The sequence below is a fragment of the Mobula birostris genome, chromosome 15 (assembly GCF_030028105.1).
Source record: "Mobula birostris isolate sMobBir1 chromosome 15, sMobBir1.hap1, whole genome shotgun sequence".
Classification (NCBI taxonomy): Eukaryota; Metazoa; Chordata; class Chondrichthyes; order Myliobatiformes; family Myliobatidae; genus Mobula; species Mobula birostris.
In genome coordinates this window covers 56,621,406-57,179,822 of record NC_092384.1, presented here as the reverse complement: position 1 = coordinate 57,179,822, position 558,417 = coordinate 56,621,406, and the positions used below count along the sequence as shown (strand labels likewise).

General features: G+C 40.9%; 2 protein-coding genes and 2 long non-coding RNA genes across 6 annotated transcripts; 1 reads left to right on the top strand and 3 right to left on the bottom strand.

Moving 5' to 3' along the window:
• Positions 1–44,594: 44,594 nt before the first annotated feature.
• On the bottom strand, positions 44,595–67,826 carry LOC140210310 (uncharacterized). The gene is made up of 3 exons (XR_011889207.1): positions 67,730–67,826; positions 66,114–66,250; positions 44,595–44,750 (listed from the first exon to the last, which is right to left on the bottom strand). It is a non-coding gene; the product is annotated as an uncharacterized lncRNA (long non-coding RNA).
• On the top strand, positions 66,629–86,083 carry LOC140210309 (uncharacterized). Of its 2 annotated transcripts, none has more exons than XR_011889205.1 (6): positions 66,629–66,802; positions 66,901–66,968; positions 71,022–71,170; positions 71,306–72,076; positions 77,882–77,963; positions 84,929–86,083. It is a non-coding gene; the product is annotated as an uncharacterized lncRNA (long non-coding RNA). The 2 variants fall into 2 exon arrangements; XR_011889206.1 differs by lacking the exon at positions 84,929–86,083 and adding an exon at positions 78,665–80,511.
• Positions 86,084–134,962: 48,879 nt separating this feature from the next.
• Positions 134,963–388,919, bottom strand: cmip (c-Maf inducing protein). 2 transcript variants are annotated; one of them, XM_072279852.1, is made up of 21 exons: positions 388,295–388,919; positions 258,643–258,768; positions 243,740–243,790; positions 217,906–218,067; positions 213,450–213,491; positions 208,514–208,576; positions 207,257–207,337; positions 196,587–196,690; positions 196,258–196,362; positions 194,265–194,651; positions 181,735–181,800; positions 175,505–175,531; positions 173,951–173,999; positions 171,180–171,305; positions 169,392–169,508; positions 164,195–164,335; positions 163,494–163,541; positions 149,221–149,367; positions 145,525–145,630; positions 140,449–140,519; positions 134,963–136,553 (listed from the first exon to the last, which is right to left on the bottom strand). In XM_072279852.1, exons 1-21 carry the CDS (start codon positions 388,586–388,588, stop codon positions 136,500–136,502), a joined length of 2,367 nt encoding a protein of 788 aa, XP_072135953.1. In that variant the 5' UTR covers positions 388,589–388,919; the 3' UTR covers positions 134,963–136,499. The 2 variants fall into 2 exon arrangements, with proteins under 2 accessions (XP_072135953.1, XP_072135954.1); XM_072279853.1 differs by having other exon boundaries at positions 171,198–171,305; positions 388,295–388,918.
• A 35,787-nt stretch (positions 388,920–424,706) lies between these two features.
• gan (gigaxonin) lies at positions 424,707–554,730 on the bottom strand. Its single transcript, XM_072279850.1, has 11 exons — positions 554,471–554,730; positions 537,249–537,363; positions 515,613–515,963; positions 512,499–512,713; positions 510,357–510,478; positions 502,404–502,516; positions 500,796–500,945; positions 490,395–490,531; positions 484,765–484,899; positions 436,143–436,252; positions 424,707–435,476 (listed from the first exon to the last, which is right to left on the bottom strand). The coding sequence occupies exons 1-11, from the start codon at positions 554,650–554,652 to the stop codon at positions 435,280–435,282; spliced, it is 1,827 nt and encodes a 608-aa protein (XP_072135951.1). The 5' UTR covers positions 554,653–554,730; the 3' UTR covers positions 424,707–435,279.
• Between the last annotated feature and the right edge of the window lie 3,687 nt (positions 554,731–558,417).

The following is a 558,417-nucleotide window of genomic DNA, read 5'->3' as shown; positions in this document are numbered from 1 at the left end:
ACAGCAGCAGGAGAATATGAACATACGCTCAGTGTAGGTTTAATATTAATTTTCATTTCTACCAAAATTAATGTCGTTGGGCTAGCAAAATAAAGCGGAACACTGTAGAGTACATAGAGTATCCCATACTAAAGCATTCTGAACTTCAAATTCAGATTTATTTGTCAAAGAGATATTGAAGCATACAGTGAAATGCTTCATTTGTCAGAACAACCAACACACAGAGGAATGTGCTCAGGGAAGTCTGCAAGTGTCACTACATAGTCAGGTGGTAACATAGCATGCCCACAGTGTTCAGCAGAACAACACAAGCAACAACAATGACAAGACAACGGCTGTAAAACAAGCAACACACATAAAATGCAGAGAAACTCAGCAGGCCGGGCAGAATCTGTGGAAAAGAGTAGACAGTCAACATTCCGGGCTGAAACCCTTCATCAGGGCTGGAGAAAAAAGATGAGGAGTCAGAGTAAGAAGGTGGCGGGAAGGGAGGAAGGTGATAGGTGAAACCAGGAGGCAGGGAGGGGTGAATTAAAGAGCTGGGAAGTCGACTGGTGAAAGAGATAAAAGACTGTAGAAGGGGGGAATCTGATAGGTGGGGACAGAAGGGAAGGGGGAGGAGCACCAGAGGAAGGTGATGGGCAGGTAAGGAGAAAGGTGAGAGAGGGAAGTGGGAAAGGGGAATGGTGAAGGAGGGGGAGTGCCATTGCTGGAAGTTCCAGAAATTGATGTTCATGCCATCAAGTTGGAGGCTACCATGAAAAAATATAAGATGATGTTCCTCCAACCTGAGTGTGGCCTCATCATGGCAGTAGAGGAGGCCATGGACTGACATGTCATGAGAATGGGAAGTGGAATTAAAATGGGCAGCCACAGGGAGTCCCTACTTTTTCTGGCGGATGGAGCGTAGGTGCTCAGCAAAGCTGTCTCCCAATGTACGAGGGGTGATTGATAAGTCCGTGGCCTAAGGTAGAAGGAGGCAATTTTAGAAAACCTGGCACATTTATTTTTCAACATAGTCCCCTCCTACATTTACACACTTAGTCCAGTGGTCGTGCAGCATACGGATCTTGGACCTCCAGAAAGTGTGGCCTAAGTTAGAAGGAGATGAGTTATACAGCTCTCGATACATGCACGTGCAGATCAACTTTTTGAGTGGTTATGCAGAAAGTTTGAAGTTAAGTACTCATCTCCTTCTACCTTAGGCCATAAACTTATCAATCACCCCTGCTGTGAACACTTTCTGGAGGTCCAAGATCCGTAGGCTCCACGACCGCTGGACTAAGTGTGTAAATGTAGGAGGGAACTATGTTGAAAAATAAGTGTGCTAGGTTTTCTAAAATTGACTCCTTCTACTTTAGGCCACAAACTTATCAATCACCCCTTATATGTTGTGTATATTGGCCACCCATTTTAATTTCACTTCCCATTCCCATTCCGACGTGTCAGACCATGGCCTCCTATATTGTTGTGACAAGGCCACTCTCAGGTTGGAGGAGCAACACCTTATATGCTGTCTGGGTAGACTCCAACATGATGGCATTAACATCGATTTTTCAAACTTATGGTAATGGTTGCCCCCACCCCCTTCACCATTCCCCATTCCCATTTTCCTCTCTCCTTGTACCCATACCTGCCCATCACCTCCCTCTGGTCTTCCTCCCCCTTCCCTTTCTTCCATGGCCTTCTGTCCTCACCTATCAGATTCCCCCTTTTCCAGCCTGTTATCTTTTTCACCAATTGACTTCCTGGATCTTTGCTTCACCCCTCTCTGGGGTACCGCCACCTTGTTATGGTGGAGGGGCTTGTGTGATCCTAAGAGTGATGCTGTCTGGAGCTTAGCTCCTACCAGAGTCAGCCATGGTGGTAAGGTCAAAGGGGAGGATCCAGACAAAGCACAGTCCAACCAAAACCTCAGTGGTGGAACAGGTGGCAGATTTTGGTAAGTTTGAGTCTCCGGAATCTCGGAACAGTGAGGACCACCACAATGCTGCGAAGGCAGAGGAAGGCTGCAGCAGAAGACGCCCCCCGCCAATCATCTTAGTCTCCATGCCATTGGACTCTGGCCCTTTCTCTGTCAACGACTGCGTGATGGCTGCTTGTGTATCAGTCTCCTCACACACAGGGACTTCTCCTGGTTTGGTAATCTGATTGACTAACTTGGACAAAGCCCTGTGGCAATCAGGAATTGGTGACGGGAGCAGGACAGTGAAGTCTGGGAGCTACCAGCCACAACCGGGCACTTGGGCGGTGGGTGTTAGATACTGTCACCTTGCTCGTGGTCTGAGGCTGATAGAGTTTTTCAGCAGCTGCACCCATGACTGAGCAGCCCAATTTAGGACCCGCTCTACTCATCCCACATGGGGAAGGGGCTAGAAAAGATGCCCTCAAAATAGCCTGTCTCCTTACTCCTGACTGGATTACTGCATCTGGTGGGATCACCAAACTGCAGTCTGAAACAAAAGCATATAAACTTTGGAGCCTGGGATGTGCAGATGCTTACAGACAGTGAAACCAGTGATTGTCCTGAAAGATGTACTGCCGTCATCTCAAGAGAGCTGAGAAGATTCCAAATTGACCTTGCCACACTTTCTGACATGTAATTGACCGAGGAAGGACAATTGAGGGAGAGGAGGGTGGATACACCTTTTTCTGGAAGGGGAAATAAGTAAATGAAACCAACATTCACAGAGTTGGATTTGTTGTAAAGAGTAGCATTATCAATCACCTCTCTGAGTTACCAGTTGTCATCAATGAATTCCTCATGACCATGCGCTTTAAGCTTGCTAACAACCAAATGGCTACAGCTGTGAATGCCTCAACTCTAGACTCACGGGACCTATCATAGCTCACTCTGAGGAGGATCTACAGTGCATAATGAATGCTTTTGCCGGAGCATACGAGCTCCTGAGACTTGACCTAAATATTAAGAAAACCCAAGCCCTGCACCAGCCTGCTCCAGATCAAGCTCCTAAACCTCCAGCCATCCAAGTTCACAACATCCCTCTGGAGAACACTGATTACTTCTCATATCTTGGCAGACTTCTCTCTTCAAGAACCAACATTGACCTTGAAATAAATTGCAGAATAGGCTGTGTGAGTGGAACTTATGCCAGGCTGAGAAAGAGGGTTTTTGAAGACCAGGATATTAAGACCAACTGGCTTCTGGTTTATAAAGCTACAGTCCTCCCTTCCTTGCTATATGGACTGGAGATGTGGACAGCATACAGCAGGCACATAAAACTGCTGGAAACTTGTCATCAAAGATGCCTCCAAAAAGTTCTGATAGTTAGCTGGAAGAACAGACGTACTAACGCCAGCATCCTGGAGGAAGCTAACATTAATTCCATAGCCACAATGGTGACTCAACACCAATTGCAATGGGTCTGCCAAATCATCCATGTGCCTGACTCCCGGCTCCTTAAACAATTCCTGTTCGGCCAACTGCAGGATGAAAGTGCACTACTGCAGGGCAGGAAAAAGCAGTTCAAGGATAATATCGAGACACACCTAAGAGAGTGCCACATCAACTTGAATGGATGGGAGAAATTAGTACGGGACAGGAAAAGCTGGTGAAGGACTGTCGATGAGGGAACTGCACAGCTCAAAGAATACATTGACTGCTGCTGAGATGAAGCGGCTTCAACTTAAGGAGAGGCTGGGAAAGGCCCAAACAACTACATCCACCACCACTTCAATGACCTACACCTGCCAACACTGCAATAGGCCTTATGGATCATGAGTAGGCCTCTTCAGTCATCTCAAAATCCACATGACCAGATCAACCACCAGGAGAAGAATCATACTTGACTAAGAGTGATCGTTGATAATGATCTTTACCTCACCTCTCCGCCCTCCTGGTTTCATCTATCATCTTGTATTTTTTCCTCCCCTTCCCCACCTTCTTACTCTGAATTCTCATCATTTTTCTCCAGCCCTGATGAAGGGTCTTCGCTCAATACGTTGACTGTTTACTCTTTTCCACAGATGCTGCCTGGCCTGCTAAGTTCCTCCAGCATTTTCTGTGTGTTGCTTGGATTTCCAGCATCTTCAGATTTTCTCTTGTTTGTGAATAGTAAAACAAACCCCTTTCCCACCATCTCACTCAGTCACTGTATCACTTATACAGACAGGCTACCTCTGGGCCTCCAGATTTTTGCCCTTGACTCACATATGTCAGATCTCTGATCTCTGGCCAAGTCATCTTCAGTCTTCAACCTTTGGATTTCTACCTCTGGACTCACAGAGCTCTGGCCTTCAACCTTTGGCTTTGCCCTCTGGACTTTGTCAACCTTGGGGTGGCAACCCCAGGACTCCCCAGTCACGGGTTTGACCTTTGGGATTCAACACCAGGACTCGCAGATTATGAGCTTGACATTTGAACCTTGCCCCTTGGACTTACCAATCACAGGTTTGACCTTCAGACCTCAACTTCTGGACTTGCACGGACTCTCAATCTGGGACCTGAGGATGTCCTGCTGGAAGGTCATCAATTCAGTAAAAGGTACTCTTTGGTCTATCCAAAAATTATTAGTCTTCCAGGACATTGAGGTGCCCATAAAGGAATGATGTTGATTGCACACTCCAGCCTGCAAGGCTATGTCAGAATCAGAATTAATATCATCGACATATCATGAAATTTGTTAACTCAACAGCAGCAGTACCATGCAATACTGAAAAAATTGTATTACAGTAAGTATACAATGTATATTAAATAGTAGTGCAAAAACAGAAATAATATAAAAAGCGAGATAGTGTGCATGGATTCAATGTCCATTTAGGAATCGGGTGGCAGAGGGGAAGAAACTGTTCCTGAAGCACTGAGTGTGTGCCTTCAGGCTTCTGTACCTCCTTTCTGATGGTAACACTGAGAAGGGGGCACATCCTGAGTGATGGAGGGTCCTGAATAATGGATACCTGCTTTCTGAGGCACTGCTCTTTGAAGATGTCTTGGATTTTACAGAGGCTAATACCCATGATGGAGCTGACTAATTTCACAGTGTGTGCTGGGCACACTGAAACTCAGCGAAGCCAGTGCCATGGGTTTATAAGAAAGGACTGCAGTCTGAGATCCTTATATCACCAGACATTGAGGGTGCAGAAGTGTCATAAACATTTGAAGTACGTATCTTCCCAAGAGGCCACATGAGTGACAATGGTACCATCGACACAGCATGTGCAAACACTACCAATTTATAGAACTGATAACATTGTAAATGTATAAACTGAAGGATAACACAAATGTAAAGAGACTACTGTGGTTTCTTGTATTTTTATCTATCTTTATAAATCAAGTTTATTTGGGAGAAATATATGATTTATTGGCGAGCTGAGAAACACACATATAGATTGTATATTCAAATATATACAGTACATTGAAATAAATATGCTGTATTTATTTTTCTTGATTTGGCTTCCTTCCATAATTTGAATTATTATAGCCTTAAGATAACAACATCTGTAATAACTCTTGCAGATACTTTCCATCATTGTGATACATTAAAAGAACAAGTAGGCTGGCATTTCTTGAAATAACACATTTATCTCACATCATTCTTTACCATTTTATCGACTTTCCTTGAATAGTCACATATTTTGTTTCTCCTTTCTGTTGCATTTTACTCATATTTCAATTTTGATTTGTGTGACTCCCTCATTCTTTTTCTCTTCCTCTTTCTGCAATAAAAATAGAAGAACATTTCCTTTCAAAAGAAATTATATGGCCATGCTTCAATCTAATTAGTGTTGTGAAGTGAACAGCTGCAAGTATTGTTATGAAAGCTGTTTTCTGGTAAATAGACCTGTGTGTGTGCACAGATTGTATTTGAATTTGCTGCTTGGTATCTTGTGTCAGTGACATCGGTGTTTGAACTAATGGAAAGTAGTTGAACAATCAAAGCATTCAAGTTCAGAGTTTATGTTTTGGAAAGAAAGATATGTGGGAGCTTATGTCACTGACCAAGACACTTTCACCACCTTATTTTCATTACCTTTCCCCTGACGATGATCTGTCCTATCTGTAGAAGTTCATGGAATTTAAAAGAGTAAAAAAGTACTAAGTTATAATGGGAGTTGCTCGAAGTTCCATCAGAACTGCCACTTTACCCTACAAAATCCATTTAATGCTTTGCAATTGCTGGAGAAGATACGTGAACCATTGTTTCCTGATTTTGGGAACAGAATAAGAATACAGTATCTCTGGTTTGTAGGTGTTACATGTTACAGGAGACTGAAGTACACTTTTCAAATATATACAGTACGCCGGGATAAGATAGGAACCAGATGTCATGAACTTCCGAGGAAGGAAAACCACCAGACTTAAGAGCAGATTCAAATGGGTGAACAGCAGTTGACTTGTGGAGAAATCTTGGTGATCAAAGCTACAGGAACATTGAAAAGAAGAAACCTATTGGCCAGAGATGTTTCTTTTTAACACATAAAATAATTCATGTTTATAAATGATATATATTTAGATTATATTCTAAATGACTGCTTTAGAAATTTTTAAAATATCAATTTAACAGAAAATGATATTTGATGTTGACATTAATAATTCACTCTTGAAAATTATTTATCGGTGTTAATATACTGTGGTAAATAATACAATGTATTAACATCAAGGATATAAAAACAAAATATGTAGATTTATAATTGCATGTACAAGATCATGGTAAATCCTGAAGTATTTTGCAGGCAGTAAATGCTTTAAAAAGATCATGTCACATTTTATAATATCAGCTACCATACATGGCAGTCAATTTGCGCACACCAAGTGTTGACAAACAGTAATGTGATAAAAATACTATTTTCTGTATCGGTGATATTGCTCTTCTCTGAAATAGTGTGACTTATTCCATCCTGCCAGGAGCACAGACTGGTCTGACGTCTCACCTAAACATCTGCAGTTTATAAGATGATTTGCTCCTTAATAGGAACATTAGACCTGTGTTTAGTATTTCACCCGTACTGGATCATAATGGAATGTTAGGATTGCAGTTTTTTATTGCCACCCACATAAAAATGTGCAGGTCTGTCTTCACTTGATTATGTTTCCTAATAATTTCACATGGCTGCCAGCACTCAGCTGTCACACCAAGGCTCCAGCATGAAAAAGCAAACTTGTTGCTGTGTGATGGATAAGAAAGACCAACCTGAAGTTTCTGGTGAATGAAACCAATGGCAGGAGGGAAGTATTTTGCACAAGGCAGATCAGGAGGCCTTCAACAACCACATTTTATATGGCTGGATAATAATAGAACTGTAGACCATGAGGCCAAAAGTCATTAAGATAAGAGAATCTGATAACAGTGTGATAGATGTTCTTCAGACACACAACCTGATTGGGCATGCGGATTAAGTCCTCATTTTGAAGTTTCAAGATCAACAACATAACTAGAAACACTGAAGCTACCTGTTATGCAATTTTTTTGTTGTCCCTCCTCATCCCGCACTCTCCATTGAATTATTATTATGCCTTAATATCTATTAGTCAGCCAGTAAGGAACATGCAAGTAGCGCTCAATCAAGAATAGATGATCCAGTTATGCTGCATTTATTAACAGAATCTCTCCAGAGTATGGAATATATGGAGATTAAGATGGCGCTACCGAACACGTGCGATGGCGCTCTGGTAATTAAAAAGATGAGAAACCTGACTAAAAACATCACTAAAAATACCTTTGCTGAGGTAAATTGAGTTAAATTATTGCTTCAGAAAGTGAAGGGGGCAAGTGATGGTGAGGCAAGTTCGGGGGATGAGCTGAGATGTTGTGTTCCATGAAGTTTCGATGCCGGTACAACTAGCTTGGTTGCGAGGTTGAATCGCTCTGGGAACTGAGCTGATTTGAAGAGCTTGGGAGTGGCTTTGGGCTGAGTGGCAAAACCTGGGCCCAGGGCAAGTCACTGGGTGGCATGGTCTAGGCCTGGAGCCTTTCACTGCCTCCAGGTCCTAGAGTGAGGCACGATTCGCTGAGTAGACAATTTAAATGTCAGCCCAGGTCAGAGTTGAGAACCGATTTCACTTGCTCTCCATGATATTCAGTTCGGTCTCAGGGTGCCAGAGCCTGTTGCTGCCCATTATTTGGTCAATTTAAACACCGGTCCAGATAGACTAAAAAGACAGGGTGTCAGAATCCCGGACAAGAGCCAATTTTTCTTGTTCTCCACGATGATCACCATGGCACTGAGGCTATGAAGACTGCCTCAGTTGCTGTGCTCCGTGCCTGCTAATATAATTAACTGATAAGCGAGGCTTTGGGCCTACTCTGGGCTGCTCTGGAGTTTGGATCTGAGGACTCAATTTTGGTTCAGAATGTTGTTGTTTGCATCAATTGCTTGCATGATTTGTATTTTTTTTCTCTTGTACATCAAGTATTGGTCTTCTTTAAATTTTTTTTTTCTTCAATTGGGTTTATTTGGGATTCTTGTTTTGTGGCCACGTCTGAGCAAGCAAACCTTCAAGGTTGTATAATTTCAAAAGTTCAAAGGTTCATTTATTATCAAAGCATAGAACTCTGAAATTCTTCTTCTCCAGATAGCCATGAAACCAAGAAAAAAACTTATATATTCTTTAATAATAAATATACTTGAATTTTGAATCCAGTGGTAAATAGAGAAATGGGACTGATGAGAACGTTGTGAGAGCCAAAATGATCTTAGTACACCAGATAGTATCCTTCTTTGTTGGATCCTTCGATGCTGCACAAATTTTGAGGACTTGAAAATAGGTCCACCCTTGCATGTTGCTGCTGAACGCCTCTCTGAATATAGGAATGACATCTTCTGTTGGAGTCTGGATGAGAGATCAAGAGGAGTAAGCAGGAAGAGTGTGTTTCCTCACTGCCTTATCATATTTGTTTTTGTCATACTAGAATAACTGATTGTTGTTTTATAGGCAGTGGATGTATACCAGCAGCCTGAGAGCCCTTGGAGTGTGATCTTCTGGTCAGTCCGTGCGGAAAAAAATCTCTTCCTTTGCCTGAGATACTAATTTGTTCCTCTAACCAGAGATGGCTAAGTGTTCAAATGACAGATGTTCTGTTTTCTATCCAAATGCCATAAAATTTGCCTGCTTTGATAAGTCAAGATAAGGTGGACTGCCTGAGATTGAATGAACATAATGAGTTCCTGCCAGTGAATATCAAACACTTGCTCTCATGATCAGCCATAACTGGAAGTTGAATGGGCAAAGCCCTTCCAGTCCGGGAAGATTTCCAGAATTGAACGTAAATGTGAGGTGCAGTCTAAGTGCTGTCCATCATTACTTATACCATGTAAAATGTGCACTACTGAAACTTCCATGTTCCTGTTCACCCTCACATTTTCTGCTGAGGGCAAAGTAGAAATACCTTTTTTCCATGAGCATAGAATAGAAAGTTCCATAATACTGCGGAGTTGGATGTTACGTATTGATATCCACGACATCATCTGAAGACTATGACATTGAAAGTGACAATGTCCCTGATCTCCATGAGCAGCTCAAGCTCTTGGAAGATTATCCAAATACAAAACACTATAGGAAGAAAGAGACCATTCAGTAACTCATGCTGATAGAGCCAGTTGTGGGCACGTGGCCAAGTGGTTAAGGCATTGGACTAGCGAACTGAAGGTGAGTTCGAGCCCCAGCCGAGGCAACGCGTTGTGTCCTTGAGCAAGGCACTTAATCACACATTGCTCTGCGATGACACTGGTGCCAAGCTGTACGGGTCCTAATGCCCTTCCCTTGGACAACATTGGTGTCGTGGAGAGGGGAGACTTGCAGCATGGGCAACTGCTGGTCTACCATACAACCTTGTCCAGGCCTGCGCCCTGGAGAGTGAAGACTTTCCAGGCACAGATCCATGGTCTCCCAAGACTAACGGATGCCTTTACTTTGGAGCCATTCCTTAGAGTGCAGGAGAGTCAGATCCCGTCCATCCAAACCAAGAGACAAGTTTGTTCGATCTAAGTGCCGGGGCGATTTGGAAAAGTCAGGTACAGGCTGGAAAGTGGCAGCAGGGCCCAGGTCTGAGAGTGAGGACCGACCTGCAATGTGGATAATTTAAATGCCAGGCCAGGTGCACTGAAAAGGCAGGGTGTCAGGGCCAGAGGGAAGGGTTGGGCTCCGCGACGTTTACTCTGCTCTTTGCTGCACTGTGCGCCTGCTCCAGCTGCTACGGGCTTTGTGTCTACGAGCTCCGTGATGTTTTGCTCTCTGTGTGATGAGCTGCGGCTGAGGCTGTGGGCCTGCTCCGGCTGCTCCGGGCTTCATGTCTATGAACTCACTTTCATTCTGAATGCTTTTGCTTGCTTTAATTGTTTGCACGATATGTGTCGTTATTCTCTCCTTCTGCACATTGGGTGTTTGCCGGTCTGTTTTTTCATGGGTTCTTCTGATTTCTTGTTTCTTGTAAGGAGTCGAATCTCAAGGTTGTGTAATGTATAATAAATGTACTTTGAAGATCGCGAATAATATTTTCCTAGTTGTCACTTTAATGTCTAACCTGATATTCCTTTTTCTCAATCACCGTCATAATAGGCAGAGAGAAGTTTGTCTATTACTTCTTGGATATTTTGAGGCAGAATGTGTGTAGACTCAATCCTGGCCTTGAAGGTGATGTTGGCTTGCAGATGGATCTCTTTAAAGATCTATGTCCATGTTTGCACTGCCTTTAATCTTTGGCCTGGGTCATCAAGTACTATCAGCATTACCACCATGTTAGCAGCTGTTGAATTGGCACTGCCTTTTGATTTGAATACTGGCCGCTTTCGGAATGGGCAGTCAACCTCAAGAGGGCTCCACAGCAGCCTCAGTAGTTAAAATAGAAATATAAGTGACTCTTTAGATCCCACAGCTGCAGATCAAGCAGCACTGTCAGGACTCAGATATCGGAAATCTAAAATAAAACTGAAAACGGTTGAGAATACTCAGAGGACAGGCAGTACCTAGAGAGGGAGAAGCAGGGCTAGTTTCTCATGTCAGTGACTGCTGGGGTTTGGATGGGCGATGGGACAACACGACCTAATTTTTATCAGTCCTTCTCACCAATGGTGTCAAATAACATCATTACATGCACTGTATTATTGGTGACGGGAAATTCTCATTACCGTTATGTTATGCTGCAGGAAAATAATTTTCACATGTGTAGCACTGTAGAAAACAGCACCACATTATCATTTTTTTTGTTTAGAATCTGCCCGTAACGTACAGCATGTCAGGTTTGCAATTTTCTCGGGTTCCTCCTTTGAGAATGCAGAATTCATAGAGTCACAGAAAAGTACAGCACAGAAATAGGCCTTTTGGCCTGTCAAGTCCACACCAAACTATTCAAACTGCGAAGTCTCAACGACCTGCAACCAGACCATTGCCATCCATTCCCCTACTATCCACGTACCCATCCAAACTTCTCTTAAATCTTGAAATTGAGCTTGCATGCACCACTTCCCCTTTTTCACTTGCTTTGTGCTTGCCTCTGTGAATATGTGCCTTCAAATGCTGCCCGAAGAGAAAGATCTTGCAGAAATTATATCCCTTCGTAAAAATATTTTCCACCAGCAGCACATTGCAACTTCTCCTTTCAGATCTTGTGAAGTTGTTAGCACATTCCCTGTTGTCATCTGCTTTCAGTCTGGGGGCAATTTGGATGGGCAGAAGCTGCAGCAACAGAATTGTGATTATCTTCAGCTTGTGAAAAGCAAACATCAAGCTGAGGATTTTCATTAAAAATTCTTTCCCTCTGAGATACAGTTTTTCTGATACCGCATCAGCTAAAAGTTAGAGTAATAAGTTTCCTAGTTTCAGTCCAATTACACTAAAACCTCTTATTGTAATAAATGATATTTTCCCCTGAATTTCCATCGAATTTATTTGCATAAAACCAAACAAAATTCGGCCATGAACCAGTGACGTTTCTCGGCATTTTAAAATTTATGCTTTAACGAAGTCCTGATAATTTTAAAACAATTAATTTTCCTCAATAGCAGTGACAGTCTATCACTACTGAGCAACTTGATTGTAGACCACCAAATTTATTTAAACAAATAAATAAAAACACCCCAGATATTCTGGAATCCACTAATTAGTTTCATTTCAATTAAAAGAAAAGTCATGCTTAAATCTATTAATGTATGACTTTTAGTGCATCCTTGGAAGTCTTCAAATAGTTGCATTATTTAAACTGCTTCAGTAATCACCAAAACCCAAGTTGAGTTGAATGCAAATATGGATTAAAAATATACTGGAAAGCAAAGAGTACAATGAATAAAAATTCCAGGTCATGATGTTAATCTGTATTTTACTGAAGGGGTAGGGCTTTCGTCTCTGCTACAATTTATGCAATTATTGGAAATTCCTTCTAATCTTCAACAGAAAAGGAAACCGAGATATGATATTGTTCTGCATCAGAGATTAAGGAGCTATCACTCAACTTGGCTCAGTGATAACACTCATAACCCTAATACTGAAAGTCATAATTTCAAGCACCATTACACAATGTGAGAGAAAGATAGATTTTCATTCAATTTGCATCTTTTAGACAATGAAATACTTCTTCAAATGTGCCCATTGTAATAATAGACAACGGTCAATTTATTGAACAGCAATATTCTGCAATCAGCAAAGTGACAAAAACAAAATAATCTGCTGTTAGATATTGATCGAGGAATTAATATTTATAAGAATATCAGGAAGAAGATCCTGCTTTTTGAAATAATGTCAACAGATTTTCACCAAAGATAGCAAAAGAAGCTGATATTTCTCATTTTCATTTGAGGTCACCTCCAATAATATAGCATTCCCTTAGTGTTGCATTGCAATAACAACCTAGGTTTGCTGAAGTGGAACTTGAGGCCGCAACATTCTGACTCAACTTTCTCACAATTTGAAAGTGAGAATAAAATTACACCTATGTGAATCCCTGTCTCGGAGGCTGACATCAGAACATCTTTCAAGAGTGTAAACCCTCAGAAAACGGCAGGCCCTCTCGATGTACCTGGTAGGGCTCTGAAAACCTGCGCCAACCAACTGGCTGGAGCATGCAAGGACGTCTTGAATCTCTTATTGCTGAATCTGGAGGTTCCCAGCTGCTTCAAAAGGCTGACTATCATACCAGTGCCCAAGAAGTGCTTTGAGGGGTTGGTCATGGCTAGAATCAAATCCTACCTAAGCAAGGACCAGGACCTGTTGCAATTTGCCTGTCAGCACAATAGGTCTAGAGCAGATGCAATCTCACTGGCTCTCCATTCAGCTTTCGAGCACTTGGACAATAGTAATATTTTTGTCGGGCTACTGTTCATTGACTACAGCTCAGCTTGCAACAAAATCATACCCTCAGTTCTAATCGAAGAGCTCCAAAATCTTGGCTTCTGTACTTCCCTCTGCAACTGCATTCCTTGACTTCCTCACTGGGAGAGCACAGAGTCTGCAGATTGGAAGTAACATCTCCTCCTTACTGACAATGAGCACAGATACACCTCAAGGATGCTTGCTGAGCCCATTGCTCTGCTCTCTCTACACCCATGACTGTGTCGGGGATGGAAACAAGAGCTGAGCTGAGGATGAGCCAGCAGGTTTACAAGTAGATACTGGATGTAACATGAATGTAAGGAAGCAGAAGCCAATGACTGGGTACAAATGCAGACAGAGCAAAGAGTTAAATGTTCCACAGAGAGAAAATTCGAAAGGGCAAAGAATACAGGACTGAAGGTGCTGTATTTAAATGTGTGTAGCATTTGGAATAAGGCAGATGAACTCATGGCACAATTAGAGATTGGTCGGCATGACATTGTGGGCATCACTGAGTTATAGCTGAAAGAAGGCCATAGTTGGGAGCATAACATCAAAGGATATACAGTTCTTTGTATCAAAAGTACAGGCATGAAGGTGGTGGTGTGGCTCTGTTGATAAGAGATAGAATTACATCTTTAGAAAGAGGTGACACAGGGTCAGAGAATGTTGAATCTTTGTAGGTGCAGTTAAGAAACTGCAAGGGTTAAAAAAAAACATCATGGGAATCAGATATAGGCCTCCAAATTGTAGCCAAGGTGTGGGGTTGAGATTGCAAAAGGCATGCAAAAAGGGTAATGACACAATTCTAATGGGGGACTTCAGTATGAAAAGGGATTGGGAAAATCAGGTTGGTGTCTGATCGCAAGAGAGGGAATTTGTTGAATGCCTACAGGTTGGCTTTTTAGAGCAGCTTGAGCTTGAGCCTTCTCAGGGAAAGGTATCTTAGATTGGGTATTGTGTAATAACCCAGATCTTATAGAATTTTACATAGAATAGTACAGCACAGTACAGGCCCTTCGGCCCACAATGTTGTGCCAACCCTCAAACCCTGCCTCCCATATAAGCCCCCAACTTAAATTCCTCCATATACCTGTCCAGTAGTCTCTTAAACTTCACGAGTGTATCTGCCAAGGGAGCTTAACGTAAAGGAACTCTCAGGAGGCAGTAATCATAATATGATTAAATTCATACTGCAATTTGAGAGGGAGAAGCATAAGTCACATGCAGTAGAATAAAGGGAATTACAGACGCATGAGGGAGGAGCCTTCCCAGGTGGATTGGAGGAGGATACCAGCAGGGATGAAGGCAGAGCAGAGATGGCTGAAGTTTCTGGGAATAGTTCAAAAGGCACAGGATAGACGTACCCCACAGAAAAAGTAGTTCTCAAATGGCAGGGATAGGCAACTGTGGCTGACAAGGGAAGGTTAGGACTGCATAAAAGCTAAGGAAAGGAAAAGTGAGTGAGAAGATGGATTATTGGGAAGCTTTTAAAATCCAATAAAAGAAAACTGAAAAAAAGCTAAAAGAAGGGAAAAGATGAAATACGAGGGCAAACTGGCCAATAATATAAAGCAGGATACCAAGGGATTTTTCAGTTATATAAAGAGTAAAAGGGAGGTGAGAGTTGATAATTGAACACCGAAAAATGATGCTGGTGAGGTAGTAATGGGGAACAAGGAAATGACAGATGAAGTCAATGAGTACTTTGCATCTGTCTTCACTGTGGAAGACACTAGCAGTGTGCCAGAGGTCTGAGAGTGTCAGGGAGCAAGAGTGAGTGCCATTGCTATTACAAAGGAAAAAGTGCTAGGCCTCAAAGGCCTTAAGGTGGGTAAGTCACTTGGACCAGATGGACTACATCCTACAGTCCTGAGAGAGGTTGCTGAAGAGATAATGGATGCATTGGTCATGATCTTTCAAGAGTCGCTTGATCCTGGCACACCCAGAGGACCGGAATATTGCAAATGTCGCTCCACTCTTTAAGAAGGGTGGAAAACAAAAGAAAGGAAATTATAGGACAGTTAGCCTGACCTCAGTGGTTGGGAATGTATTGGAGTCTATAGTTAAGGATGACGTTGCAGGGTACTTGGAGACTAATGATAAAATAATTCAAAGTCAGCATGGTTTCTGTAAAGGAAAATCTTGGCTGATAAATCTGTTAGAGTTCTTTGAGGAAGTAACAAGCAGGGTGGACAAAGGAGAGGCAGTGGATGTCATTTACTTGGATTAAAGGTCTTTGATAAGGTGCCACACATGAGGCTGCTTAACAAGATAAAATCCTTTGGCATCACAGGAAAGATACTGGTATGGATAGAGGAATGGCTGACAGGCAGGAGGCAGTGAGTGGGAATAAAAGGGACCTTTTCTGGTTGGCTGCCAATGACGAGTGGTGTTCCTCAGGGTTCCGTATTGGGACCACTACTTTTCACATTGTTTGCCAATGATTTAGAATATGGAATCTATGGCTCTGTAGCAAAGTTTGTGAGTGATACGTAGATAGATGGAGGGGTAGGTAGTGCTGACGAAACAATGCGATTGTAGCAGGATTTAGACAAATTGGAAGAATGGGTAAAAATGTGGCAGATGGAATACAGTGTTGGGAAATGTATGATAATGCATTTTGGTAAAAGAAATGATAGTGCAGACTATTTTCTAAATGGGGAGAAGGTTTAAACATCAGAGGTGCAGAGGAACTTAGGAGTCCTTGTGCAAAACTCCCAGAAGGTTAATTTACAGGTCGAGTCTGTGGTAAAGAAGGCAAATGCAATGTTACCAGTTATTTCAAGAGGAATACAGTATAAAAGCAAGGAGATAATGCTTTTTTTCAAATCTTTTTATTATTATATTATTCAAAAAAACTAACGCGAGCACATCAAAATAACAGCACTTACAATGTCTCAAGGAAAAAAAATCTTAAAGATTGAAAAGTCTTGTGTCTTGTGATAATAAAAAAACCCTACTAAGCAGACAAAGTTGGGGGAAAAACCCCAGTAGGTGCATCAGTATGGTACTTAAACGGATTAATGTAATAAGTTGGAATGTACGTGGTTGGAATCATCCTATCAAACAAAAAAAGACTTTTAAAATTAATAATCAATTCCAACCTGATATAATTTTTGCTCAGGGGACACATATCAGGGCGGGTGATCAAAATAGATTTTTTGGATGGTGGAGAGGCTCACAATTCCACTCTACCTCTCAGGGTAAATCTAAAGGCGTGTCTATCTTTATTAAATCCAATATATTTATTCAAGAGGATATTGAATCAGATTCTAATGGTAGATTTTTAATTGTTAAAGGAGTGATCTGTAACAGAAAAGTTGTTTTGGTCAATCTGTACAGTCCTAACTTATATGATCCTTCTTTTTTAAAAAGGTATTTGCTTTACTGCCTGATTTAAATGAATATATGTTGATAATGGGCGGGGATTTTAACTGTTGTTTAAATGCTATGATTGACAAGAGCTCAGCCAATCAGCGACTTTCAAATCGTTCCGCGTCACTTATTAACTCCTTTTTGATCGATTTTGGGTTGATCGAATTGTGGAGGCATCTGCACCCTGATAACAGGAATATTCCTTCTTTTCATATGTCTTTAAAAAATATTCGAGGATTGATTATACTATAATTGATCCCCGCTTTTTTCCTAGTGTTAAAAATTGTGAATATGACGCTGTTGCTATGTCTGATCATGTGTCTCTGAGTCTCTGAGTTTGTCCTTTGAATTTGATGATGTCATTCATGCCCATCCACCATGGCGCATGTCTCAGATATTATTGCAAAACTCTGACTTTGTCAGTTTTATTGAAAACCAGATAAAAGAATGTTTTCTTTTTAATGATATAGGGGGTACGTCCAAATTAATTATATGGGATACATTTAAAGCATTTTTACGTGGTCAGATTATTTATTATTCAGCTAAACTTAAAAAACAGACTAATGTAGAGTTAGATGAAATTTCAAAACAAATATATTCAAACAAAGGGTGGAACTTCAAGCAAGGAGATAATGCTGAGACACGAGACAGGCTGCATTTATTGTTCGCAGTTTTGGGTCGCATAACTCAGAAAGGATGCTTTGTCATTGGAGAGAGTCCAGAGGATGTTCGTGAGGATGATTCCGGGAATGAGAGGGTTAACATAGGAAGAGTGTTTTGCAGCTCTGAGCCTGTACTCACTGGAATTTAGAAGAATGCAGGGGGATCTCATTGGAACCCATGGAATTTTGAAAGGACTAGATAGGGCGAACGTGGAAGGGATGTTTCCTATGGTGGGGTATCCAGAACTAGAGGGCACAGCCTCAAAATTGAGGGGCGACCTTTTAGAACAGTGGTAAAGAGTAATTTTTTTAGCCAGAGAGTAGTGTATCTGTGGAATGTTCTGCCCCAGACTGTGGTGGAGGCCAAGTCTGTAGGTACATTTAAGGTGGAAGTTGATCATTTCCTGATCGGTCAGGGCATCAAAGGATATAGTGAGAAGGCAGGTGTGTGGGGTTGAGTGGGATCTGGGATCAGCCATGGTAGAATGCCAGAGCGACTTGATGGGCTGAATGGCCTAATTCTGCTCCTATGTCTTATGGTCTTATGGTCTTAAGTTCCTGGGTGTCGATGTCTCTGAGCATCCATCCTGGGCTGAATATATTATTACAATTACGAAGAAGGCATGACAGTGGCTATATTTCATTAGGAGTTTAAGGAGAATTGATATGTCACCGGAGACTCCTGCAAGTTTCTACAGATCTACCGTGGAGAGCTATCTAATTGGTTGTATCACCATATGGTATGTAAGAGCAACTGCACAGGATCAGAAATAGCTGCAGGAAGTTGTAAACTCAGCCAGCTCCATCATGGTCACCAGCCTCAGCAGAGTCCAGAATGCCTTCAAACGGCAATACAGTACCTTCTGTATTGGCATCTGTACCTTCGGCATCCATCATTAAGGGCCCCCATCACCCAGGACGTGCCCTCTTCTCATTGCTACCATCAAGGAGGTGGTACAGGAGCCTAAAGACATGCACTCAACATTTCAGGAACAGCTTCTTACCCTTTACAAACAGATTTCTGAAATGGATAATGAACCCATGAACAATTCCTTACTGTTTTTTTTTATCTTTTTCTTCACTTATGTTTTGTGTTACTTATTTATTTTTAACTTATGTACTACTTGTTATAATCTATGGTTTTTATTAGTATTAGGTATTGCAATGTACTGATGTTACAAAACAATGTCGGTGATATCAAGTCTGATTCGCAATGTTTTACCCATTGAGCTAAAACTGACCCATCAGCTGAATGACCAGTCATAGAATCACAAAAAGTTTATAATACACTTGGAAGCTCATTGGCCCATGCTGGGGATAAAAGAGCTATCCAGCTTTATCTTACTTTCCAAAGTTAGCCCTGCAATGCCATGGCTGTTCAAATGCTCATGCATGTGCTTCTTAAATAAGATAATAGTTTTTGCCTTTACCATCCTGGTAGGCAATGTGCTTTTACTGAGTTCTTGGGGGTAAATGTTTCTTCAACTCCCTAGCAGATACCTTACCTTCAACCTCCTAATACCTTTCCCCTCTGCTGAAAAGTAGTTCCTTCCAATTTGCTCACAGTCCTTCATAATTTTTTACGTCATTTAAATCACCTATTAATCTCTGCTGCCCCAGTGTTAATTTATCTGTTCTATGACAGTTTGGCAACCATCTGAACAAAATCTCAGTTGTAGCACATAATTATATTTGGCAATTGGCTGGAATACCGGGTACAGATTAATTTCTAAGGGGAAACCTCCTTCAAATGGGACATCAGACCATTTTTGGATGAGTGGTTTTATCACAGTGGTGCTGCTCAGACAAGATTAGAGACACATTTTAGTGGTCTGACCTAAGTTATTTACTAGAAAAAATTAACAAGGCGGCCTATTAATTGTTCCATTTTAAAGTTATGGACCTATAACATTGGGGCAAAATGTATTCAACTCTAATCCACGATTCCATAGAGCAAAAGACTAGTGGAAAAAGATGAAGATCATGGAAGTGAAGACAAACTATTGATCTGTTTAGGAAATGGACTGAGAATCAGGAGATTCAAACAAGTTTGCAGACGACAGAAAGGTTGATGGTGTTGTAGATAGTGTAGAGGATTGTCGAAGATTGCAGAGAGACATTGATAGGATGCAGAAGTGGGCTGAGAAGTGGCAAATGGAGTTCAACCCGGAGAAGCATGAGGTGGTACACTTTGGAAAGACAAACTCCAAGGCAGAGTACAAAGTAAATGGCAGGAAACTTGGTAGTGTGGAGGAGCAGAGGGATCTGGGGATACATGTCCACAGACCCCTGAAAGTTCCCTCACAGGTAGATAGGGTAGTTAAGAAAGCTTTTGGGGTGTTAGCTTTCATAAGTTGAGGGATAGAGTTTAAGAGTCGCGATGTAATGATGCAGCTCTATAAAACTCTGGTTAGGCCACACTTGGAGTACTGTGTCCAGTTCTGGTCGCCTCACTATAGGAAGGATGTGGAAGCATTGGAAAGGATACAGAGGAGATCTACTAGGATGCTGCCTGGTTTAGAGAGTATGGATTATGATCAGAGATTAAGGGAGCTAGGGCTTCACTGTTTGGAGAGAAGGAGGATGAGAGGAGACGTGATAGTATACAAGATGATAAGAGGAATAGATAGAGTGGATAGCCAGCGCCTCTTCCCCAGGGCACCACTGCTCAACACAAGAGGACATGGCTTTAAGGTAAGGGGTGGGAAGTTCAAGGGGGATATTAGAGGTAGGTTTTTTACTCAGAGAGTGGTTCGTGCGTGGAATGCACTGCCTGAGTCAGTGGTGGAGGCAGATACACTCGTGAAGTTTAAGAGACTACTCGACAGGTATATGGAGGAATTTAAGGTGGGGGGGGGTATATGGGAGGCAGGGTTTGAGGGTCGGCACAACTTTGTGGGCCGAATGTGTTGTACTATTAAAGAAGAAAACTAAATTAAAGATGGAGAGCAGGGATAATGGACGTGTCCTAGAGTTGTCAGAGAATAATTTACCTTGGTCTTGCAAAGAGTTGCTTCAAGGTTCCAAATGAATCAAGGTTGTAATGTCATAAAGATGGTAAACACTGCAGGTTTAAACATTAATTTATAAACAGTTATTAATTGATTAGGTGAATAAAAATATGGCTTATAGGCTTCAATGTATGAAAATAGGAGTTAATCCATTTTCAACAAAGAATGTAAAACATTGATCATTGTAAATCCCAGCTCAGATACTGAAAATAATTTAAAAACAATGGACATTGTCCTCTACTTGAAAAAGACTGTAATAAAAAGAGTTGACACTTCACTGTGCAGCATCTTCTGATATGCAGTTCCAACGAGAACTGAGGCTCTCATTGAACCTCATTTGGTGACCTTAGCAAGGATAACAGTAGAGTGAAAGATATGCCAAGGCAGATTATTGGAGATTGCAAAAGAATCCTGTTCTCAAGCTGTGGATGGTCCTCAGTATCTTAGGAATTCTCACTTTTGAGGAGCAGGTATGTTCTTCAATAAATCCACAGCTTTCCTACAGAGTAATGGGGAACTGCCCTTCTAAGGTAATCTGTTAATGCTTTTGGAATACTTTTGAGGTCATGGAAGGAGCTATACAAATAGAAGTCAGAAGGATAATGCTGATTAGTACTTTGGGGTTGAATTACTTGATTCTGTGTTATAATTGACATAACACTTTTATCTAAGGTTATTCATTTTACTAAGGCTTGAATTTCTAACTAATTTAAACAAAAGAATTTCTGTTACAGCATGACGTGCACTCACGGGCCACTTCATTTTGGTATACCGGCTTATTAATGCGATTATCTAATTCAGCAATCATGAAGCTACAACTCAATGCATAAAAGCATCCAGACATAGTCAAGAGGTTCAGTTGTTGCTCAGACCAAACATCAGAGGCAGTGTGACCTAAGTTACTTTGTCTGTGGAATGATATTTTTGGTGCCAGATGTGTTGTTTAGGAATCTCAGAAACTGCTGCTCTCCTGAGATTTTCATGCACTATAATCTCTAGAGTTTATAGAGAATGGTGCGGAAACCAAAATTAATTCACTTTTTAAATAACTTCACTTTCTTAATTTGTAAATTTCATTTGTAAATGTGAACGTGAATGCTGATATCTGTAACATTACTTCATTGCCTTCTGCTCCAGAGGATTCAAGGTTTAGATTGCAAATGAGCCTTCTTGATTGAAAGAATATGATGATATTTTATTTTGGAACACTAAACCTATGATACTTGGAATCACTTGTTGAGCCAGAACAGAATATTACCACTGTCCCACTAAACAGTGCTTTTGGGTGTTTGCTATAATTCCTCTTTTCTATTGTTAACATGCATTGCAAGTGCTCAGAAGATTAGGTAGCATCTGCAGAAGGTGGAAGAGAGGTAGCTTTTCATTTGAACGCAATTTATTTTTCAGCATCTTCAACTGATGCTGGAAATATTCTATTAACAGAAAATTTACTGTTGTCTGGAGACAGCACAGCGATTGACAACAGGGCATAATTACTTTACTCACTGCATTCCAATAATGCTATAGCTTTGTACCCTTAGGTTTTAAAGGGAATCTAATTAGTGTTGAATTGACAGATGAATTCTGGTTGATAAAATCTGACCTCAATTCATAAAGTGATACCAAATAACAAATAATGCAACGGAAGAAGAAGAGAACAAAACATCTTCAAAACTTGGTGTCTCAAGAAGGTGGCATCCATCATGAAGGACTTTTACCACCCAGGGCATGCCCCCTTCTCATTACTACCTTCAGTGATCTGGTACAAGACCCTGAAGATGCACACTCAATGTATTAGGAACAGCTTCTTCCCTTCTGCCATCAGAGTCCTGAACGGTCCATGAACCCATGCACACAACCTCACTATTTTGCTCTACTTTTGCACTATTTATATATTGAGGTGTTCGCCGAGCTTGGCAAATTTGCTTGCAGATGTTTCATTGCCACTGGAGGTGACATCCTCAGTGCACGGTTGTTGGTACTTCTCTCTGGGAGTGCAAGGGTTTATATAGGGCCCTGTTCACTTGCCTCAATTCTGATTGGCTACCCCTTCAGTTGACCTTTGAATTCTATTGACTCACATTTCTTTAGCTCATAGGGGTTCATAGATTACGACAAACACAAAGCAGGCATATGAATCTTCAGAAGCATGGCTCTCTTCTGATAACTCTCGACACAAACATATCGAAACAGACAACATCTGCAAATCCCTAAGAGCCAAAGAAGTGCGAGCCAGTAGAATTCAAAGGTCAACTGAATGGGTAGCCAATCAGGACTGCAGCAAGTGAACTGGGGCATATATAAACAAGAGCACTCCCAGAGAGAAACACCAACGACCATGCACAGACGATGTCACCTCGATTGGTGAAGAAATGTCTACAAGTTAGTTGCCAAACTTGGTGAAAACCACAACATCAAGTGCCTCAACCTGAGCTTCCAGTATTTACCACCATCCTGAACTACGCATATGTTTTATATATATTCCTACTTTAACCTGTAGTAACTTTTAATGCATTGCACTGTACTGCTGTCACAAAATAACAATTTTCACAACATATGTCAGTGATAATAAACCTGATTCAGATTCTGATTCTGATGAGTTGACATAATATCTGTTATGAATGGATAGTACAAAGTAGATTTATTAATAGGCACGGTGTAAAATTGCCAGATCTGATTTTCATCGACATTTGAGGAAATTGTTGACACTGATTTTTTTATATATGATGTTATAACATATGAGAATTGTATATGTAGTTCTATCCATCAATTCCAAAGATTTAATCTGTTAATTAACTTCCCAAGTGATCCATGAGGTAGCAAGTATATACAAGCTCTTCACTGAAATTCTACAGTCAGCAATCTTGTTCTAGACTTGCTAAAATTCTTGTTTTTGTAGTTATTTGTTAATGTTTGTAGTTAATGTTTCACAGAGAAGAGATAGATTTTAATGTTTTAAAACCAAGGATAAGATAATATTTGTACTTCCAAAGGCCAGTTTGAGCTTTACTGACCTCAGAGTTGACTCTGTTCTCACACTCTGACATCCTTCTTCAGTAATCAAGTTTATAAAGGCAATCTGCCTGCTCCAGTCAGCATGCTGGGCTTGGGCAAATCAGACAGTCTCCAGATTTTCCAGCGACACTCCAGTCTGTAGCCATGTTAGTTCATATTGGAATTCTTTTATCCTTTCATCATTAATTCAGCCTAATTCTTCTTTGTGTATAACATATCTGTTGCCCTTATTATCTCCATTGTTTCTCTGCCTTCTGTCCATTCAAAGCTGGTTCTTATTTTGCATACTCCATCCATTCAAATAGTAAAATAGTCCACTTCTAGTTAATACTCCTTCCATTATCACAGTTCTGGGCATTTGCCTTTCCTTCTCATTGTTTTTTTTAAACATGCAATTCATTTACCCTCAATGGTTGTCTTGTCATCTTCCTTTCGTTCTCACAAACTTTCTTTTTTCTTCGCTTTCTCCTTTCTTATTGCTGTCTGCTGCCCCTCCAATCTCCAGTGCATGTCCCTTCCCGTCATTTTCTCATGAGCAACTGCCTTTCTTCCTTCACTGTCTATTTCCTCCTTGCCATGCACTCGACTCTCTTCCTTCCAGTTCACAATACTCTGTTCCTTCCTTGCATTCCCAGGAACTCCACCCTCCCCTTTGATTTGTTTTTGATTTGCCTTCTTATGTCCACTTGCCATATGTTCTTTCACTTCTCTCTGCTACTGGCGTCTCAGATTCAGTTAGGTCTGGAAGGGACAGATTGCCTTTATGAACTTGATTATTGAGGAAGTATGCAGACTATGAGAACTGGATCAACATGAGTTCAGTAAACTCTGACTGGAAGTACAAATATTACCTTATCCTTGCTCTTTAAAACACTAAAACCAATCGCTTACTGATGAAGCATTAAATATGAACATTGCCAGATAATTACAGCTCCTGCAGGAGTTTAAGATGATTACTTTTGTAGGAATTCAGTTATGAACAGTATTCGTTGCTACCTGATAGATCACACAAAAAGTTAGTTAAAATTGAATCCTCAGAAGTGACAAGTAGGATTTTGACCCAGAACATTGACCGCTCCTCTGCCACCGCAAATGCTGCCTGACCTGTTCCTCCAGCAGCTTGTTTTTAGCTCCAGATCTTCAGTTTCTTATGTCTTCCCTGAACCCTTCCCATTACCATGCATTCTTCTTTGTATACACATAACTACACACATGTAAGTAATCCCTACCAAAGTTCCTACACAAGTTCGTACATCCGATGGTTTAATTTAGTTGGCCATTGAAACTGTTCACCTTCATAGTCCATAATTCCTAGTTGGACCTTTGACATAAATCAGGATTTCTCTCTATGTTCTAATCTTAATCACTATTTAAGTTAAGCTCAACATTGTGGGCTGGATGGCCTGCTCCTGTGCTGTACTCTTCTCCAAACTGCTTTTCCATTTCTATATCCCATCCCTATTACAAACCCTAACAGCTTCTCAATAAAATTCCTGTTGCACTAACAGTGATTATCATCACAGCAGCAATTGGATGATTTTCTTACCTGAAGTAAAGGTAAATTTTTGTCAAAGCTCAACTGGTCTACTCAAAGCTTCAGTCAAAGGCTCAGGCCTAGACTATTGTTTCCTCTAGGCTTAGTATTTCACCTCACAGGTTCCTATACTTCTGTTATCAATACAGCTCCTTCCCTCGCTCAGCTGCAGCCCCTTTTCTCCCAGCCTAAGACCATTGCTCACCTCAACCTTCATATGAAGGTTGATGTCAGGCAAAAAGTGAAAGGAGGAATTCCCACTGAGAATTTCTGTGTGGCGCATGTGTCATAGTAGAATAATGGTCAGCGCAATTGTTTTACAGTGCCAGTGATCACCAGTGAAGGTTCAAATCGTGCCACCGCCTGTAGAGAGATTGTACATCCTCTGCTTGACCACATGGGTTTCCTCTGGGTGTTCCAGTTTCCTCCCACATTCCAAAGACATATGGTTAGGGTTAGTGTGTTGTGGGCACACTATGTTGACGCCAGAATTGTGGTGACACTTGTAGGCTGCCCTAGCACGATCTTCAGACCATGTTGGTCATTAATTGAAATAGCACGTTTCACTCTATGTTTTGATGTACAATGTACATATAACCATAACAATTACAGCACGGAAACAGGCCATCTCGGCCCTTCTAGTCCGTGCCGAACGTTTACTCTCACCTAGTCCCACTGACCTGCACTCAGCCCATAGCCCTCCATTCCTTTCCTGTCCATATATCTATCCAATTTAACTTTAAATGACAACATCGAACCTGCCTCAACCACTTCTGCTGGAAGCTCGTTCCACACAGCTACCACTCTCTGAGTAAAGAAGTTCCCCCTCATGTTACCCCTAAATTTTTGCCCTTTATCTCTCAACTCATGTCCTCTTGTGTGAATCTCTCCTACTCTCAATGGAAAAAGCCTATTCATATCAACTCTATCTATCCCCCTCATAATTTTAAATACCTCTATCGTCCCCCCTCAACCTTCTATGCTCCAAAGAATAAAGACCCAACTTGATCAACCTTTCTCTGTAACTTAGGTGATGAAACCCAGGTAAAAGTTATTTGACATGTGTCAAATAAAGTTAATCCGATCTTTAACTGCAAGGAAGTTTGAACCCCTGTCAACAGCACTAGAGGTCTTAGGCCTCACTGCTGATATTTGTAAATGATACATACATGACTAAAATGTCCTTACAATACCTCTTCAATGACTATTTTGTGCATTCTTTTGGGTGAACCAGAATGTACTATTGAGATTCTTTATGGTTTTGTTGATTGAAGAGAAAATAGTAACTAGCCTTCTAGGAATATTCCCATGATCTTCAAAAATGCCACTGAATTCCATTCATCCATTCAAGTAATCCATAAAGCCTTTAGCTTCATCCAAATAAAGACACCTCGATCAGTGCAGGACATATGCTGGGTGGAGATGCAGGCAGGGAGATCAAATAGCTGGAGAAGATTTTATTCTGATCTCCTCTGGCTCACAATGCTAACATTAGCTGAAGCAAATATGAGTGGTATTTGCTTTATACTTTGTTATTCCTTTCAGCTGCAGTGTAGGCTCCATTTTTCATTTGAAAGTTTTAGTTAATGGCCCTACACGGCCTAGCGTTTATTGTTTTCTTTTCCCTCTAACTCTGTTTGCATTAAAGTCTGTGAACTAACAGTGTCCCTCACTCCGCACTTGGGCCATATCTGAACCTGGTGACAGCAAAATGAATATAGAAACCATAGAAAAACTACAGCACAGAAACAGGCCTTTTGGCCCTTCCTGGCTGTGCCGAACTATTTTCTGCCTAATCCCACTGACCTGCACACGGACCATATCCCTCCATACACCTCCCATCCATGTATCTGTCCAATTTATTCTTAAATGTTAAAAAAGAACCCGCAATTACTACCTCGTCTGGCAGCTCATTCCATACTCCCACCACTCTCTGTGTGAAGAAACCCCCCCCTAATGTTCCCTTTAAACTTTCCCCCCCTCACCCTTAACCATGTCCTCTGGTTTTTTTTCTCCCCTTTCCTCAGTGGAAAAAGCCTGCTTGTATTCACTCTATCTATATCCATCATAATTTTATATACCTCTATCAAATCTCCCTTCATTCTTCTATGCTCCAGGGAATAAAGTCCTAACCTATTCAACCTTTCTCTGTAACTGAGTTTCTCAAGTCCCGGCAACATCCTTGTAAACCTTCTCTGCACTCTTTCAACCTTATTTATATCCTTCCTGCAATTTGGTGACCAAAACTGAACACAATACTCCAGATTCGGCCTCACCAATGCCTTATACAACCTCATCATAACGTTCCAGCTCTTATACTCAATACTTCGATTAATAAAGGCCAATGTACCAAAAGCTCTCTTTAAGACCCTAGCTACCTGTGACGCCACTTTTAGGGAATTTTGTATCTGTATTCCCAGATCCCTCTGTTCTACTGCACTCCTCAGTGCCTTACCATTTACCCTGTACCGCTAGTCTTCACAGTCAGTTGACTCGACAGTCCAATTTCTCAGGCAAGGCTGAATGCAAGCAGGCAGCGAAGCATTGCTGTGCTGGGTTCAAGTCTCAACAAGCACTATGACGGAAAAAATGTAGTTAAATACTATCACAATGAAATAGTTATTAGCTGACATGTGCATATTCACGAACACAATTGCCGTATCTGTTGCGGCGCCGAATCCATGTTTGTGACAGTTATAGGTAGAAGAATGAGAAAAAAAATAGAGGAAAAATTATTTTTTTTGCAGGATAACTGGATTGGAAAGCAATGGTTTGGCTAGGACGGAGAAGGCACAATTAATGGCCTGTACTTGTGCCATTATTTGCACGATTCAATGATTCAAGAAGGGGGATTTGCTAAACTTGTTATCCTTTTGAAATATAATCAACACATTTCAGATTTCCAGCGTAACATAGAAACATCTGTTTTATGTATTTCAATTGGTATTCTTAGGCCTTTTGCGAAACAGAGCACCATTTCATATGGCCTTATTCATTGTAGTCCTTCCTAGTGTTCAAATATCCTGAGTAGGTCACCCCTATGCCCTGATCCTGACAAAACTACAATTTGGCTATCTATTACAATTTGCATTCATGAACTACTTAATTTTCAGATAATAAAGATTGCTGTTAAAAGAAATACTTATTTTATATTGGTCCTGATTAGCTCCAACAAGTCTTTTGGATATGAACATAAAAGAGAGACTATAGATGCTAGAAATCTGGAGCAACACACACAAAATGCTGAAGGAACTCAACAGGTCAGGCAGCACTGAGGGAGGAAAATGAACAGTCAAATTTTTGTACTGGTTCAGGATTGGAAAGGAAGATGGCAGAAGCCAGAATAAAAGGCTGGGTGAAAGGGGAGGAGCACGAGCTGGTGGGTAATAGGCCAATCCAGGTAAGGGGAGATGAGGAGAAAGGAATGATGTGAGAAGCTAGGAGGTGATAGGTGGAAGACAGGTCAAAGGACAAAGAAGAAGGAATCTGACAGGAGAAATCAGTGGACCATATACTTTAGGCCTTTGCCTTTTTCACCTATTCCTCCTAACTTCTCATATCATTCCCTTTCTCCCCCTTTCCTACATTTTCCTAAACAATACCCTCCACCCATCTAGATTCACTAAAACTCACCAGCTTGTGCTCCTACGCCTCTCCACACCCTTTTAATTTGGCTTCAGTCCTCTTTCTTTCCAGTCCCAATGAAGGGTCTTAGCCAAAACATTGACCGTGCATTCCCCTCCACAGATGCTGAGTTCCTCCTGCATATTGTGTGTCTTTTGGATCAGGAATAATTTTATTTATTTTTAAAAATTATACGGCATTTTCTTCAGTTCATAATAAACATTATGCAATTCCATAATATCTGGTTTCACTGGAAGCCAGCATGTCAGTTACTAAGAATTACTTGGTTTTGAAATGTCATGCCCTGCAAGTTAACAAATTAAGTTCGAAGTACATTTATTATCAAAGTACGCATACTGTACACAACCTTGAGATTCATCTCCTTACAGGCAAGCACAAATCAAAGAACCTCAGTAGAACCCAATATAAAAAAAGGTGACTGTCAAACACTGTCAAATGTGCAGAAAAAGACAAATCGTGCAAACACTAAAAGTAAGCAAATGACATTCAGAACTGAAGCTCACGAAAGTGAGTCCACACAGCCACAAAGCTAGTCACAGCTAATTGAGGAGCCCATTTGTTGCAGGCTGCAGCCTTAGATCAATGCAGAGATGAGAAAACGCCGTGAGCAGCGAACACTAGTCCGTCCCTCTCTTTTGGCCCTGGCACTTTGAACTTTTCAATCAGGCCCGATGCTTAAATCAGCCAGTAGTAGTTACAGTAATAGTAATTAAATAGTACCTTTGAATCTCTATATTGTGAAATATAGAAATGACCAAGACAACATGATTTTATTTAATTCTCCATCTTCTAAATTTGTTTCTTAGAAAGATTAAGCTGTACTTATTAATTTGGCTGCTCCTATACCTTGCTTTTGTGAAAGTGAATTGGTTCTCCCTGAAGGGATGAAACACTCAGTTCTTTACGTTTGCCCATTTTTTGTGATATTTTACAAGAGAGTGAGTACTGTCACATACCCCATGGGTATCTTGTGACTGTCTTATGAGCATGATGTAATGGTCTTGCGGTGGTCACATGATGTAATTTTCCCGCCAGTGTGAGATCACATGATGACCTGTTCTCAACAGGTATATAAAGGGAAACCCTGGTGTGACGCAGTTACTTTTTCAGTTGAGTTGGTGTTTGCTTTGTTAGTTACTCTGTATTCGTCTCATGACGCAGTTTCGTTTTAAAACGGAGTTTTACTTTCTATTGTAAGGTAAAATCATTGTGCCGGTAGTTTCATCAATCGCTACCAGTTTTGTTGGTGTACTTTTGATTTACCTTTACAGTAGTATTGGAGAGTGAAGACCTTACTAAAGGACAGGAACCTGAAGGATCAAATAAAGTTGGAGTCGTTTCTGTGGTTTAATGACGGATCAACCTTATTAAGTCTTCATTCAGAAAAGTGACCTGTACTTGAGATAACTCTTGCAAGAGCAGAGAAGTATGTACAGCGTTCACTCACCAGGAAAAGGTCAGTTCCTTTAAGCCGTTTTATTTCCTTTGATGTGAATCCTTCGGAGAATCAGGAGTAACGTCACGCCTTCGAAGAAATCCGTTTCCAGAGAAGTCTCTCCTTATTGACCGTGTAAATCACTTGAACTTTCAAATTTACCGCTTTAAGAACTGTTTTCGAATTTACCCTTTTAAGAACTGTTCCAGAGTTGCTGTATAGGAGTTAACTTCCGGTTAAGTTAGTCATTTGAATGCTTTTTGCTATTGTTGAGCAGAGTCTAATAAATGTCTGTTTGTTTTTTATAAAACCTGCCTCAATTGATAATTCATTGTTGCCCATCACGTGACAGTACAGATGGACACATTTCTGTTGTTATTGTGAGGGTTGTTTAAATCTGAAGAGAGAAACTCAACATGGTTTTCAAATAGAATATTCACGATATAACTAACATAAAACCAGCTAAGGATGATAGTCCAGCTGTCTGTAGGTCAATCCAGATGCTGAAATTCAGAGAACCAAAGTGCAGCAGCAATTGATTCACTCAAATTATTAAAATGGATGTAATTCAGTACAAAAAAATTAACGGGCATATTTCTTTCTCATAAATTGTAAATGCAAAGAAGATTTCCAATCAAGGAATCTTAATGTTGAGTTAGTTAGCACTTTCAGAGATTAGCAGGATAAATACCTGATTTGGAATAGGACTGAGATTAAATACCTCAAAGAAGAGCAATTATAGAATCACACAGCACAGAAACAAGACTTTGGCCCACTGGTATGTTGACCATCAAGCACCCATTTATGCTAATCTTATTTTATTCTCCTCGTATTCCTATATAATAGAGGTAATTTATAATGACCAAATAATCCATCATCATGTCTTGAGGGTGTGGGAGGAAACCCGATCACTAAAGGGAAAACCAAGACATTCACAGGGAGAGCAATAATGGCTGGAGCTTCTGGGAGCAATTTGGAAAGTGTAGAATAGACTCATGCTAAAGGAGAAGCATTCTAAAGGAAGGATGAGGCAACCATGACTGATAAGGGAAGCCAAAGACACCATAAAAGCAAAAGAGGTCATACAATATCTAGTATGGAAAGCTAGACCATTAGGAACCTTTTCAAACAACAGCTAAAAAATAATAAGAAAGAAAATAATAAATATGAAGGTAAGCTATCCAAAATTATTCATATACATAAAGAGTAAAAGAGCAGTAAGATTGGATATCAGACCATAGAAAATGACACTGAAGGCGTCTCATTGGAGACAACTGGCAAACAAACTCAATAAGTATTTTGCAGATGATACAAAGATAGATGGAGGGGCAGGTAGTGCTGAGCGAGCAGGGAGTCTGCAGGAGGACTTGGACAGAGTAGGAGAATAGAAGATGGAAGATAGTGCAGGGAAGTGTCTGGTCATGCACTTTCATAGAAAGAATAGACTATTGTCTAAATGAGGAGCAAATTCAGAAATCAGAGGTGCAAATGGACTTGGAAGTCCTTTTGCAGACTTCCCGAAATGTTACCTTGCAGGTTGAGTCAGTAGTAAGGAAGGTAAAAGCTATTTCAGCATTCATTTCAAGAGGACTAGAATATAAAAGGAAGAATGTAATACGAAGCTTTATGTAGCATTGGTCAGACTGCACTTAGAATATGGTGAACTGTTATAGGAGAAAGAATATGACTCTGGGCCTGTACTGACTGGAGTGTTGAAGCTTCTCATTGAAACCTATTGATGAAGCTTCTCATTGAAACCTATTGAATATTGCAAGGCCTAGATAGAATGGATGTGGAGAGGATGCTTCCTATTGTGGAAACTCCAGGACCAGAGGGCACAGCTTAAGAACAGAAGGGCACCCTTTCAGAACAGACATGAAGATGAATTTTGTTAGCCAGAGGGTTGTGAATCTGTGGAATTCATTGCCCCGGATGGCTGTGGAGCCAAATTACTGGGTATATTTATAGTGGAGGTTGACAGATTCTTGATTATTATGGGTGTTAAAGGTTGTGGGTAGAAGGCAGGACAATGGGGTTGAGGGGGTTAAAAATCAGCATTGATAAAATGCTGGAGCAGACTCAATGGGCCGAATGGGCTAATTTTGGACTTATGGTCTAAACGCCATTTTTCAAGGGGCTGGAATTTGGTTTGTAAACAAACTAGAATTTATGTGTACTCACCAAATGTAAAGCAATTGAACTTGCATGTGTTAAATCACTGCTTAGAGCTTCACACAGGCAGAATAAAATGACTTAGCAGAATATTGAAACTGGTTTCACTGGGAAGTGATTGAGAAGAAAAACATAATAATTTATCTAGTGTGCTGTTATGATCTGTAATGCACTGCCTGAAAATGGTGAAAATGTAATTAGTTAGAGATAGAGCATGGATTATGCCTTTCCAGCTCTTCAAGCCTAATCACGGAACAATTTACTATGACGAATTCACCTACTAACCGGCACGTCTTTGGACTGTGGGAGGAAACCAGAGCACGGGGAGGAAATGCATGCATTCCAAAGTGGGGACGTACAAACTCCTTACAGAGGATGCCAGTTAGGTTTTGCAAGAAAAAGATGCAAACCCAAGAGGTGCGTGTCTAACTTCATTTTTCCTTCAAGCGAGGCACGCATGCGTGACCTGGTAACGTAATGACTTGTGCAATCAGCTTATTTTTACACATAAACCACAATGAATTATTTAACCAAACAAGAGTGCTTAATCAAACCATATATTTACAATGTTATACAAATACTACTGAAATATTAAATACACAACAATGCTGGGTTGGAACTCCAAACTCCGACACCCTGAGCTGTAATGGCATCTCACTAACCACTACGCTGTCATGGGTATTAAATATTAAAAATTCAATTAAAATAATTTTATTTTAATAAAATATAATTAATATATAATTGATTTATATCTCGGTTATGTTCTTTATAGAGAATGCACATTCTCCCTGTGACTGTGTGGGTTTATTGGAAGAATAACTGGCCAGAGTAAACCACTCCTAGTGCAGGTGGGTGACGCCATAAAAGGGGAGAGGTTATGCACATCAGAATCAGAATCAGGTTTGATATCACTAGTATAGCCATGAAATTTGTTAACTTAGCGACAGTACAATGAAATACATGACAATATAGATAAAAAACACATAAAATAATAAATCAATTACAGTAAGTATATATCCGTATATTAAATAGTTAAATTAAAAATAGTGCAAAAACAGAAATAATATAAAAACAAAAAAAAAAGTGAGGAAGTGTTCATGGGTTCAATGTCCACTCAGGAATCGGATGACAGAGGGGAAGAAGCTGTTCCTGAATCGCTGAGTGTGTGCCTTCAGGCTTCTGTACGCCCTACCTGATGGTAACAGTGAGAAAAGGTCATGCCCTGGGTGCTGGAGGTCCTTAATATGGACATCGCCTTTTTGAGGCACCATTCCTTGAAGTTAGCTTGGATGCTTGGATACGTAAAACTGAATAAGTAAATAGATTACAGGGAAATAAGTGGACAGCTGGGAATGACGGTATTGCTCCAAAAAACCAGCAGAGACTCCAGGTTAAAATAATTAACATAAACTACTTTTCCGTATCATTGTATAGCCTTGCTTAACTGTTGTAATGATGGCAAAGCTGTCAGTATTCACTGTAAATATACAACAAAATTGCCTTGAACCTTCAGATTTCCATATTTGTTGATTAATTTGGAAATCCAATCATTGCTCTCAGCCCTCCTACGTAGTCTTTATAATCTAATAGCCTTCACTAACAGTCAGCAAAGATCATCAAAATTTATGAAGATTCTGGATATTTATAAACTCATCCTGATGAACATAAAGTCCGACAGAATTTCTTACTGAGTTCTGAGGCACTACAGGACAATGCTACTTGAATACACAGTTATTGTCCATGATCTTTTCATTCACCTAATCTTCACAACCAGCACTGGGGTGTTTTGAGACCTCAGTGATCCTTGGCCTCAGATAATGCAATCCTGATGCCTGCTCAGTTAGCGCCAGAATCGCGGCAACACTTGCAGGCTGCCCAGCACAATCATCACTGATTTGATCTGACTCAAATGACACATACTACAGTTTGCTTCCATGTTTCAATGTACATGTGACAAATAAAGCTAATCTTTGATTTTTGAAAACCCCTTTCACAGCAGACAAATCTGGTGGTGGGGTTTCAGTCTCAGTGTAGGAATATAAAAGTTTGGTAACATTTTTTAGTGCTTCTGATATTCAGGGACATGGAAAATCTATTAACATTTTCTTTAAGTAATTAAAATAAAAAATTATCAACGAATTGTTAACTAACTTATTAAAGCATTTAGAATCAAAAGCATTAAAACAGAGTAAATTTTTAAAAATGGCTTAAATTCCCCAACTTACAGGCCATTTATTTAAATGCATTCTCCAGTATTCTGCCGGGTTTGCCTTACTGAGTCTCATAGTGCCAAATTTCCAGTGGGTCCATGAAGTCCAGAATCTGGTTGTTTCCACATTAAACCATGCAAGAGACTGAATAATCCAGCTCAATTCCCTCCTCCCACCCCTCTACTCTCCTTCCCACCTCCCACAAGTTCCTGTGCAGCAAACCCTCAGCCCATAAGAAGATGTATCTCTGGTTACCACTTCACTTGCAAGCATATCTCCAAATGTGATGGAATTTAAAATGAATGAACCTATAGTTTATATTCTGAAGCAGCAGCATTCATTTCTGGCCTTGAAAACTGCTGGTAACCACTGTAGTGTGTTCTTCACTCTGGCCTTTTCCCATAACTGTCAGCTTTCTGTCAAGGGGAGCCCTTGCCTTTAAGAGCATGATGTCATCAAGCTCCCTGAGCAACTGATCAAAGTGATGAATTTTCACCGTTAGTAAACCAGAAAGGAAAACACAAAATTTTTAGCTGACAGATTCAATATTTTACAACGCAATAGATGAAGGTTAGAATTGTTGGCGCGTGGCCGAGTGGTTAAGGCGTCGGTCTAGTGATTTGAAAGTCGCTAGTTCGAGCCTCAGCTGAGGCATCGTGTTGTGTCCTTGAGCAAGGCACTTAACCACGCATTGCTCTGTGACAACACCGGTGCCAAGCTGTATCGGCCCTAGTGCCCTTCCCTTGGACAACATCGGTGGCGTGGAGAGGGGAGACCTGCAGCAAGGGCAACTGCCAGTCTTCCATACAACCTTGCCCAGGCCTGCACCCTGGAAAACTTCCAAGGTGCAAATCCATGGTCTCATGAGACTAACGGATGCCTATATATATAGTTACATACATCAAGGAGATCTTGTGACTTTCTTGTGAGAATGATGTCATAGTCTTTTGAAGGTCACCTGATGTAATTTTCCCGCCGATGTGAGGTCACGTGATGACATGTTCACCACGGGTATAAAATGGGAAGACCCCTGGTGACGCAGTGAGTTTTCCAGTTATAACGTCAATGAGAAACTCCACTCCGCTGTGTATTTGCAGTACGACACAGTTTTGATTTTAAACGGAGTTTTATGTTCTAATGTAAGGTACGGAAGTCTGAGCCAGCAGTTTGACAATCGCTGCCAGGTTTGTTAATGTATTTTTTCAGTAACATTGGAGAGTGAAGATGGGACCCTGAAGGAGACGTTTGACAGGTTTGGAAAGGATCGACCATTATTGAATTCGTTCACGAAAGAGTGATGTGCATGAGATAGCCTCTGCTAAAAGTGGCAGAAAGGCTGTGCAAGATTATTCTACGGAGGAGGAAGGTCAGTGCCTTTAAAACTGTTTTATTTCCGTTGCCGTGAATCCCCTGGACAAGGCAGAATCCGACTGGGAGTGGCAGTGACGCCGTGTCTTCAAGGAATTCGTTACTTCATGAAAGTCTCTCCTAATTGACTATATACATCTCTTGGACTTTAAAATTTACCATTCGAAGAACTGCGTTTGAATTTATCGCTTTAAGAACTGGTTTCGCATTATTGCTTCAAGAACTAGTACTGAGTAGTGGTTTACCGAAAGGCCACATAGCCGTTTACTTCCAGTCAGGGTTTTCGTTTTTTTTTTCATTGTTTATCAGGGTTTAATAAATGTTTGTTTGTTTATAAATCCGGACTCGATATATTCATTGTTGCTGATCACATGACAATATAAATATATATAGGTGATTTGAGATTAAAAACATTTGAGACTGAACAAAGTGATATTTTATAACCATTTGTCTAGAAGTTGGACATTGTGTATATTTTTGAAGAACAATTTGCAGATTAAAGGCCATTTTGCACAAGCTGGTTGTGTTAGATGTCATTTCTTGGCGAATGGCCACTATGAAATTTGTCCTGGCTCTTCTCTACACAATTAAACTTAGTACAGTCAACAATGACTGTGCATCAGTCATGCAGTTACTAGTGTCAATTATCACATAAAACATAGTGATCCACCACACAGAAATGGATGGGACTGGGACTGGGGTGGGGAGAGGGTAATAAGGCTTTCATTTCTAACTAATTAAATACCCAAGAGCACATTGTTCAGGGCTTAGTAATGAGAACGTAATTAGGAAGTCTACAAAGTCACTTTCTACCTGAGATATTTTCTCTTCTCCCCTTTCACATTGGGCAGAAGGTAATAAAGGTTGAAAACATGCAACATGAGGCTGAAGAACAGCTTTAAAATGTCTTGTATGGTAACTGTTGACCTCACAATCTTCCTTGTTATGGTCTTTGCACTTTATTCTCTACCTACATTGCATTTTCACTGCGACTAATTGGCCTCAACTCAGCACCTCCTGGTCTCAGAGTTCAATGAGAACCATGGCATTGAATAATCCACCAGAAGTCCAGTCAGTAAGCAAAACCTATTTCTTGCAATCATGGCTCCATTGATAAGCCCCAGGTGACTTGAAGCCATGTAGGAAAAGTGTATGTTGTGGTTCGCCAGTTTCACGTGATTTCCCTCACTTCCATGGCAACACTGTGATGGCCATGATGAGTCACTTCTCAGTAGCAATTGCACAGCACCAAGGAGGTCTACTGGAAAATGCCAGGTCCTATTTTTAACACTAGCATTGATGTACTACACTCAATAGCGATATTCAATTATCTTTGCCATTTTTGTGAATGTTTTCAGGAGTCTGGAGGAGATGTAATAGAATCATAGAAAAGTACAGCACAGAAACAGGCCCTCCAGCCCATCTAGTCTGTGCCAAATCATTTAAACTGCCTACTCACATCAACCTGCACTGGAACCGTAGCCCTCCATATCCCTACCATCCACGCACCTACCCAAATATCTCTTAAACATTGAATGAAGCTCACATGCACCAATTAATTCCATATACCTCTATCAAATTTCCTCTCAGCCCCCAATCTTGGTGTCACCCACTATTAGCTTCATATATTGGTGTTTGGTTTCACTAATGCAGAGGAGTGCATATTGTGAACACCAAATGCAATACGTGCAGTTGTAAGTGCAAGTGAATCACAGCTTCATGTGGAGAGCAGTTTGAGTTTCTGGTCAGTGGGAAAGGACGAGACAGCAAGTCAGGTAATTCATTTCTTGCAAAGCACCATATGATAGGGAGTAATAGGTAGGAATGGAAAGGCAGGCCAAGCAATTGCAATGACAGCAGTTCCTTCGAGGTGCCAAAAAACACGTGGACTGGAATCTGTATCTGAAGGTGGAATCTAGTTAGATCTGGCTGAAGCTTCAAAGGATGATCCATGAATGTGGAGGCTTTGGAGGTGGAAGATATGACCAAGACAACTATGTTCTTGGACCGTCCAGGATGAAAGCAGGTGAGGCAGTAGCGCCAGTAGCTCAGGAAATAAATGAGACGGGGATTAACGGCTCTGCTTACTATGGCGGAAAGGAAGACATGGCTCAGGAAGAAGAGATTTTAAACTCCCCTGAGTGGAATGTCTCACCATCTAATCCTAACAGTTACTCCTACTTTTACATGAATTCATTTGATTTCAACCTATCAGTAACATCCCTTTTTCTCAACCCATTTTTCATGTGTTCTCAAAATTAACTTGTTGCTCTTTTTCTGCGTTCCAATGAACAGCTTTGGACCTGAAACATAAACTATTCTACATTTCCACTGCAGCGGCATGAGCTCTTGTGTACTCATAGCATTTTTTGCTCATATTAGCTAACTTTTCATGGCGCTAGCTTTCATTTGTTGGCACTCTTGTGAAGCACCTTGAGATATTTGACCACTTTAAAAGCGCTTCCCAAATAGAATCTGTAGTTGTTGCTATTATACAAAGCCTTGCTCAGAATCCAGCTGGAAACTTAATTCAGTTTTAAATCAGAATCAGAATCATTGTATCTGAGAGATTATACATAGGATTTGGCAAGAATAGAACACCGACTCGCTGGGATAAGACAAGGGATTAAAGGCTTATAATAACAGAGCCAAGTTGCATAAATTTGGCTTGTATTCCATTGTGCTTCTGAAGCTGCGGCCTTGAGGCTCTTAAAATGAGAAAAGGATATGAGAGAATAGTGGTTTATTCAGCTTCAGGCATTCAGATCACAGGAGCGAGAATGTAATGTTGACGTTTTATGAGGCCTCACTTGGTGCACTGTGAGCAGTTTTGGGCCCCTCATCTAGGAAAGGATGTGCTGACATTGGAGAAGGTTCAAAGCATGTTCACAAAAATAATTCCATGAATAAAAGGTGTAGCATATGAGGAGAGTTTGACGGCTCTAGGCCTGAATTTGCTGGAATTTAGAAGAACGTGGGGGAGGGGGATTTCATTGAAAGCTTTTGGATGTTGAAAGGTCAAGATAGAGTGAATATGGAGAGGATCTTTCTTATAATGGAGGAGCCTAGGGTCAAAGGATACAACCTCAGAATAAAAGGGCATCCATTTGGAACAGAGATTATGAGGAATTTCTTTAGCCAGAGGGTGATGAATCTGTGGAATTTGTTGCCACAGGTGGCTATGGAGGCCAAGTCATTGGGTATGTTTCAGGAAAGGGTTGATAGATTTTTGATTAGTCGGAGCATGAAGGGAAACAGGGAGAAAGCAGGAGATTGGGGCTGAGAGGGAAATGATGAAATGCTGAAGCAGACACGTTGAGCCAAATGGCCTAATTCTGCTCCTATATCTTATGGTCTTATGGCCTTTTAAATTCAGAGCTATAATTCAGGTTTGAAATCAGGAGACCAGATCTTCTCTGCAGTTCCCTTTTACTGAAAGGTGATACTGATAAAACCAATTTTAGCTTCTGCTTCTCAAACTGCCAAGCAAATTCCTTCATATTATGATCACTGCCTCCTAAGGCTTCTTTTACCTTAAGCTTTCTTATTACATTTGGTTCATTGCACAACACTGAGACAAGAATTTACATTTGGTTGGTAAGTTGATGGAGAAGATCCTGAAAGGCAGGATTTATGAACATTTGGAGATGCATAATATATTAGGAATACTGGTGTCCCCTGCTTTTCGAACGTTCACTTTACGAAACCTCACTGTAACGAAAGACCTACATTAGTACCCTGTTTTCACTTTCAGAAGGTGTTTTCACTGTTACGAAAAAAAATCAGCGCGCGAAAAAATCAGCACACGATAAAAGGCAGCGCGCGCCCCGAGCAGCCGCTCTCCCCCCGGATTCAGAACGGCATTGCTTAAACACGTGCCTGTGAGCAGCCGTTTGCAAAATGAGTTCTGAGGTATTGGAAAAGCCTGAAAGAGCTCGCAAGGGTGTTACACTTAGCGTAAAACTAGACATAATTAAGCGTTTTGATCATGGTGAACGAAGTAAAGACAACGTGAGTTTGGCTTGTGGAAGTTGACGAAGGTGATATTGAAGAGGTTTTGGCATCCCATGACCAAGAACTGATAGATGAAGAGCTGATGCAATTGGAAGAGGAAAGGATAACAATCGAAACCGAATGCAGTAGCAAAATGAATGTGAAGCAACCGTGTGAGATTTTCACTGCAATGATAAAGTACGACTTTAATTTTGAAAGGGTACATAGGTTTAGGGGATATTTGCAGGATGGTTTGACTGCTTACAAAGAACTGTGTGATAGAAAAATGCGTGAAGCTCAGCAGTCAAGCAAGCCTTCCACATCAGCCATAGCAGACAATGAACCTCGACCTTTGACATCGAGGCGGGCAGTCATACGAGAAGATGAGCCGCCTGCTTTAATGGAAACAGACGACGATGAGATAACACCCCTGTGTCCCACCACCCCAACCCCCGGGCCACGGACAGATACGGATTCGCGGAGAATGCAGCGGTAGCCGGGAGGCACACAGCACATCTTTAAGAAAAAAGCCAAAGTAAACATGTTAATTAATTAGGTGCTGCCCGACACGTAATTAATTAGCATGTCTATTTCGGCTTTTTTCTTAAAGATGTGCTGTGTGCCTTCCAGCTACCGCTGGACCCTTGCATGCTTCACAGCAATGTATCGGTCAGCGGCCCGGAGGGTGGGGGCCATTGCACCACCCAACCTGCGTTGACTCAGTCTAACACACCATCATCAGTGTGCTCGGCGCTGAACCAATTCCGGTAAGTGATACTACACTGTACATACATTATTTCTACTTTATATAGGCTGTGTACTTTTATGTGTTATTTGGTATGATTTGGCAGCTTCATAGCTGCAAGGTTATTGGAGAGAATGTTTTTGCCAACAGCGCTTGCTTGAGATTTTCTGCTGAGAGCGCTTGCGTGAGATTTTTGCTTCAGCGAACAGTGCCAGCAATGATTGTGGAAAAGTATTTCTACTTTATATAGGCTGTGTATTTATCATATTATTCCTGTTTTTACTATACGTTACTGTTATTTTAAGTTTTATGTGTTATTTGGCATGATTTGGTAGGTTATCTTTGGGTCTGCGAACGCTCACAAAATTTTCCCATATAAATGAATGGTAATTGCTTCTTCGCTTTACGACATTTCAGCTTACGAACTGTTTCATAGGAACGCTCTACCTTCGGATGGCGGGGGAAACCTGTAGTCAGCATGGCTTTGTCAAAGGCAGGTCATGCCTTATGAGCCTGATTGAATTCTTTGAGGATGCGACTAAACACATTGATGAGGGTAGTGCAGTTGATGTAGTGTATAGAGATTTAAGCAAGGCATTTGACAAGGTACCCCATGCAAGGCTTATTGAGAAAGTAAGGAGGCATGGGATCCAAGGGGACATTGCTTTGCGGATCCAGAACTGGCTTGCCAACAGAAGGCAAAGAGTGGTTGTAGACGGGTCATGTTCTGCATGGAGGCCGGTGACAAGTGGTGTGCCTCAGGGATCTGTTCTGGGACCCCTACTCTTTGTGGTTTTTATGTGACCTGGATGAGGAAGTGGAGGGATGGGTTGGTAAATTTGCTGATGACACCGAGGTTGGGGGTGTTGTGGATAGTGTGGAGGGTTGTCAGAGGTTACAGCAGGACATTGATAGGATGCAAAACTGGGCTGAGAAGTGGCAGATGGAGTTCCACTCAGATAACCCAGACAGGTGAGAGTAGATATAGGACCGATAGAAAATGATGCTGGAGAAATTGTAATGGGAGATAAGGAGATGGTGGAGGAACTGAACGAGTACTATGCATCCGTCTTCACTGAGGAAGACATCAGCAGTATACCGGACACTCAAGGGTGGCAGGAAAGAGAAGTGTGTGCAGTCACAATTACGACAGAGAAAGTACTCAGGAAGCTGAATAGTCTAAGGACCAGATGGAATGCACCCTCATGTTCTGAAGGAAGTAGCTGTGGAGATTGCAGAGGCATTGGCGATGATCTTGCAAAAGTCGTTAGATTCTGGCATGGTTCCGGAGGACTGGAAGATTGCAAATGTCACTCTGCTGTATAAGAAGGGGGCAAGGAAGCAAAAAGAAAATTATAGACCTGTTAGCTTGACATTGGTGGTTGGGAAGTTGTTGGAGTCGATTGTCAGGGATGAGGTTACAGAGTACCTGGAGGCATATGACAAGATAGGCAGAACTTAGCACGGATTCCTTAAAGGAAAATCCTGCCTGACAAACCTATTACAATTTTTTGAGGAAATTACAAGTAGGCTAGACAAGGGAGATGCAGTGAATGTTGTATATTTGGATTTTCAGAAGGCCTTTGACAAGGTGCCACACATGAGGCTGCTTAACAAGATAAAAGCCCATGGAATTATGGGAAAGTTACATTCGTGAATAGAGCGTTGGCTGCTTGGCAGGAAACTGAGAGTGGGAATAAAGGGATCCTATTCTGGTCGGCTGCCCATTACCAGTTATGTTCCACAGGGGTCTGTGCTGGGGCCGCATCTTTTTACATTGTACATCAACAATTTGAATTATGGAATAGATGGCTTTGTGGCTAAGTTTACTGATGATACGAAGATAAGAGTCTGCAGAGAGACTTGGATAGATTGGAAGAATGGGCAAAGAAGTGGCCAATGAAATACAATGTTGAAAAGTGTATGGTTATGCACTTTGGCAGAAGAAATAAACGGGCAGACTATTATTTAAATGGGGAGAGAATTCAAAGTTCTGAGATGCAATGGGACTTGGCAGTCCTCATACAGGATACCCTTAAGGTTAGCCTCCAGATTGAGTCGGTGGTAAAGAAGGCGAATGCAATGTTGGCATTCATTTCTAGAGGAATAGAGTATAGGAGCAGGGATGTGATGTTGAGGCTCTATAAGGCGCTGGTGAGACCTCACTTGGAGTACTGTGGGCAGTTTTGGTCTCCTTATTTAAAAAAGGATGTGCTGACATTGGAGAAGGTACAGAGAAGATTCATTAGAATGATTCCAGGAATGAGAGGGTTAACATATGAGGAACGTTTGTCTGCTCTTGGCCTGTATTCCTTGGAGTTTAGAAGAATGAGGGGAGACCTCATAGAAACATTTCCAATGTTGAAAGTCATGGACAGAGTGGATGTGGCAAAGTTGTTTCCCATGATGGGGGAGTCTAGTACAAGAGGGCATGACTTAAGGATTGAAGGGTGCCCATTCAGGATAGAGATGCAAAGAAATTTTTTTAGCCAGAGGGTGGTGAATCTATGGAATTTGTTGCCACGGACGGCAGTGGAATCCAAGTCATTGGGTGTATTTAAGGAAGAGATTGATAGGTATCTGAGTAGCCAGGGCATCAAAGGTTATGGTGAGAGGGCGGGGGAGTGGGACTAAATGGGAGAATGGATCAGCTCATGATAAAATGGTGGAGCAGACTCGATGGGCCGAATAGCTGACTCCTGCTCCTTATGGTCTTATGGTGTAAGTGTGAGGTGGTTCATTTTTGTAGGTCAAATATGATGGCAAAATATAGCATTAATGACAAGACTCTTGACAGTGTGGGGCATCAGAGGGATCTTGGGGTTCGAGTCCATAGGACACTCAAAACTGTAACGCAGGTTGATCTGTGGTTAAGAAGGCATACAGTGCATTGGCCTTCATCAATCGTGGGATTGAGTTTAGGAGCCGAGAGGTAATGTTGCAGCTATATAGAACCCTGGTCAGACCCCATTTGGAGTACTATGCTCAATTCTGGCCACTTCACTACAGGAAGGACGTGGAAACCATAGAAAGGGTGCAGAGGAGATTTACAAGGATGTTGCCTGGATTGGAGAGCATGCCTTATGAGAATGGGTTGAGTGAACTTGGCCTTTTCCCCTTGGAGCGACAGAGGATGAGAGGTGACCTGATAGAGACGTACAAGATAATGAGAAGCATTGATCATGTGGATAGTCAGAGGCTTTTTCCCAGGGCTGAAGTGGCTAACATGAGAGGGCACAGTTTTAAGGTGCTTGGAAGTACGTACAGAGGAGATATCAGGGGCAAGTTTTTTTTACGCAGACGGTGGTGAGTGTCTGGATTGGGCTGCCGGCAGCGGTGGTGGAGGCAGAAACGATAGGGTCTTTTAAGAGATTCCTGGATGGATAAATGGAGCTTAGCAAAATAGAGGGCTATGTGTAAGCCTAGGTAGTTCTAAGGCAAGGCCATGTTTGGCACAGCTTTGTGGGCCGAAGGGCCTGTATTGTGCTGTAGTTTTTCTATGTTTCTATTTCCCTTGCGGGCTCAAACACAAGCTGCTCGGAAGAGCTATCTCATAGACATTCTACTGATTTCTTCTCCTGGGAGCAATACAGCCTGAAGATGTGCTGGGGCAGCCTGCACATGTCGCCATGCATCCAACGCCAACATACCATGCCCATACTTACTAATTCTAACCAGTACATCTTTTTGGAATATGGGAGGAAAGCGGAGCACAGGGAGGAAACCCAAACGGTCACAGAACATACAAACTCCTTAAGGACAGCAGCGGGAATTGAACCCTGGTCTTCCAATTGCTGACTTTGTAAAATGTAATGCTAACAGCTACGCCACCCTCTCTACTCTACCAGGCTGCCAGGTCAGGGTATTCGCGTGGAAAGAGAAGCAAAGCTAGCGTGAAGAGTCTTAGACATGAAATGCTAACTATTTCTCTTTTTCACAGATGCTGACGAACCTGTGGAAAGCTTCCGGTATGTAAATCCTAATTGTTCCTCAACCATATTTAAATATTCGGTTGTGAGCGCAACTAGAACTTTACCGGCTCTTCGTGTGTTATGGAAATCACCGTAAGGAACAACAGTTTCATTATTAGGTTCACAACGTTGATCTTGTTTTCTAAAATATACAGAACAAAGTTATGATTTAAGGAAGACATTCAATCTCTAGAAATGATGTCCTGATATCCTGCTTATTCCTATCCATAGATGCTGTCTGACTTGCTGAGTTTCTCCAGAATTTTGTGTTTGTTGCTCTAGATGTCCAGCATTTTCACAAACTCTTGTGTTCAGAAGAAGTTTGAAACTCTCAGTGAACAAGGCAACACCTGGGGAAAGAAAAACAGTTCACATTTCAGGCTGCACACCCTTCATCCGAATGAGAAAGAGAGAAGACAAGTTAGAACCATAGAACATTACAGCACAGAAACAGGCCTTTTGGCCCTTCTTTGCTGTGCCGAACCATTTTTCTGCCTAGTCCCACTGACCTGCACCTGGACCATATCCTTCCATACACCTCTCATCCATGTACCTGTCCAAGTTTTTCTTAAATGTTAAAAGTGAGCCCACATTTACCACTACATCTGGCAGCTCATTCCACACTCCCACCACCCTCTGTGTGAAGAAGCCCTCCCCCAAATTTCCCTTTAAACTTTTCCCCCTTCACCCTTAACCCAGGTCCTCTGGTTTTATTCTCCCCTAGCCTCAGTGGAAGAAGCCAGCTTGCATTCACTCTATCTATACCCATAATAATTTTATATACCTCTATCAAATCTCCCCTCATTCTTCTATGCTCCAGGGAATAAAGTCCTTACCTATTCAACCTTTCTCTGTAACTCAGTTTCTCAAGTCCCGGCAACATCCTTGAAAACTTTCTCTGCATTCTTTCAACCTTATTTATATCCTTCCTGTAATTTGGTGACCAAAACTGCACACAATACTCCAAATTCGGCCTCACCAATGCCTTACACAACCTCACCATAACATTCCAAATCTTATACTCAATACTTTGATTAATAAAGGCCAATGTACCAAAAGCTCTCTTTACGACCCGCTATACCTGTGATGCCACTTTTAGGGAATTTTGTATCTATATTCCCAGATCCCTCTGTTCTACTGCACTCCTCAGTGCCCTACCATTTACCTTGTATGTTCTACCTTGGTTTGTCCTTCCAAAGTGCAATACCTCACACTTGTCTGTATTAAACGCCATCTGCCATTTTTCAGCCCATTTTTCCAGCTGGTCCAAATCCCTCTGCAAGCTTTGAAACCCTTCCTCACTGTCCACTACACCTCCAATCTTTACATCATCAGCAAATTTGTTGATCCAACTTACCACATTATCATCCAGATCATTGCTATAGATGACAAATAACAATGGACCCAGCACTGATCCCTGTGACACACCACTAGTCACAGGCCTCCACTCAGAGAAGCAGTCCTCTACTATCACTCTTTGTCTTCTTCCATTGAGCCAATGTCTAATCCAATTTACCACCTCTCCATGTATACCTAGCGACTGAATCTTCCTAACTAACCTCCCATGAGGGACCTTGTCAAAGGCCTTACTGACGTCCATGTTTTCAACATCCACTGCCTTCCCTTCATCCACTTTTCTGGTAACCTCCTCGAAAAACTCTAATAGATTTGATAAACATGACCTACCACGCACAAAGCCATGTTGACTCTCCCTAATAAGTCCCTGTCTACCCAAATACTTGTAGAAACATGTAAAATTTGTGAAATGCTGTTCAGAACCATAGGAAATGCCCAGCAGATCTGGCAGTTTCAGTGGAGGGACAGAAAGACTGAGCTTATATTACAGAGCAGAAAGAAAATTACCTCAAATTGCTGACCCTGAAGGCTGTGACATGCCCAGACTAACAATAAGCTGTTTTTCAAGCTTACAAGGTGTCTCTTTGGAATCGTATAGAAGACCATGGATAGTTAGTTTAAAGTTGGCGTTCGATGAGGTATTAAGCTGTAAGGCAACTCGATGGACTGCCTTCTTGAGGTGAATGTAAGTGCTACTTTAATGAAATGGGCAACTCCCTTATAATCATAGTCTCAAATGAACACTAGATGGCAACAGTTGCCCGTGATCAGCAGGGTAATTGACAACCTTTGAGATTCTCAATCTCCCCACCAGACTAAATAGCCACCTGGACTTCTTGGTATTAAAGTGGCCTTATGGCTACTCTTGTGAAAGTTGTATAAAGAATTGAGGCGCCAGTGGTGAGTTTCACAGAAACAATATCATGGGGATTCCCTCAAAGATGCAATGCTGAAACTAAGATTGCAACTGTGTTTATTCGTGATGTAAATTCTCACACTTTTTAAAATGTATCAAAACAGGAGCATTCTTTACACATGCACAGCTCCAACTCAACCCACTTTATTCTCACTACATGCTTATTTGGGCCTGCGGCTACCTATCTCCCTCCTCTACCCACCAAACCTAAACCAGTGGGTGTTAAGTTTTGGCATTAGCAGTACCCAATAACATTCAATAGAGAGTAATGCACTCACTACCCACTATTTATATATATATATATATATATATATATATAAAAATAAAATTAATTTTAAAGTGGAAGTTGATAAATATTTGCAAATTAAGAAAGGAATAAGGAAGGGGTGAGAAAAGCGTCACTCCAAAATATGAAACTAATTGGAAGAAAAATGGAGCTGGGAGATAATGCATGTCTAGTTTCATCTTTTAACCTTTAGCGAAATGCGCACTTACGACGTGGTGGCGTGATGACGTATGCCATTCCTGTACTTTTACATATGACCTGTAATGAAGCATGTAAATAACAAAAAATGCTTAATCAAACAATATATTTCATGAGGAGACTGTGGTCCTATGGAGTATGCCAGCCCCTCCCTCACATGTTGTTGCCAGTACAATTTTCTGTGTGGTGGTGTGCTGGGGCAATGGCATCAACATGGGTAATGCAACAGGCTCAATAAATCAATTAGATATGCTGGCTCTGTTACAGGAGTCAAAATGGATACACTGCAGGATGTGGTAGAACAAAGGACCCTACTGAAAATCCCGGCAATTCTGGATAATATTTCTCACCCTCGGCATGCCACCCCACCTTGGCTGTTCAGGGGAGCACTTTTAGTAATAGACTAAAATAACTGTGCTACTCCAAAGAGCACTATATGAGGTCATTCTTACCATCGGCCATTAGGCTCTATAATGAGCCAATCTATGATGATCCCCTCCTACTAGACTGTTTGAGGTAACATTTTTTATTCTTTCCTACTTCTCTTCTGATATTTGTATATCTGTGCATGTGTAATGTAACTGTGACACTAAGTTCCTTTGGGATCAATAAAGTATCTATCTATTTACAATATTATTCAAATATTACTGAAGTATTAAATATACAACACTCCTCCCTGCTTAGCTGTAAACTCCAGTTCAACATAGAAAGCATCTCAACCATATACACAACATACTATATAATACAACTACTCTATTGACATCCACAGCATGGTAAATTTTAAATTGTCCATTCTTGTCTAAAGATTTAATCGTGGCAGAAACTTTCTTACTCTTGTGGGATAATGTCTTTCCGGACAAGGGGGATCAGTCTGTTTGGTAGGTGAGACTTGTGGCTGTGAAACAATCTGAGGTTCTGGGACGTGAATTTTCTCAGCACACTTGTGTAGTATTTGTGCATCAATGGTGTGACAACAGCATGTGATGATTGGTTTAAAGAATTCACACATGTTGCATCATGCTCTGAACCCATAACCGTCTAATCTTTTTAACACTGTTCTGCAACTTTGGAGATGATCCTTGCCAATGATCTTTGCCATCCTTACCAGTAACAATGATGTCGTCCAGGTAAAACTGAGTGCCTGTGCAGCCTTGCCAGAGTGCACGTGCAGATGTTATTCCAAAAATAGGCCTATTACAGCAATAAAGCCCTTTTTGAGTGTTTATGGTGAGAAACACATTGGGCTCTTTTCCATCTCCATCTCTAGGTAGGCCTCAGTTTTGCTGAAGTGTTTTCCTCCAGAATGGTTTGCAAAGATATCCTCCATCCTGCACTAAGGGTATTGATCTACTTTCAGTACTGGGTTGATGGTGACATTAAGATCACCACAGATCTTGACAGACCTATTCTTTTTTGTTAAACACAAAATAATCTGCAGATGCTGTTGTCAAAGGAACACTCACAATGCGCTGGAGGAATTCAGCAGGTCAGTCAGCATCAGTTGAAAAGATTAGTCGACGTTTCGGGCCGAAACCCTTCGTCAGGACTGAAGGAAGAACTTTGGGGAGGGTTTGAAGAATGCTGGTAGTTGAGAAAAACAGTAATTTTAAAGAGGGGAAGCAGGGAGGTGATTGGCAGGAGAACAATGCGAAGTAGTAGAAGGAGGCGGAACTATGAGGGAGGTAATGTAAAATAGGGATAGAGGAAGGGAGTGGGAGGGAATTACCGGAAGTTGGAGAATTCTATGTTCATACCAAGGGGCTGGAGACTACCTAGACGGTATATGAGGTGTTGCTCAACCAGCCTGAGTTTAGCCTCATCATGGCAGTAGAGGAGGCCATGTATGGACATATCTGAATGGGAATGGGAAGCAGAGTTGAAGTGGGTGGCAACCAGGAGATCCTGTCTGTTGTGGCGGATGGAGTGGAGGTGCTCGACGAAGCGGTCCCCCAATCTGCGTCGGGTTTCACCAATGTAGAGGAGGTCGCACTGGGAGCACCGGATGCAATAGATGACCCCAACAGATTCGCAAGTGAAGTGTTGCCTCACCTGGAAGGACTGTTTGGGGCCCTGAATGGTGGCAAGAGTGGAGGTGTAGGGACAGGTGTAGCACTTACGCTTACAGGGAAAAGTGCCGGGTGGGAGATCCGTGGGGATGGACGTGCGGATAAGTGAGTCGTGGAGGGATCGATCCCTGTGGAAAGCGGAGAGGGGTGGAGGGGGAAAGATGTGCTTAGTGGTGGGGTCCTGTTGAAGGTGGCGGAAGTTGCGGAGGATAATATGCTGGATCCGGAGGCTGGTGGGGTGGTAGGTGAGGACAAGGGGAACTCTGTCCCTGTTGTGGTGGCGGGAAGATGGGGTAAGGACCGAAGTGCAGGAAATGGAGGAGATGCGGGTGAGGCCATCATAGCAGGTAGGAATCAATAAGTTGCTTATCGAGTATAAGAAATATAAGAGAACAATTAAGAAAAAAATCAGGTTGGCTAAAAGAAGGCATGAAGTTGCTCTAGCAAACAAGGTGATGGAGAATCTTAAGGGATTCTTCAGATATATTAAGAGCAAAAGGTTTGCAAGGGATAAAATTTCTGGAAGATCAGAATGGTAATACATATGTGGATCCAAAACAGATGGGAAGGATTTTGAATTTTTTTGCATCAGTATTTACTAAGGAGGCAGACACAGAGTCTATAGAAGTAAAGCAAAATCTCGTCACCTTCAGGGACCTTGTACAGATTGCAGAGGAAGAGGTGTTTGCTGTATTGAGGAAACTCTGGGTGTATAAAACCCCAGGGTCTGACAAGGTGTTCCCTCAGACTCTGCGGGAAGCTAGTGCAGAAATAGTGCCCTAGCAGAGATACTTAATTCATCCTTGGTGACAGGAGAGGTAGCGGAGGACTGAAGGATAGCCAATGATATGCCACCATTTTTGAAAGGTGCTAACATAAACCAGAACATTAAAGGCCAGTGAATTTGATACCAGTTGTGGGAAATCTATTAGAAGATATTCTAAAGGACCAGGTATATAAATACTTGGATAGATATGGACTGATTAAGGGTAGTCAGCATGGCTTCATGCATCATGTCCACCCAACCTTATAGAGATTCTTGAGTTAAGGCAACACAGTGAAGGTTGTACATATGGACTTCAGCATGACATTTGACAAGGTTCCGCATGGGGGTTGATCAAGAAGGTTCAGTCGCTCAGCACTCAAGATGAGGTAGTAAATTGGATTAGACACTGGGTTTAAGGGAGAAAGTTAGGAAGTGCAGGTAGATGGTTGCATCTCTGACGGGAAGCCTGTGATTAGTTCTGTGCCACAAGTTTCGGTGCTGGGTCCATTGTTGTTTGTTATCAATGTCAATGATCTGGATGATAATCTTGTTAACTGGATCAGCAAATTTGTAAATGACACCAAGATTGGGGGTGTAGTGGACAGTGAAGAAGGCCATCATGGCTTTCAGAGGGATCAGAATTAGGTTTTAAAAATGTGCTGAAGAACGGCAGGTAGAACTTAATGCAGACAAGTGCTAGGTGTTGCACTTTGGTAGGGTTTACACAGTGAAGGGTAGGTTACTGAGCAGCGTGATAGAACAAAGGGATCTGGGAATAGAGGTACATAATTCATTGAAAGTGGTGTCACAGATACGTTGTAAAGAAAGGTTTTAGCACATTGGCTTTCATAAATCAATGCATTTAGTACAGGAGACGTGACGTTATATTGAGGTTACATAAGACATTGCTGAGGCCTAATTTGGAGTATTGTGTGCAGTTTGGTCACGTACCTTCAGGAAAGATGTAAGTAAGATTGAAAGAGTACAGAGAAAATTTATAAGGATGTTGCCGTGTCTGGGTGACCTGAGTTATAAGGAAAGATTGAACAGGCTAGGATTTTATTTCTTAGAACATAGAAGATTGAGAAGAGATATGATTGACAGAGGTATACAAAATTATGAGGGGCATAGATAGGGTAAATGCAAGTAGACTTTCTCCACTAAGATTGGGTGAGCCTACAAACAGAGGTTATGGGTTAAGGTTGAAAGGTGAAAGGCTTAAGGGGAATATGAGGGGAAACTTCTTCACTCAGAGGGTCATGAGAGTGTGGAATGAGCTGCCAGCACAAGTGATGAGTGCTAGTTCAACTTCAACATTTAAGCGAAGTTTGGATAGGGGTATGGATAGTAAGGGTAGGGAGGACTATGGTTCCTGTGCAGGTTGATGGGAATAGGCAGTTTAAATGCCTTTGGCGTGAACTGGATAGGCTGAAGGGGCCTGTTTCTGTGCTGTACTTCGCTATGACTCCGTGACTCTGCAGTCCATTTCTTTTTGTCTGCCCAGCATTCTCTTTGTATGCATCCTACTTTGCTGCAATTTTCTGCAAGTTTTGCATTTAAACCTGGACTGGTCTGGCGTAAGTGAGCCCCAGCCACAATGGTGATACAATTTGTTCAGCCAGGCTGGTTTCTGTTTAGATGTTGCAAGTTCAAACTCACTTTGATTCCTGACTGCAGCTCAGTTGCATCTCCGTCTTTTATTTCCATTGATACAGCAATTTCAACTGCTCTTTTAAATGTGAGTTCTGCTTCAGTTTGGAGTCATTTTTGGAATGCTTTCTTGTAAGACTCTCAGTGCATCACCAAGCCCATTACCGAACTGACAATGCTCAGACAATCTCTTCAGTTCAGTTGCTTACACTGAAATGGAATCCTTTTGATTCCGCTTATGAAACCTAAAGCATTCTGCAATCAACAATGGTTTCAGTTCTAAATGTTCCTGCATTATCTTCACGATCCAACAAAACTCTTTTCAGCTGGTTTGGTTGGACCAGTCAAACTTCAAAGCGAACTCTATGCTTTTAAACCCAATGCACTCAGGACAACTGGCACTCAATTCTCATTCGCTATTTCATTTGCTCCAAAATACAGCTCAATTTACTCAGTATACATCAAACACTCTGGTTCCGTCGGCTGCATGAGTCTAGGGAAGACAATCTCGGGCCCCGCCAAACGTGTGAGATTGAGTTGCGAGCCCACCCCAAACCCCCTATTTGTGTGGATGCTGCGTGATTTGTTACCCTGTTCCAAGTAAGTACCACAAAATAACAGACAGTACAGCACATACAATTAGACAATAGACAATAGGTGCAGGAGTAGGCCATTCAGCCCTTCAAGCCAGCACCACCATTCACTGTGATCATGGCTGACCATCCACAATCAGTACCCTTTTCCTGCCTTCTCCCCATATCCCTTCACTCTGCTATCTTTAAGAGCTCTATCTAACTCTTTTTTGAAAGAATCCAGAGAACTGGCCTCCACTGCCTTCTGAGGCAGAGCATTCCACAGAACCACAACCCTCTGTGTGAAAAAGTTTTTCCTCAACTCCACTCTAAATTGTCTACCCCTTATTATTAAACTGTGGCCTCTGGTTCTGGATTCCCCCAACATCAGGAACATGTTTTCTGCCTCTAGCACGTCCAATCCCTTAATAATCTTATATGTTTCAATCAGATCCCCTCTCATCCTTCTAAATTCAAGTGTATACAACCCCAGTCGCTCCAGTCTTTCAACATATGACAGTCCCGCCATTCCTGGAATTAACCTCGTGAACTTACACTGCACTCCCTCAATAGCTAGAATGTCCTTCCTCAAACTTGGAGACTAAAACTGTACACAATATTCCAGGTGTGGTCTCACCAGGGCCCTGTACAACTGCAGAAGGACCTCTTTGCTCCTATACTCAATTCCCCTTGTTATGGCCAGCATGCCACTAGCCTTCTTCACTGCCTGCTGTACCTGCATGCTTACTTTCAGTGACTGATGAACAAAGACACCTAGATCTCATTGTACTTCCCCTTTTTCTAACTTGACATCATTCATATAGTAATCTGCCTTCCTGTTCTTGCCACCAAAGTGGATAACCTCACATTTATCCACATTAAACTACATCTGCCATGCATCTACCCACTCACCCAACCTGTCCAAGTCACCCTGCATTCTCATAACATCCTCCTCATATTTCACACTGCCACCCAGCTTTGTGTCATCTGCAATTTTGCTAATGTTACTTTTAATCCCTTCATCTAAATCACTAATGTATATTGTAAATAGCTGCGGTCCCAGCACCGAGCCTTGCGGTACCCCACTAGTCACTGCCTGCCATTCTGAAAAGGACCCATTATCCCCTACTCTTTGTTTCCTGTCTGTCAACCAATTTTCTATCCATGTCAGTACCCTACCCCCAATATCATTTGCTCTAATTTTGCACACTAACCTCCTATGTGGGAGGTTAAACAATTTAAACAATTATACAATTTAGCTTTATAATTCTTAATTTGACTGAAGGGTTAGTAAAGAAAAAGCAAAAAAAGAAAAGGGCCCATTTTAATGAAACAGTCTGATGTGCACAAATTGGAGCTCATGGTTTCCCCTTTGCTGATTCTCCTTCATTCTCCCTGGCCTGCGTTGAATCATGGCCCCGCTGCTCTGGGTGAAGTCTTATGACCTCTTCTCTCAGGCATCGCCTCCCACTGAACAAAAGACCCAGCTCACCCCGGTGTCAGGCACACAACATGAAAACACACTCCCTTCATTGGACGGCTCACGTTCCAAAGCACCCATAACCCAAATACTGCTTCTGCAGAAAGACCATTACTTTAGCAGTCAAACCTTTTCCAGGGTGTTAGATACATATTCCAGTAATCTGCTGTGGAATCAAATGTATCTTTCCCATCTAGCCAGCTATTTCTGTTTTTTTTCAAATTTACAATTTATTATCACCTGGTACTGCTGTTTATAAACCCATGAAGTTGTCTGCTTTTTGCCATTTTTTAACTCGACCTTCTTCTCCGCTTGCAAAGAAAAACAACTGCTGCACTCCTTTTTAACTCAGACACCTCACTGCACTTCCACAGATAGGAAGTCATCTCAGATTCATTTAAAATGTCCTTATCTCTAAAACATAAAGCTAGTTGAAAGAAAAAACTAGTAACTGATGGATAATCCTTCTGTAGCTTCATTTTCACTTTTGGCAAAGTGTGAACTTATGCCGTGGTGGCATGATAATGTATGGGTTACTTTTAGAAGCAACCCATAAACAATTATATAATCCACAATAAGGAATGATTAATCATGCAATATATTTGCAATATTACTGAAATATTCAATACACAACAATAAGGATCTAAGTGGAATGCTCCTTTGGAGAAACAAAACAGCTGTGATGCACTGAATGTCAAACTTACTTAAAATAAAACTCCAAGACTATAAAATTCTGCCTCCAAATCTCTGCTATAACCTAATACAGCCTGTGGATATAATTCTTTCAAATCCACAAGCAATGCTAATTCACTGTGCTTTACAAAAGCATCCTTTCTCAAGGATAAACTATGACTATTAATTTGTGGAATTCAGTTTCCCAAGATGAGTGAGTTCCATTCTTCTCTTGTGGTCACATGAGATATGTATCCATAGTGATCATGATTTAGTGAAACAATTTTAGGTTTTTTAACTCACTCACAGTACAGACATAGTTCATTCAGCACCTTAAGTTCACATCCCAACTCCTAGCAGAGCAATCTAGGAATCTAGCAATCTAATCAATTCCTTTCTTTTTTTCTTACTTGGTTTGGGAAGGGTGGATGGGACAAAAGCTATGTCTGTCATAGGGCTCAGTCAGGGGAGCTATGGCAATAAAATGCATACCTGAGGTACACCTTTGTTGCTTGTCAGTAAGGAGGAGATGTGATCGCCAGTCCACAGTGGTCTCCCAATGAGGAAGCTGAGGATCTAGTTGCAGAGTGAGGCACAGAGGCCCTGATTTAGAAGTCTGATGAATAATACCGAGCAGGGTGATGGTATTGAATACTAAGTTGCAATCATCATCCTGATGAATGTTTTGCTGTTGTCTGGGTGCATCAATGTATGTGCTACATTATCAGGAACACCGGAAGTTCTTGACCTTTGTACTGATAATGAAAGCTGCTCCATTAGAAGCCATGGAGATTTCCATCATCTATTCTGTGTCCTGGAGGAGTTTGGAAAGGACGTTGAAAGACTATTTGAAAGGGAGTGCAAGGACTGGGCAGACCGCCAATTAAAATAAAATTCATGTTTCTTTACAAGTCTAACTTTTTGGTTAACATGAGAGGGCACAGTTTTAAGGCGTTTGGAAGTAGGTAAGAGGAGATATCGGGGTAAGTTTTTTTATGCAGAGAGTGGTGAGTGTGTGCAGTGGGCTGCCAGCAATGGTGGTGGAGGTGGATATGATAGGGTCTTTTAAGAGACTCCTGGATAGATACATGGAACACACACAAAATGCTGGTGAACACAGCAAGCCAGGCAGCATCTATAGAAAGAGGTACAGTCGACGTTTCGGGCCAAGACCCTTCGTCAGGACTAACTGAAAGAAGAGGTAGTAAGAGATTTGAAAGTGGGAGGGGGAGGGGAGATCCGAAATGATTGGAGAAGACAGGAGGAGGAGGGATGGAGCTAAGAGCTGGACAGTTGATTGGCGAAAGGGATACGAGGCTAGAGAAGGGAGCATGGGACAGGAGGCCTAGAAAGAAAGAAAGGGGGAGGGGGGACCTTAGGAAAGTAGGCTATGGGTAACCCTAGGTAGTTTCTAAACGTGGGACAGGAGGCCTAGAAAGAAAGAAAGGGGGAGGGGGGACCTTAGGAAAATAGAAGGCTATGGGTAACCCTAGGTAATTTCTAAACTAAATACATGATCAGCACAGCATTGTGGGCTGAAAGCTCTGTATTATGCTGCAGGTTTTCTATGTTTTTTTCTTATCAGGCCAAAAAAGTGGAACAACAGCTCCCACCCTCTCCAGCTTAAAAAAATGGATAATGTATCTGAGATGAGATAATGTGAAACTGCGCTTGTTGGCAGCTTTAGAAATGAGTTATCTGTTTTCCCACAGATCTTGTGTTGTGGAACCTCAATGCTGAACATGTCTGGGTTTTGATTAAAAAGTCGATGACGCACACAACACAATCTCAGATTTGCTGGTGCCACAGACCAAAAATCTCATGAAGTACCAACAACTTTCCTGAAAGTCGATTGTTATAAGAAGAAGGATCAATTAACAGGGACTAGCTAAGCACAGTAAATGCGTGCTTACGTGTGAGTGTGGATCTGATGTCCACTTAGAAAGAAAGGACAATTTAAATTCAAATTGGTGTTGTAGTCATAAATCAATCCAAATTAAACACTAACAATACTGTGATAAATATTGTAAGTTCCATTTGCCAGATATTCATTCATACCAGCTTTGTTTTAATATTGATACATTATTTAACCAATGCCTGCTTTCATTCATAATGCTACTTATCATGTTGGATGCTGTCTTCTTCCATGCCTCCTCTTTTCAAATGTTTCCCTCCATCAGTGTGACTGACTATTTTGCCTTGTAGATCTTGACAGAAAAAAAATCATAGATTTGGACTTGTCTCAACCTGAACATAGTATGTAGAAATTGTTAATAACTTTTCCTGCTTCTGGCTGTTTCAGAATGTTCAGTATGGAGTCTGAAACCATCAAAGTGAATTACAACAAATATTGCAAAATTAGCTTTGCTTAACCCATGGAGAATGTTGCAAAATACTGCATAAATCAGTGGGCTTATACTGTTAGATTCATAATCTGTGGCTTTCCACTCCTTAAAAGACTTACATATCTTACTTGCAACATCCTATCACATGACAAGATTCACTTGACTGCCACTGCTACTTTTCCTGGAAAACATTGAATATTGATCTCTTTGGGTGGCGTGGTTAGTGTAAGGTTATCACAGTACCAGCAACCTGGATATAATTCCCATCACTGTCTGTACATTCACCCCGTGACTGTGTGGATTTGCTCCCACGTTAGTCACATGGGTTTAATTGGGCAGGGTGGTCTCGTTGGGCTAGAGAGGCTGTTACTGTGCTGTAAATTTCTAAATCTAACTCAAACACACCCCATTTATACAACTCAGACGTGTTCAAATTCCATCTCCGTTTTGCTGTTCCAGAATATAGCCACTGTTATGTCTAAAGACTGGCTGGCATAGTTACAGATGTACTGAGGAGGGTGTGTTGCATATCAATTACCACGTTGGGAATGGGCTATCCACCACAAGGTCTGCCTGTCGCACTTGTTCCTTTTTGCACTGTGGACCACGCAAAGACAAATAGACTGAAACTGACACAGGACCCATGGCTGGGGTCAAGAGCGAAAGAATAGAAGTGGCTTTAGTATGCCTGGAAATTGGGAATAAGAGTTACTGTATGTGGAGTAAAATCATGTATAGTTGGGCTGAGGTGGGATGTTGACTCTGAAGAATGGGGCAGATTGGGGTGGGGTAGGTGAATGAATGACTGGTCAGGAGTCAGGGCCTGGTTGGGAGAATATGAGAGAAAAATTCAGGCCATTGCTAGAGTGATGGCAGGAGATTTAGGCCTGGGAGGAGATACGGTATGAGATTGTGTCCGGTATCTCTTGGTATAAAAGAGGCTTGGATGTGCTATGAAAGGGCTCCTACTGAGGTACCAAAGAAAAACAGACAAGGTGAAAAAATTTAAAGAGGACCTCTCTGGATTACATTCCCAATCCTTGCATGGCTCCTGCTCCAGGCTGCTCTTTTTAAATAGCATCTTGCAAACATGGTTGTACCCAGAATCACCGATGGCTTATATTCTTTGGAACAATGTGACAATATTTTCCAGGCACTAGGATCAACGTGAATTCATGAAGGACTGCCTTACAGTTTGAAGCTAGAGTGCACTGCTGAATTTCCAGTGCATCGTGGTTCAATCATACAGTTGTCATAATCATGGTTCACACCAAAAGAAAATCATTCTACACCCAGAGTGTGGTGTGAATGTGGAATAAACTGCCAATGGGACTGGCAGATGTGGGTTCAAATGTACAGTTCAAGGGAAGCTTGGATAGATACATGGACGGGAGCATTTGGAAGGATATGACCAGCTAGTCAGGACTGGGAAGAAAATCGGGTCAGCATGGTTAGATGAGCTGAATGGCCTGTTTCTGTGCTATAGTACTATATAACTATGATTCACATATGTGTATTGCTGAGATAAAAGGCTCTTCACAACTAAATTTCTGGACATCTGCATTATCTACTCCTTTTACCAAATAACTGTGGCCACTATTTACATCTGTTCAGCAACTCCCTTTCATTCTTTAATCAGTTTTGTAAACACAATTCTTTTGCCAAGTTTTGGTTGTGCCTCTGTTGCCCACTCCCCATTCCAATGGTTACCTACTCCCATCAGGGAGAAGGCTACATAACCCACTTTCATCAGGGAGGAGGCTACATAGCAACCACACCAGGACCATCAAACTCAAAAACAATTATTTTCTCCAAGCTGTAAAGCTGATCAACAGCTCCACCCACTAACCTACCCCTCAACACCCCCAACTACCACTACTTTTTCAGACACTGGTGTCTTTAGCGACACTTTGACATACAATCAATCTATGTACAGTATATAAGCTATCTTATGTTTTTATGTGTATTTTGTTATTTTATCATTGTATTCTTCATCTTATTGTGTTTAGTTAAGTGCTGCATCAGATCCATTTTCTTTTACTCTCGTGTACTGGAAATGACATTAAACAATCTTGAATCTTGAATCTCACTCTCTACTCATATTGGGTTATGCCACTACAAGGCATGAATGGAAATCCGCTAACAATGAATATGTTACACAAACACAAGTTGACATTGACTTAACTGTATCAATTTGACGTTCATTGTGCAGGTAACACTCAAATATTTTCTCATAGTTTCCACCCAGTTACATATTCTGCACTTCAGTCTAGATATAGAGTTTGATGACGTCTGCAAATTAATGTCAAGTACAGTTTTAAACTATCTGTGAAAAGAGAGATTAAGTAGGAACATGCAAAGGAACTGGGAGCATGAATAGGCCAGTTAGCCCTTTGAATCTCCTCTACCTTGGGAACACATACTTTAAAAAAGGAGACCTATTTTTCTGCCTCTTGTCACTGTGTGATGATTTTAAACGTTCATAAATCAATCTATCATTAATTAATTTGAAAGCTCCAGATCAACAAAGAACTCCATGTACCTTCACAACCAATTCCCTGGTTCCTCTGTTGTCCAGTGTAACTGTCACAGCCAAAACTGCTAAGGTTGTGGTGCACAACATCTGGCCCATGGACCACACCCAGCTCATTAGACATTTCTTTCCAGTCTGCAGCAAAGACTCTGGCATGTTTGGAGGCCCAAGTAACCATCATACATTTCTCCCGTACAAAATATGCAAGTTTCCACACCGTTATCTGGACCACAAAGCCAAAAGAAATAGGAACAGGAGTTGGCCATTCTGTCTCTCAAGCCTGCTTCTCCTGTTCTCTTTCCTGTCCTCTCACTCCTCATATATCTAACTATCTGAGACTTATATAGATTCAAGGATTCAGACACCACAACTTTCCAGGGCAAGGAATTCTAAAAACTTACCACCCTTTGAGATATTAAAAAAATTCTTCATCTTATTAGTAAATTCTGATTTGATGAAGACAGACATGAGAGTACGGAGGAACATCTGGAGAAACTTCTGAAATGCCCACTTCGCTGCCGCTGCTACTGTGTGGTAACTGGAATCTCGGCTTTGCTTGTTTCGGTGGCCGGAGCAAGGTCGAAGGCGCTCGGCAGAGGATGGCGCTCGGGAGGCTGTATTGGAGGGGCTGGTCGGAGGCTCGAGGTTTTCAGATGGATGGACTCAGTGTCAGCTGTGGTCGGCTGCTTCCAATGCATTGGCAAGTTGTCGGTGCCTGGAGGTTTATGGCAGGGAGTTTCTCCCTTTTGCCGCCTGCTATCAGGGACTCGGGAGTCGATCGGGACTTGAGACTACTTTTTTACTGTGCCCATGGTCTGTTCTTTATCAAATTATGGTATTGCTTTGCACTGCTGTAACTATATGTTATAATTATGTGGTTCTGTCAGTGTCAGTCATTGGTTTATCCTGTTTTTCTGTGATATCACTCTGGAGGAACATTGTATCATTTCTTAATGCACGTATGCATTTCTAAATGACAATAAAAGAGGACTGGGTGTTCTCATAATCTAAATAGGGTTCTCTCATTTGTCACACATGACAACCTATAAGCTTCTGTCTTACTATCAATCAACTGGTAGTTAACGAGGACTCAAATATATTATTTTACCCTGCCCTTCTGTAGTACAGTGGAGTTACTTAACTTAACTGTGGAGCATAAAACATCATAGCAGCATTGAACAGATAGTAGCAAAATCATCTGGTCATAAGGAAACTGTTGTTATTGGCTACACCAGCTGTCATGGTGGCATTATATTTGGTTCAATTTAATACTATGAAGCTAAAAGTAGTGTCCTCAATTGGGATGGAGGGATTTATGTGTATTTATATATAATCCTCCTTCATTAAAATTTATGTCACGTTTTAGAGACCACTTGATTCATTCATCCAAGGATCAAAGACAACTTCTATCTCCTGGTACACTTTAAGTTTCTTTAGTTCAATATACCCGGTCCAATTGCCGTGGGAGCCCTAGTGTGCAGGTAAACAGTATAGCAAGATGCCAGATTGGATGATCTGAAACATACAAGGCTGCTGGAAGGAAATTTGTGCTCCTGAACCTAATTTGGGTTTGACATTTGTAGAAGGTGATGTAATGATTCTAAATCTGTGATGTAGAATCAATAGCGGGAATTATTGGAATTAATTGTTTTTTTTGTATTTTTGCAAGGTATTAGTTGAATTAAAAAGTTTTTAGCAAGATTGAATCTGCAGTTTTTACTAACATACAATTTGTATTTTTATCAAACTTGTTATTTTCAGAATATGTGGCATTTCTCTCCATGTACTGGTAGCAAAGCAGTATAGCAGTCACATAATGGTTTATCACCTTTTCGGTTTTCATTGGCTAACTGTTAGCACATGACACATGTGTTGTGATTGTGTATCTTTTAATTGGCTCTTGCAAGACCTAATATCTTACGTCAGTAAAACGTGTCAGTTTTTGCAAAAAGAATTTCAATTTTATCTTTGCCTTCGCCTGAGCTTTCATCTCTTTAGTTTCATGTGTGCTGTACCTGGTTTTTTATTTGTTGTTTAAACTTTAAGATAAATAATCATAAAGCAACAAGTTTTCACTTATTCTTGGACGCCTAAAGAAGCTTTCAATAGGAAAATCACCATATCCCACAGCAGAGAGGTGTGGTACGGATGCCTGTGTGGTGGATCTGCCATACACAACCATGCCAGGCTCCCACATTGGCACGTGCTTCATGGGATTATGCTGATTTCAACCATTTTTCCTCTCAGGGGACTTTGCAGCAAACCCCCAGTCTGCCTACGTGGCTTTATCTGACCTGGCGCCCGCAGGAGCACCGGGCCTCTACCCTGAACACTCCATGGTGACTATTAACCCGTACTCACCGATATATATATATCTATATATATACACACCCAGGAGACACCGCGCACTCCAACACCACACAACACTCCCATACCGGGTGCGACGCACACGCACGAGGGATTAACAACGCCTAACATGCTGGCATCTCAAGTCAGGCCGGAGCCAGCACAACCACCGTTGCCAGTGCAATCACCGCCGGTGCTACGTAGATCACAGCGACGGACTCGACTGCCTGATAGACTTGACCTGTAAATATACTTGTTTTTAAATATTGTCAGTCACTTCACCCCGCTGGACTCTCTTTTTATAAAAAGGAGGGGTGAATGTGGTAAAACATGTATATAGGTTGTAACTGGGTTACCTGCCTGGACACGCCCCTCTGCTGACTGCTCCTGTGGCTCCTCCCACAGACCCCTGAATAAAGGCGATTGTGTCACTGCTCCTCCTCTCCGTTCAGGGCAGATACTCAGCATGGACATGGGTCCATTTTACTGTTAATAAAAGCCTTTCAGTATTTGCTCTACTTCCAGTCTTTTTGGAGTAATTGATAGTGCATCAACCTCCATCAAATCTCCTTTCAATATTCTACATTCCAAGGAATAAAGTCCTAACCTATTCAAACTCTCCTTATCACTCAGGTCTTCCAGACCCAGCAACATCCTTGTAAATTTTCTCTGTACTTTTTCAACATGATTTACAACTTTCCTATAAGTTGGTGACCAAAACTACACATAATATTCCAAATTAAGCTTCACTAACGTCTTATACAACTTCAATATAACATCCCATCCCTTTCAAGGAATTGTATATCTGTGTTCCCAGATTCCTCTGTTCTGCCCATCACAGTGTAAGGCTTAGTCTGGTCGATCCTCTCAATGTGCAACATGCTTGTCCACATTAAATCCTATCTGTCAGTTCTCAGCACATTTTTGGATCTGGTCCAGATACAGAATGGTGAGCTTTCCTCGCTGGTCCACTACATAGAAATATAGAAAACCTGCAGCACAATACAGGCCCTTTGACCCACAAGGCTGTGCCGAACATGTCCTTACCTGAAAAATTACCTAGGCTTACCCACAGGTCTCTATTTTTCTAAGCTCCATGTACCTATCCAGGAGTCTTTTAAATGACCCTATTGTATCCGCCTCCACTGCCGTCGCTGGCAGCCCATTCCACGCACTCATCACTCTCTGCGTAAAACACTTACCCCTGACATCTCCTCTGTACCTACTTCCAAGCACCTTAAATCTGTGCCCTCTCATGCTAGCCTTCTCAGCCCTGGGAAAAAGCCTCTGACTATCCACACGATCAATACCTATCATCTTGTACACCTCTATCAGGTCACCTCTCAGCCTCTGTCGATCCAAGGAGAAAAGTCCGAATTCACTCAACCTATTCTCATAAGACGTGCTCCCCAATCCAGATAACATCCCAGTAAATCTCCTCTGCAGCCCTTCTATAGTTTCCACATCCTTCCTGTAGTGAGGTGACCAGAACTGAACGCAGTACTCCAATTGGGGTCTGATCAGGGTCCTATAGAGTTGCAACATTACCTCTTGGCCTTTAAACTCAACCCCACGGTTGATGAAGGCCAATGAACCATATGACTTCTCAACAATAGAGCCAACCTGCACAGCAGCTTTGAGTGTCCTACACTCCCAATCCTGGTGTCATCCATAAAACTGCTGATCCTGTTAAACACATTATCATCCAGATCGTTGATATAGATGACAAACAACAATGGACCCAGTACCAATCCTTGCTGCACTCCACTAATCACAGGCCTCCAGTCAGAGGGGCAACCAACTCTGGCTCTTGCACAAAGCCAATGTCTAATCCAGTTTGCTACTTCATCTTGAATGCCAAGCAACTGAACCTTCTTCACCAAACTCCATGCAGGACCTTGTCAAATGCCTCATCAAACTCGTGCAGACAACATCTACTGCCTTGCCTTCATTCTCTTTCCTGATAACTTTCTCGAAAAACTCTCTAAGAAATTGTTTAGGCATGACCTACCATGCATGAAGCCATGCTAACTGTACTTAATCAGTCCATGTCTATCCAAATACTTTTATGTCCTGTCCCTTAGAATACATTCCAATAACTTTCCCACAACTGATGCAAGGATCACTGGCCTATAATTTCCTGGTTTACTTTGAGAGCCTTTCTTAAATAGTGGAACCACACTGGCTATTCTCCAATCCTCTGGCACCTCACCTGTCACTAAGGATAAACATCTCTGCTTGGGCCCCTATAACTTCTGCACTTGCCTCCCACAGAGTCTGAGGGAACACCTTGTCAGGCCCTGAGGATTTATCCACCCTAATTTGCCTCAGGACAGCAAGCATCTCCTTCTCTGTAAACTGTACAGAGTCTATGATGCTGCTTTGCCTCAGTTCTATAGACCCTGTGTGCTGAGTAAAAACAGATGCAAAAAGTTTTTTTAAGATCTCCCCCATCTTGTCTGGTTCCACGCATTGATTAGCATTGTGATCTTCCAGAGGACCAATTTTGTCCCTTGCAAACCTTTTGCTCTTAAAATATCTATAGAATCCCTGACAATTCTCCTTCACCTTGTCTTCTAGGGCAGCCTCATGCCTTCTATTAGCTCTCCTGATTTCTTTCTTAAGTGTTCTCTTGCATTTCTTATACTCCATAAGCACCTCATCTGTTCCAACCTTCCTATACCTGCTATGCACCTTTTTTTTCTAAACCAGGGCTTCAATAGCACTTGAAAACCAAGGTTCTCTAGACCTGGTATCTTTATCTTTTATTCCAACAAGCACACATAAGCTTTGTATTCTCAAAATTTCACTTTTGAAGGCTTCTGTTTTGAAGGCCTCCGACTTACTGAGTGCACTTTTGCCAGAAAACAGCCCATCCCATTCCGCACTTGCCAGATCCTTTCTGATGTTATCATAATTGGCCTTTCTCCAATTTAGAATTTCAACCTGTAGATCAGACCTATCGTTTTGCATATGTACTTTGAAGCTAATTGCATTATGATCACTAAATGCAAAGTGTTCCCCATATACAAATTTCTGTCACCTACCCTGTCTCATTCCCTAATAGCAGATCAAGTATCACACACTCTCTCATTGGGACTTCTACATACCGATTTCCTTCTGTATTTCTTCATACTTCCTCAATCAAAACATTTCCTAATTCTGAAAAACTGTTAGGTTTCTCCTTAGTTTTTTCTGCTCTGGGAAAACACTCTCAGTTTCTCCAAATACTCCAACTGACTGAAGTACCCCACCTCTCAAAGCATCCTGGTAAATCTCCTTCATAACCACTCCAAATTTTAGATGTAATTTCTGAAGTTTATAATGCTAAGCCTTTTGTGACCTAGTAATGCATAGAATTTTTGCATGACTTCACTGTATTAATTACCAGTGTTAACAAAGCCAAGAGTTTTAAACTACCTCACATGATTGAAAGCATTTGTGAATATACCATAATAAAACCTTTAAATAATAACATATAGAATATATGAACTCTTCATGACAGTTTCTCTCAAAGGATATTACATCACTTTTACCCACATAAAAATGCATGTGCTATGGGCCATCCCATTTCAATATTAAGCTTTCTTAAATTATGTTACAATTTCATCTGTTATTCACTAACCAGTTAAGATTATATCATCTGCATACTCTAGAAAAGTACTCATACTACTAAAATCTCAGGTTTCTGCAGGGTAAGAGAATTCATCAAATATTCTCCAGTCAGAAACCTACCTGCTGCCTTATTTTTTAGGACTTTGCTACGCACTATCATGACCATCTAAACTATTTTCTAAACAGGTTTGTAGTGAAGTTCTATATCACATTTCTTTTGAAAGTCCGCAAATGCAACATTTCTGTATGAGCATTGTTAACTCTCTCTATGACATCATGGAACAAGTCCATGAAGTTAAGCAAACACTCCCTTTCAGTCTGACTAGTGAACATTACAAGATTAAGCAATAAAAGGACCATGTCATAAAATGCATTCATTAGCCAATAATATAACACAATTCATTGGCACAAAGGAAGAAGGCTTGACTCTGCCATCATGATCAGATAAGAGAGATATTCATCTCTTGAAAAATAATAAGTAGTAAAATGACAGGGATAGAATGACATTTTAAACATGTAAATTCTTGCAGTTAAAAAAAACATCCTGTTAGGGATTGCAAAAGATTTGTCACACATAGTAACATTGCATTTTGTTCTCCAGAACCAACCAGCATTAATCCATTGAACAATCATTGCAATGTTTCACAAAGTTGGCTCATTTAGCCACTGCATTGTGCAGCACGGGTGGCAGGGTGGAGATACGTCTCCACCAAAGGAGGTGTAAGGCGTCCCTTCCCTTCACTAGCATACAGGTCACCCTTAGGCAAGGTGTAGCACCCCCTTGAAGCCATGGGAGCAGGTGGTGGACGGCCGTATGAGTCAGCTGGTGCACATCAGAGGTCCTGGTTATCCAACCACTGACGGCAGGCAGACAACCTCTGAAGAGTACGGATAAAAGCTGGGGTGACTTACCTTGTAATGACACTGCCCAGAAGAAGGCAATGGCAAACCACTTCCGTCGAAAAATTTGTCAAGAGGAATCATGGTCAAGACCTTGATCACCCACGTATGGTGACGATGATGGTGAGATTGTGCAAGGAAAAGGAAGGCTGTGAATACAATATATGAACCATTCTTTTCCAATTTTCAGGATAGTATTTATCACAAAAAATTGCATTTAAATATCTTGGTCTTAGTACTTTAGAATGAATGATGATGATAAGTGTCAGCAGGGTCTGTGAAAAGATGTTTTATAGGAATGTGTGTCTGAACTAACAGTGCTAAACCTCAAAAATAAAAATGTTAATTTTCTTTGTATTCCTTGTTCTAGGAGAATTCACTGCATAATAGTTTGCATTTGGAAACGTACTCACTTCTTCATTCATGGCTATACTCCTGGCGTATGTGGTGATAAAATTAGTTAATAAAAGCGAGGAAAGTAGAAAATAAATGTAACCAGGTGACCGTCGGATCTTATTCAGTATCGTTAAAAGTGTACTTAGGCACCCAATCCGGGTAAAATAGTTGTCTGCGCCTTTAAGGGAGACGGTGATGTCATTACGCACGCGCGGGATAGTGGGGAGACCATTTTGCTTTCTGCTGAAGACGTGGTAAGGTGTTGGAATTTGGGCTCCTCCCGAGGCTGGGCATGGTGAGGAAAGGTGAACATTAATTGACAATATTCATGTGAATTCGTCATTTCTTGTTGGCTGATTGAGAATATCGGCAATTTGATATGTTTTACATGTGGATGATTTAGATTTCCACGAGTGAAGAAATCAATGCTGGGTAGCGTGGCTTATACCAAGTTCCTCACCATCCAAGTAGGTCAGTCTTCCTGTAATTTATCTACCAGGCAATATCATGTAAAAGTTGTGCTAAAGTGTACATTTTGTTTAACTTTATTGTATCAGGACTGATTGGGCATGTAACCGAATGTGAATGTTTAGTCTCTGTTCGGAATTTCAGCACGTGTGTACGTCTTAGATGAGATGTATTCGTTTACATTTTTCGCTGTTATGTATAAGATGCAGGGTGGGTGGGATTCTAATGTTGTTTGTATTGTGTTCCTTCAGGATTGCCACTATTGTATTAGTTCCGTATTGGTTCTGGTATTTTTTATACTGCATACACAATTCTGTCCACACACGAGGGTGTGGATCGAAAGTTAAACTGGGGTTGTAATGGCACGAACTGGTTGTAAATTCATTCATTTTGTTTTGCGACCCTCTTCTGGCACTTAAACATCAAAAACCAATAAAGGAATTAAAACCCGAAAAAGTCTTTGTTGTCCTGAGCGTGTACTTTTCCCCAGACTACGTAAACAAGGAAAATATAGTGACTAAGCAAGCTAACCAGCAGGAATCAATGTAATTGATGAAAATCCATACCCCCACCCCCATCAGCAACTACATTTCAATTTATTCTAAAAGACTTTTTTGTAATATCTCAATAAACTTGTACACTGAGGTACTTTCATGCACATTCATGCTTTTTGACCTCCATATGGAGTATTAATTCTTCAGTAGATTTTTATGACACTTTGCCATTCAAATATTTTATATTATCTTTTATTGAATGGTACTTACCACAGGACAGTGATCGCGTCTTTGGTAAGAATTTACAGAGGGTTTTATCTCTGAGCTCCCTTGGTGGTATTTGTTTAAAAGAACAAAAAGAGAGAATAACAAGACTCGTATTTAAACAGCAGCTCAATGTATCTTACATAAAGTACTTTTGAGTTTGTACAGATTGTACTCTTTTGCATCTGGCAGTTACATTGAGCCAGTATTTCAGATTTAAATTGTTTATTCTCTGTGTCATTAATGGAGAGGTGGGAACATTCCACCATACTGCATCTGTATAAATTCATAACACTGCTTTTCTTTCTATCTATATATATATAGATAGATAGACTCTGGCAATTTTTTTAAAGATTAAAACTAGTGTAGAAAAGCAATGCATAACCAGATCTTTAGGATGGCATGGTCCATGAATATTGTTGATGTAAGATTTCAATTCAAAACTATGTGATCATGTGAAAGTTTGAATGTCCAAATACAAAAATATCTTTGTTTCTACGTTCCTTTTTGTATGCCTTTTGCCAAAATATGCCAGTGCCCACTCTCCGGTTCAATCTCGTATTGAATCAGTCAATGCCAGAGTTACAGTGGTGCTGCTGGTCAATTTGACATTCAGTAATGATTAATTATGCTGCCTAATCGAAAAGCAGGAAGATTGAAGCTGTTGTTTTATTTCTTCAGCTAAATCCCCTGTCTCTGACCCATTGACTGCAATCATGAAATTCCCAGGATTGAGTTGTAAATTGAGTATCCTATCCGAGCAAAGCTTCAAGCCTCTTCTGCAAGTCTGTTTGTGCTCCCTGTACTCCAGCTATGCAATCCTATTCTTAAAGTCTTCTGCTTCACATTCTCTCTTTGCAAAGCATAATTATTGGGACTCATACCTTGACTCCATTCTATCCCCGCTGGTTCACACCTACATCTGTGACACTTCTCATGCTTTTGATCTCCTCAGTATCTTTCAATTACCCAACCCTGACTGCCTTAATTTCACCATGGATCTTCAGTCCCTGTACAATTCTATCCCCCTTAAAGCTCTCCACTTCTTTCACAATAAAATAACCATCCAATTCCTCTCCACCACCACCCCTGTCTGGTAGAACCGGTCCTCAACCTCAACAATTTTTCCTTTGGCACCTCCCACTTTTTCCAGTCTCAAGGGGTAACATGGGCCTCAGTTATGCCTGCCTCTTCATTGGCTACGTAGAACAGTCCATGTTCCATGCCTTCCCTGGGTAATGCTCCACACCTTTTCCTCCACTGCAATGCTGCTGCTTCATGCACCTATGCTAAGCTTGTCAGTTTCATCAACTTTGCTTCTAACTTCTACCCTGCCCTTAAATTCATTGGTCCATTTCTGACACCTCTCTCCCCTTTCTTGATCTCTCTGTCTCCAACTCTGGAGACAGACAGTTGACCAACATCTTTTACAAACCTACTTGTTCCCATGGTTATCTTGACTATACCTCTTCCCACCCCTTATCTCCTATAAAAATGCCATTCTCTTTTCTCAGATCCTTCATCTCCACCTCATTTGTTCCCAGGATGTGGCTTTCCATTCCAGGATATCAGACATGTCAACCTTCTTCGGAAAACAGGGATTTCCTCCTCCATTGATGCTGCCCTCACCCACATCTCCTCCATTTCCCAAATATCTGCACTCACCCCATCTTCCCGCTGCCTTAACAGTGATAGAGTTCCTCTTGTCCTTACCTACCACCTCATAAGCCTCTGCATCCAACACATCATCCTCTGCAACTTCCGCCATTTCCAAAGGGATCCTACCACCAAACATATCTTTACCTCAACCCTCTCTCCACTTTCTGCAGGAATTGCTTCCGCCGTGATTCCCTTGTCCATTTGTCCCTCCCCACTAATCTCCCTCCTGGTTCTTATCCCTACAAGCAGCCTAAGTGCCACACCTGCCCATTCACCTCCTCCCACACCTCCATATAGAAAACCCAAACAGTCCTTCGAGGTGAGGCAACATTTCACCTGCGAATCTTCTGGGGTTGTCTATTGTGTCCAGTGCTCCTGATGCAGCCTCCTCTACATTGGTGAGACCTGTCGTAAATTGGGGGGCTGCTTCACCGAGCACCTGCATTCCACCTGCCAAAAGTGGAACTTACCAGTGGCCAAATGTTTTAATTCTGATTCTCATTCCCATTCCGACATGTTGGTCCGTGGCCTCCCCTTATGCCAAGATGAGGCCACCTCAGGACAGAGGAGCATCACTTTATATTCTGTCTGGGTCGTCTCCAACTAGATGGCATGAATATTGATTTCTCCTGCTGGTAAAACATGCTTCCCTCCCCCTCCCCTTGTCTTCTATTCCCCACTCTTACCTCTTCTCACCTGGCCACCACTTTCCCCTGTGTCCCATTCTCCTTCCCTTTCTTCTATGGTTCACTCTCCTCTCCTATCAGATTCCTTCCTCTCCAGCCCTTCATCTTTCCTACCCACCTGGCTTGGCCTTCACCTTCTAGCCATCCACCTTCCCCTCTCCCACCATTTTATTCTGCCACTTTCCCTTTCCTTTCCAGTCCTAAAGAAGGATCTCGGGCCGAACTGTCGAATGTTTATTCACTTCCATAGATGCTGCCTAACCTGCTGACTTCTCCAGCAATTTTTTTGTGTGTTGCTTTGTATTTCTAGCAGATGCAGACTTTCTCATGTTTACTGTTTGGACTCTCCTTTATTCTCTCACTAAATCTTGGCATATCTCCATGTTTTATCTGTGAAATGCCTTGAGATAATAGAAGAATGTAATTTGTTATAATTTAAGTTCTCAGTGGTTTGCTTTGGAGATTCTTAAGCATGATGATGTGGCTTTACACATTAGAATTGTTTTATTCTTTCCAGTCTCCTGAGTCAAAGCTCTCAGCAGTCAGCCAACTAACTCGCCTTTGTAGACAGGATTCTGGAAAGCAGCTGCCAAAATTCTCTGAAGAAATATGTATAAAGCTATAGATTTGGCAGCTCTTTTAAAAAAAACAGCGTTTGTAAACAGCTTACACATGGTGTTGCAAAAGCAGTGATGTGCATTATTCTGTCAGTCCAATCATCATCAAGAATTCTAAAATATAAATTTATATTTTCTTGTGGCCACTATCCTGAGACTCTGGTTCATTAGAAATGTTCTATTGGTTCAGTGAAATGTAGTCTACAATTGTGATCATGGGGAGAGTGAGGTAGGGGTTAGGTGCTGGATTTTCAACCCCTCCACTGTGTGTAAATTTGGCAGTAGTAGCTGAACTTGTGGGATGATTCCTATTGCTTGATGTCATTTCTTTTAAAGTGAGGGAGAACCTCAAACAAGCAAGGGAAAGTCATTAAAAGATTAAAGACCAACGGTTAAAATGGTGAAGGAAATAAAAGTGGCTCTGATAAAAAGAGGATAAAGAGAATAAAGTCAACCAGAAGGGAAAACATCTGCAGATACAAGAGGTCAGTTTTTATTTTGTGTTTGTGATTGACTTATTTTTATTAAATTTTGTATTATTTTGTGGGCCTTCTCTTTTTTCTCAACAGGCTGCATGGATTTTAATATACTTCTGTTAAAAATTTGTTGTGCCTTCACAGATTGTCTGATATGTCATCTAATATCCTTTGGTTTCCATTGGTAAACAGTTCAAGAAAATAAAAGAAGGATTAATTTGGTTACTAAGTATCAATCCGTGCTGAAAAACCTACTAGAGACTAGAACAAAGTCAAGATGACTGCAAAATTATAACTTCATATTTATCTGTATTGATATTTGTCATTTCCCTGCTCACTTCAGTAACTGAGAAGTTTCGCCTGTAATCTATGTTAACCTTTTTCACTGTTAACAACACTTCCTAATTTTGTGTCATCCACAAACTTGCTGATCAAGCTTTATGCATTTGAATTCAAATAGTTTATACCAGTGGTCCCCAACCACTGGGCCGCGAGGAAACAATATGATTTGGTGATATGAGTCAGCTGTATCTTTCTTCATTCCCTGTCACGGCCACTGTTGAGCTTGAACGCACACGAGGTCATGACCTGCGCGTCATCCATGTCAGCGCGGGAAGAAGATCAACTCCTCAAGCTTGCAAATGACGGCGGGCTGAAAAGTATGTTTGACATAACATCTCTGCCGGCATTCTGGATCAAAGTCAAGGCTGAATATCCTGAGAAAGCCACGAAAGCACTGAAAACGTTGCTTCCATTTCCAACATATCTCTGCAATGAATGCAACGAAAACTAAATTGCAGAATAGACTGGACATAAGGAACCCCCTTCGAGTATCGCTGTCTCCCATCACCCCTCGATGGCACCATCTCGTTGCAGGGAAACAAGTCCAGGGCTCGCACTGATTCAGCGATATTGGTGTGTTGCAATGATTTTATATGTTCATATGGGGAAAATATGTGCTGTTTGTTTAATATCCAAACGTTACTTAAAATGGTATGATGCTATTGACTTATAAGTGACTTATAATTGACTTATCACTATATTCATGCAAGGAAAATATGCGCCGTGTGTTTAATATTAAATTTGTTAGATAAACCCTTTTAGAAACAAAATTGAGTGTATTAGCCACTTATCATCTATATTCCAGTTGTGATTAACGCCCCCCTGAACAGAATCGCCAAAAACAATTTGTGGAAAAAAATCGGCACGTACACGCATGTGCACTGGTGCCCGCGCAAGGTTTCATGGTCATGGTAGTCTTTCTTGGGGTAAACTCAACATATTTGACTGCTACTCTTGTCCATTGGCAACCCTACCCCCCCCCCCCCCCCCCCCCCACCGCCGGTCGGTCGGTCTGCAAGAATATTGTCAATTATAAACCGGTCCATGGTGCAAAAAAGGTTGGGGGACCCTGGTTTATATAAACAACGAACGAGAAGTGTCCTGAAACTGACCCCGGCACCACATCATTGGCCATCAGCCTCAATTCCAAGACACAACCTTCAATCACCATCCTCTGCTTCCTAACTCTGAGCCAGATTTTAATCCACTAGCCAGCTCTCCCATGGGACTTAACCTTCCAGACTAGTCTACCATGTAGGATGTTGTCAAAGGTGTTGCTAACGTCCAAATGGACAAAATCCACTGCTCTACCCTTATCTATCCTTTTGGTTGCCTCTTCATAAACCTCAAAAAAAATTCATTAAGCATGACTTTCTATAAATAAAGGCATGCAGACCCCTCCTAATCAGACATTGTCTACCTAAGTGCTGGTAGATCATGTCTCTCAAAAAATTCCTCCAGTAACTGATGTCAGGCTATCCAACCTGTTGTTCCCTGACATGCTCTAGCTATCCTTCTTAAACAACAAAATTATATTAGCCACCTTCCAATCTTTCTGAACCTCACCATTAGCTAACAACAAGTCAATATATCCACAAGAGCCTCCACAATTTCTTCTCTAGTCTCCCACGAGGTCTGAGGCTGCCCTGGGGATTTATCCCCCATAATGTTCTGTAAGGCTGCAAATAACTCCTCCCTGGTAATACAAATTTTCTCCAAATCATCTCCACTTGCTTCCCTTATCTCTTGAGGAACCATGGTTTTCTCTTCAGTACATACAGAGGAAAAATATTAATTAAAAATCCCACCAGTCTCACACAGCTTGAGACATAGGAGGCCCTGCTGATTTCTAAGGGGGCCTACTCTCTCCCTAGCCACCCTTTATTCTTAACATAGCGATAAAACCTCTTGGGATATTCATTAACCTTACCTGCCAGATCCATGCCATACTCCCTCTTTGCTCTTCTGATTTCCCTCTTAAGAGTATTCTTCATTTTTCATATAGTCATCAAGGGATTGAATCATCCCATAAAGCTAATGCATGCTATAAGTTCATTCAACGAAAAACCAATAAATCACCAGGGTTACATCTGCTTGCTCAAGGTCTCCTTATTGTCATGGGAGAGGCTATATTGTACGCCAGTTGCTAAAGAAAATAACCTATGTGCCTTAGACACAAGGGGATGAAGGGGTGAACCAGTTCTCTAGGGTAACATGTGCACAGAAAAATTGGATAATGAGGAGTAACAAATGTTAATCAGTGCATTCTGCACACCTGAGGAGAATAATAACGAAAATACTTTTAAGGGCACCTTACTGATTGGGGAGACAGTTTTACTGGCTCATTGATTATGTCGCAAGCTGGTCCTTTGTCAGTCAAGAGTGCGTTGGAAATACCTCAGTCATTTTCCATAGAGAGAAAGAACAAATGGTATTGAGCACGTACACATGGAGGCTCTCTGTGTTATAAGACCAAAAGATTTTGGAGCAGAATTAAGCTACTTAGCTGATCCATATTCCCTCTCAGCCCCAATCTCCTGCCTTCTCCCCATATTCACTCATGCCCTGACTAATCAAGAACTTATCAACCTCTGCTTTAAGTATACCAGTGACTTAGCCTCCCACAGCCACATTTGCTAAAGAATTCCAAAGATTCAACAATCTCTGGCTAAAGAAATTCCTCCTTTTTTGCATTCTGAAAGGACATCCCTCTATTTTGAGGCTGTGTCTTCTGGTCTTAGACTCCTTCACCGCAGGAAACAGTTTCTCTGCATAGACGCTGTTGAGGACTTTCAATATTTGATTGATTTCAATGAGGTCACCACCATTCTTCTGAATTTCAGAAGAATTCTCCTCATAATATAAGCCTTTAAATCCTGGAATAATTTTTGTGAACTTCCTTTGAACCATCTCCAAGAGGTTATGCAGGAAGTTAACTGTTAGGTCCCCAGTGGAAACAAATGTAGTTAATCATAGAGTCATAGATCACTACAGCACAGAAACAGGCCCTTCAGCCCTTCTAGTCTGTACTAAACCATTAATCTACCTAAACCCATCGGCTTGCACCTGGACCATAGCCCTCCATATGACACCATTCATGTACCTATCCAAATTTCTCTTAAATGTTGAAATTGATCCTACACCCATCACTTGCACTGGCAGCTCATTCCACACTCTCACCACCCTCTGAGTGAAGAATACCCCCCTCCTGTTCCCCATAAACATTTCACCTTTCATCCTCAACCCATGACCTCTAATTGTAATCTCATCCAACCTCAGAGGAAAATGTCTGCTTGCATTTACCCCCTTACAATTTTATATACCTCTATCAATTCTCCCCTCAATTTTCTACCTTCTAGGGAATATAGTCCTAACCTATTCAACCATTTCCTATAACTCAGGTACTCAAGTCCCAGCAACATCCTTGTAAGTGTTCTCTGCAATCTTTCAATCTTTTTCACATCTTTCCTGTAGGTAGGAATCAAAACTGGACAAAATACTCTGAATTAGGCTTCACGAATGGCTTATATAATTTCAACATCATATCCCAACTCCTGTAATCAATCCATTGATTTATGAAGGCCAATGTGTCAACAACTTTCTTCCTGTAACATCACTTTCAAGGAATGATTGATCTATATTCCCAGATCCTTCTGTTCTGCTGCTAACTGTGTAAGATTTTCTTGGGTTGGTCCTCCCAAACTGCAACACTTCACACCTGTCTGCACTAAATTCCATCTGCCATTCCTCAGCCCTTTTCACCAGCTGGTCCATAGATCCCACTGCAGGCTTTGAGTCTTCCTCTCTGTCCACTACACCCCCCTCCCCCAATTTTGGTGTCATCCATAAATTTGCTGATCTAGTTAACCACATTATCATCCAGATCTTTGATATATGTGACAAACAATAACGGACCCAGCACCAGTCCTTGGAGCACACCACTAGTCACAGGCCTCCAGTCAGAGAAGCAACCATCTACCACTACTCTCTGGCTTCTCCCACAAAGCCAATGTCTAATCCAATTTATTACCTTGTCTTGAATGCTGAGCAACTGAACCTTCCTGACCAAACTCCAGTGCAAGACCTTGTCAAATTCCTTGCTAAAATCCGTATAGATAACATCTACCGTATTGCCTTCTTCATCTTTTATGGTAACAGTTTGAGGATAAAGGGGAAGCTTTTTAGGACCGAGATTAGGAAAAACTTCTTCACACAGAGACTGGTGAATCTGTGGAATTCTCTGCCACAGGAAACAATTGAGGCCAGTTCATTGGCTATATTTAAGAGGAAGTTAGATATGGCCCTTGTGGCTAAAGGGATCAGGGGGTATGGAGAGAAGGCAGGTACAGGGTTCTGAGTTGGATGATCAGCCATGATCATACTGAATGGCCGTGCAGGCTTGAAGGGCTGAATGGCCTACTCCTGCACCTATTTTCTATGTTTCTATGTAACTTCGTTGAAAAACTGTATGAGGTTGGTTAGTCATGACCTACCATGCACAAAGCCATGCTGACTATCCCTAATCAGTCCCTGTCTATCCAAATACTTACACATCCAGTCCCTTGGAATACCTTCTAATAATTTCTCCACTCCTGACATTAGGCTCACCAGTCTATAATTTCCTGGCTTTTTCCTGGCTATCCTCAAATCCTCCAGCACCTCACCTACAGCAAAGGATGTTGTAAATATCTCAGCTAGGCCCCCTGTAATTTCTGTATTTGCCTTCCACAGGGTCCAAGGGAACACATTGTCAAGCCCTGGAGATTTTTCACCCTAATTTGCCCTAAGAAAGCAAATACCTCCTCCCCTTTTATCTGTATGGGGGCCATGACCCCACTGCTGCACCACCTCACGTCTATAGATTCTCTGTCCGTCTCCCAAATAAATACAGATGCAAAAAATCCTTTTAAGGTCTCTTCCATCTCTTTTAGATCCATGCACAGATTATCATTCTGATCTCCCAGCAGACTAATTTTGCTAGCCTTTTGCTCTTAATATATCTGTAGATACCTTTGGGGTTCTCCTTCATCTTGTCTGCTAGACCAACCTCATATCTTCTTTTAGCTCTCCTCATTTCCTTCTTAATTGTTCTTTGGGTCAGTTATGGATTTGGAATATGCACCAGAGATTTTGAGCATGTATTGAACTGAGTCAGTCAAACTGAGGAGCTACGTGGTTCAGGGGAACACAGTGTTGAGCAGTGAACAATTCACAGAGAAACTCGTGCTTCAGGGTGTACGGGCCATGCCCAAACAGACTGCTCAAACGTGCTACATCATAAACACAAGAGATTCTGCATGATGCTTGATATCTTCAGCAGTGCACGCAAGATGCTGGCCAGACTCAGTAAGTCAGGAGGGGAATAAACAGTGGACATTTGAAGTCTAGGGCCTTCATTAGGACTGGAAAGGAAGTGGGGGGGGAGGGGGCAGAAACCAGGTTAAAAAGGTAGAGGGAGGGGAAGGAGTACAAGCTGTCAAGAGAGAGGTGTGACCAGGTGAGTATGAGGGTGGGTGTGTGGGAGAGTGGGGCAAAGGTAGAAGAGGTAAAGGGCTAAAGAGGAAGGAATCTAATAGCAGAGGACAGTGGACCATGGAAGAAAGGGAAGGAGGAAGGGATCCAGAGGGAGGCGATGGGCAGAAAAGGAGAAGAGATGGGGTGAGAGGTTCAAATGTGCCCAACCCTCTCAAGCCTATTTGAGCAATTGGCACTTCTTCCTGACAGCTGGCACTTAGCAGAGCAGAGTCAATGGTGTCATGAGCCCTGTGGGCCTCTGTGGCTAGCTGTAGTGTTGGGCTTCTCGGTTTCTCGAGAACCTGTATTTACTAATTGTCTTAACTGGAGTCATTAAGCTCTTGTGCCTTCTGATTAATCTTGTTGAGTTAATCGTGACTGGCACGAGGTTTTCTGCATTCTATGATTTTAAGCATCCATTAGTCTTGCGAGACCATGGATCTGCACCTGGAAAGCCTTCACTCTCCAGGGCACAGGCCTGGGCAAGGTTGTATGGAAGACCAGCAGTTGCCCATGCTGCAAGTCTCCCCTCTCCACGACACCAATGTTGTCCAAGGGAAGGGCATTAGGACCCATACAGCTTGGCACCGGTGTTATACAGAGCAATGTGTGATTAAGTGCCTTGCTCAAGGACACATCATGTTCCCTCAGCTGGGGCTCGAACTCACGACCTTCAGGTCGCTAGTCCAATGCCTTAACCACTTGGCCAAGTGCCCACATTCTATGATTAGTTAATGCAAAACCATACTCATCGCAGAGTCCTTGTGTTCAGTATGATTTGTATCACAGTGTCGCTCACTCATAGCACCGATGTTCTGCTTATATTCTGATGTATAACCTCTTGTTTCCATCTCAATATGGGAGTTCAATCACCGTGACAGAAGGACCCTGTGATCAATGGACCCAGTGGAGGGACTACAGTGGCTTGGACATCAGTTGGTTGGAGGTGAGGGTGCCTTCTACATTCAGCTCACATCCCAAGTGTCATGTCCTGAGCTTTTCCAAGGTTCTCTGGGTCAACAAGGTTCCTGCGGCATGAGTCTCCTGTGGTATTCATTGTTTCTGAGTTATATGCAAAGTTATGGGTTATATATGCAATGTTCCCAAATTACATGTACTTTTTCGAACCTTCCAGCCCTGTATCTAGAACCATCAGGTTTGTTCCGAGTTTTCCAACCGTGTCTCAAGAGTTCAGGGTATGCTCCGGGTTTTTCAGTCCTGTCCTGAAAGCATCTGGTCTGTTCCAGGTCTTCCAGCCATTTCTCGAGCTCCCCTGTGCTCCCATGGCCGTAAGGTGCCAGCCTTAGGGAGGGAGATACTTTCATAAGCACTGCAGGCCCCTGCTGCTCACCAAAAAGCACTGGCTTTTAGGTTTCTTGAGCACCTGTATTTAATCATTGTTGTCATTATTTTCTGTTTAATCTTGTCAAGTTAATTGTGACTGGCAGGGGTTGTTCCACATTCTATGATTATTGAATGCGGACCCCTGTATAGTGCTCATCACGGGGTCCTTGTATGATTTGAATCACAGTGTCACTCACTCATGCCACTGCCATTCTGTTTATATTCCTATGCACAGTATAACCTTTTGTTTCTATCTTGGCATGAAATCTGCCGTTTCTCCACACTTGGGTCAATCACTGCCAGCATTCACCGTCACAACTGGTCGCAGCTCGAACCGTTTAGTCAGGAAAAATGAGAGATCAGTGGCTGTCAGGCAACAGACAGAAAGAACAAAGCACAGCATAACCTTGGAATAAAATGCAGCGAACACGTAGAGCTCTCTCCACAAGGGTGAGGTACACACTCCAAGCAGCAAAGGCACCACCATCGTCATCAGTTGGAATTTGATGAACTGAAGAGGAGTGTGAAGCTCGGACTGGTGGAAGAACGAGGAAGGAAATTGCAAGAGTTTTCTGAGTGGGAGGCAAGCCTGCAGTTCAACAGGTGCATGGAAAGGTTGTCTGCTGGAAGTGGTGAAACATCAGAGCAATATAAAGGAAGGGGCCATTGTAAATGTGAATTATTTATTAAGATTATGAGACCACTCAGTCCTCTTTTATTGTCATTTAGAAATGCATACATGCATTAAGAAATGATACAATGCTTCTCCAGAGTGATATCACAGAAAACAGGACAGACCAAAGACTAACACTGACAGAACCACATAATTATAACATATAGTTACAGCAGTGCAAAGCAGTACCATAATTTGATAAAGAACAGACCATAGGCACAGTAAAAAAAAAGTCTCAAAGTCCCGAGTCGATCGACTCCCAAGTCCCTGATAGCAGGCAGCAAAAGGGAGAAACTCCCTGCCATAAACCTCCAGGCACCGTCACCTTACCGATACCTTGGAAGCAGCTGACCCCAGCCGACCTTGAGTCCATCCATCCAAAAACTCCGAGCTTCCGACCAGCCTCTCCGATACAGCCTCCCGAGCGCCATCCTCTACCGAGCGCCTCACAAGAGATTTGTGATGGGAATGGGTATTAACAATAAAGAATGTTCAATCTGTGGTATAAGCAGAATATCAAGTGATTCACTGAAAGTCAGAGGTTTGTAATACGGCATGTCTAGCAGGGAGGTACGGGCACATGCCTGTTTTGTTGAGAGTAAAGCAAATATTTTATTTAGTGGTACCCGAGCAGAAGGTACCACAGAAACATCTGTGGAGATCACCATGATTGAGGAACAAACCCATAAGGAGTGAAGAAACTAGCAGCCAGAGAAGAGTGCAGAGTGAAACACAGTCTATTCTGTATAATATACAGTAAGTCCAAGGCAGCATCTGGGCGGTGATTTAGGGCTTATAGAGTGATGAGACTTTTCGCAACCCTTCATAGCAAACAGCCTGAAGGAATTCAGTAATCTGTTTTGGGTAGTTTGTTTCCAGGAGATTCAGGACAACTGTACCACCACAAGAATCCACTGAAGAGACAAAAGGCAGAAGGCTTGCAAAGGGCAGTGTGGTGAGGTGATATTAATTGATTCCATTACGCTCAACAGTGCTGTAGAAGATAAAATGGCATGGGAAGAGCTCCATGTCTTGGTTGTTTACAGAACTGTTCATTGCCCTGAATGAAGCATTGATTAAATTGGATGCTTTCAGAGGGAAATGCATTGCCATGTGGAGCCAGTTCAAAAGCTCAGACAATCTTATTAAGGTAAGATCTTTAGTGGGTATGGATTTAATGATGAGAGTCCAGCACAGCGTAGTGCACCAAGATGGATTGGAAGAACTGATAGCCTTGGGCTCAATTCAGAAATGGAAAGTTAGAGGGAATGATTTTGAGGCTTTATATGGGACAGCAGCAAAGAGGAAAGGTCTGGTATCGATGGAGAATCAGAGCAAATGTCAGGATGTGGGAATATTGTGAAAACAGAAGAAAAAAAAGAGAGAGAGTGATCAAAGGTAAAGATGGATGTGATTGAGTTCATTGTACCCCATAGTTCACAAAATAACTTGCATTATTTTAACCACTGTAATGCATAAGAGCTATTAACCAACTTTCCTTAATGTTAAGAAATGGTATTTAGAATATGTGATACAATATATTGATAATTATTTATACATATAGATACTGTTATATTAAGGAAACTATCTGTTGTGAGATCAGATGTAAATGATCCACTGAAGTCATCAATGAATGAGTGGATATTTTGAAGTCTGTGGTATATTCTTCTTCTTCTATTTCCATCTGTTTAGACACATCTATGCATATTACAGCCCTCCACAGGATGTATGTTAATTATAGAACTTCAAGGAACTCAAATTCTTGAATACAACCTAGTCTCACGTATAAACTGAATGATAGACTCTTCAATCAGATGTTGATTCTCTTGATGGCCAAACAAAGATTTAATAGAAATCCAGAATAAATTTAAGCCAGATAGCCTCTTGAACAACATGCTTCTTTCAATTTTGTATCAATTACAGCTCAGCAAATCATGCTGGACTGTCTCTGGACTACCACATTCACATAATCCAGTAATATGTTTTCCTATTATCTTTAAATAATAGTTTAGCCCACAATGCCCCAACCTAAGTCTTGTAAATTTCACCATATCTCTACGACTTAAAAGGTAACAGTCTGAGACTTTTTTAACTGGTGGGTGACTGGAAAAATAATGCCTGCCCCTTACACGAGGAAATCTGCAGATGCTGGAAATTCAAGCAACACACATCAAAGTTGCTGGTGAATGCAGCAGGCCAGGCAGCATCTCTAGGAAGAGGTACAGTCGACATTTCGGGCCGAGACCCTTCGTCAGGACTAACTGAAAGAAGAGCTAGTAAGAGATTTGAAAGTGGGAGGGGGAGGGGAGATCCAAAATGATAGGAGAAGACAGGAGGGGGAGGGATGGAGCCAAGAGCTGGACAGGTGATAGGCAAAAGGGGATACGAGAGGATCATGGGACAGGAGGCCTAGAGAGAAAGAAAAGTGGGGGGGGGGTAAAACCCAGAGGATGGGCAAGGGGTATAGTCAGAGGGACAGAGGGAGAAAAAGGAGAGAGAGAAAGAATGTGTGTACATAAGTAACGGATGGGGTACGAGGGGGAGGCGGGGCATTAGCGTAAGTTAGAGAAGTCGATGTTCATGCCATCAGGTTGGAGGCTACCCAGACAAAATATAAGGTGTTGTTCCTCCAACCTGAGTGTGGCTTCATCTTTACAGTAGAGGAGGCCGTGGATAGACATATCAGAATGGGAATGGGACGTGGAATTAAAATGTGTGGCCACTGGGAGATCCTGCTTTCTCTGGCGGACAGAGCGTAGGTGTTCAGCGAAACGATCTCCCAGTCTGCGTCAGGTCTCGCCAATATATAGAAGGCCACATTAGGAGCACCGGACACATTACATCACCCCAGACGATTTAATTCATTTTTCCAATCCTCCTGCCATTTCTTCTCTATACCTTTTTATATCCTACTTCTCAATTCTGCTCTGCCTAGGGGAACTCTAATTTCTACTTGCCTGCTCTGTATGGAAGACTTTGCAATGCCATCCACAGTTTCATTTCCCTCCACCCCAGCATGCCCAGGTATCCATGAAAATCTAACTGCACAGCCCATCTTCTCTACTCTAAACAACACTAAGAGAATCTCAACAACTATGTCAGGACAAGCTTTTGATTTACTCCCTCTTATAGACTCTAAGGCAGCAGCAGAATCCGAACAGATGATAACCCTACGTGGTCAAGAGTCTTTTATCCACCATAAGGCCCAGAGGATTGCTGATAATTCTGTTGCAAAGACAGAAACACCTTTTGAAACCTGGTGACCAATCTTAACTCCAAGTTGAGACATATACATCCCAAATCCTGCCCTACTGCTCTCTGGGTCCACTAAGCCATTAGTAAAAATCTTCAGATAAGATCCCCATTTATTATTTAAATATTCATTTGTGATCAACGCTGATGAAATTGCACTGCTTCCTTTAAGCTGAAAAAGGAGGAATAGGTCTACTTCTGGTTCTGGAAAGAGCTGATACTGATTCTGGATACTGCCTGAGCTACTAAATATTTGCAGCTTTTTCTGATTTTACTAAAAGTTATCACTTAATACAGTATGAGTCTTTAGTGTTATAAAGAGAAGTTACTCTGATACATGCAGTACGTAATCACCTGTGGCTTTTATGTGATAATGGATATCTACACATTGATTTTGGTTTAAGAAAACTTATGTATTTAACACAACAGAATGAATAATGTTATCTGATTATTGTTGGGATAGTTTTCTTTCTGATAATTAGATGGTACAATATAAAGAAGGTTATATTATCAAGCATAAGGTCTTGCAGTTCCATCAGAAGACATATATTTATAGTTAACTGTAATTTTATGTATATACATTTTTACATTTTTGATGATTTGTATTTCCTTGTTTATAGTACATATATATACACACACATCAGTGAGCATTTAAAAACTAGATGATATGACCATTGAAACATTGTTGTACCATCTACTGCTGTTGAAAGTTTATTGCCTTCAATAAAGGATGCTGGTTGTTTCGACTTTGTTGTTTGCCTTTGAAAGCAGGAATTCAAAAGACTTACGATATGACGTATGCAAAAAACAAAAAAAAAAGGCCTTTTATCATTTTTATTATCTGTAGTTGGGAAAGAGTATCCCAACCTTTGGTGCCAAATGTTGCATTGCTACCCTTAGAGATTGCTTCTCAAATTCTGGATACATTTCAGATTTTGAAGAGGGCCAGAGAGGGACAGGAAACTGAAGTTAAGAGTTGTCAGCAGACAAACCCAAGCAATAATGTGGGAGCAACAAACCTGTTCCTGGTGTTTCTGGGGAGTCATTCATTAATCCAGATTGGGTGACTCCTGAGGGTGTTTGGACTGATTGAGTCCCTTTCATTCAGGGAATTCTCAACACCTTGATGTACCCAGAGAAGGAGCATCTGATCCCTGTGTCTACAATGTGGTCTTCAGTGACTGGGAGGCACCACAGAGACTGGAGAATCTATTGGACACAGACAATCATCTTATCAATTTATTTATTATTTAGAGATACAGCACACAAACAGATTCTTCTGGTCCAACAAATCGCCACTGCCCAGTCACATTTTTGGTTACATCATTGTGACCGATTAACCTACTAACCCATAAGTCTTGGCAATGTGGGAGGAAACCAGAGTACCCAGAGGAAACCCTCACAGTCATGGGAGAACGTACAAATCTGTTACGGACAGTGGCGGGATTGAACCTGGCAGTGTAACAGTGTTACATTAACCGCTGCACACGTGAGGCTGTATTTAGTGAAATACAGCAGAGGTGTTAGAAATCTGAGGCAGAAACAAAATTACTGGAGATGACCAGGAACAGACAATGTAAATCTGAAGGGAAACAAAGTTAACATTTCAGGTCAAAGATCCTACATCAGAATATTATATGATTTGATAAACTTCCTTTGGCTTTTCTGAATTCTACTGCTAGTACCTAATGAAAAGAGAGGCACTTTCATTGTACTTTATGTTTGATGATATAACATGGTGATAACCCCATCTTTTACTGGATTTTATAAGGAAAAAAATGACAAACTAAAACAATATGGAATTAATGATACAAACTTAGCAGTCAGATGGAAAATGCTGCAAATTGCAGCTGTATGGGAGACCTACAAATGAGTTCCCCGGAGACATTAATTAATCCCAAACTCAGTTACAATTTTACTATGTCTTAATTACAGGTGAAAGGTAATAATAATTAAAATATTTTAGGTGTTACATCTGACTCATATTTTCTCTCCAGTTTCCAACAAGATCTATGAAATCCCAGGAAACAATGGTTGTTCCAGTGAACTGTTTGATCTAAAGAGAATTCCTCTCTTTGCACCTGTTAACATTATATTAATCTCATTACATTCAAATACCTCAGCTAGCTTTCTTGTTTTTTTTAATTCAAAACTATTGTGTGCCTTTGAAGCCATTCACACAGGTTGCCAAGGGAATTATACAATTAAGAGCATTGGCTATTCCTCAGTGAAGATGATATTCCCATGGTGATTCTTATGTCATCTGTGCACAGATAAGGAACTACATTATAACCATTGTCTGCAGCATACTTTTTGGGATTTAACTTTTCAGTTAATTATTTGCCCAGCTTCAGAATGTTTTACACTAAAAGGAAGTAAACATAATTAAGTGAATGTTTTCTTGTAAGAAATTCTTTTATTTAAGTGGCTCAGTTAACCAAATATGGTAGCATTGGTAAAGTAAGGTGTGTTCATAACCACAATTTTAACACAATTACAAAACATCTTTTATTAAAATATAAGTTTCACTTCTTTGCTTCTGTTTTAACTAGGTGTATAACCTACTGAAAGAGCAAGCTTTGAACCTTTCATCACATATACAACAAAAAGCTGATTAACTTTGAATATTTTCTCATAAATAGATGAAGCATCAACAACAGACAAGCCTGTGCAGAAAACCAACAGATGAAGGTGATCAGCCTGAAACATCGACTCTTTATTCCTTTCCGTAGATGCTCCATGACCTGCTGAGTTCCTCCAGAATTTTGCTCATGTGCTAAGGGAATTGACAAAATCTAAAATGTCAAACAATGTCTTCCCCACTGTCCTCACATACAGCTGCTGCTTGACCACAGAGTTCCTCTAGTATATTATATTTATACCAAATACTGACTGATAATCAGACATAGTAATACTGCACAAGGAACAGAAGAAAGCAATAGTAATAGATGTGGCAATCCCAAATGACAGAAGCATCAGAATGAAAGAATATGAGAAGCTGGAGAAATACCAGGGCTTGAAAGAGCAGGTAGAATGGATGTGGAAGGTTAAAGCCAGAGTAATCCCTGTGGTGATAGGAACACTTGGAGCTGCGACACCTGGACCGGGAGAGTGGCTCCAACAAATCCCGGGAACAGCATCTGAGATCCCAGTCCAGAAGAGTGCACTACTAGGAACAGCAAGGATACTGTGCCAGCCTCTGATGCAGGTCTCGAGATTGAGGGAAAAATACACACGCACACCACCCATAAGGAGTGAGGAAAAAATGATTTATAAACAGAATATTAAAATAGAAAATTTGGAGATGAAATATTTGTGAAGATCCCAGTGACCACATGGGTTTTGTCTGGATGCTCCACAGTCCAAAGGTCATCTGGGTCAGTGGGTTAGCTGGCCTCTGTAAATTGCCTCAGTGTGTAGGAAGAATCTGGGAAAGTGGGGAGAATAAAAAAGTGGGATTAATATAGGAGTAGTGTAAATGGGTGGTTGACAGCCAGTATGGATTAGTGGGCTGAAAGGTGTATTGATGTAACTTCGGAATGTTTTTCAGAACAGTAAATGGGTTGAAAAATAATATAGTTTTTTTCATTGCTGGCTAGTACTGAAATTCCCATTGTTATGAGGTCATAATTGTTTCTGAAATTTGTGTACTCTTTCTCCTAGTTACCTAATTTATTGTAGTCACGGAGACTCTGGGTGACATATACAGTACGAAAAAAAGTCTTTAGTTTCCATGTAAGCAAAAATCATGAATGCCTCAGCAATTCCCCTGTTCACTTTTAAAATATTAAAATTATCTGGTAATTTAAATGATCAGCAGAGCTATTTTATTCATGAAGCAGTCTACAGTTCTTTCTGTTGTTCCTATGATTGCTCTCTTTCTGATAGCCTGCTTCTAGAACTTCCTTAATCCAAACACTATTGGATTAGCAGCCACAGTCTGTCACATGAAACAACGTTTAAACAGGCAATAGCATTTAAGGAACAGTGATGCCCATGGCCTGATATGACAAATGTTACATGCCTGCTTTTTAATAGTATCAAGCACGGGACAAAGGCAGAAGATAGATGGGAAAGTCACTTCACATCCATGTTGACACGTACCATCGTAACTCAATCAGAATTGCCTTTTGCTTATTTGTTCTGGAAAGAAAGCCTGGAACTCCCAGTCAATTCCAAGTTCAAGTGTATTGTCATGCAACCGTACACGTATAGCACCAAATGAGACAACGTTCCTCTGGACCAAGGTGCACAACACAGTACATATAACTCACACACATAACGCATAAAGTAATATTACCACAAATAATAAGGTGAATATATGACAACAAGTTAAAAGGTATACAGTATAGCACTACCGGCACTTCATACATGATGAGACCTGGGTGATGGCAGGGAGAGAATGAAGAAGGAAGACCAAATCAAAGGCCAGAAAGCCAAAGCAATAAAGATATCAGAACAGCATACAAATATGGTGTACACACATGTGAGGGAAAGACAAATAGAGCCATGTGAATCAACATGATATAAGAAATAGAGCCAAGGACAAGTCCAAAGGCATTTGGGAATACTTCAATCATACAGCGCGCAGCAGGTCAATGAATCCATCAGGATCTCTCAAAACATGACTAAACCGAGGCAGTAATTTTGGGAGAATCACTTTATTAAAAATTACTTCAGTCCATCAGTATTATAAACTCATGGGCTTTATCTCTGTGCATATTCAGTAATCTTATGGAAACAAACAATTGTGAAGGGGCTTGATATTTTAGTTGTGGAGAGCACAATTCCCCTTGTGGAGGAGCATAATACGTAAAAGCATGGTACTCCCCTTAAAGTAGAGAAGATGAGGAATCCATCCCTTGATTGTTATGGGTCTTCAGAAAATCTGTGGCTCAGAGATCCTGTAGATACTGTGAAAAAAGAAGACTTGGATTTCTACACCAAAGAAGAGTCAAGGGTGAAAGAACAGGCAGGAAATGGAGTTGAGACAATGATTGTGTTCCCTCTGATATTAAAAAGTGATGGAGCAGACCAAAGGAGCTATCTGCCCTCCTGGATCTATTTCTTACAACCATATAACAATTACAGCATGGAAGCAGGCCATCTCGGCCCTCCTAGTCCGTGCCGAATGCATGTCTATCATGTTATATCTATTTGTCTTTCCCTCACATGTGTACACCATGTTTGTATGTTGCTCTGATATCTTTATTGTCTTGGTTTCCTGGCCTTTGATTCAGTCTTCCTTCCTCTTTCTCTCTTCCTTTGAATGTCTAATTAAGGTCCAAGTACAAACTGGTTGAATTGCTTTACAAACATAAAACAACAACCTGCTTCCAAAAATGATAGAAAAAATAGATGGAGATTCCTTTACAGCAAATTCTAATGAATTCTTCAGGTATTAGAAGAACCGTCTTTCTTCTCCTTTTTGATGAACACAGGCTGTTTCCGTCAATTGAGACAATTCAGCAGAGAACAGTGACTGGAGGAAGCACAGGAAATTCCAGAACATTTTAATGATGGAGGCTGGGCAGCATCTATGGAAGGAAATAAATTACAGTTGACTTTCAGGTAGAGATCTATCGAACAGGTCTGGGAAGGAAGGGGACAGAAGCCAGAAAAAGGAGGTGTGGGAAGAGGAGGAGGAGTACAACTTGCAGGTGAGAAATGAGTGGAAAATTGGGCGTGTGTTGGGGGGGTTAGTTGAAGTAAGAAGCTGGGAGGGGATAGGTGGAAGGAGTAAAGGACTGAAGAAGAAATCTGATAGGAGAGGAGAATGGACCATGTGAGAAAGGGGAGGAGGAGGGTAACCAGAGGGAGGTGATGAGGTGTGAGAGGGTAACTAGAATGGGGAATGGAAAAAGGGAGAGGTAGGTGAGAGGGTAGTAATTACAGGAAATTAGAGAAATTGATGTTTGTATCATGAAGTTGGAGGCAGTCAGGATGGAATACAAGGCATTGCTCTTCCAACCTGACTTTGGCCTCACTGTGGGAGTAGAGGAGGCCATGGACAGACATGTCAGAATGGGAATTGAGCTGGCTAACAGCCAGGAGATCCTGCCTATTGTGGTGAGTCACCATCCAAAACATGAGCTGTTTATTCCCCTACGTACTGTAGATGCTGCTGAGTTCCTCCACCATTTAGTGTGTGTTGCTCAAGATTTCATGAAGGGGAATTTCTAGAATGCCTTTTTAGAGCAGCTCTTGGTTGAGCCCTCTAGGGGATCGGCTATTCTGGAATGGGTGTTGTGCAATGAACTGGAATTGTTAGAGAGCTTAAGGTAAAAGGCGATCATAATATAATTGAATTCACCCTGAAAATTGAGAAGGAGAAGCCAAAGTCAGATGTGTCAGTATTACAGTGGAGTAAAGGGAATTACAGAGGCATGAGAGAGGAGTTGGCCAGAATTGATTGGAAAAGAACACTGGCAGGAGTGACAACAGAGCAGTGATGGCTGGAATTTCTGAAAGCAATTCAGAAGGCACAGGATATATACATCCCAAACAGGCAAAAATATCGTAAAGGAAAGATGATACAACTATGGCTAACAAGAGAAGTCAAAGCCAACATAAAAGCCAAAGAGAGGCATATTATTGAGCAATAATTTGTGGGCAGTTAGAGGATAGGGAACCTTTTAAAAACAATAAAAGGCAACTAAAAAAATTATTCAGAAGGTAAAGATGGAAAATGAAAGAAAGTTAGCCAGCAATATTAAAGAGGATACCAAAGGTATTTTCAGATATATAATGTGTAAAAGAGAGGTGAGAGTGGACATTGGACCACTGGAAAACAATGCTGGAGAGGTAGTAATAGGGGACAAGGAACTGGTGGATGAACTGAATAAGTAGTTTTCATCAGTCTTCACTGTGGAAGGCACTGTAGAAATTCCAGCTGCTGGGGGCAGAAGTGTGCGAAGTTGCTATAACTAGAGGGAAGGCTCTTGGGAAATTGAAAGGTCTGAATGTAGATACGTCAAGTGGACTAGATGATGTATACCCCAGGGTTTTGAAAGAGGTGGCTGGAGGGATTGTGGAAGCATTAGTAATGATCTTTCAAGAATCACTAGATTCTGGAAGACTGGAAATGTCATGGCTCCGTTTGGCTGTTCCCCTTTAACGCTCCTTTCTCCCTGATTAACCATATAAACCACATATATCCATATAATAATTACAGCACAGAAACAGGCCATCTCGGCCCTTCTAGTCCATGCCGAACTCTTACTCTCACATAGTCTCACCGACCTGCACTCAGCCAATAACCCTCCTGTCCTGTCCATATAGCTGTTCAATTTAACTTTAAACGACAACATCGAACCTGCCTCAACTACTTCTGCTGGAAGTTCGTTCCACACAGCTACCACTTTCTGAGTAAAGAAGTTCTCCCTCATGTTACCCCTAAACTTTTGCTCTTTAACTCTCAACTCATGTCCTCTTGTTTGAATCTCCCCTACTATCAATGGAAAAAGCCTATCCACATTAACTCTATCTATCCCCCTCATAATTTTAAATACCTTTCTCTGCAACTTAGGTGATGAAACCCAGGTAATATTCTAGTAAATCTCTGTACTCTCTCGAATTTGTTGACATCTTTCCTATAATTTGGTGACCAAAACTGTACACAATACTCCAAATTTGGCCTCACCAATGCCTTGTACAACTTCAACATTACATCCCAACTCCTATACTCAACGCTCTGATTTATAAAGGCCAGCATACCAAAAACTTTCTTCACCATCCTATCCACATGAGATTCCACCTTCAGGGAACTATGCACCATTATTCCTAGATCCCTCTGTTCTACTGCATTTTTCAATGCCCTACCATTTACCACGTATGTCCTATTTTGATTAGTCCTACCAAGATATAGCACCTCACATTTATCAGCATTAAACTCCATCTGCCATCTTTCAGCCCTTTCTTCTAACTGGCCTAAATCTCTCTGCAAGCTTTGAAAACCTACTTCATGATCCATTATGCCCTAATTATGCCCTAATTTCAGTTATTAGATTTCCAATTGCTGCTAGTTTACCTAATTACAGTACACCTGGTTTTCAGCAAAGACTGTGAAATAAGTACGATGGTTTCTCTATCACAGGTTGCCAGTTTGTTGGTTTATTCTTGTGTGATACCACGTTCTCTTCTCTGCTTAGAACCGTTAGTTCTAAGTTTAGTTCCAAGCTCTGCTCTAGTTTCAAGATAGTCCCTGTAGATCCTGTCTCCTTGTCCAAATTCCTCCAGTTTGCTGTTCGACGTTCATGTCTACGCCAGCATCCCCGACTCAGTCGATATAACGGTGTTCTGCACTTGGTTTCTCCTCAGTTGCCCCGTGCAACAGGAAAATTGCAAATGTCGCACCATTCTTCAAGGAGGGAGGGAGGCAGAAGAAAGGAAACTATAGGCCATTTAGTCAGATCTCAGTTATTGGGAAGTTGTTCGACTTGATTATTAAGGATGAGGTCTCAGGGTACTTGGAGGCAAATGATAAAATAGGCCGTAGTCAGCATGGTTTCCTCAAGGGAAATTCTTTCCTAACAAATTTGTTGGAATTCTTTGAAGAAACAACAAGCAAGATAGACAAAGGAGAAATGGTTGACGTTGTGTACTTGGATTTTCAGAAGGCCTTTAACAAAGTGCCACACATAAGTCTACTCAACAAGCTATGAGTCGATGGTGTTACAGGAAAGATTCTAGCATGGATAAACCAGTGGCTGATTGGCAGGAAGCAAAGGGTGGGAATAAAGGGAGCCTTTTCTGGTTGACACTCAATGACAAGTGATGTTCCACAGGGTTCTGTGTTGGGACCAATTCTCTTTACATTATATGTCATTGATATGGATGATGGAATTGATGGTTTTGTTGCAAAGTTTACAGGCAATATGAAGATAGGTGGAGGGCAGATCATTTTGAGGAAGTAGAGAGGCTACAGAAGGACTTAAACAGATTAGGAGAATGGGCAAAGAAATGGCAGATGAAATACAGTGTTGGGAAGTGTACCGTCATGCACCTTGGCAGAAGAAATGAAAGGGTTGACTATTTTCTAAATGGAGAGAAAATACAAACAGCTGATGTGCAAAGGGACTTGGGAGTCCTTATGAAGGATTTCCTAAAGGTTAATTTGCAGTTTGTATCTGTGGTAAGGAAGGCAAATGCAACGTTAGCATTCATTTCAAGAGGTCTAGAATATAAAAGCAAGGATATAATGTTGAGACTTTATAAAGCACTGGTGAGGCTTCATTTGGAGTAGTGTGAGCAGTTTTGGGCCCTTTGTCTTAAAAAGGATATGCTGAAACTGGAGAGGGTTTAAAGGAGGTTCACAAAAATGATTCCAGGATTGAATGACTAGTCATATGAAGAGCGTGTCATATTGATAGCTCTAGGCCTGTATTCACTTGAATTCAGAAGAATGAGGGGTGACCTCATTGAAACCTATTGAATAGTGAAAGGCCTTAATAGATTGGATGAGGAGAGGATGTTTCCTATGGTGGGAGAGTCCAAGACCAGAGAAAACAGCCTCAGAATAGAGGGGCATCCTTTTAGAACAGAGATAAGGAGCAATTTCTTCAGCCAGAGAGTGGTGAATCTAAGGGATTATTTGCCACAGGTAGCTGTGGAGGCCAAATCTTTATGTATATTTAAGGCAGAGCTTGATAGATTCTAGATTCTTTTCCTTCTTTTTCCTTCTTTCTTTTTTAAGAAAAAAATATTTTGTTTTTTCTCATTATTATTGATATATTGTTTAGCTTGGTTGATAATTTAACTCTTATTGTACATATTGATATGTTGACTTGATTACTTCAGTGTATTTTTTTTGTTGTTGATTTTCAATAATAATAAAAAGATTTAAAAATGAAAATGAAAATGATTGGTCAGGGCGTGAAGGAATATGGGGAGAAGGAAGGAGATTGGGGCTGAGAGGAAAATGGCAGAACAAACTCAATGGGCCTAATTGTGTTCCCATATCTTATGGTCTTATGGTCCAGTGTTTATGATCCAGCACATTTTATATGTAATGAAAAATATCACATGGATTGCTGTGATGGGATTCGTTGTGTAACTTTCTGGGTGAGGGACTGAACAGGTGAACAAACTCAAACTTCAGCACAGAATGACTGCATCCCATGGGAATCTCCAGACTGATCTGGCAGGTCTCAACATGTAATTTCTCCAACTGGGAGAGGAATTGATCACATGACTCAACACCTAATGAGCTAGCAATCTAAAGACCACAGTCCCCTTTTAACAGAACCTGTGATACAATTTTTATGTACCATCTGATGTTCTCTCTAATTAACATGCAACCTAATTATACTTTCCAGAGAGTCCAGTTGAAGTGGAAAGCCCCCGTAATTTTTCCAGTATTTGTGACGGTGATATTACTTAACTCCTGGGTTTCAGTTTAATTTTACTGAGTTTCCCCTTGCAATTTCTAGGGTACCTTCAGTTCTAGTTAAAGTGGAAACATATTACTTTAAGCCAAATTGATTACAGGACTTTGAGTTTTCACTATTATATCTTCGCACATGAAAAGAGCTGTCTCTAAGTGTTCTGGAGGCCCGTACAGAGGACATGAGGACAAAGGAGGAGACATTGCTCCCACTACTGACAGAATCATCTCGAAGAGAACTACAGATTTTGCTTCTTCAGGGTAGGGGTTTTCCAAAGCTTGTGTGAGAATGGACTTTTCTTCTTGTTAGAAATGAAACAAGATTTTGAGAGACATTGATGGGGTACCGTCAGGCAAGCTGTTTTCTTCTGCTTGGAGCATCTGGAATTGGGAGATATAATATCAAGGATAAAGAATTGTCAACCAAGATGGAGAGTAGTTGAAATATTTTTTATGCAGGGCTTCCGAATCATTGAAATTGTCTAACCAGAGGTTGTTGTGCTTTTGTACACTGAAAAGATTTTAAGATTCAAAAAGCTGTTTAGTAAGATCATTTTTTGTGTTCTCACAAGTCATTAGACGAGAATAGAAATGGGTTGTAGTGGTGCAATCACTCGAATTGAGTATGATGTTCTCCCAAAGATTATTCCCTGTGCGTATGACTGGCAGCCACGGTATTGTCCTTGACCATTGGGGTCAGGGTCCAGTGGCACGGAATGCAAGACATCTGGGGACCTTTCACTGCTGCAGTCTTCCTCTGCCTTCAGCACTGTGGTGATGTGTCACCATCTTGCACCAGCTCCACCACTGAGATCTTTGTCTGGAGGCTCCACCTTCACCTTACTACCATGTGTAACCCTACCAGGAGCTAAGCTCCTGACAGCATCAGCCTCTGGATCTCAGGAATTCACAAGTCTCTCCACCAAGACAAGGTGACGATCCTCAGAGAAATGAGTAATGTGATTGGAAACCATTGCTATCAACTTCAGCTGCGGGGAGACTTCCAATATCTTCAGAACAGCAGCAGATCTCTTACATTTCATCTATCCATCTGTCTCTGCTACACTTGATAACACTTGATAACCTCCATTTCAGCCATTCATCCTTCTCTGAAACATGACATACTGCATTAACCTTTCCTCTCATTCTTTCAATGCCACATATTCTTTCCTCATGCCAACTCCTGGTCTCTTTTCAAATACCTACCTTTGTGTAATATGCAAACATGTCCCAGAAAGCAATGTTTTACAGGAAGACACCAAAGTCAACTATATCTTATTTATATAACAAAGAAACAAGAGAAACTTTGCCAAAATTGCCTATGAAAATAATCAGGAAACAGAACTAATTTAGTACAGATGTGCTCAAACTTGTTGAAGCATTTGGTAACAATTTGTTTAATGCTGCAAGGTCTTTTATAGTGTACTAGCATTTCCAAAACTGACTGACAAATTCAGTTTGGTAAAGGGATTTGCATTGTTTTGAACAGTTTTAAATAGAAGTGAACTCATCACATCAGAGTAAATATATATTCTGATCATTCTTTTGCTTTGAAGACTTTTGTTGATCTCAGTCCAGGTCTCTGCACATTTCACCACAAACATAAAATAAGTTCCTTCTCCTTCAATCAATCCTGTTGTGGGTCACCAGAAGATTTTTCTAATGTGATTACCTCAATTCTCTTTCGGAAGCAAATGTGATGCATTTATTCTCAGCAAGACCTCAACTGCCAGACATTTTCCAGAACCGCACTGCTTGAATGGATGCATCTCACCCTCCCAAAGAGTAAGCAGATCATCATCTAGTAGGGATTGAATCGAGAGGGAAGTTTAATGTTATTGTCTGAAGATTCCCGGGGAAGAGCGACCATAATATGGTGGATTTCGCCCATTAAAACAGAGTATGTTTATTGATTCTGATACTAGGGCCTTGAATGTAAATCAATGAAACTATGAGGTAAATTTTGGCTAAGGTGATGTGGAGAAGGTTGCTCATGATAGTGGATCAGCAATGACAAACATTGAAAGACCACATGGATGAAGCACAATTATTAATTCCTGTCTGGCACAATAATAAAGCAGGAATGGTATCTCAACCTTACTGATAAAGAAAGTATTAGATCAACGAGGTGCAGTGTGGTAGTGTAGTGATTAGTGCATTGCTTTACAGTACCTTCAACCCGGGTTCAATACCCAACGCTGTCTGTAAGGATTTTGTACATTCTCTCCTTGACTGCATGGGCTTCCTCTGGGTGCTTTGGTTCCTCCCACAGTCCAAAGATGTACTGGTTGTTAGCTTAACTGGTCATTGTAAATTCTCCCATGATTAGACTTGAATAAAATTGGACGTTGCTGGGCAGCACGGCTTGAAGGTCTGCAAGAGCCTATTTCACACTGTATCTCAATAAATAAATTAACAAGTAAACAAAATTATAAATTGGCCTGATTTAGTAGCAAACCTGAGGACAGAAAACAAATAAAAGTTGCTGGTGAACGCAGCAGGCCAGGCAGCATCTCTAGGAAGAGGTGCAGTCGACGTTACAGGCCGAGACTCTTCCTAGAGATGCTGCCTGGCCTGCTGCGTTCACCAGCAACTTTTATGTGCGTTGCTTGAATTTCCAGCATCTGCAGAATTCCTGTTGTTGACAGAAAACAAAAGGGGGATTCGAGCACCAAAGGGGGATTCGAGTGATTGATTAAGAGGAAGGGAAAGTAGAGTGTTTGAGTACAAGAGTAAACTTGCTGAGAATGTAAAAACTGACTATAACTGCTTCTACAAATACTGCAGGTGAAGAAAAAACAGATTAGTAAGGGCAATGGTAAATAGCTTGTAGTCAGATACAGGGGAATATATAATGGTGGGAAAAAAAGAAATGAAATGGCATGCCAGATAAGCAAACACTGTGTCTCTCTTCACAAAGGAAAAAAAAAAATCTACCAAAAATGTTTGGAAAGTCCAGGGTCTATAAGAGGAAAGACCTGAAGGAAATCAGAATGAAGGGGGAGATGATGTTAGTGAAATAAATGGGAACGAAGAATACTTCAGAAATTAGCTCTCAAAGTTCAAAGTAAATTTATTATCAAAGTTTTTATATGTCACCATGTATAAATCTGAGATACATTTTCTTGTGGACATACTCAATAAATCCATAACACAATAACCACAACAAAATCAATGAAAGACTGTACCAACCCAGGTGTTCAACCCAGTGTGCAAAAGACAACAAACTGCAAATACAAAAAGAAAGAAGTAATAATAATAAATAAACAAAAAATATAGAAAACATGAGATGAAAAGTCCTTGAAAGTGAGTCCATAGGTTGTGGGAACATTTCAATGATGGGGCAAGTGAAGTTGAGTGAATTTATCTCCTTGGGTTCATGAACCTGATGGTTGAGGAGTAATACCTATTCCTGAACTTGGTGCTGTGAGTCCTGAGGCTCCTGAACTTTCTTCCTGATGCCTGGAGCAAGAAGACAACATGCCCTGGTTGGTCGGGGTCCCTGACGATGGATGCAGATTTCCTGCAACAATGTTTCATGTAGATGTGGTCAATGGTGGGGAGGGCTTTACCCATGATGGACTGGGCCATATCCTTTACTTTTTGTAGGATTTTCCATCTGAGGGCATTGGTGTTTCCATACCAGGCTGTGAAGTCAATATACTCTCCACTACACACGTCAAAGTTTTAGTTGTCATGGTGAATCTTCGCAAACTCCTAAGGAAGTAAAGGCACTGCTGTGCTTTCTTCATAATCGCACTTATGTGCTAGGCCCAGGACAGGCCCTGCAAAATAATAACACTGAGGATTGTGGATACATTAATTGTCATTCTTTGGAATCTGAATGAGTTTCAGTAGTTTGGGAGGGGAGGGGTAACTAATGTAATTCAACTTTCATAAAAAGACAGAGAGTGAAAATGAAGGATCACAGACTTTAGACGCGGATCAGTAATGGGGAAATTGGTGAAGTTTGTTATCAAAGATGTAATAGTAGAACATTCAAAAAAAATTGTGACAGGATCAGCTAGAGTCTTTAAAAAGATAAAGCAGTTTTTGAGGTTATAATGACTAGAGCAGATGGGAGGAGGCAATAGATGTAGAAGACTTTCAAAAGCACAAGAGACAATTGTGCAAAGTGAAAACACGTACTGACATGGAGAGAGAGCTGGATGACGGTCAGAGAATAAAGAATAGGAATAAATAGGTCTATTTCTGAGGAGCAGACAGTGACAAGTTGGTTACCACAAGGTTTAGTGCTTGGACCACAACTTTTCACAATACAGTATTAATGATTAGATGAGGGCAATTAAATACAATGGAAGACATGTCCCTGTTTACATGCTGATGTCAAGAGGGTTGAGAACTCCAGGTTCCTAGGAGTGCAAATCACCAAGAGCTTTTCCTATCCAACCATGTAGACGCCATGACCAAGAAGGCTCACCAGTGTCCCTACTTCCTCAGGAGTGTAAAGAAATTTGGCATGTCCCCTTTGACCTTCACAAATTTTTATCAAAGTACCGTAGAAAGCATCCTATCCAGATGCATCACAGGCTGGTGTGGCAGCTGCTCTGCCCATGGCTGTCAGATACTGCAGAGTGTGGTGGACATAGAGAATCTCACTCCATAATGGAAACCACCCTCCCCTCTATAGATCCCGAATGCACTTCTTGTTGACTTGATAAAGCTCCAACATCATCAAAGACCCCACCCACAATGTCTTCTCACTTCTCCCTCCTGCCATTGGGCACAAGATACAAATCCTGAAAGTACGCACCTCCAGGCTCAAGGCCATCTTTGATCCCAATGATATAAGACTATTGAAAGGTCCTCTAGTATGATACAGTAAGCACTCGACCTCACTATCGACCTTGTACCTTAAAGTGCAGTGCAGGTAGACAATAAGACACAAGGTCGATAGTGAGGTCAAGTGCTTACTCTTTTTCTGTACTGTTATTATTTTACTTTCTACTACCTCAATGCACTATTGTTATTTTGAGATACAGCACAGAACAGGCCTCTCTGACCCAATGAGCCACAATGCCTATGAACCCACCTATTTAACCCGAGCCTAATCCAGGACAATTTACAATGACCATTTAATGTGCTAGCCAGTACACCTTTGGAATGTGAGAGGAAACTGGAGCGCCAAGCAGAAACCTAAACACTCACGGGGAGGATGTACAAACTCCTTATTGATGGCGTTGGAAATGAACTCCAAACACCAATGTCCCAAGCTGTAACAGCTTCACCTGCTACTATAGCTGCACCAAGGAGTTGATCTGTATAAAGGGCATGCAAAACAAGTTTTTCACTGTACCTTGATACATGTAAGTAAAAGTAATTCAACAGTTTACCAAACAGGAGGTCATCTCCTTTGGTAGAAAGTCAGGAAGGCAGATTTTTATCTGAACAGAAAGAAGGATTTCTGACTAGACCTGGTTATCCAAATACACCAGCAGATAATTGTAAGCATACAGGCATTGTGCGCTGGAACTTCACAGTGTGCGGAGTTGAACACAGGAGCAGGACATCTTACTGCAATCATGGTCATAGTCATAGTCATACTTTATTGATCCCGGGGGAAATTGGTTTTCGTTACAGTTGCACCATAAATAATAAATAGTAATAGAACCATAAATAGTTAAACAGTAATATGTAAATTATGCCAGTAAATTATGAAATAAGTCCAGGACCAGCCTATTGGCTCAGGGTGTCTGACCCTCCAAGGGAGGAGTTGTAAAGTTGATGGCCACAGGCAGGAATGACTTCCTATGACGCTCTGTGCTGCATCTCGGTGGAATGAGTCTCTGGCTGAATGTACTCCTGTGCTCACCCAGCACATTATGTAGTGGATGGGAGACATTGACCAAGATGGCATGCAACTTAGATAGCATCCTCTTTTCAGACATCACCGTCAGAGAGTCCAGTTCCATCTCCACAACATCACTGGCCTTACGAACGAGTTTGTTGATTCTGTTGGTGTCTGCTACCCTCAGCCTGCTGCCCCAGCACACAACAGCAAACATGAAAGCACTGGCCACCACAGACACGTAGAACATCCTCAGCATCATCCAGCAGATGTTAAAGGACCTCAGTCTCCTCTGGAAATAGAGACGGCTCTGACCCTTCTTGTAGACAGCCTCAGTGTTCTTTGAACAGTCCAGTTTATTGTCAATTCATATCCCCAGGTATTTGTAATCCTCCACCATGTCCACACTGACCCCCTGGATGGAAACAGGGGTCACCAGTACCTTAGCTCTTCTCAGGTCTACCACCAGCTCCTTAGTCTTTTTCACATTAAGCTGCAGATAATTCTGCTCACACCATGTGACACAGTTTCCTACCATAGCCCTGTACAGGGCCTTGGTGAAACCTCATCTTGAGTACTGTGTGTGGTTTTGATCTCTTAATTGGAGGAAGAATAATTTCGCTATAGAGGAAGTGCATTTAAGTTTCCCCAGACTGACTCTTCGAATGATACATGCAGGGTCCAGAAAATCGTTGCATGTGAAGCTCAGTAATTCATCCTCCATAGTATTGTATTAATTTGATGCACTCAATTTATACATAGATTAAGGTTCCCGTGTTGTACCCTTCTTTACTGTTTGACTCCTCAACATCATCTCCACTATTTGGAGGACTGTATACAATTTCCACAAGGGTTTTCTGTCCCCATCTTAGCTGTACCCAAACAGATGTCACGTCAACTCAGCTAATATCATTCCTCACTATTACATTAATCTCTACTTTAACCAACCTGCCTTCATAGCAAACATTCTGTGTGTTTAGTTCCCATCTTTGGCCTCCTTCAACTATGTCCCTCATCCCAATCACATCTGTTTATATCGATTTGCACAACTCATTTATTCAACTTACTACAAATCCTGCATGCTTTATAACACAGAAAGCCCTTTGACTTGTCTTTCTTTTAACATTCTTAATCTCTAACAGGGTGGCCGGGTGGAGATACGTCTCTACCAAAGGAGATGTAAGGCACTCCTTCCTCTGCTAATCAGCAGGTCACCCTTGGGCAAGGTGTAGCACCTGCTTAGCCTCCCCAGTCAGGGTCACACAAAGCCATGGGAGCAGATGGTGGATGGTCATACGAGTAGCTGGTGCATATCACAAGTCCAGGTTGTGCGACCACTGACGCCAGACAGACAGTCTCTGAATATTGATAATGGTTTGGGTCACCTGTCTTGTAATGACACTGCCCAGAAGAAGGCAATGGCAAACCATTTCTATAGAAAAATTTACCAAGAACAATCACGGTCACGCATAGACCATGATTATTTACCCTTCACTTTTCTTCCTGACCATTTTTTCTTTCTATTCTTATCTTCTCTTCCTCTAGTTTCCATATAGTTTGCCATCTCTTTATCATTTTAGTTTAAAACTTATTGTGAAAAAATTATTTTTATAAACATTCTTTGAAATCACTGCACTTCAGCTATTTGTTTAATTGAAACCCCAGAGCCTGTTCCTGCTTTTCTCTAATAACTGGTGTTGCTCTGGGAACTCTGTTTGTGCATGAGGGCAGAGTTTCTCACTGTTCTTGCATCACAATCATAATTCTACTCATCCAGTGGATTTCCAGAACTTTACATTTGTGCAGGCCCTCCCTTTGAGCTTAGTCCTTTGATGTATTTTTAAATGTCTACAATTACTTAACTGAAGAAATGGGGCGTTTGCCTTGGACAGGACAGCACTTGATTCTTTTTATGCTAAACACTTGTTGAAAACCGCCAGCAGATACTGAAAGTCACGTGTATGTTTCTAAACATGACCACAGCACAGTTTTACAACATAGGACAATACGGCATAGGAACAGGTCCGACGACTCATAATTAAATAAATGGCTAACTAAACTAATCTCTTTCTCCTACACAATGTCCATATCTCACCATTCCATGCACACTCATGACCCTATCTAAGAGCCTCTGAAATGCATCTTCTGTATTCACCTCAACTACCACCACTGGCGGTGCAATCCGGGCACTCACCATTCTCTGTGTAAAAAGTGTGTCCTGCACTTCTCCTCTGAACTGAATGAACCATCTTACACATTGAATGCATGCCCTCTGGTATTAGACATTTTGATCCTGGGAAAAAGATACTAGCTGTCTACACTATCCATGCCTCTCATAATCTTATAAACTCCTGTCAGATTTTTCCTCAGCCTCTGCCATTACAGAGAAAAAAACCTAAGTTTGTCCAACATGTTCTTAACGCACACGTCCTCTAATACAGGTAACATCTTAGTAACCTCTGCTGTGCCTTCCCCAAAACTCCTTCTTTTCTCTCTCTGCTTCACTTCCAAGGCAATTCAGATTTGAAGCTGTTGCCCATCTTGCATCAATGTGTCTCCACTGATACCATAGAGAGGTGCAACACAGGACCTTCAGCCCATCAAGTCTATGACATTATCAACCACCCATTTACCCTAATCCTACATTAATACCATTATATTCTCTTCATATCCTCCTCAATTTGAACGGATCTCTTGTATGATAAGATGGACTCTTGGCCTCACAATCTACCTTGTTATGATGTTACATTTTATCGTTTACCTGAACTGCACTTTTTTGGTAAATTTAACACATTATTCTACATGGTTATTGTTTTAGCTTATTCTGCCTTAATGCAAAGTGTAGTGATTTGATCTGTATTAACAGTATGCCAGACAAGTATTTCACTATATATTGGTACATGTGGCAGTAATAAATCAATATTGGCGGTTGTCCCTCATGTACCTATATATTGGTACATGTGGCAGTAATAAATCAATATTGGCGGTTGTCCCTCATGTCTGATGATGGCAGAAAACCTGTGTGGGTGAGTTTTTGAAGTGGAAAATCCATTGGACTGGGGCAGATCCACTCTCTCGACCTTAGAAGCCAAGTCTGGGTACAAACAAACGTCACAGACTGGGGTCTTCCTTGGTTGCAGTGGATGACCATGACATCTCCTGTGCCTTATCATACCCTTTGCTCCCCACAGTGCATTGGAGTACCACATGCCCAGCCGCTGGATCTCACTTTTAGATCTCACCTGTCCAGTCTACCAGAGTTGACTTCGTATGCGAGGCACGTTCCTGTCTCACTGGGATACGAAGCTGCTGGTTACCCCCGCCTGTCGAAGCAGTATCCAGTAGGGATGGACAAGACAAGCCCCTTCACCAGATGGCTGCCCCTCTTTGGACAAACGATAATATCAATACCTCCCTGAGTCTACCTGCGACTTACTCTCTCGGAGCAAGGTACAGTGATGAAATAACCTACCAACCTGCATGGCTTTCAACTGGGAGCAGAACTACAGCTCTTAGAGGAAAGCCATGTGGTCACAGGTAGATTGTACTAGATCCACATAATCAGCACCTGAGGTTAGGATTGACCTGGAACTCTGGCACTATGAGGCAGCAGCTCTGCTAGCTTTGTCACTGTGCCATTTCCAAAAGGGAAAGATTTTAAAAAACTAAATGTTTTGGGTTTTCCACTTTTTAACAATGTTCAGTGATTCTCCATGCACAGTAACTTTCAGCAACTTGCTGAGTTTATTTAGTTAAATAATTTCTCTTTGATCTTGTATGGTAAAATTAAAAGATGGCAGTATACCTCTTATTAAGATTATACTGTCATCAGTAACTTATTAGTTTGGCATTGCTGGACCTGGCCTCATGCCCAGAATCATCACTCACATTGTCTCCATGTCCTTACTTATCTCACACGGATGTGTAGGAGGAATCATGCTAGGCCTCTGGATTTCAGAGGCATTCAGCCAGGCTTCAGTGATGAAAAGGCCTCATGTGGAACATTAATAAAACCTCAGAGTGCTTTATACTGAAACACCATCCCTGGAGCCTAAACTAGTTTTGAAATCTTATTACATTATTTTCTGTTATTCTGAAATATCTTACAACTTACAGCACTTTAAATTTACACTTGGTGCCCACTTGATCAGGTACATCTGTAGCTCATTAATGCAAATATCTAATGAGCCATGTGGCAGGAACTCAATACATAAAAGCATGTCATCCATGGTCTAGAGGTTCAGTTGTTGTTCAGACCAAACATCAGAATGGGGAAAAAAATGTGATCTAAGTGACTTTGACTATGGAATGATTGTTGATGCCAGATGGGGTAGTTTTGATTATCTCAGAAACTGCTAATCTGCTGGGATTTTTACACACAGCGGCCTCCGGAATTTACAGGAAATGGTGCAAAAAAACAAAATAAAAAATCCAGTGAGCATCAGTTCTGTGAGTGAAAATGCCTTGTTAATGAGAGAGCTCAGGGGAGAATGGCCACACTGGTTCAAATTGACAGGAAGGCAACAGCAGCTCAAATACAGTAAACATGAGCTACAACTGTGTCGTAGAGTCATGGAGAAGTACAGCACAGAAACAGTCCCTTCAGCCCATCTAACCCATGGCAAACCCATTTAAACTGCCTACTCTCATCGACCTGCACTGGGAGCACAGTCTTCCATACTCCTACTACCCATGTGTCTATCCAAAATTCTCTTAAACGTTGAATCTTTTAAAGAGATTTCCAGTTTACTACTTCACCTTGAATGCCGAGCAGCTGAAACTACTTGACCAACCTCTCATGCGGGACCTTGTGCAATGCCTTGCCTTCATCAACTTTCCTGGTAACTTCCTTGAAAAACTCCATTAGATTGATTAGGCATGGCCTATGATGCACTAAGCCAAGCTGACTATTCTTCGTCAGTCCACGTCTATCCAAATACTTATATATCTGGTCCCTTAGAACACCCTCCAACAATTTTCCCACAACTAATGTCAGATTAACTGACCTATAATTTCCTGGTTTATACTTGGAGCCTTTTTTAAAACAGCAGAACAACATTGGCTATCCTCCAATCCTCCGGTGCCTCCCCTGTTGCGAAGGACGATTTAAATATCTCTGCTGGCGCCCCAGCAATTTCTGCAATTGCCTCCCAAGGGGTCCGAGGCAACACCTTGATAGGCCCTGGGGATTTATCCACCCTGATTTGCCTCAGAGTAGTAAACACCTCCTCCTCTGTAATCTGCACTGGGTCCATGAAGTTGATGCTGCTTTGCCTCACTTTTATAGTCTCTATCACCATCTCCAGAGTAAATACAGAGAAAAGAATTCATTTAAGATCTTCCCCATTTGTTTTGGCTCCAGGCGTGGATTAGAATTCTGATCTTTCAAAGGACCAATTTTGTCCCTTGAAATCCTTGTGCTCTTAACATATCTGTAGAATCCCTTAGGACTCTACGTCACCTTGTCTGCTAGAGCAACTTTATGCCTTCTTTTAGCCCTCCTGATTTCTTTACTAAGTGTCCTCTAGTATTTCTTAAGCTCCATAAGCACCTCATTTGTTCCGACTGCCTATATCTGCTATGCACCTCCTTTTTAATCTTAACCAGGGACTGAATATCTCTTGAAAACCAAGGTTCCCCTCACTTGTTACCTGTACCTTTTATCCTGACAGGCACAAAGAAGCTATGGACTCTCAAAATTGTGTTTTTGAAGGCCTCACACTTACCAAATATGCCTTTACCAGAAAACTGCCTGTCCCAATCCACACTTGCCATACCACTTTCTGATACCATCAAACCTGGCAGTTCTCCAATTTAGAATCTCAACCTATCTTTTTGCATATTTACTTTGAAAGTAATGGCTTTATTATCACTAGGGGCAAAATGACACAAACTTTTGCCACCTGCCCTGTCTCATTCCCTAATAGCAGATGCAGTATTGCATGCTCACTCGCTGGGACGTCTGCATACTGAAGGAAACTTTCCTGAACACATTTGACATTCTCTATCTCATCTAGTCCTTTTACAGTTAAAATCACTGACTATAACAACCTTATGTTTCTTGCAACAGTCTGCGATCTCTTTACTAATTTGTTCCTCTAAATTCCTTGGACTGTTGGGTGGTCTGTAATATAGCCCTATTAACGGGGTCATACCTTTCTTGTTTCTCTGATACACCAATAATCCCTCACCAGTCGAGTTCTCCAGTCTGTCCTGCTGTGACATTTTCCCTGACTAGTAATGCCACCCCTCCTCCTTTAATCCCTCCCTCTCTTTCACATCTAAAACAACAGAACCCAAGAATATTGAGCTACCAGTCTTGCTCCTCCTGCAACCAAGTTTCACTAATGGCTACAACATCACAATTCCAGGTGTTGATCTGTGCCCTGAGCTCATCTGCCTTTCCTACGATACTTCCTGCATTGAAATACACACAGCTCAGAACACTAGTGACACCGCGTTCAAACTTTTGATTCCTGACTTCATCTGAGGTCTTACCAACATCAGTCTCCACAACCTCTCCACTAACTGTTCTGGCACTCTGGTTCCCATCCCCTCCAACTCTAGTTTAAACCCCACCGTGCAGCATTAACAAACCTTCCCATTAGAATATTAGTCCCCCTCCAGTTCAGGTGCAAACTGTCCCTTCTGTACAGGTCCCACATTCCCTAGACGAGAGCACAATGGTCAAAAAGTCTTATGCCTTCACTCCTACACCAACTCCTTAGCCATGCATTAAACTGCATAATCTTCCTAGTTCTGGCCTCACTAGCCCATGGCATGGGTAGCAATCAGGAGATCACAACCCTGGAGGCCCTGCCCTTTAACTTAGCACCTAACGCCTTGAACTCCCCATGAAGAAACTCATCACTCGTCTTACCCACGTCATTGGTACCTACATGGACCACGACCTCTGGCTGTTCACCCTCCCACTTAAGAATGCTGAGGACTAGATCCAAGATATCCCGGACCTCGGCACCCAGGCGGCAACATACCATCCAGAAATATGTTTTCATCGACAAAATCACCTGTCCATTCCCCTAACTAACAAATCCCCTATCATCACCGCGTGCCTCTTTTCCCACTTCCTTTCTGAGTCACAGAGGCAGACTCAGTGCCACAGACCCAACCACTGTGACTTTCCTCTGTTAGGTCATCCCCCACAACAGTACCCAAACAGTATACTTGTTGTTGAGGGGGATTGCCACAAGGGTATTCTGCACTGGCTCTTTAACCCCTTTTGCCTTCCTGACTGTCACATTGTTTCCTGTGTCCTGCACCTTGGGTGTAACGACTTCTCTATATGTCCTACCTATCACCCGCTCAGTGTCCCGAATGATCTGGAGTTCATCCAGTTCCAGCTCTAACTCCAACTCCTTAATGCAGATTGTTGGAAGCTGCGGCTAGATGTGTAGGTTTTCGCAAATAAAACAAAGTGAGGTGTTTTATGTTTAATGAAACCTTTTACATAACAATGCCATCACGTCAGACCAGCCTCTTAAAGCGAAACCCCAAATCATTGTCGGTGGTTGTGAATTATGTACGTTTCTCCCAATTACGTTATCCTACAGAGGCCCCCCCACCCCAGAATTCACCAAAACTGGCGTTATGAGCCAGTCAGGAGCTCGGACAAGCTACCTGGCTCGGTTCCTGTGTTCTGTGGGTGGAGGAACCGCAGGGGTGTCTGCCTCATCTGGAGGCGCATTGACATGCTCATGGTCATGTAGTGATGCCAGGGACATGGCAGTGGAATACTCCAAATCTTGGTGGGCCAGTTACAGGCGATCTACTGAAATAAGTCCAGGTTTACTTCTACTATCTACGATAAAAATCTTTTCTCCCCGTTCCAAAACGTGGAACAGGCCATTGTAAATGGTCCTAAGTGGATGCTGGTGGACAAAAACCAAGGAAGAACTTTGGTCAACAGATACCCAAGAGTGCTGTGCGCCATTTTGGGAGGCTGGAATAGGTGAAAAGGAATTGACTTTACTGAGGAGCATGGAATGCTGTTGAGAGGCCAACAGGTGGTCGTGGCGTCTGGAATGAAATGACCTTGCACTCGTAAAAGTGGCCTGTATTCCAACTCAGCCGCAGATGACTTCAGGTCCTCTTTCGGAGCAGTTCTGAGCTCCGGCAGGACCCATGAGAGACGATTATGCCAACACTCATTGATCAGGGAGCCCTCACAGCAGCCCTTAAAGTTCTCATATAGGCCATTGGACAGCCGGTGATACGGCATGGGTGTGATGTATCCTAACGCCGAGGTCTGGTCCATTGCAGCCCGGAGGTCTAAAATTGATTAGGGTCCACAGTCAGAGGAAATATCAGATGGGGTGCCAAACTGAGCAACTCAGGTGCTGATGAATGCCCTCGCCATGTCTGCAGCCATTAGCAATGCTAGAGGGATGAACTCTGGCCAGCTAGTGGTAAGAAGGTGCATGAAACTGTTGGGGGTGGGGAGGATGAACAATGTCCACATTGACATGGTCAAACCGTCACTCAGGGACCTCAAAAGCTGCCAACGGTGTCTGAACACGGTGGTTAATTTGTGCCTGCTGGCACCCCACACGGGCTGCAGTCCAATCACGCATGTCCTTTCTAAGACGCTGCCACACAAACTTTAGTGCAACCAGTTTCTGTGAGGCCTTCTGGCCCAGATGCAAGAGGCCAGGTATGGAGTCAAACGCAGCCCACCTCCGGTTTGTGGGCACAATGAGGTGAGGGTGACAGTTGAGATATTGCACAGGAAAGAAACCCCAGCTTCCCTGAACTTACTATCAGTCAACAGCAGGCCCATGGCTGCTGTTCGGTAAGCCTGGACATCTGGGTCAGTAACTTGGTCAGCTGCCATGCCAGCATAATCAACCCTCATGTGTACGGCCTCAGCGCTGGCCGTGAAAGACAATTGGCCACGGCATTATTTTTCCCCTTGATGTGTCGTATATGTGTTGTAAACTCAGATATGAGGGCCAGGTGGCGTTGCTGCTGTACAGACCAAGGATCTGATACCTTGGCCATCAAGTGCAGAAGGGGGTTGTGGTCAACAAACGCTGTGAAATGGCGACCCTCTAGAAGAAAACGAAAATGGCATACAGTCAGATAGAGACCGAGAAGCTCACAAATGTGTTGTACTCCCTTTCGGGGAACGGAGCTGCTGACTGAAGAAAGCAAGCGGCCGCCACACGCCTTCAACCAGCTGTTCGTGCACGGCACCCAGTTGTGTTAAAAAAGAGCTCGCTTGGTGTCATCAAATAGCTCAGACATGTCTGCTGACCAGTCAAGCACTTGATTAAGGGTATTTCCTTTAAACGCACTATTAGGGGGAGCATAAGTTCAGCAACTCATGGAAGGAAACAGTGATAGAAATTCACCATACCTCGTAACTCCTGTAGTTTTTTTAGTAATGTCGGGTAGTGGGAAATCTATAACAGCAGCTACCTTTGATGGGAGGGGTTTTGCACCTTCTGCGAGAAATGTGATGGCCGAGAAAGTCAATGGTTGACTACCCAGACTGGCATTTAGCAGGGTTAATAATCAATAGTCATTGTGGGGAACTTACTGCGGAGCAGGGTTACGACCCAAGTCCTTGACATCCACAAGCCGGCATTTCTTAAGATCGACCAACAGTCCTTGGGCACACAGGAAATCTGCCCCAAGCAGAGGTCTAGCCCCTTTATCCAGGATGAAATCCCATGTGTAACTCGCCCACTGAAGCAGAACATCACCTGTCGTGTTCCGTAAGTCTGGATCTTGTTGCCAACAGCGGCCTCCAGCAAGGTTTCAGCGCTCTTTGCCTTCTCATCAATAGACAATGCTGGCAGCACCGTGGGAGGTTGCGCCGACCAAGATGGCCGCCCCCATGTCTCGCACGTGGTGGCAGCATGCGGAGAAGATGGCGGCAGGCAAGATGGCGACCCCCATGTCTCGCACATGGTGGCGGTGTGCAGGAAAGATGGCGACCCCCATGTCTCGCACACGACGCTGCTTGATCCCGCTAGCGGTTTGGACTTACAGACTTTGGCGAAGTGGCCCTTCTTTCGGCAGCTGGAGAAGGTAGCTTTTCAGATTGGGCAGCGTTTCCAGGGGTGTTTCTCGAGTCCGCAGAAGTAGTACTTTGCTGACTCGTGACTGGCAGCAGCCGAGGTTGATTCGCCAGCGGGTTGCGGGGTCTGCAACGCCCACGAAGCCACTGGGGGATCGCGTGCTTGTAGAGCCTCAGAGTTATGCAGAGCGGCCTCCAGCATGTCGGCTAGCTCGATCGCCAAACTTAAGGTAAGATCAGCTTTTTACAACAGCCACTGGCGCGCATACACTGACCTGGTCCCCATGACAAAGGCATCTCTCACTAGGAGTTCTGCATGCTGTACTGCTGTCAGTTCTTGGCAATTGCAGGCTCGCACGAGTGTCTGTAGGGCCCGGACAAAATCAGTACTTGATTCCCCAGGCCACCGGTGCTGAGTTGCTAAGCAATGTCACGCGTAGACGCTGTTTATCAGCCGCAGGTATTGTCCTTTGCGTGCGCTTATCGCATGGTCGTAGCTCGGCTGGTCTCTGATCAGCGAATAAACCCGTGGACTGACCCTGGAGAGTAGAACTCTGCGCTTCGCTGTGGGGTCGGTCGCTTTAATCTCCTCTAGGTACGCTTCAAAGCAGGCCAGCCAGAGTTCGAAAGCGTTTCCAGCTTCTGGCGTTTGCGGATCGAGCTCTAATTTGTCGGGTCTCAGTGCATGTTCCATGCTTTAAAATGTACAGCGAATAAAATTGAAGCACCTTCAATAATTCCAAAAGACTGAAGTAGGGTAAATACTGAAAGGCTTTTATTCACAGTAAAATACAACTTCCATGCTGAGTGTCTGCCCCCGAACTGAGGGGGAGGGGCAAGGTGAAATCACCTTTATTCAGGGATCTGTGGGAGGAGCCACGGGGTAGTCAGCAGAGGGGAGTGTCCAGACAGGTAACCCAGTTACAACATATATATGGTTTACCACACAGCACACTCAAATGAGCCCCCCCATGTCACAGGGGAAACATCACCCTGAAAGAGAGTCTGTAATGAAGGCGGTCGGTACTTCCTAGTGTCTGTACCAAAGCGAGCATGGTAAAGATACAGGCCCAGCATCGTCTGCTCTGCGGCTGCAGGCATCCTGACGTTGGGAGCCTTGCTGACCGGGCTTATTGAGGTAGAGAAAGGAGGAGAAATTATGGATCACTGCCCATCTGAGTGTAGACTATCAGCCATCTTAGCAAGCTCCCTATAGTCCTTCACAGGTGCATTAGCAAGCACTATGTGGACTTGATCAGGCACTTGTTGCATGAAGAGTTCTTTAAAAATAAAACCAGGACAGTGATTTCCCAGGAGAGATAGTGGGTGGTCTGTTATCTCCGAAAGCCTAGCATTGCCGAGACCAAGTAAGGACAGTAAGAGTCGCACACAGACTCCGACAATCCAAAAGTCTGTACAAGGTGAGTTTTCAGCAAGTGGTATTTATTATGTTCAGGTGGGTGTTGAAGCAGACTCTGCACTCTCGCCACCATGGAATTGCTGAGCGATGCTACCACATAGAAATATTTGGTGTTGTCGGTGGAGATTTCTCGCAGGGAGAACTGGGCCTCAGCTTGTACGAACCAAGCGGCGGCGTTTTGCTCCCAAAACTCTGGCAGTTTCAAAGCGACTGTGTTGGTCGATGTATTCTATAAATCCAGAAACATTCCAGAGCATCGGGGTCACCAACGTAGGTTTCGGCAAATGAAACGAAGTGAGGCATTTTATGTTTAACGAAACCCATAACACATTTTATTGAAATCCAAAATCCAAACACAAAAGCATGCTAAGAACATTTTACATAATAATGTCATCACGTCAGACCAGCCTCCTAAAGCAAAACCCCAACTCAATGTCGGTGGTTGTGAATTACGTACATTTCCCCCATTACATTACCTTCTGTACCTAATAAAGTGGCCACATAAAGAATAAAGAAAAATCTATTTTTACTTTTAACAATAGTTAAAATTAAGTCATCAAACACATACAAAGTCAGTTACAGTTCATTAAAAATGTAAAAGTAAAATAATCTAGGAACAGCTCTTCAGCTCCCTGGTAAATTAAAATTTAAATAAACTGCAAATGCTGGAAATTTGAGATAGAAACAGAAAGCGCTGTATCAAAGTTCAAAGTAAAAATTATTACCAGAGTACCTACATGTCACTACATACAACCCTGAGATTTTTTTCTGTAGGTACACTTAGCAAATCTATAGAACAGTAACTGTAAACAGGATCGATGAACAGCAATCTGTGTAAATGCAAATATACTTTGTAAATAAATTGCAAGAAATAATGAGAGCATGAATTAACAAGATAAAAGAGTCCTTAAATGAGTGTAGTTATCCCCTTTTGTTCAAGATCCTTATTGAGGGATAGTAACTGTTCTTGAACCTGGTGGTGCAGGTCCTGAGGCACCTGTACCTTCTACCTGATGGCAGCAGTGAGAAAAGGACATGGCCTGGGGTGGTAAGGATCTTCGATAATGGTTGCTGCTTTTCTACGGCGAAGTTTCCTGTTGATGTCCTCAGTAGTTGGGAGGGTTTTACCTGTGAGGTACTAGGCCAAATCCACTACCTTTTATTCAGCAATACTCAGCAAGTCAGGCAGCACCTCAGACCTGAAACATTAATTCTGCTTATTTTTCCACAAATCATGTGTATTTCCAGCATTTTCCTTCAAAACTTTACAATCCTATCCTACAAGCGAAATATCACGTTTTTTCCCAGTGCTGATGAAGGGTCTCGGCCTGAAGCATCGAATGTACTCTTTTCCATAGATGCTGCCTGGCCTGCTGAATTCCTCCAGCATTTTGTGTGTTGCTCAAATATCCCCAGTTTCATTATTGGTGTCTCCGATCTTCCACAAGGCTGATCTGATGACATAGGGTAATGCTGGTGAATCCCAGCATGACTGGGCTCTGCGTAAAAGTCCAATGATGCAATGGATTGACAGATGCAGTGACAATTATCAGAGCCCAGATTTACAGTGAGATCACAAGTGGATGAATACAGGTGGTTACTTTCAGGACCATCAGCCAGAGCCAAACTGATTCATCCCCTTGTTTTACAATTCAAATAATTGCAAACACTAACTCCTCATCTGCTGAGGAAGCACGTAGAAAATTTCAAAGGCATCATGTAGGTCACAGGGAGAATGTGCAAAGATCAGTGATCCCACATGCTCCTTGGAAAGCTAGGGGGAACATATGAATTTTCTTTATGCAATACCCATTCGGTAGAGTATTGCAACATAACACTGCTGCAATGAGTTATAACAAATGCACATGAGTAAATGATGATACACAGAAAAAGATGAAAACAAAATGGTGGCTAACTCAAAGATTTAGCGTAAAGAATTCTACTCCTCATGTAAGAAATGAAGTCAATTCAATTCAATTCAGTATCCCCCAAAGTGGGTTCAGATTCCCATGTGCGATTAAACCACACCCATTGCTTCCACTCCATTTAGAATGCCAATTTTGTGCGGCTTGTAATACACATATTTAAGTAACTGAGCTAACTATGCTGATAAGATGCATCCCAAGTCAATATTGTGAATGATTACTATGAATCAAAGCCAATGTGCACATTTTAAAATGAGCCTCTACTTCTTACAGGGCAATGAGTCAAGCGTGCGAGAGGATCCTGCAGGTAATTATAAAATATTCTGAAGCACAATGCAGAGAAGGCCCCAAGATTTTCTTCAGGCACTCTACTGGGATCCTTAGTGCAGGAGCTGAGAGGACAGATGGTCAAGGGGAAACGTACTCCAGCTGAACAGAATGCAGAACAGATCTGCAAAGGCAGATTTCCAAGAATTGAAGGATAACCATTCAAAGGGCGTGGTTGTGGTTCTTCAATTATCTCATGTGTTGCCACTATACTCCTACCCATGTGAGCCTCAGGTATTTCTCAATGTATTACATCACCTCTGCTCACCTGCTGACAACTTTCCCTAATCAGGACAGGCTCCACTGATTACAGAATAGTACAGCACAGAACAGGTCCTTTGGTTCACAATGTCTGTGCCAAGCATTATGCCGAATAAATAATTGTGTTCGTTCATCATATCTAATGACCTCAGATCTATATTCCACGGCCAGGATACTCTGACACAATTCAACCCACATTAACAAAGCAGTTGAGGAACGCTTACTGAAAAAAAAATTCCCTCACTCACGCAAGACGAACCGCTGTGATCAGGAGCAGTGGAAACTAATCAGAGATGTGCCTGATAGTACTTGCCCAATGCAGTCGACTGTGCTGCCAGTAAGTACAGCCCTATGGGATTAATCATTTGTGCAGACTAGGCGCATCTCCGGGAAGAGAAACGTAGGTCAAAGACCCCAGTTAGAACTGGAAAGGGAAATACAAGTTAGTTTACAGCATTTTCTGTTTTCATTTCCACTTTCTGGCGTCTGGAGTTCTTGATTTTCAAAAGTTAAACAGATTAGCATCAAATTTTATCCGTTGCTCAGTTTATCCCCATGGACTCTACAACTTGCCCTACTGGTGACATCTCCAACTTTCGTTCTGAACGCTAACTCTGTTTCTCTTCTCCCAGATGCAGCCTGACCTGTTGAGTAACAACATCACTATAGGCCCTGGGTTAAGAAGAGGATAAACACTTAGCTAGGGTACACACTTCAGATACAACAATGAAAGCGAACTCTTGGTATGCATTAAAAAAATCCCAAATAGTTTTGACTGAAGCAAAAGATAGAGATCCTAGGAGAATGAATTAAAGCTTGGTCAGTTCAATATGTTGTTTTCAGGTGAGTCTTAAAGGATGAGGGTAGGATGAAAAAGAGATTAGTTTACACCAATAATTCCCGAGAGTAGGGATATACACTTCTAGTACAATGACGCAGCCACTGAGTGTATGCTTGTGGTCTCCTGCTGCTGTAGCCCATCCATTGAAGTTTCCATGTGTTGAGTGTTCAGTGATGCTCTTTTGCACACCACCGGTGCAAATGCATGGCTATTTGAGTTATTGTTGCCTTCCTGTCAGCTTGAAACAGTTTGGCCATTCTCCTTTAACCTCTATCATTAACAAAGCATTTTCACCCACTGAACTGCTGCCCACTGGCTGTTTTTTTTTTTGTTTTGTTTTTTTTTGCACCATTCCCTGTAAAATCTAGAGCAGGGGCGGTCGACCTTTTACATTCCATACGTCAATTTTTTCACGCACAAGTTCTATATTAACATATTTTTACGAGAATTGAATGGTGGTACAAGAGTTGTATGGCACATCTGAACTTGTGAGTGAAAAAAATTGACGCATGGAATGTAAACGGTTGGCCGCCCCTGATCTAGAGACTGTTATGCATAAAAATCCCAGGAGATTAACAGTTTCTGAGATACTCAAGTCACCCCGTCTGTCACCAACATACATTCCATGGTCAAAATCACGTAGATTTTCCCTATTTTGATGTTTGGTCTGAAGAACAACTGAACCTCCTGAATATGTTTGCATGTTTTTATGCATTGAGATGCTGCCACATGATTGGTTGATGAGATATTTGCATCAACGAGCAGGGGTACAGGTGTACCTAATAAAGTGGCCACTGAGTGACCATCTCACTGAAGCAGAGTGAGTGAGCTTCAAATGGAAATGACACCAATGAGAAGTTATGAATTTTGTGTGGTTTGTTAGTCATTGACTGCAATAACTTGTAGCCAACACTCTTGCTAAACCTTTCAAAGACCCAAATTACCATTGAATAATCAGACAAAGTACTGAAATAGAGCCAAGGTCTATAAACAAGAGATTGCTGTGACTTTGGACAATGGGAAAAGAGGGAAAAATGGGGGAACACTTAAAAAAGAGAACAGTAGAAATTAGTGGATACATCCCTTAGTGAAGCTATATGAAGAAGAAATTTTATGAGTTAATATTCAATCAAAAAGACAAGAGATTCTGCAGATGCTGGAAATCTTGAGCAAAACATGCAAAATGCTGGAAGAATTCAGCAACCCAGACAGTATCTATGGAGTGGAATAAACAGTTGACATTTTGGGCTGAGACCAGATGATGAGCCTCAGTCCGAAATATTGACTGTTTATTCTCCTCCATAGATGCCGACTGACTTGTTGAGTTCCTTCAGCATTTGTATTTGCTGTTCAAGAATAAATCAATTTGGGGTCCCTGTTTTAACACCCCCTGATACCAATTTTCCTTGCAGTGGCCAAGGATTTATTTATAATTTTTCTTCATTGGAGTTAATTGCTGAGTGATTGTCCTGTGGCTCTTTGTTGCATATGTCTAATTATTTAATGCAAAAATAGATTCTGAAAATGTTTGAATCAGACAGTCAATATATGTACATTTGTAGTTTTCTATGTTCTATACTAACCTGTTTGCATCACAAGGTCTTGCAACATCCACTCCATAGTGTCAAATCTGTTGGCACTGGAAGCAGCTCCGAGTTCTGGGAAGTTGCCAGGATTTGTTTAGAATTATGTGAGATAACTCAACTTCAGCATAGTATATGAACAAAAAAAAATTGGCAAGAGGGAGTTAACAGCTGTATCATAATCTTGAGACTGATACTTGTGCTAACAACCTCCAGCTGGAATTATGTGCGTCACTGAGGTTATTAACTGCAGCAGTTTACAGAACACAAGGCTGTTCTGACAATTACCTGGTGGTAACCTACTGGATCATGTTGAAAGTCATGCATATACTTGGTCATTGCCTCTGAGTGTTTCTTTCAGAATATCTATCTTGCTAACACGGAGGTGCCATTGTTAAGGGTGGATTCCATCCCAGTGGCAATGTGTAAGCGTTTCCAAAGGGAATACAGTCAAAAACTGCTTGGGTGATAGTAGCAAGTAAGAGAAAAAGTGATACAATTTAAATGTAGGTCGAGAAAGACAGATAGTGGAGATAAGGTGAGATTGGAGTCTGATCATTTAGGGATATGGGGTTATTGCAGAAAACTGGCACTGAGGAAAAAGTTAAGCTGTGTTCTGATTGGATGGTGAAAAGGTGCAAAGGGACCGAATGGCATGATTCTACTTTGATTTCTTATGTCTTTAGGAAATGAAGAATGAGACCTGCAGATAGATCAGAGACATTGAATGATTTTTACCAATTCCAAGCTAACTTAAAATTATACTGAAGTTTGCATTTTAAATTCAGATCTTTTCACAAAGAACATGGAACACAGAAGAGTTCAGTATAGGAACAGGCCTTTCAGCCCACAATGTCCGTGCCCACCATGGTACTAAATTAAAGTAAACCCACCTACCTGCACATAGTCCATATCCCCCTACTGTCTGCATGATCATGTGTCTGTCTAAATGTCTCCAAAACAATACTACCTTGTTTCCTTCTAGCACCACTCCTGGCAGCCCATTCCAGATTACCACCTCTCTGTGCACACCTCCTTTAAACTTCCTGCTTCTCAACTTAAAGTTATACTTTATGCAACAGGATCCCAGCACCAAGCACAACTTTCCCTCCCCCCCCACCCCCCATTTTCTGCTTTCCACAGGGATTGCTCCCTACGCAACTCCCTTGTCCATTCATCCCTCTCTACCAATCTACCTCCTGGCACTTATCTTTGCAAACAGAGCAAGTGCTACACCTGCCCCTACACCTCCTCCCTCACTACCATTCAGGGCCCTAACCAGTCCTTCCAGGTGAGGCGACACTTCACCTGTGAGTCTGTTGGGGTCATATACTGTGTCCGGTGCTCCCGGTATGGCCTCCTGTATGTTGGTGAGACCTAACATAGATTGGGAGACCATTTCACCAAGCACGTACATTCTGCCTGCCAGAAGAAGTGGGATCTCCCAGTGGCCACCCATTTTAATTCCGCTTCCCATTCCCACTCCAATATGTCAATCCATGGCCTCCTCTACTGTTGTAATGAGGCCACTCTCAGGTTGGAGGAACAACATCTTATATTCCGTCTGGGTAGCTTCCAAGCTGATGGCATGAGCATTGATTTTTTGAACTTCCGGTAGTGTCCCCCCCCCCCACCCCTGTCCCTTTCACCATTCCCCATCTCCTTTTCCCTCTCTCACCTTACCTCTTTGACTGCCCATCGCCTCCCTCTGGTGGTCCTCTCTCCCCCACCTTTTCTTCCTTCCACGGCCTTCTGTTCTCTCTTATTGGACTCCCTCTTCTCCAGCCCTGTATCTCTTTCACCAATCAACTTCCCAGCTCTTCACATCATCCCTCTCCCTCCCAGTTTCACCTATCACCTTGCGTTTCTCTCTCCCTCCCCTACCTTTTAAATCTACTCCTCATCTTTTTTTCTCCAGTCCAGCCGAAGGGTCTCGGCCTGAAACTTCGACTCTACTCTTTTCCATAGATGCTGCCTGGCCTGCTGAGTTCCTCCAGCATTTTGTATGTTGTTGGATTTGCAGCATCTACACATTTTCTCTTGTCTAATTTTATAAACAATTATTGGGGCTTCTCTCTGTACTCCATGTTTGTCCAACCTCCATTTATACCTTCTAATCCAAGCGGCATCCTGGTGAACCTCTTCTCTGTCCTCCCTAAAGTATATAAATCTTTTCTGTAATGGGGTGATCGGAAATGCACACAATGTTCCAAATGCCAAATCAAAACTTTATATAGCAGCATCAGGACCTCCTGACTCTTAAACTCAGTTTCCCAACAAATGAGTGCATGCATGCAATAATCCTTCTTCATCACCCTATCTAGTTTCGTGGACACTTCCAGTGAGCTATGGATTTGGACCCCAAGATCCCTCAATGTTATTATGGGTCCTGCCATTGACTTCACACTTTCCCATGATGTTTGACTTTCTAAAATGCAATGCTTGTTTGGATTAAATGTCATCGCCCATTTCTCCACCCAAATCTGCAGCCGATTGATATCTAGGTGAGATCATGATCAGTCAGCATCAGGGACAGTGTTGGCGGGTGTTGGGGGTCAGGCCCATGGTAGTGACATGGCAGGAGCCGGAACTGGAATAAGAGATGGGGTTGGAGGAGGGGAGGAAAGACAGGACTTAGGGGGTACTGCGATGGAGGAAAGAGAGCTGCTGAAAGGGAAAAGAGGTGGTAGTATTGGTGATGAGGTGGGACGTGGAACCAGAGAAGAGTGGGATCATTGATGGGTGGGGTAGAGTTGGATAGTTCAGTGGAAGAGGAAAGAGGCCCCAGACGAATGTTAAGCATTGGGTATCAGGGGCCTATAGCCAGTCAGGGGAAAGAAGATGCCTCCCTCACCTCCCTCCCCTATCTGGCTCTGTTTGCTCAACATCCCATTGCCATCAAAGACCAACAAAGACAATCACCTAGATTGATATTTTGAGGTAAAATTAGTAAGACTTTAGAAGGAGATGAGTTAATTAATTACATTCTGCATATGTAAGTTAAATTGCAATTTATTTTGAAATAATGATGAGAAAATGAGTATGCTGGAGGCTGTGCATTTTTGGAGCACGTTCAAAAGAAGATTAGGGATAATAAAACAGAATTGTTGAAGAATCATTCAAATGAAAGATTAAATCTATTTCTCTACACAGATGGTGACTCTTTGCAAGCTTCATTCAGAAGATCTGTTCTTTAAATCTGTTACAATTATTCTGCTCTTTTAAACCTAAATCCTATGACTTTATGAATTATTCTCTCTAAATACCCTAGCAGTTTATTTATGTACCTGCGCCGTATTTTCTCTGTATCTGTGACCCTGTATTCTGTATTTCTGTTATTGCTTTGCCTTTTGTACTACCTCAATTTGCATTCAGAGTGATCTGTAAAGGTGACATGCAAAAACAAAGTTTTTCACTCCATGTGACAATAATAAACCACTTACCATTTCAGCATATCAATGAGTTTCTGTTTTACTTTAGACTTCCAACTTTTCAGGGTTTTTTTTTGTTTCTCTGTCTTGACTTGTTAACAGAGAAGGTAGCGTGGATGGGATGTTGGTTGGCAGATAGAGAATTAACAATTGTGGTAAAATGTGCATGGTTGTCTGTGAAACAGTGGAAGTGTATACCTCATGGTATGTCTTAGGAAAACTCATGTCCTCTGCTTTTACTTAGTTGGTTAGGATTTCGGTATAAGGAAAATGATCTGAGGTTATACTGACTTGAGAAAATTAATAGAATGTGAATGGCGTTTTTGTCCACATGTGTGTATCAGGAAGACTTCAGCAGTGAAATGCACAAAGAGGAGTTGATATAATTTATTAGGTAACACACTACACGAAAGAAAGATATTTACAAAAATTGATCGGGTTTATATACTCTTTAAACATAGTAAAGTGTTTGTATTTCACAGGAGACTTATCGAAGAAAATTTAACAAAGTCAATTGATAAGATATGAAGCAACAAACAAAATGGTGGAGGAATTCAGTGGGTCATTATGTAGGGAAATGGACAATCAGTGTTTCAGATCAAATCCCTTCATCTGGTCTGTACAGCAGGGATGATCAATGAAGTGGACCTTGGGGAAGATATTGAAGGACAAAAAAGAGGTAATTATGCTCAGAGAGCAAATTCCAGTGTGTATGTATTTGACAATAGAATCCAAGGATATCAGTAATGCAATGATTACATTCAGGAATGGTCCAGAGAGGATGATTGCAGATATTTTGTTGTGTTATGGGGATAAGAAATAAGAAAGGGTGGGGCCACAGAGAAAAAAAAAGGATGTGAGTTTTAAGATCTGGGTGGTCCTTCACTGAAAGTCATTGTGGGGGTCAATAAATGAGGGGTGAATGGGATTGGGTATGACCCAGGTTAGATATATGAGAATTCTGATTAATGGTCTAAGGGAGAAAAGGTATCAAAGGCTGTGGAGAATCAGAACACTTGGATATTAACACAGAAAACCTTTATGAAATTGCAAGTGAGCATGATTAAGCAAACTTGCATTGAAAGCCTATCAGTATGAAATGAAACTTTATACAAAACATCATTAAGCAACATTAGTCCTGGGCAAATTCAGCAATGCATCACCAGCCATGAATAAACAAAGTTAATAATTTAGGTCAATGAAGCTCCTCTTACACTGCTGAAATTTTTTCAACCTAAATATTTTGTGCATTTTCTATTTATAGTTTAGATTTCTGCTCTCATTGCATATTGGTAAGTCCACAGCTATATAGCATTGGGCACTGCATTATGAACATTAAAATGAAAGAATGGGAAAAGTACTTTTTCCCTTTGTTGGAACTTCTAATGTGGAGTCAAGAAGAGTAAAAAAAAATGAACGTAAGTAGAGAACTCTCCACGCAGGAAATGGTGGAAGTATGGAATGATTTACACAAGAGGTTGAGAAAGAGACTGAGTCCATTGCAGCTTTGAAGAGAAAACCAAATAACTAATTGAAGCATAAGAAGATATAGGGCTATAGAAGATATACCAAATTCCAAAAGAATATGTGGAATGGACCTATATTCTTGTCATTTCTGAGTCTTATTACTCAGTAACAGATTTGTTCCCTCATTTCTAGTGGTAGTTTTCTCTCTGGACCTTTCCTTGTGTGCAAAGCTCCCAAGATTAATGTCAACACTCGGGCAAACTGTAAATTCATCACAAGATTTACAATTTTACAAATATGCTAACTTTAATTTACTCACAGACTATCTAAATTTTACTAACCCTGTTTCCTTTGTAACCACACTTTTTTAGAGGACTAACACTCAATAAAACTCTTGTGCTCTCTCTGAGATCTGTGGTGCCATACAACCTCAAACATATCTTTACATGTTCCTTAACAGTCAGTACCCCCTGACGTCCCCTGTATACCTTCTCAGCCATCATGACGGCACTCATTCATTCCGTAACAGCACTCTTTTGTAGCTGGAGGAATGTATTGTTGTGGAGTTTTACCTTTTCATGTTCAAAAATTGCAGCTGCTATTGCAGGTGCTGGTAGCTGTGAGAACTTGATACACATCAACAGGGAACAGATCAGAGGCTACATTTCCCAGAGAAGCCAGGTAACAGTGTTCTGCAGACTTCTAAATAAAATCCTTGCCCTTTAGTGCAATGCTCCCATTGTGCTTGACATTTTAGGGTAACCGAAGGCAATTTTAGTGGCAAAAAAGGCATAGAACAATTTCTAGACCAAAAACTTAAAAGGGGAGGATGTGTAGTAAAGTTCATACAAGGCAGAGGGATTCATTCAATATGGACACATTGGACTGAATTATCCTCTTCTATGTTGCACCCTCTCTGCAGCAAGCCAAGACATTAAACCTACGCCAGGAAATATGTGGGCAAACAATAAGAGAATAGAAAGTGTGGCAAGATTGATGGAACAAAACACTAATCTGCATTTTTGAATTCATCTTCTTGGAACTAACAGCAATTTTCAAAATAGTTACAACAAATATAGCATGATAGACAATACAAGTCATAATACTTTAGCAAAGATGTCAAGGCATTGGCAAGAACTCAAAAGAGATCTATCTAAATGATTCATTTAGGTAGATCTCCTTTGGGAAACTAGAGAATGTGAGCTGTTTTTTTCTGAAGCAAATCACATACAAAGGATTCAAAAGAGGTGTTCAAAATGATCAAATGTTTTAGAATGCAGAACGTAGAACAGTACAGCACAGTATGGGCCATTCAGCCCAAGATGTTGTGCTGACCTTTTAACCAACTCTACAATCAACCTACTGTTTCAATTGGCCGTCTCCGGCGGAGTATGCACCTTGGAGGCCTAGAAGCCTGGAGGTAGGGCTCGAGCCCATAATCGACACCATTTCTCGCCAAACCCGCTGATTAAAGCACGGAGCAAGATTGAAACCAATAAGGACAAGAGCAGAAGGCAAGCAGGTGTTCAGTGCCACTGCTTGTGTTTGACCACTCTACCTCTCTCCCTCTCACTCATAGGTGCCGGAGGAAGATGCTGGAGTCTTGGGTTTAGTCAAGGTTTAATTGGCGTGGTCTGTGGATCGGACTCTGTCGTTCATGTTACGATGTGTTTCTGATTTCTGGTTACTTCTTTTTTTTAATTGCTATTTTGTGTGTTTTTCATCAGGGCAGACTGGCACTGCTGTCTATTGTCAGAATCAGAATACATTTAAAATCACCGGCATATGTCATGAAATTTGTTCAATGAACAACACCACACTTAATTGAACTGAACTGAAGTAAAATGAACATTCCTAGGCTGTTTCAATGACTCTGTGGTTTTGTGTTTTATATCCTGAGTTCTTGGCTCATTTTTGTTTTTTTTTTTGCACATTGGGTGTTTGATATTCTCTTTGAATGGGTTCCATGTTGTTTCTTTGTTTTATGGCTGCCTATGGGAAGATGAATCTCAGGGCTGTATACTGCATATATATTTGGATAATAAATGCACTTTGAATATTTAAAGCTAACCCTTCCCTCCTACGCAGCCCATAAGCCTCCATTTTTATTCTTCCATGTGCATGTCTGGGAGTCTGGTGAATACTCCCAATGTGTCAGCTTCTGCCACCACACTGGCACTGTGCTCCAGGCTCTTACCGCTCTGTGTAAGAAACCTACCGCTGACATCCCTTCTAAACTTTTCTCCACTCGCCTTAAAACAACGTCCTCTGGTATTAGCTATTGCTATCATGCAGGAGGTGCACTGGCTGTCCACTCTATCTATGCCTCTTATAATCTTATATATCTCTATCAAGTCACCTCTCATCTTCCTTCGCTCCAAAGAGAAAGGCTCCAGCTCACTGAAGCTTTCCTTATAAGTCATTTTCTCCAGATAAGAACAATCTATTTTTATTGTCATGTACACAGTCAAACAAATTCGAGGTGATTGGTAAAGCTCTTGCTTGATACAAGGTGTGAGTACCCATTTCCTTCTTTAAGAGCAACCATTCACAGAGCTCAACAATATATAGGGCAAGGTGTGTTCTTGGTCTGTTTACCATAATGGACACCTTCCCTTTGCATTAGACAAGGGTATTAAATGCATAGGAATGCCATCAATTTAACTTTACACCATGTGACTGTCTTATAATACCTGACCTGAAAAATTCTCTTCCTTTTCACCCTCAATGCAGACAGTAATAGTTCAAGAAAAACGCTCGCCACTTATTTCTCAAGAGCACCTAGGAATTAGAATAAATATGTTTTAATTAATCATAAAGCAAAAATAATTGCAATATTAGAATTCTGAAATAAAAATTGAAAGTGCTTGAAATACCCAGCAGGTCAGGCAGCATCTGTGGAATTAACACCCAGCATCAATGTTCTCTTATTTAGTTTTTTGAGTAATGCTCATGTATTGAGAGTTGTTAAAAGTATTATAACACCCTACCCTTCACATATGGGAAATACTCCAACACATAAACAACACACAAAACATAAAGCTTGTGCTTTGCAAGTGATAGGGAAGATTTGGGAATCAGAATGTATGTAACTCACTACAATTACCCAGACTTTGATCTATTCCAGTATTCATACCATTTATCAAGCTGAAACTTACCAATCATCTCAGATTTATTTGACTGTCTACAGGTTCACATGCCAACAGAAATATATTATTCAGACTTAGAGAACACGACTATGAGGAAAGGTTGAGTGAGCGAGAACTTTTCTCTTTGGAGCAAAGGAGGATGACAGGCAACTTGATAGAGGTGTATGAGATTGTATGAGGCATAGATGGAGTGGACAGCCAGTACTTTTTTCCCAGGATGGGAGAATTGTTTCCACAAGTACAGGAAATGCTTGAGGAGAAGACCTACTATCACCTTCTCAAGGTTACAAAGGGTAAAAAAAATTAAACTTACATCCTGGCAATTTATTTATATTTACATTTGCAGTTTGTTGTTTATTGATCCTGTTTACAGTTACTGTTCTATAAATTTGCTAAGTACGCCCGCAGAAAAAGAATCTCAGGCTTGTATTTGGTGAGATGTATGCACTCTGATAATAAATTTTACTTTGAACTTTGAAAAATGTCCACCTCGTAAAAGGCAGAGGATTCACCTAGTTCCATTCATCAATGACAAGCTGGTATCCCAATGGAGTAATCATGTTGTACAAGTAACAGGAGGTTTAACAATAGCCTGCATTGGAAAGTTCTCACTCTTTATCTGGATAAGCCTCGGCGAGATTTTGTGTAATACTTGAGAGAATCCCAAACGATTCTTGCAGACGCGTATTTAAAACAAGTATGTAGCATCTAACAAGTAAACTGCAGATTTTTGGAAACCATCCCAAACATAGTCTTCTCATCTTACCCAAGAATCAATATCGGAATGAAAAGGATACAATGAAGGTGAGTTTCATCAGAATTTGGCTAATAGTGGGTGCTGCCAAGATTTTCAACATTTATTATATCATTGGAAGTAAGGAAAACATGTTATTTTAAAACATGTACAAATTCTAAGGGTGTCAGTGAGATCTCAGGGATCTGAGTACAAGACACGGTTTGTAGAATATTAGAATCCGGGGAAGGTTGATAGCAATGCGAGGAGGATAAATGGGATCAGTGTAATTAGATGGACTTTGTGTACCTGAAGGGCCCATTTCCTGTGCTATACGAGGCTGTGACTATGACTTTACAATTATCTGAAGCTGGGAAACATATCGAAAGAAAGCAGCGTGGATGTAAAATAATTACATCTTGTTTTTCAAATGAGCTATATAAAATTGCTGGAAAATTTTACATAGCATAAAAGTACCACTTTCAGTTTTATTAAAATCATAAATATACCAGTGTGCACTGCGAACCAAAGGATTTCTTCATTCAAGTAATATAAATCAATGATATTAAATTCTCCAATTTGAAAAGCATATTTGTGATCTACAAGGAGGTGAACTATCCTTCTGCAATGCCTGACTGTGTAATGAGGACCATAAACAATGCATTTCGTTCTTTAGAGTATGCTCTCAGCTGCTAGAGACAGTTACAGCTCCCTTAGTGACAGCACTAAAATGGAGAATGCAGCATAACTGTTAAGGTTTGAGTGGGCTGTAGTTCTGCCCTATGTATTTAAATAAATCTTCCGACTTCGCTCATTGAAATCAAATGATGTTTACATCAATAATGTAAAATCTACGTCGCAGAGAACTGCCAGCTGCCAATGAATGAATCGGGCAAACTCTACTAAACATTGCTGTAATATAAATGGTGTAGAAATTCAGTTGTACATTGAAAATATTTTCACTTCAAGCCAGGCAGCATGCCCTGTGACTCAGCAAAGAGCTGGGAAACAGATCAATGGCACATGACACACTGCAGGCCTCTTTGAACATTGATATCCAGAACTACAACTACAGCAGTCTGACACTGTACATACCGGCATTGAGAGACTTAGACTGTAAGATATAGGAGTAGAGCTCGGCCATTCAGCCCATCAAGTCTGCTCCACCATTCTATCATGGCTGATTTATTATCCCTCTCAACCTCATTCTTCTGTCTTTTTCCCCCTAATCTTTGACACCCTGAATAGTCAAGAATCTATCAAGCTCTGCTTTAAGTATACTCAATGACTTGGGCCACAGCCATCTGTGTCAATGAATTCCACAAATTCATCACCCACTGGCTAAGTAAATTCCTTCTCATCTCTGTTCTAAATTCTGAAGTCACTCTATTCTGAGGCTGTGCCCTTGGGTTCTTGACTCTCCCACTGCAGGAGACATCTTCTCTACATCCACTCTGCCTTGGCTTTTCAATATTTGATAGGTTTCAGTTAGATTCCCCTCATTCTTCTAAACTCCAGCAAGTACAGACCCAGAGCCATCAAACACTCTTCATATGTTAATACTTTCATTTCCGGAATCATTCTTTTGAACCTCCTCTGGACCTTCTCCAATGTTGGCTCATCATTTCATACGTAAGGGGCACAAAGGTGCTCACAATATTCCAAGTGTGACCAATACCTTATAAAGCCTCAGAGTTATATTCTTGCTTCTGCATTCTATCCTCTCAAAATGAATGCTAACATTGCATTTGCCTTCCTTACTCACGACTTCACCTGCAAATTAACCTTTAGGGAATTCTGCATGAGGACTCCTAAATCCCTTTGCACCTCGGACTTTTGAATTTCCTCCCAATTTAAAAAATAGTCCATGCCTTTATTCCTTCACCAAAGTGCATGAACATGCATTTTCCTATGTTATATTTCATCTGCCACTTCTTTGTCCATTCTCCCAATCTGTCCAAGTCCTTCTGCAGATGCCTTGTTTCGTCAACACTACCTGGCCCTCTACCAATCTTCACATCGTCCTCAAACTTGGCCAAATCCCCTAATCCAAATCGTTGACATATAACGGGAAAAAAAGCGATCCAAATACTGATCCCTGTGGAACACCACCTTTCACCGGCAGCCAAACAGAAAAGGCCCCATTTATTCCCACTCTTTGCCTCTTGCCAATCAGCCAACTTTCTATCCATACTAGTAGCTTTCCTGTAATAGCAGGAGCTTTCATCTCGTTTAGCAGCATCATGCGCAGCATGTTGTCAAAAGCCTTCTGAAAATCCAAGTAAACAACATCCACTGACTCTCCATTGTCTATCCTGCCTGTTATTTTCTCAAAGAATTCCAATAGATGTGTCAGGCAAGATTTCCCCTTCAAGAAACGATGCTAACTTTGGGCCATTTTATCATGCATCTGCAAATACCTCAAAACCTCATCTCTAATAATAAGTGATTTTCCCAACCACTGAAGTCAGGATAATGAGCCTATAATTTCCTTTCTTCTGCCTCCCTCCTTTTTTTTTACAATTTTACAGTCCCCTGGAACCATTCCAGAATCTAGTAATTCTTGAAAGATCATTACTAATGCCTCTTCAGTTACCTCTTTCAGAACACTGTGGTGTACTCCATCTGGTCCATGTGACTTATCTAACTTTCAGCTTCCCCAGCACTTTATCCTTATTAATAGCAATGACACTCATTTCTGCCCCCTGCCACTCTCAAATTTCTGGCATACTGCCAGAGTCATCCACGGTGAAGACTAACATAAAATACTTAATAATTTCAGCCCCATTTCTTTGTCCCTCATTACTACCTGTTCAGCGTCATTTCCTAACAGTCCAACATCCACTCTCACCTCTCTTTATATAACTGAAAAAAAATTGCTATCTAATTTGATATTTTTAGCTAGCTTACCTCATGTTTCATCTTTTCTCTCCTTATGTTTTTTTTAATTGCCTTGTTACATTTTAAAAGCTTCCTAATTCTCTAACTTCTCACTAATTTTTGTTCTATTATATGCCCTTTCTTTTGCTTTTATGCTGTCTTCGACTTCCCTTGTCAGCCACACTCAACCTCTCCTTAAAATGCTGGACATCTTTGGGATGCATCTATCCTGCGACTTCTGAATTGCCCCCAGAAACTACAGCCACTGCTGTTCTGCTACCATCTTTGCTAGAGTCCGCCTCCAATCAACTTTGACCAGCTCCTCTTGTTCCCTTTGCTCCACTGTAATACTGATATATCTGACTTTATTTTCTCTCTCTCAAACTGCAGGGTGAATTCTTTCTTATTATGATCACTGCCTCCCAAGGGTTTCTTTACCTTAAGGTCACTAATCAAATCTGCTTCATTACACAACAGCCAATCCACAATTGCCTTTCCCCTAATGGGCTCAACTACATGCTGCTCTAAAAAGCCATCTCATAGGCATTCTACAAATTCCCCCTCTTGGGATCCAGCACCAACCTGATTTTCCTAAGCTGCAAAAATATTGAAATCCCCCATGACTATTGTAACATTGCCCTTATTATACCTGCTTTTGCTGCAATGGAAGCTGTGATATTGGCCTGTAGGCATTATGCATCAAGGTTGGCCACGTCTTCAATGATGGGAAGTCTGGACTCCATGCTTTAAACAAGGCTTTATTAAACATTAGTCCTCCTTGACATGACACACTGGACTTCTCACAGGCTTTGCAATGCACCATTCATTGTCCATAATTATTGGTTTTCTCCTGGCAGCTGCTACCTTTATTTATTCGTCTCAGATGGAGTATAACTTATGCCTGAAGTTGCTTTGGTAACTGACATTTGTGTTTCTCCATTTTCTACTCTGGTTGCAAACAACGTCTCTCTTTGACTAAGAGCACAGAGACCCTTCTAGTCACTTTTAAGACTGTATTAAAATCAAGGTTCCACTGGTGAAAATGGCCCACTACTGCATGTTAGAAAGAAATTGTCAATCAGTAAAAATAAGTGAAATGAGAATGTTAGTATAGGTTAATCATACATGGCAAATACTGTGCCCTTTTTCAGGGCTATTAAATCCAAATATCCAGCTCACTTAATGATTATCATCCATTAGTTTTGAAACTACAAACTATCTGCTGGAAGAGCTCAGCACGCCAAGCAGCATCTGTGGGAGGAAAGCTTCTGTTGATGTTTTGTGTCAAAACCTTGTTTCAGGACCAAGACTTACTAGTTATGTGAAGCCTCAAATCCAAATTGACTTCCCCGATGACTAAAAGAACACTTATTTTTCTCATCTTTGTGCAGAGTTAGACAGTGAAGACACGGAATAGAGAGAAAAAGATCTGTTACATTATTCATTGGGAATACTTATGGCCATCACCAAGAGTGTTTGTGAAACACAATCTTTTTGTAATTTGTTCCAAGTTTCCCACTCACCACCGAATGAAGGAATCAAGCTACAACTAAACCAGTAAGCAAGAATTTCCTCTTTGTAAGAGTGCCAGATAATATGGATATGGAGTCATAGAACATCACAGCACAGAAAAGCAAACCAAAATCCAGTGAGCGGCAGTTCTGTGGGCGAAAATGCCTTGTTAATGAAAAAGATCAGAAGAGAATGGCCAGACTGGTTCAAGGTGTCTGTAACTAAAATAACCACATTACAATTGTAGTATGCAGAGGAACATCTCTGGACGCACAACACATCATACCTTGAAATGGATGGGCTACAGCACAGGATGCCACGAATATACACTCAGTTGCCACTTGTTAGGTAGAGGAGGTACCTAATAAAGTAGCCACTCAGTATATGACAATAATAAATGAATTACCGATCTCTGCCTTAAATACATCCAGTGATTCGGTGTCTACAGTCCTCTGAGGCAACAAATTCCCACCGCCCTCTGGCTGAAGAAATTCCACCTCAGAGTTCTAATGGATGTCCCTTTATTCTGAGGCTTTTTTTAAATTAAAGGATGGTTAACTTCTGTGCCTTATCTGGAATGTACTAATACTCACTATAAAACAAGAGGCCAAAACCAGGCCAGAGACTCACTTAGATTTCCAGCCACAACAATAATTTAACTATAATGCATAAAGAATGTGCATTTTACATTTTATATGGAAAATGTTAGCAATAAAAACACCTATATCAAAATTGCATGGGTTTTTCAGCTCTTGGATTTTTGAGAATTATGGCTCCAAAAGCTGTTAGGTTTGGCCATGCTTGTTAAGGTTACAGTCCCAGCTCTGCTGCAAGAGACACTGGAATGCATCCAGAAGTGTTTTGCTTCAGAACAGGGGTTCCCAACCTTTTTTATACCATGGACCAATACCCTTAAGCAAAGGGGTCCATTGGACCCAGGTAGGGAACCCCTGACCTAGAATATTTCTTTATTCAGTTTGATCTGTGTCTAGGAATTAACAAAGACTGGAAACACTTGGTAGTTCAAATGGCAACTTCTAAGTGAGGAACACAGTCAACATTTCCAATTGACTACCTTTCATCGTTGTTATAAATGCACAATATTTAAACTCATGATAAGACGATCTTAATAGACTCCAAGCACCTACATCACCACCATCCCTCAACATCTCAGAATCATCCTGAAAGTAGTAAATGTTGTAAACACCCAACAGGTAAGGAAGCATCTGCAGAAAGAGAATAAGAGGTCATGTTTCAACTCGGTGTCCCTTCACCGGAATTTTGATTTGCTACATCGTCAGCTGGCTCGATCTTGGGAAGATCGAATCATTTGTCCGGTTATTGTGGTCTGACCTTGATTAAAAATGACACACTTATATTCAGAAAACTGTCCTATTATGGCTGGACAATAGAGTGAGAGATTTTCTTCATGATGTCCTTTGAACTCATAAGGTTCTACAGAGTAACAATAATGCCACAAGAGCAGTGAAGACTAGCTTCACCCTCAAAAACTGGATTACAAAAACAAACTAAATAGACTAGAACATAGCTACAACTTAATCTGAACTGCCTCGGGTTGCATTGTTGAAAATATACAAAAATAACCTAAGTTCTTTCTTGCTTAAACTTAGTGTTGATCTCTGTGTAAATCTCAACCTGCAGAGTCTTAACAAATTATTCTCCACAGCCTGAGAATGTCTGTGCAGTCAGACTTGGGATTCCCAATGTTACTGTCATATTAAAGAGTAATTACAGCAAATCCCAACAGCCAATACAGTAGTACTTCAATGTGCAGCCACAATCTTGTTGAACTTGTGTGATATCTACAAACTCTCTGTTAGCTTTTTATCCCAATATCACCTGATGTACTGCCTCAACTGATCTTTTGAAAAAGCCCTCATCTGAAGTTTATTTCTTCTCGACTTCACTCTTCCAAAAGAGCTCTTGGCCTCTTTCATCTCCTCCTTCTGCATACCTGCTTTCCAAAACCCAGCTGGCGAACTCGTATCAACCCACATTCACCCTTCAGTCCCGAGCCTGTTCTTGGTCAAGCACTGACTCGATTTTTAAAATGTCTGCTTGTCTTTCAAAATTCCTCTATGGTCATGTTCCTCTTTAATTTCTGAAAGTTACACCAGGCTTACAGTACATTCCTCAAAAAATATTCTGATTTCTTAGTCAGGCAGAATTTAATTTGTTACTGTATTGCTGTTATTGTACTGTTATCCATCAAGGATTAAAACTCCTGATTCCCCTCCATAAATCTCTAATTCTACCTAGTTTTCCTCTTTTTAAGATTTTGTCTGAAATTTACCATTTTGACCAAGCTCTTTGTGAGTTGATCTAGTGTACTGTTCAATAATGTTCCTGTGAAATATACTGGGATATTTTTGCTATATTAAGGCATTTTCTTTGTAAATTACTGTTGTTTATGAATTTATGTCAGTTCAACCTACATGTAGAGATGTATGAGCTGTTAAACTTTTGTTGCATTAGTATTTACATACTCATGAAAGCTTCTGGTCATCTCACCATAGGAGGGATGTTGAGGTATTGGAGAGGGTGCAGAAGAGGTTTACCAGGATGCTGGTTTAGAGGACGTGTGCTCTCACGAGAGACTGGATAAACCTGGGTTGTTTTCTCTGGCATGTTGAAAGGTGAGGGGAGATCTGATAGAGGTTTACAAGATTATAAGAGGCATGGATAAAGTGGACAGAGAGTATTTATTTCCCAGGGTTGAAATATTTAATACCAGAGGGTATGCATTGAAGATGGGGGCAGGGGGTAGGTTCAAATGAGAATGTGAGGGGTAAGTTTTTTTACTCAGAGAGTCATGGATGTCTGGAATGTACTGCCTGACTTGGTGGTAGAGGCAGATACACTATAGCCTTTTAAGGGACATTTGGATAGGCACATGGATGTAAGGAAGATGGAGGGATATGGACGTGGTGCAGGTAGGACAGGTTAGTGTTTGGCTGTTCTTGATTTGCTTCTCAGCTGGTTCAGTACAACACTGTGGGTCGAATGGCCTGTTCCTGAGCTATGTTCTATGTCCTAATAACCAAGTACAAAAATAGCAAGGGTCTAAGAGTGAATTATTTCGACTATTTTAAAGAGAAGCAACAGCAGAAGGTGGATTTAGAAGGCTAATACGGCACAGTTAAAGTATATTCAAGAAAACTTTTTAGAATCTGTACATGGCAGACACAAGTGTTTTAGGGAATGATCCTGGCTAAGTGGAGACAGTGGCAATGGATGCAATGTTGAAAGCAATGAACTTCATTTCATGAGATGTAGCGCGGTAATGGAAATGGTAAGGAACGGCCTGGAGAAAGGCCAAGTTCACCAGGCAGAGATACCGGTTAGTAAAAGTGAAATGGTAATAGGTGCGTAAAGATAAATCAGAGTGAGAAAATAAGAGACAGTCAAGAAGGAGATGATGAAGATTGTATATTTATTCCCAAAAAGGGAAAACTCTCTAATTAATCCTGTAAAGTAATACATTTAACATGATAAAGTGAAAAGCAAATTTTACTACCAAGGCCAAATGCTCAGCACTGGGAAGAGACTGCAAGAGCATTGTGTGATGTACCGTTCTATGCAGAACACCTAGGAGTGAAACTGAAAAAGAACACTAGAGAGCAAAGAGAGCATATGAAATATTATTGGCAGCTAAATTCAAAGTAAATCCTAAAATTTCTGTAAATACACACAAGACTCTTTAAAGACCAAATCAGACATGGATGCATGGAACCCTCAGTTACTGTATGTGCATAAATTTAAATGTACGTATACCTAGTATCTCCCTTCAGAGAAGAGGGGATGATGCAGATATTGGCATTGAGGAGAATATGAAATGTAGGAAATAATAAGCAGAGTGAGTGAAAGTCATTCAAGGCCTCAATAATATTTAAAATAGATAAATTGCCAGACACAGATAAATTGTCAGCTCTTAAGTAAGAGTGTTATTTCCAATTGACAATGGACATGGTGTTGGAGGACTGGAAAATGATAAATATCATACAGCTGATTGAAAAGGAAGGGCTAGACTAATTACAGGTGAGTAAGCTGAATGTAAGTGATGGACAAGTTGTTGAAATCATTTTTGAGGGACAGCATGAGTTATCATTAACAGATGTTAATTAAGAACAGTCAGCATGAATTTGTTAAGGGAAGATCTTGTCTAACTTGGTTGGTTTTTAAAGAGATAAGAAAGAGGGCAAATGATAGAAGCACATTTGATGTGGCACTTGGCAAAATGCTATATGGGAGATTGACCAGGGAAGTAAAACACCATGGATTTATTGTGTGGAATAAAATAGCTTTCCCACCACATCCACTCAGATTGTTATGACAGGGGAGGGGTAGTGGAATGGAGAGATGGATAGGAGAGCATGGGTTGTTGGTTGGGGAAGGACATTTCCAGGTTGGGATATCAGTGAGAGGATGCTGTGTTCAGCTATTGAGAAGAATGTTGTGGTTAGAATCAAGTGAATTGAGCTCAAGCCTGACACTCATGGTTGCAGGGTTGCACGCTGGGGGTCCTGGAAACAAATACAGGTTAGAGTAATGATTTAAACTGAAGGCAATCTACTTGAAGCCAGCTCCTAGTAACAGACTCCATGGATGGTTCTCAAATTCACAGAAAGCAGTAGAAATATTCAGCAGGTCAGGTAGCACCATTACAGGGAGAAACATGTCTTATTTTTCCCTATGACATTACAGTCTATACAGCGTATCATGTCTATATTGACCGTCAGAGCAACCCTTTTTCCCTGTAACCTATTATCCTCTGACACATGCACAGAGTCATAAAGTCATAGTGTTATACAGCACAGAAACAGGCCCTTTGTCCCAAACAGTTCCTGCTGACCAAGATGCCCCATCCATGCTGGTCCCTTTTGCCAAGATTTGGCCTATAACCCTTTCCAATCAATGTACTTTTCCAACTTTTTTTAACAAGTTATTATTGTATCTGCTTCAGCTACTTTCTGGCAACCCATTCCACATAGACACCACCCCTTGTGTAAAGAAGTTGCCCTTCAAGGTCCTATTAAAAATCGTTCCACTCCCACCTTAAACCTCTGCCCTCAACTTCTTGATTTCCCAACCCTGGGAAAAAGACTGAGCGCATTCTGCTCATTTATGTCCTTTATGGTTTAGTACACCTCCACTCTTTCCAATTTAATAACATCCCTCTTCGAAAAACGATCACAACTGATTACCATGCTCCTAATGTGGTCCCACCACCATCCTGTACAACTGCACCATGTCCTACCAACTTTTATACTCAATGTTCTGACTTATGAAGGCAGTGTACCAAAAAGTTTCTCACACCCTATCTACCCATATCTCCACTTTCAATGAGCTATGGTCTCTGAGGTCCCTCTGTTCTACAACAATTTCAAGGACCCTGCCATTCACTATAAAAGTCCTACATGGATTTGACATCCCAAAATGCAACAACTCACAATTAGGTGAATTCATTTGTCACTCCTCAGTCCATGCACTCAGATGATCAAGGCCCCTGTGTTATCTTTGATAACTTTATTATCATATTCCATGTCCCTCCTCCCATTTCTCCAGATCCAGCCACCAACACCGGGGTTAATATACAGTAGCCACTTAACCTAACAACAAGCAGGTCTTTGTAATGTGGGAGGAAACTGAGAAAACACAGGAAAAAGTGTAAAGATGACCTTGCATCAAAAATTACCTAAGTTAGAAACCTAACATGTCTTAAGTTGCAGAGCAGTTGTGGGGCATGGTACACAGAAAGCAAAGGGAAGATCTGTGATTGAATGGGATGCTAAGGCAGTTTGGACAACACAATGACTGCTGATAAAGCTGAGAGAGGGTGGTGAAAACTAATTCAGATCTGCTTTAGAAGAGATGTAAATTGAAGGCAGAAGACCACCACACAACTTTGTAGTTGCTAGGTACAGATTGAAGTACCAAAATACTGCAGACGCTGAAAAGCCAAAATAAAACCTGTGTCGGGTAGCATCTGTGGTAAAGCATTTTGAGAGCCAGCTTTGATACAATTTGGAAAGGTTAATAATCGGAAATTGTTGATTTCAATATTGAATCCTGAGGACTGTAACATACCAAGTCTGAAGTTGATCTTTTGTTCAAGTTTACATTGAACTTCATTGAAACAATGTACAAAGCCAAAGATAGCAGACATAGGAGGAGTGGAACAGAGAATTAACATGAAAGGTAACTGGAAGCTTAAGCTCCTCCTTGAGGACAGAATAGAGGTTTTCTGCAAAGCACTCACCTTATCTACTTCTGGTTTCTCCAATGCAGAGACCATCTCGTAAGAATTGAATGGAGCAGAACTGAATCTGAAAAGATACAAGTGAACCACTGTTCCCCCTGGATGGAGTGCTAATGTCCTTGGTTAGTAGGAAGGAGGTGGTAAAAGAACACTGTTACATCTCCTGCAGTTAATTGGGATAGCACTGTGAGAAGGGAAGTGGAAGAGTACTCTACAACATCACAGTTTCTGTTCCAACATCAGTTTTTATTTCCTAAATCCAGCAACTATAATTTTTTTGTCTTTTAGGTTCCAGATACAGTAAGCACAATGTTACTATTTTTCCCACATAAAATTACAGTCATGTAGTGTACAAGTCTTATGTCATTGGATAGAAGTTCTCTGCGGTTACCTTTTCGACGAGAAGTTAAAATGAAGTTCACTCTGGCCCTCAGCTTGCTACAAGGGAAAAGGTACTAAGTTTGTCTTGATCCCTGGGCACTTCAATACCATTAAAACATGAAATGACTTTCTCATCTAGCTGTGCAACAACAATTTGTCTATCTTGCATTCAATGCACGAAGGTATGAGTGTTGAAACTCAAGCGTTCATTCCCGCTCTTCCACCACAATTAAAGAGAACCAACTACACAATTTAAAGATATTCACTTACTGTTTATTTTGCCTGAAATTATTTCACATCTCTTTGTACAACAGCTACAGAACAGTAGTAAACCATCTGATAACAGCAACAGTGCTGATGATGAACAATGGATGCATTTTTTAAAACTTTTTTTCCACGCCTGCATCTTCATGCAGTCGAGGCTCGCTGCAGCACTCTGGGACATGAACCTGATTAAGACTTAACCAATTCAAAACAAAAGGGAAAGTGAAAAAGCTACCCGGCGACAAGGTATAAAACAAAGAAGCCTGGCCTCCATTCTTGGATAATTTACATACAAAACAAAATAAAAAGGTACATGTTACAATCTTTTTTTTGTGTGTGTTTTTTGTCTGAGATGCTGTAAATTTTGCAAAGTAGCAACCATGCCAAAAATGACAAAGATAATTTTGCTCTATACAACAATGGCTCATATGAAACAAAGGCATCGTAAAATAATAAAAGCATTCCATTACCGCAAGGAATGCTTATAGTGGTTGCTATCACAAAAAAAAAGTGAAGCTATTGGTTTTGACAGGAGGATTTCTACGAGGGCCATGCAAATCATACATGCATGTTGGAGCTATGCACTAGTCAGGGAAAGAGGGTTGGGAGAAAATTTAAATAGGGTGAAATATTTAAGAAAGAAAAATGAAGTTACAAAGTTTTTTTTTGTTAAAACTCTTGGATGCAGATAGCTTTGGTGGAACCTCATCACAACCTCAGTAAAACAACTGGTAATTTGGTCTTTGTAAAGAAAAGTCTGTTGCTTATTTTCCTTCAAAGTTCGAGTCTCTTCATTAGAGGTGAAGCAGAAAACATATCCCTTGTTGTTTTCTGAATCTTGCACAAGTTGCAGTGATCCAAAAGGGCAGACAAGAAAAGTTCATCAAGGCAAAGGAAAACCACTTAAAGGAGAGCTTCCAGGCTACCAGACAGCCATAATAACTAGTTTTTACAGTACTATACGCAAAAAACAGGTAAAAGAATTACAATCCATAAATAAGTGTCAGGTCCCAGACCTGTCATGTGAACAATTTTTAAATATGTGTGTTTATGTAAAATTTACTGTATGTACAAAACAAAAGAAGAATTATTACTTTGCATATCACTGCAAGGATTTGGGATGGCAAAGGTAACGTATCCATCAAATAACTGCTATCTTCAGCCAAAGACAATCGTGCGAACTTCCAAATCAGTTTGACATTGGTCCGTTCAAGTAGACGAAATAAACAAGAGAGGAATATATCTTTTCACACACAGCGTAAGCACAAAGGCAATTAATGACCAGGGAGGTTCCTCGTGTGGCCGGTTTGCTGCTACACATTTTTTTTTCATCTTCAGAAATCAAAAAGCATTAAGAATGAACCAGGGTCCACAGGGAACCCAGCAGTGTACAGGCCTCTGGTGAAAGAACCCGAGCTGGCGATCTCAGCACTCCCTGACCCAAGGTAAAAATGCTGGAAAAAGTTTTTTTTTTCTGATTCTTCCACAAAATAATCTTTTCTCGGTGATCATCATGTGAGAAATTCACCAGGCTTCTGTATAACGGACATCCACTTCTTTGAGGTTTGGCAGCTTGGCCTAATGGACAACAGATTGGTGAAAAAAATAGTTAATGTTTGACGCAAGTTCATGAAATAAACTCTATGTGAACTAAATGTTGTAGGAACTTTGTTAAGAAAAGTAGCATATTTCTATACATATTTAACTCTATTGCAAAGTACCATCAATGGAAAATAAAAAATTTTACAAGAATCAGCAAAGTATCTATTGCAATTGGAATGCAGGCTTTTGTTTTGCTGTTTCCAATAGAGTATTCAATTTAGATCTCTGCATCTTAATTCCATCTACCATGCCTAATACCTTTGCCTAACAAAATTTATCAATTTCAATTTGAAAATTTAAATCAATACCCAAATTGGACCTCAGTCTAAATAGAACATTACCAAAGATTTAGAGTGAAACTTAAGACATCCTGTTTGGCCATGCACCTCAGAAAATACTGAATTTTTCCTTTCTTTTATTTCTCCTTGAGTCGACGCCGATAAGGGGTGACTCATTGTGTGTAGCTTCAATGGGAAACGTCAAATATTCTCATTCAGGACGACTACAGCTGAAATCCACAGTCACCACCATGGATACTTCAGTAAGCAACATCATTTTCAGACAATTTTAAAAATCTATCGATACTCAAAATTGACAGATCCCAGACGTCAGACACAGGTCATAAGTGCAGGTCCCCTTAAAGAAAGAGGAAGCTAGGAAAGCACGCTGGGCCGAGAGTAAGATTGAAATACGGAGACTTTAGACCCTCAACTCCTGATTATCCTACTGGCGAATGTACAGTCTCTGGAAAATAAAATTGAAGACCTCAGAGCAAGATTGCTGTACCAGGTGGACATGGGACTGTTGTATACTTTGCGTCATGGAAACACAGCTATCACATGCCATTTTGGAAACTTCACTGCAGCTCAATGGTTTCACCATTCTCTGCAAAGACAGGGCAGCTCAGACTTCTGAAGGCAGAGGAGGCAGAGTATGCTTTATGATAAACTCATTGTGGTGCACGGACGTGGCAGTTCTGTCTCAGTACTGCTCACCAAACCTAGAACATCTAACAGTCAAAAATCATCCTTTGTATCTGTTGAGGGAGTTTTCTACCACCATCTTGGTAGTGGTGTACACTCCACCTCAAGCCACTGTCAGGCTGGCACTGGAGGACCCAAGCTCCATAATCAGCAGGCATGAAACCGCACACCATCATGCCTTCCCTATCACTGTGGGGGATTTTAACCAGGCCAGCTTGAAGCAGTTTCTGAATAACTACCACCAACATATCACCTCGGGAACCGAAGGAGCCAACACACTTGACCACTGTTATTCCACCATCAAGAACACTTCCATGCCATTACATGCCCACACTTTAGCAAGTCCGATCACCTGGCTGTACTTGTATAGGCAGAGACTAAAGACCACAGCACCAGTGGTGAGGACCAAGAAGGAACAGTTAAGGGAGGCAGAAGAACACGTCGGGTTGGTGCACTAGACAATATTCAGGGATTCATTTTTGGACTCTGAATGAATATGCCACAGTTGTCACTGATTTCATCAACCCCTCCCCCCGGTGTAGATATGCCTTCGAGAACATACCGAACATAACCAAACCAAAAGCCATGGATGAAACAGGCGACTTTTAGTCTGCTGAGGGCTAGATCTGTGGCATTCAAGATCGGTGATCCAGATCTACAAATATGTCCAGGCACGACCAATAGAAGGCTACCTTAAGAGCAAAAAAAACAATTCCCATTGAAGCTAAGACTGAATAGGATGCAGGTAAACTCTGGCAGGGCTTGCAGGCCAAAGTGTATCATGAATGACAGTGATATTTCACTCCAAGATGAGCTCAATGCCTTTGAAAGGGAGAATCGACTATATCTATGCAAACTCCTGCAGAATCCAGCCACCCTGTGATCTCCGTCTTGGAGGCTGACACTAGAACATCTTTCAAGAGAATGAACGCAAGGCATCAGGTAGGGCTTTGTAACCCTGTGCAACTCAAGTGGCGGGAGTATTCAAGAACATTTTCCATCTCCCAATGCTGCAGTCGGAAGTTCCCACTTGCTTCAAAAGGGCAACAATCAAACCAGTGCCCAAGAAGAGCAGGGTGAGCTGTCTCAACAACTATTGCCCAGTGGCAGTCACATCTACGGTGTTGAAGTGCTTTGATAGGTTGGTCATGGCTAGAATTAATGCCCGTCTAAGCAAGGAACTGGACCTACTTCAATTTGCTTATCGCCATATTAAGTCTTTAGCGGATGTAATCTCACTGGCTCTCCACTTGGCCCTGGAGCACTTGGACAATAGTAATACCCACTGCTATTGACCATATCTATTTTTGTGTGATTTTATTCTCTTATATATTGTCTGAAATTCGATATTTAAGTTTTATATTTTGTTCTTGTAAAGCACTTTGAACTGCCTTGAGATTGAAAAGTGTTATACAAATAAACTTGCTTGTTTGCTAGCTTACATTAGGATGTTGTTTACTGTCTATAGCTCAGTATTCAACACATTCATACCCTCTGTTCTATTCAAAAAGCTCCAAAACCTGGGCCTCTGTATCTCCCTCCACAAGTGGATAACTGACTTCCTCACTGCGAGACCACAGTGTGTACAGATCGAAAATAACATCTCCTCCTTGCTGACAATCAACACTTGGCACACCTCAAGGAATCATGCTTAGCCAACTGCTCTATTCTCTCTACATTCATGACTATGTGGCCAGGCACAGCTCAAACATCATCTAAAAAATTGCTGAATACATGGCAATTGTTGGCAGAATTTCAGAGAGTGTCAAGAAGGCATACAGGAGCAAGACAGATCAGCTGGTTGAGTGGTTTCACAGCAATAACCTTGTACTTGGCATCAGTAAGACCAAACAATTGATTATGGTCTTCAGGAATGGTAAGTTAATGAAACACACACCAGTGCTCATTGAGGGATCAGAAGTGGAAAATCACTTTCAAGTTGTTGCTGAAACAAAAACAACTTTCAGTACATATGCTGGTGATATTAAATCTGACTTTGAGAACATCAGTATTAAATCTAATCCTGTTTCTCTCGATGTTTCTTAAAATTCATTAACTTATTTAGTTTTCCAATAATTATCAAATTTTCTTTTGAATATCATTATAGTCTCTGCTTTAATGGCCAGATGAGACATCATCACTTCTTTCTGATTACTCAGGTCCCTTTTAACTTTGTGTTATCAAAATGACAGGAGCTCTAACTTTCAGCCAATAGCAATAGATGCAAATTGTGTTGATAGTACTGTGCAAAAGTCTTAGGCACATCTGTATAGTTAGTGTGCCTAAGAATTTTGCACAGTACTGTAATTTTATGCATTGCACTGTACTGCTACTGCAAAAAAAAATCAAACCATATGTGAGTGATGATAAATCTGATTCTGATATGGGTCTCTACTGTGGACTGAGAGTGGGAAGAGGGCAGGGAGAGGGGAATCACAGTTGAGAAAAGGGGAAGGGAGAGAGGTGGGAGCAGGAAGCACTGGAGAGACGTTCTGTCATGATCAATAAACCAATTGTTTGGAATCAAATAACCTTGCCTGGTCCCTCAGGGCAGAATGGGTGTGTGCCACCATCCTGGCACCTTCTCTGCCACCTGTCACATCACCCTTCCACAGTGCTCCACCCTCACCATTCCCAGTATCCTTGGTTACCACCAGACTTGCTCTCTGCTACACATTGCAAATTACAGTACCGTGCAAATGCCTTAAACATATATATATATATATATGTGTGTGTGTGTGTGTGTGTGTGTGTGTGTGTGCCTACGACTTTTGTACAGTGCTGTATCTAGTGATGCACGGTGACATTTCAATTCTTGACGTTGCCACGTCCTGATTAATATGAATCACAGACTAAGTAAAAAACACTACTTTCAATAGGGCAGTTACCTTGAGATCTTCATAAGTGTCGGCTGACAACTTGGTGCTGTTCATGTTCAAGCTGCAGAGGCTTCTCATTGCTACAGAAGGAATCAGACACTTTCATGAGAATTCTAAATAGCAAACATCTTTCATACCTAAATACATCTCATTAAGTCGAGTGGTTTTTGAGGAGGTAATTAAAATTGATGAAGGCAGATTGGTACATACTGTCTACATAGATTCAATAAAGCACTTGACAAGGTTAAAGCATATAGGATCCAAGGTCAGCTGGTTCTAACATTGGTTTGATGGTAGAAAGTAGAGGGTTGGTGGAAGGATGTTTCTCTGACTGGAATTTTGTGACCAGGTGTGTTATGCAGAGAATGGTGCTGAGATTCCCTGCTGCTTGCTAATGACCTGGATGTGCAGGTAGCAGATTTGATAAGCGATCTGTTGATGACACAAAGGTTTGTGGTGTTGTGGATGGCAAAGAAGGTAATCTAAGACCACAGCAGAATATAGATAAAATTGAAAGCTGAGTGGAGCATTGGCAGATAGAAGTTAATCCTGACCAATCTGAGGGTCAAATGGGGCTGGGCACAGAGAGTGCTAGGTAACATTGAAGAGCAGAGGGACACGCTGTTCAAATCCACAGGTCTCATAAAGTAGAAATAAATATTTAGATCAGGTGGTGAAAAAGGCAAATGGTGTACTTGTCTTCATAGATCGGGGCACAGACGGTAAACGTTGGGCTGCAACTTAAAAAAAAACAGATGAGACCACACTTGGAAATATCGTGTGCCATTCTGGTCACAATATGATAAGGAGGTGCATACACAAAATGCTGGAAGAAACACTCGCAACACGCTGGAGGAACTCAGCAGGTCAGGCAGCATCCGTGGAAAAGATCGGTCGACGTTTCGGGCCGGAACCCTTCGTCAGGTTCTGGCCCGAAACGTCGACCAATCTTTTCCACGGATGCCTCCCGACCTGCTGAGTTCCTCCAGCGTGTTGTGAGTGTTGCTTTGACCCCAGCATCTGCAAATTATTTTGTGTTTACGAAATGCTGGAAGAACTCAGCAGGCCAGGTGGCATCTATGGATGAAAGTATGATCGACATTTTGGGCCGAAACCCCTTCAGCATTTCAACATGACTGGAGAAAAAAAAGCTAATTTAAAAGATGGGCGGGGGGAGAAGAGAGAGAGAAACACCAGGTGAGAGGTGAAACCTGGAGGGGGAGGGATGAAGCAAAGAGCTGGGAAGTCGATTCGTGAAAGAGACAGGAGGCCACGGAAGAAAGAAAAATGGGGGAGGAGCACTGGAGGGAGGCAATAAGCGGGCAAGGTGAGAGAGGGAAACGGGGATGGGAAATGGGGTATTACCAGAGGTGGTTATGTTAGGGAGAGTGCATAGGAGATTCACTAGGATTTTGTCATTATTGGAGGTCTTTAGTTCTAGGAAAAGATTGTGCAGGCTGGCCTTATTTTCCCTAGAGCACAGGAGGCTGAGGAGTCACCTGATAAGGGTATATAAAATTATATGAGGCATAGATACAGCAAATAATCAAAATGTTTTTCCCATAGCAAGGGTTTCAAAAACAGCATTCCATGTTCTATGTTCTAACAGGGCATACGTTTAAAGTGGGAGAAAAGTCTATGACTCTATGACGATAAAAGAGGTCTTGAAGAGAGTGGTTAATATTTGGAACTTGCTCCCAAAGGAGGAGACAGAATCAGATATAATTACTACTTTTAAGAGACATTTTGGCAGGCATTGAAATAGGTAAGGCAAAAACCCAATGTGGGGAGATACAATTAGTATAGATGGGCAAAAGGGACAGCAAGATGACATGGGCTGAAGGGCCTATTTCTGTGCTGTACAGCTCTATGACTAAAGGTACAATATCATATTTAGAATTTATTGGCACATGGTGTGTGTTGAAGAACCCTTATACAAAGTCATTTCCCAATCAAATATTCATTCATACTTCATTTTTTTTCCTCCACTGCTCAGTGAATTTTACATTCTGGCTCCTTTCTGTTTTGAGTGTGATGAATAGTTTCACTCCAATCTCACTCCTTCCTCTGGGAGGGATGCAGCTGCTGCTTGGATCTCTGACCTCCATTGGTGCCACTGTTAAGCAGCCAACCAGCAATAGGAGAGGACAGCTGTATGTGGCTCCAGCTTCAGCAATCTCATCCTTCCTAGATACCATCTGGATTTTTTCCAGCACATTCCGCTGCAGCACAGGTGAACAAGGGACTATAGCATGTGGTATGAACACACGTTCTCTCTCGCATGGCTGTTCATGCTGCTACACTGTATCGTCCGTGAACACTGACGCTTTGAAGCTGGAACAAGTAGATTTCAATGCAGGCAGTTGTGAGGTTGTGTGAATTGGGCAAGAGACATTCATAGCATTTTCTGAATGGTGATAAATGAAAAGCTGTAGAGACTCTCAAAAAGATTATATCTAGATCATTATGATGTCTTAAATAATGAAAAAGACTAACTATAAATGTCAACATTCCAGTCAGTAATTGGGTTAGAAGTCATGCTGCAGCTATTTCCATTTAACTATACCACGCCTGGATTCACATGTTCAGTGAATACAAGAACAGATTGATGGCTGGGTAACTAAAAGTGAAACAGTCAACTCCAACACCCCAAAACTTTTTGAGTACTACAAGGAATCTCAGAAGACTTATGGAATACTGTTGCTGAGTGTGGTTCCAACAACAATCAAGAATAATGACAATTTTCCAACTTTATTGGTAATCCACCGCCCTACAAACAGATTCCTTTACTACAGCTTTACAATGGCTGCATTGTGTGCCAACTACAAAATGGATAATTTCCTCAGAATCAGGTTTAGTATCACTGGCATATGTTGTGCCCTCTCAAAGCACTTCAGCACAGTAGATGTGAAGGCCACTGGGTGATAGTCTGCTCACCCTCTTTTTCTTCAACACTGGTTTCCCTTTTGGAGCAAGTGGGAATCACCAACTGCTGCAGTGAGAGATTGAAGATGTCCTTGAACACTCCTGCCATTGACTAAAAGATGAATACCTGCACATTATCCAATCCACCAACACAAAGAAGTCCTGTAGTGCTCCACTATCTCCCTTGACCATACTTCATGGTCCTCACCACTGGTAGACTCTACCTATATTCTGGGAGTAAAAGTTCAGCCAGGTGTTCAAACTTTCCGAAGTGTGGGTGTGAAGTGGCACAGTAAGCATTCTTGATGGTGGTATAACAGTAGTCAAGTGTGTTGGCTCCTCTTGGTTCCACAGGCGATAGGTTGGTGGTTTTGTTCACAGACTTCCTCAAATTGGCCTGGATGAAATCTCCCACAATGATAGGGAAGGCATCAGGTCACGCAGTTTCGTGCCTGCTAATTACATTGCTCAGCTCCTCCAGCTCGACGTTGGCCAGAGGTAAAATGTACACCTCTGCCAAGATGATGGCAGAAATCTCCGTCAGCAGATAAAACGGAGGACATTTGACAGCCAGATGTTCCAGGCCAGGTGTGCTTGACTTAGCCAGAACTGCCATGTTTGCGCAGCATGATGAGTTAATTGTACAGCATACTCCCTGTCCTCTGCCTTTAAAAGACTGAGCCGTCCTGTCTTTGCAGAGAATGGTAAAGCCATCGGGCTGCAATGTTGCACCTGAAACTGCCGGTGTGAGCAATGTTTCCATAAAGCAGAGAACATAGCAGTTCTTGACATCTCTCTGGTACAGGAATCTTCCGTTTATTTTCCTGAGACTGCAGAGCAGTCAGCAGGATATTCAGGAGTGAAAGTCTAAAACCTCTGCATTTCAATCAGACCTGTAGAACAGCATGGCATCCCACTTCCATTTTCTTAAAGAGGAACTGCACTTGCAACACAATTCTGCCACGTAAGGTTCGTCGACTTTGAGTAGCAACAGATTTTTTTTTTTAAAAACATCATAAAACGACGCAACTTACTGAAGTAACCGTGGCTGTGACTGTCAATTTCAGCTGTAGTAGTCCTAAACAAGAATATTTGATCATTTCCATTGGAACTGCATGCTAGAAGTTGCCATTTAACGGCGCCATCTTGCTGGCTTGTCTAGAGCACTCAAAACCAAATGCACAACCCTGACCAACAAGGGCAACAGATGCACAAGAACACTACCACCTGTTGGATCCCCCCAACTCACACACCATACTGCACTACATACAGAGGGGCACCTGGATGATAGGCTTGAGAGGAGCACCAACACAAAGGCCATGTACAAGAAGGCCCAGAGTCGCCTCTATTTCCTGAGGAGACTGAGGTCGTTTGGAGTATGCAGGCCTCTCCTTCACATGTTCTACCAGTCTGTTGTCGCCAGCACAATCTTTCTGTGTGGTAGTGTGCTGGGGCAATGGCATCAACACGGGTGATGTCAACAGGCTCAATAAACTGATTGGAAAGGTTGGCTCTGTTAGAAGCCAAATTGGACAGACTGGAGGCTGTGGTACAACAAAGGGCTCTATGGGAAACCCTAGTAATTCTGGACAATGTTTCTCACCCCCTGAATGCCACCTTCGCTGAACAGAGGAGCATTTTTAGTAAAAGACAAAGACAACTGCGCTGTTTCAAAGAGTGCTGTATGAGGACTTTCTTACCCTCGGCCATTAGGCTTGATAATGAGTCAACCTATAGCCAGGGAAGTGATGACCCCCTCCTGTTAGACTGTTTGAGGCAACTTATCTTTTTTAATTCTTTTTCACCTTCTCTCCTAATATTTGTATACCTGTGTATTTGTAATGCTACTGTGACACTGTAATTTCCTTTGGGATCAATAAACTAACAATCTACATATCACCATTCACTGGATCTAAATCCTGGTACTCCCTTCCAATGCTACTGTAACCTTGACCAGGAGGAATGCAATGGTGAGCTAGGGGATTCACCGTCACCTTTTCAACCTCATTTAGAGATGGGCAGTAATAACCTAAGTCCCCCAAAAGACAGATTTCCCTCTATTTCAATTCTGGAACTTTCTATTTATTTATCTCATAAACATTTTGGTTTACATTATGCAAGGTAGAGGAAAAGTTGGGTATGGAAGCTTGTTTTACTTACAGCTAAGTGCCAGGAGGCCTGAATCTGTGACTGGCGTCTCACAAAGGTTCAGAACTTGCAGTGACGTGAGGTGCTCTGAAAGAACCCGCAATCCTGCATCTCCAAACTGTAATGAAGACATTAGCTTAGTCACTAAACACAACTCAGTAAATCTATGAGAACATTCATTATCTGCTTATTCTATTTCACTTCAGTCCGCTTCCCTTTTCTAAACAGTTTACTCATTCACCCAACCATGCAAGTCATTTTGAACGTACCATTGCAGTATTCAAGCGTCATAAAGTTTTCAAAGTCTTCAGCAATGTACAGAAACAAAGTACTATGGCTAGAATTCTGAATTAAACAGGAAGCACTAGATAGACTCCACATGTATACAGACATCCCACCTCTCCCGGAAGTTTCGGAAGTCTCCTGCATATCGATAGCGGCTCCCTGATGCCCGCAAATTATATACAATATCCCGGAAATCGATTTTTTAGAGAGAGAGAGGGAGAGGGAAAAAAAAGAAAGAAAGAAAATGAATGAATCCTGATTGGTCTCTCTTTGTGCTAAGTAGACCTATCAGTTTTCTCTGTGGGTAGGCTTTACAGTCGACCTCCCTCTCTCTTCCATAGTCCATCAGTTCAGTTACTGCCGTCTGTAATGACACTCAAGTCATCCGGACAACTGTCGGTGATGAAGTACAAAAGCCTGGTGAGAAATTCCCAAGGCTGGCGGTGACAACCTGACTACACGAGGCTGTCCTATACGGGTGGGGTGTGTTGGCATCTTAAAGGGGATTAGAGTGGGGTTTAAATTGGAGCGAAATTCCAAAATCATCTGCTAAGACATCTTTAAAAACGCACTCGCAGCAAGCAAATTCTTTGGGAGTTTTTTCCTGAAACACTTCCACTTACAAGTACATCGAAGCCTGCGATGGGCTGGGTTTAAGTGTAGGTTTTTCTTCTGAAAACGGCTATTTTAATAAATACCTGGCCCCCACCGGGGTCTTGTCATTAGGACAGCGAACTGTTTACCTGTGCTGTGCACTTTATATGCATTTTGAATTACACTTTATTAAATAATATGTTAATATATTGTTTCATGTGGTGTGCGTGATATATGTATTGTGGCTACACCGTGGTCCAGACAGAGGTTGTTTCGTTTGTGGACAATCAGCCAGATGACAATAAAATGGAACTTGAAGATACAGAACTTCTAAATCACTCACTTAAAATCCCCCATTTTGATGTAAAAAAGTAAGTTCTGATCTGGACTATTAGAGGGGTGGGGGTGTGTGTGTGTGTGTGTGTGTGTGTGTGTGTGTGTGTGTGTGTGTGTGTGTGTGTGTGTGTGAGAGAGAGAGAGAGAGAGAGAGACAGACAGACAGACACACACACACACACACACACACAACAGACGTATATGCCATTGGACGTTGTCCGAATGGACGTTAAGCGGCACACACCTGTAATAAGGATACACCTTATGCTTTTATTTCTTTTAGGGACCACAACATATTAGGGAGGCTAAGCGCAGGGAAGGCTGCTCAAAGTACTTCACAGTTCTTTTCAGCAGAAAACTAAAGTCTGACAGAAAAGGCCACTAGTGCTGAGGTGTACTTTACATCTTTCAACATTGAGCATAACCTGCCATTCCAGGTGTGTAAGCACACAGGCAAGCTATTTGGGAAGATGTTTCCTGATTCAGAAATAGCAAAAAACTATGCCTGCTCATCAACCAAGACAGCAGCTATTGTGAACATGGCACATTAAGACAGAATTCAGAAGTCAGCTGTCTCACAAAACACCTGTGAATCTGATGTCTTTTCATTGACACAGGCTGCTATGAGGTTGAGACTTCCAGTTGAGACCTCCTTGAAAAGAGTTTTTGCAGGATGCCTGTGTATATGGTAACTCTGTCCCTCTCTCCCATTGATGTAGTCTGACATATAACACATTTCCTGCATTTAAAGTTTTTGAACACCCCATAGGGGAATTAAGGGTTATGGCGTAAAGAAAGATAGGTGGAGATGAGTCCATGGCCAGATCAGCCATGATCTTATAGAATGGCAGAGCAGGCTTGACAGGCCAAATGGCCTACTCCTGCTCCTATTCCTTATGATCTTAACAGTAAGGCTGCATTGATGTACTGTTTCAAAATGGCACACAGGTGATTTGAACATATGTTCAAACATATGAGATAAAGTATGGTGCAAAAGTCTTACTTTAGAAATTACCAAGGGTTACCCATAGCCCTCTATTTTTCTAAGTTCCATACCTATCCAGGAGACGCTTAAAAGACTCTATAGTTCCGCCTCCACCACTGTCACCAGCAGCCCATTCCACGCATTCATGACTCTCTGCGTAAAAAGCTTACCCCTCACATCTCCACTGGACCTTCTTCCAAGCACTTTAAAACTGTCCCCTCTCGTGTTAGCCACTTCAGCCCTGGGAAAAAGCCTCTGACTAATCACAGGATCAATGCCTCTCATCATCTTGTATGTCTCTATCAGGTCACCTCTCATCCTCCACCGTTCCAAAGAGAAAAGGCCAAGTTCACTCAACCTATTCTCATAAGGCATGCTCCCCAATCCAGGCAACATCCTTGTAAATCTCCTCTGCACCCTTTCTATAGTTTCCACATCCTTCCTGTAGTGAGGCGACCAGAACTGAGCACAGTACTCCAAGTGGGGTCTGACCAGGGTCCTATAAAGCTGTAACATTATCTCTCAGCTCTTAAACTCAATCCCACAGTTGATGAAGGCCAATGCACCGTATGCCTTCTTAACCACAGAGTCAACCTGTGCAGCAGCTTTGAGTGTCCTATGGACTCGGACCCCAAGATCCCTCTGATCCTCCACACTGCCAAGAGTCTTACCATTAATACTATATTCTGCCGTCATATTTGACCTACCAAAATGAACCACCTCACACTTATCTGGGTTGAACTCCATCTGCCACTTCTCAGCCCAGTTTTGCATCCTATCAACGTCTTGCTGTAACCTCTGACACTTGTTGCACTATTTATTTTTGCAATTTATAGTAATCTTATATAGTTGCACTATACTGCTGCCACAAAACAACAGACTTCATATCATTTAGGAAACTGATAGCAAACCTGATTCTGATTCCTGTGTCTCTTTTTATCATTATTCCGGGCATTGAGCTAATTAACACCCACTTCTGTCCATCCAGTGGCGAGTTTATTCTCCCCAATTCCCATTGGTTACAAACATACCAAGAAGGCTACCAAGCATATAGTACATGTTTGCCAATTGTACTCATGCTACTTCCCCACTGTAGTTTAAATCATTTTTATTCTTATTATAACTTATTGAGATACAGCAGGAATTGGCCCTTCTGGCCCTTCAAACCACATTGCCCAGCAATCCCCCAATTTAGCCCCAGCCTAATCAAAGGATAATTTACAATGACCAACTAACCTACCACCTCGTATGCTTTTGGACTGTGAGAGGACACCGGAGCACCTGGAGGAAATCCACACGGTCAAGGGGAGAACGTACAAACTCCTTACACGCAGCGATGCGATGGCAATTGAACCATGATCACCTGTAAAGTGTGGTGCTAACCACTAAACTACCATGTCGCCCCAACATTCACGTATCAAGGCAATACTCATTGCCATGACATCCTCTCCAAACAAAGAGAGCGAACTTCCTGCAGAAACCATCATAAAAATAAACTAGCTGCTCACCTGGGTGGACCATAGGTTTAACTGCTTGAGTGATGGAAGTTTGATTAACTGCTCTGCACAGGCACTCGTTACATTAGTGAAGGCCAGGCTCAGATTTTCCAGATTTCCAAAGGACCCTGAGCTGAGAAGTCTGGCTAGATCTGCATCCTAAAAGAACAGTCAGGGAAAAAAAATATCAATGTACAATTCATAAAACAGGTCAACAAAATTCACATCTGCACACATTTTGAGATTCCAGCTCTCAGTCACTGGGAAATTAAGATGGAGATTATATTTGACTTGAAGACAAAAAAGAATCTTTTAGCTTCGGACTTGCATGGGTTTTCACAAAATACTTGTTAACAACATTTATGCATCAGTGCCACCATTGGTTTAATTCCTTAGGAACAGCAGGCAATGTGATATAATCATATTGGATTAATTTACCAAAGTGTGCCATTTCCAAGAAAAAATTAGAATTAGTCATAGTCATACTTTATTGATCCCGGGGGAAATTGGTTTTCATTACAGTTGCACCATACATAATAAATAGTAATAGAAATAGTAATAGTAATATTACTATTAGTAAATAGTAAAAGTCATGGAAATAATAAATAGTAATAGAAAATAGTAATAAGTAGTTAAATAGTAATAAGTAAATTATGCTAGTGTTTATATAAAAATTAGACCCATAGTTACTTGCATAATGTTGTGATTTAAAAGAAAATGTGAATGATATCTTGCACGGTTATATTCACTTTTATAAGGAAAAACTGCATCCAATTTCTTAGAAACATGATTCCACTAACATTGAGATAAATGTCAATATGATCTGTTAGTTGACGATCCTTATTATCCAGAACACAGAAAAAAGATTTCCCTGCTATTCCGTAGATAATACCAGTGGATCTTTAATGTCCTTCTGACTTAGGTCTAAAATCTCATCTGACTGGTGGCATTGGAACACACGCTTAGTGCTGGCATAGATAACACACTTCGGAGCTTGATCCAATTACCTTGTGATTCAGAGGCAAAAGTACTACTGCTGTGCATTAAACAACAGCTAGTCATATTCACCATTAGGCAACTGAAACCCATGACTGTAAAGAGACAGTAGTTAAGAAATCAACTCTAGTCTGTAAGCGTCTGATTTATATTTTGTTCTTGACTGAAGAAAGATGACCATAAAATCCAACTGCTTCATCGCTGCCCATTAAAATAAAACATCTACTTTCTGTCACAACCACTCAGGATTGTGGTTGATTCATTCCTGTCCTCTTAACTAGCTGGACATGCACTCTGTAGAACTAATCAACAAAACATAATCAAAACAGAACTGGACTATCCAGCTTCGAATTAGGTGACAGACTGACATATGATGGAAGCTCAGCCAAACCTACACAGTGTTGCCTTCATAAATACAAGAGATTCTGCAGATGCTGGAAATCTTGAACAACACACACAAAATGTTGGAGGATCTCAGCAAGAAAGGCAGCATCTATCGAGGGGAATAACCAGCCAATGTTATGGGCCAACCATTTATCAAGGCTGCACTGAGCTATACCTGAGGCTCACATAGTAGATGTGTAGTGGCAACACATGTGAGATTATCCATGTTCCTTGAACATTTACTCTTGCACTCTTAGATATCCGTGTTTGCAGATTTGGTCTGGAAGACTCCCTTCAGATGGGGTACATTTCCCCTTGACCATCTCTCGCTTCAACTCCTGCACGAAGGATCCATGTGGAATCCCTGAACAAAACTTTGGGGCTCCCATCTCCTTACTTCATCCCGTTCTCTCACAGATCCACCTTCCCACTGCTCTGATTTTAGCTTTCACCTCCCAGTTTGTACTCCTTCCCCTCAAACCACCTTCTTATTCTGGCTTGTGCCCCCTTCCTTTCCAAGGGTTTTGGCCCAAAATATTTTCTGTACACTCCCCCTCCACAGATGCTGCCATACTTGCTGAGTTCTTCTAACACCTTACACCCAGAAGCAATATTTTGTCATTTGGCCCATCAAGTCTGCTCGGCCATTCCGTCACGGCTGATTTATTGTCCCTCTCAGCCCTTTCTCCTATCTTCTCCCTGTAACCTTTGACAACCTTACCAGTCAAGAATCTATCAACCTCCGCTTTAAATATACCCAGTGATTTGGCCAGGGCAGTGAATTCAGTAGATTCAACACCAAATCTTGTGAGTGTTGACAACGGATATTCCTGCAAGTGGAACTTGTATATTGCTACAACATAGAAAACTATGTTCAGATTCTCAGAACAATCCTATTTTTTCACTTATTTCCATTTTCTTGCAGATTAACTCCTAACCCCCACTGTCCCACGCAATTCTCTCACCACCCATCTACGGTAATGTTCAGCATCTAATTAACTTAACCGTGAGAAAGGCGAAAATGGGAGGAAATCAGAGCACCTGATGAAAACCCACACAGTAACACAGAGAGAAAGTGCAAGTCTCACTCAGACACCACTGCAGATCAGAGCAACAATGCCACTGGGCCACTTCCTTAGAGGTCAGAAATTATGCTGAATTTATAATAAATGAAAATGCTCATGTTTTTATTCAAAAAAGATTGATTTCAGAATCAAAATCAGGTTTATTATCATCGGCATGTGACGTGAAATTTGTCAACTTAGCAACAGCAGTTCAATGCAATACATAATCAGCCGAGAGAAAAAATATTAATAATAATAACAACAAATAAAACAGAATAATAAATAAAAAAGTAAATCGGAGTCTTGGACCAAGAGAGCATAGCCTCAGAATAGAACATCCCTTTAGAACAGAAAAGAGGAGTAATTTCTTTAGCCAGAGGATGATGAGTCTGTGGAATTCATTGTCACAGATGACTGCGGAGGCCAAGTCATCGAGTTTTTAAGGCAGAGGTTGATAGGTTCTTGATGAGTAAGGGCATCATAGGTTACACGGAGAAGGCAGGAGAATAGGGTTGAGAGGGACAATGAATCAGGCATAATGGAACGGCAGGAGACTCAATGGGCTGAATGGCATAACTCCACTCCTGTATCTTGTGTTACAATATTCTAGTTTTTGCTTTTTAGAGCAAGAAATTGACCTGACTGTCCGGTTAGTATTCTGAGCTGTAGCGAGGTAATTATAAAGAATCAACAGCTCCCTTTGCTAGTTCATTTGCCCTCTTTGTGTTCCACAGTTGTGCTTTGCCATTGTTTATACAATTAGCAAGAGCAAATCTCAAAAGCAGACAATGGACTTTATGCAAGGGACACCAAACAGGAGTTGAGCTTGGCTTTAACTTGATTTAACTTGCAGATTGAAAGGGTTGGCAATGGACATTGCAAAGATGATACATATATGCTACAGAAAGATTTATGGCTATCATCTGCCACTATGAATTAGCTCATTGCATGACATCCACACCAACACCCCAGAATTTCCCCCTTGACTTTACATTTTTGACATACCGACAGTCAGAATGTACTGTGGTGTGTTATTCTTGTGCAATTGGTCAATTACACAAATACATGACTGCAATTTTTGAAAATAAAAAGTTGTTAAAATAAACAAAATATTAAATAAACACTAGGTGTGCCTGCACTATTGAAACCTCCTTGACTATACCTCTTCCCACCCTGTCTCCTATAAAAATGCTATTCCCTTTACTCAGTTCCTTCATCTCCATTACACCTGTTCCCAGGATGAGGCTTTCCTTTCCAGGCTATCAGCAATGCTCTCCTTCTTCTAAGAATGGGGGTTCCCTTCCTCCACTATTAGTCATCCGCATTTCCTCCATTTCACGGACATCCATGCTCACCCCATCTTCCTGCAGTGACAGAATTCCTCTTGTCCTCACCAACCACCCCCTGAGCCTCTGTACCCACACATCATTCTCACAACTTCTGCCATCTTCAATGGGATCCTGCCACCAAACACATCTTTACCTCCCCTCCCAACCTCCACAGGGATCACTCCCTCCTTGATTCCCTTGTCCATTCATCCCTCTCCACTAATCTCCCTGCTGGCACATACCCCTGTAAACAACAGAGATTCTACACCTGCCCATTCACCTCCTCCCTCATCTCCATTCAGGGCCTCAAACAGTCCTTCCAGGTGAGGCAACACTTCACCTGCAAATCTGGTGGGGTATCCAGTGCTCTCGATGTAGCATTCCGTGCATTGTTGAGACGCAATGTAAATTGGGGGACCACTTTGTCAAGCTGCTCCACTCCATCCGCCAAAAGTGGAATTTCCCAGTGGCCAGCCACTTTAATTCTTATTCCCATTCCCTTTCCGACGTGTCAGTCCAGGGTCACTTCTTTTGTCAAGATGAGGCCACTCTCAGGGTGGAGGAGCAACAACTCATATTCCATCTAGGTAGCCTCCAACCGGATGGCATGACATCAATTTCCCCTTCCAGTATTTTTTTCTCAACCCCCTTCCCTCTTCTATTTCCCACCCTGGCCTCTTACTTCTCCTCAACTGCCCATTACCCCTCTCATGTGCCCCACCTTCTTCCCTTTCTCCCATGGACCACTCTTCTCCTATCAGATTACTTTTTCTCCAGTCCTTTACCTTTCCCACCCACCTGGTTTCACCTATTACCTTCTAGCTAGTCCTCCTCCCGCTAGCTCCATCTTTTCATTCCGGCATCTCTCCCTTTCCTTTCCAATCCCAAAGAAGGGTCCGTGCCGGCACTTTGACTGTTTCAACTTAATTGATGCTGCCTGAGTCATTGAGTTCCTTCAGCATTTTGTGTGTGTTGCTCTGGAGTTACGGCATCTGCAGAATCTCTTGTGTTTATGAAAACTCCTCTGATGAAGAATATGCAACTCAGAGTGATACTGATATCAATGGATAGGAAGGTTTCACAATTGATCTGAGAGTTAACCTAATTATAGTAGAGTACGGTCCCTTTGGCCCACGATGTTGTTCCAGCCATTTTACCTACTCACTCTAACCCATCCCTCCTACTTAGCCCTCCACTTTTCTGTCATCCATGTCACTATCTAAGAATTCCTTAAATACCCGCAATATGTCTGCCTCTACCACCACCCCGGTAGAGTGTTCCAAGCACCCACCACTCTGTGCAAATAAAGTTATTTCTGACATCCACCCAAAATGTTCTCCCACTCACCTTAAAATTATGCCCTCTTGTGTCAGCCACGTCTGCCCTGCGAAAAGGGCACTGGCCATCTACTATCTATGCCTCTTATCATCTTGCACAACTGCCTAAAGTTGCCTCTGATCCTCCTTTGGAGTGAAAGCCCCCTTGAAGTCAGGCAACTTCCCTCAAGGCCACGCAACAGGAGCAGGGAGAAGCTCTGTGTAAGGGGGAGAGGGAGTTCACCCCGTCACATCCCACACAGGTGCCCTGAAGGTACTTCCCGCCCCAGCCTGAGAAGAGCTGGCAGTTCTTATGTTCGCCCTCGCACCTCAGAACCCACAGAACTGGAATGCAAGAAAGTCAACCTCATTCCTGAGCGGCTGCCTACTAAAAGGAGGGTATGGAGACAATCAGATGCATCTATATTTGGCTGCTGGGCTGGGCAGAGTGGACCTCATTGCTCCCCGAGCTGAACTTAAATCTCCTGTAATGAAAGCAGTCCTATGGAATGAGCAATTCAGAAATACCACTTCTGACTGCTCCCACTTCTCCATTCCTAAAGTATAGACGTCAAGTGAGGAAAGAACTAGCTTATCTGCAATCATCAACACGGTCGAATAACATGTCAATGCCCCCTTGCTTAAGCTCACGATTGAAAGATGACACTTAGCTTAGTTACCAGAATGAGTCATCCAGCATATGTCCATTCTTCAGGAGCTGAGGGACATTCCTGGCTTTTAGTTTCTCCATATCAGCTGGTACTCAGCTGTTGCTACAACCTCTTATAACTACAGTGGTAGTTCAGCTCCATTTGCACCCTGTGCATATATCAATCTATATGTTTTATTTTTCAATGAAGGGGAAATTGCATTTAGTACATGAACTGAAACTATTTCTGGCATGTGAAGAGTAACCTTCTGTGTTCGTGAGGGATGAAAATGGTTCCATCCACATCAGGGATCTTATACCTCATATGCCCAGTGCTAATTACTTTAAAAATCACGCCCCTGACTTCAGTCCTCAATTTGGTCTTCGTTAGCTTTACATCTGAGAGCACTGAGCTTCTGTCTGAACAGTGGCACAACCACAGTCACACTTGTACATGCTTAGAATGGATGATCTCTAGAAAGTGTGTTGGGGGGGAGGGGAAGAGAACTGGTATCTTTTTGAACATCATTCTTCAGTGTCAGTAGGATATGCCTGATAACATAGTGGTTACTTGCTACTGTCAATTATAAATGAGCAAAATGTAAACTACAGTTTCCTTATTCCATAATAGAGTCACTTTAATCTATATAAATGGGTGCATCTTCCCTTTAGAACAGAGATGAAGAATTTCCTCAGCCAGAGGGTGGTGGATCTGTGGAATTCAGTGCCACAGGTGGCTGTGGAACCCAAGTTGTTGGGTATATTTAAAGCAAAGGTTGACTGGTTCTTGATTAGTCAGGACGTTGAAGGTTACAGGGAGAAGGCAGGAGAATGAGGTTGAGAGGGATAATAAGTCAGTCATGATGGAATGGCGCAGCAGACTCAAAGGGCGGAGTAAATAATACTGCTCCAATGTCTTATGCCTTATAGTATGAAATCAAAGGTGAAAACACCGTGGTTATCTCCTCCTCTCCAAACATCTCACTTCATAAAGCTGCAGCCGATTCCCTCGGGAACAAGTATGTTATTCACACAGGCTATTTAGAATGATAGAGAAGTACCACAGAGAGAGGTCCTCTAGCCATGTAAACTATCCACTCCCATTGACCTGCACCGGAATTGTAGCCCTCCATATCCTGCTATCCAAACTCCAAACTCTTCTTAAACGTTAAAATCGAACTTGCGAGCACCAATTGTCCTGGGAGCTCATTCCACACTCTCATAACCCTCTGAGTGAAGAAGTTTCTCCTCATGTTCCTTTTAAACTTTCCACCTTTCACCCTTAACCCATGACCTCCAGTTGTGGTCCCACTCAAACTCAGTGGAAAAAGCTTGCTTGCACTAACCCTATCTATACCCCTCATAATTTTGTAAACGTCTAACAAATCTCCCCTCACCTTCTACATTCTAAGGCAGGGGTCCCCAACCTTTTTTGCACTGCGGACCGGTTTCATTTTGACAATATTCTTGTGGACCGGCCGACTGGGGGGGGGGTTAGGGTTGCCAACGGACAAGAGTAGCAGTCAAATGCGTTGTTTGCCCCGAGAGACTACAATGACCATGAAGCTTTGTGCGAGCACCAGTGCGCATGCATAACTTGCGCATGCGTGTACGTGCTGATTTTTTCTACAAATCGTTTTTGGCAATTCTATTGGGGGGGGGGTGTTGATCACAACCGGAATATAGGTGATAAATGGCTAATACACTCAATTTCATTTCTAAAAGGGTTTATCTAACGAATTTAATATTAAACACACAGCCCTTATTTTCCTCACATGAATATAGCCATAAGTCAATTATCAGGGGAGGACAGGGGAGCTTAAAGTAAGTGTTGAACAAACTTCCAGTAGAAGTGGTAGAGGCAGGTTCGATATTATCATTTAAAGATATCATTTAAAGAAAAATTGTATAGGTATATGGACAGGAAAGGAATGGAAGGTTATGGGCTGAGTGCCGGTCTGTGGGACTAGGTGAGAGTAGCGTTCGGCATGGACTAGAAGGGCAGAGATGGTCTGTTTCTGTGCTGTAATTGTTATATGGTTATATAAGTCACTTATAAGTCAATAGCATCATAACATTTTAAGTAACGTTTGGATATTAAACACACAGCACATATTTTCCCCGTATGAACATATAAAATCATTGCAACACACCATATCGCTGAATCAGTGGGAGCCCTGGGCTTGTTTCCCTGTAACAACATGGTCCTATCGAGGGGTGATGGAATACAGCGATACTCGAAGGGGGTTCCTTACGTCCAGTCTATTACGCAATTTCGTTTTCGTTGCATTTATTGCGGAGATATTTTGGAAATGGAAGCAACATTTTCAGTGCTGTCGTGGCTATCTCAGGATATTTAGCCTTGACTTTGAGATCCAGAATGCCGGCAGAGATGTTATGTCAGACATACTTTTCAGCCCGCCATCATTTGCAAGCTCGAGGAGTTGATCTTCTTCCCATGCGGACATGGATGACGCGAAGGTAATGACCTCGCATGCGTAATGGCTCAACAGTGAGCATGACAAGGAATGAGGAAAGGTGCAGCTGACTCCTATCGCCAAATCATATCGTTTCCTCGTGGCCCGGTAGCGCATGCTTTGCGGCCCGGCACCGGTCCGCGGCCCGGTGGTTGGGGACTGCTGTTCTAAGGAATAACCTATTCAACCTATTTTGCTAACTTTATTAGAAAAGCAGATATATTTAAAACAAAGCTCACGTTTAACACTGCTCTCGGTATTTAAGCCTCTTTTTAAAAAGGATGAACAAATTTTGAGGAAAAACAAGAAAAATAAAGCTAATTACTAGTTAAGCCCATTAAATCCAGGTTGGTGTTGGCACCAATGAGTGCAATGAATTGAACTCCCAAAGACGATTATTTTTCTACTCCTTCACACATTTGCTGCAGATTGTCTTGCTTATCATCAATATGTACTATTTTGAACAGGTTTTAATTCATTTTAACAAAATTAGTTCCTGTTTCTTTTGGGAAACATCCTCTCATTAATTTAATAAATCTCTTCTCTATGCTCGCCAAGGCTTTGACATCCTCTTTAAAGTTACATGCCCTCATGCACATACGTGGACCTATAAATTAACAATATCCCGAAAGCTGTTCCAAGGAACTTTAAAAAGACGATCACAAAACATGCTATCACTGCATTAATGAGACTTTCGTCTGCACAAATGATTGTTTTTTGGACATTGTACAGACAAGTTTCTAGGCCATAATCTTTATAGATTGATGTAATTTAATCCATTTGGTACTATATGTTCCTGTTTATAAAAACTAGAAACACATTATGTCCACCATTGCACTTTTATCAATTTGTCCTTGCCCTTTCAGAGATTCATACTGCATCTTCGAATTGTTTTTGCGTCATAATTTCACCTGATTAACTTAAAATGCCTTTTTTTTTTCCCTAACGAGAAAACAAATCTGAACTGGATAGCTAGGAAGTGTGAGGGCAATCGTACATCAGGAAAATCAGAAAGTAAGCCAATCTGCTATAAGCAATCTCTTATTTGCTGACATTTTTTGCTCATTTGCTGCAATGTCAAAATTTGAAGGGCTGAAAACATAAAACAAACCACGTAGAATAACATGATTTTCTTATCCTTCATATCTTTAAATATTTTTCAAATCTTGAAGTACCTCATTTTGTATTTTATAGAAATGTTCAATGCCTGAGACAACAATATTCTCTTGAAAGCAAGGTTTGTCAATGAAGATAAAAGGTAAGGCTCCATGGCACAAGAAGGCTGGGGACCCCTGTACCCATGTTACCACTTCCTTGGATATCACAGACTGAATCAAATCAATGCAGAAAATCGAGTGTTGGAAATCTATTGTGTCAACCTGGTTTTTTGTTCAATGACTTGAGGCGCATTCCAGGCTTTATCACGCATTTTAGTTTTGTTTTTCCAAAAGTCTTGGACTTGCATGCAGGTCTTCAATATTTATGAATTATGTTTCAACAACAAAACAATTCTTTTCAAGTGATTGTCATAACTTCAAAGAGAATGGCAAAGAGAGAAGCAGTAACAGACACAAGATTACAGAACCCATCTTAGTGGAGAAGAAGGAACAGCAAACCCCACTGATTCATCTTGCAGTTACACTAGAAGGCATAGCACTGAGTCAAAACCAAGGTGATCCTCAATTCACCTGTCACATGCTCAACTAGTCAGTTCTGAAGACAGTGAAAAGGATTCCCTTGTTCATTCGGCCCGCCCATCCCTCCCCACTGATCTCCCTCCCGGCACTTATCCTTGTAAGCGGAACAAGTGCTACACGTGCCCTTACACTTCCTCCCTCACCACCATTCAGGGCCCCAGACAGTCCTTCCAGGTGAGGCGACACTTCACCTGTGAGTCGGCTGGGGTGATATACTGCGTCCGGTGCTCCCGATGCAGCCTTCTATATATTGGCAAGACCCAATGCAGGCTGGGAGACCGTTTCGCTGAACACCTATGCTCTATCCGCCAGGGAAAGTAAGATCTCTCAGTGGCCACACATTTTAATTCCATGTCCCATTCCCATTCTGATATGTCTATCCACGGCCTCCTCTACTGTAAAAATGAAGCCACACTCAGGTTGGAGGAACACCTTATATTCCGTCTGGGTAGCCTCCAACCTGATGGCATGAATATTGACTTCTCTAACTTCCGTTGTTGCCCCTCCTCCTCTTCACACCCCATCCCTTATTGATTCATTTAATGTATTTTTTACTTCCCCCCCCCTTTTTTCCCTCTCACTCTCTCTTTTTTCTCCCTCTGTCCCTCTCACTATAACTCCTTGCCTGCTCTCCACCCTCTGGGCTCCCCTCTCCCCTTCTCTCTCTCCCCAGGCTTCCCATCCCATGATCCTCTCCCTTCTCCAGCCTTGTATCCCTTTTGCCAATCTACTTTCCAGCTCTTAGATCCACCCCTCTCCTCCTGTCTTCTCCTATCATTTCGGATCTCCCCCTCCCCCTCCCACTTTCAAATCTCTTACTATCTCTTCTTTCAGTTAGTCCTGACGAAGGGTCTCGGCCTGAAACGTCAACTGCACCTCTTCCTATAGATGCTGCCTGGCCTGCTGCGTTCACCAGCATTTTTTGTGTGTGTTGCAGCTATTCATTTCCTTATCCACAGGCTGGTGATGTTACGCTTTGACAATGGCCAGGCTTTCTCTCTACATGATCTCAAGTCATTTCCTGTACCACAAACTATTTGCATATCACTTTACTGCAACTTCTCAAGTGACAGCAACTTCCTTTCATCTTGACTGCTTGAGCAAATTCAACTTTGCTGCAGCAGGTAACATCTTGTGAGCCAACCCAACTGGTAAATGCTATTTTCCCCTCCCCTACCCACCTATCTTCCTCCTCACCCCGACTTCACTATCATCTTCCAGTTTGTACTCCTTCCCCTCCACCCACCACCTTCTTATTCTGGTTACATTTCCCTTCCTTTCCAGTCCTGATGAAGGGTCTCGGCCCAAAGCCTTGTCTCATTCCTCTCCAAAGACATTGCCTGGCTTGCTGAATTCCTCCAGCATTTCTGTGCATTATTCTGGAAAATGCAGTTTCATTTTAATAACTAAAACTGTGCATTCATCCCTCTCTACAAAGTTGTTAACTTGTGTATTCTCTTGCAAAAATCCTCTCAGGCACTGGAAACATTAGAGACAAAAAAATAACAGGGAAACAAATTGTCCTAGCACTAAACACTTATGGAAATATAAACTGTTCCATTACACCTTTCTTTCGCCAGAAAGTGGGGAATCTGTGGAATTCATTGCCACAGGTGGCTGAGGAGGCCAAGTCATTGGATATATTTAAAGGCAGAGGCTGATAGATTCTTGACTGGTCAGGACATGAATGGATATGTGGAGAAGACAGGAGATTGGGGCTGAGAGGGAAATGGATTAGCCATGATGAAATGGCAAAGCAGATTTGATGGGCCAAATGGCCTAATTCTGCTCCTACATCTTACGGTCTTCTCTTTATACATTTGATTCCATCGAAATCAACATACTTCTCATTTCAGTACTGCTGATTTTAATTATTTTCCAGCAAAAAGCCTCAAGTATTGAACAAAACCACTTGAAACCATTATTTTCTCAAGTGTGAGAAAGTAGCAGAGAGAAGTTGCCCTTCCCGTGGATTTAGATCTTTAATTCCTTGCAGCAGAGAGCACACCAACCGCAGCTCACTACCTCTAGGAGCTTTATGCATGAGTGGGAAGGATAGCCCAGGACCTGAAGCTGGTCCAGAAGCCCACTGAATTTGTAAATTGACTCAGGCACAAGGTGAAAACACAGGAGCTGCCAATTAAACCTGTCTATTCTGTTCACTTACAAGCTACAACCATTAATCCCTTCTAATATATTCTTTTAAATAATTGACTGCCTTTTCCTCCCCAGAGGTGAAATTTGGTCAATTGTTTTCACAATCCACCTTCCTTCTGCGTAGCTTTTACCCAAATTTCTTTAACGTATCAGCTCGAGTTCGATGATAACACTCTCACCTATGTCAGGATGGATTGTACACTTGTTTTAGGGAGTTGAGCACATAATCTGACCTGGCATCTATATACAATAGCAAGAACACTGCACTCTCACAGATGCTGCCTTCCCACAGAAATATTAGCCTAAGTGTCTGGGTGACTAAAGCATAGAGTGATAAATCAGTACTGTACGATATGACTGAAAATCAATTTAACTTGGTGTTTGCAAGGATTTCCAAATGAAGTCACACTTTTGCTCATGGAATTCAAATGGCACGTCCTTTTATGAATCATCTTTGAAACTTCAACACAATTTCTGCTTCAGTGATGTAAGTGATGTAGCATTCCTTTTACAGTGTTGCAGTCTACGCTGTCCAGGGGCAGACATTATTGATACTCCCAGGCTAACATCGTCTTTCAATCACAATGCCACCTGGCGGGCTTTCAAGGTAGGTAAAATGGTAAAATATTTAGTCATTCTTGGACCCATCCCACGCTATATCAGGACAACACCCACTGATTTCCAGTTCATGACATCCTAATTAGTGATCCTCAGCTGTTGTGCTCTGCATAATATTGCTACCGTTCCCGTTTCCATGTCTGGAGTTGAAACCTGCTTCTCATCCTCCTGCCAAAACACGTCGGGTGTTCCTGATCCCACTCTTCTCCAGCGTGCAGGTTCAAGTTTGTCATTTAACCATACATGACTACCCACAAATACAGCCAAACCAGATGGCATTACAGTACCAACAGTCATACACAGCACAAGATAAATATAGCACATATAAGATAGCAGTAAAATGCAGTCACATACTAAAAAAACATGTAGTCCAAATCCCTGAGTTCATGAATGTTGCAGCACCCTACAGTCGAACACAATATAGCTTGACTTCTGCCGAGCAAACACTGGGGGTCAGCAATGGCTCCACCGTGGGTGCTACTCACCGCCTCCATCATTCCGGTGGAGTGCCCGACTCCAACACTTTCCCTTGGACAGCCGGGAAAGGGAAACACCGCGGCTTGAGGCCTAGTCCTTGACACAAACGCGGTCACGCGGTTCCCCTGCCGTTCGCCATAAATCGATTAACTGGACTTGCAGCATTCCACACCATCATTATCCAACAGGGTCTTGTGATCACAAGAAAGGCAACTAAGGCGATCAGTTGCTGCTGGTCTGCAAATTTCCTTCGCACACTGACACAGCTCTGTCACAGGCGGCATCACAGTCCGCACCAAATCCAGCTCCTTCAGTTTCTCCACCAATGAGCAACTTGCTGATGGGGTAGTACTTAATGGGCTTATTGTCCAGCACAGTCTTGCATTCATAAAATAATACGTTAAGGAAGGACAATAACACGTGTGGTTGACCCTGTAGAAGCTGCAGTATTCCAGCATGCCACCATCTTACCAGAAGCTATTGAATTGATCCCTCTCACTCCAACAGATGACGACTGTGGGAACATTTTCTCCCCATGGAAAATCACTGCTATTTTGCTCCCTTATCCACCTCCTCTATCAACAGAAAGCAACTAACGAGATTCTCCTTCTCCCAGCAGTATCTTCTGCCAATGACCCGTCCTTCCACAACAGAGGACAACTCTGCCTGACCCCTCTCCTGCCATCATCCTAAAAGTGACTGCAGAGATCAACCCTGGGATACCCTGAGATATTAAAACGTGTACTTAAATTAATATTATTTATTTATTTCCTCTTCAAGGATTTAGCGACAACCAGATTGTTTTGAAGTACAGTAAATCTCCCACACTGGAACATAAAGGGAAAGGTCAGACTCTAATTGGGGGTGGAGAGGGGGTCACTTTAACCTGAATGGAAAGCTGAGAAACTTCTGTTGGTAAATCTAATCTCACCTCTTCAAATCTAATGAGTTCAGGTAAGAGGTCTTCAAAATGTTTAATTCTGAATAAAACTAAAGCTTAAGGTTGCAAACTGCATCAATTCTAATCTAGAAGCTACCAAAACAAAATGGACGGCTTAATCATATAACTTAAGTGCCTACATAAATGATCAACAGAAAAAATCAGTTTAAGTCCCAACTTACTGTGGATTTTGATGGCAGTGTTAGTCGTGTGGGTCCACCCTTCCTTTGCTACAACAAAGAAAATTGCACATGATTAATGCTCATTAATCTCTCAGCTACATCGGTAACTCATTGAACACTGACGCTACTTTCCATGGTCCACTATCCCACCTCTACCCCTCACTAACTGCAGAATAGAACATATGCCACCTGATACCAGAATCCGAAATCCTATACTTAAAAGTCAAAGTTTAATTTGAAGGTTGTTAAAATAATTAAAAATATCACTCTTGTTGAGATGAATTAACCTCAGTGTCATCTTAAGAAGTTAACACCTGTATCAGTTGTACTGGTGTCGAATACAGAATCAGGCTGTACTGGTTGGTTCCTAAACCTCTTATGTTAAAACAAATATGTCAGTATATCATTTCCACTTGTGTACCAGCTGGCCTTCTGGACTTTGCGCTGGTAATTGAATATACAATTACAGACAGTGGAGCTCCTCAGAAAGGCTGTCAAAGAGAACCGCATACTTCCTCAAATAGAGGTTGGGGAAATCAAGGGCCTTTTATTTTACACTGCCTTGCTAGAAGATTGCTGGACAGCGCTTGGAAAGGCAGAGGAATAATTTACCAGCTAATATCGCAGGCAGCATATAAAGGATACCTGAAGTGAAAGAACACCATGTAGAATAAAAGGGAAAGAAATCTATCAAAACCTACCAGTTCTTTTAACTCCCTCTGTCTATCACAAAGTTGTTCATACATTTTCTTTCCAACATCTGTGCTTTCCAATGTGGAGATAATTTGAAGTTGTGTGTCGTTGTTGTCTATGATGTTGTACTCAAGCATCAAACACAAGATCTAGAGTTTAACGAAATCAAAGTATTTTTTTAAGTCCAAAGGCTTTAGCAAACGATTACATCTTATTGATTATAGGACTTTTGTGATACACTGATCCTCCAAATATAAAGCGAGTTCCTGTGAGTGTCAATTTTAACTCAGTGGTGGAACACTGGTCTGCATCAGTAGGTTATGAACTCAAGCCCCACATGAGGCAGTGTGGCATATATTGTACTGCTTCAGCAGAGATGCCCACTTACTGGTGAGACAGTAACCTGAAAAGTGGAAGTGATTAATTGAGGGAGTGAGGCTGTGACATCGAACAAACCATAGTTCTTTTGCACACAACAAGGAGTACTTCTGTTCCTCTCATTCCACAGAGTGTAAACATTTTCAAAGTGCTGTGGTTTTACTTCAGCAGTGCCTTTGTGGACCACTGGGAAGGTGCCTATGATACTGTTATTAATTGGCAGAGACTACATTTGCACATAACAGACCAAACTACATAATCAATCTCCTCGGTGCCTGTTATCAGCTGCTTCCATGCCAACGAAAATGGCAGTCGCTGAACTTTGAATTCAGCTCAAGAACAATCATCAATACCTAATGTTATGAGATTTAACCCTAGCTTTACAAATAATATGGTTGAAGTGGTGTCAACTTTCACCCCTATTCTCAACATTAAGCTGGTTAGCTAACATGAGCACTTGCCTCATTAGATCACCAACAGGTTTTACATGAATTGACTCCCTATGGTATTTTTCAGGGGAGGTCTAATGATGGGAGTGTTAACCATGTGAGAGAAAAAGGTATTATTCTAAGACTGGACCGCCTTCCTCCTGAACCACAAAGACTAATTGTTATTAGGTGAACTGAGTCAAGAGTGTTGATTAATGTCAGTGAAGTTTAGTTTGACACACACATCAAAGTATTTAGAAAGCACCTTTAATGTAGGAATTCATCCCAAGACACATCACTGAAGAGGTTTTAGGACCAACGTTCAGAAGGTTGGTTGAAGAAGTAGGCTTTAGGAGAATCTTAAAGGAAAGAAGCAGAGAGGGTTAAGGTGCCTAATTCACACCAGTGACCAAGCTGTTGAAGGCATGGCCACTGACAGTGAAATGTTTAAAATAGGGAACATTCAGGAGGTCAAAGAAGCAAGGGGATAAATATTCTAGTGTGTTGAAGGACTAGAGATTATGGGATCAAGGAGAGTTGAGACCATGAAATGATTTCAAAACAGTGATACTGACTTAAAATTGAGCCACTGACAGGAGCTAGTGGTGATGGTTGAAGTGTTTTGAGTGAGATTAAGCCTGCAGTTGGTGAAAGGTGAGGCAGTCGGGAGGGTCTAGAAGTGGTCAAGTCAAGAGAAAAAATGGTAAGGATGGTGATTTCAGCAGCAGAGGCTGGGACAAGAATAGAGACAGCTAATGTAGTGAAGGGAAATAAGGGGGTGGTGATTGTGTAACATATTGAAATGAAAATCATCATGGCCAGACATAACACTGAGATGGTGAACTGCACAATTCTACTTCAAACAATTACCAAGGAAAAGGAAAGAATCAGGAGCTAAGAAACAACTCTAAAACTGGTCCAAGAAAATGGCTTTGAGTTTTCCTGATGTATATGTGGAATAAATGTCTGACAGCACATCGGACACAGAGAGAAATCTGTGAAATTCTCCTTTTTAAGTATAATTTGTTAAAGTCACTTTGTTTAAGGCACATACTCTGACTCCCAAGTTCACTAGATCACTTTGCTATATCTTCCAAATATGGCCAAATAATTTTTCTTTAGAGTAAAGTTCTGGGATAAAACTGAAAAAATGTACTTCAGTCAATATGGTGCCATAGCTGGGAGTAGACCGCAATAATGAAGTAGAAATGAGAAGTGAGTCTTGTTGAATTGAAAATGCTCACAGATGTGCCATTTTATTCTAAAGTGGACATGTGCATGTGAAGAGAAAATAATGTGTCAGCCATAGTTCAGCTGGTAGAACCTTTACCTCGTAAGGTGTTAGGCTCAAATCCCACTGCAAAGACTAAGGGAGCCCGTCTTTCAAATGAAACATAAACCCAGGTCCTATCCTCTGACATGGGCATAAACATATTCAAGGCATGGCTTAGAGGAAGGGCACGGGAAGCAGTCACTGGTTTCCTAGTTAATATTAATCATTCAAACAATATCATTAAAAAATTATCTGATTATTGTAACATAGCTCTGTGTAGGTATTGCAGTGTGTAGATTGATTTCCCAGTATCTTACATTTCAACAGTGATACCATTTTCTTTTAATTGCTTTGGAAAAACATGAGTTCATTAAAGATATTTTATGAATACAAAATTCTTTAACTTAGAATGCTGCAGTTTAAAATTTTTTTTTTGTAATTTATTTTTTCATTGAAGTTCATCATCAAACAAACACTTCCATAAGATATATTTCAGATACTGTATATATATATATATATATATATATATATCATATTTGTCACAAATAAAAACATGGGCCAGTTATAACCTAGTAAACTATTACGATAATATTTAATACACCAAACTTTTAAGTCACTCAGACCCAGTAGTTCATAACAGAAATTTAATGCACAGACAGCCTTTCGAAATTAAGATTTGTCAGCATGTAATTGTAACGTGAATACTAAATTTTAGTTGAATCCTCAATTTTCCTCAAGTTTGAATTTCCAATTACGTTTCCTTGAAATGTCAGTTCATATGACTAAACAACAGGAATTCCTGCAGATGCTGGAAATTCAAGCAACACACATCAAAGTTGCTGGTGAACGCAGCAGGCCAGGCAGCATCTGTAGGAAGAGGTGTAGTTGACGTTTCAGACCGAGACCCTTCGTCAGGACTAACTGAAGGAAGAGTGAGTAAGGGATTTGAAAGTTGGAGGGGGAGGGGGAGATCCAAAATGATAGGAGAAGACAGGAGGGGGAGGGATGGAGCCAAGAGCTGGACAGATGATAGGCAAAAGGGGATACGAGAGGATCATGGGACAGGAGGTCCGGGAAGTCTATCCACGGCCTCCTCTACTGTAAAGATGAAGCCACACTCAGGTTGGAGGAACAACACCTTATATTCCATCTGGGTAGCCTCCAACCTGATGGCATGAACATCGACTTCTCTAACTTCCGCTAAGGCCCCACCTCCCCCTCGTACCCCATCTGTTACTTATTTTTATGCACACATTCTTTCTCTCACTCTCCTTTTTCTCCCTCTGTCCCTCTGAATATACCTCTTGCCCATCCTCTGGGTCCCCCAACCTCCTTGTCTTTCTTCCCAGACCTCCTGTCCCATGATCCTCTCGTATCCCCTTTTGCCTATCACCTGTCCAGCTCTTGGCTCCATCCCTCCCCCTCCTGTCTTCTCCTATCATTTTGGATCTCCCCCTCCCCCTCCAACTTTCAAATCCTTTACTCACTCTTCCTTCAGTTAGTCCTGATGAAGGGTCTCGGCCTGAAACGTCAACTGCACCTCTTCCTACAGATGCTGCCTGGCCTGCTGCGTTCACCAGCAACTTTGATGTGTGTCATATGACTAAAGTTCATTTCTTACATTATACATTCTTTTATTATACTAATCTTACATGAGTAAGCAAATGGTCTTTTTAAACAGGCTTTTACAATGTTCAGCACTGCACACCAAACAAACTCAGCAATAAACTTATTGCCATGATTCAATGTCTGGAGCCAGCTGTGTTTCACTCAAACAGTTTATGAATGCCATCAAAATCACAACTGAATTATAGCATTTTGATTGCCTGCCAGCAGCAGCGATGACATATTTAACGATTGTCAATGGGGTACATGATCGTCCTGGCCTGGTTTTTGAAAATTAGTTTTTGAACCATCAGCAGAAATATATTATCTATTAGTCACTCTGATTATTTGTTGCTTCGAATATGGTTTCAGTAATATGCTCACCATCTGACTTCTTAAAAACACTCCAAGCTGATGTAAATTTAATTGCTAAGCAGATCTCTGAGAACCTCCAAGAGGACCACACTCTTGTCATAAGGTTTAAAGGTTTGCGTGCCTCAATGACCCAGAGATTAATGCTGGTTTGAGTTAGAGCCTTGCGCCATGGCGCTTGGTAGGGTCACCCATGCCAAACAGGTTAAAGGGTAGAGACCAGACTAAGAGTAGTCCACCAGTCCTCCAGGTTCAGGGCAAACAACCCTGAACAGGCAGAAAAAATTTTACAGAAACGGCAATAAAGTATGTGTGTGACTGAGGATTCTGAACCACAAAGGTATAATAGATGGCCAAGAACAGACAGAGAGAGGGGAACTTCATTGCTGCCCTAAATGGCAGCAGCATAACAGGCAGTAAGTAAGGTCTTTAAGACAATAACTCTTTCCCAGAAGGAGATAAATCTTTGCAGTCCCACTTTTGAAGTCACTAAGTTTTACCCAAAATATTTTATACAAATAATGCAAAATGGCATGTCTCCTTATCACATCCCTTAAAATAGCTCAGGCAGGAGAATATTATTATAGTAATTACAGATTATGAACCATCTGGACATTTCAATTCTGTTTGACCCATCTTGCCTGCTTCTCAAGACATTAACAAAACTTGGTATTTCCCCTCTATAAGGAGGCATTAGAGCTTAACCCAGAGATTCACTCCAAATCATGTATATCTGGACCTGACTGCTCCCTTTCAGACAGCTGACTCAAAAGTAGAAGACACTGATCTAATGAGTGTAAAGTGCATCTCTTTCTGCAATGTTCACAAATAAATCTAGCCCATGAAAGTTACAAATGAATCTATGAATATATTGTCAGAATAAAATCTTAAAGGAAAATTAAAGCATTAAAATAAATGAAACAAGTCCAGCCTCTAGGCGGATATGCCCCTCCAGATCAATATCCAAAACAAGTTATATTTGCTGTACTGCCACACTTTTTTTTTAAGGAGATGAAAGAAATATTTTTCTTCCTGGGGCAAACAATATGTAAAAATATGCAAAATATACAAATGCAGGGTGCATTCAGGAAGCATGGAAAACATACTGTTCATGACCACATACTCCACATCCTGGTACACAAGACTTACCTCTACCATTGTTTGATTTCCCCTCAAAGCCAGAAGCATGCAGGGTCCCAGTTTATTCTCAGCCAATGATAACAGGAATTTCTTTGTCTTGTAACAGGAACCCATTAAAATGTGTACCTGGGGAAACAATATACCACTGCACTTGTAAGACAAACAGTGCTTTACCATCCTCACAGTACTCAGTGCACAAGAGTACGTGCAGACACATTCTTACTCTCCCAAGGCACAGGGGCAATCAGGCAGACTGTTGCCTCATTTAGAACAGGTTTTTAATCACAGAAGGGTTCCCGTAAAGAAATACAGGTGGCAGCAAGACTCTCCCCACCATTCCCCAGCCCTGCCCAAAGCCACCACCCAAGAGGACTTGGAGAAGTAAAACAGAACTTTAAATTGCGACATTTTCTCCAACAATGGCAGCCACCCAAGAACTGTGAAATAGTGCCAGGCATCATAGAACCTAAACAAAGCAGCAAATTCCTTACTGAAACTATGCACTTTAATTTTCGCAATCCGGTTGAATAAATAAATTCAGTTACAATAAACAAACTTCTCTGGCACCATCTGCAGGTTTACGAATTTGGCTGAAGAGGGAGTCAGTAGAACTTGTCCTCAGCCACAAAGGATGATGCTGAGCTCTACAGATTTAAAAAGGGAGATCATGTGATGTAGGGGATGCTCCCGTCTCCTTCACCTGACTAGAATCAGGAATATTCCTAGAGGTTTAGCAAAGAGTCCTTTGCAGGCTTATTTTATTCTACCAGAAATTGTTCCTGAACTCCATTAGGTTCAACTAAAGTTCTCTGGTGAAAGATGTAATGTGGAAAGAAGACTGGGTTTTGCATGTTACAGCTTACACAATGGCCCTATTTATTCACCCACCAGCAGTCCCTCAAATTCCTGATAATAGAATGGCTGCAGATTTGCATTTGTGGTGGATTTTTGTTGTGGATGCTGTAGATTATCTTAATATTAAAGGTACAATCCTGAGCACAGAGCTAGTGATTTAATTGGAACTCCTATTCCAACCAGATGTGCAGTGAGGTCAGGGTAATAATAAACGCACTCCACTTCTTTTAATTGCCTTCATTCTGGAGACGAGGTTTTTAAAAGATAAAAACTAGCTTTATTTGTCACATGCACACCGAGACATGGAACTATAGTGAGCTGCATTGTTTGTGTCAATGATCAACACTGTCCAAGTACGTGCTGGGGAGAGGCAGCCCACAAGTGATGGGCCAAATGGCCTCCTTCAGTGTTGGTAGATTCTGAATCAACAGAGCCTTTGCAAGTCAGCAGCTCCACAGACAAAATTCACCAAAGAATTATCCAATGAACTGATCCCTGAACTCCCTACGTTTCGTCTACGAAGATCAGAGAAAGTCAATACCTTCGTTTTGTTCTTCACAGCAAATGTAGTGGTCAGACTGAATGCAGCTCTAACAGATTCCCAGGCGGTATTTTGTATTTAACTTCTGACATGGGCATTTCGGCACTTTTTATAAATAAGTATTTCATCCTAATTTGCATATAAGCAATTTAGTGAGGGCCCTGCTTTTCACTAAAGTGAATAAAAGATGGTTTTACTGGTCTATGAGGTGAAACACATTTCTGAGGGTAGAACTGATTTACTTAAATGGGATTATTAAGAGCAAAAGAATTATGTAAAATTTTCCCTTAATTGTAAATGAGTTACTTTGTTGCATATAATAGCATGTAAATAAGTACAATTTTCACAAAAAAATGTAATCTTATTGTCGCTTGTAGCATAAACAGAAGGTGTTAACTCACATTATTGCAAACACGTACCATACTGGCAAAAAGCTCCCCATCGTCATCACAAGCTACACCTCCTGGACTATAGAGCTGGAACCAACCATCCTTGCCAGCCCGAACACTCAGCAAACAGGAATGGACCTGCCATGATACAATTAATCTTCTTCAGTTTTTGGTGTGCCTATGATCCATATTCACCTGTCACAGGGTTACTTTTACTTTGTTTAATTTGTTTTTCAAGATCAGGTCAACTTACTCCTTCACAGTCAGAATCATGCAATTTGTGTGCATGGAGCGTGTCTTCGAGTGGGACTCGAGAGTAAATGAACGACTTTTGTTAAATGCAGATTACTTAAGTGAAGAATAAGATGATATAAATACAGTAGGTGAAAGGGCAAATTATGCACTTTAATAAATATGTTTCACATGTTCACATCTAATCATTGTCAGGTTCAAATAGTGAAATGTCATAACCTCAAAATCTAGAGTCATAAAAAAGTACGGCACAGAAACAGACTATCAGATCATTAGTCCATGCTGGACCAATTAAACAGTCTGCATCAGGACCATAGCCTTCTATACCCCCACCATCCATGTAGCTATCCAAACCTCTCTTAAATGTTGAAATTGGGCTAGTCTAAGTGTTCGCTCCAATTTTGGTCTCATAGTCTATTTTTATTTTTTCATAATGTTGACGTCATTTATCCAAATTAGTATTATCACTGTAATTGTTATTCTCTTCACTAATATATGCACAATGTGGCATTCCTTCCTTCATAAATACAGGCAGCAGGAATGCTTAAGATGTGCATGGTGGGAGAGAGAGCAGATTGGAGCAAGCACAGAGATTCATTGTTATTTTGCTCTGGCAGAAACTTGGCAAGAACTTTTGCTGGAATGGGGGAAGTAGTTTACTTTGGGACTGATGGGCCAGTGTTATGTATGGAAAAGCACAAATTAAGTATTATGAAATCAGATGTAAATCTGCACAGTCTGAAATAACCAAAAACAGTTGTAACCTTAAAAGGTCAAATTTTGCAGAATGGCTCAGCATCTCGATAAATCTGAAAATACTGCCCACGTTTAATATGTTGCTTTGTTTGTGGTTTTGTGTTTTCAGTGTGATTCAATTCGGATCCCTGTGTTTAAGGTGATCCCAGGTAAGTTGTCGACAGTTCTATCAATGCCGTGGCTTTTAAGATCAGCCCAAAAAAGAGGCTCGGTCACGTACAAACCAGGACTGTGAGCCATTTCATAAATTAACAAGATGGCTTGCAGCTCCTTCCATACCAACTTCACTCTACATAGTGAGTAATGAATGGTAAATAAAGAGCATTTGGATAAACTTGGACTGCGTTTTCTGGAGTGTTGGAGACTGAGGGGCAACCTAAAAAATATATAAAATTATGAGAGGCATAGAAAAAGTAGACAAGAGATTCTGCAGCTACTGGAAATCCAGAGCATCATGCAAGATGCTGAGGAAATCAGCAGGTTAGGCAGCATCTGTTGGTTTTTAAAAGCTTCCCAATGTTCTACTTTCCCACAAATTTTTGCCACATTATACACCCTCTCTTTTGATATTATGTTGTCTTTGACTTCCCTTGTCAGCCATGGTTACCTCATGTTCCCTTTAGAACACTAATTCACCTTTGGAATCTATCAATTCTGCACCTTCTGAATTTCTCCCAGAAACTCCAACCATTGCTGTTCTGCTGTCATCCTTGCCAGTGTCCCCTTCCAAACAACTTTGGACAGCTCCTCTCTTATGCCTTTGTAATTCCCTTTAATCCACTGTTATACAGATGCATTTGACTTTAGTTTTTCCCTTTCAAATTGCAAGGTGAAATCTATCATATTATGATTACTGCCTCTTAATGGTTTCTTTACCTTAAGCTCCCTAATCAAATCCAGTTCATTACACAACACCCAATCCAGAATAGCTTTTCCCCTAGTGGGCTCAACCACAAGCTGCTCTAAAAAGCCATCTCATAGGCATTCTACAAATTTCCCCTCTTGAGATCCAGCACCAACCTGACTTTCCCGCTCTACCTGTTTTTTGAAATCACCATGACTATTGTAACATTGCCCTTTTGACATGTGTTTTCTATCTCTCATTGTAATTTGCAGCCCATGTCCTGGCTATTGTTTGGAGGCCTGTATATAATTCCCATAAGGATCTTTTTGTCCTTGCAGTTTCTTAACTCTGTCCACAAGGATTTTACACCATCTGGTCCAATGTCACCTAAGGATTTGATTTTCAGCACGTGCTCTATGCCTTTAAAATTGAAATGGGAACTGAAATTTAAACAATTCAACAAATATGGAATACAGCTAAGAATCATAATGACTCAGCTATACTATCACAAAAAATGCCCTCCTTGTTCAATCGTGTACTTCTGCCATTATCACTCTGCCTGACTCTTGTGTGGTTTCTCGTGAAAAGGGTCTTTGAAACTGAAAGGAAAAGGGCAACGCCAACAAACAATGGCTGCAAATTATTCTGGCCCATTGTAAGCAGGTTATCTTTTCAATACAAAGTACTGTAAAGTGCAGTTAGTAAACATACATTGGGATTAGTATTCATGACACAGGCAAGCAAATGCCTCATATCTTCACAGGTGCCATTAATCGTTTTTATCCCTGACTCATGACATAGATGGGCTTACATTTTCAGGCCTTTTACCACTGCACATGATATTAAATACAAATATTCAGTTGCTATTATCTTTACATATACCTTCAAAGCCATAGAATATTTGACAAGCCATTTTGCAGATCTTACTCACCTCTTGTCTGGGGTCTTCTGCGAATCTTTGAATGACATACTTTAATTCTCTGGAAAATAAAGAGTACAAAGATGGTTATGAAATAACACGTTTTCATAAGCAATAGGTTAAGTGCACATATAAAATAAGGTATCATGCCTAACGTAGGAAATTCTTGCCCACAACTATGCTTCCATTGTTTAAAGTAAGTGAATGTGCAATTGAAACTAACTAGTTTGAGAGACTCACACCCAGTATGTCGGTCAAGGCTAGATTATTTATATTCAAGTCAAAAAAACACCATTTCTTGTAAGTATACATGACAGGCATCCCATCCAAATAAAGGCAACTCAAACCATTTCAAGGGCTAACAACAAATCCAATTGAAAGATTTCCTAGGTATTCTTTGACGACCATTGTGCTTCCTCCCCATTTAATATACTTCCCTAATTACCCATGACAGCTGTTGACTTACCTACTCAGGTGAGCACTCAGTAGGTGCTAAATGGACCTCTAATAATAGCATCAGTAAGATAATACATTTATGAAGAGCATTTATCAAAACTACTTTTTGGCTAATACAATGGGCTATAGCATTAAAAGGACAAAGTACCATATTTCAACTCAAATTACATATATAACTACCCTGTTTCCAACCATTTGTAGGGGTGTAATTAAATAATGGATCAAAAAATGCAAACATGGTTAACAGTTAAAATAATTAATTACTGTATACCTATTTGGGTACATATTACATGGTCAATTTCCTCTGAACATTCCAAGTAAAAATATTTCAGTACATATTCACTGCAATAGTAATTGGAAAAAATACTAATAATTTTCAGAAGCTGTTTGGAACTATTATAAGTTATAAAAGAGTGTTGAATTGAATTTATCACACAGTTTTATTGAATAATAACTGGGTTTTAAATAATTATATTTTTTGCAAATATTTTACATACTGCTGCTGTATAGCAGACTTGTACCGTACAGAAGCTCTGTCTATGCAGAAGTTGTGATTTTACTGAAGCAGAATTTCAAAAGCTGGAACTTATCCTTTTCAATGCATCTATAATCAAATGCCTTAGTACTCTAGGAGAACTCAACCCAATTTAAATAAACAATATGCATAAAATTTTGTGTTAAAATAATCACTTCATATCATATAACTAAGGGACCAGTTTAACGCTGCTTTGAATGTGGAAATTCTACTTTAAGAAATAAACAAAAATGAGGCTGATATTACATTTTTCCTTTTAATAAATCGGTGACTTTGGCAATAAGGAAGTTCACAATGGTTAGATTCAAGTGTCAGTTGGGCTGGATTTCTGTGTGTCCTGGCCTATAAAACTCTTGCTTCCAAAAACTTAAAAAACACTTCAAAAAAACTTCCTCAAATGAACTCTGAAAGAATTATAAGAAGTCTAAATTCTGTTTTTCATTGCATTACAAAGAACACATTAAAAATGCATTAGAGTTTTAGTTTTGTAGGCACACGCTATAAAGGAAAAAATTAAAGTGAACTATAAATCCTCTAAGTAAATTCAATATGAATAAGGTAAATGCATTACTTACTTTGTGAACTTAACATGTGCGAGGGCCCTGTTGACAAAATGCATAAAGTATTACACATTTGTCTTTAGTGCAACAGCATAAAACTTATTACAGAAAAAGAATCTCAGGGTTTTATGTGGTGACATGAATGTACTCATAAATTTTACTTTGATCTTTGAACAGTTCTATTTGGGCTTTCTGCACTTTCACAATTCATAAATTGCAGTCACGATGTAACAAATATATCAAAACAAGAAGTAATAAAGACCCGTTGCTAATGTGCATTTTTCCCTAATTATCAGTGGCCTATAAGTCCAGGTTTCTCAGTAAATGATAGGAAAACATATGAACCAACTACATGTCACTCACTGCACCATGTTTAATTTAGCAAACACCTTAGTGAATTTTGGAACCTTATATGTAGCTTACTATTAAATAACAACAGGACATCCATTGTTTCTTCACTGGCTGTGTTACTAAATGAACCACATGATAATCTGGGATGGTGGATTCAGAAATTAGCATAATTAAAACTGCTTATTTTCACCACTAGGGGTGCACTTTCCAAAGTGCCACTCTCACAATTCTGGTTTCCAAAGTGACACTTTCCAACGAGGTTTCCACTGTTTAGCAGGGCTTACTTTGCAAATTGATTCCCCAAATTAAATTATGGAAGCTTATAAAGAAACTTAACACTGACTGCTTGAGAACTTCAAATAAATAAATACAATAATGAAAGCTGCAGAGATGTTTCCATATAACAACAAGAATGCTCAGCGTTTTCTTTAGGTTGGAACACTCTTCCCTAAAACTCTACAAAAACAAAGCCTAGAAGCGAATTGATTATTTGATAAACTGGGGGAAATGGGGGGGGGGGGGAAGCAGCAGGGTTTTTAAAGGTTACAGGGTTGGGGTGTATTTACAATCAGATTAGGTGTGATTCTATTAAATGGTGGATCAAATTCGATAGGAAACTGGCCAAATCATCTTCCTGACCATGCGTACGCCAATGTCATTTACAAACGTAATTTTGGAAAACTGACGACTTCTGTATTATTCAATAATTCAATCAAATCCTGCATCTCATTTTGATTTGTTTCAGCAAAAGACTTGCCAAACCCAACTATAAAAACTGTAAGTACTTGTTCTGAAACACATGAGAGAAAGACATACCAAATCATATTTAATTGTGCCTAAATAGCATTTTCTAGTTGGTAAGTGACAATTTAATGTGAACTTAATGGATATTTTACCTCTGCATCTTATGGAGCATTTCAGTTATCAATCCCTGCTGTCTATGACTGCTTAACTTGCAAGAATTCGGCAGATGCATCACAGAGGCCAGCACAGGTCACTAAGTGGATTCTATTTAATAGGCTCAATACTACTTATGGAAAATTAACTGTTAGTTTTCTACCAAGCAAAATTATCCACATTTTCCGCAGATAATGTTGCGACTATTTAGCAAATTATCACTTGGCCATTAACCTGCTCTGAACACTGAGAATCCTCCTATGTAGGAAGGGGGTGAAGTTGATCAATGCAAATACAGTAAAGCATGTCACAAAAAGATGTACACTGATGCTTGGACATATTTTTTTCAGAAGTGAGTGCTGGTGTGTGAGGATTTCAAGCTTCCCTTGTTCCATTTTCCAAGGATGGGAATTGAGGAATACACCGCAGGCATCCAGTAGAATTGAATTTTCAAAAGCTACCTAGGATTTGGAAGTTATCAGGTCTAATAATTCCATGACTCAAGAAGGCTCCTTGGCCATTTGTTCAAATTGATAATCTACTATTGTGGTTTTGAACATGTCCACAGTCTAATCTCAATCTTTATTCAATTTTTAATCCATTCCAGATCAACCAATTCATCTATTTACCAAGTGCACTCACATTTGATTGCTTCAGCCAACCTTCTTGTAGAATCATAGAGATTTACAACAGCAGGCCAGCTGAAAAGGACTCCACCTTCCAGCAGTTGGCCCATATCCCTGCAGGTCATGTGTTCTTCAAATAGCCATTGAACTGTTTAAATATAATCAGGGTTTCTGCCTTTACTGCTCTTTCTTATGAACTCTAGTTACTTACCATCCTCTAACTGACAAAAAATGCCCTTGTCTCTTCTCTATCCTCTCTACCAATTATGTTTCAAGCTGTGGACCCTGTTGAATGAACCCCTTGCTAAGGAAAACTGATCCTTCCTGAGTCTAGGGTCCTCAATTTTATACACCCCCTCAACTTCCCCTGTTTTGAAGAAAATAACCATAGCTTATCCAAAATTACCTTGCAGCTATTAACTTTCCATTTACTGCAATATCTATGTGTATATTTTTTGCATGTCTCGTGTTAATAAGTCCTTCTTGAAACATTACGACCAGAATTTGTTCACTCTTTAGTGACTACAGCTCAGTATTCAACCCAGTCATACCCTCAGTTCTAATCAACAAGCAGCAAAACCTGGGCCTCTGTACCTCCCCTCTTCAACTGGATCCTTGACTTCCTCAGTAGGCACCCACAGTCTGTGTGGATTTGAAATGAGATTACCTCCTCACTGACAATCAACACTGGTGCACCTCAAGGACGCATGCTTAGCCCACTACTCTACTCTCTCTACACCCACGATTGTGTGGCAAGGTACAACTCAAATGCCACCTGTAAATTTGCCAATAACACAACTATTGTTGGCAGAATAATGCTGAACGGATCCTGACCCGGATCTGGGCCGTACCCTCCAAATATCTGGACCTGCCTCTCGGTTTTTTTGCACTACCTTACTTTCCGTTTTTCTATTTTCTATTTATGATTTATAATTTTAATTTTTAATATTTACTAATTTTTACTATTTTTAATATTTAATTTCTGTAATCCAGGGAGTGGGAAGCGCAGAATCAAATATCGCTGTGATGATTGTATGTTCTAGTATCAATTGTTTGGCGACAATAAAGTATAAATTTCAGATGGTGATGAGGGGGCATACAGGAGCAAGATAGATCAGCTGTTTAACCAGTATCGCAACAATAACCTTGCACTCAGCATTAGTAAGACCAAGGAATTGATTGTGGCCTTCAGGAAGGTACTTTGAGAGACCACACACCAGTCCTCATCGAGGGATCAGAAGTGGAATGGGTGAGCAGTTTCAAGTTCCTGAGTGTCAACATCTCTGTGGATCTATCCTGGGTCCATCACATTGATACAATTACAAAGAAGGCATGACAGTGGCTATATTGCATTAGGAATTTGAGGAGAATTGGTATGTCAGCAAAGACACTCACAAATTTCTACATATGTACCGTGCAGAGCATTCTAACTGGTTGCATCACAATCTGGTATGGAAGGGACACTGAACAGAAGCAGAAAAAGCTGCAGAAAGTTATAAAGTCTGCCAGCTCTCAGCACCAAGGACACATTCAAAAGCGATGCCTCAAAAAGGCAGCATCCATCACTAGGGATTCCCATCACCCAGGGCATGCCCTCTTCTCATGGCTAGCTACCATCAAGAAGGAGACAAATACACAGTATTTCAGAAAAGGTTTCTTCCCCTCTGCCATCAGATTTTTGAATGTACGATAAACCCAGGAACACCGCCTCCATACCTTTCCTCTCTTTTTGCACTTTATTTAATTTAAATTTCTTTTTTAAAAACATATACCTCTTATTGTAAATTATAGTTTTATTTATTATGCATTGCAATATACTACTGTCACAAAACAACAAATTTCATGTCATGTGCCAGTGATATTAAACCTGATTCTGATTCAGTGCTCAAGTTCTAACTGGAGTTAGATACACTTTCAATATACCCTCTTTGCTCTTATAAATGACTTGCTTTGCCTTTTTGCCCTATTCTGTTATCATATAAATCTGTGGATGTACATTCTACAGTCCCTTTATTCCTTCTCTTACTCACCTTCCATTTGTTGTATACTTCCTTGCCTTGTTGCACTTCTCCAAATACCTAACTTCACACTTCCTGGATTATAGTTCACTTGCATTTTCCTGCCCCAAAGCTTTGCTAATGGCCGTACTGACTTTAAAAAGTGCACTGCCCTCACCAACACACTCCTCCCAATAACCTTTCACACTTCAAAAAATTCAGTTGCTTGTCGACGATACTACCCATCCTGCAAATTGTCTTTTCCTCAAGCTCCATTGGGCTGTTAAAATAAAAATTTCACACTATTTTAAAAGTTTCATTCCCCAGGCAGTCAACCTGATCAATCATTCTAGTTAGTCCCTGTAGCTATATTACCCTGTCTCTGCACTGCACTGTAAACACTTTAAACCTCTTTTTATGCTGCTGTTTACATTGTAAATACATGCTGGTTTGTATGCATTTATGCACACTTTATTTCATGCCTGGACTTTAACCTCTAACTTTACTTTTAATAATTCTTTATTCTTTATAATTATTGAATATTGTTTTTGTTGCATGTCGCACCGACTAAAACATGCCAGCGAATTCATAATGCGTGTAGATGTATATGGCCTACCACAGTTGATCCTTGATGATTCTTATTTATATATTTTACCATACAAGACTATCTACTCTTGTTTGATCTTGTATGTTTGCTCACCTGGGTCACCATTAAAGCAGGGTTCAGTAATGTTTGTTTATCTGCAGATTGCACTCCAGCAAAGTTTATTGCTTTAATCTTTAGACTCCTAACACTCCTATCTAGGATCTTTGAAGCAACCATTTCCAAAGTGAAGTTTATTTTGTCACGATTCCCTCGGATAACTCTATCTTTCGATTCTACATTTGGAAACTTAAACAATAGACTGTAACTTAAGGTTCCTTAAGGAATAGCTAGGTGTGGTGGTGGGGACAAGCTTCCACTACCTATTAAATGATATGCGACTCAAATAACCTCTGACAACCAACTCCAGTTCCTGGGCTTCACGTGGCTTAGCTACTATGCCCAGTGGAATTGTTTCACCTGACAGGAGAAGGGGCAAAAGCGGGCTACTGATGCTTCAAAACCAGTCGCTTTGAGCAGATGGGACTTGTCAGCCGCGGTTGGCAGCTCATCTAGAAGGAAAACTTTGATCTCCGACGTCTGCCGCATTGCAGCCATACTCACTCATGGGGGAAGGCTTTGGGGATAAAGCCCGAGGGAAAGAGGGGATAAAGCCCGAGGGAAAGATCCACAGCTGGAGTCCCTAAGGCAGTCCTACGATGAGAACAACTCTGACTGGCAACTCCTGCAACACTGCTGGTGCCAAAATGCATTGGTCTCTACCATTCCTTTGGGTTCATCTGATACGGGAGAGTGAAAGCTTGCTACATGAGCAACAAGTACAATAAGCAATATCGTACTGCCCTGGCTTGCATATCTAGGCAGCTAGGAAGCAAAATCCATGGTCAACCCTGACCGACGGAGGCCTCATCTCAAACTCAGATCAGGTCAATCCTATGCCATTGAACTCTATATGAACAGGACTTGGGATTTTTCAATGTTAACTAATCATAGACAAAAAAGGTAGCTGACAAAGACCTCAATGTTTTTTTTTTAACAGTCCAATAACACTTTGCTGGACATAAATACTTCATAAATTCAATCATGTACATCACATTAAAAATACAGATATCATGCATGGACATTCGTAATGGGATTAGGGCAACTCAGGGACAAAATAAAACAGAGGAGGGAAAATATAAAATAGGGAATGATTCACCACTGAACATTGTTGGTCACCAACTATTCTTTTCTAAATTTTATTTTATTTAGAGATACAACACGGTAACTGGCTCTACCGACCCAGCGAGCCCATGCCACCAATTACACCCATGTGACCAATTAACCAATTAGACTGTAGGTCTTTGGAATGTGAGAGAAAACCAGAGCACGTGGGGGAAACCCATGCAGTCACAGGGAGAATATACAAACTCTTTCGGAACAGCAGCGGGAATTGAACCTGGGTTACTGGTGCTGTAATAGCATTGCGCTGTTATGCCACCATTGCTATTTACTATAGAACCTGATACATTTGTCTTTCTTAAAATAAAAAAACCTGACAATGTCAAACAATTATAACCAGAATTTAAATATATCAATAATGAATAATTTAAACCCTAGGGACAGACTATAATTTCTGCTTGGCCTTGTCCCTTTGCAGATGTTTTACTCCCCACAATATTGCTCTAGTAATTGAGAATCAACTCATCACATAGTCCAAACTGTAATTTTCATGTAGAATAGAATACATTTGACATAGAAGAGACTTGTTTTCGGTCTGATTATACTTACTCTTTGGGAAAGGGAATAGGCTGAAGCAAGCTGGCAAGTGCAGGTCTCCAGTCATCATAATCTGACCTGTGGGACAGACAGATATCAGCTCCTGCATCAATAGCATTTGTGTTCACATCAAATACATCATTTTTCTAAAAATAAAATTACACTAGATACAAGAAACTACTCTTCACCAGAACCTCTCAAACAAATCAGCTCTACAATCATCTATTATACCCTGAGTGCTATACACAAATGGGGCTCTGCATAGTGTGTAAAGTATTGAAAAAAATCAAAATACCAAGTCACAAGGACCAACAAGACTTTTTTTAAATCATTCAGCAAGAACAAGGATGATCTTTCTCATTTCCAGTTTCTCTCCATACCCCTGTACCACTTAATTCCCTTAGGCATCAGGGGGTAGGAAAGCGGCATCAATCAAAGTCATCCAGCATGGAAACTAACCCTTCAACCCATTCTAGTCTGTGACAAGTCATACTAGTCGTACACCTATACCGCTTTACTCTCCCCATAACTCCATCCAGATGCTGCTACTTAACTAGAAACTCGGGGAGATTTACAGTGGCCACAATTAACCTATCAACCTGCTGAAACGAACCAGAGGATTTCTATATGAATTAATTATTTGTCAAGAGTGAAAATTCCCACCTTTCAACAACCTTAAATTTCCAAGTGCAAAATCGAAAACCACTGTAAAATTCATCCCTATCACCTCATAATAATTACTAAATGGATGCCCTTTTAGAATTGATATAGGTGCATGCAAACTCCTAACGAGCTATCTGCTTTTAAAGAGAATATCCCAGCGATTCATCCTCAGTGACAGAAAATTCTGATTGCTTTGTCATACATGTGCATAATCATGTTATTAAAAAACTCAACCTACTGCTGGCCGTTAGCAATTATTTAATACATAAAAAATTCTATTTGCCAAGGTTTTGGCCATTCACTTCATCGATCAATATCTTTCTTCATATTTAATGGCTGTATCTATTTTCTATGTCATCCATGTTTATGTCATTAGTATACTGGCATGCAGGCTTTTTATTCTGTTGCCTAAGTCATCTGAAAACATTTGTAAACATAACGAGTTGTTGCAGCCTCATTAGATTCCTGAGGGATACTGCCAGTTACATTATACTAATTTGAATATTTGCCCTTTATCTCAGTTCCCTACCTCCTTCTATTCAGTTAATTTTCTGATGGGGTCAATAATTTGCCATCAGTCCCATGAGCTTTAATGATATCTAACTGACTGTTAATCAGGAACTACATCAAATGTCCTTCGGAAGTATATAAAAATAATATACCTCGGCACTTTTTGTTCAATATTTTAACCACCCACTCTGAAACATTAGTTCAATCAAATTCCCTAAATACCAGGGGTGATTGATAAGTTTGTGGCCTAAGGTAGAAGGAGTCAATTTTAGAAAACTTAGCACATTTATTTTTCAACATAGTCCCCTCCTACATGTACACACTTAGTCCAGCGGTGACGGAGCATACGGATCCCTTCTTTGTAGGAGTGGTCCACAGCAGGGGTGACTGATACATTCATGGCCTAAGGTGGAAGGAGATGAGTTATACAGCTCTTGTTACATGCACGTGTAGTTCAACTCTTTGAGTGAAAATGCAGAAAGTTTGACGTTAATAACTCATCTCAATCACCTCTGCTGTGGGCCACTTTCTGGAGGCCCAAGATGCCGACTTCTACAAAGAAGGGATCCGTATGCTCCATGACCACTGGACTAAGTGTGTAAATGCAGGAAAAATAAATGTGCTAGGTTTTCTAAAATTTACCCCTTCTACCTTAGGCTCCGAACTTATCATTCACCCCTCGTAGATTTGCTTCACAGATCTACACTGGAGTTCTTCAACCTGCTAGAACCTTTCAAGACTTCGGCAAGTTTATTCTTAATTGTACTCAGGTAATTTCCCAAATTTGGCTGTACGGCTGACTGATATTTAATTGTTTGGTTTTCATGTGCCTTCTTTGTAAGTTGATGAAATGACATGCTACATTTTCCAATCTGAAAGAATTCCCAAAAGATTTAGTTGGGACACCTGTAATGTTTTCATCTATTTCCTCTAAAATCAGCTACACATGGAGCCCAGCAATGGAGCTAGAATATGCCAGAATTCCCTGATTCTATGCCAGACATGGCTGTATTGAAGCAGTGACCCATTCATTTGAATGGGGACTTTCAGACCGGTACATCACATAGTCACAGTTCATACAGGAGAGGTCGCCTTTATCAAGCAGAAATGAGATAAAGTTTTCTTTTGCGTTCAGGGTTATGAGCTTGTGGAACTCAAAGGGCAGAGGAAAATAATCTTTGAAAAAAGAAAATTAGACACGGGAAGATAGATGCTTAATAAGCAGGTGATAAAAATATCCTACAATATACAGAAATGCAAAACCAAAAATACAAGCATATCAGCCATAATTTTGTTCAATGACAGAGAAGGGTTGGCAGACTACTCATGTTCCTGGTTAATACTGTATATTTGTATGAAACAACAAGGTCATTTCAATCAGATTTTAATTCAATTTAATATATTTCAGTCTTACAATGTGTTTAGTTTTATTATTTTTTCATAAGATTTTAACAGTAATCAAAATTATTTTGATAGCCTTTAACTATCTATGAGAATCAGAAAATCTAAGAAACATGACCAGAATTGAGGCTGTGCCCCAGTTTTGCCTCCTATCAGAGTATTCTGGAGACAATGGGTCAGTCTGACACTTCTTGACACAAACTCCCTGTTGAGGCCTTGATTCAGCTGATCCTTCTGGTGCGGGGTGGGCAAGTGGGGACTTTGAACGGTAAATCTATTCAAATTCAGCTCAGACTAGTATGTTCTTGCGTTGTCTCAGACATTCTGTGATCCAGTATTAGTATTCTTTGGATACCTGGTACGGTATCCTTTTTTGTGTAGTAAATATTAATGCAAAATAATGGGCAACATCTGGGCATCAGAGGATACGCGAGAAGGCCAGTGGTTTGCCTCAGGGATCTGTTCTGGGTCTCTTACTCTTCGTGATTTTTATAGATGACCTGGATGAGGAAGTGTAGGGATGGGTTAGTAAGCTTGCTGATGACACAAAGCTTGGGGGTGTTGTGGATAGTGTAGAGGGCTGTCAGAGGTTGCAGCGGGACATTGATAGGATGCAAAACTGGACTGAGAAGTGGTAGATGGAGTTCAACCCAGATAAGTGTGAAGTGGTTCATTCTGGTAGGTCAAATATGATGGCAGAATATAGTATTAATGGTAAGACTCTTGGCAGTGTGGAGGATCAGAGGAATCTTGGGGTCCGAGTCCACAGGACGCTCAAAGAAGCTGCACAGGTTGACTCTGTGGTTAAGAAGGCATACAGTGTATTGGTCTTCATCAATCGTGGAATTGAATTTAGAAGCCGAAAATGTTGTAGCTACATAGGACCCTGGTCAGACCCCACTGGGAGTACTGTGCTCAGTTCTGGTTGCCTCACTACAGGAAGGATGTGGAAACCATAGAAAGGGTGCAGAGAAGATTTACAAGGATGCTGCTGGATTGGGGAGCATGCCGTATGAAAACAAGTTGAGTGAACCCGGCCTTTTCTCCTTGGAGCGATGGAAGATGAGAGGTGACCTGATAGAGGTGTATAAGATGATGAGAGGTATTGATTGTGTGGATAGAGGCTTTTTCCTAGGGCTGAAATGGTTGCCACAAGAGGGCACAGATTTAAGGTGCTTGGGAGTAGGTACAGAGGAGATGTCAGGGGTAAGTTTTTTTACGCAGAGAGCGGTGAGTGCATGGAATGGGCTGCCGGCAACGGTGGTGGGGGCGGACACAATAGGGTCTTTTAAGGGACTTCTGGATAGGTACATGGAGCTTAGAAAAATAGAGGGCTATGGGTAAGCCTAGTAAATTCTAAGGTAGGGACATGTTTGGCACAACTTTGTGGGCAGAAGGGCCCGTATTGTGCTGTAGGTTTTCTATGTTTCTAAGGTAGGCACGTGGGGTTGAGTGGGATCCGGGATCAGCCATGACGGAATGGTGGAGCAGACTTGATGAGCTGAATAGCCTAAGTTTGTCCTATGTTTGATGGTCTTATAATTGCATAATATATGCGTCAATTGTTCATTGTCCTCTGCAATATCCTCATTTTGATTTCTAAGGGCCATCCTGTTCTGTGCCATATTCTTGCCTACTAAATTGCAAATATTGGTACGATAATTTTGATATCCTTCTTAAGCTTCATTTCAAAACTTCAGTGATTTTTGCGGTTTTATCACCTTTTTGAGTTCTACGTACCTCTCCCAGCTGCCAGAATCAGTGCTGCTTTTTTACAGGTGTATTTTCCAAACTTGAAATTCTAGTTTCATGATATCTTGATACATCAAAAGTGTCCAGTAAATTTTATTTTCAGTTCATAAAGATTGATGGTAATGCTTCTTTCTCTCTTAAATGTAGGGATAAGCCTATCACTGTAAAGCTTTAGAGTATATAGTGAATAGTTAGAAAGACAATGATTGATTTTTCACGAAGGATCTGTTAATGGTACTAGGATTTAACATTAAACTTGATAGCTAGTTTGTTAATATGAGAGTTTGACAAATCCTTCAACAGACTAGGGAAGTACATATTACTCTGCTCTCAAACATTCCCCCTTTCTGCTGAGCAGCCACGATCCACACTGTCATTTATTTAATCATGCAATAGAATGGCTACGAGTCCTAACTGACAGCACGAGCTGGTAATTACCTCTCCCTGTCGGCATGCTAATGGCTACTTCTGGTCAAGATGGCACCAGTGAACAATGATTTCTCCGGGGACACCTTCCGGATAGTCAATCATTTCAGCTTTTCTATGTCTTCTACTTATTCCTTTTATCTTAATTTTGCTTTTGAAACAGCTGGAGCCCGTGACTTACAATCTGTAGCTTGAGTGAGTGAGCTAGCACTCTGCTGTTCCTGAGAAAACTCCAGGAGAGAAATGCGAGCACGAACTACCATGAGGAGAAGCTCGGAGACGAGACGAGGGGCCATGATCGACTACATTTCTCGCCGATTAGAGCGCTGAGGAAGACTGAAACATCAAGACAAGTGTGGAGGAGAGTGCGTGGTTCTCCAAGAGGCCGCTTGTTTATGTTGCTTTCCTTGGAGGGGCCACCAGTTCATGTTGCTGCCCACACAGGGGCTGCTGGTTCATGTCACAGCTCTTGGAGGGGCCGCTGGTTCGAGCCACTGCCCTCAGAGATGTCATTGAAATTCTGAGATTTATGGATTGGAATATAGTTCAAACTAACTGTAGTTCATATTGGCTTCTTTTAGTCCTATGTTCTTTTTTGTGTTCTTGCCCATTCTTTCTTGTTGCTGACTGGGGGCTGGAGAGTTGGTGATTTGTTAGTTTTTGTGTGAGGGAGAGGTTTGGGAGTATTTGGCATTTGCAGGTATTTATTTCTTTTTCTTTTTGTGTGGGGCGGATTGATTTCTTTCTTTCAACTACGGCCGTCTGTATTCTATGGCTGTCTGGAGATGACACATTTCAGAGTTGTATTAGATCATAAGACATCAGAGTGGAATCAGGCCATTCAGCCCATCGAGTCTGCACTGCCATTCCATCACGGCTGATCCTGGACCCCCCTCAACCCCATACACCTGCCTTCTCGCCACATCCTTTGATGCCCTGACTAATCACGAAACTATCAGCTTCCACCTTAAATATACCCACGGACTTGGTCTCTAGTGCAGTCTGTGGCAGAACATTCCACAGATTCACTACTCTGGCTAAAAAAATTCCTCCTTACCTCTGGGTTTCCCCTCAATTTTGAGGCTGTGCCCTCTACTTCTGGATACCCCCACCATAGGAAACATCCTCTCCATATCCACCCTATCCAGGCCTTTCAACATTCAGTAGGTTTTAATCAGATCCCCATGCATTCTTCTAAATTCCGGTGAGTACAGGCCCAAAGCTGCCAAACGCTCCTCATACGTTAACCCCTTCTAAGATATGGGGCCCCAAAACTATTGACAATGAATACTCCAAGTGCAGCCTGACCAGTGTCTTTTAGAGACTCAGCATTATCTCCTTGCTTTTATATTCTATTCCCCTTGAAATAAATGCCAACATAACATTTGTGGTCTTTTACCACAGACTCAACCTGTAAATTAACCTTCTGAAAGTCTCGTACGAGGACTCCCAAGTCTCTCTGCTCCTCTGATGTTTGAACCTTCTCCCGATTTTGATAACAGTCCGCACTATTGTTCTCTTTTACCAAAGTGCATTATTATATTCCACTTGCATGACTGACAGTAAACCGAGACAAAGCTACTGACACGATGAAGGAAGCCATGAACGCCACCAGAGATGGAGGACCTTCATCGCTGCCTTCAACGCCAGTGGCGTGGCAGGAAAAAGAAAAAAGATCCCAAACCTACTTTGCTTTTCGGCTGCGATAATACTAGGGAGTATTCTGCATAGATACTTTGGTAATAAAATGAACCTTTGATGAATTAACCTCCATGATGCCAATATTGGGTCAAAAGGCTCACGGAAATATATGCAGAACACAATTAAGCATTTGGCTGACAGAATCTGATTAAGTGCTGCTTAATGACCACAAACTCAAAATTAGGTTACATTCCCTTACCTCACCTAATGCTGTCACTTTTAAGAAAATGCAGACTGTTGAAGCTTCCTGATGCGTGATATTTTTTGTGTGCATTCCCATTCCATGTCCTGTGGCAGCACTGCAAGAGTTGGAACTGGAATTGCACATTTGGAAAGTCAGAACAGAAGGCCTCCCCATTAAAGGTAAGGAGTGGGGACAGGGTTGGAGTTCCCTGAGAGGGGGGTGTGGAAATAGAATACGACTGGAAAATGTGCACTGGGATCTTAATGGATGATTAACCCATGCACTCATGGCCAAGTGAAGTACGCACACAAATGGTATGCTCATTACCATTATTTCAATATACAGACATCAAGAATGAGCTTATTGTCTGAAGGCACAGCTAAAGGAATTTCTTTATTCAAGCCAACCACCACTGACTGACATCATGCTGCAGACCGTAAGGAGATGTGCTTTGCCTCCGATTGCAATGGTTGAAGTAATTTCACAGCTTTTGAATGCCTGCGGGCAAAGGATGAGCCCCTTGCACCCATTTCAGCCCTCACTATTCCCCTTCCCTTCTGCCCCTCCTCTTTCAGATAGCCCACCACTCTGTCTCGGTGGCAGAAAAGTAGCAGGAGAGAAAAGAAGCGGAGGTTCAACCAACCAGCAGCTCGGCCACTGCAGGGTCAAGTGATATCGAGGCAGGACCGGCAAACGAGTGGATGTTGGGCCCTGCAGCTGGGGCAGGGAGTAAAGGGCGCCGGCTGACAGCTCCCAGAGAGTAAGCTTTGATCCAAAGGATGGAAAATGTCGGATATATTGCATCGGATGCACTATGAACCCAAGGAGAAGGAGATTAACTTGCCTTCCCCTCAAGAAGAGAGCCTTCATGACCTTCTAATGTAGCGGTGCCTCGCAGATTTCGACACAATCCCAGCACAGCCCCGACAGCCCAAAGCAGAAACTGAACAGGTGTGGCACTACAGCTGCAATTGTGGTCAGAGTATACGTCAGAGCTCAGTCACCATAATCCTGCAAAACCAGGGTTCCCGCAACCATTCTTCCCCACTCCAGTACGCTAGCAACTGCTTTCTGAAAATATGCAGAGGTTGTTCCCTTCTCGCCTCTCCTTTTAACAGGGCGCCCTACAGCCAATCCCTCCCCTCCTTCCTACACCATTGAGGTCTTGCACCAAAGTGCCATTTCTGCCAGCAAGTTGCTCATATTTGTGTCGGTTCTAAGTGCCTGCAGCAGAGCCTGGTCTCCAACTCTCTTGGACTTCACTGCCATTACTCTGCCAAGATCGCACGACAGCTGACCACGTACAGCGGCAAAACAACTCTTCAAAGGAGTTCACGCACTCGCGCTTTCCACTCCTCGGCACTGGAGTTGTTTTTCACCCTGAGAGCCTAAGATAATGATCATGGCTAAAGATACAACTTGAGACTGCAGCCTCAGGCCTAGCCATGGTAAGCATTACTCTGTAGCTGTATTTCAAGCCAAAGAGTCCCATTCCAAATTAACCATAAAAATAACTGGCAAGCCACTGAAGATCCCTTTAAACAGAGCAGATTAGGAAGTAATGCTGGAGGAACTTAGCAGTTCAAGCATCTGTGGAGGGGTACGTAATCAAAATTTCAGGCTGAGACCTTTCATCAGGAGTGGAAAAGAAGGGGGAAGAGGCCAGATAAAGGTGATCGGAGGGGATGGTGATAGGTAAAGTCAGGTGAGGGGGGAAAGTAGGTGGGTGGGGTGAGGGTGGATGAAGTGAGAAACTGGGAGGTAAGAGATGGAAAAGGTAAAGGGCTGAAGAAGATGGAATGTGATAGGAGAGGAGAGTGGACCATGGTAGAAAGGAAAGGAAGAGGGGCACCAGAAGGAGGTGATAGCCAGGTAAGGAGAAGAGAAGGGGTAAGTAGGGAGCTAGAATGGGGAATGGAAAAGGAGAGAGGGGGGAATAATTACCAGAAATTGGAATGGAAGAAGGGAGGAGATAGGGGTCTGCCTGCAGCTAATCACCAGCTTCCTTGTGAATGATTAATATGATTATTATTAATATTAATTGGAGCACTGCAGTTTACTGTGGCGGATCGGTGTCCAATTATATGCGTACGCCCTGCTTGCCTGTGCACTGGGTGTGTTACTGTCCTATCCAATCCGAGCAGCAGAACGGGTCTCACTGCATTGTCCACTCACAACTCATAAGCAAAATGGGAAGCAAATGAGCACCTGAGAAAGCCAAAAGAATAGCTCAGTTTTGTGGCTGAGCTAACACTCTAAACGATGTCAAATCCATTAAATATTGGACAGGACACTTGTGGGAGAAATGTAAGGATAAGCAAAAATCCATGCCCAAAGTTAAATTGTCTTTAAACTACAGTGGTTTTGAGAACAGTGCCAGTGTTCAAACAATTGGAATTGAGCCATCTAATCCAGCAAGAGTGGAAGAATTTTCTTTGTGACTCAGTTTCACTCTTAAATGGCAATTATATTGTACATCCCTCTTCAGTTATGTCTACAAGCAAAAATACTGGTAAACCACATATGCTGATTGAAGTAGTTGCTTTGCGTTAATGCTTCAAGATGCACGTAGACAAATGTTAATGTGGTATATTATTGATTCTTGCACATTTCTCACTGAAATCCATTAGATGTTCAGCAAAACCAAAAAAGATTTCTGTGAAGTTGTAAAATCGTCTGAGGAATTACACAGGATGCAGAAGGTAAAACAGTATATTTAATTACTTTGCTGTTTTTCATGCTATGTTAACTCTCTAACGTGAACTTGTTTTAGGACTGAATAATGTTCTGAAGAACAATTTGTTTTTTTTAAAGACCAATTTAGTAAAGAGAAATCAATTTATTAATATGCACACCGAACACACAGTGGTGCTAGAAAGTTAGTGAACCCTTTAGAATTTTAAAAACGCAAACAACAGGAATTCTGCAGATGCTGGAAATTCAAGCAACACACATAAAAGTTGCTGGTGAACGCAGCAGGCCAGGCAGCATCTCTAGGAAGAACGTGCAGTCGACGTTTCAGGCCGAGACCCTTCGTCAGGTTCACCAGCAACTTTTATGTGTGCTCCTTTAGAATTTTCTCTGTTTGTGCCTAAATATGACCTAAAATGTGATCAGATCTTCACACAGGTTCCAAAACCTAACTAAATAAATAACACAACAAAAACATTATACTTGATCATTTTTCTCAATAAATAAATAAATGAATAAATATAATCCAATCACAAACAACAGAAAATCTGCAGATGCTGGAAGTCCAAGCAACACACACACACACACACACAAAATGCTGGAGGAACTCAGCAGGCCAGGCAGTTTCTATGGAAAAGGGTCCTGCTATAGGTTCTCGGCCCGAAATGTTGACTGTATTCTTTTCCATAGGTGCTGCCTGGCCTGCTGGGTTCCTCCAGCATTTTATAGAAACATAGAAATCTACAGCACACTACAGGCCTTTCGGCCCACAATGTTGTGCCGAACATGTAACCTACTCTAGAAACTGTCTAGAATTTCCCTACCACATAGCCCTCTTCTAAGCTCCATGTACCTATTTAAGAGTCTGTTAAAAGACCTTATTATATCCACCATCACCACCTTCGCCGGCAGTGCATTCCACACACCCACCACCCTCTGTGTGAAAAACTTACCTCTGACATCCCCTTTATACCTCCATTTTGTGTGTGTTGCTTAAACAAATATAATGTTCTTTTGTCTATCTACGGCCTCCTCTACTGTAAAGATGAAGCCACACTCAGGTTGGAGGAACAACACCTTATATTCCGTCTGGGTAGCCTCCAACCTGATGGCATGAACATCGACTTCTCTAACTTCCGCTAAGGCCCCACCTCCTCCTCGTACCCCATCTGTTACTTATTTTTATGCACACATTCTTTCTCTCACTCTCCTTTTTCTCCCTCTGTCCCTCTGAATATACCTCTTGCCCATCCTCTGGGTCCCCCCCCGTTGTCTTTCTTCCCGGACCTCCTGTCCCATGATCCTCTCGTATCCCCTTTTGCCTATCACCTGTCCAGCTCTTGGCTCCATTCCTCCCCCTCCTGTCTTCTCCTATCATTTTGGATCTCCCCCTCCCCCTCCAACTTTCAAATCCCTTACTCACTCTTCCTTCAGTTAGTCCTGACGAAGGGTCTCGGCCTGAAACATCGACTGCACCTCTTCCAAGAGATGCTGCCTGGCCTGCTGCGTTCACCAACAACTTTGATGTGTGTTGCTTTAATGTTCTTTTGTGTTATTTATTTAATTGGGATCTCCTTATCTAGTTTTAGGACTTACCTTAGGATCTGATCACATTTTAGGTCATATTTATGCAGAAATAGAGAAAATTCTACAGGGTTCACAAACTTACTAGCACACTGTATGATCATCCTAAAGCCAGTAAAAATCTTTATGAACACCAGCTTTACTCCTAATACTAGGGCGCCATAGTGACATAGTGGCTAGTGAGACACTACATCTCGGGTCATCCCAGAGTTCAGAGTTTAATTCCTGCGCCATTCAGTAAAGAGTCACCATACGTCCTCTGCGCAGGTTTTCCCCTAGTTTTCTGGTTTCCTCACACAGTCCAAAGACGTGCCAAGTGGGTAAATTGTTCAGTGTAAGTTGTCCTGTGATTAGGTTCGGTTTAACTGGGTTTGTCGCTGGGGTTGCTGGGGCGGCGTGGCTCGAAGGCCTGGAAGGGGCTACTCCATGCTGTATCGTTAAGTAAATAAAATAAAAATTACTTCTTCTGACCGGGAGTCTACTCATTATTTGATGAAGTAATTCATCTTTTGATATACGTGTTAAATTCACAGTATAATTGTATCTGCGTGCAGCGTTCTACTTCCAAAATTCTGTTCCACTGAAGATAGTGGACTGCATTTGGGAAATAGAGTCCAAAATGCAATCACTATTATATTGCACAGTGAGTGCATTCAGCTAAAAAGGATTTATATCGCCAGTGCTGCGGGTAGGTGACAACTGAGTGCATTTCACTGACCGTCAGCTGGATCCTTGTAATATCTTGTGCCCAGCTGCTGGTCTCTCAGCATCACAATGTCTTGTGACTACCTAGATCATGGCCTTCTGATTATAGCTTCTATCAGCTATCTGCAGAGCACACAGTGCAGTCTCTGGAGCGACCAGGTAAACAGGGATGGTCTATTGTCTGTCTCTTTAGCCTGCTAAATAGTTCTTTGGTCACTTGGGGTCCTTGAGTACATTAAACATTACAACATATTATGGCCCTTGATGTTGTGCCAACCTTTTGGCCTACTCTAAGATCAGCTTAACCCTTTCCTCCTATAAGAAGGGTCACTTTATTAAAAATTCTCACATGCCTAATTCTCACAGTCTTGAAAATGAGTTATGGACACACCATCCATCTCCTTGTACTACCAGGAAGCACACATAAAATGCTGGAGGAACTCAGCAGGCAAAACGGCATCTATGGAAAGGAGTAAACAGTCGACGTTTCAGGCCGGGACCCTTCATCATGACTGGAAAGAAAGATGAGGAGTAAGAAGGTGGATGAGAGGAGGAAGCAGTAGATGGTGGTAGGAGGTGATAGGTTATACTCTGACTTCCAGTCCTGTTGAAGGGACTCGGCCTGAAACGTCAACTGTTTACTGTTCTCCATAGATACTGCCTGGCCTGCTGAGATCCCCCAGCATTTTGTGTGTGTTGCTTGAATTTCCAGCATCTGCAGACTTTTTCGTGTTTGTCATTATAATGCCTACACTGATTCTGCTACTCTGTACCCTGTCCAAATGAAAAAAGTCACGTATCAGCACAATCCAAGAAGAGGTCCTGTTTGTTAGAATTTTATCATCCTTTAACAGAGGAACTTTGTCCTCTGTAGATTACTGAAATCTCCCTGAAACCCACAAAATAATTTTGGGGTGCTACTTACAGCATTTTGAGGATTTCTACGTAGCAGCCAAGGACCCGCTCAGCCTGCGAGCTTAGTTCAATGACCATGGTGCTGCAGGTGGGGCTGACCAGCAAGCAGTCGATCAGGCTGGGTTCACTGTCACTGTTGCTGCTGCTGTTGCACATGCTGGTACTAGCACTGCTGCTGCTGCTGCTACTGGTGCTCCCTTTCAGCTTCTGGTTGACCATGTTGTTCCTTCCCAGTTCCATGCGGATCTCGGTTGAGTTCACAATGATGGATTTCATCCTGGTGTCATTGCTGACCTCCGGGCTGCTGTGCAAGAGTCGGAGAGGAAGGTTCGGCTTCCGGTCGCACTGCTGCTGACAGCCATTGCGGATTTCCTTCAGGCTGGGGGAGTTGTCACGACTACGGAGGAGCACAGATAATTGTACGGTTCGTTAAACCGATCATTGTTCACCAAAATGTATACGGTGTACAGCTATCTATTAATGTCTTCTCTACAGAATAGTGAACATCAAACTCATAGATTTATTTAGTTAGAGCAAGGCAAGGATGGCTTTTCAATTCTCCTTAAGTCCAGTTTTACGTTTGTTGGTTTATCAGCTGATCAATGTATTTGTTTTTTCTAACTTTCCTGCTTTATTCAGTAACAATGCACTTGCTTTACCATTCACATCTCTTTCCGTACACTGACCTTACAAGATCATTGCACAGACCCTCTGAATGATGGAAGAACTCAGATTCTGATCCTGTCTTAATTCAAAAGGATCCTTCTGCTTCCCTACAGATCAGCTACTCTAACCTATTATCTAGTAAAATAATTACTGGAAATAACAGGTTAGGCAAAACCTGTACAGAGCAAAACAGATTAAGAGAGTTCCCAGACTGGATCCACTTCCCCACTCTGAATCACCCTCTATAGTTCCTCCAAGCTTCACAGTTACTTGGATCCTCTGTACCCCAGAATTCACAGCAAGTCTGGATAGCAATAGTGCCTGAGCTGTTGCAGTAAAAAAGACCCAAAATATCCCAATGACCTTTGATATTCAGCGAAACTTAATGGAAACATTTTACCAGCTGTAAAAGCTGTCGTTGATTTTGAAAGTGTCTCTCTTAAAGTAAAATTTTAAAAACAAAAAATATTTTGAAGTGTTAACTAAAAACACATAAAACTTAATGCAATTTAAAAGATTAAACTGAAACAACTAAAACTATTTTTTTAAGTAACAGTTTCTCATTGCATCCAAACTCTGTCCAACATTGAAGTCAACAAGGTCTTGTGCTTTATGCCAGTCCTGGGGTAGGATCCAAGAGTCTGTTCCCAGTATAACTCTGAGTCTCAACCAGACCAGGGTCTGTCACTGAGATACGATGCATGTCTAGTGGCAGTGAACATAGCCTTCTCCCAGAAAGTTCCAGAATTCTGTATTTCACAACACCATGTAGAAAGCCTCATCTGAATCCCATCAGGTTGGCCAACAGAAGTCAGCACCACTACGCTTGTACTTTCAGCTTAATAGCCTTTCGTCTCTCTCCACAGGAACCATCTGACATGCTGTTTCTTTCCAGTCTTTATTTCAACTCTCCAGCTTCTTCAGTATTTTGTTTCTGCAGCACTTGATGTAAATGTACTATCTGCCTTATGAGCCTGAGTACTGAGGAATATATATAACGTAAGACATTTGTAAATTACTTATTTGATTCCGAAAACAAAACTGTAAATTTAAATGTTTATACACGTTATTCAAATTTAAGGAAAGGTTTTTTAAGGATACTAGGATCCCATTGCATTGCAATATTTGCAATGCAAATTTGTCAAATGTTGATGAAGGCACTGACTATCATAAAAATAACTTTTCCAAAACACAATCAGTAGATACACATGCATATCAGGAACATCACCACCAACAAGGTAAAAAGAAGCCAGTATAAAGCCTTCTGATGAGTCATGTATCATTATTCAAGGAACCCATTTTGTTTCATCGTGTGAAATGAACATAATTGTACAAACCTGTTTATAAATTCTTCATAACAAGAATATATGGCAGCTAAGCAGACAGCTACGAGGTTTGGGAGGACCCTTGGATGGGGACACTGGCCAGTTGGACCATGCATACTGTACATAAAATAAATGAATCAATTTTTAGCTAAAAGCAGTTAGGAACTAAAAATATATCTGAATAGTGTGGTTATACAACTCTCGATCTATGCAATTTTCAATCTCATAAATATTAATAAATTAATAGTGCTACTTGCAACTTAAAACTTTATTAATCTGAAAAAGTGAATAATTTAACTCACAATGGCATTTTATTGGTGAAAAAGTAAAGTTGTACATACCTGTGAATGAATTTTTTTACCACTTCCATTCCAGCATTCAATTCATTCAAAGCAAGAATATATTCCTGAGTGAAAAGTCTCAATCGAGGACACTTGCCAAAATCCTGAAAAAAAGAAGATAAAGCATTGTTTGATTCATCATCATTTGTGACCTGAGGCTACCTTTTATTACAAACTCCAAGAATCGCCAGAAGATCGGCTTGGCGGAGGCACAATCAATCATAAATCTTAAGGTGCTAAACAATAAAACAAAAATGATTTAAAACCAAAGTCCCAGCATGAATAATTAGCTGTACATGTTTAATACAAAAGGAATTTGGTAGTTCTTTTAAAGTTTACTCTTTGGCCAGATCATATATAACAATGGCAGGACCAATCATTGAGATCTGTATACGAAGTAGATGTAGCTGTAATAAGATTATCTAATGATTTAGCAACATATCATAAATGTACTGAAAATGGATGAGAATATTGTGAGTCCTACTTTTAATTTACAAACTCAGCTTTTCCTTTCACCTTCTTAAGTCCGTTTAGTTAAATGTCATTCCCAGTGGAATTCCATATATATTAATCAACATGAACTAAAAGAACTAACAAAAGAAAAATGCCAAAAAAAATCAGTTGCTTTCATTAGAAAAGTACTTGCAGTAAAATTAAGCCAAAAACTTCCTTGATTTGTTAATATTTAATAATTATATCTCTAATCATTCTTAAGTTCTTAGATTGCATTAACTGGTGATCATTAATCAAACCACTGTGCCAAATACAAGAAGGAAAAAGTTAACTATTAAAGATCAGAACCACCAAGCCAAAGAAACAGGTTTTGTAGATCATGGAATTCAAATTAATGAACTAATTAATTTGAATGATTAAAGCTTGCAGAATATTCCCAAGAAACAATGAGACAAAAGATCTGTGATCTTCACAGCTCCTTCCTGTATTACTTTCTGCATACTTTTCCTCCGCCGACATTTTGTGGCCAACACGATTAGATGCAAGCACTTGGCTATGCATCAAGTCAGTATGCTGTTTACTGTTACTAGGTAAGAAGTCTAACTATCTGAATTGAGCAACAAGATACACACTATAAGGCAAAGGATACATCTACAAAACCAAAAAAAGACAGCTGAGAAAATAACCTCTTAATAAGGGAATGATAGCAATGTGTTATGTTACTGGACAAGTATTTCAGAGGCCTGGATTAACGATCTGGAAATAGAAGTTCAGGTCCCTCAACAGTTGGGTAATTTTAACTCTGCTAATTAAGTAATCGGTAATAAAAACTTGTCATTAGTCATGATGATTGTGAAACCACTGAATTGTCAGCAAAACTCTCCTGGTTTTCTAAGGTACCTTCGGGAAGGAATTCTGCAATCTTACTCACTCCAACCTATGTGACTCTAGCAGGTCTCCACCATCTTGACAGTTAAAGAGAGATACAACAAGTCCCTGAAGAAGAAGAAACCAATGCATAAGGGAAAACTTTTATATCACGTGTCTTGATGGGCTTGCCAATTGAAAGTTGGGCCATTTATTGCTTCCTGACTCAAGTCCAGGTCTCACCCTAATGTTGTCAAAGGCTCTTTGCAGTGACTTAATCAGCCTTGTCTCCATTTCTCTAAAGTGAGTGGTTGTGGGTGAGGTTCTCCCAGTATTGAATAGAATTTCTTCAGTCCTTGCCACTAAATCCAATTTCTTCCCCCTGCCCTTGCAACAAGGGTAGATCTCAAGTCAACCAGGAATTAGAGCATTCAGCCATGATCTTGATGTAACTGCTCCAGATATCCTAAGCCAGTGAAGTTTGTTCAGATAGGCAAGTTCTCCTGAGGATCTCAATGTTGGTAAATCATTAGTGCCAAGGTTTTTCTGAGGTGCAAAAATTAAAACTGTTTAAACTCTGCTCTTGGTTGAAAGTTTTCTGAGGGCAAAGTCTGTAGACAAACAATGCTGTGTCATAATTAGCTGCTAGTGAGGTACATGAGTTGGTCACTGACTCGTCATAGCAGGTGGAGCACATGCCCCTACATGCACTTATGGGGCTGAAATGGTTGACAGCTTCAAGTTCCTGCATGCCAAGTTCACAACTTGTCCTGGTCCAACAACATTGACACCATGGCCAAAAAAAAAAGGCACATCAGCATCTGGACTTCCTCAGAAGGCTGAGGAAATTAAGCAAGTCCCCATTTTTATAAATGCACCATAAACACATCCTATCCCTATAGACCACAGGTTGGTACAGCAACTGTTCCACCAAAGATCACAAGAAGTTGCAGAGTTGTTCACATAGCCTAGTCAATCATGAAAACTGATCTCCACTCCATGGAATATGTGCAATTCTAACTGCCTCTTGAACATAGCCAACAAAGTCAAAGAACCCTCCCACTCTGGGCACTCTCTCTTCCCTTACCCTTCCATCAGGCACAAGATACAAAAGCTTGAAAACATGTACTACCAGGCTTGAGTACAGAGTGCATGAATCATAGAGTATTTATTCAGCACATCTGCAATTCGTTAAGTGGTATGACATGCGAAGGACAAACCTCAAGTAGTGAACTGGGAGTTGTGTCCTTTGCTCTAAAATCACTGATCGTGTAGAAGTTGCCGCCCACCTTCAATTTACTTGGTAGTTAGATTGATCGTTTTAAAAAACTGAGAAGAACTGTGAAGCTTCCAAAGCAAATAGGTACTCGGGATCAAACATTCTTCACACTTGTATCAGATGATGTTTTATTCTCACACTGAATAGTTGTCTTTATTTCTTCTCAGAAATCATTTGTGAGTGACTAACTCTCAATAAAATCTTCCAACAGTCCATCCTGGGAATTGTGTTAAAGTCCGTTCCTCTGACATGATCTGGCAAACTAGGTTGTACCAGACCAAACTAGCATAACAGACAAAAAGAAAGCCCAGATAAAGCTAGGGACTCAGTCAGATCTGGATTCAGACATGCTTATCCTACATTCAGCCTCAACTATCTTTTAACGTTCTCTTGGAAAGATCTGGAGAACCCAAGATGGAAGTGGAACAGCAACATCACGGATTAGTTAAATCACAGGTGGCATAACTATAATCTAGAATTGTACTTTTCAGCTACCATCTCAGGCTCCAGCAACACAATCTGTCTTATGTTTTTATTTAGGGATATAACAGACCCTTCTGGCCTTACAGGCCTGTGTCACTTACACCCATGTGACCAATTAACCTAGTGACTTGTACAATTTTGAAATGTGGAAGGAAATACATGCAGTCATGGAGAGAAAGTATGAACTCCTTACACAGGCCATGGCAGAATTGAACACGGGTCCTTCAGTATTAATCTCCTTTCATCAAAATGATCCACCACTGGGGTGAAACGTATCTGAGGTAGGCTCAGCTTCCAGCACCAAGCTTAAGCATGGTCAAGCAGACCTTGTGCAGATCATCATATCTCAGCTACTTCAGAGGTATCCCCCCCATCAGTTGCGTATTTTTTTCAATATTCATGAGCAAAATACTCACAGGTAAAATAGTGATTATATCTCCACCATGGACAGTCCTGAACCTGGCCCAGAGCTACAGAAAAGCCAACAGAAGCTCCAAAGACCTCATCCTTGGGAGAGGAAGGATCTTCAAAGATAGTCTACACCTGGGGACAACTTGAAAGACTGGTCCTAGACAGAGGACTCCAGCGAACTGCTGCCGGTGGCCTATGCCCCAGTAGGGGTGATGGACTTGTTTAAATAAAATGGTAATTATAACACTTAACCAGCCATCCCATGACACAATGATTCATTATTCCAAATTAATATGATTGTCCATCATTCCCAATGACCAAGGGTAGCCTGCTAGTTTGAGCAGTAATTGCATTAAAGGTTCAGTCTTCAACAATCATTAAAATGATGTCCATTAATAAACAAAGTTCATTATGATTAATATTTGTGCATTTGAATGGTTATAGTTTATGCTTCACAAATGATAAATGAGATGAAAATGTTGTGAGTTCACTCAGCCTTGACTTAGAGAAACAGATCTCTTAAGCTTTGACAACATTAACAAAATTGATATAGAAGTTGCCCCAGATTTGCCAACAATTTTCCTTCAACTGCAGGTTAAAACCAAACAAAGTATGGGAGATGTCATAGTGAATTAGACAGCTTAGTGACTTGTGCAGATCATCATAATTTAAATATTATTGATAGCTGGACCCTTTGGCATTTTGACAACTGGATTTCATCCAATGAGACCTCATGCAAGTGTGTATTTAAGCTGTATCAGCTTAGCCATTTTATGAACAGCTTAGGGTATCAGGACCCACAATAGGATTCAAAATCTGTTTTAATTAATGACAACTCATCTTGATAGCAGTTTGTACATTAGACATGTTTAGAGCCTTGAAACAGAAAATCAGTCTCGATCTCACTTCTGTCTCTCGTGAACATCGATGCCAAATAAAATTGGCTTTGATTGGGAAACCTCAGTCCCGATATGCCTGAATTAAAACAAAGGGAAACCTGAAACTCTTCTCAAGCTGGGATCAACACCATAGAGTTAGATGATTTCAGTAGTACCTTGGGATTACCACAGGTTCACATCATTACTGACCTAGACCTACTTTGTGCAAATAGAAACTACTCTATTCAACCGCTGTAATCAGTATTTGGAGCTTTGAATATTGGCAAGCTACCAGTTTGTGTGTTCATATTTCAGGGTTAAACCTTTCCTTCAGTGGGATCTCTGCCAGCAACAAGTTCTTCCCAACAGTTGTAATCTTCAGTTTCACAAGGCCTTCAACTTCGATTCCCTGATGGCAATGGGTTTAACCGCACAGGCTACTTAAAACGAAAGCCAAAGCTTGAAAGCTTTGCTGCACTAGATCAGAATTAAGCAGCAAAATTTGGGAATACTCAGCATTGCAGACAACTTTGTTAGAAAAGCAGTTAGCTTCAGCTTGACGTGGTTTCTTTCAATGTTTTAGGAACACTACTTCTCCTCTACCATCAGATTTCTGAATAGTTTATGAACCCATGAACACTACCTCCACTATTTTGCTGTTTTGCAATATTTATTGATTTTTAAAATATATTTTTTATTGTAACTTATAGTAATTTATTTTATGCATTGCATTTCACTGCTGCCGTGAAACACCAAAAAGTCACAACGTTTGCCCATGATGATAATTCTGATTCTGATTTTTGACTAGAATTTGGGAGAACTTGGCACCAAGTGCATGCACCAGCAGACAATTTTCCCAGCCATATTTACAAAGCATAAGGTGTATTCAGTGGTATTTTCTTCATTACACAGTTGTTGTTAAAGAATGGAAGTTTCCCTGCAAGGAATGGTTCAGGCAGAAGACTTTGCAATTCTAAAGGGAAAATATGATAAGTGCTTGAAGGCACTGATGTTACAGATTAAAGGACAGCACAGCATCATGTTTCATTTTGGACAACTTGAACTGTGAACCACATAGGAACAATGGTTTCAGTAGCAATGGCCACATACTGGCTCAAGAGGCATTGGATCAAGAAGCAGTTGACGGCAAATGTTGCACCAGAGGGTTAATACACCCAGGGACACTATCTGTGTCCTCCTTTCTTTCCACCTCAGTCTAGGCATGAGCTCTACTATTCTTAAGGACAGGGTTCATCGAAGAGGCAAAGCAACACTAGTCAGCTTATTAACGTATCATGCTGCTCGATTTGCCCTTTACCAGCCAACAGCCTGGGTTATTGTGCCACCTACTGAGTCATCTTCCATTGAGAAGGAAACCTGTTGAGCATTAATGGTCAGGCATTTTTGTTCTGAGCTCTGTTTTGCACAAGTATGCCTGCATCGCTTTCAAAGTATCACTGCTTGATTTGTGCTGTACCTTACAATATTTAATATTAATGCACTTTAGTTTGTTATTTATGTGTGATTCATCTGTAGATATTATCCTTACCTTCATAAGTTATCATGTATTATGTGTACTACTATGCTTTACACTCTGGTTAGAAGTAACATTGTCTCATTTTTACATCTGTTATACAGTTATATATGTTATATGCATGTATATAGTAAAATGAGAATAAACTTGACTTGAAATAGCCTAGAATTTGTAAGCCCTTCAGACTCATGCTGTTACAGAATTTCAAGTATCATCATCTTGGGCTTTAATCTTTGGAATTGGGCTTCACTCTTTGGAACAAAAGAAGATGAGAGGTGTCTTGATAGAGGTGTACAAGATAAGAGGCACAAATCAAATGGACAGCCAGAGACTTTTCCCTAATGGCTAATATGAGAGGGCATAACTTTAAGGTGACTGGAGGTAAGTATGGAGGGGGGTGGATGCCAGAGGCAAACCTTTTTGCACAGTGTTGTGGGTGTGTGGTTGAGGCAGATACATTAGGGACATTTAAACAACACTTAGATAGGCTCATGGATGATAGAAAAATGAGGGGCTATGTCGGAGGGAAGGGTTAGATTGATCCTACAAGTCGGATAAAAAGTTGGCACAACATCATGGGCTGAAGAGCCTGTTATGTAATGCTCTATCACCACCTTCTCAAGGTGACCAGCGGTGTGGAATAAGCTGATTAGTTGTGACCAAATCCAGAGAAATAATGAAAAACTTAGTAGGCAACAGACACTGCTTCTTGCCTCCATTTTCCCTACTTGACGCTGGTGATTACGAACTCTTTAGCAATCCTCACATCAGCACATTTATAAAATGCTAGCAACTTTTGTGAATTCCATTACAATTCTCTTCCCAAGCAAATGTAACTGTCTATTGTACATAGTAGCTTGTAACTGGCTCCTAACCTGAGATTCTTCTTGAGACCATGCAGCATTTCAAAACTCTGACAACCAGATCACAGATAACATTCTTTGGGGGGGGGGGGTGAGAAATTTCAAATTCTGGTACATTTCACGCCAAAACCCTTTCCATAAAAATTAGCTACAGTATGTTTAAAGTGACAAATGAGTACTATAAAATCATGTATGGTATTTGTTAAAAATACAGACTCATGGTAATTAGAGCTTAAAATGTAGTTTTGTGCCCATGTTTAGCAATAAAAACAGAAAATGTAAAAAAAAACATTAAAGATTATTATCCTAATACCTAAACCCAGTTTCACTTCACAGATGCAGTCTGAACTTCTCCATCATTTTCTGACTAAATTTCCGATTTTCTACATTTGTTTTGTTTTGTAGCACATACAATTAATCGTCACTTGTGACAAATGAGTATTCGTAGATGCAAGCTGAGTCTTACTGAAATATAATGTGTCTGTAACATGGGTGCTGACTTCAGTCAGGTCATTTCACCAGCTGGACAGGAGATCTTTTCAAAAACCTGTTCAGGAGCCTAACAAACATTTTTCTTTCTGTATTGTATGTTAAGAGATCCCCCTCATGTTATAATGCTCATTTTAAGCAGAAGTGATGGAATCAAAAAATGTCTTTTCCCACACTTGGGATTGCACTTGTTTCTACTTTTCACATGAATTAAAAAAATGATACATGCTGGCAATTCACTTAATCTGATGGCCTTGCCCTTGCCAAGACTTTGCAATCCATAGCAAAGAAAACAACTCCAGGTAAACAGCACGTCTACAATATATATCTGTGATCGCTTTGGAACGTAGAATGTGAAGTATTCTACATTCTAATGATGAAAAATTAAGGGTAAAACAACTGTGAGTTTTATTGGCTGCTACTGCAAGAATTCACCTCGGTTGTACTATTTTGCAAGCACTCCAACAGTGTCTTAAATGTCTGGTACTATTTATATAAAACCTGGATTAACACAACAGATAGAACAGAATACAAGGATACCGTTCAGATTGGTAATTGTAAAATTAGTTATGGATCTACTTAAGAGAAACTTATATTGACAATACATATATCCCCACTGGATCTGGTCTCGCGACTATAGTTAGTCACAAGACATCGCTTATTGGGAAAGTGAAAAGGAAATATCTTTTGGGGAGGAAGTGAAAACCAGCTTGAAGTAAGAGAGTCACATGTGTTCAGAACCACTGCGATAAACCAGATTATTTTCCCAATCTATCAGGGACATTAGTTTGACAAAATATGCGGACGGTAAAGGTTAAAGCATAGAAAAAAAGAATCACCATGCAGCCAATCACATTTCATTTTGCATTGCACAATGTTTAAGTTTACAAGCTGATTAAACGAGCTGATTAATGCAGTCAAATTTTGGTAGCAACACACAGGCAGTCGTTTGCATCATGAACACACTCCAGGAAGAGAGGCATCAAATGAATTATCATTATGTTTTTCTACAGACTTTGCCCTCTCTTCTTTGCAAGGAAAATACTAAGGATACAAGGGCCTGAGAAAACTGGGATTTATTCAGTTCAAAACCTGTAGCTGCTCACCTAAAAGGGGCAAGAGTTGAACTGCATCAGTTGTTATTGAAACACAACTACCAAATTAATTTTCTAATTATAGAGAGTACAACATTACACAAATCTTACTTTTGTTAATGTTCTTAAATCATAATTGCACCAATTGGTAGAATGGAACAAAACCAGCATGATACAGTCTTGCTGAAGGGTCTTGGTCCGAAACGTCAACTGAACTCTTTTCCATAGATGCTGCCTAGCTTGCTGAGTTCCTCCAGCATTTTGTGTATGATACTGTCTTAATTAGATCTGCTTTCTCATACGCTATACCTTAGGGGTAAGTAGGAACTGCTATTTCTCTATTACATGAGAAATGCAATTAAATCTTCCCAAATAATATTGAAACCAAATTAACAAATTAACAGCTGCTTAGATATACACTCGTCAAGCATGGGAAAGCAACATTTCCCTGTTTTACATTCAGTGCTGGTTTCAAATACTTCCATATCAAGCATAGCATGGGCTGGATAAATATTAAAAGAATCACTATACTACGTCAAAGATAGACTTTAAGCCCATTCTCTAAGAAACACATTCTTCTGGCACCATTCCGTGACACTGCTGAGAGTCTTAATTATTAATGGTTTCCTACTTAGAGAGGTCATATCAAAATTAGAAAATTTACACTGATTCTTGTCTCTGCTATCATTTCTAGTAGTATCGCTCTCTAGTTTATCTTTGAAAGTAACACGCAAAAGATAACTCAAAATGATTTCTACAGAACAACTTTTGATAGAAATCTCAGTCTAAGATGTCTTCTGCACAGTTAACATAACTGTGGTCAGGCTACATTCAATTATACAGGAAAGGGCCAATCAATCTCGTCCAATTTATAAATATTCTTTCTATTTCAATGCCAAGGAAAATGAAACTGAAATTCCACCAGGGTATATTTTATTCTGGTTTTCGACAAACTCTGAACCAAAAGCATTGCAATGTTGCCAATAACAACAGAAGAAACTGGGAAGCAGAATGTTTCGACGGTTATACAGTATATGGAGTTTATATACTCCACAAATTAGCATACATGTAACATGCTGTAGCATTGTGACCCTTGCTAATTGTGATGAGCAAGATTTAATCACGTCTCATAGTTTAAACCATAAAAATTCAATCATTAGATCTATATATGTAGAACAGTCGTAAGACTTCCATTCTTTGGCAGTGTTTGTACTGTATCTGACAACAATTGTACATCTCTCTTGTTTATGTGTAGGATTGCATTTTGCTTGAGTAAAATAAACCTTCCAATTTCACCTGGCTAGATTGAAACCTGGGCCTAGAAACACAACTGTGAAATTTGTTTGGGTGTCAATGTGAGTCTCTAGCCTCTCAAAAGTTCACCAAGTTTGTTGATGCTGGTTGAAAAAATGTGGGCAAAACCAGGTGAATTTCTCATTGATGACAGAACTTTAGACACATAGCTCAGATCTCAAGCCTTTGAAGGCAAGCAGCATCTCTCAGCTGATGGGACTTCTCACTTTGCCATTGCTCTCCCAGTGATCCCTGAGGGCAAAGAGAATGCTGGCAAGTTTACTGACAGAGATGTCAAGATGCTTTTGGAACACATAACCACAAGTGCAATGTGCTACAGAGAACCTGCAGGGTTACAATCCAGGAGGTTTCTCTTAGGATACGAGTGCTAACTTCAAATACCTGCACTTTGGAATTGTGTGTAATGCAGTCAGATGTCTATTCCTACTCTGTAAGCAGACTAGGATGAAGGTAGAGTAGATGAGCTGGACTGGTTGATTGGAATATATCAAGGACAAAATGGATCAGCAAGCACTTAGATGCAGCATACATGAGCACATATAGACTGGAATAACCCTGAGCCTAGAAGCTGAGGGTGACGGTGACTTGATCTGGTCCCCATATCACCTCAGAAGGGGAGTGTAAAGTCCAGACAAATAGACACAGTGAGCTATTTTAGGTGTGTATGGAGTAATCTGAGGACAGATAGGGTGCCTTAGCTTGACCATGAATGTAAGTTCATTGTGATTGGCCCCTTAACACTGACCAGATTTCAGTGTGAACTGTGTGTGGAGTAACCCAAGGGCATGTAGGTGAATCTACATTAACAAAAGCAGTTTATCTGCAAGTGAACAGTTACCACATTATACACCATTTTGTGTAATTTGGATTGCACTTAATAGTTCACGGTAAGGGATATATACCAAGGAAGGGAGAAAAAAATTCCAAGATCTCTCAATCTGCAGGATATTTCTGACTATTGAAAAATGCCAACATCGGAAATGCATTTTGCAAATGTAAACATACCATGTTGTGTTTTAGGATTCGCTGAACCACAGGTGTGAATACTTCTATGACAACCATCGATCGAGGTCGCTCTCTGCAGTGCTGCAGAAGAAAATACTTTTAACACATATTCCACATGGACCCCATGCATTGGCTCATACATCACAGAAACGAGGGCATTTGCTCATTAATTGGTCATCTTCCATCATAAATGTTTCTAGTTCTCCAATATATCAATTTCTCATATGATCATCTCTTGCAATCCAGTTTCCAATTACAGGTGACCGCCCACCCCCCCCATCCCCCAACAATACATCCATTTGGATAACAGAAATTCATTGACAGTATTCACAAATAACATTGTAACAATTTGACGCACAAATTGTGCAGGGAGGAAGTTGGATCTTGGGAGTTGATGTGCTTGTTCTGTTTTGTTCTTTTTCTTTCACGGGAGGAGGGATTTGGAGGCTGACGTGTCTGGTCTGTTTTTGTTTGTTTCATTTGTGCAGGTAGGGGGTATTTGGGGGTTGAAGATCATGCTGCCTTTCTTTTCCTTTTTTTTCTTGGTTTCATGGCTACCCAAAGAATTTCAGAGTGTATACTTTGATAATAAATGAACCTTTTGAATGAAATTTAGAACCTTTAGAATTTGTGAAAAAGGTGTAAATTTGAAAAAATGTTTTCAATTCTAGTTTCTTGACCCATGCACAGGTAATGTAGCTTCATGTAACACAAAATCACAGTACATACTCTTTTAAAGGAATACACCCCACCTCTCCCCATTATTTGAGAGTCACCTGTACTTTGAATTCCAGAAGCTGGCAATCTGATGGTTTAAAAAAATCCTAATATTCTCTCTGCTGATTTCAGAATTCCTCAGATCCCAGCAATTCTGCCAAATAAGTGACTTCAGCTTTATTTAATCATTCAAAAGTTTCAAGAATTAGGGTAATTAAATTTCCCCTAACCTCTATTCTCAGCCCAATCCAGGTTATCATAGCAAAACAGAATCTAAGTTCACAGCTTGTATCTTCAAGAGAGTCCCTGATAACTCTTATGGTTAATGAGGCAGACGTGGGTACCAGCCTTTGGACTTATAAAGTAATCTTTTGTTTTCAAACCATTTGTGTTAGTTTTTCGCTAAACTTGCTATGAAGTGATGTTTACCTCAAATGACAAATGCATATTTGAATTAAACTTTGGTGCACAATAGTTGTCCAAATTGGTCGTCTTTTTCCCTCCTGGCAAACACAAGCACAGAAAAAGAATTAACAATACCTTGCAGAAAAACTCGCAGAGATCCGGAGGAGGATGGTTGTTTTCCAGCAAAGGCGCTATTGCCTGAGGAGAGAAATGAGATATTCCAAACTATTCCACTTTCCCGTTTTTGGCATATCAATTTATCTTTCTGTATATACAAATATAATACTCATTTAAAAACTTAGAATTAACTTCTTGTTGAATAAAATTACAAACCAACTTCCTCCTAAGGCAATGCATTTAAGTTTATATTGATAAGTTTTGCTGGAAATCCCTGATACATGCTTCCTTCTTATAACACAGGTTACAGCGGTAGGTCAGAAACAATATGAATCCAAATCACTCCACAGAAGTGCACTAACAGTAATTACTCCCCAACATTTTTCTTCTATCTTCTTCCGCTTATCACCAAGTGAATTGTAGCCCACATTCATCACTGCTGTGAGTGAAGTGGACTCACCATCACCATCATGAAGCACTCTGGGACTGCTTAGATTGTCTTACTGTGAGCCATGCACGGTATCACTAGAAAGACTAACACTTGGTGCACATCCCTAATTGATATTTGAAGCTTGCGCTTCCCGAATCCTATTTTTTGTGATGAAGGTCTTTCCAAAGTCCCTGAATGTTGATCCGATGATAACGAAGAGATGATGGTGCTTTACCAAATGAGGATTGACAGTGATGTGGAGGGATAATGCACAAAGGCTGAAGTGTGGGTCATCTGCAAAATGCACTGCAGTAACCTGCCCAGGATATTTCTACAGCACCTTCCATTTCTGCAACCCCACCAGTAAAGAAGACCATAAGACATAGAAACGGAATGAGGCCAGTGAGTCTGCTTCTCCATTCCATCATGACTGATTCATTATCCCTCTCAACCCCGTTCTTCTGCCTTTTCCCTCATAACCTTTGATGCCCTTACTAATCAAGCTCCATGTTAAATATATTTAATAACTTGGCCTCCATAGCTATCTGTGGCAATGAATTCTACAGGTTCATCACCTTCTGGCTAAACAAATGCCTCTGTTCTAACGGGACGTCGCTGTATCCTGAAGCTGTGCCCTCAGGTCCGAGACTCCCCCACTATAGGAAACATTCTCTCCACGTCCAGTCCATCTAGGCCTTCCAATATTTGACAGGTCAGCAAATGACATGCACAGTCGGCACAGGAGAACACCCTCATCATCATCATCATCATCTCAGTGGGGGAGCTGCGTGGCTTTGGTTGTAGCGAGGACTAGGCCTCGTGCTGTGAGCTTGCCTGTTGCAGCAGTCCCGGAGGGAAGGAGGGAAGACACTGGAAGTGGTGTGGTGCAGCGCCCATGTTGGGTCGGGGGCTGGCCATTCTAGTGTTCACTCAGTGGAAGCCGGATTGAGTGTGTGCATACATATGTTTGTCTGCAGGCTGCTGAGAACTGCCTGTTCTTGCCAACAACACCCAGGCACCATCATTTAACAGGACATGTTGCTCAGGGACTTGGGCTATACTATATATATTTTTTATTTGACAATGTTTATTACTATCTTACATGTGATATGTGTGCCTTATCCTATGTACGACTGCTGGTATTGTGTTTTGCCCCTTGTCCCCAGAGGAAGACTGTTTTGCTTGGCTGTATCCATGGGTATCCATGTATGGTTGCATGACAATTAAACTTGAACTAATGATGTACTAATTTGAAAGTTTCTGCGCTTACTAAGTATTGTTGAACTGCACTACTTTTACAAGTGGATTGCATTCACTTTTTAACATGTCCCTTCCTTTGCTCTGATCTGTTTTTACAGCTGCAAAGAAGATATGACAGCAGCTATATTTCATTAAGAGTTTGGGAAGATTTACTATGTCTCCAAAAACTAAAACATTTCTACAGATGTACCATGGACAGCATTTTAACTGGCTACATCACCATTTGGTATGGGGGTTTCCTACTGCACAGGATCAAAGTAAACGTCTTCTCCTTCATGGCCACTGTCCCCCATAGTATCTAGGACATCTTCAAAGAGCGAAGCCTCAAAAAGGTGACATCCATCATTAAGGACTCTCATCACCCTGGTCATGCACTGTTCCCATTGCTACCCTCAGGGAAGAGCTACAGAAGCATAAGGCGCACACTCAATGGTTCAGGAAGAGCTTCTTCCCCTTTGCCATCCAATTTCTGAATGGACATTGAACCTCATCACTTTTTTTAAATTTTCTATTTTTGCTATATATTGCATTGTACTGCTGCTGCTAAGTTATCAAATTTCACAACATATCTCAGTGATATTAAACCTGACCTTAATTAATTATCTAGTTCAGTTTATGGGTAATGCTGATCAGCAACCCCCTGTCCCCCCATATTAACAGTGGGGGACTCAGACTCCCCTTGCTGAGGTTTACCACTGTTTGATACATTTTCGGTGTGAATGTTACATGCCACTTAAAAACCCAAATCTAAAACACTGAACTTGTCTGCTGAACTTGAACAAGGTATTTATCACTATTTGCACCGTTACTAAGGAACTAAGCACTGTGTAATCATTAACAAACTTACCCACGTTTTAACATGAAGGGAAAATGCATTGAAACAGCTAAAAATGGTGTGAATGTGGACCTTATCCAATTCTGCAGAGGCTGTCTCCCCTCTGTCCCGCCAATTTTCATTGGGATCAAATATAAGTACATCTGTGTCACCAAATATACAAGATATACACTCAGTGGCCACGTTATTTGGTACAGGGGTAGAATCTGGTGTATTCTTTTGCTGCTGTAGCCCATCCATTTCAATATTTGACTTGTTGTACATTCAGAGATGCTCTTCTGCACACCAATGTTGCAACACATGGTTAATTGAGTTCTTTCTTGTATTCCTGTCAGAGTGAACCAGTCTGGCCATTCTCCTCTGACCTCTCTCATTAACAAAGCATTTTTGTCTACAGAGCTGCCACTCAGTGGATGTTTCTTTTTTGTTTCCCACATCATTCTCTATAAACTGTAAAAATCCTAGGAGATCAGCAGTTTCTGAGATACTTAAAGCGTCCGGCACTGACAATCACTCCATGGTCAAAGTCACTTAGATCACATTTCTTCCCCATTCTGATGTTTGGTCCAAACAAATGAATCTTCTGACCACACTTTTATACACCGAGTTGCTGTCATATGATTGGCTGATTAGATATTTGCATTAATGAGCAGGTGGATCTAATAAAGTGGCCACTGAGAGTATTTACACAAGAAGATGTAGATGAAGAGGGCAAACGTCCATTTCAGTTGTTCCTATTGCAGTTGTACTGTGACATTATCCTCTATCCTGTACTACAATAACTGAGGCTTAATTATATAATAATATGCCATGTCAAAAAACCCAGAGAATGTCAGACACAGTTACAGTTATCACTGTTGTTTATTTCAGGCAAAAGCAGCAGCCACTCTGTAAAAGCCCCACATGTAGCTTTGTAACTGCTGCAGTATTCTGTGTCTGATGTTACACAAATGAACATTCGGTGTCAAGACTGCACAACTTGCAAAATATATTTGAGACTGTAAATTTTCTGACTCTCCCATGGGCTCCCTCTTGTCTGAGACGAACCCAGATTAGACACCATTTAACACCATAATACACTAAGGAAAACAATAATTGTCCTGGGGCCCTATTGCAAACTGTGCACCTGCAACATCAGTTTCATCTCTCTCTGCACAATCTCCAACTACAGTAGACATTTGGCATTGTACCGGATCACAAGCTGAGGTTCCAAGCCCACGTTATTCCCATAAAAAGATTGCTTTCTCCCACTGCCAAAATTTAATACAAGTTTTTAATGGTTTCAATTGTTAAAGTTCTTGATCGGTTTAAATGTCAGGAACAAGCAGAGTGCTTCACAGCTTTGACAGTTCTTGCCAAGCCAGAAGATCAGATTTCACCAATTGTCAAAGACCTTTCCAGATGTTCTGTCAGCCAGGTTTGATCTGCACACCACCATCAAAGATGGAAGGACCTTACTACAATAGATCCAGCTGGCTCTTCACTCCAAATTCTACTACGCCAGATACCTCCATGTCTGTTGAGTCTCTATCTGGGAGTCAGTAATGGACATGGCTGGTTGCTGACTGCCAGTTCTGGGCTACTGAGCTTACATGTGTGAGCCTTCATTGGCAGAAAAAAAAGTCTAAGTGGATGCAGCAGATATCTGAAACAACTGTGTCTGTGCATTGGCTAATGCTGAGAGAGAAAAAAAAAATCCTCTGAATGAGGACAACTAGTTAGGATTAAATGGAAATTTTAGCATTTCCACAGATCATCCATTGTAATGAAATGATGAGATATACATGTTAGATTTCACATATCATTTCCAACATACTATTCTGAGAGGGCTCTCAGATTAAGTTCAGTTGCTTTGGAGGTCATGGCATTTAATCAGGAACTTTAATTATTTTGATGTCATTAAAATAACAAGAAGACACTTTGGGGCACTGAGAAATGAGTGTTGGGTGCATTTTCTTGCATGCCTCAACATCACATTAGTGCTTTTATTAAGTGGGTAGTTTTCTTGAGTGAAATTTCTTAAAGTTATGCCTTAAACTTACAGCTATTCCCATCCACTACATAATGTACTGGGTGGGCACAGGAGTACATTCAGCCAGAGACTCATTCCTCCAAGATGCAGCACAGAGCGTCATAGGAAGTCATTCCTGCCTGTGGCCATCAAACTTTACAACTCCTCCCTTGGAGGGTCAGACACCCTGAGTCAATAGGCTGGTCCTGGACTTATTTCATAATTTACTGGCATAATATACATATTACTATTTAACTATTTATGGTTCTATTACTATTTATTATTTATGGTGCAACTGTAACAAAAACCAATTTCCCCCTGGGATCAATAAAGTATGACTATGACTATTTCAAAGGTGACTGCAGGGCCTACACTATCGACACATTACACTGAACCCTGGTCATAAATATAGACTTACCACAATGATGTTTTCATGTTCCTGTGTTGTTAGCTTAAGGTTCTATATAGAGATACAAAAGTGACAATCAATATTAAGAAGATTGGGGGGAGAGGGAGAGAGGGAAGAGGAGTGGAGTGTGGGGGGATTGGATTGTCCAGGGGGAGTGAAGAGTAGTGGGGGGAGTGGAGAGAAATGGGAGAGTGGAGTCAAAGGGGGAGAGTGCAGAGAAGGGGGAGAGGAGTGTAGGGGGTAGTGTAGTGTAGGGGGCCTGGAGAGTGGTGGGGGAGTGGAGAGTAGTCGGGGGAGTGGAGAGTAGTGGGGGGAGTGGAGCGTAGTGGGGGGAGTGGAGAGTAGTGGGGGGAGTGGCAAAGGAAACCATTGTTCTTTAACCAGAGGATAAAGAATAACACAAATTTAAAATGCACAGACTCCTCAAAGTTTCTTCCTTCCCATTCATGGCAGAAACATGATAATGTTAACACAGCAAAGAACTTAGACACCAGGAGACAACTCTCCGGCTAATAAATCTAAACATGAAGTCATAGTTGTTATTCTACAGTTGCACCTGCCACATAAAAGGGTAAGATTAAAAATGGGAAGAGAAGGTTATGTATACACAATGCCTGAGCACAACAAAATCTGGGAAATAACTGCCAACCTGTCAGCAGTTTGATCCATGGGATGCTAAGTAAAAAATAAGGCGTTTGCATTTAGAATACATACACTCCATTAATTGGCAACCCAGCCCCTTTCCCCTAAGGTAGGCAAAATATAGAACATCACAGGAAAAAGCTTCATATGAACTGAAGGTTCATACACTACAAAGAGATTGGAAGCAGTGTTGGGGAGGAAGGAGAAGAATGAACATAAATGTAGTATTTGAACCAAACAAACAATACATTAGATTTTTATCAATGTTATCATCTTAGAAGAGTCGTAAAACACAGAGCAATACAGTAGAGATATGGGCCCCTTGGCCCAATCAGTCCATTCTGGCCAAGTGCCATCCAGTTAATCTCAGTTTCCTGCATCCTGCCCTGCACCTCCATGGAAACAGTGGTACAAAAATCAATAATTAATATTAACCTGGTAGGCATAATTCTGTCAATTAAATTAGTAAGGGCAAAACTTCTGCTTCCTGCACTCTTTTTTTTGCTGGTGTCGTGTGGTGAAGATCATGTCTGCTGTGTCCCTCGATGAATCAGATCATTGTGGTTCAGAAAGAAGGTCTCTGGCCACGGGGAGGGAGCAATTGAGGACGAACTTGGCAATGACATTCCTTGTGGCAATTAGCATGGAGACCTCTCTGTAATTACCAGCAGCACTTGTTTACTTTCTTAAAGGTGGAGCAATTATATGGTAGTCTCTGAAAACTAGATAATGGAGAAAATGCATCTACTTGTGCTTCAGAGTTTTGCAAGTTTAATTAGAAAATGCTTGATCTATTCATTTGACTTTATAAATATAATTTCTCCTGGGTTTTCTCTGCATGGTTCCAGAAGGGCTTGGGAGGTCTGGTGTTTCCTTTCCCAATATACATAGCCAAAGATAGCAGCCTTTGCCTTGCCAAAGTGGCACATACTCAGAAAGTATTCATTACATCCTCCATTCCCTGAAGATCAAAAGGGATATTTTAAATCTTTGATGGCATCTAATGATGGTCTGCATCCCAGGATACTGAAGGAGGTGGCTTTAGAAATCGTGGACACATTGGTAATCATTTTCCAATGTTCTATAGATTCAGGATGAGTTCCTGTGGATTGGAAGGTGGCTAATGTTGTCCCTCTCTTCAAGAAGGGAGGAAGAGAAAAAACAAGGAATTATAGACCGGTTAGCTTGACGTCGGTGGTGGGAAAGATGCTGGAGCCAATTATAAAAGATGAAATTACGACACGTCTGGATAGCAGAAACAGGATCGGTCCGAGTCAGCATGGATTTACGAAGGGGAAATCGTGCTTGACTAATCTTCTAGAATTTTTTGAGGACGTAACTATGAAAATGGACAAGGAGAGCCAGTGGATGTGGTGTACCTGGACTATCAGAAAGTCTTTGATAAAGTCTCACATAGGAGATTAGTGGGCAAAATTAGGGTACATGGTACTGGGGGCAGAGTACTGACATGGATTGAAAATTGGCTGACTGACAGAAAACAAACAGTAGCGATTAACGGGTCCTTTTCGGAATGGCAGGCGGTGACCAGTGGGGTACCGCAGGGTTCAGTGCTGGGACCACAGCTGTTTACAATATATATTAATCATTTAGATGAGGGAATTAAAAGTAACATTAGCAAATTTGCCGATGACACAAAGCTGGGTGGCAGTGTGAAATGTCAGGAGGATGTTATGAGAATGCAGGGTGGCTTGGACAGGCTGGGTGAGTGGGCAGATGCAGTTTAATGTGGATAAATGTGAGGTTATCCACTTTGGTTGTAAGAACAGGAAGGCAGATTATTATCTAAATGGAGTCAAGTTAGGAAAAGGGGAAGAAAACCTAGATCTCGTTGTACTTGTACATCAGTCACTGAAAGCAAGCATGCAAGTACAGCAGGCTGTGAAGAAAGCTAATGGCATGCTGGCCTTCATAATAAGGGGAATTGAGTACAAGAGCAAAGAGGTCCTTCTGCAGCTGTACAGGGCCCTGGTAAGACCACACCTGGAGTACTGTGTGCAGTTTTGGTCTCCAAATTTGAGGAAGGACATTCTTGCTATTGAGTGAGTGCAATGTAGGATCACAAGGTTAATTCCCGGGATGGTGGGACTGTCATATGTCGAAAGATTGGAGCGACTGGGCTTGTATACTCTGGAATTTAGAAGGCTGAGAGGGGATCTTATTGAAACATATAAGATTATTAAGGGATTGGACACGCTGGAGGCAGGAAGCATGTTCCCGCTGATGGGTGAGTCCAGAACCAGAGACCACAGTTTAAGAATAAGGGCTAGGCCATTTAGAACGGAGTTGAGGAAAAACTTTTTCACTCAGAGAGTGGTGGATGTATGCAAAGCTCTGCCCCAGAAGGCTGTGTCTCTGGATGCTCTCAAGAAAGAGATGGATAGCGCTCTTAAAGATAGCGGAATCAAAGGTTATGGGGATAAGGCAGGAACTGGATACTGATTGTGGATGATCAGTCATGATGACAGTAAATGGCGGTGCGGGCTCGAAGGGCCAAATGGCCTACTTCTGCACCTATTGTCTATTGTCTAAGAATAGCTTCAGAGTTGGGGCTAAGCACTATGTTCTACTGGGGGACGTTGGAGGGACAGGAAGTAGTAAATGAATGCTCAGTGTGCAAAGGTGCAAGAAACAACTGAAGGGTGTGACCAAAACACAATGGCTCTTCACTTAGAACAGGTACAGACCCTGCACTCACCAACACCACCCGTCCCCCATTTACAATGCGCCATCTTCCCCGGCTTACTCGAAAGGGATGCCTGAAAGCCTAGATTCAGTAAGCTGAACGGTCTGTCTCAGCACTGCATGGCTCTTTAAATTGCAAGCAAGATTTTACTTTTAATGTCACAATGAAGATAACAGTTCCACTTTTAATTCTCTAATAACACCCACTGTCTGTCTGGGCTCCTGTACTGTTACAATTACGCCAAGTGCAAGCTTAAGGAACAACACTTCATGCTCTGAACACACTGCAGACTTCAGGACTCACTATCAATGCGTCGAACTTTGGGTAGCTCACTCTTCCTTTCTGTGCGCCTTTCTGCCTCTAACGATTTGCTCAGTTTTTCTTTTCCTATTTGTAGAGTCTGGCCTGTTCAGCATATCCCAAGTTTTGCTGTGCTCATACATTGCACAGAGAAAGAAATACAAACTGATTCTAACTACTCCTCCGAATACAGCACTAACTCATTTGGTCCCTCCCTATCAGAGATATTCCTTGCCCCCATCTTCTCTGAATTTGAAAACTAATATTTTTTTTTCATTTTTCATTGAGGTACAGGACAGACTGGGCCCTTCCAGCCCTTGGAGCTGTGCCGCCCAGCAACCCCCAATGTAACCGTAGCCCAATCGCAGGTCAATTTACAATGACCAATTAACCTATCAACTGGTGTGTCTTTGGATAGTGAGAGGAAACCAGGAGCACCTGGAGGGAACATGTACGGTCACAAGAACGTGCAAACTACTTACATACAGCGGCAGGAAATGAACCCAAGTCGCCAGTACTGTAAAGCATTGTGCTAACTACTACGCTACCGTACTTTAAATAAGTTGAAGGACCTAAGGCATTAACTGTTTCACTTTCCGCAGCTGCTGCCTGTTTCTGACATTTTTTGTTTGTATTTCTGATTTTAAGCATTTGCAAGCTTTTTCTCCTCCACTGAAAAACCATCTCTCCAATTCATGTCAAAGTCCTCTTCGCCTCTTAAAACAGGCGCAAGTAATCACATTCTTGAACTGGAATTGCACTTATAAAATTAGTCACCATTCTCCAAGCCATTTATATTGACCTTTAATGGATGCATACCTCAGAGAGGAGTTTAGACACTATCTCCAGTGGTGCTTGGTGAATGGAATCATCCTGAAGAGGTGAGAAAAGTGCCATGTCCACCAGAGTCCGAATCTCTTTCAACACGACCTCCCAACGACTTGGGTTACTAAGTACCTTTTTATATTTGTAAATCTTTTTCTGAAAGACAAGAAAAGAAAATTTAAAAAATGAAAACTTGAAGTAAAGATCATCAAAATGACATTGGAACATTCACATAATCTGGCAAAATGTTTGTTCTGAGGAACAAACTGAGGAAACACAGATCATCATTTTCATGGTAAAATGACAGCGAAATCTACAAATGTTTGTATTTATATCTTGGCAAAGAGAAGGGACAGAATTTTTGTTACAGCACATTTAACATTATTTATGTGTCTGCAAGCAAGTAAACAAATTGTTGGCCAAGTAACCTTTTCATATCTCCGTTAAAAGGGACTGGATTAATCGTGAGTTCCGCTCGAGTATGAAGAGATCCATCCAGGGTGTGAACTCTTAAATTCCATTCAAACCCAGAGATCGCAACAGCTCATTCAGCAACACAATGATCCAGCTGATTGTTGTCAAAAAAAAACTGAACTCCCTTTATAAATATAGCATTTAAAATGTTTGACAACATACAGAACTGTAGTACCAGTAAGAGCTTCTATAATTGCATCTCTCCGCTAGCCATTGTTTCTCCTTTTCATTGTGGGCTCTGGGTATTGAGTTACTGTGAATAACATGATCCACATAATATTTCCCACAGATTTATTATAACAATAGCTTGAAGGATAAAAACTTATGGATAACCACATAAGCCCAAAACCCCAAGGCATTCCACAAGTATGTGAAGAGCAAGAGATAAGACGAGAAAGAATAGGACCAATCAAGTGTGACAGTGGAAAAGTGTGTATGGATATAGCAGAGATACTTAATGAATACTTTGCTTCAGTATTCACTATGGAAAAGGATCTTGGCGATTGTAGGGATGACTTACAGTGGACTGAAAAGCTTGAGCATGTAGATATTAAGGAAGAGTATATACTGGAGCTTTTAGAAAGCATCAAGTTGGATAAGTCACTGGGATCAGAAGAAAGGTACCCCAGGTTACTGTGGGAGGCGAGGGAGGAGATTGCTGAGCCTCTGGCAATGATCTTTGCATCATCAATGGGGACGGGAGAGGTTCCGGTGGGTTGGAGGATTGTGGATGTTGTTCCCTTATTCAAGAAAGGGAGTAGATAGCCCAGGAAATTGTAGACCAGTGTGTCTTACTTCAGTGGTTGGTAAGTTGATGCAGAAGATCCTGAGAGGCAGGATTTAAGAACATTTAGAGAGGGATAATATGATTAGGAATAGTCAGCATGGCTTTGTCAAGGGCAGGTCTTGCCTTACGAGCCTGATTTAATTTTTTGAGGATGTGATTGAACACATTGATAAAGGTAGAGCAGTAGATGTAGTGTATATGGATTTCAGCAAGGCATTTGTTAAGGTACCCCATGCAAGGCTTGTTGAGAAAGTAAGGAGGCATGGGATCCAAGGGGACATTGCTTTGTGGATCCAGAACTGGCTTGCCCACAGAAGGTAAAGAGTGGCTGTAGACTGGTCATATTCTGCATGGAGGTCAGTCACCAGTGGTGTGCCTCAGGGATCTGTTCTGGGACCCTTACTCTTCGTGATTTTTATAAATGACCTGGATGAGGAAGTGGAAGGATGGGTTTGTGGATAGTGTGGAGCGCTGTCAGAGGTTACTGTGGGACATTGATAGGATGCAAAACTGGGCTGAGAAGTGACAGATGCAGTTCAACCCAGATAAGTGTGAGGTGGTTCATTTTGGTAGGTCAAATATGATGGCAGAATATAGTATTAATGGTAGGACTCTTGGCAGTGTGGAGGATCAGAGGGATCTTGGGGTCCGAATCCATAGAACACTCAAAGCTGCTGCGCAGTTTAACTCAATGGTTAAGAAGGCATACAGTGCATTGGCCTTCATCAACCGTGGGATTGAGTTTAACAACTGAGAGGTAACATTACAGCTATGTAGGACAGTGGTCAGACGCCAGTTGGAGTACTGTGCTCAGTTCTGGTCGCTTCACTACAGGAAGAATGTAGAAACCATAGAAAGGGTGCAGAGGAGATTTACAAGGACGTTGCCTGGATTGGGGAGCGTGCCTTACAGAATAGGTTGAGTGAACTTGGCCTTTTTTCCTTGGAGCGACGGAGGATGACAGGTGACCTGATACAGGTATATAAGAGGCATTGATCATGTAGATAGTCAGAGGCTTTTTCCCAGGGCTGAAATGGCTAGCATGGGAGGGTACAGTTTTAACGTGCTTGTAAGTAGGTGCAGAGGAGATGTCAGGGGTAAGTTTTTTTACACAAAGAATACTAAGTGCGTGGGATGGGCTGCCAGTGATGGTGGTGAAGGCGGATAAAATAGGGTCTTTTAAGAGACTTCTGCATAGGTACATGGAGCTTAGAAAAATGGAGGGCTATGGGTAACCCTAGGTAATTTCTAAGGTAAGGACTTGTTCAGCACAGCTTTATGGGCCAAAGGGCCTGTATTGTAATGTAGGCTTTCTATGTTTCTATGTTTCAGATGACCCAAAGGCAGAGGGAGAAGTTGGACTTAAACACATTTTTGACTTGACTTAAAGACATGACTAACCAGTTGTACCTTACCTCATATTCATCACAGATAGATAAATATTTGGGTGGTGGGTTGGAGATGTCTCTAGCAAAAGAGGTACAAGGCACTCTTTCCTTCGGCTAGCCTGCAGGTCACCCTTGGGCAAGGTGCAGTACCTGCTTAGCTCCCTGATCGGGGTCATGTGAAGCCATTGGAGCAGGAGGTAGATGTATGTCTGAGCAGCAGGTGCATATCACAAGTCCTGCTTATGCGGCCACTGTCGCCAAGCAGACAACCTCTGAAGAGTATTGATAATGGCTTGGGTCACCTGCCTGTAAAGACACTGCTCAGAAGAAGACAATGGCAAACCACTTCTGTAGAAAAAATTGCCAAGAATAATAATGGTCATGAGACTATGATGGCCTATGTCATACGACACGGCACATAATGAGGTAAATATTCTTGATCCCACAGCTTGAACCTTACAAATGTATCTGGTACAGTCTATTCATACATATTTCACTGAATGGAATTAAATGTCAGATGCATGTTTATGAAATGCCATATAACTGTAAACACGTTCCATGTGTTGATAAAACACTTTTATTGTGCCAGGAAATACTTTCAGCAGGATATGATGAGGCAATTTTTGAGGACATAGCCTATTTATGCCTTTGATGGTTTCTGAAATTGCAAAAGCTACTGCAACCAAGGGAATGTTAGTCCAGGTTATAGTGTGCTCTACGCAGCTGTCATCAAAGCTAATACCAGGCAGTGGTCACAAAATTAAGGCCTTATGTGATTACATCAATTTTATTGGCCCCCTAACAGAAATGACTGTTTCATGTGACAAGTTCAATCCCAATATCACTGATCTGTATACTGAAGCACATTTTAATATCTATCCCTCTCATACAAGGGCTACATAATAGCATAATCCATCAAATTGGTACTTTTGAAATTTTAGACCACAAACATAGGAGCAGAATTGTTCAGCCCATTGAGTCTGCTGTACCATTTGATCACAGATGATTTATTTTCCCTCTCAATCCCATTCTCTTGCCTTCTTCCCATAACGTTCAGTGCCCTTATTAATTAAGTATCCATGAATCTCCACTTTAAATATACCCAATGATTTAGCCTTCACAGTCACCTGTGGTAATCAATTCCACAAATTCACCATCCTCTGGCTCAAGAAATTTCTCCTCATCTCTGTGGCTGGCTTATGGTAGGGGTCCAGAGCATTACAAAGTTTGGAACCCCTGTTCTATTCAGCAGTTGTTTTCTCTGGCCCTAGACGCTCTCATGATTGGAAACCTCCTCTGCATATCCACTCTATCTAGGCCTGTCAATAATTGCTTCGCATCAGAGCGGAAATATTAAAGACAGCAACTTTGCAAGGTCAGTAGTGTTGCAAGCTTAAAGACTGAGCTATACTGGTGGGTAAAGCTGCTTTTATTTGACCGTATATACATAAATAATCATGCAGTTCTTGCTTGTTCTCTTGTTCTCTTTCAACCCCACTCTCCTGCCTTCTCCCTGTAACCTTTGACGCCCTGATTAATCATGAACCCATCAACCTCTACCTTTTAAAAATGCAAACACCACCCTCTACCTTTAGTACACTTAATGACTTTGCCTGCACAGCTGTCTGTGGCAATTAATTCCACAGATTTACCACCCTCTGGCTAAAGAAATTTTTCCTCATCTCTGTTCTAAATGGACGTGCCTCAGTTCTGAGGCTGTCCTCTTTGGTCCTAGACTCCCCCATTCTTGGAAGCATGCTATCCACATTCACTCTACCTAAGCCTTCTAATATTCCATTTCAGTGAGGTCCCATCTCATTCTTCTGAACCTCAGCGAGTACAGGCCCAGTCCCCATACCAAAGCTGGATAACCATACAAAGCATATTTTACATAAAACATAATACTGCTACAGATGTCCATAAACAGTCGCAGTCATCTACATATTGCCGTGCCAAATTTATTTTTCTTTCAGAGAACCAGCACAAATATGATGGGCCAAAGGTTACCCTCTACACCATCAGTTCATGAAAAGGGTATCATCGTTTCACATATAGTTCATTTCGATGTGGTAACATATTGCTAACTTTTGAAGGGAGAGCTCGTATCTGTTTGGCCCACTTGAATAGATTCAACTCCTCCTGTTTACTGTTTGCAAAGGGTTGACAATTTTTTTTTAGAAGGTCTCAGCTACATAACAGACAATGTCAACTTCAGCCCCCCAACGCTGATCTTCCTCCCCACGTCACAAAGAAAATTGTGCACTTTGATATTCACGTGTTTTCTTTTTGAAAAGCTAAAGTGAGCAAAAGAAAACAATACGAAATAGGAATTCTAATTGGAAATGCAAGTTTATAATTAAACATGTTAAAAAATATTTGACACAAAGAGAATGCTTGTCCACATGGCGAGCCACTGCCAAAATTTAGGAGGCTGTCAAAAGCAAACAAAGTAGATCTGATGAAAGACAGCTCAGATGTAGATTTGTACTTCGCTGGAATGACCCAGATATTAAAGACGGTTCCATACTGCTGCCACATATTTATGAGCATTGGAATTGAGTGCAAGGGAAGGCCTCTCAGCCCCTCAAACCTTCTTCTTAGGCACTCCTGTCAGGATGAAACAGGACCAGCCACCACACCAGTCCTTTGGGTTTTGAAATGGCTGATCAGGTTAATGTGGGAAGTGCAGAATCAGAATTCAAATCAGGTTTATTATCACTGATATTGGTTGTTGGCAGCAGTACAGTGCATTACATTAAAAGAACTATTCATTCACTTTCTTGTGGGCATACTCAAGAAATCTATAATAAAATAATAGCCATAATAAAATTAATGAAAGAACGCACCAACTTGGCGTTCAACCCGAGTGCAGAAGACAACAAACTGTGCAAATACAAAATGAAAGAATAATAATGACAAATAAGAAATAAGTAGAGAACACGAGATGAGGAGTTCTTGAAAATGCATCAGTTGGTTGTGGGAACATTTCAATGATGGGTCAAGTGAAGTTGAGTGGTTATCCCCTCTGGTTCAAGAGCCTGATGGCTGAGGGATAATAACTGTTCCTGAACCTGGTGCTGTGAGCCCTGAGGCTCCTGTACCTTCTTCCTGAGGGCAGCAGTGATAAGAGAGAATGTTGGGTGTGATGGGAGTCCCTGATGACAACGCTTCACACAGATGTGCTCAATGGTGGGGAGGGCTTTACTCGTGATGGACTGGACTGCATCTATTGTTTTCTGCAGGATTTTCCATTCAAGGTCATTGGTGTTTCCATAGCGGGCTGTGACGCAACCAGTCAATACACTTTCCACCACACATCAATAGATGTTTGACAAAGTTTTCAATATCATGCCAAGTCTTCACAATTTGCTAAGGAAGTAGAGGCACTGTCATGCATTCTTCGTAATGGCACTTATGTGCTTAGGTAATAACCACCTTGAGTGATTATTTGCCAGAGGTTCCCAACAATAAATGGAGGTATTGCATTTTTTCAAGCAAATCTTCATTTTTTTCCCTCTGAAACACTTTGTAATCAACCCTCATGACAAAGCACAGAACAAAATGTCTGTCTCTGAAGTCTGGTGTCGGGAATGCAAATGATATTGCCTGCACAAGGTAGATGACTCAGTGTTCGCCTGGGAGACAACACTGACATTGGCTTGCTCTTCATTCTTGTGAAATGGGAAAACTTTGTAGTAAGGAATTGTGGGTATTTTTCCAGTGCCTCGAGGTGCCAGCTCTAGGTACTACAGATTGCAAAGGTAGATGGAAGGACAGTGATCACTGTTGCCTAGTTTGTTATTCTTTGTAACTCCAAAACATTAAGTTAATTGAAAGCAAAATGAGGAAGCCAAGAGATGAGACCCTTTGTTTTCTCCCCCACTTTAAGTGAGGCGCGCACACATCACATGGTAGCATCATAATGTATGCAAATCATGTATTTTTATATATAACCAATAATGAATTATTTAAACAAATAAAGAACGCTTATTCAGCTATGCACACAGTGTATTACGTAATACAGCTACTGTATACAGACATCCACATCATAGTAAATTTTAAATTGTGTCATTCAGGCCTGAAGATTTAATTACTGTGGAGGATTTTTCTTTTTTCTTTCTTTTTTTCCCCCTCTTTATTTTGTTTTTTTTTAAAATCTACCTCCACTACCAAAATGAGTTGATTGGTAAAAAAAAAAGAGAAGAAAAAAGAAAAAATACCTTACTATATGATAATATAATAATAATGGCTCAGATCCATACTTTAATAACAGTTCAAAGATTATGAAAATAATTCAGAAAGGGTCCCCATAACATTAGACAATCATGTTTAGAATCAGAGATCGAACAACGAATCTTCTCTAGATCAAGACACAACATAACGTTAGATAGCCATTGAACATGAGTGGGTGGGGTGGCCTCCTTCCACTTGAGCAAGATCACCCTCCTGGCCATAAGAGACATAAAGACCAATACCCGCAAATTAGATGGCTTCAATTTTGTAGCACTATCCTCAATAATACCAAACAAGGCAGTCAAAGGATTGGGCTTAAAACTGACATTGAAAAGTACAGAAAAAGTTTGAAATACATCTTTCCAAAATTTTTCAAGGCTCGGATATGTCCAAAACATATGAATTAGTGTGGCCACTCCATTAGTACATCTATCACAGTAAGGGAAAACATCTGCGTAGAAACGAGAGAACTTGTCTTTAGACATATGAACTCCATGTACCACTTTGGAATTGTAATAAAGAATGACGAGCACATAATGATGAAGAATTAATCAATTTTAAAATAATCTTCCGGCTCTCTTCAGATATGAAAATCTGTAAATCCTTTTCCCAATCTCCTTTAATTTTATCTAAAGATGCTTTTTTCTGTCCCAACAGTAGACCATAAATGTAAGATATTGAACCATTATCAAAGGGTTTCAGATTAAAAATTGTACCTATTATATTCTTATCTGGACTTGTAGGAAATGTATATAATTGAGATCTTAAAAAATCCCTGACCTGTAAGTATTGAAGAAAGTGAGTATTGGAAAGGTTAAATTTCGTTGAAAATTGCACAAAGGAAGAGAGGTTCCCTCCATCAAACAAATCCTGAAATCATTTAATACCCAATCTATCCCATTCTTTAAAAGATAAGTCAATTAAAGATGGTTTAAAAAAACAATTAGAAATGATGGGACTTGAGATGGAGAATCTCAATAAGCAAAATGTTTTCTAAACTGTAACCAAATCTTCAAAATATGTTTGACCACCACATTGTCAGTCAGTTTATTTAAAGATAAAGGAAGCGAGGATCCAAGTGAGGATTTTTTACTATTGTGAGATAGCGTCTTTCCTAACAAGGGAGGTTACTCTGCTTGCCAGGTGAAACATGGCTGTGAAACCATCTCAGATTCTGACAGCTCTGGACATCTTCCTTCTCCTTTACTCAGCTTTTTTCTCTGGATCCGCTTTGATCCTTGCTTCTCTCCCGGTCCCGGCATTTTTCTCTCCCTTTATCCTGCTCTTTTTCGTTCTTATGGTCCTTCTGTCTTTTTCACTCACGTTCTCTCTATCTCTTCTCTCCTTATCAACTTGTCTTTCTTTTTCTTGCCTTCCTTTTTCTTCTAGTTTTGTGTATCTCTGAAGTTACTAATTTCTCAAGAAATTAGATCTCATTTATTCTCTTCTGTTTCTACAGCATTTGTGTCATTTTCCTCTTTCTTTTCCTTTTCTTGGCTCCCTTGTTTTCCTTCTAATTAGTTTTATGTTTTGGAGTTACGTGGTTGACCATAAGTTTTGTATCCAATCTGAATCTTGATCTTCAAACACACTGTTTCTTAATTGGACAAAGGCTGTGGTGGTGCATTGTCTTGTTGAAATCCTCCTTCACTGAGAAATGTCTCCCGAGTTATGGGAAGCAGTTTGATTATACCTGTTTCTTAAGCTTTCCAGGGCCTTGCAGTAAACCTTCTTGCTTCAAGGAGTGTGCTGCAGCGGGCAGCGTTTCCAGGGGACATTCCCTTGGCACACTTTTGAGTGGAACGCACATTCTCGCAAATGTTTCAGTGGATAAATTGACAGTGGCCGATGCTCAGCCTCCCAAGTGCACATGGATACAAGTATCATCTGCACACGCTTGCACGTGTACAGGAAGCATGGCAGAGCATCTGTTAGTGCAAACACTTTACAACACCAAGGGTCATCAATCTGGGTTTGACTCCAGCCACCATCTGTAAGGAGTTTGTACATTCTCCCTGTGACTGTGTGGGATTCCTCTGGGTGCTCTGGTTTCCTCCCACAGTCCAAGGATGTACAGTTAGGAATAAGGATCATGTTTATTTATTATTTTTATTATGTTCATTATTTATCTTATTTATTTAATGATTGATTGGTTGAAAAGCAGCATGGGACAGGCCCTTCTGGCTTTTCGAGCCATGCCACCCAGCGGCTCCCAAGTCTAACCATGGGACAATTTACAATGACCAATGAACATGCCAACCAGTACACCTTTGGACTGTGGGAGGAAACTGGAGCACTCGGGGGAAACCCACGCAGTCACGGGAAGAAGGTCTCAACTCCTTACAGAAAGCAGCAGGAATTGAACCCAAGTTGCCAGTACTGTAAAGCATTGTGCTAACCACTACGCTACTGTGAGGCCTGCACACATATAAGCGTGTACAGGTAACACCTATATCCGTGTATGCTTGGGAGGACAAATGTCAACTAATACCACTGACGTATCGTGAAATTTGTTGTTTTGCGGCAGCAGTACGGTTCATACATAAAAAACTATAAATTATAATAAAAGGGGTGAACTAGGAGCCAGAGAGGAAGTTGAGGCGGAAGGATCATTTCATAGACCTCCTCAACTGCGACTCTTTCCTTGATGAGGGCAACCTCGACTCCATTCCGCAGCAACCTATTCAATCCAGATTTGCTGCCCTTCCTGACCAACAAGAAGTTGAACAGGTCATTTCAAAACCAAAATTAAATACAAGGCCTCGGTAGCAGATGGCATCCCCAAGGGAGTTCTAAAGCTTAATGTTGAAGAGCTTCAATGACAAACCAACAAATCTCTGCCATTTTAATAAGATCATAGCAGGCCTGACCACAACAATCCAGTCGACCCAAATTATCCTCTCTCTGCCTTTCTGGAATCGGCTTTCCTCCACTTCCACTGCTATTTAAGGAAGAGTTCCAACAATTCACAAGCATCATGGAAATAATTATTCATGTGACTCTCTCATTCTATATTCTCCTGCAAGAGGAAACATTGTCTTCACATCTACCTGTCAAGACCCTTCTTGACATTATTGTTTCCCTCCTGCTCTTCTAAACTCTACCAGATAGATGTTCTAACTTTTACTTTTAAGGTAACCTGCCCCACCTAGAAATTCATGCAGGCTGACAGCTATTAAATTCCAACTCTTACCTTTCTGAAACTCTTTGGGTGGCACGGTAGCATCGCAGTTAGCACGATGCTATTATAGTTCAGGGTATTCCAAAGTTCAAAGATCAATTTCAACGCCAATCAGTAAGGAATCCTTCCTGTGGAAAGTGTGAGTCATTGTAAATTGTCCTGTGATTAATTTAGGGTTAGTCCGGGGGGGGGGGGGGGCAAGTTACTGAGGCAGTGTAGCAAGGAGGGCCGGAAGGCCTACTGTGTGATTTTTTTTTAAAACCTGATTCTTCAAGGTTTCTAGGAATATTGACACATGTTAAAATCAGAAAACAGCTCAAGTTCCAAGTACAGTGTCTGCTAACTTTACATCGTATGACTTTTTGAAATTGCTAATGTTGAGGTCACTGCATTACAAGAAAGTGTGGGATGAGGAGGCTTACAGAATGTTGCAACATGTTAGAATCTGAAAGGCATCAAGAGCAAAAAAATCTTGGGAGAGGGACCCAAGCACTTTGAAACAATTATTTAACAAAACATCTCTTTGGCTGAAACAAAATGGCCAAAACGCCTTTCCAGAAGCTTAGTCAGTTTAAAATGACACCAAACATAATGCTGGTAAAATCAAGTACAGGCTGACCTTCACTAATCCGACTATCTGTAATCTGGTTCCTTCGATAATCCGCACTGATTTCAAATTTTCTGCACATCTGTGATTTCAAAATTTCCGGGCCACCGTACCAGTCTGCTGCGCTTTGTTTTGGTTGCGCTAGATCTGTTCACGTGTTGGCGCGCTCTTGTAAGCACAGACAGGCAACTCCTGCTTGTTCTCCTGCATTTATTAATATCATTTGCATGAGGCGCGGCCGCCTGCCACCAGCCTGTCTGACTCGCCAGCGGCGGCAGAGCTGGTGTGTGCTGGGTCGGTCTGCCTTCTCGCCCGCCTGCCAGCAGTCGCGCACTACCCTCCAGTGTCGCCTGGCCGGCGCTCCGTTCCCTTCTCCCTACGACCTCAGATCAGACGTGGTGACCCGCTGAATTTAAGCATATTACTAAGCGGAGGAAAAGGAACTAACAAGGATTCCCTCAGTAACTGCGAGTGCAATGTAGTCTTTGGGGTAACTGCAAGTCCGTGTTTGCTATCACTTAGCTCACACTTGAGTGCTGGTAGTGGGCGTGCTTTATTTTTTGCCAGTTGGGGGGGGGGATTGTTGCTTGCTGCCACTAACACGCAGGAGGGAGGGGAGCGGGGGGGTGTAACTTAGGAGTTCTAACATTTAACTGTCGTTCATTCTTTGGGGCACTCCTCTGTTTCCGTGGATGGTTGCGAAGAAAAAGCATTTCGGGATGTATATTGTATACATTTCTCTGACATTAAATGACCCTTTGAATCCTTTGATATTTTAAAGGTATGATGAGGCGGTTAGCTATTGCTTAATGTGATCCTTCTGCAATTCGGCATTTTCACTAATCCGGCACTCCTCAGGTCCCAATGAAGGTCGATCTGTAATACTGATAAAAGTTCTCACCAACTGTAATATTCCCTCTCTTCTCTGTTTAAGGTGACCTTACTTAAAATGTCATTGTTTTATGTAAAGAACTCCCCCCCAACTCCAATTAATCCTAATTTACACTGACCAATTCACCTCCTTGGTACATCTTCGGACTGTGGGAGGAAACCGGTGCACCTGGGGAAATCCCACACTTGCTATGGGATGAACGTACAGAGAGTTGAATTGAACTCTGAACTTGCAGAATGCCCTGATCTGTAATTGCATCATGCTAACTGCTATGCCACTGGGGCACCCAAAGATTTTCAGAAAGAAATTTAAGTTGGCATTTAATTTGCAATTATCTTTTTGCATCTGCATGAAATTGAAGTCATGTCCTTTTATGGCTAACCTGTGTATATTTTTTATAAGAAATATTATTTTAAGGAAACTGATCCAAAATAAGAAGCTACAAACGTTTTTTAAGAAAAAGAATACAAGGAGGGGAAATATGTATCACGGCAGTAACTTATAGATTAGAGTAGATCACCTTACTGGAACGCTTTCCACAACACTCATTTGTAGAATTGTACACAGGCATGAAGCTGAAATGAACTGGTGAGTTCATAGTTAATATGTGGGAACAAAGCTTAATCAGACGTTACACTGTGCATGTTCACACCAATAATGAGGGGAACAGAAAATATTTATCATCTTTACACAGTATTTACTGATGCCCATGCAAAACAACTATTTTAATGTTGTATTCTGGATGCTCAAGTAATAATCTCATTGGTCCAGATTTAAACGCAATTTTTATTTGGAAGAATTTGTAAATAGTTAAACTTAATTCACAAAGTTGTAGGATCCGAATGTGTAACTATACTACCCTGAGATTTGATTATGGCAAACAGATAACCTTACAAAATGTCGATAACTTTTAACTACTGTGCTTCCCTATCTCTGTAACCTTGAATTGAATTGTATGGACTACAAAAACTACTTCATGAACATAGGCTTTCAGTTCTTTGAAAACAACTTAAGATTTTTTTAAAAGTATGTACAGTGAATATATGGAACTTGGACCCAATTTTATTGAAACCAATCAGACGTTCCAAATACAAAGCAGGCAGAAACGTAAAACCCTAAATTTCTGTTAATACATGGAGGCTACTTTCTACCTTTAGACCAGATTTTTAAAATGTTCAACGGCACAGTCAACTTTGACTAACTTAAGGATTCACTGTTATAACTTTAATTTTAATTTTCAGAATCCGAATCAGGTTTAATATCACCGGCATGAAATTTGTTAATTTTACAGCTGCAATATAATGAAATACATGATAAATAAAGAGAATAAAATGGAATTACAGTAGGTATATACAGTATATTTCTATTAAATAGCTCAGTTAAAATAAGTAGTGCAAAAAAAAAAGAATTTAAAAAGTGAGGTAGTGTTCACGGGTTCAATGTCCACTTAGAAATCGAATGGCAGAAGGGAGAAAGTTGTTCCTGAATCTCTGGGAGTGTTCCTTCAAGCTTCTGTACTTCTTTCCCAATGGTAACAATGAAAAAAGGTCATGTCCTGGTGGTGGGGTCCTTAATAATGGATGCTGCCTTCCTAAGACACCACTCCTGGAAGATGTCTTGGATACTACTGAGGCTAGTATCCATGATGGAGCTGACTAATCTCACAAGTTTCTGCAACTTACTTTGATCCTATGCAGTGTGTCTCCCCCCCTACCCCCTCCCATACCAGATGGTGATAGAGCCAGTCAGAATTCATTTCAATAATATTTTGATTTATGGGGATTTGATTCCTTAACATCTCAAACACTTATGAGCTTAAAACTCTCAGTGTTTGAGATATTTAAAAAATCAAATCCCTATAAGTTTTGAGCACTCTGTGGGTATACCTCAATTATTAGCAAAGCAGAAGTCTATTCTCCTCCCACTAATGAATCCAGATGTAGAGAAGGATTTTACATCCACATAGTGTTCTTACCGGAGGAGAATTCCATGTTGTTGCTTAGTGATTAGAACAATTTTATGTGAAGAACAAGAGTCAGTGGCACTTGAGGAAAACCCCAGCTGCATTTCCTCTCCACATATTCACACACAATCCTGAACTACACATGCTGTTGCTCATCTACACCACATCAAAAGCTCCTAGAGAAAGGTAGCAGACATTGGGTATACCAGTGATTCTCACATCCACAAATGATTGAAAAAAAAGTAGCTCTGTGTGAGGGGTTCATGCCCACAAAGAATTGGCTTGAGATTGTTCAAATCCAGGATAGTGTTCATTTGGGATCCTAAAGCTGACAAAGAAAGGTATACATATAACCCTTCATCAGGACTGGAAAGGAAGGGGGCAGAAGCCAGAATTAGATGGTGGGGGAGGGGGAGGAATACCGTACAAGCTAGAAGATGATAGGTGAAACCAGGTGGGTGAGGGAGTGGGGATGAGGTAAGAAGCTGGGAAGTGATAGGCGGAAAGGTGAAGGGCTGGAGAAGGAAGAATCTGAAAGGAGAGGAAGGTAGAGCATGGCGGAAAGGGAAGGAGACAGGCAGGTGAGGAGAAGAGGTAAAAGGGGGCCAGAGTGGAGAATTGAGGAAGAGTAAAGGTGACAGAGGAAAACTGCTGGAAGTTGGGAAAATTGATGTTCATGCCATCAGGTTAGAAGCTACCCAGACGGAATATGAGATGTGGCTCCTTCAATCTGAGAGCTGCTTCATCATGGCAGGAGAGGAAGCCATGGACTGACATGTCGGAATGGGAATGAGGACCGGAATTAAAATGTTTTGTCACTGGGAAATCCAGATGGTACTCTTTCACCTCCCCAACCTTCTTATTCTGGCTTCTTCTCCCTTCCTTTTCCATTCGAATGAAGGGTCTCAACCTGAAACATCGACTCTATTAATTTCCATAAATGCTGACTGACCTGTTGGGTATCTCCAGCAGTTTGCGGGTATTGCTCTGAATTACCAAAATCTGCAGAAACTCCTGAGCTTGTACACATACTTTTGTAGATAATGGTGCTTTATGCAACTCATTTCCCATCATCTTACCAACAGGGAGCCTTTTTAAAAGACATTGTGGGGGAAATTTTAGGGGAAACTTTCTTTGTGTTTCTCATTTCCCCTTATAAAGGATCTGGAAAGATATAAAGTTTGCCAATGAACACCTGCTACTAACTGTAAAGATAAAACTAAATAATGCCCCTGAGCTTCTCGATGAACACTAGAGTTGGCCTTACATACCAGAATTATAGGGTCAACATCCAGTTTCTTCACCATCCACAAATGTTTCTTCCTTTCTAATCTGCTGTAATCTTTTTGAAGGATTTCATGAGCAGACTTACTGTGGCATTTAAAAAGTGCAACTGTTAAATTCCACAAACTCCTTTTGTCAAAATGCATCCAAAACCTTCTCCAGTTCAGAAGAGTAAGATATTCTATGTCATTATCACTCTCAACATTCTTTCGCTTCTCTGTTCATATCTCAATTGAAGACCAGAAACATATCAGATTTCAACATAAAATAAATGTTGTTTGATTTATCTTTTTCATCCAATTATAAATTACAGCTCATCTTTCAGTATGTTTGTGCTCTAAGTGATATTCCAAATTATTCAAGTGCTGCTGTCTAGTTTAAAAGACAAGCCAAGGTATTATTGGCTAAGTGCAAAAATGATACAAGATAGAATTCATTCCTCTTCCATTTGTCAGCTAATTTTTCAAACTACATTTGCTGGTGATTGAAAGCATGGAAGAATCAGTTGGCATCTACTTGACCAAAGTATTGGTCTACCTACAGCAGTTGGCACCTACCTACAAAGCATTTCTGGATAGCTTGCCAGCATGCCTATATTACAGTGGAAGACTCTTAAATGGAATGAAGGACAGGGTCTTTGGCCTATAATGTCTGCCCTGATCATCTACCTGCACACCATCTATTTCACACAATTCCCTACCTTTTCATGTGCCTACCTAAATGCCTCTAAAACATTGCTATCATATCTGCTTCCACCACTTTTCCTGGCATTGCGTCCCAGACACTTACCACTCCCCGTAGAAAAAAAACTTGCCTCTTAACTCCTCCTTCAAACCTTCCAACTTATGCCAATGCCTGCTCGTATTTGACATCTCCAAAAAAAGTCTCTGGTGAACAATCTTATCTAGGCCTCTTATAATTTTGTATGCTTCTACCAGGTCTCCCTTCAGCTTCTGATGGTCCAAAGCAAACAATCTCAGTTTGTGCAGAGATCCCAGTCAAGAAGTGATGGCACCCTCTTGTTAGACTGTTTGTGGTAACTGATTTTTTATTCTGTCTACTTCTCTTCTAATATTTTTATCTGTGCACTTGAAATGCTACTGTGACACTGTAATTTCCTTTGGGATTAATAAAGTATCTATCTATCCATTTAGAGAGTGCAGGAGTTGGATCAAAGAATGAGGGAGAGGGAAGGTGTTGTTATGTTGATACGGTGTAATGAAAAAATAGTTCAAAGAAAGGATAATAAAACATGGACTGATTGAATTGCACAGAAAAAAAACTCTTTTGCTCCAATTAATTCCAAGTATTCCTTTTGTTCTTCAACGGCCATTGTCTTATTGACAATATGCTCTAAATTGGAGACTGTCCATTTATTGCCAACAATGATCAAGCTTGAGGCTAACTTCCAAAATTCCCAAATCGCTATAGAATGCCTTCATCACAAAGGCTATCTATTCAAGTAAACAGTTTACCAACGCCTTAAAAAAAACAAGTAGATTTCAGTTACCCGGCCTAAACCCCCACTCCTACTCCAGCGTGCATCTCCCACTCCCTTTCCAAACTCCAGCTAGAGAAATGGAGGAACTGAAGGGCCACATTTTGCCTCTTAACTTCCACCATTCAATGAAATGAAAACTGATGTATGGCCTAACCACATTCATTCACATAGCTCCTATTGCCTTTGGTTAATAAAAACATCAATTACATTTAAAACTAACAATTGACATAGAATGGATTGCTCTGTACATAAGAAAGTTCCAGAATTACAGTCATAGCTATTTAAAGATCAGACTCTAATTTTTAAACTACTCAGTTTCACAGGCCCCAGACATTCCAACCAGAACAAAACATTTCTCCCATCTACCCTGTTAATTCCCCGTGATCTTGAAAATGATGATCGTCATTTGTTAACCTTCTAAATGTAATCTCTCCTTGTACTTTAATCTTCAGGGTCTAGATATCAAAGGGATTGGAGGAGGATACAGGCAGGGATGACGGCAGAGGAGAGGTAGCTGAAGTTTCAAGGGGTAGTTTAGAAAGCACAGGATAGATATGTCCCACAGAAGAAGGCAGTATCAAATGGCAGGGGGAGGCAGCCGTGGCTTACAAGGGAAGTTAAGGGCTGCATAAAAGCCAACGAAAAGGCATATAAGGTAGCAAAAGTGGGTGGGAAGTTGGATGATTGGGAAGCTTTTAAAATCCAACAAAAGGCAACTAAAAAGCTATAAGAAGGGAAAAGATGAAGTATGAGGGTAAACTAGTGAATAATATAAAGCATGACACTAAAAGTTTTTTTCAGTTACATAAAGAGTAAAAGTGAGGTGACAGTTGATATTAGACAACTGGAAAATGATGCTGGTGAGATAGTAATGAGGGACAAAGAGATGGCAGATGAAGTTAATGAGTACCTTGCATCAGTCTTCACTGTGGAAGACACTACTAGTGTGCCAGAGATCTGTGAGTGTCAGGGAGCGGGAGTGAGTGCCATTGTTATTACAAAAGAAAAAGTGCTAGGCAAACTGAAGGTCCATAAGGTGGATAAGTCACCTGGTCCAGATGGACTACATCCCGGAGAGAGGTTGCTGAAGAGATAACGGATGCATTGGTCATGACCTTTCAAAAATCACTTGTCATTCCACTCTTTAAGAAGAGACTTAGGCAAAAGAAAGTAAATTATAGGTCAGTTAGCCTAACCTCGGTAGTTGGGAAAGTGCTGGAATCTATTATTAAGGGTGAGGTTTCGAGGTACTTGGAGACTAATGATAAAATAAGTCAAATTCAGCATGGTTGCTGTAAAGGGAAATCTTGCCTGACAAATCTGTTAAAGAGTTCTTCGAGGAAGTTACAAACAGGGTGGACTACGGAGAGACAATGGATGTCACTTACTTAAATTTTGAGAAGGCATTTGATAAGGTGCCACACTTGAGGCTGCTAAACAAGGTAACACCCTAAGGCGTTACAGGAAATATACTGGCATGGATGGCAGAATGGCTGACAGGCAGGAGGCAGTGAGTGGGAATAAAGGGGGCCTTTTTTGTTTGACTACCAGTGACTAATGCTGTCAGTAATGTCAGTACTGGGACCGCTGCTTTTCACCTTGTCAATGATTTAGATAATGGAATTGATGGCTTTGTGGCAAAGTTTGTGGATGATACAAAGATAGGTGGAGGGGTAGGTAGTGCTGAGGAAGCAATGTGATTGCAGCAGGACTTAAACAAATTGGAAGAATGGGCAAAAATAGCAGATGGAATACAGCGTTGGGAAATGTATGATAATGCATTGTGGAAAAAGAAACAATAGTGCAGACTATTATCCAAATGGAAAGAAAATTCAAACAGCTGAGATGCAAAGGGACTTAGGAGTGCTTGTGCAAGACTCCATGCAGGTTAATTTACAGGTTGAGTCTGTGGTAAAGAAGGCAAATGCCATGTTGGCATTTATTTCACGGGGAATAGAATATAAAAGCAAACAGATAATGCTGAGACTATAAGAGGCTCTAATCAGGCCACACTTGTATTGTGAACAGTTTTGGGCCCCATATCTCAGAAAGGATGTGATGAAATTTGGAGAGAGTCCAGAGGAGGTTCACAAGGATGATACCAGGAATGAAGGGGTTAACATGAGGCGCATTTGGTAGCTTTGGGCCTGTACTCGCTGGAATTTAGAAGAATCCATGGGGGAGGGGTATGTCTCATTGAAACCTACTGAATGTTGAAAGGACTAGATAAGGTGGATGTGGAGTGGATGTTTCCAATGGTGGGGGTATCCAGAACTAGAGGGCACAGCCTCAAAAGAGGCAAGGAAGAATTTTTTGTAGCCAGAGTGTAGTAAATCTGTGGAACGCTCTGCCAGACTGTGATGAAGGCCAAGTCCATGGGTATATTCAAAGAAGATGTTGATAGTTTTTTTGATTGGTCAAGGTATTAAAGGATATGGTAGAGAAGGTGGGTGTATGGGGTTGAATTGAACTCAGGATCAGCCATTATGGAATGGCGGAGCAGACTCAATGGGCTGAATGGCCTAATTCTGCTCCTATGCCTTATGGTCTTATGGTCTAATGCACATTACATTTCCCTGAGAACAGGGTATCCTACCTATGTACACTACTCAGAATTGCTCATTTCAGTAGTCTAATGAGGGCTTTGTATGACTATCTGTGTACATACATCTATTGATGCTTCTGGACACATCTTCAGTGATGTTCTTGGAATCATCGGGTGTTTTGGGTCTTTCAACATCATACAACCTCCTCCAGGTGACCCAGCCGGGGCTAATCAGACCCCAGCTTGTGTCCAAATGGCTAGCTACTTATGACTCCATGGTTCCCCTCTTTTGAGCCACAGCCATCTTGAGGCCCTCCCTGCCGCATCGGTGGTACTGCGGATGGCTCTCCTCTTCCTCTCTCCCTCGATGCCCAAGATGCGGAAGGCTCTAACTAAAGAGCGGGCTACGAATCCCCTACAACCAACCTCCACTGGGAGACACCTCGCTCTCCATCCAGCCTGCTGACAGTTGCTGACTTCAGCGCTTTCATCTCCTGCCTGATGTTGAGGATCCTCAATGTTCTTTGGTTCTTCAAGTAAGATGTTTTGGAGCCTTCCTTCTCCTCTTCTTTGAACCATTCAGCTGCAATACTGACAATAATTGTTGTCATGACTTGCAGCTTCCTATCAACCCCTCCCTTCGCTGTTGCCTCCAGAATTTGGTTAACACCTTCATCAAACTGCTTCCACAGTGAAGTCATGTTAGCTGCAGGCCATTTGATCCGCCTTCTGTTAGACTTCATGTTAGAGGGATTAGTTTGCAACACTTGGCGGTTCCGGGCACTATGGGGTGACTCTGGGCCTGGCCCCTTCTTCGTCTCACCAGGTTGGACACCTGCGCGTTGTGCTGCTCCTGCTCCCGCCAAACACTTCATCCTCGCTTGGTGGATCTTCAAGCCGTGATCATTCTAGCAGATTTTGCCACATGCACACTGCTTCCTCATCGTCATTTGTTCGTTGCCTGGGTCTGATGTCGTTGTGTCCATCCCACTGGGGTGCTCATCCTCCCCCACTCTCGGGCAGCCCTGGGGGTATCTTTCCCTTAGATTCATTGTAATATAACCCCTACCTTCCTACATTATAGTCCTTCATGTACAAAGCCCAGCAGGCCATCAGTCTTCATCAATGGAATATAGTTGCTAACATCCAATATGGCACTGTGCGTAACATTAACAAATTAGCAAACATCACTACAATACTGACTTTGACATATTTTGGTGAGGATCAGAGACTTTTCTTTGACCTTTATTATCGCAGCAAAAGTGCTACTTCACAGAAATTCATAGATGAAGAAGTTCCAGCTCCAAAGTAGGCTTACCTTTTGGTTGCTCTCTCTGCAAACAATAACAATAGCACAAAAGCACCTGAGCAGTTGGACGTGTCCAGTCAGAGGCTAGCTCCATTTTCCTGAGGCATACTAGACCCTGATATCAGGTCCATCTCAAGCACCCACTAATAAGCAATGTGCTCTAATGTCTCTTCTCAAGACTTGCATAGGCAGATTTATTTCAACCCTTTTGCATACAATGAGAGTGAAAACAAAAATAGACCCAAGAGCAACCCACATAATGGAAGAACTCGCCCGGTCAGGCAGTATCAATGGAAAAGAACAAACAGTCAACATTTCGTGCTGAGACCCTCCAGCAACACTGGAAAGGAAGGGGGAAGAAGAATAAGAAGGTTAGGGGAGGGGAAAGAGCGCAAAGCTTGCAGGCGATAGGTGAAGCCAGGTGAAGGGAACGGTGGGTATGAATTGAGAAGTGTGGTGGAACAGGAACCAATAGACAGAAGAGATATCTGATCAATGTTTCTCAAGGGATAGGGTATTTCTAGAATGGATTTGAAGCAGTAAGTTTTTACCCCACTAATCTTTTAATTACTGACCAACTTTGCTCATCTTAAATATCTTTCGTGGCTATCCCTGATGTTTTAGCAACCCCACTTTATCCACAGCTTTCAACTGTTTCTATCTTTTCTCCTTACTGAAGATGTTTTTCTATTGTTGTGGGTCTGAAATGATGATCCCACATTTGTCTGCATTGAAATCCATTTGCAACACTTTACCCTTTCGCTTAATTTATTAATGTATCCAGAATTTAATGCTTTCATCTCTGTTGCTTGCTATATCGCTTTGTGTCATTTGCAAATTTAGGAGTGCAGCTTTCAATGCCATCTTCAGCATACATCAACATACTAAGGTGAGTAATTTAAGATCTCAACACAGATCTTTACAGATAAACTAGTCACATCCTGTTACGACTTCAGGACTGCTGCTACACATACACACGAGGCACTTAATCTGAAAATAGCTTGTGAGAATGAATGAAGTTTTCAGTAATGTCAGAATGTTAGAGGTCACTCTATCTGCAATCAAGAATGCTTCAATGTCAGAACTACCGTTTGTCCTGAAGTAAAAAGTCACTCAGAACTTTACACCCATAAGTGTTCTTTAGAACAATAATATACGGGAACCATTTCAAGTTCAGTCCTTTATCCCTCTCCCACAAACTGCAAGGAGACATACTCTGCCAGTAGTTTTGATGCACATCAAAGCAGCTATGAAGAAAAGGGATTTACAGCTCTATGTGCCAACGAACATGCACATATGCTTTATGCCCTTGTCCTTCTTTGATCTTCAAAATAAGACGTGGAAACTCTGTGTTGACTGTGTTTGAAAAACAAAGTGTAGACAAACCAAACAAAGGGCATAATGAATGTTTAGTTTTCTCTTGAGGTACCTAGGTACACACTATTCAAAGTCCCTTGTGGTAAGTCGCACCAAGAGACTCAGGTACAAGGCTGTTAATAGGAAAAGCCAGGTACAAGGAGGTAACTTATGAAGCAGAGATATGGTGATTTACCTCTCATTTTAAAAGCTGACAGACTTGATCGTGTTGGGATCTGCCTTTGGCATATGCATTTACAACTCTACCTGCAGACTATGTGAAAGCAGTGTCACTCATTTAGATAGGCAGCATAGAAAAAACTCTAGGGAGGAGTTAAGAGACATTTGCTTCACAGATTCACATTGAAGAAAATGGACATAACATTTGTTGCCATGTAATTCTCTTATCAAAAATTCTGCACAGCTCCTAAATTGGGGTAGGTATTATGGACCTCAGGAAATTATATTGCTGGCCTCCATGCATGTGATGCACTTAAACAGTGGTTGCCAGGTGCAAGTAAGTAACTTCAAGTAATTTACAATATGCAATTAATCTTGCTGTTAGAGCACTGAGGACAGACACACGCTTCACAGGAGGGGGCAGATCCTGTTATCCCATCAGTTGAATATGTGTAGGCACTAATGTATCTTAATGGGATCTCCAACCACCATATCCCTGCCACAGATCTCACCTCCATCAAAATGTTCAGTTGGCTATAGGGGGAATGTGGTGCCTGTCCTCATCATTCACCCACCTCCCAATGATAAATCTTGTGCCAAGGCAGCTCCATAGGAAACTCCTAGGTTCTTCTCGCCAGGGAGCTAGGTGGGTGCAAGAGGTTGTGCAGAGAAGTCAGCATTTCTCATGCCTTTGACCCTCGTGATATATTCTACTAAACCATTTGTGACTTGGAAGGAGGCCATTTGGCCAATCATTTTGACTATTTACCCATCCTATCATCCCGAACACATCCAAATACTTTTAAACACAATATTAAAATATTGTCTCTCTGCCACTCCTTCAGGCAATGAGATCATTAACCCCATGCTTCTGTGTTTTCTTTTTGATCCATTTCCTTTCTAATTTTTCTGCTAATTAATAAAAAAAATACATAGATTTTGATTTATTGATTGGTCAATAAATTCACTGGAAGGATTAACAGTTCTGTCTTGGAGAAAAGTCATGGGATTGATGTACAATCCAAATGCAATGTGATCATCTGTTCAACATACAACAAGGTGTACAAAATGCAATGGCTTGACTACCACCAAAACTGGTAGATGTTAGGGTGACTTTGACAGTTTAGTAATAAATCATTAATAATCAGTAATAACTGCAAAAATCCCTCAGTAAAAGTCTCTTGACCCATGATGTTATACCAAAATTTAGCCTACTCCCTTTCCTCCAATTTGGCCCTCCATTTTTTTTCCATTCAGCAGCCTAAAAGACTCTGAAATATCCCAAATGCATCTTCCTCTACCACCACCCCTGCAGTGTATTCATGTTCCTACCACTCCATGTAAAAAAATACTACCCCTGACATCCTCCCTATACTTTCCCCCAATCACTTTAAAATTATGCCCTCTCATATTATTGCTGCCCTGGAAAAGGGTGATGGCTCTCCAATCTGTCTGCTTTTTCTCATCTTATGCACCTCTATCAAGTCACTTCTCATCCTCCTTCACTCCAAAGAGAAAAGCCCCAGCTCACTCAACCCTGCCTCATAAGATGTGCTCTCTAATGGAGGCAGCATCTTGGTAAATCTCCTCCGGACCCTCTCTAAACCTTCTACATCCCTCTGTACTGAGGTGACCAGAACATTACACTGTAATGACCTGATACACACGCTTGAAATTTGAACAATAATGAATCATCAGAAAGTTGTTTAGTTGATCCTGGCTTCACGAAAGTCCAAAAGTAAACCAGGAAGTTTACTCTCTTAACTTTACAAAGTTATCTGCAGGTTTGTGAGTTGCACTGTAATTGGCTTCAGAATTTAGAGGAGGTAAATTAGTCACCTTATGCCTCGATGAACAGTAGGTGAGAGCAAGATAAGATTTGAACAGTGACCCAGTGAACCAATAGTCAATTAACCTTGTGGGAATGGATTAAATTTGGGAGACAATGTGAACTTTGCAAGGTGATTAGAGCAGAACGAAGTAAGTGCTCACATCAATAACATCAGTAAGAATTGTTTTGCATGTACACGTAATAATCACTGAGTTGCAAGGATAATAATTTGTTTTAGTTTTAAGGATAATAGGAACCATGACAAGAGGCAGTCACCTGAGAACATCACAGATTGGTTTCATAAATTGAAATTATACATTTAGAAAAACAGAGATGAGACAATTCAAAATCTTACCAAAAAGAGCTCAGGGATACTTGGTAAATAATTAATCCATGGTTGTGGAGTGGAATACATTGGCTAGGGCCGAGCAGGACAAGGCAGTGTTTCAGTGTGGCTGCAGTAGATACTGACAGTTTATTTTGCAACTGAAGTTGACTGATGAATACAGCCTAGAAAAGCACAAGACGTTTTACATGGCTGTACTGTATCTCCACCCTCAAAGTGCCTCCAAAGGAGCATGGGTGCCCTATGTTGGCAGGGGGGAGGATTACACACCAACACACACACACACACAGAAGGTAGCAGGAGCAGCCAATTCTGGAGGCAGGTGCCTGGGGTGAAGACTCGAAGACTTGAATGCAGTGGCACAAGGAGTTCAATAGTTTCTTACAAATGGTTAAGTTCAAGGTATGCATACTTTACATAACCTTGAGATTTGTTTCCATACAGGCAGCCACAAAACAAAGAAGCACAATAGAACCCATTAAAAAAGACCGTCAAACACCTAATGTACAGAGAGTGGGAAAAAAAACAAATGTGCAAACAATTAAAGTAAGCTAATAGCATTCACAACGGAAGTTTATGAAAGTGAGCCCACAGACACGAAGCCAAGCATCACTGCAGCCGATTCAAGAGCAGGCCTAAGCCTCGGTTTAGTGCCGAACCGAGGAAACATCACGGAGCAGTGAGCTGAATCGGCCCGGCCCTTGCCTCTGGCCTCTGAACTTTTCAATCTGGCCTGGTGCTTAAATCATCCAAATCTCGAGTCGCTCGTTGCTCTCGGGCCTGGGCCCTGCCGCTTCAATACGCTCTTGGAAGGTGGCCCGCCATCTTGATTCAGCCCATACCTAACCCTTCCAATTTGGCTTGGAGCTTAAATCAATCAAACTTCAAGCCTTCCTCGCTCTCGGGCCCAGGCTCCGCCTCAGCTCTGTCTCGTCTTGGTTTGAATCGCCTCCAAGTCCGCTCCAGCAATGACCATACATTGGCTCATTCCCCACTTTCAGGTCTGGGCCCCACCACCTCAATTCGCCCCACCATACTGCACCTTCAAGGCTTCATTTAATGTCAGTGACTGCAGTTTCTAATGCCATGTACCAGCAAATGCACCAAGCACAACGATTGCATTCCTCACCCACCAACCAACAATGTAGCTACATTCCCATTGACTTCTGTAAATCATGACTACTACCCAAAACTGAAATAAATGTACTTCCCCGGCATACCTTTACAATGCAACAGTTTGGTAGCCCCATCTCTTATCCTGTTCATGCTCCGAGGTAACATACCTGAATGTCACATCTCCCAAACAATTCCCATAGCAAGGCAAGATCCGCTGACTGCTGTTGTCAATTCTGTAGTCAGTATCGGGACTGATAATATTCTACTTAATCCTCTTTTTCATATGCCATCTCCACATAGACAAGAGAAGCAAACATCCCCAAAGACTGACAGACCTCGCATTTATGTGTTGCAGGCTTTCCCTAATTTCTCCTGCACCATGCCCACACACTAATGGGTTTGGACTGATGTAAAGGCAGCACTTATGGTCTATCTGTTCATAAGTGATTATTTTAAGCCACAAAACTTCTTTCATTTTTTGTGTTGCTTCATCCCATTCTGCAGCCCGATATCCTAACCCAGAGCTGTATTCTGCAGCCAACTGCAATTGCAGTCCATTCTCCAATAATTTACATTTACAATTTACAGTATTTTTGAAAAATTAACCAGCAGTAAATAGGAATCTGCTCTGGGTGGTGCCAGGTATCTGCGCATATATATGCCTATTCTGCAGAACATAACATTGCTCTTTTCTCAGATCTTTTATTTTTCAAAGCTTTCACCACAGACTGCTAGCAAATTCGGACTAAAGTATTCTGTTTTATTCCACTTTAAACAGTCAGTTGTTAAATTTCCCACATGTCATAGGTCTTTAGGTAACAGTGACACCACCTACCTTCCACTGCAGTGAATGAAACCACTGATCTCGCAGATAACTGTTAGCTGCCTGAAAAGAAAATGGAGAAATTAAGAATTTAAATGCACAGAAAAATTGAGCATAATTTAAATATTATATTATAAATAGGTCACTGAAGATCGATTTTACTGGACTATGACAAGTCTATAGTGCATCAGCTCTGTTCTGCTTCTAAAAGGAGATCCAAGTACTTAAGAAAGTATTTTATAGAAACATAGAAAACCTACAACACAATACAGGCCTTTCGGCCCACAATGCTTTGCCGAACATGTACTTACATTAGAAATTACCTAGGGTTACCCATAGGCCTCTATTTTTCTGAGCTCCATATACCTATCCAGGAGTCTCTTAAAAAACTCTATTGCATCTTGCCTCCACTGCCGTTGCCAGCAGCCCATTCCACGCACTCACCACCCTCTGCGTAAAAAATTTACTGCTCACATCCCCTCTGTACCTACTTCCAAGCACCTTAAAACTGTTCCCTCTCGTGTTAGCCATTTGAGCCCTGGGAAAAAGCCACTGACTCTCCACACGATCAATGCCTCGCATCATCTTATACACATTTATGTCATAAATCAAAGCCTTGGCACCAAAAGTGACTGCAATGAGTTCAGTTTTGTAAATGATAACTATATAGTTAACAAATAGAGTTGAAGAGAAACCATGTTCTAAGAGTAAACATCTCCAGAGGATCTACCAATCACTGCTAAAGCCAATAAACCCTTTGCAAGATTTCAGCAGCTTGCACTTCAAAGTCCTTGCACTGGGCAGATTGAACGTTTGTGATGTTTGTTGTCCACAGTAAGACCCCTAATGGGTTAGCCAAAAAGTGAAAGGGGCTTTCTAAATGCAGAGCCACTGTGCTAACTTACCATGGGTGAAAGTTGCAGCTCTCTAAAGAATTTCCCAGGTTTCGAGGGAAGTAAAATTATTAGTTCCTTAAATGCAGCCTGCTTCTTATTGTTAGCTGGCATTATTTTTAATAGTTAGGGATAATGCGGGCAGTTTCAACCCATTCACCATGAACATGGAGGGGATTGAATGAGGGTGAGATGTTAGAAAGAAAACAAATGGGAAACTCAATCGCAACCTCTTCCAAATAAATGAAAAATGGGAAACCAACCCTCAGCAAGTCCTAATACAGCATCTCGATCTGAATTATCAACCACCCCTGGCTCCACAGTTGCTGCCTGACATTCAGCAGTGATCGTAGAATGAGGGGTGGGTGAGGGTAACATGGTTTTTGCATGTAAATCCCTAATGTTTTTAGATGTTTCTGAGAATTTCATTTTAAAAAAAAACAAAATAGAAATGCTGGAAGAATTTACCAGTCAAGTAGCACCTGTTGAAAGAGAAACCAAGTCTGCTCTCAGTCAGTATCCCTTGCTCCTCTCATGAGAGATGAGTTTCTCAATTTTTAAAACCCTATTTTAAATTTAACACTGGCCTTTTGAAACCCAGCAGCTGAAAGGGGATAGGAGTGCTTGTAAATGCTTTTCCATTCAGGAGAACTCACTCCAAAACCATCACTGCTCTCAACTCATTAACCTTCTACTTCAAGCGTGGCTGTGAAGTAACAATTTCCATACCAGCATTTAGTCAACTGGACTCAGATTAATACCCAATCCCTGGAGCCACAAGCATTCTTATCCAATCATCAAGTCTCTTTTGTCGGCCAAATCTCCATCCCAAACACCCCCACAAACCCGCTTCCTCTCCTTTTTCTTGCTTTCTTCATTGAAGCAGTTCCTCTTTGGTACTAATTTTATCTGGTTTTCTGTTCCCTTACATGATTGTTGGTGTGGTATTGTATTTTCAGCTCCTGTGCTGTTGTTTACCCTTCACTGGAACTGAAATAAAGAGAGGGTGCCAAAACCAAAATATCTTCAACCACTGTGAAGTAACAGAGGCAGCACAGAAATGAAAATAAGCCTAGGCTTTGATGTTAATCCATTAATGACAACGTAAATACTGCAAGCCCTTGCAAGCTCTCACTGCTCTGTAAAATGTTGGCAGTAGCCCTGGTTTGCTGTCTCCTATTACATCAGTCATTATTCTTGTTCTTTTTGATTAAGGTATTATTTTAAAGCCCCAACTAAACCCATGACAAAAAAATAGCTGCATTGGGTTGAGCACATACACATTTGGAGATAAGTCATAGAGAAAGGCATATAATGTGGTGTTATAGTTTGGTGGATCTGCACTTTTTCTTATTACATGGCCTTTCTTTCACAAACTTGTTCCATCTGCAAAACTTTTGGCACTTATATCTCATTTCTAAAAGATCATGCATGAAGGAAAACAGAATTTAAGACACAATAAGGATCAATATTGTTTAACTATGCTACTGATCTGACAAGAGCTTTAACCTTGTCAGTGAAGTTGCTAATAAATGCACCTTCAATTGCCAAACTAGTCAATTTGTTTGAGACAGGGAAGCTTTTTAAAATTTGCAAGGGACATGTTCATTCTTGTATGACCAATAACGACAAGACGCATAACTCAGAAAACATCCACCTTCATATGATTAAGGACCGAAACCTCTACTGTTACGTAAATGGAATTCCATCTCTTCGGAATAATTATTTTAAAATTCAATGAATTTTAAAATAATATAATTTATTTTTAAATGTTTATGATGCTTCAGTTTGCGTCTTAATCCAACTATATTGTTTGCAGGTTTTTTTTCTTTGCATATGGTCTTTTTTAATGGGTTCTATTGGGTTTCTTTGCCTTGTGGCTACCTGAAAGGAGACAAATATCAAGACTATATAAGTATACATACTTTGACAATATGCATACTTTGAACTTTGACATTTCCTGCTTTCTTTTGCTTCTAGTAAAACATATAACAAAATATTAAAACTGAAATCATTACTCCCTGGTTTGTAAAATACTTCAGTTTCATTGGCTGATTATCGTGGTCACTAGCATCCTCTCTACTATATACATCTCACCTACACAAGGCGCCAAACCTCAACTGACATGGGAAAGACAAAATCTACACAACACTCAATTTATCCTGGCTCTTTCACATTAAGGCTGGTCAGTGATATTCCTAGATTAATAATTGATTATTCACTTTCTATTGATTCACTCACAAATTGTGTGCTACAAGATTCAGATCTTGTAGGTTTCATGCTCCTGCTTCATTCATACTCCAAAGCAAAATATCAGCATGCTAATCTCACTTAAGATGAATATATTCTCTCTACCATTAATGATATTTCCAACTCTATCACAAAATCCCTAGTGTAGACATTCAGTAAAATCATATCTAAACTATGATTCCATTCATCTATCCATAGCAACAATTGTCAACAAATCTGCCTATTCATTTTTGAATATGCTCAATGATTCAGTCTCTCGCTTTGCTGGGTTGAAGAAATCCAAGGAATCACAGTCCTCTGAGAGAAGAAATGCCTCCGTATCTGTAGTTTGAATGTTAATCCTTATTCTGGAACTATATTTCGTGATTCTCTGTTCTCCATGAGCTGAAACCTTCTCAGAGCTTCCACTTGTCAAGTTTCCTCAAAATCTATGTTGCAATTAGATCACATCTCAGTCCTCAAAGTCCAACCTGTTTAACCTTTCCTCACTCACCCATTATATATTGTTCCTTAAATAAGGAGATCAAAGCTCTACAGACTGCTTCAGGTTTTGTCTCATGAAGGCTTTTAGAAGTGTAGTAAGATTAACATACTCTTATCCGCCATTTTCTTTGCAATAAAGGCCAATATTTCATTTTCTTTCCCGTGTTTCTTGGGCAAAGGCAGCATTCTATGCCTGTCCTCTTTTCAACAATATTCTGTTTTTCTATTCTTCTTACCAAAGTGGATAACATTATGTTTCCCTACATTGCGGACTACATACCATACTTTTACTCAGTTACTGAGCATGTCCACATCACCTTAAATTCTCCTCACAACTTTTGTATCATCAGCAAATTTGTTTCCATTACACTCAGCCCCTTTTTCTTCACTTACTTAGAGAGGATCCTCAGTGATATTCCATAGGTTAATGTTGCAGATTCAAAACTGACCCATTTGTCTTATCTTCTGTCTGTTAGCCAATCCTCAGCTAGCTTTGCAGTTATGCAGATTGGGAATGCATCATGTGAAAGATTCTTCCATCAAAAAATTATTACCTATATTATTGAGTGATGGGAAGTGGTTACTTAAGGTGTTATAGCTGGGAATGGTAGTGGGGACAAGCTCCTATTAAATGCTCCCAATGGTATGCAACGCAAATAGCCTCTGACAACTAAGTCCAGCTCCCAGCCTTCACGTTGGGCCTGGTGGAACCATTTCTACTGAGAGGAGAAGGGGCAAAGTCGGGTAACTGGTGCCTTAAAGCCAGTCACCCTGGGCAGATGGGATTTGTCAGCTGTGGTCGGCAGCTCATCTAGAAGGAAAACTCTGATCACGAACCTTCACTGCCTTGCAGCTATACCCACTCATGGAGAAGGCTTTGGTTAGCAAACCCCGAGGGGAAGGTTCAGAGCTGGAGTCCCTGAGGCAGTCTTATGTTGAGTTCATGGCTGACTGACACCACCTGCAATACTGCTGGTGCCAAACTGTATCGGTTTCTGCTGTTCCTTTGAATTCATCAGATGCGTGGAGAGGGAGAGCTGACAGATTGCTCTACATGTCATACTGCCCAGGCTTGCACATCTAAACAGCTATGACACAACATCCATGCTTGACCCTGACTGACGCAGGCTGACACACATGGTGGGGAGTGCACACAACAGAGAAAAAAATTGCTTGAAGAATTCAAATTGGCTTAAATTTAGTTAAAGACATAAAAAGAGCGAATATTTCCTTTCTTTGTTTCTTTGCCTCCAGGGGTCATTGTGATACAACTATCCTCCATATCTGGGAAAAATGCCAATATCCATTTATGTTATTTTATTAAACAGCATATGGGCACATTCCAGATTTCCTCAGGAAAGGTCAAGCAGTCATGATGGCAACTGATGCTGGAGGAGGACAGGGCAGTAAAGAGCTGCTGTAAGCATTTCTTTCAACGAAGCTTTATGTCCATTTTAGGAAGTGATTTCAAATCCAAAGCTTTGTAAAAGTTTAATATTGATTGAAGCCAAATGTATCAAGACCAAAGAGTTTAAACTGTTTTCAATAAATACCACAAAATAGTTTCTGTGGCGGATGACTCTATAATTCTACATGAATACAATGGTAGAGTTCTGAGAATTAAATATTTCAAAATTGGATAAGTATTGGCCAAAACTGGACATAAGGCTGAAAATATCATGAACAATATCAGGCTGGCCGACACAGCAGTAAAATTTTGGATTCCATAGCAATTTAAATGTATGTGTACTAACTGTGCAGGACTTTTTGCCACATCAATACTTTAAAAAATGAAAACCATAAGGTGTAGAAGTCGCTGAAGACAATGTGTATGAGAATATATCATATGAAATGGGTTCAAAAGGATGACTTGCTTTTGTGTAAAAAATGCTCAGAAACAGTCTAATTCTTAAGCCTGATTTATAATTCTGCATCAAATCTACGCCGTAGGGTGACATGCACCTCTCCAAAAAAGTAACTCGTGCGTCACAGCGACGCAGACCTCAACAACTGTGATTGGTCCACTTGGTCATCATCGTATTTTCCCCTACGCGTTTCCGGTTGCTTTTCTCCGCCATATCTGATGCAAAATAAGTGGTTGGAGACGATGAACCAAATCGTCAAATCCACCTGCCGATATCCGAAAATATTTAAAATGCATTTCCTCGTCCATGTCTCTCACGAAGAAGCTCAACACAATGGCATAGAAACCCCACTGCCAACTAGCATTTTGGTGGTGAATTGCAGAGCGATGCAGACACAACAACGCATACTCACTATGGCGTAGAGATTCGCAGATGTATGAATCAGGCCTATGGCGTAGGCCGCGACGTAGCCCGTACGCACAAGTATAAATCAGGTTTTAGAATCCGTTGTGGTTCAATATGTAACACAGAGCACAATAAATGTATATAGGTTTAAAATACTCAGCAATTGGCTCATGAAGTATTCAGTGGGTGATAGTTAATAAAGATATCATTATCAGCAACACAAAATTTTTGTCCATGGATGATGATGTAAGTGATGTCCACATGCAAACAAACTTCCAAGTGACAATTGTTCAGAGACTAAATAAGGAAATCAGATAGTTATCAAGTTTTGAGGGGGACTCAATCAAGTAAACTACTAGCCCTTCAAAAAAAATTAACACAGATCGTTTACTTCCTTCCTTCTCAGCATCTAGTGAATGTCGATGTAGCTTTAAGCACCTTATTTTTATTGAAGTCTTGTTTTTGTTCTTTCATGTTTTTGGTGAGACAGCACCTAGAATTATGCTTACAGCTTCGTCTTATTGAAAGGAAGATATAAATGGAGTGAAAACAAACAGGGAATTCACTAATATGATTGATGTGATGATGAGCACGCAGAACTTCACCTAATACTCCAAATCTGGCCTAATTAAAGTTTTACACAGCAGGAACATGACTACACTTAAATTCTGGAGTATAGAAGAATGGCAAGTAACCTGTAAAATTCTACCAACAAAGTTGGTGTTCTGATAGTATATCCCTTTGGTGGGAATTTAGAATCATGATTGCAAGTTCCCACCAATGGAGAAATATTATCACAACACCAACTTACCATAAGGTTGAGGTGAGAAGGATTTTTTGTTGGGATTTGTTGGAGTTCCCTGCACTAGAAAGCTGTGAGGAATTGAGTACCTTTGAGGCTGAAATTAGTGCCACGTAGCATACTCACCAACTCATGGAATCCCCCAGTCCATGGCTGCTCAACACTGGTTACAAAGGCAACAAACACTTTGAATCCCTTTGATGGAAGTGTGTGCAGGCCAATAGCAAACATGTAAAGAATACCATCAAAACCACCTGTCTATCTGTACCACATACGTCAGAGTCTACAGTTATTGCAGAAGATTCATTTGTCACCTCAGAACCCAGAGAACTGCAGTGAAAGCAAGACATCCTTGGAACTGGCTGAGAAAAATAAAATTTCTGTACTATAGGTTAATCAGACATTATGAAGGTGAGGCAGGAAAAGTTGAAGCCATTTATCAATGAGATCCTTGAATGGCAAAGCAGGCCTGAGATATGGCCTTTCCTTCTAATACATTGTTCTTAAGATACAAGGCAATTATCATTGTGGTTTTGCATTATTATCATAAACATCTAAAGTCTTCATGCCAACCACCCTTAAGTAGCATTTGCAATCAAACAATATATCTACATCATGATTGTCATTTCAACATTTGCATGCCTACACACACAGCTTGCACTAACTACCTGATATCACACTACATATACTGTTACCAAGGAGTCATGGTTAAATTGAAGTCTTCATTGAATATATACAATAAATTAAAGAATTAAGGTGATTAAGTGGTAGGTAGCAGGGAAAAACCACATTGGACGGACGTTAAATATTCAAGTTCTTTCCCATTATGGAAAAAATATGACAAGTATACAAAAATGTTCATCTTCAAGCTAAAAAGCAACAGTCATTTTTAATTCACTTGAGAGCATAAGAATTCTTAGAAATAGACCAAGGCTGGGCCATTTGGCCCCTCATGCCAACCTCTTTACCAAATATGACAACATTTCAAATTTTAACAGCCCAATAAACCTGCACTTACCCAATGGCTTGTTTCCCTAGTATCCAAAAGAAAATTATTAATCTGGTGTGAATATACTGGGAAATGAACCCTCACAGATCTCTTAGGCAGAAAATTCCAGGGATTCACCCCCCACTACAGAGGAAACTATGTTTCACCTATCTGCTAAACAGGTTACCTTTTATTACCATGGCAAGTACTAAATCCATGGTGAGTTGTTAAGCTGGATGCAAAGTTGTTCTTGCACTGGGGTCCCTCAGGGGATTGTATTGGCTCACTTCCTGTTTACCCTGTAACCCGCGGACTTTAGACACAACACTGAGTCATGTCATCTGCAGAAATTCCCTGATGACTCAGCAATGGTTGGGTGCATAAAGGGAGGACAGGCGGATAAATACAGGGCCCTGGTGTAGGACTTGGTTAAATGGTGCAAGCTGAATTGTCTTCAGCTCAACATCAGTAAGACAAAGGAAACGGTGATGAACTTTAGGAAGACTAGGCCTGCATTGCTCCCTGTCACTATTGATGGTGAGGCGGTAGATGTGGTGAGGACCTGCAAGTACATAGGGGTGCACCTGGATGAAAGACTGGAGTGGAGCACCAATACAGAGGCTGTGTACAAGAGGCACATCTTCCTGATGAGACTGAGGTCCTCTGGAGTATTCAGGCCTCTCATTCACATGTTCTACCAGTCTGCTGTCGCCAGTACGATCTTCTATGTGGTGGTGTGATGGGGCAATGGCATCAACACAGGTGATGCCAAGAGGCTCATTAAACTCATTAAAAAGGCTGGCTCTCTTATAGGAATCAATCTAGACACACTGGAGGCTGTGGTCGAACAAAGGACCCTATGGAAATTTCTGGCAATTTTGGACAATGTTACTCACCCTCTGCGTGCCATCTTGGTTGAACAGAGGAGCACATTTAGTAATAGACTAAGACAACTGTGCTGCTCCAAAGAGTGCCATATGAGGTAATTCTTACCCTCAGCAATTTGGCTCTGTAAGTCAACCTATAGACAGGGAAGGGATGACGCCCTCCTGTTAGACTCCTTGTTGTTAATTATTTTTTATTCACTTGTAATGTTACTGTGACACTGTAATTTCCTTTGAGATCAATAAAGTATCTATCGATCTGTCTAGATATCTACCTTGACCAGCAATGTTCCACAAGAAGCTGTGATGGGAATTCTATTGTTTGTAATATACACAAATAATCTGGAAGAAAATGCAGAAAATGAGCAAATTTGCAGACAACATGAAAATTGATGTAGTTGCAGATAATGACAGAGGTTGACAAAGAAATCAACAATATATAGATCAGTTGGAAATTTGGGTGTAGAGTTTTATCTGGACGGGTAGGAGGCCATGTATCTTGTGAGGTCAAATGCAAGAGGAAGATATACAATAAATGGCAGGACCTCTATTAGCTTTGATATACAGAGGAATCTTGGGATGCAAGCTCACTGAAATTGGCAAAATAAATAGATAAGCTGGTGAAGAAGGCACATGGCATGCTTTCCTTCATCAGTAGAACATTGAATATAAATGTTGCAGCTGTTCAAAACATTGATTAGGCCACGTATAGAATATTACAGACAATTCTGGAGAATCTGGAGAGGGTGCAGAAATGGTTCACTAAGATGTTGCCTGGATTAAAGAGATCTAGCTACAAGGAGAAGTTGGACAAATTTGTGTTGTTTTCTCTGGAGCTCGAGAAGTGACCTGATAAGGATTATATTAAATAATGAGAACCATGTGTAGGGTTGAGTAGTCAAGAGTTTTTCTCCCATAGTAAGAATGTCAAATAGAAGAGACTGTAGGTTTAAAGTGAGAGGGAGACATGTTAAAGGAGATAAGTGGACAACTTTTCTAACATATTGTGGTAGGAGCCTGGAATATCCTGTAGAAGCAGATGTGATAGCAGTGCTTAAGATGCACACGGACAGACACATAAACATGCAGCGAACAGGGGTAAGTTGTCCATGGGCAGCAAGAATAGATTAGTTTGAATGGCAACACGGTCAGTGTGGCACAGCCAATAATGGGTCAGGGCCTGCTCCTATTCCGTGGCATTTGAGGTTCTATCTGCCCCATCCAGAGGAAACATTGTCCCTTCATGTACTCTGTCAACCTCTAAACACTGAATTGTCACTTTGTTCAGTTGATAAGGTTCTCACTGGAGTCAGAAAGTTGCAGTTTGAACCCCACTGCAAAATGTAATAAAACAGTATTTTCCAGAGAGAGTTGCATTACCTAGCTAGGTTAATATCTTTACCTAGGATAATATCTTGGATGAAGCATTGAACCCGTGATGCCATTCAAATACTTCAGGAATGCTCCCAGTTTTATGGTCAGCATTCCTCCTTCAACTAAATTTACAAGATAAAAGTTCAACTAATCAATTATCTCAATGTTAATGGGATCTTGCTTTATGCAGCTGGCTGCCATATTTGCCTTAACATCAATAACCATCACAGTTCAAAATTAAATCTTTGCTCGTAAACCCTTCTAAGACACTCTAAAAAAACATAAAAGTATTATCTCTCAGGCCGAACCAAATGTTTACAATCCCAATGCCTTAATCAAACCATGGCTGAGCTTCTTGTTCCATTATTAAGGATACTTCCATTTCCTTTGCCAGACTCCAGCACCGCTTGAGCCCATCTGCTGCTGCCTTTATTAATGCCTTGGCACTCATCTCCTTCCCACATCTCCCCATCCTGTGTGCTCCAGGCCAAACACTCGCTGATGCCCTGTGCAAACTTCCAAAATTCTGCATCCAATCTCACTGGATCAACATCTGCTTCTCTTTTCCCAAATACCACAAAAATGTTTTCCTCAAATTATTAATTTTGCAGCCTTGTCTCTGTAACGTGTTCCGTCCTTATAAAAGACACACCTTCTTATTTCTGTCCTCATTTGCACTCTCATCTATTGTCCCACCACTGGTCACAGTGTTTTCAGTTGCTGAAGCCTTTCACAGTGGGATCCCCCTGCTAATCCTCCCTTTGCAATTCTCATCTTTGCAATCCTTAGATTTGGGTTAACCAAAGTACGTGGTCTTTATTTAACCAGGGTATGGGGGTACCCCCTGCCCACACATACACACATTACTCTTTTCGGCCGGTTATTGATATTGTTCTCATATCTTTGAAACACTTACGACATTACTCATGACAAAAGAACACCATAGGTATTTTGATTTGATCAGACCAACTCAAAGTTAAACAGTAATTTCTTAAAAAGAATTGTTTGAAGAACCTTTGATCATTTACTTGGAGGTTTAAAGTTCAAGGAGAATAAATGTGATGATGCGGCCACTCAATCTTTGTTTATACAATCTGAATATAGGAAATTCAGCAAGAAGCTTGCTAAAAGATGTAAGCAGACACGTTAAAGTGGAAAGATTTTCTCCTCTGTTATATTAGGGCAATCGTAAACTTATTCTTTCTAAATGAAGGAAATCATGATTTACCACTTGGCGGACAATATCCTATACCTGTGTTCAATCCACCTATTATTCAAATAAAATTTCAATCAAAATTCATAGTATGCAAATACAAAATATTTATGGTTAGTTTACACTACCTAAATACTCAAGTTACCTTACAACATCCTTATATCAAATGAAGAAAGGTTAACATTGGATATATTAGACATTTATGGAATCTAGATGTACTATGCTTACTTTTCCAAAATCTTAAACAACCATACTACTCTAAAAGTGGCCAGTCAGCCCAAGCTAAATAAATCTCTAAATCTATCTCCCTCAAACCAAAATTGGATTATAATAAGCAGACTGAACAGTACAAAGCATTTTAGTTGAAGGCAGACTAGAGTACTTCATCAGATCAGACAAGGCCATCTAACTGGGAGGAAAATGGATGAAGTCCAAATTCCTTTGAATCCTTGGTAAACGTGGCAGAAATTGGCCGGGAGTAATGACCTCCCCAGACTTTGGCATAAGCCAGTAGACTATCTGAGAAATTCTTTCTCAGAACCACAGAGGATATTGAATCTTTGAGATTACAATCCCCAGGGGATGAAATAATTTAAAAATCGAAAGAAGGAATTGGCCCTAAGGAGGTTAAGGTTCCTATCAAAAGACCTTCTCTCAACTTGCCCTAAACTAAAATAGCTCTTAATCAAGTGAATACACAATGGAATGACATATTTAGAAATGTTATCTTTCAAATATGCCCAAACGGAAATGTGAAACTTTAGAAGACAGCTTAAGTCAACCAGGAACAAATAAATGAATCTGATGAGGTGCTGGATCTCTTGAGTCAAATCTGCCATCAGATCAAAATACTTTATTCAATTACTATGTCTGAACTCATCATGGAAATAAGGTTAAGTTACTTGGACTACAACCCAGGGTTCTGAAGGAAGTAGCTGAAGAGATTGTGGAGGCATTAGTAATGATCTTTCACGAATCACTAGATTCTGGAATGCTTTTGGAGGACTAGAAAACTACAAGAGTCATTCCACTCTTTAGAAGGGAAAGAGGCAGAAGAAAGGAAATTATAGGCCAGTTAGCCTGACTTCAGTGGTTGTTAGGATTTTGGAGTCCATTATTAAGGATAAGGTTTCAGAGTACTTGGAGGCATATGATAAAAAAGAGGCCACAGTCAGCATGGTTTCCTTAAGGAGAAACCTTGCCTGACAAATCTGTTGGAATTCTCTGAGGAAATACCAAGCAGGACAAAGATGAGAAAATCTGCAGATGCTGGAAATCCAAGCAACTCACACAAAATGTTGGAGAAACTCAGCAGGCTAGGCAGCATCTATGGAAAAGAGTAAACAGTCAACATTTCGGGCCAAGACTCTTCATTAGGATTGGAGAAAAAAAATGAGAAATTAGAGCAAAAAGAAAGAAGGGTGGGGGTGGGGGGAGGAAAAGTACAAGGTGGTAGGTGGGAGAGGGAAAGGGGTGAAGTAAAGAGCTGGGAAGCTGATAGGTGAAAGAGATAATGGGCTGGAGAAGGGGAAATTTGATAGGAAAGGGTAGAAGTCAATAGAAGAAAGGGAAGGTGGAGAACCGTCAGTGGGAAGTGATGGGCAGGTAAGGAGATTAAGGAGATGAAGTAAGAGGAGGAAATGGGAATGTGAATGGTGAAGGCGGGGAGCAATTACCAGAAGCTCGAGAAATCAGTGTTCATGCCATCAGGTTGGAGGCTACTCAGACGGAATATGAGGTGTTGCTTCTCCAGAGTGGCCTCAATGTGACAGTAGAGGAGGCCATGGACTGACATGGAGGACAGACAAAGGATATTCTTTACTTGGATTTTCAGGCGGGCTTTGACAAGATGCCGTACATGAGGCTGCATAACAAGATAAGGACCCATGCTATTACAGGGGAGATATTAGCATGGACAGATGACTGGCTGGCTGGCAGGAGGCAAAGAGTTGGAATAAATGGGGCTTTTTCTAGTTGGCTGCCAGTTACTAGTGGTATTCCACAGGACTCGGTTTTGGGACCACTTCTTTTCACATCATATGTCAATGATTTCGATGACAAAATTGATGGCTGTGTGCCCAAGTTTGTGGAAGATATGAAGATAGGTGGAGGGGCAGATAGTGTCATGGAAGCAAGAAGTCTGTAGAAGGACGAAGAATGGGAAAAGAAGTGGCAGATGGAATATGGTGTAGGGAAGTATATGGTCATGGAATTTTGTAGGATGCACTTTTCTAAGTGGGGAGAATATTCAAAAATCTGAGGTGCAAAAGGACGCTGGAGTCCTCGTGCAGCATTCCCTAAAGGTTAGCTTGCAGGCTGAGTTGGTAATAGGAAGGCAAATGCAACGTTAGCATTTGTTTCAAGAGGACTAGAATATAAAAGCAAGGATGCAATACTGAGGTTTTGTAAGGTATAGGTCAGACTTTACTTGAAATATTGTGAACATTTTAAAGTTCAAAGTAAATTTGTTATCAAAGTACATATATGTCTCCACATACAACCCAGAGATTCATTTTCTTGCAGGAATACTTAATAAGTCCATGATAGAATAATACCCATGTTAGAATCAATGAAAGATCACACCAACTTGGGTGTTCATCCATTGTACAAAAGACAAATTGTGCAAATACAAAAAGAATTAAAAAATAATAATAAATAAATATCGAGAACATGAGATGAAGAATCCTTGAAAGTGAGTCCATAGGTTGTGGGAACATTTTAATGACGGCACAAGCGAAGTTATCCCTTTTGGTTCCAGAGCATCTTATCTAAGAAAAGATGTGCTGGCATTGAAGAGGGTCCAAAGAAGGTTCATGAGAATTACACCGGGAATGAAAGGGTTAACGTATGAAGAGCATTTGATGGCTCTGGGCCTGTACTTGCTGGAGTTTAGGAGAGGAATCTTACTGAAACCTATCAAATATTGAAGAGTGGATGTTTCCTCTGTGAGGGAGTCTGAGACCCAAGGGCACAGCCTTACAATAGAGGCACATCCATTTAATACAGAGCTGAGAAGGAATTTCTTTAGTCAGAGGGTCGTGAATCTGTGGAAATCATTGCCAAATCATTTGGTATATTTAAAGGGTATGCTGATAGGCTCTTCATTAATCAGGGTTTCAAAGTTTATGGGGAGAAGGTAGGAGAAAGGGGTTTGGAAGGGTAATAAATCAGTCGTGATGAAATGGCAGAGCAGACTTGATGGACCAAATTCTGCTCCTATGTCTTTACAGTCCAAGGAAGGATTACTTGTAGGAGAGATAGATGGTGATTATCACAATTTTAGCCAAAGTTTCCTTTGTGAAAGTGCCTGACATTTTTGTTCACTTTTAGCATAGATAACCAAGGATTCACTTTATTTATTGCACATACATGGGAACATACAATGAAATGTATCATTTACATCAAAACAGATCAGCCAGGATTGCGTTGAGCAGCTTAAAAGTGTCACCACACTTGGAGTAGCAACATAGCATACCCACAGCTCAATAATGCTAACCACATGTCTTTGGAACTTGGGAGGAAACCAGAGCACTCAGAGGAAACACACGCAGTCACTGGGACGATAGAGACCACAGGGGAAATTGAACCGTGATCAGCGATCGTGGCAGTGTACAGTGTTACACTAACCACCACGCTGCCCTATCATTCCACATATTCTCAGCCCCTTTCCACCTTTGATCCCAGAGAAAAAGGAAATGTAAAGCGATGACTAAGATGTCTGGCTTTCTGTTTCTCAGGTTCAGAATCTGAAAAGTTACCTGCAGTAGAACAGTGCCTCCAGGGATGGTGAGCTGTAAACAGTACTTAGGTGCGTTTTCCCATGATAACGGCTGAATGTCCTCGATAGCACTGTATGAAATGGCATTCTCCATGTAGCCAGCAGGCTGAAAAGAAAGTAAAAAAATAGTTGTATAAAATGTCTTGCTTAAACAGCAGATCAGAGTAAAAATACAATGATTCTACTTTATTTTTCTAATAGATATTTAGAGATGCTTTCTGAGGTAAGTGCAGCATTAAAATTAGTTTCAGCTGGTCCTAGAAACTGTGCAACTGTGCAGGAGTTAAGACTTCAGGCAGTGCGATATCTCTATTCACTCACTTGATGCCAAATTGTGGTGCGATGCTTTTCCACAAAAAGGGGGAGAGAACTTTGAGTTGATTTGGCTCACTGTAAAGCACAATGTACCAAATGAGTCAGAATGAGGTAACTGCTGCACAAACAAAAGGAAGTCTGCAGATGCTGGAAATCCAAAGCAACACGGACAAAAATACTGGAGGAACTCAGCCGGTCAGGCAGCATCTATTTTAAAGAATAAACAGTCGCTGTTTCAGGCCAAGACCCTTCAGTACTCAGAACTGTTCCATGAGTTTTACAAGTTACAGAAAGGAAAAATCCCAGCTGAGAAGAGTATATTGTGAAGTGTAGTAGAGAATAAGGCAAAATGTTTTAAACTTTCAAAATAGTATCGACTTTGTTGTACTCTTTCACAGGAGGTGGCCGGTGTTGGCAAAAGCAACATTTACTTCATTTTCTTAACTGCCTTCCAAAGGGGCTTTGAAGGGGCAAATGGCAGAGGGCCTTTAGCCTCACGTAGCCCAGACCATGCAAGTGGAACAGATCTCACTTCCCATTCATTGACCTCTGCAACTTTGGACTTTCTTTCTCACCAATCAAACGTGCTGTCAGTTTTGGTACAATTTGGCAAATTTATTCATGTTGGCATACAAGGGGAACTTGTAGTAATGAGCCATGTGAAACCTACTGCAGTTACTAGAATCTACAATTTCCGTTATCATTTGTTTTCTCTTGATTGAGCTGATTGTTATCCACCTTGCCATTTCCCTTTGGATCACTCGTCTTCCTGAAATCCATATGAACAACTTCAAATGCACTTTCCTCCATAACTCATCTTGCAATCTTCTCAAGCTTCAGACATTTTCTTTCCTTTACAAATCCACATGCACTGACCTTGCTTAACTCGACGTATATAAACACTGATTTATGCCACCATTGCTGTTAGAATGACAGGTCTTCAGTTGTTCACTTTATCATTTCTCCATTTTCAAACAAACCATATAATTCATTTTGCAGCCCTCTGCCACCACACCTATTGCCTAATCAAAATAGTAATTGAGAATCAAACCGTTTTGTCACAATGGCTCTCTCAATTGATGCTATGTCTTAGTTTGGAGAAATTAGAGGTCAAACCTTTGAACCTTTATTTGATTTTGAGAAAAGATGGGACTCATTTGCTTGTTATTATCATTTGAGCTAATTGATAGATTTTTTCCATGATCTAATTGTAAATTTTTTGGTATATTTTCTTTTCCTGCTGGCGGTTTTATGTTTATTTTTAGAAGCTTTTTGTATGACGCTTGGCTCCGGGGTTGTACACCTAATGGGGTTTTTTCCCCCACTTTTTCTGCTTAGTAGGTTTTTTTGTTATCACAAATTTTTTTTTCAATCTTTAAGATAATGTCTTTTTTGAGACACTGTAAGTGTTGTTACTTCAATGTATTCGTGTTATTTCTTCTGTATAACAATAAAAAGATTTGAAAAGAAAGAGAAATCAAACCCTGTGCTACTTCTTCCTTGACTTCTTTAGTAATGTGGGCATTCTGTCTATGTCTGGTGACTTGAACATTTGTTATATCCGGGCGTCCTGTCCCATGATCTTCTCATATCCCCTTTGCCAATCACCTGTCCAGCTCCTGGCTCCATCCCTCCCCCTCCTGTCATCTCCTATCATTTTGGATCTCCCCCTCCCCCTCCCCCTCCAACTTTCAAATCTCTTACTCACTCTTCCTTCAGTTAGTCCTGACAAAGGGTCTCGGCCTGAAACATCGACTGTACCTCTTCCTAGAGATGCTGCCTGGCCTGCTGCATTCACCAGCAACTTTGATGTGTGTTACTTGTTATATCCCTATGTGTTCTCTCCATCTCTCTCAAAAGAGGGTTGTAGTGGCCCAATCATGGGGGCAGTTAAGGCAGAGATTGATTGGTTCTTGGCTGGTAAACAGATGAGGGAAAGAGTTGAGGGAAAAGATGGAAGAATTGGTCTGAAAAAAAAATCAACCATGATTAAGTGGTGAGTCATACTCATTGGCCTAAGTGTACTCCTGTATCTTAATAGCTTTATGGTCTAGAACTTCACATTCTTCCACATCAGCATCGATATCAATATCTAATCACTCCCTCAGTGAGGGTACTTTGTGTGTGACTTCACAGACAGCAGTGTTTTAAAACCATGGAGTGCATCTTGATTTTTTTTTAAAACAGTGGTGTAAAATAGCTGAAAGTGACTGGGCACTGAGTTTGTCTATTTCTGAAATGTTGGAGATAAAAATTGTTTGAGATACCGTATATTTACTGCACAAAGGCCACTATAGACAGCAGGCGGACCACTCAACTCTGGATACATCACAATTCAACAACCTACAAGAGGACATCCATACTAAAGTCACAAGGTGCAACAAGAAAAAAGGATGCCATACTTAATCATGTCTTGTCTCTTCTGTGCTCTTAACTGTTAAAACTGATGGCTCCACCCCTATAAGGAGATTCTAATGCAGGAAACGTGCACACTCGAAATTATTTCCACTGTAACTCAAGAGACACACAGACCAGTACACGCACTCACTCACCGTTTGATCAAGATCAACCCTACCCAAATGTAATTCTACGCCAATGTTGCACATGTCATCAATACTAGAACAGTAAATAAGAGCAATACTCACTACAGACACCAATGGGAAAGTTTGAAATCAAGTTATGCCTCAGTATAAAACTTGAACTAATTATTATAAAAATCCAGTCCAATGGCATATCATCAGTCACCATGAATAAATGTTAGGTGAAATTTGAATTGTTGTAAAGATATGTCCAATGCACCTAATGAGCTCCCATTTCCTTAATCAGTCGAGCTCTCTAAAGAAAAGATGGAGACAGAACATGATCTGCCTATTTTTCTAGCATCCTATGCATCAAATGACTCAGTTTTTAAGCAACAGTGCTATAACTCAACAAAAATTACAGCACTCATCAAATGTACACTTTCCACATTGTGCACACCAACCATGTTATTGTGTGTGCGCGAACGTCGCTGAATAAACTCCAGGCAAACGAGCTTCCAAACTGCCCAATTGATTTTCTGAATGCACAAATATGGCAAATAATTTGAGAAAAAATAACTCCTGTTAAATAAATCTGCGATCAATTACAATGAACAGCTGAAGTCACAATCATCAGAAACACAAAATCATAGAGGCAGTATGCAGATAAAAAACCAATACCCATTATGTCAATGTTAAAGGAAAAAGATATTCAATGTAATCTCACTTTCCAGCTCCTAAATCCTTAGATTTCTACCTTTTCTGTTTTTATCTGGCAATTTATAAAAGCAGTAATAGTTTCAAGCTCAACTACCCTTCCAGATGATCATTTCCCAGTTAGTCAATAAATTCTCTTCTATTTCCCTTTCATGCAAAATTACATTAATTCTATGTTCCCTTTTTTACTTAAAAGTGAAAGATCACAAAACAAAAGAGCATTAAAAGCATTATAGCCAATACAGTAATATTCTTTTGCATTTATAGTTCCACTGCAGGTTATCACTGGGTTCCATTTCTGAGAATTGGTCATAACCCCGAACAGTTCACAAGTTAGAAATGCAGCCGGAAGTTCCCACCTGCCGGAAGATACCTGCAGTGCCCACAGCAGGCAGCCTGCAGCTGGCCTCCCAAACACTATTCTGTAATTGTAAGCTGCACATAAATTGGGTGTTCACAAGGTGGTGAGGACCCATGTTTCCCCAAGTGTGTGGAAACTGAAAAATTTAAAGAAGAGCTTCAAACAGCCAGAAAGCTAAATGAAACAAATCTCTAAATCTGTTTGGGTGTAAAAATGTTTCAAAAAGATACATAGTTGGTAGATTTTCATCAGTGCTGCTGAGGTGATGAGCTAGCAGAGAAGAAATTAATACTGGATAATATCTGCACGGGCTAGAGAAGGAATATCAGCTCCTGGTGACAACACACATTTACATCTGCAGTCTCTTGTCACCAGAGTGACTGCCATTATGGAAAGCTACAAATAACAGAACAATGTTGTGGGTTAAAGTTCATGAGTATGCAATTTGAAAGGTTCCATCAGAGAGTAGGCTATTGCTCAGCAAATAAAAGCATTGTTTACCAAATACTTTCGCGTGGGGCTGTACCCATTTAACAAGCAGTGGTATCTCAACATATATCTAGCGGTGGTGAAATGGAACTGAAGGCTTAATAGGAGAGTTTGCTGCAAAGCAACATCTTTAAGATGCTGCACATGCTGAAACCTGGGGCAAAAAAAAACAAACTATTGGAGAAACTCAGCAAATCAAGCAGAGTCTGAAGGAAAAGACTGATGCAGGAAGACGACCCGAAACATTAACCAGTCTTTTGCCTCCACAGATGCTGCTTGACCCACAAAATGCTGGAGGAACTCAGCAGGCCATGTAGCACCTGAGGAAAGGAATACTTCCCACCCCGCCCCCCACCATAGATGCTGCCTGGCCTGCTGAGTTCCTCCAGCATTTTGTGTGTGTTGCTTGGTTTTCCAGCACCTGCAGATTTTGTCCTGTTTGCTGCTTGACCCTCTCAGTAAGCATTCATTTTGAGAGGACTAGAATACAAAAGTAACGACGTATAAACTGAGGCTTTCTAAGGCATTGGTCAGACCACACGTGGAGTATTGTGAGATGTTTTGAGGCCCTTGTCTAAGAAAAGATCTTCTGGGACATTGGAGAGGGTCTAGAGGAGGTTCACGAGAATGATCCCAGGAAGGAAAGTGTTAATATATGAGGAGTGTTTGATGGTTTGGGGCTGTACTCACTGGAGTTGGAATGGGGGCGGGGGGGAATCTTATTGAACCCCATCGAATATAGAAAGCCCTAGATAGAGTGGATGTGGAGAGGATGTTTCCTATAGTGGGAGAGTCTGGGACCAGAAGGTACAGTCTGAGAATAGAGGGGCATTCATTTAGAACAGAGATGATGATGAATTTCTTTAGCCAGAAAGTGGTTAATCTGTGAATTTCATTGCCAGACAGCTGTGCAGGCCAAGTCACTGGGTATATTTAATGCAGAGATTGATAGGTTCTTGATTAATCAGGGCATCAAAGGTAATGGGGAGAAGGCAGGAGAATGGGATTGAGATAAATAATAAATCAGCCGTGATGGAACAGCAGAGCAAATTCAATAGGCTTAGAAATCAGAAAAGTGGTAAAGATGACACCAATCAACTACAACAAAACATCATGAGAATATGGCAACAAGTGTCAAATGGAACATAATGCATAAGTGTGAAATGATGACAAAAGAAAGGGGAAAAATTAACATTAATTGTGCAACAGCTGCAATGTGTGTGTAGGAACACAGGGACCTGAGGATTCGTATGAGTAGACCTTTGAAGTTAGCATGGTAGAAAACACATAGGATCTTCGGCTTCTTAAGGGCAAATACAAAGGCAAAATAATTCTAGTGAACCTTTATATTACCCTGGTTAGGCAACAAGTGTTGTGTACAGTCGCGTTAATGTACTTGAGGAAAGAAGGTCCTTTTGAGCATGTGATGAAGGATTTTAACTACAAGATTAAGCTGGAGAAGCTGCCATTCTTCCCCCTGGAACAATGGATGTAGACGGGGAATTTTTTGGATGTGTACAGGATTATGACAGGTTTAGATAAAGATCAACACAGTAAAAATGCTCTCAGTTATCTCACTCCCACTTGGCTGATAGTACGTGAACTGCACCACACAGGAGAAGGGCTTTGCGTAAGAGATTTACAGGAGATAAGAGGCAGAACTATTCATGCAGCAAGAACTTACTGCCTAGGAGGGCAGTGGAAGTGGAACTGATCGATAATTTTGGAAGGAAGTCAGCTAATTGGACAGGAATCAGGAGGAAGATCAATTTGAAGGGTGTGTGAAAGGAAGGGAATGGGATGGAATGGATTATGTTATGGAGAGGCAACAAGGACCCAATCACCAAATGACTTCCTTCTAATCAGCACTGAAATTAAACTTTAAAAAATAGGCAGATTTAGAGCAGAAAAAAAAGCTCTTTAACTGTCGAATATTAACCCTCTCAGGAAGGGAGACACATCTCTGATGAAAAATAAATAAAAATACTGGGTTACTAAAATCTTCTAAAGAGGCGATTAAGACTCACACAATATGGACGCACAGTAGCATAATAATTAGTGTTTAGCCTTAAGCACCAGCAACCCGGGTTCAATTTCTGTCACTGTCTGTAAGGAGTATGTACGTTCTCCCATTGACCGTCTGCGTTTCCTCCGGGAGCCTCTGTTTCCTCCCACATTCTAAAAACGTAGGCGTTGGTAGGTTAATTGGTCACGTGAACATAATTGGGCAGCACAGGCTTGTTGGACCGAAAAGGCCCGGTACTGGGCTGTATTTCTAACTAAAAAATAAAAGGATCTGAGCAAATGCACTTAACTGACAACGTGTCTGCACTGGCTGGGTAAGGACCACGTGTCAGGAGCTTGCAGAATAGCACTTAACCAACATAAAAACAGCTAATTACTGCCAATATAGCTCCATGCCAACAGCTGTGTGTCTGGTCCCGCTATTAACGCAATAAGTAGGTTGGAGATGAGTGAGCAATACCACACGGAGCATCAACCTTTTACTTGGTGTTAACAAGGTGTTCAGGTCAATCTTTTTACTTGCTATTGACTTAACAATAACTAAGGAAGCACAACGACAGACAGATTTAATGGCCCAGATGGTCCCTTTGAGACTGAATTAATTATAGCTCACGGTTCTGTTTGAAGGATTTTTTCACCACAATATACTTGTTAGAAGAACCTACATGTTATAACATACAGCATTGATCTTTCCTGAACAAAGTCTTTTTTTAAAGAAAACGCTTGAGGGCATATGAAATATCTGCTTACTTGAGGCTGAAATAAACGTTATGGAATAAACTCAGAAGCTCACACGTATATTGCCAGTAGTTCTAGGATACATATACCCAGCAGTCACATTATTAGGAACGGGAGGCCGTGGTTTTCTGTTGCTGTAGCTCATTCATTTCAAGGTCTGATGTGCTGAGTGTTCAGAGATGCTCTTCTGCGCACCATTATTGTAATGTGTGGTTATTTGAGTTACTGTTGCCTTCCTATCAGTTTGAACCAGTCTGGCCATTCTCCTCCGACCTCCCTCAATTACAGGCGTTCTCACCCACAGAACTGCCGCCCACTCGATATCTTTTGTTGCACCATTCTCTGTAAACTCTCGTGTGCGAAAATCCCAGGGGATCAGCAGATTTAGAAGTACTCAAACCACCTCTCCTAGCACCAACAATTATTCTACAAAGTCACGTAGATCACACTTCTCCTCCATTCTTATGCTTGTTCTGAACAACAACTGAACCTCTTGACCATACCTGCATGCTTTAATGCATTGACTTGCTGCCTCATGATTGGTTGATTAAATATTTGCATTAACATGCATGTGTACAGGTATACCGAATTAAAGTGGCCACTGAATGTATTATGACTCCAAATTTTATCAGGAAAAAAAATCCAAATTAACTGCTACGTACGGATATCAACTCCTTTATAGCTGACCTCCATTGTCTATTTCAGGGCTTGTCCTCTACCTGTCCTATTAAAGCCTATCATGTAAGGGTTCCCAATTTATTTTTATGCCATGGAGCCTTACCATTAACCAAGGGATCTATGGACCCCAAGTTGGGAACCATTACTACTGTGAAATACTGATAATGATGAAGTTCTGCATCTCGTTTGACATCATTAAGAGCAACCTGTGAAACATCAAAAATTCGGCTGATGATGATCGTATCTCATGATGGTAAAAATATCTCGCTGTTGCTGCAAAAACTGGGCTTCTTCACAAACACAGAAAAAACAAAGGCCGGTGGCACTTAACATTCCTGTTGTTTTTGGAAAAGAAAGGGGAAGAAGAGCAGCAAATCATAAACACAAAGATTCTGCAGATGCTGGAAATCCAGAATAACATAAACAAAATGCCAGAAGAACTCGGCAAGTCAGGCAGCATCAGTCTTCTTCTCACTTCCTTGCCAGCCTTGATGAAGGGACTTGGCTCGAAACACCAACCGTTTATTCATTTCCATAGATGCAGCCTAACCTGCCGAACTCCTCCTGTATGTGTTCTTCCGCACTCTCCTCCTTTGAGATATTCTTTAAAACCTGCCTATTTGACTAGGTCTTTGGGATGTGTCCCAACATCTCCTTGTGAAGCTCCGTACCAGTTTTTGTTTGACAATATGCCTAGGATGTACATAAGGATCCTTCACCAAATGGCAGCAAAACATTGTGAACTCAGCTGCGGAAGCTCTACATATGCTCTGTTCAAGAGAGATTCAACCATCAGGTTTATCCTTCATGAATAGACCAGGTATAGAGGTTTAGCAGCTAGTCTTACAAGACTTTGCTGCCACCGTTACTATATTCATAATGACTAAATGCACACTGCCTCATGGTTCCGTAATTGTAATGGATTATCTCGTTATCCATGCCAGCCTCAGACTGCTGACAATTGGAATCAGCTGCACTATAATATTTCTGAAGACAATTTCCACTTCAGAAAACATAACAGCTCATTTTGCTTTATTAGTGAGCTGCAAAGGTATACTTGATGCGCACTTTGCAACTCCTTCCCTCCTCCTAAACAAGACAAAAAAGAATCTGGTCAGTAAACACGAGCAATTGTAGTTCCATAGCAGCTGACAATGAACATGCCACTCCATTGAATAAAATTTCACGATGAGGCAGAACTAACTGCACAAAAGAAAGAGGAAATAGCCACAGGAATGAGTGGCAAGGTCCCATCACATTCAGGATAGCTATATTTGGCTCTATGGGTGGGCCACCAAGATCTACACCAATTTTATTATAGTGAGAAGAACAAACTCATAAATTACACTGACAGACAAGAACATTAGACTTCTGTTCCACTTACCTTGAAAATCAAATTTTTTTTCAAAAAGCAATGTTGTACCACCTATGGACAAGATCTTTGGAAACAAATTAATTTCAATACCATAGCTTCCATTCATTTTCTTGCTCCTTCTAGTGAAGGAACTTCGTAAAATTTATAAATGACTTCATTGATAGAATTATAAAACATGAAAGCAAGCCTTTTGGTCCAACTTAATCATGCTGAGCATGATCTCTATCTGATCCAATCCCATTTGCCTGCTTTTGACCCTATTTCTCTAAACCAGTGGTTCCCAGACCGAGGTCCACGGACTTCTGGTTTAATGATAAGGCTCTATGGCACAAAAAAGGTTGGGAACCCTTGCTGTAAACCTTTCCTATGCATATAACTGTTTAAATGGCTCTTAAGCAATGTCATTATACCTGACTCTTCAGGTTCCTCTGGCAGCTCTCGATGCGGAAAAAGTTTCCACATAGATTCCTTTTAAATCATTCCCATCTCGCCTTAAATCTGTGTGTTCTAGCTTTAGACTCCCCTTCCCTGGAGGAAAAAATCTATGCCACTCATGATTTTATAAATATCTATAAGGTCTCCTACGTCTCAGGAGAAAAGTCACAGTCTTTTCAGCCTCTCCTTACAGTTCCAGTAATACCCTCATGTCACATACCCTGTGACGGGTTAAAGATCCAGCAGAAATAGAAAACACTTTGGAGTCTGGTACTGCTATTAACTAATGGTATTTATTAGTAACTACACAATACAGTAATAAAAATTTAGATATATCAAACAGTTTAGCAATGATTATATATAAATGTGGAAATAGATAAAAACCAAGCTTCTTCAAGCCTAGGGGTAAATGGATACAGTCTTACGGTGATGAGTGAAGTTCAGTTCAGTTCGTGGTATTGAGTTGAGTAGTGATGGAGAGAGAGATGTGCTTAGTTCTTCAGGTGAGCTGATGCCGTTGATCTTCCCATTGTCCTCTGAAACTTCCAAGTTAACCAAACTTGACCAACTTAAGAGCATCGTCTTCAAGTGATAATCTACCAACCCAGGCGAGGGTTAGACACACTAGTAGACTCCATAGGGTCGCTCTTTCAGGCACTAGTAATTACAGATCAATCCCTCAGAATTGATCCCCAGTCCCACACTCGTGGGCACCTGGATAGTGGTAACTTCACCACACCCTTGTGCGCCTGCGTGTCCCGTGAAACAAGAAATTACGCTGGTTTAAATACGGTTGTGCTGAATACCAGCTGTCCATCAAGTAGCTCCTCCCTTCTCTCTCTGTAGGAACTTAGAAGCTGCCAGTGTCCTTGCAGAAATTCCAAACAAACAGTGAGCAGTCTTTGCCTCTCTCTCTCTCTCTCTCTCTCCTTCTCTTTTTAAAAGCACAGTTCACCAGGATAATTCAGGATCCTGTCATACCTCATGAAATCTTTTCTGCACCCATTCCATCCTTCCTTCAGGTGGGTGACCAGAACTATTCCTGATACTTTGCACGCTCTCATTAACAACGTGTACAGTTGCAACATGATCTTCAAACTCCGGTACTCATTGCCCTTACCGATGAAGACAAAGATGCCATATGCTTTCTTCACCACTCAGTCTACCTGTGTCATCACTGTGTACCCCAGGCCTCTGTTCTACAACAGTCTCCAGGGCCTGACCACTTACTGTCCAATTCCTGCCCAAGTTTAACATACCAACATACGTCATACTTGTCCCAAGTTAACTTCCATCTGCTATTCCTTGGCCCACATACCCAATTCATCGAGATCAGGTTCCAAACGTGGGGTACACAGACACCCAGCTTAAGTGTATTGGTCCATGGCATAAAATAGGTTGGGAACCCCTGATCTCGATCCTGTTATAAACTTCTTTATGTGGACTAAACCACCAATACTGGTTCATTGTTTGGAGGATGCAGAGTAAACAAACAGAAACCACAGATAAATTATATGTCTGGATCATTTTCTACAGCAGAGTTCATATAAGATATTAGTTCTCACTATTGGTCCCTCAGACTTCTTGTGATAGCACGTGTGACTTCTTAGCATTTGTATGTGGAGACAGATGAAGTGAAAACTAGACAAAGAAAGCATGATCAAAGGCAGTATACAGAGTGGATCAAAGCCTAGAATCAGGCATTCTGTTGGTAAGATGTGCTCCAAAACAACCATTGTTCTTATGTCTAATTAATTCCATAGTACAGCTATTTATCTCCAGCCATATCATCTGTTACCAATTACCGAAAAGTACTTTGAAAGTGGTAATGCTCTAGCTGACAAGGCATATGCTGTATATTAACCAAACTCAAAAGTGTGATTTGCTGAACTTGCTTCTAGGACAAACAGTTCCTGCTGGTCAAAAGAATTTAGTCTCCAATAAGCTCCCAATTTTTTAATGCCTCAATTTCAAAGTACAAGAAGCAGGGTTAGTGGCTCTTTCTCTTCTGAATGTTCTTATGTTCATACTTAATATTTTTATGGATAATTAGAATTGAAAATACATGTGGACCAAGATGTTAACTGTTTTGTGTTATCACCAGTGGGATCATCAGTTGATCTGTCACCTGTCTTCAGGAGTTTCGGCCGCTTATGATCATGACTCCTTCAAGGTGGTGGGCCAGCAGTGCTAAAGCACCACCTCCCACTGGTGAGCTTAAAAACTTGGCATCTGCCTCTATCAGAGTTGTTGGTCACTTCTATCCAACAGATAGTCTGCTCTTCAGGTGTCTATGCAACTATTGAAGGGTTTGCAAAAGATGCATACACTGTCTGACTATCTGCCCCTCTGGACGTACTTGGTCCACACTCATGCTGACCCTTTCGCTGCTGCCTCAGCTACAGCCCTGCTGGTTGACTTGATCTCCCTTCTAGTGAAGCCAAGGTCACGCAGCCACTTCTGGAAAATGAACGCAATAAACCCACGGCAGCCTACATCGAATGGATAGCATGAGACCTTCCACCCTCTGTCTCTGCACTCTGATCTTAATTCTGCATACTTGGTTAACTTGCGCTCATGGATGTTGTCTTCCCAGGGAACTGTGAGTTCACCAATAACCACTTCTCTACTGCTGTCAGACCATACGATTATATCTGGATGCAATGTGGTGAAAGCTATTTGCTCCGGGAAACTGCCTTTCCCATCCAGGTCAGCCTTGACACGCCAATCATTGGCTGAAGAATGCTTGATCATGAGCCTGTGCTGTACACCCTTGACTTGGAGCCTTCTTTCACAAATGATATGCGATGTTCTGTGCAGCATGGGGCATGAGATAAGTTGTGCTGCAGTACTCTCTGCTCAACCGCTTCTGTTACAACTTTGAGAATGTTGTTATGTCTCCAAGTGTACATGCCGCTGAAGATATTGACTCTGCATGCACTCAAAATATGTTGAAGTGTTCCCTTCTCGCCACAAGCAGCACACCTGTCTGTCTTATCTTCATATCAGGTGCTGAGGTTGGCAGGTGTTGGGAGCAGATTGTACGCTGCTCTGCACAGGAAAGAAATGCGTAGCAGTTCCATCTGCCACAGAACATTCCAATATAGATGTCGTTGTTCAACACTTTCCCACCGGGTCCAAGCCCCTTGTTTGGCCAGGCCAGCTGTTTTAGCTAACCTCTTCTCCTCTTCTACCTCTCGTATTTCTTGTGTTACAAGCTCATGGCGCTCCTTACGTGTAGAAGATGACCAGATGGCTAAGTGTTCTTGATGACAGGGTCTTTTGAGTCTCGAAGCGTCAAGAATGATCTTACCTTGGCTACCTTGACCTCTTCAACAAGGGATTGCACTGGGATGGTAAGCTTTGTCTGGCTACTGTGGATTGCAACATTGGTGAGGCTGCTCGGTACTCCAAGCCACTTCTTTACATACTTATTGATCTTCCGTTCCATTGCCTCAACGTGGGACATTGCCACTTCATAGACAGTTAGTGGCCACATTATCCGTGGCATCAGTCCGTACTGCAAGCACCACAACTTCAACTTGCCAGGCAAGCCACATTTGTCGACAGACATCAGACCCCTGCTGATCTGTTCTCCTGTCTCTTGAACCCTCTTGGTGTCTCTCAGCTCCTCTGTGTACCATCGCCCTGTAATACTGTTGTAATAATTACCTGGTGTTCTACACATACCTGCCTAGAATTTCTATGTAATCTGGTCCATAACATGATATTATTATCCAGATGATCCTATGCAAGAATTTACCCATGACCAGATTCCTAGAACATTAACTACCTTAAAAAGACAAAATTGCTTTATGTAACAGAAATAACTCAGCAGGTCAGACAGTATCAACAGGTAAAAACATATTGCAAATTTAAGATATTGCACCAACATGGGAAACACTAGGGACAAAACAATTTTCAAGATTCAAAGAAAGGATGCAAGTGACAAAGGAAACCCCTAAGAAGGTGAAAGGCAAAGGAGCACTGTAAAAGAACAAGAGAATGAAAATGACCAGTCTGGAAGAGTTTTAAACCAGAATAATTTGAAATTACCAGAACAGAATCAAAACTATAATCTCTGGGAATACGAATACAAATTGCTGAGCCCTAAATCTTAAGCAAAGATGAGATGTTGTCCATTGACCTTATGATGGGTGTTGTTGGAATATTACATAAGAACATAAGAAATAGGAGCAGGAGTAGGCCATCTGGCCCTTTGAGCCTGCCCCGCCATTCAATAAGATCATGGCCGATCTGTCTGTAAATCTTATAGGAAGGATAGTAAGAGAAGTTAGAGTACCATGCATTTGCATTAACATATTATCTTTTTTATGCCCTCTAGTATTATTGGGGCACTTTCTACCATGGACCAAAGGTCCAGTTGGCCTTCTGCTGTACTAAAGTTACTTGTCAATAAATGTCAAACAGAGGGAAAAACCGAACACTGGGGTAACCATCAGTAGATTATTTGCTCTGTGACAGTGACATGGGAGAGCTGAACGACCGTCAACAATCCCTCGGTGTTCCTTATTTCTTCTGAGAGACTAAGCTTCCAACAGCTACGACAAATTAATGTGGACTGCTGACTAAGCTATACAGGGGACAAAACAATATGTTTCATCTGATTTTACTTTTTGACCTTAATTCATTGTCATGAGAGTGAACCAAATATGCCAGGTGTAATAGAATTTTTTTAATACATGAATCTCAAATGTAAAATGTATTGCAAAAGGCCTTATTCACTCACAGGATCTGGTCATCATTTGCAAGGCTGGCATCTATAATATACCAATGCAAGGTAGCATAGTGGTTAGTGTAACCCTTTACAGCACCAGCGATCACCAATCAGTGTTTAATTCCCGCTGCAGTTTGTAAGGAGTCTGTATGACCTCCCTGTGTCCATGTGGGTTTCCTCCAGGTGCTCCGGTTTCCTCCCAGGTTCTAAAAGCACACGGATTATGGTGTGTGAGTTGTGGGCATGCTACTTTGGGGAAGGAAGGACTTGTGGGCTGACCCCCAGCCTAATCCTCGAGCCGTGATGGTTGTTGATGCAAACATCGCATTTCATAGAATTTTTCATTGTTTTAATGTATGTACATGTAACAAGTAAAGCTAATCTTTAATATCCAGGTGCATAACTAACCAGTGATGCAGCTGTGTTGCTTACTAGGCTAGATCAGAATGCAGTTGCAATGAGCCACACTGGATCTATCATTGTGATAGCACTACACAGATTATAGGTTACTTTTTATTGAGAATTTTTGGGGTTTGTTGGTTGTAAATATGAAAGTGCTTCATTCACAAACAGAACACCAGCAAAGATGAATACATGTAGCAAACGGACATGAAAGCCTATGGTGAGGAATGTGAGGAAGCACAGGGTTATGAAGAAAGAAGGAGATGAACTGATTGGAAATCAATGGGATAAAAAGAGGGAAAGTTGGGAAAGAATTACTGGTTCGTAAAAAAAGGACAAAATAAAAGGTGAGCTGGAGAAGATGTGCTTTTTACTGGATGGGAAATGATGTGGAGTACACAGCATCATTTCTATTAATGGGTTTAAGGAAAATCTACCCAACAGCTTTCACCTCTATTCCATTTTCACTATTCCACCTTCTTTCTTCATTGGGAACAGCACACTCTACCCTTAAACATTTCATTTACTTTGACCAACTGGTCATTCATTTCATCTTGAAACTTTTCAAGAAAGAAAATTATGTATGAATTATTATAATTATTATTATTAAAAGAGTTCAAATAACATGGGGCAAGAAATGATAATATGGCAGAATATTACAGATGTGATGGGAAACTGTGACAGGCAAAAATTAAAAATTAGCACTGAATTCCTGTCAGGGAAGCATGCAGGTATCCACTTTAGCAAGCAAAGCTGCCTTGGATAACTCCATTTATATGGTTATTTTCAATGGTGCACATGCAAGAAAAGCAGATTATTTTATCATCACACAGAAACAAGGTCAATGAAAGAGAGGAACATATAAATGGAGAAGCACTTTAATGAGTTATACTCCAACTTTACCTTTACATAATGCTGCAATTATCATATTAATTATTGTTCAGAAATTATTTGCGGTAATTGGTAACAGGAAATTTAAAAATAAGCGTGGAGGTTACTGCAACAGGTGCTGAAGAAGTGGGAGGTGCTACTACACCGCAGCAAACAGGGATGCATAATCACAGCAAGACTATAAATCAGCTAATGTCATTACAGTACCTAGTTTCTAATTGATATATGAACAGATGCAGGATTTTTTAACATTTCAAATATGCTGTAGATGTAATGTGGCTTGATAAAACTAGTACAGGTTCAGAGCAACACAAATGATTAAGTAGTGCCAGTACACTGGATTCTGATAAACTGACGCACGCAGATAATGTGAAAATCTCTTTGTTATGGTTACTCATATATTCCAACTCATTTTACAAGAGTTAATGAACTACCAACACCAAATAAGCTTGGCCTGAATCTATTTCAATTACCTCGTTCTCCAAGAATTACTCATTGTTTTTCACTAAGAAGCAGAGTTCACAGAGCTGAGAAATATTTGTGTGAACTATAGTCTCCTCGTAAGACAGCTTTCGATGAATTCATCCCATGGCATTGCTGAGGTTCTGGGATCCAACTAATCATTACTTATCAGTAAAGGTTCTTTGATCAATGGACTCTTTGAATCCCACAATGGAGATCAAACAAATCCTCCACTGTTTTTTTTCCTGCCAGATAGTCAAAGTCAAATAAAGGACATGTGGACGGCTTTTCTTACTAGTTTTGCTTCTGAAAAAGAACTGTTGCGGTGCAGTATATATACTTTTTAAAAATCAGGCTTTCCACAATGAACAGTCAATATGGGAAGAGCTGAGAAGTTGGGAGACTCCAGTGGGCTAAATCAACAATGTCAGCCAACAGAACTCCAATGGGAGATGTGATTGGTCAGGACGTGAATGTGATTCACACACCAGCTACTTACCACCTGCTTACCACAAGGATTTATCCATTCACTTGACTCTGGGGTTCTAACATTTAACTGTCATTCATTCTTTGGGGGCACTCCTCTGTTTTCGTTAATGGTTGCAAAGAAAAAGCATTTCAAGATGTATTTTCTATACATTCCTCTGACATTAAATGTATCTTTGAAACTTTGAACTTTGAAGCATTAACCATGCACTGCTTGCATTACTATAATTCGCTGGCTATGGTTAATGCTGCTTAACAAGAGATGCCGGCTGTCACTTAACAAGTGGCCTTTAAACAGTGAACATTGGCACGCTAGGGAAGACTGTGGCTTTCTGAGGAGATGGAATGATGCAGGATCAGAAGCCATCCCAGACCATGGTGAGGAAGGTAGAAGGAGATACCACTGAGGTCAATGCTGAAATCTACACATAAGGACCTGGTGCAGATTTTGAGAAGTTCAAATACTTCAGTCAATTCACCACCATTGAATGCATCTTGAAATACCATATTATATAAATGTACTATTTACCACAGTCCTATTAATGTCCTACCACATTCTGTATCAATATGCATACACAAATAGTCAAAGCATTTATCTCACCCTCTCATACTTAGCACCATTATATACACCACACCCATACCTCAACTTGCTCAATCACCTGTTAAACTACTGAAACCCCATCGCTCAACTGGAATACATGGCACTAGATGACACACTTCCGTCCCTCTAGCAGAACACGGTGGTAGACAGCCTGAGGCGACTGGGGAGATGACAAAAGGAGCAAGTATGACTGTATTCCAAACATCCATGGAGGTAGCACTGAGTACTCCTTTAAAATGTTGGAAAAGATTTCTAGCTCAGGTTGAGGACGTTGTTGTTGAGTAGCTCGCGGAGCTGGCTTGTTAGCTTGCAGATGTTTCATTACCCAGCTAGGCAACATTATCAGTGCAATTTCGAATGAAATGTTGGTGATCTACATTGTTCATCTTTTCTGTGTCCTGTGATTAGTCCGTTTGTATGTGTGTGTGGGTATATGTGCCATTTCTATTGGTTACTAATTATGTAAACCACGATTGGTTTGTTAAAATCCAATTAGGTGATAATTGTTGTACGGCCTGTGTCAGTCGACCATTATGCAGGATTAGCATCGTTCTCATTGATTGATGCGTGCAATCAGGCATGAATTGGCTCTTGGCTCTGGACTGACGACTTGAAGCTGAAAAGGATGTAAACTGGGTTCAATTCGATGTGCTTGTTGATAGAATTCTGAGTGGAGAACAAAGCCTCTAAGAATTGTTAGGCATGTCGGTGACAGGCTTGGCCTAGGTCTGACACTGGTCCAGTCAAATTAATGTGCTTCGCTGTTACAACTCAATTTTGCCATCTCTCTTTTCTCTGACCCCACATATGTTTCCGATTTACAAGCTGCAGGTAGAGGAAGGATGTGACCATAATCCCCATCTCCCCTCTTGCCGCAACTCTAGCCGTGGACCAATCCAAAAGATACACGACTTGGTCAAACAGCAGAAGAACAGTAAGGACAGCACTACTCAGTGAGTGCACGGGCCAAGGATGGAGCAGGAACTAATATGGGTTCTGCTACGTGCGGCATCGGGTAGCCTACCCGAGAGCTTGTTCTCCACATCAAAGTGTATGCTGCAGTTTAGCAGCAACTTGGAACAGGCCCTCCCAGTGAGCCATTGAAGTGCTGATTAGCTCCATCGTGCAAGGGGAAAATTAGGAACTCCCCAGGTGGATGGTTCAAATGGCCTAACTCTGCTCCTGTGTTTATGTCCCTCCTAATCTACAATTACCTTTCGATTCAATTGATCGTTAGAAGCTGTCTGGGCCTCACTTCAGATGGCGGTAGCTTTTGTTTGGCCATTTTACTGGAGATCTCAAAGCTAGTCTACAAAGTACTGGTACAGCCCAAAGAACATTTTAAACCAATCCTTAGCAGTAAATCTATATGTTTGCAGATTAGTGATCTTCCTGATGTCTTTTGTTGAGAGTGGTCATGACCAGGGTGGGGAGGTTTGCAGGTAGTTGGATGCATGTTGGCACTGGCGAAGATCTACATGCAAACCTGCATCCAGGCATTGACAAAATACGCTCACAAGTTCCAGCTAGGGAGGGAGGATCAAAGCAATAAGAACATGGCACAGTTAGCACTGCAGCATCTTTGTAGCCCTAATACATGCAAATATTGTTCTAAGATGGTCTCAGCAGCCATTCATGTGTTTATCCATTTGACAAATGTATAAGCTTTTAAAATACTTAAGTCTGCTTTTCACAAAGTACAATTTCTCAATAAATATTCATTAAATTTTATTAAGTGTGCCATGGCATCCAATAAGTAATTCCAACTTGAACTGGTGTTCAGTAAGGAAGAGAAAAAAGTTATTGCCTGGCAATGCTTCTAAAGAATGTAATGGACATTACTGATACTGACAAGTGCTCTCTCAGCAAGAGAGTACACAAGCATGAACTTCCTCCAGTCTCTGCCAGACTTAGTCAAGTATTTTATATGCAGAGACCACGTTGGAAATTATTAACTTTCAACACTTCCATGATAAAGCCGACTGCCAGAATTAACTAATTCTGTAATTACAGACTTTTCCAAGCTACAGCAAAAATAAAATGGGTGTTTTCCATCACATCTTTGGTGGGAATGTTGAGACTGAGGGAGGACAGTAACACCAATTCTGGGGTGTGAGCCAACTCCAAGCATCACAAAGTAGAAGATACAAATGCTATAAGCTGGTCAGAGTAAAGCTACACTCCATACAAAGCTTGGCAACAAGAAAAGTTTAAAAATCCCCTATTAATAAAACAGCATTTTCTGATTCATGGCCAATTTCTTAAACCTTCATGAACACCTAATGCTAATAATTATTAAAATGAAAGTGAAACTATGAGGGACAGGGCTAGACATTTTTTAGTCCACGTTTTATATGAAATTCTATGGGTGACACTGCAATATTCTACCACTCACTAATGCTTTAAACAGGACCTTTGCACACAAATTCCTCTCCCTCTACAATTTCCCACCCTTGTGGAGAGTATAGAGAGCATAGAAGGTGAGGGTGGGTGGGGGCACCAGGAAAATTGTTGGGGTAAACATGACAGAAGGGTAGTACTGCAGAAGACTATTTGGAAGGGATTTCAGGCAGTCGGCTGGGGTTGGGATCATAGTTGTGGATAAAAGATCAAAGGGTTTAAAGATCACGTGCAATTGACAATAAACTCAGCTTTAGACTATAGAAGATGATGGTAAAACGGTTGAGGGTGGGGAGAAAATTGGAGTGAGGGATGCTGGGAAGGAGAACAATGTGTTGAAGGGGAAATAAGTGATAGGGAGGATAAGGGAAGTAGGGAAGAGGAGTCAACAGCCAAGAAAAGTACTGGTAGCTGTTCCGAGAGATCTGGGGACCCAAAAGAAAAGTCAGAGGTACGGAGAGAAGAACGGGGGGTGGGTGAAAATGCCACAGAGGATGATGGGATAGTGGCAAGAATGAGACTGCATACCAGCAATGGCGGACAGGTGACAGGGCATAAATTTGAGTTATAATTAATGTGGAAGAGAAGATACAACATAGAGACTTGCCTTCAGTAAGGCAAGAACTGAACTCCCTCGCGGTAGATTAGTTAAGGAAGCTGTCCCTTTCAATTAAAAAAAGGGGCAAACCACAAACGGGTATTAAAGAACTGTATCAGAGCTCAATGTTAGCAATGCCTGTAAAGCATGTGTTAACAAAAATGCTTCACAGTTCAAATAATGCCCAATTGAAATCATTGCACATGCCCCCAACCTCATGTTTGTATCTGTCATTTTCACATAGGACTCTCATCAAATTTTCACTAGAATGCCAGGACTGTACTCAGTCATGTTGCTCCATCAGATTGAAGATGACACCCACTTGTCAGCGCCTAAAAATGTGATAGGCCAAAGAATTTCTAGGCTCTGGTATCAACGTTTTTAAAATCGAGGCTACTCCAAGATTTCTGAGTTCTTCAAATTTTGGTTTCCCGTACATCTTCATTCTTCACCACTGATGCTTATGAGCAAATCTGTACAGCATGAACCAGTCAGAGAATTACAGCTCGGACCACTTCACTGCTGCCTCCTTTCATGGGATTCTTAAAAGTAGCTGTGTTGACCAATGTTTCAAGAATTGTAGCTACAAGGAGAGATTGGATAAACTTGGATTTTTTCCTCTGGATCACTGAAAGCTGAAGAGTGACCTGACACAAGTATATAATAATGAGAGGCCTAGATTGGACAGACAGTCTTTTAGCCCCAAGGTAGAAATATCAATCAGTATAGGGGCATAACCTTTAAGATGAGAGAGGGACAGCTTAAAGGAGATTTCAGGCAGGCAATGTTTGTTTTTACATAGTGAGTGATGGCACCTGGAAGGTGCTACAAGATGATATGGTAGAAGCAGAAATGGCAGAAAAATGTTTAAGGCAATTCAGCAGATATATGGACAGGCAGGGAATGGTGGGTAGAGACCACGTGCAGTTCAATTGGCAACATGGTTGACACAGTCATCAAGGGCCAAAGTGCCTGCTCCTGTGCTGTGCTATGTTCCATAATGTTTGACTGCTTATCCTAAAGCGCACTTGTGAAATGCTTTGGGAGTTTTTAAAATCAATCTTATTAAATTAGATTAGCATCATTTGTCCCATGTTCATCGAAACATACAGTGAAATGCTGAAGGGTTTGGGGCTAAAACATTGACTGTACTTTTCTTCCATAGATGCTGCCTGGCCTGCTGAGCTCCTCCGGCATTTCGTGTGTACTGCTCAGATTTCCAGCATCTGTAGATTTTCTCTTGTCTGTGAGACGAATCATTTGTGTCAACGACCAACACAGTCATGGAAGGCATCTGACATACTTCGACACCTTCAGGATTTTGACCGTATGCATATAATGCTCACTATTTCTCTTGTCAGCAATCAACTCAACCATGCCAAAATTCACCAGAATGTACATATAAGATGTATAGGTTAAGGGGTTAGTAAGTTGTTGGCAGGGCTGGGGGCATGGCAAGAGTGGTTGAGATGACTGCTGACAAGAGAAATAGTGAGCATTATATGCATACGGTCAAAATCCTGAAGGTGTCGAAGCATGTCAGATGCCTTCCATGATCAGGGAAATGTTAGGCCTCATTAATTCCTGAACCAATGTGTGTGTGAAAATTGTCAATCATTGACCAAATTGCAATTCAAAGCTGAGCAGGAGTGCAGATATGCCTGGATGAACTGACAGTCCCTTAAAGGCTACAAATCTCAAATCCGCAAGACAATCATACACTCATATGTCAACCAAACTCAAAGTAAGTTACCTTCTTCTGCTAGGCTATCCAGCTTCAAAGTCTCTGATGTCAAAGCTGTATATACTGTACATATAAATCATGTTTCGCAACCTGCACCAGTTAAAAAGAGAGATAGCCAATTCTTTTGTTGCAAACAATTTGCTGAAGGCACTCAGCAGGTTAAACAGCATCTGTAGAAGGAAAGGAACTGAGTCAAAACCTGCATCTGGCAAATTCTTTTGTTTCTCGAGGAAGTGTAACCTTCATTATTGAAAAGATTTCACTTTTGAAGCTCTAGCCATGCATATTTGCCTAGCTGAGAACAGTTCAATATTTCTCTTTTAACTTGCATCTAATAAATTGCCATTGAAGAGCTCAGATATCTCAAAGAGCTTTACAACCAATGAAATACTATTCAATGTTGCTCTATTCCTCTTGGAAATTCTAATTTGTAAACTGGAGATCTCTAAAGACAGAAGCTGGATCCTAAAAGCAACTGACTGAAATCAAGTTCCAAAGCTTTTCCACCAATTATAATGAAGAATTAGTCAAAGTACATTTATTATCAAAGTACCTATATGTCACCATACACTGCTTGAGACTTTTTCTTGTAGGCATTTACAGGAAAATAAAAAAAACCTATATTACTTATGAAAACCTCTACATAAAGACTGTAGAGGTTGCACACTCGAGTCCAGTGTAAAACAATTTAACAATGTGTAAAAGAAGACAAATAAAAAACTAAGTAAATAAGTAGTTCTGAGAACATGAGTTATAGAGTTTTTGAAAATGAGTCTGTAGGTTGTGGAAAAATTCTGAGTTGAGGTGAGTGTAGTTATTCACACTGGTTCAGGAGCCTGGTGGTTGGAGGGTAATAACTGTTCCTGAACCTGCTGGTATGGGACCCAAGGCTCCTGTACCTCCTGCCTGATGGTAGTCGTGAGAAGGGAGCATGGCCTGGCTGGTGGGGGTCCTTGATGAAGGATGCTGCTCTCTTGTGGCAGTTCTCCATGTAAACGTGCTCAGTGGTGGGGAGGGTTTTGCCTGTGACGGACTGAGCTGTGTCCATTACTTATTGTGGTTGCACTTTTGTGATTATATTGGAATGTCTTCCGTTTTCCTGGAAGGACATGGATCCACTGGCTCAGCACCATTCAGTACCAAGCAGGCTGTTTGAGCAGCATCCTCACTGCCACCACTCTGCTCCGACCAACTGTGCACCATAGCCGCAGCGTATAACCCTCTATGAAACAGATTACAGTAATCCACCAAGAGTTCTTAATATCACCTTCCAAGGCTGCAGCCTCTCTCTTCAGGACGTCAAATGGAAGAGAATGTCACCATTTGCACCTTCTCCATTGCCGAGTACAAAATCTGGAACTCCAAACTTAACAACTCTGGGATAATCTTCAGTACAGAGGCTACAATAGTTTAGGGAAAAAAAGCAACTCTTCTCAACATTCTCAAAGGTTACTTGGGCCTTGTCAGCAAAGTCCATTGTATTTACGTATTTATCTAACCGAGAGTCATTCTCACAGAAAAATACAGCCCAGAAGCAGGCCCTTTGGCCCATCTAGTCCATGCCATACCATTTGAACTGCCTGCTCCTGTTGAGCTCTACTGGGACTACAGCATCCACACCCTGACTACCTATGTAACTATCCAAACTTCTCTTAAACGTTGAAATCGAGCCTGCATGCGCCCCTGTACTGGCAGCTCATTCCACACTCTCACAGTGCTCTGAGTGAAGAAGTTTTCCCTCATGTTTCCCTTAAACTTTCCACCTTTCACCCTTAACCCATGGCCTCTAGTTGTAGTCCCACCCAACCTCAGTGGAAAAAGTCTGCTTGCATTTACCCCATTTACACCCCTCATAATTCGATATACCTCCATCAAATATCCTCTCCAGACAAGACTTTGTTATATTCCTGCATCTAATAGACAGAATTACACTCCCTTGGTGCTGCTTGAGAGAATCAACCTGGACTCGGGTGTGCAATCTCTCAAGTTCTGGATTTGAATTCACAACCTTCTAGCGCAAAGAGAACATTATAAACTGAGCCGCAGCTGAATCAATAATCACAGTACATAAACAGATGGAAAATCTCATTATAGACTACACAAAAGAGTTAAGATCCTGTACCACGCTGCTTGATTCATTGGTAATCTTGTAATTCGTGTATACCTGTAAGGTGTTAATTACAAGATTATTTACATTGGGTATTATTGGTGTCCCCTCAATAACTCTCAGAGACAAATCAAAATTGCCTCACTTAAAAACAGTTGACTGCAGTAACTGGGATTAGGGAGATAAATGTGGCATCTGTTTGGTACACAAGGTCCTACAAATCACAGCAGAAATCTTATTAAAAAATGACATTAAAATATTATACATAGATTCTGAATGATAACTGATATCTCATTGGAAAGTCTGGAATTCAAATAATAGATTCAGGCAAAGCTCATATATGAACTACATTTACCACATCACAGTTTCGAAGTTACTTTTGAAGCATCTGTAATTACAGCATTACACTGAGGAAGCACACATTTCTAAGTTGCTTTGAATGTCGCATGTTACAGCACTCCTATTTATATCTTGCAAATGCTGCCTACAGTACTTTTAAATTATATGTTTGACAAGTATTCAGCCTCCAAATGTAGGGTTCCTCAGTTAATTAGCTGCCTACAGTTCTCAGTTCAGTGGGAAGCATTTTCTGTTCCTCAGATGTCTTAAATCTGTGCTAGAGACATGATAAATCAGAAGCCCTCCAGTTTATTAACTGGAACAGCAACTTCCTACCTTCACTCACACTGATAAAACGGCCCTCCACATGTGGCAACAGCCCAACAGCTGGAGGAGGAAGGTCAGACAGGAAGCCACCTCCACTTCCTTGTTTTGCTGCATGCACATTCTGCACTTCCATACAGAACCAAAATTACTCCTTCCGTTTTTCCACCAGCCTTTTGTTTCCTACGCCACCTGGAATTCTTTACGAGAGTCAACACAGTAAGCATCGACATGCTTTCAACGGTGTGATGCGTTGCAACTCCTCGATAAACTTCTGCTGCCAGCCCCTCGTGCCTCCACACGTGATCTGGTAACAACACTCGGTGACGAGACGTTAAAGCCGACGTCAACAACAGTGAAATGTGGAGACTGAATCTGAGACATCCCTGACCAATCGAAACTGATCAAGGCAAAAGTCTATTCATATTAGCAAAGACTGATGGCAAATACTATGGAGTTGAGAGCATAAAGGAACGTCATGACTGAAATTCCAAAAATCCTACACAACACCAGATGGATAAAAAGTGCCAAATTACCACTGATTGGAAGAAAACTGGCAGGATGTAAATTGGGAGGAGCACATAATGTAGATCCCACCACAGGGAGGAGAAGATGATAGATTGTATAAAGAAAACTATGTGATCCACCAACATATTTCTTTGTTCCATCTGAAGTTGATTATCATCTTCTATGTTTCAGAACAATATTTATTGGAAAGATAAAAATGAAGGAGCTAACAGGCAGAATATCATATATCCTTCGTATTCTCAAAATTAATTGAGAGTCTTTGCAGCTGTGAACTGCAAGACATTGAGCTAACTATACAATAGTTGGCATCATTTCATTACAGGCTAACGACTCAAATCCCTTTGGGTAATGCTTCATATTTTAAGCAATTCTTGGTATCAGAATGCAGAGACGAGAGTCTCCAGTCCCGAGTGTGCCTCACTCGATTGCACCCTTGCCTCGGAGTGCTTGCCCCGTCCCAACTAGTGTGCACAAAATACCTCATCTGACGCTGCCGTATAGTTCTAAGGGAGTGCTCCACTACTGGAAGATGAAAAATGAAGGTTCCATCTATCCTTTCAGGTAGATGTTAAAGATAGGAAGGCATTATTATAAAGAAGTACACAGAGTTCACCCCTGATAGAAACACGAGAATCTGCAGATGCTGGAAGACCAAAGCAACACACACAAAATGCTGGTGGAATTCAGCAGGTCAGGCAGCGCCTATGGAGAGGAATAAACATTTGATGTTTTGGGCTGAGACCCATCATCAGGACTGGAGAGGAAGGGGGAGGATACCAGAATAAGAAGGTAGGGGAACCTATCCCTTACATGCTTGTAATCCATGCCATCCTCCCACCTTCTTATTCTGGCTTCTTCCCCCTCCCTTTCCAGTCCTGATGAAGACTGAGCATCGCTTATATCTTGATCAACTCTCCACTGCCAACCCAGGAATCACTGCTTTCCATACCAGAGACAAAGAAAACTCTTGTTTCTTTCGCTGGGATGTATTTGTTTCAATACTATGCTTTCATGTTCATTTGTTAAACTTGGAGAAATATCTTTTCCCTTAAATTCTACCAAGAATCACTTATAGTTAACTAAAGCAGGAGTACACACTTTCTCAGTGAAGTAAACCACCAGGTCAATTCAGGACACTTTTTCTCTGTTGCTGGCTAATTTCAGAGAAAGGCCACCACTCCAACATTAGGAATTGCAAGAACACACAGTTAAGTAGATGCCAGTAACAAAAATAACAACAAGGCCTATGAGCTTATATTCTACAGTCTATTGGCTTTAGTGTAGCCAATTAAAAACCCCACTTTATAATGAGTTCTCGGAACTTAATAAGCAGCAATTTCCATGAACTAAGTCGTTTGTTCAAGTGACGTTGGGTGGGACAGAGGACTGCACAGTCTTCCACCCATCATCAATATCGTATAAAACATATGCATGTTATTCACTCATATAAAAATATCAGTTACAATGCAATGGCATTGTGTTCAGTAAGTGACTGAGCAGGCTATGTACATTGGGAGGTGCCTGCAAAACATGAGTCCAAAGCCAAAAGGCAATGTACGACTTGAGAATGAGTCATGATACTGCATGCATAAGCACAACTCTAAAACAAACAGATCGTAGGGAGCTCCAAGCTCCATAACAGCCCAATTAATCACAGGCGAACTAATTGCATCAACTGTACCAGAATGCACGTAATACTGGGTGGCACCTCTGTTTGATTCTGAATATTTAAAATAAGGCACCAATAAAACAGAGTAAGAATAAATCACATCAAACCTAGTTTATAGAATAGTGGAGTCACAGATAGTCACAGGATAAGTGGAAACCATGAGGTCCATTATGCCAATGGTAACCCATAATGGGCTATCCACCTGCTTTCCAACTTCCAGCCAGCAGACTCACATGTTACAGCAACATTAGCACTCTTCTTCACACTTCTTTACACTTCTTTAATGCAATGTGCATTTCCTACCTCAACAGCATTTTCAGATAACAGGTTCCTGACTCTCACCAGGCTCTGAATGATACAATTTCTCCTCATCTCATTTTACCAATCACTTTAAAGTTATAAATCCTGGTTAATCAATTTCATTCCCCTCAATTATCACTCTGTCATGCACCACAGGGGTTATAAGCATTTTCATATGACTACTATGACTATATGTAAAATATTTCTAGCTAATTCAGATAACATTTTATTTTAAAGAAATCCAAGAAGTGGAATAATTATTAAAGAATGTTAAATAGTTCCTTTGCTCTTACGATAAACATCAAGGAATTGAGTTCAGAAAAAGGGGGCAAAACCTAAATGTTAAATTTATGCCAATGATGTTGGGAAGCACTTCTTTGTACATCGAATTCTTGAAATTTCTACATTGAAAAAGCTATTGAGCTAAGGTTCGAATATAAATATCAATGTGGAAATTAAGGAATCAGGTTTATTATCACGGGTATGTGTCGTGAAATTTGTTAACTTAGCAGCAGCAGGTCAATGCAATACATAATATAGAAATAAATAAATCAATCAATCAATTACAGTATATGTATATTGAATAGATTAAAAATGTACAAAACAGAAATAAATATATTAAAAAGGAGGCTTTTGTTTGGTATATAATTAAAGCAGATAAAACCAAGAGACCAGATCAAGTTCCCAGGGGTTCTCCAGCTGGGGTCTATGGACCCCTCGGTTAATCGTAGGGCTCCATAGCATAAAAAAGGTTGGAAATCCTTAAGTTAATGTTGGGTCAGATCAAAAGAACTGATTGGTTTACACCCAAACCTATGCTTCAGGTCCATTTCGTGTGATGGTCAAAGATATGTTATCCTTCATTTTAAATGAAGAATGTTCATAAAAGGAATCAATTCTCACCTTTTGAACATGTACATTTTCAGAGATGAAAACTGTTTCCTGTAATAAGGGACTCTGGGTTCATTATATCGATGTCTCACTGCCTGACAAAGCTACTTTTTAAATATTAAACAACTCTTTTTTGTCTTTTGGATTCCTAATGATTTTATTTTAGTTTTAAAAAGCCAAGGTTTTAAAGTGAATACAATATATACCATCAAAGTTCCAAACTGATTCTGCAAGAACGATTCAATGCTTGAAATGAACCTCCAGTTTAAAGATGTTGTCAAGGTAAATGCTCAATAATGTAATCTAGGTTCTAATCCCAATTCAAGGAGATGTTAGCACCGTTACAATTTAATAACATTAACAACAACTTTAATGGACGGTAGCGTAGGAATCAGTGTAATGCTGTATAGTACAAGAAATCCAGGTTCAATTCCTGCCGCTCTCTGTAAGGAGTTTGTATGCTTTCTGTTACAGTATGCATTTCCTCCCAAGTTCCATAATCATATGGGTTAGTAAGTTGCAGGCATGCTGCAATGGCACTGGAAGCACGGTGATATTTGTGGGCTGCCCCCAGCCCACCCTTGGACTGTGCTGGTTGTTGATGTAAGCAACGCATTTCACTGTATGCTTCAATATATATGTGACAAATAAATCTGATCTCATTGAGTATTTATTAATAAGATTAATGACACCTTGTGATAACATTGAACTGCAACACTACAAGTGACTATTCTGCCCATCAAGTTCCTATGGGTTATGTAGGAGGGAATGGCTACATTGAAATTAAACGGTCAGCAGAACATCGTTGGCCAAAGAGACTGTACTGGGCTGTAATGTTTTATGTTCTATGTTTATGATGGCCCTGAGTAAAGCAACTACATTCCCTTACTCTTTCACAACACTCAACTTACTCTCTCGAGTCCCTTTGCAAAATTCCCTTTAAGCCCACAAAGAATCCCACCTATTTGTCCAGCAGCTATAGATCATAACTATATACAGCATAAAGAGATTTTCCTCACCCAGTAACCCCATCATCATCTTCAGTGACCCCTATCTTGTTAAAGAAGTTTTAACTCTGTGACCCTTAAACCTTGATCCCTCACTTAAGCCAGTCCAGATCTTGAGCAGTTTTTGAACATGACTCAGGAGGATTCTTCAGCAAAATCAAATGCTACGGAAATTTTTGAGATCATGTCTGCCATACTCTTTCACCTTCATACTCATGAAGGCTTATACTTGCCTTGGATTCAGGGTTTGGGTTGATTTAGAGTTGTCGTACACTGAGCATTTTGCACTTACAAGTGTGTATTTACCGTCCTGTGTTTACTGAAGTTCAAAAGAATAAAAGTGACCTCAGTGACGCACATAGGATTCTAAAAGATATAATAGGTTGGATACTAAGAGGCTGCTTTCTCCAGCTGAAGAGAACTAGAAGGAGTACTTTCCTAGTAAAGGGATGGTTATTTTTAACTGGAAGACATTTCTGAGTCAAAAGATGGAAATGTAGAAGTATCTAATCCAGATGACAGAATATCCTTGACTAAAAATATTTAAGATTCACGCTGATGGATTTCTGACCACAAAGGGAATGGAAGAGTGTGAAATCTAGAATGTAAACGAAGGGCAGTATTGATCTTATTAATAGACCAGATGGTAACTGCTGCTTCTATTCTTTCAGCTTTTAGAAGCATTTAGCAAGCTGTTTTTCCAAGAGGAGAGAAAAGGCGGCTGTGAATATATTTCCATGTTCCATATTAATGCACAATGCACAGCAGGCCAAGACATGTTTCGAACATAGTTCCAGCTCTACAGGGTTCTTTTGTGCACAAGACCTAGGGATTACAGAACAGATCTAGCGTACGTACTGAAAGCAAAAGGAAAAAAATCCATTTGCTCTGTTATTTCAGAGCAAATAATGGAACGACAGTGCACTGCAGGTGAAGGTGCAGGAATGGGACCTTTCATATTGGGTTGGTGCTTTGGGGCTTCTCGTACTACACCAGGCACCTGGAGCAGTGCGGATAACTTCATTCACCACTACTCTGAGCCAATTCTACAACCTACAGACTCTCTTTCAAGGACTCCTTACAACTCATGTTCTCAGGGTTATTTTTATTTGCTGTTTGTCTTCTTTTGCACATTGGCTTTTGTCAGTCTTTGTCTACGTTTAGATTTTGTAAAATTCTGTTGTATTTCATCTTTTTCCTGTAAACACCGCAAAAACAAAAAGTGAGTCTCCAGGTACTTTGATAATAAGTAAACTTTGAACTTTGTCTTGATCAATTGCTGTTCCGGGATGGAGGAGGCAGGTGTGGTGTGCTGGTGATTAGTATTGCAAATGGACGTCACAGGTAGGAAAGCAGGATGTGTTTGGGCTGGTCCACAATGGCAGATGACCTGGAGCAGAGCCACAGCAAAGGATTAAGGGACAATTCATTCAGCAGCAAACACTGGGCTCTATTAACTTCAGAGCATTCACTGAGAGGGGCTACTTCTCAGAGAGCAGCTGTACCTTACATGCAGTGTGACTGAATTTTTCCATAACTAGTGTCCAAGCATTTATACCTGGATGTTTAGGGACACATGCACTTTATGCAAAATGGACCCTATAGCATTTAGTATGACTTTATTTGGATGACACAGGTAGTAGACACTGTCATTCGGTATATCAGTTTTCCAGTAATATTTTGCAATGTGGTGCTCTTGAACATCACTGTGCACAATAGAATTTGTGGTCCAAACCACCAAACATCTCTCTCTCTCTCTCTCTCTCTCACTCACTCACACACACACACACAGCGACCACTTTATTAGGTACACCTGTACACCTCATTCATGCAAATAGCTGATCAACCAATCATATGACAGCAACTCAAAGCATAAAAGCATACAGGCATGGTCAAGAGGTTCAGTTGTTGTTCAGTCTAAACATCAGAATGGGGAAGAAATGTGACTAAAGTAACTTTAACTGCGGATTGACTATTGGTGCCAGATGGAGTGGTCTGGGCATCTCTGAAACTGATCTCCTGGGATTTGCATGCACAACAGTCACCAGAGTCTGCAGAGGGTGATGTGAAAACAAAAACATCCAATGAACGGCAGCTCTATCGTGAAAGCGGCTTGTTTAGAGCATAGGTCAGAGGAGAATGGTCAGATTGGCTCAAGCTTCCAGCAAGTTCAAAGTTCAAAGTAAAATTTATTATCAGTGTACATACATGTCACCACATACAACCCTGAGATTCTGAGGGTATACTTGGCAAATCTACAGAACAGTAACTATAAACAAACTCTGCAAATGTAGAAATAAAATAGCAATATAACAGTCCTTAAATGAGTGCAGTTATGCCCTCTAGAACCTGATGGTTAAGGGGTAGTAACTGTTCTTGAACCTGGTGATGCAAGTCCTTGAAGCTAGAGAAAGGTGCCAATAATTTAAATAACCAAACGTTACAACAGTGGTGGGCAGAGGAGCATCTCTTAATACCCCCTGAACCAAACAAAGTGGCCATTGAGTGTATATAGCTTTATACCATGGCTTGCAAACAACACAGCTTGCCTTTCCAGTTGAGGGAATTAGTGACCTTTAACTGCTTTCTAAAGAATGAAGACTGAAGCCCCACCTTGGACCCACAAATGGATTTTTGGCATATTGACAGATGGTTCACAAATAGGATAAATAGACATTTGTTTCTTTTTTTTGGTATGTTGATCACAGAGACAGAGAACATGTTGAATAGGTATCGCACCATTCATGGGTTAAATCTACTGCTCTGCTAAAGGAGAACTATTCAGCTCGCGAGGGCTGGTGTTCATTTAGTTCCTAAACGCTTATGTTGTTTACGTCAATGAGGTTGAACCCACAGAAAATGCTGCCAAAGGAAATGGAAAACTGAAGTTGGTTTTGGCAGGCTTCAAGCTTTTGTGCTCTGCAAATTGTAGAATTTTTAGAAGTGACTATGTTTGTGAAATTATTTTGACTCACAAGGCTCTTAAAATGGTTGAACATTCCAAGAATGATGAGTGGTTAAATCAATTGCACCAAATATTCTGAAAGATTGTTAATATATGGGAATTTTAGCTTTTTATTAAATTTCTCATACCCTGGGTCCTGCAGGAGATCGAGATTTGTTGCTTTAGGAATCTTGCACAACTCTGCAACCAGAGTGAAGCACAGAACTCTGGGAAGGCTGTAGGAATAGTAATCACCATTCGGCTTCAATCAGCCAGCAACCAATCCAATCACAGAAGGCTGCTTCCTTACCCTCTTTCTTTCCTCCTTCATTCTGACAGAAACCGAGCCCAAGGACTAGCAAGGACTTTTTCGTACATTCCTAATTGCAGGAAAATGAGGCAGAAATGCTGCGTCATCTCAGAATCAGAATCAGATTTATTATCACTGATACATGTTGGAAAACTTGTTGTTTAGTTCCTGCAATGCAGTGCAAAACATCAAAATTACCTTAAGTGACAAAAATAAACAAATAAATAAATAGTGCAAAATAAGGAAGTGCAAGATAATATTCATGGGCTGTTCAGAAATCTGATGGCAGAGGGGAAGAACTTGTTCCTAAAACAATGAGCGTTGATCTTAAGACTCTTGTTCCTCCTCCTTGATATAATTAATGAAACGAGATCATGTCCTGGATGGTGAAGGTCCTTAATGATGGATGCGTTCTTGAGGCACTGCCTTTTGAAGATGTCTTCAGTGCTGAGGTGGGTTGTGTCCATTATGGTGCAAGCTGAGTCTATCACGAATGCACTGACATTTTTTTAGCACTGTTTTATGGATGGCTCCTTCTCTCCCTTTGGGGGTTGGAATAACTGCCCCATAAAATATTGCACAATAAATGTAGTGAGGAACTGGCACCACAGATCCCAGATTCTTGGATATTAAAGTGGAAGCAAGAGATATGGGATCAGTACAAGAAACTGACATAGAGCTAAAATATTAATCATGATCTTTATTTGATGGTAGCTGTCACTTCAATTGCATATTTTCTTACATCTGTCTCTTTTGCCTTTTATATCTGACTAGTGAACATTTTCCAAAGTGAACATTATCATGAACAAGTTTAGTACAAAAAAATGGTACACCTTAAACCCCCTTAATTAAAACAAAATTGTGTGAATCTTTGGCAGAGTAGATCTGTACTGAAAGTAAGTGTATTATAGAAACATAGAAAATAGGTGCAGGAGTAGGCCATTCGGCCCTTCGAGCCTGCACCACCATTCAGTATGATCATGGCTGATCATTATAGTGGCTGCTAGGAGAATACAGTACAGGTGTCCCCAGCTTTTAGAACGTTCATTTTACGAAAGCTCGCTGTTATGAAAGACCTACATTAGTTACCTGTTTTCGCTAACAGGTGTTTTCACTGTTATGAAAAAAGGCAGCGCGCGATAAAAGGCAGCACGCAAAAAAAGGCAGCACGCAAAAAAAGGCAGCGTGTGCCCCGAGCAGCCAAGCTCCTCCCTCAGAACGGCATTCTAGCCAGCATTGCTTAAACACATGCCTGTGAGCAGCCATTAGCAAGATGAGTTCTAAGGTATTGAAAAAGCCTAAAAGAGCCTGTAAGGGTGTTACACTTAGCGTAAAACAAGACATAATTAAGCGTTTCGATTGTGGTGAACGAAGTAAGGACAAAGTGAGTTTGGCTTGTGGAAGTTGACAAAGATGATGTTGAAGAGGTTGTGGCATCCCATGACCAAGAACTGATAGATGAAGACCTGATGCAATTGGAAGAGGAAAGGATAACAATCGAAACCGAATGAAGTAGCGAACAAACCGAAAGTGAACTTGTCCAGGAACTGAACGTGAAGCAACTGCGTGAGATTTTCGCTGCAATGATTGCAGAAAAATACAACTTTAATTTTGAAAGGGTACATAGCTTTAGGGCATATTTGCAAGATGGTTTGAGTGCTTACAAAGAACTGTATGATGGAAAAATGCGCGAGGCTAAGCAGTCAAGCATACTGTCATTTTTCAAGCCTTCCACATCAGCCACAGCAGACGACGAACCTCGACCTTCGACATCTAGGCAGGCAGACATAGAAGAAGATGACCTGCCTGCCCTGATGGAAACAGACGATGATGAGATGACACCTCAGTGTCCCACCACCCCAGTGGTCCCAAATTCTGGGCTGCGGACCAAAATTGGGCTGTGGAAAATGCAGCAGTAGCCGGGCCGCACCCAACACATCTTTAAGAAAAAAGCCAAAATAAACAAGCTAATTAATTAGGTGCAGCCCGGCACGTAATTAATTAGCTTGTTTATTTCGGCTTTTTTCTTAAAGATGTGCTGGGTGTGTCCCGGCTACCGCTGCATCACTGCATTCTTCGCGGATCAGTGTCGGTCGGCGGCCTGGAGGTTGGGGACCACTGCACCACCCCAACCTCCAACGACTCAGCCTAACACACCATCATCAGTGTGCTCGGCGCTGTCTTCCCAATTCCGGTAAGTGATATTACACTGTACATACATTAATTCTGCTTTATATAGGCTGTGTATTTTTATGTGTTATTTGGTATGATTTGGCAGCTTCATAGCTTAAAGGTTACTGGAGAGAGTGTTTCTGCCGAGAGCGCTTGTGTGAGATTTTCGCTACGGAGAACAGTGCGGCAATGAATGTAGAAAAGTATTTCTACTATATATAGGCTGTGTATTTATCATATCATTCCTGCTTTTACTGTATGTTATTGTTATTTTAGGTTTTATGTGTTATTTGGCATGATTTGGTAGGTTATTTTTTGGGTCTGCGAACGCTCACAAATTTTTCCCATATAAATAAATGGTAATTGCTTCTTCACTTTACGACATTCTGGCTTACGAACCGTTTCATAGGAACGCTCGACCTTCGGATGGCGGGGGAAACCTGTATGCTGTAAATAACTTATTTGGATAATCACGACATTCTGTGAGGGATAAGAAACTAGATTTTTCAATGCTCTACAGCATTGGGATAAATGCAAAAATTGATTTAAAAAATACACCAAAATATTGTTTTAAAACAACCCCATTAAAGGGGATTGAAGACTATGAGAACATACTTCTTGGAAAACCATTTGCAAAATTTATTTACAAATTCTCAATAATGACACACATCAGACTTAAGTATAATTTATTGAGGCTTCATCAGATAAGAAAAAGTCTGACAAAAGCTTCTTCAAAGCCAAGGATTACCCCAGCCAAAATATGAAGTGTGCTTTCTACTTATTCAGACTATACATTGCAATGTATAGTCTTTATGCAATTAATTCCCAGAAACTCTGTAATAAAATTTTTTCATCTCAATTTTGATATCTTAATATCTGATTTACCTGAAGTATTTATCTTGCAGGTTTATAATTGAAAATGTATTTATATTTCTGAAGAATCTGATACAGACAAGCCTAGCTATTAACTACCCAGCAATATAAACAAAATAATAATACATTAGCAACATCAAGATTAAAAATGACAAAAATCTGATTTTTTTTTCCAAATTCCATGAACCCTATGAAATCACTCAAGAGCATTAAAAGTGATAGTAAATAATTTGAGGACAAAGATCAAAGTAAACTTATTATCAAAGTACGTACATGTCACCATATACTACCCTGAGATTCATATTCTTGTGGGCATTCATAGTAGAACAAATACAATAGAATCAATGAAAAACTGCACACACAGACTATCAAACAACCAATGTGCAAAAGATGACAAACTCTGCAAATGAAAAAAAAATAACAACAATAATAATAAATAGCAAACAAATAATACTGAGGACAAGAGTTGTAGAGTTCTTGAAAGTGAGTCAACAAGTTATGGAATTGGTTCAGTGTTGAGGTGAGTGAAGTTATCCATATTGGTTCAGGAGCCAGATGGTTGAAGGGTAATAAATGTTCGTTAAACTAGTTAGTGGTTAGGGGACATGAGCTTGATCTCCGGTAGGGCGCCAGCACCAAGACTATAAAAAGATATATTCTGCCTATTGTGACAGTTGCCTAACATCACCTTGAGCCCTATGGATCACAGCTCCTCCAGGACACATCCAAGTAGCTTTAAATGTAATGAGATTTCTGCCTCTACCACATCGTCAGAGAGCAAAGTTCAAATGCCAAATTTCTATTTTCCTCACCTCCCCTCTAATCCTTCTACCAATTACTTTAAACACATGTCACTTGGTTTTTGATCCCTGTTGAGGAAAATGATTGTTTCTTATTTGTTCTGTCTAAACCCTGATAACGTAAAGTTAACAATGGTGTATAAAATTAAAATGAGCAACAAGGAATGGACCAGGAAGAGGCCTGTTCAGTGCAATATCTGTTGAATCATGAAGTAAGTACAAGTGTGTGGACGAGAGATCATAATTGGTGATTTAAATGCAGACAGACATCCCACCTCTCCCAGAAGTTCCAGGAGTCTCCTGCATATTAATAGTGGCTCTCTGATGCCCCCAAATTATATACAATGTCCCGGAAACCAAAGAGAGAGAGAGAGAGAGAGAGAGAGTGAGAGAGAGTGAGAGAGTGAGAGAGAGAGAGAGAGAACACACCATGGCAGAGTGTTCCAAAAAAAGAAAATATAAAACGTACTTCACCCCAGACTACCCAAAAGTGTACCCCTGCCTAATAGGGGTCAAAATAATGACAGTGTTGCTCACTGCACTGTTTGCAACAGTGACTTTTCTATTGCCCATGGTGGGTTAAGACTGTAAAAGACATGTTGAAGTGAGTTTAACAGGTGTCATTCGTTCATTAGCATAGCTAATGTTATTTAAACTAGCTGGCTAGCTGCTAAGGAGCTACTCCATTGCAGACATCCCACCTCTCCCGGAAGTTCCGGGAGTCTCCCGCAAATTGATGGTGCTGCCTCCCTGAAATGAGTTTTTGCAGGGTGGGATGTCTGTGCAGAAAATAAATAGAGCTTAACAAACACGCAACCAAAGGGAATAAAAATCAAATACAGTATTGAGATTGAGATACGCGATATTCAGATTGGTACTTGCTTGCTTACAGACCTCAATGTGACCATTAGCTAAGGAAATATTCCATGCATCACAGATTAACCCTGAAATGGGCTACTTCAATTTTATTAGTTAATTTATTCTTAGCACCAAGTGGCAATCCAAAATTTCCATGATGGTTTCAAAAGTGGCCTACAGTCACCCTTTGAAGAGGGCAATCTAAAAGCCACTAAGAAATGGTTAATAACCAACACTTAGATTTTTTTTGTACTGTGGGTGTTCCTGATCATTTAAATAAATATTATATTGTTTTTCTTTGCTTCACAAGACATTTTCTTTGCCACGACTTTCACATTATCGTGCTAACCTTACTAAAAAAAACCCTTCTTCTTTATTCATAATTCTATCCTCTTTCATGATCTCAGAACACAAAAGCCAATACTTGGTTATGTGGTATGGTAAGTTTTTACAAAAGACAGAATATGATGGTCTACTTGAGCGAAGGGTCCATAAACACCAATAGAAAAAATATGTGGCAATCTATCCTTTAATTATTTTGATTAAAGTATAAACATCAGCCAGGACATTGAGAAGCACCCCCACCCTTCAAAATAGGATTTCTGAATTTAGCTGAGCAGGTGACTACAGCAATTTGTTCAGTATCTGATCGAAAAGACTTCAGCAATGGACAATCCTTCAGCATGCCACTGAACTATCAGCCAACATTTTCAGTGATATCTTCAGGAGATTTGAGCCCATAAGTTTCTGATTCCAATGCCGGAGTCCCACCACTGAAATCACTGGTTTCTGATTCCAATGCAAGAGTCTCACACTGAAATCACTGAGACCAATGGAAACGTGGTTAAACACAACAGCTATTTAACACAATAAAACTACCTCAAACTACTTCACTACAAACAACTAGCTGAATAAGGAGTTGATCCTGAACCACATAAAAATACAGTCAGCCTTCCATATCCGCGGATTCAACCAAACGCGGATCGAAAATACTGTACAGATTTCCCCCGCTATCCGAAAGCAGAGCAGAAATGGTGTAAAGCAAAGAAGCAATTACCATTAATTTATATGGGAAAATTTTTTGAGCGTTCCCAGACCCAAACAATAACCTACCAAGTCATACCAAATAACACATAAAACCTAAAATAACACTAACATATAGTAAAAGCAGGAATGATATGATAAATACACCGCCTATATAAAGTAGAAATAATGAACGTACAGTACAGTGTAGTTTCACTTACAAGAATCGGGAAGACAGTGAGCACACTGGAAGGTTCACACATTTTTCTATCATACAGTTCTTTGTAAGCACACAAAACATCTTGCAAACCTGCCCTAAACCTACGTGCCCTTTCAAAGTTAAAGTCATACTTTTCTGAAATCATTGCAGCACTGTCAATCGTAGCGAAAATCTCACGCAGTTCAAAGCTATGGCGTGCACTCTGCCTCTATAACGGCTCGCTGAGGCAGCATCAGCGTTCCCAGAAGATCTACGATGGTTGCGTCTGTACTGAACATGTACAGACTTCTTTTCTTGTCATTATTCCCAGAACAATACAGTATAACAACTATTTACATAGCATTTACATTGTATTAGGTATTATAAGCAATCTAGAGATGATTTAAAGTATACGGGAGGATGTGTGTAGGTTATATGCAAACACTACGCCATTTTATATAAGGGACTTGAGCATCCGCAAATTTTGGTATCTGCAGGGGGCCCGGAATCAATCCCCCCGTGGATACGGAGGGCCGACTGTACATTACGGGAATTGTCAAAATCCTGGTCAAAAAGATAGAAGGAGTAACCAGACCCAGAGGCAGCAATGATACAGGCTTTGCCACTGAAGGCATGCTGCCCATGTTTAAGTGCTTAACTTGGAGAAGTTCAAGAGGTACGCAAGAGAATTGTGAGCACCTTAGGTTACAGGGCTGGAAGAAATCATAGAGGGAGGAGAGAGACATGGATGGATTTGAAATTGACTACATTTCAGCTTTTCTTCATATTATAGCTCAGAGCTAATACTGACCAGAGCACTTGCCTCTCCCCTCCTATTTGTAAATACCCTTGCTCAAAATAAGGCTGGATAAACATACTTCATTGGCAAACGAGAACAAAACTGGGTCAACAGCATCTTAAACAGCAATTAATAGCATTAAAACTTGAAATTTCCCAGTCATCAAAACTGACAGAACTACACATTAGCTGTAAAATGTATCATGAAGAGCCCATTTTAAAGTACCGGATTGAAGTTGGAACAATAAACTCTGTAAAAGCACTGCACCATTATTTACAATCAGAATAAATGATATACACTCACCAAATCAATTAAAAAATATTGATTATATACATAGAGCCCATTAACTGTTACACATGCAAGTCACACATGAACCAAAATGCCTGACTGCCACAGTTAACGTGTGACATTTGGCAGACAATGGTATAATGTGATGTTGCTAATTGATTTGTGGAAGTGTGTGTTCAGTGTCATAAAGAAGGAAGTGATGAAAGGAAATGTCATTGCTCCAGAAGCTAATATTTCTACAAAAGGGTGTACGCAGCAAGTAAATAACCTTGGCTAAAATGATCACATTGCTTAAGTTGAAGATTCATCCAATATAAAAATAATTTTTAGACAGTAATATCAGTTAACTTCATTTAAATATTAATCCTTATTGAAGTGAAGCATGAAATGAAATACAAAATCTCAGTTGGTAGATTTGTAATTAACAGAGATCTGACTGTCACCCTCTCTCAATACAGAGGCGTTCCTCAGGCCCTCAGTTGGATCACTGCCACTTTCCTGTGCCATCTTTAATTCAAATCTCAATCACTTCCATGCTTCTATTGCAAGCAACTGTGTAACCAACCTGCTGCACAGATGGACAGAATGCGATTCGGTAATTCCTCACTCCCTTGTAGTAATCGGCAGCATGCCAATACTCCAGCAGCGCTGTCAAAATGAGGTATTAGACTCCCAAGGAGCATTATGTTTCACTTTCCCACTGTAACATCCTCCCCTGCCAAGATTCTAGGTTGATTCCATCCACTGAACCATCTAGTTCTCAGCTAAGCAAGGAACTTATTATTTTCCACAATCTACACCGCAATGTTTTAACGTCCAACACCAAAAAAACCTGCAAAATGGCGCACAAAGATCTCCAAAATACATTTTGAACAAGATTGGCAGCAATTTAATTTATGTTTTGGGAATTCACAATGAACCAGTGGAACCAGAAGTGTGCATAGCATGCAACTAGTTTTCTTATGAGCCTAACAGTTGATTGTTCAGAAATACGTAAACTAGTTGAGGAAATAGAAAAGATAAATCATGAAAATAACAAAGCTAAGCTAAGGTAAATGAACAGACTAGGATAAAGGAATTATTATAGAAGTCATGGAGGCACACAGTACTGAAACAGATCTTGCAATGCACCAAATTTGCATCAACCATCAAACACCCATTTACACTAATCCCATTTTATTCTCCCTTCATTCCTCATGCATTTTACCACTTACTCACGCACCAGAGGTAATTTACAGCTGCCAGTTAACCTACTAACCAACATAACTTTAGGATGTGGGAGGAAATCAGAATCCTCCAACAAAAGGAGACAGAAGAGGCAGCCGATGCTAGAACCTGGAGCGAAAAAGAAACAAGCTGCTCTAGGATCTCAGTGAGCCAAGCAGCATCTTCAGGCCATGATGCAACCAGCCAATATACTCTCCACCACAGATCTACTGAAGTTTGTCAAAGTTTTCGCTGTCATGCTGAACCTTCGCAAACTTTCAAAGTAGAGGTGTTACCATGCTTTTTACATAATTGCACTTGTGTGTGGGGCCCGAACAGATCCTTTGAAATGGTTACACTGAGGAATTTTGTTGCTGACCCTCTCCACCACTCATCCTCCAATGATGACTGGCTCATAGACCTGTGGGTTTCTCCTCCTGAAGTCAACTATCAGCTCCTTGGTCTCGCTGACATTGAGTTGCTGGTGTGGCAGCAATCATCCAGATTTTCCGTCTCCCTCTGCTGTGCTGATTCGTCAACTCAGTCAAAGCCGGTGATCTGTCAGCAGACTTCAATATGGTATTGGAGCTGTGATTAGCCCCACAGTCATGAGTATAAAGTGGGTAAAGCAGGAGGTGGCATTGAGGCCAAGGTCTTAAAGCTTACTGAGGAGATGATGGTATTGAATGTTGAGCTGTAGTCAATAGAGAGCATCCTGATGTATGCACCGTCATGCCCCAGATGTTCCAGGGTTGAGTGAAGAGTCAATGTGCTGTGGACCTGTTATGACAGTTGGCAAATTGAAGTGGATCCAAATCGCTTCTCAGACAAGAGTTGATATGTTTCATTGCTAACCTCTCAAAACACTTAATCACAGTGGATGTAAGTGCTACTGGACACTGATCAATGAGGCAGATTAACACGTTTCTCTTAGGCATCAGTATAACTGAAGCCTGCTTGAAACAGATGAGTACCTCAGATTGCTAAAGCGAGAGGGTTAAAGATCTCAGTGAATACTCCGACCCATTGATTAGCACAGGTCTTTAGTACTCAGTCAGATGTTGCATCTCGGCGGGACAGGGGCTCGACCAGCTACACCATCGTAAAGAAGGCAAGTTTCTGACTATTTGCAAGGAATTTCCATTATTATTTTCTAATTGGGCAATGTAACTCTCAGAAACTCTTGCCAGTGTTTCTAATAATCTTACCTACGCTATGGAATTGGATTCAAAGAATCACCACCGTAATTCCCCACAGAGATGTCAGGGAAGTGATTGACCCTGATAATGATGAATATATGGCTGAATATACAAAATAGTTAGTTCTATAGGCAAAGTCCTGAACCAACCTAAACAATTGAAGAGACACTGTTGGCTTTTTCTGCATGATTGACAACATTTAGGCCAAGTGGCCTTTGTTGTCTGTATTATACTGCGAACAGTTGCAGATCCATTTTATTGAGTTTTGTAAGGACAATCCAGTGTACTCATTTCAAAGGAAATACTGCACTGACACAATGGCTTATCACATTATCCCAAACTTCCTCTCGGCACAAACTATGAATTATTCAAGTACAATGAAAGCTATTATTCAGCCAAGTACAAAAAATCATGCTGGCCAAAGCAAAACCTCACACTGTAGAGCATGGGTTCCCAACCTTTTCTATGCCAAGGACCAATACCATTAAGCAAGGGGTCCATAGACACCAGGTTGGGAACCCCTGATGTAAAGAAATAAATGGGTTATATGTTTTTCAGAGTGCTGTTGGAGAGAATTTTGTCCTGAAAACTATTAGAAGCTCCCAGAGTTTGTAATATCTGTGTATACCACTGAAATCCTCAAGATCAACCACATTGCTGTTTTAATTGTTAGTGCTGTGTTACAAACAAATATCTCATATCCCTGAGATTTAGCCAGATCAACCTGATGGAACAATGAAAAAAGTCAGCAGTTTCGGGAGTTAAAAAGGAAACGGATATTTGCGATTTTGTTTTACAACATGAAGGACAAATCTTGCACTACGTTACCCTTCAAAAAAATGGGCTTGAAACATATCGCCACTCTCTATTGGTTCAAAATGCATACATGCCAAGAGTCCCTATTTTTATTTTTGTTTTTGAATTACTTTAATTGCATGAAAATCCGTCAAATATAAGAAACACGAAGCTCTCACAGCCTCAAGAATTCCTGAAGCACTTTCCAGGTACTGAACGCACTCGGAAGTAAAGCATTTCTTCTTTTTTCCCCGGTTCCAGATTGTATACAAATTGCAAGTTGTCTCTCAATCTGGTTTAATAATTTTAGCATTCACACTCTAGCTATCAAGTTCACAGAACGCTACACAGTCATCAGTACAAATTTTCTCATGCGCTGTAATAACTTTGTGAGTCGGTATTTGTTGTTGAGTTATGGCCCTCATAAGTAACTAAACTGCAGAATGAAGATCTTACAGAAATAGTGCTAGCACAATAATTTGTAAAATAACTAAGCAAACATTTAAGCTGGTCCTGCTCTAGACTGCAGCAATAGGATATCACTGGTATAATGCATCACCTCAAGAAAATGTAAGAGGTAAATGCAAGTCAGTGTTGTGAAGCTGTAACCATCATTAAAGGAGGTGAGACCTCAAACCTCCTCCATTAGGACCACAACCTTGCTGTGGTTTGGAGGTTTGCGTGCCTCAATGATTCAGACAGCTATGTTAGCTGGAGTCAGGGCTTTATGCTTTGGTTCTTGGAAGGTCACCAATGCCAAACAGGTCAAAGGGTAGAGGCCAGACTATGAGTGGTTTACCGATCCTCCAAGCTGGTCAAACAAAACTGTTATAGAAACAGCAATGAAGAATCCTTCTATATCTGTGTGTGACAGAATTCCTGGTTCTCCATCCAGGACTTAGACCATAGCCCAAAAGGCAGAGGAGCGGAATTAGGCCACTCCGCCCATTGAGTCTGATCCGCCATTCCATCATGGCTGTTCCTGGATCTCAGTCAACCCCATAAGCCTGCCTTCTCGCCATATCCTTTGAAGCCCTGACTGATCAGGAAACTATCAACTTCTGCCTTAAAAATACACACAGACATGGCCTCCACCACAGTCTGTGGCAGAGCAAACCACATATTCACTACTATCTGGCTAAAAAAAAAATTCCTCCTTACCTCTGTTTGAAAAGGTTGTCCCTCAATTTTGAGGCTGAGCCCTCTGATTCAGGGTACCCTCACCACAGGAAACATCCTCTCCACATGCACCTCATCTAGTTCTTTCAACATTTGGTAGGTTTCAATGAGATCCCCCCCAGCATTCTTCTAAATTCCAGTGAATAGAGGCCCAAAGCAGCCAAATGCTCCTCATATGTTAACCCCTTCATTCCCAGAATCATCCTTGTGAAACTCCTCTGGACTGTCTCTAATGACAACATATCTTCTCTGAGATATGGGCCCCAAAACTGCTGACAATACTCCAAGTGCAGCCTGAGTAGTGTCTTATAAAGCCTCAGCATTATCTCCTTATCCCACGAAATAAATGTCAACATTGCATTTGCCTTCTTTACCACAGACTCAACCTGTAAATTAACCTTCTGAAAGTCCTGCACGAGGACTCCCCCAAGTCTCTCTGCACCTCTGATCTTTGAACCTTTTCCCCATTTAGATACTAGTCCACACTATCGCTTATTTCACCAAAATGCATTATCACACATTTCCCAACACTGTATTCCACTTGCATGGTTGACAGTAAACTGAGATGAAGCTACTGGCACAATGAAGGAAGCCAAGAACGTCACCAGAGACGGAGGACCTTCATCACTGCCTAAACATCAGTGGTGTAGCAGGCAAAAGAAAAAAGAAGATTTCAAACCTACTTTTGTTTTTCAGCTGCAATAACAATAGGGAGCACAGAAATGGATCAAAGGGGAATTTCTTACCGTCTCAGGATATAATTTCTAATGGAAACTACGTTTCTGCCAGGTTAATGCTTGAGACATTTACTCTGTCCGGTAGCTTGATGCTATAATAGAGGCCAGTCTTTTGAAATCACAATATTACTATAAATTACAAAATGGACAAAAGTGCAAAGAAAGGAATAATGAGGTAATGTTCATGGTTCATGAACTGTTCAGAAATCTGATGCTGGCGGGGGAGCTGTTCCTGAATCACACTGAGTGTGGGTCTCCTGGCTCCTGCACCTCTTTTCTGATGGTAATTGAGAATGGAGTTTCTGACTGACTGATGTCTACATGACTCTATTACCCGAGCTTCAGTTTGGTGGGTAGTGGTGGAAGAGTGGGGAGGCATGGCTCCTAGTCCTTCCTTCCTTAACCTTGTTAAAGCTCAATTCTGTAACTCCGCTAGCTCTTTCTATTTCCAACTCACCTGCACTTAAAGTTGTCCGTGTTTCTATCTTTGAATTAGTTAGCTCACCGAGTTGTACTCAAACTATATTTTAGTGCACAGACTTCAACTGTAAATAAGCCTGTGGTTTCTTTTGAGACCGTTAAACAACCTGCAGATGTTCTGCTGCCCCATCAGCTTTTGGCCCTGTTGTTAGTACTTGCAGATATATGAACTAACTCAATGAGAATATGCATAAAAGACTAAAAAAGGTGTGATAAATATAATGCTTGACTCTGTCTCTAAAATGCATGTGGATCCTTCCATGTTCAAAGGCACTTGCTGTTATTTAATACACAGTCTGAAACTTCCTATAATATAACAGAAAGCCTCTATATGTTTAAATACATTTCCTGTTCTCATACAATTGAAAACTTTATGTTGGAACGATCAGTGGAAATGTTGCTGCCTCCAATCAGTGTTTCTTCCAACTATTGCACATTAAAATACACTGTGTAAACTGCAGACTTAATCCATGCAGCTCTAAGTATGTCAGCTGAGCAGCATTGTGGCATTAGGGAACGTGGCCAAAGCATTAAAAGGCCTTTAGACTGTATACCAGCAGGTGCTCGGGTGAATGCTACATTGTCACTAAGGAACTAAAGAGGTGCTCTATGCATGAATGCATGCTCCCGACATCTCAGAGTGTGGTTTTTATGTGTTTACATTACTGCGATATCTGTCATGTCTGAAAGATAATGTGAGCCTTAGCTTTTAAGAGTTCAGGGGCTCTGGATAATGAGGAGTTCCCACACTGAATGGCATTGAGCAATTCAGCCTGACATTTTGCAAATATTAATGGATCATTGACAGTGTAGAATGTAAACAATAGACAGGGAGATCTGTTACCACTGAGCCCTTGCGCGGTCAGCATTTGTCTGTTGGGGCTTTCAGAAAGCTTTTGTATGTGTTCATTTTCTGGGAGGTTGATTCAGCAACTGCATTTGCCAATAGTTTATCATATTAATGGAATCATATATTAAATCTGAATTTAATTGGATGCAATAGAATGCATATCAAGATCCCCATCAGCAAATAAATTAAGGTTCTTTTCCAATGGCAAAAGCAAAGCTCAATTAAAGCTTTTACAGTAAGTTGACATGTATTTGAAAAAGAAACAATGTAAAAGATTTCGGGAAATAGCAAGGGGATGCACCCAAGTGGATGATATCACATTCAGAGATGATCTCCTCCTGGCTTCTCTCGTCTCAATGTAAACTCACTATCAAAAGCCAGATACATCACCATATACTACCTGGAGTTTCATTTTCTTGCAGGCATTTACAGGAAAATAATGAAATACAATAGGAAAAAAATCAATATATAAACAAGGACTAACAACCAATGTGCAAAGGAAGACAAAGGACACAAGACAATGGGAATGGAATCGGGCTATTTGGAGCATTGAATCTGCTCTGCCATTCCACTACGGCTGATTTATCATCCTTCTCAACCCCACCCTCCTGCCTTCTCCCCATAACCTTGATACACTTTACAGTAAAGAAACTATCAACCACCACTTCAGCCATACCGAATTACTTGGCCTCCACAGCCTCTCTATGGAAATTAATTCCACAGATTCATCACCTTCCTGCTAAATAAATTCATCCTCATCTAAAGGGATGTCCTTGTATTCTGAGGCTGTGCCCTCTGGTCCTAGACTCCTCCAGTGTAGGAAACATCCTGGCAATGCCTAGAAGGGCTTTCAATAGGCTTCAGTGACACCACAACGCCTTCATTCTTCTAAACTCCAACAGGTTGTGGATTCAGTTCAGATTTGGTGGTTCAGGAGCCCAACAATTGTTGGGTTATAAATCTTTCTTACTTCTATGCAGCCGCCTGCTTAGTTTAATTGGGAGCTTCAGGATAATTGCGTCTGTTAAAGAGTAATAAGAACAGTGTGTGGGTCAGCTGGACCGCATGGGAAGAGAAATAATCGATAAGCATGCATGCCAGGGCATAGGAGTAGGTTGAGGGTGGATATGTTAGGGATCAATCTGAGGTTATGAAATTATGATAGCATAATTATAATAAAGTAACACGGGAGCCCGTCTTTAAAAACAAAACCTGCACACAATTTAGCTTCCAACTAATAGTTTGCAGCTAGAGATTCTGTCCCACTGACGCTACGAAGAGGAAGTTTCCTGCTACTAGCACCTTGTTAATGGTGTATCCCTGCCATTTAAGGCACACACACAAGACACAGTTCAGGCCCGATCTGTTTTGTTACTTAACCTTCTGATTAATCACACATTCATGGCACCATTCTTCAACTCTGTCACAAAAGGGGTATATTTTGAGTGTCTGGCTTTTAAAACCAGTATTGAATATTCAACGGAGTTGTGTTAGTTGGGATGTGCTGCCATTGTAAATATTTAATTCTGTAAATTTCCAAACGTTAAAATTAAGTTGGTGATTATAGCAATTGAAACTGCAGTTAATTGTTCATTGTTAACCTTCTCTTGAAGTACAAAACACCATGTCAGGAGAGTGAGATTCTCTTAGATTCTCCAGACTCTCTCTCTCTGTGGAAGGTTTGTTATGTGATTAAAGAATTTTATATTTCCCAGTTATAGTTTTAAGGTGACTCAGTTTTAGTTAGTTACAACAGGTACATGCAGAAGAATAATGCATTAGTGAAATGTTTTTTTAAAACATTGACATAGACTATGTAGCACATTAACTGCCCATTCAACCAAATAAGTTGATGCCAATATTTATGCTTCCCTTGAGACTCTTGGCCATCTTAGCATCAAGGAAATCTTCAAAACGTGATGCCTCAAAAAGGCAGCATCCATCATTAAGGACCCTCCCCACCCAGAACATACCCTCATCTCATTGTTACCATTTGAATCTTCAAATCTTGTGCTAGTTGGGATGAGGAACAGGAGCCTGAAGACAGAATCCAACATTTTAGGAATAGCTTCTTACCCTCCACCATCAGAATTCCGTACGGTGCTTAAGCAGTAGCTTAATATTTTGCCCTCTTTTTGTACTACTTAACATAGTTAAGTTTCAATATCGCACTGTACTGCTGCCACAGAACAACCAAATTTTACACACAAAATAACCTGCAGATGCTGGGGTCAAAGCAACACTCACAACACGCTGGAGGAAAGGGTTCCGGCCCGAAGCGTCGACCGATCTTTTCCACGGATGCTGCCCGACCTGCTGAGTTCCTCCAGCATGTTGTGAACCAAATTTTACACCCGATAACAGATTTGATGCTGAATTTTGTCTCTTTATTTGATGGAAGGAACAAAATGTCATGAATGCGAGTTGCTGATGACACCAAACTAGGTGGGACTGCAAGTTAGGAAGCAGATATAAGGAGGCAATGGGAGAAGCTTTTTTTCCGCTAGGCTTCAGGTAGACATACAGATAATTAAGCGAGCAAGAACGTGGCAGATGGAATAAGAAGATAAGAAATAGGAGCAAGAGTCGGCCATCTGGCCCGTCGAGCCTGTTCCGCCATTCAATAAGACCATGGTTATCTAGCCATGGACTCATCTCCATTTACTTGCCTTTTCCCCACAACTTTTAATTTCCCCTACTGCAAAAAAAGACACGTTATGAAGTTCTCCACATTGGTGCACTAAACAGAAAAGCAGAGTACTGTAAACATTCAGGTATTGGGTAGTGTTTAAGGGACAGAAAGGGTCTTTGAACACCAGTCTCTGAAAGCTGTTGCATCCTGTTATTTTTTTGCAATCCAGAGATTCCTCATAAGTAAAGAATGAGGCAAAACAGTTGTTACCTACAGCTATTTTATTAATTGCCAGAAGAACATGCAGGCTGCAAGGAAGGCAAATGGTACTTAGTACAAGAGGAGTTGCATACAGGAGTAAAAATACCTTCCAGCAGTCACATGAGATTTGACTAGAGTATTCCCAAACAGGAATATATTTACCATAAAGGGAATACAGCACTGTTTCACTAGACTAGATCCAGAAATGGTGTGTTTGCTATATGAGGAGAGAATGAGCAGTCTGTATTTGCCAGAAGAATGATAACAGCTATATATGGGGAGAATGTTTTCCTAGAGGAGTCCAAATCTAAGGGTCACAGTCGTAGATTAAAGACCGGGCTGCGCGGTCTAAGTTGAAGAGGAATATTTCCGAACACCAAGTGATTCATTTTTGGAATTCATTCAGGTCACTCAAAACAGAGATCTGCAGGTTTATGGATATTAAGGGAATCGTGGGAAATAGAAATACTTCTGGAAGATGGCAAAATATCCACCTTCGTTTTAATGTGCAACAAAATTAAAGTGCCAAATGGTCTACTACACCTCCTATCTACTGTAGTCAAAGAGACACAACATGGAAAGACGTCCTTCAGCCCACTGAGTTGCACCCATCATTGACCACCAGTTACATTAATCCCACATTATTCCCATCTTTTTCTCCCCTTGTCCCGATCAACTTCCCACACAATCTACCATATACCAGCTAACCTACCCACACATCTTTGGGATGAGAGGGAACACCAGAGCACCTGGAGGAAACTCCTGGTCACAACACGCAAATTCCAGAGAGACAGCGCCCAAGGTCACAATTGAACCCTGGGCCCCAATGCTGTGAGGCAACAGTTCCGCTAGCTACGCCACCGTACGTACTTGAATAAGCCATTAAAAAAAACCACCTCAAATCAGCCTAGAAACAGCAAACCATTAGCAATGCAAGAAATCATTTTTGTCTTCTATATTTAGAGAGCAGAGTTTTGTGTGAACTTGATGGCTGTAACTTTGCTTTTGTATTATTTGTTTTATAAAATACATCCTGAGGTAAATTGATTGGAAAAAGTTAGAATTCCTTACCGGGACTGGGCTTTGTGCTGGACTGGTGCTCCCTCCTGTTGTTTTATTATTTCACTTATATGCAAATCTAGCACCTTTTTAAATGCCCGAGTTCAATTCTCCCTAGCTACTTCTTGGGGGGTCACATTTTCCACATTCCCAACCATCTCAAGATTATTTCTAATTCCCCACTTGCTAACCATTACAACTTATACAGGATATGTAAATTCATCCATACAGATTTCACCAACCTGTACCCAAAAACATTGAAATAAGGAATAAAATTTGCTCTCACAAATTTAGGTGAATCAACAACCTTGTGTTTCTTGATGCACGTGCAAATGCCATGGTTTTGCATTATGGAAAATCGTGCTTCATTTGTTTACTAGAAACATAACTCCTGCATAACATGGAAAGGCAGAAGGATAGTTGTGCTATTTCCCTTGCCGCAAATGTAAGCAATTACTCTATGCACACACCACAAAATCATTCCAGAATTTTTAAAAACCCTAGTTAAGTCAATATATAGTCTTCTTTCTAGAAAGAGAGATTCAATTTATTCACCATCTCCTGAAATGTATAGTCTCTCCTTTCTTTGCTGTGTTCGCAAAATTCCCCACATCATTACACTCCACCATCTATCTGAACCGTTGATACAAGGCAGGATGGATCCATGGATTTATGTTGTTTATGCCAAGTTCTGACCCTACCAACCACTTGGTGGAGCAGAAATCAAGATTCGTATGACTAGGCAATGTCTTTCCAGTCTTCAGCCGTCCAGTTTTGGTGAGCCTGTCCCCACTGTAGCTTCAAGTTTTCTGTTCTTAGGTGACAGGAATTTGACCTGGTGTGGTCTTTTATTGCTATAGCCCATCCACTTCAAAGTTCGATGTGTTGTGCATTCAGAGATGTTCCTCTGCACACCAATGTTGTAATGGGTGGTTATTTGAGTTACAGTCACCTGCCTGTCAGCTTGAAACAGCGTGACCATTCACATTTACAAAGAGTTTTCACCCACAGCACTGCTGATCACTGGATGACTTTAGCTTATCGCACCCTTCTCTGCAAATTCTAGAGACTGTTCTGCATGAAAATCTCAGGAGATCAGCAGTTTTAGATATTCAAATCCTCTTGTCTGGCATCAACAATCATTCAATGGTCAAAGTCACTTAGATCACGTTTCTTCCCCATTCTGAACAACAACTGAACCTCTTGACCATGCCTGCATACTATGAATATTCCTTTTTATTTTAAATGAGCTTGTACATGTGATATGATGTCCAGCTGATCAATGCCCTTGCTGAAAATTATGTTTAATTTTATTCTCCCATTTTTAAATATGGATGAACAAAACTGCTGTTTACATCTCTCTCAAACTCTCTTCTATCTCCAAATTACTCCATATTCTTCCTCCCCAAGCTCCCCAATACAGGATGTAACAGTGAGAAGGAGAAAAGCAAAGGTGAGACTTTAGATTATACCAGCTGTTACCATGCAAATTGGTGACAACTATATGCTGCGTCATTATTCTGAAACTGATGCAATTTAATTCTACCCACTGACCAAAGTGCTGTATTCTGAAATCTAACGTCAAGGACCGAATGAGTCAATCTTCCACCAGCTGAATATTTGCAAGACTGAGATCATTTTCAGTTCTTGGCAATACTTGAGAGCTTCCTGGCCTGAGTTAGTCAATCTTCTTAGAATCTCCTCAAAGTGAGCTAATCCAGCCTCTTCCTTTGAATCCGTCACATTACCCGCATTAGTTCCTACAACACATACAAAGTGCTGGAGGAACTCAGCAGGCCACACATGATCTATGGAAAAAAGTACAGTTGATGCTTTGGGCCGAAATCCTTTGGCAGGACTGCTTTCAGCTCACCCAGTTTTCTATTGCTATCCTAGTCAAGCACATGTGGTGCTGGTAGTCATAATAGCATTTATTTATCATTTTACCATTTTTGTTTTGAGGATATGATTAATTTTTATGACAAGTGCCATGTAACATCCAAGTTACATTTCTTATGGTAGTGTGAGGCAGGGCCCCATGTCAAAATGTTGTCCATCTCTCTGCCTCCACAGATGCTCAATGGTCCTCTGAGTTCCTCCAGTTGTTTGATTTTTTTTTGCTCCAGATTACAGATTCTGCAATCTTTTGTGTCTCCCTTGTAGTAGTCTCATGGGAAAGATTTCAATTTCAAGATGAAATGCTCCAGATTGGGCCTTCTGAATCACAATAAAATATGTTTAGTGTCACCCCTTTCGTGGCTATCAAATAACTTAGCTCATTATTAAACTGCAGATATTTGGAACACATCTCTTCTTTAGCAATATTCCAGCAATCTGACATATACCCTTTGCCTGAAAGTTAGTTGTGGAAAAAAAACAAAAGTCGGAAAGCAAAATAACTTGTTATTGGTAACATACATCAAACGTAAGAATTATTGATTCGGACCCCAAATACTGCAAGTTCCCTTCAGTCAGTCTGCTTAAACAACAAGAAAGTGACTGAATGTGTAAAACACAATATACAGAGTGAGTTAGGAAAGTAATTCTGCAGTAACTTCCTATCGTGTGTTATCCAAAATATAGTCTTCTTTTCCTCATTGACAGCAAATCCTCATAGATGCTACAGATCTAAACAACATAAATAGAAATGACAGTATACAAACAGAATTCAACCCTTATCAGGTGACATTATCAAGAACTGACCTCTTCTAACGATAACAGACTTTCTGTGAAGTCCGGGGAACTAATTATTTTTGTAGAATTCATTATTTACTCATCATTAATAAAAGTACCTTTCCATTGCCTTCAAGGAAAAGGCTTAGATCATGTTCACCTTTAGTAAGAGATCAGGTTTGCACTGAAACAGCCCATGTGATTCTCATTAAAGCCACCACTGATTAATGGATTGAACCAGGTTTGACTTCCAATCCACAAAAAGACTTTCACAGCCAGAGTGTAAAAGATACCTTTTCAGGAAGTTGGAAATTATGCATTACTTGATTCTAGATGTGAGTTCAGTTGATCCATCATGTAAAGTGGAGCAAGCATTGATTTTAGATATTGCCCTAATTCCAATAACCATATTAATCCGAAATGATTGCGCACTGGAGAGAAATCCTGGATTATTGCTTGAAAAAAATCATAGAACTCCTTTTAAAGATTACGTCAGAAGTACCAAGTTAATATTTGAACTTTCACCAAGACTTTTGTTTGTCATTAAATAACCTATGCATAAATATATCTATAGGAATGTATTGTTTTACAAAATTTGCATAAGAGTGTGAAAAATAAGCACTGTCAGATCTCCATATAATTAATTCTTGGTTCTACACATGGTTTCCCACTGCAATGTTTATTTCTGTATAATTTTAGTTCATAAATATTAATAGTTAATAATATATTAAAATATTTCTAATAAGTTACTAATAACAATAACCTTATTTTATAAAGACTGAGATAGCATAGGTTAGAAATGTAGAGGTTCAATGAAACTATTATACCCATTGCATAGAATAAAAGCAATTGCATGTGAATGAAAAGAGAAGCTACAAAAGTGAATTAACCACTGAATTGTTCAAAATAATATTGATATTACCTGGTCTCCAAATCTGAAGTAAAAAAACAGCTCCTAATAAACCTCTCTGTCTCTTTAATTTAATTACTTAATACAATTTAAAATTTTATCTTGTAATACAGTTTTCCTCATCTATACATTCAACAGCAGATGCAACCTCAACGGCTCTTCGCACGGCCTTAAACTACCCGGACAATATAAACACCTATGTCAGGATGGTGTTCATTGACTATAGCTCAGCTTTTAATGCCATCATTCCCACAATCCTGATCGATAAATTACAGAACCTGGGCCTCTGTACCTCCCTCTGCAATTGGATCCTTGACTTTTTAACCAGAAGACCACAATCTGTGCAGATTGGTGACAGTATCTCCTCCTCACTGACGATCAACACCTCACACCTCAAGGGTGTGTGCTTAGCCCACTACTCTATTCTCTCTATACCCGTGACTGTGTGGCTAGGCATAGCTCAAATACCATCTAGAAATTTTCTGATGATAAAACTATTGCTGGTAGAATATCAGATGGAGACAGGAGAGGGTACAGGAGCGAGATATACCAACTAGTGGGGTGGTGTCACAGCAACAACCTTGCACTCAGTGTCAGTAAGATGAAAGCTGAATGCAGACTTCAGGAAGGGTAAGACGAAGGAACACATACCAATCCTCTTAGAGATATCAGAAGTGGAGAGAGTGAGCAGCTTCAAGTTCCTGAGTGTCATCTCTGAGGAGCTAATGTGGTCCCAACATATTGATGCAGTTATAAAGAAGGCAAGACAGTGCCTATACTTCATTAGGAGTTTGGAGAGATTTGGTATGTCAACAAATACACTCAAAAACTTCTATAGATGTACTGTGGAGAGCATTCTGACAGGCTACATCACTGTCTGGTATGGCGGGGGGGAGGGGGGGTTGCTGCACAGAACCGAAAGAAGCTGCAGAGGGTTGTAAATTTAGTCAATGTACCCAGAACATCTTCAAACAGTGGTGTCTCAGAAAGGCAGTGTCCATTATTAAGGACCTCCAGCACCCACAGCATGACCTGTTCTCACTGTTACCAACAGGTAGGAAGTACAGAAGCCTGAAGGCACACACTCAGAGATTAGGAACAGCTTCTTCCACTCTAACATCCGATTCATAAATGGACATTGAACCCCTGAACACTACCTCACTTTTTAATTATGTATTATTTCTGTTTTTGCACGATTTTTAATTGTTTCTATATATATACTGTAATTGATTTACTTATTTATTATTACTTCTATATTATGTATTGCATTGAACTACTGCTAAGTTAACAAGTTTCACGATACATGCCCATGATAATAAACCTGATTCTGACTCTAATCTATGCATTAAACCAAATATGAAAAGAAGCGATTTTGTTCAACATTCAAGTTAGTTAAAGTATTTGATAAGGCAGGTAGGATGATTCTAATTTATTGGTGGGGGAACTCAGGAGATAGAATTATGCAGAATCAAGAATTGATATCAAGCACATTGCCACGTGAAGAACAGTCAGAGCTTTGAAGCCTTTCCCTCCCAACGGCTGTTAAGTGTGAGCTGAACAAGAACTCTATCTAAAATTGTTGGATGAGTTCAAATGGGACAAAGAGATAGATCAGAATGAATGGCAAAGTAGGCCTGAGGTGTTGATCGCCCTTTCTCCATGATGAATTTTCAATAAAATCGAGAGGAACACACCTAAGGTATTACTCTATACGGACACGAAACTGGCTCAACACAAAACTAGCTCCAAAATCATGAGCGGTTTCAGATGACTGAAGCCACCTGTGTTTTTGAGAGGCACGACGTCCAAGTGGCTTTGAAAAAATGAATGAACTAGTCATTATGTCAAAAGAGTGCATAATGCATTGCAAACAAGACCAGATCTAAATCCCTAAGCTAAACTATGGTCTTCTTTCCATTATGGTCCAATTACTAATAAACATTAAATCCTGCTTTTAAAATGCACTTTTAGAAAAGTCATGAGACATAAAAGCTCATGGATTTTAAACCAGTAGGTTATAAACCATTAGATTCCAAGCTTTAATTTCTTTGTAATATTCCAATTTTTGAGCAAAATAAATGACTGGTCTGATTTAGGCCTGTTTATTTTGCTTATTTAGAGATACTATGAGAAACCTGCCCAACGAGCCACACTGCCCAGTAACTCACCTATTTAACACTACCCTAACCACAGGACAATTTACAATGGCCAATTAACCTACTAACTGGTATGTCTTTGGACTGTGAGAGGAACCAAAGCACCCAGAAAACAACGCTACGCTACTGTGGTGCCCTTCTGAAATAACCATAAATGACCTGCCTATTTACTGTATATTCAAACACTCTACAAGTTATATGATACAAGGACAAGGTATTTTATTATACATGCATATACTGTTTAACACAAGGTTTGAGAGTGTCAACTCTGAACTGAATTTAAAGCTATGCCAGGTAAATAAAAGCAGATTTCCGAAACAATTGACAGAATGACTGGGGATCTCACTGAAACCTTGTGAATATTGAAAGGCCTATGTAGAGTGGACGAGGAGATGCTGTTTCCTATAGCGGTGGAGTCTATGACCAGAGGGCAAAGCCTCAGATTGGAAGTGTGTCCCTTTAGAACAGAGATGAAGATGAATTCCTTTAACCAGAGGGTGGTGAGTCTGTGGAATTCCACGTCACAGGCGGCTGTAGAGGCCAAGCGGAGGTTGACAGATTCTTGATCAGTCAGGATGTCAAAGGTTACGGGTTGAAGGCAGGAGAATGGGATTGAGAGGGATCATAAATCAGCCATGTTGGAATGGCAGATCAGACTCAACGGATCGAATGGCCTAATACTACTCCTATGTCTTATGGTCTTAATAAAAACAAAGTCAAAAGCGGGCCTGTAAATTATGCACGTTAATCGTTCCAATTTAAATAATGGAGAGACTGAAAGTGTCTGAGCATTTGGCACCTCCACTGAGTGAGACCTCAATTACTGAGGCTGCATGACTGTTTTTGGCAGAGTGAACCGTACTTAACAGCAACTATTCATCCAGGAATAAAATTTTACAGAAACACAAAAGGCCAGCCAAATTTTGTTTTCCATGCAGTCTGGGTCTGTCCTTATCAAGTTGACCACTCAACCACAAACGCACAAATCTAATTCAGTGCAAAGTGCCCTGATGTTCAATGCATTCCTAAAAGCCACACACACACAGCACTGCACTCTGTTTAATGCCATGACAATTTCAATTACAGCCAAATGTATAAAACAGACCAGGGAACTAGTCCATTGTGAAGTCCCACTTTTCTGGAAATGTTTTAGCAAGTGTAGTTCTTGTCCTTGGTAATTAACCAGAGTTTATACTGGCATTAAATAGTTCTGTCATGAAAATACTTCCCAACCACTCAAAGCAAATTAAGACATTGCAAACCACTATGAGTTAATATAATACATTAATATAAACCTTTACTGGTTATTAATTCATTAAATATACAAATCTGCTCTGTTCCTGCAGCTACTTTGCAAGAGTTTCCAGCATCCAGAGATATTCACGTGGTGCATCCTTCTTGGAAGGCGAGCAGTCTTCAAAGTAACTATTTGGGGATCAGCTGCCTCCTAGACTCCATCAGACCACTTATTTACAGGCTGACTGTATCTCCTAAGCCATCAAATATAACCACAGCCACGCTAAGAGAGGAAAGAAAAATTGAAGCGAAGAATTTGAAAAAAACACACATATTTTTGATCTTGCATTCAGATCTTGGTAGGAGGCCTGACCTTACAGTCCGGAGACAAACAGTGAAAATAAATAAAGCAGATATAAAACCATGTGGTCAAAATTCAAAGTTGTAAACTGTTGGGCCAACAATAGTTACAAGGGGCCATGCCCTTTGGTTGGTCAGTGTTTAATACCGTGAGCCAATCAAAAACATTTAAATAAACTCAACTAGTTAAAAAAGAAGCCTCCTACTAACCAAGCTCCCTTGCAACCATTCCTCTTCATTTAAATTACCAGAGTCACCATTCCTACCTCAGAAATAAGCAGGCAAGTATTAACAGATGAATTCTCCTGTATTGGAAAATTGTATTTTTTTTCCTTTGACACCAGATTTTATGAGGAGTGAAATGCTCCAGAGAGCATTTGGGAAATTATCAGCAGAGTAGCCCCTAGTTCAAGAGCTCTGCATTCAAGGAAAGCTCTACCAGAATCCAGCCTGTTTCGTTATTAAGTTGTCAGCCATTCCCTTGCTATGGACTCTGAACATTGACAATCCAACATGCTCACACATGCCATTTAACAAGTCAGGCTCAAAATCCACTTTCCCTTTCCGACAACTCCACAAAACTTGTTAACAGGGATAGTCGAAGAAATTATGATTCAAGGACAACTTGAAGCCCATGAAAATACACCTAATGGCCACTTTATTAAGTAGAGGAGGTACCTAATAAAGTCGCCGCTGAGGGTAAGGTTCGGGGTTCAAATTCTACAGCTCCTGATCTTAGCTGATGTTTCAACTCTGCATTGAAGGAATGCTTTCAGATAAATCCTTATGCTAGTGATCCACACTGAAGATCCCTTCCTTGCATGAGAACTGGAAAGCAAGTTTATCTGGTCACTTCTCTTACTTGAAGTTTGTGGGAAATTACTACATACTATTTCTGCTGCTGCCTTTCTCTATATCAGTCTCTGCACTTCAGAAGGAATTTGGGATGTCAGAGATCATGAACAAACACATAAATACTTCAGACTATTCTAGCAACCCTCAATGGCTGAATTCAGAGAGAACAGAGTTGGAGTGTGTGATGTCTGGAACAGCAGTTGCAAGGTTATATGCCAGGTAACCTGATTCCTGTGACCTCTTGCGGATGAACCTCATTGTTCCTCTAACTCTGCAATCCTGTAGCACCACAAGAAGTAATGTTAAGATGGCACAAAGTAATTTTAGTTCCTATTCCCATTCCCTCTTCTTCTATTCCCCACTCTGGCAGCTCACCTCTTCTCCTCACCTGTTCATCTCCTCCCCTTGCTGTTCCTCTTCCCTCCCTTTCGCTCCTTTCCTATCAGATTCCTTCTTCTCCAGCCACCACCCACCTGGTTTCCCTATTACCTTTGACTTGTCCTCCTTCCCCTCTCCCCACCTTTTAATTCTGGCATCTTCCACCTTCCTTTCCAGTCCTGATGAAGGGTCTTGGCCTGAAATGTCAACTGCTCACTCCTTTCCACAGGGGCCACCCGACCTACTGAGCTCCTCCAGCGTTTTGTGTGTATGGCTCTGGATTTTCAGCATCTGCAGAATGTTTTGTGTCAACGTTAAGATTGGGTGTTGTGAGTGAACAATATGCAAGACAGTATTATAAATTAACATCATTTCAAACCTCAGAGAAATTCAAACTTCATCACAGATCCCTGTTCTTGCCCCAGTGGACACATTAATGGTGAATTCACATTTTCTGCATTGGATGATAAAAAAACGTCAGCACAGACGAGTGCCAGATGTGACCACACACTGATATGCAGTGGACATGACCCACTTCCCCTTTCTGCAACAGCCTTTATCTTACCACACATAGGATTAAACAAAGCATTTAAGTTATTTAGGTCTGGCTCCTACTCAGGAGACATGAGAAACATTTTTCAGGATGTGAGAAATCACATGCAAAAATATAACTTTTTTTTCTCCTTTGTGCATACATGCTGTCAATCTGTTCCATAGAAAAGGCTGATTGGAATCCCAGGATTTCATATTCACATGTTAGTCTAAGCCACTGATTGAGAACAGTTTTGTTTATTGTTAGCCGAAAGCTGGAGATGAATCCAAAACTTGCCTAAATGAAACCGCCACAAGACAAAAGGTATCCAACTAAACAAACGAGACCTCAAGCTCCTCCGAGCCAATATTGGAAGAATAGGTTTTTGATTAATGGCGCTTCTCCCTGTGTCTAGGTCTTACAAGGATCACAAAACAATTATCACGGGCCCGGGTGCATTAGTTCGAAGGGAGCAAGCCGGCAGGTTTTGTGGGCCAGCAGAGTGTAACTGGGAAGATGTAGTCGGTATACGAAGTGAGTAGCTGTTGGAAAATGAACAAACTTTAAAGTGGCTGTTCTGAAGGGCGAGATAAAAGATTAGGGATAGAAGGCAAACTGAGCAGCGATTACTGAAAGCAACACTGGATGGCCTTTCTGAGCTTTTGGCCTTTTCTGTGTTTTTTTAACGATCATGAACAATCAGCTTTACTGCTGCAGCCGCTTCTGTGTTTTTTTTCTGAAACCACTCTTTAAATATTCTTGAATATTTGACCTGACTGATCTTGAATGCTTACCTTCTGAGTTCATAGGACACTCAAAGCTGCTGCGCAGGTTGACTTTGTGGTTAAGAAAGGATACGGTGCATTGGCCTTCATCAATCATGGGATTGAGTTTAGGAGCCGAGAGGTAATATTGTAGTTATATAGCACCCTGGTCAGACCCCACTTGGAGTACTGTGCTCAGTTCTGGTTGCCTCACAATAGGAAGGATGTGGAAACCATAGGAAGGGTGCAGAGGAGATTTACAAGGATGTTGCCTGGATTGGGAAGCATGCCTTATGAGAACAGGTTGAGTGAACTTGGCCTTCTTTCCTTGGAGTGACGGAGGATGAGAGATGACCTGATAGGCTTTGATTTGTGACATAAATGTGTATAAGATAATGAGAGGCATTGATCGTGTGGATCAGAGGTTTTTTCCCAGGGCTGGAATTGCTAGCACAAGAGGGCACAGTTTTAAGGTGCTTGGAAGTAGGTACAGAGGAGATGTCAGGGGTAAGTTTTTTTAATGCAGAGAGTGGTGAGTGTGTGGAATGGGCTGCCAGCGACGGTGGTGGAGGCATATACAATAGGTTCTTTTAAGAGACTCCTGGACAGGTACATGGAGCTTAGGAAAATAGAGGGCTATGTGTAACTCTAGGTAATTTCTAAGGTAAGGACATGTTCGGCACAGCATTGTGGCCGAATGGCTTGTATTGTGCTGTAGGTTTTCTATGTTTTCTAATATAAATCCCAGAATGAATGCAATATTGAAGGTGGACATTCTGCTCATTGAGTCATTTCTGGATATTGCAAGAACGTTCAAACTGCCCCCACTCCCTTTCAAGTGCTACAGTTGCAACTACGTCTATAACACATCCCCAGCAGTGCATTTCAGGCTCCAACTATGGAATATAAAACTTTTCTTCACGTCACCTTTGGTTCTTTTGCTAATTTGTTACATATTCCTGTCAATTAATTTCTCCACCAACAGGGATAGCTTCTCTCTATCCAATTTACCTATAATCTTCATAATTTTAAATACTGTTATGATGTTCCCACACAATCTATGGAGAGGATAAAGAGTTGCCATTTTGGGCCAAGACATTTCATCAGGACTGATGAAGGGTCTCAGCCTGAAACATCAACACTTTATTCCTCCACATGGATGCTCTCTGGCCCGCTGAGTTCCTCCAGAATTTTGCGTGTGTTGCTCTGGATTTTCAGCACCTGCAGAATCTCTCATGTCTATAATTTGCCCATCACAATTTTCTCTGTTGCAAGGAGAACAACACCAGCTTCTCCAGTCTGTCCATGTAACCATGGCTTATGATCCCTGGAATATATTACAAGACATCTTCTGTGTTCTCTGTAAAACCTTCACATTTACCCAAAAACAGTGGTGGCCAGAGCTGGATATCATACTCCAATAATGGCTTAACCAATGCCTGATAACAGGTTCATCATGACTTTCTTACTCTTGTGCTTGACCAATTTCTCAGAAACTCAGCAGCAAAGGATTTAATATATATTTGCATGTGATTGTCATGTACATCTGTCACCTAGAAATGTTTTAATGGGAGCACCTTCCAGGCTTACACGGGCTTTAGTCTTGAAAATAATAAAGTTGCTGTGCAAATTAATGCTTCATTTCCCCAATGTAAAATGGCACCATGAATGATATAGTGCATTACAGATCAAAGTTTTATAATGTCCAGGTGAAAATCAATGGTTGTACCAGAACATAACTTGAGCCCTAAAAAGATGGTTACACTGTCATTCATGAATAGAATTTGTTTTACCTGTTTATTATATTTTCACTCAAGGCTGTCGTTTCACTTGTTTGGCAAAATTAGACTACTTCAGTCAAATGGATTACATTCTGTGCCCTAACCAATATGTAATTGATGGTGACAGTAACGATACCTGTACACTCAATGCCTGTCCATGTTTTCCCCATCAATTCACCTAAATCACATCAGAATCAGATTTAATCACTGTCTAGAATATCCACACACTAATGCCAAAAGTATTTGCAGTCGATGAAACATGCAGGATTGACATCATAATTCTACTCAAGCAAAAAAAGCCAGTTTTTTTTAGATTTGCTTTTTTTAGTTACTATCAATTTTAAAAAATCATATCCATGAAACACAGCAAATTCTGAGAGAAATGGAATTTCATTTCTATAAAATAACAGAAGTGAATCTAAAATTACTCTCCAAAATATGAGTCAAAGATTTCAAGGAAAAAATGATCAGCAGAGAAATTATGACGGCATGCGTGCATGCGTGAGTGAATGCAAAGGAACATAATCCTCTCATTTTTGTCTGTCCCTGGGGCCCCCTCTACCAACGAGAATTAAGGCTAGTTTGATGAGAATGATTAATAGATGCAAAACAAACTTAATGAAAGTTGAAAGTCATTCCTGGATTGAAACTTCATCACATCTTAATGGAAAAGAATGAGCACAACAGATATCTTAAGATAAATAAACAGGAAAGCTATGACTGAAAGAGCAGACAGTAGGTGAAGAGGGTTGGAAACGCAGAACATCACTGACAATCCTGACTTGTGCAACGTTTTCGTTTTCATAACTATCAAGGCCCAAGAACTCAAGTCCTCATTCCACTGAGAACCAAAAGGAGATGAGCTTTGTTAGGGTGTATACTGGAGTTATGGTAGATAGCAAATATTAATTTCACCAGCAACCGGTCTTCAAATCAAGGTGGATCGTAGATTGATTTTAAAATGCAGCCCTGGATTTGTAGACTGCAATTGGTTACAAATCATAAAAAGCTGAATAACATTCATTTTGGGTGTCTGGAGTATGGGTGTGAAGGAGGAGGTTTGTGTAATTTAAAGGAAGCATTGTAGATACATTGTAAGCATAGAATTGTCCTGCTGTTACCTTTGATCTTTAGCATATAGAACTGTCTTGCAATACTGGGTTGAGAGGCCTTTTTCTCCAAAAGTATCTCAATATAATGCCTGCTGTTGTTTTTATTGAATAAAACACTTCTATATCCACTAGCATCAGCGTTTCTCCAGTGACTGTTCACATTACAAGCTAATCAATGACAGAGAGGCAGCTTATGTCCACTGCATTTCCCTCTTTTGACTTGAGGGTTTTTAACTCCATTAACAGCCTACTCAGACCAGCCTTTTTGTCGCTTGTGACTGACAAAAAGTCAAATAGGCCACATGCTCATTATAAAACAGAAAATGTCTGAAAGGGACACAGTATTCCAGTTGATGTAAAAATCCAGCAGCGAACAGCTTGAATTATAATTCTCCCGTGGAAAAAGAGGATATGCTAAGGGACATCTGAAATATTGTCATCATAAGCCTCTTCAAAAATAGAGACAAATCCACCTGTGGTAATGACAGAAGGATTTCTGTGCTGTCTGCTACAAGAAAGTCAATGCTAGGGTGCTCCCTAACCATCTCCTCTCAGTGCCCGAACTTCTCAATTACAATGTGGACACTGAGGATATGACTTCCTTCATGCATAAACTTTAATAGGTGCCAGCCTCTGTACATGAGCTTATCTAGCTTCCATCAGGGAAGCACTGTGCATCGTCCTGCTCAGATTTAGAGATATGTCTGCATGTTATGTCTGCTTCATGATGACACACAAACCACGACTGTAACTTATGGGACCACAACCCAGTCAATCTCAGTGAATGACAATCAAAAAAACTGCAGTTGCAGAGAATCTGAAATAAAATCAGAAAATATTGGGGAGACTCAGAAAGTCTGGCAGCATTTGTACAAAGAGAGAAAACTAACTTCTTTTCTTCTTTTCCACTTACCCTGCTTATGACCACTCAAAGGAGAATCCATTTTAACACTTAAGATTCCCAGATCCCCAAGATAAAATATACAGAAGCCCTGGATATCTGGCAGCCCAAAGGACTATGCCACCTCACAAACTATCCATCCACTCATCCAATGATGCACATTCTCTGCCATGTGAGGCAGCCTCAGTCATCTCAGAACCTACTGAACCACAGTAAAAGGAATTCAACCTTGATCCCAAGAATCTGCCTAACAAAAGCCCAAAGCAAAGGTATTTTTAACAAGTTATTTTTACGGCATTTTTTTTCTTACTCAGATTTTAATTGCATCTCTCCTTCTACTGGCCATTATATAACTTCACACAATTATGTAACAGTGATCTTGGGGTCCAAGCCCATAGCTGCCTGTAAGTGGGGTGCACAGGTTCATAGGGCGGTAAAGAAGATGCGTCCCCTTATTAGTCAAGTTATTGAGTTGAGTCAGAAAGTTAGTTACAGCTTTATAAAAGTCTGGTTATCTAGAGCAGGGGTTCCCAACCTGTAGTCCACAGACCCTTTGCTTAATGGTATTGGTCCAGAGCATAAAAAAAAGGTTGGGGACCCCTGATCCAGAGTAATTCTTGTCACCTCTTCATAGGAAGGAAGTTGAGGTAATGGAGAGTTGCCGAAGAAGTTCATTGGGATGCTCCCGCCTGGATTAGAGGGCATGTGCTACGAAGAGATATTGGACAAACTTGACTTGTTTTCTCTGGAGGATCCCTGAGAGATGAGTGGCATAGGGTTGCTTTTTCTTTTTCCCAGGGTTGAAATTTCTAATATTACACGGTATGCATTTAAAGTGAGAGTTGGGTATGTTCAAAGAAGATGTGTGGGTCAAGTATGGTAGTTGGCGATTGGAATGTGCTACAAGGATGTTGCCTGGATTGGGGAGCATTCCTTATGAGAATAGGTTGAGTGAACTCGGCCTTTTTTTCCTTGGAGCGACAGAAGATGAGAGGTGACCTGATAGAGGTATATAGGATGATGAGAGGCATTGATTGTGTAGATAGTCAGAGGCTTTTTCCCAGAGTTGAAATGGCTACACAAGGGGGCACAGTTTTAAGATGCTTAGAAGTAGGTACAGAGGAGATGTCAGGGGTAAGTTGTTTTTTTTTACACAGAGAGTGGTGAGTGTGTGGAATGGGCAGCCGGCGACGGTGGTGGAAGCAAATAAGATAGAGTCTTTTAAGAACACAAGATACTCTGCAGGTGCTGGGGTCAAAGCAACACGCACAACACACTGGAGGAATTCAGCAGGTCGGGCAGCATCTGTGGAAACGAACAGTCAACGTTTCCGCCCAAAACGTTGACTGTTCGTTTCCACGGATGCTGCCCGACCTACTGAGTTCCTCCAGGGTCTCTTAAGAGATAGGTACATGGAGCTTAGAAAAATAAAAGACTATGGGCAACCCTAGGTAATTTCTAAGGTAATTACATGTTCAGCACAGCACGCACTGTGGGCCGAAGGGCCTGTATTGTGCTGTAGGTTTTCTATGTTTCTATGCTAGGAGTGGTAATAGAAGCAGATATGATAGAGGTGTTTAAGAGTCTGTCAGGCAGACAAATGGAGGGATATGCACTTCTGTAGACAGAAGGGACTAGTTTAATTGGCTTATGATAACTAGCTTGGTTAGTTCAGTATAACACTGGTGGGCCAAAGTGCCTGTTCTTGTGCCTGTTCAATATTTGATAATCTTACATGCAGGTATATTGGCCTCTTTTTCTCTTGGTGACACCAATTTGGAATCACTTATCAACATAAGAATACTTACATTTATTTAGAAAGGCCTACTACTGAATAGTAACTGTCCTCTCTGGCCCAATGATCCCATGCCCACTCTGTTACACCCATGTGACCAATTCACCTACTAACCCCTACGGCTTTGAAATGTCGGAGGATACCAGAGCACACAGAGGAAACCCAAATGGCCATGGGGAGAATGTACAGACTGCAGTGGAATTGTGCCTCCTGAACAAGATATTCCTGATGTGGAAAGACCATCCGGAAAGATGATAGAAATATGTGATAATGATTCCTAGGCCACACCTAGGATTCCTAGGACAATATTCCAGCCACCCAAAAGCATTATGAATATCGGATGCAATTACACAAATATACACTGTGAATGCTCTGGTTGAAATAATGATACATGTAAACTGATCTGCGATCTGGAATAACACTTATTCCCCATTTAGTATTCACACTTGTCCAACTGCTGTTTCAAGACTTTACAATAATATATTGGGAAACTTTGATTGTTGTCCCAGGCTGAAAAAAAATCGACACAGCTGACAATTTAAGGGTACTCCTGCACACATTTTGGCAGCCAGGGTTAAAATAGCATGGGCTAATGTGTGGAAATTGGTACAAACCAGAGTTCCTATTATGAGGCTACATCAGAAAATAGAAAGAAAAATAGCAGCGTTATATAAAAACATCAAGTGAATAGCGGGTACATTAGGATGTTTTACTGAGGGTTACTCAACAGTCAGGTTATTATATACTATAAAACAGTATGTGTGGAGGAAAGAATGAACTGCACAAGTATATTTTCTCTTTAAAAAAAATCACATTGCTCTGTTTAAACAAGTGGTAATAAATAGCTGAGTCTGGAGCTCCTCAACAATTTTGAAAAATGCTGGAAACACACAGGTCATTCTCCATGTGTGCAGAGAACAGGCAGGTTATTGTGTGAGGCGTAGGTTTCTTGTCAGAACTGGCTCTCTGACTTGCTGAGTGTTTACAATATTCAATGCACATTCTTTATAAATTCGAATTTAATGCTATCAGGAAGTTTCTGTGTCATATGCTGCAATATTTTCCAGGAACTAGGATCATTATCAAATAGATGTGATTATTCAGAACAGGAGTGCCAGGCAGATAATGTCTAAATATGGACTAATTGGTAGGTCTAGATCAATACTAGCTTTAGTGTGTGTACATTCAACTGGTGCTCGTGACACCATCCATAAATAAACGCCTGCTATAAGATGGTAGTTCACTATGCTGTGGCTGTGGCCGCTCTATCTCGCTCAACCTATCCTCATAAGACATGCTCGCTAATCCAGGCAGCATCTTGGTAAAACTCCTCAGCACCATCTCTAAAGCTCCCACATCCTTTCTAGAATGAGGCGGGCAGAAGTGAACACAACACTCCAAGTGCAGTCTAACCAGTTTTATAGAGATGTAATGTTACTTTGCGGCTCTTGGATTCAATCCCCCAACTAATGAAGGCCAACGCACCATATACCTTCATATGCTGCAACTTATGGTTAATGAACTAGATCCCTCTATTTCTCCACACTGCTAAGAATCCTGCCTTTAATCCTGTATTCTGCCTTCAAGTTTGACCTTCCAAAACTTTTCTGGATTGAAAAATTGTATTGGAATAATAACCCAGAAGCACTGAGTACTTCACCCTGCTACAGCAAGCCTTCAAATTACACCTAGTACATCCAGTCACCAGAGCTGAAACCTCCTTGTGAAATCCAACATCTCAGTAGCTTCCCCCTTGGAAGATTCCCATCCACCTGTAACTCTGATCCCATTGTCAAGCTATGGGATGTAAACTTTGGTTATTTGATACAGTATTTGTTTGTTTCCTTAAAAAGGCAATTAAATGCCGTTTGGAGGAACAGCAGATCTTAACCTACTGGCTCTCCAAGTTTCACTGTTCAAATATAGTCTGACCTTCTTGAACAAAGGTGTTCTTATTGGAGTTCACAAATTCAGTCTTACTAAAGATCCTAACTGACACATGGTGACTCAAGGGATAATTTTGTTTCTTTATTGCATTAGCTAATCTCTGAGAGCCAAACAATTAACATCTTAGAATTGACCTAAAACCTAGGACAAGTTAAAGACATCCAAGATTTTGGATTTATAATGCTACGTAAAACCACTTACTGAAAAATCATTGTGTGTGGACATTGCACAAGGAGTAAGTCAACATTGCCAGTAAAACTGGCTGCAACTGAGCCAGTTACCAACAGATTTAGCTTTACAAAGAAAGTACAAGCCCTACCCAGGTTTCAAAGGCCCAGGTTATGGGTGGGCTGCGCGTACAAGTGAGCAGTTGGGAGACTGGTGGAATGGATGGGGATGGACTTGCCAGTTGCGGCTAGGCTGCAAGAATCATTGGCCAGATTTCTGCATAACTTGGTTTCCACAGCTCCCCCTGCCCCCCACCCAACCCACTCTACTTCTCCTGAGACACAACAGTCAAAGACTGTTGACTGGGTCAAGCTATACACAGCTGGGAGCACGGAGCAGTCTGACTGCTCACCATCTGCATCTGTGAGGCCCGCTGCAGGTCACTCTTCTACTGCTTCTTTGCTCTCCCGTCACAGCCGTTTTTTGTGATCCTCTCCCATGTACCGTCTTTGCTCTGTCCCTACGTACAAACAGTTTGTATTTCTAACAGTTCCCCAGAACAGAACGTTTTTGTAACCTGGGGAGTGTTTTATGAACCAATTTACTTTTAAGGTCCAGTCTAAGAAGATATGATGGGGCCGAAATGGACAAAGAAAAGTCAGAAACAATTCCTGACCAAGACATACTAAGTAACACTCTTGGTAAGGACCACACACTATGTAAAGCATTTCAGAAATGTAGATTAGAAAGAAGCAAATGTTGGCAGGAGTTCAAGACTAACTCCTGGGGACTCCCTGAGCAATCACGTTCAGGATGTGGTTGGAATATTCAAGTTACACTTAAACAACACTATCTCAGAATGGCATCTCAACATATTCGTGCAGGTATCAGGAAAGAGCACAGCATCATCATGTCATCACAGAAAATAAATGAACTGTTTGCCTTGACACTGTGCCCATTATACTTTACCATGATCCGCCCTTCACTCAAAACCCTGAAAAACTGTGCTTTAAAGAAATTGAAGTGCCATTTGGTGAAGCTAAATATCTCCACGTCATTTCTAATCCTAAACAAAGCTGACCCCTAACATCACCATCACACCAAGCACGAAGAAAAGCGAAGAACTCAAACAGGGCCACACTGATTAGATTTTAAAGAGGATTATGATCCAAAGTGTTTCACCAAAGTGAGCTATAACTGTATAGTATATCCAGAAATGATCAATTTCAACAGTGAATCACCTTTTTTGTGGGAACCACTTGACATGACCATTGATAGAAAATATACTTTTGCAATAAAACTTTTTTTAAAAGTCATACTGCCTGCTGGTTTTATTTTAATTGCAAATATTTCTTATAACACAACACCTTGTCATTGACAGAAATACTTGTTTTTTGCCCCCACATTTCTAGTTTTGGGTGGTGCTTGACTTTGTCCCTCCTTATAAGGTGGTGAGATCTCAGTCCACCCACTCTACTCTTAAACAGACTACAGGCACTGTTGCTAGCCCGATAATTTGCCCCTCTGCTCCCCACCCCCACCCCTGGGAGCCGAATCACCTAAAGACTCAACCTCACCTTGTAGGTGAACAGTAACTAATCCACAAATATTGTTGTCAGACCAGTATCCCATATCCAGGCCTTCAGTATACTGGTTCAATGATACTAAACATTATTAAAATAAGGATGCAGCAATCAGGAAGCCTCGCTTTTACCTCATGTTCTACATTCATCTTTTAGCTCCACTGAAACACCAGCTGCAGAGCACCCTGGTTAGTCAGAACAATATGGAGTACTAACAAATTATTAATTGAACTGCTAGTTCATTGCAATGAAAGTCAATTTGGGCAGCACATTGTACAGGCCTAATCTGTTGTTAATGATGTGATCACAAAACCCCGCAAAAAGCCACCACTGGATTCTGAAAAATTAAAATCTTTCCCATAATGAGACTAACCAGATAATACAAGCCTGCCTGACTAAACTCCTTGCTGGGAAACATCACTTTCAACTGCCATCACACTTAAGATCGTAGTCTGTCTATACCAGAGCATTAATCTTTAGGTATAAGCATAAATAAGTTCCTTTTGGATCCATCTTCTATTTTATCACAGCACTGAAACAACAAGAATTATTGAAGTGTTGAGTACAACGGTTGGAGACTATTCCTGAAATCTCAGCAAACGTCACAATGGCAGCAGGTTGAAAATAAAGTGCCCCATTTAGCACATGGCATGCAGCAATCCTTTGAGAGACAATTGCTTCTTTTTCTTTATTCTGGCTTTTCCCTATACCTTAACACATTCCTTTTCAAATATTTGTCAAATTTCCTTTTAAAGTGTTTCAGATTTTACTTCCACCAGAGTGAATCCCATTTTGTGACAAGTCTCACTCCTGCACTGTCTGGACATCTCCCCTTGCTTGTTGATGATTGTTATTTTATTGCCACTAGTTTTTGATCAGTGGAGACAATTCTGGTAATTGGTTTATGATTGTCGCAGGTACTGAAATATAGCGAAAAGCTTTGGCTTGCTGGCCATCTACACAGATCATTCAAAAACACAAGTGCATCAACGAGGTATGGAAGGAAAAATAATAACTGTGCATATGTTTGAGATACAGAGAAAGTGAAGTGCAGGCAAGCAGATAAGGTGCGAAGAATATGACGAGGTACATTGTGAGATCAAGATCTTTATCGCACAAAAGGTCTATTCAATAGTTTTTTTTTAAACAGCGGTACAGCTGCCCTCGAGCCTTCTGAGCATGTTCTGAGCTTTTGTAATTCTGCCCAAGGAAAAGGGGGAGGAGAGGAAAAACTTAGCTGGGTGGGCATGGTTTTTGATTACGTTATCTATGTTCCGGAGACAGCAGATAGAAGAGATAGAGTCAATGCAGGGGAAGTTGGTTTGTGTGTGTTCACAACTCTGCAAGTTCTTGCGGTATTAGACAGAACCGTTGTCATAGCAAGATGTGATGCATCCGGATAGGGTGTATTCCATGGTGCATCATAAAAATGAAGATAAGCTTCCACTACTGTTAAATGTTCCCATTGGCATGCATATCAAATAGCCTCTGACAACCAAGTCCAACTCCTATATGTATGGCTTAGCTACTAAACCAGCTGGAACCGTTTCTACTGACAGGAAAAGGGTTACTGGCAACTTAAAACCAGTTGCTTCAGGGCAGATAGGGCTCATCAGCTATGGCTGGCAGCTCATCTAGGAGAAGCAAATGGCTGATCTCACCTCTGCTGCCTTGCAGTTATACCCACTTATGGAGAAGGCTTCCAGAGTAAACCCCAAGGAAAAATCTGGAGCTGGAATCCCCAAGGTAGCCCTACATTGCGTTCAACACTGACTGACCACTCCTACAATGCCACTGCTGCCAAATTGTATTGGACCCTGCTGTTCATTTGGATTCATCAGGTGCATGGAGACAGGGAGCCTGCTGTGTGGACTTCAGCTTGCTCTCTGTATTGTACCGCCATGTCTTGCATATGACAGCCAGAATGCCACATCCATGGTCAACCCCGACCAATGAAGAGCCTCATTTAGACTATGGAGATGGTCATAGAACGGCATGTGGAGGGTATGGTCGAGAGAGGCGAGCGGGCAATAGATGGGATACAATGTAGAAATGTGTATTGTTAAATACACACTAAAACTGTCTTTGAAACAAATGCTGCCTAACCTCTCAACATTCAACAAAGGGACCTGGGTGTACAAGAGCACAAAGAACAGCATGTGGTGCAGCAGGTGATATGTTTGCCTTTATCACAAGAGGATTTGATCACAGGAGTAAAATAAATCTTTTTGCAGTTGAATAGGTCCTTGGCAAGAGCTCCTGGAGCACTGTTTATGAATTTTAAAGTGTTTGACAGGACGGTTGCAGGCAAGATGCTGCCCTCTCTGGAGTCCAGGACCTTGGGGTATAACTTCGCAATTGGGCCACGTCTGAGATGAGGAAACATTTATTCACCCTCAGGGTGGTGAAGCTTTGGAATTCTCTGTACTGGAGGGCTGTGAAAACTGAGTTCAGACAGAGATCGATAGATTACGGGATACTGAAGGAATCGGGAGTGTGGGGAAAGGATTCAGAGAGAGGACAACAGCTGTGATCTTGATAAACGGTACAAGCATCAGGACTAGGATCAGGTGAACATTTAAAATTCCAGTTTATTACTCTGAAATTAAATTCCACTCATCTGTTAATCCAAGTACCAGAAATACTTTTTCAAAAGCTGACATCTAGTACCACCGTGCTGGTCCTTTGCACAATAGCAGCTGCTATTTTTGGCATTGTCATTATTTACAATGACAAATTCAACGATACAACAGCCAAACCAAATATTACCAATAAGCACACAGGAGTCCCTGATAATTGAAATCAGACTAGTTTCTCCGTCTTGCTTTCTGGTATGAATATAGAGACCAGCTTAATTAATTCTAGTAATTCCTGCTGATTGAACTTCCAATTCCACATTTTGATTAGTTTTGATGTGGAGTATTGGCCTGGAACATTGACTGTTTATTCATTTCCATAGATGCTGCCTGACCTGCTGAGATCCTCCAGCATTTTGTGTGTGTGTTTTGCAGCATCTGCAGAATTTGTCATTTTTTTTTTAAATTACTGACAGAAAAGTCTCATCCTTGAGGCCATTCTAATATTTCTTTCTGACACTCTCTTGAAGGCAACTGTGCCTTCCCTCAGCATTATAATAAAAATTATAATCTTCTGGTTGCATTTCATCTGCTCTATTAAATCTCCTTGTTTGTGTGCAGGCACACAATACTTCACCACCAGGCAATACAATTATTTACACAGAGTCCTAGTGGGATCTGGAGTATCGTGCAGAAGTTAGTTCAAATGGAGGGACAGGGACATTGTGTAGCAGAAGGCATTACTGTTCTAAGTATGTTAACATAGGAAAGCATAGGGTATTATCAGAGGAAGTTTCCTTTTTAACACAGAAAATAGAAAGAGCATGAACATATTAGGAGAGGAGACAGGGACAGGTACATGAAGGACATTTGGGATTTTTAGTTAGACACATGGATGATAGAAAAATGGAAAGATTAGATTGATCTGGGAGAAGGTTAAAAGATCAGCACAACAATGTGGACTGAAGGGCCTTACTGTGCTGTACTGTTCTACGCTCTATGTTCGAGGAATTCCCTACCTGATCTGTTTGTTTCTACATACAGTGGCATTCAAAAGTTTGGGCACCCCTGGTCAAGATTTCTGTTACTGTGAATAGTTAAGTGAGTAGAAGATGAACTGATCTCCAAAAGTCACAAAGTTAAAGATGAAACATTCTTTTCAACATTTTCAGCAAGATTAGAGAATTATTTTTGTTTTGTACAATTTTAGAGTGGAAAAAAAGGAAAGGAGCACCATGCAAAAGTTTGGGCACCCCAAGAGATTTGAGCTCTCAGATAAATTTACCAAGGTCTCAGACCTTAATTAGCTTGTTAGGGCTATGGCTTGTTCACAGTTATCGTTAGGAAAGGCCAGGTGATGCAAATTTCAGAGCTTTATAAATACCCTGAATCCTCAAACCTTGTACCAACAATCAGCAGCCATGGACTCCTCTAGGCAGCTGCCTAGCACTCGAAAATTGAAATAAATGATGCCCACAAAGTAGGAGAAGGCTATAAGAAGATAGCAAAGCGTTTTCCAAGTAGCTGTTTCCTCAGTTTGTAATGTAATTAAGAAATGGCAGTTAACAGGAATTGTGGAGGTCGTTGAGGTCTGGAAGACCAAGAAAACTTTCCTAGAGAGCTGCTCGTAGAATTGCTAGAAAGACAAATCAAAACCCCTGTTTGACTGCAAAAGACCTTCAGGACCATTTAGCAGACTCTGGAGTGGTGGTGCACTGTTCTACTGTGCAGTGACACCTGCACAAATATGACCTTCATGGAAGAATCATCAGAAGAAAACCTTTCTGCGGCTTCACCACAAAACTTAGCTTCAGAAGTTTGCAAAGGAATATCTGAATAAGCCTGATGCATTTTGGAAACAAGTCTTGTGGACTGATGAAGTTAAAATAGAACTTTTTGGCTGCAATGTGCATAGGTATGTTTGGAGAAAAAAGGGTGCAGAATTTCTTGAAAAGGACACCTCTCCAACTGTTAAGCATTGGGGTGGATCGATCATGCTTTGGGCTTGTGTTTCAGCCAGTGGCACAGGGAACATTTCACTGGTAGAGGGAAGAATGAATTCAATTAAATACCAGCAAATTCTGGAAGCAAACATCACACCATCTGTAAAAAAGCTGAAGATGAAGAGGATGGCTGCTACATCAGGATAACGATCCTAAACACACCTCAAAATCCACAATGGACTACCTCAAGAGGTGCAAGCTGAAGGTTTTGCCATGGCCCTCACAGTCCCCTGACCTAAACATCATCAAAAATCTGTGGATAGACCTCAAAAGAGCAGTGCAAGCAAGACGGCCCAAGAATCTCACAAGAACTAGAAGCCTTTTGCAAGGAAGAATGGGCAAAAATCTCCAAAACAAGAATTGAAAGACTCTTATCTGGCTACAGAAAGTGCTTACAAGCTGTGATACTTGCTAAAGGGGGTGTTACTAAGTACTGACCATGCAGGGTGCCCAAACTTTTGCTTCAGGCCCTTTTCCTTTTTTGTTATTTTGAAACTGTAAAAGATGGAGATAAAAAAAGTAATCTTACTTAAAAAATTAAAGAAATGTGTCATCTTTAACTTTATGCCTTTTGGAAATCAGGTCATCTTTTAATCACTTTCACAGTAACAGAAATTTTGACCAGGGGTGCCCAAAGTTTTGCATGCCACTGTATCTCTGCATTACTTCAAAGAAAAAGTGATCAGTGCCAAGCTTCCTGGCTCAGTGTCAATGCTTCTCTCACGATGCGCTTGGAATTCAATTATGCAAGTGTTAATGTGGCAGTCAACATCTTTCCATTGTGTTCAGTTGAAGCACAAAAAAGTCCAACCCTAATATTGGCCTAGAAACTGCACGTTGCTTGGAAAGGCAAGTTAAACAGGTAGGATCATACTGAATGAGCAAATATTTCAAATATGTCATTGCAAATTTCTGCAATGCACAGAGTCTGAAGCTTCTTGCTGGATAGGACAACAAGCCCTAGACAAGTTGTATCCTGAAAGACCTTACGTGCTATAACAGTGAAACAAAACAAACTGTGTGTGGGTTCATGTCGAGACAATGGTTTGAGTACTGCGGGGGGAGAAAAAGATTCTAAGAAGGACTGTGCCAAAATAGAAGAGACTGAAGGTGGTGTTATTGGCGGGGAAGGAAAATTCATGGAGGAGGTCAGTGGGCCCAGTCTGGGAGGTTACCCTGGAGATCATGGGATGGAGGGAACAGCACTAGTTTCTTGGGTGATGCACTGCCTTGGCCTGATAGTCAGTCTGGCTGTGAGGGGATCTGGGATCAGTGCAGGGTCATGCTTGGTAATGACAAAGGAGTGTATGAGGTCTGAAAGGGAAACTATCTTTCCCCAGAAAAACAATGTATTCATTAAAAAATGCAGATATTTCATGTAATTTATTCTTTTATTACTTCTTTGCATAAGCCACATTATTTTATTCACTAACAGAATGTCTAGTGTATCAATTCTCCATTGTACATATTCCTTCATTAAATTATGTGTGTGTTTAATTAGATAAGGTTGTGATGGTATTGGGTTGGCTGACCACAAAGTTCTTAACACATACAAAGACCTCAAGCCCTATTGGATACAAATAGCCACAAGTACTCTCACTAAAGGAAGATTATACTGCAGCTACCAAACTTTCAAAGATTAATTCACTTCCTTGTTTATTCTCCATGGCGAGTTTAGCTGCCAACACCCACTATTTGAGTGGTGGATTCCCACTCCCTACCAAGGAGAAGATATCTCCAGCTAACAAAGTAGTTTAAAACACAGTTCACTTATTTTCAGTGATACAGATTTAAATTCAAACCATCTCAAAAACACATTTAAAACTCCAAGGATTTCAATCAAACATGTCCAAGTTACAACCCATTTCCAAAACACAAAGCATTTCTTAAACACAAAGGATAAAGCACAAATCACAAAGCATTTCTCAGACACAAAGGACAAAGGATTTCCAAAACACAGGTACAATTCCTATAAACTAGAAATACTTACCACGATGCACACACACGAGTCGCAGAAAATGAAGCTGAAGGAATGAATTCTAGTTCAGCCCGTGATTCTTCCATATGTCCTCTTTATGTTCTTTACCCCATTCCTAATAAGCCTAAACTGCTTTCTACTTTTATACTCTTTTTTTTTCTCCCGCTTGAGTGACTTCACATGTAGAGTAAATGATATTTCTTCAGATATTCTTTTACCACAAAATGGTACAAAAGCATTTTTGGAGTCAGAGACCTCAACTCATGACTCAAAATTAATGCTGTGAAGCTAACTTCCTTGAGCACATCAATCCCTCCAACTATAAAAACATCAGTTGTTATTATACTATTATATATGATCCACCTGTCCTGTAAGCTTCCTTGAACAAAGCAACGCAAGAGTTAGCTTATCTGTTTGAAACAACCCAAATTAAACAATTCACTGTCTGATACTACATCATGAGCAGTAACAAAGCAGGTGTATAGTAGTGACGAGAAACACACATAAAAGTTGCTGGTGAACGCAGCAGGCCAGGCAGCATCTGTAGGAAGAGGTACAGTTGACGTTTCGGGCTGAGACTCTTTGTCAGGACTCAGTAGTCAGTAGTGACTAGAATCTGCTTTGTCACAGGCAGAGTGCTATCTGAGCTGTTCTACAGAGAGTGCTTTTTAACTTCAAGCTTATTACTGCTACTGATTTACATTTTAAGAATTGAAGACTGATTTCCATTTACAACCAGAAGTTATACAACTATTAGTTTCAGGTTTACTTACAACTGTGATCTCTCAAGGGGCAGTTGTTTGTGTTTAGAAAGCAAGCTTAACAAACATGTGTAAGAGGCCTAGGACAGTGAACATCCACCATTAGGTCCACCTAGGCAGACAATCAATGAGGCCAGATGGACAGAGAACCTCTGTCAGTTTTGCTTTCTGTATTACAAAAGCAGGTCTCAAGTACTGAGAAGCTCTGGCTCTGAACAAGACCTTAGCAACATCTGAAAATATTATGCATGCATTAACTGCAGTTGCAGAGCATGCATTAAACACTGTTAGCCATATTGAATATGTGCAGTGTCCTCCAGGACTTCAATTGTTCACAGGACCCTAAAGGATAATTAGGTTTCATGGAAGCCTTTAGTTATTTTTCACTGAATTTACTCATGTGACACTCAGTCCATTCTAAATCTGAGAGTGTCAAAAGGTGCTATGTATAACCACATAACTATAAAGCAAAATATCAGGAGTAAATGATGCAAACACGAGGAAATCTGCAGACGCTGGAATTTCAAGCAACACACATAAAAGTTGCTGGTGAATGCAGCAGGTCAGGCAGCATCTTTAGGAAGAGGTACAGTTGATGTTTCGGGCCGAGACCCTTCGTCAGGACTAACTGAAAGAAGAGCTAGTAAGAGATTTGAAAGTGGGAGGAGGAGGGGGAGATCAAAAATGATAGGAGAAGACAGGAGGGGAAGGGATGGAGCCAAGAGCTGGACAGTTGATTGGCAAAAGGGACAAGAAAGGATCATGGGACGGGAGGCCTAGGGAGAAAGAAAGGGGGAGGGGGGAAGCCCAGAGGATAGGCAAGGAGTATAGTGAGAGGGACAGAGGGAGAAAAAGGAGAGAGAGAAAAAAAATATATATAGAATAATAAAAAAATAAACAATGGATGGGGTACGAGGGGGAGGTGGGGCATTAACAGAAGTTAGAGAAGTCAATGTTCATGCCATCAGGTTGGAGGCTACCCAGACAGAATATAAGGTGTTGTTCTTCCAGTCTGAGTGTGGCTTCATCTTTACAGTAGAGGAGGCCGTGGATAGACATGTCAGAATGGGAATGGGATGTGGAATTAAAATGTGTGGCCACTGGGAGATCCTGCTTTCGCTGGCGGACAGAGTGTAGGTGTTCAGCGTAAATTTTGCACCACTGGTGTTAAACAAATAATACTGATATTCCTTTTCAGCATGACAGAAGCGACCTGTAGACTCAGTACTAACTGATTATCTTGAACCAGTTTTAAGCGCAGTTCAAGACTCCTCACAATGACTGCAACTTCCAGAATCAGGACATACTGTGAGATAGCACTGGCCAAATTGGCCAGTCCAAAAGAGTGAAAGAACACTCTTCAAATAGGAGTTTTCTATCTGGTTCATTTTGAGACCCACTACAATTAGTGTTCTCAATTGCAAAAATTTCTATGATATTTTGCACTAATTTAAAAATGATTGTGTTTAATACTGATGCTTGATGTAAAACTGGCCACACCATGACCTCAAGCTTCCAGAGACGGCCTAAATTGTGGCTCTTTTGAGAAGCTTCAAAAAATGACTATTCTTGCTAAAAAAAATGCTTCTGAAGGTTGTTAATTGAGACTAACTATCATACTCTGAAGTAGTCAGCAAATAGAGCTGGGTAATTTTCCATGATTTAAGGTCACAACTTTATCATGGCCTGATCACAACATCAGTCAGTTCCTGCCATCTAAATGAGGACACCAACTCAACCTGCTACTAATCACAATACAATCCTCTACCCCACCATCACCCCACAATACCCCAATGCTCCCCCCACCCAGCTCACTCTCCTATAACATATCTCTTTCCACACTCACCAAAACTCCCATGATACCCTTCCAACAGGTTTTCTTTTGATAACTTCACTATGAGCAGAGGAGATGCCTTGATGTTAAGATGGAAAGCCTACCCTATGGTAAGTGACACCTTTTGCCTCAGGTGCAAGAAAATGCAACAACATGTGGGTCAGCTCTCTTTGCACCACCTATTTAAAGCAATTTTCCAGCACAGCATAATTTCTAGGTCACTGCACCTGAAACACTGCTTTAAAAAAAAAACACAGAATCGTAACAGGCTTTTCATTCCAGAACATGAAAATGCATTTGAGAACAACACCTCATAAAGTGGGTGTATTTGTACCCATTTGTACCTCCAGTGGGGAAATAATATACACCTTCATTGATACATGCTTTAGTGAGTCAGAGACACCCACCTCTGTGCAGATGCGTTTTAATGTAAATTGTTTCAGAAAAAAGTGTCAATTCCATTCAACACTCTGATTTAAAAAAAAAGTCACTGTGAAAATCAGGAATCCAAAGTTAAAATCAGGTGCACAAACCTCAGTTCCAATCCTTCCTCCCAAAGATACTGGTTGACCCATTGATTCCCACCAGCAAATTGCTTTACCTTTGCTTCAGATTCCAATATCTGCTGCCTCACGTATCTCCTGCTTATTATTTACAGTCAGCACTGGAGAATTTTATTTACAGTCAGCACTGGAGAATTTTATCAACCCAAATTCCAGTTATCACCCCTCCCTCACTTCCACATCTCCACAGCTTCCTTTCTTACGTTTCTCTTTTCGCTTTCTGGGGACAGCCCAGTGACAAGTCTACCACCGGCCCAGCAGGTCCCCAAGATAATGTCTCCTCCGGGCCAGAAAGCTTCACTGTATTGGCAGTGGATCTTGTCACACTTGCATGCAAATTTTAAAGATCCCATTTTCCCAGCTTAAAATGCCAATTTTAGGAATTCTGATATTTTCTCCCTCTGATCTGCCCTCTCCTCTCTCTTCCTGATTCAGGGAAGATCCCTGGTAAAGATCCACATCTGTATTCCCACAGAGGTGTAGCGATGCTCCATGCAGAAATGATTGGCATTCCACAAATTGTTGATTTTACACACGTAGTTCAGACTGAAATTTATATTTGTTTCAATAGTGTAGCCTTCAATCAGTCGAAAAGAAATAGGTATTTTAGCAACACACATACAAAATGCTGGAGGAACTCAGCAGGCCAGGCAACATCAATGAAAAAGAGTGCAGTCGACGTTTCAGGCTGAGACCCTTCACTGGGCTACATTTTATAGCAACGCTCACTTACTTCATCCCTGATATTCTTAATTTGTTCTAACCACTGTGATACTTTAGCAACAATCATCCTTTCACTGATGAGAGAAAGCTTATTTATGCAATGGTATTTTAGTAGCACTCAGAAAGTTCCGCCTTTGGAAAGAATTGGCAAAGTACCTGTAGGATGCGTGGTTATATCAGCAAAACCTTTTGCTGCCAGGCTATTTCTAAATGGTCAAAATGATGGCACATGTAGAACAGGAGAATGCCCAATGGTTTCATTTTAAAATGACAATCAAAGTACCATGATTGAGGTAGGTGAGAAAAGGTTTCTTTTTAACGATTGCTCATCTTTTATGAAAAGTTAATCGGAGAAATTTTAAAATATTCAATGAGTGATTAATGCATATTATGTTAAAATCTGAGTCACTGAAGGAGTGCACACCACATCTAATATCTCAGTTGAGCTTCAAGCTATCATTAACTGGGAGACTTAAGTATATGGAAAATTGGGTCTTATACTTAACATCTGCAAATCAAAGGTGCTCTACAAATACGATTTCAGTGCATAACAAGTCCCGCCAACAATAAAGGCCCAGGGTACGACGAGAAATCTTGGAGTATTTCCCATAATGCATTACTTCACACTTGTCAGGATTAAATTTCATCTGCCAATGCTTTGCCCAATTCAGGGGGGTTAGAAAGTACAACGGAAGAGGGCTGCAACAATAATGTGATTCGCATCACTGCAAAGTACACCTCAGAGAAGATACGTGTGGTTACCAGGAGCTGATCATGAGGAAAAGGAAAATCCATCAAATTTGGCAGGCTCTCTTCTTCCATATCTGGTGGTGCACTGCAAATCTGGGCAGGATTCCAATTATGCACAGATCACAGGATATGGCGCATATTTTTCTGAATAAGTGTTAAAGGTCAACCCCAGTTTCCGCCGTAAAACAATGGGGCTTTTAACTCTGCATGTTTCTCTCAAAGGAGATAAGGTTGCTTATGAATAATTATAACGAGGCCTAGAAAACATCAATTGCTGCAGGAAGCCAATGCAGTATTACCCTGGGAATATTTTAATCTGGCTATCACAAGTGAAATGGTATCCATTTGATGCACCTTGTACAGATTAGCCTCAAAAGTGTAATTAAAACCTGTCTTGAAGTTCGATGATATTGTAATGCTGCCCTGTTCATTCAAACCTTTCCCTGCATTAAAAATTGACTGCATGTCATCGATTATAAAGCATCGTAGAAATTTAGCATCAGAGAGTTTCTGAACAATAAGGTTTAGAAAATTACAAGTAATTTACGAAAAATAATATTGAAGAAAAAGATGTTTAAAAAGTGCTAATAACAACCTGGAGTCATCTGGATGAGTAAATGCAAAGAAAACAATATGATATAAGACCATAAGTCAAAGGAGCAGAAGTTGGCCATTCGGCCCATCGAGTCTACTCTGCCATTTTATCAAGAGCTGATCCATTCTCCCATTTAGTCCCACTCCCCCCGCCTTCTCACCATAACCTTTGATGCCCTGGCTACTCAGATACCTATCATTCTCTGCCTTAAATACACCCAATGACTTGGATTCCACTGCCGCCCGTGGCAACAAATTCCATAGATTCACCACCCTCTGGCTAAAAAAATTTCTTCGCATCTCTGTTCTGAAAGGGTGCCCTTCAATCTTTAAGTCATGCCCTCTCGTACTAGACTCCCCCATCATGGGAAACAATTTTGCCACATCCATTCTGTCCATGCCTTTTAACATTCGAAATGTTTCTATGAGGTCCCCCCTCATTCTTCTAAACTCCAAGGAATACAGTCCAAGAGCGGCCAAATGTTCCTCATATGCTAACCCTCTCATTTCCAGAATCATTCTAGTGAATCTTCTCTGAACCCTCTCCAATGTCAGCACATCCTTTCTTAAACAAGGAGCCCAAAACTGCCCACAGTACTCCAAGTGAGGCCTTACCAGTGCCTTCTCAAGCCTCAACATCACATCCCTGCTCCTATACTCTATTCCTCTAGAAATGAATGCCAACATTGCATTCGCCTTCTTCACCACTGACTCAACCTTAAGGGTATCCTGCATGAGGACTCCCAAGTCCCGTTGCATCTCAGAACTTTGAATTCTCTCCCCATTTAAATAATAGTCTGCCCATTTATTTCTTTTGCCAAAGTGCATAACCAACATTGTATTTCATTTGCTTGCCACTTCTTTGCCCATTCTCCCAATCTACCCAAGTCTCTCTGCGGACTCTCTGTTTCCTCAGCACTACCGGCCCCTCCGTAAGTTTGTATCATCAGCAAACTTAACCACAAAGCCATGTATTCCATAATCCAAATTGTTGATGTACAACGTAAAAAGAAGCGGCCCCAACACGGACCCCTGTGGAACACCACTGGTAACCAGCAGCCAACCAGAATAGGATCCCTGTATTCCCACTCTCTGTCTCCTGCCAATCAGCCAACACTCTATCCACATATGTAACTTCCCATAATTCCATGGGCTCTTATCTTGATAAGCAGACTCATGTGTTGCAATAGACTTGTCAGGCAGGATTTTTCTTTAAGGAAACCATGCTGAGTTCTGCCTATCTTGTCATATGCCTCCAAGTACTCCGTAACCTCATCCAACCACCGATGTCAAGCTAACAGGTCTATAATTTCCTTTTTGCTTCCTTGCCCCCTCCTTAAATAGCGGAGTGACATTTGCAATCTTCCAGTCCTCCGGAACCATGCCAGAATCCATTGACTTCTGAAGGGTCATTGCTAATGCCCCCACAATCTCCACAGCTACTTCTTTCAGAACACGATGGTGCATTCCAACTGGTCCGGGAGATTTATCTACCCTTAGACTATTCAGCTTCCTGAGTACTTTCTGTCGTAATTGTGACTGCGCACACTTCTCTTCCCTGCCACCCTTGAGTGTCCGGTATACTGCTGATGTCTTCCTCAGTGAAGACTGATGCAAAATACTCGTTCAGTTCCTCTGCCATCTCTTTATCCCCCATTACAATTTCTCCAGCATTATTTTCTATCGGTCCTATATCTACTCTCACCTGTCTTTTACATATAGCTGAAATGATCAAAATATCAAGCTTTTAAAAGTCATTTTGTTTATTGGTAGTGAGTAATAAAAACACTCAAAATATTTCAAGCACTTTACCCTGAAGAAACTCGTAATTATGTCATCAATAGGACAGCAATCATAGCAAACTTGCTTTAATTTTTTCTATCTAGCCAGCACTTGCCAGGAAAGGCAAGCTCAACAAACACATTAAGCACTGTCTTCACTGGTAAAATACAGGATTAATGCAGCATTTCCCAACAATCATGATATCAAAAGGATATTAGGACCTCCGCTGAAAAGTCCTTCACATTAGCTTTTCCAATCAGCTTCTAGTTGTGCTATCTTAAGAACCAAGAAAAAAGTGAATCTCCAGGAAAGGATTACGTCATAGGTTAGATACGTGGATGTTGTACCAACATAAATTGGTTCACAGGGATTGGTAAAAGTTATGGGATGAAGTGAAAAAAATTATTATTTTTTTTACACACAGGGACAGGTACTGCCTATATTGCCAGGCTTTCAAAAGGGAACTGATTAGGTACAAATGAAAAATACCTTACAGGGATGTAGGGAAAGTGTTGGGGAATGGAACTCAATAAATCTCTCTGCAGAGAACCAGCACAGACTCAAATAACTAAATGTCCTCTTTCTGTACCATAATGATTCTATGATTCTACTCCAACTACATGAAATTCCTGTATGTAATACACTTCTGTTACACAGGAAGCACAGCAGTCCTTGTCAGGTACACTGAAAAAAACAAATCACGCAGTTTAAGGTAATTTCTTCGAAAGGGAGACCAAGAGCTTTACAGTTCCAATCTAAAAACTTCCTTTATTGAAAGCAAATAATCCCTGACTGATGTCAGAATTGACAGTAATTAAGACTCTGGGGCTTTAAAACATCTGATTAATTGAAACACAGTGATTGCAACAGCAAAATAGTATCTTGTATGATGATATAATGCTCCTGTTAGAAAACAATGCATCATCTGACTTATTGTAAATAATTTTAAAGAACATCATTAAAACAGAGCAGATATACAGAGTAAAAATACAATCTAATGTAAAAGATAAAACATAGAGCAAAGATAAAAGAATTGAACATAGAACATAAAACAGTATGGCACAAGAAATAGCTCTTAGACCCTCAATGTTGTGCCAAACCAATTACTAATTTAGTTAAATTAAACTAATCCCTTCAGCCTACACAGAATCAGAATCAGGTTTAACATCACCAGCATATGTCGTGAAATTTGTTAACTATGCGGCATCAGTCCAATGCAATACATAACAATAGACAGAAAAAATATATATATTAACTACTTAAATAAATAGTGCAAAAAAATTAATGAGGTGGTGTTCATGGGTTCAATGTCCATTCAGAAATAGGATTGCACATACAATTTATCCAGCAGTACTTAACTACATTTATTTTTTTGAAATACTCTCAAAGCGGAAGGGCATTCCGAAGGAATACCAAACTCCGAGCACAGCCACTGACTGGTAAGCAAAGGCTGTCTATTCCTCACTGGCAATAGTAATCCAGATGCTGAGACACAGAGAGGTGCTGTATAAGCAGTTCTCAATCAAACAACTAGTATGCTATTCATCAGGCAACTGAACTGACTCATCTATGCACAAAGGGTTTTTGAAAATTTGATGCATATTAGCAAAAATAACAAAGATGGGCTCAAATGTTATTGCACTGACCTATATAAAAGATGTACTACCCTGTTAGAGGAATCTCCACTCAGGCGGTATATGTAAACACATCTGTAAGTTATGCGAACTATGTAAATAACAGAGAGCACAGTGAACAAATGCCATACGCAACAATATGTAATTCTGCAGAGCTATTTTACATCCTGTGCCAAGGAAAATGAATCCGTTCCAGAGATCTGAGATGATAACATACAAGGAGTACAATGGTCTTCCAGCCAAACCTGACTTAGTCTATTTTGATGTCTGCTTAAGAAAGGAGTAAATCTGATTTCCTTCTAACTGTGATTTTGGTTTAATTTATTTTAATCCTTTCATCTCTTCAAATTCTACATCCTCCCTCTCAGATCCCTCTCGATGCCACTCCAAGAAAACACCAAGCACTGTGGGATGGCGTGTCCTTCCCAACATTTCTTGCCCGCTCCGCAAAATGAAATGATTGGTACCATGTGGAGACAACGAAGGCTATGGCATTATCACAGTGCCCATCTCACAATACAAGAAGCTGAATCCACTGACCACTCCATGTACTTGTCTGCTCTAATAAGTGCAATCACACTACTGCAACTCATCCTATAAGCATTCAATGAAAAGATTTAAACAAAGGAAGTGAAATTACAGAGACCATATGGCTTTTGACCACACACATCACTTCAGACATTGAAAGAGGAAGACAATTTTCCAGTATTTATAAACATGCAAAATAAATATTGTGCCTAACAAAATCTTCAGAAATACTCAGAAGTGCACAACCCCAAATAAATGATATGGGCAAACACTGTGTACATTTTTTTTAAAGAAAAACATGACAAAGAAGTAACGTTTGTGTGGGAAGACGCTGATTAAGGAATGACAGATTGACCAGGGTACCAAGAATTCTTTGCACTTGCATGGAAATTTGCCCTATTATCTTCTACTTCACATTAGGGTTAGTGTGTTTTTTATGCTGCATAGAATCACTTGATTGTCCTTTACACTTGTGTACTGAAGAACGGCAATAAAGAATCTTGAAACTTGAATCCTTGCCACTTACCAATAATATATCCCTCCACCCGAACAGGGCCTGTGGATGTTTTCCACTTCACAGGAGCAAAATGATCATGCCAAGCTAAACATTTTTCTTGCAGTGATCTCCCACCTAATAGTGAATGCTGGTATGACTTCTGCCTTAGTTACAAACCATGATGAAAAGTGCACTGCTATGCACCTAGCCTTGTAAAGAGCTTTTTCCTGTCAGTCTTCTTCTTGTGGCTTTAACCACAGGAACAACTTGCTTCCCCGTACTTTTTCCCCCCAGTTACTAAAACAAGATGTTAAAAATCAACTAAAAAGGCAAAAGAGTTCACTCTTAATGCTATAGTTCGAAATGTATGACAGTTATCATCTGTAATGGTGCTAGTTAAGATCACAATTTCAATTGTCCTTAATAGTACATGATTTAGAGGCAAGGATACTATCAGTAAAACTGAGCTCATATGAGCAGTAACCTTGGGAGGATGATTTTTAAGGTAATTCTTTTGGTCACCTTTCCTGTACTTTTAGCATCTAAATTAGCAAGCCACATAAATATTTGGGATCCAAAGTACAAAACAAACCAAGATTTATCCACAAATTTGGAGGATTCTGCTGTTATGTTCCAGTTAGACTGTGGCTAATCTCATTTGAGTGTATGTGCTATTGTTTAAAAGATTAAGGAATTCTAAAGAAAGATTGCTTGGACTCTTCACGGATCTTAGTTCACCTTCTTTTACATGCCCAAAACTTCCCATACTGTTGAGTTTAAACATTATAATGCACCAGGCACATTTGATTGCTGCCAGCAAGGAGTTCTTAGATGAAAGGTTAAGGATTAGATTTATTTTTCACATGTACATTATAAGCATTGAAATACACAGTAAAAAGAACATCATTTGTGTCAATGATCAAAAGGAGTCTGAGGATGTGGTAGGGGGTAAGCCCATTATAGTCGCTGCTAACATAGTATGCCCACAACTTACTAACCCCAGCTCTGAGATCTTTTAGAATGTGGGAGAAAGGGGGATTACCCAGAGGAAGCGCAATCAGCAATGGGGAGAACGTACAAACTCCTTACAGACGGCAGTGGGAATTGAACTTTGGTTGATGACGCTGTAACGCTTACACTAACCACTACACTGCCGCACAGAGATCTATTACTTTGACTTTTGTTTCATCTCCCTGGAATTAGCCATGGCAAACAACTCCAATAATTATTCAAGAACTAATAATGGTTTTCGCGGATAGACCTACAACTGATTTGTGAAGTTATAGTCAATACAGGTTTATATATCTATATTGTGCTAGGGAGAACTCTGATTCTCAATGGTATTTCAAAATAAAAAGGGTATCAGAATAAGACCAAGAATTAGAAGCAGTGGATTGTGTGGCTGTCTGAGCCCACTCCCATCACTCTTGGTTAATTCTGTGCCTCTTCCACATTCCCACTGATACCCCACACCTTCAGATTTCCATACTGCCCAGGAATTAATCGCCCTCAGCTTTGAAGATAGTCAGTGAGACTGAGAATCTGCAGCCATGTTTGCGTCAACCACACACCAGTTGGAATTGGTAGGTCACTTCACCAAGAGCAGGGAGATGAAACAAATTTCCTTCAAATGAACCAGATCAAATATCAGGTATGTTTTTAATATCTGAACTAAAAACCGGGCAGAATAGGAATATTTGGCAGAATGAGCAAGATACATAGAAAGACAAACTGTTAATGTTTCAGAATCAGAATCAGGTTTATTATCATGTGCACATGACATGAAATTTGTTAACAGCAGCAGTTCAATGCAATTCATAATATAGAAGAGAATAAATTAAAAAAATAAGTAAATCAATTACAGTATACAAAAATTGAGTAATTGAAAAACGTGCAAAAATCAGAAATACTGTATATTAAAAAAAGTGAGGTAGTATCCAAGGAATCAATGTCCATTTAGGAATCAAATGACAAGAGGGGAAGAAGCTGTTCCTGAATCACTGAGTGTGTACCTTCAGACTTCTGTACCTCCTACCTGATAGGGACAATGGGAAAAGGCACCCTGGGTGCTGGGGGTCCTTAATAGTGGACGCTGCCTTTCTGAGACACCGCTCCTTGAAGATGTCCTGGGTACTTTGTAGGCTAGTGTCCAAGACGGAACTGACTAGATTTACAACCTTCTGCAGCTTCTTTCAGTCCTGTGCAGTAGCCTCTCCATACCAGACAGTGATGTAACCGGTCAGAATGCTCTCCATGGTACAACTATAGAAGTTTTTGAGTGTATTTGTTGACATGCTACATCTCTTCAAACTCCTAATGAAGTATAGCCACTGTCTTGCCTTCAGGAAAGATCACTGACAAAGCATTAATTATTTTTATTCCACTGATTCTAGCTGATTAGCTGCATATTTCCAGCAACTTTGATTTCATTTTGTTTTTAGACCAATTTTTTGTGCGTCTTGGAAATCGGAAAACAGAGAACGTTCAAATAATGGGTGTCACGTGGGCCCGTACTCCATTGTGATACTAGTATAAGAGGGGATAGGGTAGGGTAATGTTGACAGAGTCTTTTAACCTATTGTTACATGGCTTTAGCATCAAAGTAAGTACAGCCCCAGTAATTTTCATAAAATTCTGGAGAATTTGATTAACACTAACAAACCTGCAAAAACACGGGGACCTGCATACTATTTTTCTCTTTGCACTATCCAAAAAGATAACAAAATAGAAATGAGGAAGATCGGAGGAGGGTGAGATGAGTCTCCAGGGCCATCAGTTACACATCGTAAAGTGGGAGATCACTTTGTCAAGCCCCTCCATTCCATCCACCAAAAGCAGAAATTCCCAATGGCCAAACGTTTTAATTTTGATTCCCGTTCCGACATGTTCGCCCATGGCCTCTTATTGTGCTGCAATGAGGGCACACTCAGGGTGGAGGAGAAGCACTTTATATACCATCTGGGTAGCCTCCAACTTGTTGGCATAAATATCGATATCTCCTTCCAGTAAAAACATTCCCCCTCCTCCCATTCTTCTGTTTCCCCCCTCTGGTGCTTACCTCTTCTACTGGGTCTCCCTCCTCCTTACCTTTTCCCTATGGTCCACTCTCCTCTCCTGCCATTTACCTTGCCCAGCAATCTAGCTTCACCTATCACCTTCTGGCTAGCCTCCTTCCCATCTTCCATCTTTTTATTCTGGTGTCTTCCCTCTTCCTTTCCAGTCGTGAAGAAAGGTCTCAGCTTGAAATGCTGACTGCCTATTTATTTCCATAGGTGCTGCCAGCATTTTGTATATATTTCTTTGCATTTCCAGCATCTGCAGCACCTCTTGTATTTGTCTGTACAATAATTGCTACAGTTGACAAAGGAAAACTACAGGTTGCCATCTATAATTCAACAGTAAATCACATCAATAAAGACAATTTGGTGAAAATTTTGATATAAAGGATAATCTTCAAATCGGAACAATAAACTACTTATCAAGTCTGATTTGGGTCATTGGTGGGAAAATGGGAGGGGTATTTTCACGATTAACATTAGCACACTGAAGATGCTGAGAATGAAGTGTTAATGATCTCATTTCTGCCTTCACAAATGCCTGAGTAAATCCAGTTTTTTCCTGATTTTTTTTGTTTTTACAGCACCTGCATTGTATTGGATTCTAACTAGCTCTCTAGTTAAAAACTACATTTGAGTTTACTTTTCTTTAATTTCAGTCTAAATGTGATCATTACAAATCCTTCCTTTGTAATTTAACAAGCACAACTGTGAGGAGACTTTACCTGGCACATCATTGACATTAAATGCAATTCTTTTCAGAAGAACTGTTTCATTTTTGCAAAAATAATGCAGAGTTGGTAGGTAGACATGTTAGAGTGATTTTTGGATTTAGGACATACACATTTAGCAATTGACTTTGGCTACCAGGCTTCACATCTGAAAATGTACTATGCATTTAATTTGGAGTACAACTCTGAACAATGGGGTCCTAAAAGCTGTGACTCCCATCCAGACAATGCTGATTAAAATTCATTTGGATGTCTGTGGTGGGAAATTGAATCAGGAGATGTGAATTTGTAAGCAGTTTCAAAGAAGGCATTGTCTATACATTGTAAATATGGAATTATCCTTTGATGTTTGGGACATAAAATATCGAGCCCCATGTTGGGCCAACAAGACCTTTCCACCAAAAGCGATTCCATACGATGCCTGCTGTACCTTGTTTTGACGAATAAAGAAGCTCTTTGTCCCTACTGGAAATTTTCTCCGGTGACTTCATTCACGCAACAAACACTTAATATAAATATTTTGCCTTTATTTCTCTCAGTCTGGTTCATCACAGGTTTGGGAGGGCTACAAGGTACTTAACTCCCCTCAGCAAGTCTCCAGCAGGAAACTAACCACTAACGTGGAGCCCATTACTGCCAGCAGAGAGGGTCACAAGTCTGGAGATCAGAATTTGCCATCCAGGCCTCAGATTGGAGCCGACTCTTCTCTGGTCAATGTCCTTGATTGAAAAGGAAATGGAAGCACTTTCCAGGACTTACATTCTTACTGCCAATTAGTGTAAAACTGTCACCTATGTCTCATATTTAGGTATTGTTAGAAGGGCAATGATGAAATGGGAGGTGCAGAGGTAGATTGCAACTGGTGTTTATTTAATAAACTTCAAACTGGTCAAATTTGTTGTTTATTTTCCAAAACACTACAGGCTGATGTTTGCATTCTTACTTTTGTTCATAATTGTACTTGAAGGAATAACATTGCAAAATATGACATAATATTACATTAACAGAATAAATAAATGGAGTTTCAATACTCGAAATGATTCATATTTTCATTATCGGCAAGAGCTCTTAGGATAGTGTTAGCTAATTGGAGAATTTATGTATTGAGGTGATTTAAGAGACCTGATTTTACAGGTGCTTCTGGTGGTTATGGAAAGCATATTCAGATAGGTCAGTTGGGGTGAGGGTGAGGAGGGGAAATGAAGGTTAAACGGCAGTATACAAGTCTGCAATTCTTTGTTTCAATGTATTGATCAACTGTGCCATGCAATTTGGCCCTGTCTCCTGTTAAGGATGAAACACTGAGGTAAGACTTAAATCCATCATCTTCATTTAACTGGGATTAAGATGAGTAATTCTAAGGTTATTAACCCTAAGGTGAGTATAATAATAACAATAATAATAAGTATTTTATTGATCCCGAGTGGAAAATTATTTTGTTACAGCAGCAACATTTAAAAACACACTTAGCAATAATAAAAGAATAAATATAATAATAATGTACAAAATAATAGAACAGCGACTATTGTACTGTGATGTCTGTTTTGCTGCCGCAAAAACTTGAACTGTTGTATATCTTATTGTATTTGGTAGGAAAGATTTTCCGTAACGATCCCTGTGACAGCAGAGCTGAACGAGCCAGTTAGAAAGGGTGCTCCACTGCTTATTCAGTAGGTCATGGAGAGGATGTGCCTGATTGTCCATAATGGAAAACAATTTGTTCAGTGACCTCCTCTCCACAACGTACTCAAAAGAGTCCAGGTTGTAGCCAAGGATGGATCCAGACTTTTTGATGAGTTTATTTTGTCTCTTTGCATCACCAGATCCAATGAAAAGTTATCCTTTTCTCATCACTAAAGCTCTGTTTTCTTATCATTTCAGCTTTTGCTAAACAACAATCTATCAACCTTGATTACACAATTGCCTTTTCAATTTGTATTTGTCCCCCATTGTTTTCATTTCCACCACATCCTCCAGCCCTCCAGCCAAAATCACCAGAGCATCAGACTGAAACATAGTACAAAGGACTGGAGCCTAACTTGTGTATTGATGTAGAATTCAAACACTAATAAAAATAGACACATTGCAAAATATGTCTCGAAGCAACACACACATAATGCTGGAGGAATTCGGCGGGTCAGGCAGCATGTATGGTAAAGAGTAAGCTTTTAGTCAACATTTCTTCAAGACTCCTCCAGTATTTTGTGTGTGTTGGTTTGGATTTCCAGTATCTGCATATTTTCTCGGTATGGCTCGAAGCAGTTATTCTGCCAAGTTCCCGTTTGTAAATTTAAGAAAATAAAAACTTGGATAGCTAGCTTATTTCCTGCACAAAGAGATCATTCTGGATGACTAGCTGTGGAGGTAGACATAGTCATATCCCCTTGCAAGCTCCCGCACTGCTCTAGGGAACTATTCCGAGAGAGGATATCATTCTCAGATGCAGTATAATCTATGAGTAATGGGCCTTCACCCACACGATCGCAACTTCCAATAATCTAAACTGCTATTCCCTATTCATTACACAACCCTCTACAACTTGTACAACTTCCTTGTGTTCTTGCATTTCAAGCTGACACCCGCTCAGACCAAAAGGTGAACCGTTTTGTTTTCTTTTTAAATAAACCCAGTAGGTAAACTGTCAATGGTTCTTAGCTCTGTCATCTACTATGATCTCCAGGGTTATTAATATCTTTGGAAAAATATTTTTTTTACTATTTTTCCTGTCTTATTCCAGCCCTTTGACATTCTGATAAATGTCAAACGAGCAGTTGAAATTACAAGAATTTTCCTTACTTCCACTCATTCAGTTAGACTCGCACACACAGACTGACATCCACTAGAGTTCTTGCTTAAAATGCTGACCTCATGTTATTGAAAGGTTATTGAAAAAAAAAATCAGACTTGTGACATAATGTCAAGGAGAATCTTTACAGGAACTGTAGGCCCACAGAGACAACCCAGATGACCTAAATAATTCTTAGCACACCTCCCTGCCCATAAGGGAAAGAAACAGCTGAAACATTTCCAGCAATCAGGCCACTAAAATCGTGAGTAATGGACGGAAACGAAATGACTTCATCATAACTGAACAAATGGCATTGAGGTTTACAGCTTAAGACTATTGTGCAAAGATATTACTCCCCATTGACTCAGTATAAAGAGCAACTTGGTTATCATTACACAAGAATTCTATGGTACTGGCATTTTGCAGCGTGTAGGGTGCTGGAAGAACTTCTATCATTACATAAAAGATCTATATCCACCTGTGTTCCAGTGGTGTGGGTTTCATACCAAATAAAAAGCCAAGAGAAAAATATTATAGTCTGAGCCTCCCCAGATGGCTCATTGCAGAAATACATTTCATCAGAAATTGGACCCAACTGGACAAATTAAAATAGTGCATGAAAGCCATTTGAAACATGTTAGATCACGTAAGTGTTTCTAGGTCAATTAGCAAAAACTGGCCTGAGTGCTTCTGGGCCAATCCTCTTGAACACGTCTGACATTCACCTGGCTTCAGTCATGCACTTTTTGATGTCACAGGCTGCACAGCTCATGTTTCCTCCATAGCTAGCAACTTCCGGAGGAACGTACGACCACATCTGTTCAGTCACTAACAGTGGACTGTGTATCATTCAGGAATGAGACAACTAACAGGGCTTGGCTTCACTTCACTTCACATCAGCATCAAGCACACAACACCCAGCCTCACCTCTCAATGGCTGGAACAACAACAAATAATTCAGATCTCCCTTCAGTGGTCAAAGTCTTTTATTGATGACCACTTGTGCAACAATCACCTTGTATTTTGAATCCTTTTCAAGACAGTATTTACTGCCACAGGATAGTGCCATGGGGAGAATGCTTTAAGAACTGATGCACCTCAGCGTGGTTAACGTGGCAATGACAAAGCAACAGTCACTATTGCATTGCCCACTGTGGCCTGCAAGCTCTGCAGAGAGGCCCTGACGTGAATTGCCAACCTTCTGTTTTAAAATACGAACCTGTATACTGGATGCCAAAACTTACTTTGATGAACCTTAGCTAGCAATACCATGATGTCAGTAAGTGATGACTGAAGACAGAAATAAACTCACTTCAATCCATCGATCAACTGATGTTTACTATCTAGGATCTATGCTCACGTCCTATAAAGAAAGGTAGATGTGTTAATGTATAGTCCAAACTCCAGGGTGAATTTTATATGAAATGTACAGAAAACTTTAATTTGATTTATCATTTCATTTCTTTCTAATAGTAAGATCAAATTCAAGTTTTACTAACTACAGATCAAGACGACTTTGGGAGCAGTTGAACTTTAAAATGATAAATACATCCATCCTGGTAGGATTTTAAATTGCTAAGCTAATGTCATGACCTGAATTAGGTGAGTTATTTATCCAACAAATGATACATATTTCTCCTCCAACGAATTTGCCCAACCTGGCCAAATTAGCTAAGTCTAGGGAGAATCTGAGGTGTTCAAAAGTTCTGCATGACTTTTAACCAACTAACGATGAAATACAGTACTGCTTGTCACTCTATCTGATAGGACTGAACTGAAGCAAGGATATCTGAGAGAATTTCCAGACTCAATGATATGCCTATTTCTTATCAGCGAGTTCGTCATCTACTGTGCTGCAGAAACAGCAAAACTGAGAGCCCTGGGTATCCAACTAACAAAACCACCAAGGCTGGTTGACTTGGAGTCAAACTTCAGGTATTTAAACAATCTCAAAATAAGAGGCATCAAACCCTACATCAAGAGGGGAAAGTTTGCTAGTTGGTTAACTGGAACACATCTGTAATCTGTATAACATTAATTTTACAATCTTTCTTTTAATCTGTAACTCATTACATTCAAAACGGAAAATATCTTTACAACAGACAAGAACTAATAAAAACAAAACTGAAACATATCAACTAAATATATTGTTGAATAATAAAAACAGGAAAACCAGAGCCTTACGATTCTGGCCGCCAAGATAAACAACTTAATTTCTTGAATAATTCTGAACTTTAAAACCATAATCTGCACTTTCTATCCATTTAAGTGCATTATATTAGGAGATGAAATTTAATTCCTCTTCTTGAGAGGTTGATTAAAGATAAATTCCTTAGTGTTATCATGTCAAAGGATCTGTCCTGGGCCCAGCATGCAAGTGCTATTATGAAGAAAGCACAGCAGCTCCTTTATTTCTTTAGAAGCTTGCGAAGATTCAGCATGACATCTAAAACTTTGGAAAAACCTCTACAGATGTGTGATGGAGAGTTTATTGACTGGTTACATAAAGTACCCCACCTCCCAGGCCATGTTCCCTTCTTACTGCTGCCATCAGGAAGGTGGTACAGGAGCCTCAGGATCCACACTAGCAGATCCAGGGACAGTTAGTATCCCTCACCATCAGGCTCTTGAATCAGAGGGGATAACTTCATTCAACTTCATTGAACTGTTCTCACAATTTATGGACTCACTTTCAAGAACTCTTCCTCTCCTGTTCTTGATAGTTACTGTTCATCTATTTATTGTTTTTTCTTTCATACTTACACAGTTTGTTGTCCTTTGCACATTGGTTCATTCATCCTTCTGGGTGCAGTTTTCAGTGATTCTATTGTTTCTTGGATTTACTGTGTATGCTCATAAGAAAATGAATCTCAGTAGTGACATACACAGTATGTACTTTGATAATAAATTTATTTTGAATTTTGAACCAATTTGAGTGAAATGGTTAAAAAACAGGTAATAGATCTATTTGTGTTATCTTAGATACTGCAGGCAGTTACCTTGGAAACAAATTCATGCTCCATTTCCATGGAAACAGTGCAGTTCTGTTCATCTTTAATCAATGATGAGCTGACAGCCAAACCACTGGAAACTTATTTTTGGGATAAAAATCTAAAATCAACACCAGTAAATATTACATGACAACCAGGTCCAATAGTGTTTTCTAAATACCATGCAAGATTTTGGACAGATGTGAAACCAAATGACACTTGTTAGACTCAGCCTCCTCCAGAGTAAGCAATCTGAAAGCAGCAGTCAAGTGGATGCACTGGAGTCCACAACTCAAAGGTTGCAGGTTCAAGGCCTCCTCTAGAGACTTCAGCACAAAGCTGACTTATCAGTGCAATACCGGAGGGGGGAGTCTACCACTGGTTGAGATGTGAAATCAGGCTGCAAACTGCTGTCTCAGGTCAAGGCACACGATTTTAAATGTACATTATTTTCAAAGAAAGTAGTGCAGCTTGCCCAGTATCCAGGTGAATATTTATCCTTCAACCAAAATTTAAAAGTGATTTGCTGGTCTGGTCATTATTGTCTCACTGTCTCTGGGAGTTTTCTGTCTGCAAATCGGCTGTAGGTCTTCTACATTAGAATAGATCCACACTTCAGAAGTATTCCATTGGACCCAAGGGGTGACCTGAATCCAGAGTAGAGCTCTATAAATGCAAAGATATACACACAATGTGCTGCAGGAGCTCAGCAGTTCAGGCAGCACCAATTGGTGGGAATAAACAGTTGATGTTTTGGGCCAAGGTACTTCATCAGGACTGATGAATATCAGGATACTGAGGATCCTTAAAGGGTCTTGGCTCGAAATGTCGACTGTTCATTCCCATCCATAGATGCTGCCTGACCTGCTGAGCTCCTCCAGCACATTGTGTGTATTGCTCTAGATTTCCAGCATCTGCATTACACCGTGTCTGTGAATGCAAATACTCCTTTATTTCTCCCACTCACCTCTATGCTGCACAATGCAAATAGTCTAAGAACCTTTTACATCTTCCACAGTATTTCATAGGAGGCGTTAACTCAAGTGAGATAAAATTTGATCTGAGTGGGGCTGCCAACAATTTTAGTTTATTTAACTAGAGATATAGCATGGTAACCAGCTCTCTGCCCCAGTGAGCCCGTGCTGCCTAATTACACCCATGTGACCAATTAGCCCGCTATCCCGTACATCTTTGGAATGTGGAGGAAACTGGAGCACCCAGAGGAAACCCACGCAGTGACAAGAGAAAGTACAAACTCCTTTCTGGCAGCAGTGGAACTGAAGCTGGATTGCTGCACTGTAAGTGTTACACTAACTGCTGATCAAACAATGCCACCTTAAATTTTCCAAATTTCTTGGAGATACTGACGTAGAGTCATCTGCAGGATACAGGTATCACAACTTGGGCAAGGAAAACCATCTTCACAACAATACAGTGCTTTTTTGTGTATATTTTCATTTATATGGTATAATAATTATTGGATTTGTGGGAGAAATCAAATGATGGTCAAAAAAAGTCTCTAGAATCTGGATGCGCCTCAAGAATCTGCATACTGCTGTTCAAAAGAAAGATGGAAGGATCAGACAACCAATCACAAGGTCAGCTGGTTGCAGGTCATGTGATGCAACCTCCAGGAGTACTTCTAGCCACAGCTGACAACTCTCAATGTGAATGTGCTAAACACAATCTGGTCCCTGTATAGTATTACTTTGCCTCAGAGTTCTCATGCAGAAAAGAGTTATATCTTTCTTTAAATTAAATCTTTTCTCCCCTGCTGAAGCAAAGCAAAAATATTTCTTCCTTTGTCAGCATACCTAATTTCTTTGCAACTAATGGACATCATGTTGATTCTAGAACAGGAATATGAGCTGTCTTCCCATAAACATGACTAGTCAAGAGTGATGACGGTATTGAATAAATAAACATACTGTAACGGACATCACTTAGTTATTTCAAAATTTTACTAACATCACAAAGTACACTTGGAGCTTTCCTTAAGATGCATAACTGTTTCAATAATCACATCCTGGCATGGAAACACCAATGCCCTTGAATGGAAGATCCTACAAAAAGTAGTGGATATGGCCCAATCCATCACAGGTAAAACTCTCTCCATGATTGAGCACATTTAAACAGAGAACTGTCACAGGAAAGTAGCATCCATCATCAGGGACCCCCACCACCCAGGCCATGCCTTTTTCTCACTGCTGCCATCAGGAAGAAGGTACACGAGCCTCAGCACCCCACACCACCAGGTTCAGGAACAGTTATTACCCCTCAACCATCAGGCTCCAGAGGGAATAACTTGACTGGCCCCATTACTGAACTGTCCCAACAACCTATGGACTCATTTTCGAAGTCTCTTTATCTCATGTTTTTTTTATATTTATTGTCTATTTATTTATTATTACTTTTTTTAAAAACAACTTTTTCGATTTGCACAGTTTGTTGTCTTTTGCACACTGATTGTCCGTCCTGTTGGTGCTGTCTTTCACTGATTCTGTTATAGTTATTGGATCTATTGAGTATGCCCGCAAGAAAATGAATCTCAGGGTTTCATGGTGACATGCATGCACTTTGATAATAAATTTACTTTGAACATGCCGATGAAGAAGACTGGTTTCTTACCATTCTGAACCTTATAATTGCTCCATGTTGGTAACTAACCCTGTTTTACTTCATTGACCCTAACAAGTGTCGACAAAGTTGTAAATTCTTTGCAATAATATTGCAGTGAGGTTGGCACAAATTTCAAAATTTCTTGTTGTCATTTAGGGCAGAAGTGAAACTACTTGTACACAATAGATGTGGTAATGTGAAACTGATGGGTAGTTGGGAAAACACTGAGAATAAGATCATTAACACCAGCTTTAACACTAAAGTCCTGATGAAGGGTCTTGGGCTGAAACATCAACTATTTATTCCCCTCCTCACTTGCCAAGTTCCTCCAGCATTTAGTGTATGTTGCTCAAGATTTCCAGCATCTGCAGAATCACGTGTGTCTGTGTGTGTATAACACAGGTATTTTTAGTGGAATAATTGTGTGTCTTATATCAAAGTTTGCCCCTCAGCCAACATCAGGAAAAAGAAAAAGGTAAAGGTTGTATTTATACAATGTCAATTAGAATAGGTTATATTGACAAGGACCCCCTTATTCTTTGATGAATCTTGCTGTGTAAATTAAAAAGCCACATTTTTCCATTCTTCATTCGATATAGGGATTGAAAAATCATCTCTACCGTTTTCCTGACAGGTATTAACAACTTCCTAGCACTGCTTTCAAATATTCCACAAAAAAAATCTCAAAATTCAACAGCACCACTCTACTTCATACTTCTAGATGCTGCCTGACCTGCTGCGCTCACCAGCAACTTTTATGTGGGTTGCTTGAAATTCCAGCATCTGCAGATTTCCTCATGTTTGCCAGTCTACTTCATGCAGTCCTGCTCCTCCAGCAAGTGTTGGGATGAAATTTCACAGGTTTGAAGAACCTTTTCTCACAGACTAACCTGAGGAAATAGCCTTTTAAGGAATAATGCTTTCATACAAATCAGGAGGCCATTTAACCCACAATCAGAGCTAATCCATCAGTCCTGTTCTTCATGTCCTTGCAGTCTATTCTTTCTGGCATGCCCACATACCTCCCCTCCCCCACCGATTCACAATAATACTGCAGTACTTGAAACCTGCCAACCAGCACCTATGTGGGATTAATAGATAAATAGTCTATGGGGGTTGGGGGGGGGGGGAGATGCATGGTACCATAGCAGCTAGTGCCTCACCTTGCAGTGCCAGTGATTATCTGATGGGGTGCAATTTCAGCCGCTGTTGGTAAGGAGATCTTCCCACAACTGCGTGGGCTTCCTGGTGCTCCGGTTCACCACCCTCCAACACTCCAAAGACATACTGTCACGGTTAGGGTCAGTGAGCATTGGGAATGCTATGATGGCGGCAAAAGTGTGGTGACACTTGTGGGCTGCCCCCAGCACAATCGCTAGGTTGTGTTGGTCGCTGTCGCTAAACAGTGCATTTTACCGCAAGTTTCAATGTTTTCATGCACACGTGACAAATAAAGCTAATCTTTAATTTTGATCTTTATGCAAACTCTACACAGACAGCACTAGAAGTCAGGATCAAATCTGGGTCACCAGAGATCCAATTTGGCAGCTGTCTCTGGTGACTGTTGGCAAGAAGTGATGCACACTACAGTGACAGGAGATAGGTGTCTAACGTCGTTTTTTAAAAAATAATTTCTCATGGATGAACATACAATTAATCTCTACTCTTGTATTTGTGGCAATTTAATTCTGAGGGAGAGCCTGCTGAAAGGACATTAGGGATGGGGTGATCATGACTCCCCTTTGTATCAGTCTATTTGAAGCTTGTTTTGCTCATGACAGGACTTGCTCATGACTACAGGATGACCCTCTAAATAACATTCAGTTCAAACCTGTGGCATTGCTTCCAATTGGTTCTCTGGAGAATAAACAGTTCAAAGTCACTATTAAGGTCAATAATATTGCACAATCTTATCAGAAATAAGTTTTGGACATTTAAATTTCTATCAATATCAATTAGCCAAAACCTGACACCAAAAGAAAAATACACCAAAATTTTATTGCAGGACGAAGACAATGCTGTATTGATGAGAGCGTTATTTCCAAAGATTATGTACACAAAATTGGTAAATGCGATATCAATTTGATTTTTCTCTATTGGCAAGTGTCTGGCATTGTGCAGATGAGTTTCTAAGGCAATTCAAAAATATATCATTACCCCATTGGGATTTCTGAAGATTAACACAGCCATCAAGCCAGTGCAAATACTTTATCTTCAAGATCATCCAAATTATTCATCCTAGAATAAATCTATAAGACACAGGAGCAGAAGTAGGCTGTTCAGCCCATATCCAGTCAGCTCCACCATTCGGTTATGGCTATTTATTATCCCTCTCAACCCCATTCTCCTGCGTTATCCCCTTAACCTCTGATACTCTTACCAATCAAGAACCTATCAACCTCTGCTTTAAATATACCCAATGACTTTTCCTCCACAGCAATGAATTACACAGATTCATAACACCCTGGCAAAAGAAATTTCTTCTCAATTCTGTTCTGAAGGATATCCTTGTATTCTAAGGCTGCGTCCTCTGGTCCTAGACTATTCCACAATGGGAAACATCCTCTCCACAAATGATCTAGCTAGGCCTTTCAATATTCATAAGTTCAATGAGATCACCCCCCCCCCCCACCCATTCTTCCGAAGTCCAGTGGGACAGGCACAGATTCATCAAACGATCCTCACATTATCCTCATAATGTTCCCAGGATCATTATCATCAAAGGCCTCTGGACCCTCTCCAATGCGAGTATATTTGTACATCCTTTCTTTGATAACAGCCCAAAACTACTCACAATACTCCAAGTGCAGTCTAAGCACAGCCTTATAAAACCACAGCATTACATCAACACACATAAAAGTTGCTGGTGAACATCAGTCCTGACGAAGGGTCTCGGCCTGAAACGTCGACTGCACCTCTTCCTAGAGATGCTGCCTGGCCTGCTGCGTTAGCCCTGACGAAGGGTCTCGGCCTGAAACGTCGACTGCACCTCTTCCTAGAGATGCTGCCTGGCCTGCTGCGTTAGTCCTAACGAAGGGTCTCGGCCTGAAACGTCGACTGCACCGCTTCCTAGAGATGCTGCCTGGCCTGCTGCGCTAGTCCTGACGAAGGGTCTCGGCCTGAAACGTCGACTGCACCTCTTCCTAGAGATGCTGCCTGGCCTGCTGCGTTCACCAGCAACTTTTATGTGTGTTGCTTGAATTTCCAGCATCTGCAGAATTCCTGTTGTTTTTGTTGTACAGCATTATATCCTTGCTTTTATATTCTAGTCCTCTTGAAATGACTGCTAACATTGCATTTGCTTTCCTTACTACCTATTCAATTTGCAAGCTATCTTTAAGAATACTGCACTAGGACTCCCAAGGTAGTTATTTAAGTTTGTGATGAGTAGGAAAGGAAAGGTACGTCGCATCCGGAGTTTCTCCAGTTACCGGACGATTTCCCTCCAAGCCTCTCTGACATAATAGTGAGTTAATAATGCATAAATAGTGAGTTTTTTAAAAATTAGGTAATACTAACAACTGCTTATTTTTCTATTCATATTTTCCAAGTTATTAGGTTAAGATCATTTGCACACTTTAGCTCTCCTATCATCTGTGAGTTTTCTTGTTCTTTAACCTTTTTTAACTTTGAATTACAGAGGTTACTTAAATTCAGACACACGGAAAGTACTGTATTCTGGACTGTGAGAAAAGTAGTTTCATTTCAGCTGTGCGTCATAGCCTCTGGATTTTATCAATATATATTTTGATTATGTGGCTGCGAGGGCAGGGGCAAAAGGATAATATTCTTTCTTTACATGACCCAGACAGTGCCCTTGGAAGACAAACATGAAAATTCATGGCATTTTATTGGAAACTTGCCTTTTCGTATGCTTTGAAACATACTTGGTCACAGTGCAGGTGCATCCTTCTCTATCTTCCTATCTTTCTCACACAGTCTTCTCTGTTTGATTAATCATAATGCAACTGCAATTAACTGTTTTGTGGTTGAGTGACGATAATTTTCACGGCAGCCCGAAGATACATTATCAAATACTGTTTCCCACGGAAGTAGAAGCCGCAAATGAGGTCACCCTTCAGGACACTTTCAAAGCTGACCAGTATGAAGAGCTAACGTTTTCACAAGTATGAATTGATTATAAATTGGAATTGTACACATTTTTGGTCCACTAAAGGTAGCTGCTGAACATTAATATCCAGCCGTGTCCCCACGCAAAAGACAAAACTGACCACAATCCTTCTTGAAAGAGCCTTGAGGTAGCTCACAAAAGATGTAAGTGTTAAAATAGGACCTGCATGATTCCTGGTAGTTTGAGGCACCACTTTCAGAGAGCGATATCGGTTCTTAAAGATGCACAGCACCTTTTCTATTATGGAGGTTAGAGAGACTGTTGGGGAAGAGGGAGAAAGCAAACGTCTTGCAGGTCCTAGTCAATGAAAGCCATGCCAGGAAGAAAAGGTCCTGTTTGTCACTGGGGTGCAAGAGGAAAGGTGAGCCTCAGCAGATCAACTATAAGAAGGACATATTGTGAAGCGGTTAAAATAACCCGTTCAGTTCTGGGATCGAGATTCTCCATGTTGAAAGACATTCCATAATCCGAGACATGTCAGGACAGTTTTCACATCACTGTCTCTACTTGCAGAATGGAGATCCTCACAGAAAATCTGAGTGACGCACCACACATCAGGAAATAGAGGCTTAAAGTAACTAGAGTAGGACTTAATTCATTCGTGCTGTTCTGATCTGTGCAGATGACCCTGCACAACCAGATGCCCGTTTATCACCACCAGGCCTCTCCCAGCCAAATAACGATATGCTATGTTGATTTTAAAGTTAGTATCAGGTGGGTGTCTTGGCTGCCAAATTTTATTTTATGAACACTTTATGAAAACTATCTTTGTATTACAATTCCTTTATCCCCTACTGCCAATATTAGCTTCGTCCACTCAGCTGGATGAGGCAGTAGATACAGAGTGAGGACATCCTGCTGACAGCTTTCTTCTTCCTCCTGTCATTGGTGCTTCTCGAGCTCTCTCGTGGCGCACGGGCCTGTCTCTTCTTGCTGCTCTCCCTTCAGCAGCAGCTCTCACCTTTGCCTTTCCAAGCTGTGCACTGTGCAGCATCTACGTAGCACCCGCTGACTGATGCGGGCAGTCAGTTCTCACCTCGAGGAGACCTACGACCTGCTCCGGCCCCAGCTTGACTCTTGTGTCTGCACTCACCTCGGAGGCTGGGAGTGCATCAGTGTGAAGGGTCAGCGAAGTGAGAGCAGGTCCTGGTCCTGCAGAGTCTACCCTCCTTTGGGAATGCTGACCTCCAGAACAGTGTGGCAGCAGGATATCCCTCAGGATGAAAGAATCACGTACACCTTCTGGAAATGGATATCACACAGTGAGGAAATGGATGACAGTGACGGAGTAGGAACCTTACCTGTTGAAGTGAAGGGGAGCACTTATGAACACATGAATATAGTCAACGGCAGTCAGCACCAACAGAACGCAAGCATTTCTCAGAGCGTGAATTGCCATCTGTCCTCACTGGACGCAAAGAAGATTATATACATTTTTCCTTCTTAAGGCAGTGATGAGCAGCCAGCTAGGAGCCGCAGCCTCATGAAAAAATCCTGCGGGGAGTATGTCTGGAACAAAAGCGTTCTTGACCTCCATAGTACGAACATTTACACAGGACAGGGTAGCTGAAGATCTTCTCGAAGAACCCCACTCATCGCACTCACAACAACCTTGGAAAACACAAGCTGCAGAATAGTTTTCTCATTAGAGAGCCCCTTGCCAGACAGTAGTTTCTCTGAAGACTTTGCAGGAGTGATAGCAACGTCTTTACCTGCTGCTCCGATGTCCCTCACTCACCATGGCCAGACAGGGAATGCCGTCAATGGTAGCACAGAGATATCCTGAGTATCTCAGCAGCTAGATGGATAAGCATTTGTTCCCTGTCAGTTTTACCAGTTTCCCAGTGTCAGCACTGCTCCTTTAAGTAACAAATCAGTGTGATGTTCCTTAGTTCTCCTTAGACTTCCTGCACCAACATGCATCTTAATGAGAAAAATGGGCATTGCATAACTAATGTCATTTTATGTGCCCCTATCTCCTACACTAATGGAAGTGTACAGACAAGTGAAGAAACACTAAGCAATTGTACATTTACTCATCTGTAAGCCAATTGTTCCTGTCCATTCACTTCCGTAGGTTAACTTTTAGGATTTTTTGCTATTTCATGTTTGGCAGTACTTCATTCACAAATAATCTCCAGAGTGAACTACTCCAGATAAAGTCAATAATAGGGTGAGTACTTGGCAGAGAAAAAAAAAATCAGTGCTGCAAAATCTAATTTTCAGGTTGGCAGAACCATTACAACTTCTCCTTTTGCCTAAGTTCATATTAAACAAAATTCCCTAAAGCAAGGAGAACATTCTCTCAGGAACTATAACAATGTTGGCCAGGGACCACTTGCGGTCACTTCATAGATATCCATCTTCTTGACAAGCATGTCGTCTGAAAAATTCATCGAGTGCTCATTATTAATTAATGATAAATGATCCAGGGCTTTATTATGCAACAGAATATACAGTAAGCAAGCTTCACGTCAACCACTGCCTTGCCTATTATTGATGAGTGTAGGCTCACGTGGAGTATTCTGTACATGGTATCCACCATAATATTTGGCAGATGCTTCTAATGGATTCATGTCGTGACATCTAGACATCACTGGTCGGCAAACTGAGTGAACTTAAGCAGCAGCTTTCACCGCAAGGCATCCTTACACCTAGTATTGAGTGTCAAATGATGCAGTTAGTGGAACTCTGACGTTCAAAAGTGATACCTAACCCCACACTAATCAACAATGCTTTGTTAAAGCATGACCTAGGAATGCCCTCAAGCTCGTATAGGAATGTATTCAGTGCAGGGACCTTCGACAATTTAGGCCATCGTTCCCTCTCAGAATCATTTGGCATCACGCTGAGTTTTGGGAGCCTCCTTCTAATTGCCACCCTCCACAGCCTCGGGTAGTGCTTCATATTTGGAAACTTTCATGCCTCAGGATGTTTTTTTCCATGGGAAATAGGTCATTAATCTTTTATAACCAAAACACAGTGTTTACCATCTAATTCTGAAAATCATAACTTACAGGCTCAAGAGAAAGAAAAGAGGAATAGTACTCTATAAGATTCAAAATGTTTGCCAAGGGTTGGGTTCAATGTTTACTCGTTTTCAGTCATAATTTTGGTTGAAAGTAGAGATTTATATCATTATTCTGTAATTACTAATCTACCAAGTACATTAAAACTTGGTTATTAGATGAAAATCCTGATTAAAACACACACAAGTGTAAAAACATTATGAACAGAGCTATATTTATTTTCCAACAGTAATTTTTGCGTTTGTTTTAAACTTACTCTTTTAATATGACTTCACTACCAACATGCAACTCTGCAGTTTTCAGAATTTCAGATGGGTGGAATCAATGCATTCAATCATCGTCAAGATGAAGTATATTAACTTTAAGGAATGACAACATTCAAGGGTCATTATCAGAACATGTTTGGGAGTAATGCTTCCAAAGTCTGGCTCCTCTGCCCCGCATATGAAACGGCAACTCTTGTATACAGGTTTGCTTTCAGATTAATGCAATTTGAATTATTCAAACTACAAAACAACCACTAAACTATACTGGTAGACACAGAGTTGCAGCATTACACTTCCCAATGGTAAATTACCCCTCCGTGAAAGATTAAATGGGCCAAATAGCCTCTTTCTGTATGGGGTTGAGTGGGATTCAGGATCAGCCATGATGCAATGGCAGAGCAGACGCGATGGGCTGAATGGCCTAATTCTGCTCCTATGTCTCATGGTCAGCCCAACAATCATATCATTCTGTGCTTCAGGATGGTTCACCAAAACAACACCAATAATCATTTTACAATAAATGAGACCCACAATGCTCTTGTTCTTTATCCCAGTAACAAAAATGGTGGTCCATTGAAGATTCTTTCTCCGGTTAAAATCACTCACTCTTTTATACAAACTATCATAGGGAACTATGAGCTTGGAATTTCAAAATCTTAATTAGGTAAGAGAAAATGCTAACTCCTGACTTAGCAAAGAGCATGACACATTGTGAGAAAAGTGTGAGCTCCAAAAAGGTCAAATTAAATGCCAGTCATATAGTGATGTTTTTAACATATATAAGCCACAATAGAAGAAAAAATAAAGTCATGACAGAAACAGGTTCAAACCTTTCATTCTGAAAGTCTGAAGTTAAGAGTATGTTACAACTCTTTTTTACAATTCACTGTTAATCTCTAACGTAATACGAACCCAAGTTTCCTTCAATTTCCTTCCCGTCTTACACACCCTCAGAATTCAAGCCTTAAAGGTAGCCTTTGGGGCGCAAGAACCAAAAGCCTTCAAAAGTAGCAAAGAAGATATGTTCACCAAGCCAAGTCTTTGTTGAGAGTGTGAGGAGCGATGGATGGATCAGCACTTCTCTTCCCTATTACATCGTTATGGGCAGAGCTTACTCTTCTGGATTGACCTTTCACAAGAAATTTAAAATTTTCTCCAAATTCTGCAATGCTTTCCCTGGGAAGACTGATATCAGATAACTAAAATAAAATCAACTTCTATTTGCTAATTGCCAAGTAGCTCTTGCAAATGTGAAATTCATTAATAAAAATTGACCATTAGCTTACATGTTAGTACTTCATTGAAATACACAGTTGTGTATTTCTATAGAACAATCTCATATACTTCTTCTTAACATTGGCTGAAGAGTCACCAAAGCTACAGAAAATGACAACACAACCGTTTCTCCAAAGGTTCTCCTTTAAAATGATGGCAGACAATTGAAAGACTCCAATCATAAGTTTACTATCTGTCCTCCAGCCCATTGTCTTTTCCAATGAAGTTCCAAGTTAGGCTGGGGTCAATACTTACTGTTGGTGTCTGGATACATCCCAAAAGTTAAACACGTCCATTCAGAACAGAAAACCATCCAATCAGTTTTGTATAATAAATGCAGAATGGGTTTTCAACTAGCCCTTTCCTGTAACCAACTGCCCATTAGTATAGCTATACAGGTGTGTACACACTTTGTAACAAAAACAGTGGTCCTTCAACATCAAAGGCACAAAAATAAATCACAGCAAGGCTCAAAGGCCATTACAACAAAATGATGTCCTACGATAGGACACAAAGTACAGTTTCCTATGATTCCCCACAGAAAACAGAGGGGCGTTCCTATTGTACCATATTACAATAGGAATAAAAACAGACCTTACTCCCTTTTAAAATGAAAACTGCAGGATTAAATCACAGGAATATAAATGAAGAATTTGGCAAGAAGAAATAGTAACCACTTATTTTTAGCTCAGAACCCTACCAACAAAAAAAAGTCCAATTAAACTTTCTCAAACACCATAAATTGACATCTAAAATGACAATTTTCTCCCAGAAAATCCTGCTTGAATTTTAATTATGTAGTTTAGTCCTATCAATAGACCCCACATTCTCTGTCCACCTGACTCTTATTAAACTTAAAATAGCAATGACAACATGATGACTCAATGAGGGAAGGAAAGGAATAACTTTTTCCTTATCCTTTTAGTTCCCAGTTTACATGAACACTTTTGATTGTGAATGTACAGAAAACCAAATTACCATTCATTGTCAAAAGGTCATATTTGAAGAGCCTTCAAGTAAAGAGGATGGCTGAATTTACCAATCTGCTCCAGACTGTGACAAGTTAACATTGTAATGTTGAAGCAGCACTTGTGCGTATCCCTGGAGTTATGCAAAAAGCCATAAACTGTTTTTAAATCCTAATATGTAATTTCCAGCAATTTTACAGTTGTTACATACTCCTGATTAGCATATTTGAACCAATAAGCCATAGTCCAGTAAGTGCATGATGCAAAGTATTTAACCATAAACTACTTTCCTGTGTCCTGTTGGTTTAAAGACGTCAGAGAGAATCATATTTTGAATAGGGAGTTGCAGCGAAGTCATGCTTGTCACATAAATGTGGTCAGAGATAATCCCACAGTTCCCGATGAAAAAGACTTTGTCAGAGCACGAACTGCTCACTTCCTCTCATACTAGTCCTGCTACCATCTCATTTTAAATACTGTAGATGCTTTCCACATGAATAGCACAGCAGACTTGTGCAATCAGTTACAGACATGGCTGTTTATCTATAACTGGAAGGAAATTTAGCTGCACTTGTTCTAGTTGGGAAACAAGCAACAGCTGCGTATATTTAGTGTTCTGATTAAACTTGTTCCTGGATGCAACAACTTCTCTTCTGTAGTTTCTTTCTACTTCAGTGGCATGCCTAAAACATCGGAGGTCTTTAACTGCACAGTGTCCGGCCACAATATTTATTTCCTGGCTTATAATTGATGTCTGATTGTTTCCGCTTCCTTACAATGATCTGTTAATGTTTCATTGCTGGACCATTCATGAGGGGTTGAAACATCTACCATTTCTCTTTCTACAGTTACTGCTGAGTGTTTCCAGCATGTGGTGTCCTTATTTCAGGCCTGCAGCAGCTGCAGTTCACTTGACTTCCATTTTCAGTTAGCCACTATCCATGCAATGCTATATATTGCTATTGCAGACCTCCAACGAAAACTGAAGCAGCCAATATTCAAGGATATGTAAAGAGACAATATTCATGAAAATAATCAAAGCTTTGTGATATGACCAACATCTACACCTACCTCTGTTCACCCTTGTCCATGTTTCTATTACCTTTGTTCTTGACTATACCAAAGTCCTCCTGGACAACAGTAAAGATCCAGGCATAAACCTGAGCTTAACCATTATTCATTTTACCACAGCCTAATTCAGCGGTCACAATTAGCTACCTAGCAAAAACTCAATTTCAAAATGATCATCCTTGTTTCTAAATCTTTCAATAACTTTACCCTTATCTCTTCCAGTCATCCTCCAATCTTGCCCTCTGCTCATCTTAAATTTTAATTCTTTCCACTGCAGTGGTCTAATCTCTTCCTTAGTGATTACAAACATGGCAGCATGTTATAGGTCAGCTATAGTTAAAATCAAACATTTATGACCATCAAGAAAAATCCTGTAATGGTCAAAAGCAGCTCATTAAAACCCAACTCTTCACCCAACCTGTCCAAAACTCATGAATCCTGATGAAGGGTCCTGGCTCTAAATATTGACTGTTTACTCTTTTCCATAGATGCTGTCTAGCCTGCTGAGTTCCTCTAGCATTTTGTGTGTATCACTGTTCAAAACTTTTTTTTAAGTGAAGCAATTAACATCATTTGAATTTAATTGTCAATGTAACAAACACCTCAAGCAATGTACACATCTCAGAGCACAAGGAACAAGTTTGATGCATATATCAAGGAATAGGCCATGCTTAAACGGTTCACACGTTCAGAAAATATGGGCAAGTAATGAAATTGAAATCCAAAGATACTGGCATTTAAGTAGTTATTGTCATATTCTCAAAATCACTGACTGCAATAATAGTTACAACTCCAAGGTTACTGTTTTGGAATTTCTTCTCCCACTAAACGATTGAATCAGTTGTTGCATTTTCAGACTTAACCCACTCTGGAACTAATCTTAAAGCAACTGATTATTACAACAATAACTTCTGACTTCATTTGAAATTTTAAAAATAAATGCCTCCATCCAGCACTACTTAGGGAAGGGACTTGCTGCACAGGAACTAAATCTCAGTTCCTAGAAGCAGAACCAGGTACTCTCCCATATACACTCTCTTAAAACAAGGTGCATTGCATTGTAATCAAAAGCAAAAATTATGATGAATTTCCAATTTACTTCTCACAAATACAATGTCAAGACCGTCAAATAATTTATTTATGGTGGTTTAAAATGTACTTGATAGATTAGTATGATTCCTTGTATTAATAATTAGCAATAATTGGCCCTGTTTTTCTGCATCTGATTCCTTTAATGGGCAACCTTATGCAACATAGCAGCAAATGTGAAATAACTTAAATAGCAATCAGGCTTTCTCAAGTTGTCACTTAATTTCATGATCTTCCATGGAGATACCACCATAGTAACTCCAAACAGGTACAAGTGTACTGAGTTAATAAAGGTAGCTGTTGTCCTAACCTATTTTGCTTCTTTAAATACCACAATATCATTCATCTCAGAGCATACACTGCAAATATTATCATCTGCATAAATGACAAGCTACAGTTTTCCTTTCTGTGAGAAATTGATTTTTACTAAAGATAACTGAAGAAACTGCACAAAAATGTGCAACAGTGACTTCTAAATTGAGACCTTCCACTTTAAACTCTGGCTAGCTTCTGTGAAAAAAGAACTTCAGATTCCATACGACTAGCACCTCAAAGCAAGTTTATTACCAAATGTACTTGTCACCACATACCACCCTGAGGTTCATTTTCTTGAAGCCAATCATAGTAAATCCAAGAAACACGACAGAATCAATGAAAGACCACACCCAACAGGATGGGCAACAATTACTGAGCAAAAAAAAACCCCACCAAACTGTGCACATCCAAAAACAAAGAGAAAAAGAAAAGCATCTCTGATCCAAAGTCAGCAGATATCCATCTTACACAGGCACTGATTGGAGAAAAGCTCCTTTATTATCAGATATAAATGTATTGAAGAAATACATTGGTGTTAAAGATTAAAAAAAAGAAGCAACGTGGAGGAAAATAGAAAGATTTGAGATTGATTTGAGATTTTTCAAATCAAACAGGAAAAGATGATCCTGATCAACCACAGAAAAGTGAAAGAGAGCCTAGGGCAATTATATTAGAAAAGACCCAGTCTCAAATTATGTGTATTGAGGACATTGGTCAAAGCTGATTCAATTACCCCAGATGACCTAGGTATGACCTGCTGAGGTTTTTGCCGCAATTTAAAGGAAACACCAAAGATGGAAGTTACGTATTTCATCTAAATATTTTTCAAACTCAGGGTAAAGTACAATACAAAATGTCTTTATTGCATCAACAGATGTGAACTGGTGAGATAGATCTGATTAAAAATATACCACACAAGACAGAACAAACTTGAAAGCAATCTGTTGAAAGTAATTCTCATTGGCCAAGCCCAACATGAAATCAAAGTGAAACAGCTGCCTTCTGTGTAAAATGTCTTCAGAATGGAAGATTGCTTCAAATGCAATCAACCACCATGCATTAAGTTCAGGGTTGACATTACTTTTAAAATGTGAATCTTGATAGGACATGTTGGAGATAAGTCGAACCACTTAGTTGAAAGGTCCTTATTTGCTTTCCAGGGAACAGCCAGTTACACAGTTGTGGGGGTTTCCTTTCTGAAGGTTAAAACTGCAAAGTGACATGCTGTACCAGTGTAAGCACTGGTCGACTTCATTCCTGTATCAAATGACTGTGTGATTACCAGCTAGTGTGATGTAATTAAATGAAGGATGCCAGATACAGCTGTATCAAATTAGAGGTTTATTTTAAAACGGTTTAGTGATGTCATGCATTTTATCATAAATAATTTGATTAAATGTTATAGTGCATTTTTAATGCTTTCTTGGTATTTTAATCCTCTCAACTGGATGTGTGCAGCAGATGAAAGGGTTAAACCAGTAGAAAATGTTGCCTCAAGTTTGTCCAATCAGACAAAAAGGGAAGTGAAATGACAGCGATCCGCACAATGGTGAAATATAGACCTGCTGGAATTAACATTCTGAATTAAGCAATTCAGAGTTGTTTATTCCAAAGCAGACATAAGTCCCACTCTTCTCTTTCAAACTGATATGAGAAAAATCTACCATTACAGAATAACACAGTGACTGCTGAGAGGACACATTTCTTCTTTGGTTGCCAGCTTTGTTTATGGAGAATATAGTTTTGCAGATCTGACCTTTACATATTCACGCGGACAATTCACTTACAAAAAATTGTTCCTGGCAACAGTAAGCATGAGAAAGGAAACAGTAATAAATGGGTTATCATGCACTGTGATGCCTTCCTTCCATACCAAATCTGTAAAATGCAGGATAAAGGTTCTTGTCAAATGATAGAGCTACATGACCTTGGTCTGCTCAGTGCCAGCATAAGGAAAATGTTTCAAATTTTCCCTCAATGTTCTTGAATAACAAATAGATCTCATTGCAACAACCACTTTTGCAGAACACTAATTCATTTTAAATAAAGGATTAAGCAAAATCACCTCTTCAATATTCTAAATAGTAGCTTCATAGGCGATTTTTAAATCATTCCAGAAACTGTTACATCTTTACAGCACAACGTCCATGCAGAGGGATCGGAACTGCTGCTTATCTTAAATCAGTAGTCACTGGGTGTAACTTCCTATCTGTACTCCAATAACCTGAGGGTTCACACAGTAAACACAAAAGTTATTCATAATTTTCAGTTCTCTTTTCCATTTTCTCAAAAGTAAATGTGAAATAAAATATATACTAATTTGGCAGAAGCTACCTTTCTGGGTTAGCTTGTGGATTTTCGCAGTTTGAATTCTGATGCAGTATCACCAAATTCCCTCAGAATTGGGCATCAGTTCCGTGTGTTTTTGCAATGCTCCTAACCATTGAATTTCTTTCTATGTGCATCTCCACCCTGGACTTTGGGCATTCCATTTACTTCAAGGTAGGTGCAATGGGTCAAAGGCTGAAATGTGCATTACCTCCTTGTCACATAACATTTACAACAGCAATAAAATGCAACGACAATATCTAGCAATATTTTCCATGATAAAAGCCTCACCCTAAGCAGAAAAAAAATGGTTTTTAAAAAAATTAGGTAACATGAGAAGGGAGAGATCCAACTTTAATTGGACATAACCCTTCCTGCTTCTTAAATGCAATATACTTCGAACTGATGACACAAAAAGGTCAAACACTTGAGTGATTGGTTTCAACTGACAGGATAGACTCAGAAGCTAACTTCAGGTTAAATACTGATAACTGCACTATAAAATCATGTAAAATTTAAAGATTGTTAACAGTTAAAAAGTAACAAATTCACATAAGTTCTAATGGTGGTTTGAAGTTTTCAAGTTTTAATCTTCTATTGCCATAAAATATATTGTTATATTAAAAAAGAACTGAATATTGAAGCTTTAACATGGATGCTCCATCAAAAGTTCTGCCACATTTATAATACACAAGAGCAGTGTTCCCAACAAGTGAAGACACGTCATTGCTATTTTTGTGGAAATGCTGATCAACCTCACACACGCTAAAAAATACAGCAACGCTCCTTTACAAACATATACCATGTGCCAGGTCATCATGCTCTGAGTATAAGAACCGTTGCCATAGGTAACCCTTCTACAAGACTACCTTAAAAGGAAAATTAAAAAGAAAGATATAGCACCATATTTGGAAACACATCAACATTTTGCTGAAGAACTGTTAAGACAATTTCCACTTTTGCATTTGGCACTTTTGGACTATTTCAGTTATCAAGTTTCAGATGTTTTTATGAAAATGAATGGATATAAAATTGAGAGTGATAAAGCATTCATCTGGAATCAATTAGGTTTATTTATGGTGGACTTTGCCTCTCACTACTCTGTTGATCCACCTCTTTTGAAAAGTTCCAGACCTGCTAGAACCAGAAACCTTCCATCTCAGCTAGTGTTGATCCATTTCTTTTCTAAGAGTATCATTTGGCCTCAAATCAACTAAAGTTATTGAGAAACAGTTCCACAAGTCCACTAAACAATGGAGATATATCATCTCTTTCTGGTCTGAATCCTTAATAATCTGAAAGCCATAAATGAAAACCCATTCATTCCGTTCCATCATCTTCATCCACAGAAAATAACTGGGGAGGGCACAACCAGTCCATTTAGAAAACAGAATGGGGGCATTTAGTTCAAGTTTATTGTCATCTGACAGTACATATATATAACCAAGTGAAACAGTGTTCCTCTAGACCACAGTGCGCCCACACAACATATATCACACACATCCAAAATATAAGTTAATAAAAATAAAATTCAAAATGCATATAGTGAAGTATAGCACAGATAAATAATAAACAATACTGTAAACAGCTCACTGTCCTAGTAACAAGACTTCAGCAGTGGTAGGGTATTCGTTAGTCTCACAGTCTGAAGGAAGAAGCTATTATCCAATCTGACAGTCCAATCCTGATGCTCCTGTACTTCCTATGTGACAGTTGTGAGTCAAAGAGATTGTGGAATGGGTGGTAGGGATCCTCAACTATGCTTTGGGCCCTTTGTCGGTTAATGTCAGAAATAGGGGAGAGAGACTCTGATGACCCTCTTGGCGGTTTTTACTGTCCGCTGTTGGGTCCTGTGGTCTGATGCCTTGTAGCTTCTGTACCACACAATGACACAGTCAGACAGTACACTCCCAATGGTGTTCCTGTAGAAAGTTGTTAGAGTGGGGGTGGGGAGCCTTGCATGCTTCTCTCTCCTCAGAAGGTGTAGACGCTGCTGTGCCTTCTTGACTGGTGATGGGGTGTTGTGGATCCAGATTAGATTGCCTGTTATGTAATCACAGAGGAATTTTGTGTTCTCCACTCTCTCTATGGCTGAGGCATTAATTTGCAATGGAGTGTGGTCGACCTGTGCCTTCCAGCATTTCTTGTATATTACTTTGAACTGCGTACACTGACTTTCTGCTGAGAGCACTTGAGTCCTGTTGCAATTATACAGGGGTATGGTGAGACCATACCTGGAGTATTATGATAGATTTGTTCTCTTATCTGAGGAAAGACGTTATTGCTACAGAGGGAATGCAATGAAGGTTCATCAGACTGATTCTTAGGATTGTGTATTTAAAGAGATTAAAGAGCATTTACTAGAGTTTACGAGAATGAGAGGGGACCTAAACTTCTAACAACATTGGAAAAACTAGGTACAGAAAGGTGTTCCCCACCACCGAGGATGTCCTGAACCTGGGTACAAGTATAAGGGGCAAGACACATAGGATTGAGAAGGGGACAAATCTCTTCACTCAGAGTGGTGGTAACTCTGTGGAATCCTTTACCACGAAAAGAAGCTGAGGGTTCGATATAGTCCTCCAAAATAAAGGGGGTCAAAGTATACAGCAAGAGAGTAGGAACAGAGTAGTTAACTTACCATTAAATGGTGGAGCAAGCTTGAACAGCCAAGTTGCCAACCCGCACTAAACAATGATATAATAGCCAATACAACAAAATTCCCATTTTATTCTCCCCTCCTTTCCATAACCTTCACCCAGATTCTACCACTCATCTACACGAACTAGGGCAATTTACAGTAGCCAGCCTGGACATCACCAGAATGTGAAACAGAAATAGCGGAAACCATAGCGGTCACACCGAGCAAACTTCACACAGAGTAACACCTACAAAATACTGGAGGAACAGCAGGTCAGGCAGTATATATGGAAAGGGATAAATAGTCAACACTTCAGGCTCAATGGGACAGAAATGTTGACTGCTTACTCCTTTCCATAGATGCTGCCTGAGTTCTTTCAGCATTATGTATGTGTTACTCTGGGTTTCCAGCATCTGCAGAATCATTTGTGATTAAATTTCACAGAGATATCACCTGAAGTCAGGATCAAATTCAGGTCACTGGAGTTGAGAAGCCCCTGCACTAAATGTTGTACTGTGTGTGATCAGATTTTCATAATGTCCGTTAGTTAGGCTCTTCCACACAAATGGGAACATTCTGCACTCACCCTGTTAAAATTCTATAATTCTCAATGACCTTATTCCCATTCACAACCTTTTATTAAAAATGATCAAATTGCCTTTAAAATATTTCAATAATTACTTCGGTTCCTCAGTAATTTAATTTGATAGCTTTTTAAAACTCCTCCCTAATCCCTTTACATTCAGTTTTGTACTGAACTATAATGTTCTTTGCATATTTAGTGTCTTTAATCATTCACAGATGGTCTTTGTTATTTCTATCTGGCAAATTATGATTTCTTTCTGGACTCCGCTGAACCATTTTTGATGTTTTCCTTTCTTGTTCTACTTTCAGTTCCTCGGAATCAGCCTTTATCCAATCTATTAACCAGTTCCCTGGCACATTTATGGTTCTGTCTTGCCATATTGAAGTATATTACAGCAAGACCATTATTGCCTCAACATTACCTTACATTCACTTATTTGCTCTAGCTTATTCCACAGTCTAGATCTAAAGAGGAATCTTTATTTGTTTTGATTTATCACACATTGGGTTCTGAATATTCTACAAGAATGCTGCTCTCTTATCTCCAGAACCTATTGTCCAATGTTGGGGTAGATGAAATCACACATAATTACTATTTAATGATTTTTACTCATTTCCTCAATATCTATTCATTTTCCTTCTTCCACCACTCTTCAACAATTAAGTGGGCTGTAGATGACATCAACTATTGTGATTAATTTGTTTACTGTCTTTATCTCTATTCATATAGATTCTGTCTTCTTTCTAGATGAGTCCATTTTATCCATTTTGTGATGTTCTGGGGGATTAACAAAATGTTTTCCTGACATGATTCTTAATCAAACAACTATTTCCAGGACATTTCTAGTGTTCCTCAGCCAACATAAAATGGTTATCCAAACTATGTTGCAAAAGTTTGATGGATATTTCCCAAAGAATTCCAATTCACTTGTCTCTAATCAACCCAAAGTTATTGACAACAAAACTTACATGCTAATTTCAGATGCAACAAAGGGACAGAACAGACTAAGAGTTTGGCCGGAATAATGGACTGGTGCAAATGATCGGAGATACTCGACTACAGACTGGCAAACAAACCAGGTTTACAAGATGTCTTATATGATCAATTATTCTCTATCTCTTGCATCTATCTTCATATCATCTTTATTCCCCTTCATCCAAGTGACACCATGTATATTGCTCTCTCTTGAAAGGTATCCAAATTTTCCAAAAAAAAATTTAAAAACATGTGGTTGTGAGATTTCAATCTGTGATTGAATTCAGTGTTACTGTAGAGGGTTATAGACTCAGCTAGCATCCACAACATTCAGGGCATCTTCGAAAGGCAGTGCTTCAGGAGGGTGGTATCCAGCATTAAGAACCCTCATCATTCAGGATATTTCCTCTTCTCATCAGGAAGGAAGTTAGGGTTAAAAGAGCTTGAATGTTTAAGGAACAACTTCTACCAACAACGCCTCGCATGCCATCAAATTTCTGGAATGTCCATGAACTATTTTGCCCTCTTTTTGCACTATTTAGTTACATAGCTTATAGTATCTTATGTATTATTTTTATTTATTTTTTATGTAATTCTGCTGCAAAACATCAAATTTCACAATATGTCAGTGGCAATAAAACCTGATTCTGAATTATCACAATATAGGAAAGGTACGTCACATCCGGACCATTTCCCTGCACACCTCTCTGACGTAGTGGGGAACTACATATGATGCAAGTTACAGCAGTAGCTTGCTGTTGCCTTCTGCCGGGTGAGTTTCCAAAGAGATCACCAGCTCGTAACCCAGCACGGATGGAAAGCGTGTAGGGGAGCCGGGGATTCGAACTCTGGACTTTTCATTCCAAAGTCCGACGTTGATGCCACTACGCCACCAACCGGGTCTCACACAATATACAAGCTTCATTACTAAAGTTTTAATCCCCAAAAGGAACAGTTAACTGAATTGTAACTGTGTAACACATTGCTAAACAACTATTTTCCAAAATGCATTGCGCCTTTGCAGATTTAAAACTACACAGAATATTTCAACGTACCAGCAAGTATACCAATAGTGTGGAGAAGGTTTTCTCAGCATCTTCTCATAATGGTCAACTTTAACCCAACAAATAATTGTAAAATAGACTACCATAAAAGTTTCAGTTGCATGCTACAATCAGATTGTACTGGTTACAAACCCACCTGCAGAAAAAGTTCTGCATCTTAAGTTAAAAAGTGTAGTCCTTTTTCTCTTTCAAGTCAATTAAGGTGGACCATAGTATAAATTCTGGCTTTGCATAGAATGTTCACATCCCCAACATCAAATAAGTAAAAGAAATGTTAATTTATACTCTGTCCATATGGCACTTTAACTTTCAAATGGAACAAAAAAAATAGAAACATTACTGTGCCTTCTGCATATTAATGTATTGTCTGCAGTGAACGTTAGGAGTCAGCTCTGCATAAAATCAGTGCCAATTCATCCTGAGCAAGAGTTTAAATGGAACCAGGTTTACTTAGTTTACATCCAGGAAAAGATGCTTTAGGACAGTACTTATTTTTTCTATTTTGCAAGGGCAATCTAGCAAGAGCACAGTGGAATCGAACATTGCCAGAAATTAGGAATGGCCAGTGGGTGAAATCCAGATCCTGTGCTGGTTTGAGAGCTATGATTGAAGTAATTTTTCACCGGTGTGCTAGGTGAGTGATTGCTCAGCAAGAATATATGAACATTTCATAATCTGTGTGGTATGATCTTTCAAGAAACAAATGGTTGACTTGGGGAAAGTAAGTCTTTTTCAGGGCGAAGCTGTTTTTAGTACTTGCTAATCAAGGGATTTCCATTCAAAGTCTGCTTTGCCCTTTTATATTTATGCCCAAACCCATATACTATCTTCTTTACCATTGTGATTAACAGGCAATAGTTAAAGCAACCACAGATAATTCAGAAAATGCTTAAAGTGCTTTCTTCCTCAGAACTCTTAATGTAACTGCTTTGGCTTCAATATGTGCTCTCAGCAAAGGGCAAGTAGGCCACCCAATGAATGTCAAACTTGTCAGCTTCTTGGCTGTCACACCAAAATAAAACAGTACCAGGAATCCCCAAACGTATGCCTGTCACATTCTGATCCACACAAAAAAAAAACAGCTGTGTTTAATGTCATGCATGAGAATAATTAACGTCAGGCCAACATGTTCATTAAAACAGTACTCAAAAAGCTCAGGGGTTTGCTTGTTTCAAGATGTTAAAATGTTGACAAAAATATTTCTATTTACAGTAAAAGTGATCGTGGGAAGTTGGATAGGGATGAAGCAAAGACTTAAAAAAATAACTTCTTAATAAAAAGCTGAATCCATGAACATTTCCTACTACATCAACTAGAAATATATTAACAAACATATACCCTAATTGCATAGCTCAAATGATATGAAACCATCAAATGCTACCATCAACCATAAAGTATTTCCCTTTATGCCACATATTTCTAAGTTCCCAACTGCTCAGTTTCAATGTTTTTAATGAAAACTCATTGGTAAAAACATTCGGACTATATTCTGTCATTCCAACAATGAATAAATATACTTCAGCGTATAATGAGATTTAAACTTCCCTTTGGTTATTAATTATGTTATTTGAAAGTTTAATCACTAGCTTTAGTACTTAATCATCTCATAAAGAATTAAACCATCCTTTTTTAGCTGATGAGGAGGCTGCAGGGTATTTTATTAAATCAGACATAGCAAACTAACATAGCCCAGTGAGTGGCTGGCCCAATGTCAGATTCCTTAGGCAGTTTCATAAAATTGGAAAAGATGATTCCCCTCAAGCAAACTTTATATCAGGTCTACATCTTTCTGTGATGTTCCAATTTTCCACCATCTATGGCACTGTCCAAGATTCCTGAGAAATGGCTATCAATATCTATTGTCTCTGTCATCTGCACTCTCCGTTACTTTTGCACTTTACTGAAGGAGGTAGATGACCACTTGTCTTTTGATCTGCAACTTTTCATAACCTTCTTCAAATTTTTCCTTATGTTCCATAATACTCTTACCATGCATCACTATGGATTAAAGAAATAAAGCAAATGAGGTACTGGGCAAAATTTAGTAAGGTAATTCTAAAGCATAGTAGATTTCTGGGAATAGAAAGGTATTGGAAGGAACAACAGCATTGGAGATAAACAAGAGAAAATGCAGGATTCACACATACAGACAGGCAGCATTTGGGAAGGGAGAGACTAAGGCAATGCTCCATCAGAACTGGGAGGATAAAGCACATTATAAGGTGCAGAGAAAGGAGGTGGAGAGAATTAATGTGAAGTTTATAGAAGATTAAATGACAAAAGGACTAATAGTGCAACGTCCAAATTCCTGGAAATAAATAAGGGTTGTTAAATAATGTCAGTCTGGAGGATATATGCTAAGCAGAAAAATTATCTGAAAGACGAAGTTGGAATGAATGTAAAATCTTGATCAACTTGAATGGCTGAACTTATTGCTCAGTATAGAAAGCTATAACGGAAAGGTGACATTTTATCTTCAAGAATAATTACAGCTTCATTAGGACAACATGGAAGGATGACAACAGAGTGGGACAAGTAATTAGGAAAATCTTTATTCCAATTAACTGTCTTTGACCTAAAACTAACTCTGTTTCTCTTTCCACGGATGCTGACTAGCATGCAGAGTATTTCTAGAATTTTCCGTTTTATTATAGGAAAATGTAACTAGTTAGGATCAGGACAGTTTTTCAGAGATTGATCTTCTAACTAACTTAATGAGTAATTCCACAGTCACACGCAAGATATAATGGTTTTTCCATGCATATATTTCCTAAATCCTTTTGATCGTGCTTGCTAAAATAGTGGTATATTAAATCAGATAATATGTGATATAGTTAACTCATTAGGTGCACATGAAGCTTACATCTGATTCTACATTACAGGTTGTAATAAAAATGTTAAGTACTCAGGAGAATGCAAATGAGAATTGATATATTAAAGCAGAAAACTGGCAGGTGTGATGTAATATGTAACATGTACTTAAGAATGGGAAATAGAAGTATTAATTGGAAAGCATTAAAGGAAATATAAATACAGGTATTTAAGTTAACTATGAAAATAATCTGTAGGTGCAAAAAAACCCAAAAATATTCACAAGCTTTGAGGGTTCTTCTAGAGATTTAACAAGCAACAGTAAAAGTGTATCAGCAGAGTTTTGAATAAGACTTTATTTGGAAGATGGTGCTTAATCTTTGGAAGTTCTTTACCTGTTTTGAAGGAAGTCCAACAGAATACCAGACTGATTGGAAGTAGACAATGTTCAGGATAGTGAGGATAATAACCATCTGATTTAGTTGTTTAGTACTAACAGTAGAGATAGGAATGACTTTTTAGATTAATTGCAAAATTCACAATTGTACACATTCCAGAATTTAAGCTAAACTGATAAAAGACAGGAAAAGTATCCTCATACCAAATCATACAATCAAGATTAGAGGTTTCCAATTTTTATCAACAATTTAAATGCTTTAAACTGTTGATAAAAGTTAAAATATTTTAAGTAGTGTATACAATGGCAAGAACTATTCAGACAACCATGAATTCCAGGATACAAAGTTCTGAACATTGGTGTGAACCTGGAATACAAAGCTGTGTGTACAATCTCAGCTGAAATATTTTAAACAAGAATTATTGGTTACCATCCAGCCAAATCTACACTGGACTTTCTCCAGGGGTGTTGAGGGAACAAAATCCAATGAAATCGGTGTTGAAACAACACAGCTGCTAAACAAAACACTAAGTAGGTGCTGTAACCCAATGATTAACCCCCATAATTCTAATACAAAAAGTTAAATGAAACCTCGAGTGATACAAAACTATGGAACAATTAACAGTTCAGAATTACCCCAATTTGCACAAACATGGTTTATTTAAAGCATTAAATTACTCTGGATATACTCTTCCAGAAACTACCATTCTGTAAACATTCCTGTTAGTTCTTGTATACTGTATTACAAAGGCAAGAATGACTTGCATTTATATAACACCATGTACATTCCTTTCAGAATGTCACAAAACATTTACAGGCAATGCACTTTTGCAAAGATTTAGAATATTTAAATACTTCCAAAATTCAGAAACATTTAAAAACTACTCAAAACAAAGTAAATTATTTTAAAAGAGAGTCATTTTAAAATGAAAGTATAGAAAGTAAAAATATGGCTAAGAGTGCACAAATAATTAAAACTATTGTACATTTTTTAAAAAGTAGAACTTACAGTATCTTCTCCTTTGCATTCTTCACTGAAAACTAAGCTAGTGCTGGGATACCTCTGTGACCAAACCCAGGGCAAAGTGATTTCATTTGCATGCATGCCTTTGCTAAACTAATTTGCCGTTCAATTGTGTGGCTGTCTCCTGTAATCATTATTTCACTTCTATCAACATTGAATGTAAGGAAACATCACTAACACATATCCGCTGGTCACCTTGGACAATTTCGATTAATAAGGCATGGAAGGTTGCAGCTCTATTAGCATTAGCTTCATGTGGGTGGATTTGAGCTTTGGTTTTTGAACCTTCTGGATTACTGAGTCAAATAATAAACATTCATAACTTCACAATGGCCCCTTATGGCTCTAGTTCCATATTTGTGTTGAATTACCGAAAATATTCCTACTAATTGACCGCTGTTAAAGCTGACCTCTCCCAGTGAGGACAAAAATTAAGCAACCATTCTCTTCTTAGAAAGACTGAAGACCTTTTTGGAATTGTTAGTGTATTCGCTGAACGTGCATGTGATGTTATATAACATACAAGTGAAAAATATGAAATACTACATGAATATCTATTCATAGCCTTTTTGACAGCACTGCTAGATACTTGCTCACAATATACAAATGTCAGCATTATCCATGCCAATTCATATAAAATAGAACCAATTTATCAGAAAACAAGATATCCTGCAGATGCTGATAATCCAGAGTAACACATACAAAACGCTGGAGGGATTCAGCTGGTCAGGCAGCATCTATGGATCGGAACAGGATCAACGTTTCGGGCTGAGATCCTTCTAATGTCCTGATAAAGGGTCGCAGCATGAAACGTCATCTCGTTATTCCTCTCCAAAGATGCTACCTGACCTGCTAAATTCCTCTAGCACTTTGTGTGTGTTACGTTTGATAGTAAGGAATTTGTAAAAAGCAATGCAGAAATTCAAATTCAGAGCAGAAAGTACAGCAAAAGTACTGTATACACAAAATGACATTGGCAAGTGTTTAGTTATTCAACTTCTTAATGCTAGTTGGGTCACAATGGAAGTGAGTAGAAATCAGTATTCCTGCGAAAACCTTGTACTGCATGGGCAAACCCAATACTGGAGATCAGACCTTAGTAACATCAGACTGACAAGATGCAGGCAGTCCCTCGACATTCCAAGGCAACTTTTTGACAAAGGCTTCACAGGCCACCACTTAAAAGAAGGAAAGTCAACTCAAGAGCAAGGAAAAAGCTGGCAATCTGGGAAAAGGTCAATCAACTGATCAGGAATTCAGCCTTGGCATTCTCCCAAACAGGTTTTAGTCACTTTATTCATGTGCGCAGAGGGGACAGAGTCTGCTTTGGCAACAAGTTGAAATCTCTTCCTTTCTGTTCGGTGGAAGTGCGGCATAGATGTTGCTTGGTAGGAGTGTCCACTTACTACCTGCCATATTGGAGCTTCATTATTTATTTAGTGGTCAAAACTCATTGGCATTTCAGGCTGTGCTTTGAAAAGATAAACAGACTCAATCATCCATTTTAAAGTCAGAAAACACCATGCAAGATGACAAATGCATTCTGAATGGAGGTGCCAAAGATAAGTGTTTAAAACAATAATTTGAGTAAATACACATACTGTACACTCAGTGACCACTTTATTAGGTCGTGGATTTGTGGAATTCGTTGCCACATACAGCTGTGGAGGCCCCGATCATTGAGGGTGTTTAAGGACGAGATTGGTAAGTATCTAATTAGTCAGGGTATCAAGGGATATGGGAAAAAGCCGGAAATTGGAACTAGATGGGAGAATAGTTTAGCTCATGGTTGAGCGGAGGAGCAGACTCGATGGGCCGAATGGTCTACCTCTGCTCCTTTGTCTTGTGATTTTGTGACCTGTACACCTGCTCCTTAATACAAATATCTAATCAGCCAATTATGTGGCAACAACTCAATACATTTAACATGCAGACACGGTCAAGAGGTTCACTTGTTGTTTAGACCAAACATCAGAATGGCAAAGAAATGTGATCTAAGTGATTTTGACTGTGGACGAGCTGTTGGTGCCAGATGGAGTGGTCCAGCAAGATCAGAAACTGCTGATCTCTTGGGATTTTCATGTCATGACAGTTTCCAGAGTTCATAGAGAATGGTGTGAAAAACTAAAAACATCCAGTGAGGCAGCAACTCTCTGGGCAAAAATGCCTTGTTAATGAGAGAGGTCAGAGGAGAATGGCCAGACTGGTTCAAGCTGACAGGAAGGCAACAGTAATTCAAATAACCATGTGTTACAAGAGTGGTGTGCAGAAAAGCATCTCTGAATGCACAGTATATCAAAACTTGAAGTGGATGGGCTAAAGCATAAGACCATGAACCACGCTTTAGGCCACATTTTAGGTATAGGAGATACTAAATAAAGTGGCCATTGAGTACATATCAAAGGTTGGAGAAGATTAGGAGGAATAGACCATTTGATCTTTGGTGTCTGCTCCACCATTCAGTAAGATCAAGGCTAACGTCAGCGTCACCTTTCCGCACTAACCCCGAGATAAATATCCAAAAGTCTCAGAGTCTTTGTTGAACATGCTTAATATCTGAGCCTCGATCTTGCATAAGAATTCCATATATTCAACATCCTCCAGGTGAATAGGTTTCTTTGTACCCCAATCTATCAGACCAATCCTGCAGCCCTGTCTACAAAACCAGATGTTTATCTAAACCCTTATGAATGATGCAAGTTGGATATGTTGCTTTCAGCCATCTTGTCTGAACCACTGATATATAAACAGATGGTGAACCACTAAGGCTCAATCCATAAACCATCCCATGATTGGTCTATCCCCAATGCTGTTTGTCCATTAATCAATCTTCAATCCATCCTCAATCCCGGGTGCTCTGATTTTGTCTAATATTGATTTATATGCCTTAATTTTCAAGTCATTTTTTCCAATTAAATATTAAGCTAAATTTCAAGGACTAGCACTGCACAGTACAGGAGTAGACAATGGCTCACCTCTGAGATATGGGTCACAATGCAGTTCAAGATGGTTATTTAAAAATATTTCCTGGCCTCAACTATTTAATGTAAATTTGCACTATATAATCCTATACCAATTCCTAGCGGTCAGGAGCAACTGCTACAGAACAAAAGCTACTTGTAATTTCATGTAAATTAACTCTCTATCAAAAGGAGGAAAGGAGCCAAGTTGATTCAACAGACGTGCTTTATCCAACAAGTACTCAATAGCAGAAACAAGAAAGTAATCCTACACCACTATTAACTATCATAATATACAGACAGTGGCCACTTTATTAGGTACAGGAGTGGAACCCAGTGTGGTTTACTGCCCATCGTCTTCAATCGTCAATGTGTTGTGCAATCAGAGATGCTCTTCTGCACAGCACTATTGTATACATGGTTATTTGAGTCATTGCCACCTTCCTGCCAGCTTGAACCTGTCTGGATTGGTCTCATTAGCAGGGCATTTTTGCCCGCAGAACTGCTGCTCACTGGATGTTTCTCTGTTTATCACACCATTCTCTGTAAACTCTGGAGACGGCTGTGTGTGAAAATCCCAGGAGATCAGCAGTCTCTGAAATACTCAAACCATCCTGTCTGGCACCAACAATCATTCCACAGTCAAAGTCACTTAGATCACATTTCTTCACCATCCTAATGTTTTTGTCTCAACAACAACTAAGCCTCTTGACCACGTCTACATGCTTTTATGCACTGAGTCGCTGTCATTTGATTGGCTGATTAGATATTTGCATTAGCGAACAGGTGTATCTAATAAAGAGATCAGTGAGTGTACTTCTACATCTAGCCACAAAAGATACACATTGCAATAAAAGGCTTAACATCTGCTTTAATTACATAGTTTTCTTTGAAGATAAAATTATCTTCAGTCAAATGTTTATGTTACCTTGTACAAATTTGCACCTTCCTTTTGTACCCATACAACCCTTGGCACATGATAACTGTAAGGATTAATGAGACATGAGGCTTTTAAATTATTTCCTATCTTTTGTCATTAACTGGAGGGAGAAACAGACTCTGCATACACATAAATACTGGAAGCCAAGTGTCTCCTGTGTGCTGAAGCGGCACCTTTTTTTTACTAAGTGAACCTTAAATCCACGGCATGTTTTAATCTCAAACATCGTGGCTGAGATGAACCTAAAGAATTTTGTGGCACTATTTATTTTGGGAACTTTAAGATCACATCCCTTGTTGTGAGCCTAATATAATACCAAAATAAAAATCACATAATATTTAATTTATTTAGAGATACAGCACAGAACAAGCCCTTCCAATGAGCCACGCCACCCAGCAACCCCCCAATATAACCTTAGCCTAATTACAGGACCAAATTACCTACGAACTGGCATGTCTTTGGATCATGGGAGGAAACACACCCACACACAGGAACACCATAAAAACTTTCTTTCAGAAGACACTGGAATTGAACTCTAAACTCTGACACCCTGAGCTATAATAGTGCCATGCTAACTGCTACACCATCATGTTGTGGCACCCAGTATTTCTAAAGAGCTATATTTTCATTAATTCACAGAATACAGTTTGATACAGGTTAATAAGTGATGTTATAGAATCACATACAACTTACAGTGGAGAAGCAGACCATTCTGTCCTCCAAGTTCATGCTGTAAATTGTACTCCTTACTCTCTGTAAAAACTATTACTGTATTTCTTGACAATAAGTAAAGGTCTTGCACCCAGCAAACCCCAGTCTTGCCTTGGCCTAAACAAGGAACAATTTACGTCGACCAATACTGTTGGAGGAAACTGGTCACGGGGAGAATGTATAAACTCCTTAGAGAGAGCAGCGGGAATTGAACCCCAGTAAAGCGCTGTGCTAACCACTACGCTGCAATGCCGCCCTTAATTTTCAAATACAAAGGGCCTGGAACATCAGTGCATAGAACAAAGGCAGAGCACAGATCAAGGCAAGCAATATCCCATTACAGCCTCAACAGTCAATACACCCAATAAAAGTTATAACTTCTGAGACCCCGGTTTCAGTTCATTGGCAATGACGTCAGCCAGGCGCCAAATTAAATTCTTCGCGTATATGTGATGTCTCAATCCCCAGGTACGTTTCACACCAGCCAATCTTCAATCATAGATTTCAACTTCATTCATAATGCAATAAATTTATTTATTTTAGTCACCGTCCGAAATAACTTCCAAACGGCTCACGTTACAAAATACATTTTTCCAGGCTGATTATCTCCACGTCTAACTCACCTCTCTAACTGCGAAAATAGACATAATTAGTTTCAATTAGTTCACAATATTTAGTTTCAATAAACAAGTTTACGTTGACTTTAAAAAAAACAAAAATGTTTTTCTAAGAAAACAATAGGGTTTGTGGAATTCTTCCAAAATAGTCAGTAGCAAATATTTATCTTCTCACTTAACATTTATTTCACAGAGACATTGGTAAAAACTTATGTTCTACTATTTCCACGGAATTTCTACACGTGGCATGGCAAAGGTGTTTCACGGTCTTTCTACTATACCAAGTAGTCCTCAGAGATCGCAACTATTCATCTGGGGAAAAAGAACTTCAAACCTAGAAAAATATTTGCTGATTCTCCGTATAACCGCTGGACAACTTTGCCGTTGATAGTGCAATTCGCTGGAAAAAGCTCTATACGTCAAATAAATTACTTCATCCTCAATCTAAAAATAATCCCACCGGAGAGCCGATTTTAAACGAGAATCAGCCCGTGTCCTAAACTGTGAGCATTATACCCCAGCTGGAGTTCCCTATCGAGGGACGTCCATTAAAATTCCGACTGCTTCCCTTGCAAGTGAATTTTAGCGCCACAATGGGCACGTCCGGATTAAGGGCATCCCTTGGAACTCCAGTAAAACGGGAATCTGAGAGCAGTGACATGACGGTGAGTGGCCAGTCCACCTAATAATAGTTAACATCTAATGTTTGGACACTAAGCTCTCTTCTCAAAGTGCCCATCTGCAGCAGACATCTCCCTATTATTATTTGCCAAAATATCTATTTGACAGTGAAAGTTGGGTATGTCTGTGCACTCTAAAAACTAAAGAATCCGAAGCAACTACAAATTTCACGACATATGCCAGTGATAATAAACCCAATTCTGATTCCGCCAATCCATTAATAAAAAATAATCACTACTATGACACTAGACTGCTGACTTATAATGTTGGAATAACGACTATTTCCAGCATCTGCAGATTTTCTCTTGTTCACTATTATAACGAGGTGTTTTGAGTTCTGTCATTTTGCCCCGCTTGTTTTTACAGTGCATTGGCAGGTTTTGATCAGAATTTCAGCCTGACTTGGAGCGCCTTTAATTATATTAAATTCACTGTATTGAATGGCTTCTTCCATCCCGGGATAAATTCTGGCGCTTGGAATTGGCGATATTATTCTAACTTTTATTTATTAACCTGATTTGATCACTGTGTTTGTGATTGCTTCTATGCTCAGATTATAGCGGTGGGCTTTAGACATTAAAAGGAAGTATGTAATGCAAATGTAATGCTCGGATCAAGTTATTTGCAAAAGCACAATGCGTTAATGGGTGTGATGTAAATTGATATTAAACATTTAATACGATGATATAGGAGAGTTTAAAACCTAAGTGTTTCCGAAAATTACTCATTTTATTCAGTTTTCTGCCTTGAAGGAATTTTGCTCTCAGCGGAATGGGACTGATTAATTGGAGACATGTAAATGCAACAGAGAACGTCTCGCCCTCCTTTGCTCCGTGTGCTTTACATACCCCTTCGGGCCGTCGAGCTGGTTTTAATTACAGTGTCCAAGTTGCTGGCCATTCAGAATCTAACACCACGGAAGCTACAGCAATGCGGCTGAAATATGATCGATACGAAAAGAAACGGCAACTACTGTTGACTGTATTAGCATCCGTTGTGACAGACTTCACTCTATCAAGGGAACACAGCTTCGCGGCTCCCGTTGCCCGTTGTGTTGTTAAGTACCACACGAATTGGGTTAAAATAACACGTGTGAAATATTGCAAAATAATCTGAAATTAGACATAAAACGATTTCCTTTAACGCGGGTTCCTTTTAAGCCGCCGTGAATTCACATGTTACTACCAGGTGGATAAAACAGCGAACTAATGTTGAGTAAACCACCTGACCTATATCATACAGTGACACTGCCTTTCACTACAGTATGTTTAAATGTTCAGGATCAGCCGCAAATCATACATAATCGTCCAGAATCTAACGGGGATTTTGTTTATTGTTTATGCTTCTCAAGCCCCGCCATAAAAATTCCAACAAAATCCAGTCAGCATTCATGAGGAAAACACTTGTATACCGATCTCCCACTCTCCCATACACCTCCTACCCAAAGACGTTAGGTACATCAAATAAAACGAAACGCTAGCTTTTGCCGGATTCGGTGTAGAAATGCGTTCAAATATACAACAGACAGTGTTTTCGCTGAATAAGATATCCCGGATGTGTCTATTCCGAACAACACCAAACCTAATCCCAAACTCTGCTCCAGAAAGTCACCCGCCCTGTTATAAACATCCTGCCATTCCCTGCTCTCCAAGTTCCCCCAATAATTCGTTCCTCTTCCCTCGTGACAGAGGTTGCCCGCTCATATCGTTTGGTTTTTAAACTGTCGTAGAGTAACTCACATTGACATCAACAAATCAGTGGGTGTCAGTGGAAACTAAGGTTTAAATTAATATTTTGTCATTGCCAGATAAATTTGATCTACTCTTTACTATTCCTGTTTGTAGTTCGCATTTGTCACACTCATTTCTAAACCATCGGCTCGATCCATCCGCTTTTCCTTTTGGGAACTGAGAGCAGATCTAATCGGTGACACTGGGGAGCCACTGTTGTACCACACTACACAGCCGTACAGTACACTCTAACGGCCTCTAACTCCAATTTGACAGCTTCGTTTTAATCTAATATTACAAAGTCAGTTTAAAAAAAACGTCTTGTTTTAGATTTTCAAACTCGCCGCCCGGTTCTGAAAGAGAATTGCTTAAAATTTTACATCAATTAAACTTGGACGTTAAAAATGCATTACAAGGTATAACTCAAACAAGTCGTTAAACTTCACATATCGCATAAACTATAAAGTACGTGCATGAGTTTATACCGTATTGATTCTAACCAAATAATCCTACAGGTTAGGTGTTTAAATAAGAATGCGACCGGCGAAGCACTGACAAACTCGTTTGAATTTGCAATTGAACACAGCGCCTTCAATGTATGTCGGTTGTATCTTGTCAGCACCCTTCACTATGAACGAAGAGTATATGGTGTCGGCACTTACCGTGGCTGAAGCAAGGCTGTTATCAGCCAGGGTCAGGTGGTGGGGCTCCCATCTCCGTAAGTATTTGGAGGTGAGGATCTTACTGAGGAATGTCCTGGGATGCCTGATCACGCACACCTGTATATCCCCTTCCTGCAGCAGTTTGTACCTCATGCCATTAGTACAGTAATTCGTACGCCTGCAGGGCGCAGCCCCCAGTTTGTTGAGATCGGATGCGGAGGATTCGGGCAGAAGGCAGGACCTCTCCTCGGAAGCCTGCGTGTGATCGCCGCCGCCACTGCTGTTCAAATCCATGGCAGACACCCGGCGGATTCCCAGCCCAGAGCCCAACACGGAAAGGACACTCGGCGCTCTCCGCAGCCAACAACAGATCCTCTCTCAGAAGCCTCTTCCCTCTGAGGCTCCTACAACTGTGTTGCACCAAACAATGGCATGGTTTCCACAATAAAACCCCAAAACCAAAACAACACTAAAGGACGCGGCGATATTCCCAAAAAGACAAAGGCGAACCGTCACGATTCTTGTGCTTAATTTAGTGGGGATAATCTTGGTACTGGAGGCAGGCAACGAACATTGCAGAAACTCTTTCCCGTCTGGTTGGTCTCCGGCTGATCATGTGGCTCCTGACTGACGTCAATGGGTTTGGTGAAACTGACCAGAGCGGATGCGCTGCGTGGTTTTAAAGGTACAGTTACAGAAGCGAGAAAACGCCACCATTTTATGAATCTATTTGACACATTTGCTTTTAGGCAGTTTGACAAAGGGGGTAAAACATTTACAGGGCGCTGCCTTTAGTTGATGAGTGCGAGGAACATTTCTAAACCAGCAGAAGCCCTTCCATGTTATCTAGAAGTGAAGGGTTAGTGTGTGCACATTGAGGGCAGACCTGTGCACCCCCCCCACCACCACTACTACCACTACCACCATTTTAAACCTTTTATCTTGTGGGCAATACTGTAGTAATCTTCTGCACCAGTGGCTGAGGCTGCGGAAATGTAGGACGAGCAGCTCGCTGGCGATTACGTGCACAAACCCATTTTTTTTTAAAAAAGCAGAGTCCCAGCGTTTTTATTCCGGACATTTTTTACGCGCTTTGTTCAGCGGCGTCAACGTTGTTCGTTTGCTTACAAACCCATCGCCACCACAAATGCTGTTTGCACAGATACCGGATAATGTAGGCGTGCCTGTTTAAATATTGTAAGAGGCGGTGTAGAGGACGAGTAGGAACACAAAAGAAATGCATATCCACCATCTTAAGCTGTTGGATCGTGTAGATCAAAACCACGTTATGTTTAAAACCATGTATCTTGCCTATTACAAACGCCAATATTTTGGTGCAATTCAGGAAAAATAATTAAATCTAAAACGATAATCTTAAACAGAAGGGCATGCTGATCAGTCTTTACACGTTAAGACAGGAACGGATATGGAAGGCTACAGTGTCCCAGAAGAGGGAGCTGTAGTGTATTTAGATTTATGATATCTGCCATTTGCATTTTGCATATCAACTAGGATATTAAGCGGCCTTCAACAATTGCTAGCCGAAAATTGGCCGTCTGCTGCATCTTCTTTGTAATATCATCAAAATATTTAATCATAACTTCAAAATTAAAGATAGTACTAGCATGATCAGTACAGAAACAGAGCCTTTGGCCCATCAAGTCCATGCAGGCTGCCAGGTACCACTGAGCATATTTCTGTGTCGCAAAGATAAATTTACATGTTACCAAGAGATTGCTCTTATGCAACTTTCACCTGCTCATCACCCATTTCTTTGCTGTCCTTCATCCATTTCATGTGTCCATCACTCACATACTTGACTCGTGGGGTCCCCTCTCGGCACTGTCCCCGTCAACCCCTCTGCCTCTGTCACTTGTTTCTATGCTTCACCTTCCTTTCCTGTCAGATTCCACCATCTGCGGCCCTTTAACCCCTCCACCCATCACCTCCCGGAGTATTTGCTAATTCCATTGTGGGCCCTGATACCCCCATCTACCTATCACTCCTCTCCACCTGGATCCAGTTATCACTTGCCGTTTCATGGGCTACCCTTTCCCCTCACTGTTGCTTCTCTATCAAACCTGACGAAAGGGCTCAGCCCAAAACATCAACTGCCCATCTCCTCCAGCAGCCTGTTTTGTTAGATGTCCAAATTTTGAGTGCAATAATTGTTACTGTATTAGCTTACCATTGGTATATGTACCAAGCCACAGTGCAAAGCTTGTCTTGCATGCATTTCGCACAGTGCATTGAGGCAGAACGTGGTAAACAAGAACAATAACAGAACAAAGCGTAAACACGAGATACTGCCGAGGCTGGAAATCTAGAGTAACACCAACTCAGGAGGAACTCAGCAGGTCAGGAAGCAACCTATTACCTGTCAGCTTATACTCCTTTCCTTCCCCCACCTTCTTATTCTGGCTTCTTCTCCCTTCCTTTCCAGTCCTGATAAAAGGTCTCAGCCTGAAACATCAAATGTTTAGTCCTCTCTATAGATGCTTCCTGAGCTGCTGAGTTCCTCTACCATTTCAAAGATTCAAAGTACATTCATTATCAAAGTATTTATGCAATATTCAGCCCTGAGATTCATTGATTGGAGTAGTACACAGATGCAACAGAAGTGTTCCTGCACAGGTCCGGTGAAGAGCTTTAACAACCCAGTCTCTATAAAAGAGGGGTACCGCCCAGCAGAGTGGTCATCATGGGAGCGGTCTTCATCCGAGTAGCCTGAGTCAGAGTAGTAAGGCTTTGGCTCAACAAGTCTTTGGTGAGAGCAAGCAGAGGCAAGGTAAGTAGGTAAGTTCATTCCTTATTTCTTAGTTCTTTTTCTTACTGAACTTCTGCGAGAATAGGGGGTATGTCTACAGAGCCAGTATTCTGTTCTGAGTGTCAGATGTGGGATTTCTGGGAGACTAGCAGCCTCCCCGATGGTCACATCTGCACTAGGTGCATCAAGATGCAGCTCCTTAGAGACCAAGGTAGGGAACTGGAGCTGCAGCTCGATGACCTTTGGCTTGTTAGGGGAAGAGAATCAGTGACAGACAGGAGCTACATGGAGGTAGTCACCCCAAGGCTACAGGGTACAGATAAATGGGAAACTATCAAGAGAGGGAAGGGAGAGCAGTACTGCGGCCTTCTCTCTCAACAATAAATACTCCATTTTGAGTACTCCTGGGGGAGGGATGACCTACCTGGGGAAAGCAACATTGGCTGTGCCTCTGGCACTGAGTCTGGCCCTGTGGCTCAGAAGGGTATGGAACTAAAGAGGATGGCAGCAGTTATAGGGGACTCTATAGTCAGGGGGACAGATAGGTGATTCTGTGGACATGAAAAGGAAACATTGATGGTAGTTGGCCTCACAGGTGCCAGGGTCCACGATGTTTCTGAACACATCCACAATATCCCAAAAATTTAGCCAGATGTAGTGGTACATACTGGTACCAATGACATAGGTAGAAAAGGGGAGGAGGTCCTGAAAGCAGAATACAGGTAGTTAGGAAGGAAGCTAAGAAGCAGGACCTCAAGGGTAGTAATTTCGGGATTACTGTCTGTGCCACGCGACAGGATAGGAACAGAATGAGCAGATAAATGCATGGCTGAAGAATTGGAGGAGGGGCAGGGATTCAGATTTCTGGATGGTTGGGCCCACTTCTGGAGCAGTTTGACCTGTACAAAAGGGAAGGGTTGCACTTGAATCCAAAGGGGGCCAATTTTCGTGCAGGCAGGTTTACTAGAACTGTTGGGGTGGTTTAAAATAATATGGTTTGGGGAATTGGAACCAGAATGATAGAGTTGAGGATGAGCCAGCAGGTTTACAAATCTATGGCAGATGTAACATGACTGTAAGGAAGAAGAAGCCAATGATTGGGTACAAATACAGACAGAACAAAATCTTAAGTTGTACCAAGGGGCAAAATTCAAAAGGGCGAAGAATGCGGGACTGAAGGTGCTGTATTTAACTGCATATAGCATCTGGAATAAGGTGCACGAACTCGTGGCACAATTAGAGATTGGTTGGCATGATGTGGGCATCACTGAGTCATGGCTGAAAGAAGGCCATAATTGGGAGCTTATTTTGTATATTTTGTATCGAAAGGACAGACAGGAAGGCATAGGCAGCGGTGTGGCTTTTTTGGTAAGAGATGGAAGTACATCTTCAGAAAGAGGTGACATGGGGTCACAGAGTGTTGAATCTTTGTGGGTAGAGTTAAGAAACTGCAGAGGTAAAAAAGAACATTATGGGAACCATATATACACCTCCAAATAGCAGCCAAAACGTGGGGTCAGGATTGCAAAGGGAGCTGGAAAAGGCATGTAATAAGAGGACACAATTAAAACGGGGTACTTCAATTATAAGGGGATTGGGAAAACCAAGTTGATGTTGAAGCGTAAGAGAGGGAATTTGTTGAATGCCTACAAGTTGGCTTTTTAGAGCAGCTTGTGCTTGACCTACTCAGGAAAAGGCTATCTTAGATTGGGTGTTGAGTAATAATCCAGATCTTATTAGGGAGCTTAATATAAAGGAACCCTTGGGAGGCAGTGATCATAATATGATTGAATTCATACTGCAATTTGAGAGGGAAAAGCATAAGTCACATGTATCAGTATTAGAATAAAATAAAGGGAATTACAGATGCATGAGAGAGGAGCCTTTCCAGGTGGATTGGAAGAGGATACTAGCAGAGATGATGGCAAAGCAGAGATGGCTGAAGTTTCTGCGAATGGTTCATAAGGTGCAGTATAGATATGTCCCACAGAGGAAGTTCTCAAATGGCAGGGCTAGGCAACCATGGCTGACAAGGGAAGGTAAAGACTGCATGAAAGCCAAGGAAAGGGCACATAAGGTAGCAAAAGTGATTGAAAAGTTGGATTATTGGGAAGCTTTTAAAATCCAATGAAAGGTAACTAAAAAAGCGATAATAAGGGAAAAGATGAAATATCAGGACAAACTAGCCAATAATATAAAGCAGGATACTAAAAGTTTTTTCAGTTATATGTAGAGTAAAAGGGAGGTGAGAGTTGATATTGGACCACTGCAAAATGATGCTGGTGAGGTAGTAATGGGAGACAAAGAAATAGAAGATAAATTTAATGGATACTTTGTATCAGTCTTCACTGTGGAAGACACTAATAGTGTGCCAGAGGTCTGTGAGTGGCAGGGAGCAGGAGTGAGTGCCATTGCTATTACAAAGGAAATAGTGCTGGGCAAACTGAAAGGTCTTAAGGTGGATAAGTCACCTGGACCAGATGGACTATATCCCAGAGTCCTGAAGTGTTTGCTGAAAAGATAACGGATGCATTGGTCATGAGCCCATTATTAAAGACGAGGTTTCGGGATACTTGGAGAGTAACGATAAAATGAGACAAAGTCAGCATTGTTTCTGTAAAGAGAAATCTTGCCTGATAAATCTGTTAGAATTCTTTGAGTAAGTAACAAGCAGGATGGACAAAGGAGAGGCAGTGGATTTCATTTACTTGGACTTCCAGAAGGCAATTGATAAGGTGCCACACATGAGGCTGCTTAACAAGATAAGATCCTCTGGTGTTACAGGAAAGATACTGGCATGGATAGCGGAATGGCTGAGAAGCAGGAGGCAGTGAGTGGGAATAAAAGGGACCTTTTCTGGTTGGCCTCGGTGACTAATGGTGTTCTTCAAGGTCAGTATTGAGACCGCTACTTTTCACATTGTTTGTCAATGATTTGGATAATGGAGTTGATGGCTTTGTGGCAAAGTTTGTGGATGATAGGTGGAGGGGTAGGCGAGAAAGCAATGCAATTGCAGCAGGACTTAGACAAATTGGAAGAATGGGGGAAAAGTGGCAGATGGAATGCAGTGTTGGGAAATGTATGATAATGCATTTTAGTAAAAGGAACAAGAGTGCAGACTATTATCTAAATGGGGAGAAAATTCAAACATCAGAGGTACAGAGGGGCTCCTAGAAGGTTAATTTACATGTTGAGTCTGTGGCAAAGAAGGCAAATGCAATGTTGGCATTTATTTCAAGGGGAATAAAATATGAAAACAAGGAGATAATGCTGAGGCTTTATAAGGCGCTTGTCAGGCCACACTTGGAGTATTGTCAGCAGTTTTGGGCAGAAAGGATATATTGTCATTGGAGAGAGTCCGGAGGAGGTTTATGAGGATGAATCCAGGAATGAAGGGGTTAACATTTGAGGAGCATTTGGCTACTTTGGGCCTGTACTCACTGGAATTTAGAAGAACGCGGGGGGATCTTATTGAAACCTATGGAATTTAAAAAGGACTAGATAAGGTGGATGTGGAGGGGATATTTTCTATGGTGGTGGTATCCAGAACTAGAAGGCACTGTCTCAAAATTGAGGGGCGACCCTTTACAACCGAGGTAAGGAGGAATTTTTTTAGCCAGAGAGTAGTGAGTCTGTGGAATGCTGTGCCAGGTCTGTGAGTATTCTTAAGGCAGAAGTTCAGAGCTTCCTGATCATTCAGGGCATCAAAGGATATGATGAGAAGGCAGGTGTATGGGGTTGAGTGGGATTCAGAATCAGCCGTGATGGAATGGTGGATAAGACTCGATGGGCTGAATGGCCTGATTCTGCTTCTGTGTTATAGGGTCTTCCTGCAGGCAGACATAAAGCAAAGAAACAAAATGGAACCCATTCAAAGGAAACATCAAACACCTAACGTGTAAAAAAAGAACAAATTGCACAGGCAACAAAAAATAAGTGAATAACACAGAATCAGAACCAGGTTTAATATCCTAGCATATGTCATGAAATTTGTTAACTTTATGGCAGCAGTATAATGCAAATAGGATAAATAAGAGGAAAAAACAGTCAATTACAGTAATATTAAATATCATACTGCAAAACCCTTGTAAAAGTTTGGGAATGTCCAGTGTCATTCAGTTCAAGTTGGTGCTGTGTCATTCATTGACTACAGGCCACAGAGCCAGTCAATGTCAAAGTGTCCTGGTCAAAAGTGCACAAGATAGCAATAATAAAAAGTTGTAACCAGAAACAGATATAATGTGAACTGTAGAGACCTCCAAGTTGCATGCCATCTTGGACAATGTCTCCCATCCACTACATAATGTACTGGTTGGGCACAGGAGTACATTCAGCCAGAGACTCATTCCACCGAGATGCAACACAGAGCATCATAGGAGGTCATTCCTGCCTGTGGCCATCAAACTTTACAACTCCTCCCTTGGAGGGTCAGACACCCTGAGCCAATAGGCTGGTCCTGGACTTATTTCCTGGCATAATTTACATATTACTATTTAACTATTTATGGTTTTATTACTATTTAATTATTTATGGTGCAACTGTAACGAAAACCAATTTCCCCCGGGATCAGTAAAGTGTGACTATGACTATGACTAAAAACAAGTCCAATCCACAAACCACATTGATCAAACCTTGCTCAAGACCCAAAGCTTCTGCATCCTCCTCCATTCAGATCGAGGTTGCAAACGGATATGCAGGATAAAGTATAACAGCTAGAGAGGAAGTGCAGTGCAGGTAAACAATAAAGTACAAGATGATAACAAGGTAGGTTGTGAGGTGAAGAGTCCATCTATCATACCAGGGAACCATTTATTAGTCTCATTAAAGAAGTTATACAATTGAAAATGCATTGCATTTTCTTAACACCATGATGAAAGGTTTGGGGAAAAAGCATGAGTAACTGGAGAATTCAGATTGAGTGGGATGAGGGATTAGAGAAGGTTTACATTTATTGACTCTGGGATAATCTGTGGCACTGGCAGATGATTCTCTGAAGTGACCGAAAGGAGGTATGTCAGGTGGCCAGAAGGATCCAGTGTGATAAACACAAGAGATTCTACAGAGGGTGAAAATCCAGAGTAACACCCAAAATACAGATCGGGCAACGTCAAGAGTCAACATTTTGGGCTGAGACCCTCCAGAGGAAGGGTTTTGACAGCAAGTTCCTCCAGCATTTTGAGTGTTAATCAGGATCCAGTGTGCAATGTCTTCTATGGTATTACTCTGATTCAGCACTGACACCTGACTTCAGTGTGCTTGAAACTAGGCGTCTGAAAAGGCCTCCGAGTTGAAATTGGCCATCCCAGGGAAGAAAGGCAGATGATTCAGTCAGCAGGAATGTACTCGCAATTCTTAAACATAAGAGCACTCACAAATCTGTTGTGAGGAATGTGTTGTTTTGTTGCTACAGTAGTTCGAGATTCTCCAGGAACAATTTCAGATGATAAATCTCCTTCATGTTAACAGGTTGTTGTTTCTATAACATTATTGACTTAGTAAGAGGCCATTGTGTCCTTCAAATCCATACCAGTTCTCAACAGAGCTGTCCCTTCTGCCCCTTTCCCCTTGTTTTATGCCCCAGTGGCCTTGCAGTTTATTTTCTGTCATGCCCATCAACTTCCCTTTTTATTTTCTTTTGTCTCTTATTTTCACACCTCCAAAAGGACCACAACTTTATCATGGTTTGGAGGCTCGCATGCTTCTATGTCCTGGAGCACTATGTTGGTTGGATTCAGGGCTTTATGCTTTGGCTGTTAGTAAGGTCACCCATACCAGACAGGTTAAAGGCCAGACTAAGAGTGGTCGACCGGTTCTGCAAGTTTGTGATTTGGAGCGAACAACCCTGGCCGGTCAAACAAACTGTAACAGAGACAGCAGGGAAGAATCCTTCTACATCTGAGTGCGATGGTATCCTTATCAAGACCAGGAGAAACAGAGATTCATTGTTGCTCTAAGTGCCAGTGGTGTAAGGGGCAGTAGGTAAGTAAGTTATCTTCACAAAAGGACATGTACAAGAGCCAATATAGCCTATTAGTAAGTTTTTTGGGATCTGGAAGGAAATTTGGAGTACCATGGAGCTGTGAGTGGTGGGTGCATGGAATGCACTACCAGCGAAGGTGGTAGAGCTGGATACAATAGGGCCTTTTAAGAGATTCTTAGATTAGTACATGAGAGCTTAGAAAAATAGAGGGCTATGCGCTAGGGAAATTCTAGACAGTTTCTAGAGTAGGTTACATGGTCAGCACAACATTGTGTGCCGAAGGGCCTGTAAAGTGCTGTAGATTTCTATGTTCTATGTTGTGCCACTTTCTGTTTCTCTTTAATTAATAACTTTCAGGTACTCAGGCTGACCAGAGCAATTCACGGTCAATGAAATAACAAGTACACCTGTTAGTAACTTGTACTGAGTAAAGTCCCAACAACAAGGACAAATGAAGAAATCATTTCTTTCTCCACTGGTAGAATGAGGTAAAGGAACAAATGCTATCCAGAATACCAGGTGAACACTTAAGCACCTTTTCCAAAGAACTATTCTGCCATCTTATGTATCTACCTGAAAAGGCAAACCAAAACTTTGTGTAATATCACCTTTGAAAGGCAGCCCTCTGACTGCACAGTATAGTGTGGTAGTTTCAGCCAACGTAATGGACTGTTGTATGGGACTGACCCTATGACCTTCTGAGTTGAAATTTTACCACTGAAGTAAGGCCTGTGGATTTTCATTTAGTGATCATATGACACTAAGGAAGTGGCAACTGGCGACACAGGAGCCTGCAGATGCTGGGTTCTAAAACAAAATACAAGATACTAGAGGAACTTAGTGGGTGAGGCAGAGAGATAGTCGATGTTTTGGGTCAAGATCCAGCACCAGGACAGAGGATGTGGAGGGAGATGCCAAGTAGAGGTGTCACTACCACTGGTCAATTTACTAATCTAGTGATGGGGAAAAATGAAGCACTGACTTACTAAGGTTTCATTGCATATTTTCTCGAAACTAGTCCTTGTAGCCACTAACCTCAGATCAAATGATGAGATCTCAAGTCAGATGTGTTATGCTGTTTGGAATCACATATCTAACATATTGTTAAGTTTGGCTTTTGCCATGAAAAAGATGCCTTAATTTCAAGTCAGATGGAGCTCAAGAATGAAAAGTAAAGAAAAATGAAAAATTCAAATCTGCAGTATTTATGATGCCAGCAGGAAGAATATTTTGCCCCACATTTGTGCTCTGGTTTTACAAAATGTTTTGCTTTATTGTTCTGTCATCTTTTGCAAAATTTTGCACAAATTGTCAGCCAGTTCAATAATACATTCTTAAACTATGAATTGTAAAATAATTTTAGATAACCTGTTATAAAGCTGGAAAGTTTTTAACAGGTGAATAAAATTGGTCTCCCCATAAATACGCTTAGTTTCACCATTAGTCAGACAAATTTGGTTATAATCATCTGCTTAGGCTTTGGTAGAGATGTATAAATTTGTCCTTCACCGCTCAAGAATGGTGTAGTGGAGAATGAAGTTCTCTTGTTATTTTTTTATGGGAATGCACGATATTAATTCTAAACATTGTACTCCTGGCCCAAATTTTTTCTTACACCCACACCACTCACCAAGGGCAACTACAAGAGAAATTTTAAAAAGCTTACACTTGAGATCTCTTGAATTCTGAGCTGAGGTTATAACCAGATCAGAAGAAACAGTAGTTTTCGGAAGTTTATAGAATATCTTTGAATGGGGGTTTGTGTTACTTTATTCCAGTGACACTGCAGTGATCACACCTGCTTTGACTCTGGGTGCCTATGTGGAGCAATGCACACCATGTTTCGTAGTTGTATACAATAACTGTGTGGAACTTTGGTTCTTGCACCCACCACTATAATCAGGATTTATGCTGTTGGGTGAGTTGGCAGCAACATCTCAAGCTCCATCACACTGAGAACTGGTGCCCAACAGAGCTGTGTGCTCAGCACATTGCTGATTCATGACTGCCCTGCCAGACGCAGTTCAAAGCACTTCGTCAAGTTCACTGACGATACCACAGTGGATGGCTTCTTCTCCTTCTCCATCTTGTTTTAAGGCGGCTGGCACCCAGCTTAATGGTGCATTACCACCACCTTCTGCTCCGGAGTGTGCAATAGACTTACATTCTAAATCCCTTCACCCAATCTCTCACACACACACACACACACACACACACCCCCACCCACCCACCCACCCACACCCTAACCTACACTTTATCCTCCCATCTTTGGCCATCCTAGTACCCTATTCCTGCTTATTCATCATATCCTATAAAAAACCCCTGTACCCCTTAAGAAAACTAAAAATACCCTAACCTGTGCTCTCTCACCCATGCCCAGCAACCCTTTTAATGCGAACTCCTGAACCCTCAATTCCCTTAGATTACTTCTCATCATCTCTCTCTGTATCCCATACTTCCTGCAACTCAGAACTACATGTTCTACTGACTCCTCTTCCTGACGTTCCTCACACAATCCCATCTGGTGTTTCCCTATCATTTTCAAGGTTTTGTTTAATGCACAGTGGCCCAGCCTTAACCTAGTCCACACAGCTTCCTCTCTTCTGTATCCACTACCTACCCTAGTACCTGCAACATTTTTTTGTATTTGATATAAATACCTCCCTTTCCCCTCCCTGCCCCATCTTTCTTGCCACATTTGGTTGATTTTTTTCCCCAAATTACACACTTAACCTTTGCTTTACTGATACTAACGTGCATTTCTGTATTTTCTTTCTTTAACACCCTCTTTGCCAACTCATCCACCCTCTCATTCCCCTTCACCCCTACATGTGCTGGAACCCATAGAAATTTCACCTGACCTCCTTGATTTGCAATTCTTCTGACTGGCTGAAGGACTTCATAAAGTACAACTTGCCGACTGTTTGAGTGAAAAGACCTTAAGCTTGCTAGAACTGAGGATGAATCTGAGCATATCAACACTTTGACTTATCTAGCTTTCTCCACCCATCACAACACAACCAACACTGCCAGCATCTCCACAGTATAAACCCCTAACTTATTAGATGTTCTTGTGCTGATTTCAATTTCTTTTGCTGGTATAGCCACCCCAAACCCTGTCACTCCTATTTCAGGTTCCTTAGCACCATCCGTACAAATCTGAGTATAATCACTATACTTTTCCATCACATGACAGTTAAATGCACTTACCAAATCAGTTTTATATCTTCCTTTCCTTTTTACCTCTAACAAATGCCAGTCTATGTCAGGCCATACAAGCTTCCATTGAGCTACAACCGGATAAACTACTGAAGGACTTATCCTCAGATCAAACACTCCACATTCTTTAGCAATATTATTCCCTACCCGACTAAAGTTATCCCTCTGAAATCTCCCATTTTCCCAGCACTCCTGCAACACTCCTTTAGCAGGGTGAGAATCATTGTGCCCCTGCAAATTAGCCCAGTAGTTTGCCATCAGTTGCATCCTTCTTAGTTCCAAAGGCATTACTCCCACTTCTACCTGTAGGGCAGCAATGAAGAGTCAACCTACAGAGAGGAGGAAGGGAGGCTTGTTAAATGGTGTGAGAACAACCACCTGAATCTCAACATGGACAAGACAATGGGATGATTGTGGACTTCAGAAAGGCATGGGTTAACCACTCTCCCATGGAGAGAGTGAAGAGCATAAATTACTTGGTGTTCACATAAAGGAAGATTTAACCTGACCCACAACATTTCCTCATGAGTCAAGAAGGCACAACAGCATTCTGAGGAGATTGAGGCGTGCAAGGCTCTCCGCTTCCATTCTAACAACTTTCTACAGAAGCACCTTCGAGAGTGTACTGTCTGACTATATCTTTGTGTAGTACAGAAGCTGTCAAGCATCAGACCACAAGACCCAACAGAGGACAGTCAGAACTGCTGAGAGGATCACCGGGGTCACCCCCACCCCACCACCCCATTAGTGACATTGACCGGGAGCATTGCAGACAAAGAGCCGGAAGCATTGTTGAGGATCCCTAACACCCATCGCACAATCTCTTTGACCCACTGCCATCAGGAAGGGGGTACAGGAGCATCAGGACTAGGACTGCCAGATTGTGTAACAGCTTCTTCCCTCAGGCTGTGAGATCCTGCCACCACCCAGTTCTTGTCACGAGGACAACGAGCTGTTTAGTGTTTACTGTTAACAGTCCTGCACTACATGCTCTTTGAATTATATTTTATTAACTTATGTTGTGGTAATATTTTTCCCCACTAATAAAATGATGTAATGGAACACTTCTTCACCTTTTCAAAACCTGCCCTGCCACCTTATGCATCCACCTAAAAAGGCAAAAGGAAACTTCATATAATATCACCTTTGAAAAGTAGCCCTCTGACTGCTCAGTATAGTACGGTCATTTCAGCCAAATTAAGAAGGAGAGGATGGCCTCTCCGGTGAATGATATCTGTAATCTGTCAAGTAGGGTACCGTGCACAATTCTGATTTGATGGAGACAGATGTGAGAGTACAGAGGAACATCTGGAGAAACTTCTGAAATGCCCGCTTCGCTGCAGCTGCTACTGTGTGGTAACTGGAATCGCTGGAGCAGGAGGCCCTGAATCTTCGGCTTTGCTTGTTTCAGCGGCCGGGGCGAGGTCAAAGGCACTCGGGAGGTTGTATCAGAGGGGCTGGTCGGAGGCTCAAAGTTTTCGGATGGACGGACTCAGTGTCAGCTGTGGCCGGCTGCTGCCAAGGCATCGACAAGTTGACGGTGCCTGGAGGTTTATGGCAGGGAGTTTCTCCCTTTTGCCGCCTGCTATCGGGGACTCGGGAGTCGATCGACTCGGGGACTTTGAGACTTTTTTTTTACCATGCCCATGGTTTGTACTTCATCAAATTATGGTATTTCTTTGCACTGCTGTAACTATATGTTATAATTATGTGGTTCTGTCAGTGTTAGTCTTTGGTTTCTCCTGTTTTTCTGTGCTATCACTCTGGAGAAACATTGTATGCATGTATGCATTTCTAAATGACAATAAAAGAGGACTGAGTGGTCTCATAATCTAAAAAAAAATCTAATCTAATGGACTATTGTGTGGGACTGACCCAATGACATTCTGGTTAAAATTTTACCATTGAAGTAAAGCTTGTGGATTTTCAGTTAGCAACCATATGACGCCAGAGGATGTGGCAAATGATAACAGAAGAGCCTGCAGATGCTGGGATCTGAAACAAAATACAAGATACTGGAAGAACTCAGTGGGTCAGACAGAGAGATGGTCAATGTTTGGGGTCAAGATCCAGCACCAGGATAGAGGGTATAGAGGGAGATACCAAGTACAGATGTTGCTACTGCTGGTCAATTTACTAATCCAGTGATGGAAGAAAATGAAACACTGACTTACAATAGTTTCATTGCATGTTTACTCGAAACTAGTTGTTGCAGCCACTAACCTCAGATCAAATGACTAGATATGTTATGTTCTTTGGAATCGCATAGCTAACATTTTGTTAAGTTTGGCTTTTGCCATGAAAATGATGGCAAATTTCAAATAAGGTAGAACTCAAGAATGAAAAGTAAAAAAAAAAGAAAAATGTAGATCTGTAATATTTATGATGCTGGAGGAAGAATATTTTCCCCCACATTTGTACTCTGTTTTTACAAAATATTTTGCTTTATTGTTCTGTCGTCTTTTGCAAAGTTTTGTGTAAATTGTCAGCCAATTCAATAATATATTTTTAAACTATGAATTGTAAAATAATTTTAGATAACCTGTTATAAAGTTGGAAATTTTTCAACAGGTAAATAAAATTGGTATCCACATAAATACACTTAGTTTCACTATTAGTCAGACAAATCTGGTTATAATTATCTGCATAGGCTTCAGTGGAGATGTATAAATTTGTCCTTCGCCGCTCAAGAATGGTGTAGTGGAGAATGAAATTCTCTGTTATTTTTTATGGGAATGCTTGATATTAATTCTAAATATTGTACTCCTGGCCCAAGTTTTTTCTTAGACCCACACCACTTACCAAGGGCAACTACAAGAGAAATTTAAAAAATCTTACACTTGAGATCTCTTGAATTCTGCGCTGCGGTTATAACCAGATCAGAAGAAACAATAGTTTTCGGAAGTTTATAGAATATCTTTGAGTGGAGGTTTGTGTTACTTTATTCCAGTGACACTGCAGTGATCACACCTGCTTTGACTCTGGGTGCCTATGTGGGGCAATGCACACCGTGTTTTGTAGTTGCATGCAATAACTGTGTGGAACTTTGGTTCTTGCACCCACCACAATAATCAGGATTTATGCTGTTGGGTGAGTTGGCAGCAACATCTCAAGCTCCATCACACTGAGAACTGGTGCCCAACAGAGCTGTGTGCTCAGCACATTGCTGTTCACGCTGCTGACTTGTGACTGCCCTGCTAGACCCAGCGCCAACCACATCATCGAGTTCACTGCCGATACTACAGTGGCTGGCCTCATCAGCAACAATGATGAGTCATCCTACAGAGAGGAGGAAGGAAGGCTTGTTCAATGGTGTAAGAACAACATCCTGACTCTTAATGTGGATAAGATAAAAGGGATGAAGGTGAACCTCAGAATGGCGCAGCTCAACCATTCTCCATTGCATATCCGTGACTTTGCCGTGGAAAGAGTGAAGAGCATGAAGTTCCTTGGTGTGCACATAACAGATGATCTAAACTGCACCCATAACACTTCCTTATTAGTCAAGCAAGCACAGCAGCATCTACACTTTCTGAGGAGATTGAGACGTACAAGGCTCCCCACCCCCACTCTAACAACTTTTTACAGGAGCGCCTTCGAGAGTGCCCTGTCTGGCTGTATCTTTGTGTGGTATGGAAGCTGTCAGGCATCAGACCACAAGACCCAACAGTGGACAGTAAGAACTGCTGAGAGGATCAACCACCCCCAATTAGTGACATTGACTGGGAGCATTGTAGGCAAAGGGCCCAAAGCATTGTTGAGGATCCCTAACACCCATCACACAATCTCTTTGACTCACTATCATCAGGAAGGGGGTACAGGAGCCTCAGGACTAGGACTACAAGACAGGGTAACAATTACTTCCCTCAGGCTCTGAGACTAATGAAGATCCTACCACCACCAAGGTCTTGTCACTTGGACAGCAAGCTGTTTACTTTTTACCAGTCTTGCACACGACATGCACTCTGAATTATATCTTATTAACTTATTTCGTTGTAATATTTTTCCCCACTAATAAAATGAGGTAATGGGACATTTCTTCACCTTTTCAAAACCTGCCCTGCTATTTTATGCACCCACCTAAAAAGGCAAAAGGAAACTTCATATAATTCCACCTTTGAAAATACCCGCTGACTGCTATTGTACAGTCATTTCAGCCAGATTAATGGGACTGACCTAATGACCTTCTGGTTAAAATGTTACCACTGAAGTAAGGCTTGTAGATGTTCAATCAGTGGTCATATGACACTGGAAGAAGAGGCAAATGATAACAGAAGAGTCTGCAGATGCTGGGATCTGAAACAAGATACAAGATGCTGGAGAAACTCAGTGGGTCAGGCAATGGGATGGTCGATGTTTTGGATCAAGATGCAGCACCAGGACAGGGATGTAGAGGGAGATGGGCAACAGAGATGTCACTACCACTGGTCAATTTACTAATCCAGTGATGGATGAAAATGAAACACTGACTTACTATAATTTGATTGCATAATTTCTTGTAACTAGTTGTTGCAACCACTAACTTCGGGTCAGATGATTCAGATGTGTTATGTTCTTTGGATCTTCCTGTGGTACAGAAGCTGCAAAGCATCACACTGCAAGACACCATGGAAGTATCTCTCTCCCCAGTTGTGACATTTACCAGGAGCACTGTAGACAAAAAGCCCAAAGCATAATTGAAGATCCCTACCATCCATCCCACATTCTCTTTGACCCAGTACCATCAGGAAGGAAGTACAAGAGCATCAGGTCAAGGACTGCCAGACTGGATACAGCTTCTTCCCTCAGGCTGTGAGACTAATGAATACCCTAACCACCGCTGAGTCCTTGTCACTAGGACAGCAAGCTATTTACTGTTTACTGATGCTGCACACTACATGCACTTTGAATTATATTTTATTAATTTATCTTGTGGTAAGATTTTGTTTTTTGTGCCATATGTGATGAATGTTTTATCGTGCGCCATGGCCCAGAGGAACGCTGTTTCATTTGGTTGTATATATGTACTGTCAGATCACTATAAACTTAAACTTGAACTAGATAATGCCCTTAATTGTTAAAATGGTCATATTCAAGTAGTGTCTCTGCTTAAGTGTGGACAACCAGGGGTGAACAACTTAGAAGAATGGCAAGAAGAGTTTGTGCAGGAGTATTTCTCTGACATTGATATATAATCGGGGCAGGGGTCAACAGCTGGTGTTTGGATCCACAAGAAATCTTATGGTCTTATGATCTGAAAGAAGGGCATGAGAGAGAATTCCCCCAAATGATGCCCATTGGGACTAAGTTTGGTGTGAACCCCACAGTCAGTGTGGATGAATTGGGCTGAAGCTCTGTTTGCATGCTCTTTTGTTCTTTGGCTTCCTATTTGTTTGATACTTGTCTTAAAAACTGTTTTACTTCACAGATCTTATACTGTTTACTTGCTGCTTATGTGTGAGTCGGTGTGGTAGCAGTGGTGTGGAAAGTTCCATGTGCGATAATTCATTTCATTGCGTTGTACGTGCATTGCAGCGTGAGAATCATACGCATAGACCTGCAACACGTACACGCTTATATCACAGGTCTGTCCCACAGCCCTTCGAAGATGCGCACCATGCGGTTTAATTTCTTGATCTATTGGCTACGATGAGGCATGAGTCATGACTGGTTAACCTAAATCATCCGTACTGACCAAGTCACCTACTTGACCTACTCCCACTTGTGTGCATTTGGCCCTATCTCTCTAAAACGGGTACCCAACCTAGGGTCCACACACCCCTTGCTTTATGGTCCTTAGTGTAGAAAAGTTTGGGAACCTCTGATCTAAACATTTGTTGTTTTGTTCATATAGTTGCCTAAAAGTCTTTTCAATGTTTTAATTGTACCCAACCCAACAGCTTCCTTTGTCAGGCTGATCAAAATATCCACCACCCTCCGTGTGTAAAAGGAGCTCCTCAGGTCCCTTTTAAGTCTTAAGCAACACACACAAAATGCTGGAGGAACTCAGCAGTTCGGGCAGCATCTATGGAAATGAATAAACTGTCAACGTTTCGGGCCAAGACCCTTCTTCGGGACTAGAAAGGAAGGGGGGAGGTGCCAGAATAAAAGGGAGGGAGGAAGGGAAGGAAGATAGCTTGAAGGTGATAGGTGAAGCCAGGTGGATGGGAAAGGTTAAGGGCTGGAGAAGAAGGAATCGTATAGGAGAAGAGAGTGGACCATAGGAGAAAGGGAAGGAGGAGAGGACCTGGGGGCGGGGTGGGGGGGGGGTGATAGGGGGTGATTCTACTGAATTCCAGTGAATACAGGCCCAGTGCCTGCAAATGCTCTTCATATGACAAGTCGTTCAAACTTGGAATCGTTTTCATGTACCTCCTTTGAACCCTCTCCAGTTTCAGCACGTCCTTTCTGAGGTAAGGGGCCCAAAACTGCTCATAAAACTCCAAGTGAAGCCTCACCAGTGCTTTATGAAGTCTCAGCATTACATCCTTGCTTTTATATTCTGGTCATCATGAAATGAATGCTAAAATTGCATTCGCCTTCCTCACCACAGACTCAGTCTGCAAATTAACCTTTATGGAATCCAGCACTAGCACTCCCAAGTCCCTTTGCGCCTCATTTTGTGTATTTTTTCTCCATTTATAAAATAGGCAACCCTGTCATTTCTTCTACCAAAGTGCACGACCATACACTTCCCAACAGTGTATTCCATCTGCAATTTCTTCTCCCATTCTCCTGATCTGTCAAACTTCTTCTGTAGCCTCCCTCTTTGTTTCATATCATCTGCAAACTTTGCAACAAAACCAACAATTCCATCATCCAAATCACAGACATATAACATAGAAAAGATCGGTCCCAACACAACCCCCCGTGGAACACCAATAGTTACTGGCAGCCAGTCAGAAAAGGCTCCCTTTATTCCCTCTTTTTGTCTCCTGCATGTCAGCTACTGCATTATCCATGCTGCAGTTTTCCCTGTAATTCCATACCCTCTGACAAAACTTCCCCTTGTTTCTCTTCCCATGGATGTCGCCTGACCCACTGTGTAACCCAAGCACACTCTCCTTCCACTTTTAGATTTCCAGCATCTGCAGTCCCCTTGTCATTTTTAAAACAGAACCACTCGGCAAGTCAGGCAAAGTGTCTGGAGAGAAGAGCAGTTAACGTACCTCATCAGAGATCCTTCATCAGACCTGGGAGAAAGGGTTTACAAAAGGTAAATCTCCAGCTGCAGAGAATGTAGGGAAGGCATGGATCAGATAAAGCGGTCATCTGAGATGCAGATTAATTAAATTATCTAATGAACAGGAGCCTGAAATATCTCTTTTCCCTGGAACAACATAGTGTGGTATTTGGAGTGTTATCTATCACTTTTACATTTACCCTACTAATGCATTTGTGCCATTTGAACACAAGAAATCGAGGAACAAGTCAGTCATTCATTGCCTCATACCAGCTGTACATTTCAATGAACCAGGTGATTTATTTAACTCTGTACTACTTCCTGAAGGAAAATCTTATTGCTCAATACCCTTAAAATCCAAGAAATCAACTTTTTCTTAAATGCAAGAGATTCTACAAATGCTGGACATCTTGAGCAAAACACACAAATTGCTGGAGGAACTCAGCAAGCCAGACAGCATCTATGGAAGGGAATAAATAGTTGATATTTTAAGCCAAGATCCGTCATCAGTACTGGTAAAGAAGGGAGCCTGAATAGGAAGGTGGGGGAGGGGAAGGAATACAAGCTGGCAGGTGATAGGTGAGATCAGCTGAGACCCTTTTTCCTTCTCTCTTTTTCCATTTCCCATTAGGGATACCCTCACCTGCCCATCGGTTTCCTCTAGTTCCCTCCTCCTTCCCTTTCTTCCATGGTCCACTGTCCTCTCTATTAGATTCTTTCTCCCCTAAATAATATGAGTATTTTACATGCATTATGCACACACTGGGAACATTAGCTGACAGTAATATGTGACTTCTGCATGGCATGTATAATAAAGGCAACTGATACACAGAAGACAGTGGTTGAGGCAGGTTCAATGTTGTCATTTAAAGTTAAATTGGACAACTAAGGAATGGAGGGTTATGGGGTGAGTGCAGGTCGGTGGGACTAGGTAAGAGTTCGGCATGGACTGGAAGGGCCGAGATGGCCTGTTTCCGTGTTGTAATTGTTATATGGTTATAAGGCCTCTACCCATTTACCCCCATCTGCCTACAATGCTCTCTGGGTGAAAAATATCTAACAGCTTGCATACAGTAATGAGTTGAGTCCTCCATCAGTCAAGGTTGACCATGGATGTTGTGTCCTTGCGGTCTAGGTATGCAAGCAGTGCAGTGGAATACGGAGAGCAAGCTGTTACCCATGTAGCAAGCTCCCCCTCTCCACACATCTGATGAAACCAAAGGAACAGTAGAGACCAATACAGGTTAGCATCAGCAGGAGTTGCCAGTCAGTGTTGAACTCAATGTAGGACTGCCTTAGGGATGCCAGCTCCAGATTTTCCCTCTGGGTTTGCTCCCACACCCTTCCCCATGAGTGGGTATAGCCACAAGGCAGCGGAGGTTTGTGATAGAGTTTTCCCTCTCCTAGATGGCCTGCCAATCATGGCTGACGAGCCCCATCAGCCCAAAGTGACTGTTTTCAAGGCACCAGTACAGTAATAATATAATAATATAGCAGCTCTTAGAATGTCCACATATATGTATATTATTTAATGTGTTAGTTTTGCTTTGTATGAAATTTGATGTATGTTGATTATTAAACTCTAATTACTGATGTAAATAAAAACCACAATCCGAGCAATAACATTTCCACCTCGCTGACAATCAACACTAGCACACCTCAAGGATGTGTGCTTAGCCCACTGCTCTACTCTCTCTACATCCATGACTGTGTTGCTAGGCACAGCTCAAATGCCATCTATAAGTTTGCTGATGATGCAATCGTTGTTGGCAGAATCTCAGACAGTGACGAGAGGACGTACAGGAGTGAGCTGTATCAGCTAGTTGAGTACTGTTGCAGCAAGAACCTTGCACTCAATGTCAGTAAGACCAAGGAACTGATCATGGACTTCAGAAAGGGTAAGATGAGGGAACAGAAGTGGAAAGAGTGAGCAATTTCACATTCCCGGGTGTCAATGTCTCTGATGATCTAAGACCCAACAAACATATCAATGCAACTACAAAGAAGGCACGACAGGTTCCTTTTCATGAGGAGATTTGGCAAGTTACCGAAGACACTCACAAATATGTACCATGGAGAGCATTCTATCTAGCTGCATGACTGTCTGGTCTGGCCGGGGGTGGGGGGGGGGGTGCTTCTTCAAGGAGCGATGCCTCAAAAAGGCAGCATCCATTATTCGGACCCCCATCACCCAGGCTATGCCTTGTTCTCATTGCTACAATGAGGAAAGTGGTACAGAAGCCTGAAGGCAGACACTCAACTCTTCAGGAACAGCTTTTTCCCCTCTGCCATCTGATTTCTACGTGGTCATTGAACCCATGAACACTTACTACTTTTTTATTTCTATTTTTGCACTAAATATTTAATTTTTATGTATTGCATTGTACTACTGCTGCAAAGACAACAAATTTCACAATATTGACATTAATCCTGATTCTGATATTGCCTGATTAAGGAGTGGTCACTTTAATGAGTGCGAGAGGTGAAAGATGGAGTCAGTGGAAATGAATCAAACAATGGTATTGAAAGAGAAAACATTGCCCAAATGTTCAGCATCATTGGATTGCTTGGCAGTGGTCAGATGGAGACCAATATTGATTAAAATAATAAACAAAAACACATTGGTACACCTGTGGAATGTGTGTGTAATGGAATGTATGAAACATAGGCATGTAGGAGAGATCAAAAGAAGGGGATGGAGGAAGAGAGCTAGGATCTACTTGCTTGTTCACACCAGCATGGCCAAAAGCTCTCCAAGACTGAGGACTGGAACTTTAATCAACATCAACATGCACATTCCATGGGAAACCTGTTATCCAGGATCAGACAATATTTGTAACCCCAGAGTAACCGGGGCTGCAGCAATAAAATAGTTTCACATGACTCTGAGCTTTCTTTAAAATTTCATAATCATAAAAAATACAAAATGATGAACACTTAGTAGTGCCAACTTTATTTCTAAACCCATAGCACTGCTGGCATGCATGTTGCTCCCAGGGATTTTACACCATTTCAGTGCTCAAGGGGCTTCCCCTCAAGACTCCATGTGGTGATGGAAGGAGCCTAGACAGTGGTCCTTCCCTGTAAAGACTTTGTTTATTCCTTTAATCATTGTTGCTGTCTATCTGGCTATTGCCAGACAATTTAATCGTGCTACTCGTTTGGGCAGTAAAGGTGTCACTTTTTATCTTCTCACAGTACCATTGTTCCATTCATCTCCACTAACTCCATGGTTGGTTTCTGATCGTCATTAAAGTGACCGCTCCTTAATTAGGCAACATAAACTAAAAGGCTGGATAGAGTGGTTAGGGAGAGGATGTCACTTTTGAGTATCTAAAAGAAACAGTTTATAACAACATTAAGATCTGGCCTTGGACACTATATTTGACTCCACTGTTCAATATCGTGGTTGATCTTCCACTTTTACTAAGACTTCATTGTAGAAGTGTGTATGAGTATGATATCTAACTGGACACAGACTAGAGCTAATACTGCCAGTCTGAACCTGACTTAAGCAGAACCCAGCTCATAGAGCTGGGTCCTGTGAAGCTGTGTTGGGTACAGGTTTTGTAATTCAGTTTGCATTGAAAAAGAGGGAATAATTATTATCATAACATGAATAATTAAGTTTTTTCTCTGTCCTCTGATGCTGCCCAACATTCTGGGTATTTCCAACATCTAAATTGTTTATAACCTTCTTTTCCAAAGATAAATGAAAATTGCTTCTTGTGGTTTCTCCAGTCTTCTGGCTACTTCAGACATCCGAACTCTCCCGGAAGTTCCAGGAGTCTCCCACATATTGATAGCGGCTCCCTGACGCCCGCAAATTATATACAATATCCCGGAAATTGATTTTTTGAGAGCGAGCGAGAAGGAGAGAGGGAGAGAGAGACAGAGCAGGTGACAGATGTAGCGAGAGAGTGACAGAGAGCATCCTGATTGCTCTCTCTTTGTGCTAAGTAGACATATCAGTTTTCTCTGTGGGCGGTCTTTACAGTCGACCTCTCTCTCTCTTTCATTGTCCATCAGTTCAGTTTGGTGTCCTGCAGCACCATGGCAGAGTGTTCCAAAAAAAAAAGAAAATATAAAACGCACTTCACCCTAGACTACACTAAAGTGTACTCCTGCGTAATAGGGGTCAAAAATAATGACAGCGTTGCTCGCTGCACTGTTTGCAACAGTGACGTTTCTATTGCCCATGGTGGGTTAAGACTGTAAAAGACATGTTGAAGTGAGTTTAACAGGTGTCATTCGTTCATTAGTATAGCTAATGTTATTTAAACTAGCTGGCTAAGTATTACATAAGACAATGTAATAAGGATACACCTTATGCTTCTATTTCTTTTAGGGCCACAACATATTAGGAAGGCTGAGCATAGGGAAGGCTGCTCAAGTATTTCCCAGTTTGTTTCAGCAGAAAACCAAAGTCTGACAGAGAAGGTCACTAGAGCTGAGGTGTACTTTACATCTTTCATCGTTGAGCATAACCTGCCATTCCAGGTGTGTAAGCACACAAGCAAGCTGCTCAGGAAAATGTTTCCTGATTCAGAAATAACAAAAAACTATGCCTGCACATCACAGTACAAGGAAAGTTTGCAAAAGAAATAGAAAAGCTATTTGCATTAGCATTTAGCTATCAGCATTGAGACTGCCAACAAAATGCTCAACAAGGAAAAAAATATATATGTAAATAGATTCAATATGTGATCAAATAAATTGTTGTGTTCTTTCATAATCAAATGTCCTGTATTCATACACTCTTAGAGGTCGACCGGAGGTGGGGGGGGGAGGGATATGGGGTTGCGGGGGTCGTGGGTGGTGGTGCTACCTCCCTGAAATGAGTTTTTGCAGGGTGGGATGTCTGCTGCTTGAGACCTGAGTCACCATCGAGGTGGGACAGGATCCTGAAGATGCACTTCCAACATTTTAGGAACAGCTTTTTTTTCCCCTCTGCTATCAGATTTCTGAACAGACAAGGAGCCAACCCATGGATACTATCTCATTATTTTGTGCACGCGTGTGTGTGTTGTGTATCTCAAGGTATTGAACTGTATTGCTGCCACAAAACAACAAAGGTATGTTAAACCTGAGTCTGAAGACTCAACCCAAACCCAAACCTGGTCCATCCAGTCAGGCTTGTTCGGCTTATGTTGGCCACGGGCTGCATTCCATTGGTCAACGAGACTGTTTGGTTCTCTCTTGACACTCATCTTAACTTTTTTTCACGACATTTCATGTCTACAGTTTTCATTACTCTGTTTTGGTAATCTGTCTAACCTACTTTCAATTAAAAAAAACTTAGCAATCCATAAACCTATAATCAAAGATTCCCACCATCCAGTTTTTGTGTAGCTACCATCAGGCAGGAGGTACAGAAGCCTTATGTCCCACGTCACCATGTGCAAGAACAGCAACTTCCCTTAACCATTTGGTTTTTGAACCAATTGGCACAGCCCTTTATCACTACAATTTCAAAACACTATGACCACTTCGCACTAAAATTTACTTCTTTTTCTTTTTATTCAAATTGTGATCTTTCTTGTAAAAAATTAGTATAATTTATGTTTTGTGAATACTACTTATACATTGCTATGTGGCTGTGACGCTGCTGCAAGTAAGTTTTTCATTGCACTTGTGTATACATGAACTTGCACATGTGTCAATAAACTCAACTTTGATCTTGAATTCACCATTTTATCTGCCACTTACAAAGGGGTTAATGTTATTTACTACACTATGATTTGGCTGTGACGGTGTCAATCCCAAAAGTGCACCTTATTTCATTACATAGTAGTTATGACACCATTTAAAAAATTTTCTACGTAGCAGAAAAATATAAATGGATCCACTTTGTTCAAATCTTTCGTAATCTTAAGCAATCCATTAGGTGCTCTCTTGACCTTATTCAATTTAAGAGGGGATAGATGCAAAATTTTAAAAATATTTTTCGTTTATGTTATCTCTTAATTGCAAAGCAGTTCTGTACATTTCTCTCAATTGCTAACATGACTTCTGTATTTACTATTCCAGATATGAAATCACTAGAGACAAATACAGTTTTAAAATTATTTCTCCACTATATTACCTCCCTTACTTATGCATTCCAACATTCCACTTGTTTTTTCAATAATCTGCAATATTGTGCCTGATAACCATCTTTCTCCTACTCAATTAAATTAAGTACATTCTCATCTAGCATATAATTTGCATCAATCTTTGTTCTGCTAAATCTTATAGCCTTTTATTTTCCTACATTAAATTGTGTGTGCCATTTCTCTGCCCTCTGGTCAAGCTTGTCAAGATCATTATAAGCCGTGTACATTGATGTTCATTATTTAGTACTGCTGCCAGTTTGGCAGTGTCTGCAAACTTTGATCATGGAGTGTTCAATGATATTGCATTCCCATGATAACTGACTGCCAACCAGAAACATGCCCCTTTTCAACTATTCTTTGATGTTTACCAACCATCATTTATAATCCATTTTCATACATTTCATTTTATCCCCTACAGCATCAAATGTCTTCTAGAAATGCAGTCATCCACTATTCCCCTCCCTGTTCCTCTGCTAACCCCATAGCACTTTGGTTCATCATCAACTCAGATGTATCCAGCAGCAGAAAACAATTTCATCTCCCACTCATTAAACTATCTTGGATATCTAAGAATGGCTCATATCTGTCCAGATTCTTCCTTATCTCAAATACTTTCTCAACCGTGAAAGGAAAGTTTGGATATCTATAATTCACCAGTTTATTTGTCCCTACTAGCAAATCATTTGCTATTTACTTATCCTCTGACATGGTTGTTTATCCTGTTATCTCCAAAGATGTGCAATTACTTGAGTGGTATCTTTGTAATGCTGCTGTGCTGAATTACAGAACAGAATCCCTTGAGTTACTTAAGTTCAGCAGAGTCCTCTTTTCAGACAATAAATCACAGTTTTGGAAATATTGCTTCACTAAGAAGTTATAAAGAGCTTGGTTTTAAAGTAATATGTTCTGTCCCTAATTTCATAGAACATTTTAATGCTAGGTTTTGAGTTTAATAAAACCATTTTCCATGGTTAGAGTGCAGAGATGTTTGGGCCCACATAGGTTTCTCTGCAGGTTCAGGCTGATTGAGCTAGAATATCTCAACAGGAGGAGCTTAGTATCACCTCTGGCTGGAGAGCATATTTGCAGCTTGACAGTAATTAATTCAATTATTTATTAATTATTTAATTGAGTTATATTAAGGCTTGAATCTTCCAAGTCAGATTTATATTAAACTTTACTTGGTCACTGTTTAGTTAACCATTGACCAATATATTTCACGAAATAGCGTAAGGCTTGATGCAATATCAATTACTCCAAAAGACTGGAAGTAGAGTAAATACTGAAAGGCTTTTATTAACAGTAAAATGGACCCATGTCCATGCTGAGTATCTGTCCTGGACTGAGAGAGGAGCAGTGGCACAATCGGCTTTATTCCGGGGTCTGTGGGAGGAGCCACAGGAGCAGTCAGCAGAGGGGCGTGTCCAGGCACGTCCAGACAGGTAACCCAGTTACAACCTATATACATGGTTTACCACAAGGCTTTAGAGCGTTGTTAGTGATGTTGTCCTTACCACTGAAGAGGTGCCCGGAACTGGAAACTGGTGTCATGGCATGCAGGTTAACCAATGGAAAAGAGCTGCTGCATCCTTTGAGCAGGCCAATCCACGACTGGCACAGCACAGACAGCTTTCGATCGGCAAGTTAAATTAACCCTTCACATTACATCAGTATAGCTGCTGTTGTGCCTTCTTCGTGATTGTGTCGATTTTTCAGATCTGTGTCTATCTGTCTGATCTAGGATAGATGTTTCGAGATTTTGATGCTCAGGAACTTAAAGCTGCTCACACTTTCCACCACTGACCACTCAGTGAGAACTGGTGTGCCTTTGCCCAACTTCCCCTTTCTGAAGTTCAGAAACAATTCTTTGGTTTTGCTGATGTTCAGTGTGGGTTTGTTGTTGCAATAGCACTGTATGTCTTACTAGTAATCACATGGTTTCCTTGCTTTCAATAAATTTATTCCTTTCCACAGATGCTGCCAGATCTGCTGAGTTTGTCCAGCATTGCGTATGTGTACATTAATAAACCTAGTCAGAGGCATAGAAACAGGCCCTTAGCCGAACCATTAAATCTGCCCAGTCCCTTCAACCTGAATCGGGACCATAGCCCTCCATATTCCTACCATCCAGGTATTTAACCAAACCTCCTTCAAACATCAAAATCAAACTCACGTGCACTAGTTGTGCTGGCTGCTCACTCCACACTCTCATGACCCTCTGTGTAAAGAAGTTTCCCCTCATGATCCCCTTAACCTTTTCACCTTTCACCCTTAACCCTGACCTCTGGTTGTAGTCCCACCCAACCTGAGTGGAAAAGCCTGCTTGCATTTACCCTATCTATATCCCTCATTATTTTGTATTCCTCTATCAAATCTCTTAATCTTCTATGTTCCAAGGAATAAAGTCCTAATCTATTCAATCCTTCTTTATAACTCAGGTACTCCAGACCCAGCAACAGCCTTGTAAATTTTCTCTGTACACTTTCAACCTTATTGGTACCTTTCCTGTAGGTAGGAAACTGCTCACATGCACAAAAACCTGATTCTGATTCATCACACTCTTGTAGAGTGTGTAGAGTTTCTGGATCGTGATCACAAACAAGTCCTTGTGAGAGTCAAGAGATAATAGGAGTCAACTAAAGATGTTAAGCATAAAAAAGTTACATAGAATCACGTACGATGGTTGGCAGTCAAGAATGCCGTAGAATCTGTTTTGTGCTAGCATGGAGTAATGCCGGCCTGCAAAGGACCAAAAATGGATACAGCATTATGAAATCACAAGAAATGCAAGTCACAGAGTCTTGCACGAGGACTCCCAAGTCCCTCTGCACCACTGACGTTTGAACCTTCTCCCCATTTAGAAAATAGTCTGCACTTTTGTTCCTTTTAGCAAAATATATTATCTTATATTTCCCCAACACTGTATTCCATCTGCCACATTTTTGCCCATTCTTCTAATTTGTCTGAGTCCTGCTGCAATTGCATTGCTTCCTCAGCACTACCTACCCCTCTACCTATTTTCATATCATCCACAAACATTGCCACAGAGCTATCAATTCCATTATCTAAATCATTGACAAACAATGTGAAAAGCAGTGGCCCCAATACTGACCCCAGAGGAACACCACTAGTCACCGGCAGCCAACCAGAAAAGGCCCCTTTTATTCCCACTCACTGCCTCCTGCCTGTCAGCCATTGCACTATCCTTGCCAGTATCTTTCCTGTAATGGCATAGGAATTTATCTCATTAAGCAGCCTCATGTATGGCACCTTATCAAAAGCCTTCTGATAATCCAAGTAAATGACATCCACTGCCTCTCCTTTGTCTACCTGCTGCTCTACCCTGCTTGTTACTTCTTTGAAGGATTCTAACAGATTTGTCAGGCAAGACTTCCCTTCACAGAAACCATGCTGACTTTGATATATTCTATTATTAGTCTCCAAGTACATCAAAACCTCATCCTTAATAATAGACTCGATTAACACTTTCCCAACTACAGAGGTTAGGCTAACTGGCCTATAATTTCCTTTCTTTTGCCTTCCTCCCTTCTTAAAGAGCGGAGTGACATTTGCAATCTTCCAGTCCTCCAGGACCATGCCAGAATCAAGTGATTCTTGAAAGATCATGACCAATGCATCCGTTATCTCTTCAGCAACTTCTCTCAGGACTCTGGGATGTAGTCCATCTGGTCCAGGTGACTTATCCACCTTAAGACCTTTAAGTTTGTGAGCCCTTTTTGCTTTGAGTGAATGTCATTCACTTCTGCTCCCTGACACTCACAGACCTCTGGCACACTGCCAGTGTCTTCCACAGTGAAGAGAGATGCAAAGTACCCATTAAGTTCATCTGCCATTTCTTTGTCCCCCATTACTACCTCACCAGCATCATTTTCCAGTGGTCCAATATCAACTTGCACCTCCATCTGTGTCAAGAACACACACCTCAGTAACATGCAATGACATCTTCGATGCTGCAACAGGAGGAACAATTTGCTCATAAATCATAAACAGGGAATTTGCACGACCATTAAAACTGCTGAAGATGACACAGTAATGATTTTATGCATCTCCGCTACATACAATAATGGTGTGTTGGCCATGAATCTGTTTCTGACAACAATAGTCATTGCTATTCAAAGGGCACAGAATAGAAGTGAATGTAAGCAAGAGCTTCCAAGAATTGAGGATCAGGTAGAACACAGCAGTCTGACCTCAGACTTGTTTCTGAAGAAGCCAGCCAGCAGATTGTCCATTAGCCAGCCAGTGACTGGCGATAACTGTGCAAAGTGTTTAAACAGTTTCATCAAAGAATGAAGGCAGTGTGCTGTATCTATCTATCTATATATATATAAACAACTAAATCATGTGTTTAGATGACTTAATATCCCATGTTTATATGGAGTACACATGCAGGAATTTCATTGCTGTTAGAGTTAGAATAAAGAATCTGTAGTCGGGAGGTGCTATAACAGCCTTCTAAAAGGAGTTCTGTATGCAGAAGCAAGTGTGAGGATACATGGCAAAGAATAAAGGAACTAAATCAAAGTGAATTCCTGGAAGAACTAGCACATTAATGAGCTGAAAGACTGAAAGGCCTTCTTCTCCGTGGATAATTCCACAGCAGATCAGGCATTTACTAGATAGAGTTGATAAATGTCTCATAACTCGCTTGATTACTTGCAATCATTCACACATACATTCAGTGGCTACCTTATTAGGTACCGAATAAAGTGACCATTGAGCATGTGTTCATGGTCTTCTCCTGCTGTAGCCCATCCACTTCACAGTTTGAAGTGTTGTGCATTCAGAGATGCTCTTCTGTGCACCACTGTTGTAATGCTTGGCTATTTCAGTTACTGTCAGTTACCTTCCTGTCAGCTTGAACCAGTCTGGCCATTCTCCTCTGACCTCTCTCATTAACAAGGCAGTTTCGCCCACAGAAGCTCTGTTCATTGGATGTTTTTTTTTATTTTCTATGATATTATCTGAAAGCTATGGAGACTGTTGACCGTGAAAATCTCAGGAGATCGGCAGTTTCTGAGATACTCAAACCTCCCCATCTAGCACCAACAATCATTCCATGGTCAAAGTCACCAAGGTCATATTTCTTCCTCATTCTGGTGTTTAGCCTGAACAACAACTGAACTTCTTGATCATGTCTGAATGATTTTATGCATTGAGTTGCTGCACACGATTGGTTGATTAGAAATTTGTATAAATGAGCAGATGTACAGGTGTACCTAATAAAGTGGCCACTGAGTGTATGTTCCAATACTGGAAGCTGAAGATGAGGAGGGATTGCATTCTGATTTGGGGTGGAGACATTTAGGAAGACTCGCCCACATTCCAGAGTCAGATAAACTGATGTACTTGCGTGACTTCGTGGTGGGAAAAGACACGATACTCGGGCAGCTTTAATCAGCAATGGAGGACTGGGGGAAAGCGACCTCAGCAAAAGTGCTCTCCTGCCAAAGTGCTTGGAAAACAGACATTGTAAAAGGTAATAAGAGACAAACAGGATTCTTCATGGTGAAACTCCTGAACTAGGCATTGGGAACCATTAGATTATATCATCTTGTTGTTGAGTGGCTCGCCGAGCTGGCTTGTTAGCTTGCAGACGTTTTGTTACCCAGCTAGGCAACATCAATGCAACTACGAATGAAATGTTGGGGTTTTGTGTGTGTGGTGATAATTGTTGTCCGAGCTGTGTTAGTCGACTGTTATGTAGGTTAATGTCATGCTCATTGATTGACTCATGTTATCAGGTGTAAATTGCCTCTTGGCTCTGGACTGACTACTTGATGCTGAAGTGGGATGTAAACTGGGTTTGTTTCAACATGCCTGTTGATAGAACTCTTTGTGGAGAACAAAGCCTCTAAGAATTCTTGGGCTTGGCCTAGGACAGTGACATTGGCCCAGTCGAATTGATGTGTTTCGCTGTCATGATGTATAGATATAAGGGAAAGTTGATCATGATGGTTTACAGCCAGTTGGTGTTCATGTACCCTTATTGATAGCTTTCTGCCACCTGTCCAATATAATGCTTGTTGCAGTTGGCGCATGGAATTTTGTATATGGTGTTTGTTCTGTGCGTCATAGGTAGGGGGTCTTTTATTCTTGATAGACATTGGCTTACCTGGGGTTGTAGGGTTGTGTGCTACTGTGATGTCTTATGGTCGTAGAAATTATATCATCTGCTGAGTGAGAGCCTGCGGGATGTTTGTATCACAGGCTTCATGACAAGTAATGACAACAGTAAGATTGACTACTGCCTAATGCGTTGTTTTCTTCATCAAACTGGCAGCAAAACATAAAATCAATGTTGAAGTTTTCATGAACACTGAGATCAAATCTCAGATAGTGCCTCAATACTGATCTATTGGAGTTATAAAGTATCTACGTCTTCTGGACTGGCCTGGTTCAACAGGATTTGCTTCTCGGCAAGAGTCTTGACATCTCCACCAGAAAAAAAAATACGAGTTTACTTTGATGAGAATGATCAGATGACCCAGGAGTTAATGAACTGCCAAGAAGTACACCTGGAATGAAAAATCCATGATGCCTCCTGTGTGCAGAGACTGTGTTGACCTTGATTGTGGAGTGATGTTAAATAATGTCACCGCACAGAATTCACTTTAGCCTTGTCATCACACCTGACAAAAAAAGAAGTTGAAAATGCCATGTGCTAACTGAGGAACAGCAAGGCCTCAGGAACAGACTTTATCCCCACTGAGATTTTAAGAGTTAGTCATGAGGAACTTCTCTGCACGGAGGATTATCGCAGGTTTGGCATGGGTGGTATCACTCAAGGAGTATATGGTCCGACTCACAGTGGCATACAGGAGGGTAGCAATCACTGCTTCCTCGTCAACCCTAAGTCTTATGCTAAATTTGAGGTCCTATAAACAACTGAACACACACTCCAGATTCTTTCTATCATTTCTTAGGCTACAATGGGGCAGTTATCAGTTTCTTTGTGCAATGGATTGCAACTGCTTAATTTCTTAACAGAAGGATAACGACGAGGACAGTCTCAAATGTATTTTGAATGTTGGAAACCAGCTGTGAGGGTATTGTAGCAGACCAGGTAGCATCTATAGGAAGAAGTACAGTCGACGTTTTGGGTTGAGACCCTTTGTTATGATGAACAGCAAAAAGAGATAGAGATTTTAAAGTGGGAGGGGGAGGGCGAGACCTAAAATGATAGAAGACAGGAGGGGGAGCGATGAAGCCAGGAGCTGGGAAGTTGATTGGCAAAAGGGATACAAGGCTGGAGAAGGGGGAGTATCATGGGACAGAAGGCCTTGGAAGAAAGAGAGGGGGAGGGGAGCACCAAAGGAAGATGGAGAACAGGCAAGGAGTTATTGTGAGAGGGAAAGAGAGAGGAAAAAAAATTAAAATATTAAATAATAAATTAGGGATGGGGTAAGAAGGGGAGAAGGGGCATTAACGGAATTTCCCTAAATCAATGTTCATGCCATCAGGTTGGATGCTACCCAGATAGAATACAAGGTGTTGTTCCTCCAACCTGAGTGTCAATCCATGGCCGCTTCTACTGTCGAGATGAAGCCACACTCAGGTTATTTATTTACTTCTCTCCCGTGATCCTCCCCCTTCTCCAGCCTTGTATCCCTTTTGCCAATCAACTTCCCAGCTCCTGGCTTCATCCTTCATCCTCCTGTCTTCTCCTATCATTTCAGATCTCCCCCTCCCCCGCCCACTTTCCCTTACTATTTCTTTTTTCCGTTAGTCCTGACGAAGGGTCTCGACCCAAAACATCAACTGTACTTCTTCCTATAGATGCTGCCTGGCCTGCTACGTTCCACCAGCATTTTGTGTGTGTTTCTTGAAACTCCAACATCTGCAGATTTCCTCGTGTTTGTGAGGGTGTTGTATTTGGTTGTGGTGGATGACAGACCTTAAAAAGGAAAGGAACAAGTCTAATAAGTACTGTAAACTGAACCATTTGCAGTCTTAAAATAGCAAGCTGCTAAAGAAAATGTTATTTCCAATAGATTGATATTCTTCAGACACCAGTTTACTTCCACTAGTTTTATTAGTGCTGTGTTTGTTGAAGTTACATAATGGGATTCAATTGATCATAAGCCCCCATTTCTGATAAAATAGCTTTATTTAGAGTTCCAACATATTCTATTGCATAAAGGCAAACAAACCCAACAACCATTCTTGACATGGAACAAATAGATTACATTTAATTTATTCATATGAATAAAAATTCAGTTAGTACAAACCAAATCCCAATAGTAGCAACTTCATATTTTCCTCAAACAATGCTGAACAGTTTTAGATTTATAATTTCCAAAATAACACAATTTAACTTGAAAATTATCATTCAAATAGTCACCTGAAGAAATATTTTTTGTAGTGCTTCTCTTGATAAATTTTAACAAACATACAACCCACATAGAACATTTCCATTTGCAAACTTCACTCCATTAAAACAAGTTCTGCTTCAGTCACATTTAACACAAGTGAGTTGAATAGTTTTTTTTAATAAAGAAGAGCAGAATGAATACAACCTGGTTAAAGGTCAGAGAAACAACAAACACAACCAGCTCCCTTTGTTGCTATGTAGATTCAACAATACATTTAGTACCATGTAGAAATAAACTGCAGGCAGAAAAATTCTAGAATAGAATAACAAACAGACTTCTCTTTGTATTCCCATCAACAAACATGTGTACATTTACTAATGAAACCACTATTGATAAATCAAAACGATGTATTGATTGAGCAAATTTCACAAATTGCAATCGACAATATATCAATCACATGCAAAAGTTACATAATTTGTGATTGGTAAATAGCATCAGTATAGGTCACATATTAGGCTTAAGGTTTAACTGTAACTTTCCACCAAATTTTAGCCAGTCACATTGCTCAAATTGCCAGATAGAAGGAAATAATGCAGTTTATTATATAAATTATTTGTTAACACCAATCAAAATAAGAAAAAGGTACATTCAAGTAAGGCAACATGGCAATACTATTACTTTGAACCCTTGCCAAAAACATAATAGTTAAATTCTTGAATCAAATTCAACAATTCTCAGTAATTTTAAACTTTACTAAAAGGAGGCCATCACCAGTACCTTTCCCCTTTTGGCGATGGGATGTAAAAGAGAATGGCAATGGTGCCTTACAATGTTATTTTGTTTCTGTGTTACACACACCATTTCTGAATGAGGATTGTCCTGCTCCCTAGGTTCCACTGATTTCCAACAGGGATCATTTGATAAAAAGTGCAAACTCAGATGGTAGTTCCCTGTTATTTCTCTTCTGGGTAAAGCCTGGCTTCTGTTCTTGGTTTAGGCACTGCAGCATGATTAAGATCAGCAGTGGACAGAACTACAAACATTAATCTGTGTTTCCACAATTTACATTTATGTAGTAACTTAAGAAAAAAGGGATTGTTGGTAACTGACAGAAAACAGTTATAAAAAGAGATTTTGGCCAGGCTTTCAAAGAAAGGGAAGGCAAAAGAAATCAATGAATTCTGCAGAGTAAGGTTGAGAGTTGACATTAAGGTTAAAAGGTTAAAAGGCTGTGAATAATGATATGAAGGTACTGTAAGGGTACAGATTTTTGTTTACATTCTCTATAATATGGAAAAGAAGACAGGCATTCAGAAAGCCGTAGTGGACCATAGAGCAGATGTTTTAATGTTAGCACATTATAACTAGGTATAGCTTCTGGTTTCACACCAAGACTGGAGCCTGAAGACAGATTTGAGAATATGGTACTAAATACCTATACCCTTTCTAACTTAAAATTATAATGCAAAGGAAAAAATCTATGGAAAACACTTTAATTATATTATTTGATCAGACAACAGGAAAGTTCATCATATTAGCTATATACTCCCATCTTTTGTTGCTCTCACAGGAATAATAATTTTTTTAGAATATTCCATCTCCAAATAATATGGTTAGCTGTGCACAAAATTGTTTGAATCTCTTTTACATTCTAGATGCCAGTCAATGTGTAAATAGAGACCAAAGTCCAGCAAATCAAGTAAGATTTAAGATACATCTGCTTCAACATCGCCTTAATTGGAGGAACTCCGTGCAATACTAGGAAACAGCAATATTGGACCTCATCTCTCTCTCTCTCTCGACAGTAATACTGAAAAGCAGGATAAAACCAGAAGCATAAGCAAGACCTTACTTAGACATCTCATCTTGTTTCTACAAGTAAACAACTGATTGTAACAGTGCAGAGTTCTAAACATATGAATAATTCTTCTGGAAGTATTGCATTTGCAATGTACCTGATAGCAAATACTGTATTTCCAGAATAGCTGTTAACATTTTTGACACCCTGATGAGAATTCAAGTATTCTACAGGCAACTAAATTATAAATTGGATTCATGTTCATTAGTGGTTACCTTAGTTGTCCAACAGAATCACACATTTATACAGTAGGGAGATAATATTATCTAACATTTATACATCTAGCTATAACACTGGTGAAATCAAAATCTTCACATTGCAAAAACATGCAAGATTCTCAACATATTTAATAGAACCACTATGCATGAAAGGTGCAAGCTACCACATTTATTACCTATCTGGACTGGTTAATAAAAGAACTATATTTGGCCTTCTCAGTAATGTGGTTTTTAGTATCTCTGTTTTTAGCTATTCCCTCATCACCATCATCCACTCCTCACCCATAGTAATATACTTAATCTTGTTTCATAAGACTTTCTCAGTACTTGACCAGGAATCAAATCCTCACACTATTTTAAGAATGCTACCAACAACACTATACAGTGAGGAGCTTTACATAAAAAAGGCTTCTGTTTATTTCACAAACAAGAGAAAATCTGCAGGACTGGACTGACAAAGGGTTCGGCCAGAAATGTCAACTGTACTCTTTTCCAAGATGCTGCCTGGCCTGCTGAGTTCCTCCAGCATTTTGTGTGTTCTGTTTACAAGGGGTGATGATAAGTTCATGGTCCAAGGTAGAAGGAGTCAATTTTAGAAAACCTAGCACATTTATTTTTCAACATAGTCCCCTCCTACATTTACTCACTTAGTCCAGCGGTTGTGGAGCATACGGATCTTGGACCTCCAGAAAGTGCCCACAGCAAGGGTGATTGATAAGTTCGTGGCCTAAGGTAGAAGGAGATGAGTTATACAGCTCTCATTACATGCACATGCAGTTCAAATCTGAGTGATTATGCAGAAAGTTTGAAGTTAATAACTCATCTCCCTCTACCTTAGGCAATGAACTTATCAAACACTTCTGATGAGTTATTAACCTTAAACTTTTTGCATAATCACTCAAAGAGTTGAACTGCATGTGCGTGTAATGAGAGCTGTATAACTCATCTCCTTCTACCATAGGCCACAAACTTATCAATCACCCCTGCTATGGACACTTTCTGGAGGTCCAAGATCCATATGCTCCACGACCACTGGACTAAGTGTGTAAATGTAGGAGGGGACTACATTGAAAAATAAATGTGCTAGGTTGGCCACAAACTTATCAATCACCCTTTGTATTTCATGCTGATTCACTTTCAATATATTAGGCAGAGCTTTCTCCCACCTAAACGTTCATTTATTTTAATCCAGGTAGCTTAATTACGTCACTGTTAACCTCTAAGGAAGGCACCACATATAGCGTAGCAACGACTATCAAATTATGTTTTATGGCTATATTTAATACAAGATTGATTTATGTGATAAAATTGGCATAGAGAAAAGGAAGTTTTGTGGAACAAAGGTTTCTTGGGCCTTTAAGATTCCTTCCCCTATTACGTACTCTACTGCATATTTTAACATCTCTACTTTCCATATTATCACTGTAATTTCAAGTTATAAAGATGCAAATACAACAGGTGCACATAAATAAACAGATGAGAATTTATATTCCATTGTTCAAGCCCAAATTCCTATTTGAAAACTCTATTACACTACCATAACTTAGCTGATTTATTATAGTTAATGAACTGCCTATTAACACAGGGGTAACAACAGTATTGGAAATACAATACAAAATGGACACTCTTAATGAGCATACCAGAGAAAACCAACAGGGTACCGTCTGTAAGATGCATTCATAACTATTTTTCAGAGCTGCCATGAAGTGACATGTTCTTCTATTTTTTATCTGCACCACTTCTACCAGCTTTAAATGAGGCAATAATAATTTATGATAATCAGAATTGCTACATCTTAACTTCTATCACACACATTAATTAAAATGGGGAACTTATTCTGTTGCTTTTACAAATTCATTGTAAAACGTTAAGAACATTTAATAGATTTGGTAAACTTCTATACTTACAGTTTTACCAAAATATTTGCACTCTGCATAAAACTATAATTTATATTAGACAATTTTTGAGTAGATACTTTTGTTATACACATTAAACTTATATATAGGATTTAAAATTAGTGCTTTTTATGATGCATTTTGTTTTAAATAATGCAGCTAGACAATCCTCATTCGAATTTGCAAATAAACATGCAGTTCAAAAAAAGGAGAATAAAATTACGTGGGTACAGTGGGAGAGACATTCCCATGTGCATTTAATTATTGCTTCTGATAAGCAGGGATGGTGGTACACAGATAAATGCACATACCTCAGATGTAATGCACCTCAGCTGAATCCAGAGTGTGTTCATAAGCATTAGGTTTCACATAAACACTAATACTGCAGTATTTGATACAACAAAGATACAACTGCATGTTAAGTCCACATATGCTTTATCTGAAGAATAACTATAAATCACTGCCACAGAGAAGTTTGAAAAGGTTGTGGAATTAAGAGAGCAGGAATTTTCCTGTTATGTGGTCCTAATCTCAGATGTAGCACATACTACTTAAAATTGCAAAATATATTCCATAACACTATTAACAAGAGACCTAAGATGGTAAAATCTGGCAGCTAGATATGGAATGTTATATTAAAGAAAAAAACAACTTGGGGTGAAGTTGTACAAGTCATACAAAGATCAGCTATATCATTAAACCAGATACATTGTATTGCAAGCAAATCCATTACAATACATGTTTGTTCCACAACAAATTAATTACATTTTCCCCCCAAAATTTGGAACACTAATGATTTGAAATTTAAAGTTACATAAATGGAAAATTCCAATGATGAAGCAAATCTAATGATGATAGGATGTAATACAAGTATTTATTGAAGGGGAAGATTATATAATTGGCTGGTGCAAGATATCTCATGGCTTTTGCTGGAATTGAGTGCATTTATTGAGATAACTTAAAGTTATCACAATAGTGGGTGAACTATCAGACAACCCAGCTACCTCCAAAATTTGAAACTATTTAAAAAAAATCAACTGGATTGTACGTTTTTGCTTGGAAATTAGCAGAATATAATTTTAATAGTATGAATGGCCAACTTTAGTATTTTGTTTAATGTTAATAACAAAATTTCAGGAATACATCTGAATTTGATGTGGTAGGGCCACGTAAGAGAGTAAGTGGAAGGTACTCAATTCAGTAATTGAGATAGAGTAAATTTTTAAATTAAATCTTCACACCTACTGTAAGTTGCACAAACTTTATATGTATCTAATGACAATTCAGAGAAAATTAATTTGCACAATGTGAGACAAATGCGGTTTAGTGTTTTTGGCCCAAATAAAATTTCACCATTGTGCATATAGATTTTCATCTTGACAATCCGAAATTATCAAATTGTTTTTGGATTAAAGCTTCTTCATTTAAGACCATTTGTAATGAATTATTCACTGACAGTAGTACTAACAAACCATGGACATCTTCATGGACAGGTTGCAAGAGTCAGGAGTACTTCCCAACTCCACAATTATGAACATTTGGGTATAACATCACCAAGTCTATATATGATACGTATTTCAAGTGCAACAAAAATTTAAACTTCCTGTACACACTCTGAGTCAGGCTGTTCGTTCAAACGTATAATGCTACCAAACTGAATCCTACCTTCATCTAATCATACACAGATTTCATTTGCAGGGATTGGTGGGGCAGGGTGGGGGTGCGAAAAGAGGGCCTTACCGATTTCCCTTGCTTACTGAAAAATATGAATGCTAAATGCCTCAGGTGTCCTGTTCACAGGATCGTTTTGATTTAACGGAAGATTGTGCCATTTTATTGCAAATAGCTATTTCCAATTGTGTCCTGGAATAACTTTAATAAAAATCTGGCTGCCAATTAAATCAAACTGCTAGGGTTAATTTCTTATAACAGTGACAATATATTGATGCACCTGCTTTTTCTCAAGGCATCTTAAGCTGTATTTCAATCTTGAAATCCCAAACTAAGGTTAAAGCGTCAAAAACTGCAGACGACTTGCATTTCAAGCCGCTTTAGAATGCCCCAAGTTTCCTTACAGCCAATAAAGTATCATTCCTGAACAACATTCAGCACTGTCCAATCACTAGTAAGAGAATGGATTGAATATCTGTTTTTCCAGGTGATTTTGACAAAGGATTAAACAGTAGCCAGCACCTACTCCTTGTTGATATAGTACAATTGGATCTTTTAAGTGTATCTGTGATGATTGAAAAGCCTCAGTTTAACCAAGATATAGATAGAGTACATTTAGAGAGGATGTTTCCAATTGTGTGGATCTCTAGGACTAGAGGGCACAGCCTCAGAGTAGAACAGAAATTTCTTTAGCCAGAGGGGAATCACTCTATGGAATTCATTGCCAAAGAGAGCTGTGCAAGCCAACTCATTGAGTATGTTAAAGTGGAGAGTAACAGATTCTTGCTTAGTGAGGCTTCAAAGGTTTTGGGGAGAAGGCAGGAGAATCAACCATGACCAAATGTTGGAGCAGACTCGATGTGTCAAATGGCCTAATTCTGCTCTTAACTTTTCACAAGCTTTCTGACAGTGCAGCAATCCAAGTAAACTGTGCTGAAATCTCAATCTAGATATTTCCACTCAACTTCCTTAAGGCAGTGTTGCACAATGAAACTTCTGACTCAGAAAATTCTGCTATCAACTAAACTACAGTTTTACTCTACAATCTGCCTGATGAGAGAGCAGCTCATTATTTTGGGACTTGATTCATTTCATTTACAAGAAAAACGTTTTGAGATTAATCCCAAGCAACATTAAAATAAAAACAGCAGTTTTCAAAAATACAGGAAAAGTAATTTTAATTTGTTTAGCCTTCACAGAGGACTACTGAACAAAATATCTATGGTCCTAAGGATTTCAATGAAATTCAACAATTTAACTCTTAGAATGTCCAGAACTGCAAATATAATTTCTTTAATAACCACAATGTTCTGCTTTCCATAGAAAAATACTTTCATAAAGTCAAATATCACTTACAAACTTGTTCTAATAATTATGTTCTTAGCCTTCAATAGTTCAGATATGACTACACATCAGGGTCTCGGCCTGAAACGTCAACTGTACCTCTTCCTATAGATGCTGCCTGGCCTGCTGCGTTCACCAGAATTTTTTATGTGTTGCTTGAAATCCCAGTATCTGCAGATTTCCTTGTGTTTGCATGAAGAAAGCTTGGTTTTTAAGTTAATTGGAGAGTTAAGTTTTTGTTAATCAAAAAATATTTATTCTGCATTTCCTCAGCATAGTTGAGCCAATGTGATCCATTAATATCTCAGTACTACACTGACAAGATAGATAAGTTTTAATCAGTCTGAAAGAGCAGTATCAAATGCTTGTTATGCATAATGCATTGTATGCCAGTTCAACAGTAACATCTCATCATCAACCAAGTCTTTCCAAAGAAGCAATCTTCTTTCCATCCATTTTATTAATTTCCCCTATTTTGGCACTGAATAAAACAATTTGGCTAAAGTTATCAAACAAACAGGCAAAAGGATCATACATTCATAACTTTGAAAATTGAAGAACTTGAAGAAATCTGTTGAATAATCCAGGGAATTGTGTCCATTACTCATTGATACTACTCCGCTGACCAAAATAATTCAATGGAAAGTGCAGCCCTGAAATTTGATATGGGCAAACATACCAGTCAACTACTTTTTCCTGTTTTGTGCTGTGTTCCTATTGCCATCAAGAATGTTGCAAGACAGCAGTTAGTCTGACGATGACATGATACAATGCTTATTTTTTTTATTTATATATGCTAAGAGTGGAAGAGTCAGTAAGAATCTTGTGTGTTACATAAAATAACCTTTGGACTGCTGGACTGGAAGCAGTTAACCTGGCAGTGCTCAGTGATTTATTCCATCTGTTAAATGTCTGCCAACAGAAAGTAAATTCCAAAACAGATCCTACTTTTAGTTAGGCTTCAGGATTGTACATTTCAACTATTTACTTTTGACAAGCAATTCATTTACAAACAAACTCAGTGCTAACATACAAGGTAATTGGAAAGGGACTCCTTAATGAAAGATATCATTTCTTTATAAAGTATACTTCAAAATAGATAAATATTCAAAACCTTGGACTGGATTGAGTAACAAACTTAAAAAGATTCAAGGACATCATAAACTGTAATAAGCAGCTTCTGTAGGTTATATACTTAACCATCACTACATATTAACATTTTATATACTAGAGGCTATATTTAATTATCTATGAATACTTGGAGCCTTTTAATCCTCCTCCACTGCTTTTGAAGTCAGCTGTTATATACCATATCTGCAATGACTGTGTATAGCAGTTAAGCTCAAGTCTTCCAAGTTTTGGATACATCCAATGAATTTAATTTAGACAAGAGGATGAAGAAAAAAAAATTCAACTTATCTCCTCATTGACCCATATGTACTGAGCCTTGTTGCAATATGGTCACTGTGACTCAATGCCATGGCAGGCCACTGCAAATGGTCAGTAGTTTATTAAATTGGAAGTATTAATTTGACTTAAAAATTTCAACTAAGAAATAACTATAATTTGACCTTTGAATTTGATAAGATCATCTGAAGCAGCAGCTGAATAATCATCTTGGAGGGGACAGCATTCCCACAAATGTTTAGTTAAACACCAATTTAAAAGAAGCCATGAAAGCAAAGTTATTTATTCTACATTAGTCTTTATATAATCTATAAACTGGGTAACCCTTATTACATATTGCAATAATGGAATGTCATGCTTTACTGTAGGAAATGAGGTTGCCTGATCTAAAATAAGTTTCCCATCTCATGTGACCACCTAAAAAGCCAAAGCAATTACTCCAGAGATTTCAAACTCTATCACAGATACATGGGAAGATAAATTTGTCAAGTTTAAAATTTAATTCATGAAGCTTAACTGACTGTATTCAGCTCACAAATACTTTTATTACAGGCATAGATGTGAAAGGCCAGGTTAATTGCAAGTCTTTCTATGATTAATTAACCTTCTCACTTATTGGCTCAGCTCACACAAATCATATCTCAGCTTTTGTTTTAGCCAAAATGCAAGAAGGCTCCAGGAACACAGCTGCAATTCTTGAGAGAAGCAACAGCTAAAACTGTGATATATTGTACTTTTCAGCTTGGGATATAATATGAATAGTGTGCATAAGACATTTGGAACTATCAAATCTCTTGCTTTTCATCTTGAAGATATGAATGAATATCTTGATAATATGGTCCAAAACCAAAATGACATTTTCTTCCTAGTATCCAATGCAATTTTGTGCAGTTGGACCCAACCCAAAGTGATAAAACAAAATATTAACAAAAGAAGTCAGTGGTCCCAGTATTTTACACCATTTTACACATTATTATTCCAGCTGGAATAACTGTACCATCACCAAAAGCTCTACAATGTCAACTTTGATTGATCAAATCACTAGTAAAACATTAAAAACTTGTGACTTGTGCAGATAAAGTTGAAGTCATACAAGTTGAACATAATTCCATCATTCCAACAGCAAAATACTGTAAGTGCTGGAAATCTGAAGCTGAAACAGAAAATGCTGGAAATATTTTATTTCTAATTTTTCCATTCCTGACATAAGATCATCAACCTGAAATGTCTCTCTATGGGTGTTGCCTGACCTGCTGAGCATTTCCAGCAATTTCATTATGTAGTGTGGTCAGGTAAGTTGCAAATTAATTATTGTTAGCACCACAACTTTTATTCAGTGATCCTCACACTGCAGAAAATCTTCTGTTTATAATAAAGAGGGAAGAGATGACAGCAAAAAGCAGGGGAAGTGAATAAATTTGATGCAGAGAATGATATGACAAGATCAAAAGAACTGTATACATAATTACAGACAGAGTATTAAAACAAACCGTTTCAAGACCGAGACCCCGTGTTAGAACTGTGAAGGAGAGAAAGCATTTTCAATTCTTGGAAAGGTAGGGGAGGGATGGAAGCTCCTCTGTCACTCATTTGGCTCACTCTATCCAGTCAATGACAGATAATGCTTCTTTGTGTCAATTGTTGCTAATAGCAAGGCTACAGGGTATGGAGGTAAGCCAGGCTAAATCTGTATAGAGAAAAATCACAGGTGGATGACAAGCAGAAATGATGAATTTCATAATGTTAGAGAATTCAATATTAATTTTGGAAACCTCAAACGTGCCCATGTGGAAGACTGAATTGGTCTTTGTATTAGTACAGGAGGCCACAGACAGCAAGTTCAGAGTGGGAATGGATGGAGCAAGTGGCTAGCAATTAGACTCAAGAGTCACCTCTTGTGAACTGAACAAAGGTGATCTAAAAGGCAATCGCCTATTCTAGGCTTGGTTTCTCTAATGCTGAGGAGACCTAACCGTGTACACTAAATGTAAAACACAAGCTTTGGAGTTCAAGTGAATTGACGCTTTACCAGGAAAGTTCATTTATATGTGTGGATGATGGGAGTGGAAGAGGTGAAATAGAGTCCTTACAAGATATATAGTCAAGACCACTGTGAGTTTGTCATGGATGTTCGTAATTAGCCTACCCCTGAGATGGAGATGGAGAGAGGCAGAGATGAACCATATGGAGGCAAGAGTTAGGTTGAATTTAGTAGCAAAAGTAACAAAATCTTGTTCTGATTAATACAAGAATATAAACGCAAAACAAATTATCAATGCACTGTAGAAAGAATTGACTCACGCTGGACTGAAAGAAACTTTGTTCTACATTTCACATAAAGACAAGTATAACTTGGGTGTATGCTAGAGTCAGAGTTACACTTTGACCTGGAGAGAGTGAGTTGAGTTGGAAAAATTGTTCAATATGAGCAGGAAGAACTGGTTGAGTCTTTGTTCAAGAAGAAGCAAAAAAAAACTCTCAGGCCCACTTGATATGAATGAAGATGTAGAGGAATTGTACATCTACAATGAAAATGAATCAATTGGCGGGTCTGCATACTTTGATGACTGCAATGGTGCTGCTCCATACACTCATTCAAATCCCAAAGTTTTCTCCACTTTGATGACCAATTTCTACCATTTTCACCACCACATGGTACATCTCTGAGTCTTTCCTTCACTTTCTATATCCTTGTCTCCATTAATGTGGATAGGTTACCCATAATTGTCCATTACAAAGCCACACAGTCTTGCAGATGCTCCCTCCCAACCTGCATCCTGTAAAGACTCTACCTCACTCTGTCAGTTGTTCAGTCTCCTTTGCCTTTTTTCTAATGAAACTTTATGCATAGGTATTCCTCGGTGTCTTCTTCCTTCACAAATCAGGGTTTCTTATTTAGCATTGAGAACAAAGTCCTCATCTATCTCATCTATTTTTCATACCTCTGCTCCCAACACCTCTCCTCCTGAGCAGCACAAGAACAGATTCCACAGACCTTGTGCCCCTTGGTCCTTAACTTCCATCTCATCAGTCCCTAACCTCCATGTTGAATCGATCATTCTTCAGCTTCTGCCAGTTCCAACAAGGTTCCACCGCTAGGTACATAATCCCCTCTCAGTATTTCAAAGGGACCGCTACTTTTACGATACCCTGTCCTAACTCTTTCATCCCTACAGAATTGTCCCATGCGACACAATATTCAACTGTTATTGTACTTGTTTTCTTCCCACCATCCAAACAGTCATTCCAGGTGTAGCAGCAATTCATTTGAACTTCTTTCTATTTAGTGGACTGTATTTAGTGTTCTCAGTAAGGTCTCTTCCACATTAGTAAAAACCAAACATATAGGGTGATTGCTTTGCTAAGCACCTGTGTGCAATCCACAAGAGTGACCCACGTTTTCATTGCCCACCATCTTAATACTCCATCCCATTTCCACTCTGAACTGCCAGTGGCCTCCTACACTACTATAATGAGGCTTAATGCAAGCTTCAGGCATAATAACTTGCTTTCCAGACTCCATATAAAATTCTCCAACTTTAGGAAACTCACTCTTTAGTCTGTCATCACATCTGTAATTTTAGCTCAGTTTTTGTCTCTATACTAGTCCAGCCTGGCTTGCTGGGTACGTCCCACTGCCCCGGTATTAACAGTTATAATTTTGAAAAATAAGCATAACCTACCTCTAACTATCACCTTTACTCATTTGGTCTCAGTTTATCAGAGGTATTTCCTTTGTTCTACTCAACCGTCTTAGCATCCAAGACATTTTCAGGTCTATCCCAGTCCTGAGGAACAGTCCAAGGTCTGAAATGTTAACTCTCATCCTCACTCCACCGATGCTACCTGACCTGCTGAATGTTTCCAGCATTTTGTTTCCATTTCAGATATCCAAATGGATTAACATTAACTTTCCCATATTTGTAGTGGACAGAATTATTCCATAGTTCGTTGTGTACATTTAAAACATGAATTAAAATGGGTAAGTACAATTTTGAAATAGAGGTAAAATGTGTAATGTACAATCATGAGCCAATAAATGAGCTGTGATGGTACTTTGCAATTCCACCCTTTAGCGGTATCTTTCATACCTTAGTTTAAACTCAAGTAATAAATGGAAATAGAAAGCATAACATTACATGTACAACATTACTTTTGAACAGGAAGTTGAAAGAAGAAAATTTTGTTCAAATAACAAATGTAAACTATTTCAACTTCAGGAAGCAGTTTCAAGCTTTGAAAGACTGTTCCAACTGTCTCCTCTTGACCCATTATTCATTTTAATATCATTTACTTAACTAAATTGCAAGAGTAAGTCATTGGTGTAATGGTAGCAACCATACCCCCCTCCATGACAGAGCTATTCTAAAGCACTTCAATTTAATTCCTACTCTCCTCAGAAATAAAGTTTCTGTTGCCTATTCTAACTACTCATCATCAGTTTCTTCACCAGTCCTTGATTGTTAGGGTCCTATAACCCATATAAGATGGATGCTGGTATTGGAGTTAATTTTCTTTTTGCTGTTATTATCCTGAGCTAGAGAAGTTAATAATTAAAACAGCTTTTAGAACTATTCTTCAAAATGGTGAAAATTCGAAACTGACTTACATTGTTTGAATTAGCACATTTACATGAAAACAGAATTAATTCTCATTGAGTAAGTGTCTGCATTCAGAATTCCACATCACCTTTATATTTTTCAAGCTGTTACCTCCTTCTCATATTCATTTCATTTCAGGTGTTATATTATAATGCTGAAGATTAAGCTTTACTTCAGAAAGCTAAAGTTTTGGTTTTGCCATTTGTTAATGTCTTATTCGTTTTATTTCTACTGAGTTAGGAATACCATGACAACAGAGCTTTCAGAGAATAAAGATAATCAAGGACAACTACCCTGGATCACATGAAAGTGTGCACCAATGCTTTGCCCTTGCAGAATCGTTACGAACTTGTGACAAGGATTTAGCAAGATTATCCCTATTATATGATATATGTTTTTGTTCTTAAATGGAGTTCCCTCTTGCTATTTGTATTATGATCCATTCGGTCCTACAGAGGGAATGCGTATACGGAAAAGACCTTGCTGTAATTGTAGTTTGAAAAGCTTGCAATTTGCAATACGTAGTGCTGCGCAACCTGTTCGGCGGAGATCTGAAGGGAGTAACGGTTTGGTGTGATGCCAGGTTCCTGTACTTCTGCGAAATTCTCTGACGAAGTCATATTGTGTGCCTAGAAGTAATGGAGAAAAGATGTCAAATGTTGCCTTTTCAGCTACAGCTTACTGGCTTCACACTGCAGCAAATGTTTTCTAAAAACAACAATCAAGTTAAAGATTTCAGAAACTTTATTGTTAATTCATTTTCAATATCTGAGGAAGTGAGATGCTACCATGCCACACCAAAGGCTCACAGCTGTTGGCTTTGGGGCTGCCATGTTAATGCAGCATTTAGCACAATACTATTACAGCACCAATGACACAGATTCATTCTGCTGCTCTCTGTAAGGAGTTTGTACATTCTCCCTGTGGCTGTGTGGGTTCCTTCTGGGTGCTCCAATTTCCTCCCACAGTCCAGGGGTTAATTGGCCACATGGGTGTAATTGAGTGACATGGGCTCACTGGGTCGGAAGAGGCTGTTCCTGTGTTGTATCTCTAAATTAAAACTATTTAGAACTGTCAATCAGAAGATGGTAGTGAACTGCAAATCGAACTGCTGCTTGGACTTAGACCAAGTGATGGTAAAGCATACCATAGCAATATACTTCATTCTTAAGATGGTGTGAGACTTGGAGGGGAGCCTGCAGTCTCTGTTAAACAGTATGTTACTGCATAAAAATATTTTATACTTTTTTCTATGTGACTCTATCCAAATATCTAACCAGGAAATACTCACTCACCTGTGTCCAGATCTCCAATAACATAAATACTTGCACCAATGGGCACAGCACCATACACAAATGAAGAGCTTGTTGGGATACAAAGTGATTGGTCATTCAAATATATCCACCTGAAAAACAATATTATAAGGTAATTAAACTAAAAGCACAATTAGGACTTCAAGTTATTAATCTGCATACAGATCACATATGAATTCTAATTTAATTCATGAACAGCAAAATCTTTGAAGGATTACATATCATACTCTGGTCATCGAACACAGATGTCATTATCAGACCCAATTCTATGAACTCTAAAGCACATAAATTTGATGCTTATAGTTTATTACAAGCTGTTCAACCATTTAAGGAATCAGGGTATCCTACTCAATTTATTTCCTAAGAGACTGTTTACTGCACTATCTTAAAACTGTTAACAGGAGTTACACACCCAGGTACAGCTTCACTCTGGTGCAGCAAGTACAGATAGATAATTCCACTGCACGGGACACTTCCCTCATAAGGTAATTCACTGTTCCAGAGAATGCTGCAGGACAGGTCAATATTTAAGGTAGAAGTGGATAAGTGTGTGAAAGATGGAGGAATTGAGGGCTATGAGGAACTGACACAGATAGCAAGACCAGCGTAGATCCATCATGACTTTATTGAATGGGCGAGCAGGCTGGAGGGGCTTAGTGGATTAAAGATTCAAAGATTAGTAGAATAAATATTCTGAGGGGTGGCATGGTAGCATAGCACTTAGTGTAACGCCAGTAACCTGGGTTCAATTCCTGCCGCTGTCGGTAAAGAGTTTATACATTCTCTCCATGACTCTGTGGGTTTCCTCCGCGTGCTCCGGTTTCCTCCCGCATTCTAAATACGTACGGGTCAGTAGGTTAATTGGGTGTAATTGGGTGGCACGACTTATTGGGCCAGAAGGGCCTGTTACCGTGCTGGATCTATAAATAAGTAAATAAATAAGCTTTATCTGTTATATTTACATCAAAACATATAGTGAAATTGGTTATTTGAGTCAAGAACGTGCTTGGAACAACTTGCAAGCATGAAAAACACAGCATGCCCACAACTTACCAACCCTAACATATTTAACCACAAAACATAGGAGCAGAGTAAGGCCATTCAGCCCATCAAGTTCATTCTGCCATTTCAACATAGCTGATCCCAGATCCTACTCAACCCCATACACCTGTCCTCTCACCATATCGCTTGATGCCCTGACCAATGAGGAATCTATCAACTCCTGCTTTAAATATACCCATGGACTTGGCCTCCACTGCAGGCTGTGACAGGGCATTCCACAGATTCACCACTCTTTGGCTAAAATAAATTCCTCCTTATTTCTGTTCTAAAAGGTCACCCCTCAATTTTGAGGCTGTGCCCTTTAGTTCTGGATACCCCCGCCAGAGGAAACATCCTCTCCACATCCACATCATCTAGTCCTTTCAACATTTGGTAGGTCTCAAAGAGATCCCCCCCCCCCCACATTCTTCTGAATTCTAGTGAGTACAGGCCCAAAATCACCAAATGCTCCTCTGAGTTAACTCTTCATTCCCATATTCATCCTCATAAACCTCTTCTGGATTCTAAATCAAATGACAATACATCCTTTCTGAGATAAGGGGCCCAAAACTGTTAACAATAACCCAAGTGTGGCCTGACTAGTGGTCTTGTCGAGGCTCAGCATTACCTCCTTTTTATATTCTATTCCCCTTGAAATAAATGCCAACATTGCATTTGCCTTTTTTTTTTACCACAGACTCAACCTTTAAATTAACCTTCTGTGAGTCTTGCGCGAAGACTCCCAAGTCCCTCTGCAGCTCTGATGTTTGAACCTTCTCCCCATTTAGATAATAGTCTGCACTTTTGTTCCTTTTACCAAAATGTATTATCTTATATTTCCCCAACACTGTATTACATCTACCACATTTTTGCCCATTCTTCCAATTCGCATTGTTTCCTCAGCACTATCTACCCCTCCACCTATCGCCATATCATCTGCAAGCTTTGCCACAAAGCCATCAATGCTACTATCTAAGTCACTGAGGAACAATGTGAAAAATAGCGGTCCCAATACTGACCCCTGAGGAACACCATTAGTCACTGGCAGCCAATCAGAAAAGGCCCCTTTATTACCACTTACTGCCTCCTGCCTGTCAGCCATTCTGCTATCCATGCCAGTATATTTCCTGTAACCCCATAGGATTTTATCTTGTGAAGCAGCCTCATATGTGGCATCTTATCAAGTAAATGACATCCACTGCCTCTCCTTTGTCTACCCTGCTTGTTACTTCCTTGAAGAATTCTAACAGATTTTTCAGGCAACATTTCCCTTTACAGAAATCATGCTGACTTTGACTTAGTTAATCATCTGTCTCCAAGTACCCTGAAACATCGTCCTTAATAATGGTCTCCAACACTTTCCCAAGTGGGAAACTGGCTAACTGGCCCATGTTTCCTCTCTTTTGTCTTCCTCCCTTCTTAAACAGTGGAGTGACATTGCAATTTTCCATCCCTCTGGGACAATGCTAGAATCAATGATTCTTGAAAGATCACGAGCAATGCATCTGCTATCTCTTCTGCAACCTCTCTCAGGACTCTGGGATGTAGTCCAACTGACCCAAGTGACTTATCCACCTTAAGACCTTTCAGTTTGCCTAGCACTTTTTCCTTTGCAATAGCAATGGCACTCACTCCTGCTCCCTGACGCTCATGGACCTCTGGCATACTGCTAGTATCTTCCACAGTGAAGACAGAATCCAAAGTACCCATAAAATTCATCTGCCATTTCCTTGTCCGCCAATACTACCTCACCAGCATCATTTTCCAGTGGTCTCGCCTCCCTTTTATTCTTTATGCAACTGAAAAATCTTTGAGTATCCTGCTTTATATTATCAGCTAGTTTGCCCTCATTTTTCATCGTTTCCCTTCTTATAGCTTTTTTAGTTGCCCTTTTCTTGGATTTTAAAAGCTTCCCAATCATCCAACTTCCCACTCACACTTGCTACCTTATTTGGTCTTTCCTTGACTTTTATGCAGTCCTTAACCTCCCTTGTCAGCCATGGTTGCCTAGCCCTGCCATTTGAGAACAACTTCTGTGGGACATATCTATCCTGCACCTTGTGAACTATTCACAAAAACTTCATCCAACTCTTTTCCACCTTCATCCCTGCTGTATCCCCCTCCAATCCACCAGGGCAAGCTCCTCTCCCATGCCTCTGAAATTCTCTTTATTCCATTGCGATACTGATACACGTGACTTATGTTTCTTCCTCTCAAACTGCAGTATCAGTTTAATCATATTAAGATCAATGCCTGCTAAGGGTTCCTTTTGTTAAACTAATAAAATCTGTTTTATTACATAACTCCTAATCTAAGATAGCCTTTCCCCAAGTAAACTCAAGCACAACCTGTCTTTGGAATGTGGGAAGAAACTGGAGCAAACCCATGCATACAAACTCCTCAGCTGGAACTGAACTTCAGTCTTACAGCTGGTGTTGTAAAGTGTTACACTAAGCACTATGCTACACTGCTGCCCTCCTGCACCTTGCACCTCCTGTGTGGTATATACTGTATTTCATTCCATTACTTACTGCGATATCTAAATTCCTTCAGAGATTACTTTGTTCTGTCTCCATTAAAATAATTGAAAACAACACTCCTAGACTAGAGTCTTGTCACATGGCAACTGATTTTCATTTGGACTGGGCACTCCATATCCACTTCCACACTCACCATGACATCGTTTAATTATGTACAGTACTATGCAAAAGTCTTAGGCACATATACATATATAAAAAACACACACACACACACACACACACACATCAAATTTTATACCTCTGATTTGTTAAGTTTTACTTATTTTGTAAGTGTACTGAGACAGTACTTCACCGTTGATCATTTTCAAATGAACCGGGGTCAAGGACTGGATTTACAATGAATAGTGAAGTTTACAATGAATAGTGTAAGTACCAAAGTTTATTCTACAGATTTTCTAACTACACTATCCATTGTAAATTTTACCAATGAGCAAATTCCTTGACCTTTTCAATCGGTTTATTTGGAAATAATAAAGAGGTGAATGCAGGGCCAGTATACTTACAAAATTAGTAATCACACATCAGGGATTGCTTTAATGTCAACTACAATGAACATACTGTTTCTGACATTTCAAGTAGTAAATTAGTTTGTTCTTTTACTGCCTTAATATTGATTAATAAGATGCATTGTTACCTCTTAAGAGTATACGTCTTTTCACAAGTTGGCATGTGATACAGTCAATTAAAGAAAACTGAAGGGATATGTTTCTTTGTCAAGTTTTAACATTTTTATCTCACTCTCTGCACACACAACAATTCTTACTGGTTTGCAGGATTTTGAATCTGGAAAATATCTGAGAAAAACCCATAAACTAAATGCAGTATTTTCTGTTCTGGATTCTACTACAACATATTTGGTATAATAATGTGTTTTTGACCATTGTAAGAAGTACTTAATCATTATTAATTTGACCAGAAGGTTTGCAAATTTACCCCAAAAACAAAATCACAAGTCTTGACTTATCAAATGATAAACTACAAGTTTATCCACATCATCTGTTTATCCTACAACATATAGTTAGTCTGTTGGTTTAAAACTAAAACCCACTTTTTCATAATAATCACTCACTGTTATGCCAATTACTATTACGCAAAGTGCAAGAAGTATTGCTATAAAATTGTTCACTATGCAATTTAGCAGGGGTTCCCAACCTTTTTTACGCCATGGACCAATACCATTAAGCAAGGGGTACGAGAATGCCAGGCAGGAACCCCTGCAATTAAAACACTCTGATGCCTTTTGTATATATAATGACCTAAAATGTACATGCACTCAGTATGTCCTGTATCTAGTAAAGTGGTCACTGATTCTACATTCATGGTCTTTTGCTGTTGTAGCCTATCCACTTCAAGGTTCGATATATTGTGCATTCAGAGATGCTCTTCTGCACACAACTGTTGCAAATGTGTGGCTGTCAGAGTGACTGTTACTTTCCTGTCAGCTTCAATTAGTCTGGCCATTCTCCTCTGACCACTCTCAGTAACAAGGCATTTTTGCCCACAAAACAGCCATTCACTGATGCTTTTTGTTTTTTGCACCTCTATAAACTCCAGAGACTGTTGTGTATAAAAATGTCATTAAACCACCCTGTCTGGCACCAACAAGCATTCCATGGTCAAAGTCACTGCAATCTCACTTCTTCCTCATTCTAATATTTGTTTTGAGCAACAAATGAAACTCTTGACCTGCATGCATTCAGGCATTGAATTGCTGCCACATGATTGGCTGATTAAATATTTGCATTTGTACAGGTGTACCTACTAATGAAGTTGTCAATGAGTGTATTTATATGATCTAAGGCTTAATGTTGTCCTAATTTTACACAAGCCTGTAATTCTAAGAAAACTTTGCAATAACAATTTTTCATTTTATACTTCACATACTTTATAGTCGCCAAACAATTGATACTAGAACGTACAATCGTCACAGTGATATTTGATTCTCTGCTTCCCGCTCCCTGGATTACAAATATTAAATATTAAAAATAGTAAAAATTAGTAAATATTAAAAATTGAAATTATAAATCATAAATAGAAAATAGAAAGATGGAAAGTAAGGTAGTGCAAAAAAACCAAGAGGCAGGTCCGGATATTTGGAGGGTACGGCCCAGATCCGGGTCAGGATCCGTTCAGCAGTCTTATCACAGTTAGAAAGAAGCCCTTCCCAAATCTGGCCATACGAGTCTTCAAGCTCCTGAGCCTTCTCCCAGATGGAAGAGGGACGAAAAGTGTGTTGGCTGGGTGGGTCGTGTCCTTGATTATCCTGGCAGCACTGCTTCGACAGCGTGCGGTGTAAAGTGAGTCCAAGGACGGAAGATTGGTTTGTGTGATGTCCTGTGCTGTGTTCACGATCTTCTGCAGCTTCTTTCCATGCATAATTGCATCTAGTCATTGTATATTTGATTTGTATAATTGGATACTTTTTGGTGGCATGGCTATAGTGGGCTGAAGGGCCTGTTTCTGTGTTGTTTGATGGTATTCTTTGGGCCACACAGAAGCCAACACAGACAGAAAAAACACATCAAACAAACTCATGATGAATAATGTGAAAATTTAGAGACAGGCCTGACGTTGTTTTATTGGATCTGGCAACAACATTTTGTTTTGAACAGTCGAGCAAGAATTTTGTGAACACATGTTGACATTCTTTATGAAAAATAGCAAATAATATCTAACTTTATGATGCAAAATTATCTCTGACCTGACCCTCTTGAAATATATGAAGAAATACGGTAAAGGAGCAAAACCAATTCAGTTTTAACTATGTGAAAGTTTTTCCCATATATTATTAATCTTTATTTTGGTAATAAGCCCTTGACAGACATTTGGATATTCACTGGCAATAGAAGATATTATGCATCAACTTCAAACAGTGTCCTCTCATGGAAAAACAATTATTGCTAGTACTTATGTTAATTACAATGTTTCAAAAATGATACTCATAGAATAATTTATATTAAAATTTCTTTACTGAATTAAAATACTAAAATAGCAATAGAGTTTAAACAAATAAATTGTTTATAAACTGCTTACTGTCTGGATTCTGATTGTACAACTGGTACACAAACTAACATTAGTCAATTATTGAAATCACTCATGTTTTGGTAATTTTTTTTAAGTTTTAAGTTTAAAAAAAAATTAAACTGGACATTCCTTCTTTTTAAGCAACACACATGAAGGTTGCTGGTGAACGCAGCAGGCTAGGCAGCATCTCTAGGAAGAGGTACAGTCGACGTTTCGGGCCGAAACCCTTCGTCAGGGCTAACTGAAAGAAGAGCTAGAAAGAGATTTGAAAGTTGGAGGGGGAGGGGGAGATCCGAAATGATAGGAGAAGACAGGAGGGGGAGGGATGGAGCCAAGAGCTGGACAGGTGATTGGCAAAAGGGACATAAGAGGATCATGGGACGGGAGGCCTAGGGAGAAAGAAAGTGGGAGGGGGGAAGCCCAGAGGATGGGCAAGGAGTATAGTGAGAGGGACAGAGGGAGAAAAAGGAGAGAGAAAAATATATTTTATATATATAAAATAAATAAATAACGTGATGTTGGGGCTCTATAAGGCACTGGTGAAACCTCACTTGGGGTACTGTGGGCAGTTTTGGTCTCCTTATTTAAGAAAGGATGTGCTGATGTTGGAGAGGGTACAGAGAAGACTCACTAGAATGATTCCGGGAATGAGAGGGTTAACATATGAGGAACGTTTGTCTGCTCTTGGACCGTATTCCTTGGAGTTTAGAAGAATGAGGGAGGACCTCATAGAAACATTTCAAATGTTGAAAGGCATGGACAGAGTGGATGTGGCAAAGTTGCTTCCCATGATGGGGGAGTCCAGTACGAGAGGGCATGACTTAAGGATTGAAGGGTGCCCATTCAGAACAGAGATGCAAAGAAATGTTTTTAGCTAGAAGGTGGTGAATCTATGGAATTTGTTGCCACGGGCGGCAGTGGAGGCCAAGTCATTGGGTGTATTTAAGGCAGAGATTGATAGGTATCTGAGTAGCCAAGGCATCAAAGGTTATGGTGAGAAGGCGGGGGAGTGGGGCTAAATGGGAGAATGGATCAGCTCATGAGAAAATGGCGGAGCAGACTCGATGGGCCAAATGGCCGACTTCTGCTCCTTCGTCTTATGGTCTTATGGATACGAGGGGGAGGTGGGGCATTAACGGAAGTTAGAGAAGTCAGTGTTCATGCCATCAGGTTGGAGGCTACCCAGACGAAATATAAGGTGTTGTTCCTCCAGCCTGAGTGTGGCTTCATCTTGACAGTGAGGAGGCCGTGGATAGACATATCAGAATGGGAATGGGACGTGGAATTAAAATGTGTGGCCACTGGCAGTTCCTGCTTTCTCTGGCAGACAGAGCGTAGGTGTTCAGCGAAACGGTCTCCCAGTCTGCGTAGGGTCTTGCCAATATATAGAAGGCCACATCGGGAGCACCGGACGCAGTATATCACCCCAGCCGACTCACAGGTGAAGTGTCGCCTCACCTGGAAGGACTGTCTGGGGCCCTGAATGGTGGTGAGGGTGGAAGTGTAAGGGCATGTGTATTCACCAGATATATTGTGATATTCTATCTGAAGAATTACTTGACATTTACTTCTATCTTGTTGCTTCTTAATTCTTAATTTTACAATTAAGAGAAGTCTTCAATGTTCCTTTATACATGCACTATACGATTGCTGTAAATCAGTGTTTAAAGACACAAATAAATGAATTCATTTTACAAAAAACGTAATTCCATTGTTATTAGCAAAAAGTCAATATCATTAAAAAATAATTAGCTTTTACTTTTTTAGTTGCAAGTAAATTTCTTGGGTGCCAGTGAATAGAAATAACTTTTCCTTACTTCGCAGTTTGTAAAACTTTACTATGAATTAAAGTGGTAAATCGAATTGACTTTATTACTTACCTCCTTCTTATACATGAGGAGTAAAAATCTTTACATTACGTCTCCGTCTAATTGTGCAATAAATAGCATGTACAACAAGACAGTCAATATAACATGGAAGTACAATTGTATCAGAATGAATTAATCAATCTGATGGCCTGGTGGAAGAAGCTGTCCCAGAGCCTGTTGGTCCCTGCTTTTATGCTGCGGTACTGTTTCCCCAATGGTAGCAGCCGGAAGAGTTTGTGGTTGGGGTTTCTCGGGTCCCCAGTGATTCTTTGGGCCCTTTTTACATACCTGTCATTGTAAGTGCCCTGAATAGTGGAAAGTTCACATCTACAGATGGACTGGGCTGTCTGCACCACTCTCTGTAGAGTCCTGTAATTGAGGGAAGTACAGCTCCCATGCCAGGCAGTAATGTAGCCAAACAGGATGCTCTCGATTGTGCCCCTGTAGAAAGCTCTTAGGATTTGGGGGCCCAACCCAAACTTCTTCAACCATCTGAGGTGAAAGAGGCGCTGTTGTGCTTTTTTCCCCACACAGCCAGTATGTTCAGACCATGTGACATCCTTGGTGATGTGTATGCCAAGGAGCTTAAAGCTGTTCACCCTCTCAACCCCAGATCCATTGATGTCAATAGGGGTTAAGCCTCTCTTCATTCCTCCTGTAATTCACAACCAGCTCCTTTGTTTTTGCGACATTGAGGGAGATGTTGTTTTCTTGATACCGCTGTGTCAGAGAGATGACTTCTTCCCTGTAGGCCACCTCGTTATTGTTCGAGATTAGGCCAATCAATGTAGTGTCGTCGGCAAATTTCATTAGCAGGTTGGAGCTGTGGGTGGTGATACAGTCATGGGTGTACTGGGAGTAAAGGTGGGGGGGGGAGGACTCAGTACGTAGCCGTGAGAGTCAGAGGGTTGGAGGAGAGGGAGCCCACTCTTACAATGTGCTGGCGATCTGACAGGAAGTCCAGGGTCCAGCTGAATAAGGGAGGTCAAGGCCGAGGTCTCTGAGCTTGGCGAGCCTGGTTGGAACTATCATGTTGAGTGCTGAACTGTAGTCCAAAAACAGCATTCTCACATAATCATCTTTTTTCTCCAGATACGTAAGGACAGTTTGGATGGAAAACTATTTCTGCAAGAGCTTGTTGACATTGTGTAACAAAATTAAAATATTTTCTGCATCCTGAACAATTTGTAGCTCTTGAACATAGCACAAAGGAAATAGTTACCATTTTCTCCTTAACAACTACATTTAATTTGGAATAGCCTATGAGAAACTCTATTTATGGTACTTAATTTAGTGTTATATGTTGAATGCTTTCAGTTGGATGTCTGATTGATACCCTTCATATTGTGACAGCTTAGATTACGTCCTTAAACTACAGTATCCTTTATGGCTTGCCTATACTTGTAACAGACATCATGATTTAAGGACTTGAATTATAAATTTGTGTCTAATATGCATAATTTAAATTAATTAGTACTATAACTATCACAAATGATGTCTAATTATTCCTCAGTGCTTCTCAATTCTGTCAAGTTAAATTGCTTAGTAATGAAAATAGTCAGTTAATATACAACTTCCTCACTATTGAATTTCCATTTCATTAAAAGTTTTTACTTTTTTCAATTTAATTTGGTGTATTGAACTGCAATACCCCATATTGTTGGATGCAATTTGTTTGAAGTTGCTGCAGATTGCGGTAGGACAGAGTTTCCTTGGGCACACCCCAAACACCAGAGATTCTACAGATGCTAGAAATCCAGAGCAACCCACTAAATGCTGAGGGAATACAGTACGTCAGGCAACATCTATGGAGAGGAATAAATAGTTGACACTTTGGGCCAAGGCCTGTCACCAAGACTGGAAAGAAAGTGGGGAGAAGGTAAAGAGTAAAAGTTGTCAAGTGATAGGTGAAACCAGGTGAGAGGGAAGTTAGGTGGGTAGGGGGAGGGGAGCTGAAGTAAGAAGCTGGGAGGTGAAAGGTGGAAGAGGTTAAAGGCTGAAGAAGGAGAAATCTTATAGGGGGCAACAGTGGAATATGGCAGAAAGGGAGGGAGAAGGGTACCAGAGGAAGGTGATGGGCAGGAGAGGAGAAGAGAAGGGGTAAGAAGGGAGTTGGAATGGGAAAGAGAGAAAAGGGAGGGGATATAATTATTGGAAGTTAGAGAAATCCATCAGGTTCCATCCAAGTGGTAACGCTTCACCACTACATTCACCGCTCTTCCCCCCCCCCCCCAAGGAAACCTAAATATTCGCCCCAATATATCTGGTGAATACACTTTCTTGATATTCTCAACAACAAACAATAATCTTGAGTATTACAGCAAATTGTGTTTAATTCCACAAAAAAAATTACGCAGGCTTACTGACTTTTCAGGCTGTATAGCAGTAACCATAACACATAACTGTTCTATAATGTGTTTTAGAATGTTACTTAACTACTTTTAGGAGTTGTCGGTGTAGTGCTAAACACTGCAATACCCATTCCAATGACCGCTAATCTTGCTTCATTTCCAGATACAAATGATAAATTTTGTTCATGTTAATCTTGCTTTTAACACAACGGAAAGGCAAGAATGAGAAAGGGAGTTAGTTTATATTAAGCATGCACTTCGAAATAGAAACCCAACAATGGGCAAAAATCCAGGTTGCAGACAGCTCACATGGTAACAAATATACTTATAGTTGCTCTGCTGAACTTTGTTCCAAAGAAACACCACTATAATTAGTCTTTTTGAGACATCTGGAGTGTATGTGGTACAAAAAAATAATAATTTTTGAAAATGGGCTATTCAAATTATACACTTGGGCTTACTTCACACGCAAAACAATCACATGACGAAGGTTGAATCAGACATTTCAAGAACAAAACGTTTCCTAATGTTCTATGAAAGAATTATTTTCTGTATAGTTATTAGATATCCAAGATAGGGTTGAAACTACATCTAAGATGTTGCCAAGTTAGAAAATCCCTCATCTACAAGTTGTAGTATTCAGAACAACAGAATAGTCTCTATTAAATAATATAACACATTATTTGCATTCATATTTGAAGTTTTGCAGAACGCTCCTAAACAAAAATGGACAACTCATTACGGAAGCAACACACACAAAATGCTGGTAAATGCAGCAGGCCAGGCAACATCTATAGGACGAGGTACAGTCAATGTTTCGGCCCGAGACCCTTTGTCAGGACTAACTGAAAGAAGAGATAGTAAGAGATTTTAAAGTGGGAGGGTGAGGGGGAGATCCGAAATGATAGGAGAAGACAGGAGAGGGAGAGATGGAGCTAAGAGCTGGAAAGTTGATTGGCAAAAGGGATATGAGGCTGGAGAAGGGAGAGGATCATGGGATGGGAGGCCGAGGGAGAAAGAAAGGGGGAGCGGGGAAGCTCAGAGGATGGGCAAGGAGTATAGTGAGAGGGCCAGAGGGAGAAAAAGAGGAGAGAGATAGAGAGAGATAGATAGAGACAGAAAGAAATAACAATAAATAAATAAATAACAGATGGGGTATGAAGGGGAGGTGGGGTATTAACGGAAGTTAGAGAAGTCAATGTTCGTGCCATCAGGTTGGAGGCTACCCAGACGGAATATAATGTGTTGTTCCTCCAACCTGAGTGTGGCTTCATCTTGACAGTAGAAGAGGCCGTGAATAGACATATCAGAATGGGAATGGGACGTGGAAGTAAAATGTGTGGCCACTGGGAAACCTGCTTTTTCTGGCGGATAGAGCATAGGTGTTCAGTGAAACGGGCTACCAGCTCGCGTCGGGTCTCGCCAATATATAGAAGGCCGCATCGGGAGCACCGGATGCAGCATATCACCCCAGCCAACTCACAGGTGAAGTGTTACCTCACCTGGAAGGACTGTCAGGGTCCTGAATGGTGTTGAGAGAGGAAGTGTAAGGGCACGTGTAGCACTTGTTCCACTTCCAAGGATCAAGGATAAGTGCCAGGAGGGAGATTGGTGGGAAGGGATGGGGGGAACAAATGGACAAGGGAGTCGCGTAGGGAGCGATCTCTGCGGAAAGTGGGGGGGGGGAGGGAAAGATGTGCTTCGCGGTGGGATCCTGTTGGAGGTGGCGGAAGTTACGGAGAATTAGATGTTGGACCTGGAGGCTGGTGGGGTGGTAGGTAAGGACAAGGGGAACCCTATTCCTCGTGGGGTGGTGGGAGGATGGGGTGAGAGCAGATGTGCGTGAAATGGGAGAGATGCATTTGAGAGCAGAGTTGATGGTGGAGGAAGGTAAGTCCCTTTCTTTAAAAAAGGAGGGCATCTCCTTCGTCCTGGAATGAAAAGCCTTATCCTGAGATCAGATGCGGAGGAGACGGAGGAATTGTGAGAAGGGGATGGCATTTTTGCAAGAGACAGGGTGGGAAGAGGAATAGTCCAGGTAGCTGTGAGTCAGTAGGCTTATAGTAGACATCAGTAGATAAGCTGTCTCCAGAGATAGAGACAGAAAGATCAAGAAAGGGGAGGGAGGTGTCAGAAATGAACCAGGTAAACTTGAGGGCAGGGTGAAAGTTGGAGGCAAAGTTAATGAAGTCAACGAGCTCAGCATGCGTGCAGGAAGCAGCACCAATGCAGTCGTCGATGTAGTGAAGGAAAAGTGGGGGACGGATACCAGTATAGGCTTGGAACATGGACTGTTCCACATAGCCAACAAAAAGGCAGGCATAGCTGGGACCCATACGGGTGCCCATGTCTACACCTTTAGTTTGCAGGAAGTGGGAGGAGCCAAAGGAGAAATTATTAAGAGCAAGGACTAATTCTGCAAGACAGAGGAAAGTGCTGGTAGAGGGGAACTGGTTAGGAATAGGGTTCCCCTTCTCCTCACCAACCACCCCACCAGCCCCCGGGTCCAATAAATAATTCTCCGTAACTTCCGCCACCTCCAATGGGATCCCACCACCAGGCACATCTTTCCGTGCCCCCCTCTGTCTGCTTTCCATAGGGAACGCTCCCTACGCGACTCCCTTGTCCATTCACCCCCCCCATCCTTCCCACCGATCTCCCTCCCAGTACTTATCCTTGGAAGCGGAACAAGTGCTACACGTGCCTTTACACTTCCTCCCTCAACACCATTCAGGGCCCCGACAGTCCTTCCAGGTGAGGTGACACTTCACCTGTGAGTCGGCTGGGGTGATATACTGCGTCCGGTGCTCCCGATGCGGCCTTCTATATATTTTCAAGACCCGACGCAGTCTGGGAGACCGTTTCGCTGAACACTTATGCTCTGTCCGCCAGAAAAAGCAGGATCTCCTAGTGGCCACACATTTTAATTCCACGTCCCATTCCCATTCTGATATGTCTATCCATGGCCCCCTCTACTGTCAAGATGAAGCCACACTCAGGTTGGAAGAACAACACTTTATATTCTGTCTGGGTAGCCTCCAACTTGATGGCACGAACATTGACTTCTCAAACTTCTGCTAATGCCCCACCTCCCCTTCGTACCCCACCAGTTATTTATTTATTTATTATTAATTTCCCCCCCTATTTCTCTCCTTTTTCTCCCTCTGTCCTTCCCACTGTACTCCTTGCCCATCCTCTGAGATTCCCTCCCCTCTCCTTCTCCCTAGGCCTCCCGTCCCATGATCCTCTCCCTTCTCCAGCCTCATATCCCTTTTCCCAATCAACTTTCCAGCTCTTAGCTCCATCCCTCCCCCTCCTGTCTTCTCCTATCATTTTGGATCTTCCCCCTCCCCTTCCCACTTTCAAATTTCTTACTATCTCTTCTTACAGTTAGCCCTGATGAAGGGTCTCGGCCCAAAACGTCAACTGTACCTCTTCCTATAGATGCTACCTGGTCTGCTGCGTTCACCAGCATTTTGTGTGTGTTGATTGAATTTCCAGCATCTGCAGTTTCCTCATGAACTCATTATGGAAGGTGTTTTTGTCTTCCAGTTATTACCAGACAACAAAGTCAACAATCAGCATAGATCAGAGGAAAGTTGTTTCCACTGATCAGTGAGACTGGAACTAGGGGACATAACTTCAAGATTCTGGGGAGTAGATTTAGGATGGAGATGAGGAGGAACTGCTTTTCCCAGAGAGTGGAATTCTCTGCCCAATGAAGCAGTGGAGGCTACCTCAGTAAATTATTTAAGACAAGGTTGGATAGATTTTTGCACAGTAGGGGAATTCAAGGTCATGGGGAAAAACCAGGTACGTGGAGATAAGTCCACGGCCAGATCAGCCATGATCTTACTGAATGGCAGAGTAGGCTCAATGGGCCAGATGACCTACTCCTGCTCCTATGTTTTATGTTCTACATACTATCCAACATGCAAGATCAGAGCAAATTAACTGAGTTTGGTCAATGTTAAGACCTGTTAAGGAATGAAATACTCTTGTCTCAGCTGTAGGGGAGTCAACCTCAAGTCTGAATGCTTCCAAATGGGCATGATGGTAGGTTATAAACAACTGCTTAGATCATGAGTTACCTGCTAGCTCGGCACACATAGCTTCGAAGAGAATTGCATGGAAGCACCTTCAGAACATAGAACAGTACAACACAGGAACAGGCCCTTTGGACTACAATGAACCAATTAAATCGGTATCAAATGACCAACTGAGCTAATCCCTTCTGCCTACACAATGTCCATTACCTTCCACTTCCCTCACATTCACGTGCCTATGTAAACATCTATTAAAAATCCCTAATGTATCTGCCTCTACCACCATCCCAGGCAGCACTTTCCAGGCACTCACTTGTCAAAAACTTGTAGCTCACATCTTTGAACTTATCCCCTCTCACCTTAAATGCACACCCTATAGTATTAGATATTTCAACCCTGGGGATGTCTAATTCAGAGATACTACGATGGTGATCATCAAGAAAGGACAGAAACTAAACTGCTGTGAATGCAAAAGCACTTCACTGTTCTCTGTCATAGGAAATATCATGCCACGGTCCTCCTGAACCACCTCCTCCCAATGTCTAATTAAGGAGCAGTTATAAGCACAAGAGATTCAGCAGATACTGGTAACCAAGAGCAACACATACAAAATACTGGAGGAATGCAGTAGATCGGAAAGCATCTGCAGAAATGAATAAGCAGTTGACATTTTGGGCTGACACTCTTCATCAGATCTGGAAAGAAAGGGGGAAGATGCCAGAATAAGAAGGTGGAGGGAGCAAAAGAAAGACAAGCTAGAAGGTGATAGGTGAAGCCAGGTGAGTGAGGGAGTGATGAAGTAAGAAGCTGGGAGGTGATAGGTGGAAAAGGCAAAGGGCTGAAGAAGAAGGAATCTGATAGGAAAGGGGAGTGGCCAATGGGAGAAAGGGAAGGAGGAGCGGCATGAGGGAGAGGTGACAAAGCAGGTGAGGAGAAGAGATAAGAGGCCAGAGTGGGGAATAGAAGAGGGAAGGGGGAAGAGAAAAAAAATTACCATAAGTTGAAGAAATTGATGTTCATGCCACCAAGCTGCAGGCTACCTTTATGGAATATAAGGTGTTACTCCTACAACCTTGAGTGGCCTCATGATGGCAGAAGAGGGGGCCATGGACTGACATGTCAGAACGAGAATGGGGATAGAGTATTCACAGCGTGGAAACAGATCTTTTGGGCTAACTTCTCCATGCCAACCACAGTGTCAACGAAGCTAGTCCTATATCCCATTAAACCCCTACATTTATCCAAATGTCTTCTGAGTATTGTTATTGTACCTGTCTCAACTACTTTCTCTGACAGCTCATTGTATATATACAGAAAATAATAATAATAGGTGAAGTTGGCCCTCAGGCTCCTTTTAAATCTTTCACTTCTCACCTTCAAATTTTAGTTCCCTTTCCCTGGGAAAAAGAAGGTGTGCATTCACCCCATCCATGTCCTTATGCCCTCGGTCCTGGCAGCATCCTCATACCTCCTCTGCATTTTTCCCAGTTTAATGATGCTGCTCTTATAATAGGGCAACCACAACAATATTCCAAGTGCAGTTTCACCAACATACTGAACAACTTCAAAATAACATCCCAACTCTTATACTTAATGGCCTGACCGAGGAAGGCCAGCTTCTTCACCACTGTCTACCTGTGATGTTGTTTTCACTAAACTATGTAATTGTTCTTTGATGTCCATCTGTTCCACAACAGTCCTAGGGCTCTATCATTGAATGTACAAATCCTACCCTGATTTGACTTCCCGAAATGTGACACCTCACACTTATCTAAATTGAAACCCATTTGCCAATCTTCGACCCACTTACCTAGCCGATCAACAATCCACTGTAATCTCTGATAACATTTATTTTAGGACCATTCACAAATTCACTAATTGTGCTTTGCACATGCACATCCACATCACATCAAACAACAAATAACAGCATAATGCCCCTTGGCATAACATAGAGATGGGCAGAATGTTCTCCAAATCAAATGCGAATTCCATCAATCTACGGGCACTGGGAACATGAAAATTACTGTGTGACACCTTCAAGAGAACTGCAAACTGCAAAACCAACTGCTCTATATTACAGCAAAAGCCCTCCCTACCATTGAGCCCATCTATGAAGAGCACTGGCACAAGAAAGCAGTATCCATCAGCAAGGACACCTACTATCCAGGCCATTGCTGCTACCATTGGGAAGGAGGTACAGGAGTTCACCACACCACCAGGTTCAGAAACAGTTATTACCCCTCAATCATTAGGCTCCTGAATCAACATGGATAATTTCACTCACCTCAACACTGATCTATTCCACAACCGATGGACTCAATTTGAAGAACTCTACAACTCATGTTCTCAATATTATTTGTGACTTATTTAATACTATTATTATTTTGCACCCCATCTTGTTGAAGAAGAATATCAAAGCTACATCACTGTCCCAGCATATTCTCAATCTTTCTCACCAGGATGCTGCATCGAACCTACTGGAAGGAAGCTCATCCTCGGGATAGAGCAGCACTTCAACTGACCTAGATCGTATTATACAATGGCTTAATGCTGTTCCCATATTCCTGTGGCATTTGTGAAGCAGGGTCCCCCTCAATCTTGGCAGTTCACCTATAAAATGCATGCATTTGATAACATTCAGAGGTTGCGTTCCAAACCACTGACCATTTATCTACTGGAAGTTAATAAAGGATTGGCTATACACTCAAAATCCAAAAGACAAAGATCCTCTGCCAGTTTTTGCCATCCTCTAACAAAGGTTCATCAAAGAGACCCTGGAAAAAATGGAACATTTTCCATATCTTGTAGAGCCAACCCTCAATGAAGGCAGACATCGATGGTAAAATTAGGTATCACGTTCTGTACATCACCACAGCTTCTGGCTGATGGAGGAAAAAAGTGATTACAAATCAAGGTTTCAAACCTGGCAGAAAATTCATTATCTCAGGCAGCAGTGTCCCTGCTTTCTCATATGCCTCTGACACAGACTCCCATCATTGATATGCAATGGAGAGTGATCGACCTGTGCCTTACCGAAGTCCACAATTGTTTTTCTTGTCCACGTTGAGCTTAAGATTGTTATTCGCTTGCCACTTGACAAGCCTGTCTACCTCCTCTCTGGGAGTGCAGTCGTGAGTCAGCAGCAGACTGAGCATACAGGGCCGGAAGGCACCAATACTCAGTGTGATGGAGCTTGAGCTGTTGCTGTCAACTCAGACTGATTGGAGCCTTTACGTCAAGAAATCCAAGGATCCAGTTACAGAGAAAGGTGTTGAATCCCAACGAAGACAATTTACCCATCAGCCTCTGAGGAATGGGGAGGATCCGACCCTGGCTAGAAACCTTCATCTTGACCACGTCCAGACAGGGTGTCTGATCCTCAGGGGGAGAGAGGCTTTTCTTGAAGTCTTGTCAAATCGTGTCAAATCACACATAGAAGGCATTCAGCCTTTCGGGAAGGGAGGCGTCACTGTCTTTGACGTGCAGGGTGGACTTGTAATTTGTTATGGTTAGTATTCCTTGCCACATGGGCCACGTGTTCCTGGTGTCACAAAGGTGCCTGTGAATTTTCTGTGAGTACTCGTGCTTTAGCTTCCTGATGGCATGGGAGAACACAGTTCTTACTGACCTTGGAGCTTATTGCCTGATCTGAAAGCAGGGTCCTGATCCCTAAGCAGTGCACATAGTTCTGCAGTCAGCCATGGTTTCTGATTTGCTGTGGCAGTATAGTGTTTAATCACGGTAACCTCCTCAAAGATTTTTTTTTAATGTGACCAGTCACTGATCCCACATTTTCATCAACGTTGACATAATGATCGAAGGAAAATAGCTTCTGCAAGAGGCCTTTGGATTGTGAGCAGTGGGTTACTTGCAGTGCTGCACATTATCATAGAAAATCCTTAATATTTTTAACAATGAGGAGTTCAGAACAGGATTTAGAATGCAAACTCAAGGAAGGAAGATTTCAAAATATGGCAGTGATAGGGGAGGTGGTCATCAGACTACAGAAGCAGGAAGAGAGGAACGTAGGAGTAGAATTTATAGTTTAGCAGGAGGAAATGGCAAATTTCTGTCAGTGGTATGTGGATCAGTTCCAAGGTTCTTACTGCTCCTTCCCAACCCACTACAAAAAGCTGAGAAATCATTAAAATACACAAGGTCAGTTTCTACATCTGCAGCAAGATAGGGTGCCTCACATACTGACAAGTGTAATTGAGAAATTTCATTCATTATGTTATCTTTGTCAAGTACGACAAGATAACAGAATTCAAACTTCCCAGAGTTTTGTGAATACATATGTTGAAAAATACATAACACAAGAATACAGAAGTAAGCAGAAAAACAAAAGAAAAGCAGAATGTGAATCATACAAAGAATGTACCTAGGAATGAGTTTGGGGGATGAAAACAGGCAAAAAAAAAAAGCAAGATAAAAATATTGTTACATAGAGATAGAGTAATCTCCATCCACCAATATCCACCTTCCACACTAACCCTAGGTATAGGAAACTGATTAAATTACACAAAATATTAAGGTCCTGACAAAGGGTCTCGGCCTGAAATGTCGACTGTACCTCTTCCTAGAGATGCTGCCTGCCCTGCTGCGTTCACCAGCAACTTTGATGTGTGTTGCTTGAAGGTAGAATATTCCTGATTATTAAGCTGAGAATCAAGCATCTCAGTAAATCACTCTACATAACTTTCTTCCTCTTAGCAAGTGCATGTTAGTTACTGACTAGTCAAGTTGTAGACTACAAAGATAGCTATACTTCGAAGTCCAATTTGAGTGTAAAGGCCAGCAGGTTCTTGAATCATCCAATTCTCTCATTTATATTGGCATGCAATAAGCTAATAAGCTCACTTGCAGGGAAGCTATTTGCCTAGATTATGTAAGGTCTTGATGACAAAATGATCGACATTCACTTGCTATTGTTCCATTATAATTATGGCACTTCCATGCAAGTATATAACCTGGAAATTTTGCATTTTTCTATTTCGGCCCTCTATCACAATGGAATCAATTGATTTAATTTGTATTTAAATTATTTAGGAATTAGTCACGTTATAAAATACAGTGGATTCCAGTTAATTGGGCAAATGGTTAACTGGGGCAGTCTCTTATTTGGGACAACTATTAAAGAACAAAAACGAATTGAGAAAATAGCCAGGATTCCCCTAATTTATTTGGGACACTATGCCACTTAGTTGGGGCAGGAGACTGTTACCGAACAGATTCTAACTAGCGTCAGACACATGCGCATGTGTGGCTGTTACATACTTCATTGTGCTTACAGCAAACAGTTTTTTAATAGTGTCAGTTGCATGTGTTCAAAAGGCAGTGATTTTTGTCACTGATATTTGGCAAGAAAGAAGCAGTATGAAAATTCAGAAACACAAGGAATTCTGCAGGTGCTGGAAATTCAAGCGACACACATCAAAGTTGCTGGTGAACGCAGCAGGTCAGGCACCATCTCTAGGAAGAGGTACAGTCGACGTTTCAGGCCGGGACCCTTCATCAGGACTAACTGAAGGAAGAGCTAATAAGAGATTTGAAAGTGGGAGGGGGAGGGGGAGATCCAAAATGATAGGAGAAGACAGAAGGGGGAGGGATGGAGCCAAGAGCTGGACAGCTGATTGGCAAAAGGGATATGAGAGGATCATGGGACAGGAGGCCCAGGGAGAAGGAAAAAGGGGGGAGGGGGGGAACCCAGAGGATGGGCAAGGGGACAGAGGGAGAAAAAGGAGAGTGAGAGAAAGAATGTTGTATATAAATAATGGATGGAGTACGAGGGGGAGGTGGGGCATTAGCAGAAGTTAGAGAAGTCAATGTTCATGCCATCAGGTTGGAGGCTACCCAGACAGAATATAAGGTGTTGTTCCTCCAACCTGAGTGTGGCTTCATCTTTACAGTAGAGGAGGCCGTGGATAGACATGTCAGAATGGGAATGGGACGTGGAATTAAAATGTGTGGCCACTGGGAGATACTGCTTTCTCTGGCGGACAGAGCGTAGATGTTCAGCAAAGCAGTCTCCCAGTCTGCGTCGGGTCTCGCCAATATATAAAAGGCCATATCGGGAGCACCGGACGCAGTACATCACCCCAGCCGACTCACAGGTGAAGTGTCGCCTCACCTGGAAGGACTGTCTGGGGCCCTGAATGGTGGTAAGGGAGGAAGTGTAAGGGCATGTGTAGCACTTGTTCCGCTTACAAGGATCAGTGCCAGGAGGGAGATCAGTGGGGAGGGATGGGGGGGACGAATGGACAAGGGAGTCACGTAGGGAGCGATCCCTGCGGAAAGCAGAGAGAGAGGGGGAGGGAAAGATGTGCTTAGTGGTGGGACTCTGGGGCCCTGAATGGTGGTAAGGGAGGAAGTGTAAGGGAGGGAGTGTAAGGGGGTGCACGTCTTTCCATCCCTGCCTCTCTCTGCTTTCAGTCATTAACTATAAGGAACTAATAGTTTTATAGTACTGTAGAGGTATTGATAGTGTTCTAATTTGTACTGTATTTTATCTAAATACTTAATTTGTTACTCTTGTCTTTTTTTTAACCTTTTAACTATTTCCATGAAACTTTGGCTAACTGGGGCAGCTGCGTAATTGATCCAAAAATGTACTGGTCCTTAACTGGAATCCACTGTACCAAAAAACTCCCTATGCTTGATAACACAGTACAGGAGATCATGTGTTAGAAGAACAAGTCATATTGACTAGAAAAACTCACTGATCTCAAAAGTACTTCAAAATGTAATGGGTTTGTTTAAGTATATAACTAGGACTTGAACTTATTGTTCATTTTTAATTCAATTCAAGATATTTTTGAGTTTATTAATGTCTGGTAAAATGGTTTAATTTTGGTTATAAAAAATGAAACCGTCAATAAGATGCATCAACCTTTAGTCTCTAGGTAAAAAAGCAAGTCACACTAACAATAAAATCATTGGCTATTGCAATAATGCAGCTGTATAGATCCAGCAACATGTATAAAGCTGTTCCATGATTTGAAATCTATTTACAGTATCTGGAATACATGAGCAGGATCTCCATCACTTCTTAGACAAAGATTGTCCTCAATCCTGCTCCTACATATGAGGTGGAGGATTACATCGTACATTCTAGTATTTTATCTAAATGTGCATGGTAGCTCAAGCTAGCCTCGAAATGGATTTGGATCTAAACACAACACCCATTTATAATGCTGCATTAGTTTACTTACAGTATACCAAGCAGTGAGCACCAAGATGAAATAGAGGAAACTGGCTACAAAATGTTGGCCAGGTGATAAAACCACTAGAATGAAATTGTTAGAATGAATAATTTTAGCAAGATCACCATTTTATTTCAGGCAATAGCACACAACTTATTTTTTGCTTTGCTTTGTTTCACATGCTTTTATGCCTATTATTTTATCCAGCACTATTATATCATGATCAAATCACATCAACTAATTGAAGACTGGTAGGATGCTCATGTGTACATTTTGAAAGCCAGATGCAACATTCTGAAAGCAAAATACAAGTTTCTCATGTTTGTCATACAAACTATTAATTAGAAGGAAGTAACCCAAGCTGGGTCCACCTTGCAAGATGATCAACGTAATTTGATTACTACTATGATCCTTGTGACAAAAGAACCAGTTATCAGAAGATTGATGCCGATAAGAGGACAATGGGGGAACATGCAAGGTGCTAATAAGAGAGAGACGAGAGAGATTACCGAAAGGAGACATGGTTCCGAGTATTGTCAGAGACCGGTGGCTTTGAACCCTGAACTGTTTGAAGTTTGATGGACAGGCGATACCCCAGCAGGGGGATAAAAAGGGACAGGTTCGCTAAGGCAACAGACACACGACACCACGAGGTAACGAGATCCTGGAAGCGGTGTGCCCCCCCCCCCCCCCACAAGTTGGTGGGAGTTTTTGGAGGTCTGGTCGTGGGACCAGCCATAGACGCACAGGGCGGAAAGATACGGTCGGGCGGGAACCTGGTGTGTGCGTCCGCCCCTGCCTGGGTGCCGGGTTCACCGCAGAAGAACAATCGTATCTGGAACGGAGGGGGTCACAGTCGGTGACCTCAGAAGTCATTACAAAGGGCTTGCCCGAAAGCTAACTGCGAGGAATATCGAAGGTCTGTTTGGAAACCGATTTGCATATTCATTCATTCCCTCTCTCTCTTCTCCCCACCCAACGGCACAACAGCGACTACTGCGAACTGAACTAAATTGAACTGAACTTTGCGTCACTTGAAACTAATCATTTACCCCTAGACTGCGATAGAGCTTGATTGATCCTATTATCCTAGTTCTGTGTACATGTGTGTTTTATCATTGCTAAACTGTTGCATTTATATCCTTTTGATTAGAGTACTGTGTTGCTTATTTTTTTAATAAAACTTTCTTAGTTCCAGTAATCCAGACTCCAACTAAGTGGTCCATTTCTGCTGGTTTGGCAACCCAGTTACGGGGCACGTAACATCCTGCAAAACACACAAAACGCTGGAGGAACTCAGCAGACTTTCTCGTGTTCATGATGTTCTGCCTACTTATGGTAATGATTCATTCCTCTAGCTTATCAAGATTTCATGTACTTTACAAAAATATACAAAGACTCTGCTTAAACCACCTTTTGAGGAAAAGAGCCCTATTACTGAGGAAAACAAGAAAAAATTACCTCATCTGTTTTAAATCTGTAACTCATGTTTAAGCTAGGACTAGATTTACCCACAGAAGAAAATCAGCTTTTATAATACTGCTCAAGTTCAACCATTTTAAATAAGTTCATTCTCATTCTTCCAGACTGCAGTGGTTACACGCCTGACAGCTCTGTTCTTTACACAAGCTGCCCCTTCTAAGTATTAGCCCAACACCCTAAATAACTTCTGTATTAAATTCCCCTAGCAATAAAGAGAACAATTCTGTTAGATTTTCTAACTGCATGCTATCTTTGCATACTAACTACTTGCTAATCAAGTATCTCTGACACAGAAATCAGTGGTGAAGTACATTTTCCAGGTAGACCTTTAGTAGGTTGTTAATTAAAACAACGACAATCAAAAAATACAAACTTCATTTTATGACATTTACTTTCAACCTTAATATATGTTTGACCCATGAAACATGTAGAAAATTAAAAAATACATTGATCTTGATTATGAGAATTCTTATTATGCTTAGCTGCTTCAATTATTAATGGACAGCAACTAGTTGGCGGGGCTCTTCCCCAAACTGACACCGGACAAAAACAAACCAGTAAGTGCTGATGCTTTCACAATTTAAGGAATACCTGTAGATTATTTTGGAGGTGCTCATGGAAAACAGTATAAGGCCACCAAAAGTCTCCAGGATCAGACTTCCTGAAAACGTTACATATGACACGGTTTAAACATGGAATCATAATGTTCCTTTAAAACATTTCAGGACTGACATTTCTTTTTGCAGCTGTAGAAACAGGGTTTATATTGAACAGCTGCAAGAATCATTTATAGTACTTCCCAATTTTATGATTTACAAACTGGCACTGAAGTGTGAACAGAATTCCAGAATTTTCAGGCAAAGTCTTAACTTTCACAGATTTGCTTTATATCCTGCCTGTAGAACATTTCAGTGGTATATTCACCTAAATTTGGATTGTCTAGTTTCAATGCTGCTCTCCTAAAACTGAATTTACTTCTCTGAAAGAAGATTAAAGTTCATGAATGACTGACAACATCAGCTTTATTCCAAGTACCTGACAACCCCATTATAAAGAATATCCTTTAATTGTCATATTTCCATATGCTGCTGCATCTTATCACCCACTGTCATTAGCTATCACTTTTTATTTGCCTTTATCTCACCCTGGTTGGGATTAAATGTGGCTTCTGCCTATGCTAATATATTTCACAAGAAGTTCCTGCAGAGCTCATAAAAAAGAGAAGCAAAACTCCAATTTTATTTTATCTAACATAAATTAGCACAGCAAAGATGGCAACCTCAGATCAAAATTCTTTATCTTTCAACTGCTAATAAGTTGAGCCCAGATGGCACTGCAGATTGCATAAATGCTTGAGTGATGACATATGATATGACTGTAGTGAAAGTAGTAAAAAAATCAAATGTTCAACAAATGTTGTCTTCTGTTGAAACTTAAAAGGCCTTGAGAAGTCAGAAAGAATAGATGATCTCCTACGTTATCATTGCCAGTATATTTTTTTTAAAACTTTTTTGTTCTGAAATTATCTCTCTGGATTTGTGTGTACAATTTTATGGATGCTAGTCTTGAACTTATTCTAATTTTGACGTTATCCCTCTGTATGACCCTGGATTCCTCAATAAATTCCTCAATAGCTACACTTCTATTTCTGATTTAATTTCACTCCTTTTCCCTAGTCTTCTCTAACTGTTTCTGGGTTCCATGAAGCATCCCTACCTTCAGGGTTAAAGAGTTCAGTGAACAATCTAAGTCAAGGTTCCAAACCTGGGGGCCACGGACCCTTCAGTTAATGGTAGGGGTCCACGCCATATGCAAAGGTTGGTAACCCCTGAGAAGTTGATAGAGCAGTTTTGAGAAAGTGTTGCATTTCCAGAAGCATTTACCTTACTTATGAGGGTGGCATAGTAGCATACTGGTTAGCATAACACTTTACAGCGACAGTAATCCGAGTATATTACCCACCGTAAAGAGTTTCTATGTCTTCCTGTAACTGCGTGGGTTTCCACCAAGTGCTGCAGTTTCAAAGACACTCGGGTTAGGGTAAGTGAGTTGTGGGCACGCAATGCGAATGCAAAAGCATGCTAACACTTGTGGGCTGCCTCTAGCATATCCTCGGACTGTGCTGCTCATTGCTGCACTTCAATGTATGTTTTGATGTACATGTGACAAATAATGCTAATCTTTTTACTTGAACAACAATTTAAAGGAAAACTTGTGAAGCATCATGGTCATGGGCAAGCATTAAGTTTAATTTACATCATGTTTTGCACAGACAGTGAGGGCCAAAGGGCCTGTTCTTGTGCTATACTGTTTTACGTTCTGTGACTTGTTTGATAATCACACTGACCTTTTTGAAAACCCATTTCTCTTATTGTAACCAGAAGACAATTTTAAGCAAATTTATCAACTCAGTGTTACTTTAAATTTTCTGTCGTCAAATAAATGGCAACTTATTATCCCTTACTTAGGTTTTCAAGGTTATAGAACAAAACTATGTCAAGGATTTAGGAATATTTAAATCATCACAGCATAATGAAGAAATGAAGGAAAAGGTCAAAATATCTACAATGCATAATCATGTCAAACACAAAGAATAAAGTTTCTACAGACTGGCAATGGAACAATATAGAGTGGATTCTGATTAATGGGCCGTGGGTTAATTGCGGCAGTGCTTATTTGGGACAACTCTTAAAAAACAAAAGCTAATCAGGAAAACAGCCAGATCTCCCTTCGTTTATTTGGGATAATATGCTGCTTAATTGGGACAGGAGACCGTTGCTGAACATTTTCTAACTAGCGTCAGTCACATGTACAGCTTGTGAGCATTAGACAAAACATTGTGCTTTGAGCAAACAGTTTTTTGTATAATGTCAGTTGTGTGTGTGTGTGTGTGTGTGTGTGTGTGTGTGATAAAAAAAAGTGATTTTTGTCACTGAGAGTTTGTGAGAAATATATAGTAAGAGAATTCAGAATTGTTTTGCTCACCACAGTTTCAAGCATTCAGTGTTGGAAATGCCAGAAATGGCCATGAGTGAAAATGAAATCATTTCACTACTTCAACAAGTTAGGAACTACGAAAAACTTGAAGGTATCAACAATCATCTTGAATGTTACCTTTAGTCCCCACCTGTCACTTGTGGCTCCAAGTAGTTGTTTGCAAGTGAAAGCCACACCCCAGTACACCACCACAACCGGCGGGCTAAACCAACTGAGAATAGCCAGTGGGTCTCACACTCTGGTGAGATAGGGTGTAAAGTCAGCTCAAGTGGACTGGCAGGATGAGATCTACAGTAAGATGCTATCATCGGATATGACGGTCAACCACCAATAGTATTGGTTGTGTTCTCTATTTCATGTAAATACATAATTTATTACTCAGTTAAATGGTAGTTTGTCCTTTCTTTTTATAATACCTTTTTAACTATTTCCTTGAAACTTTGGTTAATTTTGGCAGCCACTTAATTGGACCAAAATATACTGGTCCCACTGTGTCCCAATTAATTGGAATCCAATGTATTTAGGAAATTATAGCCAAATGTATTTAGATAGCTGCACTGGATAGGAAGGATATTTAGAAATGCTCATTCCGTAAGTTACCCAACCATCTATAAAATGAGGGCTTATGTAACAAGGTCAATACATTTCTGCGAAATAAATAATACCCAACTACATAACATTGCTGAATTACTGTAAAAACTGTTCTCAAAAACTACCCTTAAGAAAGTGGTGATAAACTGCAACTTTCAATTGTTGCTATCTTTGTGCTAAAGATGGTTCTACAATACTGATCGATGGTTATTTAGTGGATATTGACAAAGTGATGAAGAAACACCAGCCAGGTTTTTCCTAAGTCAACGTCTTTCCTAAGTGGAGAGAAACTTGCAGGTGGCGAGTCCCCAAGCAGCTTATCTCCATATCCTTTCTAATTGGTGGTTTGGGGAAATCTCACAATAAAATTGCGGGCATCGAGTCCCATAAAGGCGAGATCACTCAAGGAAACCAAATATCCTACTGTGAAGAACATTAGCAAGCAAGCCAGTGTTTTACAAATCTAGCAGTTTTGTGGTCACCACTAGTATCAGCTTTTATTTAAATTCAGATCAGATTAGATTCAACTTTATTGTCATTGAGCCGAGTACAGATACAAAGCCAATGAAATGCAGTTAAAATCTGACCAGAAATGCAAAGAATAGTGTTATTTATAAAATAACTACGAATAAAAAGTAAGTGCTACAGCACACAAATAAAAAAGTACTTAGACAGTACAATATGGGTGCAATACTGCTTAGGGCTGTGATGAGAGGTTCAGCAGGGTCACAGCCTCAGGGAAGAAGCTCTTCCTGTGCCTGCTGGTGCAGGAGCAGAGGCTCCTGTAGCGCCTACTGGATGGGAGGAGAGTAAAAAGTCCATGGTTAGGGTGAGATGCATCCTTGCTAATGCTTTTCACCCTGCCCAGGCAGCATTTATGGTAGATGTTCTCAATAGTGGGCAATTGGGTGCCGATAATCCGCTGGGCAGTTTTCACCACATGCTGGAGTGCCTTGCAGTCTGATACGGGACAATTGCCATACCACACTGAGATGCAGTTGGCGAGTATGCTCTCAATGGTACAGTGGTAAAAGTCTGTCAGTATCCTGGGACAGAAGTGAGCTTTCTCGATGCTCCGCAGGAAATAAAGGCGATGTTGCACCTTTTTGATCAAGATGGAGGCGTTCAGGGACCAGGTGAGATCCTCGGAAATGTGGACACCAAGGAATGTGAAGCTTGATACACGGTCCACTACAGCTCCGTTGATGTAGATAGGGACGTGAGTGTGGCTCCTAGCATGCCTGACGTCCACAATGATCTCCTTGGTCTTCTGGGTGTAAAGGGCCAGGTTGTTGTCGACACATCACGCGGCCAGGTGCTGGACCTTGTCCCTGTAGGCTGTCTCGTCATCCCCTCTGATCAGGCCAACCACCGTGGTGTCCTCTGCGAACTTGATTATGGAGTTAGAACCATGTATAGGAACGCAGTCCTAGGACTTAATTACCTGCAGATTGTGAAGGATTGTGTTGGTAAAACCACTGAATATTAAAAGGAGGTGATTAGGCTTGTATTGGAGATGGATTGATTGAACTTTGCTTGCTATTTATCGATTCATGCATGAATATCATATGTCTTTATTTGAAGGAATAACGATCTTGTGAGATTGTGAAGGGAAATTAATTATGCAATGAGCATCTTAATTTCTGACTCTATGATGAAGGTAAAGCCAAAAATTAAACAAATAAAAATGGCGATGCCTGGAGCTGACACTACTAGCTCCTTTTATTATGCTACATATAACCCCAGCCTATGTAGAGATTTTGCATCGATCTTCATTAATTTCAATAATTCTCATTAATTTCATTTGTGCTAAGTCTCCTTGATATCACACTTGGTCAAATGTGGTCTTTATAACAATGGTAATGAACTTGACATAGAAATTCAGCTCTTTAATCCCAAATGGACCAAAGCTGTAACAGAATTCACTCTCCTACTGATCAGAAACAGATAGCACAAGAGTAGGTAGGAGTAAATAGTAATGTGGGGAGAGGGCAATTTAGACAGATTATTTGTCTCAAGTTTGTGGACAGCACCTGGACTGTTTTCCACATTTTCAGTCAAATGGCAGTGTCATAATTGCATGAGAACAGCTTAGCCATAAGCAATGATGGCTGAGAGCAATTCTTTAGTTCCACTCAGGCTTGTGACAAGGTTCACAATTGTGCTTCATGTAACTCTTTCATTAGATTACAAAATGAGTTCAATTAGGTGAAGACTGTCTGCTGTGAAGCCGGGGAATTTAGAACGAAGATGAATCTGGCTAAATGATTCTGTTTTGTCTGCGCTCAAGTACAGTGCTCCATCATTGTTAAGGATAAGGTGTTTCGAAGAGTAATTCTCACTTCCCAGTATCTGGTTAATTGTCCACAGTCACTTTATGACCAAATGTGGCAAGACTGCAAAGATTTGATCCGATCAACAAGGTTGTCTGATAATGGCACTTTGTTCTGCATCCACAGTATTTACCAAATTTTTTATTGTCATATAATTTTCTTTTTTCCTTTGGCGTGTGCCCTGCGTGCGTGCGAGTCTGTGCGTGTGCGTCCGTGATAATGTCTTTTTCATGGCTTTTACAAGGCGCGGAGCAAGAGAGAGACTGTGTGGTGTGCCACCCCTCACACAGAGATTTTCGCAGTATTTTTCCCTTTATTTTACGAGGTCGAGTTGCGATCTCGACACTCAACCCGGCACGGATGGAAAGCGTACTAGGGAGTGGACCCGACTAGTTTCGAACCCAGGAACCTCCGCTCCCGCGTCCGACGCCGATGTCATTGCTCCACCTGTCATGTAATTTTCGATCTGCATTACTTCATAGTGATGTTCCATTTCAGGGAGTAATGGATTACTAATAATTCCAAGACAGTAATCTATTCCAGAAATTCAAATTACATCATTGGCTGCAACAGTTATATTCCAAGAACTTATAATTGTTATTCACATGCTTCGATGAAATGACTCACAACGACATGCACACGATATACAAAGAAAATTGTTGTTTCTGTGAGAATGTGCAACATTTAGTTTATTTTTGTGTTGGCATCAGTTGCAGAGAACATATGTTTTTAGAGCATGTTAATGTTTACGTGCACAAACAACAAAGGCAACATCATTTTACTGAGCTGAATCCAGGAAGAATTTGCATGTGGGAACAGCAAAATTTTGCATTTGTTCATATTACTGCAGCATGTTAGTTTAACTAAAGCTTTTCAAAATCTTGCAAAAACTAAAGAAAGATTGTTCCCCTCCATCACCTCTTATTATCCACATTGTTGAGACTTTTCTAACACAGTTCCATACTTTATCCAAATGTAGAAATTAAAAGGGACTTGGAAGTCCTCGCACAGAATTCCTTATATGTTAACTTGCAGGCTGACATGGCAAGGAAAACCAATACAACGTTAGCATTCATTTTGAGAGGACTAGAATATAAAAGCAAGGATGTAATGCTGAGGCCTTATAAAGCATTGGTCAGACCACAAGAAGTATTGTGAGCAGTTTTGGGCAATTACCTAAGAAAAGCTGTGCTGGCATTGGAGAAGGTCCAGAAGTTGTTCACGAGAATGATTCCAGCAATGAAAGGGACAACAGGCAAGGAGCATTTGATGGTTCTGGGCCTATACACAGTGGTGTTTAGGAGAATGGGTGGGGGGGGGGGAAATCATATTGAAACTCATCAAATAATGAAAGGCCTAGATAGAGTGGACATAGAGAGGATGTTTCCTATGTGGTTGGTGGAGGGGGGGGAGTGGGAGAGGGGAGGCACCCAGGACCTGAAAACACTGCCTCAGAATACAGGGACATCCATTTAGAAGAGATGAAGAGGAATTTCTTTAACCAGAGTGGTGAATCTGTTAGTATTTATTGCTGCAGGCAACTGCTGAGGCCAAGTCATGAGATATATTTAAAGCAAAGTGTGGATAGAACTGAGAAACTGTAAGGGCAAAAAGACCCTGATGGGAGTTATCTACAGGCCCCCAAACAGTAGCCTGGACATAGGGTGTAAGTTAAATCAAGAGTTAAAATTGGCATGTCGCAACGGTAATTCTACGGTCGTTATGGGGGATTTTAACATGCAGGTAGACTGGGAAAATCAGGTTGGTACTGGACCCCAAGAAAGGGAGTTTCTGGAATGCCTCAGAGATGGATTCTTAGAGCAGCTTGTATTACAGCCTACCAGGGAGAAGGCAATTCTGGATTTAGTGCTGTGTAATGAGCCAGATTTGATAAGGGAACTCGAGGTAAAGGAGCCATTAGGAGGTAGTGACCATAATATGATAAGTTTTAATCTACAATTTGAGAGGGAGAAGGGAAGTGTCAGTATTACAGTTGAACAAAGGGGACTATGGACACATGAGAGAGGAGCTGGCAAAAGTTGACTGGAAAGATACCCTAGCAGGGATGACAGTGGAACAACAATGGCAGGTATTTCTGGGAATAATACAGAAGGTGCAGGATCAGTTCATTCCAAAGAGGAAGAAAGGTCCTAAGGGGAGTAAGGGGGCGACCGTGGATGACAAGGGAAGTCAAGTACAATATAAAAATAAAAGACAGGAAGTATAACATAGCAAGGATGAGTGGGAAGCCAGAGGATTGGGAGACTTTTAAGGAGCAACAGAAGATAACTAAAAAGGCAATATGGGGGGAAAAGATGAGGTACGAAGGTAAGCTAGCCAAAAATATAAAGGAGGATAGTAACACACATCAAAGTTGCTGGTGAATGCAGCAGGCCAGGCAGCATATCTAGGAAGAGGTACAGTTGACGTTTCAGGCTGAGACCCTTCGTCAGGACTAACTGAAGGAAGAGCTAGATAGCGGTGGCAGGATAGGTCCGAGTCAGCATAGATTTACGAAGGGGAAGTCAGGCTTGACTAATCTTCTGGAATTTTTTGAGAATGTAACTATGAAAATGGATGTGGGAAAGCCAATGGATGTAGTATACCTGGACTTTCAGAAAGCCTTTGATAAGGTCCCACATAGGAGGTTAGTGTGCAAAATTAGAGCAAATGGTATTGGGGGTAGGGTACTGACATGGATAGAAAATTGGTTGGCAGACAGGAAACAAAGAGTAGGGATTAATGGGTCCTTTTCAGAATGGCAGGCAGTGACTAGTGGGGCACCGCAAGGCTCGGTGCTGGGACCGCAGTTATTTACAATATACATTAATGATTTAGATGAAGGGATTAAAAGTAACATTAGCAAATTTGCAGATGACACAAAGCTGGGTGGCAGTGTGAAATGTGAGGAGGATGTTATGAGAATGCAGGGTGATTTGGACAGGTTGGGTGAGTGGGCAGATGCAGTTTAATGTGGATAAATGTGAGGTTATCCACTTTGGTAGCAAGAACAGGAAGGCAGATTACTATCTGAATGGTGTCAAGTTAGGAAGAGGGGAAGTACAATGAGATCTAGGTGTCCTTGTTCATCAGTCACTTGAAAGTAAGCATGCAGTGAAGAAAGCTAATGGCATGCTGGCCTTCAAGGGGAATTGAGTATAGGAGCAAAGAAGTCCTTCTGCAGTTGTACAGGGCCCTGGTGAGACCACACCTGGAATATTGTGTACAGTTTTGGTCTCCAAATTTGAGGAAGGACATTCTAGCTATTGAGGGGGTGCAGCGTAGGTTCACGAGGTTAATTCCCGGGATGGAGGGACTGTCATATGTTGAAAGGTTGGAGCGACTGGGGTTGTATACACTGGAATTTAGAAGGATGAGAGGGGATCTGATTGAAACATGTAAGATTATTAAGGGATTGGACATGCTAGAGGCAGGAAACATGTTCTCGATGTTGGGGAAGTCCAGAACCAGAGGCCACAGTTTAATAATAAGGGGTAGACAATTTAGAATGGAGTTGAGGAAAAACTTTTTCACACAGAGGGTTGTGGTTCTGTGGAATGCTCTGCCTCAGAAGGTAGTGGAGCCAATTCTCTCGATTATTTCAAAAAAGAGTTAGATAGAGCTCTTAAAGATAGCGGAGTGAAGGGATATGGGGAGAAGGCAGGAAAAGGGTACTGATTGTGGATGATCAGCCATGATCACAGTGAATGGTGGTGCTGGCTCAAAGGGCTGAATGGCCTACTCCTGCACCTATTGTCTATTGTCAAAGGTTGATAGGTTCTAGGTTAGACAGGGCATCAAAGGTTAAAGGCCGAAGGCAGAAGAATATGGTTGAGAGGGATAATAAAGCAGCATGATGGAATTTTGGGGCAGATTCATTGGACCAAATGGCCTAATTCTGCTCCTTACGATCTTTCTGGTCTTGCTAGTGATTTTCATGGATCTATGTATCAACATTTCTGTTTCTCATGCACACCAGTACTTGGCAGCTTCATCTAGAAGCCCAGCAACTTGTATATTGTTGTATATGAGCCTAATTTACCATTATCCCTTAGACCCTTGTACTGTGCCTGAATTGTCAGACTGTTTGTCTGGCAGCCACTATGGCATGAACAGACATTTCCTGTTACTAGATCACAAGGCAGAGCATTTCCCAATCAGGGACTAAATCTCAAGTGATGGCTCCATCTCCTGAGAATCCTTATAAAAACACCAACTAGGTTGAAATCATTTTTAAAAAATTACTTGAAAACACTAAAACAAAATCGTTAAAAATTTAAAGATAGAAGAACTACCGAATTTTTCAACCAAGACTGAGATTCCATTCAAATGAATAGAATTACACTACCCGTACCAGCTGTAGTTAAAGGTTTGGGGCCCAATGCAAAATACATCGCATGAGTAAGATGTCGCTACTTGTGGTTTAATGAATAAGAACAAGACAAGTATAAATTACTGGACAGTCTTTATTCTCTAATTTCTAGCGAACAATCCCCTACTTCTGTAGAAAAGTGCAAGGCTGAATCAGACATTGAAATTTGAGACCTCTTGATATCCAAGCATCACTGAAATAGCTCATTTCCACCTATGCAGCATTGCTAAAATTACCATCAGCATTCAATGGTCCCTAAACCTGAATTCATTCAAAATTCTACTACCAAGATCCAGTTAACCAAACATCCACATTCAGTGACCTCCTTTGCTTTAACTTAAGCAAAGTTTTGATTTTAATCTTTCTTGTTCTCATACCTTCCATTATTTCACCGTAACTCCAGGCAAACAACCCTCAGACACAGGTTCTCATGTTTGAACCCATAGACATTGTTATATTCCTCCGATCCTGGGCTTTTCAGTATTTCAAGTTTTAATGCCTCTAACATGGACAGCCAAGTTCCCATGTTCTAGACTTCTTTTCCTTAAATGTCCTTAAACAGCTCTTCATTGTAGCTACTTTGACTGTTTTATGAAGCTCCTTAAAACCTTATTGTCATAACCAAATTTTTGGAATCTTTCCAAATATCTCCATGCTTTGCTGAGCATCACACTTTGTTTGACAATTGTTCTGTGAAGTGCCTTGGGCAGCTTTATTACAAAAAAGATGCAATACAAGTTCATTGCTCATGACCAATACATGAATATACATTACATAAAAAAGAACAATAAACAGCATATTGAAGTAAACAAAGCAATAATGAACCATCTGCAGCCAAGTTAGTGCCTTTGGGAATGGCCCAATGTTAGTGCTGCCAGAAGTTTAGCCTCCCTACATTGGCTGGTTAAGTAAATATGTACTTGCTGGTCTGTAAACAGTCCTTTTGAACTTGGCATGCAATCAGAAGCAGCAACAAATCAGGACATAGAACAATTGAACTTTCTTTTGAACATGCTGTTAATTGAACTTAAATATTTTTTACACCAGCAGGGAACTGAGCTGCTCAGTAAGACCAAGGAACTGATTGTAGAATTCAAGGAGGGAAAGCAGAGGTTCATGAGACAGTAATCACTGGAGGATCAGAGGTGGAGAGGGACAGTAACTTCAAATTCTTGGGTGTCACTATCTCAGAGGATCTGTCCTGGACCCATCATATAAATGTAATTGCAAAGAAAGCATGACAGCACCTCTACTTTCTCAGGAGCCTGTGGCGATTCAGCATGTCATCAAAACTCCAGGCAAACTTCGATAGATGTATGGTGGAAAGTGTGCTGGCTGGCAGCATAACAGCCTGGTATGGGAACACAAATGCCTTTGAGAGGAAAATACTGCAAAAGGTAGTGGATTTGGCCAAGTATATCACGGATAAAGCCCTCCCAACCATTGAGCACATCTAAATGAAACGTTGCCGTAGAAAAGCAGCATCTATCATCAAAGATCCTCACCAACCAGCCATGCTCTTTCTCGCTGCTGCCATCAGGTAGAAGGTACATGTGCCTCAGGACTCGCACCACCAGGTTCAAGAACAGTTACGACTCCTCAACCATTAGGCTCTTGAACAAAAGGGGATAACACCACTCATTCTACTTCTGGTGTTCCCACAACCGATGGTCTCACTTTCTCTTTAACTTGTTATTTCATGCTCGTTATTTATTGCTATTTATCTATATTTGCATTTGCAGTTTGTTGTTCATTGATCCTGTTTACAGTTATTGTTCTATAAATTTGCTAAGTATGCCTGAAGAAAAAGAATCTCAGGATTGTATGTGGTGACATGTATGTTCTCTGATAATAAATTTTACTTTGAATTTTGAGCTGTTGCTGAAAGATTCCTCAAAACTGTCACACTGTAATGGAATGAATGTTTCAAAGGGAGTGAAAGTCCCATTGGAAAAGTATTCCAATTGGAGTGGCATAGGAATTCAAATACAGAACCAAAAGACATTACAACCCTGATGATTGGGTGAATCTTGGACATGGACTATAACTGATCCACCACCCAACATGCTCTGATTGTAACTGCAACTTCACCTTCCAGGACATGCATCACAACTTTTCCTATCCCTTACATATCAAGAATTTATCTACCTTTGTGTATAAAACAGACACTGCTTCTATTGCGCTTTAAAACATCCAATGCTTTGTAAAAAACAGTGTACAACTTAATCTTGGTCTTAAACTGGCAATCTCAAATAATTGACTCTTATGCAACAGGAAAGATCTCCTCCACATTCACCCTGCTAATATAGAAATCAGCTTTCAAGTGCAACTTATAGCTTTGGTGGAACCATTTCACTAAAACTAAGAGAAAGGTATTGTCCTTGCTAATTTCTCTTCTAACATCAAAAGACCCAAGTAGACAGCTTCAGACTTGCTGCAGACAGGAGGTTTGAGTAAAGTGCAGAGAAGGCCTAAAATAAACTGTTTTCTCCAACATTTATCTGTTAACAGTCATCCCATGAGTACTTCAGATGTAGCACCACAGAACCGTTCCATTACCGGAGGTATTATTATGGTCAGGTCACTCGTCTGAGTGCTACTGGTACCATGTAACCCAGTACTACTTGTCGCATGGTCGGGTGGTCGGCAACTAAACCGGCTCCCCCACCAGGCTTGCCTGGTGAAGAGGGTGGCTAGACACCCTGCAGGACAAAAAACAAGACCTGTCAAAGGGCGGATGAACCCTCCCATAGGGTCAACGGCCAACTAGCAAACATGTGCCGTGAAGCACGGAAAGGGCATCCCTTGCGTCGAAGCTTGGTCTGGCCATTACCTGCAACAGAACTTCCCCCAGCCGTCTTGGACCCCACCATGCTGCTGGATCCGGGAGGGAATGTTGAGAGGGTGGGTTTGGACCTGTGCAACCCCCTACTCACCTAAAATCCATTCACGCACATGCTGTTCCTTTCTGAGGAGTGGGGTAGTTACCCCACTAACTGACTGAAAGAAACCATCATCATCCTATGGGATGGATAGCCAGAGAGAGCGATTATGGAAATGATATCAATTGGACAACAGACAAAGATGTGCACATTTTAGAGGAGCACATATCCAAGGAGGCTTCAGAGACACTATATCCATTCTGGAAAGGTCTGATGAACAATACATCTTCAGGCTAATTTTTTCCACAGCTATCACAAACATGAGGTGCACTGCATGAAGACCATTAGGTGGGTTCTCATGCCTGGACTGCTCTCGCTGTTGTAAGTGTCTTGTACACAAGTCACTGAAAGTAAATATTCAGTTAATAAACATGAGAAATTCTACAATGCTGGAAATCCAAAGGAGCACACACAAAGTGCAGGAGGAACTCAGCAGATCAGACAGCATCTATGGAAATGAATAGACTGTAGACATTTTGAGCCATCTCCCTTCTTCAGGAAGGAACCGTCATATATTAATATTCAATATAATTAATATTCAGGCACTGTAAATGGTTAGGAAGCGCCAAGTAGTCTTCCAGCAAAAATCTGACAAATAACTTTCGTGCAGGCAAATAATAAATTATTACCTAAATAGAGTGGAGTTCAGAGGAATCTAATCACAAACAAGAGCAAATCTGCACAAAATGACTCCTGGAAATCCAAGCAACACACACAAAATGCTAGAAGTACTCAGCAAGCAAGGAAGCACCTATGAAAAAGAGTACTAGTGGGAATGCCATAGACAAGAGGGCACAGTTACAAAACAAGGGAACAGGTACTTAAAACTCTGGCACTACCCTTGCTTCCAAAGAGCATTGAAAGGTTATATCAGCATCCTTGCAATTTCCTCAGGATCCTAGATGCATCCTATGTATTTACTCTCAAATTCAGCCAACTTTTTCTAATACCGTCATTCTATCAATTTTAAATGCACTTATGAATGACCTAACCTGGATGCAACATATCAACGCTCCTATAAAGGCATGACAGTGGCTATATTTCATCAGGAGTTTGAGGAGGTTTCTTTTGTCAACTAAGACACTCGAAAACTTCTACAAATGTACCGTGGAGAGCATTCTGTCGGGTATTGGGGTGGTGTGGCTAAGGTACAACATCTTTCGATTCACAGCAAGCAGGCAGCAGAGTAAGTCGCTGTTTTTCGGGAGAAAATTCAGATTTTTTTTAACTATGGGATAAAAGAGGCATTACTGCGCAGGCATGTGACCTCAGAGAGCGGAAGGCTTAAAAAGAACACAGCCCTATCCAGCCGGCAGCGTCGGAGCGGGGTGCAGAGTGAGAGGGCTCTAGCTCAACAGGCTTAGGCAGAAATGGGAAGAAGCTTCCTGCGACTGTTGAGTCTCATAATAAAGAGGTAAGTAACAGGTTTATTTATTTAGTAATAACAGTAGCATTAAAGGTATGCGTCTAGGATTAGTGTTGTGCTTGGAGTGCCAGATGTGGGGACCCTGGGAGACTCCCAGTTTCCCCAAGGATTACATCTGCACCAGGTGCATTGAGATGAGGCTCCTTAAGGACAGTGTTAGGGATCTGGAGCTACAACTTGATGACCTTCAGCTAGTTAGGGAAAGTGAGGTGGTGACTGATAATACCTATAGAGAGATAGTAGACAGTCCCCCTCAGAAATCGATATATCGTTTTAGGTACTGTTGGAGGGATTGACCTGACAGAGGAAAACCACAGTAACAGGACTCTGGCACTCTGCCCAGTGGCGTGATCAAGAGAGCAAAGAGAAATGCAGTAGTTATAGGGGATTCCATCGTAAGGGGGACAGACAAGAGATTCTGCGAGCCGGACAAGGTTACCCAGATGGTGCGTTGCCTCCCTGGTGCCAGGGTACGAGATGTCTCAGATCAGGCCCAGACTATTCTGAGGAGAGAGGGCGAGCAGCCAGAAGTCTTGGTGCATGTTGGTACCAATGACATAGACAGAAAAAGAGAGGAGGTCCTGAAGGAAGATTACTGGGAGCTGGGAAGAGAATTGAAAAGCCGGACCTCCAGAGTAATAATCTCAGGATTACTGCCTGAGCCATGCGCTAATGAAGGTAAGAATAGCAGAATTAAGCAGATGAATGTGTGGCTAAGTAACTGGTGCAGGGGGCAGGGCTTCAAATTCTTGGATATCTGGGATCTATTTTGGGGGAGGTATGACTTATACAAAAACGATGGGTTACACCTGAACTCAAAGGGTACTAATATGCTGGTGAGATTGTTTAATATAGCTGTTAGGGAGGGTTTAAACTAAGTTGGCAGGGGGAAGGAAACCAGGGTGTGAGGGTTGAGGAAGAGGAAAATAGAAATAAGTCAAAGATACTGTGCAGTGAAGATGGCAAGGAGGACAGGCAGGTGACTAGACAGGATAATTTGCTGTGCGATAGAAATATAGCAAAATCGGTAACAGATACTGATCTAAATGTACTGTATTTAAATGCATGCAGCATTAGAAATAAAGTGGATGACCTTGTTGTACAGCTACAGGTTAAAAGATAGGACACTGTGGCCATCATCGAGTCATGGCTAAATGATGGATGTGATTGGGAGCTGAGTGTCCAAGGATACACAGTGTACAGGAAGGATAGGAAGGTAGGTAAAGGGGGTGGCGTGGCCCTGATGGTAAGCAATGATATCAAATCAGTAGAAAGAAGGGACACAGGATCAGAAGAGGTAGAATCCTTATGGGTCGAGTTAACAAATGGCAAGGGTAAAAAGACACTAATAGCAGTTATATACAGGCCTCCAAACAGCAGCCGGGATATGGACTACAAGCTACAGCTGGAAATAGAAAAAGCTTGTCAGAAGGAAAATGTCAAGATAATTATGGGGGATTTTAATATGAAAGTGGATTGGGAAAGTCAGGAAGGTACTGGATCTCAGGAGAGAGAGTTTGTAGAATGCCTACAAGATGGCTTTTTGGAGCAGCTAGTCCGTAAGCCCACCAGGGGATTGGCTGTTTTGGATTGGGTGCTGTGTAATGAACCTGAGGCGATTAGGGAGCTGGAGGTAATGGAACCTCTTGGAAATAGTGATCATAATATGATTGAGTTCAGTTTCAAATTTGAAAAGGAGACGCTGGTATCAGATGTATCGATATTTCAGTGGAACAAAGGAAATTACAGTGGTATGAGAGAGGAACTGGCCCAAGTCGATTGGAAAAGTAAGCTAGACGGAGGGACGGTACAGCAAAATTGGATGAAATTCCTACAAGAAATAAGGAAAGTCCAGGAAAAATAATATATTCCAAGAAAAAAGAAAATCATGAGTGGAAAAATGGCACAAATGTGGCTAACGAGAGGGGTTAAGGCTAAAATAAAAGCAAAAGAGACAGTGTACAAGGAAGGAAATATTAGTGGGAAAACTGAGGACTGGACGACTTTTAAAAACTTACAGAAGGAAACTAAGGAAGTCATTAGGAAAGAAAAGATGAATTATGAAAGGAAGTTGGCAATTAACATATAAAAGGATACTAAGGGCTTTTTTAACTATATGAAGAGTAAAAGAGTGGCACGGGTAGATATAGGACCGATTGAAAATGATGCTGGAGAAATTATAATGGGTAACAAAGAGATGGCAGAGGAATCAAATGAGTATTTTGCATCAGTCTTCACAGTGGAAGACATTAGCAACATGCCTGATAGCCAGAGGTCTCAGGAAACAGAATTAGGTACAGTCAATATTACTAGAGAGGAAGTGCTTGGGAAGCTAAATGGACTAAGAATAGTTAAGTCTCCTGGACCAGATGAGGTGCACCCATGGGCTCTGAAGGAGGTGGCTTTGTAGATTGTGGAGGCATTGGAAATGATCTTCCAGGAATCAATAGACTCTGGCATGGTTCCAGAGGACTGGAAGGTTGCAAATGTAGTTCCGCTGTTTAAGAAAGGAGGAAGGCAGCAAAAATTACAGAGCTGTAATTCTCTGACATTGGTAGTTGGAAAGTTATTGGAGTCGATCCTCAAGGACGAGGTTATGAAATACCTCGAGGCGCATGACAAGATAGACCCAAGCCAGCATGGTTTCATAAAGAGAAGAACCTGCCTCACTAACCTATTGGAATTTTTTGAGATAATCTCAAATAAGATTGACAAGGGAGAGGCTGTGGATGTCGTGTATTTGGATTTTCAAAAGGCCTTCGATAAGGTGCCGCATAAAAGCCTGCTTAGTGAGATGAGAGCCCATGGAATTACAGGAAAGATATTGGAATGGGTGGAGCATTGGCTGATAGGCAGAAAGCAAAGGGTGGGAATAACGGGATCCTATTCTGATTGGTCGCTGGTTACTAGTGGTGTTCCGCAGGGGTCGGTGTTGGGGCCGCTTCTTTTTACAATGTATATTGATGATTTAGATTTTGGATTAAATGGTTTTGTGGCTAAGTTTGCGGACGACACCAAGATAGGTGGAGGAGCAGGAAGTATTGAAGAAATGGAAAGGTTGCAGAGAGACTTGGTCAGTTTAGGAGAGTGGGCAAAGAAATGGCAGATGGGATACAATGTTGAGAAATGTACAGTTGTACATTTTGGAAGAAGAAATAATCGGGCAGATTATTATTTAGATGGGGAGAAAATTCAAAAATTGGAAGTGCAAAGGGACTTGGGGGTCCTCGTGCAGGATACCCTAAAGGTTAACCACCAGGTTGGATCAGCAGTAAAGAAAGCAAATGCTACGTTAGCATTCATTTCAAGAGGAATAGCGTATAAGAGTAAGGAGGTGTTGATGAGGCTCTATGGGGCACTGGTGAGACCTCATTTGGAATACTGTGCGCAGTTTTGGGCCCCCTATCTTAGAAGGGATGTACTGATGTTGGAGAGAGTTCAGAGAAGATTTACGAGGATGATTCCTGGAATGCAGGAGCTAACATATGAGGAGCGTTTGTCGGCTCTTGGACTGTATTCATTAGAGTATAGAAGAGAGGGGATCTCAGAAACATTTCGAATGTTGAAAGGTTTATACAGAGTAGATGTGGAAAGGCTGTTTCCCTTGGTTGGGTGAGTCCAGGACAAGAGGCCACAGTCTTAGAATTAGAGGGTACTCATTTAAAACAGAGATGAGGAGAACTTTTTTTTTAGCCAGAGGGTCGTGGATCTATGGAATTCATTGCCACATACAGCTGTGGAGGCCCGATCATTGAGGGTGCTTAAGAAGGAGATTGATAGGTATCTAATCAGTCAGGGTAATCAAGGGATATGGGGAAAAAGCTGGAGATTGCAACTAGATGGGAGAATAGTACAGCTCATGGTGGAGTGGCGGAGCATACTCAGTGGGCCAGATGACCTACCTCTGCTCCTTTGTCTTGTGAAAATAAGTTGCAGAAACTCATAAAAGTAGTCAGCTCCATCATGGGTACTGGCCTCTGTGGTATCTTCAAGGAGCAATGCCTTAGGAAGTCAGCGTACATCATTAAGGATCCCCACCACCAAGGACATGCCCTCTTCACACTGTTACCATCTGGAAGAAGGTACAGAAACCTGAAGGCACACACTCAGTGATTCAGCAAAAGGTTCATTCCCTCTGCCATCTGATTTTTGAATGGGCGTTGAACGCATGAACACTACCTCACTACATTTTTTAAACTTCTGTGTTTTCTGCACAGAAATAGACTCTTGTGTCAAAGTGAAAATAGATCTCTACAAAGTGATCTAAATTAATTACAAATATAAAACACAAAATAATTGATTGCATACGTATTCACCCCCCCTTTGATAAGAAACACCAAATCATTACTGGTACAGCCAGGCGGTTTTAAAAGTCACCTAATTTGTTAAATGGAGATCTGTTTTTGGAGACCAGTGCGCAGTCAAGGTGTTTCAATTGATTGTAGTAAAACTGATTGTGGATCTGGGGTTGAAAAGGTGAAAATCTTTAAGTTCCTCGGAATAAGCATCACCGAGAATCTCATGTGGTCTGTACACACCCTCTGTGTGGTGAAAAAGGCACACCAGTGCCTCTTTCACCTCAAACGGTTGAAGAAGTTTGGTATGGTCCCCTAAGTCTGAAGAACTTTCCATAGGGGCACAATTGAGAGCATCCTGACTGGCATGGAAACTGTACTTCCCTCAATCGCAGGACTCTGCAGAGAGTGGTATGGACAGCCCAGTGCATCTGTAGATGTGAACTTCCCAGTATTCAGGACATTTACAAAGACAGGGATATAAAAGGGGCCTGAAGGATCGTTGGGGACCCGAGTCACCCCAACCACAAACTGTTTCAGATATTACCATCCAGGAAACGGTACCACAGCATAAAAAAGCCAGGACCAACAGGTTCCGGGACTGCTTCTTCTACCAGGCTATCAGACTGATTAATTCATGCTGACACATCTGTATTTCTATGTTATATTGACTATCCTGTTGTATATACTATTTATTATAAATTACTATAAATTGCATATAGCACATTTAGACGGAGACGTAACGTAAAGATTTTTACTCTACATGTATATGAAGCACGTATGTAATGAAGTCACTTCAATTCAAATACACCTATATCTGGAAGGTCTAACTGCTGGTGAGTCAGTATCCTGGAAAAAACGACATCATGAAGACAAAAGAACACTCCAAGCAATTCCGCGAAAAGGTTATTGAAAAGCACAAGTCAGGAGATGGAAACAAGAATTTCCAAGTCACTGAACAATACTTGGAGTACAGTTAAGTCAATCATCAAGAAAGACAAGAATATTGCCTGGGTGCGTCATAAAATATAGCTTGATGGTAGAGAGACAAAGAGAAAGTCATTGTTGGAAAAAAAAACTCACATGAAATCTTAGCTAGAGTTTGCCAGAGGCATGTGGGAGACTCTGAAGTCAGCTGGAAGAAGGTTCTATGGTCTGATGAAATCAAAATTGAGCTTTTTGGCCATCAGACTAAATGCTATATTTGGCGTAAGCCAAACACAGCACATCATCAAAAAGATTTGAAGATTCAAAGATTCAAAAAACTTTATTGTCATTCTAACCACACATCAGCTCTGCAGGGCAGAATGAGACAGCATTTCTCAGGGGCAGTGCAATCATAACATAACAAACGCAACACTAAATAATAAACATAACAATAAATAGTAAAACACAACAGCCACATGTCAGTTAAAATCAGTTATAAGTGTCCAGTGCAAGTTAAAAGTGTCCAAAGCAGAGTCAGGTGGAGCAGCTATTTGGCAGTCTGACTGCCTGTGGGAGGACACACCATCCCTACTGTGAAGCATGGTCGTAGCTGCATCATGCTGTGGGGATGTTTCACTGCAACAGGCCCTGGGGATGTTTCACTGTAACAGGCCCTGGAAGGCTTGTGAAGGTAGAAGAAAGATGAATGCAGCAAAATACAGGGAAACCCTGGAGAAAAGCTTGATGCTGTCAGCAAGAGAACCATGACTTGGCAGAAAATTTGTTTTCCGGCAAGACAGTAACCCCCAAGCATAAAGCCAAAGCTACACAGAAATGGCTTAAAAACAACAAAGTTAATGTCCTGGAGTGGCCAAGTCAAAGACCAGACCTCAATCCAATTCAGAATTTATGGCTGGACATCTGTGTCGCCACCCACAGCTCTAATCTGCTAATTAAATTTGCCAGCAACACGACATCGATTGGCCTAATCTCAAACAATAACGAGGTGGCCTACAGGGAAGAAGTCATCTCTCTGACACAGTGGTGTTAAGAACCAACATCTCCTTCAATGGCGCACAAATAAAGGAGCAGGTTGTGGACTACAGGAGGAATGGAGATGGGCTAACCCCTATTGACATCAATGGATCTGGGGTTGAGAGGGTAAACAGCTTCAAGTTCCTCGGCATTCACATCACCGAGGACCTCATGTGGTCTGTACACACCAGCTATGTGGTGAAAAGGGTACAACAGTGCCTCTTTCACCCCAGACAGCGAGGAAGTTTTGTATGGGTCCCCAAATCCTTTCTACAGGGGCACAATTGAGAGCATCCTGACTGGCTGCATCACTGCCTGGTATGGAAACTGTACCTCCCTTAATCGTAGGATTCTGCAGAGAGTGGTGTGGACAGCCCAGTGCATCTGTAGTTGTGAATTTCCCATGATTCAGGGTATTTACAACAACAGGTGTGAGAAAAGGGCTCGAAGGACCATTGGGGGCCTGAGTAACCCCAACCACAATCTGTTCCAGCTGCTACCATCCGGGAAACGTACCGCAGCATAAAAGCCAGGACCAACAGGCTGCGGGACGGCTTCTTCCACCAGGCCATCAGACTGATTAACTCATGCTGATTTGAGTGTATTTCTATGTTACATTGACTGTTCTATTATAATTTACTACAATTGCACATTGCACATTTAGATGGAGGCGTAACATAAAGATTTTTACTCCTCATGTATGTGAAGGATGTAAAAAATAAAGCCAATTCAATTCAAAGGTCTGTGCACTCATGATCCCCATGCAATCTGACCAAGCTTGAGCATTTGTAAAGAAATGGGGAAAAAATGCAGTGTCCAGATGTGCTAAGTTGATAGAGACTTCTCCACACAGACTCAAGGCTGTAATTGCTGCCAAAGGTACATCTACTAAATACTGACTTGAAGGGGGTGAATACTTATGCAATTATGTTGTGTTTTATATTTGTAATTAATTTAGATCACTTTGTAGAGATCTGTTTTCACTTTGACATGAAAGTATCTTTTTCTGTTGATTAGTGCCAAAAGAAGTCAAACTAAATCCACTGTGATTCAATGTTGTAGAACAATAAAACATGAAAACTTCCGGCGGGGGGGGGGGGTGAATATATAAATATATATATATATTTTTTCCTCTACATTTATCATGTATTTCCTTATATTTCTCCCCTAAAAGTTAACAAGTTTAATGACATATGCTGGTGATATTAAATCTGATTCTGAATCTGAAATCTCATTCTGAATCTGTATTAAAGTTTTTTCCCTTTCACTATTATCCTGGAAGATCTCTTTCTAGAATACAGATACAAGGTACTCATTGCTCTTAGTATCCACGTGGAAGTTCCCATATCTGTCTTAGATAGAGCCCATACGTCCACAGAACATAGAAGTCTGCAGCACATTACAGGCTCTTCGGACCATATTGTTGTGCCGACCATGTAACCTACTCTAGAAACTGCCTAGAATTTCCTTTCCGCATAGCCCTCTATCTTTCTAAGCTCCATGCAGCCATCCAGCCCTCTCTTAAAAGACCCTATCATTTCCGCCTCCACTGCCACTGCCGGAAGTCCATTCCACACACTCACCACTCTCTGTGTAAAAAAAACTTACCCCTGACATCTCCTCTGTATCAACTTCCAAGCACCTTAAAACTATGCCCTCTCACGCTAGCCATTTCAGCCCTGGGGAAAAGCCTCTGACTATCCACACGATCAATGCCTCTCATTATCTTGTACACCTCTATCAGGTCACCTCTCATCCTCCGTCGCTCCAAGGAGAAAAGGCCGAGTTCACTCAACCTATTCTCATAAGGTAGGTTCCCCAATCCAGGCAACATCCTTGTAAATCTCCTCTGCACCCTTTCGACAGTTTCCACGTTCTTCTTCATGAATGACACCTTACCAAAAGCCTTCAGAAAATCCAAGTAAATGACATCCACTACCTTTCCTTTGTCCACCTTCCTTGTTACTTCCTTGAAGAGCTCTAGCAGATTTATCAGGCAAGATTTCCCTTCACAAAAACCAATACGGTGTAACAAAATAAAATTCAGTACCTACAGTGAGGGCATACAAATCAGTAGTGCGCACGCGCACATACACACAAACACACACACACACACACACACCTCCTTTGGTTATGGGTGAAATAAATTTCTTTCTATTTAAACAGATGAATTTTCAATGAAAGTACTATGCAAATTGCACAGCATTTGGAAAGAGAGAAACAATATTGATATTTCAGTCATTTTCAAATCAATTGATCTGGGAGGTATTAGATGTCAAGTTTTCAGTAAATACAGGGCCATAGAAAAAGAACACAGGTTAGAATAGCAGACTTTACTCAAGTGAAGACATAAGAGATGAACTCACTAAAGGAACAACAAGCATTACAAAAAGGAATGATAACAGGCAAGTAAAGAATAAAGGATAGATCTCGATGAAAGCTAATAGAAAGAGGGAAAATTACCACCAACACTTACTGTCGAAAAATAGAATGCATTTAAAGTGTGAAATGATTGAGTTTGGAAGGCTGTAAAATGTCTAACCAAATTATGAGCAGCTTCTTCTAAATAGTGTAGAAGGCAGACAACAGAAGGGAAGAAGAGTACAAACGATAACTTGAAGCTCAAACTCAGAGACAGTCCACTAAGCAGTTTCTGTGTAATTGTTTGAACTCAGAGCATGATTATTTCACATATAACTGCTGCCTAATGTGTTTTGGACGACAACCATTAGTAATGAAATAGCAATTCTAAATTACATCTTTTGTATTTCTTACCCCATTATTCTCTTATTTTATTTTGTACCATCATCCTTTTATCACATTTGTGCACTCTGCCCTGTGAAAACACATACAGCTCATTCTTTGGTTCGAAAACATAGTCCCTATCCACCTTTTCTAACACTACACTTGCTTAAACTTACTGCAACTCTATTCCCAATGCTAATGACTGACCATAAACTCAAACTATTCACCATTTATTCTTCACATCTGGTGCAGGCTTGACAAGATTCTATTTTGATTTCCAACAATACTTAGTTTTTAAAATTCGTCATATTTTTAACTTTAATGCAGTATTTATTAATATAGACCTAAGATACAATTACTAAATGGACAAAACTTTGATAAATAAAAGAAACAGATACCCAAATTGAAATTTCATTCATCCTTTGCACAGAGAGCAAATGTATGAGATTATTGACTCATGAAAGTATTAAAAAATAACTTTCTCTTTTAACCCTGTAGTAAAAAATTCGTACCCTGTAGCTGTTAGCTTGATTCAACTAATCATAATATTTTAACTAAATTAGGAAAACATACACATTTAAACAAAACCCAGTACTGAAGGAATGCAGAGTTATCTTTCAGATAAAATGGCCAGCCGTTCATTGGTTTAGCCACGTAAAAGTAGCTAGTCATCATCTGAGAGGAAGCAGCAAGTCTTTCCGTGGCCAGATAAATATCCCTCCTTTAATTAACAATGGATTAACTGTTAAATTATCCCACTTTCCCATCACTGCAATACTGCTATGCAGAAATACTTTTTCTATCAAGAATTGCTTTTCGTAATAAGCTGGCTTGACACAAAGAATGTTGAGCAGTCCAGGTGTCAAATATATGCATTTTAATTCTTTATTATTTTTCAAATGTCAAGGTATTAAAATAGAGCTTGCTTTACTTTTTGAAAAAGAAACAATTATCCTTTTCAATGGACCTTCACTTAGCAACAAACCATCTAACACAAATAACTCATTTTTGAAATTGTATTAACATAACAAGGTAGTTTGCTGTAGTAAAACTACTGTGATACCGTGTCACTTAAAAACAACAATAAACTACAGAAAATTTTCTAACTTGCCAGCTGCTATGATGCAATTTAAATTCACTGCCGTTGGTCACTATATATCAAGAGGCATCAGTAGTTTCACTACTTACCATCACTTCTATCAGATACAAAAAAAACCTGCCACACAAAGCCTTCATTGAAAGCAACAACTCATGACTCTCAACTATTGACTTACATACCAGAAAGATGTAACTTAAAAATCTAAGTCATCGATGAAAACATTTTCTAATAATATCCTGGGTCTATTGAGGTCAGTGCAGCTCCGACTAAGATTTTGCTTTACATTACCTTTTGAAATGATCATGATAAAATTCTGATTTACAGGTCACCATCTCATTGTTTTCTGCACTGGCACCTTCACGACTACGGACTCCACCAAAAACGTACAGCTCCAAGCCGACACCACACGCTACTGCACCAAACCTACGAAGAAACGTCAAATTACAAATAACTTCAATGCACTTAGGCGACATAGGAAATAACATCTTAAACAACTAGTTCTACTAACGGATATGGATGCAGTTTTTCTGAAAATAGAAAGCACCCAAAATAATTTTATCATCAAATGGTATTCACCATCGCTGTAAGATCCACTATAAACAGAGCAGTTCAGATTTTAGGTTTTAGTTTCCCCTTGTCCTCATACTTGGTTGCTTATCTAAAAACATTACTAACAGAATATTTATCAATTAATATACATTTAGGATTCATACTATTCAGCTGAACAGCAATCTGAATTATTTAATACCAATTTTAAATGGCCAGATGGTTGGCAAATGCAGAAAAATGATTACAGTTCTATTTCAGTGATGAGGTCAAAATGTGTACTGTCTTAGAACTGATGGTCTCAATGGCTTTTATTCGGAGTAGGATATTTAATACTGCACTAAAATTAGCCAATCAATGTTTTACCTGCAAAACAGAAGAAAAACCAAAAATTAACCAATTAAAAATTGCTGAATGTCCATTACTAATTTATGCAGACTTTACAATCATGTTATTCCAATAAAGCATCAGTTGCAGAACCGAAGCTAAGAAGTCCAATACTGCTACTGAGGATCTTCTGTCCCAAACCACTTAACAAGTTGATGTTAAGGGAAATCATGATTTGACAGGTAACATAAATTTATGATAAATAATGTTTGATTAATTTTTGAATTATTTGAGGAATGGTGTAAGTTCGGCAGGAGGAGAGAGAGCAGTGTGCCTGCGTGTGCGCAGCCCTCCGGTGAAAAATGATATTGTATCTGTTAAATAGGGGCCGTGGATAATTCTGATTTGATGGAGAATGGACGTGAAAGCACAGAGGAACATCTGGAGAAATTTCTGAAACGCTCGTTCGCTGCTGTCGTTACTGCGTGGTCGGGAATCTTTCGGAGGGTAGGCCTCAAAATCCCCGGCTTTGCCTGCTGTTGGTGACCAAGGTTGAGGTCGAATCACTTGGACAGAGATGGCGCTCAGTACTCGGTGTCGCAGAGCTAATCAGAGCTCGACGGTTTCGGATGACTCAGAGTCGGACTGTGGTAGGCGTGGCAAGGGGAGTTTTTCTTCCTTCTCCCGTCTGCGTGAGATGTGGAACATTTGAGAGACTTTGAACTTTTACTGTGCTCATGGACTTCTTCATCAAGTTATGGTATTGTTGCACTGTTGTAACTAAATGTTGTAATTATATGGTTTTGTCAGTTTTTTCAGTCTTGGTCTGTCCTGTGTTTTGTGATATTACACCGGAGGAAATATTGTATTATTTCTTAATGCATGCATTACTAAGTGACAATAAAAGAGGACTACGTGTCTTCATAATCTAAAAAATCTAAGTATGTCGAATCAACAGATGTGAGGCCTCTGAATATTCACTGCCACATCATTGTATCTTTGATGAAATTCCTCACAGTAGGCTGCCACCAAGGGTTGAACACATGAAATTGGAGGCAATATGCCAGGATAATTAAGAGTCGGTTAACAGATATAAAACTGAGTAGGAATAAACTTTTCAGGTTTGCTGGATGTGACTAGTGGCTTATCAAAGGAATTGTTAGCCCCATCTATTTAAAATCATTATTAACAATTTGACTAAGTGTGCTAAATGTAACTTCTCCAACTTTGCGGATGACACAAGACTTGGGCAGAATGTGAGTACTGATGAGGATCGGAAGGCTTCAGTGGGTTGTATGCCACTGACTGAGTAGTCAATTACATGGTTAGGTGAAATGCAATCTGGAAAAAAGTGATGACATCCACCTTGCTGGGAAAAAAAATCAAAAATACTGAGTGGCTTCAAAAAAAAAATGGTGAGAATAGAATTAGAATTAGAATTAGAATCAGAATCAGGTTTAAAATCACCTGCCGTGCAATTTGTTAACTTTGTAGCAGCATTGCAATGCATGATAATATAGAAAAATAAAAAAGTAAATCAAATACAGTAAGTATATACGTATATTAAATAAGTAAATTAAAAATAGTGAAAAAGCAGAAATAATAAAACTGAGGTAGTGTTCATAGGTTCAATGTCCAATTAGGAATCGGATGGCAGAGGGGAAGAAGCTGTTCCTGAATCACTGAGTGCTTTCAGACTTCTGTACCTCCTTCCTGAAAGTAATAATGAGAAGAAGGCATGCGGTTCCTTATGATATACATTGCCTTTCTGAGGTTTACAAAGATTGTGCTAATTTTACAACTTTCTGCAGCTTCTTTCAATCCTGTGCAGTAGCTCTCCCCACCCCCCATGCCAGACAGTGATGCAGCCTGCCAGAATGCTCTCCACAGTACATCTGCAGAAGTTGTTGAGTGTTCCAAGTGACAAACCAGATTTCCTCAAATTCCTAATAAATTTGCTGTTGCCTTGCCTTCTTTATAGCTGCATCAATATGTTGGGACCAGGTTAGATCCTCAGAGATTTTGACACCCAGGAACTTGAAGTTGTTCACTCTCTCCACTTCTGATCCCTCTATGAGGATTGGTCTGCGTTCCCTCATCCTACCCTTTCTGAAGTCCACAAACAGCTCTTTGGTCTTACTGACATTGAGTGGCAGGTTGTTGCCGCTACACCACTCAACTAGCAGGTGTATCTCATTTCTGTATGTCCTCTTGTCTCCATGTGAGATTCTGCCAACAATGGTTGTATCATCAGCAAATTTAGAGATGGCTACACAGTCACGGGTATAGAGACAGCAGTGGGCTAAGCACACATCGCCGAGGTATGCACCAGTTTTGGTTGTCAATGAGGAAGAGAGATTGTGAAATGCTGATGTTCAAAAGGGTTTGGGAGTCCTTGTACAGAAGTCAGTGAAAGCTAGAATACTGAAACAGCAAGAAGTTTTAGAAGGCAAACAGTGCATAACTCTTCACTGCAAGAAGATCCAAATATAAAAAATATATTACTATAATTATATAAATCACAAGGCCATAACTGGATCTTTGTGTACAATGTTCATCTTCTTACCTAAGAGAATTAAACATGCACTAGACTGACTCCTGGGATGACACACCCATGTTATGAAGAGAGATCCAAAGACAGAAGCTTGGTCTACTCAAAAGTCCAAAAGAATGACAGGCATTCTAAAAGGCTCAATAAAGTAGTTTGAAAGAGGAAGTGTTATCTGGCTGATTATTCCAGAACTAGGTACCACAGACTCATAATAAGGGGAAGGCTATTTAGGATTGAAATGAAAAATTTATTCACTCAGAGGGCAATGAACCTTTGAACTTCCCTATCACTGTGCAACTCTGATACTGTGGCTCATTGAATTCAAAATTCATAAAATTTCCATCTATCAGAGGAGTTGAGAGATAAAGTCAAAAAAGTGTACTGATCAGCTATTTTTTACACTTCATTTAGAGATATAGCATGGTAATAGGCCTGATCATACTGAATGATGAAGCAAGAAAGTGAATGATGAAGCAAGAAAGTGAATAATGAAGCAAGAAAGTAAGGAGGTATGGGATCCAAGGGGACATTGCTTGCCCACAGAAGGCAAGGAATGGTTGTAGATGGGTCATATTCTGCATGGAGGTCGGTCACCAGTGGTGTGCCTCAGGGATCTGTTCTGGAACCGCTACTCTTCATGATCTTTATAAATGACCTGGATGAAGGAGTGAAGGGATGGGATAGTAAATTTACTGATGACATAAAGGTTGAAGATGTTGTGGATAGTGTGGAGGGCTGAGAAGTGGCTGATGGAGTCCAACTCAGATAAGTGTGAAGTGGTTCATTTTGGTATGTCAAATATGATGGCAGAATATAGCATTAATGGTAAGACTCTTGGCAGTGTGGAGGATCAGGAGGGATCTTGGGGTCTGAGTCCATAGGACACTCAAAGCTGCTGTGCAGGTTGACTTTGTGGTTAAGAAAACATACGATGCATTGGTCTTCATCAATCGTGGGACTGAATTTAGGAGCAAAGAGGTAATGTTGCAGCTATACAGGACCCAGGTCAGACCCCACTTGGAGTACTATGCTCAGTTCTGTTTGCCTCACTATAGGAAGGATGTGGAAACCACAGAAAGGGTGCATAGGGGATTTACAAAGATGTTGCCTGGATTGGGGAGCATGCCTTATGATAATAGGTTGACTGAACTCAGCCTTTTTTCCTTGGAGTGACAGAGGGTGAGAGGTGACTTGAAAGAGGTGTTTAAGATGATGAGAGGCATTGATTGTGTGGATAGTCAGAGGCTTTTTCCCAGGACTGAAATGGCTAGCATGAGATGGAACAGTTTTAAGGAGCTTGGAAGTAGGTACAGAGGCAATATCAGGGGTAAGTTGTTGTTGTTTTTACGCAGAGAGTGGTGATTGCATGGAATGGGCTGCCAGTGACGGTGGTGGAGGCGGATACGATAGGGTCTCTTAAGAGACTCCTGGACAGGTATATGGAGCTCAGAAAAATAGAGGGCTATGGGTAACCCTAGGTAATTTCTCAGCTAAGGACATGTTCGGCACAGCTTCGTGGGCCGAAGGGCCTGTATTGTGCTGTAGGTTTTCTATGTTTCTAAGATCAAGGGTATGAATGGCCTGTTCCTGTTTGTATTTCTTATGCTGCTATGTCATTGCTACAGACGAAATACCACATTTAAAAGGTATTTTAAAGCATTTTATAAAAACTGCACTGTATCTGTGTTGTATTAGTACTTTAGAGAAAGCCTTTTAAAATTTCTAATTTAAAAGATGCTTATTTCATTATAATGGAAACTTTTCTAAAAGGGATTTACCGCGAGACACTCACTTTAACATTATAATTCCCAATGTTAATAATACTCTCTCCAGTCATATAACTCAGTTATTTTATGACATTAATTTTAGTGAATCTTTCCAGTTGGTTTGCTGCAACTATATGTAAACAACTGGTTAAACAAGTATTTATCATTTGAAAAGTTATGAAAGTAAAGAGCAGGATGTTTAACTGTTATGCAGAGCCGTTTAGATCTTTAAAAACAGAGCGGTAATTGTGGTTATTGTGTCAGAATGAAGTTTTCAGGAAGACTTGGTTCCCTGCAATTCCAGGTGCAGCCTCCTACAAAAAAACATTGCAACAAACAAAGCCAATGTATACCCAAAGGCCACAGTACAGATGTTGGAACTAACTGCTGTTTAACTTTCCACAATACAATCATTTGTTTAAAATGCCAATCATTTTAAAAATTGCAAAAGAAAACCACAACTGCATCATATCATTGCTCCACTTTTCATTTACTAATGCCACTAAGTTCTTCAGTGTCATATTCAGGAGACTAAATTTCCTTCGAAGTTCACTCAGACAATTTGTTGCAATCAGTATTGTTGCCTTCTCCCATGAAAACAAATAAATCAAAATCATTCTTGATGAAGGGTCTCGGCCCAAAACATTGATCCTTCATTCCTCTCCAAAAAAAACAAATCCGTGCACAGTAAGCGACTTAGAAAAATAGGCATGTAATAATACACCAACCTCTTTTCTTTCAATGGGCAGATAGCCGTCCATTGTTGAGTCTTGGGATCATAACACTCAACAGACTCAAATAATTTTCCATATGAGCCACCACCCATTGCATAAATCTTTTTCTTCATAGCTGCATAGCAGCCAATCTGTAGAAACAATATTGGAAAATTCAACCCTTCCAGCATTCATCACAATTTACAAACAACATTAGCCATTTTTTCCCAGAGAATTTCACAAACATCTCTAGAATACTAAAATATTAAAACTGAATGTCTGTATTTCTACAATATGGACAATGTTAATTACATTTTATATCTGAATCAGAGCCAGAAATCCACACTTCACTTTTATTATTTTTCTAGCCGCATTGTCAAATCATGCAGAATTATTTTTGCAAAAGTGTTGTTTCATGGACATTGCACCATCTTGATAATTTAACCATACGAGAACCTGAACCATATTCAAGATTGCTGACAACACCACTGTCATTGGCCGAATCAAAGGTGGTGGTAAATCAGCATATAGGAGGGAGATTGAAAACCTGGCTGAGTGGTGCCATAACAACAAACTCTTACACAATGTCAGCAAGACCAAGGAGCTGACTATTGACTTCAAGAGGAGGAAACTGGAGGTCAATGAGCCAGTACTCCTCAGAGGATCAGAGGTGCAAAAGGTCAGCCGCTTTAAATTTCTTGGGCTCTGCATCCAAGTGCAATTAGGAAGAAAGCACGGTAGTGCCTCTACTTTCTTAGAGTTAGTAGAAATTTGGTTTGAGATCTAAAACTGACAAACTTCTATAGATGTGTGGGGGGGGGGGGGAGGAGGAAGAGAATATTGACTGGCTGCATCACAGTCTGGTATGGAAACACCAATACCTTTGAAAAGAAAATCCTACAAAAAGCAGTGAATATGGACAAAGCATTACAGGTTAAGCCTTCCTCACCATTGAACACATCCAGGACATGCTCCTCTTCTCACTACTGCTATCAGGAAGGAGGTACAGGAGCCTCAGGATACACACCACCATGTTCATGAATAGTTATTACCCTTCAGCCATCTGGCTCTTGAACTAAAGAGGATAACTTCCCTCAGCTTTGCTTTATTGAAATGCTCCCCTAACCTATGGACTCACTTTCAAGGACTCTTCATCTCATGTTCTCCATATACATTATAATTTATTATTATAATAACAATTTATTTTTGTATTTGCTTAGCTTGTGTCTTATGCACACTGGATGAAGTTGAAGCACTCTTTCATTGATCCTATTGTGGTTATTATTCCATTATGGATTTACTGAGTATGCCCATAAAAAATGAATCTCAGAGTTGTATATCATGACAAATATGTACTTTGATAATAAATTTACTTTGAACTTTGAACAATGAATCAATGGAAAAAAGTACCACATCAGGAATGAAACTAGTGGCTTTCAAACTGACATCAGTGTAAGTGAAATGTAATGACAACTTTCCTCTATTTTTCCTCTTCCAATCAGTCCACTGGTCATAGGGACAAGGAAGAATTACTTCTTCACCCCATTTATGGGTTCCGAAGTAACTGAAGAACTGTTGGTCAGAAATGTAGACTGCCACAATTGGGGAAGAAGTGTTTGATGGGATGAATGGATATATAATATGAGAAATTGTGCACTCATTCAACCAATTTATTCTTTATAAACTAGGGTTCCACATTCGCTCAAGACAATCAATATTCTCAATGCACTCCCAGATTCTTAATTTTGATAAATCACAACCAGAAATTCCCATGAGTCCAAGAGTATATTACATTCAAGAAGACTTGAAAATATCCTTTATCCTCCTAGTAAAGAGTGGGGAATGGATCTTACTTTCATGAACATAGAGGGCAAGATTTTTTAAAAGATTTCTGTGAATAAGATAGTGATGACTTACAGATTGTCCTCTTGGAAATGCAATATAGAAGCAGAGCAGCTCAGTGATGGCAGCTTGAGTGACCTTGGTTATGAACCGCTGACAAAGAGGATGAATGGTCTCGCATTTTTCCTAGAGCCAACCATCTTTAACTGCTTCACCTATGAACTTTCTTCAATCATAAATTCAGAGGTAGGAATGTTTGTTGATGATTGCACAAAGTTTAGTACCGTTTGTGACTCTTCAGATAATGAAGCAGTCCGCAGCCAAATGTGGCAAGACTTGGTCAAGGCCCAGGCCCAGGCCTGAGCTGATAGGAAGCAAGTAACACTCATGCTACACAGGTACCATATCAAGATCTAACAAGAGAAAAATTGAGTCATCAGCCCCTGATAGTCAATGGTATTGCCGTGATTGAATCCTTCACCATCATATTCTGGGGATTACCATTGATGAGAAACTGGTGTGGTGTATATATAGATATATATATATATTCTGGGGCCACAAGAGCAGATTAGGGTTTAGGAATCCTGTGGTGAATTAACTCATTATTTCAGAAAGCCTGTCCACCATCTACAAGGCTCAAGTCAGGAGTGTGATGGAATATTCTCTAATTGCCTACATGAGTGCAGTTCCAAAAACAGTCAAGGAACTATATAACGGTCAACTTGATAGGCACCCTGCCTCCGACACACAGTAGCAGCATTGTGTATCTTCTACTGGATGCGCTGCATTGCAGCCACTCACCAAGAATCCTTAGACCAGCTCCTTCCAAACCATCCAGCTTCACCAGCTGCAAGTGCAAGGACAGCAAAAGCAGAGGAAACCATCAGCTGAAAGTTGTCCTCCAGCCACACACCATCCTGACCTGGAAATATCCACCCAGTGGCCACTTTATTAGGTACCTCCTGTAATTAAGTGGCCACTGAGCGTATAAGACCATAAGACATAGAAACAGAATTAGGCCATTCAGCATATCAAGTCTGCTATGCCATTCCATCATGGCTGATCCCGGATCCCACTCAACCGCATACACCTGCCTTCTCGCCATATCCTTTGATGCTCTGACTGATCAGGAAATGACCAACTTCCGTCTTACCAACTTGCCCTCCCCCACAGTTTGTAGCAGAGCATTCTACAGATTTACTACTCTCTGGCTAAAAAAAATCCCCCTCACCTCAATTTTGAAGCTGTGCTGTCTAGTTCTGGATACCTCCACCATAGGAAACATCCTCTCCATATCCACCCCACCTAGTCCTTTCAACATTCAGTAGGTTTCAATGAGATCGTCCCGCATTCTTCTAAATTCCAGTGAGTACAGACCCAAAGCTGCCAAATGCTCCTCATATGTTAAACCCTTCATTCCTGGTATCATCCTCATAAACCTCCTCTAGACTCTCTCCAATGACAACACATCCTTTCTGAGGTACGGGGCCCAAAACTTGCCAATACTCCAAATGTGGCCTGTCTACTGTCTTAAGACTCAGTAATACCTCCTTGGTTTTATATTTTATTCCTCTTGAAATAAATGCCAACATTGCATTTGCCTTCTTTACCACAGACTCGACTCGTAAATTAACCATCTGGGAATCCTGCACGAGTCTGCCAGGTCTCTCTGCACCTCTGATGTTTGAACCTTCTCCCCCGTTTAGATAATAGTCCGCACTATTGCTCCTTTTACCAAAATGCATTATCATACACTTCCAAACACTGTATTCCATCTGCCACTTCCTTTTTTGTCCATTCCTCCAATTTGTTCAAGTCCTGGTGCAATCGCATTGCTTCCTCAGCACTACCTACACCTCCACCTATCTTTGTATCATCTGCAAACTTTGCCACAAAACCATCAATGCCACTACCTAAATCACTGAGAAACAATGTGAAAAGCAGTGGTCCCAATACTGACTCCTGAGGACCACCACTAGTCACTGGAAGCCAACTGGAAAAGGCCCCTTTTATTCTCACTTGCTGCCTCCAGCCTGTCAGCCATTCCATTTTCCATGCCAGTGTATTTCCTGTAACGCTATAGGATTTTACCGTGTTAAGCAGCCTCATATGTGGCACCTTATGAAACGCCTTCTGAAAATCCATGTAAATGACATCCACTGCCTTTCTTTTGTCCACCCTGCTTGTTACTTCCTCAAAGAATTCTAACAGATTTGTCAGACAAGATTTCCCTTTACAGAAACCATGCTGACTTTGAGTTATCCTATCATTAGTCTCCAAGTACCTTGAAACCTCATCTTTAATAATAGACGCTAACACTTTCCCAACCACTGAGATTAAACTAACTGGCCTATAATTTTCTTCCTTTTGCCTTCCTCCCTTCTTAAAGAGTGGAATGACATTTGCAATCTTCCAGTCCTCCGGGACCATGCCAGAATCAGATGATTCTTGAAAGATCATGACCAATGCATCCATTCTCCCTTCGGCAACCTCCCTCAGGACTCTGGGATGTAGTCCATCTGGTCCAGGTGACTTATCCACCTTAAGACCTTTCAGGTTGCCTAGCACTTTTTCTTTTGTAATAGCAATGGTGCTCATTCCTGCTCCCTGACACTCACAGACTTCTGGCACACTGCTAGTGTCTTCCACAGTGAAGGCAGATGCAAAGTACTCATTAAGTTCATCTGCCATTTCTTTGTCCCCCATTACTACCTCACCAGCATCATTTTCCAGTGGTCCAATATCAACTCTCACCTCCCCTTTACTCTTTATATAACTGAAAATTCTTTTTGTATCCTGCTTTATATTATTGGCTAGTCTACCTTCATATTTTACCTTTTCCCTTCTTATAGCTTTTTTAGTTGCCTTTTGTTGCATTTTAAAAGCTTCCCAATCATCCAACTTCCCACTCACATTTGCTATCTTATATGCCCTTTCCTTGGCTTTTATGCAGTTCTTAACTTCCTATGTCAACCATAGTTGCCCACCCCTGTCATTTGAGAACTTCTTCCTTTGTGGGACATATCTATCCTGCACCTTGTGAACTATTCTCAGAAACTTCAGCCATCTCTGTTCTGCCATCACCTCTGTCAGTATCCTCCTCCAATCCACCTGGACAAACTCTTTTTTCTTTCTTTTCAAATCTTTTTATTGTTATATTGTACAAAAAAAATAACATGAGTACATTGAAGTAACAACATTTACAATGTCTCAAAAAAGACATTATCTTAAAGATTGAAAAAAAATTTGTGATAACAAAAAAAACCTACTAAGCAGAAAAGTGAGAAAAAAAAAGAACCCATTAGGTGTACAACCCCGGAGTCATGCGTCATACAAAAAGCTTCTAAAAATAAACATCAAACCGCCAGCAAGGAAAGAAAATATACTAAAAAATTTACAATTAGATCGTGGAAAATTATATCAATTAGCTCAAATGATAATAACGAGCAAATCTTTTTCTTAAAATCAAATAAAGGTTCAAAGGTTCGACTTCAAATTTTCTCCAAACTAAGACATAGCATCACTTGAGAGAACCATTGTGACAAAGTGGGAGCTGATGTATCCTTCCACTTCAACAAAATGGCCCTGACAAGCTCTTTTTTCATGTCTTTGTAATTCCCTTTACTCCACTGCAATGCAGATACATGTGACTTATGCTCCTCCCTCTCAAATTGCAGTATGAATTCAATCATATTATGATCACTGCCTCCTAAGGGTTCCTTTATATTAAGCTCCCTAATAAATTCTGGGTTATTACACAACACCCAATCTAAGATTGTCTTTCCCCACTAGGCTCAAGCACAAGCTGCTCTAAAAAGCCACCTCATAGGCACTCAACAAATTCCCTCTCCTACACCAACGTGACTTTCCCAATCTGCCTGCATATTGAAATTCCCCATTACGATTGTGTCATTACCCTTATTACATGCTTTTTCCAACTCCCTTTACAATCTGAATCCCACATTTCAGCCTCTAGGCAGCTGGTCCGGATGGAATACCTGGCCGTGAGCTCAAAGTCTGTGCAGAGCAGTTAGCTGGGGTCTTCATAGACATTTTTAATCTGTCCCTGGCCCAGGCAGTTGTCCTCACAAGCTTCAAGATCGCCACCATCATGCCAGTGCCGAAGCATTCCACTGCCACGGGCCTGAATGACTTCCATCCAGTTGCACTCACCCCCATCACTGCAAAGTGCTTTGAGAGACTGGTTCTATCACATCTGAAATCCTGTCTGCCCTCTACCCTGGACCCCCATCAATTTGCCTATCGCACCAACAGGTCTACAGAGGATGCCACCTCCATGGCACTTCACTCTGCCCTGACCCACCTGGACAGCCCCAACTCTTACGTCAGGATGCTGTTCATTGACTTTAGTTCGGCATTCAATACTGTGATCCCCTCCAAGCTGATCGCCAAACTTCGCCAGCTTGGTATCAGCATCTCCCTCTGCAACTGGACCTTGGACTTTCTGACTAACAGACCCCAATCAGTTAAGTTAGACAACCCCTCCTCCTCCATTCTCACCCTGAACACCGGCGTGCCTCAAGGCTGTGTGCTGAGCCCTCTTCAGTACTCCCTTTTCACCTATGACTGCGTTCCTGTACATGGTTCTAACTCCATAATCAAATTCGCAGACGACACCACGGTGGTTAGTCTGATCAGAGGGAATGATAAGACGGCCTACAGGGACAAGGTCCAGCACCTGGCTGCGTGGTGTGCTGACAACAACCTGGCCTTTAACACCCCGAAGACCAAGGAGATCATTGTAGTCTTCAGGCATGCCAGGAGTCACACTCACGTCCCCATCTACATCAATGGAACTGGAGTGGAGCATGTATCAAGCTTCAAATTCCTTGGTATCCACATTTCCAAGGATCTCACCTGGTCCCTGAGCTCCTCCATCCTGATCAGAAAGGCGCAATAGCGCCTTTATTTCCTGTGGAGCATGAAAAATGTTCACCTCTGTCCCAGGATACTGACGGACTTTTACCCCTGTACCATTGAGAGCATACTCACCAACTGCATCTCAGTGTGGTGTGGCAATTGTCCCATAAAGCACTCCAGCGTGTGGTGAAAACTGCCCAGAGGATTATCGGCACCCAATTGCCCACCATTGAGAACATCTACCATAAACGCTGCCTGGGCAGGGTGAAAAGCATTATCAGGGGTGCATCTCACCCTAACCATGGACTTTTTACTCTCCTCCCATCCGGTAGGCGCTACAGGAGCCTCAGCTCCCGCACCAGCAGGCACAGGAAGAGCTTCTTCCCTGAGGCTATGACACTGCTGAACCTCTCATCACAGCGCTAAGCAGTATTGCATCCTCATTGTACTGTCTCAGTACTTTTATATTTGTGTGCTGTAGCACTTTTTTTATTCGCAGTTATTTTGTAAATAACACTATTCTTTGCATTTCTGGTCAAATGCTAAATGCATTTCATTGGCTTTGTATCTGCACGTGGCACAATGACAAAAAAGTTGAATCTAATCTAATCTATTTGGAGACCTAGATATGATTCCCATAATGGTTTTATTACCCTTGCAATTTCTTAACTCCACCCACAAAGATTCAACATTCTCTGACCCTAAGTCATCTCTTTCTAAAGAAGTAATTCCATCTCTTACCGACATAGCCACACCACCACCTATGCCTTCCTACCTGTCCTTTTGGTACAAAGTATATACTTTGATGTTAAACTCCCAACTATGGCCTTCTTTCAGCCATGACTCAGTGGTGCCCATAATGTCATACTGACCAATCATCCACCTTATTTGAATCCTGCACATATTTAAATTCTTTGCCCTTTTCAATCTTGCCTCAATGGTACAATTTAACTCAATGCTCTGTCTGCATTCATACCCAATCATTGGCTTGTCCTTCCTTACATTCATGTTACACTCGTCATCAACTTCTAAACCAGCAGCTCATCCTCAGCTCTATCATCCTGGTTCCCATCCCACTGCCATATTAGTTCAAACCACTCCCAATGGGTCCAGCAAATCTGCTCGGAAGAATACCGATCCCCTCGAATTCAAGTGCAACACATCCCTTTTGTACAGGTCCCATCTGTCCCAGAAGTGCTCTTAATTATCCAGAAATCCCTGGCCTCTGCTCCAATTCTTCAGCAACACATTTATCTGCTACCTCATTCTATTCCTATCCTGACTGTTGTGTGGCACAGGCAGCAATCCTGAGATTACTACCCTTGAGGTCCTGCTTCTCAGCTTCCTTCCTAACTCCCTATATTTTTTTCGGGACCTCCTCCCTTTCTCTTCCTATGTTTATTACAATATGTACCATGACTTTTGGCTGCTCACCTTTTCAGAATATTGCGGACGTGTCCAGAAACATCTCGGACCCTAGCACCTGGGTGGCAAACTATCATCTGAGTTTCCTTTTTACATCCACAGAATCGCCTATCTGTCCCCTGACTATACAGTCCCCTATAAGTACTGCCAACCACTTCAGTTCCCTACACTTCAGTTCGACTAGGCTCATACACGCTGGAATTTAGAAGATTGAGGGGGGGATCTTATTGAAACGGGCTAGATGCAGGAAAATCGTTCCCGATGTTGGGGAAGTCCAGAACGAGGGGTCACAGTTTAAGTATATAGGGGAAGCCTTTTAGGACCGAGATGAGGAAAAAGTCTTCACACAGAGAGTGGTGAATCTGTGGAATTCTCTGCCACAGGAAACAGTTGAGGCCAGTTCATTGGTCATATTTAAGAGGGAGTTAGATATGGACCTTGTGGCTATAGGGATCAGGGGGTATGGAGAGAAGGCAGGTACAGGGTTCTGAGTTGGATGATCAGCCATGATCAGACTGAACAGCGGTGCAGGCTCAAAGGGCTGAATGGCCTACTCCTGCACCTATTTTCTATGTTTCTATGTTACCCTTCTGAGCTACAGTACCTGGTTCAGTGCCAGAGGTAACGCTGATGTTGCTTCCCCCAGGTAGGTCATCCCCTCCAACAGTACTCAAAATGGAGTACTTATTGTTGAGGGGGGCAGCCACTGGGGTGCTCTCCACTATCTGACATTTCCCCTTCCCTCTCTTGACAGGCACCCATTTATTTGTCTCCTGTAGCCTTGGGGTGACTACCTCCCTGTAGCTCCTGTCTATTACTGCTTCACTTTCCCTAACAAGCCAAAGATCATTGAACTGCAGCTCACTAACACAGTCTCTAAGGAGCTGCATCTCCATGCACCTGGTGCAGATGTGGCCGTCAGGGAGGCTGGAAGTCTCCTGGAAATCCCACATCTGACACCCAGAACAGAAAACTGGCTCTACAGACATACCCCCCATCCTCTCTGGAGCAGAATAAGAAATAAAAAAAAAGAATTTACTTAGACTCCACCTGTACTTGCCAAAGCCCTGTTTGAGCCAAAGCCTTCCTATTCTGCCTCATACTACTCTGATGACAACCATGCCGCGAGGCGGTACCTCTCTTTTACAGAGCCTGGGTTTCCTGTCAAAAATCTTTGTTGGACCTGCACAAGAACACTCCCGTTGCATCTGCACAGTACTCTAATCAATGTTCATGGTCTTCTACTTCTCTTGCCCATCCACTTCAAGGTTCAATGTATTTTGTGTTGAGAGATGCTCTTCTACAAGCCACTGTTGTAAAGTGTGGTTATTTGAGCTACTGTCACATCCCTGTTGGCTTGCACCAGTCTGACCATTTTCCTCTCACTTTCACAAGGCATTTTTGCCCAAAGAACCACCGCTCACTGAGTGCATTCTGTTTCTCGCACCATCGTCTGCAAATTCTAGAGATTGCTTTGCATGAAAATCCCAGGAGATAGGCAATTTCTGAGCTATTCAAAACCACCCCATCTGGGACCAACAATCATTCCATGGTCAAGTTCATTTAGATCACATTCCTTCAACATCCTGCTGTTTGGTCTGAACAATAACTGAAGATCTTGACCACGCTTTTATGCACTGAGTTGCTGCCACATGGTTGGTTGATTAGATATTTTATTAACAAGCAGATGTAAGGTATACCTAATAAAGTGGCCATTGAGTGTATTGATGTTCCTTGACCATCACTAGGTCAAAATCCTGGAACTCCATCTCCAACTGCATTGTGTACATACCTATCCCCCATAGACTGCAGCAGCTCTCCACCACCTTCACAACGGCAGTTAGGGATGAGCAAATGAATGCTGGCTCAGCCTGCAAAGCCCACATCTCTACAACCGTTTCAATTGTGTTCAATGAATAATAAAAACAAACCTATTAACCCCACATCTCTAACATGCGGAAAGAAACTCTAGCAGCTGGAGCAAACGCACAGAGAGAACATGCAAACTCCACAGAGAAAGCACTGGAAGTCACAGATGGACCCTAGTGGCTGTAGTTGTGAGGCAGTCAACTCTACCAACTGTGTCACATTCGTAGATGATAATTAACATACGTTTGTTAATTTAATGAATGAGGCAGAGTTGGGCATTTTAAAAGTAAAATACATAAATTAAAAGGGATCAACTGGGCAGCAACTGCACAATTCACCATTTAGTAACAGAAGAAATAATAATGTTTTCAACATAAAAATAAATCAAAAGCCTCTCACCTTTCGCACCATAGTCATATTAGGTTGCTTTGTCCAAGTTCTAGTGTGAATGTCATAAGCCTCCATAGATAACAGCTCCTTTTCACCATCTTCACCTCCCAGTACATAAAGAACTCCATCTATTGCCACAATTCCAAAGTTGTGCCTTGCCTGAAAACAAACTTATGTTTAATATGAAATAATCAATTTGAATATGATATCTCGATCTGCTTTGTTTTGGAAATGGGAACAAAAAGGACAAATCATATTCCAACTTTACAATTTGCCTGTTTCTGCCAATCTAAATTCATCTGTTGCTGATGCTTCCATTCATTCCTTTTGCCATGCTCGACGATTACCAGGTTTGTTGCACAGAATTTAAAAAGGTTAAGGCTAATGCACTCGGTCCCAGTCACAAAAAAAATTAGTTACTTTAATTAGTAGTGTTTTTGTAATACATGGAAGAGTGAAACCTACTGCATAAAAACAGTTAATGTTAAGAAATCTAAAGACGACTAACACCATGTTTGACAAAGTTAACCATAAGTCCCTCTTATAAGCCATTTTGGAAAACTAGTATGACTCAAAATGAATGATCTTAAAGATTTTAAAAAGTCATAAAAAGCATCAAATTTCATTCAGTAATCATGGATTCAAGATTGTTTGATGCCATATCCTGTACAGAAGTATAAAGGATAACAAAATAATTGTTACTCCCAATCTGATGCAGCTCAAAAAAACGCATAAGATTAAAAATACAATAATAATTAAGGAAACACTATAAATATAAATACATAGATTGATTGTTTGTCTATAAAGTGATGCTATGAGATAATAAAGTAGAGATGGTTGTGGGGTTGGTGGGGGGGGGTGCGGGTGGTGGTGTGGAGGAGCTGATCAGCCTTCCTGCTTGGTGGTCCTGGAATGGACGCTGTGCAGCCTCATCCCTGATGGGAGTGGAACGAACAGTCCATGAGCATGTAACTGGCCCTTTCCAGGAACTCATTTTATGTCCTTGATGGCAGGTAGGCTGGTTCCAATGAAGTGATGGGCAGTTTTGACTACATGTTGTAGAACTTCCCTATCAGCCACAGTGCAGTTTCCGTACCAAGCAGTGAAGCAGTTTGTTAGGATTCTCTCTGCTATGCATCTGTAGAATGACATGGGCATGGATTTACACAGTCCATCTCTCTTCAGACTCCTCAGAGGGTAGAGCCATTGACGAGCTTTCTTGATTGTTTGGATGTGTTCTATTACCATGAGAGGTTAAATAAGATGTGCACTCCCAGGAATTTGAAACTGTTTGCAGTTTCTATTGTTGTATCACCAATGTAAAGGAGCGTGTGAGTGGTGCGAGGTCTGTAGTTGATAACCATCTCCTTTGGCTTGCTTACATTAAGGAAGAGGTTATTTGCCTGGGACCAGACCTTGAGCTCTTCAACCTCCTCCCTATAGGCCATCTCCTGTCACTGGTGCTGAGCCCTACCATTGTCGTGTCATTGGCGAACTTGAGAATGTGATTACTTGAGAGTTTGCTGTGCAGTCATGTGTGAGCAGAGTGTACAGCAATGGGCTCAGCACACTGGGATCAGGACATTGTTGAATAACATTCTGAATGCAGACACTCACCTCATTCATTTGGGGAATGGGACTCCAGCAGTTGGTATCAGAATCATATCTCTCTCCTGAACTTAAAGTCACTTTATCCAAACCCTGGCCACCCAGTACAAAAAGGAACCCTTCTACAAGGAGAGAGAGAAAAGTATTTTTAATTCAAAACACTAACAACTATTTTCATGAAATTGCCAACCTAATTTAAGTTCATGCCCTGAGTGGGGATTGAAGTGTGCATTTGATTCAACGCCAGACATCCCACATAAACCTTCCAGCAACACAAGACAGAAATTTGAATTATTAGTATTTCCCACTGCAAAGCTTCACCACTCCCTTGTGAACACAGGAGTCCCAAACTTATTGGGCCAAACTTGCTGGCAAGTTTCCAGTAACAGAGCAATATCGTCAGATTTCCCAAGTATTTACACTGAGAAAACTGTTCTCAGATCTTGTGCAGTTTAGACATGCTGCACAAGTAGCAAATCTATTCATTCAGTGGAGACATACAGAGGAAAGGGAAAAATAACAAATTTGACTTTTTCTTCAATTATTTGTGACTTGAAATGGCTTATAAAGTTAAAACAACTGGAACACTTGTAAATGAATTAAAACTTTTAACATCAACCCATTAAAAAGTAGGCATTTGAAGCCATCTCTACTGCTCAGCTCTGGGACAGTCAGGAGTAGAAAAGACAACCCTCTGGCTCTGGAGAAGAACCGCTTGCAGAGCAGTAACATGGATGGCAAATGTAAGCAGCAAATCTAGTGCATATTTCTGTCAACCTGTTTAAGAGTATATTTGAAAGCTAAGACATTTATATGGGATGATATAAGGAGTGAAAAACTGTTAGGGATATTTTTAAGGTATTTATTTTATGTGCATTACCCATTTAAAAGGATGAACAGAGTAATTATTCAAACTACTCTCAGAGGTGTAACCATACAGTGATTTAACGGGGAAATACCATTTGATTTTTGGCAAGACTGCAATAATGGTTTTAACAGTATGCAATAATAGTATGAGCAACTTGCAGCCAGTGCAGCAAAGGCTTTCAAAACTATTAACAATTTAATTATGGCTTCAATGCAAATATGATGGGTGCTCAAAATAAATAATACAAACTCTACACAACTGTAATGTATTTAATATCACTTTTCAGTAATTAAAGATATATTTTGGTGTAACAACCTCATACAAGAGCATTTACAGATATCATCTACTGAAAAGTGTAGCAGACAGGTTTACATCTATATAACACAGAAAAGGTTGCCATATTTTATGAAAACTATTCCTTTTTGAGAGTACCATACATGTCAAGAAGTCCAAAGGAATGTATTTTTTGATTAATTTACACCAACCAAAAAGTCCAGGGGCCTTATTGGATATCCAACAAAGTAAAATGTTCTTCCTCGCACAAAAAGTCAGGATGTTAAAAACTTTTTTCTGATGTGCATTAATAATACGACTGCTGGGTAAGCCAAAAGACTGATTTATACTTCTGTGTCAACTCAATGCTGTACATACAGCATTGCCGTGAACCCTACGCAGAGCCTACGTGGATCCCTATGCCGTAGCCTGACGCGCACCTCTCCCAAAATGTAACTACGCGTCGCAGTTACGCAGACCGAACAACTGTGATTGGTCTGCTTGGTAGCATCACATTTCCTCCTATGCTGCAGTAGCTTCCCATTGGCCGACTGAAGGGAAGGGAAGGAACTCTGGCTGCAATGCTTTCCATAAAGCTTTACAGACCTCCGAAATTATGGAGGACACATTTCGCTTTTACGAAAAAAGACGCTCGCTTTAAACCTATTTACCCCAAGAAATACTACCCTGACCATGAAGCCTTGCACGGGCCGGTGTGTGCGCATGTGCAATGTGCCCGAATTGCAGTGCGATGCAGACACACCAACACACAAGTATAAATGCTTACAACGCGCGTAGGCCACTTGCGTAGGTTACGGCATCAAGTTGACGCACAAGTATAAATCAGCTTTAAGAGAAAAGACATTGGGTCCAGTTCAAGCTCCATCTTCAGAATCTTCTCCATTTCACCCAAATTATCACTCCAGTATGCCTGAAGTTTGGGACAAGTCCAAAAACAGTGGGTGAACGTTCCAGTATTTACTTTACATTTAGAACACATTGGAGAAACCTCCGTTTTAAATTTCAAGAGACGATCTGGAGTCAGATGGGCTCTATACAGAATTTTGAGTTGCAATGCTTTAGTTCTATTACAAACTGAAATCTTCTTTGCATTATCACAGATGTCTTCCCATGTTTCAGCTGTAATTTCTACTCCCAGCTCTTCCTCCCAGACCTTTCCCAGCTGCTCAGCCTCTCCACAAGAACACTCCCTCAGGATGCTGTAAGAAGTACTAATGGAGACTTCACCCTTAGAACGAAACACTCTCTTTTCTATGTCAGAACTATAGAAATCAGTTAACAATGATGTTTTTTTCTGTATATAATCTCTTATCTGAAAGAAACAAAAACAATCCTTGTTGGGTATGTTAAATTTCTGTTCTATTTGACTAAAAGACATCATCGTTCCTTCATCAAACAAATCTTCTAGATGGAAAATACCCTTAGAAATCCAAAGTTTAAATCCAGAATCCATTATGCCAGGCTGAAAATCTGGACTGCCAGTTATTGGAGAGAAGGGTGATATTTTCGCTGCATTGCCCTCAATTTGTCGCACCACCCTCCAAGCCCTGACTGTATTAATTGTTATTGGATTGCGACAATATTCCTTAACTAGTTTCATCTTATTGAGGAAAAGCAAATTAATAAGAGGGCATTTTGCTTGTGAAGCTTCAATGTCTAACCAAATTGAGGAGGGGTCCCTGCAAACCCAGTCAACCACATAAGATAAAAAGGAACTTAACTGGTATTTTTCAATGCCTGGGAAACCTAGACCCCCTAGACTACTGGGAAGCTGTAACTTAGACATTTTAATACAGGGTCTTTTTTTGTTCCAGATGAAAGAAAGAAACCAGCCATTTTTTTTTCAAGTAGTTGTGGGGGTAAAAATGACTGGAATCATACATATTGGGTACAGCAGATGAGGAAGAATGTTCATTTTGAGCAAGGATATTCAGCCAAGCCAAGAAATGAGAAGAGTGCTCCATCGCTCAAGATCCTGTTTGATTTTGTCAAATAACTGTATAAAGTTAGCTTTGAACAATTGATCATACGTAGGTGTGATAAATATACCTAAGTAAACAAAACCTGTCTGTGGTCATTTAAAGGAGAAAACACCCTGAATGTCAGGTACCTGCTGCAGATTCCCCAGGGGCATAGCCTCTGATTTAGTAAAGTTGATTTTATGACCTGAAAAGGCGCTAAATGAATTGATGCATTGTATAAGGTGATCACACCACTGATATAGCAGGGTGTGATACGAAAATTAGAATATCATCTGCTTACAAGGTAACTTTATGTAACTTTAGTCCGATGTCTGGAGCGGATATTTTGGGGTCTCGCTGAATAGCCTCAGCCAATGGCTCGATCACTAGTGTGAAAAGTAGTGGTGATAAAGGGCAGCCCTGCTGGCTGCCCCTCTGAATACCAAAATTATCCGACCTAATACCATTAGTGAGAATCGCAGCCAAAGGGTCATTATAAAGAACTTTAACTCACTTAATAAAATTATTGCCCAAACCAAATTGTTCTAAAGTGAAAAAAAGATACTGCCATTGGACATGATCAAAGGCCTTTTCTGTATCTCAGGAAACCACCAAGCCGTCCACTGCCTGTTGCTGACATGCCTGAATCACATTAAGTAATCTTCTGATATTATAGTCATAGTCATACTTTATTGATCCCAAGGGAAATTGGGTTTCGTTACAGTTGCACCAAGAATAGAGTATAAATATAGCCATATAAAACCATAAGTACTTAAATAATAATATGTAAATTATGCCAGAAAATAAGTCCAGGACCAGCCTATTGACTCAGGGTGTCTGACCCTCCAAGGGAGGAGTTGTAAAGTTTGATGGCCACAGGCAGAAATTACTTCCTATGACGCTCAGTGTTGCATCTCGGTGGAATGAGTCTGTGGCTGAATGTACTCCTGTGCCTAACCAGTACATTATGTAGTGGATGGGAGACAGTCCAAGATGACATACAACTTGGACAGCATCCTCTTTTCAGACACCACCGTCAGAGAGTCCAGTTCCATCCCCACAACATCACTGGCCTTACGAATGAGTTTGTTGATTCTGTTGGTGTCTGCTACCCTCAGCCTGCTGCTCCAGCACACAACAGCAAACATGATAGCACTGGCCACCACAGACTTGTAGAACATCCTCAGCATCATCCGGCAGATGTTAAAGGACCTCAGTCTCCTCAGGAAATAGAGATGGCTCCGACCCTTCTTGTAGACAGCCTCAGTGCTCTTTGACCAGTCCAGTTTATTGTCAATCCGTATCCCCAGGTATTTGTAATCCTCCACCATGTCCACACTGACCCCGTGGATGGAAACAGGGGTCACTGGTGCCTTAGTCCTCCTCAGGTCCACCACCAGCTCCTTTTACAAAACCCGTTTGATCCTCTTTTATGATAAAAGGTAACAGAGTTTCTAATTGCAACGCTAAGGTTTTAGGTAAGATTTTAAAGTCAACATTTAACAATGAAATAAGCCTGTAGGAGGCACTATCTTCAGGGCTCTTTCCTTTCTTAAGAATTAGGGAGATATTACCTTCTCTTAATCATGGTGGGAGGAGACCACAATTAAATGCATGATAGAACATGTTTAGCATAGGCTCTGATAATAACCCTGTGAACTCTTTATAGAATTCACTACTGAGTCCATCAGGACCAGGGCCTTCCCACTTTGGAGCTGTCTTACAGCTTCCTGTATCTCATGTATAGATAACAGAGCATTGAGGAGGGACTCTTGTTCAGAAGAAATGCATAGGAGATCTAAATTCCAGAAAAAGGACTCCATCCTAAATTGTGCATCATTATATTGCTCAGATTGATACCGTTTAGAATAAAAATTCTTAAACACAACATTAATCATTTTAGAATTACTAGTAAGGGCTCCTGTCCCATCCCTAATTGAAGCAATAGTATGAGAGGCATTTTTCTTTCAGCTAAATAAGCCAAATACTTACCTGGTTTCTCACCATGTTCAAACAATCATTGTTTAGCAAATATCAATTTTCTTTTGGTTGCTTGTGTAAGTAAAGAGTTTAGTGCACAGCATAGAGCTGAATGATATTCTGTAACTTGGCTGCAGCAGGCTTATTAATATAATCCTGTTCAGCTGCTGCAAGCCTTGCTTCCACTAGGCACTGCTGTTCTGCAGCTTGTCGCTTCTTACTAGCAGAGTAGGAGATAAATTAATCTGCTTGCATAGGCCTTAGCGATTTCCCACAGCATCAATAGACTATTCGCTGATTTGAAATTAATAGATAGGAAAGTTTTGAATTCGAAAGTAGTCTATAAATTTATTACCTTTTAGAATAAAAGGATTCAGCCTCCAATGTCTAGATCGTGCTGAATTATCTTTGGGCTTAATATTTAAATATATTGCTGCATGGTCAGAAATAGTGATATTTCTAATTGTCCAGGATACAACTAAATCTAGGAGCATTTTGGGGGTTAGAAAAAAGTCTGTTCTGGTATAACACCTGTGTGGATTAGAAAAAAATGTGAAGTCTTTGTCTGAGGGATGTAACAACCTCCAGACATCCATAAGTCCCAATTCTCCACATAAGGCCATGATTTGCTTGGACTGTGAGGAGAGCAATGGGGGACCACTAGGCACTCTGTCCATCCATGGGTCCATGAAACAATTAAAATCCCCACCTACAATAATGTTTTGTATTGAAAAGCTTGCAAGATTGGAAAAAGTATCTGTTAGGAATTTGAGAGGATGAGCTGGAGGGCAGTAAACATTGAGAATACCATATATTGAAGCCTTAACAATCACAAATCTCTCATACTTGTCCTTAATGCAGTCTAATAACTTAAAAGGTAAGTTTTTTCTAATTAAAATGGCCACCCCCCCACTCCTGGTATTAAAAGATGAAAAACAGACTTGATCAAATCCACTCTGTCGCAGTTTTAGATGTTCTTTATCATCTACATGTGTCTCCTGCAATAAGGCTATATCCACCCTTTCCTTTTTCAGGTTTAGTAGGATTTGCTTTCTCTTGATTGGTGAATGACTCCCTTTAATGTTCCAAGTGCACAACTTTAATATACTACTGGTCATAACCCTTTATAACAATCATGTGACTCCAGAGGAGAAGAAATGCAACTTAATATCAGCTGAGCAGCAATAAGTAAATTAAAAAAAACCCACAAAAAAACAAAGCCCCAACAGCGCTGAACAAGAGGACTTACCCCACACTTAAAGAGGATATCTGAACTTTCTAGCACCCCATATTCTGCCCCACTGCCAGTATGGCATTTAACACATTAAAAAATAAAAACAGGGCATAATTTATCAATCCACCAATTTGTTACCGTCATATTTAAACTCCTTCAGGCTGGAGCAGCACCGCTAATTTAAACAAATAATGAAACTATATCAATCAAAACAAACACGTTACCCATCCTATAAGATAACTTGCCGTTGAGTAATGAAAAGGTAAAATAAAACAGACATCGAGCATGTTATTGTCCATAACCAGGGCTACACAATATACTGTATACTTTCTTTAACCCAACGTGTCCACAAAAGTTTAGCTTTGCCAGGAAAATCAGATATCTTGGTGGTCCCATTGTAGGTGATTTTCAGCGCCGCTGGGTATAGCATAAAGTATTGGATTCCGGATTCTCTCTGCCGCTTCTTTACCTGGTCGAATTCCTTGCGCTTCCAAATAATGGCTGCTGAAAAGTCTTGTAAAAACATAAGCCTGGATTCCTCATATATTAAAGCCTGGGCGTCAGTCCCGTGACGTCTCGAAGCTTCCATCACTCTTTGTTTATCACCGAAATTATGGAACTGCACGAGGATGGGTCGAGGGCGTTGGCCTGGGGCCGGTTTTGGCGCCAGCGTACGATGAGCTCTTTCCACTTTAATGCGTCCAGCCTTGGTTTCCAAATCAAGGAAATTAGGCGGCTGGCCCTCAAAAGAACTTTGCCAGTTGACTTCCTTCTGTACCTTCAGGTAGACCAATGATACTGTATATTCTTTCTCCTACCTCTGTTCTCAAGATCATCGATATAGTCAGACTGGCTTTGAACTTGCTTTTCTAGCACCTAAATGCGGCTTTGGGCTTGATCAGTTACAGTTTCTACCGCAGAGACTCGGCCCTCGGCCTCGTTCGTTCTTGTATCAATATTTTTAAGCTCCAATGTGTAGTTTTGGAGTGTTTGAGACAGTGGAGCCAGCTTCTCATCCATCATTTTGGACATGTTCTCTGTAACTTCCTGAATTCCTTGACGAAAAGCAGGATCCAACGTATTAGCATAGCTAGCAGTAGCTAGCTTCTCAGCCCCGGGGAAGCACTCTGTGCAGCCCATCCTGGCCACCTTTTTAGTACCTTTCGATGGAATGGTGTTGAAAAAAAAATACTCATCAATGTTCATGTCATTAAATCTGACACTTGAGCATTTAAAAAAAAGTTGAAATGGATAGGTTTATACGCGAAATTATCAGTGTTGCGGTGCTGAGCTCAGCAAAGCAGACTTCTCCGTGCGCCGCCATCTTGGAACTCTACTGAACTATTCTAATGAATCAAGTCCCCCACATTCAACACCAAAGTCGGTCCATCAGCAGCACCAAATTTCACAATGCTTAGTTGTATGTTTACTTAATTCACTTTAGCTTTAATCCAGAACAAAATTCAAGAAACTCCAGAGAATTTAAGCATTTACTTCATCTCGAAAGAAACTGCCAGGTGGTATACAGAAAAATAATAAAGAGAGAGACAGAATTAACATGCAGAGGAATTGCATGGTGTTATACTGGACTACTTCTGACAGTAAGCTCAAATATACAATCTCACCTGCTGACAAAACTCCATGGTTAATGCGTGCAACACTCATTGGGGCCAATTCTATCCAAAGTTGTCTGTTACGATCATATAAGGGGCACATGCATCGCATTACAGCTGTAGGCTTCCGTGTACTGAAAGATCATAAAATACAGATCAGTTTACACAATGTTTATGATCAGGAATATGCTTTGCACTCTACATTATAAAGAAGTTGTCAGGACACCTAAAAGAAGCAGTGGTTGAAGCAGAATGCGTTATAATGTTAAAAAAGGAATTGGATACATCTAGAAAGAAAATGTAGAAAACTACAAAGTAAGCACAATAGGAATAACATAAAACTCAAAAAGAGCATCTATAGTATCCACTCAAAAAGGTCTCATACGTTTATAAATCCTTTCATTCTCTGTTACACAGTACAATGGATTCCAGTCAATTAGTCCATCGATTAATGAGGGCAACCGCTGATTTGGGACAACTCTTAAAGAACGAAAACGAACTGAGAAAATGGCCAGGAATCCCTTTGTTTACTTGGGATACTATGCTATGTAACTGAGACAGAAGACTATTGCTGCAGTTTCTAATGAGCATCAGTCATGCAAACCTTTGTGGCCATTAGACACTACACCATGCTTAGCGTGAATAGCTGCATGTGTTTGTCTTCAAAAAGCTGTGACTTTTATCACTGATAGTTGGCAAGGAACAAGCAGTAAGACATTTTACAATTGCTTTGCTCATTGTGGTTTCAAGCACTGAGGAATAAACAACTTTACTACTTCAACAAATTAGGAACTACAAAGAATTTAAAGATATCAACAATCATCTTGATTGTTACAACAAAAATGATGACTTGGAAGATGCAAGACTTGGAGTTGAAAGCACTGCATGAAGGCAGCGAATTATGTGCATTAGGTGCCTGTGCTAATTCTGTTCATTTATAGTCAATCAAAAGAACACGGCAGTGTGTTGACAGACCACCATATCTGACCATGACAGGAGGGTATTTAAAGTAGAAGTGCCGTTGCACTGGGACTGTTCCACTCTCTCGACCTCAGAGGACTGGGCCCAGTGGTACGAGTAGTCATCACAAACTGGGATCTTCCTCGGTTGTAATGGATAACCATAACTTCTTCTGTGTATTATCATGCATTTTGATCTCCATGAAGCATTGCAGAACAGCCTTCTTGTTGACCTCATCCACCCAGTCTGCTGGAGGTAACTTCACAAGCTAGGACACGCATGTCCCTATTTCACCAGGGTATGAGGCTTGCTGACCACTCTCACCTGGTTTAGCCTGTTTGTAGAAGAAATATACTGGGATGTGGTCGCTGTCACATGCAAACAACTACTTGGAGCCACTGATGAGAGTTCAGTGTCTGGTGGGAACTAAAGATGAGTGAGCTGCCCCAGAATGGACATGACAAGCCCTTCACCAGAGATGCTACCCTTCTCTGACACCCCATACATTGAATGAATTCCTGTTAATAACTATTAGGAACAAATGCACAGTTTTATAGTACTATAGAGCATTGGTAGTGTTCTAATTTGTTCTGCATTTTGATTAAATACTTAATTTGTTACTCAGTTAAATGATAGTTTGCCTTCTTTTTTATACAGCACCTTTTTAACTATTTCCATGAAACTTTGCCTAATAAGGCAGTTGCTTAATTGGGTCAAAATGTACTCGTTCCAATTTGTCCCAATTAATCAGAATCCACTGTACTTTCCTTTGTTGAACATTTAAAACATTCTCTCAATTTTTAAGTAATTGATTAAAAATATTTTTGCTTTTTTTTTAATCCCCAATTTTTCTCCTGATTTTACTCCACAACTGATTTACTGAAGGCAACATAGTTTGTGTTGAGTTAATTTTCTCCATCAATGCTGGATACTGGACATCCTGTACACTGATCCAATGATACTTTGTAGTTACCTTACCTCATGCACTCCACTTTAAGACTTCATGCCACTCATACTCAAGTCATCAGAATTTAGGAAATTTATAACAATTGCATTAAAACAAATACAATTCTTTGCCAATGACATAAACTAGACAAAGTGAGTCCTTGTTGGTAAAACAGACTTTATAATTGCTGGAATAAAAAGTTTACTTTTACCATAAAAGGAAACTTAAGCCCAATTGTCAGGACTCACCTCCTTTCCTCTCCACCCACTGTTACTATGCATTCTGAATACCCTCGAGGTTTGAAGGTAGCCAGCTGGGCCTCTCCTTCTCTCTGACTGAGAGGAATGTTCGTACACTCTTTGACAATTTCTCGTACCACAGGTTCATTCAGCATTTGTTCCCTCAGATAAACAGGATCCAGGCCATTTACCCACACGACAGACATCACATCTTTCATGTGAACCTAAAATTTTAATGATGTAAATATATTTTCTAAGTTTCCATAGTTTTCTAATTTCTGATAATACAATGCCCAATCCTCCCAAATTCCAACAAAAACATTTATTCAGTAAATTGAAAGGTTGTAATATAGCCTTAAACCCTGTAACGAGCAGCTGAAGCCAACATAGTAAATCCCTCTGGCCAGCAGTTGCAGAAGCATTCAACCATTCCAATGGAAGTTCCAGGCGCACATAGACCAGCTGTAATTCAGGGATTAAGTGACAGAAGGCATGAAGTCCAGAGGCAAGATCTGTTTTTTCACTGTTCCTGACATTAGACCCATTAATTGCAATAAAGATAGTCAAGTTCTCAAATAAGAGGCATAAAGACAAGCCACTTGTCAACATTCTTTAGCTTTATTTCTCTTTTTAATTGTTTTAAGATTTTTACATTGCTAACTAGCTCTTACTTTTTCAATTCTTACTTAAATCACAGACATTTAAAAATTATCATTTGGCAAGCTCCACTTTGGAGTTGTCTCCTCTCAAAGCCTGTCAGAAAACGGGCTTTGTAGTAAAGCAGAATTACCACTGAGACCTCGCAGCCTAATTCCTGGATGAAGATTGACCCTCGGCCTAAACAAAGATATAGACCAGGTACAGGAAGCAGCCTCAAAACATTTTCAACCACTCTACAAGAGACAGAGCATTTCAAAAAAGCCTGGAAAACAGAAAGAGCTCAGGGGCAGGGTTTGAAACATATAACATCTTAAACGTAACGCATCTTCAGTTCAATTTATTACTGGAATCTATACCCACTGCAAGATTTCTGTGAGACCAAATTCAGTACATACTTTTCTGGGTCCATAAAGTTTATGTGCAGATTGACAGATAAATATTTTAGGAATCTGGCCACGATATTAGTTTGCAAACTTATCTGGAATTCAGACGATTAAGACCGAGTATCAAAGAAACAGATTTCAGGTTCCATCTGTTCAGAACTAGACACTTATTGATTTTAAATCATTTTAGTCATTTAAATTTTGATCATTATGAATTCTATTTGTGGCATTAGAACCTTACTCGTATAAATAGAGTTTCCAGTGGCTTCCAATAGATTTAGTTATCAATGAAAATAAAGCTACTAATTCTTCAGCAGCCTCCTGAGATCACAAATGAGTTATGTTCTCTCCAGTTTTATGGGTGATGAAGCCAATGTGAGAAACAGTATCTGCCACAGTTGGCAGAGGTTGTTGACAAGCAGGTAGGTAGTTTGTGAAGTAATGCACTTCCTCAGTTCTTGCTCTCTTGATACGTGAATTACTGTTTCTCCATTCTACCTCTAAAGGCCCTTCTCCATTTTGAGCAAATTGGGATACAGCTCAGACTTTCATATCCACATACTTTGCTTCATTATGGAAGCGAAATTCCCCATGATTTTTTTTAAAGTGTTTATCATTAACTATGATCCTACAGCCCTACACTTTCCTGACGAAGTATATAAATGAAGCATTCTCAGCTTAAAATTAAAATGAAATAAATGAACTGAATTTAAAGGGTTACATGTGATCATGGGGTTTTTTTTTGAGGGGATTAAACTGAGGTATGACTCTCTTGATGAACTTAAATGAGCATTGTCTTTCCCTATTAAAATTACTGCGACAGAATCATATCCAGATCTGTAATTCCAACTCCACATTTGTCTATATTATTTTCTAAATTTTGTTGAGCATCATAAAAAAAAAATGGCAACTTAAACTGAATTCCCTTTATACAAGGACAGTGCAATATGTTCAATCAGTACTCTAACTGGTTGCATCACAGCCTGGTATGGAGCCTCCAATGCACAGGATGGCAAGAGGCTACAAAGAGTTATAGACAGCCAGTTCTATCAGAGGCACAACCATCCCCAAGGGCATCTTCAGAAGTGGCAGTGCCTCAAGGCAGCGGCAACCACCATTAAGGATGCTCAGCATCTGGGACATTCCCTCTTCTCGTTATGACCATTACCACATGAGATTCTACCGATGCTGAAAACCTTCAGCAACATAGTGCTGAATGAACTCAACAAGTCAGGCAAGATCTATGGAGGGAAATGAATACAATCCGAACAAGACCCTTTATCAGGACTTGAAAAGAGGGGGAAAGGACACAGAATAAGATGGGGTAAGGGGAAGGAATACAGGCTGTCAGGTAAATGCAGGTGAGGGGGAAAGTGTTTGGATGGGGGAGAGTGGAATGAAGTAAGAAGCTGAGATGTGATAGGTGGAAGAGCTGAAGGAGAAGGAATCTGATAGAGGACCATGGAAGAAAGGGAAGGAGGAGGGCCACCAGAGGGAGCTGATGGGCAGGGGAGAAGAGAAGAAGTGAAAGTGGAACCAGAATGTGGAATGGAAGAACAGAAGGGGGAAGAAGAAGAAATTACCAGGTTAGAGATATCAATATTCATGCCATCAAATTGGAGGCTATCCTGGTGGAATAGGTGCTGCTCCTCCAACCTGAAAGTGACCTCATTATGGTAGAGGAGGCCATGGAGAAACATGTCGGAACAACAGGAAATTGAACTGAAATGGGTGGACACCGGGAAGTCCTGTCCTTTGTGGTGGACAGAGTGAAAGTTTGTGTAATTACCATTAGGAATGAAGTACAGGAGCCTGACGACCCATACTAAAAGATTTAGGAACAATTTCTTTCTAATTTCCTCCATCAGATTTCTGAATGGTCTATGAACACTACTTCATTATTTGCATTTTTTTTTGTTATTTATAGGTTTTTATGTCTTTGCTCTGTACTGCTACCTCAAAACAAATTTCATGTCATATGTCAGTGCTAATAAATTTGATTCTGAAATAGGATAATAAAATCATTTGAATAAACAGGCGGTGCACTCAGCAATAGAAAGCAAAAATGTTTTTTCTATACCTTTCGAACAACAGGATCTTGGCAAATCCATTTCACCACTGCATCAAAGATGTACCTTTCATTTCCCACATTCAACTTTTCCAAAGAGATTACTTCCTTCAGTTTTTCATGGCCAAGTTCCAGGAACTCCTCAGTGTGGGCTACATCACGGAAATGTGTTTCCAGGTACTCTGTCGCTATGTAGTATACATGTTGTAAAGAATAGTGCAAGGCAAAGTCACGTATGCCAATACAGTTCTCATGAGCAATACAGCCTTCCAAAAATTCACAACACAGTGCTTTTAAATCAGTAAGGAGGAGGAGGTCAGCAGCCTGCACTATATCCTGAATTGTGTCTTCACTCAGCTTAATCTGAAACAAAAATTGACAATATTTCAGCAAGGACACACATCAAAAAAGTTGTTTAACATTTAAGTTTACTTCCATAGCATGATTCCTGGAAATTATGGTTTGTTGATTCATTCTCAACAGGCTCCAACATTACTCAAGATTTCACCGCTCCCCCTACGGGTAGTTCTGTTATAACACATTTCCATGACACAATAGGATATAATGGGATCAATGGACTAGACAGCATGCTCTATACGATGCAGGCCAGATGGGTTATAGCACTATTTTGATTATGAACTAGAGAATCACTTGTGTGGCTTTGGAAAATGGCAAGCAGAAAAAAAGTAAGTTGTCTTGGAAAGAAAAGCTCTTCAGGGAGATACTTATTACATGTAACCTCACTGCAGTAATTAGATGCCATTGTCTTGTAAGAACAAAGGCTGTTCATTTGACCAAGTGAGAGCAATAGATATTGACAAGCAATTGATTTGTTTGAGACTTGTGTAAATGATTCTCCATTAAGTAATCTAAGATAGTTTTTATTATTTTAAGCTTGAAGGAAGGAAATAAACCTATTGCTTTTAAAAACACCCTTATTTCTGAAAATCCTATGAGGAAAATAATTTAATGCAAGTCTAAAACTCTCTCGCCCCAATATCCGTTTTCCCCCCATTGACACAACAGATATTAGTTACCTGACTTTTCTTTAAGGAGTTATGTTCCCAAGAAACCAATCATATTATAGCAGAACTACTTGTATTTAAGGTTGAAACTAAAAAAAACTTGCATTTATATAGGTCTTCAGAAGCGTCCTTGCACAAAAGTGCATTAAGTTAAACTCTGACACCAACTCACAAGAGATTACTGGACGGGTAACTGAATCCTTAGTTAGGAAGTAGATTTTAATGAATTTCTTACAGCATGAAAGACAGTGAAGATTGGTGAGAATTATGGTAGAACACAGGAGCTTAGCACTACTGGAAGAGCACACACTGATAGTAGAAGAGTTAAATATGGGGGTGTACAAATACGTGCTTAAGGTTAAAAAAAACCCTTAGGGGCAAGTGATCATATATAATAATAAAATTTACCCTGGAATTTGAGAAGGAGAAGTAAAAGGAATTAGAGGCATGAAAGAGGAACTAGCCAAAATTGATCAGAAAAGAACACTAGCAGGGATGACGGAGAGCAGCAATGGCCGGAATTTCTGGAAGCAATTCAGAAGGCACAGGATATATACATGACAAAGAGGAAGAAGAATTCTAAAGGCAAGATGACATAACCATGGCTAACAAAAGAAGTCAAAGGCAATGTCAAAGCCAAAGTGAGGGCATGTAATAGAGTTAAAATTCGTGGGAAGCTGGAAGATTGGGAAGCTTTTAAAAGCCAACAGTAGACACCAAAAATGTCATTAAGAAGGAAATGATGGAATATCAAAGTAAGTTTGCCAATTCTATTAAAGAGGATACTAAAAGTTTCCTCAGAAAAATAACATGTAAAAGAGAGGCAAGAGTGGATATTAGACCTCTGAAAAACGATGCTGGAGAGGTAGTAATTGGGGACAAGGAAATGGCGGACAAACTGAATAAGTTTTTTGCATCGATCTTCACTGTGGAAGACGTAAACTGGAAGTTCAAGAGTGTCAGGGATCAGAAGCGTGTGAAGTTGGCATTACTAGAGAGAAGGTTTTCGGGAAACTGAAAGGTTTGAAGTTAGATGGTGTACACCCCAGGGTTCTGAAAGAGATGGATGAAGAGATTGTGGAGGCATTAGTAATGATCTTTTATGAATTACGGATTTTGGAATGGTTCTGGAAGACTGGAAAATTGCAAATGTCGCTTTACTCTTCAAGAAGAGAGAGAGAGGCAAAAGAAAGGAAATTATACACCAGTTAGTCTGACCTCAGCGGTTGGGAAGATGCTGGAATCGATTGTTAAAGATGTGGTTTCAGGGAACTTGGAGGCAGATGATGAAATAGGGTGTAGTCAGCATGGTTTCCTCAAGGGAAAATCTTGCCTGACAAATTTGTTGGAACTCTTTGAGGAAATAACAAGTAGGATAGACAAAGGAGAACCAGTGGATGTTCTATCAACATAGAAACATAGAAAACCTACAGCACAATACAGGCCCTTCAGCCCACAAAGTTGTGCCGAACATGTCCCTACCTTAGAAATTACTATGGCCCTCTATTTTTCTAAGCTCCATGTACCTATCCAAAAGTCTCTTAAAAGACCCTATCATATCCACCTCCACCACCGCTGCCAGCAGCCCATTCCGTGTACTCACTCTCTGTGTAAAAAACTTACCCCGACATCTCCTCTGTACCCAGTCCCCAGCACCTTAAACCTGCGTCCTCTCGTGGCAACTATTTCAGCCCTGGGAAAAAGCCTCTAGCCACATGATCAATGCCTCTCATCATCTTATACACCTTTATCAGGTTTCATCCCCCGTCGCTCCAAGGAGAAAAGGCCGAGTTCACTCAACCTGCTTTCATAAGGCATGCTCCCCAATCCAGGCAACATCCTTGTAAATCTGCTCTGCACCCTTTCTATGGTTTCCAGTTCCTTCCTGTAGTGAGGTGACCAGAACTGAGCACAGTACTCCAAGTGGGGTCTGAGCAGGGTCCTGTATAGCTGCATCATTACCTCTTGGCTCCTAAATTCAATTCCACAATTGATGAAGGCCAATACACTGTATGCCTTCTTAACCACAGAGTCAACCTACGCAGCTGCTTTGAGCATCCTATGGACTTGAACCCCAAGATCCCTCTGATCCTCCATACTGCGAAGAGTCTTACCATTAATACTATATTCTGCCATCATATTTGACCTACCAAAATGAACCACCTCACACTTATCCGGGTTGAACTCCATCTGCCACTTCGCAGCCCAGTTTTGTATCCTATCAATGTCCCGCTGTAACCTCTGACAGCCCTCCACACCATCCGCAACACACCCAACCTTCGTGTCATCAGCAAACTTACTAACCCATCCCTCCACTTCCTCATCCAGGTCATTTATGAAAATCACGAAGAGTAAGGGTCCCAGAACAGATCCCTGAGGCACACCACTGGTCATAGACCTCCATGCAGAATATGACCTGTCCACAACCACTCTTTGCCTTCTGTGGGCAAGCCAGTTCTAGATCCACAAAACAATGTCCCCATGGATCCCATGCCTCCTTACTTTCTCAATAAGCCTTGTATGGGGTACCTTATCAAATGCCTTGCTGAAATCCATATACACTACATCTACTGCTCTTCCTTCATCAATGTGTTTAGCCACATCCTCAAAAAATTCAATCAGGCTCGGAAGGCATGACCTGCCCTTGACAAGGCCATGCTGACTATTCCTAATCATATTATACCTCTCCAAATGTTCACAAATCCTGCCTCTCAGGATCTTCTCCATCAACTTACCAACCACTGAAGTAAGACTCACTGGTCTATAATTTCCTGGGCTATCTCTACTCTCTTTCTTGAATAAAGGAATAACATCTGCAACCCTCCAATCCTCCAGAACCTCTTCCGTCCCCATTGATAATGCAAAGATCATCGCCAGAGGCTCAGCAATCTCCCCATCGCCTCCAGTTCCATACACACTTTCTCACTGTCACACTGGATAGGTCCTATTCTTTCATGTCTTATCCTCTTGCTCTTCACATACTTGTAGAATAGCTTGGGGTTTTTCTTAATCCTTCCTGCCAAGGCCTTCTCATGGCTCCTTCTGGCTCTCCTAATTTCCATCTTAAGCTCCTTTCTGTTAGCCTTATAATCTTCTAGATCTCTAACATTACCTAGCTCTCTGAACCTTTTGTAAGCTTTTCTTTTCTTCTTGACTAGATTTATTAAAGCCTTTGTACACCACAGTTCCGGTACCCTACCATAACTTCCCTGTCTCACTGGAACGTACCTACGCAGAACTCCACACAAATATCCCCTGAACATTTGCCACATTTCTTCCGTACTTTTCCCTGAGAACATCTGTTCCCAATTTAAGCTTCCAATTTCCTGCCTGATAGCCTCATAATTCCCCTTACTCCAATTAAACACTTTTCTAACTTGTCTGTTCCTATCTTTCTCCAATGCTATTGTAAAGGAGATAGAATTATGATCACTACCTCCAAAATGCTCTCCCACTGAGAGACCTGACACCTGACCAGGTTCATTTCCAAATACCAAATCAAGTGCAGCCTCTCCTCTTGTAGGCTTATCTACATATTGTGTCAAGAAACCTTCCTAAACACACTTAACAAACCCCACTCCATGCAAACCCCTTGCTCTAAGGAGATGCCAATCGATATTTGGGAAATTAAAATCTCCCATCACGACAACTCTGTTAACATCTCACCTTTCCAGGATCTGGTTCCCTATCTGCTCCTCGCTATCCCTGTTACTATTGGGCGGCCTATAAAAAACACCCCCCGTAAAGTTATTGACCCCTTGCTGTTCCTAACCTCCACCCAGTGACTCTGTAGACCAGTGGTCTCCAAGCTCCGGGCCGCGAAGAATGCAGTGGTGCAGCGGTAGCCGGAACTCACCCAGCACATCTTTAAGAAAAAAAACGAAATAAACAAGCTAATTGATTAGGTGCCACCCAGCACGTAAACGTCGTCCCAGATAAGAGGCAACGCAATCAGTAAAGTTGTGCTGGGTGCGTTCTGGCTACCGCTGCACCGCTGCATTCTTCGTGGCCCCGTATCGGTCCGTGGCCCAGAGGTTGGGGACCACTGCTGTAGACAATCTCTCCATGACGTCCACCTTTTCTGCAGCCGTGACACTATCTCTGATCAACAGTACCACACCCCCACCTCTTTTGCCTCCTTCTCTGTCCTTTCTGAAACATCTAAAACCCAGCACTTGAAGTAACCATTCCTGTCCCTGAGCCATCCAAGTCTCTGTAATGGCCACGACATCATAGCTCCAAGTACTGATCCATGCAATAAGCTCATCTGCTCTGTTCACAATACTCAGACCATCTCAACCGTCGGTCTGAGCGCGTCCCTTCTCTATTACCTGCCTATCCTCCCTCACACACTGTCTCCAAGCTTTCTCTATTTGTGAGCCAACCACCTCTTCCCCAGTCTCTTCAGTTCAGTTCCCACCCCTCCCCTGCAACAATTCTAGTTTAAGCTCTCCCCAGCAGCCTTAGCAAACCTCCCCACCAAGATATTGGTTCCCCTGGGACTCAAGTGCAACCCGTCCTTTTTGTACAGGTCACACCTGCCCCAAAAGAGGTCCCTATGATCCAGAAATTTGAATCCCTGCCCCCTGCTCCAATCCCTCAGCCACACATTTATCCTCCACCTCATTCTATTCCTATTCTCACTGTCGCGAGATTACTACCTTTGTGGTCCTGCTTCTCAACTTCCTTCCTAACTCCCTATAGTCTGTATTCAGAATCTCTTCCCTTTTCCTACCTATGTCATTGGTACCAATATGTACCACGACCTCTGGTTGTTCTCCCTCCCACTGCAGGATATCGTGCACACGATCTGAAACATCCCGGACCCTGGCACCTGGGAGGCAAACTACCATCTGTGTTTCTTTCCTGCGTCTACAGAATCGCCTGTCTGACACCCTAACTATAGAGTCTGCTATCAATACTACCTTCCTCTTCTTTTCCCTATCCTTCTGAGCCACAGAGCAGGACTTTGTGCCGAAGGCACGGCCACTGTTGCTTCTCCCAGGTAGGCTGTCCACCCCCAACAGTACTCAAACAGGAGTACTTATTGTCAAGTGGTACAGCCACAAGGGGTACCTGACTCTTCCCCTCCCCCCTCCTGACTGTGACCCACTTGTCTGTCTCCCGTGGCTAAGTGTGACCACCTGCCTATAACTCCTTTCTAGCACCTCCTCGCTCTCCCTGACCAGACGAAGGTCATCGAGCTGCAACTCCAGTTCCCTAATGCGGTCCCTTAGGAGCTGAAGCTCGACACACCGGGTGCAGATATGGCCATCCGGGAGGTTGGGAGACTCCAGAACCTCCCACATCTCACACCGAGCACAGAAAACCGGCCTCACACACATTCTTCCTTTCAGCAATTAACACAGGTAAACCCACCTCGCCTCATTACCGCCTAAGCCCGTTCAGCCAAAGCCCTCTCACTCCGCTGCCTGCTCTGAATGCTGTCCGCTGAGTACGGTGGTCTTCTTTTTAAACTTTTTCCACTCTACTGGCTGACGTCATGCACCTGCGCAGTCTTGCCTCTCTTTACTCTGAGTAGTAAAATGCCTTCGCTCCAGAAATCCTTAGCTGTTCCACTCTCAGCCTTCTTGCTCTGAATCTTTTCAGAAGGCCTTTGACAAGGTGCCATACATGAGGCTGCTTAAACTAAGTTAAGAGCCCATGGAATTACAGAAAATATACTCGCATGGATAAAGCAGTGGCTGATTGGTAGGAGACAAAGAGTGGGAATAAAGGGAGCCTTTTCTAGTTGACTGCCAGTGACTATTGGTGTTCCACAGGGTTCTGTGTTGGGACTGGTTTGTTTTACGTTATATGTCAATGACCTGCTGAGTTCCTCCAGCATTTTGTGTGTGTTGATTGGATCATTGAAGAAGTAGTGCTGAGCAAATTTATGGGCTTGAAGATAGATAAGTCCCCTGGCCCCGATGAAATGTATCCCAGGGTACTGAAAAAAATGGCAGAAGTTATAGTAGAGACTTCAGCAATAATTTACCAAAATTCTCTGGACTCTGGGCAGGTCTCAGCAGATTGGAAGACCGTGAGTGTTGCAACCACTGTTCAAAAGAGAATGTAGGGAAATAGCAGGTAACTGTCGGCTAGTTAATTTAACATCTGTAGTCAGAAAAATGCTTGGATCTATCATTAAAGAAAAAATAGCAAGGCATCGAGAAAGAAATAGATCTCTCTGGCAGACGCAGCATGGATTCAGCAAAAGCTGATAAACTTACTGGAGTTTTTTGAGGATATAACGAGCGCAGTGGATAGAGGGGAACAGATAGACATTATTTACTTGGATTTCCAGAAGGTGTTTGATAAGGTGACACATAAAAGACATAACCATAGGATAAGGATGCATAGAGTTGGGGGTGATATATTAGCATGGATAGAGATTTGGTTAACTGATAGAAAGCAGAGAGTTGGGATACATGGGTGTTACTCTGGTTGGCAATCAGTGGTGAGCGGCATGCCGCAGGGATTAATGCTGGGCTCGCAACTGTTCACGATATACATTAAAGATCTGGAATCATGGACCAAGTGAAGTTCATCTAAGTTTGCTGTTGATACTAAATTGAGTAGAAAAGCAAATTGTGCAGAAGATACGGAGAATCTGCAGAGAGACACAGACAGGTTAAGTGAGTAGGCAAGGGTCTGGCAGATGGAGTACAATATTGGTAAATGTGAGGTCATCCACTTTGGAAGGAAAAATGAAAGAGCAGATTGTTATTTAAATGGTAAAATATTGCAGCATGCTTCTGTGCAGAGGTGATAAAGTTTAAGGGAAAGGGAGATTCTCAAGATTCCTGTACTGACTATGGATTCAGTACTGACTATGTCTGTGACTGCAGTGTGTTTGAGTGATGTCTCACAGCTGCCTTCTTTGCAGCAAGATAATTAGGGTTTGCCCAGATCCACATCAGATGTCTCTGGGCTTTTCACACCTTTTGATTTTGACAAAAGGAAGTGCCTGATGGAAATTGGACAGAACATTCCTTTCTTAATTAAAGCATAAATTTGACGGATGTTCTTATCTTTGTAATTAAGTTGTGGCTCCAGCAAACCAGGTAGGACATTCTTTTCTTTAATTAAGGTGGCTGGAGTGTCTAACAAATTGATTGTACTTTTGTATCAATAGTCCATTGACTTGGCCGGAATAGTTATCAAACTGATTGTTCTCTGTATCAATAGTCCATTGACTTGACTGGAATAGTTATCAAACTGATTGTTCTTTTGTATCGGTGGCCTTATAACTTCTGACAATTCTGACATATCAGGCAGTGAATTTATAGAACCGCCGGGGAGATGAGAAAGGTTCTTTCCCTAAGCTCGAAGAAATAAATGGGTAGAAAGATCAGTAACAATCTTTTTGTGCTGTAGTTATTTGATCTAGCAAAGTTACGTTTACATTTGGTGCCGTGACTCGGATCCCAACATAGGGAATGTCTCTCTGGGCTGAGTAAGTGACAAGGAACTTGGATCGAACACAATTGAGTGGCAGGCGCCCCGAGGTAATTTACCTCTGGCTACTCCTCGTGTATGACCGAGCATTTTTGCCCGTCGCCCATTGGGACTGGTACCTTGACGGGATCGGACAACCCGTTTGGATACAGAATTTAAGATTAACAGTTGTCTCTTTTACATTGCTGCTGGTGACAGGATATGGCCGGTTGAAATTTAATGAGGCAAGTTCAGGGTAAAGGAGGAAGGCCTCCAGAAGTACGTGAGTTGGGTTTTTTTGTATTAACGAAAAATAGGCTACCAGTTTTTGCGAGAATTACAGGCTGCGGGTGACATTGGGTATTCTGTATTTTATTATTATTATTATATTATTTCTAAGGAAAGAATCGGGACTGCAGACCCCGGTCAGGAGAGGTGGACACCGCTACCTGACGGATTTGACCTTATCAGCTGCTTCCTGATAATATGGCCGGTTGAAATTGATTAAGGGGGAGGCAGGCTGGCTAAATTTCTCAGCCAGTGGCTTGTGCCTGGGCCCTTGTGTTGTATATTTTGCATCTATAAGCTGTTTGTCTCATTGGCTTGTCTGTGTTTCGTGTATTTGTGATTTTGGCTACTTGCTTTACTTTGTACAACGTGGTTGTTTTTAAATGTGCTATATACTTGACTTGACTTTATAATTAAGAACTGATAAGGGCAATAATGGGTCAGGCCCTTGATACAGCTATGTGTGAACAAATACCAGATAAGAAAAGCACCTCCGGATGTTAAGTGCAGCGCTAACAAAGAAACTAGGGAAACAGTGTGGCCACCAGGGGAAACAAGCAGTAAATTTAATTTGGGAAAAGAATTGCGGTAAAAAGTGGAAATTATTGATTAAAGAATGGAAAGGTAGAGCCTATACTAAATGAAATGGTACCTTACTAGCCAGCTGGAGGAATAATGCATGTGATAAAGGTATAGAGGTCTGTACGGCAGAAGGGACTCCCAAGAGTTGGGAGACACTGCAGGCGGAGTGGAATGCTAATGGGCAGAAGAGAGAAAAACGAGAGAACGAGAAACAAAGAAACCAGGCAAAAGCAGATATGGACAGACAGGAAGGTTTAAAATCAGCAGTGCCGCGCGCAAAGATCTAAGGCCAATACGGGATCCCGAACCCATATCTGGCATACCCGACCCTGTTTAATGACAGTGACCGCGATGAGGATTGGGCATCCACCTTATCAGAGGCCGAGTGCACCCAGTGCTTCCGAAACCCAATCCTCCCAGTATTCAGATACAGAGGCTGCTCGGGTAAAACAGTGGCCGGGAAGGGAAGGCTCCCTATACCCTGAGATCCAGAAAGGTAAAGGGATTATTCCCAGACAGGGAGGGAAGAATCCAATAAAACCCCAGAGTTAAGGGCTCCACAGAGACAATTGCCTACCCAAATGCTGCCCAGTCCACGAGCCCCTGAGGAGGGACAGCCTTCTTGTATGCACACTGGAAGCCTCAAGAGAAGGTAACGATCAAGAATCAGGCCCCCAAAAGAAAAGAAAAAACAGCATAGTTTGCTTGGTATGTCTGCAGTACTATACAAATGTATAATGCGACCCCGCAAGATTTATTTGGTCTTTGCTGCATGATTCTCTCATCTGATGAGGGGTGAAAATGGAAGGCAGAATTAAGATACCAAACCTATCAGGAGTTACAGTCGGGAATCCATAATGAGAACGAACAGACAGACGGATTATTCAAGCCTTGGAGAAAGCTCTCCAACAACCTGTAAATATCACTAAAGTACTTGAATGCAAACCTAAGCCTGGGAAATTGGGACCAGACTATTGGGAGCGATTTATGGCCTGCTACGGCACTTTCGCAGGAGACCAAGCCTTTAATAATGGGAATCCATTCCCCCCAGTTTAATGCCCTACTGCTCAAATGTTTATCAACTAAATTAGCCAGCAGGATTAAAACCAATAATATGTTTTGGCCTGACAATGACCGAAATCGAATGCGACGAGCTTTGACATATTACTGGGACCCAGCTTTCGAATCCCGATCAACCCCGAAGGGAACTAACATTAAAGGTGAATATGTTCAGCAGGAAGAAGGATGCTTCCTACCGTGAGTACCACCCCTCAGGAAGAGCCCAATATAATATTGCAAGATGCTGCAATTCTAATTCCATTTATGATGGTATATGAAAAGGGATACCGGCTATCAGACGCTACAATCACTCTGGGTTCGAAGGCACGGAACGTACATCTTCACGTACCCAGCCACTGCAGGTGAAATTCTAAGGGGACCCAGTGTGAGGTTTAATTTACAGTCACCACCAGTCTGAGGTGTGATCTAGCAGAATGGGACCTGCTCTGTCCGTTGGAAGTCGAGATTCTATGCACGGACAAGGGTATCACCCTGGGACTAGCGAACAACCGACCGCCCAGTGGTGGGCACTTAATTTGGACTCCGCTACATTTGAACCCCCTCTACCAGAGGCAGACCCTCATGTGACTCCGTGCTACGATCCTACAGGGTGCTCCACTGAGGAAAACCAGTATTATGCACCCCTCGAGGGACAGAAGTTCCCAGTCACGGTGATTGAAGAGGTTAAAGGAAGTGGGGGCAGTGCATTACTGCCTGAAGTTGCTGATTTCCTTTGGCGACAGACAGGACTGGTGGTTCCCCATACCACCGTTAGGCTTTGCCCTGGGTTCAAGCCAAACAGCCTGGGTTCCTTGCTTACACCCTGACGAAACAAACCTCCAGCACCGAGGGAGACTGGCGGAACTTGGCCGCGGGCCAACTCCGATACCGGAACGAGTCAAAGGTGAAGACGGGACATCTGGTAAGACACTCTTTTAATACTGACCAAACCCAAGACGTTGTACCCCGTCTCTGGGTAATTTCAGGCCATGAAGTCAGTCACACCAACTGCACCCTCACCCCCCCACCGTGAAGAAGGACTGACTCTCCCACCCATTCTGCAATACTCTCTCAAACCCGAAGCAACGTTTTAATGAGGATGGAAGCTCTTTTGTGGATCCAGCAGGAAAACGCTGTTCTGGCTATGCAATAATAAGTGACAACAATGAAGTAATTGAGCAAATCTCCTTTGCAGCAGCTGTCTCCACCAGAAAGCTGCGCTACTTGCTCGGACTCATGCCTGAATCTCAACAACAGAAGAGTCTAACAGCGTACTCAGTTCTGATTTTGAAGAATCCACTACAGAACCAATTCTTTGTAGAAGACCTTAAAAAAACGCCAAGTCATAAATGAAGATGATTTTGAAGAAGGAATCCACAACTATTTGGAATAAAATAAAAAGGGCCTGAATGAGGGCTTCAGTGGAGGAGCCAAAAGTACAAGCCTAAGCTGGAATCCTCTTTGATTAACGTTTTGAATTTTAAAATGAAAAAGCCTGTGGACAAGAAATCTCAAACAGATTAAAGTGTGGACTTTTACATAGACTCCCGTTATGCCCTGACTACAGACTCTGGGATTCCTGACTTCCTCTGCCCCCCCCCCCCATTAGTAATGCTACCTTTGTAAACAACTTACTCACACCTCTACAGCTACCTCGAGTTTTGGCTATTATTAGATGTGCAGCCCATACTGGGGAATCTGATGAGATATTTAAGGGTAATGCTCGAACTGGTGCAGCAGCAAAACAGACAGCCCTGCACCCCACACTTTTAGTCCCCTCGGGAGCCTAACAAGTTCTTATTAGACAAAAACCTAAGGACGGGTATGCCAGATATGGGGGAAAATACGTAAATTCTAGGGGGACGCCCCGATGGAGAAGGCAAACTATGGTCTCAAATGGGTTGCCACCTTGAACCTCAGACCAATTTATGGGCGACCCCTGTGGGACAGGTTTGTGTTCACTCTGTGTTCTTATCTATCTTGATAGATTATGTTAATAATTGTACACACTTGGGCAAGGAGGGAATGGTTAATATCCTGGTGGCGGTGGCACCGATTTCCAGTTGAAAAGCGAGCCACAGCATGTGAAAGAAACGAATGCTGGAAAGGGAATGCCTTGTGTTTCTGGAACTAACCCCTTGCCTGGTGGACCTTTTTATTGTCTGCAACTTGATTTTGTAGAACTACCTAGAGTACATTGTTGTAAATATTGCCTGGTAATAGTAGATGTATTTAGCAGATAGAGGCTATACCCACTACTGATAATACTGTTGTAAAGACATTATTGAGAAGTGATTCCCTCATTATGGATCACCTGAATCAATAAGCTCAGACAACGGACCTCATTTTATTGCTAAGATAAATGAGAAAATCTGTAAAAGAACTGGCAACAAAACAGCAACTTCATTGTGTTCACCATCTGAGAGCAGCTGGTATAGTGGAATGAGCAAATGGAACCTTAAGGAATAAGCTAACTAAACTTATGGAAGAAACTGGGCTAACCTGGCTTAAGGTTTTACCTTTGGCCTTGTTCCACATGAGGATCACATACTCAGGTAAAACGGGGTTATCCTCCACCGAGATTATCTACGGGAAGCCCATGCAAACCCCATGGGAGTCGGAACTGGCCCGACCTCCCCTTCTTGAAAGGATGGACATGCATACCTTAGGGGAGGAGATGGGAAAATATTTATGCAAGTTAACTAAAACTCTCCAAAGCTTGCATTCACAGGTACAGGTACGACAGGCCTATCGAGAGGACGAAACCCAGCCTAAGGGTGACTACCCCACCATCGAGGCGGGAGATTTTGTCTTGATAAAGAACTGGGATCGTAAGAAGCTGGAACCGAGGTGGAAAGGACCATACCAGGTGCTACTGACAACACCTACTGCAGTGAAAGTGGAAGGGCAGCCCCAGTGGATACATTGAACGGACTGTCATAGTCATACTTTATTAATCCCAGGGGAAATTGGTTTTTGTTACTGTAAGCACGTTACTGGCGGAACTGATAAGGACTGAAAAATGCAGTGGTCAATGATGATTTTAATGACCCTAAGGGGACCTGCCCCTGCTTCGGGAGGCCCCAAGTTAACACTTTTCTGTCCCTCCTACACTAAGCAAGTAGAATGGGAGCATGTTGGGTATGTTTGTATCATGTTGCAGAAGCAACAATCTGTTCTGAAAAGTTATCATGTAATGATAAACAGGAGGGAATGATAAAGTTTAAGGGAAAGGGAGATTCTCAAGATTCCTGTACTGACTATGGATTCAGTACTGACTATGTCTGTGGCTGCAGTGTGTTTGAGTGATGTCTCACAGCTGCCTTCTTTGCAGCAAGATAATTAGGGTTTGCCCAGATTCACATCAGATGTCTCTGGGCTTTTCACACCTTTTGATTTTGACAAAAGGAAGTGCCTGATGGAAATTGGACAGAACATTCCTTTCTTAATTAAAGCATAAATTTGACAGATGTTCTTATCTTTGTAATTAAGTTGTGGCTCCAGCAAACCAGGTAGGACATTCTTTTCTTTAATTACGGTGGCTGGAGTGTCTAACAAATTGATTGTACTTTTGTATCAATAGTCCATTGACTTGGCCGGAATAGTTATCAAACTGATTGTTCCCTGTATCAATAGTCCATTGACTTGACCGGAATAGTTATCAAACTGATTGTTCTTTTGTATCGGTGGCCTTCTAACTTCTGACAATTCTGGCATCGGGCAGCGAACTTGTAGAACCGCCAGGGAGATGAGAAAGGTCCTTTCCCTGATGTCAGGCCCAAGTTCACTCGCAGCTGAACTCGAAGAAGTAAACGGGTGGAAAGATAAGTAACCATCTTTTTGTACTGTCGTTATTTGATCTAGCAAAGTTATGTTTACAGAGGTACCTGGGAGTGCTTGTGCGTGAATCACAAAAGGTTGGTTTGCAGGTGCAGCAGGCTATCAAGAAAGCAAATGGAAGGAATGTTAGCCTTCATTACTAGAGGGTCTGAATTTAAGAGCAGGGGGGTTATGCTGCAACTGTACAGGTACTGGTGAGGCTGCATCTGGAGTACTGTATGCAGTTCTGGTCTCCCTACTTGAGGAAGGGTAGACTGTCTTTGGAGGCAGTGCAGTGGAGGTTCACCAGCTTGATTCCAGAGATGAGGGGGTCAGACTATGAGGAGAGGTTGAGTCACCTGGGACTGTACTCGCTGGAATTCAGATGAATGAGAGAAGATCTTACAGAAACATAAAATTATGAAAAGGGATAGATAAGATAAAGACAGGAAAATTGTTTCCATTGGTAGGTGAGACTAGAACTAGGGGACATAGCCTCAAGATTCGGGGGAGTAGATTTAGGATGGAGATGAGGAGGAACTGCTTTTCCCAGAGAGTGGTGAATCTGTGAAATTCTCTGCCCAATGGAGCAGTGGAGGCTACCTCAGTAAATATATGTAAGACAAGGTTAGATAGATTTTTGCATTGTTGGGGAATTAAAGGTAATGGGGAATAGGCAAGTAGGTGGAGATGAATCCATGGCTAGATCAGCCATGATTTTATTGAATGGTGGAGCAGTCTTGATGGGCCAGATGGCCAACTGCTGCTCCTACTTCTTATGTTCTTATGACAGAATTGATGGCTTTGTTGCAGAGTTTGAAGACAATACGAAGATAGGTGGACAGGCAGGTAGTTTTGAAAAAGTAGAGAGGCTACAGACAGACTTAGATAAATTAGAAGAATAGGCAAAGAAGTAGCAGATGGAAGGCAGCATCGGGAAGTGCATGGTCATGCAGTGGTAAAAGAAAAAAGGGGAGACAATTTTCTAAATCGAGTGAAAATTCAAAAATCTGAGGTCAAAGGGATTTGGGAGTTATCATACAGGATTCCATAAAGGTTAATTTGCAAATTGAGCCAGTGGTGAGGAAAGCAAATGCGATACTAGCATTCATTTCAAGAAGACTACATTATTAAAGAAAGGATGTAATGTTGAGGCTTTATAAAGCACTGGAGATGCCTCACTTGGAGTATTGTGAGCAGTTCTGGGCTGCTTATTGAATCGAATTGACTTTATTTCTTACATCCTTCACATTCACGAGGAGTAAAAATCTTTACGTTACATCTCTGTCTGAATATGCAATGTGTAAATTATAGTAATTTGTAATAAATAGTATGTGCAGTAAAGTATACAACAGAACAGTCAATATAGCTTAAAAATACAATTGTGTCAGCGTGAGTTAATCAGTCTGATAGCCCGGTGGGAGAAGCTGCTCCGGAGACCGAAGCTCTGTCTCGCATGGTGAGTGCAGCACACGCAGAACTGCTGATCCAGGGTTTCTGGTTTGGATTGGCCCTGACCAATTTTTGGGGGACAACATCCTCGATGCACTTCCAGATGAAGCTTGTGATCCTTTCCGTGAACTCGGAAGACATCCTCATCATGAAAGACATTCCAGTTGAGGTCATCAAAGCAGTCCTGTAGCACGGAGACTGGTCAGGCCAACAGAGGACGGTTTTAACTATGGCTGCCTCTTGTTTCAACTTCTGCCTGTACACGGGCAGAAGCAGGCTGGAGGATTGATCAGACTTCCCGAGCGATGAATGGAGGAGTCCTTTGTAAGCATCGCGGAAGGGAGAGTAGCAGTGGTCAAGTATGCTATCTCCCCTTATCTTAGAAAGGATGTGTTGACACTGGAGAGGGTTCAAAGGAAGTTCACAAAAATGATTCCAGGATTGAATGGATTGTCATACGAAGAGCTTTTGATGGCTCTGGACGAGTTTTTACTGGAATCAAGAAATGATGGGTGACCTAATTGAAAGCTGGCGAAAGTTGAAAAGCCCTGACAGAGTGGATGTGGAGAGAATGTTTCTTCTGGTTGGAGAGTCTAGGACCAGAGGACACAGTCTTAGAATGGAGGGGCATACTTTTAGATCAGAGATGAGGAGGAATTTCTTGACACAAAGAGTGGCAAATCTGTGGAATTCATTGCACACGCAGCTTTGGGGGCCAAACCGTTAAGTATATATAAGGTAGAGGTTGATGGATTCTTGATTGGTCAGGGCATGAAAGGATACGGGGAGAAGGCTGAGACTGGGACTGAGAGAAAAAATGGATCAACCATGATGAAATGGTGGAGTGGACTGATCAGCCGACTGGCTCAATTCACGTTTTATTGTTTTACAACACTAAATCAGAGTGGATTTAATGACAATGATCAACAGAAAAAGACTTTTGTATCAAGGTGAAAACAGATCTCTACAGAAGTGATCTAAATTAATTACAAACATAAAATACAAACTAATTGATTGCTTGAGTATTCGCCACCTTTAATAAGGCACACCAAATCTCACTGGTGCAGCCAATTAGTTTTAGAAGTCACATAATTAGCTAAATGGAGATCATCTGTGTGCAGTCAAGGTGTTTCAATTGACTATAGTAAAAATACACCTGTATCTGGAAGGACCAACTGCTGGTAGGTCACTATAGAATGAAGACAAAAAGAACACTCCAAGCAACTTTGTGAAAAGGTAATTGCAAGTCAGGAGATAGATGCATGAAAATTCCCAAGTCACTGAATATCCCTCGGAGTACAGTTAAGTCAATCATGAAGAAATGGAAAGACTGGCACAGCTGTAAATCTGCCTAGAGCAGGCCATTCTCAAAAACTGAGTGAGAGGGAAAGAAGGCGACTAGTGAGGGAGGCATAACCACTCTGGAGGAGTTACAAGCTTTAGTGGCTGAGATGGGAGACATTGTACATACAACAACTGTTGCCCGGATGCTTCATCAGTTGTAGATTTACCAGAGAATGTTAAAGAGAATGCCACTGTTGGGAGTTGGGGGTTGGGGGTTGGGGGTTGGGGACTGCACATGAAATCTTGGCTAGAGTTTGCCAGAAGGCATGTGGGAGACTCTGAAGTTAGCTGGAAGAAGGTTCTATGGTCTGATGAAACCAAAATTGAGCTTTTTGGCTATCAGACCAAACACTATGTTTAGCTTAATGCTGCGGGGATGCTTCACTGCAGCAGGCCCTAGTAGGATTGCAAAAGTAGAGGGTAAAATTAATGTAGAAAAATACAGGGAAATCCTGGAGGAAAACCTGCCCCAGTCTGCAAGAGAACTGAGTGAGAAGATTTGTCTTCCAGCAAGACAATGACCCCAAACATAAAGCCAAAGCTACACAAGAATGGTTTAAAAACAACAAAGCTAATGTCCTGGAGTGCCTAAGTCTGAGTCCAGACCTCAATCAAATTGAGAATTTAAAGCTGGACTTGAGAAGGGCTGTTCACTCATGATCCCTATGCAATCTGACAGAGCTTGAGCAGTTCTGAAAAGAAGAATTGGGGAAAAACTGCAGTATCCAAAAATTGCAAAGCTGACAGAGACCTAGCCATACTGATCCATCTTTGGCTGTCATTGCTGCCAAAGATGGATCTACTAAATGCTGACTTGAAGGGGGTGAGTAATTATGTAATCAATTATTTTCTATCTAATAATTGTAATAAATTCAGACCAATTTGCAAAAATTTGTTTCCACTTTGACATGACTGAGTCTTTTCTATTAACCAGTATCAAAAAAATCTAAACTAAATCCATTGTGATTCAATGTTTTGGAACAATAAAACATGAAAACTTCCGGGGTGGGAGGGGGGTATGTATACTGTATTTAATAGTCTTGTAACATTATAATCACATAGATCTCAAAAGCATGATAAAGGTTAACATATATAGGGAAGAATAAAGCCTTCAAAGTACTTTTGAAGAAGGCAGAATTTTTAAAAATAGCGTTATTGGACAGGGAAGAAGCATAGGGGTAGAATTGTGAAATGCATGAGTTTTTTTCCTGGGTGCTCCAGTTTCCTTCCACAGTCCTAAGACGTACTGGGTAGGTTAAATGGTCATAGTAATTTTCTCCAGTGATTAGGTTAGAGTTAATCAGGGTTCTGGGGTTGCTGGGGTGGCAGAGCTCGAAGGGTCAAAAGGATCTACTCCACACTGTATTGCTAAATAAATGAATAAAATGCTGGAAATTTTCAACAGGTCAGGCAACAAAGTTAATGTTTCAGGTCAAAGATCCATTATTAGAACCGAAAATGTGTTTTGACAAAGGGTCTTCAATAGATTAACTCTATCTTGATGAGGGTTCAGAATTCATGAGGTTCCAGAATTTTTTTTTGTTTTAATATTAGAACCCACTTTGAAAGAATGGATTGAATTCAAATTGCACTTGTGACAGAAGCAGAGATGTTGTGTAGATGAAGATAATTCATTTTGATGGAAGTGATCATGGGTTCAACCAGGAATTAAAACCACTTAGTTACAATCTATTTTAATTAGCTTTTTTTTATTGAATTTCTACATTAGAACAAAAAAATACCAACATGAGATTTATACAGTGCAAAACCAATGTGTCTGATGTACAATTGATAACAGTAAAGAAAAAGCACCCAAAATAAAATCATATAAAGTTAGTTTCCACCCCACCCTCCCACCACGCACTCCAAGCCAACCTTGATAACGTAAAGAAAAGTTAATCAAGCTTTTGTCGCCACAGAGCTGTGAATATCAAAAATTGTATTGCCTACTACCTAAACTATAATATTTCACATTATTAAAAAAAAACACCATAAAAGTTAACCAGAAAAGAAAGCTGGATTTAAGGGACTAAATCACTAAATCAAAGAAAAAGGAAGATAAATCTTTAATCTAAAGAGGAGTTATGAAAATAATCAAGAAAAGGTCCCCACACCTTATGGAACTTTATGTTCAAATTAAGAAGTGAATAATGAATCTTTTCAAGATCTAAGCAGGGAATAATGTCTCTGAGCCATTGAGCATGAGTGGGTGGGGCAACATCTCTCCACCCAAGAACTAAACATCTAGCCAAAAGAGAGGCAAAAGACTGTGACGGGGTCCTGAATTACTCCTAGAAAACTGTGCTCGATTACTCCAATGAACTGTGCTTTTGAAAAGAGAGAGAGAGTGAGTTATTTAACACGGACATGTTGTTTTGAAAAGAGAGACAGAAAGGAAGAAAGAAAGAGAGAGAGACAAAGACTAACTTTTGGACTGTCACTTTAAGGCACTGGGAGTAACTTCTGGATTTCTACTGAGTTGGAGAGACCGGGCAGCTCGTACGTCGGTATGGTGACTGAGGGCGGCATTATTTGATGGACAATCGATGTTATGGACTGTTCACAGGTTGTTTATACTTCCCAAGGACATGACTTGCTAGTGCATTTTTTACACAAAGGAAGGAGGAATTATTTGAATGACAGTTGGTACTCAGTACGGTGAGATAAATAGGAGGTCAGATGATACAGACCTCAGGCACATGTTTTGGACACTGAATGAGCTTTGTTGTGCCCGCAGGAAAACTGGGTTTTTGGAGGATCGATCAGGCAAATCGATCAGTGGCTCTTGCAGTGAGAAAAGGGATTGACTGGTGGGGAGTTGTCTGGTTGCCTGGTCACCCTTGCCTGGTTTGATAGCTCCACCACAGAAAAAGGGTCCCCTTTGTTGTGGTCACAGTCAGTGACTTCTAAAGAATTTCAGAGGATAATGGGAAGATGGATGGCGTCAGCTCATCTGAAGATTCAAATCTCTCTCTCCCTCTCCATCACTACTCAACTCAATACCATGAACTGAACTGAACTCGATTCATCATCGCAAGACTATCTATTTACCCCTAGCTTTGAAGAAGCTTGGTTTTCATATTTCCACACTTGCTGATTTACTTATATATAATCATAGCTAACCTGTTTGATTTATCTACATTTATATTACTGTACTGCGTAGTTACTAATAAATATTATTAGTTAATAGCAATACTGGACTCCAAAGTGTTTTCCATCTCTGCTGGATCTTTAACCCGTCACGGGGTACATGACAAGACAATGTTCACCGTTTAGTCAGACTCAAACGCATGTCAACTTCACCCAAAATGCCAAAAAGAGCAATCAAAGGGTTAAGTTCTAAATAGCAATTAAGGATATGAGATAAAGTTAAAAAGACATCTGTCCAAACTGGGACAAGCCCAATACTTGTGCAGGAGGCTTCTCTTATCCACTATACACTTGTCACAAAAGGGACTAATATCAGAATAGAACCACGATAATTGGCTTTAGACATATGAGCCCTATGTACAACCTTGAACTGCAAAAGGCAATGGCGAGCACATAAAGAGGTTGAGTTAACTGACTTGAAGAATTGAATCCCAAACCTCGTCGGACAGAGAAATATTTAAATCATGCTCCCAGGCAGTTCTAATTTTATCAAAGCCTCAAGGTCGCTAACTTATCACGAATAGTAGATACTAGACTTTTACCCAATAGGTTTATACAAAGAAACAAGTCCGCAACGTTTTTTTCCGGGCATCTCAGGAAAATTTGGTATTTTCCAAATTTGGAAAATTTGGCTTTTCTAAATACAAGAGTAATTTTTAAACTTTATCCAGTTCACTTGCTGCTTCTCTGTTTAAGTACTTGTTATGCACTACTCCAAAATTTCTTGTAGAAACAGACAAGATTCTCACCAGAAGCACTATGCATTTTCAATCCACCTTTCCCAATTTATAGTTGTATCACTGGTTAAGCAAATTTTATTTGCTGTTGGGTCCCTTTCTCTTGCCCCAATACCAGCATTAGATTTATCTTTCATTATACCTCGTTATTTTGCTATACAATTTCACTTTAAATCAGCCAATTTATATCCAAACTAATATTAAATCATTAACAACATAAGGAAATAGCAGAGTAAAATAAAACATTAAGACAAGAGAATGCAGATGTTGTAATCCAGAGCAAAAACAAACAACTGGAGAAACCTAGTAGGCCAAACAACAAAGGGTGTAGTGTCAAGAACTGAAATATTAACTATCCCTTGGCATCACAAATGCTGTTTGACCCATTAAACTCCACCAGCAGAATAAAACCTCACCAATCAAAACAGCACTAACTGTTTTATTAAATGTAAAAATACTTCTGAATATCAATGAAGCATGGTTGAACCATTTTGAAATCAAATCAGTAAGACCTTTTTTTAAAAAGGAGGTCGCAGAATAATGAAGCCAAATTGCCACTTGTGTAAAGGGAGGAAAAATCCAGCCCATTCAAGGTTTTAAAGGTACGTTTAATGTCAGAAATATATACATTATATGTCCTAAAATTCTTTTAAGAAATTAGTAGCATCTTCACTTAACGAAAGCAAACATTTGACTACAATAAAGAGGTTACATAAAATGAACACAATATAGAACAATGTAAGGTACTGTACCTGTCCACTAAACATATAATCCAGTAATTCCCGCATAACAGCAACAGAAATCCCATCCAGGACAATTTTATACACTGAACCATCATCAGTTGGTGATGTATAATTCAATTTTGTTCTGAAATATAAGCATCAGATAAGAATAAGCACCTAAAATAACCAGGCATGCCAGGAGAGTAAATATGCTTTTATCATCAACATTGAAATTGAACTAAGTATGTTCGAAATTAAAGTACTAATATCAAGATTTCTCCTCTTTACTATGGTGACTTCCTTTTTGGTTCAATTTAGTGCAGCATTTTTTTTGAGAAATGTCCAATATTGAGAGAGTACGGCATGAAATATTGTTCAATAATCATGGAAACCATACATAGATTCCAACGGATAAAATGCAGCATCAATGCCATGCAGAAAGTTTTTTTTAAGTCAAATCTAACGATAAATACTGGTCAAAATTCTTTTTTCTTTATTGTCAAAGTGGTCAAAACAGCTGACATGGAATATAACATTATTAACACTGTGCCTTCCAGAGCTATGAAGATAATAATAAATTAGTTTGTATTATTTAACTTCAAAATAATTTCTCAAGATAAACAGTAATCCATGAAGGATAATACCATAATAAGAGCCAAACTTGCTCATCTATTGTGCCATTTTTATCTGAGTCAGCTCTCGATTATTAAAGGCATTCAGTGAAAAATTTAAAATATCACTGCTGCTAAGTGTGAGAAATAAATTCTGTGCATAAAAGGATACTTTATCATCTTGTTTAGGATTATGCCATTTACCACAATATCATTATTTGGTCCAGATTTCTTCCCACAAGTATTTACACTTAGTACTAAATGCTCAAACCTCTATTGTAATTCATTTCAGATATTCAACTGCATGTTCTTGATTGAATTTGAAAGGGTAAGCTCTCGGTGTCAGTTGGTATGCTGATGATAAATTAATGCTCTTGAATGCTAATGAAACAAAACAACTTCTCTGCAAGAATCATAACATCAAAAAATAACAAGGTCTAGCACAATTTTCAGAATAAAATTGGCAGTGGACCTTGGAATAAGTGATTTGCTTGATCTCCTGGCCACACATCCTTATTGAATGTAATGCAAGTGTTTTTCTCTTTAACAGCAGGATTATTTACAGTTGCTTTATTGAATTCAATTACATTCCAAGACAATGGCTAAGAGACAATATACCAGATTCTAACATTAATAATTTAAAAATTCTTATCTGTGTTTGATGTTTTCAATTCAATGCCAAAATCATTCCAGTAAGGTGATCATAAGTCCTACCTGATTAAATTGAATTAAACATTAATTCGGAATAGAGTGAACAAATGATTCTGCAGGTGCTGGAAACCTTGATCAACACATACAAAAGGAACTCAGCAAGTCATGCTGCATTGCTGGATGGGAATAAACAGTTGAAGTTTCGGGCTAAGACCCATCATCAGGACTGAAAAGGAATGGGGCAGAAACCACATTGTAATGGTGTGGGGATGAGTACTAAAAATATGGAATTTAAGACATTCAGCAAAAAAAAAGTTGCAAAAATAGACAACACATGCCCACTGATACAAATTATTATTTTTTTCCCAAAGTAGAAATTTTTCTTGGAGGAGATGTAAATGAACTGTACCTATGTTCCATTAATATCTCTGAAAATTAATCAAGTTCTCTGAACGAAAAGGCTACAATATTACTTTTTCTTTTCCATGATCCAAAACTGTCCCTTTTCTGCATTTCCCCAAAGGAACACCAGAAGATAATTGACAAGACAAATGGAATTGGGGAGGAAGAGAGATTTTAAAAATTTAGCTGTTACAATCTGCAATGCATTTGTAAGAGTATGGAGGCAGCAGATTTAGAGTCAGAAACAGGCCTTATGGCCCATCTAGTCGAGGGTTGAACTATTTAAACTGCCTACTCCCAACAACCTGCACCAGGCCCGTACTCCTCCATATCCCTATCATCCATGTACCCATCCAAACTTCTCTTGAATGTTGAAATTGAGCTCCCATGCAGCATTTATGCTGGCAGCTCATTTCACACTCTCACCACTCTCTGAGCGACAATATTTTCCCTTATAGCCGCCTTAAACTTTTCATCTTTCACCCTTAACCCATGACCTCTGGTTGTAGTCCCACCCAACCACAGTGGAGAAAGTCTGCTTGCATTTACCCATCCTATACTCACTTTGTATACCTTTAGAGCACCTCCCTAAAGAGAAGTGGGTGTATTTGGCCGCCACAGGAAAGAGTCCAATTGCCTTTTTAAAAGTGACAACACTATCATGCTGTTTTTTTCTGCTCTATATGAATCTAAGCGAGCAACTTATTTTACAGTAATACTGTACTACCAAACAAATAAATAATGTCTACAAAATATCTATTATTTGGTAAGTGTGAAAAATGTCAATGCTGAATATGGAAATAATAGAATTAGAAACAATTGAACTAATGGAAAGAGCATAATGAACTAATGGTCAGGTTGAGATTGCATTGTAAAAGTTAGTAAGATCAAAACTACAAAATATTCAAGACTATATTTCTATCAGATAGTCACAGATAACAATTCAATTTGTGGAAAAATCTGTAACCACAATACCAGTTTTGATTAGCATAAGAGTACTTATATTCTACATTAAAATAGGCTCACTACTCCTCCATTTCTGATCAATTAAGATTAAAAGCACAGAAAACATGGACCTTCACCCTGGAACAAGTACCCACAAGTCTGTTGAGTTGCTGTGGTGTCGCAACAACCTGACACACAACATCAGTATCACACTGTGGGTTTCGGTGAGGGTCGCGTGCCCTTATGAAGGTGTGGATTTTAAAAATCAGACAGTCGGCCGCAATAGAATCAATCAACATCTAACAACCGGGGTGGGGGTGGAGGGAAGAGTAGAGAAAGGGAAGTATTTTAGAATTACTTAATGCAGACCTACCCTGTCACAATCAGCAAGTCCAAGGAAATGAATGTGAACTTCAGAAAAGGAAAGGCAGGAGAGCATACACCAATCTTTATTGAGGGGTCAGCAGTAGAAACAGCGAGGAGCTTTGATTTCCTGGGTGCAACATCTGAGGAGATCTATTCCAGGCCCACACATCGATACAATTAAGAAGGCAGTTTGAGGAGATTTTGACATGTTAAAGACACTTGAAAAATTTTTTATAGATGCACAGCAGAGAGCCATCTGACTGGCTGCATCGTGACCTAGTATGGAAGCTCCAATGCAAAAGATCGTAAGATGCTGCAGACTCAACCATCTCCATCATGAGCACAACCCTACAAGGACATCTTGGACATCGTCAAGAGGCAGGGCCTCAAGTCAGCTGCATCCATCACACAAGAACCTCAGCACCTGGACATGGCCTCTTCTTACTACTATCAAGGAGATGGTAGAAGAATCTGAAAACCTACACTTGAGGATTTAGCAGCAGTTGCTCTCCGTCCAACATCAGATTTCTGAGTGGTTCATGAACACCACCTCATTATTCCTCTTTGTCTCTCATACTATTTATATTTGTAATTTATAGTTTTATTTCTTGGTACTACACTGCTGTTGCAAAATAACAAATTTCATGTCATATGTCAGTGATAATAATTCTGAACTTGCTCTTGCAAAGGATCAAACGCTGCAAAGCACTAAAAGGTGCATTATCAGCAATAAAAATAATACACCATTCATTCATCCCAGTTTAAGCTTTCTAGGTTTACAGTTCTCAAGCAGCGCATACTGTTTATATTAGACAGTACTGTATCTTCAACACCTCCAAACCTCGACCTATTCACCATCCAGAGTTAGTCTAAAGGTTCCCCTCAGTCATATCACCTCTCATCTTTCTCCTGCTTTACCCATTTGCTCTCCTCGCTATATCGTCTTCTCTCACTCCATAATTCCAATCAGTGACTGAAATTTTCTCACTGTGTTCGGCTCACAACTTTTTCACCAAGAGAACCACGCAGGGATTATGGGGAGTTAGAGGTCAGGGGCAGTAAATGAGGAGACTGACAGGAGTTTTGAGTCTAGGTCAGGATGCTCCACAGTTGAATGTCAGCAATCTTGGGGGTCCAACTTGAGGAGACTAGCGATCCCCAAGTCAGCAAGGGCCCAGTCCTGGCTCAAAACTTTGTAATCGATGGCGATTCCTGGGTATGAGCTTTTGAACCTCCCACACCCCAGGTCACCGGATCAAAGGTCTGTGTTAGTCTGGAGATCAAGGCCCACAGGGCAAATGAGGTTCATGCAAATCTGGATGTTGAGGGCCAAAGGTCATACCCATGATCAGCAAGTCTTGCAGCCGATACCCATCACTGACTAAGTCCAGAGGGCAAAGCCAAACTTTGAAGTGCAGAACACAGCAAATCTGGAGTCTGAAGGTTGAAGATCAAAGGTAGAGGCCCAAAGGTACCACAAGGGCCAGGTCACCAATATCAGAAGCCTGTAATGTCAAACCAATGAGCTGTCAGTCCCACAGCAAAGTCCAAAGTTGGCAGCTGATATCTGTGAGTCTGACAGTCCGGTGACAAGTTCTGCGGACCAGAGGTAGCCTGTCCTGGGGTTGAAGACTTGTCTGTGTGCATGAGGGGGTAGGTGGAGGGAGCTGGGAAAGCAGCTAATTTGCTGTTGCTTGTGTTCTTCTGCTGAACATTGTGGGCATGTGTGGCAACACTTGCAGGCTGACCCCAACACCTCTTTGGGTGTGTTAGTTGTCAACACAAATAACACAATTCATTGTATGTTTTAATGTTCAGGTCATAAATAAATCTAATTCTAAATCAACAAGTTAATTCAGTTCAGTGCATCAGTGGTATGCAAAAGTTTGGGCACCCCTGGTTAAAATTTCTGTTACTGTGAATAGCTACGTGCAGTGGTCCCCAACCACCGGGCCGCGAGGAAACGATATAATTTGGCAATACGAGTCAGCTGCACCTTTCCTCATTCCCTGCGAAGCGGGGTTTTCTGCAATGAATGCAACGAAAACTAAATCATAGAATAGACTGGACATAAGGAAACACCTTTGAATATCACTGTCTCCCATCACCCCTTGATAGGACGGTCTTGTTGCAGGAAAACAAGCCCAGGGCACCCACTGATTCAGCGATATTGGTGCGTTGCAATGATTTTATATGTTCATACGAGGAAAATATGTGCTATGTGTTTAATATTAAATTCGTTAGATAAACTCTTTTTGAAACGAAATTGACTGTATTAGCCACTTATAAGTGACTTATACTTGACTAATCACCTATATTCTGGTCCTGATTAACACCCCCCCCCACCCCCACTAGGGTTGCCAACTGTCCCGTATTAGCCGGGACATCCCGTATATTGGGCTAAGCTGGTTTGTCCCATATGGGACCACCCTTGTCCCGTATTTCACCCACTAGAGCGTTCCTATGAAACCTTTCGTGCCGAAATGGCATAAAGCGAAGAGGCAATTACCATTAATTTATATGGGAAAAATTTTTGAGCGTTCCCAGACCCAAAAAATAACCTACCAAATCATACCAAATAACACATAAAACCTAAAATAACACTAACATATAGTAAAAGCAGGAATGATATGAAAAATACACAGCCTATATAAAGTAGAAATAACGTATGTACAATGTAGTTTCACTGAACAGAATCGCCAAAACAGATTTGTAGGGAAAAAAATCAGCACGTACACGCATGCGTACGGTATGTATTGCGCACATCACGCATGTGCACACAGGTGCCCACGCAAGGCTTCATGGTCATGGTAGTCTTTCTCAGCGTAAACACAGTGAGAAAGTTGGCAACCCTACCCGCCTGCGCCCCCCCCCCCCCCGGTCCGCAAGAATATTGTCAATATTAAACCGGTCCGCGGTGCAAAAAATGTTGGGGACCCCTGGCTAAGCGAATAAAAGATGACCTGATTTCCAAAAGGCATAAAGATGAAACATTTCTTTAATATTTTAAGCAAGGTTACTTTTTTATTTCCACCTTTTACAGTTTCAAAATAACAAAAAAGGAAAAGGACCCAAAGCAAAAGTTTGGGCACCCTGCATGGTCAGTACTTAGTAACACCCCCTTTGGCAAGTTTCACAGCTTGTAAACGCTTTCTGTAGCCAGCTAAGAGTCTTTCAACTCTTGTTTGGGGGATTTTCGCCCATTCTTCCTTGCAAAAGTCTTCTAGTTCTGTGAGGTTCTTGGGCTGTCTTGCAAGCACTGCTCCTTTGAGGTCTATCCACAGATTTTCGATGATGTTTAGGTCTGGGGACTGTGAGGGCCATGGCAAAACCTTCAGCTTGTGCCTCTTGAGGTAGTCCATTGTGGATTTTGAAGTGTGTTTAGGATCATTATCCTGTTGTAGAAGCCATCCTCTTTTCATTTTCAGCTTTTTTTTTACAGACGGAGTGATGTTTGCTTCCAGAATTTGCTGATATTTAATTAAATTCATTCTTCCCTGTACCAGTGAAATGTTCCCCGTGCCAATGGCTGCAACACAAGCCCAAAGCATGATCGATCCACCTCCATGTTTAACAGTTGGAGAGGTGTTCTTTTCATGAAATTCTGCACCCTTTTTTCTCCAAACATACCTTTGCTCATTGCGGCCAAAAAGTTCTATTTTAACTTTATCAGTCCACAGGACTTGTTTCCAAAATGCATCAGGCTTCTTTAAATGTTCCTTTGCAAATTTCTGACGCTGAATTTTGTGGTGAGGACGCAGGAAAGGTTTTCTTCTGATGACTCTTCCATGAAGGTCATATTTGTTCAGGTGTTGCTGCACAGTAGAACAGTGCACCACCACTCCAGAGTCTGCTAAATCTTCCCTAAGGTCTTTTGCAGTCAAACGGGGGTTTCCATTTGCCTTTCTAGCAATCCTACGAGCAGTTCTCTCGGAAAGTTTTCTTCGTCTTCCAGACTTCAACTTGATTTCCACCGACTCTGTTAACTGCCATTTCTTAATTACATTACGAACTGAAGAAACGGCTACCTGAAAACGCTTTGCTATCTTCTTATAGTCTTCTCCTGCTTTGTGGGCATCATTTATTTTAATTTTCAGAGTGCTAGGTAGCTGCCTAGAGGAGCCCATGGCTGCTGATTGTTTGGACAAGGTTTGAGGAGTCATCACCATCATCATCAGGTGCCATGCCCAGTTTGAGCTTTGACTGCCATGGCCCACACACTCCTGTTTTGGGTCAAGTGGATCAATTCATTGGTATTCATTTCCAATTCTCTGACTGCTGTCTCCATCATTTGTCTTTCTCTTGCTTTCTTCCCTTCAATCTTTCCCATAATTACCATGCATTCTAACTCCTCTTTCCTAATCACATGTCCAATGAAGTTACGTTTTATTTTCATGATCTCATACATTATTTCTCTTTTTGTGTTTGCTCTGTTCATGACATCCTCGTTAGATATTCGTTTTGTCCATGTTATATCCAAATAATCCAGACCTGCCTATCGGTTTTTTTTGCACTACCTTACTTTCCATTTTTCTATTTTCTATTTATGATTTATAATTTAATTTTTTAATATTTACTATCGATTTGTAATCCAGGGAGCGGGAAGCGCAGAATCAAATATTGCTGTGATGATTGTACGTTTTAGTATCAATTGTTTGGCGACAATAAAGTATAAAGTGTATCTATAAAGTATATTCTTTGCATCCTCCTCAAAAACCACATCTCTGCTGCTTCAATTCGTTTCCTCATGTTACTAGATATTGTCCAACATTCTGAGCCATATAACATAACTAGATAAACGTAACATTTCAGTACTCTGAGGCGGGTTGTCATGCCTAGTTTAGTATTGGTCAGTATACTCTTCATTCTCGTAAAGGTGTCTTTTGCCATCTCTATTCTTCTTTTGATGTCCAAGTCGTACCTGCCATCTGATGTCACCCACCTTTCTAAGTAGCAAAAGTTCTTGACTTGTTTTATGTCTTCCCCGTTTATTCTCAGCCTGCAGATAGGATTCTCCTTCTTTTTGGATATCATCATACAGTCTGTGTTTTTGCAATTGATATAGACCCATTTTTGCACTTTCTTCGACAATTATATCAATTTAGTTTTGTAGTTCTTCCTCCGTACTTGCAATTAACACAGCGTCATCTGCATATCTGAAATTATTGATGTTTTCACCACCAACTTTGGTTTCCAAGATGTCTCTTTTTTTTTTGTAATATTATTTCACTGTACACATTAAATAGATCAGGGGAGAAAACACACCCTTGTCTAATGCCTCTCTTGTTTTTCGTAAACTGACTCACTTCTCCATCTATTCTTACAGGGGCAGTTTGTTCCCAGTACAGATTTCTGATCAGGTGGAGGTCTTTCGAATCTAGATCTAGAGTTTTCTGTAGTATTTCAAATAACTTATTGTGCTTCACTTTATCAAATGCTTTTGTGTAGTCGATAAAACAAACAAATCTTTTTGCACTTGAATAGCTTGTTCTGATAGTATCCTCAACATCAATATTGCGTTTCTTGTACCTTTGTCGTTCACAAAACCACATTGTTCTTTGCCTATTTCAGCTTGTATCTTACTTTTAGATTTTGTCATCAAAATTCTTAGGAGTATCTTAGTGATATGACTCATTAAACTTATGGTCCTATGTAATTCACATTCTATTGCTCCAGCTTTCTCAGGAAGAGTGACAAATACTGATGTTTTTTCATCTCTGCTGGTACTATTCCAGTCTCATAAATGTCACTGATTAAATCAATAAGTTTTTGTAACGCTCAGTTATATTGGCTCGTATATGTCTAGGGGAAATCCCACCCAGCACCTGCCTCAACGTTTCCCATGGAGTCGGTTGCTGCCCGAATCAATCCCAAACATCAATCATTAGCCAGCACACCCAGTACGTTTTATCAAATACACTTTATAGATATTACTAAGTCTATGACATTAATATAAATTCAATACAAAAAAGAAAGTAATGTAAAAAGGCGCCAAGACTCAAAGTCCAAGTTCTTCACGGGCAACCGTTGGAGCTCAATCGATTCCTGTCGACCACCCGAATCCTGTCGACTCACGGCTCGGGACCACCCGGAACCTTTCCGCACGTCCGCCGTCCTCCCCGTCTCTCCTCCGACTCCCCGCCAAAACCCCGTTCCCAGTCATATGAGACAGCATTATCATCCGAAAACAAAATGATACATGACCACCCATTGGCTAACAGCACCCTGCTATCTGTATTAACCCAAGCAAATGTCTAGCTAGAGACTTTCTCAGCATTTAACATAACAAAAAAGCATTCTCCAGTATAACATAACAAAGAAGCCATTTTAAATTTAACATACAAAAAAAGGAAAGACCCCATACATTTTTCAATTCCATAAACCTCAATAATTTGTTCTATTACTATTTCATCAGGACCTGCTGCCTTTCCTTCCTTCATCTTATTTATTGCATTACGAACTTCAGATTTTAAAATACTAGGACCTTCAATGTTTTTCTTAATTTCTGGTTTTTCCACCTCGATCATCTTCAAACAATTCCTGAATATACTCAGTCCATCTGTTCATAATCTCATCTTTTTCCATGATAATGGTACCGTCCTTTGGTTTCAAACATCCACCTGAAGAACACAGGAGCTTTTCACTAGTGATATTCTTGATTTGTTGATATAACCTTTTTGGATCAGTAATAGGGATTCTTTCTATTTGCTCACATTCCTGGTTTAACCATTCTTCTTTGGCTTTTTGACATAAGCTTTTAACTTTTTTTTAACTAAGGACTTATATTCTATAGGATTTGCTTTCTTCCGTTTCCTTTTTGATTTTTGATTTTTTTGATTTCATCTGTCATCCATTGAGGAGTCAGGATATTTATAAAGCTTTGAAATTTGCATCACCTGGCCTTTCCTAATGATGACTGAACAAGCCATAGCCCTAACAAGCTAATTAAGGTCTAAGACCTTGGTAAAAGTTATCTGAGAGCTCAAATCTCTTGGGGTGCCCAAACTTTCACATAGTGCTCCTTTCCTTTTTTTCACTCTAAAATTGTACAAAACAAAAATAATACACTAATCTTGCTTAAAATGTTGAAAAGAATGTTTCATCTTTAACATTATGACTTTTGGAGATCAGTTCATCTTCTGCTCACTTAACTATTCACAGTAACAGAAATTATGACCGGGGTGCCCAAACTTTTGCATGCCACTGTATAGTTCCAAGCAAGCATATTATCTTGCATGATCCCAGCACACAATGGTTTGTACATCAGTCTCTTATGTTCAAGCAATTTCATATTTGTGTTTCATGCAAGTTAAATAAAACAAAAGTTACTTCATACAGATGCAATTTGGCAAAATAAAGTATATTTTACAATTGTTTGGGGCAATTCAGGAAACTTGAAGAGAAAAGAAACACTTCAAGCACAAAACTTTAGTTATCCACAGTTCAGTGTCACCAACAACATTGATCAAATTCTCTGTTAACTTTTACATTTTTTCTCTGATAAAGAATTTCAAGTCATGCAATTCAATTGCTTTTAAGAAATCCTGTAAACAATGTTCAGGGAAATTCTCCAAAATAACATTTTTACACTTCCTGGACCAGCATTTCACATTAAAAAAATGAATACAGTTACTTTGGCTAAACTGCCAGCGAGGAAAAGAAACAATCATGGGAAGATCACACCTTATTATAAGTTTGTAATAAACCAAACAGCTTGTGAAGAGGGGGAGATAGCACAAGTTTCCATCCACCAGAAATTTCTGAACAATTGGCTCCACAACCGCCCTCAATAAATGCCACAAATTTAACATCTTGATGTGGATGAGTGTGTCTTTGAGAAGATACCGGACATACCCAAACCTAAAGCCGTAGATAAACCAAGAGACTCGTAGTATACTGAGGGTTAGATCTGTGACATTCAAGACCAATGATCCAGAACTGTACAAGTCCTGGTATGTTCTACAGAGGGTTATTTTAAGAACAAAAATAAAACAATTCCAATTGCGGTTAGAGACAGAATTGAATGCACATCCTCTCTGGCAGGGCTTGTAGACCATTACCTCCTACAAGGTGAAACCAAATATCATGAAAGACTGTGAAGCTTCACTCCCAGATGAGCTCAATGTCTTCTTAGTAAATTTTGAAAGGGAGAATAAAACCACAGCTGCATGAATCTCTGCAGTATCTGGTGACCCTGTGATCTCTGTCTCAGAACCCGACGTCAGAACATAGCTCTTCTTTCAGTTAGTCCTGACAAAGGGTCTCGGCCCGAAACGTCGGCTGTACCCTCTTCCTAGAAATGCTGCCTGGCCTATTGCATTCACCAGCAACTTTGATGTGTGTTGCTTGAATTTCCAGCATCTGCAGAATTCCCCATGTTTATGTTTTTAAATAGAAACATAGAAAATAGGTGCAGGAGTAGGCCATTCGGCCCTTCGAGCCTGCACTGCCATTCAGTACAATCATGGCTGATCATCCAACTCAGAACCCCGTACCTGCCTTCTCTCTTTAGCACAGATTCCACAGATTCACCACTCTCTCTGTGAAGAAGTTTTTCCTAATCTCGGTCCTAAAAGGCTTCCCCTTTATCCTCAAACTGTGACCCCCTCGTTCTGGACTTCCCCAACATCGGGAACAATCTTCCTGCATCTAGCCTGTCCAATCCCTTTAGAATTTTATACGTTCCAATCAGATCCCCCTCAATCTTCTAAATTCCAGCGAGTATAAGCCTGGTCGATCCAGTCTTTCATCATATGAAAGTCCTGCCATCCCAGGAATCAATCTGGTGAATCTTCTTTGTACCCCCTCTGTGGCAAGAATGTCTTTCCTCAGATTAGGGGACCAAAACTGCACACAATACCCTAGGTGTGGTCTCACCAGGGCCTTGTACAACTGCAGTAGTATCTCCCTGCTCCTGTACTTGAATCCTCTTGCTATGAATGCCAGCATACCATTCGCCTTTTTCACCGCCTGCTGTACCTGCATGCCCACTTTCAATGACTGGTGTACAATGACACCCAGGTCTCGTTGCACCTCCCCTTTTCCTAATCGTCTACCAATCAGATAATAATCTGTTTTCCTGTTCTTGCCACCAAAGTGGATAACCTCACATTTATCCACATTAAATTGCATCTGCCATGAATTTGCCCACTCACCTAACCTATCCAAGTCACCCTGCATCCTCTTAGCATCCTCCTCACAGCTAACACTGCCACCCAGCTTCGTGTCATCCACAAACTTGGAGATGCTGCATTTAATTCCCTCATCTAAGTCATTAAGATATATTGTAAACAACTGGGGTCCCAGCACTGAGCCTTGCAGTACCCCACTAGTCACTGCCTGCCATTCTGAAAAGGTCTCATTTATTTCCACTCTTTGCTTCCTGTCTGCAACCAATTCTCTATCCAAATCAATACCATACCCCCAATACCGTGTGCTTTAAGTTTGCACACTAATCTCCTGTGTGGGACCTTGTCAAAAGCCTTTTGAAAATCCAAATATACCACATCCACTGGTTCTCCCCGATCCACTCTACTAGTTACATCCTCAAAAAATTCTATGAGATTCATCAGACATGATTTTCCTTTCACAAATCCATGCTGACTTTGTCCAATGATTTCACCGCTTTCCAAATGTGCTGTTATCACATCTTTGATAACTGACTCTAGCATTTTCCCCACCACCAATGTCAGGCTTACCAGTCTATAATTCCTCGGTTTCGCTCTCCCTCCTTTTTTAAAAAGCAGGGTTACATTAGCCACCCTCCAATCCTCAGGAACTAATCCAGAATCTAAAGAGTTTTGAAAAATTATCACTAATGCATCCACTATTTCTTGGGCTACTTACTTAAGCACTCTGGGATGCAGACCATCTGACCCTGGGGATTTATCTGCCTTCAATCCCTTCAATTTACCTAACACCACTTCCCTACTAACATGTATTTCCCTCATTTCCTCCATCTCACTAGACCCTCGGTCCCCTACTATTTCTGGAAGATTATTTATGTCCTCCTTAGTGAAGACAGAACCAAAGTAGTTATTCAATTGGTCTGCCATGTCCTTGCTCCCCATGATCAATTCACCTGTTTCTGACTGTAAGGGACCTACATTTGCCTTAACCAATCTTTTTCTTTTCGCATATCTATAAAAGCTTTTACAGTCAGTTTTTATGTTCCCTGCCAGCTTTCTCTCATAATCTTTTTTCCCTTTCTTAATTAAGCCCTTTGTCCTCCTCTGCTGGACTCTGAATTTCTCCCAGTCCTCAGGTGTGCCGCTTTTTCTGGCTAATTTGTATGTTTCTTCTTTGGAATTGATACTAACCCCAATTTCCCTTGTCTGCCACAGGTGCACTACCTTCCCTGGTTTACTCTTTTGCCAAACTGGGATGAACAAGTGCTGTAGTTCATCCATGCAATCTTTAAATGCTTGCCATTACATATCCACCCTCAACCCTTTAAGTATGATTTGCCATCTTTCAAGAGGGTGAACCATTACAATGCATCGGACCCTGTTAGTGTATCTGGTAGGGCTCTCAAAACCTGTGCCAACTAACTGGCAGGAATGTTCAAGGACATCTTCAATTTCTCACTGCTGCATCTGGAGGTTCTGACCTGCTTCAGAGTGGCAACAATCATCCCAGTGCCCAAGAAGAGCAGTGTGAGCTGCCTTGATGACTATCACTCAGTGGCACTCACATCAATTGCGAGGTTGGTCTTGGCTAGGATCAACTCCTGCCTAAGCAAGCACCTGGACCTGCCGCAACTTGCCCATCACAATAGGTCTACAGTGAATGCAATCTCACTGGCTCTCCACATGGCCGTCCATCACCTGTGTCAGGCTGTTATTTATTGATTAAAACTCAGCATTCAACACAATCAATTCTCAGTACAAATCAAAAAAGCTCCATACCTTGGCTCTGTTTCTCCCTCTGCAACTGGATCCCAGACTTCCTCACTGGGAGACCATTGTCCGTTCAGATTGGAAATAACATCTCCTTGTCATTGACAATCAACACCGGCGCACCTCAAGGATGCGTGCTTAACCCACTGCTCTACTCTCTCTACACATAAAACTGTGTGGCTAGGCACAGCTCAATCTATAAATTTGCCAACAACAAAGCAGGATTTCAGATGGATGACGAGGAGGCATACTGGAGCGAGACAGATCTGCTGGTTGAGTAGTATCACAACAATCATCTCACACTCAACCAAGGAACTGATTATGAACTTCAGGAAGGGTAAGTCAAGGGAACACACACAGCTCCTCACTGAGCAATCAGCAGTGAGTCGTTTCCTGTTCCTGCGTTTCAACATCTGTGAAGTTCTATCCTGGGCTCAATATATTGATGCAAAGAAGACACAACAGCAGCTATATTTCATTAGGAGTTTGAGGAGAATTGGCATGACACCAAGGACACTTACAAATTTCTATGTGGAGATAATTCTAAATGGTTGCAGCACCATCTGGTATGGAGGGGTCACTGCACAGGATCAGAAAAAGCTGCAGAAAGTTGTAAATTCAGCCAGCTCCATCGTGGGCACTAGCTTCCCCAACATTAAGGACACCTTCAAACGGCAGTAACTCAAGAAGGTGGCATCCATCATTATGGACTCCCATTACTGAGGACTTTTCGCATTACTACCATCAAGGAGAAAGTACAGGAGCCTGAAGACACACATTCAATGTTTCAGGAACAGCTTCTACCCCTCAGCCATAAGACTTCTAAACAGACAATGAACCCATGAACACTACCTCACCATTTTTGCACTACTTATGGAATTTAATTATTTTACATATAAACTTCTTGTATAGTTTTTATTATGTATTACATTGTACTGCTGCCAGAAAACAACAAATTTCACAACATATGCCAGTGCGTTCTCAAGTGTGTTCAACACCATCCGCCCTGCTCTGCTGGGGGAGAAGCTGACAGCGATGCAGGTGGATGCTCTCCCGGTGTCATGGATTCTTGATTACCTGACTGGCAGACCACAGTACGTGTGCTTGCAACAGTCTGTGTCCGACAGAGTGATCAGCAGCACTGGGGCTCCACAGGGGACTGTCTTGTCTCCCTTTCTCTTCACCATTTACACCTCGGACTTCAATTACTGCACAGAGTCTTGTCATCTTCAGAAGTTTTCTGATGACTCTGCCATAGTTGGATGCATAAGCAAGGGAGATAAGGCTGAGTACAGGGCTACAGTAGGAAACTTTGTCACATGGTGTAAGCAGAATTATCTGCAGCTTAATGTGAAAAAGACTAAGGAGCTGGTGGTAGGCCTGAGGAGAGCTAAGGTACCAGTGACCCCTGTTTCCATCCAGGGGGTCAGTGTGGACATGGTGGAGGATTACAAATACCTGGGGATACGAAATGACAATAAACTGGACTGGTCAAAGAACACTGAGGCTGTCTACAAGAAGGGTCAGAGCCGTCTCTATTTCCTGAGGAGACTGAGGTCCTTTAACATCCGCCGGACGATGCTGAGGATGTTCTACGAGCCTGTGGTGGCCAGTGCGATCATGTTTGCTGTTGTGTGCTGTGGCAGAAGGCTGAGGGTAGCAGACACCAACAGAATCAACAATCTCATTCGTAAGGCCAGTGATTTTGTGGGGATGGAACCGGACTCTCTGACGGTGGTGTCTGAAAAGAGGATGCTGTCTAAGTTGCATGCCATCTTGGAAAATGCCTCCCATCCACTACATAAGGTACTGGTTAGGCACAGGAGTACATTCAGCCGCAGACTCATTCCACCAAGATGCAACACTGAGCGTCATAGGAAGTTATTCCTGCCTGTGGCCATCGAACTTTACAACTCCTCCCTTGGAGGGTCAGACACCCTGAGCCAATAGGCTGGTCCTGGACTTATTTCCTGGCATAATTTACATATTACTATTTAACTATTTATGGTTTTATTACTATTTAATTATTTATGGTGCAACTGTAACGAAAACCAATTTCCCCCGGGATCAATAAAGTATGACTATGACTATGATACTAAACCTGGTTCTGACCTTCTCCATTATGTATGAAGAAATCACTGGATCTGTGCTCCTTGTACATGTGGATTTCATATTGAAGTCTGTGAACTTGTGACAATATGAATTCTGTTAATTATGTGATTTGTGGTCTGATTCATCATTCAATCTCAGATTTAGAAATGAAAGAATGCAACTACAGTATTTGCTCTCACATGTGGTAAATTGATCCTGCTTCTTTCATCACATGAAATGCAGTTAGTAATAAAATGATACTAATCAGAAATTCAAGGTTGTGTCCTACACAAGCAAAAAGAAACAATATTCAGATGCATTTACAGGCATACACCCTATGGGAATATTTCATTCCCTAAAGTTTTGCCTCTTACACAACTATTGCACTTAGATAAAATCTAAACATTGCTTGAAATTTTTGTAGTAACTTCTGTGAAAAGTTGAAAGGTATGTTCAAGCCATATACAGCAAAGGGTAGGGCACCACCATCACCACACCCTTGGGTTGGGAACACATTTCTCCTTGTCTGCTCAACTCTTCCACACAAGAATTCCTGTTGTAACTTGTTTTAGTTTTGCCCACTTCTTGCTCCATACCACCCAGCTACTGTTTAAATAAATACCTCAAAGGTAACTTTAAAGTTTAACTGAACAAATAAAACTGCAGAGGAGAACTGACAACTTTGAAATGAGGAGGGGTCTCTGAAAGTAGACGGTGGGTATTTTTGGAGGAGGAGCGAATTGGGAATCTTTGGAAGAGGGGTTAGGGGTTATCGGAGGGGATCAGAAATTCTGGAGGAAGGAAAGTGTGGTGGAGAATGGTGAATTGCCGAGGTGTGGCGGATATACAGTACTGGAATAGGGTTACTAAGGGTTGAGGAAGTTGTTAAGTTTGGACACGATGGTCAGACTTCGACCACTGTTGTGACCACTACCCAGCAGCCGTCAACCCGAACAATTGGTGTCCACGCTCACCCGAGCCCCTCCCTCAAATGCTGCGTGTCCAGTACGCTGGAACCACCGCTGCCCTGCCCAGCCCAGCCCAGCCCAAAAGCACTCTGGCCCCGCTCCCTCTAACGCTGCCTGCACCAAGTGCTGCCTACCCTGGCCTAGCCCCAGCCCCACTCCCTCTTAAGCTGCCGTGACCGGTGTCCTGAAGCCGACCTCCAGACCACCGCAGCAAACCCTAGCCCAGCCGGATCCCGCTCCCTCTAACGAAGACGTGACCGGGATCCTGGAGGCTGCAGACAGGACCACCGGCGTCCGACCCCGGCCCCCCCCACACCCACCTGACGTACGGGCTGGCGGCTGCCAGCAGGTTCTTCTGCACCGGAATCTGCTCCCCTTCCACCACCAGCACGGCGTCACAGAACAGCGGCTCCTCCCGGAACGAGCTGAGGCTCTTCAGCAGCTTGTTGGCGTGTTGTGGGTCCGCCACCACCGACACCGAGCCGTTCGGCTCCGCCGTCATCCTCTCACTGACTCGTCGTTCGTCTGACCGTCATCACCGAGCGACAGAGTACGGCGCCCAGCACCAGTCAAACCGGCTCATTACCAATGGCGTTCCCCTCGACCGTTCTGATATTCTACCATAAACAGAGAGGAGGAGAAACCTCCTGTGTAAACCTGCCCCTTTGGGTCACACCTCCTGCGCTGACCTCGCTCTCTCCTCCGCCTAGATATTCCACAGACGAATGTGTTCCGTTCCAGCGATCTACATTCTTGTCTTAACATTGTCAGCAATGCCCACTTCAAAAGCACTTCATTGGCTGTGAAATCCTATAATAGTTCGCCGGATTTTCTATGCAAGTAATTATCAACTCATTGATCTCCAAAGTATGTGGTTCCACAGTCCCAAATTCCATCAGTATAATCTTCCTTCGCTGTTTCTGAAAAAAAATCGACATTCCTTCACTTGAAGTTTTACTACACTGTCTTTCACAATGGTACACTCTATCTAATCAGATCTTCCATGATATCTTCTTTATATGGGTAAGTACATCAGATATCCTTAGTGGTGGACGTGATGCTGTGGAGAACACGCCGAATTAATAACTTCATTTCTGTGCCACCAATCCCTCTACCACAACTATAAATTATCATAGACCATAAGATAAAGGAGCAAAGTAGGCCATTCAGCCCATCGAGTCTGCTCCTTTTCATCCTGGCTGACGCTGGATCCCATTCGACCCCATACACCTGCCCTCTCACCATATCCTTTGATGCCCCAACCATTCAGGAATCTATCAACTTCTGCTTTGAATGCTCCAATGGACTTGGCCTTCACTGCAGTTTGTGGTAGAGCATTCCACAAATTCACCACTCTTTGGCTAAAAAAAAATCCCTTCTTTATAGTCAACCACTCTGTTTGCAATGCTCCTTCAATAACCTTTCTATGTAAGCAAAAGGAGATGCATCTGATTATTCAGCCTCATTCATGATGCACAGCAGAAGCTGCGTTCTCTCTACCTACCCTCCCTCACTCAAGACAATGATCTGCATGGATTTTATTCATTGCAGTGGCTGTTTTTTCTAAAAATAAAGAAGATTGTACAAATGTAAGCTGACTGTTCCTCAAGCTTCATGTATTGATTGATATTTGAGCCCCCCCAAGCTTCCTCTGCCTATTATTTTTTTCACTCAACATCAGTCCACCTTTCACCTTCCAGCCTCCCCCACTCCTTTTTTTTACTGGGTTACCTTCCCTCTCCTCTATCAATCCTGAGATAAGCTCCTGACCCAAAATGACAACCATTTCTCCCTTCCCCAGCTGCTGCTCGACCCACTGAGTTCTGAGATCTTCTGATTGTCTGCCACCTTGATTTCCCCATCCTGCTCCCAGTCTATCAACTGATGGCCTCTTGTGTTGTCATAATGAGATCCAACTGAAGCTTAAGGAGAAATACTTCATCGTCCACCTGGGCACGTTGCAACTTTCCAGACAGTATCAGATTCCCTAAATTTAGATAACTCTTTCTTTCTTTCTGCATCGGAACTGGCCATTTTTTCCAGGCATTCATCAGTGTTTTAGATTTTTCTTCTCTCTTGTACTAGTAAAGCCCTGGCAAGCTTGACCTGTCCAAGTCCTGTGGTTGACAACACCACGGAAAACCAAGCAGAACGTGCTTCCAAATGCCACATTAATCCATCTGGTCTCGCCCTATTAGAGGTATTACCTAGGTTCTTTCCATCCTCTCACATTCCCCCTTTCTGCAATTGAAACATCACGTGTTTTCTCCATTTCCTGGTTCTAATGAACAGTGCCAGACACATTAATATAAATTCACTTTCTTTTCCACAGGTGCCAGACACATTAATATAAATTCACTTTCTTTTCCACAGATGCCACCTGACCCACTAATCATTTCTGGAAAATTTCTGCTATGTGTGTAACTTTCCCCGGGCCTATGGCCTAGGTCTTCCTGACGCAGGTATGGAAATACTTTTGGAGTAGCCTCAGCAATTAAATGCCTCACAATTTGTGGAATAGTGCATCTACCGATTTTTTAATATTATCTGTTAACATTATTGTGCAAATATAATTTTATGTGCTGTATGTGATACTGTATATCTACCGTGTTTTGCAACTTGGTCCCAGAGGTGTGTTGTTTCGTTCCGTTGTATAGTTTTGAATGACAATAAACTTGAACTTATTGAATTGAAACTGTAACCACCACGGTCCTGCCCTACTAATCCATGGCAAAAAAAATGCCTTGGAGTTTCAGGTGAGGACTTGTTCACCCAGGATACCCAGCCTTCCACCTGCTTTTGTAGCCAGAGAGTCACAAGAGACTCCAGATGCAGGGATCTGGAGCAACACACAAAATGCTGGAGGAACACAGTGGGTCAAACAACATAACACAGGTACAGGCACTTCGGCCCACAATGTTGTGCCAAACTCATTAAGCTAATGATGCCTGATTACACTAAACCCTTCCGCCTGTACATGGTCCATATCCTCCAGTCTCTGCATATTCGCCTGTCTAAGACCCTCTTTAATTGTATCTGACTCCAGGACATCCCCAGCACCCAACACTCAGTAAAAAATGCTGTCCTGCACACCTCGTTTGAACTTACCTTAAATACGTAGCCTCTAGTATTAAGCACTAAAACCCTAAGAACAAAAGCACCCGTTCACTTCCCTCCATAGACACTGCCTCGCCCTCTGAGTTCCTCCATCATCCATGGTAATTGTGGAGCTAATCCATAAAACTGTTTCTCTCCCCATTTTGCAGCTCTCTTTGATTTAATTAATTTTTCAATGTGACGCCTGATCTTTATGCAAAAGATCTGACGCTTAAAGTCAAACTATTGTCACACGCACGAGTACATGTATGCACAGATGCAGTAATCAGATGTATGCAAATAATCACGTGTATGCAAAGTGGTCTTGTCAAACTCTTGTTCTTCTGACTGAAACAACTAATGATTAAGTGCTGAAGTTCTGAACCTTAACTATCGGGTCTCGCCAATATATAGAAGGCCACAGCGGGAGCACCGGACGCAGTATATCACCCCAGCCGACTCACAGGTGAAGTGTTGCCTCACCTGGAAGGACTGTCTGGGGCCCTGAATGGTGGTGAGGCAGGAAGTGTAAGGGCATGTGTAGCACTTGTTCCGCTTACAAGGATAAGTGCCGGGAGGGAGATCGGTGGGAAGGGATGGGGGGGGTACGAATGGACAAGGGAGTCGCATAGGGAGCGATCCCTGTGGAAAGCCATGGGGGGGGGGTGGGAAAGATGTGCTTAGTGGCGGCATCCCGTTGGAGTGATATACTGCGTCCGGTGCTCCCGATGCGACCTTCTATATACTGGCAAGATCCGACGCAGACTGGGAGATCGTTTGGCTGAACACCTACGCTCTGTCCGCCAGAGAAAGCAGGATCTCCCAGTGGCCACACATTTTAATTCCACATCCCATTCCCATTCTGATGTGTATATCCACGGCCTCCTCTACTGTAAAGATGAAGCCACACTCAGGTTGAAGGAGCAACACCTTATATTCCGTCTGGGTAGCCTCCAACCTGATGGCATGAACATTGACTTCTCTAACTTCCGCTAATGCCCCACCTCCCCCTCGTACCCCATCCCTTATTTATTTATATACACGCATTCTTTCTCTCTCTCTCCTTTCTCTCCCTCTGTCCCTCTCACTATACCCCTTGCCCATCCTCTGGGCTTCCCCCCCCCCCTTTTCTTTCTCCCTGGGCCTCCTGTCCCATGATCCTCTCGTATCC

Bases quoted from the DNA above. Each gene is read 5' to 3' on its own strand.
- cmip (XM_072279852.1), bottom strand. From the start codon at position 388,588: ATGGATTTGAACAGCAGTGGCGGCGGCGATCACACGCAGGCTTCCGAG. The intron at 194,652-196,257 runs GTTTGTACAATT...GCTCCTCCGTAG, and splicing joins TATGAAGAATTTATAAACAG to TCGTGACAACTCCCCCAGCC. The intron at 175,532-181,734 runs GTAAGTATAATC...TTTTGTCAACAG, and splicing joins CCTATTCCCTTTCCCAAAGA to GGCCCTCGCACATGTTAAGT.
- gan (XM_072279850.1), bottom strand. From the start codon at position 554,652: ATGACGGCGGAGCCGAACGGCTCGGTGTCGGTGGTGGCGGACCCACAA. The intron at 515,964-537,248 runs GTACAGTACCTT...TTTTTGTTTCAG, and splicing joins ATTATATGTTTAGTGGACAG to ATTAAGCTGAGTGAAGACAC. The intron at 435,477-436,142 runs GTGAGTGAGTAT...CATTACTTCTAG, and splicing joins TATTGGAGATCTGGACACAG to GCACACAATATGACTTCGTC.